The 466,321-nt window shown below is 42.4% G+C and overlaps 3 protein-coding genes and 3 pseudogenes across 36 annotated transcripts; 2 read left to right on the plus strand and 4 right to left on the minus strand.

The window, feature by feature from the left end:
* Positions 1-33,822: 33,822 nt before the first annotated feature.
* CCNY (cyclin Y) lies at positions 33,823-163,061 on the minus strand. Its single transcript, XM_060006093.2, has 10 exons — positions 162,527-163,061; positions 67,559-67,633; positions 60,677-60,711; positions 55,417-55,517; positions 49,657-49,692; positions 46,392-46,449; positions 46,180-46,299; positions 40,882-41,048; positions 37,497-37,659; positions 33,823-36,837 (listed from the first exon to the last, which is right to left on the minus strand). Exons 1-10 carry the CDS (start codon positions 162,678-162,680, stop codon positions 36,721-36,723), a joined length of 1,026 nt encoding a protein of 341 aa, XP_059862076.1. The 5' UTR covers positions 162,681-163,061; the 3' UTR covers positions 33,823-36,720.
* Positions 163,062-167,175: 4,114 nt separating this feature from the next.
* Positions 167,176-168,642, plus strand: LOC132418979 (endogenous retrovirus group V member 1 Env polyprotein-like; annotated as a pseudogene).
* Positions 168,523-296,979, minus strand: CREM (cAMP responsive element modulator). Of its 32 annotated transcripts, none has more exons than XM_060006100.1 (11): positions 270,737-271,057; positions 263,244-263,341; positions 253,183-253,303; positions 235,913-236,059; positions 233,504-233,601; positions 233,222-233,364; positions 225,172-225,360; positions 214,055-214,090; positions 209,965-210,121; positions 178,480-178,587; positions 168,523-170,984 (listed from the first exon to the last, which is right to left on the minus strand). In XM_060006100.1, the coding sequence occupies exons 2-11, from the start codon at positions 263,285-263,287 to the stop codon at positions 170,957-170,959; spliced, it is 1,071 nt and encodes a 356-aa protein (XP_059862083.1). In that variant the 5' UTR covers positions 263,288-263,341; positions 270,737-271,057; the 3' UTR covers positions 168,523-170,956. The 32 variants fall into 32 exon arrangements, with proteins under 32 accessions (XP_059862083.1, XP_059862080.1, XP_059862086.1 ...); XM_060006095.1 differs by lacking the exons at positions 168,523-170,984; positions 178,480-178,587; positions 270,737-271,057 and adding exons at positions 206,754-209,644; positions 271,994-272,080; positions 296,815-296,979; XM_060006097.1 differs by lacking the exons at positions 168,523-170,984; positions 178,480-178,587 and adding an exon at positions 204,273-206,012 and having other exon boundaries at positions 270,737-271,012.
* Positions 198,265-200,458, minus strand: LOC132419888 (heterogeneous nuclear ribonucleoprotein K pseudogene; annotated as a pseudogene).
* An 8,299-nt stretch (positions 296,980-305,278) lies between the features above and the next one.
* CUL2 (cullin 2) lies at positions 305,279-387,780 on the plus strand. Of its 3 annotated transcripts, none has more exons than XM_060006130.1 (21): positions 305,279-305,414; positions 321,018-321,158; positions 328,786-328,888; positions 336,229-336,323; positions 342,384-342,489; positions 346,934-347,016; positions 357,776-357,872; positions 357,969-358,079; positions 360,852-361,014; positions 365,708-365,832; positions 367,740-367,847; positions 368,570-368,629; positions 369,548-369,676; positions 369,778-369,864; positions 370,869-371,021; positions 371,305-371,382; positions 376,258-376,324; positions 380,147-380,349; positions 382,531-382,632; positions 384,899-385,015; positions 385,782-387,780. In XM_060006130.1, the coding sequence occupies exons 2-21, from the start codon at positions 321,040-321,042 to the stop codon at positions 385,911-385,913; spliced, it is 2,238 nt and encodes a 745-aa protein (XP_059862113.1). In that variant the 5' UTR covers positions 305,279-305,414; positions 321,018-321,039; the 3' UTR covers positions 385,914-387,780. The 3 variants fall into 3 exon arrangements, with proteins under 3 accessions (XP_059862113.1, XP_059862111.1, XP_059862112.1); XM_060006128.1 differs by lacking the exon at positions 305,279-305,414 and adding an exon at positions 305,516-305,630; XM_060006129.1 differs by lacking the exon at positions 305,279-305,414 and adding an exon at positions 305,520-305,685.
* Positions 387,781-422,967: 35,187 nt separating this feature from the next.
* Positions 422,968-423,797, minus strand: LOC138413988 (ester hydrolase C11orf54 homolog; annotated as a pseudogene).
* Positions 423,798-466,321: the final 42,524 nt, after the last annotated feature.

The raw sequence follows: 466,321 nt of genomic DNA on the forward strand, positions 1-466,321 counted from the left end.
AGAAAACAACTTGGTTTTAATTCTGGGGAAAGTTGCGCCTTCCTCTCAGCCGTCCCCTACCTGCGCCGCGGGCCCTCCTCTCTCGGGAGCGACCCCCTGGGTTGTCGCCTCGATATATCAGTGGCTAAGGGATTGGGGGCCGGATGGCGGTTCCACAAAGGCCCAAGAAGCCGATTTCTTTTGCAACGGTCTTCCGAAGTGTTGACTTCAGCCCTTTCTGAGCTTCCTCTTTCGGGCCAGTTGTGCAAGGCCCGGCTTCCCTGCCGCGCGCAGCCCGCCCGCAGCGCACGCGGGAGCCGGAGAGAAGCGGTTCCCCCCACCCCCACCCCCCGCGCCTGGCCGCAGGGGAGGCGTGGGACCGGGGTTAGGCGGTCTCCGCTGGAGCCGGGGCGGGGAAGGGCGCGCTTCGCAGCGGCGGTTTCTCAGCTCTCCGGTTGGCAACCGCCCCCCAAAGCTTAGCGGCACTCAGTTGGCCGGCGAGGCTGTGGCTTCTCCCATAACGCTGGTGGAAGTCCAAAATGGTCTGAATCCTGTAGACAGGGATTGGGCAACAGCGACTTAATCTACATCTGCAGTGACCCTTTGACCCAGCGATCCCACTTCTAAGAATGTATTACAGAGATACAGTGATGCAAATGAAATAATGCGTACGCACCAGGCCACTCTTGGCCACACAATTTGTCATCGCAAAGGACTAAGTGGAAATAACGCCGTGACTTTTGAAAGTGGCGTGTCCAGAGAGAAAGTGGGTGAGATCTGAAAACATAGCAGTTAAAGTCAGTTAGATTTGGAAATGTGGTTGAATTCACCTGTCCTTCCTCTCTACAGCTGGGTTGTCAAGGACTTATATGTGGGGAAGGGGGTGATGAAAGAGTAGGACAGTGGTAGAGGATGGGGACCAAGAGGTAGGCAGGCGCCAGACCAAGCAGGGCCTGGGGCTCAGCCTTGAGGACTTTGGGTTTTATTCTAATTGCAACGGGGAGCTATGGGAAGGCGTTTAGCAAGTGATTTGATTTCTTCTGTGTGCCATCCTACTGGCTTGTGATTGGAAAATCAGTCGGACGGGGCAAGAGGAAAAGCAGTAAGAGAGCACTCAGGAGGCTGTGGTAACAGTCCAGATGAAAGGTGATGGTAGCTTTGGTGAAGATTCTACTGCGGGGATGGTGAGAAGAGTTTGGATCCAAGACACATTATGAAACCAGAACCAACAACATTTGCTGATGGGCTGGGGTGGGAGTGGGAGAGTGGCAGAAGGGATTAGAAATCGAATGCAAACCAGTGGGACTGGTGTCCTGGGAGCTCTGGTGTGAGGCACGGCTAGATGGAGAAAGGTCAGTAGGGACAAACTGTATAGGACCACGTGGACCACGTCCAGGATTGTTTTTTCATCCTAAAAGCAATGAGATTGTGTAAAATAATATCTCAAGCCTCTATTTTCTTTGTAAAGTAAGAAAAGAAGCAGGGTCATCAGCTGGGGGTGAGATAGGAGGTTAGCGGGTCACAGATTTAGGGAGCTGGAGAAAGTTGTTTTTTTGTTAATGTTTATTTCCTTATTTGGCAGCGCTGGTTCTTAGTGGCATACAGGATCTTTAGTTGTGGCATGTGGACTCTTAGTTGCGGCATGTGAGATCTAATTCCCTGACCAGGGATGGAACCCGGGCCCCCTGCATTGGGAATGCGGAGTCTTAACCACTGGACCACCAGGGAAGTCCCAAGAAAGTTTAACGAGGTCATTGCAGAGAATCCGAGAGTGTGTTGCTCAGAAAAATATAATGGGATTTCCAGGCAACCTGAAAGCCTGAAATTGGTGATGGTGGTGGAAGCAGTCTGCTTAGTCGTGTGGCTCTCCTGCAGGGCTAGGTTACCTGGGTTTGGAGAAAGTTTAGTTGTAATGGGAGTGGCCAAAAACAAGCCAGCTGGAAGGATGGGTCATTGTGGTCAGAAGGTAAGCAGATTGAATTTTGCTCCTGGAGGCAGTGAGATTAGTTGATAATGTCCAGGGTGTGACCAAGGGCCCGGGTGTCCGAGTTGATCAAGGAAATGAGGCCAAAGGGTAGCTAACTGTTAAGTCACCCAGGATTAGGGTGGCCACATAAAATTGTTGAGGCTGGGACACTTTTGAGGGTACCAAAGTGCTAACTGGATGAGAAATCAGGAAACAGGTGTAATGCATGACTCTTCCAGGCAAACAGAATGATAAGATTTAAGCCCATCTTAAAGGAAGATTGGGAGTCAGGTGTCAGGGATTTGAAGTGAGAGAGCAGGAGTGGCTGGGATTTGGGAAGATGACAGTCTGAAGAGGTGAACAGAATAGTTTACTCAAATGGCGTGAGCCTCGAGAAAAATGTGTTTGGTCTTTGTTTTGTTTTGAAAAAAAAGCCGAGCCACTAAAATGTCTGCAGGTAGCAATGGGGAGCACAGGGAACAGCAAACCCACCTTCTGAACTTAAGGTGCACGGAGTGTGAGAGAATAAACTACTTTCCCTTAAGAAAGTTGTAGTGGAAAGTCTGCAAGGGCAAAGTTAAAGCCCCAGGTAGAGGAACGCTCCAGAAAGAGCTTCAAGACACAGGAGTGGCAGTGAACGAGTTTGGGAGATGGCTGATTGAATCACAGGCAAGGAAGAACCGAATATCCTGGAATGATGATGTGGGAGAAAATTCTCCAGGTGGCACCCTCTTTGGGTAGGGACTCTCTGGAATATCTCTGCAGAGGGTGGCTAGTGGCTAGAGAATGCAGGGGAACTCAGTTTACTTAATTGAACTGGATTTTTACTGTGTTTCTTACAGCCTCACTCTTTTGGCATGTCTACCAAGTCCAACATGTATTTTTGCCCATTTCCTCCAGGCTAAAGAGCGCTTTCACCTTTTTGCAGGGACCTGGGTTGACGTGAAGTAAGAATCCTGCTACTTTTTTTTTTGGAGTGGAGAGGGATTTTTTTTCCTTTGGTTGAGCACTTTGTAAAGTTTTGCCCATTTATTTTATTCGGCTTGCTCTTAATAGTAAGGAATGTTTGTTTCTGATATAAATATCTAACTTTTATGCTGTCTGCAGCAGACTGTATTTTCCAAAGATGGCCAGGACCATCTCTCCCTTCCCCATCAAGAGCTGGAATCTGTTCCTTTCCATCCCCCTTGAATCCAAGCAGGCTCTGTGACTGCTTTGACCAAAAGAAGGCAGCAGAAATGGTGGTGGACTTTGCACTTAACTGGCTCTTTCCGCCCTGAGGTGAGAGAGGCCACATGGGGCAACATTGAAGCATCAGATGTGAGGTGAAGGCGCCGTCTTGGGCACCCAGCCCCTGTCCGGGACTCCCGCCCCAACTCTTATCTAAATGCAGCTGCATGAGAGACCAGGGGGAAGAACCACCCAGCTGAGTCCAATCAACCCACAGATCCCTGAGAGATTATGATAAATAGCTGTGTGAACCTCTAGGTTTTGGCTTGTTCACAGCTGGAGATACTCAAGATACCATCTTCGGTACCTCTGCTTCTCATTTTTCTGTCCTGGTAAAGTTCCTGTGCTTTACTTTATAAAATATAAATTGGTAATAAAAAATAACTCTGCTCATGATTTCTATTTTAACCATAACATGCATATGTAATTAGTATATTACTAATTATATGTTTTCCATATAGTATATATTTTTCCTCTTGCCTGTTAACCAGACTCTCCCTCTGCCTGACCCACTCAGTCCTCTGGCCTTTGTTCATCTCCCTCAGCCAACCCCTTCCTGCTCCACCCCAGTGACAGTCAGTGGGAGGAGAACAGAAAGGAAAGGATGGAAGAATAGCCCCAGGAGGAGAAGGCTGGGGAAGAAGAGAGAGCCCGAGAAGGCTTGGGAGAGAATTTTTGGTGGGGAGCTGAGAGCAAAGCAAGGAGAAAGATGTTTGGGGACACTTCAGGGTATGAGAGAGGCAGAGAGTGAGAAGAAGGGGTAGAAGGGGGTTTTAAGAATGGTGGGCTTGGTTTAAAATTAAATGTGGCTGTTAGTTTTTTTGCACTGACACTGCACAGAGGCTATGCCGGTGGAAGCCCAGTGTTAGGTTACTTAATAAGCATTAACATCTGTGACATATTGAGATACATATGCATACACTGTCTCCCCAGAACTTGTGTCTCTAAAGCAGTTATCATTGCTACCTAGTATCATTGGCTGAAAGTATGAAACAGATAGGGATTGATTTATAAGGAACCAAATCCATTCAAAGTGGCTCAGGCACAAAGGAGAAGTTCTTGGAGAAAAACTCTGACAGCTCATTGAACTCAGGAAGTATATCTGGGTCTCTTGAGAGACTATGCTAAGAACCAGAGGATCACTAGGAATTCTCTCCATCTCTTGTTTTCTTTTCTTGTTTTTTTTTTTTTCAATTTAAAAAATTGTGGTAAAAATATATACGTAAAATTTATCATCTTAACCATTTTAAGTGTACAGTTCAGTGGTATTAAATACATTCATACTGTTGTGCGACCATCACCACCATCCCTCTCCATAGCTCTTTTCATCTTGCAAAACCAAAACTCTGTACTTACTGAACCCTAATTCCCCAGTCTCCCCTCCTGCAGCCCCTGGTAACCACCTTTCTGCTTTCTGTCTCTATGAGTTTGACTAAGTGTCTCATATAAATAGAATCATACAGTGTTTGTCTTTTTGAAACTAGCTTGTTTCACTTACATGTTGTCCTTAAACTTCATCCATGTTGTAGCATAAATCAGAATGTCCTTCCTTTTTAAGGCCGAATAATATTCCACTTCTTGTGTATATACATTTTGCTTATCCATTCTTTCATCCGTGGACACTTGTTTTACTTCCACGTTTTAGCTTTTGTGAATAAAGCTGCCATGAACATGGGTATGCAAATATCTCTTTGAATCCTTGCTTTTAATCATTTTGAGTATATATCCAGAAGTGGAATTGCTGGATCATATGGTAATTCTATTTTTAATTTTTGAGGAGCTGTCATGCCGTTATCCACAGTGACTGTACAATTTTATGTTCCCACCAACAGTGCACAAGTGTTCTGATTTCTCCACATCCTGTTTGTTTCTAGTAGCTATGTTAATAGGTGTGAGGTGGTATCTCATAGTAGTTTTAATTTGCATTTCTCTAATGATTAGTGACATTGAATATTATTTCATGTGCTTGTTGACCATTTGTATATCTTCTTTGAAGAAATGTCTATTCAAGTCCTTTGCCCATTTTTGAATTGGTTTGTTTTTGTTGTTGAATTTTAGGAGTTCTCTATATATTCTGGATATTAATCTCTTATTATATATGTGAATTGCAAATATTTTCTCCCATTCTATGGGTTGTCTTTTTACTCTGTGACTTGTTTTTTGATGAACAAAAGTTTTCAATTTTCATGAAGTTAAATATGTCTATTTTTCCTTTGGTTGCCTGTGCCTTTGGTGTCATAGCTAAGAAATCACTACCAAATCCAATGTCATGATTTTTGCCCTATGTTTTCTTCTAAAGTTTCATAGTTTTACATCTTATATTTAAGTCTTTGATCCATTTGGAGTTGGCTTTTGTGTATGTTGTTAGGTAAGGGTCCAGCTTCATTCTTTTGTATGTGGATATCCAGTTTTCCCAACACTATTTTTTTTAAAAGACTGTCTTTTTCCCCATTGTATGGTCTTGACACCCTTGTCCAGAATCATTTGGCCATATATGTGAGGGTTTGTTTCTGGGCTTTCTCTTCTATTCCATTTGTCTATATGTTTATCTTTATGCCAGTACCACACTGTTTTAATTACTATAGCTTTGTAGAAAGTTTTGAAACCAGGAAGTGTGGGTCCTCCAGATTTTTTCTTCTTTTTTCAAGATTGTTTTGGCTATCCAGAGCCCCTTGGGATTCCATATGGGCTTTAGGATGGGGTTTTATATTTATGGGAAAATGTCATTAGGATTTTGATAGAGTTTACATTGAATCTGTAGATTATATTGGGTAGTGTTGACATCTTAACAATACTAAGTCTTCCAATTCATGAACATGAGTTGCATTTCCCTTTATTTATTTCTTTAATTTCTTTCAACAATGTTTTCCTTGTAGTTTTCCTTGTACAAGTCTTTCACCTCCCTGGTTAAATTAATTCCTAAGTACTTTATTCTTTTTGATGTTATTGTAAATTAAATTGTTTTCATAATTTCCTTTTCAGATTGTTCATTTTTAGTGTATAGAAATGCAGCTGGTTTTTTCATGTTGACTTTGTATCCTGCTACTTTGCTGAATTCATTTATTAGTTCTAACAGTGTGAGTGTATGTGTGTGTGTGTGTGTGTAATCTTTAGGATTTTCTACATACTATTAGGAAATCTTTAGGATTTTCTACTATTAGAAAATCCAGGATTTTCTAATAGTATAATGTAGATCATGTACATCCTAAAGATCATTTAGGATTTCTACATATAAGATCATGTCATCTGCAAACAGATAATTTCACTTCTTCTTTTCCAATTTGAATGTCTTTTATTTCTTTTTCTTGCCTAATTGTTCCGGCTAGAACTTCTAGTACGATGTTGAGTAAAAGTGGTGAGAGTACACATCCTTGTCTTGTCCTTGATCTTAGAAGAAAAGCTTTGAGACTTTCACCACTGAGGATGATGTTTGCTGTGGGATTTTTGAAAGGGATTTCATTGAATCCATAGATTGTTTTGGATAGTAGGGACATTTTTACAACATTAATTCTTCCAATCCATGAGCATGGAATATCTTTCCATTTATTTGTGTCTTCTTCAACTTCTTTCCTCAACGTCTTATAGATTTTGGTGTATAGATCTTTAACTTTTTTGGTTAAAATGTTTCCTGAGTAGTTTTGATACTATTGTAAATGGGGATGTTTTCTTTATTTCTTTTTCAGGTAGTTCATTGTTAGTGTGTAGAAATGCAGCTGATTTTTGCATGTTGATTTTGTGTTCTGAAACTTTACTGAATTCTTTGTTTATATCTAACAGTTCTTAGTGGCATCGTTAGGGTTTTCTATATACATCATGTCATCAGCAAAGAGAGACAATTTTACCTGTTCCTTTCTGAGTTGGATGCCTTTTATTTCTTTGCTTGTCTAATTTTTCTAGCTAGGAATTCCAGTACTATGTTGAATAGACGTGGTGAAAGTGGGCACCTTTGTCTTGTTCTTGATATTAAAGGAGAAGCTTTCAACCTTTCACTATTGAGTATAATGTTAGTTGCAGGCTTGTTTTATACGGACTTTATTATGTTGAGGTTTGTACCTTCTTTACCCAATTTGTTGAGTTTATCATGAAAGGATGTTGAATTTTGTTAAATGCTTTTTCTGCGTCTATTGAGATGATCATATGATTTTTGTCTTCATTCTACTAGTGTGGTGTATCACACTGATTGATTTGCATATGTTAAACCATACTTGCATCCCAGGAATAAAACCCAGTTGATCATGGTGTATGATTCTTTTAATGTGCTGTTGGATTCAGTTTGCTAATATTTTGTTGAGGATTTTTACATCTATGTTCATCAGGAATATAAACCTGTAAATTTCTTTTCTTGTAGTGTCCTTATTTGGTTTTGGTATGAGGGTAATGCTGGCCTCATAAAATGAGTTTGGGAGTGTTGCCTCATTTTCAATTTTTTTGAAGAGTTTGAGTAGAATTAGCATCAATCTCTCTTTAAATGTTTGGTAGAATTCATCCATGAATCCATTTGGTCCTGGGCTTTCCTTTTTTGGGAGATTTTTGATTACTGATTGATTCACCTTATTTGTTATTGGTCTGTTCAGATTTTCTATGTCTTCATGATTTAGTCTTGATAGATTGTATATTTCCAGGAATTTACCCATTTCTTCTAAGTCGTCCGATTATTTGGCATATAATTGTTCATCGTAGTCTCTTATGATCCTGTGTATTTATGTAGTATCATTTACATGTATCCTTTTTCATTTATAATTTTAATTATTTGAGTCCTCTCTCTTTTTTTGGTAAGTCTAGCTAAAATTTGTCAATTTTGTTTATGTTTTCAAAAAAACCAACCAACTCTTTAGTTTCATTGATCTTTTTATTATTTTTCTCTTGTCTGTTTAATGTATTTCTGCTCCAATGTTTGTTATCTCCTTTCTGCTGATGCTAACTTTGGACTTAGTTTGTCTTGTTTTTCAAGTTACTAGAGGTGTAAAGTTAGGTTTTTATTTGAGGTCTTTTTTCTTAAGATAGACATTTACTGCTATAAAATTCCCTTTTAGAACTGTTTTTGCTGCATACCATAAGTTTTGGTATGTTGTGTTTCCATTTTCCTTTTCTCAGGATATACTTTGGTTTCCCTTTTGATTTCTTCTTTTACCCAATAGTTCTTCAGAAGCATGTTGTTTCATTTCCACATATTTGTGAATTTTCTAGTTTTCCTCTTGTTATTGATTTCTAGTTTCATACCATTGTGGTCAAAAAAGATACTTGGTATAATTACAATCTCTCTGGTAAGGGAAGACTTTCACCGTGGAGGTGCAGACACTGACTGGTGCATGCTGTGACCCCAGGTCTAGTGGTGCAGGTTGCCAAGTGCAGGGGCACGTGGTGGCACCCAGTCTGGGGGAACGTGATGGCTCACTGACTCGGGCTGTTGGGTTCCACAGCATCATGTGTGGTCCTTGGTGAGCACTGCATGAGGAGCAGGGAAAGGTCTGCAAAGGCTGCAAGAGCTATTGGGGTCCTCAGCAGTGTCTCCAGGTTCAGTGGATAGGGACTGGGGCAAGCAGCGGCAGGGACTGGCACTGGTGGTGTGCACATGCCTAGCTGTGGTGGCCAGCTGCAGGTGCCTGTGGAATGGAAGCCGGTGAAATCTGCGAGGGGTCTCTGGCGGCTCTGGTGGATGTTGGTTTCTTCGGTAGTGAAGGCTGCTGGGTCTGTGTCTAGAGCAGGTCCCTGAGAAACCATGATCCTTCCTGCTGTATGGCTACTCTCAGTAGCCTCTGATTTTCTTTATCATTCCTAGTCATTTGTATATATCTCAGCTTTGCTGGTCTCTGGTTGGGGTGAAACTGAAGTGGGACCTTTTTTGGGGGCCCAGAAAGACTGGGAAGCTGGTTTCTCTCCCTGCTCTTCCTCTTCCTGTGAGGGGAACTGTTTCTAACGGAGTTCTCTCTTGATGCTTAGCAATGCTGTCCTGGGGGATGGGATGGTGCAGGCAAAATGAGGCTGTCTTCCTTCCCGTTTTGTGTGGTTATTCTCAAGTTTTTTTGTTCCACTGTGTTAAATTTCGTCAGTGAACTCCAGAGCTCTCCCAGTGCTGTTTTTGTTTGTCGATAGCTGTCTAATTATTGATCTTTGTTGGGCTGTGGAGACTAGAGTCCCCATACTCTGCCATCTTGGTTACTTCATTCTCCCTGATAGACATTAAAATATATGTAACATATACACACGTATTAGATACATGAAAACAAAGCTAGCCCCCTCTTTCATACTATATACAGAAAGAGTAAAGAAATTAGTATTAGAAAATGTTAGCACAAGTTCGTGTGCCTGATGCCTAGTGAGGCCAAACAAACTGAAACGTTGGAGTTTGGAGCAGAGAAAGGTTTATTGCAGGGCTATGCAAAGAGATTGGCGGCTCATTTCTCTGAATTAGTAAGAAATAGAAAACACATAAGGAAAGAAAGGGCAAAGGTGATTCATTGAAGATAAAATTTAAATAACTAATAAATATATGAAGAGATACTCACACTGGCTAGAAGTCAGGTTGGTGAAAGTTAAACAAGGAGTTTATTTTATTTTATTTTATTTTTGCGGTACGCAGGCCTCTCACTGTTGTGGCCTGTCCCGCTGCAGAGCACAGGCTCCGGACGCGCAGGCTCAGCGGCCATGGCTCACGGGCCCAGCCGCTCCGCGGCATGATGGGATCTTCCCAGACCGAGGCGCGAACCCGTGTCCCCTGCATTGGCGGGCGGACTCTCAACCACTGCGCCACCAGGGAAGTCCGGGAGTTTATATTTTTAAATCATGTAACTGGCAGGGAAAAAAAAAGAAACAAAGGGGAGGGATCACACTGTATGCTGTCAGGGTTGCAGGAAAGCAGATATTCTCTTACTTTGCTTCTGGAAGTAGTGAATTGCTGTGCCTTTTCTGAATGTAATCTGACCACATCTACCAAAATAAAAAAACTCATTCTCTTTGGCAGAGGGATTCCAGTTTGGAAATCTGTCTTATGGAGATAGTGGTATGTAAAGCCATATGTTCCTGGATATTTGTTACAGCTTTGTTTATAGTGGCAGGAAAACTGAAAATGATTATGTTGGCAGTTACTAAATGACTAATTTAGGAGGATGTTAAAAAACCAAAGATTCATTCACGAGAAGATTCTGACATGGAGCCATGTCTTGTGACCTTGTTCCTGTAGCAAAAACTGTGCCAGGGGAGGAAGTGCCTTGACCTTGATTTCAATATTTTACAAGAATGACTTTTTATCTTGGAGGCTTCTCTACGTGAAGTTTAGGTATTTGTGTTCATCATTATCTGTTCTGCTTTGCTTAGGTGTGGAGTTTGGAAATTCTTTCCGATAGAGGGAGGATTGCCTAGATGTACAACTAAATAATTCTGGGGCCTTGTACATGCTAAACAGAGTGTGGTTTATCTCTACAACATATTTATGTGTATAGATATATAATTTTTATATCTTGGTATATCAATATATATGATATTAGATATAGATATGATATGGATGTGATATGCATTGACAGAGCTGGGGCATGTCCATGATTGTTATCAAATGAGAAAGGCAACGTGCTGAGAAATATCCATGATATGCTCTCAGTGTTGTGAGATCAGATACATTCCCTGTATATTAGCATTTATTCACATTAATTTGGGGAAATTTGTTGAGGAAATAACCTCAGCTTATTAAAATCAAGTTTTTTAGCACATAGTATGTCTTTCACTTTACAAATCTCAGATAGTTTCTTCTGTTGCAATGAGCATGTATTACTTTAATTAATTTTTGTAAAACACACAGACTTTAATCTTTGCTGAACTGCAAATGGATTAGTAAGTTTCTGGACTTTTGGGGGGGAATTCTAGCTCTAACCTTGCCTTCCTTTTACCCATCAGTATTCTTTTGGGAATTCCTCAACATCTGCCTGTGAGTTCTTAGGAAACACAAAGATATTTTAATAGTTACAAGGCAGAATGTAATTTAGAAGGTCAATTGGATGCAAAGGAATTAAACAATGCATTTAAAAGCCAAAATGACTTGTTAGGTTCATTGGATTTTCTGGATGCTTCCTTTAATTAATACAGGTAACTGACCCAGCTCAAAAAATGTTAAAGCTAGTTCTCTGATTAAGCAGAAACTCCCTCAGGGTTGATGGCAGGAATTCATTATCAGGGTTAAATTCTATTTTATTTTCTCCCTGAGGCAGAGTTCATTTCTCAGTGGTAGAAAAGAGGAATGAAAGAGTGTGGTACACAGCACCTCCCTTTGTGGGTATGAGCTCACTGGGCAGAGAGACAGGGAGCTTCTGGTTCCCCCTCTTACTTCAGAGCCTAGAGCAAGGGCTTCTGCTTTTTCATCATTCCTCCCCATCATTAGTTACTAGGAAGAAAGGAGATGATTCAGGGTGAAAAACTGCAAATGTGGAGGGAGGAGTGTATTTTGATTAGAGATGAGAAGGCTAGTAGAAGACTTGATTACTCTCTTTAAGTTTTTGAGAATTTTTAATGAGATATGTATTGGAAAAGTTGTTGATTGAAGATAAAAGCCTGAACAGGTGAGTCTAGACTGATTGATGCCTTGAGTTTCCTGTGGTACTTTTCTATTTATCAACAAGCAACCTGGGAGTTACCTGACCGTGCAAGTCCTTTTTGGAGAGGACAGCTGTTATCATTTAAGTCTGTTGCCCGATTAGGTTAGATTGTCCTTTGGGACATGTCTGCAATTTTTGGAGTCCTTCCTGAACTTGGAATTGTATTTAGTTTGAATTTAATACATTTAGGAGAGCTGATTGGAATTTACAGTATGGTTAGTTTACAAACTATTGCATTAAAAAATTGGCATTTGTGGTTCAGAAGTTTCTTGTTTTTGATTTTGCTTTTTTTTTTCTCCTCTCCTTGGGCTAGTAAATTTTTTTAGACTGGATAATAGCTTTAGAATTTTGGGTTAAAAAATAGCAACAACAACAAAAGAATGAAAAAGAGTGAAGATAGCTGAAGGGACACTGATCTCAGAAGGATGCAAGAGAAAGAGGCAGAAAGTTTTTTTGAAGAAATAATGACTAAAACCTTCCCTAACCGGGGGAAAGAAACAGATATTAGATCCAGGAAACCCAAAGAGGACCAAAGAAGATGAATCTAAAGAGACCCAGACTGAGACATATTATAATTAAGTTATCAAAAGTTAAAGACAAGAAGAGAATCTTAATAGCAGTAAGAGAAAACCACCTGTTATGTACAATATATCCCCATAAGTCTATCACCAGACTTTTCAGCAGAAACCTTGAAAGCCAGAAGGGCATGGGGAGATATATTCTAAGTACTGAAAGGATAAAACTGGCAATTAAGAATATCTGACAAAGTTGTCTTTCAGAATTGAAGGAGAGACAGTTTCCAAATAAACAAAAGATGGAGGAGTTCATCACCACTAGACCAGTCTAACAAGAAATCTTAAAGGGATTTCTTCAAGTTGAAATGAAAGGACGCTAATTAGTAACATGAAAACACATAAAAGTATAAAACTCACTGGTAAAGGTAAATATATAGTTAAATTCACAATAACCTAACATCATAATGGTAGTGGGTAAATCACTTCCAGCTCTAGTATAAAAGTTAAAAGACCACTGGAAATCTTTATCAGGGCAATTAGGCAAGAAAAAGACATAAAAGGCATCCGAATTAGAGAAGGAGTAGAGCTATCCCTATTTGCAGAAGACATGATATTATATATTTAAAACCCCCTAAAGAGGCCACCAGGAACTGTTAAAACTAGTAAATAAATTCAGTAAAGTTTTAGGATACAAAATCAATACACAAAAATCAGTTGTGTTTTTATATAGTAATAACAAGCTATCAGAAAGAGCAATTAAGAAAACCATCCCATTTACAGTTTCATCAAAAAGAATAAAATCCCTAGAAATAAATTTTAACCAAGGAGGTGAAAGACTTATACACTGCAAATGATAAGACATTAGGGACAGAAACTGACAGACACAAATAAATGGAAAGATATTTTATGCTCATGAATAGGAAGAATGAATATTATTAAAAAGATAATACTACCCAAAGTAATCTACAGATTTGCTGCAGTCCCTATCAAAATTCCAATGGCATTTTTCACAGAAATAGAATAAATAATTCAAAAATTTGTGTGGAACCACAAAAGACCCCCAATAGCCAAGCAATCTTGAAAGAAGAACAAATCTGGAGTCATCATACTTCCTGATTTAAAACTATATTACAAAGGTATAGTAATCAGAAGAGTATGATATTGGCATAAAAATAGACACTTAGATCAGTGGATCAGAATAGGGAACCTAGAAATAAACCCACAAATACACGGTCAGTTAATTTATGACAAAGAAGCTGAGAACATACAATGAGGAATGGATTGTCTTTTCAATACATGGTTTTGGGAAAACTGAACATGCAAAAGAATGAAACTGGATCCCTGTCTTACATGATACACAACTCAAAATGGATTAAAGACTTGAATGTAATACCTGAAACCATAAAACTCCTAGAAGAAAACATAGGGGCTAACCTTCTTGACATCAGTCTTACGATGACTTTTTGGATTTGACACCAAAAGCAAAGGCAACAAGAGCAAAAGTAAACAAGTGAGACTACGTCAAACTAAAAATTTCTGCACAGAAAAATAAACCATTAACAAAATTAAAAGGCCACTTACCAAATGAGAGAAAATATTTGCTAATCATATATTTGAAAAGGGGTTAATATCCAAAATATAAAGAGAACTCATATAACTCAATAGCAGAAAACCAAACAGTCTGATTTAAAAATGGGTAGAGAAACTAAATAGACATTTCCAAAGAAGACATACAGATACCCAACAGGTACATGAAAAGGTGTTCAACTTCACTAATAATCGGGGAAATACAAATCAAACCACAATGAGATATCACTTCACAGCTGTTAGAATGGCTATTATCAAAAAGGTGAGAGATAACAAGTATTGGAGAGTATGTGAGGACAACAAGTGTACCTTCGTGCACTGTTGGTGGGAATGTAAATTGATGCAGCCACTACAGAAAACAGTATGGAGGTTCCTCAAAAACTTACAAATAGAACTACTGTATGATCCAGCAATTCTACTTCTGGGTATTTTTCCAAAGAAAACAAAAACACCAACTTAAAAAGAAATATGCACCCCCATGTTCATTGCAGCATTATTTACAATAGCCTAGATATGGAAACAACCTAAGTGTCCATTGATAGATGAATGGATAAAGAAAATGTGGTGTGGAGTGGGGTGTGTGTGTGTTTGTGTGTGTGTGTGTGTGTGTGTGTGTGTGTGTGTGTGTCTAGGTTTAGATTATTTGAACAATCGATCATCGTGACTTTATTACTGATGTCTTTTGCTGTTGTTAGGGAGCATTCCTGTTGGCACCTACAGAATCTGACTTGTTTACTGTTGCATCAGTAAACAAGTCAGCAAAACTTGTTAGATCAGCAAAGTGTCTTTTCTAGCCTCTAACTCAGCTAATGAGCACAGAAAGGCAGACTTCATGTCCAGAGGATAATCAAAGGAGCTTTATATGACAGACTGAAACGTTCAGTTCCAAAGCCAAGTTAAAAATTCTTTATTGTTTCAGCCATGAATAACAAAAATCTTAAGACTATTCAGTGACCCCGGGCTGAATAACCAGGACATATAAGAGGGAACCTTGTGCTGTTGATGGGGCTGTGAAATCAAGTCTTTGAGATGGAGTTGAAGGGCTGATGAATAAAAGTCTCCAATCTATGAGGCTGTGATTCTTAAGCCTGCCACAGGTGATGCACTTGGCTCTGTGCGTGGCTTATTTTCAGACACATTAAGTGGCAGTGTGCCCGCCAGTCACATTGACATCAGCAGCAGTGTAGGAGCAGATGCAAGTCATGAATATTTTTTTAAATTATTTATTTATTTTGGCTGCACCAGGTCTCCCTTTTTTTTTTTTTCAGTTGCAGCATGCAGGCTTCTTAGTTGCAGCATGCATGCGGGATCTAGTTCCCAGACCAGGAATCAAACCCGGGCCCCCAGCACTGGGAGCGCAGAGTCTTACCCACTGGACCACCACCAAGTCCCTCAAGCCAGGAATATTAAAGTCACCAAAACTATACATTTTTTAAAATATCAAAGATAAGAACAGAGGATGTGTCTGAGGTAGTCCACCCTCAGGGAATTTTCATTCAAGAAACATGATCATTATCTTTATATAAATTTAAGTAAATCCTACATTCAAATATTTCTTAGTGCTTTGAATGCAGTGTTTCTTATTCATATATTTAATCCTGTCAAAGCTAGTTTGCTATAAAGAGATTTCTTGACTGAATGCATTTCAGTATTCCTAGGCTTTTACTGCTGGGAGGCATCTATTGGGGGTACAAACTATAATTGCTTATACAGTAAATGATTTGTTGAAACATCAGGGATGCTAAACTATGCATGTTATGCACTTAAGTGAACTCAGCTGCCATACATAAGAATTAAAGCTACTCAGGAAATAAATAATTTTTCTCTGAGGTTTACAGTTCTTTCAAGTCAGCACTTCAGTAGTTGACTGGTATCTTAGCTTGGACTGTCATAAATTATCAAAGGCTAGGTGGATCAAACAACAGAAATTTATTTTTTAACAGTTTTGGAGACTGGAAGTCCAAGATCAAGGTCTTGGCTGATTTGGTTTCTAGTGAGAACTATCTTCCTGGCTTTCTTGCTATGTTCTCAGATGTATGCACACAGGGTATGGAGTGTTGAGGGAGTGGGAAGGGGGTTGGTGGGGAAAGCGAGAGCCCTCTGGTGTCTCTACTTATAAGGACACTAATCCTATCAGATCAGGGCCCCACCCTTTTGACCTCATTTAACCTTATTACTTCCTTAAAGGCACCGCCTCACTGGAGGTTAGGGCTTCAACATATGAGTTTGGGGGGAACACAGAAGGCAAGCTACCCTTAACTTTATGGCAGCTGGATGGAACTTTCACATATAATTGGGAGAATTGACTTGATATTGTCATAATTGATATTTAAAAGATGGGAGTAGACATATCACAGATTAATGTGAGGTTGCTTTCATATACCTAATTGAGTAATATCAATAGCATTCTTTTGTGTGTGAGCTAATTAACTTTAAAAACACTACTATGTCATTTATTCCCACCACACTCCTAGTAACCATTTGTTGAACATTTAGCATACGACAGATGTTGGCTAAAATGTTTGTATTCATTAATCTGCATGATAACTGTGTTAGGTAGGTAGTATTTTACCCTCTTTATGGTGGTCTAGAGAAGTAAATGACTTGCCAAGTTCTCAGGGATTGTTATGGCAGAGGCCTTGTTTTAACTCTGTTTGGCTATCTCAGAGCTTGTGCCCTTTCCTTACATCACCTTATCTGATAAAGAGGAACTGCCCTGGGATTCCTCTACCTTGGGATTCTGGGCTGTTTCACTTTCTTCCTATTAACTGGGCATTTATAGCCATAAGACCACGCTATTCACCATATGCTTAGTACTGAAAACACTATCTACTGAAATTCAAGAGAAGTTTTGAAAAGAAATATGTTCAAGGAACCACTTTGAGAGCTGTAGCTGTGTATAACTGAAATGTTAGTATCAAAGTAACTTGGGTCAGGCTGTAGGGCAATCAAGCTGAGCCTGAATGCCCTGATAGTCACATTCAAGTAGACCTGATTGTAAAGTTTTGGTGCTTTATTTTTCACTTGTGGAGTTTGAGTTAATGCCATCTTAAAAATTTACATTAGTTCTTTCCAGTATATGGAGGTGTTTCAGGGCCATAATGCTGGGGCATGGGAATTCACATCAGAGTTTACCAACAGCTATCTGTTGAGCAGGAAGTGTCAAATGAACTTCATACAAACATGAAGTTGGCAGGTGCCAGAGCAGATGCTAGCCATGGGCATGAATATGGACTTCTACATGATTTAGGACAGGAAGTGGCAAGATAAAAATATATTAGAGGGCTTCACTGGTGGTGCAGTGGTTGAGAGTCCGCCTGCCGATGCAGGGGACATGGGTTTGTGCCCCGCTCCAGGAGGATCCCACATGCCACGGAGTGGCTGGGCCCGTGAGCCATGGCCGCTGAGCCTGCACGTCCGGAGCCTTGCTCCACAACGGGAGAGGCCACAACAGTGAGAGGCCCACATACCACAAAAAAAAAAAAAAAATTAGGCTGCTTTGTAGTCTTGTCATTTGAGTTGTTTTTTGATCAGGAGAGTTATGTTATAAAAGGCAGCTCCTAGATTTGGCAGAAGAGTGATGAAGAGGATGGCCAGAGTCTTCATTCACATAACTTGAGGCCAACACCATATCCTTCAACCAGAGCATAAGCTCCTTCAGGGCAGGACTGGGTCAAATGCTATAATGGTGGATGTAGTGAGAGACACAGGAATAATTTTCCTGAATTGAATGGTAGAGTCCAGTTAATAAATTCTTTCAGATCTTTGGAAAATCTGGCAGAAAGCCCTCTCATCAATATTTGATGAGAAAACCTTGCAGCTAGTTCTACAAAGATTACCAGAAAGGTGAAGTTCACAAAAAGAAAGGAAATCAAAAGCTTGAAACATTTTCTTTCACATCCACTGTGCTGTTGTTGGCATTTCTTTGCTTCCCTGGTTGAAGCAGAGTGGACTTATCCTGTGTTACTGGCACCACCTGGGAAGTGAAATGGTTCTGAGGACTGTTTACTTGTAGGTTGCAGATGGAAAGGGAAGGACCTGAAAGAATAACTTTACCTGTGCTATTACACCAGAAGTGAGAGGCCAGTAGATGTCAGCATAAAGACACAATCCTCCTGATTTCTGTTTCACCCAGATGAAAAGATTGGGTCCTGTTGCTCATATAAACAAGAGCAGGGGGAGCTTCCTCCCTCTCCAGATGCCTGATTCTCCCTCTAGGGATGTGCCAGCCCTTACGACTATTTGCGGAAGAATCATCTCATGCCCTTGGAAATCACCTGTCCACCCTCCCATACACATGACAAGCCCCCACTCTTAGGATTCTTATTCTGCATTTCTGGAGTAGCGTCTTGGATTTTGCATTTTAAATAATCTCTAAAGGTCATTCTGATGCACAGCCAGGGTTGAGAACTAATGTCTGAAGGAGTAGTAACAAATACATGACTTTGCTTCCAAGCATGCTTGTTGTATCTAAATGTGTCCTTGGATTTTACTCTGTCTTATGAAATCTATTTGTTGATTTATTGTCATTGTTTCATTTATTAGTTCATCTATAACTTGCAGAGTCTGCTATGCCCCAGGAATTGTGCTAAGTGCAGCTAAGGAGGCTACCCCTAAGTGTGGCAGGGGAGATAATAAGAAACAAGTAATTTCAGTATAAAGGGACAGCTCTGATAGAGATAAACTCAGCAGTGAAGAGGAGCTCTTAACCTAGGGAACACAGGCATGGCACAACTAAAATGTGGGGACGAGAGGGCAGGGAGGAAAGCCCAGGCAGGCATGGGTGCCCTTGTCCTTGGTGCTGAACCATCTCTTCCCTGGCTGAGGTAAAGAAGTTTTCCCTAATATCTGGTTTCTGATGATTTCTCTACTACCTCTGCCACTAATTCTGAACCAGATGAGGAAAGGGGTAGAAAAAATGAAGGAACCCAGATGTAAGCAGATTAAAGAGGTTATTGAAGAAGAGACAGCCACTGAGTTATTGAGTTGGTGATGTGGAGTTTGGGGGAGAAGGGAGCAGAGATTTCAAATAATTAATTCCCAAGAAGAAAGTTTCTTCTCTGGAGAGGTAAGATCTCCAGTACTTTCTACAATGCTATACTTAAGAAAGCACAGGCTTTCCGGAAGTGATCATGATCTGAAATGAGTCCTGAAATTCGCCTCTAGGTGGAGAGGACCTGAGAGGCATTCGGGGAGAGAAAGCAATAGTAACAAAAAAAGAAAAAAACTTGTTTAAGGACCCACACATAACTTAAAATAGCAAGAACATATAGTGTGATAGCACGATATAATGGTGAAGATGTAGCTAAGAGTTATGTCATGGATAGTCTTGTATGTGTATATTATTTCATTTGATAGTGTCCCAGAAGTCTCTAAATTATGGCTAATTTAGAAAATGTACAGAAGTATTAGGAAAAAAAGTCATCCATGATCTCCAATGTAAAGAGGACCAAGTTTAGCCTTTGGTATATTTTCTTCCACTCTCTCCTTCTAGTCTCTCTATTATATATATATATATATATATATATATATATATATATATATGTATATATCATATATACTATATACACTATACATTAAACTATATATGTGTGTGTGTGTAGAGAGAGACTAGAAGAAAAATATATATACTCACATATACCCACAGTATCTATATATTCCTATAATGTATATATGGAGATAAACGAATATAAAAAGTTGTGGTATTCATCTGCTGAAATAAAGACTGAGAATGAGATTTAAGAAATGTTCCTAAGACATGTGCACATTAGTTACCATTGTGAGACTTAACCGGAATTTCCACACTGCTGCTGACCAATGTTGTCCTACATGAAATGCTGTCTGTCTGTGTGGACCTGTCTTGGAGCTGGACGATTGCTTCTAATTGTTCTTCACCCCAAAGAGTCTTCATGGTTTTGAGCTGACTTGGCCATTCTGAATCTACAGGGATCTTAGGAAGTTTCAGGAGCCTTGTGAGAGTCTGTTGTGTGAAGGGCTATAAATTGGAGAGAACTGAATACAGTATAGTTATGTATATGCTGGAATACTGCCACCACTAAAAGTCATGTTTCCAAATGATATTTAATGACACGGGCATGGCTCACACTCACTTCCCCTTCCTCGGCACACAGGAAGGCCAAATTTCCTAGACTCCGCTTACATTATACTGAGATCATGTGTTTGGATTCTGATCAATATTGGTAAAAGCAGTATTGCCCTTAGATCTGAATGGGACAAGCCTCTACCTATCTCTGAGCATAGAGAGCCCTGCATATTATAAACACGTGGAAAATAAATATTAAAGGATACATACAAGGTCAGCCAGCTAGTAAATGGAAGAATTGGGATTAGAATCTAGGCAGTCTGGCTCTAGGATCTGTGCTTTGAACCATTCCTCTTTCCACCTTTGCTACATGTATAATTATGCCTTAAAAATACCCCTATTATGAATGGTTATATTTGTGGGGTGAAAGAATAGGGATTTTGTATTTTTTTCTTTATGTGTTTCTCTACGTTTTAATCCTCTACAATGAGAAAACATTTATAAGAAAAAGTAATACATGTATCACTATTTTAAAAAAGGAAGATTTCTCTCCATCCCACCCCCCCGGCATTTGAATAAGCAAATGTCAAGCACATTTTTTTCACTAAGGACTTCATTTTGGATTGATTCAGCCATCCAGCCCCTAGGTTCTTACCCCTAGGTTCTTCATGACATTTTTCTTGTAAAGTCCATATATGTGTGTTAGCATACGGTATTTGTCTTTCTCTTTCTGACTTACTTCACTCTATATGACAGACTCTAGGTCTATCCACCTCATTACAAATAGCTCAATTTCATTTCTTTTTATGGCTGAGTAATATTCCATTGTATATATGTGCCACATCTTCTTTATCCATTCATCCAATAATGGACACTTAGGTTTGTCTCCATCTCCGGGCTATTGTAAATAGAGCTGCAATGAACATTTTGGTACATGACTATTTTTGAATTATGGTTTTCTCAGGGTATATGCCCAATAGTGGGACTGCTGGGTCATATGGTAGTTCTATTTGTAGTTTTTTAAGGAACCTCCATACTGTTCTCCACAGTGGCTGTATCAATTTACACTCCCACAAACAGTGCAAGAGGGTTCCCTTTTCTTCACAGCCTCTCCAGCATTTATTGTTTGTAGATTTTTTGATGTTGGCCATTCTGACTGGTGTGAGATAATATCTCATTGTAGTTTTGATTTGCATTTCTCTAATGATTAATGAAGTTGAGCATTCTTTCATGTGTTTGTTGGCAATCTGTATATCTTCTTTGGAGAAACGTCTGTTTAGGTCTTCTGCCCATTGTTGGATTGGGTTATTTGTTTTTTTGTTATTGAGCTGCATGAGCTGCTTATAAATTTTGGAGATTAATCCTTTGTCAGTTGCTTCATTTGCAAATATTTTCTCCCATTCTGAGGGTTTTCCTTTGGTCTTGTTTATGGTTTCCTTTGCTGTGCAAAAGCTTTGAAGTTTCATTAGGTACCATTTGTTTATTTTTGGTTTTATTTCCATTTCTCTAGGAGGTGGGTCAAAAAGGATCTTGCTGTGATTTATGTCACAGAGTGTTCTGCCTATGTTTTCCTCTAAGAGTTTGATAGTTTCTGGCCTTACATTTAGGTCTTTAATCCATTTTGAGCTTATTTTTGTGTATGGTGTTAGGGAGTGATCTAATCTCATACTTTTACATGTACCTGTCCAGTTTTCCCAGCACCACTTATTGAAGAGGCTGTCCTTTTTCCTCTGTACATTCCTAGCTCCTTTATCAAAGATAAGGTGACCATATGTGTGTGGGTTTATCTCTGGGCTTTCTATCCTGTTCCTTTGATCTTTCTGTTTTTGTGCCAGTACCAGACTGTCTTCATTACTGAAGCTTTGTAGTATAGTCTGAAGTCAGGGAGCCTGATTCCTCCAGCTCCGTTTTTTGTTCTCAACATTGCTTTGGCTCTTCGGGGTCTTTTGTGTTTCCATACAAATTGTGAAATTTTTTGTTCTAGTTCTGTGAAAAATACCAGTGGTAGTTTGATAGGGATTCCATTGAATCTGTAGATTGCTTTGGGTAGTAGAGTCATTTTCACAATGTTGATTCTTCCAATCCAAGAACATGGTATATCTCTCCATCTATTTGTATCATCTTTAATTTCTTTCATCAGTGTCTTATAATTTTCTGCATACAGGTCTTTTGTCTTCTTAGGTAGGTTTATTCCTAGATATTTTTGTTGCAGTGGTAAATGGGAGTGTTTTCTTGATTTCACTTTCAGATTTTTCATCATTAGTGTATAGGAATGCCAGAGATTGCTGTGCATTAATTTTGTATCCTGCTACTTTACCAAATTCATTGATTAGCTCTAGTAGTTTTCTGGTAGCTTCTTTAGGATTCTCTATGTATAGTATCATGTCATCTGCAAACAGTGACAGCTTTACTTCTTCTTTTCCCATTTGGATTCCTTTTATTTCCTTTTCTTCTTTAATTGCTGTGGCTAAAACTTCCAAAACTATGTTGAATAAGAGTGGTGAGAGTGAGCAACCTTGTCTTGTTCCTGATCTTAGTGGAAATGCTTTCAGTTTTTCACCATTGAGGACGATGTTGGCTGTGGGTTTGTCATAAACTGCCTTTATTATGTTGAGGAAAGTTCCCTCTATGCCTACTTTCTGCAGGGTTTTTATCATAAATCGGTGTTGAATTTTGTCAAAAGCTTCCTCTGCATCTATTGAGATGATCATATGGATTTTCTCTTTCAATTTGTTAATGTGGTATATCACATTGTTTTGCGTATATTGAACAGTCCTTGCATTCCTGGAATAAACCCCACTTGATCATGGTGTATGATCCTTTTAATGTGCTGTTGGATTCTGTTTGCTAGTATTTTGTTGAGGATTTTTGCATCTGTGTTCATCAGTGATATTGGCCTGTAGTTTTCTTTCTTTGTGACATCCTTGCCTGGTTTTGGTATCAAGGTGACAGTGGCCTCGTAGAATGAGTTTGGGAGTGTTCCTCCCTCTGCTATATTTTGAAAGAGTTTGAGGATAGGTGTTAGCTCTTCTCTAAATGTTTGATAGAAGTCGCCTGTGAAGCCATCTGGTCCTGGGCTTTTGTTTGTTGGAAGATTTTAAATCACAGTTTCAATTTCAGTACTTGTGACTGGTCTGTTCATATTTTCTATTTCTTCCTGGTTCAGTCTGGGCAGGTTGTGCATTTCTAAGAATTTGTCCATTTCTTCCAGGTTGTCCATTTTATTGGCATAGAGTTGCTTGTAGTAATCTCTCATGATCTTTTGTATTTCTGCAGTGTCAGTTGTTACTTCCCCTTTTTCATTTCTAATTCTATTGATTTGAGTCTTCTCCCTTTTTTTCTTGATGAGTCTGGCTAATGGTTTATCAATTTTGTTTATCTTCTCAAAGAACCAGCTTTTAGTTTTATTGATCTTTGCTATCGTTACCTTCATTTCTTCTTCATTTATTTCTGATATTTATGATTTCTTTCCTTCTGCTAACTTTGGGTTTTTTTGTTCTTCTTTCTCTAATTGCTTTAGGTGCAAGGTTGGGTTGTTTATTCGAGATGTTTCCTGTTTCTTAAAGTAGGATTCTATTGCTATAAACTTCCCTCTTAGAACTGCTTTTGCTGCATCCCATAGATTTTGGGTTGTCGTGTCTCCATTGTCATTTGTTTCTAGGAATTTTTTGATTTCCTCTTTGATTTCTTCAGTGATCACTTCGTTATTAAGTAGTGTATTGTTTAGCCTCCATGTGTTTGTATTTTTTACAGATCTTTTCCTGTAATTGATATCTAGTCTCATAGTGCTGTGGTCAGAAAAGATACTTGAAACAATTTCAATTTTCTTAAATTTACCAAGGCTTGACTTGTGACCCAAGATATGATCTATGCTGGAGAATGTTCCATGAACACTTGAGAAAAATGTGTATTCTGTTGTTTTTGGATGGAATGTCCTATAAATATCAATTAAGTCCATCTTGTTTAATGTATCATTTAAAGCTTGTGTTTCCTTATTTATTTTCTTTTTGGATGATCTGTCCATTGGTGAAAGTGGGGTGTTAAAGTCCCCTACTATGAATGTGTTACTGTCGATTTCCCCTTTTATGGCTGTTACTATTTGCCTTATGTATTGAGGTGCTCCTGTGTTGGGTATATAAATATTTACAATTGTTATATCTTCTTCTTGGATCGATCTCTTGATCATTATGTAGTGTCCTTCTTTGTCTCTTCTAATAGTCTTTATTTTAAAGTCTATTTTGTCTGATATGAGAATTGCTACTCCAGTTTTCTTTTGGTTTCCATTGGCATGAAATATCTTTTTCCATCCCCTTACTTTCAGTCTGTATGTGTCTCTAGGTCTGAAGTGGGTCTCTTGTAGACAGCAAATATATGGGTCTTGTTTTTGTATCCATTCAGCCAATCTGTGTCTTTTGGTGGGAGCATTTAATCCATTTACATTTAAGGTAATTATCGATATGTATGTTCCTGTTCCCATTTTCTTAATTGTTTTGGGTTCGTTATTGTAGGTCTTTTCCTTCTCTTGTGTTTCTTGCCTAGAGAAGTTCCTTTAGCAGTTGTTGTAGAGCTGGTTTGGTGGTGCTGAACTCTCTCAGCTTTTGCTTGTCTGTAAAGGTTTTAATTTCTCCATCAAATCTGAATGAGATCCTTGCTGGGTAGAGTAATCTTGGTTGCAGGTTTTTCTCCTTCATCACTTTAAATATGTCCTGCCAGTCCCTTCTGCCTTGCAGAGTTTCTGCTGAACGATCAGCTGTTAATCTTATGGGGATTCCCTTGTGTGTTATTTGTTGATTTTCCCTTGCTGCTTTTAATATGTTTTCTTTGTATTTAATTTTTGACAGTTTGATTAATATGTGTCTTGGCATATTTCTCCTTGGATTTATCCTGTATGGGACTCTCTGTGCTTCCTGGACTTGATTAACTGTTTCCCATATTAGGGAAGTTTTCAACTATCATCTCTTCAAATATTTTCTCAGTCCCTTTCTTCTTCTCTTCTTCTTCTGGAACCCCTATAATTTGAATGTTGGTGCGTTTAATGTTGTCCCAGAGGTCTCTGAGACTGTCCTCAGTTCTTTTCATTCTTTTTTCTTTATTCTGCTCTGCAGTAGTTATTTCCACTATTTTATCTTCCAGGTCACTTATCCGTTCTCTGCCTCAGTTATTCTGCTATTGATCCCATCTAGAGTATTTTTCATTTCATTTATTGTGTTGTTCATCGTTGTTTGTTTCATCTTTAGTTCTTCTAGGTCCTTGTTAAATGTTTCTTGCATTTTGTCCATTCTATTTCCAAGATTTTGGATCATCTTTACTATCATTATTCTGAATTCTTTTTCAGGTAGACTGCCTATTTCCTCTTCATTTGTTCGGTCTGGTGGGTTTTTATCTTGCTCCTTCATCTGCTGTGTTTTTTTTTGTCTTCTCATTTTGCTTATATTACTGTGTTTGGGGTCTCCTTTTTGCAGGCTGCAGGTTCGTAGTTCCCGTTGTTTTTGGTGTCTGTCCTCCAGTGGCTAAGGTTGGTTCAGTGGGTTGTGTAGGCTTCTTGGTGGAGGGGACTAGTGCCTGTGTTCTGGTGGATGAGGCTGGATCTTGTCTTTCTGGTGGGCAGGTCCACGTCTGGTGGTGTGTTTTGGGGTGTCTGTGGACTTATTATGATTTTAGGCAGTCTCTCTGCTAATGGTTGGGGTTATGTTCCTGTCTTGCTAGTTGTTTGGCATAGGGTGTCCAGCACTGTAGCTTGCTGGTCGTTGAGTGAAGCTGGGTGCTGGTGTTGAGATGGAGATCTCTGGGAGATTTTCGCCGTTTGGTATTATGTGGAGCTGGGAGGTCTCTTGTGGACCAGTGTCCTGAATTTGGCTCTCCCACCTCAGAGGCACAGCACTGACTCCTGGCTGCAGCACCAAGAGCCTTTCATCCACACGGAAAAAGAGGAAAGGGGGAAAAAATCATAAATCTTGCCCTCAAAGTCCACCTCCGCAGTTTGGGATGATTCGTTGTCTATTCATGTATTCCACAGATGCAGGGTACATTCTGTTGATTGTGGAGCTTTAATCCGCTGCTCCTGAGGCTGCTGGGAGAGATTTCCCTTTCTCTTCTTTGTTCTCATATCTCTCAGGGGCTCAGTTCTGGATTTGGCCCCGCCTCTGCGTGTAGGTCGCAGGAGGGCGTCTGTTCTTTACTCAGACAGGACGGGGTTAAAGGAACCGCTGATTCGGGGGCTCTGACTCAGGCCGCAGGGAGGGAGGGGCACCCCAGTGGATGTTTTGTTTAAACAAAGAAACCCCAAATCAGAACCCCTTTGGTTTATATGAAGAGCTACCCAGGGTAGCAAACAATCACATTTACAACGAATGTGTGGATCTGGTTGACTTGCCCGTGGCAATTCCATCAGGAGGTGATTCTAATACCACAGGCAGGAAGGGCAGTCACAGCACAGAGTTGGCCTATTGCCATGGGCCTTACAGATATTTTCTCATTGAATCCTTTCAATCCCCTGCAATAAGCATCACTAACCCAATTTTACAGATGAGGAAAAGACATTCAGAATTTATCAAGAGAAGGGACAATGTATTACTGAGGAATAGGGAGTTTTGTCATTAGTCAGGAAGAATGGAAGGGGCTTGTGGCATTTTGGAATATCTGCCTCAGAGTCAGGGTGAGGATAAGACAAAAGAATTAAGCCAGGCCTGGCCCGTTCCTCCATCCCTGGATTCCCTCAGTGATCACTGCTCTAATTATCAGATTAATGGTGTCAGTGAATTGGAGACCTTCACACAGTGGATTTACTCCCAGACTGAATCATAATAAATATAATAAATTATATATATTATATTATTATATATTAATATATTATATTATTATATAATTATATACATAATAATTTATATAATAAATTATTATAGCTTATTGTGACAGGAGCAGAGAGAATCAATCAATACCAGAATTTAATTTCCCACCCATGCCTAACTAGAGATGTTCATTCTGGGTAGATATTTTACCGGAAACTCCATCCACACTTTCAAAAAAGTGAAGTGAAGGGATGTTTTGTTTCTGCAGCTTTAACAAGCACATACACAGCAAGAAGGAAACGCTTTCTTTACTTCTTGGCTGCTCTTTCCTGAACGCACACCAGCCTGAGCCCAGCCAGCTGTGGAGACACAAGCAAGGGGTGGTCTCTCCCTCTAGAATATGTCTCAACAGTATGGAGGGAACAGAGACCTTATGAAACAATGTAAATAAAAATGAACACTAAAGAAAATCCCTCTTCTTTACGCTCTTGATCTCCACTGTCCTAAAGCAGACATATAAGGAGATCAAGAGAAGGCATTAGCCTTAGCAGCAAGATTTCCTTTGAACTGACTAAAATCTGAATTGAAAGAAACTCTTGGAATCGCTCCTGTTTTTGAGTTTGTGTAATTGAGTTTGCTTGGAATTCACAAAGTTACCGCGTTTAAATAACTTAAAATTCCTCTAGAAAAAAAAAAGGTGTTTGGGACTTCCCTGGTGGTCCAGTGGTTAAGACTCCAAGCTTCCATTGCAGGAGGACCAGGTTCGATCCCTGGTTGGGGAACTAAGATCCTGCATGCTGTGCAGTGCAGCCACAAATAGAATACAAAGAAGAGATAGAATAAAATAACATAGAAAATTCCTCTTGAACATCATTTCCCTGGCAACTGTAATAAGCTTTTAATTACTTTTCCGTAGCCAGAAGCCTCAGTTCTGACACTGTAACCGAGAACACTTTTTCCAGAAGTGGGACAGGATTCCAAGTAGAGAATCCCACTCGCGAGTGTAGTTTGTGTTTTTTCTGTGCACGTGCTACAAGGCCAGGACTATTGGCAGCAGCTCCCGGGCAGAGGTGACCTTCAATGCAGATCTTTTAGTGCTTGTTTACTAGTTGCGTTTTGAGGCATGGAAACTCTTTAATGGCCTGGGGAGACCAAGTCACTCTTCCTTCTCGTGGTGTGTGGCCAAGGGTTCATTCTCCATGTATAAATGGCAGCTGGGAGGGCTTGGGGATGTGAGCATGTTAGCCATTCCAGTGAAGCCAAAGCTGATGCCCATGTCATTGGCTCTAACTCTGCTGGGTTCCTGTCTGAGGCAAGGATGCTCCCTGGGGAAACGGGTTCAAATAGCTACTGGATGATTCATCCCCACTGAGAAAACTTACTTCCTCTTGTGCTTCCTTTCTCCTCAGCTACCCTGCCCAGCCCTTCTGGGTCTCTTGACTCTGCAAAAGCGAAGGCTGAGTCTGTGGCCTAGGCTGCCTCAGTCCCCAGCCTGCGGTCCTCGGGGATGACTCAGAGAATGGCTTTCTACAGGATGCTGCTGCTGCCACATCCTCTCTGCGTTCAGAATGATCTTCTCTAGGTGAGCAAAGTAGGATGAAGGGCTTGCCTAGGAAGCCTGGTCCTTACAGGCAGCAGGCCAGAATCAAAATATATCGAACACATACTGAACATTCACTGTGTTCCAGGCACGGGTTCTCTTCTCATCTGAATCTTCATTCGTCCTAGGAGGTAAGTACTATTTTGGTCCTCGCTTTACAGATGCGAGAATGGAGGTTCAGAAAGGTTAAGTGATTTGCTTGGGGTCGCAGAGCTAACCCATAGCAGAACTCATCTGAGGCCAGGCAGTTATCTCCAGCAGCTGCCTTGTTGGAGGAATGAAAATGTGAGCACACAGATCCGATCTCTCCTGGCAGAAGCCCAGGTTTCCAGGTCCGACAAACCCAGCCCTGCTTACTCAGTATCCCTTGGATGTACTGCACATATTTTTATCCTTTCACACTGGTCCTCAGCCTCACCATGCCACACTTGTTATCTTTGCTTAGAATCCCTTTTCTCTTCCAGTTTGTATCCTACAAAGATTCCAGGGCTCCGCCACAGTCCCACATCTGCTAGGAAGCCTTTCCTGACTTCTGTAGTCCATTAGCCTATTTTCACTAAGCTATAAGTATATGATCCTTAGATCCATAGATTCTGTCTATATTCTAATTCCATTCTGTCTATATTCTAATTTCCTATTGTCCCCTCATTTATGAGAAAAAAACACTTCATCTTTGTACTTCAACTGTAAGCTCCAGAAGGGCAGGGACAGTGTCTTTCCCTTCTTTTATCAGCACAGCACTGTGTGCACATGGAGGGCTCCCTGAGTCCTTACTGACTGTAAAGAGTGGCATAAAAGGAACACCTCCAAGGACGAGGCATACATTTTAAATTATGTCCAACTGTATGCAGGATCTGTCCACATATTTTACCACTGGAGTTTGTAAATATAACATTGATCTTTTAGGTTCATTGCTGCAAATATGTAATCAGGAATGTAGATGTCAGGGAAGCTTTAGACTTATTAGCTTCATAGTCAGCAACTCAGTTCAACATGGGACCCATAACTTCCATCAGTTGTGTTCATCTTAAATGAAGGATAGATTCAAATGGAACGGAGTTATGAACATGTGACTTTTGAATATCAACACTTACATAATTATTGGTTTGCAATGAGGTTTTAATCCTCAAGGTACTCAAGGTGAAAAATCAACATGGTTCCCATCAGGACCAATTATTTGTTAGCTACCAAAGCCAAAGCCAGACTTGACCTTCATGTTCATTTCACATCCTGAACCTAATTTCCTCATCTGAAAATGAATGTGGATGATGATTCCAACACTGAGATTTTCTGATTCTAGATGAACAAGTTCTTACATCCCTTTCTGCTCCTTCCTTATTCCACAAGGAGGTAATGTAAAGAGGAATGTTTCTGTTGGGTTGATCCTCTTTCACCCAAAGGATTAACAATGTATGCAAGGCATCAGGCTCATGCCGGGGAATAAATATAAAAAAGAATTTAAATATTTCAAGACTGGGATTAAGTTCTGAAAATGGATCTACTAGAATATTTTAGCCTAAGGACATGAAATGTATCACTTTGTGCTGTGAGGCGTGGTAAGCCAGTGTGTTCCTGGGAAGAAAAATCACAAATTAGAAAAGGAATTCCAAATCCATGTGTCTGCAGGAATTTAAGGAAAAAAATCACATACTATTCGTTTTATTTGTGCAATAAATTATGCTTGCTCTTTAGCACTTATAAAATAAGGCTAATGCTTTACTCAGTGAATTAAACTCTGATTTTTGTTTTCATGGGCTATCCAAGTAAGAATACATAGGAATGGGATTATTTATTAAGGACAATCAACTCAAATTTTTCAAATAAATGCAAATCAGAGGTCAAAAGACCAATGGTAACAGCCATCATCCCAAACAGATTTCGGCATAAAGTAAGAATGAACCACCCCCCCCCCCAGTTCCTGAAGCCAGCTGGGTTGGCAGAAATCATAGCTGTCTAAATACATATGACTTTTGGTTGCTTCCAGAAAATGCTGACAAACTAAAATTAGCAGCAACATGGAACATCTACTTCACTGCATGATCACTACTTGTAAGTTAAGAAGGAAAATAAGATTCTGACTATTCTGATGAGTACATAGCATTTTAATTTTGTGTAAAAAATTTGGGGGGGGTCACATTCTTGGCTTTGCTGAATAAACAAAGTCGGGAAAAGAGGGGCTGCATGTTGAAGAATTCACTAAGGCTTAATGAACAAGAGCTCTTTGGGGATGCCTTAAGAGTTTTAGTGTACCATTTTCTCCCTTGTACCATTAACTTTTTCAATCCTTCAGAAATCAATAATCAGGGAACTCTTCCGTAATTTAAATCCACGTTTCTTCCAAAGAGGGCTCAGATTACAGCACCGTGAAATGATCTTACAAAGATGTCACAGAAATGTATTTTTCACTATGTGTTAACAAAACCTTTTTGTTTTTAAATCTTGGAAGCCTGAGAGAAATTCTGAAAAATGAAAAAGCAGAATAGCCATAAATATTTGAAGACATTAAAATCTCACCAATTAAATTCCCCATTACATTTAATAACATAAGCTTTAAAAGAGTCACTTTATCTATAGGCCAATCTACTTTACCAATGTACTTTTTTAATACTTTCTGTAAGCTTTTATTATTGTTTATTACTATATTTTATTGAGGTATAGTTGATTTATAATATTATATAAATTTCAGTGATTCACAATTTTTAAAGGTTATACTCCATTTATAGTTATTATAAAACATCGGCTCTATTCCCTGTGCTATACAATATATCCTTGTAGCTTATTCATTTTATACATAGTAGTTAGTACTTCTTACTCCCCCTACCCCTATCTTGTCTTTCCTTACCAATGTACTTTTAAATCCACTGTTGACCTTCTGAAAGGCCATCAGTCAGTATAGGACTATAAAAGCTGATAGAAGAGATGCAGATAACGATCAAATATAATAAAAATGAAAATACAAGATGATGATGAAGAAGAAAAAGAACCAGAAACACAAGAGGGTGATCAGTTACCGCCTGGGACTCTCGTCAGATGAACATCTGTATGAAGTCTCCTTGCCTCCTGCCTTGGTCGAACCCGTTTGTACGTGGTCCCGTCGCCCTGGTGGTCCCATCCCCATGGTGCCCCAGGCCTTCTGTGTCCACTTTGCCTCAGTGACAGTGGGCCACCTGCACACTCACGGTCCTGACTGGAAGCAGAAAATGCACCAACCAGATTCGTCTTTCCCTCCCCGGTGAGACCTTGGAACGCTTCACGGTAGGCTTTCCCAAATTCTGTGTTTGTTTTCTTAATATTGCAGGGGTGAGTAAATCTCTTGTGAGTCCCAACAGTGCTCCTGGAAATCTCAGAATAACTAAGTGATTCGTAGGATAACTGAGTATTAGGAGTGGAAGGATCTTAGGGTGACCCAGGGGGTGACACATTTCTTTGCTTTAAAGAAAGATGAAGCTCTGGGAATCCAGCCAAGCTCTGAGACTTGCCAGACCGTGTGCCCTGACCCTGCACAGTCACTGCTTTACCTTATGCTGCCCCCAAATGCGGCTCTTCTCTTTGGAGTGGACCCCCAACTCCTTTGATCCCCCCAAATGCAAGTCCTTTGCAGAAGATCCAGGAGCTGGTGAGCCGAGGCAGATCTGGGGAGCCTGCAAGTGGCCAAGTTCCACGGAAGTGCCACAGGGTGGGAGTGAAGGCCTCCTCCTCCAGGGTGGCCCCCAGAGCTTTGGGTCTGCAGGTCTAAGAAGGAGAAGCATCACCTGGGGGCTAACACAAAGATGTCTTCTCAAGACATTTGTCAGGGGAGGATTCCAACGCCCAACTTCACTGTTGCAAGATTTTCATTGTCCATCAACATGGACAAGAACCACAAGGTACAGTAAGACCCAACTGGACAAGCTGCAGATTGAGGTGCATTAGGGCAGACCCAGGAAGGACAGACAGCAGCTCAATTCTGGATACCACATCCTCCTCTTAAGAACAGCTGTATCTGCCGACGGCCACCCTTCTTTGGGAGGGCGCCCTGGAAGAGACAACCGATTTCCCCGGGGAAACTCACAGATAAGCTCGGACTTGTCTTTCAGTGGGTCCAGCCTTCCTACATCCATGCAGAGCAGCATCCACCAATCGTGATGCAAGAATGGCTGAGCAGAGTGTGTTTAGAAACAGTAAGACAGGTGGTGAAAATGTGAGCAAGTGTATCTCTGCCAGTCAAATTCACTGAGTGATCCAGAGAGGTGAAGTAACTTGTCCAAGGTGGCAAAGCAAGTTAACTTTGGTCTGAGACTGAAACCCAAGGTTCCATTACAATACAAATCAATACCAATGTTTGTTACTATAAATGTTATGCCTAAGTTCTAGTTACATTTAATATTTTTGTTCAAAGTGGCAGTTACTTTGGAATGCCGTACTTTTATCCTGCATTCTGTTGAAACAAAGTTCTTTAAGGAATAAAGCTCCCTACCCAGACCGAGTCCCTAAAGGACACAGGTTCCTCCAGGGTGCTTCCTACAAGACCTACGATGGACAACGTGGGTACCAGGACCTCCCGGGCATTGACCTACAGCCCACACTCACAGCGATGCAGACACACAGAGGCCTCCTGTGACCCTTTCAAGTCAGAGATGAACGCTTCTAATGGAAGTGACACTGTTGACCTTGAGCAGCTCCAGACATGCAAACTTAGTAAGAAAACCTACTAGGAAGAAGTGGAAGGAAGCCCCTGCCCCAGGCCGGTCCGAGTCCAGCAGCCCTGGCAACTGCGAGCCCCTGCACGCCTCCCTTCCCCTGATGGGGTCTGCTGGCACCTGTGGGATGATCTGTTTTCGGTGCAGAAGTGCTGGGAAGGCTCGGTGTTCGGGGGCTGCCAGTCATGACCTGCATGCACTTGTGTGCAGGGGCCTTCCTTGCAACCCACAGAGCTTAAAATACGAATCCCAAATTAGTCCTTCAGTGTCCTTTTCCCATTTCACTCGAGGGTATGTTCCCTACTTCCTTCTCTTTTTCAACAAGGTTAGGGGCTCCCTGGTTGGCCTTTCAGGAGACAATCCATGTCTCCATGATCCATCCAATGGGAGTCTTGAGACGCTGACTCCACTGAAGCCAAGGGGGCTGAAGGGATCACAGATGAAACAGGGCATTGCTACACAAGTGGAGAGCTCTGCTAGGCCTCCAGGAGGCCCCAGTCCTTCTGAGGATCACTCAGCACCTACCGAACACATAGCAACACTTCTCCACTGCTCTTGAAAAGAACTGGTTCACTCAGCATCCATAAAACCTGTTCAATTTTATCTCAGTGTCATATTCAAAAAATGCAGCAGGAAGGTAGGCACTATTTGCTCTCTGTATCCATTTATCTAACAATAAGTACCTACAATGAACTAGGAATTATATTTTATTATTTAAAAAATTCAAAGCTGTAAAATACAGCCCCAGGTGAGAGGTTACCAAAAGCAGCCTGAAAGGATCAGAGTCGCTCACTCCCAAAATTCTGCTCTGCAGCTCAGCTGAGGATCAAAACCCCCAGACCCAAGGGAAAGCCCAAGATGGAGATGGTCTTGCCAAAGGCCAAAAGGAGAGGCTCGGGAAGCCAGCCAGCCCGGGAGAGGAGCCAGACGATGGCCTCAGGCAGCGCATAAGGCACAGGGCACGTTGGGGATCTTGGTAGGACCTCCCACCTTGCCCTCCAATTTGGTTTTAAATCCCTGACTTCTTTCTCTTCTCCCAGTTTAAAAAGAAAAAAAAGCCAAAAAGGAAAAATTCATTGAGATACTTTCATTTGTTAAGTCAAATCTAAACTTAAAGTCAGTAAATTGTGTGGTTTTCTTCATCCTTCATTAATGATGAAAACTGTCCATTCAAAAACTACACTAAGACAATGTGTTCCTAAATAGCAATACAGCTTTAATTGTAGGGCATGAATCACCTTGCAAACAAATTACATCACGATGATTTATCAATAGGTACTGTACTGGTTGTTGTCGGGTGTTTTTTTGGCAAACTTAGAACAAACCAGAGAACAAAATGTAAGTCTCCATCATCATGTAGAAAAATAAAACAAACCTAAAGTATCTACCTTTGTGTCAAGTGATTCACACTGCAAAAGTAAAACTGAAATCTACACTTACAGCAGAGTTTTAAAAATCCTTAGTGTAAGAAACATAACCAATTAATACAGATCAATGCTCATTTATATGGAAAATTTTCCTATACAGAGGTAGAGTCCAGTGCACAGGGCTAAAACAATATTCATAGTCTAAACAAGACTGAGTCAGGTTTTACGGAACCCACTTTCAGTTACCAGACTGTATGTACATACATACAATAAATAGACTATACAATTTTTTTAAGTAGTTTAATAAACTCCATAAAATAATAGCAGATGCATTGAAATATTTACATAATTCAATTTTCAAATCTCTCTCATTCAAATAAAAGGGATAAAAATAAGATGTCTGCTTTAAAGGCAGCAGAACCTCTTTCCTGAAATGGATGTTGGGTAAAATACGATACTTTACATGGGAGGAACTAATTTGAGAGGTATTCGTATTCAGTTAAGAAAATATGTCCCTTTTTAAGCTATATAGATTAGGGAATATAAAATGATATTTTCTATATGTTTAGGTCTCTATTTCAAATTCTAAATCCAACTCTTACTTGACGAGAGAAGCTGATTCTGGAACCCATACAGAGTGTATCAACACAATTATAATGGAAAGATAATTAACTTTTCATATTCTGCTTGTTTGCTTTTGAAAGTTTAAGCCAGAAAGAATCTGACAGTATTTCTGGCCCAAACAGTTCCATTTACACATGATACAAATTTCACAGAACCTGACTAGTACTTGGCTTGGTGTTCTTGGGATGCTGGGTGTTTCCGAGTCCCTCCCATTAAGCAAAGCATGTCTCATCTGGAGCAGGCATGTCTGGGGAGCAGGTGGATGAGTTTAGGGCACAGACTAATAACCTAAGATTCCAAAGTCTTCCAAGCTCACACAGGAGGAAGGTGAAACACAGATTTCTGCTGCCATTTGCCTCAAAGACCTGATGAAGGAGAAACTTAGAAACCTCTGTCATTTGTGACCCAAGAAAATGTGCAAACCCCAAAGCATTGTATGCTTCACTGACCCAGATTCTTAAGACTGACGTGGTATTCTATCGTTAACCCTTTAATTTTACTTGCTGTAACAGATTTTTATCCAGCCCATAAGGAAATGAGGGATAGTCAGAAACGAAAAGAGGTGGTCATAATTAATGACGCATAAACCTTCACAGTTTAATTTTGTATAACTTCACTAAGCACCCACAATGAAAATGCAAGTTGAGTTTTTTATTCAATCATTCTGTGAAAAATACCTCAGTAAATAGGAACATTTTGCCCTTCAATGATCTTCCACGGGAATACCCACCCCCACCCCCGTTTTTTTAAATTTTAGATTTTTAAAAAATTTTATACAAATAGACTAACTTTGATTTAAAGTAAACATATAAAAATTGAGAGGAATATTGCTTGCACAATGGACGTGGAAGTAGAGGAGGGGGTGGGCAGGGGGAGGAAGGGCTCCCACGCGGGCCGCGGGGGAGCAGCCTCCACCAGGACGTCAGGGCAGAGAGAAACCACCGCAGGACCAGAAGGCACAAGCACCCATGTGATCTAGAATGTTCCCGGGGGGAGGAGTCGGGGGAAAGGGCTACGTTTGGTTCAGCACTACAGTCAAGTTGATTCTGCCACTGTGGAGAAAACCGGCTAAAATAAAGGTGCACAGAAACGTGACAAGTGCTCCCCCTGGAGAGGAAGAAAGCTCAGAAGACAGCTCGCAGGAGTTGTGCAGAGAGAAACAGCCAGTACTATTTATTTGGATGTCTGTGCCATGGTGGGTACAAACTATATTCTCTGCTCTGTGGGACCAAAACCAAAACAGAAGAAAACAAACAAAAATCCCCCCCCCCCAAACCCCCGAGAAGCAGCAAGAAGGAATGCAAGAAGTCTTACGGGACATACTGATCCAGGTGGGGCGGTGAACGCGGCGTGTGACTTGAATGCACATCCAACTTCGTCACCTACGCCGGGCTTTCCTGTCGGTTCCGGCTACTGACCGACGGTGGGGGGCTTAGGAAGTGGCCAAGCCGCTTTCCGTGCCTCTAGCCGACTTCCTTTCCCTTCCCTTCCTCCTCCAGGGTTAGAGTCTTTCCTCCACGAAGGAAGCGCTGTTCCGGGGCTGGGGAAGGCTGGACTGGATCCCACGGTACCGACTTCGCGTCCTCGGAGCCCTGCTGCGCGTGCGCGTGGCACGGAGGCGCTCATCAAGGCAGCCTGGCGGAGCTATGAATTTTAAAAAAAGGAAGAGAGAAACAAAACCAAACCACCCCAAGACTGTCTTTTCTCGAACTAAAGGAGAAACTGAGGGATGGCACGGCCTCCAGCGGGGACGCCCACGGTTAGGAGATGATGGCCGGGGACCACCTGGGCAGAGTCAGATTGTCAGCACTCGCTGACCGCTTCCTCGTGGGTCTTCGCAGGTCCTTGTACTTATCCTCGCAGAGGCGGGAGATGGCCTGGGGGCAGAGGGGAAGTAATCAGGTCAGCCGGGAGCCAGCGCCCTCGCCCTGGCCGGCCCTCGGCACTGAGGACACTCGGGATGAAGGTGCAGAGGGCCTCTGCGCCTCCTCTGAAGGAGGGCTCTAACCCATGAGCCTCCTTGTCCCCACACTTTCAGCCGTCAAAGTCGGATGGGAAGAGCTGGGTGCACGTGCAAAGCTGAGCTACACACAAGTGCAAGACACAAGAGTCACACAGCTTATCAGTGATGGCCCAGAACCCAGGCCAAGACCACAGGGGCTGGCCCTGGCTCTAACTGGGCTGTGGAGAAAATACTTTGAAAAAATGAAAAATAAAAAGGCAGAATCAAACTTTTTTGGATTCCCAATCGGTAGGGTCATCTGGTAACTTTTTCCTTATAAAAGTGCATGCTGGGAACACTCTTTTTGTGGGTACAGTTTTTAAAAAACGGGTTTTTAAAAAACTTCTTTGACTTAAAAAACAATCAGTGCACATTAAGTAAAAACCGCCATTAATAAGGTTATTAAAATATTAGGTTGTACAAATTAAATCCAGGGCACCTCGTCCTTATTTTACGACACGCAGTATCAGGAACTGCCGCGAGTACACAGCTCAGTCGGCAGCAGTGCACCCGCCGGGCACCAACACCTCTTACCTCCAGCTTATGGGCCCTCTCCCTGCTAAGGGGCTCCAAGGGGAAGCTCAGGTTGTTGGCTTCCGCCAGAGAACGAAGATCAAAATAATACTTGGCATAAACACTGGAGGGCACGTTGATGTTGAACTGGAGCAATTCGAGGAACTGTCGCTCCAGCTCGTTCCTGCAGAGAAAGCCACAAACGGACAGCTCAGCCATTGTCCCCACCTGTGGCCGCCTGGGCAGGCTGCTGGACACAGCCAAGTCCACCTGGTCCAGTGACCGGAAGGATGAGTCCTGATTAACTGGGATGATCACCAGAAAGTGCTTAAGGGCGACCCTGACACTGAGACTGAGTACATCTGTGCACGCGCGCGCGCGCACACACACGGCAGGCTCTGGCCTCACCTTTCCGCGTGAGCCATTGGCTCAAACAGGGCAGAAGATGCAGTCGAGAGCTGTCAAGTGGAGTCCAGTGAGGGCGGACAGCAGCCTGGAGGACAGGCCTCCCCAAGACCCAGAGGACTGCCCTTCCCGGGAGGAGAGGTGAGGACGCGCTGACCGGCCTTCCTCCGGACCACGGGAGGAGGAGCGGTTCCCCAGCCCCAGCGCACACCCATCACCTGCAGGGCATGTGAGGACCCCCTGCTGGGCCCACCCATCTGATCCGGCAGGTCTGGGTGGGCCCGAGAACGTGCATCTCTAACTCTCCTGCGAGCTGCCGCTGCTGGTCCTGTCCGCCCCCTCAGAACTACTCAGCGACAGCCCCTGGTCCACAAGGGAGCCAACCAGCTGTATGAAGACGAACCAGGGCGGCCAGAATGCATCTGAAAACTTCCCTGTCATCAGGCCTACTTCTCGGTAGTTACTGCCGGGGGAGAAGCGTCCTCAGCGACAGGTCTGTCTGGGAGCACTGCTCCAGGGCCACCTCTCCAGGCAGCACCTCGGGATCACTTCTGTCCTTTATCACAGTCTCCCCTCCTTGTCTCCTCGGAGCCAGAAACCGTGACAGCTGATGGTGCAGCCTGGCCCCAGCTCAGCACCTGACATGAGGTTGGTGCTCCATAATTCCTGTTACTGAAAGGAGCGCACCAAGCTCAGCCTGGGCGGAGGGATCCAGGGAAGGCTTCCGGGAAGTGAGAGCTGAACTGAGCCCAGGAAGCGACCAGCTCCGGCGGGGAGGAGCCAGGTGGGGGCGGGCAGCTCGTCTGCTCCCGGCCAGGGGCCCCATCTAGCCATCCGAGCCCGTCTAGCGCTGCTATGACAACGGGGGCGGGAGCACTGAGGCGGCAGGTTCCCCGACGGAAGCTCCCAGGCAGATCAGAAGCGAGAAACCTCAGCAAGTCGTTATCGAAGGCCTGAGCGCCTCAGAGGGGGAGGAACCAAGACGTCGCATTCAGGTCATTTAATCGGAGGGGCTGCTTCGATGCAGCTTCGAGAAAGGAGTAAAGCCCCAAATGTGTGTGTTGTGCTAAACTTTACACTTTTCATGACTTGTATTTATGGCTCCTTTCAGTGAGATTTAATAAGAAGTCATCCTGTGAAATACTGGAACCCAGGTAAAATCTTAAGTGTCAAAAATACGCTAAGGCGGAAGTGTTCTCCTGGGCAACCTGGGAGCTGCCTGTGGACAGACTGCCACCCGGTGGCTAAGAGGTGCCACTGCAGATCCCATTCTCCAATGCCAGCAAGTTTTTAGTATAAATGTTAAGAGAACTAGTCAGCTAGCTATTCCTGCCCCAAATGGTATCTAGACACCACTGCCTCTTGTTGAGGGTATAACTAGGATTAAAGTCAAGAGGAATCTTGTTTTGAACAAGGTGGCAGTTTCCCAGGGTTCCTTAGGGAAAAAACAGCCTTCCTGAATACTGAGTGTTTTCTTGAACAGAATGTTTAAGTTTGGGGGAAATAAAGATTTTAGAGCTTCTGTGTTTTCCAACTAAGGCAAGATTTAGAAAATAAAAATAATTCCCCAAATCTGAATTTCCAAACGGCAGAAGTACATCCTCCAGGGACATCTGACAGCTTGTTATGTGATAAATCATCAAAAAACTAAGTGATGCAGAGAGAACGGGCTTGATGGATTTACTGCCCCGAAGGGGATAATTATAAGGAAATAGTTCTGATGTAAAACTTTATAATAAATAAATTCAAGTCAATAAACAAAAAAATTTAAGAAATATTTGTTACGTTAGATCAACGCTGTAAAGAAACCCAACTGAACTGATGCCATTTAGCAACTTGCAAATGGGGTTCTAAAATGGAGTAAAGAGAGTTGTTTTCATCACCTAATGGCCTGTCGGCTTTTGTAGAAAACTGGGCTCACTTTAAAGACCAGCCAACAAGCAGCAATCCCATTTCTGGGCATAGATCCCAACGAACGGAGAGCAGGGCCTCTGGGAGGTATCTGCACACCCGTGTTCATATTCACGACAGTGTTATTCACAGCAGCTCAAAGGTGGAAGCAACCTACTTACGGTCTGGATGACAGTTATCTTAGTAACTGTTTTCACCTTGAAATGTAATCAGGAACTTTTTAAAACTATGCTCATTTTATTTTTCTTGCTGTCAAAAACTTCATATTTGTCTTACTTTTTATGATAAAGAATGACATGTAGGAAGGAGTCATACAGGTATGCAGCAGGAAAAGGCTCTGGCAAAAGACCGAAAACACAAACAGGAGCTCCCAGGGCAGCACAAAAATGGGGTGCCCAGCGAACCAGCAACCGGAAGAGGGGGGGTAGGGTGGGGAGGAGCCCACACTGGTCACTGGGTCCAGGGACCTGTATGTGGACCGGGACACAGTGGAACCTGCTCCAGCTCAGAGCTTCCTCAAGGAAGCCAAACAAGACGAGAAAAATATTAGCAAGAATCATGTCAGAAATGCCTGTAAACCATAAGGAACTGTAAGAAATTCATCTGATTGAGTGTTTCCAAAACAGCTCATTGCTCCTGGGAGGTTCTGACTCCACTTCTTGTACGCCCAGCCCCTGGGACCCCAGCCCCTGGGCCGCAGCTAAGTGTGAGCTCAGGATGGTGCCCTGAGAACACACAGCCCGACCAGGACAGCACAGGGGGACTTCGAGGACACAACGCTCATTTTAAGCAACTGAACTTGCAAAACGTGACAAAAGCAGTGAAAGTCTTCTCTCTGAACAGAAACAGGTAACATTTTAGCCCATCTGCTGCCAGTCATCAGTCTGCAGTAGATACAGAGCTGGGATGAGCCCCAATGCAGACAGGGAGCAGGAAGGTAAAGGAAGGTTCGCCTAGAATAAGGCTTTCAGCAACTGTGTCCTTGCTCGGCCAGCCCACAACAGACGTGCAATCACATCCACTCATAACCACACTGAGCAGGTCCACAAAGGGGAGGGTTTCCTCTGCAGACACCCCCGCCCACACTTACATGTCCTCCACCGTGATGTCCTTCAGGATCTGGCAGTAGTCCACGTTCCACACGGCCTGGTCGTCCCATACCTTGGAGGCCAGCAGGATGGCCCCCAGAACAATCCGCTTCCAGTTGGCCGGACAGATGTCAATCTCTGCATATGTTAGAAGCCTTTCGAGGTACACCTGGAAGACACGAGCACGCCGGCGCCCGGTGACCTGCCTTGTTACTGCTCCACACCCGCCAACACACGCGAACCAACTCCCAGCTGTTCACTGCACTCCCCCAGCTCAGCTTTAAACAGGAGCTGACAGCCTGATCACATGTATTTTAAAAAGTCAAAGGGCTCAACGAGTCTGAGGCAAAATGGGCTGAGAGGCACACTCCGTAACTGGATGTGTGAATGAGGCCGGCCCTTAAGACTCCGGGGCAGGAAAGTGTTCTAGGAGCTGTGGGTTAATTTCTCACTCTACCAACTATGACATCAACACACATTCAACAAACCACTGGGCTTCCCTGGTAGCGCAGTGGTTAAGAATCCGCCTGCCAATGCAGGGGACACGGGCTCAACCCCTGGTCCGGGAAGATCCCACTTGCTGCGGAGCAACTAAGCCCGTGCGCCACAACTACTGAGCCTGCGCTCTAGAACCCGCGAGCCACAACTACTGAAGCCCGTGCTCCTAGAGCCCGTGCTCCGCAACAAGAAGCCACTACAATGAGAAGCGCGCGCACCACAACAAAGCGTAGCCCCTGCTCGCCGCAACTAGAGAAAGCCTGCATGCAGCAACGAAGACCCAACACAGCCAAAAAAAAAAAAAAGTTCCGTTTAAAAAAAACAAAACAAAACCACCAATGTGCCAAGAAGGAGAACAAAGGATGTGAAAGGAAGAAACCTATTTTTTTCTATCTGTAGTTGTTTCTAAATTAAACTCTTTATTTTGAGGTAATTGTAGATTTACAGGCAGTGTTGATAAACGTATTTTTTTAATTATTATGGTAAAATACACATAAGATTTACCACTTAATCATTTCTGTGGCATTAAGAACAGTCACAGTGTTGTGAAATCGCCACCATCTGTCTCTATTTCCACAACTTTTTCATCTTCCCAAATTGAAACTCTGTACCTATTACAACTCCCCACTTCCCCTCCCCTGGCCCCTGGCACCCACCTTTGTACTTTCCGCCTACGTGACTGTGACTACTCTAGGTACCTTACATAGGTGGAATCGCAGTGTATTTCTCCTTTTGTGATTGGCTTCTTTCATTGAGCATAATGTTCCACATTGTAGCATGTGTCAACATGTCCTCCCTTTTCAAGGCTGAATAATGATCCATTTTATGTATGGACCACATTTTGTTTATCTATCATCCACTGACAGACATTTGAGTGGTTTCCTCTTTCAGCTACTGTGAATAATGTTGCTGTGAACACTGGTGTACAAGTATCTGTTCGAGTCTCTGCTTTTGATTCTTTCGGGTATACACCCAGAAGTGGAACTGCTGGATCATATCATAATCTATGTTTAATTTTTTGAAGAACCACCATACTATCTTCCACGGCAGCTGAACCATTTACATCCCCACCGGTAATGCACAAGGGTTACAGTGTTTCCACATCCTTGCCAACACTTGTTGTTTTCTGTATTTTTTTTTTAATTATTGTCATCCTAATGGGTGTGAAGTATCTTATTTTTTTTAATATTTATGTATGTATGTATGTATGTATGCATGTATTTGGCTTCGCCGGGTCTTAGTTGCAGTACATCAGAGCTTCGTTGCTGCGTGAGGGATCTTCAGTTGAGGCATGCAGGCTGAGTTGCGGCATGCGGGATCTAGTTCCCTGACCAGGGATCGAACCCAGACCCCCTGCATTGGGAGCATGGAGTCTTAACCACTGGACCACCAGGGAAGTCCCTGAAGTGATTGTTTTTAAATGAAATAATTCCAGCTGAAGTTGTAAAATGAAACCAATTGTAATATAGGATTTATAAACTGCCATAATTTAGTTTGAAGACAAACATCAGAAATATCCACAAAGCCCACTGCTTAAGCTGGATCACAAGGTACGAATGCCTTTTAAAGTCCCCCTTCATAAAAATCTGTTTATTGGTATGTTTTACATTTTTCTGAACTGTGGAATGATTACTTCCATAGTTTTTACAAAGGTTGATGACTAATTCTTCTCATTCTACCAAGGAGAGAATCAAAAAGATGTATGATAGGGAATTCCCTGGTGGTCCAGTGGTTAGGACTCCACACTTCCACTGCCGAGGGCGCGAGTTCAATCCCTGGTCGGGGAACTAAGATCCCACAAGCTATGTGGTGCGGCCAAAAAATAAATAAAATAAAATATTTCTTAAAAAAAAAAACAAGCAGAAAACTGAAGCTGGACCTAACTCCAGATTTTTTAAAGCAATTGTTATGAACAGTCTTCATCCAGATCCCTAAGACTCTATTCCTTTATACAGACGAGCTATGTAAACCTCTCCAAGCTCCCCAACGAAACAGCTCCTCATTGACTCAGTACAGAAAGAAGGCTACTCAATTTTCTTCTTACTTTACCATAGTAGATAGATATTAACAGGTACACTAGATAATATTTAAGATAACATTTAGAAAAAAATAACGGGCATCTACCATGTCTGATATTCCACTAGGGCTAACTAGAGGAATCAGACATGAAAATACAGTCCATTACTGAGGGAAGGCAGTTGTTATGTTGGGAGATAAGGCATTCATAATAAGCGCCACTTAACAGCATGTAATTTAGCAGAACTTGCCAGTAAAGCTATACTCAAGGGTCAGCTGCAATTTCTTTAGTAAATTCCCACTTGGGTGTTTTAATTCTCTGCCAAGTAAAATAACAGACAATTGATTCTTTCTCAACACCATTCCCTAGACCGTTGCTAACAGGACACTCTTGCTCAATTAAATTTGCAGATTTACTTTCATAAGAAGGACCGTCCTTGGGAGTCTCTAGAAAATACAGGCCAGTGAGCACTTACTGAGCTACAAAGAGCATTCGGTTGACTGTACAAAATAAAACTGTTAAAGGCACGGGGGAGGAAGAAAATGCAAGCTCATGGAATCCAGGATATGTGACCAAACTTCCGACGATGCTGGAACTTTTCCATGGATTTTAAAGAGCAGCACTGGGTCCATTCATCTTAAGACTCTCGTACCCAGAGCTTAGCCAACTGGGACCTCAACAGCGCTTCCTATTTGCTAGTATTTGAAGGAGCACAAGAATGAGATATTTGGATTCGTCACTGGACACCATCTGAACAACAGCTTTTGACTTCCTTAGAAACCACTAACGTGACCTAAAAAGGGAGTCTTCGGGGTCAGAATGGATAGATTCCACAGGTCGCCTCAACATCAGAGCACCAGCCTCTGCGAGGCACTTTGGGGCTGCAGTCCAGGGGCTGAATGGCAGCCCTCATGGCCATGCAGCAATGGCTGGACCTGCCAGGCCACTCGAGGGGGACCCAGCTGGGCTGGCATGACTGGTGCTCCCTGATACAGCCAGGAGCAAGTGGCTGAAGGTCCTGGAAGCTCCTTGCACAGGCAGGCTGCAGTCTGGTTCCTTGTGTGCAGCAGTGCAGAGCTAACTGTGGGCCCCCCCGCCTCCCCCCGGGCATGCCGCCAAGAGAAGGCCCAGGAGAAAGGCCGAGAGAGATGCAGTTCTGCCAGCTCTAGACCGGGCCTGTTGTGAACGGCTGCTTCTACCTCTAGAGACTGGAGAGAAGGGCAGGATCATCATACATGGGGCTCGCTCAGAGCTCGCAGCTGTCTGCCCTCTGCCCACAGGCCCCAGGCTGACTCGGCCAACCAAGCAGGCCCCAGAGAATCCGTCTGCAGAGCTGGGCCTGCTGTGCGGGCCCCAAAGCTGCTCACCTTTAGGCTGTAGCCAGCAAGACCGCCATATATGTATGCTAATCCCCTGCTAAGCCACCAGCTGATGTCACAGGACAAGAGAAGATTTCAGCAGTTCCAATGACTGACAAATACACATCACTCTCGTAGTACTCCCAAGACAAACTAGCCACCCCTCCCAGCCATCCTCGGAGACAGGGAAACACACTTTACATGTTCTCCATGTCTCTGCAGAAACTGTGTCCTCCACAGGACGCTAACCTTCTCCTTCATGCTAATAAATCCAAACTCTAAGGCACTACAGGGCACGGTCAGGTCACAGTTTTCTTAGGAATGGAAGGTAAAAAAAACCCCACCACATTCCATCTGCAGAAGCTTCAAAATGAATCTTTCATCATGGTGTGGATTTTAGTACTAATCTTATCCACAGTGTCATCTGATTTTCTCACCCTTCCCTCCCCTTTATCACAATCTCCTTTCATTAAAATATCAATCCTGCTGCCCAAGGTGTGTTTTGTTAAGGACGTGACATCCTTTGGAGGAACAAAGCTGAGCAATAAATATGCTTCCCAATCATGACCTAAGGACCTATCATCACTCCAGATCACCAGAGGAAGACTTGTTGAATGTCTGTTAACCTACCAGGCGGCAAGTTCCATGAGAGAAGAAATGAACAAACAAACAGGTTACCGTCCAATCATCCGAGAGTACAGGGCTCTTAGTGTGGCAGAGACACAAAGGGTCCTGTACACTTTCTGTCACACACCAATCTCTTCTCAGGAACTGCAGGGATGACTTTCTGGTCCCTCGGGGCAGCCCGTGCACTGGCAGAGCTTACTTCTTATCTGAGTTGCACACAATGTCAGTGACGAAAGGTCAGTGACAATGGGCTACACAGCCAAATCTATTTCCCAAATGAGATCTGACCTAAAGAGTCCGTCCCTAAGGTTTTCAGAGTCTAAGTAAGGTTACAGATTTTTATCTCAAGTCTTAAAGTGCAGATTTATGTCCATGCTGTCTCTGAGTATCTTACAGACACATATTTACATGAAAATCACAGAAGAGAAGGCAGCAACTACAGCAGTCCTTCCGATATATGAACTTATCACATCTGATCAATGGTATTAAACCTCTGCAGGGAACCAACACCACAAACCTGGACGTTAATGAGGAGGCGCTGGTCCTTCTCAGGCCCTTGGGCTCCGTGCTTCACTTACCTGCACGCAGCATTTCAGCTTTCCTGATTCTGAGTGCGATCTGACAATGGGCTTTAGGTGGGCACTGTGGAGCAGACCACACACGCACCCTCTTTTAGGAGATCCCGTCGCTACCCTCGCAGATAAAAGACAACCCTGAAGTGGTGCTGTGCTTCCCAGGTCCGTGACGGACATTCCTGCCTGCGCCCCACTCCACGACTGCATCACCCTGTGGGCACTCACCAGGGTGACAATGGCACATTCCGCAGTCAGCTGAGCAGCACTGAACAGTGTCCGAACAAACCGGTAAATCTGCTTCTGCTCTGGGTTGTGTTTGTCATAATCTGGTGGCACTTCGCATTTCTGGGAAAGGAGAGATTCTCAATGACTGGCCGCCCAACAAGAATAACAGAGACACGACTGGACAACACCCTGAGACCCCGGGGGAGGGTTACCGAAAGAGGGTGAAGGTTCTCATCGAAAATATCCAAGAGCATCCTTCCATCTGGGTCCCTGGTTGGGGGGGCGGGCCGGGGGGAGAAATAACAGAAAACGGAGTTTACCTTCTGCAAGAATGAATGCCAGTCAAAAGGAAACAAAAATGTATTTTGATTCAGCTGTTATTTCAAGAAACAGAAGCAGTGCTGTTAAGAGATGCTACTGATTATTCATGAATTATAATTTGTTTTTCTTGGGGACAACACTTAGTCATTTTTGAATAGTCCAAGAAATAAAGGTTATGAATCACATTTAGTTTAATTAAGTGAAAATCTAGATTTTCATTTCCTGAGTTTTCAAATGAACCAAATCTAAATTTCTTTAACCTCTTGTTTCTGAGCAAAGGCTGACAGATCTGTTTAAACCATCCTTAGGTTGTGGTCGACAAGAAAGAAGTCTGAGGGTAACAATGAACACTCATAGTGTGTCCTGGAGATTAGTTTGAAAGTTTCACAGCATGCAACTTAACCACTTCGCTAATGAGGAGTTTCATGATTGTATATTGAAAAACAAGAGGGAACATGTAGAAAAGTGTAACTGGTTGTTACCAAGCCGGTAACTGCACAGACCCATTTAAAGTGGCAGTGTTCACTGTGAGCTCAGCGGGGCCGCTGGGCTCTGGGGGGGTCGTCCACACTCCACTAGTGATGGGTCTACCTCCATCTGTTTTATGTCATTTGAGTTTTGTCTAAAATTATTTCTTTAAAAACCAAATTTGGAAACCACTGCTTTGGTTAACAGCACACAATTTTCCAACGTCAACTAGGCTCGCAAGTATCAGAAGGCTGCAGATCTGTCCCTAACACGCACGCCCCGTGGCAAACACTACAGTTTCTGTTCTATGAACTTACTGTCTGCATCAAAATAAAAGCGAAAGAAAGAGCTTGGCAGACCAGCTCAATTTTCATCCCTGTCTTTGCACAGTGGGAACTGTTTTTAAAGCTCTGGGCATTCATACCTGTGCTGCTTTTCACTAGCCTGCAGGACAGACAGCAAAGATTTAGATGAACCCGAATAAAAGCACGGCTCAAGCAGTCAGGACTGGAGAGTGGGGTGAAAACAAAGTGCACCTGGCGCTGAGGAATCGTGATCCCCCTCGACTGCCAACCACCTCTGCCAGGTACTCAAGGAGGAAGGTGAGGGACGCCCCCAACTCCTCAGGCTCTTCAGCCCTGTTCAGTTCTCCTGAGGAGTGAGAGCCCCTGAAACACCATTCAGCACTCTCGAGAAACTTTCACAAGTGATTTTAAAAATCAAAATGTAGGTTCAGAAATATAAATAAGGATTCAAAATTTAAGCTAAAATGACTCCTCTGAGAAGTGGATTTTGCTTTCACTTCCATTAAAAGCTATGAATCTCAGCACAGTCTCTATCAAAGCTAAGGGATCTATCACCAGCCCCTGAGGCTGGGTCAGTATGACTTATCAAAGAGGGAGTCTGCAGACACCTCTTCTCAAGACACTTTCAGGCTACAATCTGTAAATTAATCATGCTTGTTTCCACAGGCTGACTTTTCTGTTGGACTCTCTCCACTTCCTCTCGGCCCAATGTATCACCATTAACCCAGCAGAGCATATCATTTAAAGTCTCAGTGGTATATTGCTTGGGTTCAATTCCCAATTCCCCACTTTACTAGTTGTGTAATCTCAGGCAAATTATTTAAAAAAATCTCTCTATGCCTCAGTTTCTTTATCTGTAAAATGGAGATAATGTCAGAATCACCTCATGGAGCTGTTATAAAAAATTAAATGAGATAAGGCATGCAAAGAGCTGACCAGGGCGGTCAGAGTAAGCATTTAATGGAGTTGGGTCTTATTATTAATAGCTATGGCTACAGATTAGCTTTGAGGCCCATAGAGTCTAAGAACTGAGAAATCGGAGACGCTAATGCAAAACTGTTTTGAGAACACATCTGAGTTTCACCAATGGTATTACATTGCTAGTTAAGACCTAAGTGTTTAAAAAGTGTGAACTACTATCATAGAAATAAGCAGCAAGACGAATCTACACTGTCACTAAGTTATTCTGGTCAAGGTTCGAAGTTCCAGTATCCTACATTTTGTAAGTTCGTAAATCCAAACTTCTCAAGCACCATAATGAACCATGAATCACAGTTACACTACAGAGAAAGGTCATTACAGAGAATACCTTTCCAGGTATTTGCTTCCAATGGCTGTGTTTTCCCATAACCTGTCCATCACAAGCTCTGTCATCTACCCTCCACGTCACTGCTTGTCACAACTCTCCCTTGTCCCCTTCCTAAAATAGACTCCAGGGCTGTGGCCCCCGCCACGGAGACCCACGCTAGCCAAAAGGTGACCTTGCTGGTTCCCGGAACTGTTACTACACTCATATAACACATGTAAATGTCACACCCATCAGTGGAAGAGGACTGCAGTGAGAGTGGCTTTGTTCTCATGAAAACGAAGAAGGATGCTTCATAAAGACCCAATAAAAGGAAATCACTAAAAACAAGTTTGCTGTAGATCAGGTGTGGTCAAAGCCTAAAAGATTCTATAGTCATTGTTTAGCAAATGTCACAAGTTTTCTCGCTATTGATTACAAAAACAAACCAAAAAACACACACAAAACAGGTGTGGCTTATAAAAGGACAGCACTTCAGTAATCAATGCCCCACGCTCAAAGCAGAAGCCTCAGTGCTGCATAAAACTGGCAGATGAGTGTACTTTTACATGTTTTATGTTGAATTAAAATGCTTAAGGTAAATGTTTAAATGATTCTTCTGTGAGTCCCTGTTTTAACTGACTTTTAAAATTAACTGAACTATCTCCAGACATCTATCAGAGAGAGAATTTCTACTACATTAAAATAGTTTATGACTAAATTTACAACAAAACTTTTTCTACTGAATTGAAACTATAAACTAAACATTTTTTCATGTTAAAGCTGCACACAGAAAATTGTTAAAATATTTTATAACAGACAGAATGTTTAAGCAAATTATACAGAAAATAAAGTCAAGAGGAGGCTGAACATTGTCAAGAAACTTTGTTTTGCTGGCTTCGTTTCGTGTCCTCTGACTCAGAAGCAGTTCAGCATTTACCTAGGAAGTGTGGGTAAATTGTACTAACTTTAGAGATTCTATGAAAATGAAATAAGAATATAAAACTCAAAGGCTAAGGAACTAGAACGTAATAGGAAAAACATCACAGTAGATGATGTGTGATGTTTTTAGCACAAAATTAATCAAAATCCACCTACCTGTTTTTGATGTGGTAATATATTGCGAGAGCTACACTGTAAAATAAAATGCAGAAGTTCAGTGTTTCATAAGCACATTCAAGATGTCATATATTATCTGGCATCAGTCTGACCATAAATATTTAAAATTTAAGTAAAAAATGACCCATCTGAACAGCCCCACTTAATTCACAATGCTGATTAAGAAAATGCATTCTTCAAAGTAAATCAATCAGGTACTTATTTTGAGCAATTATTAAATCTTTTCCAGAAACACCAAAACTTCAAGTGATATTCAGAAACAAGTTTCTCTTTCTAGCTGAAACCTTAAGCTTTCTTCACTTTAAAATACAGGCACTATGTAAAAAATAGGTGGTGAAATTAAACACCTCTAGAAGTCTCCAACTCAGCACCTGCTGTTTTAGAAAATTAGTGGTTTCTTTATAACTACCATCAAAATGTGAATATTACCCACAGTGGTTTGCCATTTTTTCTTTTAAATCAATAACCTCTTGGAAATCTGCCTAATTTATTCATTCATTTGCTGAAATGGTAGTGTAACTCTTATTTGTAATACCTTAAAATTTTATTTTACATTTTAAAAGATCTGGATTTAATGAAGACATTCCTATCCCCTGAATTTTCTTCAAATAATGTTTTTCTGATTATAAAATGTGTTACATTCAGATTGAAGAAATTTTTGGAAAATAAAAAAAGTATACAGAAAAATAATTCCTCTGCCCAGATTATTACTATCAGCTTAAGATATAGAGGTATTTATTCGTATCTACCTAAAGCAAACAGGTTTGCATCCCACTTTTATCCTCATTAACATTTTTCTTACCATTAAAGTGTTATTCAAAAACGTGACTTTAAATGGCTGACTATATTCCATTACATTGTTGAATAATTTATTAACCATCCCCCTACTATTGAACATTTAAGTTATTTTTAATATTTTTGCAATTATGATTAACACCATAATGATAAATATTTGTGTGACCTATGACTATATTATTTCCATAAGAAAACATCCTGTACTTGGAATTACTTGCTCTAAGGTCATTAATAACTGTAAGGCTCCCCACATATACATCCCAGTATCTTTGCAGAAAAGCTGTACCAGTGTACTTCCCCACCAGTGTCTGTCTCACCTCCCCTTCACCAACACTCACCTTGAATGTTTTGAAAAAATGTTCTCCAACTGGACAGGTTAAAAGTGTAACCGTTTTCAATTTGAGTTTCTTTGATCACCTGTCAAGTTGGCAGGGTTATTCGTGTTGACTGCCCAATTTTTTTTTATTATTTCCTCTTTTGCAACCTGTCTAGATCCTTCCACAATTTTTGTTTTACTTTAAAATGTACTGAGGAGGCCAAAAATTTATTTTTTAAGCTTCTAAGAACATAGCTAACTGGCTGCATCAGATTGTGTTCTCAGAGCACAGAAACTGCCATCCAGGGCACCAACATGGAGGTAGAGGGCTGGGTCCCAAACACCTCAGCTCACTCGGCGGCGGCACTCACTCAGAGACCTGGGCATGCACGCTGGACTCTGAGTAGCTCAGATGTTCACCCACGACTCAACATGACTATAGCTCATCTCACTCTATCAAAGAAAGCATCTCCTTCTAAATCTCTCTTTCCAGATCTATTAATTCAAATGATTTCAGCTAAGTGTTAAAAGTATCCCTGAGCAAATGTAATATATTCTCTTCCTCCTAACATCTTGAAAAGCATCTAAGCTGATGAAGGAAAGTGGGGTGAAGGGACTTCAGAAGTTTAAAAAATAATGGTACAGTTTTCAAAGTGCCTTCACGTACCTTAAAAGCCCTGCAATGGGAAATAATAAATGTTACTGATTCTATTTTATAAATAAGAAAATCAGGTAGAGACACTAGACGTCGGGATTTCCGACTTGTATCATGGTTTTATGCCCTTTCATTCTATAATGCTGCCTCTAGGAAAAAGGAAGAAAGTACTGTTTTATTCATTTAACAGTCCTGCTGTGATGATTAAATTGAATGTTTCATATGATTGGGTTTGGTATAGTGATTACTTTAATTGCTTTGATTGATTGAGAAAAATATGGTCCCTGCTTCCCCTGTGAGGGAGCACATCACAGGAAAATCACCACTGCACTGAAGTCAGACCAGCTGGGTTTAAAAACTGGCTCCTTCATCAATTAGAGTTTATCCACCTCTCAGAGCCTTCAATTCCTCAACTAAAAAATTACAATTCAACCCACATCACAGAGTGGTTATTACAATCAAATGAAGTGTATAAAAGCATGATCTCAAATATAAAGTTCTAAAGCAAAGTTATTATTATTATTGTTGTTGCCCTATGAATAATTCCACCTCAAGAGGTCTTCCGGCTTCTGTAGATGGACTGAAGGTCTTCGGGGCCCCAAGGTTACTGTCTCCCAGATCTCCAGAGCTGAAAGCAAGCTTGGACGTTATCATGACTCAGGCCTCCATAAAACACAGTGCCAGTCTGTAGGCCAATGTCCACTCAAGATCATACCCCGGAAAGTGAGAAAACCAAGCTGAGGATGCACGTGTTGGGCCCAGCTCCACAGGCCAGTTCAGTCGGTCATTGTGCAAGAAGTGACTGCCGGGGGCAAAGGACAGTCAGCTGAAAACAGAATCAATTCCAGGCTTCAGGCTTTACTCCAAATGTCCAGCTTTGGAGGCCTGCTTAGTCTGCCATGTCCTCAGAAAATGGTGAGGTCACCCAGGACAGGCTGACCAGAGGGTTAGCTCAACTGCCCTTGCTGCAGAGCCAGGAGGGAAGGGGAGCTGGGAATGAAGAAATGCTATTTTCTTGATCAGGAAAACAAAACATGTTTCTGACCGCGGGCACTACCCTCGCTGTACTTCTCACCTAGAGCTAAGTCAGAGGTGCCGGGTTCTGGCGGGTGTACGAAGCTGCTCTCGACCCTTAGGCCCGGGGCCGCGGATGGTGTGGGCAGCTGCGAGCGGCCCTCACCGCCCTCCCCCTGTCCTCTGAGCACCATCCCCGTGCTCACACAGGATTCGGGGCCTGGGTCGGTTACAGGGGCACGGGGGTGGGTGGCAAACTCTAAATTCATACCACAGCTATTGACCTTCAGGAGAAAGATGTGAAAATCAAGTTCTCAGAGAAGATACTATGCCTGTGAAAAAAATGAGCACAGAATTGTGCCCAAATGTGTCACACTGCTGCTGCTTCTCTTTGACAGTTAGAGCCACTCTCAACCCTCCACCCATTCCTGAACCAGAATTCGTAAATGTTTGTTCATTTTGGCAATCCCCGATTTACAGAAGGGGATTTCTTTTCTTGTTCTTTTTTTTTAATATGAATTTTATTTCAGAGTACTTTTCAACTCCTGGATTTCCATTTGGTTCTTTTGTAACCTTTCCCCCCCACCCCCACCCCAGCCGCATCACGTGGTTTGCAGGATCTGTTCCACAACCAGGGATTGAACCTGGGCCACGGCGGTGAAAGCCTGGAATCCTAACCGCTAGGCCACCAAGGAACTCCCCAGAAGGGTTTTCTTCTAAAATTAGCTTAGAAAGCTATTGTTAGAACCCAGAGCATTTTCTCCAAGGTCCTACATGGTTTATCAGGAGGCGAGTTCAGCCCACGAACGCTTACTCTGCCCACAGGAAGCTGACTAATGAGTTTGTATCAATTTTAACATCTTGGGACAGGAGGTCACAAGGGCCTTGGCAGGTGTAGGATACGGTTAGGCAGAATTTTAGAATAGGAGGGCCTTCAGACTTCCAATCTCCCTGCCCTTCATGACATTCGTTGCCCTCGTGCTGTCAAAGGCCCTGGCTGAAGTTACCCAGGCCAGCTAACATCTCAAAATGACCAGAACCAGGTCACGTGTGACATACGGGAATTTACAGGGAACGATTCTGATGGTATTGCTACAATTAGGGCCCACCCTACCCAGCTCCCAGGTCCAAAGTGTACATTTTTGAAAACGGCACATTTTAAAACAAATAAGCAACTGACTGAAGGCATCTCAAGTCCGGGTGGTGTGGAGAAGCGTCCTCTGGACCAGGGCAGCCACAGCATCCACCCTGGATGCCTCCTCTCGGCACTCAGCCATCATCACTGGCCCAGCTGTCCAGCTGCTTTTCCTCCCGGTATTAACCACAGGTTAAGCTTTCAAGGGAACTCGAAGGCAGTTGTTCACTCACACCAGGGGTTCTTGGCCTTGGCCACCTATGAGAATCTCCCGGCGGGGTTGACATTCCAGATCCTGGATCTGCGGGGCCAGACATCACACCTCAGTGGGGCTCTAAGCCCTCGGGGGCCTTGCGGGTGTGGCGAGCTGGAACCACTGATTCACAGACCGCACTTGTGACTGCGGAGCTTCTACCTCCCAGACTCCACACTGAAATATCAAATTGTCACCCAGATCTCCTACTGGGCCCCGGAGTGTCTGCATCACAACCAGTGGCAGTGTGAAGTCATCCCCAGGTGAAGCACTGAGCGACAGAGTCCGAGCCCCTGGAAACCCACAGCTCCCGCCAGTCCTGGAGGGAGGGTCCCAGGCCCCAGGGAGGCGGGGCTCTAGGGCTCGAGCGGGTGCCAGGTGCCAGGTCTCCAGGCTCCTGCTTCCTGCCCCAGCACCTCCCAGACCCCAGCACAGAGCCCAGCCCCAGGGTAGGGCAGCTCGGCCAAGGGCAGGGCGGTGGAGCGAGGGCACATGCGGGCTCCCAGCCGTGAGCGCCCATTGTGGGGTGATGCCCGCTGGTCCCTCAACCACCAACGGAAGGAGGGAAGAAGCTACGTTCCCGTTTAGATCTTAGAAACAAGCAACCCATAGGGGAGAAGGCGGCCTCGCTCTAGGCGGGCCCACCTCCCACCTTCCGCCTGGAGGGGGCACCGTCCCCACTGCTTGGCAGGCCTGACTGCCATGTGTGGGCACACGCAGAACAGGGCTCTGAGGCCTGGATGCCTGGCCCACTGGAACACAAGAAGCCTTCTTATTTACAAACACAAACACTCACTGCACATGCTAACGTGGACTGCTGTTAAATGTGGACTCTTCTTAAATGAGTGCAGAGGCAAAATATCCCAGGTTTTTCATAGCTGAGCCATAGGCCACAGACCCCAGCACCTTTATCAAGGCTTCCTACCACAATGCTAGTGGGAACATTTCTGGAAAAACCAGCATTCCATCCCTCCCACCTCCCCCTTGAAAATAAGAGAACTGAAACCACAAAGGGAAAAGATTTTATCCGAAGACCGCCCCCCTTTCCTCCCTTAAGCCCCATTTTACAGTAAGAGACCAGAGCGAGGGGGCTCAGCCCACCCTCCCTGCTGGGGAGACAGCCAAGGTCAGAACCCCACTCTCCACGCTCCAGGCAAATACACTTCCATGGTGCCAAGCCTGCTTTCTACTGCAACCCCACGTCAAAGTGGGACCCATTACACCTTGAAGGTAAAATACTAGCAGATTTATGCCAGGATGGCTTCACTAGGAGGTGGGAAGGTAGAAAGTATGCACAAAACTCAAAAATATGCTCTAACCTACATTTAAAATCACTGAAAAATTTGGCCTTTTTATGTAAACGGTAATATAGACAAATATTTTGAACACCCCACATTTTAACTCCCAAAATCACTTTTTAAAAAGACTTCTTGAATATGGCCTCCCCCTGCCCAATCTTACCACTCCCAGACCCCACAACCAACCAGTTAGCCATCAGGTTAAGGAAAAGAAAAGACATTCAGTTAAGGAAAAGAAAAGACATTCAGTTAAGGAAAAATGTGTATACCCACCATTTAATTGTATACTTGAGGTTTGGTTGACTGACTGTGCTATCATCTAGGAAAATAGTCGAGCAGGAGCTGTATTTCCTTCCTATTTGTCCTGGAGGATGCTAAAAAACAATGGCAACAAGACAAGGACAATTAAATAGGGCTCAAAATTCTTCCAAGGAACATCATCCCCTTCACCTTGAGACCAGCCTATAGAGGAAAAGTGTCTTGGTGAGAAATGTTAACACTACCAGCAAGAACAGTACAAACCCACTTCCTTCCTACAATGAAATTCCATGTTCTTCCACAAAGAAAAGTCACCACCACCACTCCTGGCCCCCAGCCTCCATCAGAACAGTACACTCTCGCAATCGAGCATCAAAGCGTGTGCTGCAGAGTCCGTAAAATCACTGAGAAACAAGAAGTATGCGCTCATCACATCAATGAAAGCCCTTGCTGAAGGCGGCATCCTGGATTGAGGCACGAGGATCAAGACAAGAGTCCACTGCACCCATTTTTTCTATTCTTGGGATACAGTCGATTTGGGGACCATGGAAAATGCAGCCAATGTTCATTTAGAATCTCCGAATCTTGAATTTCAGGAGGTGAAGATAAAAATAAGTGAAAGTTATCTGATGCTTTTGAAAATACTACCAATGTATAAGCTTCAGGTAGGGTGCCTGTGCAGTCTCATGCCTGGTTTTTTCACAGCTACATAAATTTTGAGCTCTTTGGAAAACTTCAGAACTAAGATCTACTTCTGAAATATACTGTTAAAGAACAAAGAATTTAAAGAATTTAAATTATACTCGGATGACATCTAATTGAATAGTAAGTCGATTTTTGGCAATTATGTGGGCAATATGATTAGTAGACATCAATCTGGATAATTCTAGCTCAAAGCATGTTAGAAAAAAAATAATAAAATCATCCAAACAAGTCTCCACTTGCCTGGTGTTATGCTGACAATCTAAGTGTCATTTTCAGCAACCAAAAAAGATAATTCCTTAAGGATAACAACACTGCCTGCCTCATGTGCCCACCCCCAACGAAGCCCTCAGTATCCATGGTTTATGAACATGAAGGGAGCTTTAAAGCCCATCAGAGACCAAATGCCCTGTTCGATACTTTTAACATTTACTTCTTATTTAATAAGGTTTCCCGGGACTTCCCTGGCGGTGCAGTGGTTAAGAATCTGTCTGCCAATGCAGGCGACACGGGTTCGAGCCCTGGTCCGGAAAGATCCGACATGCCACGGAGCAACTAAGCCCATGTGCCACTACTGAGCCTGCGTGCCACAACTACTGAGCCCACGAGCCACAACTACTGAAGCCTGCATGCCTAGAGCCCGTGCTCCACAACAAGAGAAGCCAGCACAATGAGAAGCCCACGCACCACAAGGAAGAGTAGCCCCTGCTCACCACAACTAGAGAAAGCCCGTGTGCAGCAACGAAGACCCAACGCAGCCAAAAATAAATTTAAAAAAAAAAAAAAAAAGAGCAAATCTCCCAAAGAGGCAAAAGCAAGGTTTAGAGTATTTAAAATTTCAGTTCCTGGATCACACTCACTTCATTCCTTGACTTCTATGGCTTAATACTCATGAAAAAACTATATCCATACTTAAAACACTGGAAAGACTTTCATCAGTTTTGCTATTGAACTTGGAAAAGTATACAAAATTTACCTATAAATCGAATGAGCAATAACAATAATAACATCAACATAGTCAGCTGTTGCTGAAATCAGTTTGCAGATCACCTTCCCGTTCAGTCTACCACGTGAACAGGTAGACAGGAGTCATTCTACAAGATCGGAGAAGTAAGACGTCAAGGCTTTTTCAAGGCCCCCCCATTTATCAGGTGGTAGATCTAGGGCTTGAACAAAATTCTTTTGGCTCCAAGTCCAGCTAACAATGTGACTCTTGCTTAACTGATAAATAACACTCTCTAGTTACTTTATTCCTTCACAAAGTTTTTACAGCTATCACCTGTCTCAATATTAAAACAAATACTGTGATTGTTTTGCTGAGGGTAAGGGAGGCTGGCCATTCAACTCCTGATTCATTCTGTTTTAATATCTTTTTTTTTTTTCCCCTTTAACTTAGAATGATCAATTCACTTTAGGCATGCTGTCGTCGAGGGGAGGAGGATGTTACAGAAAAATTAGGCCAAAGCAAAAGCCATGAGTTTCCCCTAAGTTTCCGGGGGGTTGATTCCGGACTCCCAGCCACCTACAATGCCACCCACAATTTATAATCAGAGACTTCCACATTTTAGTTAAAAGATTCATTAATTAGCTAACCAAAACGTCAGCAAATTTTAAATAAACTACAAACTTTAAATAAAGCCCTTTACACAAGCCTTTCTAAAATACCTAAGCATCTCTATTGTAATGTATTAAATTTTCCTATAACTGTTGATCTAATTACATCTAAAACACAGGTGCTGATTAGAATATTAATCTTTATAATTTGCCCTAGCTCAGCTTACTGTTAAAAGTCCCCCAAGGGGTTTATCCTCAAATGGTTTCAAGCTTTAAAATCTATAATAATTCTTTTAGAAGCAGCCTCCTTTTACTTTTTAAGTCTCTCTCGGCAAATTCACAGCCAGGGAAAGGCCCCCTCTTTTCCAGCCAGGGGTTCCTTCTCTACTGCCCTCTCCCTGGCGACTGTTCCCAAAGTCAGCCTCTTTCACTTGCTAACACGTGCTGCTGGCTAACGTGTTTCTGGAGCCAGAAAACCCTTGTTTCTCTCCACCTGGTGGAAGTTATTTCCTTGTTATGATCATCTTCCCTCACCTCTCCTTACATGGCTTACCTATGGCCACTGCTTTTTAGCAAATAGCAGCCTCTTTGTAGATCATCTTAGCAACATGTACTAAGCAGGTTATTCAGACACTTAAAGGAGAAATTAAAGAAACAACGTCCCTCACGATAAAGCAAATAAAAACCAAGAAGGTTTTATAAATAAGGGCAAAGTATAACGGTCATTCCAGAGTTCAACAACAAATTAAATTACAAATTTTAGTTGGGCCCAAATTCAGAAAGGAGTGTTCCCTCTGACTTCAGATAAATAAGTTAAACAACTTCTGTCCAGGTGGCGCTTGGCGAGACCATCTGAGAAGCACAGAGGAGGAGAGCTGGGAGGGCAGCTCTGAAGCCAGTCCCCTGGGCCTCAGTGCTGGCTCCACCGCTCATCTGGCTGATTCTTTGTGCCTCACTTTCCTCATCTGGAAAATGGGAGTGATAAATAGTACCTCCCAGGTGTGGTTATCGAGTACACTAACCCAATTACAACAGAGCCTGGCACAAACGTGGTAAAACACTCAATAGACTGTACTGATTATTATTATTGCTACTTATCTTTTCTCTACTGCTCTAACTTATGACACCCAAGTGTCCCCAAACCTAAAAAGCACAGCTGGTTTATTAGCCTAATTGAAGCTGCAGGTAATTTCACTCAAATTCTATTTCAGTTGGTTGCAACGGCACATTCCAATGGCTCCTCCTGTCGTGGGCAGAGCTGAAATGCTACTCTGCAATGTGGTCTGCAGGGTCATGCTGCTACCCTGGTCATCTGCTACATAAGGCAGCACAGAAATTTCTTTTATAGGAATAAGCACACCTGAGCACATTCCAACAACTGTGTGCTTCCGCTTTTTGTGTCGGGAGGTGAGAGGGTTCACAGGGGAAAGAGGACACTCTGAGTCAGGATGCACAGCATGGGGCAGGTCACTGGGACTGTGCACACCGCAAAGCGTGAGGTCAGCAACAGCATGTGAGACAGATGTGCAGACTGGCACGAGGAGGGCGCAGCTCTGCCCACGAGCCACCCTCAGAACTGCCTCTCCCTCCAGCCCACTTTAAAGGGGCTGCAGTGACCAGCGGAGGCGGTCTCCGCCCCACCCTTCCTCTTGTCTGCAGGCTCCTCGGCTGACCTGCTAATGAGGGGGGGAAGTGTTCCAGCGCACCCAGCAGGCGAAGAAATGGGGGTGAGGGTTTACGGAAGGAGTTCTTCAAATCTCTCAACGCTCTATGTCCAGGTTTATACAGCTTTCAAAAAATAAAATAGGGCACGGTAATGTTCAGCGTATTTTCCTTAAGACATAGCTTGTAACTTCACATATGCTTTACACTGATTCTTCAAAACTTGAGAGGGCCAGGGAAGAGGCCACTGCTTTAAGAATCTGATAAAAACTACAGACCTTCTCTTTGACCCTTAGAACACGGTTCACGCACATATATACTGACATTGCCCAAGAAGGCATCACCAGTCTCCCACAGGCCGAGCGTGGAGGCCCTTGAGTGCAAGGGCCTGGCTATGAATTTCTTTCCAACTGCATTTTGTCCAGATTTTCAAAGGGCAGAAAAGACAATATTATGGCTTTAAGTCTGTTTAGCACAAAGCTTCAGGGCCAAGTACTTCAAGTTCTACAAATACTTAAATGCAGGCAGTCTAGAAATCCTGAGAAAACCCCCCTGAGAAGTCAAATACTTCAATCTTGTTCTCGATACGAGAATCGATAGCACGCTTATTTGGTAACACGCCTACTTCATCAAGGGGCAGAAGTTTACAGGGCAAGGAGGTTGTGGCTCTAACTCTCCTGGTGGCTGGGCGCCACAGTCCTGGGGGTGCAGGTTGGGGTCGCCATGGGGCAGGGGTGGAAGGAGGCTGGCTGCACCCGCTGCTCAAGGAAGAAAGATCAAGTATCTTTGATGCCTAGCCAGCAGGTCAGGGAGATGCTGCTCAAAATGGCCAAAAGGCTAGAGCTGGACTTTTTAAAATTAAAGTGTTGTCAAATTTATCCTTTCTTAGAGCGTCGAAAGAACGTGCAGACTCCACTGGACCTATAAACAATGAGGGAGAGGAAAGAGTGTGTGGAGGCAGACAGCCTCATGGAAAACAGCTGTACGCTTATTCAAATGGGACTGAGTTAGGAGAGCAAGCAAGTCTCCTGGGGGAGCGGGTAGGAGGGAAGGATTAGAAATGTAAAAGAAGTGCTCCCGTGGACCTGAGTGGGGTCTGCTGCTGTATCGTCCACACACATCTTCCCAGGATCGGCAGCTGTCTGGGGCTTCTGGACAAACACTGGCCCCGGGGAGAAATGCCAAGCCGTGCTCGTCCAGTCACAGACCCCACAGAGCACGAGTGCACTGCAGCGTTCTTCACATTCTTCCATGTGCGAACAAGATTCACGGACCATTTCCCCATCACAGACACAGTATGACAGCTCTCTGCGCTGGACAGTCATTATGAAGAACACAGGGAAACAGCTCCACTTACATGGTTAATGAAGAGACTCTTGCGTTTTTCTCTCACTGTGAAAACAAAAGATGCAACAGAAATGTTACTCGCCTGCGTGCCAAACCCTTGCAGGCTGTTGAGGACGGGCCTCTGTGTCAAGGTCCCATCCTTCCACCAACCAACGTGCCCAGATGCTCAACTTACTACATAAGAAATGCAACCTGCACAAATGCAGATCTGACCTCGGCTAGCTAACAGAGCAAAACCTAAACCCACTGACAACATGGCACCCAACAAAATCACTGCAGCCATAGTTAACTGAGGGGTAACAGCTTTCTAAGAACTAAATAAAGTAGCAACTAGTAAATCTCATAAAACTTGCATGCATCCACTAATTTAAGATGATCAACAGATAACAGGACTATTTATTTCTAACCCAACCAGACCCATAAACGTCCATACTATTTGGGTGAAATATGATAACAACAATACCCATAACAGCATTAAAATACAGGACAGTGTATGTCGAAAGCATTATTGGTCATGGAATCCAATTACTCTCCGTGCTGGTGCAGGGGAGGAAAACCGGCTTCTGTGGAGGCTGCCCAGAGCATCCTGCCCCCTCAGGGAGGCTGATCCAACTCACAACAAAAACACCGCCCCTTCTGAAATGCTGTTCTCACGCTCTGTGTGCGAGGTGTGGTCTGCACCCAGCCTTCCGTGCCCCAGATCCCAGTGTTTCTCAAAATGGGGGCCCCTCAGCCCCAAAGATGTAGAAGGGGGACAGGGAACCCAGAGGAGCTTTTTGACAATGTAGTAACATTGAGTTTTGCATTTTCTTTCCTGAAGACTTACTTTTGAGAATATACACTAATCAATCAACACAGGTAATGAGCAGGCCACTGGAGAGGACAGAGATATATTTAAATCAAAAGGGAAGCTAGGAACACTAGTTGCGAGTGTTCGAGGAAAAGGGCAGGTGGGACTCTTTCATTCAACCTGGATTCGATTCCCTGTCCGTGCCTGGCAAGGAGGTGAGGCTGCTCTAGAGGGCGCATGAACGCTGGTGCTTCCCCAGGCTCCCGAGCGCGTTGGGTTAGACCAGGCGCCTCCAGATGACAAGAGCAGTGGATACAAGTGACAGTCATTCACATGGCTGATAAAGCCTTTCAGGTGTACTTCCCAGAAACTCGAAAGTGCGGAGCTCCTACAACCAGGTGAGAAACTCTTTGGCAAATAAGTGGACTCCAATTCCTTACTGTCAACAAAACTGAAGACTGAACTGCAGCTATCAGGAATTATTTTGGATGATAAATCCCTTGGAGTTTTTTGACATATAAACCAAATAGAGTAGAAAGAATTTAGTGATTAACAAAACTCCTTCCATCCCCACCTATTGATGTGTATAAACAAAACTTTTCAGCACTTACACATCCATAAAAACAAGAAGATCTGATGACTAGCACCTCGTTCCAGCTACATGTAATAGTCATACACAGAAACATCTCAGTAAGAAATGTTTTTCCAAAAATTATTTCACTTTTCTGTTTAATAGCTATTCATTAACGTTTTAATGCTTGTATTGTTTTGATCAACTGGGAACTAACAATAATGATACCACAATCCAGAATTTATTTATAACACTGAGAGACTTATGAGAAATAAAAATTAAATTCAAGTGAGATCCGTATTTTCATAGAAGTATGATAGTGTGACAAGTGAGTTTTAGAAATCGAATATATTACGTTAGGATAAAATTCTATGAAGAAAATGGCACGGAAATACAAGTTCAAGATGAAAGGAATGATATGAAATTTCCAACTGTTAAAGAAGAGCATGTTCATACATTTTTAAATGACTGCTGATGGTGGATTACCAAACCACCATGGTATTAAGATATTATTTGAAACATTTTTTAAAAGAGGGACAGTTTTATTTTAAAGTACCAATGTTTACATCAGAAATTACATCCTTTGATAGCATGAAAAATTGGTATGGTCAACATAAAAATGTTTAAAGGAGTTCATAGTTTTTAAAAGTTATTTTCCATGGTTTATAGCATGAAAATCAGCAGCATAAGAGCTTTAGGCTCCTACGGATTCTTCAATATCTCACTGCAAAAGCATCCCCTGTGGAAACTGGGAAGCTGTGGGGAGACACACAGTGACTGACGGGGAACTAGAGAGACAGGCACCCTAAACAGGGCACCCAGGACCATGATAAAGAGAACTGGGACCCTCACAGGCACAGGGTTTGGCTGCCTGCAAATGTCTGACTAAAGGAGAACTAAAAGGCTGGTCCTCTCATCATGCAGGAGTTCAACACTGCCAGGAACAAAAGCAGGACCCCAAAGAGAGGAAGGCCACAAAACGTTTCTCAATGTCAGTGTTTCTGAATGACTGTGCAAAGAAAACCAGAGCTCATATTTTAATTTCTGATTTTAGTCTTTCTACTTTGGCTTCAAGTCATTCAAGGGACAAGTTGCTTTTATTCCTTTAAATATTTCAAGGAACTCCTGAAAAACACACAGATCACACATTCACATTCACACACACACACACACACACACACACACACACACACACACACACATAGGTTTTCATTTTTGTCCAACTTCTTTCTTAAAGCAAAGAACTTTTCTAAAAACCAAACTAATTAAAATTAAAAAAAATACACTTTGACTGTTTTCTCCTAATACTTAAAAGAGTAGGCTCTCATGTCTTTGAAAACAGCAAATTAAAATGGAATAGAAAAGGAAAAGACAAAATCAACTGCAATTCTCCCCCACAAGCAGAAATGAGAGCACGAAAAGGCCAGGCTGAGCAGACTAATCTCTCACAGGCACCTCCTCTCCCACTACAAGGAGCCTTTGGTCCTTTCTTTGTTGAGTGGTTCTCATACAAAGAAAGTCCACACTGACATCTCATATGTGTGAGGAAATGACCGAGAGAGCAGTCCGTTGGGCTTGGGACAGGACTTCCCTAACTTCAGCCAGCTGGGGAGGTCTGATCAGGAATGCCTTCCGTGATCACAGTCAGCCCAGCCTAAATCTCTTTGCTATTCAGAGGGAAAAGGAACTTAACAGCCAGGAAGCTCCTAATGACTTAATGCAGGCACATCTAAAGCAGAATCACGGAACAGCTGGTGGCAGGGAGCGTGGCAGGCAGAGCCTGTCTGCCAGGCCGAGTGCTGAGGAAGGAAGGAGGACGAGGGTCTTCAGAGCAGAGAGCTGTGAAGGCCGTGGTCCGGGCGGAGCTGCCCCAGCATAACTGCCATGGCCCCATCCATGGTCTCCCACCCAGAAGCCTATCCTGAACTGCAAAGGAGCACATCGACCTCAAGAAGAGATCACCAGATTCAAATGAAAATGTGTGCTTATAAGCTCACATTACAACACTTCTTCCAAGGTTGGGGTCAGGGGGGCACAACTGGAGCACGTGGAACCCACAGGTTTTAACTGCTCTAGTACTCCTGGAAGTGGAGGGAGTGCTGCAATGGCAATGGAAGTTTACCCAAGTGAAGACAGATCACAATCAAATCAAGAATGTCTCCTGGCTTTGTCTTTTCCTTTCAACCACCTAGGGTGAACACATCCTCTGTATCAGGCAGAGCAAGGCAAAGGGATACTGAGATCCAATATCACACGTTCTGTTCCCTCCAGGAGCTCGTTGGTGATACACATGAGGAAATAGTTTTAAATACCACAATATGGTTCAGATATGAAGAAATATTCACAGGGTACCCTCAGGACCACTTAATCTAGCCTGAGGGGTCAAGAACACCTTCAAGGAGGAAGTGATAGCAGAAATGAGCCTTGAAGACTGAAGAGATGAGCTGTGTGGAAGACAGAAGGGAAAACCCAGCTAAACGCAAAGGAGCAGGGGGCGAGTGGCGCCCTGGGGTGCCGCAAGCGATCCAGCATGGCGGACACAGTGCAAAAGGAAACAGACTGGAAACGACGGCGGAGGACGGACCTCCAACGGCCTGTATATCACGCTAAGCCGTTTGGAGTTTAACATCAAGGCAACTCGGGAACCACAAAAAAATTTTAACAAGGAAGTGACATAATCAGATCTGATTTACAGAAAGTCTCTTCATCTAGCAGCAGCGTAGACACAGGACTGGGAAGGGAAAAGGTCAAAGGCCAGGCCACAGGCTGCGGCAGGAATCTAAGTGAGAAATTATGGACGGAGGTGGCAGCAACAGGCATGGGAAAGAGTAGTCAGATTAAGGTGACACTGAAGAGGTAAAAACTGATACACTTTCGATTAACCTGGATGCAATGGTGGCTGATAAATGTTTAACAGATGCCTTTTAAATAAAAGAAGAAGAAGAAGAATGCCCTGACTTGTAGCATTTGCCAATTTCCATGCTGTAAACACTGCCATCATGGCTGTTTTGAACTCCTGGCCTGCTGTCACTGATCCTGGAGCTGGAAGAAACGAGCATGGTCGGCTCCAGCACCACAGCCAGCAGGCAAGCACCAGAAGAGGGAAGGGCCTTCTCTGGTCTGGGGAGAGGGAAAGGCAGGAGGCGAACCCCAGTTACTAAGTTCTGTTTAGGACACACTGAGTTAGAGGAACCAAGAGCCTTCAGTGTAAAAGATGTCCAGCAGCCAGTTGGACAGACGGAGTTTGAATACTGCAGAGCAGTATCTGGCTGGACATTCTAGTTGACACGGAAGCCGCAAGGAGCTGTGCGCAGGCCAAAAAGATAAGAGGGTAAAAGCACATAACCCTAGAAAACACTAACATCAGAGGGATAAATGGAGAAGCTGATTAAGATGTCTGAGAAGCACCTTAAAGAAACAGGGGGTTTCTCAGGACCCATTTCCAAATAGCCAATTCTCTGTGATCAACTCACCAAAGCATGAAGTCTTTAAAGTTACCAAATTTACCTATTTTAAAAAAACCCATTTCTTTTCATCATCTATAAGGCAAGTGTTCATTAGTTGGACTTGTCTTCAGCAATACGGCCTGTGTGAGCAAGTGCCACACGAGAGCAGGAGCCACCGGAGGCCGTGTCCTCAGCAGCCTCAGCGGTCACGCCACAGAATGCGGGGAGGGAGGAGGAGGCCAGTGGGAAAGCAAAGGGAAAGGGAAGGAGGAGGCAGCACCAGGGCTTTCACTCGGCAGGTGGGAGACGGTGTCAGTTATTTTTCCTTTTCTTGTTTTTAACCTGTGAGACCCAAGTAGGTTTACACTGAAAGGAAAGAGCCAGCACTTGAGAAACTGAAGCAAAAAACAGAAGGATCAGAGTCACTGATACCCTGATGATCCAGGCAGGAGAGGAAGGGAACGAGAGGTGGGGCAGAGGTGAAGGGGAAGCTACACCTGGGGACGCTGTTAGGTCAGAGAATCCTGCCATCCCTCTCCCGGTGGCAACCAAGATATGTGTCATCTACTTAGAGGCTCTAATTCCATTCCACACAAATCTAGGTAGAAAAATTTCTGACTGATGTTGGTCTGTACCCTAAATTCACAGGAAGCAAGAACCAAATATGAAAATATGCCAGTCGTGTAACTTGTTTTCACAGCACTACATTCAGCGCAAAAAATTGCTTCTGATTCCCATTTTTCATTGTCCCAAACCCTCACCCCATCGCCACTTTCCTGCCTGGCAATACCTACCCCTCCCAATGGGCTCCCACTTCACCAGGTGAAGAAAAAATGTCTTGTTTTGTTTTTACCCAATACGTTCTAAACTTATTTCACAAGTATTTGATACCTACGATGACTTATTCTCACTCTTGGAAACACTGTTTTTTTAATAAATGCACCAAATTCTCTCAAATCAAGTCAGTGGCCTGCTTAATTAAAGAGCGCCAATATTATATCAGCATTATACTACATCAAAGTTGTCACCTAACCACAACTGAGGAGTTATCAGTTCTTATAAATGAACTTACTGTCTTAAATATGTTTATTTTTTAGTCAGTTTAGGACTCTGTCAAAATTAGAGCTGAGCAATTTGCCAAAAGAGTCAGGGCTAGAATCACTAGGGCTCCAGCACTGTAATATAACATCTTCATCACTGTATCATCATTTAACAAATTCCTCCCACTACTCTTTTTTTTTCTTTTTTTAAATTTATTTATTTTTGGCTGCGTTGGGTCTTCATTGCTGTGCAAAGTCTTTCTCTAGTTGTGGTGCTCAGGTTTCTCCTTGCGGTGGCTTCTCTTGTTGCACAGCATGGGCTCTAAGCGCACGGGCTCAGCAGTTGTGGTGCACGGGCTTAGTTGCTCCATGGCATGTGGGATCTTCCCAGACCAGGGATCGAACCTGTGTCCCCTGCACTGGCAAGCGAATTCTTAACCACTGCGCCACCAGGGAAGTCCCCTTCCGCTACTCTTTTCTACAGGAATCCAACTGAGAGACTGTGTTCACCATACTGTGTGTTTTCTCTCTCCTTTACAGTGAGATTAGCCAAGGGCTGAAAAGAGTAGAAAATCCCCCAGGAGAAATTCCATGCCACAGAACAAACTGGTTAGCAGGAGTCTGACAGAAAGAAAACATCTACCCCTAGTGTACAGGCTCAATTCGGTTCTCAAATGACACAACAGAGACAATGGCGCTTTAATTTAGGGTTATATTATACCTTCTTTTACATACTAATTCTTCTGATCTTTAGAGAATTTATGCAAAGATCAATTTTTAAAGGAAAATTTCTGATTCTCGGGGTAGAAACTACTTAGAACCAATCCAGCTGATTGGCAAAATGAGGACAGTTGCTTCAAACAGTAAATTCTAAAAGCATAACTATAAAATAAAGAAACCCCAAGGAAACCACCACCAAACAATATCCTTAGGGGTCACTAAAGGGGATTCTATTTTTATCCTGGGAAATCAAGACAGGCTAGTTGCCAACGTAAGTCTTCTTTAAAAAAAAAAAGAAAGAAGCATAAATATATCAGTAACCTACCGTCCGTCTGAGATTTACTGAGGAATATTGTGCTGGCCCGAGGATGGTCTGAAGGATTGAATTCCATGTTCAAATCTTTAAAGAAAGAAAAAGAAAATATATGAATATTCATCTGATAACTAAAGGGAGTCAAGATTTTCAATCTTAAATTACTAATACATTCAAGGATTCTGGAAAAAACCAACAGTTACTGTGCTAACAGATTCTTCTAGGTTCAACTGAGAACACTGCTATTTAGAAACTTGAGAAAGTCATACAAAAAATTAGACACTTGGCTGGAGATCTATTAGCCGAAAACTCCATTTTCTTTTTAAAAGTCTGCTCTGCACCCAGGATACTACAGAATAGCAGGACAAAGTCCTAACACGTAATTAAGGAGAGTTATGTGCTACAACTGACTCATCTAAACCCCCAGTTAAGCGAGTGATATTTCCTTGTTAAAGTGACTAAAACAGAATACCTCAGCCAAATCAGCATCTACACACTCTGCTTAATCAAGACTGTCCTTTTCTGAAAACTTAATCCTTTAGAGCAAAAGCTCAAGTTGGCCGTCTGTGGGCATAACCTGGGCCACGGATGTAAGTTTTGTTTGACTCATTCATTTTCTTTCCTTTGTAAAAAATTTGAGCCAATAGATAATGATTTTTACATTTCAAACACAGACCACAAAGGAAAAAAGAAGGTCTGTGTTTCCAGCTTCTCTTGAGAAATCAGATCATTGGCAACACCAGGCCCCACCACAGCAGTCACAACTGACAGGACCTGAGACCCCAGCGCCCCCAAGCGCCCAGTCCTCACCCTCTGTCTCACTTCGTACCCCTTCTTCCCCCACTGGCAAGTGGCTCTGTAATCCTGCCTTAGAACAGTCTCCAAGGGCTACAGGCTTGTCAGTCCAGTATAAACAATTAGAATCCGATCACAGAAGAGTTCTTCCAATTAAAACAAAAACAAAAAGATTCCACAGGGAAAGAATGGCTAAGCAAAACAAAAGAATAAAGTTAGAGGAGGGAAGAGAGAAGATCAAAAATAATGGAGGGACTTCCCTGGTGGCGCAGTGGTTAAGAATCCGCCTGCCAATGCAGGGGACACAGGTTCACGCTCTGGTCTGGGAAGATCCCACATGCTGCAGAGCAACTAAGCCCCTGTGCCACAACTACTAAACCTGCGCTCTAGAGCCCACGAGCCACAACTGCTGAGCCCACGTGCCGCAACTACTGAAGCCCATGTGCCTAGAGCCCGTGCTCTGCAACAAGAGAAGCCACCGCAATGAGAAGACCGCGCACCGCAACGAAGAGTAGCCCCTGCTCACCGCAACTAGAGAAATGCCCATGCGCAGCAACAAAGACCCAACACAGCCAAAAATAAATAAATAAATGAATAAATAAATTAAAAAAACAAAAAAAAACCCGGAAAGTCAGAATGGTCTTCAAATCAGCTTCCAACATCAGAATGAAAACTATTTTGAGTTCCATTACTTCAGTAAATTTGCAAAGAAATCTAATCAACACCAATAAAACCAGATGGTATCTATCCTTAGTTTAATAGCTAATCCAGTCAAAGATAAAAGGAAAGAAAAAACAAGGATGGCCACATGTATCCAGGAGGCAACACCTGTCACAGAGACCCCTCGGCAGACCTCTGAGGTGAGGCCTCTTCCTACATCAGCCGATGGGTCGTTGCACTACAGCTGCTCACCTCCCGCTGGGGGCTTGAGGAAAGCGACATCTGAATCGCAAACACTATCTTTATTATCTGGTCCTTCTTCTGTAACAAGTATTAAAGTTATATATAGTGGTTTCACAGCTGAAGGCATTAAGGGATTCTGATGGAAGGAGAAAGACAGAGGAAACAATTTTTCAAACTTGCTTCCATTTGTACTAGATAAAGTTAGGCCAGAAATTTCTGGTAAAAATGAGTCTGTGAGGAGCCTGACCAGAATGCTCGCTTATGTCCCGGGTGGTTTCCTGAATGGGTGACAGGCCAGGTATCATTTCTACCCATTCAATGATACAGAGCAAGTCAGGAAGAGTTCAGAGGAGCCTTCAAGCTCTGGGCTTGACGTGATGTCACAGATGAGGCGAGTGAGGCCAAGAGAGCTAAGTGTTGAGCGGGGTGATAACAGAACGTGGGTTGGGAGCTGTGGTCTCCAGCGGCAAGTCCAGAGTTTCCCCACCGTCCCTGTTAGGCCAGACCTTGCTCAGATCCCCAGTGCCCCAAAAGGACTGGAGCCTGGAACAGGAGGGAGGTAGAGGCTGATGCGGAAGGAAATCCAGAAGCCCCTAAAGCTGGCTTCCAAGTTCTCCCTGGAATTTAAGTTTTAGGATCTAGATCCTAGATGAGATAACCAGGAAGTTTCCACAAAGAGAAAAATCAAGGACTTGTTTCTGGACACAGGGCAATGCAATGTTGCTGAGGGAAACAGATCATCAGTTAAATTTTATGTGAAAGCACATCCAAATGTTTACACTTGTTAGGGGGCAACATCTCATGAGCTGCCAGGACATTACTTAAAAAAGGATTTAACAGCAAGTTGGTGTGCATTTTCTCCAATCCTAAGCAGATTCATATTCCGTAACTGTGGCGTGCACAGTAAACCCTACGCCCAGGTGCAAGCCAACAGGCCAAGTTCCCAAGCTCGTGCAGGCCAGGCCTGAAGGGACAGAGTGCTCAGGGCGCCCTTGCTGTGAAGGAGGGCCAGCCACAGAGGCCGATTACCTAGCCTGACTTAAATATGCAAAATGGCACCAAACAAAGGTACAAGGAACTGCCAGGTGTTTCCTAAGACAGGGAGCAGCCCCAGACCTTGAAGAGAATACAGAAAGTTATTCACAGTGTGTGCTTTGGCAAGGGAACTCCAACTTTGGGGGGAACAAAAATGGGAAAAGGCAGCCTTCTCACAAGCCAAGCAAAATAAACCTGCTGTGTCACTCAAACTTACACTCCGAAGTCATGATAAACCGCTACTTTAGCCATGAAGAAATAAGTCCCCACGCTGCAGTCAGGGATCGGGCACAACAAACTAAACTGGAGCACATTCCGAGGAAGGCGACACTCCCCGTTGGCTCAGGGATGCTTCTGAATTGCAAGAATTAAAAAGAAGAAATTCACAGGCTATTATGCTTAAAATTAGAGATTATGGATGAAATAAAGCACTCTGCTACAGTCGGTTCTGACAGTATAGTACCTATTTTGAAGTCACCACCATGTCAAGTACTCCTCCGCCCCCCAAGTCCCTCCTGGAGACTCCCAGTGCCCCAGCTCTGCCCCAGACGGGCCTTTCCAGAGCACACACAGCTCCCACCTGCCCCCATCGAGCTCCTGAAGTACCTGAGTACTAACCCACCCAGAAGAGGAGTAACTTATAAATTTTAAATATTTACTTGCCTGGGACTTCCCTGGTGGTACAGTGGTTGGGAATCCACCTGCCAGTGCAGGGGACACGTGTTCGAGCCCTGGCCCGGGAAGACCCCACATGCCGCGGAGCAACTAAGCCCGTGCGCCACAAACTACTGAGACTGTGCTCTAGAGCCCACGAGCCACAACTACTGAAGCCCGCGCCTAGAGCCCGTGCTCTGCAACAAGAGAAGCCCCTGCTCTCCTCAACTAGAGAAAGCCTGCACGCAGCAACGAAGACCCGACGCAGTCAAAAACAAACAAACAAATAAGTAAATATTTACTTGGCTGTGTGCCATTTCAGTGTCGTATGAACAGACGTCACTGCCCTTACTGAAGAGTGAATCCCCATCCCTGAAAGACCCCGAGATGAGCTGGGTGGTGACACACATGGGGGCCAACAGCTCTGTAGGAAGGTCGGCACAGCCTACAGGATGACTTACAATTTAGTCACCACTAGTGCACAGGACCAGCTAGTGAACAATGAGGAAAGAAGATTCTGACCAAATCCTGCGAGAAAGAGAGTAGTGTGCTTAAAACAAAAGCACTCAGGGCTTCCCTGGTGGCGCAGTGGTTGAGAATCTGCCTGCTAATGCAGGGTACACGGGTTCGAGCCCTGGTCTGGGAGGATCCCACATGCCGCGGAGCAACTAGGCCCGTGAGCCACAACTACTGAGCCTACGCGTCTGGAGCCTGTGCTCCGCAACAAGAGAGGCTGCGATAGTGAGAGGCCCGCGCACCCCGATGAAGAGTGGCCCCCACCTGCCACAACTAGAGAAAGCCCTCGCACAGAAACGAAGGCCTAACACAGCAAAAATAATTAATTAATAAACTCCTACCCCCAACATCTAAAAAACAAAACAAAACAAAAAAGCTCTCAAACAAAGCAATGGACTCTAAGAGTCAAAAATTTTACACTGCTTTTTTTTTTCCCCCTGGCAAGGCTATACAGTTGAATTCGGTTAAACTGAACTCTACGCCAGGTATTGTGTTCAGTCCTGCTGATACCAAAAGACTACTTTGGCGTGGTAACCATGTCTGTGTCTTTACCTTTCCAGTTCTCCACACAAACTATCTCATGGTCATAAGAATGCATTCTTCATTTTCAAAGGGCTATAGTCAATTAATGGTGAGACAAAACATGTATTTAGATGCCTTCATAATGCATCACATGTTATTTCTGTCTCAGAGATGCCTTCATAATTAACTGTGGAGGGGTAAATGAGCATCCTATTAGATACCACGAATATCACCACTGGGGGGTGGTCAAGGCCAGTCCAACCTGCCACACTTTTCACTCATTCAACAAACCATCACTGAGCATCTTCTGGGTACCAGGTACTGCTGAGTTCCACATCCTGAAGATACAGAATTGAACAAAACAGATCAAGTCCCTGATCTAGTAGAGTATCCTTCTAAGCTGAAGGTGAGAAGTACCAGTAAAGAAAACAACAAGGATGGAAGACCATCAAGAATATAAATTCTAAAACCCACATCCGGAAAGCTGAAAGCTGAAAGCTGACAATCCTGGAGTTCTAGGAATCATTCATTCCCCAAGGAGAAGCTCAAATGGTGGAGTAAAAGTAACACGTTTTATAATGTGGAAGATCTAGATGTGATAAGATATATATATATGTGATATGTGATAAGATATGTGATAAGATATATATAAGATCTGCTAGCTCTATGGCCTCGGGCAAACTGCCATCCTATTCCAGGTTTCATTCCCTCAGCTATAAAGCAGGTGAGTAACACCTTACCCGGAGGAGTGCTGTGAGAATAGCAGTTATGCAACAAAAAGCAATAAGCAGGACTCGCGCCACAAAATAGGAGCCCCATAAACAACGCTATTAAAATTTTAGGGTACTGATAAACAGTGTGCCCCAGCATCTGGCTCAGTGCTGAAGACACACGTCAAACCTGGAGACAGTTAAATGTGTTAAACCTCCGTCATCCAATCTCTGCTCCCTAAGGGGTCCTGACGTTCACAACTTCGGCATTCCCTGCTGGTGACAGAGGTCCTCCTACCTCTTACAATGACAAGATGATCCATCATGACAAGATAAACCAGCCTCTGAGGCGGGGGTACTTCAGCGAGAAAAGGCAGTTTTAGGAAATGTGACAGAATTCCTAGGGTTGACTTCAACCTAATGCTTAGGAAGCAGTTTGGAACCACTTCTTTATGCTGATGATACTTACTAAGACACATGTCAAATTAAAATACTAACAGAACATTCTAAGACTCTATTGCCAGACTATCAGGTGATAACAGAAATACTCAGTCACACTGCTTTCAGTCCATGTTTCAGCTAAGTAAAAGGCATGATAGGATCCCTTTAGTCAAAAGTGAAAATAAATCTAACAGCTGGGAACCTAGTGTAATTAACAATGCAGTCAGCCCTCCATGTCTGCACCCATGGGTTCAACCAACCTTTGGTCAAAAATAGTTGGAAAAAAAAATTCCAGAAAGTTCCAAAAAGCAAAACTTGAATTTGCCACACATAGGCAACTTCTTGTATAACATTTATATTGCATATTTACAATTAGTTATATAAAATTTAACATAGTATTAGGTATTGTAAGTAATCTAGAGAAGACAAAGTATACAGGAGGATGTGGTAGGTTACATGCAAATACTATGCCATTTTATATAAGGGACTTGAGCGTCCATGGATTTTGGAACCGATTCCCAGTGAATACCAAGGGATGACTATATTCTCCCATGCCACATAATGTAGTTTTTTCTGTCCTTTCCACAGATGTCACACCATTGTTCATCTCAGCTTCTAAAACAGCACCAATGCTATAAAAGATCCGTGTGATAAAATAATGCCTAAGATAAGTGGGAGTCATAATCCATCACTGATGGTTTGGAAATTTAGAAAAAAGGAAAACAGAACAGTGCAGCAAGGCCTAAACTGTGCTGGGTCTAATTTGGATAGACGAGGAAACATAAAAGACAACCTTTGGGGGTTCCCTGGTGGTGCAGTGGTTGAGAGTTCGCCTGCCGATGCAGGGGACACGGGTTCGTGCCCCGGTCCGGGAGGATCCCACATGCCGCGGAGCGGCTGGGCCCGTAAGCCATGGCTGCTGAGCCTGCGCTCCACAACGGGAGAGGCCACAGCAGTGAGAGGACCGCGTACCGCAAAAGGAAAAAAAAAAAAAAAAAAAACAACCTGGGGCTTCCCTGGTGGCACAGTGGTTAAGAATCCGTCTGCCAATGCAGGGGACACGGGTTCAAGCCCTGGTCCGGGAAGATCCCACATGCCGTGGAGCAACTAAGCCCGTGCGCCACAACTACTGAGCCCGCGTGCCTAGAGCCCGTGCTCTGCAACGAGAAGCCACCGCAACGAGAAGCCTGCGCACCGCAACGAAGAGTAGCCTCTGCTTGCCTCAACTAGAGAAAGCCCACATGCAGCAACAAAGACCCAAGGCAGCCAAAAATAAAATAAATACATTTATTTAAAAAAAAAAACAACCTGCAAAATCAGAGACTTCCTACCTCCTACCTCCTTTCTCTGCATTGCCAGCCCCAGATTGATCACTGTTCCAACAAATCATCCAAAAGATGGGCTGTTCACTTCGGCCTCGACAATCAGTGAGTAGAGCCCAAAGGATTCAAGGATCCTGTGATCCCTTAATAGTTTGGGGAACTCCGTGGTAGAAAGTCAACTTAGATTCGAAGGCCAACTGTGGTCAGCTAACAATCCCAAACTTAATCTTAAGATGATTCCATCAGGTCTGTTTCCTATCTGTAGACAAATATTTGACATGGTCATAATCTCAAACTTTTAATTTCAATTTTAGGTAGTCATATTGCTAAATGTGACTAGGGTCTGCAAAGCAATGATGAAAAATCAACAAATAACGCCTGTTAATTTTAAATGAGATTGGCTTACTTTTATTTTTTAGTCACTATTGACCCACTGCCTGAAAATCAGGGATTATCTCCATTCGTTAGGGCCAATGAGACCAAAATACAGAGCTTGGCCCCCTGGTTTGCTCCATGCAGTCGCCACCAGGCAAGCCCCAAACCCAGGCGCCCACATCAGCATCCCTGTTTATAACTTCTGTAGCTGGTGCCGTGGCAGCAAACTGCTGTTACTACAATTCCAGTTAATTCCAAAGCCATCTTTTGTACCCCTGCCCCCGCCACCGACTTCACGTTTATTCTTTACGATTCTTTACGATTATTCTAACACACTCAGACTGGGTTATTTTCCATTCTCACTCTCCACGTTGATCCGTGAGTACATGTCCCGGGGTGCACCCCTTTCAGCCTGGGTCTGCGCCGGGACGTATGTGTCTCTGTGTGCACCTCTCTGTGAACACACATCTGACTCCCATTCAGGTGCTCTCTGTCTGTCTCTCCATCTCCCTCTTTCCAACCTGTCTCTCAGTCTCTCTTCTACTCACTCTTTTTCTCTCCCCATATGTTTCCTCTGTCCGTCCCTCACCCTCTCTCCAGTCTTTCCACTGTCTCTTTCAAATATTCTGTGTTAACATGAACCAAAGGAGAGAAAGATCCTAATGTTTAAGATTGTTAAACGTTAAGACAGATTGTTCCACCAATGCAGCAGACTAGATGACCTAAAAGCTCTCATACTACAAGCACTTAGAAATGTGAGATAAAACATAAGACATCCATTTAAAAGCCTAGAGTGTGTAGCTAGGGAAATGGCCGGAGGCTCTAACCAAAAAGAGAACTGGAGTCTTCCGGCAGAACAAAGGCTTCCCAGCTTTGTGAGCTGGGTCTTGGGCTTCAACCAAGGTGACCACACGTCTTGGTTCACATCTATTACCCTGGTATAATTACTAATTCTATCCTCTTTACTTACAATGTCTTGATTTGGAAGTCACCTTGTTTTAATGTCCTGCAGGATAGGATATAAGCCAGTAGAGTGGATACAAGTTAGAAAAGATGCTTTTATATATGTCTGGAACCCTCGAAGAGCTACAATTACAACAAAAACTGAATTAGAAAAAAAAAGTTATCTATGAACTTTCCAGATGAAAAAGGAGCTGGGCCTCAGTGGGAGAAATGTCTCCCAGCACCCCAGTAACTGGTAACCACAGGTCTGTCTGTATCTCTAACATGGTTCTGGAGTTCCCCTCTACTCTGCATGTGTAGTGCAGGGAACCCTGTGACAAGAAATTTACACCAAACGGGTCACATGCCAGTGAGATCCCTGGGTGCCTGGCAGAAGTAACTGCAAACCGCTCTGTAGAAGCCTGCGTCCCTGAACCCCGCCAGACGATGCCCTCTGAAGACAGGCTCACCATCCCAAACGGCAAGACACAGAGGAAACGATCCATCACAAGCAAGGGTCAAGAGACACAACAAATGGCGAGACTGGCCCTAGAGAACCTGCGGTAACAGAGCTGGCTACAGACCATAAAATAAGCGTACATTGCAGTATTTAAAGTCCAGCAGAGAACAAGATAAAAAATGTACAGTTGAAAACTAGAAGACTGAATTCTGGTGAGCAAATCATGTTACTTCTCTGAGTCTCAATAAATAAGGATGATGGTAACAGGAACGCTCTGACAGGCCACTGGGTCCTGTGATGATCAGAGACAGTACACGGTAAAGCCAGTGGGATCCGGGGGCCCCACCTAAAGGCTGAGTGGGGTCTTCATCCCCTCCAGTCAGTACCAACTGAGGACAGGAACCCTGTGTACAAAGTCCAAATGCTCAACAATAATTAACAAACAAGCTGAATAATGGAAATACATAAAAGAATGATCAAGTGAAGTAGCTCTTTTCAGCTTTTTTAAAAAGGAAAGAAAAAGGAAAAGAAAAACTGGCAAGGACCAAGCATCAACTCATATGTAGATTAATTCAAAAAGAATCTCCTAGCAACCAGCTCCTCCTGAGGCATGAATTAGCGCTATCACTGAAACAGGAAAAACATCACTTGGAACGTTGATATTTTAGTATCAGGCAAATAACTAGGTCTAGTATGGGCAACACTGATAAAATTGGCTATTGCAGACAATTAAAAAGTGTCCAAAATGACACCCTGAAAGCTAGTAGAGACATCTGAGTCCCCGTTATTACTTTATTCAACAGTTGACAAATCTTTATATTGAGAATCAACTCGACGTGTGCAAGAAATACAATGCGAAAGCCCCTGCGGCCCCCCAGTGTTTAGGTCTGGGGGTGGGGGAAGCAGACAGGCTGGGGCAGTGACAAGTGTTCTGCTAGGGGCAGTGCCATGGAGAGCCCAAGAGAGAGCTGAGGCTGCTGGGAAGCAAGTTACATTGCATGTAGAGTGAGGGGTGGGGGGAGAGGGGGGCGCTGGGGATAAAAACATACACGCACCAAGAACATTCAGCCCACAAAAAAGGTTTACTTATGCATTTTAGAAGCAGGCGGGATCGAATAACATCAGGGACAAAGTTACTAATGTTGAGATTTCCCATTAACAAATCAGACATTATTTCCTCTTTCAAACACAAAACCACTGAAAGCCCATACTTACCACAAAGAACACAGAACACAAGCAAGAGGGTGGCAAGAGATCCTCAGATCAAATTCTCACCAAGTAACACCAAGTGTTCCCCCAAAGGCAGCCACCACCAGCCATGTAAATGAGGGTTACACCCGAAGCAGATAAAGAAAGTGCTAAAAACAGAAATCACAGCTATGTAAATCAGGAATTATCTGAAAGCACTTAAAGAAACTAAATAAATAAAAAACTAAAACAAGATTATAAAAGGATATCACACCAAAGACAGGAAAATAGAAGATACAATTCAGGAGACATACAGTGGAACCTACGTGTGAGAAAACCTGTTGGGTGGGTGACACACCAGGATGTGGGCACCAGGGTGCAGCACCCCAGGACTGTCAGAGGGGAGAGGAACGACCTGGCCCCTACTTGAGTCAGACAGCACAACAGAACGGATGACAGAGGAAGAGCAACTCCACCTCTGTTACAGCCACTTCTATCCCGCAGGATCTGAAGATTGTTTTCTCCGTCCCAATGTGTCATCTAGAGCACTTCTATGATTCCTGGCGGTCAAATTCATAGTCACGTCTACAAGTGAGATCATCACCCATCGGTATTTTCCTCACTTTCAGACCTGATATATAGCTTATATTTTAGGAAGAAAAGGTTAAATCTAGAATTTACCTCCTACCTCAACCTACAACTACAACCTGCCTTTTGAACATCCCGATTCTGGGGGAAATAGAAAGAAAGGGAATACTGTGGCCTCTGAGGGTCACCTCAGACACAAGGAAATGGGATGCATAACTAACGATAAAATCTGAGATGCAACTGCCAAGGCAGAGTCGTTCTGCATTTAATCAAGTCTGTCGAGCTTCAGAGGGATGGATAACAGGCAGCCAGATGGACAAGATTTGCATTCAGAAAAGCCGCACCGGAAGAGCCAAATGAATGCGCCTCAGAATCCTGCCATCAGACCTCCTGCCTGGTTTAATAAAACTTGAATTTAAACAATCACAAAACCAAAAAGGTTTAAACAATCCATTTCGTTTCTAAAGCTGAATCAATACTAAGGCAGTGAGCCCAGCATGAGAGAAGCTCGGTGCTAACTCTCTTCTGCTCCATTTGAGTGCTCAGCCCTGCTGCACATCTGGCTCTGGTCCAGGCTGCACAGAGACACGGAGAGGACGGGAACGCACATGTCTTCCTTCCAAAACTATCTGGCGAATGGTGAATGCAACTTTACAACCCTGAGCACGTGCTGAGTGCAAGCATACACACGCCAGGGTACACGACAACCCTTACTCCTCTGCAAAACCTGAGACACCTAGCCAAGGAGGACATGCAGCCAAGGACCTACCTAGTCTGCCATTAAAACGGTCACCATGACTGCAAAAGAGAAATGAGGCAGATGTACTCAGGTTCCCTGGCTTGTTAATCTAGTAAACAGTGTTCAATAAGATGGCACAAAGCCAGGGGCTCAGTACTAATCCTGGACCCTCTCCTCTCAAGACCTGGTGAGAGACCAGAGGGAGGGAGCCAGGCACTGCCGCTGAGCTCCAGGCTCCAGGGCCTGCCCAACGTCCTCAGGCCCAAGTGGAGGAGTAGAGGAGTAGAGGCAGCGGCCCGGGTGCTGGGCCTCCTCTCTGTGCTGGCAGCTCAGCGGCGACCCCATGGGGAGCACAGTGGGAGCAGGCCCTCTGGTAGGTTCCTTGTGATGGAGAAGAGGAGGGGAGAATGCCACATATATTCCATTTTTTCCTACCACAATCTACCAGGTTTGGTGAAATTTGATTTTTTAAAAATATTTATTTGGTTCGTCGGGTCTTAGTCTTTAGTTGCGGCATGCAAACTCTTAGTTGTGGCATGTGGGATGTAGTTCCCTGACCGGGGACTGAACCCAGGCCCCCTGCGCTGGGAACGCAGAGTCTTAGCCACTGGGCCACCAAGGAAGTCCAGTGAAATTTGGTTTTTAAGCCAATACTTTTCTCAGCATTCCAAGAAATCCATGGATCAATAAATATATCCTTGCTTTCTATTTTTGAATTTCAGTCAGCCAATGTCACTATGTTGAAAATAGGAAACGTCACTTGTCTGCATGATTCAATGAACTGTCCTTTGAGAAGAGAAAAATACTACCAGGGATTAGCTTGGATTTCAGTGATGCCTTCACCTGGTGGGGGGAAGAGGTATTTTCTTCCATAATTAGAATGTCCAAGAGAGTTCACTGAAATGTCATCCTGCCATGGTTACTATATCCAATGGAAGGGGAGAGTCTGCAGCTACATCAGGCCCTTTGAAACCCTTGGGTAAAAGAGTCACCAATATCATCCTTCTGAGGAGTTAAGAGTGATGCAAGGTTGTGTGTAAGTCACTGCCAGCCTCCTCCTCACAGCGCCCAGTGGCCCGCCTCTGATCCCAGCAGGCTCGAGGTACACAGCACCCCTCCCTCCATCTGGCCAGCAAGCAAAGGGCAAGGTTGTGAGGGGTTGAGAGAGGCGGGCAGACTGGCATCTCCAGCCGACCCTCCTCCAGGCCGCTGTGCAGATGTCCTGTGCAGGCTGCTGTGCAGACGTCCTTCAGTCTTGGGATTCTACCCTAGTGAGAGGATCTCACATGCAGACAAGGCTTTAAGCCCGAAGATGTTCATTACTGCATTATGTATAATAGGAAAAAGAAAACTGTAAATAACCTAAATGTTCGGTAATAAGGGACTGAATAGCTAGGTGGCAAATTTACTATAAGGAAAAATGTGTAGCTATTAAAATAATAATAAATAAATATTTATAAAAAGCTCACACATTTGTAATTGGGGAAATACTTCTATTTATCACGCTAAGTGAAAAGGAAGATACAAAATTTTGTACACAGTGTCACCACAATTATATGCTATACAGGTTTGGGTTTTATTGTTTTGGTGGTGGTGGTTTCATTTTAAATAAATTCAGCTTTTAAAAGTACTAGAAGAAACTACACAAAAATGTTCACAGTACTTCTTTTGTATAAGGCAAGCACAGGAGCTTCTTCTCTCTCTCTCTCTCTCTTTTTTTTTTAAACTCTTCTATATGTTCCAGTTTTTCTCTGTGGGCATATTTATTTTGCACATTCAAAATGGAGAGAGTGTTAGAGCTTCCCTTTCTAAGTATACCAGTGCTACAGAGTTTTCAATCCTACCATTAAATTTCCAACCTCAAAACGTATGGACACCAAGGAGGGAAAGGGGGGAAAGGGCGGGTAGGGTGGGATGAACTGAGAAATTGGGACTGACATATATACACTAATATGTATAAAATAGATAACTAATGAGAACCTGCTGTATAGCACAGGGAACACTACTTCACTTGGCTGTACTGTAGAAACACAACTTTGTAAAACAACTATACCCCAATTAAAAAAAAAATTTCCAACCTCAAAGAACAAAGAAATTTACTCTAAAATGGTGGAAAGTTCAGCAGTCATTTAGATGGAAAAGAGAGTTGATAGAACTTCATACCATGAAATGGGAAGACAAACATTAAAAATTAAACAAGTAAAGATTATATTTATTTACTGCTGAATAGGAATATTGTTTCATTCCAGATAAGCAAGGTTATGCTTGGTTTAAGGAAGACCAATACTACTGCAGAGCTGATACAAACTATAGGGCTATTTTGGTATCTGAGAAGGAGGGGAGAAGTCTGCATGTCATTTCTCATTTCAGCAGCATTTAACCTAAAGGTATATGCAGAGACAAACAGACTGTCTCAGTCATAGAACAAATTAATAATCACACAAGTCGCTCTGATCACTCTGAGCCTCAAATGTGGACTGCAGTACAAACTGTTCTCGGAGGCCACTTTCAACATCACTGCCAACAGCTGCACCTTCAATATGCAAAATCATTATTTACCATCTTTTCTCTTGACACTCAACAAGACAAGTTCTATCCTATTCTTTCACCTGTCCCCTATATAAATTAATTCTTGTAGGAACACAGAAATTATTAAACTAATGAATAAGACAAAGTATCAGTCTACTCTTGAGATACATTACTATTCGAACTATTAAAGAATTAAAAAGGGAAGACAGTATCTTATTAAACACTGCACTGTAATACAGAGCTGAAATAAAACTATCAAAATGAGTGAAAGAGAGTGGCAGAGGGCACTGCACCCAAGTTGCCGTGGGATGGACACAGGTGTTCCAGAGGGCGATGCCTGCCTGCTGGGGGTGAGGGTGGGGAGGGGAAGGTGTGCACTGACCGCTCCCCTGCCCAGGCCATCCTCGGGTGAGTCAGTAGCGACTCAGGCCTGTGCTTGGGGAGTGCATGGCCCTGGGTAACAGGTCCAGCCCTGGGCTGACCCAAGATCTATGAGGGACAGGCCTCAGGAAGCCCCTGGGTGTGCCCGTGTCTGCTCTCAACTCACACCATAAAATGTCATTTCTAAAACCTAACCACCTCCAGACTGCCTTTCAGAAGGGACCCTACGAGGGGGCCAACAAAAGTGGAAGCCAATCAAACACAACCTGCCAGACAAGTACTCTTCCATTTGTTCAGCACAGCCTTATTACCCTGGCTGCGTTCTGATATCAAAAACATCTTAGACTAATCTGATTTTCTAGTTAGTTTAAGAAGAAATGGAGGGCTTCCCTGGTGGCGCAGTGGTTAAGAATCCACCTGCCAATTCAGGGGACACGGGTTGGAGCCCTGGTCCGGGAAGATCCCACATGCCGTGGAGCAACTAAGCCCGTGCGCCACAACTGCTGAGCCTGCGCTCTAGAGCCCGCAAGCCACAACTACTGAGCCCGCGAGCCACAACTACCGAAGCCCGCACACCTAGAGCCTGTGCTCCGCAACAAGAGAAGCCACTGCAGTGAGAAGCCCGCGCACCGCAACGAAGAGTAGCCCCCGCTCGCCACAACTAGAGAAAGCCCGCACACAGCAATGAGGACCCAACACAGCCAAAAATAAATAAAATAAAATAAAATAAATTTATCATAAAAACAACAAGAAATGGAAAATTACCAACTCATTCTGAATCTAAGGCTCTTGGTAACAGTTACAATTTCCCAAGCACACACACAAAAAGCTGAGAATACAGCCAGCTCTGAGCCTACCAAGCAAAACCACTACGCCCAGGCAGCTAAGCCACCTGTGAAGCAGCAAATCACTCTTCTTTCCTTCTCTCAAATTCATTCTTGTTTAGAGCAGGAGAAGTAGGGGAGAAGATTACTTCACAATGTATATAAACACACAAGCTAATTCTGGGTCTTCTTTGAGCCGTTATCAGTAGCACCTCCTACATATTACACTCTTTTAGAAAATACTAATTAGCAGGAAGTATAAAATGTTATTTGATATAAACGTGCAGTAAATAGGTAAATTTTTTAAAAACAAAGAATCTGCAGATCATAATTACAAGAATCATCTTAAATAAATAAATGGAATGGGGTTAATTTTAAAACCAAAGGATTTTATAGCTGAGACGCCCCACCCCTGCCACCATCTTTTTAAACAAAGGAGAAGAGGCCCGGAGGAAGTCTCTCTCCAAGGTCACAGAAAGCGAGGACTAGCGTGCAGACCCCAAGCCCGATGCTCTCTCACACTAGGCTCCCTTCAGCAGCAGAATCTGCTTTAGACAAGAAATTCGACCCCGTGCATTTAATAGTGCCATTCTCCAAAGCAAAGGACAGAGAGAAAAGGAAGAAAATTAAGGAGGATGAACTTCCACTATATTTAAAATAGACATCTCTTACTAAGAAATATCGATTTATAAAATGCAAAAAATAAACAAGAAACCTCCCAGTAATACCTCCTGACAGCTCCATCTCCAGTATGCAGGATTTAAAGAGGCAGCTCTGAAGCCCCGGACCCCTGACAAGATACCCTCCCCAAGATCCCGCAACCCCAGCGCCACCATCTTCCACAGAAAAATCCCTCCACTCCTGTTTGCTTGCCTCAGTCAACTCAGGAAGCCTGCAGCTCCCAGGCCGCCCTCACTATCCCCTCTCAGCCCCAGAAGGCCCCACACCACCGCCACTGTCTGGCAGCTCCCAACTCCCAAAACACACGTCCTTCCTCAGCAAAATGCCCTGTGTGTGCTCCCACACCTCCCCGCTCTGAGCACCACGTCCCTACACTGTCGGGGGTCTTCTCTGGAGCCTCGCTGTCCCCTTCGAAACCAATTCCTTCTCCCCTCTGGCCCTACCCAGCACCCCCAGCTGCCCTCTCTCCCTGGGTACTTCACCATAATATCTAGGGATTTCAACATCTAGCTAAGCGAACCTTCTACTCCCTTGACCTCCTGTCCTCTGTGACCTTGTCCTCACCTGACCCTGGGCTCCTGTCCCCATGGTTACCCACCCCAGACCTGTGGTCACTAGTAACAACACTCCTTGATCTCAAGGCCAAGCAGCCGACTCCACCCACTGCCTCCCACCTTCCCAGCTAACTCCCTCTGCCACACCAACCCCTTCACCTCTCAACACATCAAGACCATATGCTATCTTGAGAACGAAAAATGGAGCCGGAGGAATCAGGCTCCCTGACTTCAGACTATACTACAAAGCTACAGTAATCAAGACAGTATGGTACTGGCACAAAACAGAAAGATAGATCAATGGAACAGGATAGAAAGCCCAGAGATAAACCCACACACATATGGTCACCTTATCTTTGATAAAGGAGGCAAGACTATACAGTGGAGAAAAGACAGCCTCTTCAATAAGTGGTGCTGGGAAAACTGGACAGGTACATGTAAAAGTATGAAATTAGAACACTCCCTAACACCATACACAAAAATAAACTCAAAATGGATTAAAGACCTAAATGTAAGGCCAGACACTCTAAAACTCTTAGAGGAAAACACAGGAAGAACACTCTATGACATAAATCACAGCAAGAACCTTTATGACCCACCTCGTAGAGAAATGGAAATAAAAACAAAAATAAACAAATGGGACCTAATGAAACTTCAAAGCTTTTGCACAGCAAAGGAAACCACAAACAAGACCAAAAGACAACCCTCAGAATGGGAGAAAATATTTGCAAATGAAGCAACTGACAAAGGATTAACCTCCAAAATTTATAAGCAGCTCATGCAGCTCAATATCAAAAAAAACAAAGAACCCAATCCAAAAATGGACAGAAGACCTAAACAGACATTTCTTCAAAGAAGATATACAGATTGCCAATAAACACATGAAAGAATGCTCAACATCATTAATCATTAGAGAAATGCAAATCAAAACTACAATGAGATATCATCTCACACCAATCAGAATGGCCATCATCAAAAAATCTAGAAACAATAAATGCTGGAGAGGGTGTGGAGAAAAGGGGAACCCTCTTGCACTGTTGGTGGGAATGTAAATTGATACAGCCACTATGGAGAAGAGTATGGAGGTTCCTTAAAAAACTACAAATAGAACTACTATACGACCCAGCAATCCCACTACTGGGCATATACCCTGAGAAAACCATAATTCAAAAAGAGTCATGTACCAAAATGTTCATTGCAGCTCTATTTACAATAGCCAGGACATGGAAGCAACCTAAGTGTCCATCAACAGATGAATGGATAAAGATGTGGCACATATATACAATGGAATATTACTCAGCCATAAAAAGAAACGAAACTGAGTTATTTGTAGTGAGGTGGATGGACCTAGAGTCTGTCACACAGAGTGAAGTAAGTCAGAAAGAGAAAAACAAATACCGTATGCTAACACATATATATGGAATCTAAGAAAAAAAAAAAAAACAAGGTCATGAAGAACCGAGGGGCAAGACGGGAATCAAGACACAGACCTACTAGAGAATGGACTTGAGGATATGGGGAGGGGGAAGGATAAGCTGTAACAAAGTGAGAGAGTGGCATGGACATATATACACTACCAAACGTAAAATAAATAGCTAGTGGGAAGCAGCCGCATAGCACAGGGAGATCAGCTCGGTGCTTTGTGACCACCTAGAGGGGTGGGATGGGGGGGTGGGAGGGAGGGAGACACAAGAGGGAGGGGATATGGGAACATATGTATATGTATAACGGATTCACTTTGTTATAAAGCAGAAACTAACACACCATTGTAAAACAATTATACTCCAATAAAGATGTTAAAAAATTTTTTTTAAAAAAAGACCATATGCACTGATTCTACTCCCTTTCTGCTGTCTTCACCCCTTCCCTGTCCTCCCTTCCTTCTTTTTTTTTTTTAATAAATAAATTGATTGACTGATTGATTGCTGCATTGGGTCTTTGTTGCTGTGCGCGGGCTTTCTCTAGTTGCGGCGAGCGGGCGCTCCTCTTCGTGGCGGTGCGCAGACTTCTCACTGCAGTGGCTTCTCCTGTTGCCGAGCACGGGCTCTAGGCGCAAGGGCTTCAGTAGTTGTGACACGCAGGGTCAGCAGTTGTGGCTTGTGGGCTCTGTTGCTCTGTGGGCATGTGGGATCTTCCGAGACCAGGGATCGAACCCGCGTCCCTTGCATTGGCAGGCGGATTCTTAACCACTGCGCCACCAGGTAAGTCCCTCTTCCTTCCTTCTTTATCCAGCTCGGGGTGGACAACTCATGGTCATCACGGCTCCCTGGTATACTTCCTTGCCACTGTGCCCTTCCACCCTCTGAAGAACTCTCTGGTAAACCCCAGAGCAGGTTCAATCCAGCTCTTCGCCTCCTCCACCTCTGCCCCAGCAGCTGTTCCCAGCCCCAGGTGCAGGAAAATGCAGAGCCCAGTGGCTGGTCTCACTTTAAATTCTTGACAGCCCCTTGGGTGGGCCTGGGCACCACCCACAGCTCTTCCTCTCTCCCCTCCTCCCTCTCCTGCTCCCACTCTGGCAGCCCCCTCACTCTCCCTCACTCTTCCTTCCAGGACTCCCCAGCTTAGAGAGCTCAGCCACACACAGCTGAATGCCCTCTGGATGCAAGAGCTCCCACGCCACTGTCGGTGGCCTCTCCCCTGAACTCCCCCACTGCCCATCCTCCTACCCCTGACCATCTAACATGTAAGTCAAATCCAGGTGGGCCAACCGGCTCCTCCCCGGCTTTCTCCGCTCACCAAGCACCAAGGGGCAGCTCCAGCACACCGGCAGACCTGCCAGCTCTCCCCAGGCTCGAACCTCCACCATCACGCCCACTGCCACCAGCAGGCTGGAGCCCCATCGCCGCTCCCTGGGGCTGCGGTGCCCCAGAGGAAGTCCTCACGATGGCCACAGGTGGGCCACGCTCTGCCCCCCACGGCCTCTCCCACCTCACCTGCCAGGGTCCCCGTCGCCCCCTCTGCTCCCACTCCACTGGCCGCCCTGCTGCTCCTCAAACCCAGCAGGCACACACCCACTCCGCCTGAAAGGTTCTTCCCCAGGTATCCACACGGCCTGCTCCCTCATCCTTCAGGTCTGCTCAGATGTTACCTTACATAAAATGACTAATCAGGTCACATTATAAGCATTATCACAACACTAAGGCATAGTGGCTGTGAGTCAGGCACTGTCCTAATAACTTTATGCATATTAACTTATTTAGTACAACTTACTCAACCCTGTTATCCTCACTCTACCAACGAGGAAATAGACGTGGATAAGTCAGAGCCCAAAGGCACTCAGCCAATGAGGATGCTACATCCACACACACCCCTACACACCCTACTCGTAATTTCTTGCGTCCCCTGCTGTGTTTTTAGCGGTACTGCGTCTGCTTGCTCCCCTGTGGTCATGGGAGCTCTATAAAGGCAGGGGTCTGCCTGCTTTGCTCCCAGATACCCCTGAGCCTGAGGATGTTTAACACGGAGCAGGTACTTGGCACTGACCTGCTGAAGGAAGAAAGGAATCACAGAACCACTGAGCCACCTGCTGCCCCTCCAAAGCCTGCATCGCACCAGCTTCTGTCTCTGAGCAGCCACATGACAATGAAAATGAGGCTCACGGCTCCCCGCTGGTGCCAAGGGCCATCCTTCACTGGCTGGAGGCAAGTGGACAGAGGAGCGCAGGCTGGGACACCACCCCTGGGGAGTGGAGCAGCGCAGTGAGCTCTTCCCCAAGGAAACCCAGGGAGAAATTTACATGTTTTGGCTAAAGGCGTATCAATTGTTTCCTGCCTGTTACTTCCTTATCAAACTATCTGTGGTTCCAACCACATTTCCCAAAATTACTGACCCAGCACAAATAGCCAACCTTGGCTAAACAGACTGAGCAAACCAGTGAAAGGAAATCACATGAAGCATGCAAACTCACCAAAGTGTCAGACAGGCTAACTATTTCTGGCATTTCGTGGCAGAAAACACTACACTTGGGTTATTATTTATAAACCTTTCAAGCTACTGAAACAACACTGCTACTAAATAATCCTTAAAATCTTAGAAATTAAAATTTTACATTAATTTCCAGTCTTGTCATATTTTTCTTTTCTTTCTTTAGGATTCAGATTTTTTTCGTTTGTTTCTTTTTTTGGCTGTACTGTGGCGGCTTGTGGGATATCTCAGTTCCCCAACCAGGGACTGAACCCGGGCCACAGTAATGAAAGTGCCAGGTCCTAACCACTAGACCACCAGGGAACTCATCATATTTTCTTAAGAAATGGGAATGCGTAGTGTTAGAAATAACTGGTGATCAATCATCGTCATCACCATCTCAGGACCAGAGCGATGGCTCCTATCCTCTGCTTTTAAATGTGAATGAAAACCCCTCTAACCAGCAGAGCCAGGAACTATGAAGAGCCCTGGGGTAGTATCCAGGGGGGCCACCAGCCTCGGACCCCACAAGGGGGAGGGCAGGGGCAGAAGGACCAGCTGGCACTGTCAGTCTGTCTCTACTCGCCACCAACAAAGACCTTGGCAAGAGGGAAAGCCGCTCACTAAAGACAATTTGATACAGTTTTATAATTCCTGTTCGTGAACTTTATGTTCCAAATATACACTATACATGGCAAATATGCACCACCACGCTTTTACTAAAAGCAGGGAAAGGACAAGGGAATGACTTCTTGCACACAAATGTGCTCTGGGGGGCAGCGAATTTAGGACAATTAAGTACTATTTAAATGAACTAAAATGTTCTGTATTTAGGGGGAAAAAAACCTCACATTTTCCACTGGGCCTATTTGTTCCGTGCCTAAATAAGGACAACATTTTAGGGATTTATTTCACGTGTAAGTATTTTGAAGGGAAGACTTCTGAACCTCACTGATCTAGCTCACTTGTCAGACAATCAATAAATAACAGTGTTATACTGTGGAATCAAACATTTACTATTATTTGAAAAAGGTCTAAATAGCCATCATTTCCCTCTACTTTTTCTGTTGATCAGCTACCAATCAACACAGACCAATATCTAAAAAAATATTTTGTATTTCAGAAGTTTATAGTATAGACCAAGTCCCAAACTGTCTGTGTTTAAGCTTCTCAGTAGGCAAATAACCACAAAATATTTTAGGAGGTGGACGGGGTGTCCTGGTTATTTTTCAATAAGGCTTCTCAAAAGCCTTTTCTTATGAGAGTAAAGGGTACTAAATAGATTATATACAACATAAATACAAGTAACAGGTTCATAAAATATGAAATATTTAGAAGTAAAAGTATCTACTGTCTGCAACTTATTCTCAAATGGTTCAGGAAAAAAAATTATGTAAGAAAGAAAAAATCATAAAGCAATTGTGGCAAAATGTTAACTGCAGGTAAAGTTAGTTCTATTCCAACTTTTCTGTAAGTCTGAAATTGTTTACAAATAAAACACTAAGGAAAATGTATCAGCAGGTTTACTGCACAAAAGAAAAGTTATCTAGGTTGTGAACTCTTTCCTGCACATTCTGCCTTTCCTCGCCTCTGATTCCCATCCCACAAGCTCCTTTCCTGCTCGGACTTCTAGGAAAGCAGGCTCTCCTCCCACTCCCCGCTGCAAGCCGCCTCCAAACATGGTCTCCGTCTCCTCTCAACTGAAACCTTTCTCACCAAAGTCATCAACGACCCTCATCCCCAAATCCACCAACACACTTGCTCTAACCAGACTGCAGCTTTTCTGGTAGAGATGTGGCTCCAACTACTGCTTCTGTGCTCAGTCTCTCCATGCAGTTTTCTTCCTCTAACCCTTATACTTCCCTTGTATTTCATACACCATGGACATTTTGCCCCATCTCCTGTCAATTCCCAGTGCTGTGCCTTGCGAAGGCTCCTGAGGTTCCCCAGGCTCAGTGGGAGGCGGTGTCTGCCCTGGCTGGAGGGTGGAGAGGAGCAAAACACGCCTCCAGGAACCTGACACCCCTCTCCCTGCTCCACCGGGACTCTGACTTCCAGCTCTACAGGCTCTCTTTAGGGAAACTCACCTCCTCCTCCAATTTCAACTACGTAGTTCCAATACCTGCCAAATGTTCTCTTCAAGGCACGCTTCTCCACTGACTTCTAGACCTATGCTGCAAACCACTCAGGGGCAGTTCCACTTACTGCTCCATGGGCATGAACTCATCCACCACCAAAACACACTCTTTTCTCCATAACCCCAAACTGAGTTAAATGGCACTGCTGGCTTTGTTGTCAAAGCACAAATTCTAAAAACTTCCCTGATCCCTACTGTTCCCTTACCTCTCACACATCCAAATCTACATAGTCAATTATCCTGTCTGTCTTTAGAAGCACCTTTCTCATTTCCATCATTACGTCCACCACCCTAATTTAAGTCCTCATCATCTGTCACGTGGATACTGCAATACCCTCCCAACATATCTCTGTACCTCTAGCCTCCTCCATCACCAAGTCTCCACACTGATTTACTAGGACTATCCTTGAAAAATACAAATCTAACTTAATTTGTAAAAAAAAATTTTTTTAAACACCTTTATTGGAGTATAATTGCTTTACACTGTTGTGTTAGTTGCTGCTGTATAACAAAGTGAACCAGCTATACATATACATATAACAAAAATATATTAAATGACGGGGAAAATAACACAAGCCCAGATCATGACCCCATCCCACAGTTCTCCAGTAGTTTCTCACCGTCCATCATCACCAGGCTGGCATCGTCATTTTGGCCCCTCCCAACTTCACTGCTCATACCTTATGTTCCAAACATGACAATATCTTCTGTTCCCCTAAACATCAACTTTTTTCACACCCTTGTACTTTGAGTGGCTTTTCCTTGGCTGAAGAGTCCTTGTCCTTCAGGCAAACTCCTATTTACAGCCTTTTAAAACTATGTTCAAATGTCAAGTCCTGCAGGCAGACCTTCCTAACTCCCACCAAAGCTCCTCCTATCCAGGCAATTTCTATGTGTCTCCGGTCACATTATATTTCACCATCTTTTAATTATAAAGCCATCTCTCTCCCCACACTATGAACCTGATCATAACTGATGACTAATCAACTGTGAATTAATTTTATGTACCTTTAACAACTCACATTGCTTCTGCTTCCAAGTTCTAAGCTTAACATTTAAGGCTACCTACCATGCATTCCTTATTTATTCTACCTATGTATCTGTATCTTCCATTTCCACAAACGGATGTACTCTCCAAGAACCACCCCCAGGTGGTCAGCAAATGTTCTCCATCAAGATCTAGATATTTTAGGCTTTATGGGCCACACGATCTTCATAGCAGCTACTCACGTCGACATCACAGAGCAAAGGCAGCCAAAGACAAGATGTAAAGGGCGGGTGTGGCTTTGTTCCAGTAAGATTTTATTTATAAAACAGGCATCCAGCAGCACAGTTGGCCCTGCTCTAGACTGATTTTCGCCTCAGTTTGTCCACACTTCTCCTCTGGCCTGGAAGGCCTGCCTGAGGTCTATTCTGTGTCCACCCTCTGACCTCAGAGACCTTACACGGTGTTCCTTCCTCTACGTTTCCACAGCACTTGACGGAAACTGCTCATCTGACGTTTAGCCTCTGCCATCCCGAATTCTTAATTCTCTCTGAACACCAGAGCCACTTCACCAGCTTACCACTGTAAACCCTCACAGGGCAACAGGCTCTGCCTTCAAGTTTGCAAACGTTCAACCCCAGCACATGACGCTACACACCAGGGGTGATACCGATGCTGCTGGTCAGGTAACCTGGTCATTAGCGCTTGTCGTGGAGGCTAGCTGACCTTTCCAGCCCATGGGTTATGCCCGGGCACACTTTCATATTGCTTTATTCAGACTTTTAAACTGTTATTTTAAAACGTACTTTCTTTATAATTGTTTCACTGTTTAAAAACTTTTCTATCTAAAACTATAAATGGAAACTTTCCCTTTCATATATTCTCTTATAAGGTTGGGCATTCTCAGTATCTCAAACCCTAAAGCCAAGTTTGTTTTCCAGAGAAACACATTTTCTTTCTCTTTAATTTTACAGTGAGTCATTAACCAAAAATAACTTTATATAAAAGGCATCTACACTTTAAAATGAGATACGACAGGACTTCCCTGGTGGTGGAGTGGTTGAGAATCCGCCTACCAATGCAGGGGACACGGGTTTGAGCCCTGGTCCAGGAAGATCCCACATGCCGCGGAGCAACTCAGCCCGTGTGCCACAACTACTGAGCCCACATGCCACGACTACTGAAGCCCGTGCTCCGCAAGAAGAGAAGCCACCGCAATGAGAAGCCCACACACCGCAACAAAGAGTAGTCCCCTCTCGCCTCAACTAGAGAAAGCCCGCGCACAGCAACGAAGACCCAACGCAGCCATACATACATACGTACACACATACATAAATAAATAAATTTTAAAAAACAGAATGAGATATGACAGATAAACTCCTATCAAGTTTCTGCTAATAAGCTACTGCTTTTTCCATTTAAAAGCTTAATTTTTAAGCTAAAGTCATATTCATACAGCACTAAAATAAAGAAAACAAGAAGCATACACAAGGCAGATACACAGGAAAAGAAGCTCTGTGTAACCACCTAAGGCCACAAACACATAACATCTGGAAAAGCTCTTACTCATCCTGTCACTCTCCCTTCCAAAGTGAAAGTCATTTCAAAAAAGACTGTTTCTGCTTCTCTGCTAACAATAGTCTAAAAGCCAACTTGTTCCTGAGTCACAATGGCTCCATTCTGCAACACGGTGGAACAGGCTGTGTTCAGAAGGAAGGGGCCCGACACCTGTCGGTGCTGCAGAACCCCACACCCCACACCACGACATTCCCTGCAGGGGTGGCCAGGAGCACAAAGCCCATGTTTCAAAGCATGCGATTTTATGGAAAAGTGCTTTTTCTCAGACTATTTTATAATTGTAGCACTTGGAAATCAGAATTAACTTCCTATATTAAATTTCTACTGCTAGATTTTATGTCCCTTTAGTATAAGAACTTCTATGAAATTTTACATTTCAAGCAATTTCAGTTAGTCAAATTTTAACACAGCCCTTTCTTTAATTAAAAAAGGCGGGGTGTAAACAAGGACCACTTAATTTTAAATATTACTGTATTTTTATTCATCTAAAAAGGGGGGGATTTCCCTTCTCATTTTAAACATTTATCATCTTCCAGTTTTTACTACCGGCCTAGTCTCAAGTAAATAATCTAATGCATGTTATTCATTTCATTCTGGCTCCTTAAGAGACTCTGTATTTCCAGCAAATGGGACCTGGACAGGGAGGTGCTGCTAACAATATGGCATGAACTCTGGATTAGCAACCACAATACTCTCAGCTGAAGAAAAAGCATACCATTCTTCAATGCCTCAAGCCCACAGCTATACAACAGAAATAAGAGCACCCATCCTTAAACAACTTCACAGAAACACAAACCAAAATCATGTGTAAAAAGAGATGTCTTGACATAGCAATGCTACGTGAAAATCCAGACGTTTCAGCTGAACTAATTTATAAGTTAGATGATCTCTCCAGCAGCATGATTAAAAGTGTTATTAACTAGCAAACACCTGTTGTGTAATGTTGATCGGAAGTACAGTTGACTAGGGACTGGGCCCCGGTGTGCTCAACTATGTGTCCCTTTGACTTTGGAACTTACTTCCGGCTCCATCATTTCTGCTGCTTAGCATCTCTGTTTCCAAGAGCTGGACATCCTTTTTTTTGAGGTCTTTTTTTTTTTTTTTGAAAGTCCCAATGTAGCTAGTTACAGCAATCCTATAAAGGTGGGTCTTTTGATCCCCATTTTACCAATGGAAATGCAGAGGCCAAGAGAGACCTAAACAACTGGCCCAATATCTCAAAGCTAGAAACTGGCAGACCCAATACCCAAACCTAGCTCACCTGACCCCATAACTTATAAACCGTTTTAATCTCCTACAGATATAAATCATATGTGAACTCAGCATACCAGAGAAGCATAAAGTTACTTCCTTACAGAGCTGCCTCTAGGGTGCAGTGAATAAGGACAATTGCCCAAGATTCTTTCTCTCTGTAGCCTAAGAAAATCCCAGACCCAGGAAACACAGTCACAGTCAGGAGTGGAGCTGGCAATTCCTCGGTGCATTTGTCCAGTCCCTAAATCTACTACCTCAAAGGCCAGGCAAACGGTGCTTCATTCAAGCTCCTGGTGCCATGCTGCTCGTGGTCAATTACATTCCCCTCCAGGACAGCCATGTGTTCATTTAAACAGTTAACTTATCATTATTTTGATTGAAGAAAGGAGAGACGGTCTAGATGTGTCCCAAGCGCTCTCTTCTCCACAGTTCCCTGAAGTTCACAGAACCACCACGCAGCTGCTCAAACCAGAACACAGTTCCCTTGCCTCATGCATCCAACACGTGCTGCTAATGTTACTACCTCAATCTTACCATCATCACCTCTCACCTGCACAACTCACCTCCACATCTCCACTCTAGATTGTTCTAATCTACTCTCCAACTCTGACAAGTGTTCCTCCCGCCTTCCCTCTCTTCTTAAACACCCTCCCTGGCTTCTCACAGCTCTTAGTGTAAACACCCCGAGAGGACTGCCACATCCTATCTGCCAGGCTTCGTCTGGCCCTGCCCACCTCTCAGGGCTCACCCTCCGTCACCTTCCCTCCCTCTCTTGTTTGCGCCACATGGGCTTCCTGTAGCTCCTGGACCGCAGGCAGCAGTCCACATGCTTTCCCCTCCACTCAAAAGGCCCCGTACCACCACTGGTGCCCACCCATCCCTCAGATCTCAGCTCAGCCGTCATGTCTGCAGTAAAACACACCCCCTGGTTCTCTGTTGCAGGTTCTCCCGAACGCCCCCCGGCACTCATCACAGAGCTCTGATCTAACACCCACAACGCCTCCCGACTAAAAATAACACGGCAGCAGTAACAGCATCTGTTTTTGTTCACCATTTTAACCCAAAGCTTGGCATATAGTAAGTACATCATAAATAGCTATTAGATGAATAAAAGAATAACACATAATCAGAATGTGCTGACTCACGTACAGAAAGAGTGAGCCAATTTACGTTCCCACAGACTGTGAAAGTGACTTTCCCCACCTTCGCCACCAGGTACCAGGGAAGTTTTGATGTCCTGGTTAAGTGGCTGCTGCCAGGCTCAGGAGGGGCTGTGGTCCAGGACACAGCGTGTGATGTCGGGTTCCCTCACAGCTGGCCACCGTCAGCACTTGACTTGTTGCCTTTCCTTAAATCTCAATGAAGGATGTAATCTGAGACTTGATTTCAGCCTGTTGTACCAAGACCTCTGACAGGCTCCTGCTGACACTACAGCTTACTCCTGGCAAATCCCAGAAGCTGATCTCAACTCCCTTGTAACCTATGTTATTTACATATATGCTTCTGTGGGACACAACTGATTTCCCTTATATACATACGTGGAGAACGTGTGTACCAATAAATATTGTCATATTTACACACACACACATCATTAACATTTATGGAACACTTATTATGTGCCAGGCAAAACACCAAAGGCTTTACATGCATTATTTCAGTTACTTCTTACCAGAAGGCTTTCCAGAACATTCTATCATCGTATCCATTTTAAAATGAGGAAACTGGAGGTTAGAAGGCTGGGTAACTCGCCCAAGGCTACCACGCGCGAGTGGCAGAGCGGGCGTCTGTCTGCTGCAGACCCGCCATCTCTTCCCCCAACTTCACTGGACTTCTGCCCAACTACAGCCAACCAGCAGGAGCTCAGCAGGAGCTTGAAAAGAAACATGTTGTTTTGGCCTTTTTTTTTAAGAGAAGAAAATACCATCTTTAGCTTAATTAGTCTTTCCATGCCAGGGCAGGCCCTGGCTACACACGGAGCTAGCACAGTGGGTTTATTTGGAGACCCATCTCCACCACGGAATGAACTCTCAGGCCAGACGTAAACACACACAATCATATGCATCAAAGAAAGGGGGAAAAAAACTACCAAGAGTAATACCATTTATTTTGTGAGTTTTTTGAAACTGGCTTTTTTGATTGCACCCTTGCCGGCCTGGATGGAAAACTACAACATGCGCTTTGGAAGCAAGTACTTTAAGCACAGAGAAAACCACCACGTCCCTCCCTGGAAAAACGCCCTTGATGTACAAAGCCTGGCGCACAGCAACACCAGGGCCCTCTCTCTGCTCGCAGTTACACCTTGTCCACCTTTATCCCTGTCCACTTTAAGAAAAAGTTAGCTGTACTGAGGTAATCTGCATACAATTAAATGTATACCCATTTTGAGTGTACAATGAGTTCAATAAGTTTGGACAAATTTATACACTGTGTGACCACCAATATAATCAAGATACAGAGTATTTTCATAACCTCAAATGTGCTCATGTGCCCCCTTCCCAATCCACACACCTGCCTTCACCCCCCAACACAGGCAAGCGCTGATCTGCTTTGTCACTCACTGCAAACTGGATTCGTCTTTTCAAGACTTTCACACAAACAGATGTAGAGAGTTATTACTCTTGCCCACCCTTGACTTACACATCTTCTCCACTGTGCACTGTTTTGTGAATGCTGGTATTTGATGGATTCCAGCTGTCCTGTCTGATGCAGGAGTGCTTTGTTCCAGTGATCCACGGGGTGGTGAGTGAGGCAGGTTCAAACCACACTCACACAGGCGTGCGTGTGCGTGCAAACAGCCAAGCCCCGGCGCAGTGCCCGATACCCTGGGCCAGCTTAAGGGATCAAGCCTGGGAAGCCCTGGTTAAGTGTGAAACCCAGGAGAGTTCCCTGTGACACTGGCTGCTGCAAACTCAGACCCCAAGTCACGGCAGGTCCTCTGGTCCCTCTGGAGTTGCGTTAAGCTTCGCTTTTGTCTCATTTAACATTTCAACCCCAGTTTTCCGTTTCCCTTCCTTCCCTTTTTATGATATCTTCCCACGTGTGTAGGTGTCAAACAGAAAAGGCGTGCTGGTTTCTTGAGTGGACGTGAGGGTGGGACATGAAGACACGTGACAGCCCCCTCTTCCCTTGGAGGAGGGCTCCTCCCCACTCACTAATCCATCCGAGGCAGCCGTGCTCACGTGGCTGCGCGTAAGACTCACCTGGGAAGCTTAAAAAATACTGACGCCGGCGTCCACACCAACAGCTCCCAATTCAACGGGTGTGAGATGGGCTTGGGCCCAGCAGACCGCAGAGCTGGTCAGGGAGGCTGCGGGGTGGCCAGAGGGAGCAGCGGGGCCCTGGGTCAGCCTCCCCGGGGAAGTGCACCGCCCCTGCCCCACCATGACACACCCAACAGGGGCCCAAGTCTCTCACCCTAAGATCTGAATGCTTCGGTGCACCCAAGTACCAACTGTGTCCCCCGACAAAATTCATGGCCTGCTGTGTGCCCTCGTGCTGCAGCCTGAGCAGTGGATTTTTCCAGTGATGCTTAGTAAAGCTGTGATAGGGTCTGTCGCATTTAATCACTAACACAAAGCCCAAGGTATTGAAGGGATCTGATTTCTGCTCCGCATAAGGCACAGATATACTTTTGAAGAGTGCACCAATGTATCTTAGAAACGGCTTCTGCAACTGTGGTTCCAGCTGTCTGGGTCGAGACAGGAAGCTCCAGAGGCACAATGGATTCTCCTCAAATAAAGGAAGCACAAAGCCTATTGGTGACGCACAGACGGGTGGAAATCTGGCTTCTTCCTCAGAACAAAATTTTGAAGCCTTTTCTGTCAGAGTGCTTGTCCACGCAGAAACGGCAATTCAGAATATACCGCACCAGGGTGGAGCGTTTCCAGAAAGACTTCTGGCCTCAACTTGACATTTTATTTTTGAGACAAAGAGTTCCAGGGAGATGGATACTGGCTTTAAAGTCAGTGAAACCACTGGTTCAGCATCACAGAATTTCCAGATAACTAATGCTGTAATATAACATACTGTTAAAGAAATTTTAAGGGTGTTTTTTAAAAGGTACTACACACCATCCTGCCTTCCTAAGCTGAGTACCTGAAACAGCATTTTGCCTGTTCCCGATGCCTGTCCACAGTCATCAGGATAAACCGCCAGCGACGGAGTGTTAACACAGCGAGGCGGCTGCTGAGGCACGTTGGGCTCTTTGCACCAAGGTGAAGTGGAGTTTGACGTGTGGAGTGTTTTCAGGCCTTGGTTTATTGCTCTATAGTTTTGCCATCTCCTGCTTCACCATCAGACTTCCCTAAGACCGTGCTGCCAACTGGGAAAGCAGGCAACACAGCATGTCTGCAGAGAAGGTTTCAGAGCAAAGGCCTCGTGTGCCACTGTGTGAGTGGGGTGTGTGTGCACGGGTGTGTGATGGGGCGGGAGAGGGGGAGGAGGGGCCAGTGTTTTAACTGAGCGAAGGTCTCTGATGTGAGAAGACTGACTGGGCTTCTTGGGGCTTCTTGGCGCTGCTGGCTGACCCCAGGGCCGAGTCCTCCCAGGGGACAGCAGGACGCTACAGGCCCTCCCGGCACCTCTTGGCAGCATGAAGAAGGAAGTAACCTCCCAGAGGAGACCCAGGGTCAAGGTTGGCCATGGCACTGGCCGAGTTTGTTTTTAGTTTTTGTGCAAAAGCAACCCCTATAACTACTTAAACATTTACACAATACAGAAATGTAAAAATTTATAAAGTGGAAAGTCCTCTATTATAATGTTACACTCGCTTCGCTCCCTTCACTACTGCTCTGAACTATCAAAACAAAACTTTTCCTAATCAAATCATTCGTTTCTCCCTCTGTGGTGTCACTGCACGTTCACTCTACACAATGTTATAAACAAACCCTGGGCAATTCTTACCTTACTGTTCTTCAGTGAGCCCTTCTTACTCATTTTGGATACACTTTCGTATCAGTACTTATAAAACTCATTTTAAGCCAAATACAGTATCTCATTCTAGGAATGTACCATAACTTATTTAACCAATCTCCAATAAACAGTTGCTTTATTATAAACAATGCTATGATGAACACCCTAGACCTTTGCAAATGTATACAAGTATTTCCAGGATAAATGCCTTTGAATGGACATTCCTCAGTCATAGAGCACAAGTAAATTTAAACAGATATTGCCCAGTTGCCTTCCAATCAGGTTGTACCAATTTACAGAACAACTTTTAATCTAATATGATACCAATGAGATAATCTTTAGGCCCATCCAAGGTTCCTGGCCAAAATGGGAGAAAACAATAAAGAGTAAGTCAAATAAATGGGAACTGCAATCCCAAAGCCCATCCTATTTGGAGGGAGCCCCCTCTCACGGGGGCCTGCAATCTCCGGAGCAGAGGATCAGCGTGTGCCTCCCGGGCGCCCAGGCCACACACGTGACTGCACACGTGCGGAGTGAAAGGAGGGCACCCACACTACTCCTGGAGCACAGCACACAGCATCAGGACCCCTGCAGAACCAGAAAAAACCCCGGAGGCTGAGGTCCCGGCCAGTTTACGGGGCTGGGAAGAAATCATGGTTCTCTTTCTTTGTTTTTAGAACCAATGCTGTACCTGACATTTTTACTAACACTTTCCTAGCTCGTGTAGCTGGAGGACAAAGTGGATTAGACATTTCTCTAGAATTGTACCTAAAAGGAGATAGGTTATCAGCAAAGGAAATTTCTACAATCACACAATGCATGAGTTTCAAAGCATGAATTCTGTAACCTCTATGCATCTACTCAGGCACATTTTGGGACATACACCTTGGTTCTTAACACTCCTGAGAGTCTGCAAGACCAGGCTCTCTCTGGTCACACACCTTGAGCGCGGGGGGGCCCTGGGCCACCGCTCACTAATAGCAGACGTACCTCCTCGAGATGATGCTGTGAGCATCGGATGAGAGAGCAAGTGAGAAAATGCTCCGTAAGCCACAAAGCACTGTGGAAATGCGAGGGGCTATTGACCACAATTATAACAGAGTAACTAACATTTGAGAGCTTATGGTGGGGCTCTACATGAATTAACCTGTCCAACGCTCACAGCTGCTCTGAAGGAGGCGGTGGGGGGGGGCCGTTTACTACCCACGCTGGGAGGGTCAGGATGTGGAGGGAGCCCGGGAAGTCTGACTGCAGGGTCACGCCCACACTCTGCTCCGCCACCTTGTTCCAGGCATGTTCCCAGAACAAGGGTCACCTCCCCTGCCTCAGTTTCCTCATCTCCACGCTGAACGGGGACTCAGGGGCCATATGAAGGGCTCTTCTCTAACCATCATGTCCTACTACGTGAGTTCTATTAGGTGATCAGAAAAGCGACCTTTGGATAAGTACAGTCTTACTGAAGTTCAGAAAAAGCAAATGTGAGAATTTTCAAAACAGTACGTCTGTGAACGAGTGCTGCTGTTTTTAATCATTTGCCTGAGCTGGCCATGGCCAGTACTCCAGGAATTCAGGCAGGCCAAAGTTCTTTTGGACAAAAGGTTTCCTTGAGCGGTTCTCCAAAACGACTCGGGCGTCGAAACCACGCTGAGACCTCTGCCACCATCCAACACACTCGGGGGAATCTCCTTCATAAAACCTTGGTTTGTACCAAAATAACCCGCTGCTTAACCAGCCCCCTCAGTATACATACCCCCTCCCCCAAAAGCCTCTTTTGGTAGAAAATGATTAAGTAAATGAAAGACTATAGAAAGCCGAACTGAATGAAAGACAAACATCACGCCGCCGAAGCAGCACCAAGGAGGGCCAGACTTACTTTAGGAGACTGAGGCAGGTGGGGGGTTCAGCATACAAAGCAGGCTGGAAACAGAGGTTCACAGATCAAGCGGTTGTTCGTCCCCATTAATTAAAGCAGTAACTGCCGATGACTTAGCACCACCTAACAACATGTGAAGTCAGTTTCAAAGACTGCAATTAGATGAAAGCAGATACTACTTTATTGTGCTTTTAGAGAAAAATTTTTATAAGGGCCTTTACTCTAGCTAGACATTAAATGAGTCAGCATTTGTTACAAGATAAAGTAAATGGGAAAAAAGATATGCAAAAGATAAACCAGTATCTTCAGGCTTAACTAGATGGTAAAAGTATTCTGTTTTGAATGGAAAAATTCTCTCCGAACCCTTTAGCTCTTAAGTGGAAAAAACAAAAACAAAAAAAAAAAGCCTTGCTTCGTCCCAAACTGAATGAAAATTGAGAAGCCTCTTTTCTTGGCTCCATCCACCATAAACCCAAACTGACTAACTGCAAACATGAACGAGCATATTTCTCAAGTTAATAACAGTTCTCAACTTTTTCATAAAAAATATAATAACAGGGCTTCCCTGGTGGCGCAGTGGTTGAGAGTCCGCCTGCCGACGCAGGGGACACAGGTTCGTGCCCCGGTCCGGGAAGATCCCACATGCCGCGGAGCAGCTGGGCCTGTGAGCCATGGCCGCTGAGCCTGCGCGTCCGGAGCCTGTGCTCCGCAACGGGAGAGGCCACAACAGTGAGAGGCCCGCGTACCACAAAAAAAAAAAAGACAACCATAATAACTACCATTTTCTGAACATCTATTATGTGCCAAGCACCTTGCTACTGACTCACAGTTAATCTTCTCAAATGCCTCTGAGTTAGATGAGGAAACAGATCAGAGAGGTTACAAAGCTTGTCCGAAGTCACACAATTAGGCAAGGGTTCAAAACACCACACCTGCCTGTATTAAAGGGTGGCTGAGCACATATGAACGAGCTAACCCATCCGGGGACCACTGGGCCAGAGAGAAGAGGAACCAAGACTCAGCAAGTGGTATAAAGCAGTGGTAAGAGAACTGGTTCCAGAGCTAGGTGTCTAAGTTCAAATCCCACTGCGCAGACTTAGCCGCCCAACAATCTGGGGCAGTGACCTACCCTCTCTGTACTTCTGTTGTCCCATCTGCAAAACAGCGAAAAGCACCCAAGACTGAGACCCATGTCTGGCTATAGTGAGCACTGTACTGGTGCTGCTGTTATGAAGGGAGATATCTGAAGGAAATGCAGAGAGACTGGACTCAAACCTAACAGGCTACCACGTGGACAAGGACAGAGAGCCGAAGAGAAGAGAAAGCAGGAGGAGGAAACATCCTGCAGGACGACGAGTGACTGCACTCAAGAAAACGGGGTGGGGCTGCCCAGACCCAGAGGAAAGGGTCACTCAGACTCCAGGCTAACGGGGTCCAGCCAGGAGAGCTCGGCAGCACCTGGGTAAGACTAGCAGGGCGGTTCTGGAGGACAAAAAAAAAAGCCCAAGGGGTATGAAACTGGAGTCCCTGACAAGAACAACCTTACTCTTGTAAGTACCAAAGGGAGTCAAAAGTCCTTGGCCACAGACTGCAGACAAGACAATGAAGGCACACTCGCAAGTTCTGAGTCTTCAAAGTCAAGGGTCTAGAATAACAGGAAAGGGCACCTGGATAGGACTGGAAGGCACTGGTCCCGTAAACCTGCGTCAAGCTGAGCAATGGGAGACAAGAGTTGGGATTTACTGAGTTAAAGAGAGAGCAGCGTGAAACACCATGTTGTCTGCCCTTCAGTCTGGAGACAGTAACTTCCAGAGAAGACAAAGTAAAACAGTGTCCGTGAAACCAGGAATGCCAACCTAAAGAAGAAATCTCCTCTACTTACACTTGGCCTTAGAAAGATAACCCGAGAAAAGCACATGAGTGGGCTCCTCCGGAGGGGCCCTGTTGGACACCCATGTGACTGCATCTGTGTCCTCAGCCAGGTCCTCTGGACTCAATCCTGCACCCAAGATCCAGCGCCAGAGCTGAGCAGGCGTCAGCACAGGTGTGGGATCACGGGGCACGAACCGGGGCACGAACCCGTGTCCCCTGCATTGGCAGGCGGACTCTCAACCACTGCGCTACCAGGGAAGCCCAGTTATTATGTTTTTTATGAAAAAGTTGAGAACTGTTATTAACTTGAGAAATATGCTCGTTCATGTTTGCATTTAGTCAGTTTGGGTTTACGGTGGATGGAGCCAAGAAAAGAGACTTCTCAATTTTCATTCAGTTTCATTCAGTTTGGGACGAATACAGCCCAACTTAGACGACAGGCCTATCAACTCAGCTGGCTGTGCTATTAAGAAATAAATGGAAATATGCAATTTACATTTGACCATGACATGCTCAGATCTGGCTTAAAACGCTACAGGGTATGATTCCGAATTAGTCAACAATGACACATTTTTCACCTCACTCAGCCAAATAAGATTTTGAAATGAGAATTCAGACTCATTTTCATCTAGACTCCAAATTAATAGTTAAGAACTTATTCTCCACTCGAATTCAGCTTAGGTTTGACAAGCAAAGTTGCCAAAAGAAAGCATCTGTTTTTGCAGCTTGAGAGCTACTTTTCCTTTTTTTTAAAAAAAAGTTTACTTAGCATTCAGTTTCTATTTTTTAGGTGAGACTTTGTTTTTATTTTCAAATAAGATTTTGAGGTAAGGTAGTGATTTTCCTTATGATTCGATTATCAGGGACCAGAGAGGTGATTCTGGATCCCACACTCCACTCCCCAGAATCCCCATCACTGGTGTGGGTTTTACCTCATTCAAACTGCACTCCAGCCATTTTCATCTTTTTTTAAACCACAAATTGAAGATACGCCAGAAGAGTAGGTGTAAAGTCACCAAAAAGCTACCTGTGCCAAGTCAGAGGCATAAAAATATCATCACAACAGCTTCACACCTTCTAGAGAAACAAGACGCCACCAGTGAGAAAGACCCAGAATATCCAGGAGGACCTAGATTCTCAAGCTAGCTCCCTCCCCATTAGGAAGGACCACTGGGGCCAGATCCCACAAGCCGGCCTCCACTGCACACAAAGCAAACAATACCAGAACTTTCTTCCCACAGAGCAGGACATGAATCACTCAGGCATTGCTCTATACACTCCCACATACAAACAAAAGATAAAGCAGGATGCAGATTTCTCTAGGGAGCAAAGTGGTTCAAATGAAAACTTTTGGAATTTATATACATGACAATACTTCCACTATTTTAGCTATAAAAGACAGCACAGGAAAAATCAGGCAAGCACAGGCATAGGACCCCAGTTAAGAAAAAGAGAAAATTAAGAACAGGAGTCACCAAACATTTCCTTTAGAGAAAAATAAAACTGAATAAGAAAGAAATCATTTGCAGGACCAAATAATGACAGCCATAATTCTCTCTTCTTTTAGTTAGAAAATTTATCTAGGAATTAGTGATCAGTCAACCTACTTTCTACCTTCAGCAGAGTGAAGACAGTCACAATGATGGGAAAGAATAAAAACCTAAAACATCATATATATAATTCGTGTGTGTGTGTGTGTGTGTGTGTGTGTGTGTGTGTGTGTGTATGAATGACTAAGGATGAAGCTACTACAATGAATGGTGTGTCTATGGGGATCTAGTTTTGGACAGTCTCCAAATTAGCTATTCAATCACTCTCTCAACCTCTAATTTAACACCTAATACACACTGCAAAGAAAGGGAACGGTCCAATGAGCTCCAGCTCCTCTTTTATGTTCCCATGGCTACCGCCTGGGTGCACACCTAAGGCACACCTGCATTCATTATTTCAACAGGTTCCCAGTGAAACCTCGGGTCCATCCTGGACCACTCTGCCAGTGTTCCAACATCTCTAAAACACTTCTTCATGTCATTTCTTTGCTTAATTTTTTAAAGACTTACAGGATAAAGTGCAAATTCTTTAGCATCACATCACATTAGAGGTGCCTCACAATTAACCTCAACCTACTTTTTATTAACTTTTTTCCAAGAATTCCTGAATAATAGTAATAACACAACTGAACACTCACAGTATATCAAGACAGCATCCAAAGGACTTGACATGCGTGAACTCACAACCACTTTATGGCGTAAGCACTATCAGTACCCCCGTTCCATCCGGGAGGAATCTGAAGCATGAAAGAAACTGCCTGGGTTTGGTCTCCTGTGAGGAAGCAGTGGGCCAGGGTGACACCAGCTGGTCAGACTCCAGAGCCACACTGGACCCAACATGGTGCCCGTCTCCACCCTCCAATGTCCCACACGCCTCCGCTCTCTCCACTCTGAGTCCCAGCAGTGCGTTCTCAGTTACCACTTATCCCACTTGCCATCGTTTTTACGCAGGACCAAGACCACGCCTCAATGCAGACAAGAGCTATGTAGAGGTGACTCTACGCAGCACACGGCCCGTGGAGCTGGCTGACCCATGCCTGTGTGGGCATGTATCTTCCCTGTCTGTCCGGTTTCTCCCTCCCGGGCAGCGAGAGCATCGTGCCACAGTAGGTTTCCCTGAAAAGATGCGGTGATCAAGCCAGGAGGCTTTCCTAACCCTTCCATCCCTCTGTCCCGACTGGAGGCAGATGAGGTACATGCTGGGTGTCGTTCAACACTCCGCCCAGGCCACGGGAGGAAGTGCCCGCTTTCCCTGCTCCCAGACGTTAGTGTCTGCAAGCCAGCACTGAGCGCTCTGTTACATCAACTCGCAGCCCTTCACCAACTTTGGAGTCAAATGATTGCCTGTGGCACAAAATTCATTTTACACTTAAGAACCTCAGCCTCAAGCTTTACTGGATGATTTTTTGCAAAGGAGACACTCCAAAAGGCCACAGGTTTAGAGCTTTTTTAGACTGGCTGCAAATGGTATCAGCTGAATGTCACACATCATATTGCTGAAGGCTTTTTGGAAACAGCTGATGAGAAAAGAGAACAGACTGCCGGAGAGATGAATGAGCTCTGGTAGCTTCTTCTTCACTCTCGCAGCTCTGTCAACCCAGAGACATGCTGAGACCTTCGAAGCCTGGAGAGAGATCTCTTACCATTCCCCGGAGCACTGCGAAGTCAGCTCTGATAGCTGCCTCCTTCATTACTACTGGAGCGCTCAGGTTAAAATAAATTAACATAATTCAAAGATGCAGATCCATTCCCTCAAACGCCTGAGAGAAGGCACACACCAAAGAATTAAAACTATGACAACCAGAAGTTCTACAAAGCATCCACTGTTTACAAACGCATCTGAGGAACTGGGGTTTAACTCTCATTAAGACAAAGAAAGCACCGAGCTGATCTCCCTGTGCTATGTGGCTGCTTCCCACTAGCTATCTATTCTACATTTGGTAGTGTATATATGTCCATGCCACTCTCTCACTTTGTCACAGCTTACCCTTCCCCCTCCCCATATCCTCAAGTCCATTCTCTAGTAGGTGCTTTGTGACCACCTAGAGGGGTGGGATAGGGAGGGTGGGAGGGAGGGAGATGTAAGAGGGAAGAGATATGGGAACATATGTAGATGTATAACGGATTCACTTTGTTATAAAGCAGAAACTAACACACCATTGTAAAGCAATTATACTCCAATAAAGATGTTAAAAAAAAAAGACAAAGAAAAACATGCTAAAATATTTTAATGGAAACTGACCATAAACTTTTCTTTCCCCCACAGATAAAAGAAAACTATAAATAGACATAAGGATAATTTGTTAGTTCTTGACATACCCACACACAGAGGGCCAACAGCCTTGTGGGCACAGAAGAAAAGTGGGTCACCGTTTCAGGCTGACAATGATGACGACAATGATGAGTACTGACCAGGTAACAGGCAGTATTCTAAACTTTAGTCTTTTTTTTTAAATTGAAGTAGAGTTGATTTACAATGTTGTGTTAGTTTCTGGTGTACAGCAAAGTGATTCAGTTATATACATATATATACACATACATATGTTATATACAGTTTATGTGTGTGTGTGTGTGTATATATATATATATATATATATATATATATATACACACACACACACATCTTTCTCAGATTCTTTTCCATTATAAGTTATTACAAGATATTGAATATAGTTCCTTGTGCTATATAGTAGGACTTGTTGTTTGTCTATTTTATATATAGTATAAGCTTTAGTCATTTAATCACCATTTCATCCTTACAACTATCCTATCAGTGACCCCATTTTACTGATAAACTGAGACAGAGAAGTTAAATCATTTGCCCACAATTACAGTCAATGGTGGATCAAGAATTCAGACTCTGGTGCTGGAGCCCACACGGGCTACTACGCTCTGCTGCCTGTGGGACCAGCTCTTCCTAAAACTCCCTGGAGGACATGCAGGATGAGAACACCCTCGTCAAGATCCACAAAGGTGACGGAACCTAACGCACCTCCCTGCCAGAACAGCTACCATGAGGTCAAAGCCAGGCGGGCAGGGGAGCGGACCAGCGCTCCACGTGCTCTCTACACCACCCACTCCCCCAGCCACCCCGCCGTGCTCCGGGGCGAGCGACTGGGTCAGGCCAGTGGCCTGTAAGAAGGGACACTTCTCACTTCCAGCGTACCTCTTCCATCTCTCTCCTCCTGCTGAAGTGACCCTGGAGAGGATGAAGAAGGGTCACCTAGCCTGCATATAACCCTGTTCAAGCAAGTTGTATTAAACCCTGAGACTTGAAGGTTGATGAGTTATGAAACCTCGCATCAATGACGCTGCCTAATGTAAGAGGCACAAGGACATGTTCCTGAACTTGAACTCCCTTCCCTCTGTGCTCCGGCTGACTCTTCCTCCCCCAGGCTCCTCTAGGCTGGAGTTAGGTCCCACTGCCACCTGTGTGAACGGGTTTATTGTGTTCCCAGAAGCCACAGGGAGTGACCTCCAGAACAACCGTGCCAAGTAAGCAAGGGGTGTGGGCCTCCTTCCAACGGGGCCCCACTCCAACCCCTGTCAAACACACCTGATGTCTGGAGCAGAACAATCACAATCAAGTAAATCACTGCAGCCTAGTTTCACGTGATAAAAAAGCCCGGGAGGCCATGAGGAACCTTACTCTTGCTCTGTGGTGCCTTCGCTGCCATTTTCTCAAGTAAGTCTGGACATCACTTGGTAACGACATGGCACGGTACTTCTCCAGATCCAGACTTCTTTTATGACTCCTCCCAGATTCCATTTCTCCTCTATGGAAAGGATTCCCCATTCTTACAGACAACGAATGACTTGAAGAGATCCACGGGGCCTCCACGGTAATTCTCAACACCACTGGGAAATAAGTGTTCTGAGTCAACCCTGAAAAGGGCAAGACTAGACAGAGTGCCAGTGCTATGTACCGAGCTGACATCACATCTGCAGAAGCACACAAATGCCAGCTTCATCAAAGTAAACGGTGGGCGGCCGGGACAGAGGTAACAACCACACAGAGCCTCACACAGACACACACCCAACTACCATAAGCTTCCCAGCCACGCCACACGACGCTGGTCAGTATACAACGTTCACTAGTGTCATCAGTGACGCTGACAGTGCCGCGGATGACAGTTTCTCTTCCTTTTAAAAAGCAGGTGCTAAAATGATGTGGAAAGCGGTTCCTTAAAGAATTATGGGGGAAAAGCGACCATTTCTTCTTCACATCCAACATGACAACACTGTATCACGAAAAGATGTCTTTTTTACAAATACTGGTTTTTATTGACAGATAGAAAATAAAAACTATTCCTCATCAGCTCTTCAGAGTTGGCAGTGCCACTCGCCTGGCCCACTGAATGATTGATTCTCCACAGCTGAAGGCATGACAGGAGGGAGCTGGCCTGCACAGTCAGTTGGAAGCGGGCAGTCCTGATTCATTATCCTGGTTTAAAGCCCCCATCTGCCCACAGGACCAAGCTCCACTTCCTCTGATGGAACACAACCTGCCCCAAACTACCCTTCCAGCCACACTCTCACTCTTGACCTTCCATGTCCCTGAAGACCAGCCTCATAAACCTGCTAGCTTTCTCCTCGAAACAAACGGCGCCTGGTCAAGTTCCAGAGCCTCTCTTCTGCGGCTCTCCCTGCCCAGAGTGCCCAGCTGCACACTGTTCCTCTCCCTTGTTGGCGGGAAAGAAGCCTTTGCATCCTCCAGAGTAGTGTCAGTTAGCTCCACCTCCCAACCCCTCAAAACGCAGGTCTCGTTGCACACCTCCTGCCAATCAGACTGTCCCTTGTCCCGAAGCCCCTGGAATATGGAAGTTCTTGAGCTACCACTTCGAAGTTCAGATCACATCTCATCTTCACTGGCATCTTTTCTGGCACCCCTTTTACCACGGACCTCAAGTTGCTTGAAGGCATGTTGCCAAAGTCTCAAGACAAAGAGAAGCACCTCACAGTTCTACTGTACTGCAGGCAGCCTCTGAGATCCTCCCCTGCAATGATCCCCGCCTCTAAGAGGGCACTCACTCCCTGCATAATCCCCTTTCCTGCCTGTGGGTGGGATCTGTGATTTGCTCCTAATCCAAAGAACACAGGTAATGCCAGTTCTGTGATCAGACTGCAAAAGACGTGCCTTCTATCTTGCTACAGATTCATTCTCTCTCTCTCCCTCTCTCTCTCCCTCTCTCCCTCCCTCTCTCCCTCGCTCTCGCTCTCTCACTCTCTCGCTCTCGCGCGCTCTCTCTCACTCTCGCTAAGTTTGATGAAGTTAGGCTGTGAGTCAGCGTGGAAGCAGATCTGCCCTCACTCAAGCCTTCAGCCACGCAACTGCATCCTGCAGAGACACAGCTGAGCCACGCCCAGACTCATGACCCACAGAAAACTGCTATAATAAATATATTTATTATTACATTTATTAAAGTGTTTTAATAAACATGTTGTTTTTCACTGCTGAATTTGTGGTGATTTGTTACACAGCTATAGAAAACTAACACAGAAGGGACAGGTTTTAAAAGGATATAAATCCTTGGGCTGAAAGATCAGTATCTGCAACTTGATTCTCTAACAGAGGCTCCACGGCAGAAGGGAACTTGAGAGGTCAAGTTCAGCCTCCACTGGCTCCACATCTCCACTTAAGAAAGAAGGAGAGGGACTTCCCCAGTGGTCCAGTGGTTAAGACTCCACGCTTCCACTTCAGGGGCATGGGTTCGATCCCTGGTTGGGGAACTAAGATCCCACAAGGCATGCGGGATGGCCAAAAAAAACAAAGAGGGAGAGAGCTCTGTCCTGAACATGACAACTCCCTGTCTCTGCCCTCACTCTCCATCCGGTTCTGTCAGGCTGGTATGCAAGTAGAGCAGAGGGGAATGTCAAAGAGACCCAAGCTGCTTGTTTTATATCATCTTCCACTTGGGGAGCCTGCCTCTTCCTTGGTTGTGCTCCAAACATAAGAACCCTTTTTGACTGTTTTGTCCCCAGCGTTTGTGAAAGCCTCTGCTTATTCTGGGCTTTGACACTGTTCAGAAAAGTCAGTGCTTCTCATGCACCTATGATTTCCTCCTTCAAGGGGAATAGGGCAAGGTTGATTTTTTTTCTTCCTTTGTGTTTCTGTACCATCCAAGTCAGGTAAGAATCACAGACAACTTTATCGCATAGGGGCAGAATACCTCTTATCTATACATTTTATTATTAATTTTTATTTTACAGTGAGTTCTTCAAAGCGTTCCCTATACTGTGTCTTTCTTTCCTAGGAATCATCTGTACATCGGTTTCAATTAAGACAACTTCTCTTTTCACGTTAGAATTACAGTGCAGTTTTCTGCTCCTGGCTCTGTTCCTCTCCCTCTTGCCACTCTGGCCCAGCCTCTAGAAAGCAGGAGACCAGCTGGTTTTCTCTTCACAGCCGTTACTTTCCAGCTGCCAGCGGTTACTTCAGTGACTCAAACTTCTTGGAGCGTGTGGCCTGGCCTCCCTGTGCGCGGCTGCCCTACTTCAGACGCCCAGACAGCAGCTGTGGCCGTGGCTCCCACAGCCCGCACCCACACCTGGGTCGGCATGGCGGGCTCTCCCAGCACGGGAGCTCAAGAAAAGGCAGCGAAGGCACTGAAGCCACCACTGCAGTGACCTGGGCACCCACAGTCGAGCGGGGTCACCGTGGTAGATGCAGGATCCACCCTCATGAAGGCAGCTGGCCACACGGCATCATGGCTCCCGACCAGGACTTGGGCCAGAAGCTTGGTGATTCCTGGTCATAATATACAGCCTAGCAAGTCCTTGAGGGAGACACAGTCTTCTCAACATAGTTTGCTTCTCTGCCTAGTAATGAGCTATGACGTAGGGTCAATTTGATTTCTGCTCTCATCTCTGTGCCTGGGTCGAGGCAAAAGAGTATTTTTGTTTTTCTCCATGACCAGAAAAGAACAAGCATTAAGCAGGGCGGGGCTCGAACACAAGTTGAGCCATTAATGATGAAACAATACAGTTTGTTAGTTTGTTTTCATCAATTTCTAATGTCAGTTTCCCTAGGCCTTCCCTCAGTCCATCTTAAACATCGTGGGGCAGAGCTGGACATGTTTTTCGTTCCTTTTCTCTTCTGAAAATAAATTTCCCTCAACCTTTTTTTTTTTCCTCACTTATTTTGAGTGGAAAAAATACTTCCGAGTGAGAAAGGAAGATGCCTTTGCTTGAACACCCACTCCCTGCCTCCCACCCCCCAAAAAACTTCGGGAAATTTAGAACTGACCCTGCTCCTGGCAAAACAAATTTTTGCTATAGCTGTTCAAGGAGAAGACTGACAGGCAATCGTTTAATTCGGGAGTCACAGAGCTGGAAGGGAAGAGTGTTCTATGGTCCTCTGGGAGATCCCAGGGCTTCGTTATCACCTCTGGAGCAATGAGGCGGTCACAGGGCAACACACTGCAGCCTCCTCCTGGGAGCAAATGCTCTTCTGCAGAGGCCCGCCCGCAGCCTCCCGTTCCACTCTTCTCATCAAACCTGAGAGGGAGCGATCACAGGGCAGCTGGGGGCCAAGGATGCGAAGAAGCACATGGCACTCGTGACAGAACCCCCCTCCAGATGGGAACACACACAAACACAAGTGCCGCCCGCCCGCCAGGGGGCGTGCCAGCCGGCACCTCCCCTGCCAGCCCTGCGTACCCTTCAGAGCACAGTTCACAGCAGTCTGCGTTCCAGAAAGTACACATGCAAAAGTCTCTTTTCTTCTCCACCATCTTCTCCTTCTCTCAAAACAAAGAAAGCAAATGCTGATTAAGACAACAGATCACTACCACACAGTGCCTACTATTAAAAAGAAAAACCCAACAGTCTGGAAATTCATGCTGAGGTTGCCACAGCAACAGTTCCACAGCCCAACCTGCAACATTAACCATTCCCTGCCGAAATGCTGTAAAGATTCCCGGGGCAGGGAAGACTCCCCTGTTTTATGATTTGAATTCTCTCCATTGAAAACACTATTTAAGCACACATTGTACCATTAATATTCCTGCTCCCAGCTGTCTAACAAACAGCAGATAACTCTGGAGATACCTACGGACAGTTCCTTCGGTTGGAAGACTGGGAGAGATGTTGGTTAGGAAACACTCTTTGAGTTCTTAGAACAAAAAATACGCTTTCTCAACAAAGCATATTCTTAACCAAGCACACAAGGTTATTTCAAGTAATCCAATCAGGTCAGCAACTAGGAGGCTCCAGACTGTGACGCAGTGTCTCCTCCCTCTGTGAACTGGCAAATTCAAAGGGACCCACTGAAGTGCTCTGAACATTCATTCCCAAAGGAGGAGCGGGAGGGGTGAGAAGAAGGTAACTGTTGGGCTTCCCCTCCCAGAACAAAACCCCAGCACTGTACCAGGGAGGTTCTGAATAAAATGCCTGTTCACCGCATTACAAGGATGAGTTCTTAATGTCTCACAAAGGCCAGCAGGCCTCCTCTACAAAACTGCCCACATCAAATACATATTGCTGGAGGGAAATCCAAATAGAAAGGAAAGCTATCCACGGGGCTGGAATCAGGCAAGAGAGATGGGGGCATGTCCAAGAGGCGTTGGTGAGACTCCAGCTCCGCGTGTTTTCTGAGAGCCCCTATAAATAGGAGAACCATATGCCTGGCCTTCCATTCCAATAAAGCCCTATCTCCAAGGTTTGAGGCACGTGTCCTCAAACACCAGTGAGGCTGATCCGGTGTCCAGTCAAAATGTTCCCAATCTATAGGAGAAAGCACCCTCAGGGTTCCCAGTGTAACAGGAGAATTTTCTCCCTGTGGCATGGAAAGGAGCATATTACTGAGATCTGCTCAGGGGAGTCCAGCAACACATTCCCCTGTCGGTACATAAAAATAAAAGATCTATTACACAAGAGATACAGCCACGTTTCAGTTGAGGAAAACAAACACAACAGCCTGTTTTCCTTTGCAGAAAGATGCTCCCTGCTGAAGCTAAAAAGCACGTTTCCTGCGTTGACCCACGCCGCAGGCAGGCGGGACCTAAGGTCACGACACCATCTTCCCACCACTTCAATACTCTAGTGCCCAGATTCAGTGGTGGGGCAGGAGGCGTCCAGGGGAGGGGTGCAGAGAAGGCAGCGGCCACGGAAGGAGCCCTGTGGGTGGACAGACGAGGGACCCGGGCAGCTGAGGGTTGGCAGCCACACACGGGGTCCACGTTCTCCACAGCGTGTGAGGGAGTTAACAGTCTGACCACATTAGGGAGGGATATTCAAAATGCGACTCTTGATTTCAGGATCCCTTTAGCTGCCTTCCGATCAAACGCACACAGCAAGCCCTAAAGCAAGAGCTTGACGAAACGTGAAAAGAGAAAAAAAACAAAATATGAAAGAAACCCAGTCAGCCTGCAAGGTTCTCAAAGTCAATTTGCACAACACTGGGTTGGAACTCAAAATGCATTTCCACAGCAAGTCTGCAATCAGCCCAGGCTGTGATGGACTTAAGGACAGAGCCAAAGGACCAGGGAAGCCAAGCGCTGTGTGTGTCTGTTCCCAGGCCCTCGAGATGCCCAGGCCGCATCAGTCGTGGGCCTCAAGCCAAACATCCTCCCAGACAGCTTGAGGCTACCTCACTCCCATAAATGCCATTTGGTTAAATGAAACAGTAAAAATGAAGCACGTTTTCAGCTGTTTTAAAGGAAGAAATGCGTACTAAGGCACTTCATCTACAAATTTACTGAACTGGAAACTTTCAGATTTTTCTAGACCAAATACACTATGCATTTTGTAAAATACAGGAGAGCTCCAGTTCAAGAGCAGTTACAAAACTTACGGTCTTAGGAGTCTGAATTAAGGACTAACTTTGAGAGAACTGTGGGGCAGTTTATCTACCAGAAAGTATGATTAAGTGGGTATTTCCTACTATATTGACACATCAGGAAGCGAAAAAATAACAATAAAAAAGAGAGCCCCTGAGGACTTCCCTGGTGGCACAGTGGTTAAGAATCTGCCTGCCAATGCAGGGGACATGGGTTCGAGCCCTGGTCTGGGAAGATCCCACATGCCGTGGAGCTACTAAGCCCCTGCGCCACAACTACTGAGCCTGTGCTCTAGAGCCCGTGAGCCACAACTACTGAAGTCCGCGTGCCTAGAGCCCATGATCCGCCAACAAGAGAAGCCACCGCAGTGAGAAGCCCACCTACCGGAACGAAGAGCAGCCCCTGCTCGCCGCAACTAGAGAAAGCCCACGAGCGGCAACGAAAACCCAGCACAGCCAAAAAATAAATTAATTAAAAAAAAAAAAAAAGAGAGCCCCTGTCTTAAGAGATCTTATAGTTATTTTCTTCTAATTTTCTGCAGTAGATGTATATTACTTTTATAAATACAGAAAAAGTCATTTTGAAAACATTTTAAGGAAACATATAATGAATGGTACAGGAATTCAGAGAAGGCTGAGGTTCCTATGAACAGGCCTAGGAGGGAAAGAGGAGGGTGTGGGAGGGGAGGGGAGGGGAGGGGAATGGGAGGAAGAGGAAGGGAGAAGGAAGGGTTGGGGGGGAGGAGCAGACTGGGAAGGGACTCTCAAAAGCAACAGCTGAGGCTACCATTTATTGGGAGCTGTCAGATCCCAGGCTCCCGACAAGCATAATCTCATCTCATCCTTGCAGCCACGCAGCGGGGTAGGTCTTATAATTTCCATTTTAAAGATAACAAAACTGAAAACTAGGGTGACTTGCCCGAAGCACACATCTAGTAAGTGATGGAGTCTGTGCTCTTTCTACTCTGCTAGGAATTTTTCAAGTGGGTTCTGTGTTACCAGAGGGATCCGTGGACACATGGCCTCCGTCACCGCCCTGAGCAGGGCAGGCTCTGGGTCCCATTCAGTATCACCTGAGCAGTTCCATCTTAACCCATTTCCTGTATCTTCAGTATCTGTGTAAGACAGCATTTTTTTTAGATACAAGAGTTCCCAACACTTCAAAAAATAAACAACAGTTTGAAAACCACTGCCCTATGCCACCGCGCCAACTACAAAGGCCCTGAGGGGCTGAGATATATTTGGCAAGTATATAGATATATTTATGCTGGGCTGGGGACACAGAGGGAGGAAAAGGGCTGCGCTGGGCATGTGCTGGGAAACAGAAATGAGAAGGAAACATGAGAGCTAGGAAGTTCCAAAGGATGTGGAGTGAGGCAGAGGTGAAGGAGCCTTTCTACTGGTGACAACCATCCACCTCCTGCTCACATAAAAACCAAACGTGCAGGCCACCCTCAAAGCAACCAGCACTTAATAAAAACTTCAGAAAGCCCGCTGTTCTGTTAGGGCCAGCTTTGATTTAAAAAATTCAAATACCAAGACAAATGCAGCACATGTGCAACTCTATTTTAAAACCACCTGAACGTGTGCCAATCCTGCAAAAGAATGTGAGTTTTCTCAGCATTCCCACTCCCTATGCTGTCTCACCAGGTATGCTGGGCAAGTTTTTGGGGGTGCTTCTCCACCCTAGGTTTGCCTCCTACTAATTAAACACTGAAAGGCAGTGCAAAGGGCATTTAGACAAGGTCAAACTTAACTGACAAGAATTCATCTTCAGCCATAATATAAAGAAAGATCAAATTATGCTATTGTGCTGATTTATATGGTATATTTATACAAACATAATCTGATAGTTCTCACAGTTTTAAAGTATTATCCTTAAGAGCAAGCCAATAATGAATGTTTGGTATGAGATTTTCTATTTTCCATGATTTATTACGAAGCGATACTGTTTAGCAGAGAGCAGTTTTCAAATAGACAAGCGGTAATTCATTCTGTTCATTTGGTTTCACACTCATGACCAGTATTGGATGATGGGAATCTTCCTGAGAGATGGCTACAATAATGCATTCTACTGCACACGCAGGTTGTCTGAGCCTTGCATTCAATGGCTTTACAGAAGTCAAGAGATAAAAGGGGTTTTGAGCTCTCACTGCTTTGCTGTAAAAGTCATAACTCTCTAGCTCTTAAATTTGTTCTTAAAATCGGGGTGTTGAAACAGTTCTGTTTAGCTTGGCAAACTCTTACTGAGCACCCTATATGTGCACCAGATGCAGTGGAAATGCTGGGAATTCAAAGGTGATACAGACAATGTGGTGGCCCTGGAGGAGTCTGTGAAATCCAGAGGAGTGAAATATATGTAAACGGACAACTTCTGTATAACTTAAGTACAGATCAGGGTACTATGGAAATACAGAAAGAGCCTGTGATAGGCAGAATAATGGCCCCAGAGATGTCCACATCCTAATCCCAGGAACCTATAAATATGTTACCTGACATAGCAAATGGGAATTTAAATTGCAGATGGAATCAAGGTTGCTAATCCACTGACTTTAGAGTAGGGAAATTATCCTGGATTATCTGGGTGAGCCCAATGTAATCCACTTAGAAGTGGAAAACAGAGGCAGAGGAAATGTGATGAGAGAAGCAGAGTCAAGAGACGCTAGGCTGCTGACTTTAAAGACAGGGAAGGGGGCCATGAGCCAAGGAACGCAGCTGGAAAAGGCAGGGAAATAGGATTCTCCCCTAAAGCTGCAGGAAGTACCGCCAATCCCTCGATGTTAGCCTAGTGATATACCCATGTCACTTCTGAACTAGAGAACTACCAGATAATAAATACATTTGTATCGTTTTAAACCACTAAGAGTGTAGTGATTTGTTAAGGCAGCAACAGAAAATTAATCGACAGCCCTTCAGTGGGAAGATACAACTATTTATATGTGAAAACACGCATTCTTACTAATGCTTCATCAGCCACACTCAGCAAGGAGGGTGAGGCTGTTAAACCTTAATGCTCGATCCAGAAGCACAAATGGCCGAGCCGCACACATTCATCGTGTTACAGTAAGTCTCCAGGGCCTGTTCTCAAAAGATCCTTCACACACTCACCAGCCAAGAGAGCTGTCACTTGGGAGACAAAGTCGCCAAATACAAGGCCACAACTATTCTGCCAGCACCACCACTTTGAACGTGTAAGTGCCACGTGTACGATGCTCACGTAGGCCTTCTGAAATGTCTGCTAGCAGACTCTATTCTGCTGCAGCCTCAGACAACAGAGACTATAAATACAGCTTACTATGGAGCACAGCATTTAAATGTGATACCACAAAAAAGCTGCAGAATCACGGGCCAGAGAAAGTCAGCTCCTCTGGAACTGCTCTCCAAAGGAGTAGAAAATAGCCCCAAAGCTACCTGCCAGGCCACATTCTGAAACATTAAATGAAAATGAAGGTGGGAAAGCACAGAGGGACTGTTGCCCCGAATCCCAGCCTGGTATTTGTCTGCTCACTCAAGACGACTCCAGCGAGCACAGCCTCAGCGGGACCGAGGCCAGAGGGGAAGGGCCGCACCTAATTCGGCTATTTTCAGGAAAGCCGGGCTCCGGTATGAAATTCCACAGCTGTGTTCAGAATCCATCAACGATCTGTGGCTTAAAATATTATCTTGTGGATGCTGGCAGCAAGTTTAATTCTACGTGCTATATGTTAACTACTAAATTTATTACACTGCCCGAAATTGTCTTGTTTTTTGAACTTAGAAAACTGCCCACCGTAAGTTTTTAAATCACAAGCAAACCGTGTGCATATAATCACTTTTAAGAACATGTGTACCCTCTCCCCCTCCCATTTCTTTTTTACTTAATTTTTTTTTTTTCCTTTTTTTTTGCAGTACGTGGGCCTCTCACTGTTGTGGCCTCTCCTGTTGCAGAGCACAGGCTCTGGACGCACAGGCTCAGCAGCCATGGCTCACGGGCCCAGCCGCTCTGCGGCATGTGGGATCTTCCCGGACCGGGGCACGAACCCGTGTCCCCTGCATCGGCAGGCGGACTCTCAACCACTGCGCCACCAGGGAAGCCCTTTACTTAATTTTTATTGGAGTACAGGTGCTTTACAACGTCACGTTAATTTCTGCTATACAGCAAGATGACCCTCCTCCCTTTTCTTGAGCTCCTTCTTCTTCCTGATCTACGCACGGCTCCTCGGAGGTCTTACCCAATGTCCTATGTCTGGTCAGCAGGCTGATTAAAGCCGTTCCCCGTCCCACCACAGGTGGGACACTGAGCACACAGTCTCGTTCCAGCTGAGGCTCTCCGGTTATCGCAGCGGGTAGGGTCTCCTCTTCATCACTACCCTCCCCTGGTGCTCAGAACAGCCTTGCCAGTCATTCCAAACCCACATTTTCTCAGGGGAGTGCCTCCGACCCCTTGTACACTGAAGGGGGAGGACATACATCATCAGCACACACACAGCTCTCCCGAGAGACCTACCAGACAAGAAGACTCACTGTTCTCTACAAGGGATCCTTTTCCACCCCAGCCCTGCCTTCTCACCAACACCGAGGAGGGAAGGAGAGGGCAGCCCCACAGACTCTGACGTCATACAAAGACAAAGAAAAAAGAACTCACAGGATGTGACAAACGACTCCTCAACCAGCCAACAAACACCAAGTTAAGTGTCCCCGGGTCACCAGCTGTCTTTTTACAGGATCTCAATACAAATTTTCATCTAAATCTAATAGAATTTCGCATCCAAAGGTCCAAAAAGCACATCCAATTCCTATTCCTCTATTTCTCATTTTAATCAGATTGTTGGGAACAAATATATAAACAGACAAAGGATCAAGACACTTATGAGAAACATTAGTATAGATATGAAGTGATGTTTAAAACTCACATATTTATGTTAAATTATGCCTTCATGTTCACCTAAATGGACAGTACAGTGTTAACCTTCTTCTTTCCAGTGGCTGAGCAAAGGGCCACTGTCACTCTCAACTAAAGCACCTAACATCTCATTGTTGGATGGAGAGACCACAATTTTCTCATCTATGGAGCACACCCCAATAGCTACATTGAATGTGATGGTTCTGATGACGCGTACTGCAAAGTTTTTTTTAACTTTTATATACTATTAGGAATATCACAGTGAAACGAAATTTCACTTATTTTAAAAGAAAGATCAGGTGCTGGTGAGGATGCAGAACAACTAGAATTCTCAACCTTTGCTGCTGGTAGTATACATTCCACTCTGGAAAACTGCTGACAAAGTATTCAACCTATGAACTAAAATTTGCAGGTACCAAGCAACAGTATTACACTGCAAGTTCTTTTAAACACAAAAACTCCAGTGGCCACACAGGAAGACAATCACTGTGCTATCACTGTTTACTCAATCTCCCGTTAACACAGTAGTAGCACCAGGGGCTGGAGACGGCAAGCTCCAGAGTCAAGTCATCGTGAACTTTCCTTCACAACCAATGAGCCTGGGCAGCTTCGTCCACAGGTATGGAGCCCAGTCCAATTCGGAGCCTCCCTGTGAACTGAAAGAGAAGGCTTATCCAAGTTAAACAAAAGCCTCAATCAACAGTCTTTGCAGCAAATATATGGAAGCTAGACCACAAAAGATTTGAGGAGGAAGAGTATCTTATCACTGACATTGTTTAGAACAGCAGGCAAGAAAAAAAAAAAGCGAAGCTAACTTTTGGTCAGCTTTATCATAAGTTTTTAAATTCTCTACAATGGACCCCTTTATTGCCTGCAGACGGGGAAGAGGAAGCCAATCATTCCCATCTCCCTGTCCTTGGTTAATCACTCCTTGCCAATTAGAGTTGAAAAGGATAAGTAATAAGTGTGTTAATTTGAAGTTTACATATATTTGAAATTTCTTTATGACCCAATACTCCCACTTCTAGGTATCTATGCTGTAAAAACATGAAAACATGTGCCCAAAGAGACATGTGCAAAATGTTCATGGAGTCAATATTTGTATTAATGAGTAGTTAGAAAAAAAATAGGAGAACAGCTAAATAAAATGGGGTATATGGATATACTATTTTATAGCAATTACAAGCAATAAACTAGAGCTGTAGATTTTATCTACAATACTCCAATTTTTAATTCACATATTTGTATAATTCAGATTGAGTATTTTCAAATCACAATAATCAAAGCTATAAGTAAGCAGATTATTAGCCACCATCAGTTCTCAGCAGGCCTATAGCTATTAAACACCTGGTTCTCTACTACTATCTTCTTGCCACAATCACTGTGAAATACAGATGAGCTCAATCCCTTTGTTGGGAGCAAAGGTCCAGGGATCTGACTCTGTGCATTAATGTGAGTTCCTAGAGATGAATGCCCTTGGCTGAAATGGTGGCCCCAAAGGAACTCATGAGCCATCTAAGCACCGGCAAAACTTCCTGAGACAAGCATGGTGCGGACCTATGGGAGAAATCAGGTTACCTTCCAAGGCATCACCAGAGAACGGACCGTCATGAGCCCATGCAAGTGGATCCTAACGGAAGCTCCTCCCATAACCCCAAGCTGGGAGTGCCCCAGGCCAACCCCACGCACAGGAGTGGCCTGGAGCCATCTCAGGGGTGTGCATGCAGACCCAAAGGGACTCAATCTGCATTCAAGTTATACTCCGGTGAGTCGTGATCTGCATCAACCCCACTTCCTCCACTGCAGGGTCCCCCCAGCTGCTTATCTTCTGGGACATTACAAAACGAAGTAGCCAGCCTGCTAGAACACTAGCTGGAAGCCTCCTTTAACTAGAATTTGTGGAGCATGAGTTGATATAATTCGTTGTTTCTTAAAGTGTTGTTTGTGGAACATCACGCTGCCGTGTGCCTAATAAAAGAGGATTCTATAGTCACGTAAGTTTGGGAAATGTTGCCTAATGTATATAATCTTACTCCCACTCCCCACAATGTGTAATGCAAATTATCATATTAAAGGCTCAGCAGAGCTCTAGAGGAAAGAGGTCTGCTTTACTCTCAACCAGGGTTTCCCAAACTCACTGACAAAGAAACGCTTTTCCTACCTAAAAGGACTGTTTTTCAAACTTGCCTCATCTTAAGAATCACCTAGGACTACTGTTAACACAGAGGATTCCCACTACGCAAGCACAACCCCTCCACCCCCAACCTCTGAAAGTCTTCAAGGGAAAGATCTTATCATTAACAAGCAGCCCAGGTGGCTTATCATCAGACCAGTTTTGAAAATACTGACAAACCAGCATTGGGCCAGAAACACTATTTCCTGTTCAAATGCTTCTAAGTGATTTCCAGAGCAATTTCCTAATTTAAAGGCAGGATCCTGGGAATTCCTTGGTGGTCCAGGGGTTAGGACTCGGCGCTTTCACTGCCGTAGCCCGGGTTCAATCCCTAGTCGGTGAACTAAGATCCTGCAAGCCACACAGCATGCAAGGAAAGAAAGAAAGAAAGAGAAAGAGAGAGAGAGAGAGAGAGAGAGAGAGAGAGAGGAGGGAGGGAGGGAGGGAGGGAGGGAGGGGAGGGGGGGAGAGAGGGAGAGAGAGAGAGAGGGAGGGGAGGGGGGAGGGAGGGGGGAGGGGAAGGGCGGGGGAGGGAGGGGGAGGGGAAGGGCGGGGGGAGGGGGAGGGGGAGGGGGAGGGGGGAGGGGAGGGGAGGGGGGAGGGGGGAGGGGAGGGGGGAGGGGGAGGGGGGAGGGGGAAGGGAGGAGGGGGAAGGGAGGGGGGAGGGGAGGGGGAGGGGGGAGGGGGGAGGGGAGGGGGGAGGGGGGAGGGGAGGGGGAGGGGAGGGGGGGAGGGGGGAGGGGGAGGGGAGGGGGAGGGGAGGGGGGAGGGGGGAGGGGGAGGGGAGGGGGAGGGGAGGGGGGAGGGGGGAGGGGAGGGGGAGGGGAGGGGGAGGGGGAGGGGAGGGGGAGGGGAGGGGGAGGGGGAGGGGAGGGGGAGGGGGAGGGGGAGGGGAGGGGGGAGGGGAGGGGGGAGGGGGAGGGGGAGGGGGAGGGGGAGGGGAGGGGGAGGGGGGAGGGGAGGGGGAGGGGAGGGGGAGGGGGGAGGGGAGGGGGAGGGGGGAGGGGAGGGGGAGGGGAGGGGAGGGGAGGGGGAGGGGGGAGGGGAGGGGAGGGGAGGGGGAGGGGGGAGGGGAGGGGAGGGGAGGGGGAGGGGGGAGGGGAGGGGAGGGGAGGGGGAGGGGGAGGGGAGGGGAGGGGGAGGGGGAGGGGAGGGGGAGGGGGAGGGGGGGGAGGGGGGAGGGGAGGGGGGAGGGGGGAGGGAGGGAGGGGGGGAGGGAGGGGGGAGGGGGGGAGGGAGGGGGGAGGGGGGGAGGGAGGAGGGAGGGGGGGAGGGAGGGAGGGAGGGAGGATCCTAAGCACCATCGTCCACTTAGAGCAGCCAGGACATGGAGTGGAGTACTCTTACTGCACTTGAGTGGTCACAGCAGCAGGTTTCCATCCTATGGGTCTCTCCACCAGGTTAACCATCATTGTTACACCACCAACTGACTTCTTCAATGTATCATCTCCCATAGTTTGCCACAAAATCCCTATGAGAAAAGCACTATTATCTTCCCATTTTGAGGAAATGAGGAAACAGGCTAAGGAATTTTAAGTGATTTGCCCTAAGTCAGTTTCTCAGCACCATGGCCGTTCTGGGCTGGAGGATTTTTTGCCATGGGGGTGGAGAGGCTTCCAGTGCCCTGTAGGATGTTTAGCAGCATCCCTACCTCTACCCACTAGAGGCCAGAATCAGATCCCCTCTAGCCGTGACAACAAATGTCTCCAGTCCTTGCCAAATGTCCCCTGGGGGCAAAATCAGGTAGGGATCACTGCTCTGCATCAGGTCAGAGCAGAGGACACAGAGTCTCCACCAGCCCACCGCCCGGGAGCAGCTGCGATGCCACCCTTTGCTACTGGCAAGCTGAGAGGCCCAGCAGGCCCCAATGGAGCCCTCACTGCTCTGTCTCACAGGCTGTGGGCCCTGAAGCAAGGCCTGGGAGAAGCTCACGGAGTGACACAGTGAGATAAAGGTGCAGCCAGTGCCAGCGGTGATTCCTGGCACAGACTCATCCCTCAATAAAGTAGTGCCTAGTGTGCATCTTTCTTCCTGTCCTGCCAAAGGCTCCAGTTGCACGTATAAAAGATTCTCATTCTGTTCACTTAAAAAAGAACCATAGAAAAAGAATTCTGCCTGCAAGGGCATACCTAGTGTATTCAACACCCAGGAGGGACCATTTTTTAAAACACTCTCCTCATATGAAAAAATTATTTTCAGTAATACTTATGTAAAAATCCATTATTTTTATGATTTGTTCTTTAGTATCAGAACCATCAATTTTAAAATAATACATTTCAACTTTACTGATATTATCCAAATTTAGTAAAACAGTTCATGTATGAACTAAAATTTGCACTTACCAAAGAAAAATACTATACCTCCAGGTCTCCGCTGTTTCACCTTTTAAACAGAAACAAAAGCTCCAAATGGTCACAGAGAATGACAGAATTACAAACCTCAGTAATACTATGATTGTTCATTTCAAATCTACTGTTTAAATGTAGAAATATACAGGGGTTAAATACACGAAGAATGTCTGAAGCAAAGTGGAACAATTCCAAACTCTTAAAAATCTTCTCTCAAAATGAATTCACGTAGCTGAATCCCATGCCATGTGTTGGAGGCTACCTGTATAATTAGGAGTCTCTGATTTAACTTCCATGTAGTCTACGATGTCTATTAAAGGATAAGTAATCAGGACTTCCCTGGTGGCGCAGTGTTTAAGAATCCTCCTGCCAATGCAAGGGACACGGGTTCGAGCCCTGGTCTGGGAAGATCCCACATGCCGCGGAGCACCTAAGCCCGTGCACCACAACAACTGAGCCTGCGAGCCACAACTACTGAAGTCCGAGCGCCTAGAGCCCGTGCTCCACAGGCAAGAGAAGCCACTGCAGTGAGAAGTCCGCCCAACGCAACAAAGAGTAGCCCCCACTCGCTGCACCTACAGAAAGCACACACACAGCAATGAAGACCCAACACAGCCAAAAATAAATAAATTAATTAAAAAGAAAGGATAAGTAATCAAAAAGTACTTATTTGAGGCTTACATATATATTGTTAAAACTCAAGTTACCACAGCAATTATTCAGAACACACACCAACAAAAGATTTTTGTTGGAGGAATATGTTATCACCAACATTCAGAATTACAGGCACAATTCTAGACTTTCAGACTTTGCAGACAAACTTTTGAATGGTTTTATTTTACTATTAAATTTCCTACAGACACTGCACCCCTTTATCACCCACACCAGAGCAGACTACTCCTACCACCCAGTCCTTGGTACACCACTGTCTGCTTCACAGGGTTAAAATGGTACTCAGAAGTTCCAAGCCCATAAAGTAGTTGGGTGCCAAAGAATAATGGAAAGAGAAAAGTCACAAGAAAATCATCATAAAAGAAAATGAAGTGGAGAAATCTCCTGGTCCCACTTCTAGTCTGACTCCGGCGGACTGTGTGAGACAAGCTAAGAAGTGTTTCCAGGCAGTGCAGTGCAGTGGAGGGACTCAGCACACAGGTTTTGAAGGTTGGCTGCTGCTGTGTGACCCTGGACAAGTCACTTAATCTCTCTGGGCCTGTCAGTTTTCTCATCTTCAAGATGGAGATAAATAATATCTGCCCCATGGAGCTGTTGTAAGGCAATAAAAGGAAAGCAGAATTAAGTGCTCTGTATATAACAGTCCGCTGTACCTGGGAAATATCTTGAAATTACTGAATCTGGATGATGAATATATAGGGATTCATTATACTATTCCCTTTTGATACCCTACACATACTCGCCTCAATGACTGGATGTCAGACTGACTCCAGGCATTCATTACAAAATACAAACATGGGAGCAGTGCTTCCAGATCCAAGCCCGATGACCTGAGACTGGTGCCCTGAATCCTTCTGCTCTGCATGGATCAGAGCCCAGCAAAAGACACAACAATGATATGAGGACTGCTGCCGAAGGAGGGAAATCCCCCCGAAAGGCTGAATGAACTGAATACAATACATACCACAAACGACTCTAAGGCTGGAATTCCGGGGTCAAGCTGGGAAGAAAGCCAGGGACCCCCTTCAGCACATGCAGGACTTTCAAGCCACCCAAGCCCGGGCAGGCAGGCAGGCAAGGGAGCCCTCAACCAAGCTCATCCTCAAAACACAATGAAAGCCAAGCCAGTGTCCTTCCCCTGCTCTCCTAAGACACCTGTCGGCCTACCCGACAGCCTGCCCCACACGCTTCCCACAAAGCTTCCCATGTCTTAACAAGGCTTGCCGGATGCTCTTCGCGCGCACGTGTGTGGCCTCCTCGGCCCCTGACCTATGAACCAAGCTTGGGCGGGGCCGCCCCACCTCCGCACATCTCCTGGTGCTCCTTCCTCCGAGTCTTTTCCAAGGTCACCACTTAGCACACCAGCTCCGCCAGTGTCTCACTCACAGAGCATGGCTACAAACTAACACCGTCCATAGGAAGCAGGAGGCCTGAAGGCCGGGGCCCACTCCTGGCTAACCTAGGACTTCAGACTGGCAGGTGTGAGTCTCACTTCCCACACCTATAAAACTGGGTAGTAATCCTGCCTCCCTACCGAACTAAAAAGATCATGGTGAGGATCAGAATGGGCGGGACATGGGACAGCACTGCAGCAAGTTGTGACGCCCACACACGCTGTAGTTCCCTGAGGTGGAAGCCCCTCCCTAACACCCCGCCCTGCTCTCTGCCCTCTTTCTGGCTCCCTTCCGTCTCTGCCCTAAAGGCTTAGATCACTACAAACAAACAAACCAAAAAACCCCCCAGTTCTCCTCAGTATATGTGTACCACACCCTAGCATAAAAAGGAGTAACAGAGGACTTCTAGGGAGTCACCATATAGATAGGTTAACACCAGGCAAAATCTCTTATGCTGTGAAACACTGAATATCACACATCTTATCACAACCCCCAAGACCAACAGCTGGGGTTCCCTTTCAACTTCTGAGCCCTCTGCAAGAAGGGAGTATTTTGATCACACCACAGAGAATCTGCTTACAAAGGAAAGCGGCTTCTCCCACTGAAAACAACACTGGTAAATAAGGAAGAGCTCTAAATATCACAACAGTCACCTCCAGGTTAATTATCCAAATATCAGGGTTAGGATAAAGCGTACCAAAAAACTCTTCCAACTCCTTAAGGTAATGGCTCCAATACTCATGAACTTTTTGTCATCACATTAAAAACAAAAAACAAAACAAGTAAATACCCTGCTTAAAGTGCTGAGAAACCAGGTCTTAATGGATAAATGGATCCAGGTGGAACTCAGCCTCCTGCAGCTACTCAGCCTCCCATGTCCCAGCTGCCGCCTCCCTGCACTAGCACCTGAGTTCCCTGTGCACATCCAAATGGACATGTGGGCCAATTCCTGGAAAGAGGTGACGGTTAGAAACCACACATGCTCCGGCTGCCTGAAACGTCTTCATGAGCTCAAACGTCACCACAGAAACCCCTGAGACGTAGGTAAACAGCCAAATGTCAAATATCAAATTCTGCAGTTATCTCATGCCCTTGGGGAAAATGTCATTCACCATCAAAGTTACCAAGAAAGCACTAAAAGATGAACCACACATCCCATAAAGCAGCCTCCTTCCTTTTAGCAGCCAGCACAACAGGTAGCTATTTAACGTGACCTCCCCCAATACTAACCCACAGGAGTTCATGCATTAATCCCATATGTATCAATGTCCTTACTCTCTCTGGGACACTGTGCCCAAGGCTGAAGATGAAGAAATAAGAGCCTGGATCAAAGAAGACAGAGCTATAAATAAAGCATTGTAACACAAGACAATAATACCAGTTGATGTATGTACTTAACACCTACTATGTGCTAGTCCAGCAGGCCTCAAAATGTGGTCCCTGAAGCCCCCAAGAAGCTTTCAGGGGGTCTGAAACCATCTGTATTGTAATACAAAGAATTTTTTGCCTTTTCATTGTATTGACTTTTGCAGTAATGGTGCAAATGCAATGTTGGTTAAAACTGCTGACGCCCTGGCACAAATCAAGGTAGTGACACCAAACTGTACCAGTAATTCTTGTATTCTTCCCCTCACGCACTCACAGAAAGGAGGGAAAGAAAAAATAAAGGCCAGTTTCACTTAAGAATGCCCTTGATGAAACAGTAAAGATAATTAATTTTACTAGATCTCTACCCTTGAGTAAATATCTTTTTAATATTCTATGTGATGAAATGGCACGTATTTCAATGGTCACCTTGAGAAAAAGCTCTTAAGCATGTGGCAACTGAGTTGTAAGTTAAACTAGCCATTTTTCATAGAATATCATTTTTACCTGAAAAAAAAATGACAAACTATAGTTATTCAGACTTGCCTATCTGTTAATATTTGAAGAGAGCCTGTTAACTTCAAATCTGCATTGATAATGGTATAAAATTTGAGCTTTCACTTAGAAGTCAGAACTCTAGAAACTCATGTCTGCCACCGTAACCTTGATGATTTCTAATCGTCAAGACTTTTCTGGTGAGATCACAGGTGAGTCAAGTGTAATTTTATTTTATTTTTTTTAATTAATTAATTTATTTATTTTTGGCTGCGTTGGGTGTTCGTTGCTGCACGCAGGCTTTCTCTAATTGCGGTGAGCGGGGCCTACTCTTCATTGCGGTGCACAGGCTTCTCATTGCAGTGGCTTCTCTTGTTGCAGAGCACGGGCTCTAGGTGTGTGGGCTTCAGTAGTTGTGGCTCAGGGGCTCTAGAGCGCAGGCTCAGTAGTTGTGGCGCACAGGCTTAGCTGCTCCGTGGCATGTGGGATCTTTCCAGACCAGGGTTCAAACCCATGTCCCCTGCATTGGCAGGCAGTTTCTTAACCACTGTGCCACCAGGTAAGTCCTGAGTCAAGTGTAATTTTAGATAGACAGATTGATAGAGGTGAGTGGAAGTGTAATTTTAGGTAGACAGACAGAGAGATGGATGGATGAAATATGACAATATTTAAAAGATCTGCATAACTTGGTAAACCAATGTTTTCCAGATGATCAAAGCATGATGTTACAAAATTTTGGATGGGTAAAAGATCCATTCAAAGTACAAGCTAGATCAATACATTTTAATGTAACAGAATAAATGGTTTCAGATTCCACATTGCAACTAACCTGCAGTAAACTACCACCTGTCAAGTTTTGGTATAGTATCAAAGAATATCCATATTACATTAAAAAAATGGCTATAGGAAAAATACAGTCTCACCATTAACATCATACTCCACGGTGAAAGGTTGAAAGCTTTTCCTCTATAATCAGGAACAAGACAAGGGTGCCTACTCTCAACATTCCTATTCAACACAGTCCTGGAAGTCCTAGGCAGAGCAATCAGGCAAGAAAAAGAAAAGGCATCAAACTTGAAAAGGAAGAAGTAAAACTGGCTCTATTTGCAGATTACATGATTTTTATATATAGAAAGTCCTAAAGAGTCCACCAAAAAACCATTAGATATAATCAACAAATTCAGTAAAGTTGCAGGATACAAAGTTGACACACAAAAATCAGCAGCATTTTCTATACTAACAATGAATTATCTGAAAAAGAAATAAAGAAAACCCATTTTCAATAGCATCAAGAAGAATAAAATTCCTAGAAATAAATTTAACCAAGTAGGTGAAAATCTTCTACACTGAAAACTACAGGACATTGATGAAAGAAATCTAGAAGACACAAATAAATAAAAGGGTGTTCCATGTTCATGGACTGGAAGAATTAATATTGTTAAAATGTCCATACTACCAAAAGCCATCTATAGATTCAATTCAATCCCTATTCAAGATTCCAAAGGCATTTTTTACAGAAACAGAAAAAATGCCTAAAATGTATGTGAAACCACAAAATATCCCAAATAACCAAAGCAATCCTGAGAAAGAAGAACAAAGTGGGAGGCATCTCACTTCCTGATTTCAAGCTATATTATAAAGCTATAGTAATCAAAACAGTACATACTGACATAAAACCATGTGCATACAGTAATGGAACAGAATCAAGAGCCCAAAAATAAACCCCTGCATATACAGTCAACTAATATTTCACAAGGGATTCAAGCATAAACAATGGAGAAAGGACAGTTTCTTCAATAAATGATGCTGAAAAGCTGGATATTCATAAGTAGAAGAATGAAACGAGACCCCTATCTTACATCACTCACAAACATAAACTCTAAATGGATTAAAGACTTAATGTAAGACCTGAAACCATAAAACTCCTAGAAGAAAACATAGAAATAAAGCTCCCTGACATGGTTTTTGGCAATGATTTTTTGGATATAACACCTAAAGCACAAGCAACAAAATAAAAAATAAACAAGTGGAACTACATCAAACTAAAAGATTCTGCACAGCAAAGGAAACCATCAAACATGAAAGACAACCTACAGAATAGGAGAAGATACTTGCAAATAATACATCTGATAAGGGGTTAATATCCAAAACATATAAAAGAATTCAGTAACAACAACAAGAAAATACCCCAATTAAAAATTGGCAAAGGACCTAAATAGACATTTTTCCAATGAAGACATACAGATGGCCAATAGGTACACAAAAAGGTGTTCAACATCATTACACATCAGAGAAATGCAAACTAAAACCACAATGAGATATCACCTCTGCCTGTTAGAATGGCTATCATCAAAAAGATAAGAGATAACACATGCTGGTGAGAATGCGGAGAAAAGGGAACCCTTGTGCACTGTTGGTGGGATTGTAAATTGGTACAGCTACTATGGAAGACAGTATGGAGGTTCCTCAAAATATTAAAAATAGAACTACCATATGATCCAGAAATTCTACTTCTGGATATACATCCAGAGAAAAAGAGAACACACTGTTGAAGAGATACCTGCAACCCAATGTTCATAGCAGCACTATTTACAATAACCAAGACATGGAAACAAACCAAGTGTCCACTGACAGATGAATAGATAAAGAAGCTGTGACATATATAAAATGAAATACTACCAGAAAAAGGAAGTCCTGCCTTTTGCTACAGCATGGAAAGACCACAAGGGCAATTATGCTACTTTTACTGTACCTCTGAAACTCTAAAGGGTGACTTTTGAATCCGTCTCTCCAAGTCTGTGCTATGACAGATGCACGGAGAGGAGCTTAATAAGCACAGGAAGTGCAGCACTCTGTCTGCCTGCTGGTGCCTGTCACAGGCAGTCTTTTATGGGAAACCAAGAAGCACAGAAGAGACAACAGAAGAAAGAGAGACACTATGGATGAAAGTGAAGGAGAGATGAAAGAGTGGAAAAGTGGGCAGGAACCACAGGAAATGAAAGGAGAAGGGCCCCACACTTGGGATTGCACACAATGTCATCACTGGGGACTGGCTTCTTTCACTTAGCCCAGTACTCTGGAGATGCACCCAGGGTGTTACATGTGCAGGTAGTTCGTTCCTTTTGATTGCTGTGTAGCATTCCATGACGTACTCATTGACCTGTTTAAAGACGTCTGGGTGGTTTCCAGTTTGGGGCTCTTCCAAATAAAGCTTCTATGAACACTCGGAAGGAAGGAAGGGAGGGACGGAGGGAGGAAGGGAGGGAAGGAGGGAGGGAGGGAGGAAGGGAGGGAAGGAGGGAGGGAGGGGCACTGACCTATCCACAGTCTTTCCCTGGAGCTTTTCCACTTCCTTTCTTAAAATCTGAACCCTCATTCTTAACCCTTATTCTTTTCTGTCAAATGACAAGCATCAGAGTACCTGCTCAGCACCACTTTGTAACAAGTGCTGACAATTCGCTTTTGTCTCCTTTGCATCCTGGTTTTAACAATCCAAATCTCTTCCATGGACAATGACTTGATTTTCTCCCTTTTTTGTCAGCATTCTCTTTGGCATATTTACCTATTTTCCAGAGACACATATATGAGACCTCTAGTTAGACTTCTAGTATGCTATGAACATAAACTGTTTCAGAATGCATATCTGACAAACCAAGAAACACTTCACAAAGATCAAAGTTGCATCACCATTCAATGAGGGGCTTCCCACTGGCTCAATTATGAAACACCACCCCATCTGCACCTGCAAAACATTTCAACACAATCTCTAGGTTACAAGTGTCATTTATCACCAGGCTCTATGTCATGAGACATATTTTCAGCACTAAAACTGAATGTGCACTCATTCGTCACAAAGACGGATGAGAGCTAAAACCCAGTGTGACTGGCTATGGGGATGAACAGAATAGAATACTCTTTTAAAATATTTATATTGGTTTGTCGAGTTCTCATAGAAAAAGCTTCTTTTCCTGTTTCTCTGTTAGGAAACATCTGTATTCCTACAGAGAAAATGGAAGGATCAGCTATCCAGCAACAATGTCAAATACATTAAAAATTAACAAGAAAAAATTAACCCCACGGTAATATTCCTTCTCTGGTTTCATAAGCTATATAATATGTATACTTCACACAGCTGCCCTACTAAATGTCTAAGCCTCAGCATTTGTTCTGAAAAGGAAAGGGCCGAAAATAAATCATTTCAAGATGCCCAGGGTTCTATGGGCAAAGACAAAGCAGAGCAACTTTAATGGGGGAAACTTTAATCTTATAAGCTGCATCTCTTGCCATAAATGTGATAAATATCTAATTATGTGCTACTCCCAACTAGTTGCCAATCCAAAAAAAAAACCTGTAAAAATGATGTCAACACTATGTGTACACTACTTTGCTAGAATAAATATGTGCTTCCTTCTATGCAATCACCAGGAAAACAACGAAACCACTATTTGCATAGGGCACTTCACGAAACAAGTTAACACAGTCATAAAGAGCATCCACCACCTCTTTACTACACGACGTGCACAGCCGTGGGACTGGAAGTTCAGAGCAGAATCCCGCATCCTTGCCCGCACTGCACTGAGGAGAAGGGGGCACACTCACCCGCTCTCCTCTACCTCGTCATCCCTCCCGAGGTTCAGCCAAATGCTGTCGGGAAGCAAGGAATCTGTTACTAACAACTGTAGTGTGGACTACAGAGCACTTACTGTGTGCCAGGCCTGGGCCCCCCATCCCTAAAAGGTAGGTTTCATGATCCCCACTTTGTAGGTTAATAAGGTGACAGGATGTAACCACCCCACGCCACACCCAGGGAGACGCAGAGCCAGGATTCAAACTCAAGTCAGCCCAACTCAGGCTTATCCTCTGATATTTACATACATTTTCTTATTACATTTTATTACAGTTAAAATTATTCCTGGATTTAAAAATCCTTTCAGTTATAACCTAGCAGAGGAAATAAAAGCATGACTAAAAATAACCATAATTTTAAGAAATGTGTTTCCATTCTCTATGGGATGAGATCTACAGTTAACCAACACCTAATGAGCAGAGGAGGAAGGCGGAGCAGGAAAGGGTCATGCCGGCCAAGGCCTGAGCCAGCATGAGCAAAGGCACGTCATCGGCAAACAGCCGGGCCTGTCGAGAGAATGACACACAGGACAGGGGGTCCTCGAAGGCAGACAAGCGATGGCCTGGGCACCACGGAAGGCACCGGGCTCACGCCTGAGACAGTGAGTCACCTAAGCTTTGTGAAGAGAAGAGGATAACACAAGACAGACCTTTCCAAGACTAATCTCTGCAGAATCAGTGCAAGCTATCCCACGCACGCTGCTACCAGTGAGACTCCTCTCCTACCGACAGAACCCAGCGCTGCCGCCTGCCTCCGCCCTCTCCTCCTTCCTGACTGTCAGAGGCAACGGAGTTCCTGGGGGAACCCCATCCCTACCCTCCTCCTCCTCCTCCTCTACGATCGCTCTTTAAATTATTCTGAATCTTCTTCCCCTCTATACCAGCTCCATCCTCTGGGCCTTCAAAACACCTAAGAATCTGTCATTTGCCGGGGGTGGAGGGGGGGGGGGATAAATAAAACCTGCCTTTTCATTTTCAAATCTCACAAATAAGTGGTCTGGCCCCCCACTGCTGGGCAATTTAACTTCTGTTCCCACCGAAATCTTTACAGAACACACCAAACTGCCATCCTTCGCTCATCAAATGCAATGGAACCCACTCGCCTGAACACTCAGTATTGCTGATCATCCTCTTCGTCTTGAAGTTGTTTCTTCCTTGGACCTCTGTGGTTGCCTCTTCTGGTTCTTGTCCTAACTCTGACCACCCTTTTCCACTCGAATTCCAAACCGGGTGGGTGCTGCATCCCCACGTCCCGTCCCGGGCCCTGCAGTCTATGCCATGGGAACACTTACAACATCTCTGCCCTGTCCTTACCCTCCTCAGCTCGAGCCCCACATTTAAAACTGTGTGGAGGATGAAAAAACAGGTCCCAACTGGGACAGACTTAGTTTGAAAGGGCAAGGTGAGATGTTTAGAAAAGCAGGCAGAAGTGAAATTGTGGAAAGCCTCCCAGGTCAGGGAGGGTCAGCGAAGGTCACTGAGGAGGGAGGGACTCTTCAAACTGGCATTTGCAGGTTAGCCTGGCAGGGTGGTGAAGGATGGGTCTTGAAAGCAGAGGGGCCCAAGGAGACCACTGAGTCCAGCCTTAAGAAATGAGAGCAGGAGCAACTGTGGCAACAGTGGCAACAGAAAGGAAGAGGAGGTCCCCTCTCACCAGTCCGCCATCACTAACCAGGTACCATGTTTCCTCCTGCGTCTCCTCGGCAACGCTGGGCAGTGCTGTTACCGACATCATCCACATACAGTCCCTGCTGTGAAGGGACACACAGGCTAGGTGGGGATGACAAGAAAAGATGTCCAGCCTTTTTAAAAAAAAAAACCTCACAGAACAAAAAGTGAAATAAGCTATCTGAGAGGCAATCAACAATGAACAGAGCTTAAGAGCTTCTATCCAAAGTAGTAACACTACCTGGCCAAGTCTCCAGATAACCAACCACACAGCAATAGAAACAGAAGATCCCTGATCATTATCATGCAATGTCTATAACTAGCTAAGTTAGAACAACGTTCAACTGAGGCTTCATAACCAGCCCACTTCTAGGCACACACCAAATACACATAAATGCCCAAAGAATATGGGTAGGGTGAAAGACAGAATTCACCTCCCCTCTATGAGCATATGCCCTCAACAGTGAAATCTCGGGGTTGTAGTGAGGCTTGTAGGAGCTAAGGCTTTAGGGCAAATCATCTGAGCAATTTACTGAAAACACATATTCCACAGTTCCATCCTTGCAAATTCTGATTTAGAAATCTGTGTTTTCAAATAGCCATCTGGGGAATTCTGATCCAGAACAGTGTACCAGTCACCCTTTTAAATGCTCTCAGAAGTGGTCTGCCAAGCCTAGAGTAACACAAGTCAGAATTCAAATGCACTTTATTAAGATATTTGGTCACCTCTAATCTAGTAAAAATATTGATTTCTCTGGGGTCCAATTTGTGAAACTCACGAATGTGATAACGTGCAGAAGCAGAAAAATACTCCATCACACATTAGTAGGCTTCATCTCAGGAACACACCTCAATTGCAAATTTTTATATATGTTCAGCTCACCTAAGTCGGTTCAGAACACTAATAAAAATCCTGTGAAAATCTCAGGGAAGAAAAATTTAATAGAGGAAGGCCCAATGGAGCAGTTTTCTCAAATGGGTATATTAAGCTATAAAACAAAGAATGCTGTCCACCATCCAGTTCTACCTATAGTACACCATGAAAGGAATTCAGGGTGAAGATCAGGAATGAGGCACTCCATGTTCTGGGAAAACAGGCAGAACAGGCCCTCACACAGGTATTTTTAGGAGAAAATTTTATGAACACAGATGCTGGCATCTTCCCATACTTAGAAAAGCACCAAAATCATTAACATAGATATCTGTTGCTCGTGACTAGCAGCAACTTCTACTGAGAGGCGTGCCTGATTACACAAACCCTTCACCAAAATCACACACATGCGTGTCTCGGTGGAGCAAGCCCTCAGAGCTATCCAAGAGGCTGTCTGCCAGGCTGCAGTCCTTAATGGGACCACCCCCCCAATCAAACTGAAACTCACAGCCCTAACGCTGTGCGTTTTTCTTTTTCAAGTCAACAAAGCCAAGAATTTATTCTCTTATATTTTCATAACTCTTTCCCATAAAAAAATTGATTGGAATTTCTTCTGTGTTTTCTGAAAGCAAGAATCCAGGGCTTCCCTGGTGGCACAGTGGTTGAGAGTCCGCCTGCCAATGCAGGGGACACGGGTTCGTGCCCCGGTCTGGGAAGATCCCACATGCCGCGGAGCAGCTGGGCCTGTGAGCCATGGCCGCTTGGCCTGCGCGTCCGGAGCGTGTGCTCCGCAATGGGAGAGGCCACAGCAGTGAGAGGCCCGCGTACTGCAAAAAAAAAAAAGAAAAAAGAATCCAAGTTTTCAGGGATCACAGAAACAGTTCCGTTTAGGACTTGCCAGAGACCACAACCTCCCTGGACTCTGTTGAGCCTTTCATCCTTGGCTTTCCGAATGTGATGAATAACAAATCTACCCCTGAAACCAGACAATGTTCATGCCCTTAACAGTTTGGCTGAAGCCTCTGGCGGGATGCAATATGGTGCGAATGGGTCCAAGGTCCCAGGCGGGATCTCTGTCAAAGCTCATCTGTCCTGCTCTGTTCCTCTGTCCCACTGACACCCGCAGGGGCAAGTCAGTGCCCACACAGTCACCAGCACCTCAGACACTCTTAACTAACCCTGTCCATATCACAGTGCAAGGCAGTTTCTGCCTGATGATGAATTTAGTCCAGAACGCTTTTTGTGCATTTGGCACTGGACTACTTCCACAAAGCAAGTTGGGCGGTGTCCATGAAGTCAGACCAGCAGGAAGTTCCTCAAGATAACAGGCAGGATACTGCCACTCCTTCCTATACACCAGGAAAGTGGAAAACACTGAAGGGTTTCTCAATAGAGCGATGAGATCTCAGAATTCAGTGGTGGAAAGTACACCAGATTGGAGTCTGGAGAGCTGCTGGCCAGCCCCACTGATCAGCCTTTCAGCAGCCTTGTGACCTGGGATATAACTCGGAGCCTCAGTTAAGGAGACAGTAAGATGATCTCTGAGGCCCCTCTGAGGTTCTAAAATCTAGGATTTTATGACTCTTTCCTTCAAAATTCTGTCTTTAATTCCACTGGGAAGGGCCCTGCAGGGCAGTCAGTGCTCCAGGGCAGCCCTCCGGTCTCTGGGCGGGGATGCAGATGGCTCCACTGCAAACTGGGAATGGTTTCACCGGTACAGAGATGCCTCTGACAGCCTAGCAGAGTATACAATGACAACCACATCTGTGAAAATAACAAGTCCATGTATTATCTATGAATACTCATTTGCAGATGAAAAGAAGCAAAAAAGTTTAAGACAATTTTATATAAGAAAAACTCAGAACAAAGGAAAGCTTATCAATGCATTGTAAAAATTTTTTTTCTTTTTGCAAATTAGGAGAAGACTACGATTTTTCCATTTTTGTGGTAGCGCAGTTTCTGCAAATGAAAAATACTGGGACACAATCTGCAAATCAATCCTAAAGATGAGGATTAAAAACGTGAAGCCTCGGGGCTTCCCTGGTGGTGCAGTGGTTGAGAGTCCATCTGCCGATGCAGGGGACACGGGTTCGTGCCCCGGTCCGGGAGGATCCCACATGCCGAGGAGCAGCTGGGCCCGTGAGCCATGGCCGCTGGGCCTGCGCCTGAGAGGCCACAACAGTGACAGGTCCTCGAACCGAGTAAACATTATAGCAGGTCTCCTGATTTCTGGGTAGGTGTTTCCCACTACACAGCTGCCTTCCAAAAGGAGCAGTTCTCACCTCTGTTGTACTGCCCTCCAGGCAAGAAGACTTTGTTGCCTCACCTGTAATCAATTCCAGCTCTAACCTTTCTTATTTTCAAGAGTTTCCTTGGCATGTGCACCTAAATCGCTCTTCTGATAATTTTACCCATTTCCTCATGTTGATAAAAAATGGCCTTCCATCTAGGTAGTAACCAAGCTCTTTAAACCAGCAACTATACTCCAAAGTTTTACAGAGGGATGGAAGCGGGGAATCTGTGTGTGGCTGTTCTTTGTATCCCATTACTCAGGAGACTGGGCAAAATGAGAGGTCCTCTGAGAGGAGGTTTTGTTAAATGAAATCTTTTACTTCTGGTCATTCAGACGTGCCTTTTTCTGGTTTAGGAAAATCACTTTCAGACTGCAAACCTGTGAAGGTGTCCAGGGAAAAAACACAGGTACAGGGGTGCCCTGACAACCCTGCCCACCTCCACCAACAAACAGCGTGACTCCCACAGAATAGGCCGCCGGGGAGCCAGCCTCGTGGAGAGCTGCATTCCACAGATGCCTGACTCGCTGGTTCCAAGGTTCCATGGTCACCACTCTGGACTCTGAATCCAGAGATGCCTAAATTGTCCCAAGTTTTAAGGTGTTTGTTTTATTCAATAAGATCCATGAGATTTGAGCCCATGTCATCTCACAAGAAATGACCTTTACCTAGTAATATTATTAATAAATTAGTATTTCTTGAGTGCTTATTTTGTACCAAAGTAAGTGATCTTGATCTTTTTACCCATTTTTATCCCCCACACAAGTCTCTGAGGTAGATTTTTTTATTATCCCATTTCACAGAAGAGGAAACTGAGGCTGAGGGAAGTGATGAAACAGGCCCAGGCACTCGCAGCAGGTGCTCCACGAACATTAACACATTTGCCTCTTTCACCTTCTTATAGATCTAATAAAGCCTTCTTCTTCTGTGACTTTTCATTGTATATCTTATTTCCCACATAACTCCTCTACTGTCTGATAAGCAAGTGTTGAGTTATTCCCATCCACGTACAGCCCGACACATTTTACACGTTCAATGCCTGTTCAGAGAGAAAGCTTTTCACCATCCATTCTAAAGTTTGGGGATTTCATCTCCGTGCTAATAGTGCTGCACTGCCTCAGGGTCAATTCTAGTAGAGCTCAGTTCCCACCAGAATTTTTAAATTATCACTTTCTCTAAAATGCAGGCAAATAAGCATGTGTCATCAGGGTAATGCAAATTAAAACAAGATATTACTCCATACCTATTAGAGTGGCCCAAATCTAACACCACCACCACCAAACGCTGGTGAGACATGGAGCAACAAGGACTCTCATTCATTTCTGGTGGGAATTCAAAATGGTACAGCTACTTTGGAAGAAAGTCTGGCAACTTCTCACTGAACTAAAGGTACTCACACCATACAATCCAGTAATGACTCTCCTTGGTACTTACCCAAAGGAGGTGAAAACTTAAGCCCACACAAAAACCTGAACACAGATGTTTATAGCAGCTTTATCTAGAATTGCCCAAACTCAGAAGCAATCAAGATGTCCTTCAGTAGGTGAATGGATAAACAAACGTGGCACATTCAGACAATGGGATATTATTCAGTGCTAAAAAGAAATGAGTTATTAAGCCACGACAAGACATAGAGGAACCTTAAATGAATATTACTAAGTGACAGAAGGCAGTCTGAAAAGGTTACAGACTGTCTGATTACAACTACATGCAATTCTGGAAAAGGAGAAACTATGGAAACAATAAAAAAAAGATCAGTGGTTGCCAGGAGTTGGGAGGAAGAAGGGATGAACAGGTGGAGCACAGAGGATTTTTAGGGCAGTGAAAATACTCCATCCGACACAGTAATGGTGGATACATGTCATTATGTATTTGTCCAAACCCAAAGAATGTACAGCACCAAGAGTGAACCCTAATGTAAACACGGACTTTGGGTGATGATGACGTGTCAGTGTAGGGCCATCAACTGTAGCAAGTTCCATCCTGGTAGGCGATGTTGGTGGTGAGGAGGCTCTGCAGGTGTGGGGTCACGACACAGATGAGAAGTCTGCTTACCTCTCTATTTTGCTGTGAAAACTGCTCTTTAAAAAGTTGTCTTTAAAAATAAAAATAAATTAAGAATAAGGCAGGCTACTTTCTTTCAAGAAGCCTCTGAACTTGAGACCATTTTCAACAGATTAGATAGCATCCTAAGAAAAGTGTGAAAGAAAAAGGCCCCCTTTTGTCCCAAATGTAAAATAACACCTATTTTCAGCGCCAGACTGGCAGCACTGACCTGACCGCAGACGGCTCACTCAGTCCAGCAGGAGACACACGGGCCGTGAACATGGCACGCCTGTGCTCAGCCGGGGCCACCATCCTGGGGCAGCAGGCCTGTGGAGAGAGGGCTGAAGGCTCCAGGCTCGACGTCCAGGGACCAGCTTCTCTTACTGAGCGACCCGACAGCGCAGGACCGCATAACAAGTGGCAAGAGCTCCCCACGGACCTGCCGAACGAGCCCCAACCCTGCCCCAGGAGGTGCCGTTTAAGCATCACCCACAAGGTCAACCCAGAAAGCCAAGTGTCTAACACCACACCACGTTCAAGGTCACTGTATCTTTGCCCTGAACAGCGCAGAAAGAAAAGACAAACAGAAGATTTAGGAATGTGCAGATGCCCCCTCAAAGCTGCCTTTGTGTCAACACACAACTCCTAAAATGTGTTTCACTCTGATGAACAACCTTCCACAAATGCCAGTTTAGAGAGTAAACTGGGTGCAAACTTGTTGGGCGGGGGAGGGGGCGTTGGCGAGGAGAAGCGGCGGCATCAGGGGCACTTTGGCAGTAAATACCAAACAAAACAAAACTCTAATATACACCTACGCTTTGACTGCGAAATTCTACTCCTTGGAATTTCCTGAGGACCAAAGCAAAGATGTACCCCCACAAAAGAATGTACATTAATTAGTCTTCTAAGAATTGCATGTAACATAAAAATTGTATGCAATATTTTAAAAGGATAAATAGGAGATAAGTAAATGATGGCAGAGCCATAAAACAGAACACTACAATAGTGATTAAAAATGACGAGATAAAAGTATCCTTACTGACATAGAAAAGTTTATGTGAAAAAAATTATGTTTTAAAATGGTATCCAAGGGGAATGCCTGGCAGTTCAGTGGTTAGGACTCAGAGCTTTCACTGCCAGGCCAGGGTTCCATCCCTGATCGGGGAACTAAGATCTCGCACGCAAAAAAGGTACCCAAAAGGTGCCTCTCACTAAGGTAGCCCTAAAGCAAAAGCAGAGTCAACATGGTTTCTGTGTTGCTTTAATGGAGATTTTATATTGAACAATGGAGAACTGACTGTCTACATCCAGTCCCTTTACACTTAAATTGGCATTCAAAGTAGTATTAAGGAACGAGCAACGGCAGCTACCAGCCACAAGTGGCTATCCACAGTAAAACTCTTTACAATTAGATAAAATGTAAAACTCAGTCCCTCAGTCACACTAGCCACATTTCAGGTGCTCAGTAGCCACATGTGTCTGGTGACCACCATACTGGACAGCACAGATATGGAACCTTTCCATCACCAGAGAAAGCTTTAGATCAAAAGGAAAAGGGTAGGCAAAGAGGATAAATTGGGGCTTGAGTAATAAAGAATGAAAGCACAGCCCAAGCTTCCGGGTTAGTGTTCACACTAAGCAACAGCACGGCCCACACAGCAACTGCTGAAAAACCATTGGTCCTTTCATCTATTAATAGGGATGTCACCAACAATTTATAATGGTATATATCTAAGTGACAACCTTTGAAGCTGAAATCTACAAATTAAACTTAGTCCAAAGATAAGACCACTGCACAAAGAAACTTCACGCTGTTCCTTAGAAATCAATTCAGAACCAGTTCATTTCAAAAAGAAATCTCATTTCTTAAATTTAGATCCAAATCATTATTAAACTGCTTGATCACTCAACTTACACATGATGCCCCAAATCATATGCTGCTTTTTGCAAAAAAGCCCCATCCCACCAAGAAAACAAAGGTGTAACAAGCTAAAATGAAATTCTATAATCTTTTTGTAAAGCCAGTGTCTTCTTTAGATGCACTTACTGCATATGTGTACGCAAACTGATATCTGTGCATCTACGCATATAGATACATAACACAGAAGAGAAGAAGGAACAAGTCTGCACTCACTGAACACACGAGCACAGCATTTTCATCCTCCTGAGATAGTTCAACTCTCAATTTTTCAGGTTAATGAACATAAACAAGGAATCAACCCTCAGCAGACAAACGACTTCTATCTGGTTTTGGAATACACTAATAATTTTGCTGATAAATTAGTCATTTTTTAACATTTTATTTTGAAATTATTTTCAGATTACAGAAGAATTATAAAAATCGTTCAGAGTTCCTTATATACCCTTTGTCCAGCTTCCCCCGAAGTTACAACACCTTATACACAGTTTTAAAAACTAAGAAATTAACATTGCTACAATACTTTCAATTAAAGATTTTATTTAGATTAATAATCTTTTTTATTTTTTTACCTAGTATTATATATACTTAACTGGCCTTTTTTTTTCCATTAATTAATTAATTTATTTATTTTTGGCTGCGTTGGGTCTTCATTGCTGTGCGTGGGCTTTCTCTAGTTGCGGCAAGAAACTAGAGTAGTAGTTGGGGCTACTCCTTGTTGCGATGCGCGGGCTTCTCATTGCGGTGGCTTCTCTTGTTGTGGAGTTCTGGCTCTAGGCACGCAGGCTTCAGTAGTTGTGGCTCACAGGCTCTACAGCGCAGGCTCAGTAGTTGTGGCACATGGATTTAGTTGCTCCAAGGCATGTGGGATCTTCCTGGACCAGGGATCGAACCCGTGTCCCCTGCATTGGCAGGCGGATTCTTAACCACTGCGCCACCAGGGAAGACCCCTTAACTGGCCGTTTCTAAGCATACAAAGATTAGTAGGGGCAAAAGAGAACTGACAACCTCAAATCCAGAGAAGTTAACCAAAAAATCTTGATTTGTATTAGGGAATTAAATATCTTGACAGTAACAGCATACAAATGAGGGAGAATTCATCCGTGACTTTTTATTTTTGAAGTTCAACATTCTTCAACTGGTGGTAGGAAGCACAGAAATGTCTCCTCACTTGATAAGCATAAAAGAAATAAATCTAGGTTTTGGTTTGGTTTTAAGATATAAGGCTGCAGTAAAAATAAGGCAACCACTCTTTGCCACACAAGTCTTTTTATCACGAGGACCATTTAAACATAAGCATATGTATATATTTTTTTCTTTTCTTTTCTAGCTGAGTATCAAATTTATGCTATTCTTGCTCTCAAATGTCCTCCAGGGAAAAAGATTACCTGTCTCACTTATATTCCATAAACCTCACGAGCTCAACAAACACTACTAGGCAAGTTTGAGATAGAACTGGCTGTTAAGTATGTAACCCAGTGATAAAAATCTTTCATGTGCACTTAGAATTTTCCACCTCCCAGAGCACTAATGTTCAAAGATCAACATGTTACAAAACATTTGTTTAAATTGACTGATTGTTAAACATATGCTAACTGGCTCGTTTCAAAAGTATATACAAGGTGGTCTTGAACTTAAATGAGCACTAGGAGAGCTCAGAAAATGTCCACATTTTGACAATTAGGGCCCAATTCTAACTTAGGACCACTCCCCAAATCAGATTTATACAGCTTTTGCTTTGGTAAAGTCCTCAATGTGTAAAAGAAGATGGCTTTTAAAAGTTCAAAAGTTAAAAGAGTTAACAGGCAAATCATATAAATAACCCGAAGTTTTGAAAAAAACACAAACAGTAGCTAGAAAAAATGAAGCATAAAAACACACAATTCTCAGAGGTAAAATGTCTAGTAAGCATATTAATGTAGGTAGTGCTCCTATTAAAGCTGACTTTCACATAAGAATTCAAAACTTTAGAAATATGTCGTCTCTTGATATTCTACACTACTATGAACACACATTCAAACATGATCCTAATGTGTGGAGAAAAGGAAACCCTTGGTATACTGTTGGTGGAAATGTAAATTGTTGCAGCCACCATGAAAAACAGCATGGAGGTTCCTCAAAAAAGTAAAAATAGAACTACCACATGTCCAGCAATTCTACTTCCGGGTATATACCAGAGAAAACAAAAACACTGTGTCTGTCTGCACTCCCATATTCATAGCAGGATTATTTACAATAGCCGAGACATGGAAACAACCTATGTGTCCATCAACAGATGAATGGATAAAGAAGATGTGGTATTTTTATACAATAGAGTATTAGCCATAAAGAAGAATGAAATCTTGCCATTTGATGGATGGACCTTGAGGGGATTATGCTAAGTGAAATGATCAGACAGAGAAAGTACCGTATGATTTCACTTCTATGGGGAATCAAAAAACAAAACAAATGAACACATAAAACAAAACAGAAACAGACTCATAGATACAGAGAATAAACCGATGATTGTCAGAGGGAGGGGAGTGGGGGGATGAGTGAAATAGGTGAGGAAGATTAAGAAATACAACTTCCAGTTATAAAATAAGTCATAAGGATGTAATATACAGCATAGAGAATATACTCAATATTATTGGAATATCTCTGTATGGTAACAGATGGTAACTACACTTATTGTGGTGATTGTTTTATGATATATAGAAATATTGAATCACTATGCTGTACACCTGAAACTAATATAATATTGCAAGTCAATTATACTTTTTTTTTTGGCTGTGTTGGGTCTTCGTTGCTGCATGCGGGCTTTCTCTAGTTGCGGTGAGCGGGAGCTACTCTTCGTTGTGGTGCGCATGCTTCTCATTGCGGGGGCTTCTCTTGTTGCGGAGCACGGGCTCCAGGCGCATGGGCTTCAGTAGTTGTGGCACGTGGGCTCTAGAGTGCGGCCTCAGTAGTTGTGGCACGCGGGCTCTAGAGTGCGGGCTCAGTAGTTGTGGCTGGCGGGGTCTAGAGTGCGGGCTCAGTAGTTGTGACACACAGGCTTAGCTGCTCTGCAGCATGTGGGACCTTCCTGGACCAGGGATCGAACCCATGTCCCCTGCATCGGCAGGCTGATTCTTAACCTCTGTCCCAGCGGGAAAGTCCAGTCAATTATACTTTAATTTAAAAAATCACCCTAATGGTACATCTGACCACTCCACCACATCGTATTTTTAAATTAGTTATATTGAACCAACTTAAAAACTTATGTCTGAAAAAAAAAAAAAAACAACTTATGTCTGGTGGTCAGAAAGCAATCTTTTGGTATATCTAATTATATGTGGAACAAACAGGACGTAAAATTCAGTCAACTTTGTGTCATGCTAGCTTGAATAACTTAAAGGAATAATCAAAAGAACCTTTACTTAAATCTAAATACTTGAATTTCACCCCTACTTGCCTCCTCTGTTTTGAATTATGGGTGAAGGGCTAAAAGACCAGAAGTCATATGAGAAACGAGATCAAAGAATCCCAAATCACCAAGAGCTGCTGTAAACACACATTTTCATCAAGTAAAATGACTATAAGTCTGGATCCTTTCATCATTTCTTTGAGGATGAGAACATTCAGATCCTTTCACATTACTAGACCTAGAAAATTACATTCTTAACAGGAATATATTAAAATGAATTTTGTAAAAACTAATTATCACTTAACACTGAGGGAGACTGTGTAAAACCTGTCTATGCCCCCAAAGTTTACCCTCTCCTTCCTCAAAGCCAATTCTTCCTCCTCCTTCTCCAGTTTCCATTCACCAACACAGCATCCTGCCGTCTCCAAGGATCCTGAATTCCAAGGCTGCTCCATTCATTCTCTCCGGTGGGCGGGGTGGGTGCTCTGAGGGACTCAAAGTCTGTCTGGGGCTGGGGGGTGTGGCAGCAGGGTGCGTCCATAACTTTCTTTCCAAGACCCCCATCCCACCTCAGACTTCCCACTGGCTCCAGTCATTTCCTGTTCACATCTAGTTCCCATAGCTCCAACATATTAATCTTCCTGGGCCACTCTGACCAGCTGAGCCTACTACCCAAAACCAGATGCTCCAAAACGCGGCACTCAGGACAGCCTGACCTAGGATTCTCAAACAAATGCCATCTAGGGGTTTAGGTTGGATATAAAGAGTACACTGGACAGAAAAAAAGGTCCCAGGAACAGCCTGATGCACACAAGAGCTAATCACAGAACAGATGTGTAGCCAAGTGGATCAGGACAAGGAAGGAGTGCAACAACCAGGTCAGCGACCGTCAGAGGCCATATGACATCTCCGCGTGGAGGTGTCAACCATATTACAAGTGGAAAAGTGCAGAACGGCTCCGCCACGGTGCCCCAGCAACCTCACCCTCCCCTACACAGCCCCGGAAGCAGATGTGTCCTGGAGGAGCACCTCACGCCCCTCCCGGAGCACGAGAGGAGGGCCTGAGGAGCACCAGGAGGCTGTCTTAGTCTGTTCCGGCTGCTGTAACAGAATACCACAGCCCGGATGGCTTACAGACACCAGAAATTGATTTCTCACTTTTGGAGGCTGGAAGTCCAAGATCAGGGTGCCAGCACGGTGGGGTGAGGGCCCTCTTCCGGCGTGCAGGCTTCTGACCGTACCCTCTCCTAGTGGAAGGGGCAAGGGAGTGCTCTGAACTCTCTTTTATAAGGCTCCACCCTCACAACTCAAGCACTCCCAAAGGCCCTACTTGAACACCAACACAATGGCCATGAGGATTCCAACATGTGGATTCTGGGGAGACACAAACTCTCAGACCATGGCAGAGGCCAACTCCCATCGGCCTCCCGCCCTCTCTGATTGCCTCCCAGGTTCTGATGAAGTATGGGGCCTTCCACACACACCACCCTGCTCTGAGTAGACGTCCAGAACATAAACCCACACAGACTTGGCTTCACAGCAGCAGGGTGCCTGCAACTCACAGTCACTGGTCCCTTTTATTTCAGTGTCACCCTTTCTGGTGTGTGGTTCACAAGCATTTGGGGACGCCGGCTCCTTTGTCTGTACAGGTAATCTATCATCTAAATCTGAAAGTGATTTGTCATATCTTTATAGGTCAAACGGGTCAGGCCTTGGCCTTGCCTTGTCCTCTGTGTGTGAGCCGGTGAAGAGGACAGTTCGTTACCAAAGTTCGCCTTTCCGACCTCACTTGTTCTTATGCACAGACAGTCTCATCTTCCTCCACTAAACCCTCCACCCCAGGGAGCAGAGCGGGCGCTTGTCTTCAGTTTTTCCAGCTCCAGGTAGAAGGCTTTACACGTTGGCAGTACTCAATAAATACTGTCAACATCTCACTCAACTATCTTGTCCCTGAGCTACCGGCAGATAACCTGCCAGCTCTCTGATTTCACAGAACCAGCAAGCAAAATCATGTGAGTTTACAAAAAGAGAGACTTGCTTAAGGCCACATCTTCAGGCACCAAGATTGGCTACTGACGTTACTGTGATGTTCTGTAAAGGAAAATATTGCATCCATATTTCTTAAGGGAGAAAACGTTTTCCAAACCAAGAGAAAAATTATTTCTAACAGGCAAATATCCTGTGAGAAATTAAGGAAGTGTTCAAGGAATGAGGAGGACATATCAAAAGGACAGAGCTGATAAAGAAACCAGTTTGCAGTTTGAAGAGGCTCCCACCAAACAAATCTGGGACAATCTGAGCAACAACAAAAAATAAGAAGAACATATTGCAACTCACTGAATAAAATAAGAATCCATGACTCCAAACTGGCAAATCTATAAATGAGAAGAGCTCGCCCGCACATCAGATGCCCACCCAAAACACGGGAGGACCTAAGTCACCAATGGACACTGAAGCTCACGAGAAAAAACTGATCAGAAACAGGGCATTTACATAGTCTCAATCTCCCCACAAATTACTACTATTAATTAAAGCTACATTATGCTGAAGAAACCCAGATGGTACCACCCCTTAACCGAGTATAAAGTCAACATCAGCAGCCCTGGGATGAACAGGACACATGTGCCCCTGTCTGTGATGCACCACCTCTGCGGTACTCCCGCTGAAAATGCAGAACCTGAAGCAAATCAAGAGAAAACATCAGACAAACCCAAACTAAGGGGTAATTTTAAAATAACTGGCCTGTGCTCTTTAAAAATACCAAGGTCAAGAACCACAAAACGTTTATTAGATGTGAAATGAATGCACTATCTCTACTGTTCTAATACTTACTGAGCACCTTCTATGTGCCAAGTGCTGTTCTAGGTAATGGGGATCAAGATGGACAGAGTCCCTACCCTCCTGGAGTTTACATTCTGGCAGGCGGAGGATGGCAGGAGGGCACATAACAAATAGGCAAACAAGGTAAAGTGACAGAGAGCAATGGGCCTAGGGCTGGGGCTGGGTGGTGGCAGAAGGCTCCCCTCTCTGCGTGCACTCCTGCCCCGGAGCGAGCCTGGGAAGAGCACGCAAGGCAGGAGGAATAAAGGATGCACAGCCCTGAGACAGGGGCAGGCTTGGCAGTTTGAGAAGCACCGAGGAGTCGCTAGATGAGGAAAGAGGTCTGTGCACAGGCAGGGGCGCGGGAAGGAGATTGTGTCTGAGCGAACCCAACTAAGGCCAAGTGGGGCTGTAAGCAGAGGGACAAGATCAACTCCACGTGTGTAAAGGGGAGAGAGACTGGATTATAAGAAATAACAGATTGAAGAGAATGGATCATAAGAAGCAACTAACATGAAGAAGCTGGAGAAACTTGCTGCATCGTCCCAGAGATTCTGCAACTGCAGTCGACAGTCTTTTTCCCTACCAGATTCTAACAGGAAATAGCAGCGTCATTACCAAATCTACATCTACAATAATGGAGTACTGTGTGAGGAATGTATTAGGGTAAATAGTGGGAGCTGACTTTTCCAAAGGAGCACCAACTGGCAAACCTCGCAAAAACCAGCAGACTCTGAAACGCTCAGAACACCCTCTGGGTCTCCACACCCACCTGTGCCAACGCCACTTGCCGGCTCCCCCCACCCAGGGACCTGTAAGGGCTTAGCATTCCCAGAGACCATTCTGCCAGTTTCAATTTTTAACCAACAGAGCAACATCCTAAAATGTACAAGCTTAAGTATTCACTGCATATTAATCTGCTTTAATTGCTGCCGCTATTGGACTGTTCAAATCAAACTCCAAAACAAAACTCAAAACCAGCCAACCAACTTGTCTACAAAGCAAAACGAAAGATACCTCTGGGAAAGGCTTTCAGTTTCTATCTTTATAACACAAAATTTCTTACGGCTAAGTCAAAGTGTGCAAAAATGTCAGTAAAAACCTTCTGTGCACCTTTATAATTTATTGAAATCAATTAAAGCCAAAAACAGTGTTATGAAGACACTTAAGTGGGCAGTTTTAGAACAGAACAAAAATGCTTATTTCAATTCAAGTTACATAAACTGCTAAAAAAAAAAATCTAAGATAGGAAAGCTGACAGATGTTCACAGTGTAAGAGCATTTTTTTTAAGTGGATAAACCTGGAATTTATAAGGGGCAAGCTCAGAAAGAGCAAGAAAGAGAAATAGCAATTTTAGTAACCAATAAGTCTCCCAGCTTTCAAATTAACAGATGTCTCAAAGACTGTTTTTTAAATTTCTTAATAGAGATAACCATGCTTTTCTGCTAAGGTCCCTCTTTTCCAAACTATTTGCAAAACTTATCCCTAACTTGAGTTTTACCCAAATTCATTCATTTTAGGTCTACTAGGGAATTCCTTTTCCTACTAGGGAAAACTGAAACATGGATTTTAAAAATACATATCTGATAAAATTATTTCCAAATGCCCTTCTCTGAAATGTGCTTTCCCCAACCATCACCACCCCCTGCAACCTCACCCTTTTATCCACTTCCATAACAACAGAGGTAAAGCTTCTGTAATCACGTCCAGACCCCCACCTTGACCTTCACCCACCACAGCTGACTGGACACTTCTCACAGGGGAAGCCACCCCATTAGCTGGGTGGAGTGCATGCAATCCTTTCTCCTGGGAAACTGGAACACTGAGATTCTAGTCAGTCTTTTGTGGTCTTAGAATTGAGGGAGAGAGGGAGAGAGGGAGGCAGGGAGGGAGGAAGGAAGGAATTTTACAGAGAGAATAAAAATTGACAGAAAAATAAATTTGAGACATGGAGAAAGATAAGACCAACTAAGCCTGACAAGAGAATTTAACAGTAAACTGAAGAGACAGCTGCCTCTGTTCCTACAGGCTGTCCAACTCCCAACTCCAGTTCCCTATGAGACTCAGGTATGCTCCTGGCCCTTGCTTTCCATGAAATATCTTCACGTACTTGCAATAACTCTTCCCTCCTGCACTTCCCACCCATTTTGCTCAAGCAGTTTTAGTGGACGACCCTTACATACAAGCAAAAGAATCCTGTTCAGTGCCTGCGGTAAGCAGCCTCCAATATAGCCCCCCCAAACACCTCTAGGTTTTCACACTCTTATGTAACACTGTCCCCTTGGGTGTGGGCCAGACTTGAGCAATGACGGAATGCCATTTCTAACTCAGGTACAGAAAGGCGGCGGCTCCTACCCTAGGGGTCTCTCTTGCCCTCCCAGATCACTTGCTCTAGGGGAAGCCAGCTGCCATGGTGGGAGCTGCCCCTGGAGAGGCTGGCAAGGCAAGGAACTGATGTCTGAAGCCAGCAGCCAACGAGCACCTGAGGCCTTGGAAGGAGATTCTCTTCTCCTGGTTGAGCCCTAAGAGGACCATGGCCTCAGCTGACAGCTCGACTGCAATTCTACCAGAGACCTTGAGCTAAGGTGTGCCCGTGTCCCAACTCACAGACACTGAGAGATGATGAATACTGTTGTTCTAAGCTACTAAATTTGGGGGTAGTTTGTTACACAGCCTGATTAGCCCACGTGCCACAACGAAGAGCCAGCGCAGCCAAAAAAAAAAAAAAAAAGGTTAATCTCCTTTGGGGAATATTTAATCTTCTGGCGAAAACCAGTGTGAAAGACCCTATCTCCCATCAGGAGACTTTCCTGCCTGCACGCCACCCGGAACGAGCCGTGTGATGCTGGGGAGCAGCCCTCCCAGCAGCTTGGCTGCCTGACCTGAAGCGTGAGGATCTCGGTGGTACTTGATGGTATGAACGCTCCGTGATTCTATGAAGGCTCATGTCTCATACCCAACAAAAACAGCACATTGCTTTTACAGTTCTCAAGACATTATTCTGTCTTCCACGTTACAACTTTGAGTAATCATTTCCCAGAATCCAGAGTATATGCAAAATACTCAAGAAACTGCTCTCCAATGCACATCCATCCATTATGAAATCTTTTAGAACAAATGTCCCCCTGAGGAGCATAATTCATTAAATAAGATGTTTGGGGACTAAGCCACCGATAAGTTCAACATTACCTACTGACTTCAAAACGAAGTTATGCCCCAATGCACGCAGGATCTTTCTAAAACAGTTTCCCTGCACCCTTTCCTGCCCCTTCCCCACTCCCACTCCTCTTGCCCTCGACACCAGGCTGTCTTGGCAAAGTCTTCCCTGACCATATCCCCTCACCACCTAGGACAGAGATCATCATTTCAGCCTCCCTTCTACCTCTGTATATGGTATTGTAATCACTTATCTGCGTATCTGTCTCCCTTAAAGGATCATTAGGTCTTTAAAGGCAAAGTCCGAGCTACATTGATCTTTGCATTCCCAGCATCCAGTGGGGAGCCTAGAACTGATTAGTACTTGGATTGACCAATATCTGTTGACCGGTAGAAGAACTGGACCTTAACCTCCAACAGGGGACATCAAATTCTCGCTCGTATGCAAAATGCCAGCATAGCACTGCCCAAGATAGCCAGGGCTCTGAGCCCAGTCATCACAGGCACCATGAGTTCCCCCTTTAAGTGATGGAAAACAGACGTCTCTCGGCCAACACTTGCTGCTGAATTCCATTTTCTCTCCAACTCCTGCTTCTCCATGGCTGAAGACAACACATTCTAGAAATACTTCTCACAAGGAATTTACCACTCGCTAGACATGTTAGTTTAAAAGGAAAGGAAGCCCCCCCCCCAACTTCTCAGCTTGTCTAGTTCCTCACAGCATTAGCATTCTGCTTATGTGGCCTCTTTTACCTATAATGAGAATTCCAAACTAAACAACTGTCACCACTTCTGAACTCTGGGGAAAAAAAGAAAAAAAAAAAAAGCTTTGTGATTAGTTTTGCAGCCACAGTCATCCTACAAACTGATCCCACCCTCAGCAATAACGGGCATTTCAAATAAAAACGGTACTGGGAACGCTATATTCTAGGTAGACTTCCTGGAACAAAACAAGTGAAATGAAGGCCAAGACATCACACCCCAAGTGTCTTATAATAATACCTGAAAATCAGGGAAATTACGTACACCCTCAGGAGCAAACCAAACAACATGGCCAACGCAGGTATCAGTGATCACGCCTACCTGACCAAAGCGTATAACGAGCAATGGCCCTAAAAACTGTTGGGCTGAAGACATTCAAGAGGAGCACTGCTGTTTACTAAGAGAATAGGATTCAAATTCATATTGGATACCCCTTTATATACTGGTTACCTGTTCACCAAAAGAGGTCTCGTAAGGGCACCTAATAAGAAGCACTTCTGTTCATTGTGTCCCACGCTTTTGTTTTATATGCTTAAAATAAAAGTACTTAAAATATTCTACAATCATCATCTTCTGTCTCAAGTTACATTCCTGGTCCCCACGAACTGCTAATTACCCCTACCTTAAGTGGTACAGAAGACATTTTGCCGTATTTCTTCTTGTGCAAACAGATTCTCTAGACAGCCTGCCCACGAAAGCAGCTGAAAGAACTATGACACACTTCGCTTGGGTAAGGCCAGACCTTCCTTCCCTGAAAGACCTCTTATTTCATGCACACGGGCATATACTGGGCCTCGTAAAACTTCAGATTCACTCTAAAAACAATACTGAACGTCACTTCAGAGGGCCTCAGAATACAGAAGGAACAGAGAGAAAATGACCAAGGTCTGGCTGCCTCTGCATGGCTCATCTCCATGTCACATCCAGATGTGCTATGCGGACCAGGAGGGGCTCATCCTTGTAACTCCAAGCAGTGCTGCTACAGGGCTCTAGAGAGCACGTGGACGGGCAGCCCCAGAAGCAGTGCCAGTCCCAACCGCTCCGTTCTCCCATCTTTCTGCCGGGAGCCTTTTTAATCCTGCCGTCAAGGCCCAGGCAGCCGGCTTCCCTCTGAGCTCTGCAGCAAGGCTGCTGACCCCCTTGCTAATCCAAGGCTGCACCTTGACAACGGGGACGCTTCCTAACCAGCGATCTGTGCTACACGGGCGCCGCAGGCGCTGACTACGCACCTTCAACCCTCAGGCTCTGGAGGAACATCTTCAGCTTCAGGAGCCACTTCCGTTCTATCTTTACAGGTAACTTCACAACTAAGGGACTGACATTTGGGGTTCAAATATTCATAGAGGCAAGGTTTAACTGTCAGGAATACAGCATCACCACATTTTTTGGAGCTTTCTTCACCTAGGCAAGCTACAAATCAAGACTTGAATTTCTAAACCTCAAATCAAATCAAGTCTTGAAATCAAATGACCTGTTCATCCCCAAACTTTTTCCTCAAGAGTGTAACAGTGCAACACAGATACGACACCCAGAAGGGTTTCCCCCCAAGTTTTCTATTAAGCATGACCTTGAATACCAGACCCTGAATCAAACACCATTTCTGTTCACCCACCACCTGCCTCAGGAAGCCAGGTCACCCAGCTGCAGTGATGAGATTTGAAAAGGTCCACAAAAATACAAAACTTCACTGAGCACTCAAACCCAGCCAAAGCGACGTCAGAAAACACATCAGAGCTTTACCAACTCAAAGAGACCATCTTTATATTCCTCCTCAAAACAGACTCTCAAAGGAAAGCCCACTGTGAGTACTAAGAAAATATGAAAAACCCACACAAAAAACTAGCTGATATTAAAGTTGAAGTAAAAAATAAAACTGCTGGCTAAAAGAAGAAAAATGTACCACGCCTCTCAGTATTGCACTAAAAAGGGAAAAAAGAAAGGGGAAAAAAAAAGAGAAGGCATACGGAAGATAAACGCATGATTTTTTAATTTGAACAAAGGAATCACACACCTTCCAGGTGCACCCAGAACACCACGGCCCCATCAGCTCAGAGTCAAGGGCACATGTTTCTGTCCACAGTACCACGAGGAGCCCCACCTCAGAGCACGTGCCCGTCCTAAAGAGTCCAAATGAGCACAGAAAGCAGCCCTGTGGGGAAACAGCGGGGTTGTTCACACAGTGCCCCTGGAGCCCGGCATGCCTGCCCGTGGCCTCGGATGTGTGACAGTGACAAACGTGCAGAACCGAGACAAAGGGGAGATAGCGCTGTCCCCTCGCAGGCTGCAGCCCATGCTCACCCGGCTCCACCCACTCTTGTCTTGTCCTCACACTCCATCCTCAACTCCCTCCATCCTTCCCTCTGTTCCTGTCACAGTGCCTTTTTACCCCAGACACAAGAATAACTTCCATTTTCAAAAAACCCAACTTAGGCTTCAACAAAGGCTCCTTCCAGAACATTCTTGGTTAAATGAGAGATGACGATGAGGTCCAGTCGTCCAGTGTCTCCTGGTTCCACACCAGAAGCCCACAGGGCCTCTCCCCAACAGGCCACCCCCACTGACCCTGAAAACCACAGCCCCGCGCGCCGTCCAGCCCCAGTCATTCTCAAGGGCACGAGGCACCCAACGTGGCCCAGCAGCAAAGGCACTGACCACTCGTGGGGCCGTGCCCGCCCGGGGGTCTTGCACAGGGTCGTCCCCACCCACCCCCACCTCCTCGAGGCCGCCGCAGCCCCTCTGCACACGCTCTGTTCAAGTCCTGCACTCCCCAAACCCAGGGGCCACCGACAGCTGCAAAGCCAGCGACTAAGCAGTGTCCCTCCCGCTGCGGAGGAGACACTACATAGCGCACGGGGTCTGCACCCGGGTGCAGGGCTCAGACAGAACCACCAGCCTCCACGGAAGAGAACGGCGTGCACAGCAAGGACCCGTGCTCTCCTCCTCCAGTTCAGAGCTGTGCAGTTGATACTTCAAGTCACACTTCTGAAAGGCAGCTTTGTTATGCTTCCTCCAGACTTCCGACAAAATGCAAGACACAGAAAATTAGACATTAGATTTACCTACAGAAAAGAGTCAAATGTATGCTAACATTAACGTAAACGTCCCTCTTCATTGCCTTTAGCTCTCGAAGACAGAAGGCAATCTCCAATTCTGTAGAGACCCTGTTTACCAATGTCTTTCAAGCAAAGGAGTAACAAGAACTACACATTAAAATAACGGCCCATCACTTACACACAGCTTGAGGGGAAAAAAAAGATTATCCGCATAAACTGACAAAAATAATTGCTCACTATAAATGAAAGAACTGCTTGATGAATGTGTGAGTTCGAAATTTTTGAAGCTGAATTTAAACACAGCATCACAACTTCAACTCTCATCCTAGATTTCAGCAGGACACACAGGGAGCCCTAAAACCTGGACTCGTAAGCAACTGTACAAAATCTAGATCCACATCTAAAAACCAGAGATAGTGCAAAGGACAACTGCGATTACACTTAATTCAATAGCTGTCATCAACTAGTATCCTAAGTCAAGGTTCATTCCTGGACAGAATCCTAAATGTGGGGTGAAACCTTTTCTTGAGGTGAAGGACAGACCTCTTAACCTATCCATCCATGCACTAATTCCCCTGATTAATGCTAAATTTGCAGAGTGAGACAAGAGTTTATCAAATATAATCACAATATCTTTAATAGCTTCTCTTTCCCCACCAGGAACAGAATCATCCATCCACAAGAAAACGTGCTTACAAAATGTTTCAAACACTACACACTGTTGCAACACACAGCTATATTACATGTGAACTCCCATGCCGAGTACTTCCTATTTATCCTCCTCAGAGACACAAGGTCTATAATCGGAGGTGTCCAAAATAGAAGTGACTTGCATTTCACCATCCAACTGAGATTTCTGTAAAGCTCACGAAGCAATCTGGCAAGGATGTAATTGCAGTTGCTAACAATTATCTTTAGTGTACTCCAGCTGTACTTCTCTCAGTACCAGGAGCCAGCTGACATGTCTGCGGAGGCTGGTACATCTCTGCTGAGCATGGCACTCACATCTATCACACCCAATGAGCCCCCACTATACAGCCCAAGTAGGGGACAAAGACCACAAAAGAATGACCCAGGAATTAAAATTACATATGTTAGGTAATGTGTCTATCAAATAATGAAATCAGGTTGAATTTTTTTTAATCAAAGTAGGATAACCAGAGGAGACTAGACACTTATCCCAGAGATGTTACCATTGACCAAATATTTTAGAACTCCCTTTCAGTACAATTTTTGAGCCATATGAAAAACAAATAAAAAAACAAAGTTTCTTTACAAAGTCAAAACTGTTGTACAGAATGTCAATATTCTGACAAAGGTGAAGAATAAAGGATTTCAAGGTTTTCCACTCCAGTATTTAAGTGTAACCTCCCCAGCAAGGCAACAGAGAGGCCCAAAATGTAGCAATTTGGAACTGACCGTCCCTGAGATGATCTCTCTTCTCAGAGTCACCAAGAGACTTTCTAGGCAAACTCTTGCTGACTGAGGAGCCTGCCAATTTGTCAGCTATCAGACCAACCACACTCGATTTTAGCTTCAGCACACCCCTTTTTCCAAGCTGGCAGAGAGCAAAAGAAGCCCCAGAAGAAGTAAAGGAAGGGAGCCATACGAAACAGCTATCAGCAGCACAAGCAGCTGAGAAAGGGAACAGAGGGCGAGGTCTCCCTGACCTCTCTGCAGCTGTGGACCCAGCCAGTCAGATTCTTCCATGAAAAAGATTGGCACAAACCGCCCCAAAAAACTCGCTCAGGGCTTCCTGTGCTTATTTTTCAGCCCATCAATTCCTCTTTATTTAAAGCAGTATTTTAATATAATAAAGCACCTGTATGCATGCCTCAGAAACCTTATTCTTTGAAGAATTTTGTTTTTTAAATCCCTGGCCTTACCCTCTCTGTCAGGGCACAGGCTGACGTTCCCAGGAACCCAGTTCCACAGGCAGCCAGCCAACCGGCCGGCTGGCTGGAGGGGCCGGGTATCCCCAGGAGTTGGAGAAGCTGTCTCAAATACTCATCCCACTTTCACTGCATGGCATCATGGTATGACTTTGGAAAGATGCAACCCAGAAGGGCAATAAATGCTAGAAAGAGGATGATTTCTATTCCAAATTCTACTGCCACCAAGCTCCCACTCAAAGGTCACAGAGCTCTGCAAAACCTCATCCCACCCAGCTCTAAAATTCCACTTATCCTTCCGGTACTACCCTGAACGCTTGATATGTTGGTAGGATGAGCCCCTTGGCTTCTGCCTTCTCTGGCTATGGAAAGTTCAAACACAGGTTGCTGTAGCTCTTGCAGCACACTGCATATTTAATCCAAGAAATCAACATGAGAGCCATGTTCATAATGACATACGTGCATCTAGTACTTTCTGGTTTATTAAGCATTTTAGTCTCATTTTAGGTCCCTTGGGTCATATGTCAAGGCAGTATTTTTTTTTAATAAATTTACTTATTTATTTAGGGCTGCGTTGGGTCTTCATTGCTGCGCGCGGGCTTTCTCTAGTTGCGATGAGCAGGGGCTGCTCTTTGTTGCAGTGCGTGGGCTTCTCACTGCAGTGGCTTCTCTTGTTTCAGGGCACGGGCTCTAGGCGCAGAGGCTTCAGTAGTTGTGGCTCGCGGGCTCTAGAGCTCAGGCCCAGTAGTTGTGGCGCACGGGCCTAGTTGCTCCGCGGCATGTGGGATATTCCCAGACCAGGGCTCGAACCCATGTCCCCTGCACTGGCAGGCAGATTCTTAACCACTGCGCCACCACGGAAGCCCTCAAGGCAGTATTTTTAAGCACGCTTTTTTAAGCAGAGAGGAAAGTGGCTCACTAGGGCAGAGGCCCCACAGCAAAGGCAGAGTCATGTCCGGGGCACAGACCTCCTGATTACTGGGCTCCTGCTCCTTGCCCTCCATCAACTTCACAGACCCAGAGGCACATTCTGTAAACCCCCTGGGAAGAGCCTTCTCTCATTCTTCAGGAAAGGCAGGATAGGACAACAGTGAGTCTTGGAGCACAGAGAGGAAATGATCTCCTACCCAAGACTCCCAGCAACAAACTCAACATTTCATGATGACGCGAAAGGCTGCAGGGAGAGTGAGCTCTCTCCCTCCTTCCAGCTACCAGCTGAAAATGATACTGAAAGCACGAGAGGCTCTAACATCAAATGTTGGTGCCACAGACTTACCCTGGGTGCCTAGATGTTGAATCGTTAAAGGATCTGTATTTTGAAGTATGACAAGCATGATACTGTGAATTGCTCTCTTGTGAAAAATACCAAACACTGCTTCCTTAAAGGTTAAGTCCAACACTATATGCCTGGAGCTAAATCTCTGACCCTGCGTGATTAAAACAGGATTTCAAAGCTGCTCACGTGGCTTGCCTCTCATTATAGTTTTCCTTTTGGTTCTGCCCTTTTCTGGATAGGAATGGATTTAATCTTTTTTTAAAATTTATTTTATTTATTTATTTATTTTTGGCTGCGTTGGATCTTCATTGCTGTGTGCGGGCTTTCTCCAGTTGTGGTGAGTAGGGGCTACTCTTCGTTGCGGTGCATGGGCTTCATTGCGGTGGCTTCTCTTGCTGCAGAGCATGGGCTCTAGGCACGCGGGCTTCAGCAGCTGTGGCTCGCGGGCGCTAGAGCGCACGCTCAGTAGTTCTGGGGCACGGGTTTAGTTGCTCTAAGGCATGTGGGATCTTCCTGGATCAGGGCTTGAACCCTTGTCCCCTGCACTGGCAGGAGGATTCTTAACCACTGCGCCACCAGGGAAGCCCTGGATTTAATCTTTCTGTTGTTAGTTTCATCTAGCCAGAAATGTGAAAGCAATTCATCTCCTTAAGATGATAGAAACAATCAGCTTCGTAGAAAAGGGTGAGAAAATCTACAATTCCAAAAAATTATTTAATCTTCACTCCTCCCTAAAAGGAGCAGAAAAGTAAAAATCCTATTCGCAAAGCACTGTTAGCCAAAAGCACACAGGCAACAACTGAAACTCTGAAAACAAGACAGGCGTGGGCCAGGCACAGATCACTCCCTCCCTAAGTAGCTATCACAGGGTAGTTGAGGTGTGACGCTCTAGCAAGTAAGGATAAATTGGACCCCAACTCTGCTACTAACTAGCTGTGGAAACTTGAGCAAATTTCTTAACATTTAAGGCTCGATTACCTCTCCTGTAAAATGAGGAGAAAGATGTGAAGAGATTCACTACCCTCTTCCAGGATCTGCATGACCTGCGCAAGAGACTGCACCTTCCAAGATTCAGCTTCCTCATCCATAAAGTGAGGGGCAAATGACTCCCTGATTCTAAATTAGGAAGGAAAATAAGTGAGTGGAATGGAGGTCAGGGGGCCACAATCATTGCTCCATGGAGCCACCACTGTATGCAGTTAGCCCACACTCGGTCGGAACATCTTCACAAACCTCACAGGCAGCATTGCTAATAAATTTTAGCCTGGAAGCAAAGTCTACAGGCATGGTTTTGCCCGTCAGGCTGGAAAGGTTAAAGTGGGACCGAGACTCGAGAAAAAGAACGCAGAAGGGATCAATTTCCATAGGCTGCAGACAGCGCAGAAACCAAGGGCAGGAGTCCGAGCTCCTGCTCCAAACAGGCACTTAGGTCTGTTACCAGCTCTCTTGTCGCCCCAGCCTTACAGCAATTGGCTTCCCCAGCTACCCTGCGGTGCCTGGGGGAGCACCTCAAGCTTCCAGCTTCCCTGGCCGTGGGAGGTTCAGATACCAGTGCCATATATCCCAGAACACATTTCACGTTTAATCCAAGAAAGTCACATGAATGGCTATGTTCATAATCACATTTGTTTATCTAGTGTTTTTTGATTTATAAGCATCTTAGTCTCACTTTGATCCTTAAGGACGTGAGACCACAGCTAAAGCCATTCATCTGAAGAGACATCTGAAATAAGACTAAACATATCACGCTGTTAAACAGACTTCCACCAGCCATTGGTTTCCTTTCAGTTTGGGCGTGTTTTTTTCTTTTGTCATGCTTTGAAATCTTCCTTCAGTTTCATTTTCAGGATATCACCTTATCTGCTTACCTCTCAGGTTAAAACGCAAACCAACCAAAAAGTTTCACATCCACTCTGCTTTCATTATTACAAGTCTTATTCATTCTCTACTTCCTTCTGCTTCCTCTCACTCAATAAATACACACACTGATGCTCTGACTCTGATGTCCTTCAGTGGCTGGCTTCACTCATTCATTCAACAAATATTTAAAGCGGTTCTTCAAGGTATCAGGCACTACTGTAAGCACTAAGGTTACATCAATGAACAAAAAAGTTCTAGCAGAACTTATACGCTAGAGTAGAAATATTATTACAATACATACATATGTGTATACAATGTACTACAGGTGACATGCAGTTAAGAAATCATAGTGCACAAAATGTATATTAGGATTGCTGATGGGGTGACCAGAGGAATGTTAAAGTGGGGTGATTGGGAAGGCCTCACTGAAAAAGTGAGGCTTGAACTAAGACTGAAGGGGCTGAGGGGGGGCTGGCCAAGAGAACACATGGAGAAGAGCATTCCAGGCAGAGCGACAGAGCAGAGGTCCTGGAGTGACAGCATGTCTGGTGTGTTCGGGGAACAGCACTGAAGGAGGCCAGTGTGGCTAGAAAGAGCTAGTGATTGAGGAAGGCAGGCAGATCACAAAGGGCCTTGGAGTCCACTGGAAGGACTCCACTGTCAAGTTCACTGTAAGGCTTTTACTCCATGTGACATAAGGAGTCGCTGCAGTTTTTTGAGCAGAGGAGTGATGTGTTAAAGTTCTGAAAAGGATCTCAGCACAGCTGCAGTGTTGAGAACAGACCGTGGTGGGTAAGGGGAGAAGCAGGGAGACCAGTCAGGCTGCTTAGATTGCAACAGCAGGAGAGGTTTTAAGAAGGAGTCAGACTCTGGATATATTTTGAAGATAGAGAGTAATGCCTTCCTAGCAGACTGGATATGAGATGAGGGAGCTATTGGATTGTCAAGGATGACAGCTGATCCTTGGATCAAGTGGCTCCCAATCATTTTGAGGTTTGAGTTTGTCAACCCAAACTGACACTCTGGTACAGATGTTAACAATTATCCTGATTTATTTAGTCTCACCGAATTTTAAATTCTCTTCAGTCCATTCCTCTTCTTCTCCTCCCACAAAAATAATCTAATCTGGTAAATCCAGCATGTTACAGATGGAGGAAGTCCTTCCCAGAGAAACCATGGATACGACACAGTGACACAGAGCCTACCCCAGAAGGCAACCCCACACTAGTTAATATTTAGTTAATATTTGATGGCTAGTCAAGCAACAATGGAAAGTTTCCACTAGTCATTTACTGGCTCCATAACTTTGGGCAAGTCATTTCTCCTCTCTGCCTCATTTCTTGGTCTTAAAGTAAGGATAATATTACCCCCAGGGTTACTGCGACGACTGAATGAATGAGCTGATGTCAAGCATTAAAGCAGCATCCATCACAGAGTAAGCAATATGTAAGGGTTGTACTTATTACCATCACTGTTGCTAAGTGTTTTTGTTTTTTCTCAATCTCACAGTAATTTTACCAGGAGTAATACCTGGGTAACTGATGAGTCTAATATAAATTTCTAAAACAGGAATAACCTAACACTAAGGTACACTAAATACAAAGGCAGGCAAGTTGCCTGTGGGCATCATGGAAGCCTAACACAGTCACTGAAATTCTACAAACATTACCTGCTGTGTTTGGGCAGGGAAAACATGAACCTCATATCTTTGTGCTCTAAAGAAACTAACCTAACCCAGCTCCATGAACTTCTCTAAACCTTCCAAGACTAGCTCTCTGGAAGATCTTTCAGGGTATAAGAAATATGGTACTTAGGCACTTCAGCTTTTGTTACCTACTAAAATCAAGAACTCCTGAGATGCAGTTTTTACATGTTTACTAATCACCTAATAATCAGAAGTTAAAATACAGACATATATGTATATCTATACACTACAACTTAAGCAAACCTATTCTCTTCTCCCAGCCTCGGACAGAATGAATTTCCACGGAAAATGCCCCTGAACAACAATGACACTTCCAAGGCTCACCCAGCCAGCGATTTTCAATCCAGCTGCATCTTAGAATCACCTGGAGCGCTTTACACATACTAATGCCAAAGCCCAGTCCTAGATTTCTGCTCTAATTGAAACTGTTGAGAATGGCCAAATAGGTAAATACTACAAGTATTATTGACTGAATGTGGCAGACAGAGAGAACATTGTTTAAATAGTGAATTAGTATTTCTGGGTTTAAACTAGCCTCATACCAACTGGGTTCTGGGGTGAGAAGCCACTACAGCCCAGATTAGAAATCGTCTACAGCCCAGATTAGAAATCCTCTTAACCTGCTCTATAGTCTCTCAAACCTCCCCAAACCTCCAAAACAAGAGCTGCTGCTCTTCCAAATGTTTTCTCAAAAGCGAATGATGACCAAAACTTAGATTTCTTCCAAATGAAAGAACACAACACTACTCTATTTTTTTCTGGCAAAATCCTTCTAAGCCTTACTGCCGAATAGCTGATTACAATTACTTTTATTTTCCTGTTTCCTTACTATAGGCAATAATAACACGCAGCCTGGGTCTAAGAAATGAGAGTCTTCCTTTTGTTTGTATTATTTTAATCCATTATTTAAAACACAACGCCTCTAACTGATATTAGGGCACAACATAAGGGAGAAATTATCTTCAATGCTCCAACATTATATAGGACTAAGTGATGATTTCCTACAACAAAATCATTCATTCATTCCTGTAAAACACAATACTTAGTGTTTATTACATGCTGGCCACTTCTTTCAGGTGCTTGAGACCATAGGAATGATCATGACAGACCAAACTTAATATCCTGCTAGATGCTTTTAAACGCATAAATTTAAAAATAAAGTACGGTTATAGTTCAAAGGCAACTAAAGAGTAGGTCAACATAATGGAAGTCTAAAATAACACCACTAGAAATGTCATACTGAGCCCTAATTTACTAAGTGCCTACTATAAACCAGACATTCTTTTAGTCTCTTTTACATATGGTACTCATTTAATAAAGTTGTTGTCCTAAAAAGAAGAATTTACTATTTAGAAGAAATTAAATGAGGCCAAACAATAAGAAAATTCTTCCCTTTGGTAGAGTTTAAATTTGGCTTTGCATACTACATGGAATGTGCCATCCTAAAAGAGACAAGAATAAATTACGATAGGCTTGTGCCAATTCATTCACACAAGAAATTTTTTCAGATTAGTTCAACCACATCAACTGTGAAAAGATTCAATGGTTAAAAAAAAAGTCAAGTTGTCATAAAAATATATTTCCAATTTTTAAGGTGAAAACTTATAAACTGTATGATGCATAAACTACCCATCTGTAGATATTAAACCACGTCGCTTATTGATAAGATGGTACTAATAAAGGTACTGTAAGACCAATAAAATAAACAACCATTACTAGGCGCAGCGATCAGTCCTTTAACTTCCTTTACAAACACTAATCCAAACCAAAAGTCATTCCAATCAATCAGAAATTCACGGGACTGTAATTCAGCCCCAAGCAAAAACGAGGGGACTTATTCCAAAGCTCTCTGCAAATCACTGTGATAATACCGTAAAGAAAAAATTTTAAAGAATTCTGGTGAAGCTATCTGACTGCAGTCTCTTAAACCCCCCCCCAAAAAAAGCTTTTTGTTGGTGGTGTTTTGGGGAGGTTAGTTTTTCATGGAAATGGGCTGAAGGCCAGCAAGTGGGATCAACTGGCGAGTTTCCGGGCAGCTGACCCAGGCACCCAGTCCTCGGCCTGCCCAGGGTCCCCATACCCTTCGCCTTTCGGAGGACGGACGACCTCACCCTTCTGCGCGCAACTAGACAGGCGGCTCCGCCGGACAGACGGCCGGAGCCCGGCCTGGACCCCGCCCAGGCCCGCTCTCGGGGGCGAAGACCCTGGCCCGCTCGCGGGGAAGGACCGAGAGCAACGGCCGCCGGGCGGGATGCGGGGCGCGCGCTCAGGCGGCGCGGGGCGTCGGAGGAATCGGAGGGACCCCCGCCCGCCCGCCTCACCGTCGATGTTCTCCCGGTCGCTGATGTGCTGCAGGTTGCAGCCCGTGTCCTCGCGGCTCAAGTCGGCGTCGGGCCGGCAGGACTCCAGCCGCGAGTGGGCATTCCTGCGGAGCTTGGGGCTGGACGACACGCAGCACGAGGCGGTGTTCCCCATGGCGGGCGCCCCGGCCCCGGCGCGGCCCCGGGTCAGCAGCGGCGGCGGCGGCGCGGCCTCGCCATGGGCGGCCCGGCTCCCCTCGCCCGGCCCGGCGGCCTGTCCGCGGCGGAGGAGCGCCCGCGCCCGCGCGACTGCGGCCGCCCGGCCCGGCTCACCCCGCCGCCGCCATGGCGGGCGCCGCGCAGCCGCCTCCGCTTCCCGGTCGGCCCGGCTCCGCGCCGGCGGCCGCAAGCGGTTCCGGTTCAGGGGGCGCGGCCGCTCGGGACGCGGGGACGCGGGAACTCGGGGACGCGGGGCGAACGCGGGCGGCGGGAACGCGGACAGCCGTGGACGGCGGGAACGCTGGCAGCGAGGAGGAGCAGCGCCGGGCCTGGGCGTGGGCGGCCGCGGGGACTCTGGGCCCGGCCCTCCCGGCCCCGCCCTCCGCGCCGTTTCTCGCCCCGCCCCCCGCGCCCTCAGCGCCCCGCCCCCCGGCACCGCCCCGCCCTCTGCCCTGGAAGCGGATGCGCTACCGAGGAGGGGGCGCTACCGAGGAGGGGGCCCTCCCGCGGGCGCGGGCAGCGCGGCGGCGTCGCGAGGGACCGGTGCGGGCAAGAGAGGTTCGTGCGGCGCCTGGGCCTCGGGGTAGGGGCCGCGGGGCGGTGGGGTGGAGCGGAGTGAGGGGCTTTTTTTCTCTTTTATGCGCTGAGAGGCAGCTGGGCAGGGTGGGGGCGCTCTCCTGTCCTGAGCCGCCTGTCGTCTGCCCGGAATGCACCTTGGGCCCGGGCGGCGCCGCGCTCCCCGCAGGTTACCGTCAGATCCGTTCAGTAGTGCCTGCTCTCCTGTTCCCCCGATCTCGTGGGCCTTGCGTGTGGGGACTCTGGAGGGTGGTCCCCGCTCCTCCACCCCCAGTGCATCGCTGCACCTTCGCCTGTCGGGGGGACAAAGTAAGGCGGCAGAAACAACCCTCCCACCTTTTCCAGGTGGCCAGGGCAGGCGTGCTGAGGGGAGACGCGGGGACAGAATGCTTTGAACAGGAGAAACCTGGCGCAACCCATTTTCCATATGAGGAAACTGAGGTACAGAGACACGAAGTGTTAGTGACGGACGCAGGTTACTAACTGGGAAGCAAAGTAAGGGAACTAATACCCAGCATCAGCAATGTGTGTACATCTTGCCAAAGGCAGTGTAAGCATGATTTTGTCTAATTCTGGACGACTTTAATCTTTTTTTAACTTGTGCTCCCCCCGGTCTCTCAGTAATGTTTATTACATTTATTAGTCTGTATTTTTAAAAGTTCCATGCTCTGAACTGTATTATTGCCATTTGTTGGGTTAAGTGGTGGGTGTCCTTGTCCTGAGTTGGCCTGCTGGTCCCCTCTGCAACCATGACTGTACTGTAACGGGGATTGATGGGCGGCCAAAGGTAAGACACTTTACATCCCACCCCCTTACCTGTTAGGTCGATTCTGGTATCATCACTCTTTCCTTTTTGTATGTGCCGGAATGGCCTCCCCCTCCTCAGAAGAGATTTGCTGAATAAACTGGGAGCTAGTAGAACAGGGTGCGGTCCCAGAAGGAACAGAGATTGCATCTGTTAGTAGCCCCAGATGACCCGCCTTTTGGTCATAAAAATAGTCCCCAAGAAATTAGGCAACAGGTAGATCGTGTGGTTTGGGACGTATTGGTACCAGGAAAGGCAAAGCATGTTCCCCCAATAGAAATAGAGGAAAAGCCTGGGGGAAAATACCCTTGGCAGAGGTACTATCCTTTAAAGCCTGAGGTCTTGAGGCAGGGGAAGGGGTGGGGATGGGGGCCAACTGCTGCTCACCAAATTCCTAGAACCTGGGCTTATTTGGCCCTGCTAGTCCACTTCTCTAATTCTCCCCATCCAAAAGCCTCCCGGGGATACGGTGATACTGGTTGGTGCAAGACTTACAAGCAGTGCGTGAGGCAGTCATCCACCCCATTCACCCAATGGTGCCAAACCTGTACACCGTACTCAAATGCCAGGGGGTGCGCAATACTGCTCTGTGTTAGACCTCAAGGATGTATTTTTCTGTATCCCCCTACATCCAGACTCCCAGTACCTTTTTGCCTTTGAATGGAAGGAACTTGACACCCGGGAAGCTATTCACTACACTTGGACAGTGCTTCCACAGGGCCTTCGGGACAGCTGCTGTCTTTTTGGAAATGCGATAGGAAAAGAACTGAGGGAACTGAGCCTGAAAAATGGAACTCTGTTACAGTATGTTGATGACCTATTAATAAGGTCCTAAGGTCCTTTACCTAAAAAAGGTGAAGCAAGATTCAGATCAGAATACTGTTAAGGTTCTAAATTTCCTGGCAGAAAGGGGATATAAAGTCTCCCCAACAAAGACTCAGATTTCACAGCAAGAGGTTCAATATTTAGGGTTTGTTTTGACCCCCATCGCATGAGCCCTGGCCATAAATCAGAAAACAGCCATTAATGCATTACCATTGCCAACCACAAAGAGACAGCTCGGAGGCTTTCTCAGAATGGCTGGGTTCTGCCGTATCTGAATTCCAGATTATGGCCTTATAATCAAAGCCCTACAGGAAGCTCTAAAGGGAGAAGAAAGGGAACCCCTCTAATGGAGTAGGGACCACCAGTGGGACTTTGAGACCCTAAAGATTGAGTTGAGTAGGGCACCAGCACTAGGGCTTCCAAATTTAGACAAACCCTTCACCCTATCGATGAGAGGTCAGGGATAGCACTAGGAGTCCTGACCCAAAAGCTGGGAGCAGATCAAAGGCCAGTGGTTTACTTTTCAAAACAACTGGACTCAGCCCCGAGATGCCCCAGCTGCCTACAGGTGGTGGCAGCCACGACCCTACTGGTCAGTGAGCCTTCTGAGCTCACCGTGGGACAACACCTAGATGCATCAACTCTTCATCAGGTGCAATCTGTGTTAGAAGCCAAAGGACACCATTGGTTAACCAGGGGAAAGTTAGCAAAATATCAGGCTCTCCTGATGGATACCCCTGATATTACTTTAAAGGTGTGCCAAGCCTTAAACCCAGCAACTCCTCTCACAGCTGTCGAAAATGGAGATTTATTGCATCAGTGTACAGAGACAATAGAACAAACTTATTCCAGCAGATCCAGTCTCCTAGATGAACCCCTTGACAACCCTGAGGCTGAACGGTTCACTGATGGGAGTAGTTTTATAGAGATGGGAACCCGAATGGCAGGATGCTATAGTTAGCTTAAATGAAATCATAGAAGCCAAGGCCCCACCACCCCAGACTTCAGCCCAGAAAAATATTTTTACTGATTCTAAATATGGATTCCATGTACTACACGCTCATGCTGCCATTTGGAGAGAGAGAGAGGAATGTTAACTGCTAGAAATTCTTCCATAAAACCTAAAGATTTAATCTTGGCTCTTTCAGAAGCAGTGCAGCTCCCAACCCAGGTGGCAGTAATTCACTGTAAGGGCCATCAGAAGGACGGGTCCTTTATAAGCCAAGGAAATAACAAAGCTGATCAGGCCACAAAACAGGCAGTTCCGTTGCAAGAGCCTGACCAAATCATGGCCCTAATGATTGGCCCCCCTGAACTCCCTGGCCTGCCCCAGTATTCCCCACAGGAACAAGAGAATGCTGAAAAATGGGGCTATAAGAAAGAAAGCACAGGCTGGTATATAAAGGATGACAAGTTTCTTATCCCTGGGGCCCAAGAAAGGAGGCTCATTAAGGGTTTACATGGTGCCACGTACTGTGGGGGGAATACACTGTGGGACTTGATACAAAGGACCTTTTCAGGAAAGGGGCTCAAAGGAACAATAAAATGAGTGACCCTTGCCTGTGATTTGTGTGCCCATAATAATCCGCAGGCCCATCCAATCCCTCCTTCATTACTCAAGCCACTTCAACCCCGTGGGACATACCTGGGGGAAGACTGACAATTAAACTTCACCCAAATGCCCCCACAGTCAGGGTATAAATATATTCCTGTGCCTGTCAGTACTTTTATAGGATGGGTGGAAGCCTTCCCCACTCAATCTGAAAAGACCACTGAAGTCTGTAAGTCCCTCTTAAATAAGAAACGATTCCTCGGTTTGGGCTTCTAAAATCCCTCCAGAGCAATAATCGGCCCTCCCTCATAGCGAACATTACCCAAGGCCTATCGACCGCCTTGGAATTAGCTACAATCTGCACACCTCTTGGCACCTCCAATCTTCAGGAAAAGTAGACAAAATGAACCATACTTTAAAGAAAACCTTAACAAAACTTTGCCAAGAGATTCATGAGCCTTGGACCAACCTGCTTCTTATTGCACTCCTCAGGGTTCACATAGCCCCCAGGAGTCTCCTGAAGCTTAGACCATTTGAAGTGACGTATGAGACGCCCTTCCTTACCACTGGTATGAGGAAGTGAGCCAGAGGCTACAGTGTGTTATTAACCTGGGACAGGTGCAAAAGGCAATCTTGGACTAAGCCAAGAAGGCACTGCCAGGTCCCACTAGGGATAAAACAGAAGGGGCAGCCCCTCCACAAATTAACTTCAGGGTCCAGGTTCTTCTTAAAACTTGGAAGGAGGGATCCCCTGGAGATCAACTGTTACCAAAATGAAAGGGCCCCTGTAGAGTAATTTTAGCCACCCCCACTGCCATTAAACTACAAGGAATACCTAGTTAGGTACATTTATCTAGATTAAAACTCTTGCCTCCCAAAACCCCACAGGCCACAACAGAAGAATACACCTGTGAGCCAGTAGAAGGCCTGAGATACTTACTCAAAAACCGAGCACCACTAACAGATGAGTAAAGGGGGATGTGGTAGGCTGGACTTCTATTTGCTTACTTTGTTATAGTTTTGCTCACATCTTACCGGTTTGCTCAACCACCCCCACTGAAAAAGCAACTCTTTTGTCCCTCCTGGGTCTAGAAGACCAGAACCAATGACGGAGTGGAAAACATGGGCACTTCTCTTGGCCCTTCTCCTAAAGAGGGGCTGGGGAGAAAATAATAAGGGAAGGGGAACCTGGAGAGAAAACTCAGTCGTCAACTATTCCAGCATTTTGGCCTCAGGAAAAAATCTCTCTAATTGTTGGATCTGTCATCCTCTCACACAAGAGGGGGTTTCTCGGTTCCGGTTTGTGCCTGTAGATGAGGACATTAATCTCATCCTGACTTCTGAACCCATTAGGAGCACGCCGCTTCTAATAGTGGAACTCGAAGATCATGATGATATCGGGTGTGTAGAGCTTACAGACCCTTGGAACCAAACCGGTCTCTGGATCAAGCGGCCCCTTCTCTGCACAGGGCAAGGAAAACCCTGTTGCCCCTGCCAGACAGATACCTGCCTTACTGATACGGGACGCTCGCTATTTATCCTATGTCATTTTCCACTTCAAGCTCCTCATGCACTCCTAACCAGACTCATTGGTGTGTAGACCCATCTCTGCTCTCCCCAGGGACCCAACCCAACACCTCTTGTACGCACTGGAAGGGAACAGCAGCCCCTTCCTGGAGGCTCACCTATCAGACCCCATCTGCCTTCAGTGACGAGGAGGGAATAGAGGAAAACTCAGAACTAGATGGAGGACCACTAGATGGAGGGCCCCTGTCCCCCAGATGCAATAATGCACCTAGCTGGGGTTCCCTTTTACGTCGATAGTTTAATTCCATTTCACCCCGCCAAGCTTGCACCCCCACTGGACATCTGTTCCTCTGTGGTCCACCCCAAAATAAACTACCCTTCGAAGGGAACCCAAATTCCTCCTTCTCCTGGCCTCTCTGAGCAATGGCCTATCCATACTTAGACAATGTTCACTTCCGGGGAGAATGCACTTTGGGACGACTGGGCCCTAAAGGACAAGGTGCCACCATATGTAATAATGCCACCTCTCAAAACAGACATAGCTGGGTACTCAGACTAATCCTGGCAGGAATTGGGGTGGCCATAGGAGTGGCCGCCCCTGGGGCGTTTTTCCCTATCACAAAACAACCTTAAGAAACCCACACAGGCCATGGAGAACCTGGCCTCAAAAACTGGTGATGGGAATTCCCTAGTGGTTAGGACTCAGTGATTTCATTGCCGAGGGCACGGGTTCAATCCCTGGTCACGGAACTAAGGTCCCGAAAACCTCACTCGGCGCAGCCCAAAAAAAAAAAAAAAGGTGATGCCTTTAAGGGGCCTCCAGGAGTCCCTAGATTCCTTAGACAATGTTGTGTTTGACAGTAGGTTAACCCTGGATTATCTTCTGGCTGAACAAGAGGGTGTCTATGCAGTAATTAACAAAACTTGCAGTACATACATCAACAACTTGGGAGAAGTTGAACTAAATATTCAGGAAATTTATGAACAAGCTAAGTGGTTACTTGGGTTCAGCTACCCCACTGCCCAAACTATATGGGACTCAATTAAAGGTTACATCCCTAGCATTACTTGGTTCCTGCGTCTCCTGGGCCCTCTAGTGGCAGTAGTTCTTTTGTTATTGTTCAGACCCTGCCTGTTTAATCTTTTAGTTAGATTTGTGTCTTCCAGGCTTCAGCAGTTCCAAGTGAGGTTCATGGTGGCCCAGGGATTTCAACCCATTCCATTAGAAGGTGACCCATGTCCCTTTAGGTCCTTGGAACAGTCATCAAGGGACTTCTACACCTCTAGGGTAGGCTAGGGTCTGTGGCCCCTGTTCAGCAGGAAGTGGCTCCAGAAGAAGAGATGTTTGGCCCCTTGACCCTTAAGAATAATGGGTGTAGGGCTTCCCTGGTGGCATAGTGGTTAAGAATCCGCCTGCCAACGCAGAGGACACAGGTTTGAGCCCTGGTCTGGGAAGGTCTCACATGCCATGGAGCAACTAAGCCCATGCACCACGACTACTGAGCCTGCGCTCTAGAGCCTGCAAGCCACAACTACTGAGCCCATGTGCCACAACTACTGAAGCCTATGTGCCTAGAGCCTGTGCTCCACAACAAGACGAGCCACTGCAATGAGAAGCCCGCACACCACAACAGAGAGTAGCCCCCACTCACTGCAACTAGAGAAAGCCTGTGTGCAGCAACAAAGACCCAACGCAGCCAAAAATAAATAAATAAAATAAGTAAATTTTTTTAAAAAAAGAATAATGGGTGTAGAATCCCTCAAGAGAGAATGAGATTGGCTGGGACCTAGAGTCATCTACCAGGACACTTGCACCTGGACAGCGCCTCCTTGAACAACAGGAAGCTGGCAACCATAAACGGACCAAGGGGTAAAGCTTCCTTAAGCAAAGGGATGCTGAAGGCCGTGAATCAACCACAAGTGATTAAAAACAACCTCATGCCTGTGCAGCAGGGACAATGTTGACCGCTACACAACCTTCCTGGTGGCGGTAATGAGCAAGTCTGGCATTTTGAGGTGCCAGCACAGAAAGTGGGAAACTGCACATGATCTCTGTATATGGCACTGCCGAGAAGGATGGACAAACTGCCTAAGCCATGCCCCCTGTCTGGCCTGCAGATCCACCCCCACTGTCACCCCATCAGAGGACCCAGGGAGCTCTTTGTGAAGGAGTGGGCAAGGACACCTGGTGCTTGCTTTCACTTCCCTATGCTGTAGCACAAGCCCCCATAAAGCCATGTCTGAAATTCTCATCTGGCCCCTTGTCAAGTTCTATTGATTAAAGAGTCCACGGGTGCTGGTTGGTAACACTTGGAATATAAATGATAGCAAAATGCTGATGCTGAGGAGATGAGGAAGGAAAGTTCTAAAGAACTGCAGCCCCAAAGAGGTGGGTAGGTAGCAAGAATATGAAATGATTCTCTTTATTAAGGCAGTTCTGACCCTCTTGCTTCCCAGGAAAGCTTGTGACATAATTGTAAGTCAGTGAATATTCAGATTTTCAGGGCTACAGTGCATGGGTAAGATGGCTGAAAATTGGGAGGGGGTTACCGTATTGTCTGTTCTGATTGCTGTTTTGTGATTTGAGTGTCGTATGAAAGGAAGCATCCAGTCATTACCATACGTGTGCAGCAGCTCCATGCAGGCACATTAAATTTTTATTTAATCATAACAATTATATTAATGATACAGTTTGAAGGGCTTACAAGGATACACAGAATGGCACTTAGGAGACAGCATGACTGTCTGCAAGCTTCTCATGCTGACAGGTCATTGGCAGAACTAGATGGCAGTGTTAACCGAGAAAAGCATCTGGAGGAGGGGGCAGGGTAGCCACAGACTGTTGCCAAAGGATGGATAGCTACTGGTCTGCAGGGACTTTTGTGCACTCCCCCCACCTTTGATGTTCCCACCTTATTCCCCTTAGGAATGCACCTGTTGGGCTTATTCAGGAATATGACTTCTGGTCAGCACGCCTGGAGAAGAAAGATAAGTACGAAAGCCTTGCCAGTAATTTACCAGGGTGTCAACCCCACCCCACCCCTGCCAAAACACACACACACACACACACACACACACACACACACACACACGTCAAAATCCTCCAGGCAGAGATGCCTCCTGCTTGACACACAGTGACACTTTAGGAAAGGCTGCAGAAGCAGTGGGATGCCAAGATGGTAATGAAAGGTGTCATTTCTTGAACACCTTCCAAATACTAATTTTTTTTCACAAGCAAGCCCACCCTATTATTCCCCATTTTACAAATAAAGACACTTGAATTCTGATAATTAAACCTGTGGAAGGTCAGACTACTGAGAAATGGCCTAAGTGGGGATCTAGTCCATGAGGTCCCCTCTTAGCTGCATCCACCCCACCCCCCTGCTGCCCCCCCTCCAGGAATCACTGAACCGGAGGAGAGCAGGGAAGCAGACTGGAATAATGAGGGAAGGAATCTGCAGACGTTTTGAGTAGAAAAGACTCACTCTAGTGAGTCTAGCTTGTCTTCTTTCTTTTTGAAGGAGTTTGGGAGTGACTGCTTAGGACTAGTTCTAGACTTGAAGAGAGGGGAGCCTTGTTATTTCTGTGGGTCCAGCCCTCCCGACCAACGGCAACAAGGTTGAAGAGAAGCATTATTCAGAAAAAACTTGTGCCTTTAGCCACAGTATCTACCATGATGTATCACTTGGGATTCTGAATGCAGGGACACTTCCTCCGTATGGATCGAGCCGAGGTTTGGGGCTGGAAGGGGAGAGGGAAGGTGAGCACTGCGGCCTGAGACCCCATCCTCGAACACTCAGCCTTAGAAAACATCCAGCTGGATCGACTCAATCACACTCTGCTCTTCGAGCAGAAAGAAGCATTGGGGAATTATGTTTCTTCATCTCCTCCATAATCGCTATATAAGGTTTTGGTTGTAGAGAGGTGCATTTGGAACTCGGGTGAATAGCTAAGTCAGTGCTCTTCAAACTTTTTAGCTATGGCAGCTTTTTTTTTAAACAAGGTTTTGAAAGGAATCACAGTATTTAAAACATTAGCAATATCACTATTAGCTTAAACAATTTATAAATATCTACTTATAAAAACAAATCATTGAGAATAGCCTAGCTTGATTGAATCAGGGAGAGTGTAATTACAGTCTCTTCAGCCATACTCGTATCCTTGAAATATGAACCAATCACTTGCACAACTCCCTGAATCACCTCCTAGAAGACAGAAAACGCTGAGCCAAGTTAACTCAGGAAATGGACCTTTGGTCAAAAGAAGGAAAATGGCTAAAAGCTTGGACCAAATACCTGCTTAGACTATATCTGCTCTTTCTTTATCACCTGGTAGCCAGTTTCCTGTGTCAGTCACTCTGGCATTTGTAAGGCAGATGTGGAGTAACCAAGACCCTTTGTTGTGCCACCAGTGCTCTTCCTGTCACCTTCTTATTCTCCAATGACCCCCCCCCCCAAATAAGGCCCCCAGAATACTCAGTGGTAACCAGCTACGGGGAAGTATTGACTGATAGCAACTTGACTTTGACCAATATAAGTGATTCATTTATCAATAGAACATTTCTTGTACGTACCAAGCCAGGGACCTTGGGGATGCAAAAATGGATAAAATAGAGCTCTCACCCTAGAGAAACTCATAGTCCAGTAAGGTAAACAGTCAAAAGAACAGGTTTAGAACATGTCAAGTGATTGCAGTCACTTAGTGGTAAAGTCTGAATACTTTCATTGCGTGTGGATACACCTAAATTCCACTATGAGAGATTTATTCCTATGAAGTAAAGAATTATATCCAGAGATCCTGTCAGAGTGAAAACCCCCATAAGCAATTAAAGATGGCTAGTAGACTGAAACACTAATGCCAGGCCTTTCGGACCAGAAATACCTGCCAGATTCTGAGGTCGTGCTCCCACTCAGCAGAGAAGAATGCTGCAGTGAGGAAAGGAGAGGGAGGAGACAGCACCGTGCCACACAGTTCCTATCCATGAGCAAAACCTGTGTTTATGGGATAAATAACGAAGCAGGGACAGCCATAGTTGCTGGGTATCTGGGCGAAGGCCCACGTGGGAACTGATTCATCTATCTTCCTCACCACTGAAAATTCATCTGTCCCCAGGCTAACCAGCCTTGAGTCCAGTCTCTCTCTTGCCAAACTATCTTCTTTATCCCTCCTACTCACCAAGAATAAAAATGGTAAGTGTATGTGGATCTCTGAGAATTAGGATGTCCTCTGGACAAGGCAGATTCCAGCACCTCACAAGTCAGGCGTAGGTCAGGTTGGGAGAGGCTGCATCCCTACCCAGTGTCCATTCTCCCATCTCCCTTAGTACAGGGCCCTTCACCTTGTGAGGAACACAGTCTGCCCAACTCAGAGCCCACAGCTGGCCACGTGACCAAGTCCAGCCAAAGATGTGAGTGGAATCTTCCAGGCAAGTGCTCTGAAAAGGCTCCCTCCTTTTTTCTTTTTGGAATGGGGCTGGAATTCTAGAGCATGCACTTTTAAGTACCAGGTGACCTTAAAGAGGGAAGCCTTGACCTAAGATCATGTCCCTGTGCTCTTTTGCATGAGAGAAATAAACTGTTATATAAGCCACTGTTGGGAAGGAGCCGTGGTTCGGGAAGATCCCACATGCCGTGGAGCAACTAAGCCCATGTGCCACAACCAGTGAGCCCATGCGCCACAACCAGTGAGCCCATGCGCCACAACCAGTGAACCCATGCACCACAACTACTGAAGCCCGCATGCCTAGAGCCCGTGCTCCGCAACGAGAAGCCACTGTAATGATAAGCCCGCGCACCACAATAAAGAGTAGCCCCCACTCACCACAACTAGAGAAAGCCTGCACACAGCAACGAAGACCCAAGGGAGCCAAAAATAAATAAATAAATAAATTTATTTTTTTAAAAAAGAAAAGAGATATACTATAAGCCACTGTTATTTTGAACTCCTAAGTTATATGCAGCTAAACCTAATCCTGATATGGCCAGGATTTGATATTACTCTTTGATTGGAGTTCCATGTATTCATGTTGACAATTTTCACTGATTGGTCCCCAGATAATAAGGGACTCTGACCTAGAACTGTGGGGTAGTCTTATATGCTTGGCTCCCCATAGTAGAATCCTGGTTGGAGTGGGAAGATGCAGTAGGCAGGCTCTGGAGCCAAGGTAGGATTTTGGTGGCAAAGGGAATTTTTTTTTCAGCTGCGCCCTGCAGCTTGTGGGATCTTGGTTCCCTGACCAGGGATTGAACCCGGGCCCAGGCAGTGAAAGTGCTGAGTCCCAACCACCGGACTACCAGGGAATTCCCAGCAAAAGGAACTTATTCCTCTAAAAGGCAGATTAGTCCCCAGAGAAATTAAAAGAATTAAATAGCTGATACATTATTTTAATATAGCACTCCTTCAGCATCCGCAGAACTAGAGCCAAGGGTTCCTGTGAGTAGGAAACTCCATGAATAGACCCTGGTATATATATATGCTCAAGAGCCACCTGGTCCAGGAAATTGATTCTTTCCTGTTCAAAACCTTTTTTTTCTTCTGGACCTCCCTTCATGACTCCCCTACTAACTACTTGGGAAGGGAGTCTGAAGATCATTTCTGCCACTTTGTACTCCTCCCAGCACAGGCCAGAAGGCTCTTTAGTCCCATGTGGCTGGCGTTGGGGTGTTGGCAGGGGATTCACTGACTGTCTCCCAGTAGCTGGGTACTTCCACATACCTTTATCTTGGTTAACTGGCCTCAGTTCAGACCCTGTTCCAACACCGAAAACCCAGCAGCATTTTCTTTTAATTAATTTATTTATTTTTGGCTGCGTTGGGTCTTCATTGCTACGCGCAGGCTTTCTCCAGTTGCGGTGAGTGGGGGCTACTCTTGGTTGCGGTGCGCGGGCTTCTTATTGCGGTGGCTTCTCTTGTGGTGGAGCACGGGCTCTAGGCACGTGGGCTTCAGTAGTTGTGGCTCGCAGGCTTCAGTAGTTGTGGCACACGGGCTCTAGAGCACGGGCTCAGTAGTTGTGGTGCACGGGCTTAATTGCTTCACGGTATGTGGGATCTTCCCAGACCAGGCTGGAACCCGTGTCCCCTGCATTGGCAGGCGGATTCTTAACCACTGTGCCACCAGGGAAGCCCCCCAGCAGCATTTTTAAAATAAAACAAGGATAGTTGATGAGTTGTGTAAACTTATTGTCTCTACCTCACATTTTTAGCCTCCAAGAAACTCAAAACACCCTGCAGCTATAGTTCGACATTCAAATAGGCCTGGGGTCCCCAGGAGCAGCGAGGTGGATGCTGCTGAAGTGGGCAGTCTTGTCACCACCCTGCTTAAAATCTGTCAACAGCCTCTCACTGGTTTTAGAATAAAAACTCCACTCCCCCTGACCTTCAAGCCCACCCTCCCTCCAGTCCATCAGAACTTCTCAGAACTCACTCCTTGCCTGCCATTCCCACCTCTCACTTTACTCATGACCGCATCCCCCAAAACCCTCTTCCTCCTCCCCTGCCCCAGCTCCACATGTTTATAATTCTTCAGGCCCAGCACAAACACTGTTTTTTCTCAAGCCCTCATGATGCTGGAGATCATAAACTCACATAGATTTCATCTAAAACCACTTTTCCTACTTTTTAATGTTATTTTTTTTTTGTGCATTCATTTGCTTGATCCTGCCTACTGAACTGTAAGCTTCTAAAGGGTACCCATGCTTCCCAGACTCTTCGATGTGCTCACCAGGTGCCTGGCATCTAAGAGGCACCCCAGGACTATATGTTACCTGTAGGAGGTTAGACAAGAACCAAAACAGGCTCCTTTTTCACCCCCTCAGTCTCCTGGTACTCTTCTTTCTCTCCTTTATTCTCAGCAACAGAAGGACAGGGAATTATTTGGGGACAGGGGAGGTTACTAGCGATGACTGTAAAAAACTAGAGTTGTCATGGATAATTCCCTTTGATTATATGTTGAAATTTTTGAGAAAATATCTTTCTCATTCTCTGCATTGTGAAGCTTCTGATATTTATAGAGATCTTTTGGAAATAAATAGTGTTTTTTACCTTTAATGCTTTCTCTCGAATGTAATTAACCAGGAAAAGGGCCCTTGTGACATGGAGTTGTACTTCTCAGAGCCTAGCTCTGACTGCATTAAGAAGAAAAACATCAGAGTGAAAGTATAATTCATTAAGTTGTCTACTTCAAAGGCAGAAATCAGAATTCCACAGCTCAGGTTGCCATGCCTTATGTCTTCTTTTTTTCTTTTAAACCTGAAAGCAGCCAGATCCTCCAGAAGAAAAATGTGTATGCCGTGTGTGTGTGTGCGTGCGCCCACCTGCGTGTGTGTGTGTGTGTGTGTGTGTGCTTGCAAGTGGCACATATGTACTAATAAGCCATATTTCTTCAGTTGACCACTTTTGCCAGTTTGTCCCAAACAGTGGTTTGCCCCTGTCTAGAGATACTTTTTGGGGGGGGTGGCCACACCGCACGGCTTGTGGTATCTTAATTCTCGGACCAGGGATTGAACGTGGGCCCTCAGCAGTGAAAGTGCCGAGTCCTAACCACTGGACCCCAGGGCGTTTCCTGGAGATACTTCTTATTATTCCCACTGGGGAGGGACTGTACTGCATCTAGTGGGTAGAAGCCAGAGATGCAGCTAAACATCCTACAGTGTGCAAGACAGCCTCCACGGCAAGAACCGTACAGCCCACAATGGCAGTAGTGCCAAGGTTGAGAAGCTCTGTCTAAATCTGCCAGTTATTCACTTCAAATATTCATTCCTTCCTTGAGAACATACTTTTCATAGTCTCTGAAAGAAAATAACAGCAATTACTATCAAGAACTGATTACCTAGTTTAGCTTTCCACTGAAAACTGTGTAAGAGGAAAAGTAACATATTTTCAATAAAAAGACTGTTAATCTCAAAACACTTCTTAAGTGTGAAAAGACATTTTCTTACTATGTGAGTACCTACATAATATCCTCAATCTTGCCTCTTGGCCTACAAAGCCTAAAGATTTAATATCTGGCCCTTTACCAAAAAAAAGAAAAGCTCCTAATCTAGAAGACTGTGGATGTTCTGAAATTTGCTAGGAAACCTCCTTAAAAGTGGCGCTGAAGGACTGCTGGCTGGGGAAAGTTTGCTTACGTGTGAAGTCTGATTAGTCCGATTTAGCAAACAAAGCCCATCTACAGTTACATTATTTAATCAAAACAGAATTGGGGACTTCCCTGGCAGTCCAGTGGTGAAGACTCCGAGCTTTCACTGCAGGGGGTGCAGGTTCGATCCCTGATTGTGGAATTAATATCCCACATGTTGCTCATGGCCAAAAGTAAAAAATTTAAAAAATAGAATTGGACTTGAAGCTACATTTATCTGCTATAAACCTAACACTGTACAATTTAGTTTCAGCAAAGAACACCATCTGTCTCACATCAACATTGCCAGTTCGAATTTTTGTTAGTTTTACAGTTTTGTTTGTATCCTATTTGTACATCATGCTTTGACTTAAGACATCCATGTCATGGAAACAGTGGAGTGTCCAGAAGAGGCTGTATCAGGCAGAGCAGACCTGGACAGAAGTCTGGTCTTCCCTCTTCAAATGCAGGGCTCTTAAACTTAATATGCACTGAACCACCCAGAAGTGTTTCACATTCAGCCTCCAAAACTTTTCTCCCAAAGAGAAACATGCGTTGATGGTTCCTATAGTCACAGCTTTGTTCTGGCCTTTGCTTTAGACCCCAAGAGGATCTTTCACAAAGCTCCAAGGCAATCTTCTCTATAAGAGATCCCCACCATGAGTTAGGAAGAAAGGGAGCCCACTCTACCTTAGAATTCATTGTTACTATAAATCCTAAACTGCACTTGTTTGCAGAATATTCTAGAATACAGCAGTGCCTTGAGCTATTTCATTTGTAACCAACTAGCAGTAATTTAGGTTTAAAGATACAACTACTAAACAAGGGAACTTCCAGTTAAAAAAGAAAATATGGCCAAGATTCATTCTCTATCAATCTAGTTAATTTTTAAAAAGCTTTAAATAACATAAACAATCTCAGTAGTCTTAGATTTTAGTGATTTCTGAAATATTCACCGCAGGTTCAAACATACATGCAAAAGCCCTTGCTTCATTGCCTGCAAAACCGATAAATATTTTCATTTTAGATAAAAGTCAGTAGTCCAGCACAGGCTTCATGGTTAGTATAGACTCTGTACTACTGAAAAAAAGTCTCAGTGCCAGGTGCCAAAAACCTAGTGTCTCTAAAAAAGACTTTCAAAAACCAAGTCGCCTTAAGTTCAGGCCACTTCCTAAGCTAACATTGCTGAGGAAACCAGGGTATTAACCTGTGATTTTGACTGAATATGTTACACAAGCTACCCTCCAGACCCCACAGCCCACTGCCCATTAAGACGTAAGACATTTATTATAAACAAAAGCTTTTTCTAGGAAGGGGAAGATTTTTAGACTGGACAATGACAGGACCAAGGCTCACCTGGTAGCGAAAAGCTCCAGGGCAGGAAATTCCAGTCCCAGCTCAACTCCTGACGTGGATGTGACTGAAGGGGGCTTGGGTTCACCATCCAGTTTCCTCACCATGAACCTGGAATGACAACACACCCGACTTCACAAAGGAGCCAGGACGTGGAACGAACAAAGTGACAGCAGCATTTTCCCAATTCAAGATGGGAAAGCATAAAGTAACTATACTCCAATAAAGATTAAAAAAAAAAAAAATGGGAAAGCATAACTTCATCGTGTGTGATGTCCCCACGCACCTTTCAGTGACCCTCTGCCATTTTAACTATCAGTTACTTATTTATTCTCAGTCTCAGCACCTTCTGTTCAGATCCCTTTGGGTTCCCTAACCTCGGCTTTGGTCTCTGGTGGTGAACCCCGACCCAGCTTTCCGACAGACATTTCTCCTGCCTCCCAGCTCACCTCCATCCCCAGCGCCCTGGCGTGGCTTGCACAGACTCACCACCATGCGTCTGCAGCCCGCCTCTGGACAAGCCTGCCAGCCCGCCAGCTATCAGCGGGATGGTCCACTGGTTCTTGCCCGGGATGAAGGGCACATCTCTCCCTGACCCCCCCTTCCTCCCGTGTCCAACCCACACGCTGTAATAATGCCCCTTGTGAGTCATAACTAGGTCATGACCCTCCTCAGGCCATATGTCACCTCCTCACTTCTTTCAGATCCCTGGTGCTCTGTATGTAAGACTGTTCAATATACACCACCAAATGGTAATTATTTGTTAGACCTGTCATTTTCCAGTGGTTTGGAGAATGTTTTCCTAGCTCAGTGGATTCCCTCTTTCCTTAATCAATAAACGTTTCATGACCATACAAACACCATTAGCTGAAAGTATTATTTTGGTTTAGTATACGTCATTACATCATGATTTAAATTTGAAAAGGCCTCTGTATGATTATTATACATGGAAACAGCGACATCTCACTAATGTGGCATTATAGGAAGGGGTCAAGGCCATAAAAGTGAACTTCCTGGATAAATGAAAATGACCTCCTTAAGGACCAAGCCCTTGGAAAAATTTCACAATTTTTAATGGAACTCTTTGTTTTGGAAATCATTCTAAAATTAAACACTTCAATACTTACATAATTATCAATGGATTTTTTCTTACATAATTACCAATGGTTTAAGGATGCCTGCCTCCTTATACGATGGAAATCGAACATAATTTAACTTTTTCATTATATTCCAGATCACCATTAAGAGTATCCATTATTGAATATTGTAATAATCCAGTGCTAGTTTTGCTTCTTGTAATTCTTGTCACTCAACGTTAGATTGCCAGACGACACCTCATGCTACTGTTTTACCTGCTGGTCCCTTCTAATTCGTTGCTTCTAATCTGCTCCAGACCAGCACACCAGGAAATCAAACTTAGGAGTCAGAAACGTGTTTGGGCACTGCTGGTGGGAATGTAAAGTGGTGCAGCTGCTATAGAAACTAGTATGGTGGTTCTCCCCGAATAAAAATAGAATTATCATATGATTCAGCAATCCCACTTCTGGGTATATACCTCCCAAAAATTGAAAGCAGGGTCTCAAAGAGACTTTCGTACACCTGTTCACAGCAGCATTATTCACAATAGCCAAAAGGTGGAAGCAACCTAAGGGTTCATCAGCATATGAATGGGTAAACAAAATGTGGTGTACACCTACAATGGAATATTATTCAGCTTTAAAAAGGCTGAATTTTCCCTCAGAGTCCCTACATTGTCCTGGACAGAGTGAGTTTTCTTCCCTCTTGGTCATGACCTGTGCGTGTCATGACCTACCCCTCACCCTGGCCCCTCCCTCTCTCTGCTCCCAGGAGGGTCAGAAGAAGAGAGAAGGGTATTTAGTAGTGGGAGATGGAGTAAGAGGAAAAACCAGCTCAAGGGGACGAGCAGGGGAGGGCTAACAGCCCCCCATCCCCTCGTTTGTGCCAGGCAGGACAGCTAGGTCAGTGGTCACGTGCATGTGTATATATTATGACCCCATTTTACAGATGAGGGAAATGAGGCCCATTTCCAAATGCCAAAAATGAGTGAAGTAAGAGAAGCAAAGACACCGTTGTGAGTTCACTATTCTCAGATTATATCCTTCCTAATTTTTTTTACGGGTGGGGAGGGACAGGTGGGGGAAGGTTAAAAAAAAAGGAAGGAAATTCTGACACATGCTACACATGAATGAACCTTGAGGACATTGTACCAAGTAAAATAAGCCAGTCACAAAAAGACAAATACCGTATGATTCCACGTATATGAGGCACCTGGGAAGTCAAACTCATAGAGACGGGGCTTGGGTGGGGGTATTGGTTGCCATGGGGTGGGGAGAGGGGCAAATGGGGAGCTGGGTACAGAGTTTCAATTCTGCAAGATGAGTTCCGGAGATGATTACACAACAATGTGAAAGTAATTAACACTACTCAACTGTACACTGAAAAATGGTTAAAATGGTAAATTTTATGTTATATGTATTTTAGCACAGTTAAAAATAAACTTTAAAAAAAGAGTTAGAAACATGCATTAATTCATTCAATAAATATTTCTTTTGTGCCTACTACATATCAGGCCTGTTCTTGATGCCAGGGCTAAGGGGCCTTCCAGCGTTTCCATTCCAGTGTATAGTATATAAGAGCACATGCACCTTTGCGGTCCACCTAATAAAGTGCACAACTGTAGGACACTGGTTTTCATAAAATAAATGATTTACCCAGAATGTCTGCAACCTGACCTATTTGGATGAAGACTGTATTTGAAATTTAAATATATTAATTTGAAAAGAGCATAATGATTTTTTTTTTTTTTTTTTTTTTGGCCGCACCGCAAGGCATGCAGGATCTTAGTTCCCCAACCAGGGATCAAACCCGTGCCCCCTGCAGTGGAAGCGCGCAGTCCTAACCACTGGACCCCTAGGGAATTCCCATTATGACTAAAACTTTTAATTAATCTCTCGCCAACATCTTTTGGGTGTGTCTGCTTAGTTTTTCTTTCTGTTCTCGATTAAGGAATGGGATGGGAGACACTGAATGTACACACAGACGATGGCCAGGCCATCCATAGCAATAGAGCTCTGCCCCACAACCTGCAGCCACCTGCCCGGGACACCAACCGCTCTTCCACAGTAACCAGCCCAGGAAGCCAGCCTCCTGTAAATCAGACTTGCAGGAAGCAAGATTGCTGTCTCTAGCAGCAAACCAGGAAGCTAAATAATAACTTTTGTAACAATTGGCCCCAAACGGCCAGGGCTTGATTAACAACTGACAGACCTCCCTAAGTTTTGTTCCTGCTTCCAACTTAAAACCAACCAAAGAAAGCCAAATCTGCCCCCCTGACCAATCACTTAGGATGCCCGATTCCAGTTTATCCACCCTCAGCTGCCCCCTGCCACCAGCCAGGCACACCGGAAGCCTTCCCTTTCTGCACCTTATAAGGCATTCCCACTCCTCTGCCCACCTTTGGGTCTCCACCAAAACGCAAGTGATAGCGGCTAGCTCCCTTACTATAGCAAACCCAGAAAAATGGCTTTTGCTTTTCTCATTTCATTGGTCTTCGATTATTTCTGCAGATGTTTACTGTATAAATGCAAAACGCTATTCAACCTTTTGCAGCACTTAATAACTACCAAAACGTAACTGTTACACCCTAGGTTCCTAGCAAGATCACCAAACTCACCCATTACCTCTCACACCGGTTGCCATGGTTGCCACGACATGAACCAGCCATCCAGCATGTGCCATAATCACCACGTGCCTGCCCTCGATCAAATAGTTCTTTCATTATTACAGTGCTGAAATTGTTAACAATGGGTAATCATTTGAAAAATTCTTTTAGAACAATTCTTTGGCCATTTAGACTCTTCTACTGTACTTACTACAGTCACTGAGAAACAGAAAACATCTGTTTGTTCTAATGTTTGTGGACAGGTGGAATGGCCCCGGTAGATAACCCCTAAATAGTAGGGATGTTTATACATCCTACTTAAGAAAGTACATGTGTTCGTACTGCTTGCTGCACGACAGGCTAATACATTGAGACGAGTTGTCGGGGCAAGGAATAACTACTTTATTCAGAAAGCCAGCAGACAGGGAAGATGGTGGAGTGGTGTCCCAAAGAACAGCTTGCCTGAGTTAGAATTCAGGCTTCTTTTATACTAAAAGGGGAGGGAGTAAAGTTAGACACTTCCTGGTTTGGTAAATTCAATAAATATTTCTTTTGTGCCTACTACATATTAGGTCAGCCTCCAGAGGGGAGGTGTTACTTTTTTCCTCCCTGCAGTCATTCACAGGTGGGCCTGGCCAGCATGCTTCCTGGGAGCTAAACAAAGGTACTTGAGCTTAATGCTCATTACCTGGGAGGCAGGGTTCCCAGGGACAGGCCATTATGTATAATTTAAGCTTATAGGCAACACCCCTTCAGTGATTAACTTGTAATAGAACACAAAGTTTCTTCCCTATTACACAGGTTAGGAGCTATTTCTGTTTGCTTGGATCTAACTACTGGCTAAACATCAGGCGTTAGAAAGTACTTGATAAAGAGACTTCCCTCGTAGTCCAATGGTTAGGGTCTTTGCCTTCCAATGCAGGGGGTGCAGGTTCAATCCCCAGTCGGGGAGCTAAGATCCCATATGCCTCGTGGCCAGAAAACCAAAACATAAAACAGAAAGCAATATTGTAACAAATTCAGTAAAGACTTTAAAAATGGTCCACATCCAAAAAAACCTTAAAAAAAAAAAAGTACTTGATAAACCTGGCTTGACTGTCATGCTGAAGAATCGTAATGGGTATTATTTTTTAAATAGGTGATGTACTTTTCTCCCTGTACCTCCACGTATATGACCTCCCCCTATCCTGTTGGCGGCATCCAGTTGTCTCAGGCAGGATTATGTTTCTTATGGAAGGAAGGCAAAGAAAATACGTTATGTTTTTGCAGTCTAGTCTTTGCTTTTGAGAATTGTTAAGATCACAAACTTGCCAAACAGGCTTTCAAAGAGACAGGACTTTCTAAATCCCAAATGCTCCATCTTTGTATTTCCAGGAGCAAATAGGGCTGGCTCGTAGATTATTACAAGGGCATAAATTTTAACTCTGATGATCATTTGAAAAATGTAAAACAGAATTTTACTTTAAACCAGAGTGTAAGTGAGTCCTTGAAACAGGAAAGGAATAGAGAAAAATCCCATCTCTTCCAGGTCTGGGAAAAGGAAGCAGCAGCAAAACGAGTGAGTCCTAGTTGGTCCCCCTCTAGTCAGAGAACTACAGGAGGGTGACATCTTATGTGTGGAGAGAGATCTTGGAGATTTCCTACCCTATTTTTCTGGTATTTTCCTCAAAGACTCACTAAGTCATCTATCAAATTCGATTCTGGTTTACAGTTTTAGGTTCAATGCATTACATCATCAATCTTAGGGGCTTGTTATTTCAGTATTTCCTGTGAGTCTGCACCTACTCCCTGCTGGTCCCCATCTCCATCCATGGCAAATGGGAAAGGTTTAATGTGAATACGCTTGTTGAAAACCATATGTTGTTTGCTACCTTTTTAAGACATTGAATGTGTTAGTTATGTTATTTCAAGGATGTTTTTTAAAAAACCATCTCTTTTAGAAAAGTGATTAATTCTCACGTAGGACTCATTTTGACACTGTGCATTGACTGACTCATCAGCGCAGGAGATAGGCTGTCATTTATCAATTTGGCTCCCTCTAGTGGCCAGTTTGCAAATTTTAGTAGGTTCTCATATTCCTTAAAACCCCTTTTAAACCACAAAGCAGAGTCATTTTTCTTAGGAAGGTTTGGGGGTAAATGATTGAAATTAAGAGAATATATACCTTTTTAGCAAATATGATACTTAGTCATACTTAGTCATTTTTTTGAAGAATTACTAAGGTTTCTATATAGGGTTGACAGATTTAGCGAATAGAAATACAGGGTACTCAATAAAATTTAAATTTCAGATTTAAAAAATATTTTTTTTTAGTATAAGTATGCTCCAAATACATGAATCTGGGAATCTATAGATTTGTATTGTGTTTTACATCTCGTTTAGCAAATGAGGATTCTGAGGATCAAAACTTCCGACTTCAAAGCATTTTTCCCATTTTACTACGGCTTGTCCTTGTTTTTTCATTCGAAATTTTCCTCAAAGTTCCCAAAAGAAATCAGATCAGAGGTGTGATCAGATAACACTTGAGTTTAAGCTCCAAGGATCCTGAAATATCTTTAACTTGACCAGGTGAAATGATCTCCGTGCAAGGCCCCAGGGAACCCTCGACCTCTCCCTGACCCCTCCCCACTTGGCCCCTGGGGCTCACCTGCCGGTTCCAGTCACTTGTCGAGGACAGGGCTACTAAGTGGGGGCAGGGATTTAACTCAGAGAGGCCCCCAGTTCTCAGCTCTGCAGCGGGAATCACCCAGGTGACACCCACCCCTCACCACACCCCCCCTTTCTAATTAACTGGACGGAGGGGGAGCCCAGCCTTGGTGTTTTAAAAAGCTCTGAGGTCTGGGGACTTCCCTGGCGGTCCAGCGGTTAAGACTCGGTGCTTCCAATGCAGGGGACATGCGTTTGCTCCCTGGTCGGGGAACTAAGATCCCACATGCAGCTCTCAGGTCTGGTTTCAAAGCAGAACTTCTCAACCTTGGCTGCATCTTAGGGTCTTAGGGTCATGGGGTGGAGCGGGGTTCAGCAGGTGGCCAATTAGATCCATAACATTAAACCTTCCCACACAGTTCCAGAACTGAGAAGCACTGCTGTAGGGCAGGGAATGGCAACGTTTTCCGTAAAGAAGCAGATGGCAAATGGCTCAGGCTTTGCAGGGCATGGGTCTCTGTCAGAAGCACTCAGCAAAAGCAGCCACAGAAGACACATGGACAAGCAGGTTCTGCTGAGTTCCAGGAAACCTTGAATTCCAAATAATTTTCATTCCTTTAATTTTTCTCCATCATTTTAACATGTAAACACCATTCTTAGCTCTAGAGTAGGAATCGCCAACTAAGTCTGTAGGTCAAACCCTGCCCACCACCTGTTTTGCACCAAGTTACTCATCTTTTGTCTCCCCAGCTTCCTCTGGTAGGACTGTGATAGGGAAGAGCCTTCGTATTCTATTACAAGTTAATCACTGAGGGGATGTTGCCTATAAGCTTAAATTATACACAATGGCCCATCTCTGGGAACCCTGCCTCCCAGGTAATGAGCATTAAGCTAAAGTACCTTTGTTTAGCTCCCAGGAAGCATGCTGACCAGGCCCACCTGTGAATGACTGCAGGGAGGAAGAAATTAACACCTCCCCCCAGGAGGCTGATGGGAATCAGGAAGTGTTTGACTTTACGCCCTCCCCTTTCAGTATAAAAGCCTGAATTCTAACTCAGGCAAGCTGGTTCTTTGGGACACAAGTCCACCATCTTTTCAGTCTGCTGGCTTTCTGAATAAAGTCGCTATTTCTTGCCCTGACAAATCGTCTCTCAGTTTACTGGCCTGTTGTGCAGCAAGCAATACGAGCTTGGACTTGGTAACAGGACATTTCCTTTAATTCTTCTTGGTAGAGTAATTCATATGACAGATGCTGTGATTTATCAAGTCCAATGTTTTGTCTTTCCACGGTGCAATACAGGGCTTTTATGTAAGTAACTGGCTTATATCCTTTGGGAGTTCTTTTTAAAAACAAATTGGTATTATTACCTTGTATCTATGAATTGGCATAAAATTAGTGTACCATTTTAACAAAATTGTTCTTTTACCAGATAATCCATTAAGAGTTTTCCTCTTAACTGGGCGGTAATCTGGGCACAATAGCTATAAAGAGAAATCCACTTGCCTTTGTGACACCAGGAACTCATCCCCGAGTTCTACTTTGGAGTTACATATGTGCTCATCCCCCACGAAGGAGCAGTAACTGTGGTCGCATTTGAGTCCTGGGCACCTCACTGAGTGTTCTCCCCTGCATGGTGCCCAGAGGAAGGTGTGGCAAGGAAACATGGAGAAATCTGCCTGGGATTTGGGGGGTTTTCTTCTTCTAATACCTGTATATTGACAGGTCACATCTCCTCCTTTCAAGCAGTAATATTTTTTTCCTCTAAAAATAGATTAACTCTTCAGCCCTAAACAAAATTTATGACATTTGAGACAAAAGGTGAATTTGAAACTGCTAAAAATTTAGATTTTTAATTACTTTTACCATGCTTTCCAAGCTTTCAAAAGAAATGGATGAATCATTCTGGCTTATGGGAAATGGTTAAGGTATTAGGTATTGCAGGGTCACAGAATATGCCACCCCACAATAGGGCACTTTGGCATAAGGATTATTTTGAGCTGAAGGCGGTTGAGAAGCAGCAGCTGCTCCCCCATTTGCCTAAAATCAGGACATAAATTTACAAAGGTGTCCCTCTCCACTCTCTGCCAGGAAGGACAGACGTTAATGAGACAACTTTAGACCCTTAGTCTGGAATCAGACAGCACCAGAGGAAGCAACATGACAAGCTTTACTAATTAGCCTGGATCTACTATTGGTTCCCAGATATCTGCCTTCCCACAATTTGCCACCCCTAGAGACTCAAGGTCCTTTTCCTTTGTCTTGTCACTTCCCTAAATTTTTAGTGTTGCTTTGCCAACATGCTCTGTAAGCCCAGTTCTAAGCTCCCTTTGAGTCGTTTGTCTCTGAGTGCCCCCGTGGGTCAGATGCACAAGCTAATGAACCTCTGTGCTTTTCTGTGGTTAATCTGTATCCTGTCTGGTCGGCTCAAAGGAGCCCAGCCAGATGACCCAGGAGGTTAGTAGGAAGGAGAATTTCTACTCCCCTACAGGATCTTGAAATGCTGCTCTCTGCTTCACAAAGGGGAGATTCCTGGGTCAGCACAAGTCCATCCCCACACACGTCCCTGGGCCTGGGATGTGGGTGCTGATGCCTCCAAACAGAAAAGTCAAACCAATATCTGGACCATGTGTCTGTGCCCATTGGGATGGACCTCTGTCCCCTGCAGGATGGAAGAGGGTCCCATGTGGTCTCCTCAGGAGATAGCACCAATCAGGGGACACGGTGCCTGTCTCTACCATCAGCAGATTAGATATTTTGTTGTACAGGTTACTAGATCAGTCCTGGCCAGTGGGTGTATTAGTTATCTATTGCTGCATAACAAATAACCCCAAAACTTAGTGGCTGAAAGCAACCTTTGTTACAGTTTCTGCACATCAGGAATCTGGCCCCGGCTTACCTGGGTCCTGGAGCTCAGTCTCCCTTGGGCGGAGTCACCTGCCTGGAAAGAGCGGCTTCCAGGCTCACTTGCAGAGGCAGTGCTTTTCTGAGGACTCTACCTGCTGCCCCACCAAGGAGGAGTGTTTTCCGCTTTGGCCATTGGAGACACAACCATTCCCAACTCCACTGAGCTCCTTTCTGTGGTCCTTTCCTTGGCTGGTCTGACTTGATAGGGGGCCTCTGGGGTCTGGGCTCCTCTGCAGCTCCCTCTTCTCTGGACGCTGCTACTTGGCATTACCCAACCCTCAGCCATCTCCTCAACACAGGGAGATTGCTGGCTGGCTGTTGGATTCCCCTCCCTGCCTGGGGGCCTTGGACTCCTCCCAGACCTTGGGCTGGGGCAACCACAGGGTCACAGAGAACGTCCCTTCCCTCAGGGAGCCCGGTGCTGAGCTGCTGTGTCAGGCAGGCAGATTGATCTGGTTCCCGCTGCTCCATCCTGGTCAGAAGGCACCTCTCCTGTATCCTCTTTAACATCTGTGCTGCCGGACTTCTGAATTTACCAGTCTCCTGGTTGCAGAATGCTAGCTCCCGGTCTGCAGCTGTAGTTCCTTCATTACTGATGAGGTGAAACAGCGTTTCCTGTGTTTGCTGGCCAGACACGTTGCTCTTCTATAAGATACTCATGTCTCCTGTTCCTCTTTCTTTGCATTAACTTTTCTTTGCTAGATAGGAATTATTTCTATATGTTGGATATTGCTCATAATTACATATATTGCAAAAACGAGCACCCCTTTCATGTTTTAGATTTTTCACTTAAAAAGAGAAATTATTTAGTCAAATCCATCTTTTCTCTCATGATCAGTCCATTTGTGTGTTGAAGGCAGCGTTCCCTGCCCCTCTTCTCCCACTCCCAAGTGGGGCAGTCGTCAGCCCCTGGTCACCCAGCACCCCCAAGAAGCAAGCCCCCCGCCTCCCTGATTGGAACTCACCCTGCAGCCTGGAGTGCGGAGCCGGTTCTGCTCTCCTAGTGGCTCATCTGTTCGTGCATTGGTGACCTTTATGGATCGTGGATCCTGAGCCCTCCAGGTCTAAATTAGGGAAGCTTTCCTCAAGCTGTGCTTTCCACTGGAGCTCTACCTTACTGCCCTTTTCCACCCAGAGCCCGAGGCCAGCATCCGCCCAGCCCACCACCAGGCCAAGGGCAGGTGCCCCCAGAGCAACACCGCTGCGGCCACCCACCCCCACTCAAGGCAGCCTTACCCCTCAGCGTGCCACCTGCTCCGACCCGGCTTGTGTTGTCAGGAGGCCCTTGCAGAGGGTAGGGTAGAGAGCTCCAGTGCTTAGATGGATGGCAGTGGGGGGGGGGGGGGGGTCTCAGAGCACCTAGTGGAAGTGAAGTCCACACCATTTTTTATAAATGTATACACATAGATGCATATGGGTGTAATTTCTGTAAAACTACTAGATCATATGTTTGAATTGTGCTGTCATTTTTGTTTTCCTGCAAGCATGTCTTGGAAAGCATTCCTTGTTGGTATGTATCATGCTTATATACTTTTAATATTATAATAGTATTTAATACCCTGGGTGCACCATATGTTATTTAACCATTTGGGTACTGTTAAAAGACGTGAGGGCCTGCAGCATGAGGGCCTAGAAGCAATGGACAGGATGCCACCTTAAATACAGAAACAGAACACAGGGAACATTAGTTGGGCTAAGTTCCCAGGGTTTGGACACGTGTGTGCATGCGAATGCACACACGCACACACAGAGGCTTTTTTTTTTAGGAGGATCCTTTTCCCAAATAGGGTCAAGCAGCCTGAGATGCACACCTCCCTCTGCTCAGGGGGCCATCCTGGCACCTAGAGGGATTTCCAGATGCACGAAGACCTGGGCACCCATTCTACACCCTTTTCAGAGGACCCCAGAGGTACATAAACAGCATCCAGACAGTTAATCAGGACACCCGCAGACACGTCCTGAAGCTCGCACAGCTGCCCGTCGGTGTTGTGACCGCAGGGTGGGGATTCTTCCTGACCACTGACACCACTTGGGTGGAGAACACTCAGAGCACCTCGGCCGCTGCCCTGCCAGGTGAGTCTGAAGGCCCCTTCTCAGACTGCTACGTAGGGCATAAATAATTCATCGATCCACTCAGATCTTAAAGGCATTTGCCCTGCGTCCAGAGGGGTCCCTGCCAGCTCTCGGCGTCTCCGGTTCACATGGGATTACTGCACTGATGCACACACAATCTCTAGTGTAGAATGCAATGGACAGAATAGACGAAGAGCTTGGTGTGTACTATTAACCACCCCAGTCTTTATCACGAAACCCAGCCCGACCACATACTGCCTCAGACTCTCTCCTGCGACTCCAAATTGTCACTTAACTGGTGACGGTGGTTGCCTCCCGGGTGGCTTGGTGCCAGGGATGGGAGACAGACTTTTCACTGTACACCTCTGTATCCTCTGAATTTTGAACCTCAAGTACGTCTTACCAATATTAAAAGTATTTTTTAACATGTTAATTTTTGAAAAGTAAAAAGAGACAATTCGGATTTTTCAAAAGTTACACCTTCCGGGGAGTTGGTGAGCTGAAAGGCGAGCTTCACGTGCCTCCCCCGTGCACCCCATAACTGCAGGGCTGTGGGCAGAAGCCATGGGAGGGCAGAGAGGGAGAAGGAAGGGTTTTCAGCTCAGGATTATCAGGCTCTGACTGCTTTCTGCACAAAGACCCCAATTCCCACTGTAGATTCACAGAAGGGCTTTATCTCCACATCTGATGGATGGTCCAGGGAAAGAAAAGACCTGGATTAAAAGCAAGAACAAAGGGCAATGAAGTACGTGTAGGTGTAGCCCAACCCACACTGGCCCAGCTTCTTGGTGCTATTCTCCAAATACATGAATTAAGCAGCAGAGTTAGCAGTTACTCACATAAGGGACAAAACATCTCCATTAAAATATTCATATAATTTACACAATGAAGATTTTGCCTTAAGTCCCAATAGTTATTCCATTTCTTCTATTTTTTTTTTTAACCCAACAATGTGTTAAGGTACTTTAGAGTCCATTGTGGGGTGAGGGTTGTTGTTGGATTTTTAGTTTAATATTGATAGAAACCAAGCTTCTCAGGACCAGATCAATAGAAGGGACAAATAAGCTTTGCACTGTTTCTCCCCTGGATCCCCACCAGCTTGGAAAGGGCATCAGGCCCTTTGGTTTATTTTATTTATTTATTTTAGTTATTTTAAACTTTTATTTATTTGGTTGTGCCAGGTCTTAGTTGCGGCAGGCAGGCTTCTTAGTTGTGGCATTCGAACTCTTAGTTGTGGCATGCATGTGGGATCTAGTTTCCTGACCAGGGATCAAACCCGGAGCCCCTGGATTGGAAGCACTGATTCTTAATCGCTGTGCCACCAGGGACGTCCCCAGACTCTTTGGTTTACAAGCCTTCACGCACACGCAAATCCTTGAGTAGCAAATATGATATGAAGAGAATCATAATGCTTTTTTAAAATACCTCTTTGATCCCCAAATAGACTTAATAACAATGGGTCTTTTAATTTCTGAGTATGCTCTTCATTCCCAAGCATATGATTATGTCAAATGTACTCAACCAAAGATTCAATAGTTCTGATTTTTTTTTCAAAGCAACTGACGAAGGATTAATCTCCAAACTATACAAGCAGCTCATGCAGCTCAATATCAAAAAAACAAACAGCCCAATCCAGAAATGGGCAGAAGACCTAAATAGACATTTCTCTAAAGAAGACATACAGATGGCCAACAAACACATGAAAGGATGCTCAACATCACTAATCATTAGAGAAATGCAAATGAAAAGCACAATGAGGTACCACCTCACGCCAGTCAGAATGGCCATCATCAAAAAATCTAGAAACAATAAACGCTGGAGAGGGTGTGGAGAAAAGGGAATCCTCCTGCACTGTTGGTGGCAATGTAAATTGATACAGCCACTATGGAGAACAGTATGGAGGTTCCTTAACTAAACTAAACTAAAAATAGAACTACCATATGACCCAGCAATCCCACTACTGGGCATATACCCAGAGAAAACCATAATTCAAAAAGACACATGCACCCCAATGTTCATTGCAGCACTATTTACAATAGCCAGGTCATGGAAGCAACCTAAATGTCCATAGACAGATGAATGGATAAAGAAGATGTGGCACATATATACGATGGAATATTACTCCACCATAAAAAGGAATGAAATTGAGTTATTTGTAGTGAGGTGGATGGACCTAGAGTCTGTCATACAGAGTGAAGTAAGTCAGAAAGAGAAAAACAAATACCGTATGCTAACACACATATATGGAATCTAAAAAAGCGGTACTGATGAACCTAGTGACAGGGCAGGAATAAAGATGCAGACATAGAGAACGGACTTGAGGACGGGGGGGCGGGGGTTGGGGAAGGGGAAGCTGGGACGAAGTGAGACAGTAGCACTGACATATATACACTACCAAATGTAAAATAGATAGCTAGTGGGAAGCTGCTGCATAGCACAGGGAGATCAGCTCGGTGCTTTGTGACCACCTAGAGGGGTGGGATAGGGCGGGTGAGAGGGAGGCTCAAGGGGGAGGGGATATGGGGATATATGTATATATAGAGCTGATTCACTTTGTTGTACAGCCAACACAACATTTTAAAGCAATTGTACTGCGATAAAAATGGGGGGGAAGAAAACAGGACTTCCCTGGTGGCTTAGTGGTTAAAAATCCGCCTGCAATGCAGGGGACATGGGTTCGAGCCCTGGTCAGGGAAGATCCCACATGCCATGAAGCAACTAAGCCCATGCGCCACAGCTACTGAAGCCCACGTGTCTAGAGCCCGTGCTCCACAACAAGAGCAGCCACCGGGATGAGAAGCCCACGCACCGCAACGAAGAGCAGCCCCGCTCTCTGCAACTAGAGAAATCCCACGCGCAGCAACGAAGACCTAACACAGGTTAAAAAAAAAATAGAATTCTCTCTGGGACCTCCCTGGCCGTCCAGTGGTTAGGACTCTGCCCTGCACTTTCACTGCTGGGAGCGAGGGTTCAGTCCCTGGTTGGGGAACTAAGATATCGCAAGCTGCGCGGTGCAGCCAAAAAAAAAAAAAAAAAAAAAAGAATTCTAGTTTTTATGAAATTCTCAAATTACAAATGATACTTTACCATTCTTTATATCACAGGAAGCAAAATAAAACCAAATCAGTTAACTGTAAATGGGCATGCACCATCTTAGTGGAGTGGTGGAAGTGTTCTAAATCTAGATTGTGGTGATGATTGCACAACTAGGTAAATTTGCTAAAAATCATTGAATTGTACACTTAAGAAGAACTGTGGTATGTGAATTACATCTCAGTAAAGTTACTCACAGAGCCCAAATTAGTTGCAGTGCATCATATGACCACAGAATGTCAGCGAAGATTTTTCCATAAACCTATCTCCAAGGGGGACATCATCAACCACGGCTGTGGCTGCTGCCCTTCACCACAGAAATTCCTCTGTCCTGGGTCTCAGGGGCTTGAAGTTACCAAACACCAGAGTCAGGTATTAGGAATAAGGAAATATTTTCAAATATTGGCTTATGCAAATCTACACTGATCGGAGCTATCAAATCGTTTAATCCATGATATATACAATTAAGTAAAACTCACACCACAATAATCTTCAATAAGCAAACTAGAAATTCAGTCCTACTGGAAATATTAAAGTCCTTTAAAACTAGTTTTGGACTAATTATACGTTCTAGTAAACATTATACAAACTTTAAAAAAATCTTTTTTTCTTTTTTTCATTGTTTTGTTTTATTTATTTAAGTTGAGCCATGTATCCTTTTTTTTTTTTGCCCGTGCCGCATGGCATACAGGATCTTAGCTCCCTGACCAGGGATTGAACCTGTGCCCCCTGCAGTAGAAACCTGGAGTCTTAACCATTGGACTGCCAGGGAAGTCACTAAACTTTGATTTTTATGGCTATTATATTTTACATTAAAAATGTAAATTTAAAAAGTACAATTTAAAAAATTTCCATCGAACTCCTTTTCAGTTAAAGAAAGTAATCAATAAAACCTTTCAAATAACTAATTAACATGGAGAAATCTTCTAAAAGGAGTACAGTCTCTCTCTCTCTCATTACTAATTTATATTTTTCAAGAACGTAAAAACAGTAAATCGGATTATGGGAAGGTAAACCTCCTAAAACACTGAAAACCACAGCCACTTCTAGGCTGCCAATACTTCCTCTTAGTGCAGCTATGTTAAGATGAAGAAGGGAGGAGACTTGTGAGCTGGAAAATTTTCAGTCAGTCACATTTTGAGCATGTTTATAAATAAGTGTAAGTGAAGTAACATTCGTCTAAATAAAGTCTTAATGTGTCAAAATCTTAACCTAGGTGAACCAGATCAAAGTAGATGCCTCTGCCTTCATTACGGCCCTTTCGCTCGTGAACTCCGGTTACAGGCAATCTGAACGATGCTTTCTTGGGTTAATGACTTCAGTACCAAGAATGTAGAAACTGTGCTCACAGGGATAAGAAACTATAGGGTCTGATGAAATATTACTTGTATTTACTCTTCTCAGAAATTTGAGGGTCAGCCGTTTTCTTCACAGTATCACTAAATGCCAAGGTCAAAGCAGAGGAACAGAGGTTGGGCTGGTTAAGTGACCCAGGGAGTTAGTGGAAGAGCTGTATCAGCCATGAGTCCTCCATTACAACAGACAGCCATTATTCATTCTACACGCTGTATCATCCGTAACATTGCTTTTGGTTTTGTTGCTGTAGTTCTTTTAGTCAGGATGAATTTTTTTTTCTTTTTATTTATTTTTATTTTTGGCCGCTCCACAAGGCCTGTGGGATGTTATTTCCCCGACCAGGGGTGGAGCGCGGGCCCTCAGCAGTGACAGCATGGAGTCCTAACCACTGGGTGGCCAGGGAATTCCCCCCAGGATGAATTGTTAAAAATAACCACTGCCTGACTTGAAAGCTTTGAAATCAAAGTCATGAGACAGTGAGGTCTGGGATACTAAATGCTCTGACGGCACGGGTTCAATCCCTGGTCGGGGAACTAAGATCCTGCATGCCATGCGGACGGGGAAAAAAAAAAAAAAGATACACGGCTCAATTAAAATAAATAAATAAAACAAAACAAAAAAATGAAAAAAAGAAGAAAAAATTTTTTAAAGTTTGTATAATATTTACTAGAACGTATAATTAGTCCAAAACTAGTTTTAAAGGACTTTAATATTTCCAGTAGGACTGAATTTCTAGTTTGCTTATTGAAGATTATTGTGGTGTGAGTTTTACTTAATTGTATATATCATGGATTAAACGATTTGATAGCTCCGATCAGTGTAGATTTGCATAAGCCAATATTTGAAAATATTTCCTTATTCCTAATACCTGACTCTGGTGTTTGGTAACTTCAAGCCCCTGAGACCCAGGACAGAGGAATTTCTGTGGTGAAGGGCAGCAGCCACAGCCGTGGTTGATGATGTCCCCCTTGGAGATAGGTTTATGGAAAAATCTTCGCTGACATTCTGTGGTCATATGATGCACTGCAACTAATTTGGGCTCTGTGAGTAACTTTACTGAGATGTAATTCACATACCACAGTTCTTCTTAAGTGTACAATTCAATGATTTTTAGCAAATTTACCTAGTTGTGCAATCATCACCACAATCTAGATTTAGAACACTTCCACCACTCCACTAAGATGGTGCATGCCCATTTACAGTTAACTGATTTGGTTTTATTTTGCTTCCTGTGATATAAAGAATGGTAAAGTATCATTTGTAATTTGAGAATTTCATAAAAACTAGGAGAGAATTCTTTTTTTTTTTTGGCTGCACCGTGCGGCTTGTGGTATCCTATTTCCCCAACCAGGGATTGAACCCTCGCCCTCGGCAGTGAAAGCGCAGTGCAGAAAGTATTCGAGTGATGAGTTACAGTGAAAATGCCTTCTGTCTGGGGCTTCCCTGGTGGTGCAGTGGTTAAGAAGCCGCCTGCCAATGCAGGAGACACGGGTTCGAGCCCTGGTCCGGGAAGATCCCACATGCCGCAGAGCAACTAAGCCCGTGCACCACAACTATTGAGCCTGCGCTCTAGAGCCCGTGAGCCACAACTACTCAGCCCGCGCACCACAACTACTGAAGCCCGCATGCCTAGAGCCCGCGCACCGCAACAAGAGTAGCCCCCATTTGCCGCAACTAGAAAAAGCTGTGCACAGCAACAAAGACCCAACGCAGCCAAAAATAAAAAAATAAATATTAAAAAAAAAAGCCTTCTGTCTAAAACGCTGCACATAAGTCCTCCTGTGCTCTGGTGGCTGAGGCCTGCCCGGGTGGGTGGGAGGTGACCCGGCCGCTCTGCAGAGTCCACACTGCAGCCCAGGCTTCCTCGCCCTTCATCACCATGCTGGGTGCTCTGGGAACCCACACTGGTCTGCGGACTGCCCCCCTTGTCCCCCCACCAAACTGCTGCAATCCTATGAGTATTTCTGGAGCAAGAGCACCAGCGTTTAATGAAGTAAGCCATGTTTCTTGACTGCAAAAATGAACGAGTTAGGCAGGTTATGTACCCTTGATAAAGTAGATTTGCGTTCTGCCCTTCAAGGTCTAAACTCCAGCGAAGTCCAGCTGGGAAATACCAATTCAGGCATCTCAATAAAAGGATAAAAGAAAGCTTGTAAATAATACAGAGCTATACATGCCTGCAAAAAAATCACACTGTCTAAAAGCTGCAACCTCTGTGGAAAATCAAATGTGTTTTAACACTGGCTGGTTAAGTGACGAAAAGGATAGTAAAATGTGCATTCTTAAACAATGAAATGGATTAATGTTCTAAAATTTGTGATTTCTAACATTCTCTTATTACTCATAATTTCATATATCAGAGTCCCTGAATTGAAACCGTTCAAAGGCAGACAACTTCAATATCATTAATTCGTGTCACTAATCGAACCTCTAAGAGATCCCAAATATCATCAGTGCCTCCATCTCCAGTCACATTTTCTTCATCTTTCAAGTTAAGATAACAAGACAAATGCTGACCTCAGCATCTAACAGGATATAGTATTTGTTTGTTTGTTTGTTTTTAATTTTTATTGGAGTATAGCGATTTACAATGTTGTGTTAATTTCTGCTGTACAGCAAAGTGATTCAGTTTTATATATATACTTTTCAGATTCTCTTCTACTATAGGTTATTATAAGATATTGAATATAGTTCCCTGTGCTATACAGTAGGTCCTTGTTGATTATTTTATTTTTTTTACTTTTTATTTTTTTAAATAAATTTATTTATTATTTTTGGCTGTGTTAGGTCTTCCTTGCTGTGCGCGGGCTTTCTCTAGTTGCGGCGAGCGAGGGCTACTCTTCGTTGCAGTGCACGGGCTTCTCATTGTGGTGGCTTCTCTTGTTGCAGAGCACAGGCTCTAGGCATGTGGGCTTCAGTAGTTGTGCCATGTGGGCTCAGTAGTTGTGGCTCATGGGCTCTAGAGTGCAGGCTCAGTAGTTGTGGTGCACGAGCTTAGTTGCTCCGCAGCATGTGGGACCTTCCTGGACCAGGGCTTGAACCCATGTCCCCTGCATTGGCAGGCGGATTCTTAACCATTGTACCGCCAGGGAAGCCCTCTATTTTATATATGGTAGTGTGTATATGTCAATCCCAATCTCCCAGTTTATCCCTCCTCCCCTTTCCCCCCGGTAACCATAAGTTTGTTTTCTACATCTGTGACTCTATTTCTGTTTTGTAAATAAGTTCATTTGTACCATTTTTTTTAGATTCCACATATAAGCGATATCATATGATATTTAGTATTTTAACTACTGAAACATCACTGCTCTCCCTCAGTGAATGAAACACTTATTTTCCCAGTACTGTCAATAACTTCAGTGACGTAATCATGCTCAGCTGATCCTCACGAGGCCGACAGTCTGATAACAGGTTAAGATGAGAACTATTGATAAAATGCCATCCACCGCCAGGGCTGAGTGACACCCATAGGTAGGACGGTGAGCAGAATTCTTTGACCTTGGTCTCATTTTCCATTATATTTTAACCACCTAAAGTAACTAATTATAAGCAAAATTGGCAATTTACCGATACGTGATTGATTCATCTTAGTCATTTATTTGCTAAAAATATACGACTTAGAACTAATTTATAAGGTTCCTATACCAAATAGCTCGTTGTGTTTGCAAGTAACTGTGTACCTGTATACTCCTGGGGAAAACCTATAGTCATAGGGTTCCAAATCTTGTCAAATTATTGCCCCTCCCCCATAACAGTTTACCCAAGACCTCCCAGAGTTACTATGCACATAATTTACTAAACTAGATCAGAGAAAACTCCTTTTACCCCCCTACCTTCCTCGGGCTTTGGACTTGGAGAGTCCATGGCAGAAAATATCACCCATGAGGTTTTGTTTTTGTTTTTACGTTCACTAAATTTACTTTAAAAATCATAAAACGGGGGCTTCCCTGGTGGCGCAGTGGTTGAGAGTCCGCCTGCCGATGCAGGGGACACGGGTTCGTGCCCCGGTCCGGAAAGTTCCCACATGCCGCGGAGCAGCTGGGCCCGTGAGCCATGGCCGCTGAGCCTGCGCGTCCGGAGCCTGTGCTCCGCAACGGGAGAGGCCACAACAGTGAGAGGCCCGCGTACTGCACAGAAAAAAAAAAAAAAAAATCATAAAACGTTTCTTACAAAAGAGCATTACATTCTGCACACTGCTCTGAATAGATGCCAGGGACATACGGACTATTGTTACTTTTCCTCCCTATCCCACCCCCCCAAATGTTACAGTGTCCACAAAGCAAAGCGTTCACAATAATTACATGGGGGGATTTTTTTTTAAACCACCAACAATGAACAAAAATTAAAATTCACTCACTCCTCTGCTGTTTCAAAATTTCAATGTTTTTGCACACCCGCCCCCAACCCCCAATGCTGTTCGTAAGGAACTAAAACATTACATCTGGTGAACAGCAAAGATTTCACTACACCTCAAATGCAGAACACCTATGAAGCAGAGGAATGTTGGCTTTTTAAACAGAAGCTGATAAAAAAAAAAAATGTAGGACTCCTTCAGTTCTTCACTAGTCTTAGAAAAACTTTCCAGAATACTGCTTCACACTATAAAAAAGAAAATATATCTTGCATTAGAATGCTTCAACATCTGCATACTGTTTCACACTGTTCTGCTCAGCAAATACTGTGCATTCTGTATCTAGTCCCGTGTTCTTTCCTGTAATGGTAACAATCCGATCTTCGGACCCTTCTAAAGGCTCATCAATTTTGATCGAAGCTCCCAACTCATGACAGATCTGTTTAATCCACTGACCACCTTTGCCAATAATAGATCCAGCCAGGTCTTTGGGAATAGTTACTTGTGTAGCAATAATAGGTCCACCAAGATCACCATATGAGCCACGACCCCCTGCATAGGGATAATCATATCCAGAGCCACCCTGTGGTTTATAAGCCATCTGCCGCTCTGATGGGCTCCAGGTATCTACTTCAGAGTCGCCGGTTTCATCAGCACTGAAACCAACCATGCCATCATAACGGTCTCCACGTCTCCCTCTTCTGTCATAGGCCATTAGCTCTCCTCCTCTAGGTGGTGGTGGTGGAGGAAGAAGAAGATTCTGAGCTCTGCCACCACCCCGGCCCCCTCGTCCAGGAGGAGGTGGAGGAGGTCCTTGGCGAGGGCTCTTATCATCACAATCTCCTCTGGATGGAGGCATGGGACGCCCACCCCGACCAGGAGGCCTTCTGTCAAAACCGCCTCTACCCGGCATGGGAAATCCCACGGGACGTTCACGGCCGTCATCAAACATCATTGTAAAACCACCATAATCATAGGTTTCATCGTAAAAATTGGGATCCTAAGGCTGAGCACGTCCTTCGATGGGAGACTCGGATATAAAATCAAGGATGATCTTTATGCACTCTACAACCTTATCAGGCTTTCCTCCAATAAGAACAACTCTGTCAGTGGATTGAGGACAACGTTCCTGGAAAAGCTTGATTGTTGTCTGAGTGTTCCTCGAAGTTCTTTGATTTTAGCGCCTTAGAGCCCCATAATTCCTCCAGCCAGACTCTGATGAATCAACAGTCTCAATTCGCAGTCAAAGTCACTTCCTTTATAGTGTTGGTAATTCAAGCATTCCACAGCATCAGATTCGAGCGGGAGCTGGCTGGTTGCAGTGGGTGATGGCAACCGCAGGCCCTCTTCCAAGGTAGGGATGATTTTCTTCAGAATTTCTCCAACTGTTTCAGTATCAGAACTGATACTCAATATGCACTCGGGGCCACTGCTGTCTGGGACTGAAACACTGGCATTGTAGTCTGTATGGACAGCCTTAATATTCTTGCCTCCTTTTCCAATCACTGCCCCAGCATTCTTGCTCTGAAGCAGAATGCCTAATTCAACCATCTCATCAGTGTTCCTAGATCTTTCAAAAGTTTGTTCCTCTTCCATATCTTCAGCAGGGCACTTACCAAATTCGCCATTGATTTCGGTGTTGGGAAAGGTTTCCTCTGGCTGTTCAGTTTCCATTTTCTTACATTAAAGGGACACACCAATCAGTTATTAAATATATCTATCCTTGCAGGGCAGAACTGAAGTGTTCCGGGCGGGACCAACTGACACCCTAGTGCTGCAGTAGCGGGGCAAGGCTACCGTTCCCATGCTGCCGCGCTGCCTCGGCGGGTCACAGCTAGACAGAGAACGAGCCCACCCACGAGTTTTTGGAGTCTTCATAGACTAAAAATATTTCAAAGAAAAGGAATTACAGAAACAGCACATACACTATGTAGGGCTGTGGCATTAAACCATCTTGTGTGCTCAATAAATGCAGGCTAGGAACAGCCACTCAAGGGCAACCATGGCTTAGAGGGAGATGGGGTAAGGCCTGACCCAGACCACGTGGTCAGTGTTCTCCAAAATGAGTGTCTGCAGAAACAGGCATGGTACTGGCCAGAGATAGGAACGTCCAGAGCTGCTGAACCAAATCTCAACACAGGGAATGATAAACACAAATAGACACATGGGCACACTCATGTTGTCCTCTATCTAAAAAGCCCACTTTCAGGGAACTCCCTGGCGGTCCAGTGGTTAGGATTCCACGCTTCCACTGATGGGGTTCCATGTTCAATACCTGGTCAGGGAACTGCATGGCCCAAAAATTATAAAATAAATAAAAATCATATTTTCATTAAGAGCCTCCTTATCTGGGCTACTTACTTCCTCAAAAGTGTACCAATAGTTACTGTGTTTTGAAAGGGAAGAATTTGGGAATTCCCCAGTGGTTAGGACTCAGTGCTTTCACTGCCTTGGGCCCCAGTTTGATCCATGGTTGGGGAACTAAGATCCCACCAGCCGAGCGGCACAGCCACAAATAAATGAATGAATGAATAAATAAAAGGTAAGAATTTAAAAATTTATTCCCAAGTCAAGCCCGACACTAGTCTGCCATGTCAGTGCTTCCCAGAGCTCACCAGACAGTAAAAACAGGACCCATCACGAGCCTCATTAAGAGCCAGCTGTTCTAGAGACATTGTGCCGTGTGTCAGCAATCGATGGGTCCAGCAGGGTCCTGCATCCTCCCATTGGGTCCAGCGTCCTCCCGTTGTTTCAGGGACAACAAGAGCTAATGTTTTCTAGAAAGCTATGCTTTCACCAAAAGCTGGTCGAAAACCCAGTTTATAGAAAAAGAGAGGCATCATGGGGATATAAAGATGACTACACTAGTTAAGAGTTCTGAGTCTCTCCATTCCCAATAACTATAAACATTTAAGTAAATCAACCTAAAATCTGGTTTCCTTGCCTATAAAATTAAAGGAGTAAGTTATACCTTTATGACCTCTTTTAGCTTGAGGACTCTATTTCAATGTGTACATCTGTAGCTTTGATTGATATCCCAACAGCTAGTCCTTAAAACTGCAGGATCATTTTCTCCTGATCGGCGTCATGGATTTTAAACAGCAGAGAGAAAGGATGCCTGCTTTTGTCCGTTAGAACAGGAAACGTTCGGGTGCTCTTAAGTCCACCCGCTTGGACCACAGAACTGTCTCCACCAACCACCTACCTGGCCAGCACACACCCCCTCCGGCCACCTTCCTGCTTTGGGTCCCGGCTCCCTCGCTCCCTGCCGGCTTTGCTCTTGGCCCTGAGCCCTAACAGCTTTGTGACCTTGGGCAAGTTACTTACCTTCTCCAAGCCTGCTTCCTCATCTGCAAGATGGGGATGATGATAAAAGCACCAACACTGACGAGAATTAGGTGTGATAAGCCCCGTAGGGTGCACGGTTTGGTGCCTGGCACAGGGAAAGCATTCAGTGAACGGCAGCGATTACTTCTGATGATGACAACTGCGTGGTTAGAGCATCCACAGGACTCAGGACGTAACGGAAGAGTCTAGGAAGTGCCAGCAAAGGGCCAGTGTTGCCAGGGCCCCTGGTCCCCTCCTCCTGGACCCCTTGTCACTTGTAGACGTGAAGGAATGAACACACTGACTCCCTGTGCCTCTTCCCAGAAACTCCTCATCCCACAGCCCTGAAGATGGGACAGGAATCTAAGGAAACAGGTGAATCTCTTTCACAAAAAGGAAACTGGTGACAGTGGTTGCCTCCCGGGTGGCTTGGAGCCAGGGATGGGAGACAGACTTTTTAGTTTGAATTTTGAACCTCAAGTACATCTTACCAATATTAAAAATTAAACTATTTTTTAACATGTTGATTTTTGAAAACTAAAAAGAGACAATTTGTATTTTTATTTATTTATGGCCGCTCCCCGCAGCACGTGGGATCTTAGTTCCCTAACCAGGGAGGGAACCCATGCCCCCCGCAATGGAAGCGCAGAGCCCTAACCACTGGACCGCCAGGCAAGTCCACAATTTGTATTTTTAAAAGGTTACACCTTCCCTCCGGGGAGCTGGTGAGCTGAAAGGCGAGCTTCACGTGCCTCCCCCGTGCACCCCATAACTGCAGGGCTGTGGGCAGAAGTGGTCTAATCCCCTGACCCAGGATCAGTAATTTCTATCTCCAAAAGTCCAGATGCGGAAACTCTTAGGATTAAAAAAAAGCCACAGATGCAGTGACAGCTCTGGACTCTGCGCAACACTGTTGCACAAGATGAGCCATGTTCACACGGCTTCCAACATACGGCTCGCTCTGGCCACCAGGAGGCTGTAGGCAGCATCTGCTAAGGCTGGGTGGAGACCTAGCGAATCATGCTAATCTAGCAGCAAAAGGTCTGCTTCCAGGGACAAATCAGATGAGCCGGAATCTGGAGGAGTCCCGTGCGGCTCCGACAGCCTGGCTCCAGCCCCGAGTCACACAGCTTTTCCCAGCTCCCCACCAGCCGCGGCCTCAAACATCATCCGTATGGCAGACACCGCCAGCTGCCCACACCCTGGTCTTGCAGAACCCAGTTCTATTCTGCACCGATTGGCCATATGCTTCGCAGAAGCCTGGAACCCTCCCCACCCCAGGGGTTGAATCCTCACTAGTAATCCAGAGCTTTTAATTCCACTCTCCTTGCCAGCGAGCAGTTACAGAAGGAGTATGATGGGCGTCTACTGCTGAAGGTCTTCTGTGCAGGTTTCCCTTTGCTCTTAAGACAGGACAAACGGAAGAGGAGCTGCCAGCTGCCCCCCTGGTGCCTGCACCCGGGCAGCAATATCCGGATCGGGGAACCAGCTACACAGGGAGCCAACGGTCGTGAGGCCGGGTTGAGACACTGAATCTCCCACCTCTGCGCCTGGGGTTTTGTGAGGTGATAACATTTCCTCACTGTTTAAGCCACCGTGGAGAAGGGGGGACATCAGCTATGTAGGGCCCCAAGTAGTCAGATGCAATCTCCTTCCCCTGAGACGACAGAGTGGGGTACACATATGCACGCACGCTCTCTGTTACACCAAACCAACCCCTGGTGAGTCCTAACTTCACCTCCCCCATCTCCTTGACTCCAGCTCCTTTTGGGGCATGCCTGCTCTGTACCCCATCTGGATGCACCACTCTGCCCCCACCCCCCAGCAGTACCACTCACTTCCAAGTCTGCCTCCTGCAGGAAGAGTTCATCTGACCTTGCCTACAGCTTCCTCCAGTTCTAACACAGAGCGTCTCCTGCCTCGACATCCCTGGGTTGCCCTCTCGGTGTCCACATTCTGAGCACACGTCATTTACAGTGACTGACTGACTGATAAACTGAATGAAAGGATGAGTGAACTGTGTGAACGATGAATGTGTGAGTACAAAGCACCATTTTCCTTCACCTGAAACCTGGGGTTTTCCTTTCCTCTTTTCTTTCTTGTCTTCTTTCCTCATCTTACTTCTCTGTAGAACAAAAGACAAAAATTGAGATATAAGATATTCAGAGCTCAGACTCTGTAGGATGAATAAGTATTTCTAGAGAAAGCCCCAAACGGCATGCCCGCCCAACCTCCTGGGAGTTGCAGATAAGGGAAGGGGATGACGGTGTGGGGATAGCACTTAAACTCTGCACGACGGCCTCCTGCTCTCTACCCCGCAACACACAGCTCCACACAATGACCAGCTCCACTACTGAAACTAGGGGAGGGGCAGCCTTAACAGGTCAGGAGTCACAGCAGAAAATGCAGCAAGTCTAGCCCACAGGGGGCCTTCAACATATGTCCCACCGGAGAATGAGGTGACAGAGCATCTTGTGGTTAGGGCTTTGGGCTTATACCTTGAAGTTTTTTATTATAAAAGCAGGATGAAATGTGGATACCAGTAATCACCCCCATGTAATGAATTTCATCTGAATGTGCAGACTAAAAAATGTTTGACCTAAAAGTAGCTGTTTTGAAGTGGAAAATAAAATTTTGGGTTGTTTTAGTTTTTACTTTAAAACTCCTATGGTTGGGACTTCCCTGGTGGCGCAGTAGTTAAGAATCTGCCTGCCAATGCAGGGGACACGGGTTCGAGCCCTGGTCTGGGAAGATCCCACATGTATCAGAGCAACTAAGCCTGTGAGCCACAACTACTGAAGCCCACGTGCCTAGAGCCTGTGCTCCACAACAAGAGAAGCCACCGCAGTGAGAAGCCCGTGCACCGCAATGAAGAGTAGCCCCCGCTCGCTGCAACTAGAGAAAGCCCGCGCGCAGCAACGAAGACCAATGCAGCCAAAAATAAATAAATAAATTTATAAAACACAAAAAACAAAACTCCTATGGTTGTTAGCCAAAACTCAAAATAGAGGGCCACCAGCAGGAGATTTCCAGACCATCTGCAGAAAGGCCTATTCCATCATACCAGCTGAACCTCTCATAGCTGCTCTTCTGTGTAAAAGCCCTGGGGCCGAGCTTCTGATGAGATGGCAGAAAGAACACTGTGGAGATCACGACCCACTGTGGAAATCGGCAGTGGACCCCCTTGACGGTATGCAAATACAATTCTAACCTAAACCTTTAAATCAGGACAGATATTAAAATTTGCGTTAATGTTCATCATGTAATAGCAAACCGACACTAAAAACTTCTGCAAGATCTTTTATGTTACACAAGAGTAAAAACTGTAGTATATGTTCAGATAGTTAAATGAGCACCAAACACTACAAAGTGTAACCAACATGGTTCTATTAAAAACTCTCTTCAACTATGGCATTCAAGGACAGCAATACAATATTTTCTTTACAAAGCAACCAATATAAAAATCTGCAAATGCCATAAATTCATTTATAGGCTATTATTTTCACATAGGCATGTCATTAGATTCTTTCAATTCTTTCTTTCTTTCAGTTCTTTCCTGAGGTATTTTTTGTGGTTTACTTTTATTGTACTGCTGGATGCATTATCTTTGATCATCCTTTCCTAAAATGATTTTTAAAGACCTGCAAAAAATTTTTATTGCATAGGACACTGTTCATGACACAGAGATCGGGAACTGCAAATATGTGGCACTGGAACAAGCCTTACAAATGTTGCATTTTAAGAATTTTTTTTTTTTTACAGTTTGCCTCTTTTAAAAAATTGAAGTTACAGCTAAGAGTTAACTACGTACAGTGAAGCAGTTTGGGAATGTTAGAGATTAGAAAATACGATGAATGATAAAGGGAAAAAAAAAGCCATAATTCTTGCTGGCTTTATATTGTATTGCCTTCAAAAGCAACTGTACATATTGCAATCAGTTCATAGTTTAATATTTCTACTAATCTGTTTTAGGAGAGTAAATGTCTTTCAAGGTTTCCAGTTCCTCTATGAGCTTCTTGTTCTGAACTTCCAGCACTGCAACTCGACTCTCCAGACATTTGACATATTCTTTCTTTCGACGTCGACATTCTTTAGCAGCTTCCCTATAAGAGAGTAGAAGCAAAAGGGCAAAAACAAAACATTTTTTTTCACATGCATGCTACTGACAGGGAGGTTGAAGTAAGCTTGGTAAATGTGATCGTGGTGTTCCAAATCCTGGGACAACATTCCCAATGCGATTCCAAACCCTAAGCCAAACTGGGTTCTGAAGGGTCACAAGCATCCCTTCCACAAGTCCACATGGCAATTAGTAAGACTGCTGCATCTCCTGCCTTGATTAGAGCTCTGGGCAAACAAGGCCCAAGTCAAAGTCACTCTGCTTTACGGCAGTAAAGATCTTTGAGGGCCTTGAGTTCCTCAATGAGAGTCTTGTTCTGGTTTTCAAGCACAGCCACACGGTTTTCAAGACATTTGACATATTCTTTCTTCTTCCTGCGACACTCCCGGGCAGCTTCCCTGGAACCAACACAAGGCAAATGACAACAGGAACAACCTCTCAGCACAATCCAGAGCGGCTTGTGAGTCTCTGCCCCCCAGACTCAACTGCCGGTCAGTCCTTGGGGATGTCCGCACGGAGCCGCACAACAGTCGTAACCGAGCACATGCCTCATTGGGAGGTTAGCCTAAGACAGCAGGAACGACGGCAGAGCACAACAATTCGCCCGGCATCCGTTGTAAATGGTGTTTTCTTAGGGCACACGTCCCATGGTCACAGTGACCAGCAAGATTTTCAGTAACCGAAACGATAGGACCACATCCCCAAGTGGAATTTCTACAAAAACATTTACAGATCTTTTCAATTCTCTTAATTATTTTTGTCCACCAAAAGCCACATATTCCATCACAATGAGTTAACTTTATTTGATCAAAAATGATTAGAAAAATTAATCCTTAGAAACCAGTGTCAGCACTGGAGATTTTAATTCTTCAAGACTAAATCTCAGTAAAACAAGATCAATCATGACTGCAAGCCAACAGTTTGTCGGCTAGAAAACAACATGGATAAGAATAACAATAAACAAATCATGCACATTTTCATAAACCAAAATAGAAGGGACTCTGCTTCTGAAAACTAAGGAAGGAGAGAAGAGAGGGTACAGAATACAACCCTCAATAATTCAGATAACTTAAATCCAGAAATGTGAGAACACCACAGCTGAAGTCATGGAAAGGACGCGAGAGATGCATCTGCTAACCAGGATTTAAAGCACTGCAGACACGCCCAGAGGAAGGCCAGACCAGCAGCCAAAGCAACACACACAAACAAACAGAGGAGCTGAGTTAGTCATTTTCACACATAACCCTGCCAAAATACAATGGACATGGCCAACATTTTCTTTCTTTCTCCTTCTTTTCAGGGTGGGAGGGGGGGGCTACTACATCATTGAACTCCTCTAGAGAATATACCCTCTGATAACAGTTTTATTTTGGAGTGTTCCTTTGAGAATAACTGCCTTTGGCGTACCCATCATATCAAAAAGCCTACATTGAAACAGGTAATTCAAATATGTATAAGCAAAAGTTGTGTTGAACGTCTAATCGCCAGTTACTGTAATGCCAGTTAGCACTGCTGCAATTCTGGACTAGGAGTGACACATGCAACACATGTGGCCAATTCTGTTTTATTTTTAGGAAGTTGATGCTCACTAACAACTGGTTATCTGTGTTTTCTCTGTGGGAAGCAAGGGTCAGCAGAAGAGAGCCCTTGAAATCCCAATGAACTGCAGGAAAAGATCGAGCCCTACTCCCCAGCCAAGAACAAAGCCATCACCCTGTGAACGTGAAAGGTTCTCAGACTTCTTAACTGGTTAACAGAAAAATTAACAGTGTAAAAGTGAACACAGTCTGATAAGCACAGATGAATTTAATCTAAATCATGCACACGGCAATGCCAAGAATAAATCCAAGCACACTTATACGTTTGCCAGTTTGGGAACACAATTCAACTCTTCCACAAAGAAACTAAAACACATTTCTGAACACCAAGGTTTTTGTGATTAAATCATTATATTAAATTCTAGGTCTGGAAGGAAGATAGATGGTCATTTTACAAAACAAGTTACTACTAAATGAAATTTTAAATGTCGAATAGCTGTGTTGTGGGATGTCTAATGTTTCAAGTGTAATTTACCAAGCTGTGCTATTTCTCGTGAGTATGGATACTTTGTGTCTCATGCGCCTGCATGCATGTTACCAGAGTCAAAATATTCCAGGCACAAAGCTCTGGATGGCCACACCAGTAGGTGGTACATTCCTAAGTAGTCTCGGCTAAGGAAGACACCTGTTTCTTCTATTAATAGTTAGCTCCATTTTCAGGCCTTGCATTGGTCTGGATATACCCTTAGCATGGAGAGGAAGTACATGGCAAAGAGGAAAAGCTGACAAGGTTATTAAAGAAATAACAACTGTAGCTGGATTGGCAGAAATACAATTAAGTATCTATTATGAATGCCAGCCAAGGAATTTAGCTGAGAGAATGTGTAAGAGGTCTTTGACATTAATAAGTAAATCCTACATACTCTCCATAGAGCTAAATCTGCAGCTGACACCGGGGTCTCTTTGAGGTGACCTGGTGTTAGTGCAGGGTGGGCTCTGGGGAAAGACGGCCTGACTGCAGTTCCAGGTTCTGTCCAGTTTGGGCTGTGTGATCTTAATCAGCTTGTTACCTGACCTCTCTGAACCTCAGTTTCTCATCTGTAAAGTAAGGGAGAATAACCAGACCTACTCTCATGTGAAAGCTATGTGTGAGTTAAAAAAAAAAAATGGTAGAGGGCTTCCCTGGTGGCGCAGTGGTTGAGAGTCCGCCTGCTGATGCAGGGGACACGGGTTTGTGCCCCGGTCCGGGAAGATCCCACATGCCGCGAAGCGGCTGGGCCCGTGAGCCATGGCTACTGAGCCTGTGCGTCCGGAGCCTGTGCTCCGCAACGGGAGAGGCCACAACAGTGAGAGGCCCACGTATCGCAAAAAACCCCACAAAAAAACGGTAGAAACAAGCACTGAAAACTTGCTCAGCAGACACTGAGCAACCGAAGAGCCATTTATCATCTGCTTTTCTCTTGTCCTGCTCTGAAACTGAAATTTGGAAGCTAAAATAGACCCTTCTCAGAATCCCGTGCACCTAGGGGCTCTCTTGTTTATTTCTAGCCAATGAAATGTGCAAGAACACGTGAGAAAATGAGAGAGGGAACTGGAAGCGTATGTACGATAGGAGGCATCTCTATGCGGTGGGGCTGTGGGTAATTTTAACTCTTCCTCTTGCTTTGTACTTTTCCCCAGCTAGAATTTTTCACAATAGATTGTACTTGGGTATAATAGAGAAAAAACAAAGTTACAAAATAGATAAAAGAAAACTACATGTAAAAGACTTAGAAAATTCTGAACTCACACTCAGATTTATTTTGCTCACAAAGAAGCTAAAAATTATACGTATCACCTACTTCACAAAGTAAATACCAAGTACAAAATGAATCTTTATTTGTAATAAAGTCCTTCCATTATCAGTTAAAAAATGAATGTATCGGGCTTCCCTGGTGGCGCAGTGGTTGAGAGTCCGCCTGCCGATGCAGGGGACACGGGTTCGTGCCCCGGTCCGGGAGGATCCCGCGTGCCGTGGAGCAGCTGGGCCCGTAAGCCATGCCTGCTGAGCCTGTGCGTCTGGAGCCTGAGCGTCCGGAGCCTGTGCTCCGCAGCGGGAGACACCACAACAGTGAGGGGCCCGCGTACCGCAAAAAAAAAAAAAAAAAAAAAAAAAAGAATGTATCTTTTAGACATTACCCTAAAACACATGAGGATGTACGGCCTGCTGATGAAACAGTTTCATGCCTGGAACTCTGACTAGAAGACTTACTTAGCACATGCAGAGCACCAGCCCACATAAAATGCCACACAACATGTAACTTGGGAGAAATAGCTGAGGAAAAGTTAATTTTTTAAAAGCCCCACAGTAATAAATGATATGTCCCCTAAGTGGCTGCGGTTTCTAGTGAAACATCTTACCTATTTTTCATTAGCCTCAGCTCTCGTTTGCGTGTTGCTTCCTCTGCTAGTTGCTGGGGACTGTGCAGGCTTCCCGGCGAGGCAGCCATCACTACTCCCTGTGGCAAAGCAGTAGTTGGAGCTCGGATCTGGTAAGTCGGCATGTCACCAGTGGTGGCTGCAATGAAACAAAATATCACGTTATATAAACAACTTATGACTTGATATTTTACGTAAAATTGACCTGGAAATAACATACTTCTTTTTACATGTTTTAAGAGGTGAGCTTGCTAATGTTTAAGATGATTATTCTGAGCATTATAGAAATTTTAGGTATCAAAGATCCCTTCAGCATTTGGAACAATGATACTCAGCATGCTCTATACATTTAATTGAAAGGTTTTTATCAAAGGCTAAAGTAGACAGGCTTTTCAACTGATAGTTCATTTAGCCTAAAATCAGTGGTGTGCTGATAAATATTTAACCACCAGCTCTCTAAGGGGGAAAAAAAAAGCCCTGGTCCGTAGTGTTTATCATTCCCATGATGTAAATGCTTTCACCATGGCCAATTTCAAGCTACCGATATGACTTCACTAAATGTAGAGTTGGAAAGACATACAACAATAAGTAGCACACCATACAGACAAAATAGATGTAAATAACCTCAAGAGCATAGATACAATTATTAGAAATGATGAGTTTTAAGTATTTATTAATGTTGTTTTTAATGTAATTTGTTAAATATATATGTATTTATATCTTTAGTTTTTAATAATGTCTGTTTTTGCAACCAGTTCATAAAAATCCTGAAAACTTAATAATTGGCCCCAGCAAATGAGTGGGAGCTGGCCCTAGCACACCACTGCAAACATTTTAATTAAGAAGAACATCTCCATCCTCTGAATACCCCAGCTAAGAGATTTTCCTAAACCCTGCAGCATGCCTGAAACAGTTCCTGAATGTCTTTAAGTGCAAGTCTTATTAACAGGTGATGACTGGTACTGGTACTGGTACTGGAAGGAAAATACTAGCTTACTGTATTTTCAGCTTAAAAACAAGGACAAAATAAGAAACAGGAAAGCTCTACTTAAAACTGGTTTCTCTAGGGAAGGATAATTTTTGTCTTTCTTAGATTTCTTGGGATAATAATACATTTCTAAGTATTCATTTTTTAAAACACATTTTCTAATTATAGTATAATCACAGTTAAATGACAGATTTAAATATTTATTTAGTATTCAGAGCGAATACTAAAAGTCCCAAAGTGTAATAATTTAATTTCAAAATTTGTCTATCTACTGCAATAAACACAGGTTCCTAGGAAGGACAGATGGATTTAAGTGATTAAACATGTTTCTACCACCAATGTGTCAACTTTGAGAACGTATGGTCCAGAATTAATTTGACGTTTTGATGAGATATTACAAAATACATGCTCTCTCAAAGCTAAATGCAAGAAAAAGGTTAAAAAATCCTATAAAATCCTATAAAAATTGGTCTGATCTAAATCCCAATCAAAATATGAAATGCATCACTGCTGTATGTCATTAAAATGTATTATACCTATTGAGTAAGAAACAAAATTTTACCCAAAGGGAGACACAGACTTTTTTCACTTAAGTAGAATATTATCACTGAAAATAGCCAAGCAGTTTAAAATGTTAATTGAAAACTGATCTATGTGCTTCTTTTGGGTAAATGCCAGGTGTCTTCCCTCTAGGGCTCAAGAGTTAGGTGAAAGAATAAAAATATGGCTTTGGGGGCTTCCCTGGTGGCTCAGTGGTTGAGAATCCGCCTGCTGATGCAGGGGACACAGGTTCGTGCCCCGGTCCGGGAAGATCCCACATGCCGCGGAGCAGCTGGGCCCGTGAGCCATGGCCGCTGAGCCTGTGCTCCGCAACGGGAGAGGCCACAACAGTGAGCGGCCCGCGTAACGCAAAAAAAAAAAAAAAAAAAAAAAGGGCTTTGGGTGAAGATCACTCAATTCTTCATAAGGTTTACAAAAATATCATTTATAAGGTTCTTCTTTCTATATATAATTTAATAAACAATGGTGAATAAACAGTAACTGTGATAGATATAATGATCACCAGCAGAATCTCTATTAATAAACTTGGGAAAAATCCTAAATTTGTTTTCATGACTAATTAAAATATTGTACATACATATGTCTCATTAGGTGTCATAGAAATTTTTGAAATATTGAAGAAGATAACTTTAAAAATCAGTTGTAAACTTACTAAAGATTTTTTTAAAAATATTTTAATCATATTGCCAGAGGAGCTAGAACGGTGCACAGAACAACATGGTTCTCTCCTTTTCTCTTTATCCACATCAAGGGAAGGTGGCTATGGGATAATAAAGGTTAAACAATGGAACCCGCTGGAGGCAACAGAGGCTTTCTAAAATTGGAACAATGGCCAGCAACGAAGAAGAAGTCCATGTGTCATTATGCTGACATTTGCAGGCAGCAGGGATGCAGACCTCGGTCTAGGGTTGCTCTTGCCAAACACTGCTGACAAAGAGTGCAATACAATGAATAGAAAGGTACAGAGGGGTTTGCTGTGCTTGTTCGAGTTTTGTGTGTACTTTTTGTACTGTAAGTTAAAGCAGAATGCTTGAGTAACCATTTTTTCAAAAAAGGAAAAAGTCGGGGTGGGCAGGAATAATTTGCAGGTGAAAAGTAAAGTTCATTCACTGGTCTTAAAACCAGAAATGGTTCTAAACTTGTGCCTATTTCCAAAAGCTGAAACTACCCTCCAAGGACCAAACTTGGCACCAGGAAGAACAATGGCACTTTCAAAAGAAGTATTCTTAAAACACTTTGAGCAACAGCTCAGGAAAACATACCGCTTTAAAATGATAACTTGGAAGGGAATGATATATTTGGATGTATTAGTTCTGGATGTTAGCTAACAAACTGGGTTTTATTACAATTTTTCAGACATAGTGTATATTCATTTTATCTCCTTCAACAAAAATCAGTTTGCAGCTCATTAGTTCAAGCCAGAAACAGGAATTAGTATAAATTAGTAGGAATTTGTATAAATTTCTGTAATATCCCAACGAATCTATATGACAGTACTATTCTAATGGTCACTGAATAAGTATCAGTGGATGAATTCCATATATTCAAATATGAGCACATTAGCAAGCATGTTAATAAGATATGGGCAAAGAGAATCTCTTGTTTTGAGGAAATCCAAATGTCAAAAAGTTTTGTTTTTGAAACAAGTTATCCAAAAGTTTTTATCTTAGCTTTAGTTTCTAGTGTTATGGATGCAGTGGTGATTTAAAGCAGGTTAGCTATTGAGGATCACAGTTCAGAGAACCATACTACATTCTTCGATGACACATTCTGATCCCTGTACTCTTAAGAAGGCCAATTCCTGTTCCATCTTAACTACTGAAAGTGTCCAAATTATTTTTTATGCTAGAATTTCACTGTATAAATTATTTCTGAAAATAAATGGGCCATCAGTGGGGGCTTCAAGCTCATGACTGAAGAAGAATAAGAAAAAGATATTTATACATTAATTTTACTCTAAGGCAGCAAACTTTAAAGGCAAGTCAGGGATATCTTTTTTACCCTAGACTCTAGCACAGTCCTCGGCATACAATGGGTGCTTTGTGAGTTTACATGTGCACCACAAAGTAAATTTTGAACTTCTCAAGGTTTTGCAAAAGCCCACTGCCATTCAGAATGTTTAAAATAAGCAATCTTATTATTATAAGACTATAATTAGCTATTGTTATTATAGCTAAGTCTTTAACACTAAGCCATGGAAAGCCCGATAAGATGCCATATATTTATTCAAACTGACCTTTCTTGATAAAAGGCATTATTTCTTAAGTCTTCCCTTAAATATTACTTATCTACCCTGGCATTTTAGAAACGGAGGAGTTGTAATTACAGTGTGATTCCAACCATCTAACTCCTGACATGAAAAAAAAGTTTAGGTTTAGTGTCAATATTTCATGGGAAAGAAAATTCCTAGGACTCTCAACTCTGGTCAGTAACTTCATACCTCTCTTTGCAAGCTTTAAACACGGTACAGCAGAAAAAGCATGGGATTTGGAGTCTGGGTTCTAGTCCAGCTGTGCCACTTACCAGATATGTGACTTGGGGCAAGTTCAGTTTCCTCATCTGTAAAATGGGGATACATGATCTCATTTAATACTCACAATAAACCCTATAATGTATGTCAAAGTGTCTAGCACAGTGCCTGGCACATGGTAGGCTTTCATCAAATGTTAGTTCCCTTCCTCTTCCCTTCCTTAAGTTCTGAAAGACAATGTTCCAAATTATGCTTATACTGTATAATTAAAAGACATATAACAACCATATTTTCCCCTGGAGTTTCCCTTCTAACAAACCTAGGTAATAGAATGACTGAAACGTATGGCTCTTATTCCTTATTTTGTTTAAAAAATATGCCCCTTAAAAAGCTTTTAAAATTTCTACTATATTTTATTATATCCCTTTAGAGAATAAATCATTAAAAGATAATATAAAATGTCCTTTTTAATGTGCATAATCATTTAAAAGAGAACCTCGAAGATGGAGGATCACAAAGAAACACGATACAATCTCATCAGACTGGTAATAAGAAAACTGAAAACCTCACAAGTAAAAGGTGTTTGTTTCTTTCTAACCAAGAAAGAAACAAGAAACTCAGCCAAATGCCTATCTTGATAGCTTCCAAAGTGAAACAGTTTATCAACACCCCAAATGATGGTGATATTACTTGCTTATTGGTTTATTGAGATCTCTGAGCACATCAGCTGAATAGAAACATTTTTCTATGTGCAGCTCCTCCCTTCATATGTCATTTTGCTCTGCGTCACTAATCCCAAACACACTGAAGTAACACGCAATGGAGGTGACTTAGGAGCCGTACTTGTTAGCAGGGGCTTCTTTCCCTGGCTCCAGCGAACCAAGGACATCTTCACTTTTCCTTTTGATCCTCTCCTCCCCACCACCACACCAGTACTCAAAATGCCCAAATCAGGCTTGTCCTCGCCTGGTATCTCACACTGTCAAAAACTTTCCCTCCTCCATTGCTCCACTTTTTCCAGGAAAATGAAATCCTATATAAGTGTAACTAAGTACTGATCATTTTCAAATTTGCTACAATTACTATAACAGACAGACCATGTGGAATTAACCCAGTACTATTTTTTATTTTAAGTTACACATATAAGGGACCTTCCTGAGTTGTTTATTAAGTGAAACTCTTAAAGTGACAAAAAAAAGTCTATGTAAAAAGATGAAATTATGAATATTGAAATTTAAGGTTCTCTATAATAGCAAATATATGCTCTATTGTCCTATGAGAGTAATAATAAATATTCTAGAAAAATCCATTTTGACTACTTAACATGATGCTAACTTCATTTTGCATGTTTTATAAGCAGTGTGTAGTATGCTATTATAACTCATCTAACCGTAGCATTAATTTACCAATGTCAGGTGGATTTTGAGCAGCAATGTAATATGGTGTGAACAGAACCAGACAAGGAGTCTGAAAACCCAAACGGGTTCACCACTTGCTAGCTTTGTGAGCTAGGAGAGCCTTTACCCACTCCGATCCGATCCCTGTTCAGTTACATGCAAATGAGTGTAACAATATCTGCGCTAAGTGCCTCAGTGAGAATGCATGGAAAGTGCTTCTCCTCTCCGGTATTTAAACATGGTTTCTTCATTGAGGCTTGCCCTGATCCTTTAACCCATATTACTGCTTCCTGTGGGTCTCTCGTGATCTGACAGCTTCTTTGATAGCACTCACCCCATAAGCGATTTTTTTAATTTTAAAGTTTATGTAAATGCAAAGCATCATCATAATTATTTTATTAGGCAACGTATTCATATAGGCATATAAAACTGGACAAAGTGAAACAATTATCCTAAACTATATTTCATTAAAAATTTTTCAGAAACAGTGAGGAGGCAATTTCAGTATACCTTCCACACAGGTTTGGAGTTTTATGGAAACTTAAGGTAGATGAGTGACTTCTTGTTTTCATTTCCAACATGATTATAACTTGCTTCGCTACCAACTTCAAGAAGCTGTTATAACTTGATCCAAAACATTCCTTTACGTGAGAATTTCCAAATAAAAACCTTTTCCAGCAGCCTCTTTTCACAAAGGTAAAATGCATCCTTATTCACTAAGATACTGTTTTCCAAATTTGAATTAAGTTGTAATATTTGTTTTTTAACAATTCAGAAATCCAGGCTGAATACAATTCATCAGAGTTTTTTCGACTTGGAGACTAAAGGGTATGGAATTAGGCTCCTAAACATAATCAGCTTATGAACAAAGCCAAGAACTATTTCTAATAAAACTTTAAACTATACCCAACAGAATCAATAATATAATTCTATAAACCAAAGATATTCACTTTCACATTCGATTCTATGATCCTGTAAGCAAATGCTCCTAAAACCTTTACCAGGCCAGTCATTATTTTGGAGCCTGAGTTTGGTCCAGATCAGCTTTTCAAACTATAAGTTGTAGACCATGAGTAATTCAGTAATTAATTTCATGGGTCAAGAATAGCATTAAAAAAAGAATGGAATAGACAAGTATGAGTACATCACATAGAGTAAGGATAAGCACTATTTTTGAAACTTGTTTTATATAAATGTACTTGTTTTCTATAAATACACACACACACACACACACACACACACACACACACACACACAAGGTCTATGGCATCATGCTGTAAAATGTGGGTCATAGTCAAAAGTTTGCAAGTCAAATATCTAGCTCGGTCCACTTGGTTGCAATCCACACGGGGAGGGGGCGGAACTGGGACTCCAAAGGTGGGCCCCAAAGCTGCTCTACTACACCTTGAAAAGGCCCCTTAAATCCTGTGCTCTTTGGGCTCCTCGAAAAAGCAAATAAAATATGCTTTTCATTTTCAAATAGCATTTTCAATAGAATTGATTCTGTGAGAACTGACCAGATTTCCAAAAATAATGATTTCCAAAGGCACAAAGAGGTCTTGCGAAAAAAGTGACATTTAAAAAATTTCAGCATTCTGAAAAATTTAAACTAGAATGGGTAAATCATGTATAAGCATTATGGGTAAAACTGTGAAAAAAAATATTTTCAAGGATAGTGGTATGTTCACTCTGTAAACATAAACGCATAAAAATGTTCATTTATTTTCAAGCAATGGTTAAACATTTATGTAAATTTTTACTTTAAAATTTAATATTTAAATATATTCTGGGTATTCTCAAATCATTTATTTTTTGTTATAATTCTCTCTCATGTTTGGACATGAAAATTGGAATTAAAGGCTTAGTAAAGAAAGATATAAGGGTGGAAGGGAGGGAGACACAAGAGGGAAGAGATATGGGGACATATATATATGTATAACTGATTCACTTTGCTATAAAGCAGAAACTAACACACCATTGTACAGCAATTATACTCCAATAAAGATGTTTAAAAAAAATAAAAAAGATATAAACCAACTAATAATTTTTAGAAAATACATGTATGCATAAAAATGCCTTTTGGTTCTAAGAATCATATGACATGCAGTATCTGAGATTATTTTAAGTCCATCTATATCTTACAATAAATCTGTTATGTGAGGGCTTCTGCATTCTATAGCCCCTCTAAAACCTCACGAAAACTTCTTTGAGAAAAACAATTTAACACAGGCTTTACTTGCTCAAGACAATGGAATGTTCCCATCCGGAAGAGAGCCGAGACCCACTAAGTGAAGAGATAAGGTGTGGTGAAGCTGTTTACAGTCACCCACTCTTCAGGAATTCAACTGCGAGCTTAGCACCAGGCTGGCACTCAACTGCCGGTAACTAAGTCACCAGCATTACCTGTAACTGAGGGCACCACCCCCGGGAAGAACTGCAGGTGGGGCGGGTGGGTGCGGGTCGGCACTGAAAGATGCGCACTCCCCGGACCCGGCGCTAGCGGGCACTCCGGCCCCGCCAGGCGCCTGCGCAGGCCGCTCGGCCCCGCCAGGCACACACTTACCTCGAGCGGAACGTTAAGGCGAGGCTCACGGGACCTGCTAGGGGTCTACGGGCGCCGGCGGAGAGGGTGGCAGCCCCCACCTGCGTGCGGCCGGGCGGAAAGAACTGAGTCAATCACAGCGTGACTCGGGCTGACGTCAGCGTGCTGCCTGCCTGCAGTTTAACTTTCCACTGCCCGCCGCACCGATTCCAGGAAATGTAATGACGTCGGCCCTTTGAACCCGGTTAGCTGAGAAGCAGACCATTTTAAACAGGACGGAAGGAACGGCAGGCTCACAAACACCCCTGACGCGCTGTGTTTCCTATTCTGTCTTGCAGCTACATTTGAACACAGCAAGAAAATCGGAAGCTTACTTTTTTTTTTTTTTTTACAACTTGAACAAAATGTGTTTGACTTGCAGCTGCACTGGATCTGCAACAGGTTGCAGATGAATCAACAGCTTATTTTAGTAGAGCAAATGGAGACGGGGGGGGGGAGGGAGAGAGAGAGAGAGGGGGGAGGGAGGGAGGGAGGGAGAGAGAGAGAGAGAGAGAGAGAAAGGGGAGGCAGCACAGTACTGAGCAAAGAAGCGGTTACACTCAGATGCCTTCACAGAGTGCCGAGTATATTCGGTTACAGATTAGAAGAAACGTCTTACTCCTCAGCTACTAGAAAGTTAATACTTTTTGAAACACTCAGAGGTTCCTAAATAATTTTTCTAAACTTCAAAAACAATCTTGCGGAATTTCAATCCCTCTTTAAAATTCTTACCTGTTTCGTCTCCAGTTACAGCCATGATGGGCTTCTGCATACAGAACTGTCTTGCTTCCCCTATCACAGGACCACATAAAGTGTTCCAAACCAGCAAGCATGTGCAGGGTAAGTAGGAGTACTGACATCACAGTGACCTCACTAGCTATCACTGCCATCAATTTGCTTTGTCACAGACGAGCTCACTGAAACCAAACCCTATAAAAACCCTTCCTGTAATAAATCATCTCAATGTTCTTGTTTCTTATTTTTACATAAAAATCGAGTTGGGCTCTGGCAAAAAATACATCTCATTAGCATTAAAAGTTACATGGCTATTTCTTATGGGGCTACTTTTAAATTATTGTTCTGTCCAAGGTTTCTAAGTAACCAAAGTAGGCATATAGCTTATATATTTTTCGTAACTCATAGGAGAAAAAACACAGATTTAAAAACAACAACTGACAATCAACCCAGAAAAACGCTGTGAAACACACAGAAGTGTATTTCAGACACTTCTAAATTCACCAAGAAATACCCAGCCACCTTAGTTTACTTGACACATTTTTATTTGCTACAATGACATAAAATCCAGCTGTTTATAAGATGACATAGAATTTGCTAATTTCACTTGAAGGGCATACATACTGAAATTTTTAAAATTCACTGTGCCAAAAGCAGTAAGTATTATATAGCATTCCTCCATAAACATTATGGAACCACATGAATTTGCTGATATTTAACATTTGGGGGCCACAAAAACAGTAATTTCATGTGGCTCAATCTAATGCACTATTTTGCTCAATTAAAATCCTTTGAAAGAATTTTGTGATTTAAAAAAATTCATAAATAAATCACAGTTACTATTCATAAAATTTAAAAAATATATCCAGTTTCATTTGGATCACTTAATGAAGGTTCAGCACATGAAGAGCTGGATCACTATTGGAAATTTAACAATTACAAAGTTAGGCCAAAGAGTGGCACATGTTCAACAGTAAAACAGACCACAGCCCAGGGGAAAAAATGATCTGCATCTCTACTGCACAAAAAGAAGTGACATGTCACTGATCTTGTATCTTGATCAATGGGTTTACAAAGGCCATTCCCTGTATGATTAGGATCCAAACCATTCTTATGTCAGTGAAAGGGCATTCCACCACATTCTTGCCTTATTCAATGAAGTACCTCTAGTAAGGCAGGGACTTCACATTCAGAGGCTTAGGAGGCGAAACATGAGGGAGGATCCATGTTTACAGTAATTCTCCAGGGCACATAAACTGAAGACATCCTGGGTAAGTAAAAAAGTCTGGGGACCAATGGAGAGTCCATGAAGGATTCTTTTCCATCCCAGCCACACCTAAGGGCTTGGTTCCAAGACTACTAGTCAACTTTATTTCAAATTTGAGAAAGTTCAAATTGATTTTAATCTCAACATTTCTTTACGGACTTCCCTGGTGGCACAGTGGTTAAGAATCCACCTGCCAATGCAGGGGACACGGGTTCAAGCCCTTGTCCAGGAAGATCCCACATGCCGCGGAGCAGCTAAGCCCGTGCACCACAACTACTGAACCTGCGCTCTAGAGCCCACGGGCCACAACTACTGAAGCCCGCATGCTCTAGGGCCTGCATACCACAACTGCTGAGCCCGCATGCTGCAACTACTGAAGCTCGTGCGCCTAGAGCCCATGCTCCACAACAAGAGAAGCCACCGCAATGAGAAGCCCACGCACTGCAACAAAGAGTAGCCCCCGCTCACCGCAACTAAAGAAAGCCTGCGCACAGCAACGAAGACCCAATGCAGCAAAAAACAAACAAATAAAAAAACCACATTTCTTTAAATTGGCTCTTAAGTGCTCAATAACTAATAGTGGTAAAAAAGGGTAAAGGAAGGAAAGGAAGAAGGGGGGTTGGTTGCTTGGCTGACTACTGCTATTGGTACGGTTTTAATAAATCCCCTGGACCAGATAAACTTGGTTAATCAACACACAGGAATAGTAACATTTTCACAGAGGGAGTGTATTTCACTGTCATTCACTAAATGGTTATTGAACATTTATCATACGCCAGGGACTGTGCTAGGGACTAAAGATACCTGTCCAAACAGAAGTCACCATGTGGGCAGGACACAGAGAGTCACAATATGGTGGGATACATGCCCTAAGAAGGTGCAGGGGTCACACCAGACAGATTTGGAAGGTAGAGGAAGGTTTCCTAAAGAAGTGCTATCCCACATGAAACCTGGATAATGTACATGATTGTGGAGGTGTTCCTGTCAGGGTACAAGGCTCTGCATGAGGCCCCTAGAGCGGAGAGGGGCCATGGCATGTCACAGGAAATGAAAGAAATTCTGCACAAAAGAGGGAGAAGTTGAGGGAGAAGCCTAGTAACCTAGTAACGGATTAAACAGAGGTATGGTCTTTGTTAGGGATTCTGACTTTGTCTAACAAGTAATAGGCATTCACTGAAGGATTTTGAGCAGGAAGCTGACGCAATTACATGCATATGAATTTTAGAAGCCCCACCCCTAAGTGTAGAAGTGAGCACACAGTGGGGAAAGGGAAATGCTGGAGGCAGAGACTTTGTTTTTAAGAAATACTAGTAGCTCCCAGAATCATTGGGAGGCATCAACAAAGGGAGCCTAGCTAAACTTTCAGAAGCAACTCCCAAAAAACCAGGCCAAAAAGGGAGCTGCTGTCTCTGGCATGATTAGGAAAATCAGGATGCTGTTCTACAGCTACCAGCTTCCAGGCAGCCACCTGGCAGGGACTAGGGATCATGGTAACACAGGTCAGAGGGCATGGCAGCCGGAACGAGGACTATGACGGTAGGGGTGGAGAGGACTGAAGAGACGTGTGCTACAGGAAGAAGAATGGATGGAGAAGGGGTGGGAGAGTGATGGGTGACACCCAGGTTTCTGCATGAAGCAACAGCATGGAGAGTTACTGAAATAGGGTAACAAAAGGAGAACTGGGGTGGGAAAAATGGATGTGGGGTTTTGGACTTCAGGCGTCGGAGATGTGTGCCATGGGCAGGGATGAGGTCATCCAGGGAGGGCAATCAAGTCAGGTGGAAGAGGGCGCGGGATGCAGCCCGAGTACCACCACCAGCACCTACAAGCTGGGCAGAGGCGACTGGAAGAAGGGGTACAAGCATCCAGGAAGTGAAGGAAGCAGAGGTCGGTAGTGCTAAATGCTGTGGAGGGATCAATCAAGATGAGGGCAGAGACTCACAGAAAAACTGCTGTGACCTTTCAAGGAGATGACAGGGTGGAAGGTGGACAGAGTAAGACAAGAACACTCATGGACCCCGCTATGTTTAACAAAAAACTAGAACCCCTGGCCACCATTATTTTTAAGATGGAGAAGGTGAAGAGAAAAGAAAAGGAAAAGAAAAGGCAAGGAGAAAGAACAAGAGGAATAAAGATTGGAAAGGAAAAAAGAAACATCTTACTTGTATTTGATACAAACATTCATGTAGTATCACAGGGAGATTCACCAAGATTCAGCATATTATTAGAAGTAATCAGAGTTCAGAAAGGTTCATAGATAAAAGGTAAACTTAAAGAGATCAATATTTCTCTATACCAGGAACAACCAGAAAATGTAACAGAAAGCTACCACTCATAATAGCAAAACAAACAAACAAACAAAAAACCCAAAAAAGCAAAACCCTAATGGGTTAAACATTTAAAAACTAACTGAACAAAAAGTATGGAGAAAATTTCAAACTGTTAAAAGAAGTTAAGATCTGGATAAGTGAAGACATTCTGTGCTCTGTTGGTGGGAATGTAAATTGGTGCAGCCACTATGGAAAACACTATGGAGGGTCCTCAAAATTAAAAATAGAACTACCATATGATCCGGCAATCCCACTTCCGGGTATTTATCTGAAGAAAATAAAAACACCAATTCAAAAAGATATCTACACCTCCACGTTCACTGCAGCAATATTTACAATAGCCAAAACGTGGAAACAATGTAAGTGTGTCTATCGACAGATGAATGGATAAAGATGTGGTGTATATATTATACAATGCAATTTTAATTGGCTATAAAAAAGAAGGAAATTCTGCCGTATGTGACAACATAGATGGACCCTGAGAGCAGCATTATGTTAAATGAAATCTGTCAGAGAAAGACAAATACTGTATGATATCACTTATATGTGGAATATAAACAAACAAACAAACAAAAAAATCCCAAACTCATAGACACAGAGAACAGATTGGTGGTTGCCAAAGGTTGGGAATGAGGGGTGAGCAAAAAGGGTGAAAGGGGTGTCAAAAGGTACAAACTGCCAGATATAAAATAAGTAAGTCCCAGGGATGTAATAATGTATAGCATGGCGACCACAGTAAACAATACCGTGTTGCATATTTGAAAGGTGCTAAGAGTAAATCTTTTTTTTTTTTTTTTTTTTTTTTTGCGGTACGCGGGCCTCTCACTGTTGTGGCCTCTCCTGTTGCGGAGCACAGGCTCCGGACACACAGGCTCAGCGGCCATGGCTCACGGGCCCAGCCGCTCCGCAGCATGTGGGATCTTCCCAGACCCGGGCGCGAACCCGCGTCCCCTGCATTGGCAGGCGAACTCCCAACCACTGCGCCACCAGGGAAGCCCCAAGAGTAAATCTTAAAAGTCCTCATCATAAGAAAAAAAAAATTTGTAACTATATATGGTTAAGAATGTTAACTAGACTTATTGTGGTGATCACTTATTGTGACTATACAAATGTCAAGTCATTATGTTGTACACCTGAAACTAATAAAACGTTATGTGTCAATTACACCACAATGAAAAAAGACTTCAGTTCTCCCTAAGTTAATGTATAAATTCAATGTAATTTCATCATTGGTTTTATTATTATATTACGTTATTATTATTTGGGAACTCAAACTTGTTCCAAATGCATATGAGAGAACAATAGATCACAAAAGCTAAAACAGCGCTAAAAAAAAGTTAAAAAGACAAAAAAGGGGCACTTGTTCTGTGACAACAAAACTAGAGTGGTGCTGGCACGCAGAACAGAGAATGCTGAGACAGATCGGGGCTGCACAAGGCCTACTTACTGCACAGTTAATAATGCCCATAAGTCAGCGGGGAAAGGACAAACCGTTAGCAGGGAAAACTGGCGCCATACGCGGGGAAACAATAAAAATGGGTTCCCACTCGACACTATACACAGAGGTGGACCGCAGGTAGATTAAGGACATAATGTGAGAGGTAACACTGTAAAGCTAACAGAATCAATGCAGAAAAAAATCTTTGTTACTTAGGGAAGAAAAAGAGTTCTTAAAACCCCCAAAGTATAAAACTTATGTATGTATTAACGATGCAAAACACAAAACATTTTAAAAAACTCTCCTTCTTAAAGTATCAGTAGTTTTTAGTAGATTTTCCATATAAAAAAAAAATAAAATTGGAAGAAATGAGCATTCTTTATGATTTTTCACAAAAGATGTATTTCATATTTAGACATATAGGGTTCATGAGTACTGGGGAAAAAGAATGGGTACTTTAAATTTATATTTAAAAGAAAACATTAAAGCACTGGGTAAGTACTATGGATTTTTTTTTTTTACTCCATAAATGTCACCACTTTGGCTCTTCATACACTTTTATTATAGTCCATATAATACCTAAGAGTAAAGCTCCCCAAATACCTAAGAGTAAAGCTAATTATCAAGAGATTCATCAATTATAATCTGCTTTTTTCTATACTTGCAAGACTTTCAAACTAAAAGAACTGATATTACTTCCTTTGAAATTAGTGCAAATAGACCAAGGGGAATAGAATTAAACTAAAACACAGGATTTTTGAAAGTTGTATTGAACACATTATAGTTATTTGAGCACAACTGAATGAAATTAAAATAATGTATAATTCAATTTTAACTGAAATCTTAGGTTACCCTAAAAACTTAGGGCTACATCCCAACTGCTTTATTTCACTACTCAGCTTTCATTAAGAGGTAGAACAGGTACCTCAGAATTCAAATATACTAAGAATGGTCTAAAGAAAGAACAAAGTCAGCATTTGTTTTGAAATGAGATGTCTAGAAAGCAGACTTGAGTATAACAACTGGGGAAAAACCCAAATTCAGTGCCTCAAGGACTGGATACTTAAATCTTCCTACACTAGGTACTAAAAACATACTCAGTACATTTCTAACCCCCAAATGAAGAATATTTACTTAATTAAAAACTTCATTCATGTTTTCAACTCCTTTTTTCCATTATGCTACTCTGAATTTAACTTTTCTTTAGAGCCAATAAAATCTGCTAAAAATTGAAAACTGTATAATTTATTTAACTTATTGTTTAATATACTAAAATATTTCTTCTCCAAGCCTTTTTAAGTCCTCCCTCCCTCCCCCGAAAATCTACCTCCTGTATATTTCAGAAAACTATGAAATCACCACTAAATGGAGTGCTATAGTAACCCATGGGTATTCTAAATGTATTAGATGAATGACATATACCTTGAACCACCACCTGGCTGCCTGGGACAAAGAACTGCTGTGTGCCATCTGCTGACTGTGTTGCGTACTGTACAATTGTAGCACCTGGCGGAGGAGCTCCTGAATTTGTCATTGTTAATGCCTGCAGTCCCTGAACACCATCAGATCCTGGGTTAGAAATCTGGATTGCTTCACCTTGGGCTATAGCAACTTAACAGAAAAAGAAAAGAAAAATTAGAGAATTTCAAGATTCATTTTTAATAATCCCATATAGGAAGAATATACTCTGGATCTATTTATTACCAAAGCTTCTCATTCTCAAGTTATCCTTAATTCTCTATGCTGAATTGGTAAGGGGCTCCTCCTTCATGGGGCAACACTCTGAAAAAGCTCAAAACACTTGAAAATATCTTATATTCAGAACTGTTTGAAATACACAGAACTCATGGAGTTGTCCTCCTCTCTGGCATCCATCCAACTAAATTATTTAAGAGGAAGAGTGGAGATCAGACAGGGAGAAAGTCCAGGTTTTGATTTTCTCCAGTCTTTCATATATTTTCAGTTATAGATAAACAACATTCTTCTAACATTTAAGAAATGGTCAGTTAAATTCCATTGAGCATTATGAGTACAATGAATTTATAATTTGTTCAGGTAACTACTTGTCTAATTTATCATCAAAAGAAAGTAGCTTTTAATGAAATATATATATATACAGTATATAGCTTTAAAACATATATTTATTAAAATATACATTTCTATATATTTCTATACTTATTAAAACCTATATATATTTTTAGACTTGAGGTTTTAAAGCTCAAGTCTACAAACTGTAACCTTTGCCATTTTGACTATGTCAGGAGAATCCTGAAATATAAAATGTTAAGTTGGAAAGAACCTTAAAAGGTAACTGTATTGAAAGACTTCGTGCTACATTTACCTCTACCAAGTGTCTTGAACTGTAGCTAATGGCAACAGATATGAGGTAGACTTCCTTTAAATACTGAGACTTGCCAGCCATGTTTAAAAATTAACTTATTAACAGAAAGTTTCAAAAGAATAATTGATCAAATGTTATGTTTTTAAATTTCACTCTAATGGACAAATAAGTACTATTTAAAATATCTGAGAGTCCTATATATTTTAACATAAAGATGACAACTCCATGATTTAATTTAAACACTAGAGGTTAAGTGGAACAAGGGCTATTCTTTAAAAAAAAATCACATATAAACCAGCTAGTTAGACTTTACAATGAAGATAAAAATGACACATAATCAGAATAACGCAACACCTATAATTCAATGTAAATGTCTTACAGGAATGCTGTAGTAGTGTCTAAAATATAGTCTGAATATTTCTGAGTCATTCCCTAACTTTGTAACGGCATCTAAGCAAAGGTGACAATCTGATCGAATAAAACTATCAGAACTGTTGGTAAAATTAACAACCACCACCACAACAAATCTTCAGTTCTAGGGCCAACACAGAAAGATGGGTTAACATTTTAAAAAGATTTCAACACAGAGGCGCTGTCTGGTTTTAGTTTGTTGGCAGGCTGCTATACGATTGACAGAAACTAAAGAATCAGTTACCAAAATGTCAACAGCGCTGTGGTTGAGAAACTCTGAAGTAACCTCACTTTATTTGTCTGGCTCATCTAGAGCATTATATTCCGTACACATTTTAAAAACAAGATTTCACCATGACTCTCCAAAGATTTCAAGCTCTCAGGACTCACCCCTTAATAATAAAAGGGTTTGAAAGAAGTCTGAAAAAGAAGAGATATTGCTTCCTTGGATCTTCATGGCTGGACATGAATGAATTTCATATGTTATCATATATTTGAATGAATATTTTCAGTTGATAGTTTGTTGCCAAAGAAACAGTGCTTTAGAAAGAACAGGCATAGGCAGTGTAACCACAATGCTAAGAAGCACAAAGCCTAGCACACAGCAGGCAGTCAATAAATATGATGAATGAATGGCTATCATTTCAAGACAGAATATATAAAAATGACTTAAGCCATGTGTGAATCCATAAGAGTTAAATGAAGTATTGTTTCAAATTATAATGATAGAACTTAATTTTCCAATATTGACAATACAATTACCGAGTTTTTGAACTAGTAAAAAATCTGAGTAATTGCTTCAAAGGATAAGAACCATGAAGTAGGTAGATAAAAATCCTTACTTTCTTCTTTTCATACTTCATTCTTTTCATTTTTTTTCATTGTTTCCCCATAGTTCCACCCAAACTTCTTTGCTTTCATACTGTGCAAAGCTGATATACCAAGAATCTGCTCCTCTTATCATTTTATTTTCTGGTCATCATATAATTAGGTGTGGAAAACAAAAGGCAAACACACACACACAGAAGCTGGCTCTAGGGGGAAAATGTTTCTACTGATGAGTCTTGTCGTTTAGCCTAACTTTTTTTATACCAAAGGCACTCTTGATTTTGGCACTATCAAATGACAGTGGACCCTCCCATGTAAAAATGTAGCCTCTCAATTGACAATATTCCCAACACGTGAAGATTTCCCAATGCTTCAGGATACGAGAAATAGGCTGTGTGTGTGTGTGTGTGTGTGTGTGTGTGTGTGTGTGTGTGTGTGTGTGTGTGTGTGTGTATTCAAAAGATTTGAGGAGGAAACTTTTTAGGTTACGAAATATTCAAGGATAGCATAATTTTTTAAATAAATACACATCAATATAAATTAACTAGTAGGAAAAACTAAACTGAAATTAACTGAATGAGTTTAGTCATGTCTTGTTTTAGCTAATTATTATTTTTTTTAACTTATGGAACTTTTCTAGCAAACATAAAAGGTGAAAGAATTTTGTGTCATTAATTTTCCCTACCCACTCATTCCAAACCTTTTTCTGTGTCTGGAGTATTTTAAAACAAATCTCAGACATCATATCTGGCAAATCATTTTAAAGTAAAATCACTGGCCCATATCAAGGCCATTAGCAACCACTGAAAATAAAACACCTCTGTATTTCCTACTAATTTTACCTTGGGAACCTAGGTTTTATTAATGCTTTCTTGGACTGATGCATGCAACTAAGGCATAAAAGCTCACACATATGGCCACTTTGTTGTTTGTAATGAAGAGTCCACACAAGTCTATGAATACTGATTAGGATTCAAGCAGAAGTAAAAGTGGTTTATTATTTTAGAGTATATGCACATTTATTTTCCTCTTTTAAATAATCCTAATAACATTACAGTTTGATGAAATAATCTAAATTGAATTAAAACTGAACAAATAGATTATATAGTCAATTAAATTCTACTTCAATGTCCATTATTAACTGATTCAAGCCTGACAGTATGTTATCTGCTCATAGTAGTGATGGGTAGAAGTTGAGCTCTGTTGTCCTAGTTGCTCTGGGACGTACCTAACTTTTTGTCCCGTAATGTCTCAGGTGAGCTGTACTCCATAATTAAGTAGGTCGCTCTATATGCACAGATTGAATGTTGAACACACTGACCTTACGTTAAAAAAGAGTTTGTCTAGAGAGAGTATAATTCATTAATTAACTAAGTATTTTTCTACTAAGTTAGTTTTAGTGGTTACACAAATGTCTTCATACACATTCTTATATAGTTATGATATTTAGCCTCAAATCAGAATTAACCCAAGTATGGTCTCCCCATGCCCAACTTACCACATACAACGGTAACCAGGATGCTATCATATCAACTAGTCTAGGCAATAAATTCTTCAAAAATTCCTGGTATAAAAAATTGTGTTTAAAATAATCTGCTACTTCTACTACTCATTGCCACTGAGCACTTCTCTCCTAGAGCGATTAATATCACTGAAGCAAGGAAAATACTACGTATAGGATGAAAATTCAAGAGTTTTGATTTAAAAATTTTTTTAATTAAAAAATATTTTAAAGTCTTGTATAATCAATAAAGAAGGAAGAAGAGAAAAGTAAGGGTGGAAAACTGAAAGAAAAAAAAAAGTTCATGACCAAATGAGGAAGGAGCAGAATTTATTTAAATTAAGATTTTATCTGACCTCTTTTCATGTGATGCTAACATCTTTTTAACCCTAAACCTGTATATATGAGCTAATCCAAACACATAAACATGTAAATGTTTAATTACTTACGATTTAAAACCATCTTTATTCCACATTGCAATAAAAGGATTCATAAATAAAACTTCATCGAATGAACTTTAAAAAGGAACAGGAGACCTTATTCCAGTGAATTCTTAGATTGAAATTCAAAAAGTGAGCACAAAACAAGCTGTGAGTACCTGTGCCTTAAAGCCAAGAGGTGCCTTCCTCTTGAATAAAGACTAAGGAATAAATGCTAAAGAAGCATAAAGACTAAAACAGCCGCCTGCTGTAACAAGAACAGCAACACCAAGGTTAAAGAGCCAGATTTACACCAAGTAGATACCGTCCTAAGTTTGCTTTGAAAGGTACCTTGGGAGCATGTAAGAAAAGTCACTCCTAAGAGCAGTAAATGCAACTGCATTTACTTTAGAATGTGCAAGCCTATCGCGCAAATTCCTCTTACAAAGAAATGGAATCGGTGCTTATTCATTTGAGTCTCCTGAGAATTCTGAATTCTTCAAGCAATCCACAAAGTTCACAGATACCTTTCTTCATATGGTGGATTTAGGACTGACCCACTTACCTATAGTGTATAAGATGCCAGTAAAGATGAATTAATAGAGACTCACTCTAGCAAGATTCCTAGTAAAATAAAGTAGGAGCAAGCAAAGAGACAGGGATATTTAGGAAAAAATAATTTGAAGTCTTAGGTGATAGTCCTTAATTGGTAAGGGAAGAAGTAGGGTAAAGTAGACGGGGGATTAAAAAAAAAACCCAAAAAGCCGTCATTAGAGAAAATTTAATGAATTAAGAAACTTCAAACATTTAAATTTCTTTACCTGCAACAGCACACATAGAAGAACCACAACTTCTACTGTTTGTGAATTCACTCCCGTTTAATGCATGTCTTGAATGTCATGCAGCAAGTAACATTCTTTGCTAATTCTAAGACTATCTGAACCACTATCATTCAGAAATATTCTCTTGAGACAAAACAGGTTTTCTTTGACCAGAACGACTTAATTGGCATACAGCAAACCTATCACTAAGATCTGTACTTCCAGCAAAGTTTCTCAAGCCAAGGTCACTTTCTTGGTGTTACAATAATGAATTCCTGCCTATTTTAAGTTATTTTCCCTACTCCGGGAAATAGCCTGTTCTAACTTTCACTCCTTATCTTTGTGATTAAAAAAAATAAGTTGAAATAATAAGGCCAACTTCCATCAAATATCTCACTTTCAACTACTAAAAATGTGACTACCTGTATATGAGAAAACCTGAATTTTTATTTTACTTCAACTTTGACTCACAAAGTTGAACACTCCTTTTACAGTTCTTTTGTTTTTAACTCCAACCAACTCATTATAGCAAATTAAAAATAAAAGATCTAGAACAATAATTTTTGAAAAAAAGAAACAAAGTAAAGTTTGGGAGAAAGTCATCCATGGATAAAAGTTGAAGAAAATTTTAAATTTTTTTACAATAAAAGGCTATAAAAGGGTCTCAAAAATAGGTACATGCAAATACACAGAAAAATCTCCAGAAATTCTAGTAAAATAAACTCTATTCTAAAAATCAAAGGACACCAGTAATTGTTTCTATTTCTAGATATTTAAGAATATTAATTTCTGTTAAGTTATTGCTAGTAAGAAATGGTTGATGAAAATGGATCTTGTATGTATAAATATACATTTAAAGCAAATGTCTTCTAAAGAAAAGTTTAAATGTTAGTATGCACTTTTCAAATGAAAGAATTATCAACATAAACAAGTGTCACTAATTATCATTTTTAACATAGGCAATATCCCTTCTTTTGAACCAATAAAATGGCAATTTTTAACCTGCGGACAGCACAGGTAGGACAACCACAACTTTTTATTAAAATACCTGCCAGGATCATACTGTATGGGTCCAAATTAAGAAAGCAAAGTAAGAAACTGTCCATGACTTCTGATGTGGCAAATAGAGAAATGTCTAACTTCTAAACATTCGATTTTCTAGTTCTCAACCAGAACTCCTGACTCCACTCCTGCACACCCACGTACCCCACACCCAAGGTAGTGACACTTACATCGAGCCCCCAGCTGCAAGCACGTGCTAAGAGCACAAGAAATAAAGGCTTTGATGCTGGCCGGGGGGAATAGTTTAACGACTGGGAGTGAGACACTGCCACAGCTGGCTTACATTTCTCTGTTTCATGTCAAAAGTAGCATGCCTCTCTTCCCCAACAGGTAAAATCTGTTATCTTCTTTTGTCCTCATATTAACCTCCGAGTTTGGCAATCTAGTATCATTCACACTTCAAAGACTAAAAACCTGAGATTCGAAACTATCTCACTGTGATCCAGGTAGTAAGTGGCAGGACCAGGTGCCACCTTCCCCACGTCATCTCCAGCTTCAACATCCTCTCCAAATTCTCAGCTAATAATGTAGGCAAATTCACCACAGCATCCTTGCCCATGTCACTTATAAAGAGATCAATTCCTAAGCAGCATCAGGATATGCCAGAGAAATGTTTCAGACGACAGACAGCATCTTAGGTCACCCTCCAAACTTTAAGATGTCTTAGCATTATTTCAGCAGTAATTTCTAACCTTTTCATGACACAAAACAGAAAATGATAATAGGTGTACAGCCCACTGCTCAAGGCCAGAGCTGACCAGCCAGGAGGTTCCAGCAGCTCCAAGCCCTGCCCAGCCATACCAGTTCTAAAACTCCCACCATCTACTCCCAGTGGGTCAGACAAAAAAGGCACAGAAATCAGTGCAGTAATAAAAGAGAAATGAAGATGAAAACCTCAAGGTCTAGCTTTGACAGACTATGGAGAGTTTTCTTTTCCTAATGTCAACTTTGGACATATTCATTCAGCGCCCTGTACAGGGTGTGGACAAATTATACGCCAGTTCTGTCAGGTATCAGCATAGGAGTTACCCAAAGAACAGAAATCACCATAGCAGAATTCGTTTAATACTGCAAATCTACCACCATTAAAAGAAAAACTCTAAAAAACTAATGACTAAGGCTTCCCCATATATTATAGCTTGCTTTAGCATCCAGGTCATAAGTTAAGACTTGAGATCTTTTGTAGGTATTGTTACTTTTTAAAGGGAAAACAGAAAATACACCTAAAATCTTAACACTGTACTTGGATCAACACAGTAATTAACGTCACACATATTCCTGTACCTAACTAGCTTGTTTAAAAAAAAAACTTTGTTTCTGTCCTTTTTCTCTCTTTTCCTCCCAACTTTTCTTTCTAGCTCTCATTTTAAACTAAAGTATTTTTATATATAAAACATTCTTGATTTGGGAAAAGACTAGTGCTTTAACTGAAGCAAAAAGCACAGAATTAACAGCCCATTAAAATGCACAAGACTAAATGTGAATGTATCTGTTTATTTACAGCTTTCGGTACTTAAAATTTCAAATAAAGTGATCTGTCCAATTGCTTTAGTTTAAAAAAATAAATCATTTTTCCATTCTCTTCTAGAAAAAGCTGCAGCACAAATTAACACAGTAGAGAGTAGTGAAAACAGAATTACATTTAAAACATAGTTTAGAAAACATATGCACCTCTTTTAGATTAGTAAGTATAAAATGTAATTGTTGGTGACAAAAACCAACAAGAATGAAATACAGACATTTATATCTTATTATGTTCACATGTATCATAGAGACAAAAACAGTAAGTTTTAAACTTTTACTAGATATGAATATACACACATAAATAAGAAAAACCCTCTCTTTATTTTTACCCCAAAGTTTTCTTCTATTTTCAGTAAAAAATTTTTTTACTTTTCAAAAGTATATGACAACTGTCAGTACAAATCTCTCACTTCTTTAACATGTACTTTTCACACTATGATACACAGTTTAGGTATCATGACGCATTTTAAAATGGGTCAGTTTAGTGTCAAAACCCGAGACGCTTCAAGGAAACTAGAGAGACTTAAAGTTAGCAGTACGTCATATGGAATTGCAGCATACATACTGTATTGCCCCGTGCTAGTCTGATATATGCTAGTCGGCACTGCCATTGCAGCGATATTAGGTGACGTCCCTTCTTCCTCGGATTTTTCTTCTTCAATCTTGGGAACACCAGGCACATCAGAGGAAAGTTCATTCAGTATTTTTCTAAAATATAATTTAACAATATAAATAATTAAGATACATGAATGAGATTTAAAACAGAACAGCTATAATGGGAGAATCTGATGTATAATTATTCTCTTTTTTTGGAAGAAGTATCATTACAGTAGGAAACTTAACTTACCTGTAAGAGGGTCTTCGTGAAAGGATTTCTCTGCGTTTATGAAAATCAATTACACTTTCTGATTCTGCAGACTCATCTGTCTCTGCAATTGTTGCTACCTATAACACAAGAGTTCCTGAAATGCATCATAAAATCCATGGTATCTCCTTCATTCACAACACGGTGCTTAAGGGTCTCTCTGTGTGCAGCACTAAGCCGGGAGCTGGGGACAGAACACACTGAGACGCACTAACCACGCTCACAACCTGGCGCGGAGGAAGAGGAAGCGCAGACAACAACACTTAGCTGTAGAACCAGCCTGTGTGCAAAGGATGGCACAGATAACATATACTGCAGAAATGCAAATGAGTGTCAGGCAGCCTTCAGGAAAGCACTCAGTGTAAGATACACAAGACCTAAGATCCAACCCTGAAAATATCTCATAAATCCAGCAGGGGGTGAGCCAGCGAGTGACAGAGGCAGAAAACAATACCACTGCTGACTTATGCTGCTGGGTCTTCAAATTAGACATTAGATAGGTCCAAAGAAGAAAGAATATTTAAGCAGGTAAACACATGGGTAACAAGCCTGGTTAAAGTTACAAGAAGTAGGTGGGGTGGGCTTGATGGCAGTAGGTCTTGAAGGTCAAAATAAGGAATTTCTCCTTAAAAGAAAGATCAGATTTTTAAATACAATTTCATTTTTTCAAGTAATGGTATAATAACAAATAGTAAAGAAAGTCAGGAAACTAAAATAATGAATCTCTCTACAACATGACTGCTCTCAATATATTCAGCCGTCTATCATAGGGGCTAGGATAGTTCTGAGTTTGCAAAACTCACTTTACTTAATATTACAATTATATGGGAATTTGATTTGGGCACAATCAAAAAGGCTTATTAAAATACCAACAACGCAGGCAGGAATATATACTTCCCAAGGCACATGGATGTACATATTTGTTCACCTACACGTATGATCTTGCATCTCTGGTGATGAACACCCTACACATAAGCACACTCATCCATGAGGAGAACTTATTAGAGAAACTGCCGCTGCAAATCAGACAACCATATATCATCACCAAATATTTATCACGGTAAAGTGGGCTTCCACACATCTCTCGTACAATCATAACAACTCCCTTATGCAAGGTAAGCTATTATTTTAGAAAGTGAAAACTGAAGTTCATCATTCGACAGGTAGGAATTCTAACACAAGATCCACAGACACCTATCTCTACAAAGATAATCACATCATCCATTTAACAAAATCCAAAAGAGCCTACTGAATATGAGACATTTTCTTCCAGTACCAGCAAGGTTAAAGCTAAGTAGAAATATTGATATCTGCACCCCAATAAAAGTCATAATACAATAAGGAGAGTGGAAAAACTTTCTTGCTTTATAATTAGGGTCAGAAAGAGTCAGAAAGTCCTGGAATCAAAGTTCATTGCAGGAAATAAATAAAAAAAAAAAGACAATACTGAGAATCACTCTTACATTTTTGAAAGACAGGAGAGACACCTGTGCTGAAAAGATAACCAAGCTTTTAACGCATGTGGATTTATTATTACTTCAAGTGTCATGTTGCAACTCTCATCCTTATTCTGCAACAAACTGGATTCAAATATGCAGAAAAAGGTAAGACTGATTAAGTATAAGAAACTACATTTTCCTCAGAGATCTTTTTGTCATCAATTAGGTTCAAGTAATTTCAACATTTAAAGGACAAAAACAAACTGACCTTTAAAAGGAACAAACATAAATTCAGTAGAAGAGAAAAGTATGCTTTTAAAAATGCATACTTAATAATTTACATCTGTTGATGCAAAGAAATGTTTTAGCTTTGAGAAATGTTAAGAATTTATGACCAACTTTGATGACAATAAATAACAAAACACATCTCTGGATCGCAACCACAACACTAACCACGTCTAAAAAAAAACAAAGTTTAATCTGATGTATAAATGTAACACCAAGTAAAAATAATATCATGTCACACATATTGAATTAACAATAAACCTAAATTTCTACACTCTAATGTGAGTACTGGTGAAAACAGCATCAGTAGTACAATATTTACATTACCATGTTTATCAGACATCTCCAAAGAATCCTCAAAATACTTTTAAGCATCTTTGGAGAGCATTGCTAAACAAATCTAAGTGTGAGCAGAGAGCAACAACTTAAAGGAGAATGACTCAATCTGTAAATTAAGAGCTGACAATAAAACAACTAGAGTCAAATCTATGTATCTAGCAGGGCACAATGCACTTCACACATAAAAAGGAAATTCGTCTAAATGTTAAATAACAAGATCTGAGCATCAAAGCTACACAAAGAAAATGAGGATAAATGAATTAGTAAAAGAAAAGAAAAAAAAAAGCTCAAGAAAGTCCAAGACAAATCATCTGGGAAGGAAGCTAACCTGAACAGTCTGTAATTGTGGTGACTGAATAACCGATGGCTGTGGTGTCTGAAATACTCCCTGGACATGTACAGTTTGGCCTGAAGGTAACTGTACTAGAGTTACAGCTGGGGAGCCTCTTCCGGTGCCTGACCCAGCTACAGAAACCTGCAAAAATGATCATCATTGAGGATTAAGGCTGGACCTTTTCTTGGTTCTTTACGTTTTTCTTAAAGAAATACCATTCACTATTATGACTGGCCTATTTTTCCTGCTTCTAAGAAATGACAAGCAAGCTGGGGTACGTACCATTAGGAGATGGTTACTGTCCTGGAACAGTCATTCTCTGATGTGACAGATATTAAAGAACCCATGCTCCTCACTGTCGGTTCCCATGCTTTGGTGGCTAAGAATGTTCCAAGCACAAAGTTCTAAAGCAGTTAAACTACCTCACTGCGACCTCACAACTGCTAACAGTGAAGCCTTCTTTAGGCCAGAGTATAAACCACCCTCCTTAACTTCTTAAGAGAAATCGGAGACAGAACTTAAAGATGGTAAATTATTTTTTAGTAAATGAAACTTCTGACATATGATATTATAGTATTACTCCAGACACAAGCTAATGCCTTGTCTCTATACTGATGAAAATTGCGGTTACTTTTATGCCCCAACAGTCACAAAAAGGGCACAGGCCAAAGAAATTCCAGGACCTCTCATGCCCCTCGCACCTCCGAACCAGAGAAAGCTCATGACTTGGAGCCTATGTGGCCCTGGCACACTTCTTTCCCCCCAACTCAAGCATCCAGAGGGGCCAGAACCATCACTTGGCTTGCAAAGACAGGAGAGAACAGCCGTTTACCAGCTACCTTGGGTGCTTTGGACAAAGATCCCTACCAGTAAAACACAATAAAACCTTCACTTCTCTGGACTCAAAACCTGCCAAGTTTCTAATTAGTACACAACTGTCCTAGAGGCCAGTGTAATCTTACAAACTTTGCCTCATTTTACTAAGTTTCACTATTCATTATGACTTAACTCAACACCGAAGACTTTGGACATGAAAGAAGCTACTAGTTTCTATCATAAGTGGTGGCAGACCACAGAATCTAAAACAAATTTTGAAGAAAGCTTCCGTTGGACCTCGCTTTAAGGAAAACCAATCATTTCCAATCTACTTACTCTAATACTTTAAAAAGAATTATTAAAAACTGGGTTTATAACAAATAATTAGATTTATTTAAAACATCATTCTCTTGGAAGTTAAATTTCTTCGGCAATCCAAAAGTAAAAACTTTTCTATCCATGCAAGAGAACCTATGCGGAGAGCATTGAACTAGGTGCCCTAGGGTGGAAAGCAGAATTGCTAAAACCAACACCTAAGAAACAACAGCACACAAACAGTACAGAACTAATTGCTCCATTGTCCAGGTCATGAAAACCACAGGAGCACAGAACCGAAAGACCAGTATGGGGCTGAACAACAAGTGGAGGCCTTGTGTAGAAGCTGCCGACTGAGCTGGGCCTTGCTGTGGCCTGGGTAATAGCTGGACAGAAAAGCGAGAAACCGGGCCGGAGACACCCAACATGTAGCCCACGGGGCAAATTCAGCCCACCTGCTCCTGGAGTTTTATTGCCTACTTTAGATTTCAGGGGAAAGAAAAAGGGCATTCCACAATGGAGCCAGCAGATTTAACAACCAGAAGTTTAAAAACCACTAGATTTACTCTACAAATGTTCCCTGCATGAATTATAAAAAAGGATCCATCTCTTTGTGAACCAACTGCCAAAGGGTACTCCTTTGCCAAATGACCAATTCTCAAACTTTTTAGTCTCAGGACACCTTTCCACTCTTAAAAATTACTGATGACCTCAAATAACTTTTGTTTATGTGATTTATATCCAGCAGGATGCTGTAAACGCACAAGCAGCTCCTGGGAAGGGAGAATGCTATGGGTAACTTTTGCAGATTTCTGTAATTTCAATACTCCTACTATGGCAGATTTCAAGCTACCAATGGGTGACACTGAACACAAAGCTGGAAAAAGATGTACACAATCGGCTCTCACAAGCCAGCTCAGCCCACTGTTGGTTATATGTACTGATATTTACCACGTTAGAAATTAAAACTGAGAAATGTTTAAAATACTTAGTAACTCACTTAAAAATAACAATAATGCCATTACATGCTAACATAAATAACATTTTATGAAGACTACTTTCCAAGACAAAATAATTAATGACAAGAGTGTCAATGTTTTACATTTTTACAAATTCTTTTAATGTCTGGTTTAACTTAAAACAGCTGGATTTTCATACCTATTTCTGCACTGAATCTGTTGCAATATGTTATTTTAATTGGTATGTGAATAAAATATGCCTCTTACACATGTATAAATAGAAAAGGAGGAGTATTTCAATGGCTTTTTCAGAGAAATGTGGGTATTCTTCTTTGATACTACACCAAAATTCAGCAAGTGGTTGTTTCTTAAAGGTTAGTGGCCATGTGGAATCTGAAAACTTAGTTACGTTAAAATCCATTCATCTACCTTATACTTATACATTGATCTATCTTATACTCTTTAGCCAGGCATGATTTTGTAACGTTATGTGGTAGTTATTCGGAAAATACTGGCTCACTGAGTTAAGTATATCTCCCAAATGCTGACACATTTCATGAGACACTATCAGAAAATCACATTCATTAAAATCAACATCAACTTCTTCAGAAAACTATAAATACTGGGAAGCTATCAAGCTCAAAATGGCAGATGGAGATTTTCCAAAATTCAAAACTGCTGCTTAAAAGCCTGAATTGCATCATTGGCAATAAATACTGTTAATTGTTTTCCTTGACGTGACAAGCTTACTTCATTTTTTTTTTGAATTTTTGAATTTCATTTTATTTATTTCTTTATACAGCAGGTTCTTATTAGTTATCCATTCTATACACATCAGTGTATACATGTCATTCCCAATCGCCCAATTCATCACACCACCCCCCTCCCGCCTCACCCCTGCCACTTTCCCCCCTCGGTGTCCATACGTTTGTTTTCTACACCTGTGTCTCTGTTTCTGCCCTGCAAACCGGTTCATCTGTACCATTTTTCTAGGTTTCACATACATGCGTTAATATACGATATTTGTTTTTCTCTTTCTGACTTACTTCACTCTGTATGACAGTCTCTAGATTCATCCACTCATTTTCTTTTGAGAAAATGTTTTTCAAATACTCAAGTCTGAACAGTCATAGTTTGGCTATTTGCCATTATTGCAAGAAAAACGATGTTCTGTTTGGGGGGGTGGGGGAATGCAGCTAGTTCTTCTTGCCTCTCATTCAATAACTCAAGTGTTTTTTCTCAAGATCACCATTGGTCTTCAGTACGCAGCAGAAATGCTTTCAGTGAATGTCCCACTTCCACAGCACAGAATATTAAAACAACATGTACTCGAGGGTCAAGATTTAATACAATTGGTAATGTCTGCTGATTCATCAGGGACAGTCTTAAGTGAAACTGACATTTTTTTTAAAAACTGCAAGTTAATGTAGTGAAGACCACAATCACAGTTCGGCACCACTGCCACTGACTTGGTCATGCTAAGGTGCCAACAGTTTTACCCCCCAACTGTTTTTGCACCATCAGGGCAAATGCCAATACAGAGAAAAAAAGGAAATAAATCTTAGTATTACCGTGAAAATAGGTTTGTCATCCCAAACCTCCAGGCATGATTGTGTAACACCATGTGGGAGTTATTTGGAAAATACTGGGTCCTTGGAGTCTCCTCCAGGCCTCCCTGTACCACATTTTGAAAACTACTGCTCTATCCTCACGCAGCCCCTAGGTAAGCCCTGCTCACAGCTCAGAGCGCAGAGTGCTGAAGCAGGCGGCAATTTCAGCTCCACCACAGCAGCACAGCCAAAACCACCGTATATAGTAACGCTGATAGAGCATTCGTATCGCAGAGATTGAGCGAAACAGAATATACATTATACCCAAGAGTATTACTAGTATTCCTGCAGACTGGACCTGTGGCTTGAGATGGCAGACAGTGCCACATTCACTTTCATGGGGAAATGACCAGCTTCAAAGAAATTAGATATTTTGAAGAATTGAAGAACAACTCAAGAAAGATTTATGGGGTTTTGATAAGTATAAATCATGCTTTAAGTTGCTCTAATTGTCTTTCGGGTGTAATTTTCAGGACTTCAAATTATTAAACAACGCTCTATCAAAAAGGCTTAGTGAGAAGAAAACCTGCTGTAGAAAGGGAGCTGTACCCACTAGTACAAAACTGTATTCCTAGAATTCTGGAGATGAGTTATACAAATCTGTAACTACAGTGAAAACTCTTACGTCTGAACTCTGGGTAGTACAAAAAGCTCATGAGACAACTCTTTAGTTAAACTGTTGAAATAGAGGCTGAGAAGCAGCACAAGTGATACACCCTAGAGTCACAATTCCAATGTATCCTTAAAAAACAACAACACTCTTAGATCTAGAGAACCTGTCAGGCATTCTACATTCTTACTGGTTTTGCCAAAACTGACCTGTGACTAGCATTAAGCTTGTAACTAACTGTACTGGTAGAGTTAACAGGATAAACAGCATTATTCATAGGAAAAAAATTCATGTGGCTCCCTACCTTTAACATCTTATCATTATTATTATTCTATTCATCACATGAGCCACAAGTAAATACAGGGTGCCCTTGAAGTAGGATGTGGTCCACAGATGGCACAGAAGGAACTCAGGCAATGATTCAAGAACATGCATGGTGGCCCCAAAGCCAAAAATGGGTAAATAAAGAAGCATCTTTTTGTTTTTGTGCAAGGTGGCAGATTCAGTTTTAGGCAGGCTAGGGTGAAAGCAATGGGAGGAAACCAGTTGCAAATGTTTAGTGGGCAAGGAGAATCATGGGACTGATGCTTGGGTTAGAGCTCAGGAAATAAAGATGTGAGATACACTGACAAAAAGCAACCTATAAAGACTACCATACTTTATTCACAATGTGCAAATAGAATTCTAAAGAAGCTCTGGAAAGAGAAGGGAATTAAGTCTCTCCTAAAGGACACTACTGATAGAGACACAAATTTTAGTTCACTTGAACTAAAATATGCATACTTCACGTAGAAACAGATCTTTCTTATAAACATCATATACTCATTCCAAAACTTTTTAAGAAGTAAATCTCACAGAAACAAGCCATACTTATGAATTAACTCATTCTTTTGTTCACTTAACAAATGTTTATTGGAAGCCTGCCTTGTGGACCAGTCTACACAGCAGGGATATAGCAGTGAACACGAAAAGTCTGCTCTCCTCAATCAGGAGACAGAAAACAGATGAAGAGACAAAAACATAATTTGGGGTGGTGCTAAATTCTCAAAAGAAAAACAAAGAAGGGTAACTGATGAGGTGGCGGGAGGGTGGAAGGAAGCTACTTAAGGTATACCTACTGTATAAAGAAAAGTGGGAAAGGAAGCCATGGGAAGATCTATATTCATCACATTCCAACAACCAAGCAGGCAACTGCTCAAAAAACAAGCACATAAAATGGATGTATTTTATATTTCATAATTTTTATACCTCTTTTTATGAGGCTCTAAAAGTGAGTATAATGAACTCATAGTAGACATAGTTTACCTTTTCTTCCTGATCCCCTGAAGAATAATCCTCTTCTATAGGATGCCTGAAACATAGATTGTGCTGATGCCACCACATCTACAGAAAACCCCACTATAGACAATAGTTAATCTGAAGAAATAAATTAAGATGATGCAATTGACAGCCTTACTTGGCTTTGCAATTTAAAAAACTCTAATAATGACACATAACTGGGAAAACCTCACAATGTTGTAACAGCATTTGATTAGCACCTAGTGGACTTGCTCCAATCTGTAGCTAGGTTCCCTTATGATGGGGTTTATGATGTCACAGAGCCACTGAGCCTGCATTTAAGACAGTTAATAAAGGCTGAAAAAATGTGAATTCATGGTATAGCAGACTTCGCTATCAACTCTGCTGCCTGAAAAGCCAGATCTATATATTACCTATTTTAATTCCAAGGACTACAATGAAAACCCAACTAACACTCTATGTGAGAAGCTGGAAAACTATACTGATTTCTGTGTATTAAGACAGGATTCTCAACAGTCTGTTTCTTCTATGGAAAAAAGAAGTATTTAAAGAACATTTCAAATATTTTAAGGCTGAAAACAGGAAAATAATATTTTAAATGTGAACACTTTAATGAAGACGCAAAACACTTCATTTTAAAAAAAAAGTTGTATTTACTTGTGCTAAGTGAAGACAAACACAAAAAGAAAAATGTAGAATTGGTATCATTTTAGTGTCTTTAGTGTTTTTCTTTCCCATATTGAGGTTCTTCTTTTTTTTTTTTTAAACAGTGTAGCTAACAAATTGCCAAAATCAATGGAGTTAAATTTTACCTTGTGAATATCAACTGAAAACACTGATAACAGAGTTGGCCACGTAAGACGGATATTTTTATATTTACTATGTTAAAATTGTTAGAACTATAATATGATCCTTGAATCCTTTGTGTGTAAGGCATGAAGAAATACTATCTGAAATCTATAACCTGAATTTAAAAAGGGAGAAGTGGATTCTGTTTCTGGTACTGTAATTATAAATGGCCAAATATTATGTCTCTTTAAAAACATTCCCCTCTTGAAAGCAAAGCAAATGTCGGAATCAACTCATTCTTAATTATATAGTCTGATAATACTTCCAATAAGCAGTGGTGATCACTGTGATGATCAGTGATGACAAAATTAGGGGTTCTTATGCTTTGAAAAACAATGTCCTAGTGAAATTTTTCCCTAGCTAATCCTTATAATTTCCTATTTATAGTACTTGGAGCGTCATTTTATATTCTAACCAATACTAGATGTTTTACTTGTATTTATAAAGACTATGAACATGTACATGACCTTTATAGAAGTCAAAAATCCTTTTGCTCTAGTTGTTTAAAAATCAATCTTATATCTTGGTTTCAGTAAGACTGAAACTAAAACTGATCATAATTTTCTAGCCAATTGCATTACAAAGTAGTAAATGTACATAGTGAAGTAAGTTGCAGTGAGATCCTGAGCCAAAAATGGCATTTACCCAGCAGATGTCTTACAAGGGCAAACACTGGACTCTTAACAATGATACACATCATTTCTAGTAATGAATAGGAAATGAACATGCCAAAAGCCAGCAGCTACAGAATGAATGCCTAAAACCACTTATTCTCCAAACTACATATTAATCTATTTCTGACCAAAATCAACTCAGGAATGTCTATGCAGAAAACTGCAATTCACTTGAATTATTCTACCTTAATTCTTCTACCAATCACTTGGTATAAGTCCTAAAGAGTACTGACTAAGCAAAACCAACCTTAAAAAATAGTAACAATAAACAAAATGTGGTATATACACGCAAAGGACGAAGGAATTCCTATCACATACTGTATAGCTGAACCTTCAGGACATTATGCTAAGTGAAATAAGCCAGTCACAAAAAGACAAATATTGATGATTCCACTTATCTGAGGGATCTAAAAGTAGTCAAATCATAGAAACAGAAAGTAGAATCACGGTTACCAGGGGCTGAGGGGAGGAGTAAAAAGGGAGTTGCTATTTAATGGGTATAGGGTTTTAGATTTGCAAGATGAAGAAGTTCTAGCGATCTGTTTCACAACAATGTGAATATGCCTAACACTACTGAACTGTACACCTGAACTTAAGACTGCAGATTTTATGTATTTTTTTTCCACACATAAAAAATAGCAATAACTATTGCCCCACATTTGGTGGATATGATAATTAACTGACTTATTGCCAGGAAGATACTCAATAAATTGATTTTACCAAAGGCAATGAGACTGACTTCCCCATCAGTTTATAAGACATAATTCTAAAGCTCTGGGTGTTCCCGTACTCTTGGCCCCAGAATTACTGCTCAAGACATAGACTAGCTATTGGTGCCAGGATTTATATGGACCAGTTACTAATACATCAAAATGGATAAAATTTAACTTTTCTATGCTCTTCATATATCCAAGGTCAGAAGCTGAGTTGGGATCTAAATATGATACTATCTTATCTACTAAATAATGAAGGAGTAACAGTATACAGTATATATGTATATATACAATAGTTACTGCCTAGTACTGTGCATATATATATAGTATTATATATACAGTAGCTAGAGGTAGCATATATTTATGATTACTCTTTGCTAACTATGCATTTTCCCAGGTAATGCTATCTGAAATGGTCTGGTTCAACACTGAGTACCTACGTATTACAAGTAATAGAAATGCTTAATGAAATCTAAAGCCAGGTGCCTGGGTTCTGCCTTTTATTAACTGTGTGACCTATGACAAGTTATTCACCCTCTCTGTACCTTAGTTTCCTCAAGTGCAAAAGAGAATGAAAAAAAACAGTACCTTTCTACAGAGCTGTTGTGAGAGCTGAGCTATACGTGTAAAGCATGGAACAGCGTCTGGCACATATTGAATATTCAATAAACGCTCACTCTTGTTATTTTTATTATTGTTACATTTCATTTAAATAATTTGGTCAAGAATGTAGAGCTTAATTTACATGTATTGATATTAATCCTTTGATATGGAAAGATTAAAATATTTTTAAAAATATTCCTCAAAATTAAGGTGGAGAAAGAAGAATCAAGGATTTGCATGAAAGTAGAAGTCAAAATCTGAATCAGTGACAAAACATGGCCAGACCAAATTGCATCCTTAAGTTTTTTCAGTTTTAGTCCAAAGATCAGAGTTTATAAATAGAAAAGTCTAAGAATTTAGCTCCTAAAAAAACAGTATAATGAAACTTGGTCTCACCATGAAATCAAAAATCTAGTAATAAATTTTAGTTTAGATTTTCAGAGCCAAAATGTTGCGAAGGAATCCTTGCAACGTTTTAAAATTTCTAAAATAAATCCAAAGTACAAAAATTTAGTATAAATAAAATTTGGTAGAAATAAAATATACCAATTTAAATACATTCATGACATTATATCAGAACTTTGCTTACAAAACAACTACATATCAGCTTTTCTTCTCTATACCCACTGGAGGTCTATTTAAGCATAAATAGATTTATATTACTTTAGAATGAATTTTTGATACAATATATTCTTATAAATTTATTTATTTTTGGCTGTGTTGGGTCTTCGTTGCTGCACGTGGGCTTTCTCTAGTTGTGGTGAGCGGGGGCTACTCTTTGTTGCGGTGTGCGGGTGACTCATCGTGGTGGCTTTTCTTATTGTGGGGCACGGGCTCTAGGCGCGAGGCCTTCAGTAGTTGTGGCACACGGGCTCAGTAGTTGTGGCTTGCGGGCTCTAGAGCACAGGCTCCGTAGCTGTGGCGCACGGGCTTAGTTGCTCCACGGCATGTGGGATCTTCCCGGACCAGGACTCGAACCCATGTCCCCTGCACTGGCAGGCGAATTCTTAACCACTGTGCCACCAGGGAAGTCCTGATACGATATTTTTTTTTCTTTTGCGGTACGCGGGCCTCTCACTGTTGTGGCCTCTCCCGTTGCAGAGCACAGGCTCCGGACGCGCAGGCTTAACGGCCATAGCTCATGGGCCCAGCCGCTCCACGGCATGTGGGATCTTCCCAGACCGGGGCACGAACCCGCGTCCCCTGCATCGGCAGGCGGACTCTCAACCAATGCGCCACCAGGGAAGCCCTTGATACGATATATTTTTAAACTAGCATAAGCCACTTTATCTCAAAGCCTGGCCACTACTATTCTAACCATATGAGGTTACTATAATGAATAAAGCAAACGTTTATTGCACGTGGACTTTGTGTCAAGCATGGTGTTTGGACTTCACATAAGTCATCTCATTTAATGGTCAACCAATGAAATTAGTATTTCAACTATTTTAGGTAAAGAATCAAAGAATTCAGTCTAATAAGTATTTACTTAAAACTATGTATAAAAATTAAGAAAATAATTTTGTGCGTGCCTAGCCGCTCCACGAAATGTGGGATCTTCCCGGACCGGGGCACAAACCCGTGTCCCCTGCATCAGCAGGCGGACTCTCAACCACTGCGCCACCAGGGAAGGCGCCCATTATTTTTTAAAAGGTATTTAAAAAGAGGTCTATTGCTGTATAAACATACCTACTGAAAGGCAAATGTCTTTCCTGAACTATTTCTGCTTGCACCATTGTCATCTAATATTGTCTCTACTTAGTATTTTCAACTCCATAACCAGGCTTTTCTCTTCTATGCCTTTTTGGAGAATGACATGTTATATCTCTGATAGGGCTCAGAAAACTCACATTTCTGAAGATCACTATTAAGATGTTGTCCTCACTATCAATGAAGTGAAAATTTCCCAAAGCCTCTGTGTTTTCCAAATGTAATTCCTTTAATGGTTTGGGGTTTACAAAGGTTGCAGTAGCAAAAAATTGAAATAAGGCAAAGTAAATAATCTCTGGATCTTATTCAAAGAAGGAATTATAAAAATTAATGCTCCATTTTTAAAATTTCAATGTCTAGTCTATTATTTATTTATTTATTTATTTTGAGGTATGCGGGCCTCTCACTGCTGTGGCCTCTCCCGTTGCGGAGCACAGGCTCCGGACGCGCAGGCCCAGCGGCCATGGCTCACGGGCCCAGCCGCTCCGCGGCATGTGGGATCCTCCCAGACCGGGGCACGAACCCGCGTCCCCTGCATCGGCAGGTGGACTCCCAACCACTGCGCCACCAGGGGAGCCCTTGTTGTTTTTATTGTGGTAAAAAATACATAATATAAAATTTACCATCTTAACCATTTTTAAGTGTACCGTTCAGTAGTAAGTATATTCACACTGTTGTGAAACAGATCTCCAGAACATTTTCATCCTGCAAATCTGAAACTATACCCCTTAAACAACAGCTCCCTTGTATCTCCTCCCCCCAACCTACTCTTTAACTAGAAAAAAGTCAGAGAAAAGGATAAAGAGAATAACTGTTTATTCTCAGTTATTTTGCCATTACCATTAGCGACAAACTACCTGTTACTAAAACTAAGAAGGAAGACTTGAACATCAAACAAAAAGTACCCAAATCTCATAGAAAATCATTACAAATGACAGAAAATCTCTAACAGTCTCTCAAACACCAAAACAGATTTGTATGCATTTTTTTTTCTGATTATAAGGTGTATAAAAACAAAACCTTTTTCTGAAATTTGACTTTGACTGCTTTATACCTACTGAAATTACCTTTGAAACACCGATTTTCATTCAAAGAAAAGTATCATTTAACACACTGGGATGAAAACACAGAGTATATTCTAAAGCCAAAAGCCAACCTTTAAAGAAATCTGTTAGCTATTATACACAAAGTTATCAAAATATGAGTACAGATTATATAACAAATTCTTATTCAAATTGAATAAAATGGTGACTAATATTAACAGTTCACAAATTATTTTTACTTATATCCCTTTAACCTTGAATTACCTTCAAGAATGAGTTACATTTCAAAGCAGTATATTTTCTTGAATTAGTTGACTAAGCAACAACAAAGATTTAGCATTTACTGAAAAAAATTCACTGTTCTATTTTTTTCCTCCTAACTTTTGTTAATTTTTAGAACTAATTCTAAGTGAATACAAATGTTATGTTCAAAAAATTTTAATTAGGGCAATTAAAAATAACCAGGGGAAGGAATACATAAAATTAAGAAGCAATAGAAAGTCAACAATAAAATGAAAATTTTTATTTCAAAATCTTAAGAGGAACTTCTTCTCTTTCAGTAAGAGCCCCTCAAGTCAGGGAATCAGCATATTGAGGTTTAAAAAACAAGATTCAATTAAACACTGAGCTTGGACTTCCCTGGTGGCGTAGTGGTTAAGAATCTGCCTGCCAATGCGGGGGACACGGGTTCAATCCCTTGTCCGGGGAGATCCCACATGCCGTGGAGCAACTAAGCCTGTGTGCCACAACTGCTAGGCCTGTGCTCCAGAGCCCACGAGCCGCAGCTACTGAGGCTGCGTGCCGCAACTACTGAAGCCCATGCGCCTAGAGCCCGCGCTCCACAACAGAAGCCACCACAGTGAGAAGCCCGAGCACCGCAACGAAGAGTAGCCCCCACACACCACAACTAGAGAAAGCCCACGCGCAGCAATGAAGGTCCAATGCAGTCAATAAAGAACCAAGACAAAACACTGAGCTTGAACTAGATGTACTCAGCCGACAGTAAGTATACCAAATCAACCTAACATGATACAGACCAACTTTAATATACAAATACGATGTTGCTGACCAATTATCAATAGCAAATGTTGCTTGTATGTTGCTTGTTTTTTTTTCTGATAGCCATCCATATTCTTTCTGGTCCTACTTAGGACCAAGAACATGGATTTTTGGCACAGCTGGCCAAAACAATGAGAAACGCCATTCCAATCTTCCACCAGTTTGAAACAGAAAACACACAAGTCATACACTGAAACCTATCCCTTGTTAAATCATTCCTACTCCAATCCCTCACTGCACGCCAGGCCTGCTTTTTTCTAAGATGCTTCTTTACGTACTGTTTGCATTTACAGCAAAGAGGATAAGAAAGGAGGTTAGGGCTTCCCTGGTGGCGCAGTGGTTGAGAGTCCACCTGCCGATGCAGGGGACGCGGGTTCGTGCCGCGGTTTGGGAAGATCCCACGTGCCGCGGAGCTTTTGGGCCCGTGAGCCATGGCCGCTGAGCCTGCGCATCCGGAGCCTGTGCTCCGCAACGGGAGAGGCCACAACAGTGAGAGGCCCGCGTACCGCAGGAAAAAAAAAAAAAAAGAAAGTAGGTTAGCAGAGTATAATCTCTGAACAACATTCCCTAGTGGCTTCCTCTGCTCCACAGAGTCTCCTTGTTTCCAAAAATACAGAGGTTCTCGGAAAGGTTAAATTTTATATTAGAACTAACTCTCTCGAAGCACTATGCTGACCCTGATATCTCGAGTTTCCTTCCAGCTCTATGACCCCTGTGATTCTGCTCCTTTCACCTTTCCTTTCCTATCTGTGCTGAAACTTTGAGAATTGGCCATTTACAAAATAGGGTTATTTATCTTTCCAACTTGAGGTGTCATACTCAGGCCACAGGCTGCATCAGCAGCTATAAGGCATGAAGCTCCAGATAGCACATCCTCTCCTGAGGCTCCATCTGGATTACCGCGCTCACCCTGAGTTTCATGGCAGCATTATCAATTCCCAAGAGACGTGGAACAAGAAAAGTTCAAGGTGCTACCACTGTTGCCTTCAGAGTAGATTACACATTTGTGAGATGAATGGGGAAATGCGAGCATGGACTGCACATTATACCAAGGAACTATGCTCGATTTTGTTAGGTATGATCATGACATTTGGTTATATAGGAAAATGTCCATAACCTCTTAAGAGCTGCATACCCAGAAGAAAGTAGGAATGACATGACATGATGTCTGAGATCTGCAGAGCTGCTTAAAATTCTTCGACAAAAAGAAAAAAAAGAAGATAAATGAAGCAAGTGCTACCAAATCTTAATAATTTTTAAGTTTCTACATATATATGCGGGAGAATTATTCTACTCTTGTATATGTTTGAAATCTTTCATCACAAAAGAAATGATAACTTCCCATCACCCATTTAAGGATTATATTATTTCCAAAGACTGTAAGTATTATTTTAAAAACTACCTGTATATACAGTAATTTTGCTTTTCACCGTTTTAGCTTTAGGAAAGGGTTTCCTCCTGGCTTGGTTATATAAAATAGACTCTTCCATTTACCACCAAGAGTTTTTCCAGGGGGGAAGGGTGGGGATGGGGGTAGAATCTAGTCTTATATATGTATCAACACATACACTTACCAGACAAGATTCCAGCTTCAATTAAACAAACAAAAAAATCTACTTTAAAAACTAACTCAGGCAAGAAGAAATCCAAGTCACAGTACTCAACCTCGATGATCTGCCACTCCAGCCTCTAGCCCTTTGACACTGTCACCACGTGACTTCTATTCACTATTGGATACAGTTAGAAGCGAAAGGCTCCACTGATATCTGGGAAGTTATAAAACAGAAAAACTGAAAACTGAGAACTCCAGCCTCCCTCAATCAGTCAGCAGAGCAGAGGTGTGAGGGCCAAGAGCAAGCTCAAGTTTTCAGATCTTCGTAACTGGGACAATTTTCAGTGTTAACTTGATTAACAGAAGCTCTGGAAAGGCCAGGATACTCAAAACTACCACTATCAAATGACCAGAGGCAAAGGATCAAACCCGCTGAACCTTCTGGTTACACCCTGAACCTTCTGGTTACACCCTTCGTTCCGACACTACTTAATGATAATTAGACCATGTAAAAAGGAAAGTAACTGTTATAAATTCCTCTCTATACAAACCTGAACTTAAGTCTAAAACATCTGAGAATTCACAATCCTCTAGTTTAAATGAAGTAAGTGGCAAGTACATACAATGACACTGCGAATTATTCAGAAGAGTCAGTCACTTTTAGCATACATTATAGGCTTAATAAAATTTCAGTTTGATTTCCTAATCCTTCTATTATATAATACTGCATAATAATAATGAATACTCATAAATAAACAGCTTCAGGCATCACAAGAATCTAAATTAATAATTACGTTTAGAAAATTCTGACTGCTAAGAACTGTGTCCTAATTCTGCAAAACATCATGATCCATAGAGGATTTATGGCCTCATATCCATGGAGGATAACTCTTAGTTAACCAAAAGAATCAATGACTCAGCATACAGATTTCTTCTTAATCTCTTAACATTCCTAGTATGTGAAAGACAAAAACCATAATTTATTTTTTGATCAACTATTTTAAATATAGAGAAAACAGATAACATAGCAGGTCAATGAACTCGCTATCCAGATTTAATGACTATCCACATTTGATATATTTGAGATTTTTAAGGAAGTAATAAACATTGTAAATGTAAACCACAGCCTTTTTCTAGTTCTGTGATTCAGCCTTCTCACAAGCTTCTATTCCCCCCTTCTATTTTATTTAACAATCCCAGCTTTCTCACACCCCAGTTCTCACTCCTTTGTTTCACAGACCCATCTTTATCTATTATTTCACAGAAAAACTTCTTGAAGAATCTATACTTCCAATTTCCTCTCCCTCTTATTTATTCTCTAACCTACTAAAGCTAGGTTTCTGTTCACTGGACCTATTCAATTCCAAAACCTCATAAATCCAAGGTTATTTTTTGGACTTCATATTACTTGACCTCTTTAGCAACTTCTGACTGAGGCTCACAGGGCTGGGTGTCACCCAGGCTGAAGGTCCTCAGAACTGCCAACTATCACTGTTAGACAATGGAGATCTGTTGTTTTGACTGTGCAGGCCCAGAAGGCCGGAGGAAACTGCATGTGTGGAGGACAGGAAACCAGTACCTGAAGGGAGAGAAGTGGCGGCAGAAGGAAGATTTGCTTTCAACTACCACTTCAGCAAAAGGGCAGAATTATAGACCAAGAATCATAGTTATAAAAACTCTAGAACACCCCCAATTCACCAAAAGATATATGTGCATTCTCTTCTATTTTCACAGACAAAAAGACTAAAGGATAAACACCAAAATGCTAACAACAATTAAATTTCTGGATGTTAAGACTATAGTTAGCTTTAATTTTCTTCTAATAATACACATTTTATCAATTCTGTACAATGAACATGCATTTTTTTAATAAGAAAAAGGCTGCTTTCTTAAAAAATAGCAAAGGTCTGAATGCCTGTTTTCCGGGGTAACAAAGAAGGGTGTTGCCATGGAGATGTAGCTCCACAAAGCACTTGTGAGGAGAAAACCCCAGGGAGCAAGTGGGTGTCGGGAACTTGAAAGAGGAAAGAAAAGCAGGCTGGGTGCGTGGGTGTCTTGGGAAAATAGAGGCCTCACAGGAGCCAGTCTGGCCGGAGACAACCCAGGAGGTGCCTGGCGCTCCCGAGGGCTCTCCAGGCAGCCATCCGGTCGTTTCTATTCTCCCTTAAAGATACTGCAGGAGTCTCTCCACTGCTCGCATCCCACATCACCATGATGCCACTCAAATGATGTCCACCCCCCAACTCCCCGACCCGCTCCCAGCTCGCTGAGGTCCCCATCCAACCCGCACACAGTCGCTGGTGTCTTAAACACAGTGAACACTGGAAAATGTCTCAGGAACATTTAGAACACAGGATGGTCCACGCTCCCAAATGTTTACCACCCTCTGCTTACCCTGACCAGCTCAACTTCCCAGGCCAGACACGCGGCTCCACTTGGCCTCAACGCTGCAGCTCCCACCCCCATCCTCTGCCTTTGTACATTCTTCCCTGGCCTAGAATACGCTTCCCTCTCCTCCACCCGTCAACCTCTACTCACGCTTTGTGTCCAGCTCAAAAGTAAAATCCTCTACAAAGCACTCCTGGTCAACCGGCTGCTCCCCCGCTGCACGCCTCAATCATTCCTATGTAACATCTCACAGTACTTCTTCTTTTTTTTTTTTTTTTAACATCTTTATTGGAGTATAATTGCTTTACAATGTTGTGTAAGTTTCTGCTGTATAACAAAGTGAATCAGCTCTATGAATACATATATCCCCATATCTCTTCCCTCTTGCATCTTCCTCCCTCCCCACAATACTTCTTACACAGCGAGAATTACCCCTCAAACACCTCTACCCCACTAAACCGTGAGATGTCAAGGCCAGGAAATACATACCCCACACATCTAGAATAGTGCCTAGATACAGGAAGGATTCAGTAAGTATTTGATGAACTAAATAAATGTGATTGTTTTTACTACATACTTTTATAGATATCCAAAAATAAGAGCTGAAAAACAAACACTAGCTCATATCAGTGGTCTCTAAATGAAACTAATTCAAAGTTTAAGACCTAACTAAAAAGAAAGTAAAGATTAAACCAAATATACACTGGACAAATGGCAAGATTTCTGCCATCTTTATAGCTAAGAATATAAAACTACTGAATTGAATTCAATGTGGAATTACTGAACTTCTCGAATAATAAATTGAGGATTACATACTATGGATACTAGGATTACATACATACTATGGAGGGGATTTTGTTTTTCCTTTACATAGTGTCTGTTACAATGCAAAAGTAATTCAAACACATATCTTCTCTTCCAAGTCAAATCAGTAAGAATGGCTGATAACCGGGGAATAGGGGAAACTTAAGACCAACTGCAAGAAAACAGAATCTGCACACATTTCTCATTCCCATACAGGCTAATTTTCGTTGGTGCCTGCCTGTTGCCTACATTAAGTTTACCTGAGCTAAAGTGGGGATTGAATTTTGAGCAGTCTGCATCTGCATGTGAGCAGATTCGCTCTCTGCCACAGAATCTGGTATACTTCCATCCTGCTGAGAGTCAATTTCCATGGTCATTTGTCTGGAAAGACAATAAAAAGGAAGAAGTATTAAGGCCCTATCTGAATATCTGAAATATCTGTTTTCACTTGGCTTTCTGATTGATATTCATTTCTATCATCCAATCGTACTACTTTATATTTTCAAGAAATAGACTCAGTGGCAGAGTCCTAACTCTCCAAACTTAAAGGCACCTTCTCTGCTCACTGGGTATGAACATTACCAAGGGAGCACTACAAAATGTTCCATGGAATTAGTTTATTTAAAAAAAAATTTAATCTTATAATAAAGCCTCCTTGATAGTTATTTTAAGCCCTCTTGCATAAATTAGTGATAAAGTTAGGTTTTATATTTTACATGAAGTTTAAATATTCTATGACTCTCATGGCCTAATAAACCTGCTTTACATTATGATGTAATATGAAAGAACTTCCACATTGTCTAAATTAAATGTGTTACAATATAAAGATGTATCTGCTTTGTTAGCACTAAGTAGTTTCTGATAAAAAAGCCTGTCAAATTGAATCACTCAGAGTTGACCATTTGTCCTGCAGCTCTCCCTTTACTTAAAGAGGAGAATCTAATTTTTCCAGGAAAAACTTATGCAATAATCTTTTTGCCTATAATTTCAATTTAATTATTTCTATATAGACTCTTTCTAGATAGATGGTAAACCATATTATAATGTTACCCTACTACTAGAAAATATAAAATGCAAACAAAAAATAAGCAAAATCAAATTCCAAAAACTTATAGGAACTACTCCCTGCTATTGTATATCTTTTCAGTTGTCAATAATATAGTGTGTTTTTTTCACCTTAGTAGACTAAACATATATGCAGAAAGTATGCAGGTAAATCAGAACTTTGAATTGACATGTCCAGATCTTTTTTCCCAGATTTGATTAGTAACCAGACCCTACAGATCCTTCATCTACTTAATACCTTCTTTTGCATTTCAACAAACATTACCTGAATTCAAGTCTTCTGTTCTCAAAGCTGTCTGCTGTAGTCTATACTACACCTAGAATTACTTCTCCCTGTTCAGACATTTTAATACTTACAACTGAACATGACAATTTAGAGCAATTATAAAAATAAAAATCTAGAGTCTACTATGAAAAAATGTCTTTCCCTCAACATTCCCCAATTCCTTTATCTCTTTTCTTATTATTTCCCAACATGGACTGCCCAATTCTAGGTAAGTAGAGGCCATACCCCTGCAAAAACTGCCAATTCCTGCGGTTCTACTTTTGCTGTGAGCAGTTCCCAAAGAGAATACCTAGAACACTTAATTCTGCAAGATATGAAAAGGTATTATCTGAGAAAAGAGGGTAAGGGGCAAACGCTTAGTTAGAGGTCGAAATATCCGGGATTAAAAGGGTTTCTTTGCTGCAGAATTTTCTCAGAAGCTTGAATATTTCAGTATGACTTGAGAAGGGTGGAGGGTGCAGATCCAATAGGCAGCATTTTCCAGAAGTATCTGACTCCCCTAGATCCTCTTCCCACAAAGCAAGTCCTAGCAGAAGTGTTTTGGGAAGAACTTGAGAAATGTTGTCTTATGCTATTTCTTACACCATTATTAAAAGCTCTCTTTAGGGGCTTCCCTGGTGGCGTAGTGGTTGAGTCCGCCTGCCGATGCAGGGGACACAGGTTTGCGAGCCGGTCCGGGAAGATCCCACATGCCGCGGAAGAGGCCCGCGTACCGCCAAAAAAAAAAAAAAAAGCTCTCTTTAGGCTCTGCCAAGAACTTGAGTCTCCACTCAAACATTACACGCTGAAAGGCCTTCCCCACTTCAGGAACATTCCTTTAGCACCATCTACAATACATGACAGGCCCTGAGAATACAAAAGTTAAGTCACAGTCCTTGCCCTGAAGGAAATCATTCACCACTTGGGCCCTGGTTTCTCAAAGTATAGTCCTCGCACAACCTGTATCAGAATTAACAAATACACTTGTAAAGACAAAAAAAGGCAGATTCCCAGACTCAACCCCAAATCTACTGATTCAAACTTTCTGAGGGGTCTAATTTTTTACATCCAAGAGATTCTGATATATATTAAAATTTGAGAAAAACTTAGCTTATTGGTAAATTCTATCAGTTAGACCAGTAATGAACACTTCTTAAACTGTGTGAAGGATGTTATGTACGAAATGCTTTGGAAAACATAGGAAGGAATGTTGAAGTGGGCCTGAGGATGGGGCCATGTGAGTTGTATACTGAAGGATGAGAAGAATTTCACCAGGTAGAAAAGGACAGGAGGACCATGAGAGGAAGGAAAATACGGAGAATGTCTGGAAAATAGAGTAGCCGACTGTAGTAGGGAATGTGGTGAGGCGTGAGGGAGCACTCGGGGGAGCCTATCTACATCTAGCGGGGAAGAGGCAGAGCAGACAGGTGAAAGTATGGCCAGAAAGGCAGGGGGGATCCAGATTAAGAACTGCTTTTAATACTCTGGAGAGAAGAAATGTCCACATCACTCAAACGCTCCTTTACTCTAGGTCCTTCAGCGTCTACACTGTACAACGTTTCAACTGTTTGATATCTTAGAATTCAGTCAAGAACGAGACAATAACCAAGAGTTACCTGTTAACAGGCAAAACAAATGGCCCAAAGTTCGTAAACTGAAACTTCTAAAATGAGGAGTACCTAGTTGGTACTCTAAGCCCATTCAATTTAATTTTAAATACAATTCTCATTTATCTGGTTTCTAAACATACTGGATATAAGAAGTGACAGCTGGAGATAGGGTAAGGGGAGGAGAAAATATACAGAATATAATAAACAGGTCAAGAATTCCAAGTGTGGCTGTGGGTAGGAATGTAAGTTGGTGCAGCCATCGTGAAAACAGTGTGGAGGGTCCTCAGAACACTCAAAAGAGAGCTGCCACACGACCCAGCAATCCCTCTACTGGGTGTATATCCAACCCCCTGCACTAATTCGAAAAGACACATGCACCCCCAATGTTCACAGCAGCACTGTTTACAACTGCGAAGATATGGAAGCAATCTAAGTGTCCATCAACAGATGACTGGATAAACAAGATGTGGTCTGTATACACAGGGGAATGCTACTCAGCTATAAAAAATGGAATTTTGCCATTTGCAATAACGTGGATGGACTTGGAGGGTATTATGTTAAGTGAAATCAGTCAGACAGAGAAGGACAAATACTCCATGATATCACTTATATGTGGAATCTAAAAAATACAACAAACTACTGAATATAACAAAAAAGAAACAGACTCACAGATATATTAAACAAACTAGTGGTTACCAGTGGGAAGAGGGAAGCCGGAGGGACAGAATAGGTGTAGGGGATTAAGAGGTACAAACTATTAGGTTTAAAATAAGCTACAATGATATACTGTACAACACAAGAAATATAGCCAATATTTTATAATAAGTAAAAATGGAGTAGAACCTTTAAAGATTGTGAATCACTGTATTAGTACACCTGTAACTTATATAATATTGTACATCAACTATACTTTAATAAAATTTTTTTAAATTATTTTTTAAAAAAGGAATTCCAAGTGTGTAGCAATTTGGGCCCATACAGGGTAAAGTCTCCTAGTTCTTTATATTCAGGAAATTGAAGAATTTATGAGTTAAAATTCAATAACTGATATTTACAATAACTATCCTGAGTCATTAAGAAAGAAAATAATTATACTTTGTATAATTTAAGGAAAGAGGAGTATACATAATAGAATCTAGGAAGACTCCCACCAAAAAAAGCACTAATGCTTAAAAAGGTAAACCTAAGCTATTCAGGAGTTGTTTTTTGAGATATAATGAAAGACTTCATAAGTTATTAAACATTTCAAACTCTTTTACACGTGAAAGTGTTTTATACACACTATTTCATGCACTCACGTTCACTGTTACCTTTTTTTCCTGGGTATTCCCCAGAGTTCAATCCTTTGCCCTTTTACTTTTTTCAGTCTACATACTATGGCTTCCTCAATCCTAGATGCATTTGACTCCCGAATCTGTATTTGTGCTTCCCCCCCCAGTGAGCAGCTTAACCTGGAGTTTTCACAGACACCTATCCCTTCTCTTATATTCCTTCTTTCAGTCAAGAGCATCACTATCCATTCAAGCTCCAAAGTTAGAATCATGTGTCTGTATGTGAGTCAGTACCACACCAACTACCAAAAAATCCATATAGCTAAATACCAGCCAGATCAGGATGCCATGAGGCCCTGAGCCTCCTAGTGAGGAAAGGCAGTAATGGAAGGTTAGCAGCACCACCCTCCCCGCCACCTCCATTCATCCTCCCTGCCACACTTGGCATCATCCACTAACCTCCTATCCCAGCGCTGGACCAAGCAGCTGCACTGCTGCTCCTCACAACTGCTACCGTCCACTCACACATCACAGTAAGGTCCCCTGTAAGCCATGACTAAACTGCAATGCCCCTTCACCTATGCCAGAATCGTATCCATTAACATCTCACATTCTGGTTTCCCCAGCCACTGTCAAAGATACAAGCTCCTCCCACATTTCATTTTCACTCTCATAACCAGTGCTTCCTTTCCCCCCATAATACAGCTGCTCGCTCCTGTTCTCCTCCGAAGCCTTTGCGATGTGCTGTCTGGAACTCCCAAAACCCCACACACCCCGCCTCAAGAGGGAGCTGTTTGTCTTCCCACACTGAATCAAGATCCCAATGTTGACTTGGCATCCTCACTGATCCCCACTATTTCCCAGCTGTGCTTCCTCTGCTCCTTCATAAAAACTCTTGTTCACGGAGCCTCAAGGTAATTGGGTGTACCATCCGATACGACTCATCCATATGATAATCATCAGCTTCTACTTTCAAGGATTGACACTGAAGACTTTGGCACCTGACTTAAAAAAGCTTTCCTCTCCACCATTCTGTGTTATGTTCCACCCTCAAAACAAAGGACCCATCCCTCGCCCTGATGCCTCGGTTTAATGACTTTCTTCCCTCCCCTACAGCCTTCTACCTGAGGGGCTGGCCGTACACTGGACCTTGTCAGTGTCCAAAACTGCTCCACTTCTGAAATAATTAATTCTGACATGCCACTCTACCAATATTCTATCCTCCCAGCTCACAACCACCCTCAATTACTCCCATCACGCCTGTATTTCCACCACACTGATCTCTAGACCACTACTTTCTCCCTTTCAATCAGCCTCCTCCTTTCTTCACATCCCGTCCTACTCAGCTTAGAATCCATAGTTTCTCATTTTAACTGCTGTTTCCTAATACCCTAAATTCCCTTGTCCCTTTTCCTTCTGTTTTATCTGCTTAGTAAATACCAATCTCAGATAAAACCTGTTCTGTCTCCTCTATGCATGCACCAATGAACAATACTGAACAAAATTTTAAAAGAGAATATTATTAAGGCTACTGAATCCAGTTTTCAACCTCAAATAAGCAGCAATCTTACTGCTTCCTTGGAAGCTTACTCTCCCATTCTCTGCTACTGTTTCAAGTCTCCCTCTTCTCAAATCCCTGAGCTCACCTACTATCACATTCCACATGAGACCTTGCCTCCTGTTTCAGATGAGAACCCCCTCAACTTCCTGCCACCAAATCAACAAATCCACTTACATCTACACCTGCATTTTCCCTTGCTTCCAACTCCCCAGACTTAAATTCCTGTCTGTCCTTGGGATCCCTCTTCATTAGGCTATGGGGGCATTACACTAACAATTACCTTCTGCCCTCCCCAATGGCTTCCTCCTGCCAAGATTTAAGCTTGTTCAAGTCTCCCCAACCACACACACACACACACACACACACACACACACACACACACACACACACACAACCACTGAACCAGAAGTCATTCTCTAGCTGCTCTCTCAAACCTCTCTTCTTCCTCTCACTGCTAAGCTACTTTAAAGAACTGCCAACACTATCTCCATTTCTTCACCTCCCACCTACTCCCAGACAACCCCTAACTGGCTTCTGCCCCACGAAGACTTCTCTAGTAGGGGTAATCTATCTCAGTCACTGAATCCAATGTTCATTTTAAGTCCTATCTTGTTTGATCCCTCAGCAGCACTCAAAACCTCTGACATCTCCCTTCTTGGGTATCTTGAGGTCACGATACTGATTTTCTGCTCTCATCTGATTCTCTGACAATTTCTCCACAAGCTCCTTTGCCAATTCCTTCTCCTACTCGGTGTTAACCTTCAACACTGCATTCTTTAGGACTCTGGTTAGCCTTCTGGCCTCACTCTCAAATCTCTCCCTGTGTAATATCATCCATTTCTCGAGATTCAAGCACCAGCTTTAAGCTTATGACTCTCAAATCTAGATCTCTGGCCCAGAGGTCTCTCTTGAATTCCAGAATCATATCCAAGTGCCTACTTAACATCTCCAAATAGATGTCCTGCAGGTACCTCAAACTCAATGGGTCCAAAACTAACTCCTTTTCTTCCTCCACAAATATGTTCCTTCTCTGAGTTTCGCACCTCAGGAAATGGGGCCCCACTTCAATCCATCTGCTCCAGTGGAAACCTGAGTGTCATCCTGAAACCCTCTCCCTTTCATTCCCTACAGTGCCATCAGCAGGTGGGATGATTCTACCTTCCAAAGAACAATTCAGTCCTCTTCTCTGCCACCACTGTCCTGCCGACAGTTATCTTTCTGAAACATATTTCTGCTTAATACTCTTCAGGAGCTTCCTATTGACTACAGGATAAAACCCAAACTTCTCACAGTAATCCTAACTACAACTACCGTTTGTCAAGTGCTTACCATGTGGTAAATGCCTACTAGTTTTCATTCTTAACAACTTTATAAGGGCAATATAGCTAGTTCTTCTTTTAGAGGTGAGGAAAAGGAGACATAAAGAGGTTAAGAATCTGATTTTACCACAAAGGTATTGAGTGGCAAAGCCAGGTTTCGAACTAAGGCCTTTTTCCAAAGTTCATATTCTCAATTACCAAACCAAACTGCCATTCAATTTCTTTCACAATGTGACCTCATTTTATCTTTACAGCCTCATCTCCAGTCACCCCATTCCTTCCCACACTCTGCATTCCAGCCTCCTTATGAGCCATTTTTTGGTCAAATACACATCTTATTCCCCCAATTCTAATCTTTTATATCTGCTCTTCCCTGTTCCTGGGATGCCCTTCACTCCTTCTCCGTCCAACAGGCGCATTTCTACTTGTTCTTCAAAGCCTGGCTCAAGGACACCATCTTTCAAAGCCTATTCTAATAGCCTTGGGCACAATTACGCTGTTCTGAGTTCCCAAAGCATCTTGTGCAATCCCCTCCATTTCAGCACTTGTCTAGCATATATCACATCTGTCCACAAAGTACTAGCACAGTGTGTGCAACAGAGACCACATCTTAGATTTCAATGTATTCCCAGTGCCTAGTACAGAATCTACCATAATCATTAAATAAGCCAATTAATCAACTATTCTGGAAGACTATGCAACTGTTAGGTGTTACTAAAATGATAAAAATAAGGTTCAGAGAGATTAAGTGACTTTCTACAGAGGACACAACAGACTGCATGATAGAGGGTGAACAAGAGGTCTTGTGACTGTGACCTCAGGGGTCCTTCCACAGCCAGTGCCCTGAGCAGTAGTCCCGTTTAGATACATCTTAACCAATGCTGTGCTTTTGAGTATGCTGCAACTGTTGTCACAATCTTCATTTAGATATGCTGTGTCTTTCCCACTAGGATGTAGAGACTCTAATCTTATCCCATTTTATTCTCCTGGAGTGCCTCGTACAGTGCCCAGTACATGTCATTCAGTAAAAGTTTGATACTAAATCAATTTATTTGAAGGTAAAAATCATCTACAGAAGAGTAAGGTCAGCACTACCAATTTACACACTCTGTCATTTTCAACTAAGTTCATTCTGCTGATCTATATCCAACTGTTCTCCAGTACCACCGCCTAAACCCACTAAAAACCAACCTAGGCCAGGACTCAGGGCTGAAGATTCAACTAACATTTAAGTGCTCAACATGGGTCAGGCACTGTACTGGGTATTTTCAAACACTAACTCAGCAGGAAATACAGGACCCAGACCTCAGCTGGAAATGATGTACATCAACACTAACATCTGTAAGTCAGCCTCAGTAGTCCTGATGGAATTTATTTAAAAAGTGTAAGAGAAAGATCCATCTTAATCTTTCATACTTTAAAGTATGAAAGATTCATACTTTAAGTATGAGTGAAGATTTGAGTATGAAAGATTTGAAAGATTTCATACTTTAAAGTATATTCACTTACATACTTCATAGTGAAAATTAAAGATGTGTACATACAATATTTTCCCCCAAATCTCACTTTTTGTAACAAATTTTAATCATAGTTATACTAGTATTAATAGAGTAATCTATAAATTAATTAATTATGTAATATTTTAATCTTAAACAAATCCAAATTAGACAGAAAAAGACCAATTAGGAAATATAAATTACAAAATATTTAAAAATAAAAACATATGAGATAAAACAATAAGAACACTAAAACAAATTAAAAAGTCCATTAAGCACCATAAGCTAACAGTAAGCAAAATACTGGCAAACATTCAGTTCCACAATTCTAAAGAACAGATAAGGATTTGCTAAAATGGGCATATTTAAATTTATAAATGATTAATGGAAGTAGTAACATTCTTTTCTTATGAAAGCTAAATATTTCTTCTGAAATCTTTTTTATATTATTGGCAAACCGTTTTCTTCTTCAACAGAAAAGTAAATGTTATCCCAATATCTTCTTAATATATTGGGATTCAGTTCAGTAAGTGTTAATATAACTAATGTTTTAAAAGAATAGGATCCATCCAGTAGCACAATTTTCAAAGACTTCCAGGGTGAACTACTTTTAGGGGTTGGGGGTAGAATTGTATGTTTGCTTACTGTTATTTTCTAGGCCTTTAGTAGAACATCTATGTCATACTGCAAAAACTCCCGAAAATACTGAACTACAACAAACAGTACAGTACTGTCTGTATATGATTTGTATAATATACATTCAAGAAATGAATACAAAGGAATATATCTGTAAAAATGATATTTACAATTATAGAAATATTGAGGTAATTAATGACCAAAGTTATTTCAGCATACCTATGTTTCAAGAACACACAAGATATTTAAATGGAAGGAAAAACCAGAAGAAAAAGGAAAAACATTTTAAAGAAATGCTATCATAAGTACCCAGGAAAGTGTTCGTAAAAGATAGGAACAAAGAAGAGAAAAGGAATACAGACCAAAAATATCTAAATGAAAAATAAGACAAAGGCAGTTTCCTAATTATAATTAAAGTGTATAGTGAACTAATAACTTCTAAAATCTTACTTAGTTGTATCCAATTTGCAAAGACAAATTACACTGCAGAGCAACTATATTTACCCTTGTAAAAATTTTCATCTCTTTTAAAAATAAGATCCAGCAGCAAAAGGAAAAATTATTAAAGTTGTTTCTATTATCTATTTTTAAATAGTTTTACCAAAACTGTCAAAGAAAATTCATTTTCTTTTTGATGCTAGACCCAATGGATGAACCAGAATGTCTCTGAAAGTAACTAAAAGAAAACCTGAAAAGTAATATTTGGATTTCTGTAAAACGCTTGGTAGAGACTTCCCTCTGTTTTACAACTTCAGGTCCAAGTGTAAGCAGAAAAACGAAAACTCTGTCCACATCCTTAAGTGCAATCTCCTTTCTGACTGGAAAGGCCAGCGTTTAGAATGAGCTGCCCGTGAATATCCACCTATCCTCTGCATTGCCTCACACAGCACATGGTGGAAGAGAAACTCCCTAATTGAGTAGCTGAGCAATTTGGGTACATATTACTATATTTTTTATTATAATGTGTATATATATGTACACACATACACATATATATGTATGGTACATAGATATACACCATTAATTTATCCATCATTTTAACTTTAAGCTCTCTAAGTAGAACTTTCAAAAGAATAGAAAAATAATATATCCACCTACCTTAGATTTGTTTTAATATATTTTTTCCTGCCACACTTGCTCATTATTAAGACATTTGTAGTCAATGCTTTGCTCCTTCGTTTTCTTCTTTATTTATCCTGCAGTAAAATTATAATGTCGAGTTGGCAGATCATAAGATTTTATTTAAAAAAAATTAAAATCTCTCAAAACTACACCAGAATACCCTAATTTCCATAAAACAAAAAAACAGCATAGAGAGGTGAAAACAACTCCGTATTTTTTTCAAACTTACTACTATTCAATTGCCTTATTTTCTTAGGAAAAAATTCCAAAAAATTAAATCATGTGCTACTTATCATTTTCCACTGAAGAGAGTGCAGTGCTGCCTAAATCATTTCACACACACTACAAATCGCTCATAAGTATCAGCTCTATTTTAAAATAATAATCACTTAATAAACTGAATGAATCTATCATTTTCTCAAATTTCATTCCACTGAAACAAATTTGTCAACTATTTTTCATTTACCTTAACTTCAAAACTGGGTTTTGTCAAAGAATTTTAACTGCAAACAAAATAGTAACCGTTCCTTTAAAATCTCCTCTGATAGCCTTTAATCCATTAAAAAAGCTGTTTTAGACACTCTAGCAATTAAACCCCCCCTTTTTTTTTTTTACTAATATCTCTTTAAAATACACATTTGACATGCTGAATGAAGTAAAGTTGGCAAAGAAAAAGACAAAAGGAGAGCAGTGAGCCCTCAATTTGTTTTAGATTTGAAAGGACCAACACCCGCATCCCTAAGTTCCTTCCAGGCGTCTATGCCAGCAACAGAGATGCTTGGCAACAAACATGCTATTTCCGGGGTTCCCTCCTAAGTGGTCTCTCTAAAATGATGTCACACCATCCCACCCAATTTGGAAACTGAGTCAGCAGGCAAGTGTGCTGCAACTTACTACGGGCACCAGGACAATGGTTACTGTTACCACCTGCCCCCACACAACCATAGCGACAATGTGGAAAGGTAAGGCACTTGAACCAGGCAACCTACAACATGAACAAGAAACAAGGATGGTGACATTCATTCAGATTAAACCTTATTCTGTGTTATATTACACTGGCATTTTATGTGGGGACATCTTATCTTCCATAACAACTGTGTAACCATGAGGGCAGGGGCTACTGATTTATTAAACAGTGATTGGCACCCAAGATACCCCAGCCCTTGTGCTTGGCACCAAGACACAGGTAACAAGATGTCCCTGATCTCCAGCAGCTTCGGTTCTAATGAGGGAGACAGATGTTTAAACAAGGAATAATGATAATATTATCTGAATAATAATGATGAGTATGGCACCATATAAGAAGAGAGAAGTAACTCCCAATTTCTCCTGGAAATACCATATTCTTTGGTTTAATTTCTAAGTAAGTAATACATTATGATTCAGAACTCAAAAAGTAGAAAAAGGTATTTGGTGAAGTCTGGGAACAGCCACCCATTTCCTCTTCCCAGAGGCTGCCAGCATTGAAGACAGTCTCAGCTTCCTGCCACCCCATCACAAGACATCAAGAGAGCAAATGACTAGCCTCACAACAGAATAATGACCATCAGATAAACCTGATCCTGACTCAGGCTCATCAGAGAATTATTTCATTCCAACTACTCTCTAAGAAGTCATCACTGATTGATCACCTGCTTGCCAAATCTTCAAGAATGATCTTTAGTCCCTATCCTCAACATGCCTACAGCATTTCCTACTCCCCAAATTTCGCCCTCCTTGAACTCTTCAGGACACCACGTTCATGTTTCCCTTCCAAGTTATCCAGTCCTTCGCCTTAGTCTCCTTTGGCCCACTCTTTAAGTACTGGTATTCCCAGGCTTTCAGTCACAAACACCTCCACACTCTCCCCCTAGGCTGCCTCATCTCCTCTTGATGTGTCTCAAATCTCACCTCCAGCCTGGACCTCTCCCTCCTGAGCTCTAGCCTGTATGTATCTGCCTATTCGACATCTCTTAACGGTTTCTTCAGAGATCCTCAAGTCTAATATGTTTAAAACTAACCTCAACTCCCTTGCTCTGCATCTCACCTCTTGCTGTACTTTTATCTCGATTGGGGAGTGACATCACCATCGGCACAGCCACCCTATCCAGGAGTCCTCTCTCTTCATTCCCCACTTCCCTTGTCCCCAATTCCTGAGGTGGCAACACGGTCTAGTGGTCGTAGCATAGCAGTGTGCAATATAAAGTGTGGCACTGGCGGTTGATCTGGGTGTTAACTTGAGTTCTACCCCTTATTAGCTATGGTTTTTGCAAGAAAGGCAAAATAAAGATCCCACTGCAATTAGCACGGTCAAAACAAAAAGAAAAGAACGTGGAATAAAGGGAAGTACACCTCTAACGGAAGCAGGAAGAGAAAGAACACAGAAAAGTATGATCTGTTTCTTGAGTTCTGGATGAAGAAAGGTTTTAGCCTTTTGGGAAAGTAGAAGATCCTCAGCGGTTAACTATGATTTAAGTAGCAAAGCAAGTAAGGTTTGAAAGAAAGTAGGAGAAGAATATGAAGCTTACATTGTAAAGCTGGTCCTCCTCAACCAAGTCAATTAAGAAACTGGGAAAAGGGAGGCTAGCTAGGAGAGAGAAGTACCGTTGACCCTTGAACAACACAGGTTTGAAACAGTATGGGTCCACTTATATGCAAATTCTTTTCAATAAATATATTGGAGGGACTTCCCTGGTAGTCCAGTGGTAAAGCATCCGCCTTCCAATGCAGGGGACACGAGTTCGATCCCTGGTCAGGGAACTAAGATACCACATGTCATTGGGGGCAACTAAGCCCACACACCACAACTAGAGAGAGAAAACCCACGTGCCGCAACTAGAGAGAAGCCCACGCGCCACAACGATAGATCCAGCACAGCTCAACAAATGTCCTGCGTGTCGCAACTAAGACCCGACGCAGCAAAAATAAATAAAAACAAATAAATAAATTAATTAAAATATATCGGAAAAATTTTTGGAGATTTGCAATAAGTTGAAAAACTCACAGATGAAACTCATAGCCTATAATTATTGAAACAAGAAAAAGGTATGTCATGAAAGTGTAAAATATATGTAGATACTAGTCTATCCTTACACAGGCATAAGGTGATATTTAATAAAAATAATGTGTTAGTTTTCTTACTGTTTTATAACTTTGCTTTCAAAGAACTACATTACTGTACAGTATTCCTCTCTCTCATAGTTGGAGGAACTGCAAATCAGCTATCGTCATAGGTAAGTGGTTTTTTTAAAAAAAGTAACAATGTTTCCAATACTGTAATATGAATATGACTGTAATACTGTATGCCATAAATTTCTACAATGATTCATTCATTAGTGTTTGGGCTAGGCTACCGTGAAGCAATCGTATCAATTACACTAGGCAATCATATTGCTGCTTCTGCGCTATTAATGTATGAATCGTTACCTATAAATAAATACAGATTTCTTTTTCACATTATCTTTTCATTTTTGATGTCAAGTGTCAGTAATACATATTACATCTGCAGTGTTTTGTATCATATGACAATACTGATGTAGGTACAGACAAATGATTCATCTCATAAACTTATGGTATTGATAAATACAGTACAGTACTGTAAATGTATTTCTCTTCCTTATGATTTTCTTAACATTTTCTTTTCTCTCGCTTACTTTAGTGTGAGAATACAGTATATAATACATACAACATAGAAAACATGTTTTAACTGTTTACATTATTGGTAAGGTTTTCTGGTCAACAGCAGGCTATATTAGTAGTTAAGTTTTGGGGGAGTCAAAAGTTATACAGGGATATTCAACTGAGCAGCAGTCGGCGCCCCTAACTCCCACGCTGCTCAAGAGTCAACTGTAATTACAAAACGCCACGTATGTGAAGTTGACAGGGACGCGCCTATGGTTATTATGCATTTTAGGGGAAGGAGATTAGTACAGGAAAAACAAAGCAATACAGTAGTATAAGGAAATTATGCCACTTTCAAAGTTTTGTAATCTTTGTGAAGTAGTTAGAATAACTTTCAAATAACAAGTTTTACACTTTTGTGTAAAAACAGAAGTGGCCAGGAACAGTTCTTCTAAATAATTATTTGAAACACTTGTAAATATTGTCTTTACTATTTTGAATATGAATCATACAGAAAATCAGGCAGCATTCTAATACAGATTCAAGGTCACTCCAGTTTAATTGCTTCAGATACCCATTATTATTTAAGAAATCTAAACTCTTTACTAAAATCACCAAAGGATTAACTATTCAAGCATCCCTTTTTCAGTTCATTCCCCACCTGGTGCCTGCTTTCGTCTATTTCAGTCAATGAAGAGCAGAATCCACTGCTAAGGAGGAAATGAAAAATGAAATTCAAATAGTCATGGCCTATCTCCACTTTTCCAAGCACACCCCGCCAGGCCGAGCCCCGGCCCCATTTCATGAAGGGAAACATAACTTTCAATCTATTGGGGAAGTTATTTGCTTGGCTAATCATTGTAGGGCTTTTCTTTCAACAGAACACTTCATTACCACACTTTAAGTACATTTCAAAACATTTATTTACACATAAAGTACAACTGCATCGACTACTAACTAGAAAATCTGGGAAAGAGTATATAAGACACTGGAATTAGCTAAGGTTCACAGAAACGAATTTCAACATTATTATACTTACCTAGGTTGGTCCTATCTTGTGTATATGAACAAAACTAGTACCTAAGTGTAGACACATGCCTAAATAAGTTCAATTTAACTCCTCCATCAATTTTAAGAGGTGCAAAAGCATCCCAAGTGTCTTTATGCGTGATATATAGTTGCCCCAATTCCAGAGCTGGAAGCTTTCATCATAATCAATGCTAGGATATAAATTCCTAAGCATTTCTAGGCAAAAAAATAATTTTTGTGCTACCAATGAAAAAAAAGAGGCTGTTTGAGAATATGAACACAACTCTATGACATTTGACATTCTGAGTTAGGATGGTCTAATTTTAAATCTGCTGAGTTAAAAAAACAAAAACAAAAACTTCACTAAGATAACCTTGAAGAAACTGAGTTTGTTTTCTGGAATTCTCAAAAGTAAACAATGTCAGAATCACATGAACCCCACTGTTAAAATTTCACAGGGTTTCATTTTGACATTTGATTGGTCTGGTTGTACTTTTCTGTTCAGAAAGTATGCATGAAGATGCTTCCCATTTGGGGAGAACTGAGAGACTTCAAAAGAGCCTCACAAAAAGTTGCTAGTAAGGTTTTCTTGGAGGCAAGCGTCCTTCTTCACCAGTGAGATAGTTATTTAAACAGTGCTAAATAACCTACTAGCTCATGCCTTCACTCAAAATTGTTTCACATATACCTTGCCAGTAATTTCCCATAACACTCCTGGGAAGGTCAGTCAAGATTTGCAAACTAGATATTTTAAAAAATTGCTATAACTGTTATTATACCAATAAGACTTGGCTTGTCTTCATGAGTAATATTAAGATAAATCCCAGCTAATGTCATCCTTAGGTTTTCCTCTTCATTCTCCCTTATTGGCTACTGGATATCCTACAGCATCATTAAAAGAAAACCCATGAATGAGAGATTTACTTTTAAGAACAGGGCACTCTTTATTGTGTGATTCCCATGGTAAAAAGTATTTTAAACACCCTGTGCTCTTTAAAATGAAATTAACAAAATGATTTTAAATGTTTACTTCTACATATGTATAATGAATGAGAAACACTTTCCTTGAAATCTATACTTTTACAATATATATATACTTGTACTGATAATATTGAAATTGTATTCAATGCACACACTGCTATTATCAAAGTTGACTTTTATATATGTCGACATCAGTTCAATAAAGTAGAAATACTTAACAGAATTCAAAGACATTTCAGGTTTATTTCCTTAATGACCAATACTGATTGCATGTCAAAACATCAATGGTTCAACTGTTAAGTGTTTGCATTGTTCAGTTTTATGTTTAAAAGTCTACCTAAATGGGACAAGACATTTAAGCACTTTCCAATAGACTACCCACTTCAACAATAAACCTGACTTACTTTTCTGGCCGAATATTAACCCGTAGAGAATACCAGGTTGGGGAAAACAGGATCAGGAATATACGTCTATACTGGTAAAGATTCAGTCAGTGTTCCTTACGTATGTTAACAACCTGAAACTCTTCCTTACTTTTCATGAAATGTGCGTAATTTTAAACATGATTTCATATTTTAATCATGTAGTGATTTGCCCCAATAGGAAACTAGAGTAGTCTATGGAGTCTGGAGTTTGTTAAACTCACCCAATTTCAGTAAACTGCTGGAACAATGTGAAAACAAAAAGACTAAAGAGCTCCTTTGTGTTTACACATTCAATAAAAATTTATTCATACACTCATAAAATGTGTACACAAAACATCCGTGTAATTACAACTTCACACTCACCAAAGCGACTCCAGGTTGAACAGTCACTGGGCAAGCATTTGCTTACACTGAACTATTTACAGATGCACCAAAAATGTTTGTGTCATTACCAACACTTAACATGACAATGCTTTCAGTGTTTACTCATCCAGGATCAAATCCATTGAAAAGCTGCGTTTGGATCAATAAGCAGCTTTTTAAACATCAGTATCTTAATACTTAGCATAAGTTGGCCAAAACACATTGTTTGCAATTTGCCTTTCTTTGGGGGAAAAAAGTTCCTTTAAGTTCAAAGTTTCAAAGACTACGACTTTGAAGGGAAAGCAGCTTGTTATCCAAAAGCAGGATCAAGACTAGGAGAAAAATATGGAACCCACGGGGAAAAAACTAGAGAACACGAATTATTCATGTAATCTAATCTTCACACTGGACCTCTAGCCCTGCGCATCTCGGTTTGTGTTTGTTTCCAGGGAGGGTGGCTGCACTCCCAGCAGCCCGGCGAATTAGGCAGGAAAGGAAAAGTTGTTCGGAAGCCGCTCCGGTGAGCCGCCCGGTTACAAGGCCTCCAGTGCGGACCGACGCTGGTCCCGCGGGTCAGCATCGCTCTGACCCCGGCCGGCCGGCCGCCCCTTCCCGAGCCGCGCAGGGAGCGTGAGAGGCTCACACTCGGGACCGGGTGCGGGCCCCGGCGGGGACCGCGGGGAAGACGTCCGAGGACGCGCGTCCCTCTCAGTTCGCGCTCCGGCTCCGGGGGCCTTGCCGGGCTGGCTGGTCCCGGCGCAAAGGGGACGCGGGGAACACGGGCGGCGCGCCTTCCAGCAGCGCCGTGGCAGCGCCCCGCTCGCTCGGTCTCAGGCCGCGAGGACCGGGAGGCGGCGGCTCTGGCGAGTGACGGGAGAGGACGGAGCCACGTCGCCCGCCTGTCCGGCGGCCTCCGCTCCCTCGGAGCCGGAGAGGTGGCCCCTCGGAAAGCGCCCGCCGGGTGCGCGGGGCAAACAGCGGGGGCGGCCGGGGCTAACCGCTCCGCCCTGCCCCCGCTCCGGCGCCCCCGCCTTAGGCTCCGCCGGCCCCGCCGGCCGGCGCGCCACTTACCCGCCGCGAAGCGATTTACGTAGCGGGCCTCGTCACTGCTTACGGACGCGAGGAGGTGGGACGACAAGCCCCACCGGGACCGGCGCCGGCCCACGTCGCCCCACGTCAGCACTGATGCGGCCACCGCGGCCTACCCGCCGAGCGCGACCCAACGCGGCGTCGCAGCCGCCCGCCCGCGGCCTCGAGTCCGCCCACTCGCCGGCCCAGCTCCGCGCCGCACCTGCCCCTACCCGGGGGACGCCGCGTGAATCCACGCTCGAACCCCGCCCCCTACCGGCCGCCGGAGGGAGTGCGGCGCCGACAATCCAACAATTGAATGGAACGGGGCGGGAGAGGGGGGTTGAGGGGCGGAGCTGAGGGTGGGCTGGGGGCGGGGTCTGAGGTGGGGGAGGAGGAGGTCGGGGCCCGAGGATGAAGAGGAGCGTGGCTGGAGGCGGGGCCTGAGGGTGGGGGACTAGAAGGAGTTGGGTCTGAGAACGGGGGAGGAGGGGCCAGGGGCGAGGCCGGGAGGAGGAAGTAGGCTGGTTGGGGAGGAAGACCGCCTCGGGGGCGGGGCCTAAGGGGCGGGCGGAGAAACCGGAAGCTGTCCTGCGGCCTCCACTCCCGGAAGCCAATCGATTGGGAAAAGAGCCGAGGTTGCGGCGGTGTCCTGCGTGGAAGTCGGTTCACCTAGGGGAGTCGCCAGCTGCCAGCCGAGGCCCGCGAGCGCATCCTGCGGACCCCACCTCAACGCCGCCGGCCGCAAGGGCCGGAGGCCGCGCCCGCTGCCAACTTCCGACGACCCTGTCTGTGCGTCAGTGTCACGGAGATACAGCGGGGTCCCCACTTGGTGATGTGACAGAGGACAGAAAGGCTTTTTGGTAACAAGCAAAAGCCCCCGCCTGGAAGAGGGAAGAGTTTCGTTTTCGTCCAGCTGGAAACCCGGGGCTTTCCAGTAAGAGGAGCGGCCCCGGCCGGTAGAACGGTCACCTGTTTTACACCAGGAAGCCGGTTATAACGGTGACCCAACGCCCGACCTTCGGTTCTCAGGAGTGGGTCACGCCGAGAACCGCCGTCAAGGACACTACTTGAAAAGTTGCTGAGTAAAGAAAATAAAAGCATAATCCACGTAGTGCAGGTGAAGAAGGGCAGCTTTGTGAAATACTAGAGTCCCAGTGGAGTTGAGGGGAAAATCCTGAACTCTTCAGTGCTAGATTACGGCCAGTCCGAACTACTGGCAGCTGTAATGCGTACTAGCGGAGATAAGAGGATAAACACCTGGTAAATTCACGTCCTCCTTTCCACATTGGCAGAGTTTTGAAATTCTTCCTTCCGGGGCGATAGATGATGCCTGTCTCCACCTCCCTGTAAGAATGAATTTCTTAATGAGGAACACTAAGACACTAATGAAAAACTTAAATTTAAAAATTAACCAAGTCCTTTTGTGTGTGTGCTGAGGTAGGGCTGTCACAGAACATTTATTCGTAAGTAATCAATACAGCTCATGTTAGCTCAGAAAAAAAAAAAAAAAAAAGGAGTCATTAGAAGGAAAGAGAAGAAAAAAAGACCAGATTGCTAAACCTGAAAAATCATAACATTCGTTTTAGTCAAGGGTGACCATTGCTGGATGAATAGATTTTTAGCTTCGAGTGATTTAGGGGAAATTGTGATCACTCTCCTTCCCAAAACATTGTTCTCCACCTACTTGTTTATTCCTAAATTTCTTTAACAACGTATACATTCTTACAGATAGAATCCATTAGATAAAGGTCTCAAAATGCAAGTATGAGTGCTAAGTCAATGTATACTAACATGTAAATGTCATACACAATCCTTGAGAGCAGGGGGAGAGTACCTGCTCTTCTTGAGGATAGGAGAGAGTACCTGGGGTCTGAAGAGAGAGGGCAGGAGATAGCAGGAAAGGTACACGTAGTCACCTATTGCTGGTATGACAAATTCACACAAACTTAGTGGCTTAAAACACAAATTTATTATCTAGAAGTTCTATGGGCTAAAATCAAGGGGTTGACTCCAGGGAAGAGTCCATTTCCTTGCCTTTTCCAGCTTCTAGAGGCCACCCACATTCCTTGGCTCGCGGCCCTTTTCCTCCCTCTTCAAAGCCAGCAACAGCTGGTTGAGTCCTTCTTATGCTGCCATCTCTCTGATTCTTTCTCATACCTCTCTCTTCCACTTATATGAACCCTTGTGATTACAGTGGGTCCACCTTGAGAATCCAGGATAATCTCCCCATCTCAAAATCAGGTGATTAGCAACCTTATTTCCCCCTTTACCACATAACCTAACATATTCGACAGGTTATAGGGGTTAGGATGTGGACATCTTTGGAGGGGCCATTATTCTGCCAGCACACAGTGAAGGATTCCAAAAGAAGCTTGAGCTCCTGAGACAAATCACCTGCTTCTCAGGGTCATCCCTTGTAAAGAATTCAAGCATTTGATTGGAAATGCCAGTAACTGATTTTTCAGTTTCTCATATTTATACTTCAAGATTATAGTAAAATCTAAAATGGTTACCAGGGATAGAGAAGAGGAGCACGGTTATATTCTCATTTTGTGTGATCAGCCACTGTAGTGTAAACAAGTGTCTTCATAATTTGCACTGAGTAGGACCTAGTCTAAATGCCAGCTTTGTTCAAATCTAATTTTCATAGATCATTTAAAGGGGAATTGTATCCACAACAATTATCCCTGTCACAGAATAGGAATTCATATCAGGCCACAAGAATCAAAGCCATGCAATTTCTTGTTTTCAAAGTATTTTTTACTATTTTCCCTATACTACCAATATTTCACTCCTAATGTGTTTGTTTTACTAATTTACTGCAGAATAGAATTAGAAAACAGATTTACTTTAAAATAATTTACACAATCCCTTTCTATTCAAGCTTTAGGCTTTAAGACTGACACATACAGTGTGCCAATTTAAATATTTGAGAATGGTAAAACAAGTCCATGTAATAGGTACTTGACTTTTTTTTTTTTTTGCGGTACGCGGGCCTCTCACTGCTGTGGCCTCTCCCGTTGCGGAGCGCAGGCTCAGCGGCCATGGCTCACGTGCTCAGCTGCTCCGCAGCATGTGGGATCTTCCCGGACCGGGGCACGAACCTGCGTCCCCTGCATCGGCAAGCAGACTCTCAAGCACTGCGCCACCAGGGAAGCCCAGGTACTTGACTTTTGATTCTCTAATTTGCTGTTTGGCAAGAAATGTTTCACTCTACTAGAAAGTTAACAGTTCTAGGGTCCAACAGAGAAAATATCCTTTTATGTGTGGGTGTGTGTACTTTGTTTTTTGAGTTTGGTAAACTTAAACTTCCAAAGCTAATGTGCTCTGAACTCAGCAGAATATTTAGAACGACTGTTAAAGGATGAATATTATAATACAAACTCAGGCCACAGAATTCTTTAAAACTATGAGATTATTTATAGCCATTAGACTATCCTGTCTCATTTTAAAAATAATAAATATATAATGAAAATCTACTTTCAAATATTTTTGATACTTTGTTCATCTTGGATTTTTGCATTAAATTTTATTTTTTAAATATTATATTCAAATGTTATTTATTTTGATTACTGAGTTTTTTGTGCCATCATAAATTCTGTGCCCAAGATGGGTGGCTCGCTCCTATCACAGTATCCCAGTCTTGATCTACAGCTCATATTCAAATCTTATCAATTTTCCCAACATTAGTCTCAATAGCGGTCTTCTCCCATCCATGATCCCATATGGATTCATGCATTGCACTTCTCTGTTTATGTCTCCTTATTCTGGAGCTGTTCCTCAACCTTTTCTTTCTTTCTTTTTTTTAAAATTAATTTTATTTATTTATTTTTGGCTGTGTTGGGTCTTCATTGCTGCGTGAGGGCTTTCTCTAGTTGTGGCTAGTGGGGGCTACTCTTCGTCGCGGTGCGCGGGCTTCTCACTGCGGTGGCTTCTCACTGTGGTGGCTTCTCGTTGGGGAGCACAGGCTCTAGAAGTGTGGGCTCAGTATTGTGGCTTACTTGCTCTAGAGCGCAGGCTCAGTAGTTGCGGCCCATGGGCTTAGTTGCTCCACAGCATGTGGGATCTTCCCGGACCAGGGCTCAAACCCATGTCCCCTGCATTGGCAGGCGGATTCTTAACCACTGCACCACCAGGGAAGTCCCCAACCTTTTCTTTCTTAACCTTGATATTTTGAAGGGAATAGGCTAGTTATTTTGTAAAAGGTCAATTAAAAAAAAAACTATGGAGACAGACTTCATTCAAGGAGAACAGTCAACAGTGATTACATTATGGCTTAAATAGGCTTCATGGTACTATTATTTCTACTATTTTTATCATGGAAAAATATTTTTCCTTCTAAACAGTTAATTTTTCATCAAACTTTTAGAATGTAGTCCATCTATAAATTCGATATAATGTTCAAATTCAGAGATTAATGAATTGGTAATAAAATGTCCTGAACTAACTCTTGATGCGTGAAAATCAAGATAGGATGGATTTTTCATGCTCTCAGTTCCTGGACGAGCCACTGCAGGCCCTTTGCACATGCCTGTGCCGTTCCTCTGACTGTAATGCTTTTCCCTTTCTTTTGCCTAGTTAATTTCTATTCATCCTTCAGGGGTTAGATCATTATATCTTCTTCAGTGAAGCTTCCCTTTACTTGGCACACTGGATTCAGCCCCTTTAACCATTTATATGCTTTCATTTTACTTAGACTTCTCTTTGGTAGCACTTATAATTTTAATTAAGTAATTATGTCAGCGTGTACTTAAAGCCTATCTCCCCTGCCAGAATATAAACTCCATGATGACATCTGTCTTATTCAACACTGTTTCCCTAATAACTTCTGAATTATTCCTCAGACTCAAAAACAGGAAGAAATGATATTATGGGTGATGCATTAAGTAACTCCCAACACAGTTGCATATTAGCCTCTTAAATACCTGTTTGTTTGCTTTTCTTCTACTTATTCAGTTGAGGGCCATGTGCTAGCGATGGTTAATAACTGTTTTCTAAAAAGATGAGGACTAAGATCCTTTTATCCAATGAACAGGAAAAAATGTTAAAAAAGCACTTGAAGTGAGAGATTAGCCAGTGTGTCTCTGTAAAACACAAGGGAAATGATATCCATATTATTTTGTATTTAAAATGCCTTATTTTTATGCATGCTCCATCAATAATAAGTACTTTAACTAGAATTTACCAAGTTCTTGCTCTTCATAAATTGACAGCCTCTTATTTTGTAGGTTATAGTGCCATCATGTGGATACTTCATTTTCCTAAAATAAAATGTAACATTTTTGTAACAGAGACTAGAAAACTATGATTGGGAAACACAGCCATTCCCACACCCAGGCAAAACAACTTATAATTCAGTACTGGTTCCTAAGACCAGCTGTGTATAGGTTCACTTGGGGACTTCTGAATCTGAGTTGTAAGCGTACAGAATTTGGAAGCATTCATTTAAATGGTAAAAGAAGCCTTACAAGATGTGGCACAATAAAAAGAAACGAAATTGAGCTATTTGTAATGAGGTGGATAGACCTAGAGTCTCTCATACAGAGTGAAGTAAGTCAGAAAGAAAAAGACAAATACCGTATGCTAACACATATATATGGAATTTAAGAAAAAAAATGTTATGAAGAACCTAGGGGTAAGACAGGAATAGACACAGACCTACTGGAGAACGGACTTGAGGATATGGGGAGGGGGAAGGGTGAGCTGTGACAGGGCGAGAGAGAGGCATGGACATATATACACTAACAAACGTAAGGTAGATAGCTAGTGGGAAGCAGCCGCATGGCACAGGGATATGGGCTGGGTGCTTTGTGACCGCCTGGAGGGGTGGGATAGGGAGGGTGGGAGGGAGGGAGATGCAAGAGGGAAGAGATATGGGAACATATGTATATGTATAACTGATTCACTTTGTTATAAAGCAGAAACTAACACACCATTGTAAAGCAATTATACCCCAATAAAGATGTTAAAAAAAAAAAGATGTGGCACATATATACGATGGAATATTAGCCATAAAAAGAAACGAAATTGAGTTATTTGTAGTGAGGTGGATGGACCTAGAGTCTTTCATACAGAGTGAAGTAAGTTAGAGAAAAACAAATACCGTATGCTAACACATATATATAGAATCTAAAAAAAAAAAAATGGTTCTGATGAACCTAGGGGCAGTACAGGGATAAAGATGGAGACGTAGAGAATGGACTTGAGGACATGGGGAGGGGGAAGGGTAAGCTGGGACAAAGTGAGGGAGTAACACTGACATATACACACTAGCAAATGTAAAATAGATAGCTAGTGGGAAGCAGCTGCATAGCACAGGGAGATCAGCTCGGTGCTTTGTGACCACCTAGAGGGGTGGGATAGGAAGGGTGGGAGGGAGACGCAAGAGGGAGGGGATATTGGGATATACGTATGCATATAGCTGATTCACTTTGTTATACAGCAGAAACTAACACAACGTTGTAAAGCAATTATACTCCAATAAAGATGTTTAAAAAAAAAAAGAAAGAAAGAAAAAAGAAACCTTACAAATACAATAGCTGAAGATTCATGCAGTTCCTATGGATGGTCAGGTTTTTTTTTTCTTAACTTACGTTTATTGGTTTATTGTAAAGGATACAGGTGAATAGCTAGACAAAGCTAGATGAAGAGGTACATAGGTCTGGAAGTGTCCCAAGTGCAAGAGCTTCTGTCCCTTGGAGTTGGGGTGTGCCATGCCCCCAGCACGTGGATGTGTTCACCAACCTGGAAGCTCTCAGAATCCCGTAGTTTAGAGATTTTAAGGAGGCTGCATCATGCAGGTAAACACCAGCTCCCTTTCCTCCCTGGAAGCTGAAAGTTCCAAGCTTCAAATCATGGCTTGGTCTTTTGGGTGACCAGACCCCAGACCAGAAGCTATCCAGGAGGCCACCAACAGTTACTTCATTAGAACAAAAGATGCTTCTACTTTTTATGGCTGAGTAATATTCCATTGTATTGGGTTGGTCAAAAAGTTCGTTCATGTTTTTCTGTACCACCTTACTGAAAAACCCGAATGAACTTTTGGCCAGCCTAGTATATATGTACCACATCTTCTTTATCCATTCCTCTGTTGATGGACATTTAGGTTGCTTCCATGTCCTAGCTATTGACATATATACACTATTGATACTATGTATAAAATAGATAACTAATGAGAACCTACTCTATAGCACAGGGAACTACTCAGTGCTCTGTGGTGACCTAAATGGGAAGGAAATCCAAAAAAGAGGGGATATATGTATATGTACAGCTGACTCACTTTGCTGTACAGCAGAAACTAACACAACATTGTAAAGCAACTATACTCTGATGAAAATTAATTTTAAAAAAAAGATGCTTCTATCACTCAGGAAATTCCAAGGGACTTAGGAGCTCTGTGTCAGGAACCAGGGGCAGTGACCATATACATATTTCTTATTACGTTACAATTAGCCATTCTATAGGTGCACTGAGGTATCTCACTGTCATTTTTTTTTGCATTTCCCCAGTGACTAAGGATGTTAAGTTGAGTAATGTTTCATGTGTTCATTTTCCCTCTCTATATCTTTGGTGAAGTGTCTTTGCTCATTTTTTAACTGGTTTTTAAATTTTCTTACTACTGACCTTTGAGAATTATTTACACATTCTGGATGAAAGTCCTTATTATATGTGTGTTTTGTAAGTACTTCCTCCCTGTCTCAGCTTGTATCTTTATTATCCTAATAATGGATTTTGAAGAGAAGTTTTTAACTTTGATGAAATCCAGTCTATTAATTTGTTATTTTATGGATCAAGCCTTCAGTGTCATACCTAAGAAATCTTTGCCTAAAGAACAAAGATTTTTCTTGTATGTTTTCTTCTGGAAGAATAATAATTTCAGGTTTTACTGACCAGGTTTTTAAAATTTCCTTTATTTATGGTTAGGAGGCTGTGAAAAAGAAATCATGGGCCAAAGTCTTTTTGCCATGTTCTGAAAAGGCAATATCCAAAGGTAATACTCTTTACATTAATACCCATTTTAATATAAAGAGTAAACAATCATCTCAAACTTGCCCAGGAGAGCAATAAAGTCTAAGGAAAAGCCTTCTTTATCTCAGCACATGGCAAACTCATTGCTTAGGCCAAAAATCTGATTATAATCCCTGAGGTTTTTCTTTCTCTCACTTAGAAGTGGCAAACCCATTCATGCTACCTCTAAAATAATTCCCTAATCCATCCACTTCTCACTATCTTCTATGCTAAAAACCCTAACCCAAGACACTAGCATCTCTTGCTGTGACATTGCGATAATATCCTAACTGGTGTCTCTGTTTCCATTCTTGCCCCCTGTTACGGACTGAATTGTGTCTCCCTACTCAAATTCATATGTCGATGTCCCAACCCCCATTACCTCTGAATGTAATCATGTTTGCAGATAAGGTCTTTAAAGAGGTGATTAAATTAAAATGAGGCCCTTAGCATGGGGACCTAATCCTATATGACTGGTATTCTCATAAGAAGAGGGAGAGATCCCAGGAGTGTGTGCACAGAGGGGTGAACGTGTGAAGAGACAGGAAGCCATCTGCAAGCCAAGGAGAGGGGCCTGGAACAGATGCTCCCTTTATGGCCCTCAGAGGAAACCAACCCACCGGCTCCTTGATCTTGGATTTCCGGCCTCCAAAACTGAGAAAACCAATTTCTGTTGTTTAAGGCAACCCAGTTCATTGTATTTTTGTTGAGGCAGCCCTAGAAATCCAATATACCCTTCTACAGCCTAGTGAATTTTCAAAATATGGTAAACCAAATCATATTGTTACCCATGCTTAAAAGCCTCCAAAGATTTCCCAATGTGGTTAAAATGAAATCTAAACTTCTTACCGTAGCGTACAAGGTCCTACAAGATCTGGTCTTTGTCTTCCTTTTCAATTTCATGCTGTAATACTCTCCTCTTTGCTTGCTATGCTCTGATCATACTGGCTGTCTTTCTAGTCCACAAACACACCAAACTCATCTCTTCTTCAGGCTTTTTTCATGTGCTGTTTCCTCTGCCTGGAAATCTTGTTCTGTAGATCATTGTGTGACTGGCACCTTCTCTGTTCAGAGAGGCCTTTGCTAATTGTCTTAGCTAACACATTACTCCCATCACTTTATTCCATTACTGTGTTTAATTTTCTTTATTAACTGCTAGATTTCAATGATCTGTTTCATTTGTTCATCTGGTTATTATCTGCCTCTCCTCACTAGAATGTAAGTTCACTGAGGCCAGGACCATACGAATGCTGTGCCTGGCACCTAGGACATTACATGACACATAGTAGGTATGCAATAACAACACAGTGAATCAGTGAATGAAAGAAGGATGTGTAAATACGTGTATAATTCAGCCTGGTTGAAGTGTTTAGGTTTTTTTTAAAAAAAATAATTCAATAAATATTGACCACCTTTGTGACAACTGACAAGTTCTAAGGAGACTCAGGCAGTCCTATGGAGAGGACACACGGACCACATGGAAACAAGGCCTCCTCCCAGCAGTCATGGAGGGACTGAGGCCTTCTGCCAACAGCAACACGGGTGAGCCCAGAAGCAGATCTTCCAGCCAGTCAGCCCTTCAGTGATTGGAGCCCAGGCCAGTATCTTGACTGAAATCTCGTGAGAAACCCCAAGCAAGAACCATTCGGCCAAACCCCTCTGAAATGCCTGACCCACAGAACCTGGGAGAAAATAAATATTTATTCTTTTAAGCCAGTGAGTTTGGGGATAATTTGTTGCACAGCAACAGATAACTGATAAATTCACAAACCTGGAATCCAGGATTCGTCCTTGATAACTTTCTCCTCCTTCAATTCCAATGTCAAAGCCATCTACCCATCTCCCAAATCTTCCATTTCTCCCTGTCTTCCCCTCCACTATCCTAGTCAGTTCTCTCTTAGGCAAGTGCAATAATTTTTAAACTGTTTAGACTGCATCCATTTTGGCCTCCCTTTAGTTCTCCATACGGAGGCTAAAGTGTTCTCTTCCAAACACACAAATCTCATGAACTCCTCATTTCCCTCTAAATACTTACAATGACCTATGATAAGTGCTAAATTCAAGGTAATCTCAGAGATTACAGTACACAGAAAGGAGCAACAGGGCTTCCCTGGTGGCGCGGTGGTTGAGAGTCCGCCTGCCGATGCAGGGGACACGGGTTTGTGCCCCGGTCCGGGAGGATCCCACATGCCGCGGAGCGGCTGGGCCCGTGAGCCATGGCCGCTGAGCCTGCGCGTCCGGAGCCTGTGCTCCGCAACGGGAGGGGCCACAACGGTGAGAGGCCCGCGTACCGCAAAAAAAAAAAAAAAAAAAAAAAAAAAAAAGAGCAACAAACTTATTGCGAGTAGGAATCAGGTCTCCTACTTTTTTATTAATAATTTTTCAATAGATAATATATGAACATGGTACATAATTTTGATGACACCAGAGGGCATACCATGAAAGGTACAACTCTCTCCTGTCTCTATGCCCCCAGTTCTCTCCAGAGGCTACACTTATGTAGTTTTTGAATATATCTTTCTAGATGTACTTTATAAATATCTATTGACAATTATGGGAAGTGCTTGAAGTAACCTACCCTTGTCTCTAAAATCTTGACCTTCAGCCTGCTTTCAAACCCATTTCTTATAAATTCCTTTTCAGGTCATAACCACTCTGCTTTCAAAACCATGTAAAGGCAATGCAGATATATTTTATCCTTTTTCTTTATTGCCAGAAGGAGTTATAATGATAAGAGCAAACCCACACATTTTGATTTAGCCTCCAGCCCTCTAACCCTTTAATTCTTTGTTTCAATAATTGTTGAGGATATATTTTTTTCTCATCTTTCATAACTCTCTACATATAAAATACATTGTCTCATGCCAACATCTCATTTTGCATGTGAAATTTTTTTCTTACACTGTTTGTTGTTGTTTTTAATTTAAGGAGGCTGCTTCTTTCAGGATCCAGGTTCATGGCTTTTCATAAAGCTTGTGACTAACATTAGTTGTACTCCCTTTATTGGATATAATTACTTAATTTTTTTGTAACCTAAATCCAGGCCATCACATTTAACCCTTGTTAAACGTCATGCTGTTTGTTTCATTTCTGGAACCTGAATATATCTTTAAGAATCTTGATTCTGCAATGACCTACAAATTGAATTAATTTGACATTGATTTATTGAGTGCCTAGTATTTGCACATTACTATGCTTTCTTAAAATTTCACCTATCTTTAGCACAACTAAGAATTAGAAAAGAAGGCCAGCGATCCCTTCTTCCCCACCACACCAAGGTTCTAGGCAACCGAGAAAAATGAGGAGTCAAAAAGACTGAGAAAGCAAAAAGGTCAGGAAAGAAAAGAGAAGGAGGCCAGAAAGTCAAGAGGCTAAGCTCAATGGGAAAAGTAGAGAAATGTCTTGCACCACCTTCTGGGCTGTGTGTGTTTCATAAATGTGTATGTATGTTTGTGTCATAGTAACATTGTTTTTGTACAGCTAATAGACTGTATTTAAGCTCTTCCAGATGTCAGAGACAGAAATGATTTACCATAACGTTAATGAATCTTGAACTTCCTTTCCAAGGCCCTCTGTGGGGCTCTAACGTGTTTTTAATTTGTAATTTTATATTCTTTTTCTTAAAGATGACCCTTCCAATCCCAGATCTGGTGAGGTTACATTTTACCGTGAAGTTTTAGAATAAATAGAGGGGGAAGGATGAATGGGGGACAGAATATGAGGTCAATGTTAGTTCAGACAGGCTGAATGAAAATGTTTTGAGTCAAGTAGATTTTTTGTGGGACTACCCGGAAGTCTCATTGGTTTCTGGCTTTGATCATTTGCAAAAATCCAACAGATTAGACACTGAATGAAAAAATATCAAGAGAGCTTTGCATACTGATTAGAGAGCTTTTCATACTGATTTTACAACTAGTTCTTTCCCTTAATAGCATTATTCACTTTAGGTTTTATGGAATTTCAACAATTTGGACTGGAAATAATGTTGAATGTCACCTAGTTCAAGTTTCTTATTTTATTACTGAGGCACAGACATTTAAATGACTTGTGTGATGTTACAGCTACAAAACAGATCTCCTGTTTCTTGTGTCTGTTATGTCTACTCCCTCTAATTAGAAACTATTCCCTTTGGTGTGCTAAAATGAGAGCAATAAGCTGAACACTAGCTGTGCTACTACCGATGTCAAAAGCAGCTGCTCTATTCAACATCCATTTACGATAAAAACTCTCCAGAAATTGGGCATAGAAGGAACTTACCTCATCATAATAAAGGCCATATATGACAAACCCACAGCTAACATCATACTCAACTGTGAAAAGCTGAAAGCATTTCCTCTAAGATCAGGAACAAGACGAGGATGTCCACTCTCACCACTTCTATTCAACATAGTTTTGGAAGTCCCAGCCACGGCAATCAGAGAAGAAAAAGAAATAAAAGGAGTCCAAATTGGAAAAGAAGAAGAAAAACTGTGACTGTTTGCAGATGACATGACACTATACATAGAAAATGCTAAAGACACTACCAATTGTCAATTGGGGGAGACAGACATTAAATAAACAATCATGCAAATAATTACTTGATTATACTTGTGATAAGGGTTATAAAGAAAAGTACAAAAATTATAAGGACGTGAAACAGGAACCCGATCATGTCTAAGGAGCAGGTTGGCTCTTCTGAACAAGAAACTTTTAAGCTAAATCTTGAAGGATGGTTGAAGTTATCTTAGAGAAGAGTCAGTACAGAATTGTTCTGGGCAAGGGATGATTGTGGAAAGGCTCTACATTATGAAGGAGTTTGGCATCTGAGGAAGTACAAGAGCACCAATGTGGCTGGAGCATGGTACACACAGAGAGAGCAGCCAAGGCTAGAAAATGAGGCAGGCGCCAGAGCACAAAGTCTCTCTCTTCTTTTTTTTTTTTTTTTTGCGGTACGCGGGCCTCTCACCGTTGTGGTCTCTCCCGTTGCGGAGCACAGGATCCGGATGCGCAGGCTCAGCGGCCATGGCTCACGGGCCTAGCCGCTCCGCAGCATGTGGGATCTTCCCGGACCGGGGCACGAACCCGTGTCCCCTGCATTGGCAGGCGGACTCTCAACCACTGCGCCACCAGGGAAGCTCACAAAGTCTCTTTTTAACTACTGTCTAGGAATTATAAGTTCCTCAGGTTAACTGGCTCATGCTAACCAGAGTCACATGAGGCCCATTTCCAATCAGAAAATTAATTTAACAATTGATTCCAAAGCTTACTTCCGAAATCAAGAACATTAGATTGCTAAATAAGAATACAGAATTAGACAAACGTCTGCTGTGGAAATACGTAGACCCATATGGCCCAGTAATTTCCCATTTATTCAAATCATTCATTCATGCAATTAACATTTACTGAGTGTCCCATTAGACATGTTTCTGCCTTCTTATATATTCTCTAGTGTTTTGCATAGAGTAGTTGTTCAATAGCTTTTCAATCTAGTGTTGGCAGATTTTCCCCATGGGTCTCTCACATTTCTGCTCATCTTGCAGACAGAGGCACTGACTGCTTTTGCTGCAGACGATGTTATCAAGGATGTTGTATAGCAAACAGTCCATTATAAAGCCGCTGCTTATTGAAGATTTGAGATTCCTAATCTCAGGGTTCCTGAGATACAACACAAACCCACTATGCGCTCAATGATCACCTGGGCTGCTTCATGTCATCCCTGTGGCACTTGTTGGGAGGGACATGGGAAACTAGTGTGAGCATGAAGCTCATGCTTCCTGCTGTGATGATGGACATAACAAAGTCCTTTGTCTCTGACCCAGGAGTTTTTGTGTCTTCTGACAGCATCCATGAAACTGTGGCAACTTATCTGCTTCCTAGTATAAATTCTCAGATCCTTCACAGTGCCTGACATATAGTAAGGATGACCTACATGTGAATGGGTATGTTACAGTATGAAAGGGAAGGTGTTCATATAGAAGTATGAATAGCAATACTAGTTCAGCTTGATGGTAGTGGTAGGAGGTTGGGAGAATACAGTCTTGTAGGATGAATAAAACTTTCACTCCTAGAAAAGAGTAAAGATATTCCTGAGAGAGGGAATATCTTTATTCCCAAATGCAAAGAGTCATTAAAGGGCCTGATGTGTCTAGAAATAGTTAAAAGCTTAGTAACAGGATAAATTGGGTCGGTAGCAGGAGATAATATTGGAAAGTATTAGCCCATTAAAAGCAGGTATTCCAAAACTATCAAATATGTTGTAATTGCACTGTTTTCTGACCTTATTTTCAAAATCAGATTTGCACTCAGGGAGGTAAACTTGCATCTCTGAGCAAACTTTGACTGTTCTGTACTAGTTTCAAATTCAGGTAGTGTTAATCTTTTCTAATAAACGAGACTGTTTAAATGTATAAATATGCTTGCTTTTTAGAAACCTTGTAAAACACATTAAATAAATAAATATTGGATTTTTTGACTTCTGTTTATGTCTCTTCTTGCATAAAGTTTATTTTTCATAATGTATATATATACTTCTAACACATTTCAAAATGTTTGAAAAATGTCTATCCTAAGATTAAGTGCTATAGCTTAAGTTGTTTTTCTTTTCAAATATCAATCGTCACCTTTATAATTTATATATTCTTTCCTAGCACAGATAGGTAAAGCTTACACATAGAATTGTGAAATGTGGAATCTGAAAGTAAACTTAGGACTCTTCCAGTCTAGTACTCTCTGTATGCTGGATTTAATTATTCTACCACTAAAAGTGAAAAATAATTTTCCTAATTATTAAAAAGCATTACACTAGGAGACATAATATTTCAATTTTCTGTTTTTCTTCCCACAAATTTTTACACAATTTGTGCTTTCTGTTTTTAAAAATGGAATTGAGGAGGCAGTTCAACACGACGGCGTAGGAAGATCCTGAACTCACCTCCTCCCACAGACACACCAAATCCCCAGCTACATATGGAACCCCTCTGAAAAAGACCTGAAAACTAGCTGAATAGCTCCTGCACAACAAAGGACAAAAGGACCACATTGAGATGGGCAGGAGAGGCACATACTCCACCCACAGTGTGGTGAACCACAATCGGGAAGGATCTCACAAGGATGGAGCTTCTCCCTAAGGAGCAAGGGGTTCACACCCCACATCAGGCACCACAGCCCTTGGGACCAGTATCAGAGAGATGAGCCACCAGAACATCTGGCTTTGAAAACCAATGGGGCTTACCTCCAGGAGGCCCAAAATGCTGTAGGGAGTTGAGACTCTGCTCCTAAAGGGTTCAAGTGCAAACTCACTCACCTTGGGACCCAGTGCAAAAGCAGTGATTTGAAAAGCACCTGGACCATATGTGAAGGAGACTCATTTGCTTATCATAAATTGTCTGTCACTGGGGAAAGGGCCTGTTGGGACTCTCTCTGGGGACAGAGGCACTGGTGAGTGCCATTTTTGCACTCTTGCTCTACCTTGCTAGTGCCAGTAATGTGCCCTACCCTGGTGCTCTACCACGACACCTCTAAAGCTGGTGTGGTGCACGGAGTCCACCCAGGGGATGCCCCTTGAGTGACTGGCTCTGGTGGTGGTGGGAGGGGCTTGCGTTTATGGACCCCATGGGACTAAAACAATCAGAGAGACAATTCTTGGCATGCTACCACCCCCAGGGCATGGTACAGATAGCAGATAGCAGACTGAAACACACCCTCAGTCTTCCTGTGAAAAAGGCCTATTTACTTGTCCTGGAGCCTCAGCCTGATGAGCAGGTTTACCACACATCTAGAGGCTACAGAGGTGCTGTCAAAGAACAGAGGCCATCTTTGTGCTCTCCCCTGGCCTTGCTACAGCTCACCAGTACCTCCCAGAAAGAAGCTTATACATTCGTCTGGAGTCCCAGATTTGGCAACTTTGCCAAGATGACACCTCAATATCACCTTGTCTGGAGGCCAGCTGGGTTTACAGTTGCAGTCCCACAGGGCTGTATATATTTTCATACTTTAAAAGATGCTGCCAGAGGGTGACTTTCAATCAGCCTAAGGTGCAAAATAAGATTCAATCTATGCTCATGGATTGGAAGAATTAATATTGTTAAAATGTTCATACTACCCAAAGCAATCCATAGATTTAATGCAATCCCTGTCAAAATTCCAATGGCATTTTTCACAGGAACAGCACAAATAATCCTAAAATTTCTATGGAACTGACAAGGATCCCAAATAGCCAAAGCAATCTTGAGAAAGAAGAACAAAGCTGGAGGCAGCACGTGATGTGATTTCAAACTATGTTGCAAAGCTACAGGAATCAAAATGGTATGGTATTGACATAAAAACAGACACATAGATCAATGGAACAGCATAGAGAGGCCAGAAATAAACAACAAAGAAACAAGAATATACAATGGGGAAAGGACAGCCTTTCTATAAATGGTGTTGGGGATAAACAACAAGGTCATACTGTATAGCACAGGGAACTATATTCAATATTCTGTGACAAACCATAATGGAAAAGAATATATATATACACACACACACACACATATATAAAACGGAGTCACTTTGCTGTACAGAAGAAATTAACACAACATTGTAAATCAACTATTCTTCAATAAAGTTTAAAAAAATGGGGTTGGGAAAACTGGAAGGCTACATGCAAAAGGATGAAATTAGACTACTATCTTATAGCACACACAAAAATTAACTCAAAATGGATTAAAGACTTGAATGTAAGACCTGAAACCATAGAACTCCTAGAAGAAAGCATAAGCCAGGGACTTTCCTGGTAGTCTAGTGGTTAAGACTCTGCCCTTCCAATACAGGGTGCACGGGTTCGATCCCTGGTCGGGGAACTAGGATCGCACATGCTGCAGTGCAGCCAAAAATAAAGAAAGAAAGAAGAAAGTATAAGCTGTAAGCTCCTTGACATCCATCTTGGCAATGTTTTTTTTGAATCCGACTTCAACAGCAAGGGCAACAAAAGCAAAAATAAACAAGTGGGACTTCATCAAACAAAAAAGCTCCTGCACAGCAAAGGAAAAGGCAACCTACTGAATGGAAAAAGATATTCGCAAATCACATATCTGGTAAGGGGTTAATATCCAAAAAATATAAACAATTCATACAACTCAATAAGAAAAAAAAAATCCAATTTAAAATGGGCAGAGAATCTGAATAGACATTTTTCCAAAGAAGAGATACAGATACAGCACATAAAAGAGATACAGATACAGCACATAAAAGGATGCTCAACATCACTACTCATCAGAGAAATAAAAGACCAAACCACAAAGAGATATCACCTCACACCTGCTGTCACGGCTAGTATCAAAAAAACAAGAAATAACAAGTGTTGGTAAAGATGTGAAGAAAAGGGAATGCTCGTGCACTGTCGGTGGGAATGTGAAATGGTACAGCCACTGTAGAAAACAGTATGGAGTTTCCTAAAAAAATTAAAAATAAAACCAGCATATGATCCAGTAATTCCACTTCTGGGTATGAATCTGAAGAAAATGAAAGCTCTAATTCAAAAAGATGTATGCACACCTATGCTCATTGCAGCATTATTTACAATAGCCAAGGTACGGTAACAACCTAAGTGTCCATCAATGGATGAATGGATAAAGAAGATGTGGATATATACACAATGGGATCTAATTCAGCAATAAAAAAGAATGAAATTTTGCCATTTGTGACAACAGTGATGGACCTTGAGGGTAATATGCTAGGTGAAATAAATCAAATGGAGAATGACAAAAACTGAATGACTTCACTTACATGTGGAATCTAAAAACAAAACAAATGAACAAACAAAACAAAACTCATAGATACAGGGAAGAGATTGGTGGTTGCCATAGAGGAGGGTGGTGAGTGTGGGCAAAAAGAAGGAGGTCAAGAGGTACAAACTTCCAGTTATAAAATAAATAAGTCATGGGGATATAATATACAGCATGGTGGCTATAGTCAATAATATTGTATTGCATATTTGAATGTTGCCAAGAGAAAAAAATTTGTAACTTTGTGTGGTGACAGATGGTAACTACACTTATTGTGGTGATCATTTCACAGTGTATACAAATATCAAATCATTATGTTGTACACCTGAGACTAATATAATGTTATATGTCAATTACAACTCAATACAAAAATAAACATATTAGCACTAAATTAGGACTTTCCCATGACTTAATTAGAAGATAGTAAGATAATTGAATAGAGAATAACATTTCCATTATATGATTCAATATCACTTAATGTCTTGTCCATGTGCTTTTAAACTTACTTAGCATACAACTCATGGTATATATTCTACACGTTTCTGAAAAAACTGGGACCCACCGATGACCAATGATGAAGAGGTTCAGTGGGAGAGATGAGGGTAGATAGATACTCACAATACACTTGCACACTTGGGACACTTGTTTCTATACTTTTTGCCATCTGGGCCATGGAACGTGTGAGTATCCTACTCCTCACTTGGTTCTGAAATTCACTGTACAGTTTATGGAAATTGAAGAAAATATTTTTAGAGTGGGTTTCTACCCTTCCTGCACCTTTGCTTATGATGAAGAACAAGTGAGGAATAAATAATGCAGAGTAAGAAGAAAAAAGTGATTACATGTAGCAGTAAATCAATAAGTATTTATAAATTTCCATAATGGACTCAGAATTGTCCTGGCACTATGGTGGGTCTGTAAATATCCATCATCATTCTCCTGAGGGTGCTTGTAATCTAGTTGCAGAAGAAAGCTGACAAAATTGGTAGAGACCAATAGAAATGTTTGTGTTGCATTGCACATCACAATCTATAAAAGCTATGAAAGATCAAAGGTGAGGAGATTCAATAGATCTAGAAGGGGAGGCTTCTGGAGGAACTGAGAATGTTGCCGAGTCTTCGTGGGAAAGAAGGAAATCCTGCCATTTGTGATGACTTGGATGAAACTTGAGGGCATTATGCTAAGTGAAATAAGTGAGACAGAGAAAGAAATACTGTGTGATCTCCACTTGTATGTGGAATCTAAAATGTCTGAACTCATAGAAACAGAGAGTAGAATGGTGGTTACCAGCGGCTGGGGGAAGGGGAAATGGGGAAATGTTGGTCAAAGGGTACAAACTTCCAGTTATAAGATGAATATGTTCTGGGGGTTTAATGTACAGCGTGGTGATTATAGTTAACAATACTGCCTATATACTTGAAAGCTGCTAAGACAGTAGATCTTAAATATTCCCACTACAAAAAGGAAATGTTAATTATGAGGTGATGGACATGTTAGCTAAGCTATGGTGATAATCATTTCACAATATGTAAGTGTATCAAATTAACACATTGTACACCTTAAACTCTTACAAGGTTATGTGTCAGTTATATCTCAATAAAGCTGAAAAATGTAATATAAGAAAAATATGCCAAATTTTTAAAAAAAATAGAATCTACATAAGATAGCATCTGAATTAGGATAAAACTACATATCAACTGTTAAAATTGTAAAAAATAATCATTTTATGATATTCCTGTAGGAATATCTTGACTTCCAGGTACTGTATCTCTTACACAAGTTTAACTTCTCCAACTCCTGACTTTCATGGATGAGGAACACGAGACTTCCTTGAAGGTTATGAGAGCTGCTCAGATGGAAGACTGAAAACTGTGTTCTGAATACATTCCCTGCTTCCCACTACCCAGAAGTCCTCTTCTCCCATTTCCTCTTTCTCCTTCTTCTCACTACCAGGTACCCATCCACAGATAGGCATTGTCCTTCTCTCCTGTTCTTTTCTGGGGTAGATTGGTCAGAAATGACTGGGTAAACTGGAGGAAAACTTAAATGAGAAAGAACTTGGACAAGAGCCCATGGTGACGTGGAAAGAAGCAGAGTGATATAAAGGAGTAATATGAGAGAGCTTGTCGGGGTGATGGAGCTCTTCTGAATCCTAATGGTGGGGCTGGCTACACTGTTCTGAAAGTTGTTAAAACTGATAGAAATGTACATCTCTCCCCCAATCAATTTTACTGCATGATAACTTAAAATAAAAATAAATAAAAAAGTGTGAAACAGTGCAAGGAGGTCAGACTTCTCATCTTTCCTATCTTCTTCAACAGTCATAAGGGAAATGTGATGAGGATCTAGTCTACAAAGTGGCTACCTGTTAGAAATATTCAATAGTATAGGTAAAAAGACCCACCACACTTACACATGGGCTGATTTCTAAGACTACATACATATTGTATGAATATGTGAATGTTTCACTTTTTCTCTTTTTTTTTTTACCAGCAAAATACATCTTTTTGGAAGCAAGAGGTTGCTAACTTTTTTTTTAGGTACGTGTGATATGTGAATATTTTTATTAAATGATAAACCATTGTGCAATTTTCAGTATATTATTAGTCTTATTGGCTGACCTGTAGGGATCTAGATAAGCAAACCATAAGGTTAAAAGGGTCAATGTGTTTTTTTTCTTACTGGACTCATATTCTATTTACTGGCTCTTAACCTTGCCATACCTAAATATGCTATCTTAGAAATCCCGTTGCATAATCTTGCATTGTTCCTGTCTCCAACATGGGTGCTCAGCAGACTAAGCACTTAGGACCCATTGGGCACAAGTTAACTCTATTGATTGACCTCCTTCCTTTGCCCAGAGATTGTGACTTTACCAGTTACCCTTTCACTAAATTAGCTTCCTTCTAGACTTGCCACATTTGAATTGCTCTGCGCTCTTTACCCGTTTCTCCTAGAATGAGATGGTCCACATTTCTTATTTTTATTAAGTTACAAGTTTTCCCATCTTCTCTGTTATCACACCTATTTGGGTGGATCATGACTCATGTTCTACTCTAGTGACACATTTTTTTTGTATTTAATTAAAATTTTATTAATTAGATTTTTTAACATCTTTATTGGAGTATAATTGCTTTACAATTGTGTGATAGTTTCTGCTTTATAACTAAGTGAATCAGCTATACATATACATATATCCCCATATCTCTTCCCTCTTGCGTCTCCCTCCCACCCTCCCTATCCCACCCCTCTAGGTGGTCACAGCACCGAGCTGATCTCCCTGTGCTATGCAGCAGCTTCCCACTAGCTATCTATTTTACATTTGGTAGTATATGTAAGTTCATGCCACTCTCTTACTTTGTCCCAGCTTACCCTTCCCCCTCCCCGTGTCTTCAAGTCCATTCTCTACGTCTGTATCTTTATTCCTGTCCTGCCCCTAGGTTTTTCAGAACCTTTTTTTTTTTTTTTTTTAGATTCCATATATATGTGTTAGCATATGGTATTTGTTTTCCTCTTTCTGACTTACTTCACTCTGTATGACAGACTCTAGGTCCATCCACCTCACTACAAATAACTCAATTTTGTTTCTTTTTATGATGGAGTAATATTCCATTGTATATATGTGCCACATCTTCTTTATCCATTCAGATAGTGAACTTTATGGGTATTTTTTTTTAAATTTTATTGAAGTATAGTTGATTTACAATGTTATGGGGTGTTTCTTTGAAATGAGCTCTCTTTCGACACAGCTTTGATCTTCTTAACTTTCCTGTCTGAATGTGACTGCAAAGAAATATAAAGGATTCATAGGTAATTTTTTTTTTTAATTTAAAAGAGGAGGACTTCCCTGAGGGCGCAGTAGTTCAGAATCCGCCTGCCAAAGAAGGGGACATGGGTTCGAGCCCTAGTCCGGGGAGATCCCACAGGCCACGAAGCAGCTAAGCCTGTGCGCCACAACTACTGAGCCTGAGTGCCCTAGAGCCCGTGCTCCCCAACAAGAGAAGCCACCGCAATGCGACGCCCGCGCACCGCAAGGAAGAGTAGCCCCAGCTCACTGCAACTAGAGAAAGCCCGTGCACAGCAACGAAGACCCAATGCAGTGAAAAATAAATAAATAAATAAATAAATAAATTTATATAAAATAAATAAATAAAAGAGGATACTTTTCCTTTTCTTTTTAAATAGCTTTCAACCAGAATTGTCTAGGAGAGGCATAGATGTAAACTTTGCATCTGGTTCCACCTTCCCACATGGAAAACTCTCATGGGTTCTCAGCTTTTCTGATTAGAGACCCTGGACTTTTTCTTTTTTTAAGTGTACAGTTAAATGACGTTTTTTAAAATTAACAGACTTTATTTTTTAGAATAGTTTTAGATTTACACAGAAATTGAGCAGGTAATAGAGTTCCCACATCCCCTCTCCCTTCACCCCCAGTTTTCCCTATTAACATCTTACATTGAGAGGGCACATTTGTCACAATTAATGAATGTATTTTGATACATTATTATATATCCATATAATCCATATGTTTCAAATTTCCTTAGTTTTTACCTGATGTCCTTTTTCTTCTTCTTTTTTTTTTTTTTTTGGCTGCACCGCGTGGCATGTTGGATCCTAGTTCCCAGACCAGGGATCGAACCCACGTCCTCTGCACTGAAAGTGCAGAGTCTTAACCACTGGACTGACAGGGAAGTCCCCCTAATGTCCTTTTTCTGTTCCAGGATCCTCTGCAGAAACCCCATATTACATTCAGCAGTCATGTTTCCTCTTGGCTGTGACAGTTTCTCAGACTTATCTTGTTTTTGCTTGTTTGTTTTTCTGTTGGTCTTTTTCTTTCAGATTTATTGAGATAGGACTTATCTTGTTTTTGATGACCTTGACAGTTTTGAGGTGTGCTGGTCAGGTATTTTGCAGAATGCCCCTCTATTGGAATTCTTCTCATGATTAGACTGGAATTTTAAGTTTGGGGGAGGAAGATCACAGTGTAAAGTGCCAGTCTCCTCACGTCACATCAAGGGGACATACTATCAGCAGTGAGTTATCATTTTTAATGTTGACCTTGATCATCTGGCTGATGTGACGTTTGTCAGGTTTCTCCACTGTGAAGTTACTCTTTTAAATTCTCTTTTTGTACTGTGTTCTTCGGAAGGAAGTCACTTTTCCTGGTCTATACTTAAGCAGTGGGGACTTATGCTCCCCTTCCTTTAGATGATATACCTACATAATTTATTTGGAATTCTCCTGCACGAGATTGTTTCTTCCCTCTCACGAAATACTTTATTCAGTCGTTCATTACATTAGTATGGACCCATGGATATTTGCTGTATTCTGTGGGTTATAATCTTTGACTCCTTTATTTTCTTGCTCACATAGTTCTAGCTTTGGCTGATGGGAGCTCTTTCGGTCGGCTCCTGGGCCCTTTCACATACTCTTATCAGTGTGGATGTTTTTATCCTGGAGCACTTCCCTACTTTCTTACACTACACTACAAGACGTTCAGGCTCATCTTGTACATTTCCTGCCCTAGGCCTAAGTCAGATGTTTCTCCAGAGATGAACCTTGCACTTTTATAAGCACAAAACAGCTCCTTCATTAGCTATTCCAAACATAAAAACTGTTCTTCAATCTCTTTTTCTTTGTTAGTTTACTAGAAACAAAAGATGGAAAAATGTTTTAATAAATGATGTAGCCATGAAATGCAAATTTCCAGTAAAGGTTTAAGAAAAGATGATTCAGATTTGGTATGTAGATTATAAAAATGAGACAAGGGGCTTCCCTGGTGGCACAGTGGTTGAGAGTCCACCTGCCGATGCAGGGGACATGGATTCGTGCCCCGGTCCGCGAAGATCCCACATGCCGCGGAGCGGCTGGGCCCGTGAGCCATGGCCGCTGGGCCTGCGCGTCCGGAGCCTGTGCTCCACAGCGGGAGAGGCCACAGCAGTGAGAGGCCCGCGTACCACCAAAAAAAAAAAAAAAAAAAAAAAAGAGACAAATTATTTGAAATCATAAGTCCTAGAGAAACCAGGGGTCTTTGGGTTTCACGCCTATAAAGGAAGCTTAGAAGGACAGAAAATGATTCTGGTTGGGCTCCTCAAATAGTAGGTACTATTTGCAGATTATGAAATGAACTTGGAAAATTTTGAAAGAGGAAACTATGTCCACTCACATGTGGAAACTGATTAGAAATAGACATACTTTGTTTACTGAGTTATGTAATGACAGTTTAAGGTATTCTACTTAAAATGTTTTTCATTAATTTACCTCTTTAAATATTAATTTATAAGTTACTTTGCCTGTCTAAGGATTATTTAGGTGTTCTCATAAGGACCAACATCAGAAAGATTTTGAACCGAAGAGAGCTGGCTACAAAGTAGCATATCTATTGTCATATGAGCTGATTTGTGTAAACATATTTAATCATATTCATAAAAAAATCTTGAGGAATATTTATCAACCTAAACATGGTTATCTATTTCTGTAATATTGGTAGGTTTTTTTTTTTTTTTTTTTTTACAAAAAGGCATTTATTACTTTTGAAATTGGAAAAAAATAAAGGAATTCAATAAACATTACAGAAAGCCAAAATACATTTTTAAAGTAATATATGTAGCTTTTGCTAAAAAATAAAAGAAGGAGAGGACTCAGAGATGAACTAGGGTTTGAGGTTTGGTTTGGAGGTAAAGGCCAAGTATTGCTTGAAGCAGTGTCTTGAAGGATTGGCTAGAAAGGAGACTTTTTTTTTTTTTTTCTGGAATGACGAAGTAATCTCAATTTAATATTAGGGCTTTATATGCTATAACGTTTTTAGAAATGTAATTTCCCTATTACCCAGGTTGGGTAAGATATAAATTCTAGAAAGGTCTCTAGCATTTAGAATGGAGGAGTGTTACAGTGATTCATATTTGGCACTCTCTGTATTAATCCACATCTCCAGCTAGAGTTTGCAAGGAAAATGGTGAGAGCAGAGGTGCTTCATGAGTTCAGGGCAACTGTTCTCAAAATTCTGGTCCCTGGACCACTTTACACTCTTAAATATTATTGAGGAACTCAAAGAGCTATGTTTATGTGGGAGATATCTAGCACTAGTTCCCATATTAGAATTCAAAACAGAAATTAAAAACACTTAATTATTAATTTAAAAAAAAAACACATTTTAACATAAACTGCATGTCTTTATGAAAAATAATCACATTTTCCAAAATAAAAGAAATTCTTTGAGTTTTCATTCTTTTAGTGAGAAGAATGGCACTGCTTTCTGTTTTTGTGTTTCTCTTTAATATCTGGCTAAATAAAAGAGAGCTAGATTCCCTACGATTGAGGTATATGAAGAAAATAGGAGGTCTTAGGAGAAGAATTTAATAGTCTTCTTGGGTAATTGTGGATATTCTTCTCTGATACTACAGAAAATTTGACAAGTGGACATTTCTTAAAGGTTAGTTGCAATGAAAATCTGAAACGGTATCAGGTATTGTTTTGTACTCTGTTTTTTATATATGTGTAAACACAGACACACACACCCCTATCTATCCATTGGTCTGTCTTTCACTTTGAATCAATCTTTTAACCATGCATGATTTTGAAATGTCCTGCATTGGTCATTTGGAAAATATTGGTTCACTGTATCATGTACATCTTCCATATGTTGAGATATCTTATCATACAGTATCAAAAAATTATGACCATTAATAATGCTACAGTCTCATCAGAAAAGTCTTTAAGATGTCAAGCTCATGGCAGTGATAGAAGACATTTTCATGTATTGAGGTATGGTGAAAATATTCTGGCTTATAAATGATTTGGCTTGAACTTTAGACTAACTAGAACAGGCTGTCTTGGAGATTGGTTCAAGATGGCGGAGTAGAAGGACGTGCTCTCACTCCCTCTTGCGAGAACACTGGGAATCACAACTAACTGCTGAACAATCATCGACAAGAAGACACAGGAACTCACCAAAAAAGATACCCCACATCCAAAGACAAAGGAGAAGCCACAGTGAAAGGGTGGGAGGGGTGCAACCACAATAAAATCAAATCCCATAACTGCTGGGTGGGTGACTCACAAACTGGAGAACACTTATACCACAGAAGTCCACCCACTGGAGTGAAGGTTCTGAGCCCCATGTCAGACTTCCCAACCTGGGGGTTCGGCCACGGGAAGAGGAATTCCTAGAGAATCAGACATTGAAGGCTAGCGGAATTTGATTGCAGGACTTCGACAGGACTGGGGGAAACAGAGACTCCACATTTGGAGGGCACACACAAGGTAGTGTGCACATCAGGACCCAGGGGGAAGGAGCAGTGACCCCATAGGAGACTGAACCAGACCTACCTGCTAGTGTTGGAGGGTCTCCTGTGGAGGCGGGGATGGCTGTGTCTCACCGTGGGGACAAGGACACTGGCAGCAGAAGTTCTGGGAAGTACTCCTTGGTGTGAGCCCTCCCAGAGTCTGCCATTAGCCCCATGAAAGAGCTGGATAGGCCCCAGTGTTGGGTCGCCTCAGGCTAAACAACCAACAGGGAGGGAACCCAGCCCCACCCATCAGCAGTCATGCGGATTAAAGTTTTACTGAGCTCTGCCCACCAGAGCAACGGCCAGCTCTACCCACCACCAGTCCCTCCCATCCGGAAACTTGCACAAGCCTCTTAGATAGCCTCATCCACCAGAGGGCAGACAGGAGAAGCAAGAAGAACAACAATCCTGCAGCCTGTGGAACAAAAACCGCATTCACAGAAAGATAGACAAGATGAAAAGGCAGAGGGCTATGTACCAGATGAAGGAACAAGATAAACCCCAGAAAAACAACTAAATGAAGTGGAGATAGTCAACCTTCCAGAAAAAGAATTCGGAATAATGATAGTGAAGATGATCCAGGACCTCAGAAAAAGAATGGATGCAAAGATCAAGAAGATGCAAGAAATGTTTAACAAAGACCTAGAAAAATTAAAGAACAAACAAACAGAGATGAACAACACAATAACTGAAATGAAAAATACACTAGAAGGAATCAATAACAGAATAACTGAGGCAGAAGAACGGATAAGTGACCTGGAAGACAGAATGGTGGAATTCACTGCCGTGGAACAGAATAAAGAAAAAAGAATGAAAGAAATGAAGACAACCTAAGAGACCTCTGGGACAACATTAAATGCAAACAACATTTGCATTATAGGAGTCCCAGAAGGAGAAGAGGGAGAGAAAGGACCCAAGAAAATATTTGAAGAGATTATAGTCGAAAACTTCCCTAACATGGGAAAGGAAATAGCCACCCAAGTCCGGGAAGCACAGAGAGTCCCATACAGGATAAACCCAAGGAGAAACATGCTGAGACACATAGTAATCAAATTGGCAAAAATTAAAGACAAAGTAAAACTATTGAAAGCAGCAAGGAAAAATTGACAAATAACATACAAGGGAACTCCCATAAGGTTAACAGCTGATTTCTTGGCAGAAACTCTACAAGCCAGAAGGGAGTGGCATGATACACTTAAAGTGATGAAAGGGAAGAACCTACAAACAGGATTACTCTACCCAGCAAGGATCTCATTCAGATTTGATGGAGAAATCAAAAGCTTTACAGACAAGCAAAAGCTAAGAGAATTCAGCACCACTAAACCAGCTCTACAACAAATGCTAAAGGAACTTCTCTAAGTGGGAAAAACAAGAGAAGAAAATGACCTACAAAAACAAATCCAAAACAATTAAGAAAAAGGTAATAGGAACATACATATCGATAATTACCTTAAACATGAATGGATTATATGCTCCAGCCAAAAGACACAGGCTGGCTAAATGGTTACAAAAACAAGACCCGTATATATGCTGTCTACAAGAGACCCACTTCAGACCTAGGGACACATACAGACTGAAAGTGAGGGGATGGAAAAAGATATTCCATGCAAATGGAAATCAAAAGAAAACTGGAGTAGCAATACTCATATCAGATAAAATAGACTTTATTTTATTTTATATTTTAAATTATTTATTTATTTATTTTTGGCTGTGTTTGGCCTTTGTTGCTGCGCGTGGGCTTTCTCTAGCTGCGGCGAGTGGGGGCTACTCTTCATTGCAGTGTGTGGGCTTCTCATTGCAGTGGATTCTCTGGTTGCAGAGCACGGGCTCTGGGTGTGTGGGCTTCAGTAGTTGTGGCACGTGGGCTCAGTAGTTGTGGCTCACAGGCTCTAGAGTGCAGGTTCAGTAGTTGTGGTGCATGGGCTTAGTTGCTCCGTGGCATGTGGGATCTTCCCACACCAGGGCTCGAACCCATGTCCCCTGCATTGGCAGGCGTATTCTTTACCACTGCACAATCAGGGAAGCCCCTAAAATAGATTTTAAAATAAAGAATGTTACAAGAGACAAGGAAGAACACTACATAATGATCAAGGAATCAATCCAAGAAGAATATATAACAATTATAAATATATATGCACCAAACATAGGAGCACCTCAATACATAAGGCAACTGCTAACAGCTCTAAAAGAGGAAATCAACAGTAACACAATAATAATGGGGGGCTTTAACACCTCACTTACACCAATGGGCAGATCATCCAAACAGAAAATTACTAAGGAAACACAAGCTTTAAATGACACAATAGACCACATAGATTTAATTGATATTTATAGGACATTCCATTCAAAAATAGAAGATTACACTTTCTTCTCAAGTGCGCATGGAACATTCTCCAGGATAGTTCACATCTTGGGTCATAAATCAAGCCTCAGGATATTTAAGAAAATTGAAATCATATTAAGCATCTTTTCTGACCACAACGCTATGAGATTAGAAATCAATCACAGGGAAAAAAAAGGTAAGAAACACAAACACATGGAGGCTAAACAATACGTTACTAAATAACCAAGAGATCACTGAAGAAATCAAAGAGGAAATCAAAAAATACCTAGAGACAAATGACAATGAAAACATGACGATCCAAAACTTATGGGATGCAGCAAAAGCAGTTCTAAGAGGGAAGTTTATATCAATACAAGTCTACATCAAGAAACAGCAAATATCTGAAATAAACAATCTAACCATACACCTAAAGGAATTAGAGAAAGAAGAACAAACAAAACCCAGTTAGCAGAAGGAAAGAAATCATAAAGATCAGAGCAGAAATAAATGAAATAGAAACAAAGAAAACAATAGCAAAGATCAATAAAACTAAAAGCTTGTTCTTTGAGAAGAGAAACAAAATTGATAAACCATTAGCCAGACTCATCAAGAAGAAGAGGGAGAGGACTCAAATCAATAAGATTAGAAATGAAAAAGGAGAAGTTACAACAGACACTGCAGAAATACAAAGCATTCTAAAAGACTACTACAAGCAACTCTATGCCAATAAAATAGACTGTCTGGAAGAAATCGACAAATTCTTAGAAAGGTGTAAACTTCCAAGACTGAACCAGGAAGAAATAGAAAATATGAACAGACCAATCACAAGTAATGAAATTGAAACTGTGATAAAAATCTTCCAACAAAAGTCCAGGACCAGATGGCTTCACAGGTGAATTCTATCAAACATTTAGAGAAGAGCTAACACCCATCCTTCTCAAACTCTTCCAAAAGATTTCAGAGGAAGGAACACTCCCAAACTCATTCTATGAGGCCACCATTACCCTGATACCAAAACCAGACAAAGATACGACAAAAAAACAAAATTACAGACCAATATCATTGATGAATATAGATGCAAAAATCCTCAACAAAATACTAGGAAACAGACTCCAACAACACATTAAAAGGTTCATACACCATGATCAAGCGGAATTTATCCCAGGGATGCAAGGATTCTTCAATATACGCAAATCAATCAATGTGATACACCATATTAACAAATTGGAGAATAAAAACCATATGATCATCTCAATATATGCCGAAAAAGCTTTTGACAAAATTTAACACCCGTTTATGATAAAAACTCTCCAGAAAGTGGGCATAGAGGGAACCTACTTTAACATAATAAAGGCCATATATGACAAACCCACAGCGAACATCATTCTCAATGGTGAAAAACTGAAAGCATTTCCTCTAAGATCAGGAAAAGGACAAGAATGTCCACTCTCACCATTATTATTCAACATAGTTTTGGAAGTCATAGCCACAGCAGTCAGAGAAGAAAAAGAAGTAAAAGGAATCCAAATCAGAAAAGAAGAAGTAAAATTGTCACTGTTTGCAGATGACATGATACTATACATAGAGAATCCTAAAGATGCCACCAGAAAACTACTGGAGCTAAACATTGAATTTGGTAAAGTTGCAGGATACAAAATTAATGCACAGAAATCTCTTGCATTCCTATACACTAACAATGAAAGATCAGAAACAGAAATTAAGGAAACAATCCCATTTACCATTGCAAGAAAAAGAATAAAATACTTAGGAATAAACCTACCTAGGGAGACAAAAGACCTGTATGCAGAAAACTATAAGACACTGATGAAAGAAATTCAAGATGATACAAACACATGGAAAGATATACCATGTTCTTGGATTGGAAGAATCAATATTGTGAAAATGACTATACTGCCCAAAGCAATCTACAGATTCAATGCAATCGCTATCAATTTACCAATGGCAATTTTTTTTTTTTTTTTTTTTGTGGTACGTGGGCCTCTCACTGTTGTGGCCTCTCCCGTTGTGGAGCACAGGCTCCGGACGCGCAGGCTCAGCGGCCATGGCTCACGGGCCTAGCTGCTCCGCGGCATGTGGGATCTTCCTGGACCGGGGCACGAACCCGCGTCCCCTGCATCGGCAGGCGGACTCTCAACCACTGTGCCACCAGGGAAGCCCACGGATGGCAATTTTTACGGAACTAGAACAAAAAAAACTTAAAATTTGTATGGAGACACAAAGCACCCCAAATAGCCAAAGCTCTCTTGAGGGAAAAAAAATGGAGCTGGAGGAATCAGACTCCCTGACTTCAGACTATATTGCAAAGCTACAGTAATCAAGACGATATGGTACTGGCACAAAAACAGAAATATAGATCAGTGGAACAGGATAGAAAGCTCAGAGATAAACCATGCACCTATGGTCAACTAATCTATGACAAAGGAGGTAAGGATATACAATGGAGAAAAGACCCTGTCTTCAATAAGTGGCGCTGGGAAAACTGGACAGCTACATGTAAAAGAATGAAATTAGAATACTCCCTAACACCATACACAAAAATAAACTCAAAATGGATTAGAGACCTAAATGCAAGACTGGACACTATAAAACTTTTAGAGGAAAACACAGGAAGAACACTCTTTGACATAAATCACAGCAAGATCTTTTTTGACCCACCTCCTAGAGTAATGGAAATAAAAACAAAAATAAACAAATGGGACCTAATGAAACTTAAAAACTTTTACACAGCAAAGGAAACCATAAATAAGACGAAAAGACAACCCGCAGAATGGGAGAAAATATTTGCAAAGGAGTCAACAGACAAAGGATTAATCTCCAAAATATATAAACAGCTCAATATTAAAAAAACAAACAACCCAATCCAAAAATGGGCAGAAGACCTAAATAGACATTTATCCAAAGAAGTCATACAGATGGCCAAGAAGCACATGAAAAGTTGCTCAACATCACTAATTATTAGAGAAATGCAAATCAAAACTACAATGAGGTATCACCTCACACCAGTTAGAATGGGCATCATCAGAAAATCTACAAACAACAAATGCTGGAGAGGGTGTGGAGGAAAGGGAGCCCTCTTGTCCTGTTGGTGGGCATGTGAATTGATACAGCCACTATGGAGAACAGGATGGAGGTTCCTTAAAAAACTAAAAATAGAATTACCATATGACCCAGCAATCCCACTACTGGGCATATACCCAGAGAAAACCATAATTCAAAAAGACACATGCACCCCAACGTTCATTGCAGCACTATTTACAACAGCCAGGTCATGGAAGCAACCTAAATGCCCATCAACAGACAAATGGACAGAGAAGATGTGGTACATATATACAATGGAATATTACTCAGCCATAAAAAGGAACGAAATTGGGTCATTTGTAGATACGTGGATGGATCTAGAGACTGTCATACAGAGTGAAGTAAGTCAGAAAGAAAAACAAATATCGTATATTAACGCATATATGTGGAACCTAGAAAAATGGTACAGATGAACTGGTTTGCAGGGCAGAAATAGAGACACAGATGTAGAGAACAAACATATGGACACCAAGGGGGGAAAGGGGTGGGGTGGTGGTGGGATGATTTGGGAGACTGGGATTGATATGTATAGACTAATATGTATAAAACGGATAACTAATAAGAACCTGCTGTATAAAAAAATAAATAAAATTCAAAAGAAAAAAGAAATGTATATGTACAATTTGTCATTTCTACTTGTATGGTATTTTTGCCACGCATATTTAGAAAAAATAAACTCAGATTTCAATCTTAAAAAAAAAAAAAAGAACAGCCTGTCTTATGACCAGTCAGACATACATTGTATATCTGCTTTAACCATTAAAGAAAAGAATGCATTAAAAATATCAAAATGGAGTAACTGTGGTTCAGGCATTCAAAATGGAGCCAGGTTGCCATTGTGGGTATGGTTTCAGACATATTATTGCAGCACTGAGAACTTAAATTTTCTGAATCAAGGACACCACCAGCAGTTCTCAAAACAATATCTTCCAGCAGCTGACAGCTGTAATCTTATGGTCTCAAGGTCTCCCCTTTGAACTCTGCAACCGTTTTGGACCCCAACCAATTCTTACCTAACAAGCATCCTTACTTTTTGCTAGTTCCAATCCTAAGTCTTCACAAACAACTTAGGTAACTTTGTGGGTTTTGCCCATATCACCTTCCTCCATTTTTGAGCCTGGAGGAACACAATTCAGGTGCTTCTGGAAGCTGTTTCTCCTGGACTATAGTTCTCAGTTTGGCTGGAAGAAAACTCTTTTCTATTCCGATTATAGATTGTTTATGTCCATTGACAGTGTTGACATAAATTTTCCAAATTTCACTGGGAAGCTACATTTTATTATTGGCAACAAATACTGTCAGTTGTTTTGCTTGAAGTGTTAGGCTCACTTTATTCATTTTGGAGAAATGTGTCAATACCCAAGTCAGAGTAACATTAGTTTTTTCTGTCAACTGTTCTTTCAAGGAAAAATGGCGCTCCATGAGAAACAGCTAGTTCAGCTCCCAAGTCAGCCGCTCAACTGTTTTTCTTCAGGACGACCATTGCTACTTTGGTATACAGCAAGAGTGCGTGTGTGCTTCATGTTTTTTCCCTCACAATGTTAGAAAGACATGTACTCAGGATTGAACTTTAAAAAACTCATATTTTTTACTACTTCATCCAGGATATTCCTAAATTAAAAAAACAAAAACAAACTGGGAGAGTATGGGAACAATGCAACGACCAGCGGGATAGTTGTGTACTACCCTCTTTTTTTTTTCTCGTCCCGCCGGGCTTGGGGGGAATCTTGGTTCCTCCACCGGGAATCCAATGCAGGCCCACGGTAGTGAAAGCGCCGAGTCCTAACCATGGGACCGCCAGGGAATTCCCTGTGCCACCCTCTTGACTCCTGCTGATGCGATGTCAGCTGTGTTATGTGAACCCAGAAAAAAAGACAAAGAACATGTCATTTACAACGCATTTTTTGGGCCTCTCACTGTTGTGGCCTCTCCCGTTGCGGAGCACAGGCTCGGGACACACAGGCTCCGGACGCACAGGCTCAGCCGCTCAGCGGCCATGGCTCACCGGCCTAGCCGCTCCGCGACATGTGGGATCCTGCCGGACAGGGACACGAAGCCGTGTCCCCCATCAGCAGGCGGACTCTCAACCACTGTGCCACCAGGGAAGCCCCGAAGATTGTTTCTACCATTGGGACCCCTAAAAAGCTCTTGGAGATTTCCAGAGGTCTGGGGATCACACTTAGAATTGCTGAATTAGAAGGAGAACATGTGAGAAAACAGGTCATAGAATGGAATTGAATTTAGCATATAATAATAACTTTCTTAAAAGAAGGGCTGCGGACTTCAAGTGCAGCGAGAGGCAGATTAGAAGACGAGAAAGACTGGTGGGATTTATCAGGTCGGGAGACAGGATTTTAAGTGGGCCTTAAAGGACTGGTCCAAATAGTTTGAAGAAAATCTTGTGTTGGAAGGGAAAGGCTTGCTCAGAACGCACAAAGAAGACTAGACTCTGACTTCTGAGATCTTGTAGCTACGAAAGGCTGATAAGGAATAAAGCCAGGCTTTTGTTCCCTGCGGTGTTGTGTGTACTAGGAGGTGATGGGTGCGTCTGCACTTTTGTCAACATCACCCTTAGAAATTGTATGCGAGGAAACCCTTGGACTGACAGGTGCGGAGAGGCGGGGAGTTGGGGTCACGGCTGTGAAGAGACGGGCCTCTACTGAAAATACACATTAATGTCTCAGAATGGCTACAGATAAAAACCTACTACAAAAGGAATATGTCCGAGGAAACTAATTTTGCTAATACATATTGATCTTTTGAAAAGCCCATAGAAGTAGGTGGCAAGGAGATGGTGGTGTATCAGAATGTTCACATAGCTCTGATAGAACTCAAGGGATAAATCCTTGTGTTGAGACCACTTTTCTGACACACTGTTATCAGCAGTCCCTAACTTGGGGGTCCCCGGTCCCCCGCTCGGCGAACAGCGAGGGCTCGAGGGCACTGGGAGCCGCTCGCAGCCGCTCGGAGCACGGGTCCCGTGGCCTTCCGCGATCGCACAAGAGCGGCCCTCGGCACTCGCCGTACGCGGACTCTACCATCGCCGGCGCAGGGGGGGGTTGGAGGCCGCGGAAGAGGACCCCAGAGGGCGGTTCGGGAAAGCCGGGCATTGGAGGACAGTTGTTTCACAGCTCGCATAGCCCGCCCGCCCTTCTCCCCTTTCCACTTCCCACAGCGCCGTCCCATCCTGGAGCTCTGCCGTGTTCCCGCGGCGGCAGGTGAGTGCCCGGCCGCGGCCCCGGCCCGGGCCCCCCCCCCTTCTCGGCGGTGGCGGCGGCCGGCGGGGAGGCGCCTGCGCGCAGTAATGGCAGCGCGGTGAGCAGGGACGGAGCTGACAGCCGCCGCCGCCCACCCTCCTCGCCGGGCTTCGTCCTGCGCGCCCTCGGGCTGTCTCCCACCCCTGGCCCCTGCCCCGCGTCCCGCCTCTGCAGCAGGTAACCCGCTGAAGGCCCGGATCCGGTTGCGGGCACCGGGAAACTTCCCTTCCCGGTTAGTGGGTGGCGGGGCTGGGGCGGGGAGAGGAGTTGGGGGCACGGAGGGGGAGGGGAGGGATGGAGGGGCGGCTGGGGACCGGGTGTCCTGTGGGTGACCCCGGCTCCAGGAGCGCCAGCCCCGGAGCCCGGCCGCCCCCGGACTGCATCCCGGGCCTCCCAAGCCGGTCTTGGCCGCCCCTCCCTCGGCCTCATTTTCCTCCTAGGGAGGGAAGGTGCGAGTGCGTGTTCTCTGCTTATTTACGTCCTCACGCGGGCACAGAGCTCTGTGTGTCTGCTGGGGGCGGGGGGGGGGGCGGCATCAGTCTCTTATATCCTTACTACGAGTGTTTTCACTTTTGTTTCCGCAGACAGCGAAGATTGATAGCTCTGGGGAGTAGTGTCCTATGTGCATGCTAGACCTGTCTCACCACTTAGGGTTTGGTGAAATTAGATCCTTAGATTCTCTTAAGAGCACTTAGTTACACACCAGGGAGTCTGCACCATTCCCCATCACCCCGCAAATACGTGCATGTACATAAAACATTTGCGAGTTGCAGGCTGTTGTTATCGTTAAATCCTCTCCTTTCCCCAGGGATTACTATTACCAGTTGAAGGACAGTACCTTGGAAGTGAAAATTTTGATAAGATAAAAACTATTAACATTTGCTACAGACTGTTTGACTTTACAGTGTAAGCATCTTTGAACTAGACCTGTCCCAAATCTACACTCATAGTAAGGTATGGGAAATAATCACTTAGTTCTCATTTACTACCGACTACGTAATAGGCATTTAAACACACTCAAAAGACTGCTCCTTCCTTTTTACAATCTCACAGTTCTTTCCAAGACAGACAGTTGAACAAATTGTTTATATTTTGCCTCTTTTGCCCAAATATAGTGTTTGGAAGACCCTTCCAAAAGAGTCAGAGATGAAATAGCAGATGTACACAGTGTTTTGAGTTAATCTTCTTCCCCCCACCCCCCGCCGCGAGATGCTGTTTATAAGTTGGGGGAACATCTCTGTAGTGTGCATGCACAAAGTATGTGAAAAATACCTTTTCTATGTCTTTGAATGTTCACTTGCATCTGAAATACTGTTACTTCACTCTCCACCCTTTGGTGATTTTTTCAGTGTTTTATATGGAAAGGTAGTTTATTCATGTTTTTTATCTTCACCAGTTTGTCACTAAATTAAATGCTGTGGACCTTCTTTAAAGTCAGTTTTGCCTTGTCTAACAGTTCAATATTTATTAAGCACCTGATTCGTATGCCAAGCATTACTGGAAGCATTAGGGATACAACCATAAACAAGACACATGAAATTTCTGCTTTCCTGGAGCTTCAATTCTGGGAGGTAAGGGAAAGTCAGAAAGTAATTAAGAAATAAAAGCAATTTCAGAGAATCATAAGTGCTATAAAGGAAGTAAAATAGGGAGTTGTGGTAGTGACTGGGACAGACTGTTTCAGATGCTGTGGTCAGGAAAGACCTGACTGAGGTGACTTTTGACCTGATACCTGAAAAGTGGGAAGGATTTAGCCTTTGGAAGTCTGAGGGAAGAGTGTTCCTGTCTGAGGGAACAGTAAATGGAAATCCCTAGAGGTGGTTTCAAGCTTGGGTTCGGCAAATTGAAAGAAACTCAGTGAAGGTGAGCTGGGACCCTCGCGAGAGAGAAGAGGTTAGGTGGTAGCCAGGGGTCAGGTCATGTGAGGTCTGTTATCCAAAGGAGCTTGCTTGGCTTTTATTCTTAAAGTACATTGAAAAGCTATTTCCTTTTTGTGAAGCTGGGAGTGATATGGTCTGGTTTACAATCTGACTGTGAAGGAGATTGGATAAGAGGAGAATAGCAGGGATACCAGTGAGAAGGCTGTGGCAGATTTGAGTAGTGACTGGAGTCCAGTAAAAAAGATTTTGAGATATATTTTATAGTTAAAAGTAGTGATTTGGCATGGTTGGATGGGAATGCAGTTGGTTGGGACAGGGGTGACTCCTGGGTTTGGGGCTTCACCTGGGGCTTGGTGATGCCACGTGTTGGGATGGGGAAGAAGTGAGGGAAGCAGGTTGTTGTATGGGGATAGGGTTGGAGGGGACGTGTTACATAGGACCTGTTAGATGTTCACGTGGAGTTGAGAAGCAGGCAGTTGGATATACACGTCTGGACTTCAGTGGAGAGGTTAGGGAGTCCTTCGTCCATTCAGCAAATAGTTTTCAAGTACTAGCTGTGGACTAGGCGGTGGGGGTGTGTAGTAGTGAAAAAATAGACAAAAATCTCTGCCTTCGTCAGATTTAAATTCTAGTAAGAGAAAGAGATGGGGAGTCATCCGCCTTTATCTGTTGGTTTATTATAATTATGTTTGGATAAAAACTACATTCACCTGATTCAGAATTTGAAATGTTTGATGGGATATAGAATGAAAATCTCCTCTATTTCTTGTCCCTGCAGTTTTTGTCAAGGCCAAATATGTTAGTGGTTTCTTACTCATCTTTCCAAAGATATATTTTGTGCACATGTAGGCAAATGTGTGTAGATTCTTCTCCCCATTTGGCTAAAGTGGAAGCATACTTTCCTTGCTTTGACACCTTGTATTTTTAAGAGTATTAAATAGTATTTAAAAGTTATGAAGCAGTATGAGACCACCTAAAGAAAGAATGTAGAAAGAAGAGGAGACAGTCCTGGGGCACTGCAACATTTTCTGATTTGGTCCCTGCCCTCTTTGAGTTTGGGAACTGCACATGTGGAGTTGTTTAAAGAGCTTTTATTTTTGTGAGGCTTTTTACAGAAGTTTGCACTGTTTGTGTGTGTGTGGGTGTGTGGGTGTGTTTCACCTTATCTGCCTATTTTCTTTACATGATAAAATAATGTTTGATTATGATTGAAAGCAGCGTTTTCATGTATGTACTGTCAGTTAAATTCAGATAAATTAATGACAAGATCAAGCCCTTGAATGTTAATATTTTGAAGAAGTTTGGCTGATGTTAAATCTTAGAAAAACAAGCAGAAATTTGGAATGTTATCATGAGACATAACAAGTTATTGATACTTGAGATGTATGACTGAATTCTCTCTCAGTAACCAGTTAATAATCAAACTATTTGTTCAGAGTGATCTGGCTCTTTGCCTGGGTTTGAATCTTAACAGTGATGTTTCTATTGCATTGCAGATGTTAGCATAATCTTTGTGTTATTATCTTAAAGAATACAGACCTTCCCCGATTTACGATGGTTTGACTTACAATTTTTCGACTTTATGATGGTACAAAAGTGATATGCCTTCAGTAGAAACCATACTTTGAATTTTGATCTTTTCTTGGGCTAGCAATATGGAGTATGATAATCTCGTGATGCTGGGCAGTGAGCCTCAGATCCCAGTCAGCCTAGCAATTACGAGGGTGAACAACCAATATACTTAGAATCATTCTGTGCCCATAAAACCATTCTGTTTTTCACTTTCAGTACAGTAGTCAAAAAATTACATGAGATATTCAATACTTTATTATAAAGTAGGCTTTGTGTTAGATGATTTTGCCCAACCGTGGACTCATGTAAGTGTCCTGAGCACGTGTAAGGTAGGCTAGGCTAAGCTATGATGTTCGTAGGTTAGGTATATTAAATGCATTTCAACCTAACGATATTTTTAACTTCTGATGGGTTTAGTGGGATGTAACCTGATCTTAAGTTGAAGAAGATCTGTATATAGATTCAAACTATGTTACTACTGTGTATTTGGAAAGGCCTGTTGGAGATACTAGAACAGTGAAGTTCCTTTGATTGTTAAAAATTTTGAGGCAGTGAGTAGTGTTAAGATCATGATATTAGCATCTGCAACAACTTTTGGGTGCGGTTAAACCCTGTTGTTTGACCTGGAGGAGGGGAGATGGAATATTCTGTAAGTTGCTTTAAGCTTTGTTATTTTGAAGAATTAAAAAATCCAGACTTACTGTGTTCTCTACTGAATTTATAATACTTTTTATATTGGTTGGCATTTTGATTTTCAGTTAGCTGTCTTTAGCCAGATAACTTCCTATGTAAATTGATCTACCTCTTTTTTTTCTGAGATTGTTCTTGATTTATGAACTGTTTTGTTTATGAACTGTTTTGTTCAGTTTGATTCTTGTGGTTATTTTTGTTATTGTTACCTCCTTTGTTTTCTTTTTTGTCTGAGATAAGTAAGCAGCTAGTTTCTAGGTTGGAGAAATATAATCTTTGGTAGAAAATATTTAATATTTCTTTTTGAAGCATTAGACACTAATTACTATGAAACGTGTGGTGAATGTGTTAAGCCTACTTGAACTCTGGAAATGTATAGATGTTAATGTCCTATTTGAAGATTTTAGTTATCCAAGGGATTTTCATTTATATTCTTTAACATTGTAAATGATGTTACTGTTGTTATTTAATCATTGGATTATAGCCTGATTGTGTGTCGGAATTTTTCATCAATCAGGCTAATAGTTTATCATTTTTGTTTCTCTTATCATCTGTATGCTTCTTGAAGGCAGCATCTCTAGTACTTGGTAGAGAGAGGTCTGAATATTGTAAATACTTAATAAATATCTATTAACTCAGTGACTTAAGTCCTGTTCCAATGTAGGTTGCTTTTCAAATAGCGAAATGTTGGATTTACCCTGTATAGATATTCCTTGAATTTTTCAACTTTGTTTTACTTCAGTTGAAAAAAAGTACAAGATACTTAAAATTTTATTTATTTATTTATTTAGTTTTGGCTGCACTGTGCAGCATATGGAATTTTCCAATCTGTGCCCCCTGCAGTGAAAGTGTGGAGTCTTAACCCCTGGACCACCAGGGAAGTCCCCCCAAGTTTTTTAAATGTTGGAGTAATTTTAGACTTACAGAGAAGTTGCACAAATAGTACAGAGAGCCCAAGTATACTTTTCCCCCAGCCTTTTGTAATGTTAACAGCTTACATAACCAGAGCACAATGATAAAAATGAGGATAACTAACATTGTTACAATACTGTTAAACTACAGACCTTATTTGAATCTCACCAGTTTTTCCTGTAATGTCCTTTACCTCTTTCAAGATTCAATCCAGGATCAGACGCAGCATTTAGCATGTGTCTCCCTAGTCTCTTCTGATCTGTGATAGTCTTTTCTCATCTTCCATCACCTTCATGCTTGTGATGAGTGTGGTCAGTTATTTTGTAGAATGTCTCTCAACTTTGGTTTGTCTGATGTTTTCTCATAGTTAGATTGAGGTTGTACATTTTTGTCAGGAATACTAGAGAAGTGATGCTGAGTCCTACTCAATGCGTCACATCACAGGATACAGGGTGTCAGTATATCCTATTAGAGGTGATGTTGACTCTCATTAAGGTCATGTCTGTTAAATTTCTCTGCTTGTAAAGTTACTGTTTTTCTCTTTGTAATTACTGGATATCTTGGGGGAGATTGAAACTGTGCAGAAATCCTGTTCTCAAATTTTTGCCCATTCGTTGCAGCATCCTTTGGTAGTTCTTGCTTGTAATAATTATTATAGTAGTGTTCACCTGATGGCAATTTTATATATTTCTCATTTCCTTCTACACTTATTAATTGGAATTCTTCTATAAGAGAGAACTGTCCCTTCTCCATATTTGTTTATTCCGTAATTTGTTTGTATCAGTGTTGGGTCATAGATATTTGTTTTACTCTATGGTTTATAATCTAATTCTATCATTATTTATTTTATCGCTCAAATTGTTCCACTGTGGCTTTCAGGTTAGCTCTTTGTCTTTTGGACATCCCCCATCCTCTTTAGGAAAGCACTTCTATTTTCTGGCATCATAAGATGTCCAGGCTCATATTTTCCCTGCTGCAGCCCTGGAACCAATCACTTCTCCAAACGCTGGTTCCTTCTGTTGGAGAATGGTATCTAGAAACCAAGATCTGGATGCTGTGTGTGTTCATTGCCGCTGGGGTGTCATTGCTCCTAGGCCCGCTCAGTGAGCAGAGCGAGAACTATATATGTATACTAATCCATGCATACACAAACGTCTATGTTTATTTCTATATCTTTTTATCTTTGTGTGTGTGTTAAAAACCATGAGTTCACACTGATAACTCTGATTCCAATCAAGCACTATAGCATTTACACTAGCTATCCCCTTTTATTTATGACTACTATTTTCTGACAGAAATAGAGCATACTTTTCTAATAGTCATAATAATGTATGTAGTATAAAGTTACCAAAATAATGAATCCAAGGTTTTTAGATATATGTGACTTAATTTAGCTCTCAGAATAGGATAACAAATATTGCAAGTCATTGGGTTGTGCAAAGAGAGGATAATTAGAGTAACCATTTTTAATATTTGGATAGAAAGTCAGGCCTAGAAAAAAAATGCACTCTTAATTGGATTATATGTGAAAAGGCTTATTGGTCATAGCCTTGTCTAGCCTGCATGCCAAACTGGGCTTGCCTACCCATGAGAGACTCAGACAAATTCAGGTTCTCTAACTCATCCCTGATACGTATATAAGAATTTTTTTTTTTGGCCTCCCTGGTGGCACAGTGGTTGAGAGTCCGCCTGCTGATGCAGGGGACACGGGTTCGTGCCCCATTCTGGGAAGATCCCACATGCCACGGAGCGGCTAGGCCCGTGAGCCATGGCCGCTGAGCCTGCGCATCCGGATCCTGTGTTCCGGAACGGGAGAGGCCACAACAGTGAGAGGCCCGGGTACCGCAAAAAAAAAGAATTTTTTTTTTTTAAGGCTGGTTGGTATCTTAGATTCCTTGCTTAGATTGTTAAAAATGGAAAAAAGTGAGAAAGCAAGTGAAGAAGACATTAAACTTCATGCTGATAGGAGCAATGTGAAAACTTGGAAAGAAATACTGTCTGTGTAGATGTGTGGGAGAGTCTCAAGTTCATTGAGGAGAGAAGGGTCTTTAATTCTGGTTAAATTAGCTTTATTTTGGAAGCAAATGTCTTCTGTAACTTTTTTGTTGTATTATAAGTACATTCCCTACTTACCACTGTCCCCCTTCCCTTTTTTTGAGACTGAGGTTTTCATCTTGCACTATACATTTTGCCAACTGGGATGACAGACTGCTGTATTTCTCTTTACTGTTTTCTACACCAGTTTCCTCCTTTTTTTTTTTTAAGCATACTACTAGAAATTCTTAGGTAGGAAAGTCATGTGATGGAGATGACGTTTGTGGTGTGGATCTTGTGTGTCAAACCTCATTGCAACAGTAAGCTTTGTACCCTGAGCCTCCAACTAACAAAGGTACCTCTTAGCTATAGCTAATGGATCACACATTCAGTACATAAGATGGAAGTATTTAGATGCATTCTTGGAGCTTATTTTCATATGAAATCATGGTAGCATTTTTGGTCAGTGTACACTAGAGACAGCCCTTGAAATGGAAAATATTGCAAAGTTAATAATGCTCTTTGATTGGGTCTTAAGTATTTTCCTTATTTTGTGTATTTAGAATATAACCTGCTCAATAAGCCCCCTGAATGTCATTTTGAAAACTAACTATGGTATGTTGACTTACCTGAAATTTTTTTAGTCCCCAGTATTATATCTTTTTGGTGATTTTTGGAATGCCAAATTTTTGTTGCTGGTACTGATCAATACTGAAATAAAAAATTATCATTTGCTAGTTTTTTGGTTTTGTTTTGTTTTTTTAACTAAAAAGAGACTCACAACTTTAAGCATTTAGCCATTTACATTATTGATAATTATACTTTTGGAAGGCAACTGAAATGTTTATCAGTAGTTAAGCTGTAGTCATACTGATCAGTATGTTAAACATGTTATACATTTTACTAAAATAGTTTATACTTCAAATAAAATATCTAATTATGCACCAATATCAGTTCTAGGCTTAAAATGGAATGTTTTGAGATTCTGTTACTGCTTTACCTGCTGAAATGTAATTATCCAAGTCACTTCTTTGTATGAAAAATGTCTAAGTGAAGAACTACACAGTATCACTCCAAATTAAAATCCATCTGATCTTTGCAAAGTTATATCTTTTGTATTTCTGCTATTACTAGTAACTTTGTTTTTAAAACATTTTTGGAGTGGGAATTTTGTTAGGCTGTGTTAACACATCATACTTTGGGGCAGTACCATGTTATTTTGGAGCTCTTTCAGCCTCAGTACCTAAAACTCACTGGAAAGTTAAGATTTTCAGGAGAAAGGAAAGGTTAGTGACAGGTCACCTTTCAGTGTTCTGAGGAGTGAGGTATGTGTATGAGGAGAAAAACTTTAAAAGCAAAAGAGATTTTAGAACATTGCTATCAGAAATCTGGATAGCTTATTAATTTGATTTTCCTGATTGCTTCTTTATTTTCATCTTTACTTTGGATTACCTAGCTATTCTCTTAGAACTGGTAACCGATTTAAAAGTCTTTGTTGTCAGAATATTAGTAAAGTATTTATTGACTTTCATGGGAAGTCAGTGATAAATTAAGAAAGCACAGAGAAGTTTTATTTTTTCTTAAATGATAATTGATAGATAATAAGGATTGTAAGTTAAAAGTCTTTGAAGAATTGTAAGCAGAGGGTATGATATTATCAGACTTGCATTTTTGGAAAGCTTACATTGGCCACAGTATTTGGAATGTAACAAGGGGGCAAAAGAGGATACAGGTGGCTCATTTAGGAGGCAGTAGTTGGGTGAGAGGTGGTGGTTTGGATTAGGGTGATGTCAGTGGGAATGGGAAGTAGTGGTTGGATTCAAGAAATGGTTAGAAGATAGGGTTGACAGGACTTATTCATTGATTTGAAGAAGAGAGTAAGAGAAATCAAGAATGATTAATAAAATTTCTACCTTGAGGAGCTAGATGTATGAAAATATTTATTAAGATGTGAAATACTGGAAATGGATGGACATGTTGAGTTTGAGGGGTCAGGTTTATTGAGGTATAACTTACACATAGTAAAATTCACCCTAAAAAGATACACAGTTATTTGAATTTTGACAAATTTATATGGTCACATAACCACCACCACAATCAAGATATAGAATATCTTACCACCCCAGAAGTTTCCTATTTGCTCCTTTGTAGTCCATCCTGAGTCTCTGACAACCAGTAATCTGATGTATGTCCTTATATTTTTGCCTTTTTCAGCAGCCATACAATACGTAGCCTAATGAGTCTGTCTACTTTCACTTGGCATAATGCTTTTGAGAATCACCCATTGTTGTCCACATATCAGTGATTTGGTCCATTTTAATGTTGAATAGTACACCATTGTGTGAAAGCACCACATTTTGTTTTCCATTCACTAGTTGATGGCACATTTGGGTTTCTGGGTTTTGGTAGTCATGAATAAAGGTGCTCTAAAATTTTGTGTTTAGGTTTTTCTGTAAATGTATGTCTTCATTTCTTATCTATAAATAGCCAGGAATGGGATTGCTGGGTCACATGGGAAGTGTTTGCTTAATTTTAATAGAAACTGCCTAAGTGGTTATTTCATTTTAAATTCCCACCTGCAGCAAATGAGAGTTTCAGTTGCTCCATGTCCTCATCTGCATTTGATACTGTCAGAATTTTTGAGCCATTCTAATAAGTGTATAGTGGTATCTTGTTGAAGTTGTTTTTGTTTGTTTGTTTGTTTGTTTTTTGCGTTACGCGGGCCTCTCACTGTTGTGGCCTCTCCCGTTGCGGAGCACAGGCTCCGGACGTGCAGGCTCAGCGGCCATGGCTCACGGGCCCAGCCGCTCCGCGGCATGTGGGATCCTCCCGGACCGGGGCACGAACCCGCGTCCCCTGCATTGGCAGGAGGACTCTCAACCACTGCGCCACCAGGGAAGCCCTGATACCACTCTTGATAGAGAATTCTAGGTGGTTAGTCATTTTCCCTGAGAATTTTGAAGGCATTGCTTTATATTACCTTCCAGCTTCCAGTGTTGCTCTTGTAAATCTAAAGACTTTAATTTATGTAGTCGTTTTTTCCTTTCTGAAAACTTACGGAATCTTTTCTTTACCCCCAGTGTTTTAATGTGTCAAAAAGAGGTGCCTTGTTATTTATTTTTAAAATCAAATATTCTGGGTATTCAGTATGCCCTTTTAAGTTGGAAAACTAATGTTCATTAGTTCTGGGATATTTTTTCTTTGATAATTACCTCTCATTCTAATTTTCCAGAATGCATATTAATTGAATGTTAGACCTTTTGGATTAATACTACTTTTTTTTTAAGCTTTCTGATTTCTTTTATGTGCTTCCCCCCATATTTATGGAACTGTTAATGATGATGATGGTGAAGATTTTTTTTTTTACCCTTTTACTTTGGAAAATCGCAAACATACACAGAAAATGCATATTATAATAATCCCTCATGTACTTATCACTCATTCTCAACAATTATCAATTCATAAACAAGCTGTTTAATTTTGAAGCAGATCTCAGACAGCATTTATTACATCCATAAATATTTTGGCATGTGTCTCTGACAGATAAGGACTCTCAGTTTTAAAGCTCTCATAATTATTGTTATAAACATTATTTTTTAAAGTCATCAAATATCCCATCAGTTTATAAATTTCCAGGGTTATCATAAATATAATTTTTAAAAGGAGCTTAAATCTAGATCCAAATAAGATCAGTCACACTGTGGTAGATGAATGTGCCTTTTTAGTCTATTTTAGTTCAGTTTCCATTCCACATATATCTCTCTCCCACTCTCATTTTCTTTTCTCTCTTTTCCTCTTATGTGTGTGCATAGTTTATTGAAGAAATCTGATTATCCAGTAGTTTCCTGCAGTCTGGATTTTGCTGACTTGCAGGTTGATGGTTAGTAATGCTTATATGTATAATATGTATAGCATAGGAGGAATTCAGAAGGTATTTAGTAAATGGTAGTTAATGGTAATAGTGTAATTTTCTTCTCTTATCAACTAGTATAGCAGTTGTAACTTAAATTGTGTTATTAGTATCTTTAGAAGAAAACCTTGTTGATGTCAACATAAAAAGAGCTTACTGGGCTTCCCTGGTGGTGCAGTGGTTGAGAGTCCGCCTGCCGATGCAGGGGACGCGGGTTCGTGCCCCGGTCCGGGAAGATCCCACATGCCACGGAGCGGCTGGGCCCGTGAGCCATGGCCGCTGGGCCTGCGCGTCTGGAGCCTGTGCTCCGCAACGGGAGAGGCCACAACAGTGAGAGGCCCACATACTGCAAAAAGAAAAAAAAGAGCTTACTAATTCATTAAAAAAAACTATTTAACTTAAAATTACTGATATTAAACTAGGCACTTCAATTTTGGAGGACTCATCACATATCATATCAAACTTAGTAGAGTGAATCCAGATACAGCCAAACAGTGAAATGCTATTAAGATTAAAGAAACCCTTGTGTATTAAAATGGAACACTTTCCCAAATATACTGTTAAGTGAATATATTGTTAAGTAAGCAGTGTAATACCATTTATGTAAAACAAGTAGAAAAAGACCCTCTCTATATTCATTTATGTAAAAAGGGGGAATAACAATATATATGTATAAAATACCCTCAGACACATATAATATATGCCTCTGGTGATGGGAGCTGGTGACTAGAGCATGGGAGTGAGAGGGAGACTGAGATTTCAGAATTTACAACCATGTAAATATACCTTTTCTCCCCTCCCCTCCACGTTAAATTGCTCCAAAGTTTTTTGTTTGTTTGTTTTTTTGTGGTACTCGGGCCTTTCCGGTTGCGGAGCACAGGCTCCGGACGTGCAGGCTCAGCGGCCATCATGGCTCACGGGCCCAGCCGCTCTGCAGCATGTGGGATCTTCCCGGACCGGGGCACGAACCCGTGGCGGACTCTCAACCACTGCGCCACCGGGGAAGCCCGCTCCAAAGTTTTTGATATGATTATTTCACCTTAAGTGTCTGACAGCTTTATTGAGTTATGCTTCACATACCATTTCAGTGTACTCTTGAACGGTACAATTCAGTGGTTTTTAGCGCATTCACAGGGTTGTACAAACATGATGACAATCAATACTAGAACATTTTCATCACCTAATTAGCAATCACTTCCCATTTTTCTCCAAGTCCTCTAGCCCTGTGCAACCACTGAAATACTTCCTGTGTCTGTGGATTTGCCTATTCTGGATATTTCATGTACGTAAGTGGAATCCTAAAACATGTGGTCTTTTGTGACCAACTTTATTCACATAGTGTGTTTTCAAGGTTCATCTGTATTGTAGCATCTATTAGTACTCCATTCTCTTGTATTACAGAATAATAATCTGTTGTATGGATGTACTGCATTTTATTTATCCATTTATTGCTCGATAGACATTTGAGTTATTTCCACTTTTTTGGCCTTTATGAATAATGCTGCTCTGAACATTTGCGTCCAGGTTTTTGTGTGGACATGTTTTCTCTTGCATAGGAGTGGAATTGCTGGGTCATATGGTAACTATGTTTATATAAATCACTTTTGTGATTATTTAACTTACTATTATTGACAGCCATACATACTTAGAAATGGTGCTCTAAGTGAGAAAATCTAATCTAGGAATCATTTTCAAATGTAATGAAAATTTTGTAAATGTTATTGTCATAAAATATTGTCATAATGTTATCTGGAAACATAAGTAAACATGAATTTTTATTTTTCAATTTTTTTTTAAATTTGGAGACTATGATTTATTTTTAGGGGCCATAGGCACAGTACCTGTGTGCCAAAGTGTTAAAAACCCTAACATTGCATGAATGGACCCAGAAGAAAGCTAGAGGAAACTTTAGTAATGTGAGATTTGAACTTTGCAGGTGCTCAGTAGGACATAGTCTCACTGACTGGGGATGGAAGTGGTCCTGACAGGACACCAGGTGAAAGACATGATGTGGCACAGGAATGAAAACAAGACTCATATGTATTCTTGTGAGTTGTCTGACAGTTTGGGAAGTGGAGAAGAACAGTGTGGTGGTCGTGGTCTTGTTTCTTTCTTTGCCCTCTCTCTTTCACATCCTTACATAAACGCTCCATGAGTAAATGATCATTTAAACAATTGAAATAAAATGAAGACTTCTCTCACCTTGGTGTCCACATTTTCCACCCATCTAAGAATGGATTATCACTGCACATAAACCCATTCTATCAGGAACCTGTTGGTCTCAGCAGAGAAGTCAATGCCAGTCTGATTCTGCTAAAACTTCAATAAAGCTAAAAGGTAATCTGTGCAACCATTAAAATAATTTATAAGCAGGGTGTGTAGTATGATTCTATTTTTATAAGGGGAGGAAAGGAATGTGAAGCAGACAGTGACAGCTTTTTGATAGACAGTTACAGAATAGTCCCTACCTTGAAGAAACACTCATAATCACAGTTGAGCATGGTTTAATCCTCTAATAGAGTTCTGAAGTAATGCATAAGAGGGCACCTTACCTAGCTTAAGTGGGCCCAGAAAATTTCTTGAAAGCAGATATTCTGGGCCAAGGCTGAACTATCAGTAGGAGTTAGGGGAATGGGTGGAAAGGGGGAGGCAAGGAGAAGAGAAGAATTTTAGGTACAGAAAACAATGAGGATAAACGGCAGGGTGTGTGAATCAGCCTGTTGTGTTCAGTGACCTCTAAGCAGAGAAGTTACCAGATTATGATGTCAAGGAAGGGAGTCCCATGAGAAGAGCAAGGTGGAGAGGTGCTTTAGTCCAAGGTCAAACCATGGAAGCTTGGTGGGCCATGTTGCCAATGAGCTTAAACCGGATGCTATCTATAGTGGACAATCACAAACAGCTTTCAGTACCAGAGTGACATGGTCAGCTCTGTGGTTTACGTAGGTTATTTTTGTTTCTGAGTGCCAGATCCAAGAGTCTAACTTTCTTGAAGGTCAAGAACTTTGTTTATTGACCACTGTATCCTCAGCCTAGTACAACGCCTGGCATGTATCTAAGTATTCACTAAGGATGTTAGTAAGGCAGTATAGTTGTATATTGCAGTTGAGGGCAGGGGTTACAGCACGGGTCTGAATAGCTCCATGACCTTAAAGCAAGTTTCTTAATCACTCTGTGATCAGTTTTCTTATCTAGAAAATGGGGAGAACATTGGACCCTACCTAATCAGTTTGTTGGGAGGATTAAGTGAACTTACATAAAGCACTTAGATTTGTGTTTGGCTTATAGTAAGTACTGTGTAAATATTAACAGTTGTTAGTATTTCTTTGATAAAGATTAATACAAACTGGAACTGCTGAGGGCCTGATCTCAGAGCATTCATAGGGTTGCACAGGAATGGATGGATTTAAGAAGTATTGAGTAACACAGTTAGATAGGATGTGTGAATAAGGGTGAGACGGAGTTAAGGTTAATTTTCTGATTTAGAGCTAGAGCTTTAGGTTTCCCCCTTCCCCCAGTACACACACACACACACACACACACACACACAGGAACTACTGCTAATCCATTCTTGGTAGTTAGAGGAAGTTTAAGGCTTGTAGGTGGAGTCCCTGGTATGTTGAAGAAAGAGGGTTGATTTAGTGTGGCACACCCTCTTTTGGGTTTTTGTTTGGCTTCTCTGATTCTTTTTCTTCCCTTCCTTGGACTCCTCTTGAGTTCTTTTCTTCACAGGACAGAAACGTAAGAAGGGCCCAGGGCCACCTCCGGTTTGTGGGCTGGGACGGTGCAGCTGGTCTCCTCCCCTTGTCTCTTTTTTCCTTTCTCTCTATGCATTCCCCCCTTCTCCCCACTGTTTCCCTACCTCCTTTTTTACCACAGCGGGACACAGGAGGAAGAATGTTTCCTCCTTGTTTGGCCCTGGCTACAGACTAGCTTGGTGCTTCACAGTCCTAGTAACGAGGGAAAACTTTGGGGAAGATGTGAAGGCATGTGCCGGAAAAGTGCTCCCTTGTGCAATTAAATTTAACTTTAGAGGTTTCTCTTTTTAATTCTGTTCTTGTGGTGTGATATTGAAAAGGATTTGGAATCTAGTTAAACTGATGCTTCAGGAAAATAAACCCTTTAATTGTCTTGTGTTTTCTCATATATGGCCTCAGTCTCCAGTTTAAGGAGTGCAAACCACAAGGATTTGGGGCCAAAACGTTTTTATTGAGTATCTCTTGTGCATTTCTCATGATGGAAGTTAACTTTTTGGCTCATTAGGTCCCAGCTTCTTTCTCTCAGCAAATTAAATGAGGCTTCTCAATCTTTGGACCACCCTGGGTTATAAATAATTTGTGCTAAAAGCTTTTTATTTCCTAGAGTTTGCAGTGAATGCACATATGCTGTGGAGTTCCTTGTCTGGACAGTCATGAAAAGATGGCAGCCAGTGTTTATTGTTCTCACCACGTGCCAGGTTCTGGTCTCACCCCTTCCGTGCAGCATGCTGTCTAGTTGTGTGGTGCTTTAGAAACAAGTAACTGACCTTGTAGAATTCATGCTAACGTTACCATTGTTTTTAATTAACAGATTTCAACACTAAACTTGCACAATGTCTTTGAAACCAAGAGTAGTGGATTTTGATGAAACCTGGAACAAACTCCTCACGACAATCAAAGCTGTGGTCATGTTGGAGTACGTGGAGAGAGCAACATGGAACGACCGCTTCTCGTATCCTTCCAGTGGCACGGATGCCTGCACTGATCAACATGCTAGGTTCATAAGCTTGTTGAAAAGTGACAACAGGTTTAAGTTTTCCTAAGTGGAAGAACATGCCAGTGTGACTATTTTCATATATATTATTGTTCACATTTCCAAGTTCATTGCCTGTATGTGGCAGTCAACAATCTTTGATAACCTTTTGCTCAACAAATACTTTACTGAGCACTTAGTATATGTCAGGCACTACTTTAGGCTTTGGGAGTACATTTGTGAATGAAGCAAACTACTTTCCCTTCATTCTACTAAAGGAAATAGATATTAAATGGATGTAAAACACAAAACCTGATGCCAGTGCTTCTAACAACAGGTTACATCCCGTGGGGGGACGTAAAGCAAAGCGAGGGCATGAGCGTGGTTGGAGTGCGTGTGCGCGCCTCTCTAGATGGTGGTCAAGGAAGGTCTCCTTGAGGATGTTGATGATGTCGAGGATGGCGATACTTGAGCAGAGGCAGGAACCGAGGGAGGGAGCAGGTCACACAGAAACCTGGGGGGGAGTGTTCCAAGCAGAGAGCAAACAGCAAATTCAGTGGCTCTGAGATGGAAACGTTTCTTATTTGGGTTTTCTACATTTGTGATTTAGGGGTTTTATATGAAAATATAAATTTGTGGTTTCCCTAGGACAGTCTGAAACCTGCTGTCCTGCATTCCTACATGACAGCAATCTTTTTTTAAAAAATACATATACATACACACACACACACACACACACACACACTGTACATGATATGTATAATGTATGTATATTATTATAACGTTATTAATAATATTATTTTATATATACATTATATATGTAAAAAACACAGTGCAACCTCCAGCACCCAGGCTATATACTCTGGCACCAAAGGAAAAAACCACAGTATTACAATACTGTAGTTTCTTAGTACTGGGGAGGTTAAAGGGGTCTCTAGGAACCCTCAGCCACAGGTAGCTGGAGCAGAGTGGTGGGTGGCAGCCTCATCAACTCTGCCCAGTGTTTGCCAGGGGCCACGGCTGGGAGGGCCTGGGAACGGCCTGTGCCCTGGCAGACTCCTGACCCGCCTCCGTCTTCCACCACAGGGACCACCACACACACCACATTCCAGGGCAAAGAAGGGGCATAGGGTCGAGGCCTGGTCTCTGGGTCTGAGTGCCATGGCAGTGCCCCAGGGCCCTGAAGGAGGCCTTGTGGACTGGGTGGACACTGTAGGGACCAGAGATTCTTTCCCCCAAAAGGGAAGGTGAGATGTGAAGGTATTATTACCAGAGTGAGCTTGGAGATTCCGAGTCCTCTCACGCGCTGTGCCGCCCTCTCCAGCAGTGTCCTGGGGCTGAAGGATGGCTGCCCTCACTGTGCGAGGTGTGTGTTCTCTAGAAAAGCTTGGATTTCATAAGACAGTGATTCAGCTTGTTCTCAATGCCTAACCTAATTGTCAATATTAAACTGAATGTTGATGCAAGAACAGTGAAGTTCTTTGAATTCATTACAATTGCAGTTGTCAGTAAGAAACATTTGTTAGGGTACCTATGTTCTAGGCACTACAGATACAGAAAATGATGGTAACATTTCTAGAAGGCTTCAGAGTTTGCAAAGATCTTTTATATTTTTAATATAGAAACAAGCCTATAAGATCAGTGGGGCAGATATAATAGATGAGGAAACTGATACTCAGAGGTGAAGGGACTTGCCCCGGGTTATGCAGGTAGTCATTCATGGAGCATACAGACTTGCATACAAGATGTCTAACATCTAATTTCCTGTACTTTCCATTGTATCTAGATGATAATTGTTATGGAGTCTGTCTTTGAAGAGCTTATTTTTGAATTAGTCTCTTAAATTTTTTTTGTGGAACATCATGAATTGTTTTTGGTGGGAATCAGTAAAAACTGAGAAAGGGTTAAAGGTTACTTGTGTGTTAATGAGGTTGGGCTAAGCACATACTCAGGTACTTTTAATGCTGTTTTAACTAAAATAATGAGCAGAGAGAGGAGAGAAAGAGTTGGTCATAGAAGATTACAAGAAAAGAGAAAATGAGCATAAGGTAAAGAAAATAGAGTCATTAAATGTGTTCTTATTCTTCTACAGAATATACAGTTAATTGCTGGTTTATAAATGGTTTTGAGATAGCTGACTTCCTTTGAAAGTGCCCCTTCAGTTACTGATATTTCTAAGATGTTTATTGTTTGATCCATCTGAGATGGTTCAGTTACTCTTGACCTGGTCACGAGTTTTCTCCTCCTCCCCTGAAGTAAAAAGTATCTACAGAAACAGTAAACTGAGGAGTGGAATATCATTTTAAATTTTATTATGAAAAATAAAGGAATGGAATATCATTTTAAATTTTATGGTGAAAAAATTAGCATTTTATTATGATTTTATTTATTATGTAAAATTATGTTCCTAATTGTTCTAAAGCCAGATTCCCTCCTTTTCCCTGTTATTTTGCCCTAGAATATAAGGTTGACATCTGATACTCAGATATTTTATGTAGAAATTTTAGAGGCTATAAATCTTTAATATTTTGAAACTGGAAGAGAGCCCTCTCTACAAATTGTTCACCACCATATATTAATACTTGATCTTTTACAAAGCATTTTTTGAGGTGTATGAAATATAATGCATACATAAGTAAGATATACATGTAGAGTTGAGCAAATAATTATAAGACAGACACCTGCATTATCACCACACAGGTTAAGAAGCAGAACACTGCTGGCATCCACCAACCTTCCCCCACCAGCTGCCCCTCTCAGTTCACAAGCCTTCTCCTTTCCCTTGGAGGTAACTACTATCATATTATTCTCTTGTTTTTTAAAGAACAGCATGATTGCTTATATATACAGCCTTAAACAATATTGGTTAATTGTGTTTTGAACTTTGTATAAATGGAATCATACTGTGTACATTCTTTTGTGTCATAATTTTGTCTTTCAACATATAATGCATGTGATTAATTTGTTACAGATGATCTTGTAAAATATATATTATTAGCCCATTTTACAGTTGAGAATATAGTGGCCCAAGAGGGTTAAGATTGACTTCCTGATATTGTAGGCTAGATGCTGGGATAAAAATGCTCAAGTCTCCTTACACCCTTGAAGTGGGTATCAAAGAAACCTGGTCTGCCAGCTGAAGTGTTTAACCTGTGTAAGTATGGAACTTAGTGAACCCCTGTCTACAACATTTTTACTAAATATAACCTCTGTAAGGGCACAGATACCCGTCTGTTTTGTTCACTGCTGTATTCCCAGTATCTGGTACATATAGACACCTAGCAAATATTTGGTGAGTGAGTAGCTACTGTCAGCTGAATGCCATGAAGCATACTGTACGGATGAAAGAAGTAGCATTAATATTTAGCTAGTTCTCTTATTGTGTTGATAAGAGGGCTCTTAACCCTCATCCTTCATAAATGTACTGGGTCCAGTTATGTATGCAAGGCATTCTGGTTGATAGGTAATGTAAATAGAAGACATCATTGTTTTCTTTTGATGCATAACAAATTACTACAGATGCAGTGGCTTAAATTTAGTGTTTCACTCTTTTATTATCTCCCAGTTCTGTAGGTCAGAGTCCATCGTGTGACTAGGTTCCCTGCTCAGGATCTCACAAGGCTGAAATCGGGGTTGGCTGGCTGTCTTCTCATCTAGAGCTCAGGGTCCACTTTTAAGCTCATTCCTGTTGTTTGGCAGAATTCAATTCCTTACAGCTATAGGACTGAGGTCCCGGTTTCCTACTTGACTTTTGGCCGTGAGCTGCTCTCATTGACTTACGGTCACTCTCCAGTTGTTGCTTGTGACCCCCTTCCATCTTCACAGCCAGCAGTGGTGAGTCAAGCCTTTCCCCTTCTGCAGCTGGCGCAGGGGGGCAGGGGCTGGTAGGGATCTGCCTTTGAAGGGCTCATGCGATTAGATTAGGCCCATCAGGGAAGTCCAGGATCATCTTCCTATTTTAGAGCCAACTGATTAGTAATCATAACTGCAGCTGCCAAGTCCCCTTGCCATGTAAAGTAACTGGGCGTGCTCTCTTATATTCACAGTCCCAGGGGTTAGGGAAGGAAGTCTTGAGAGGCCATTTTTAGAATTCTGCCTAACACAAGTAATAATGATGCTCTATAACAGAAGCTCTGTGACAGCTTAGGTGCAGTCTAGGGTCGTTTGGGACTTACTCCTTAAGAGGTATATCAAATGCTTATGATATGATAGAGGCTAGGTGTAGATGTACATTTACTATTTGCTTCCCTGGGTTGGAGTTCTTTGGTTCTTTTGGTTTACGGTCGACCCTTGAACAACACAGGTTTGAACTGCACAGGTCTGCCCATACTCAGATTTTTTTCAATAAGTATACTGTCGGTCCTGTAACCACGGGTATGGAGGGCGGACTGTAAGGGGCTTGAGCATCCTCGGATTTTGGTATCCACAGTGGGTACTGGAACCAATCCTCTGTGGATACTGAGGGACAAGTGTACTTGTATTCATGATTTTCTGCCTTTTGGTAGCTGTTAGGACAATTTCCAAACCCCAGCAGTGTAACATAGATGGTCTCCTACTTAAGGACAAGATAGATTCTAGTGAATAAATGGTTTTATGTTTAAGTCCATAGTGACTCAGTGAGGGGTTATTTAAGATTGCTTCCCTGAATGTAATTCTCCCAGATACGAAAACCTGGCTCTAAAACTATTGTCCTTATTTCAAATACATATTCTATGAGGAGTCTTTTTCAAACATAGAACAATTTTGACTGCATTGAAAAATGTTGAGGTGGGAAATCTCCATCCTTGATGATCTTCACAAGTGTTAGAAGGAGGACCTCATAGCAACCTTGGCATCTACACTTAGCAGCCCATCAGTCTTTCTTAGATTGTGTGGATTGGAAAAGGTGGTATCTGTAGTCATCCCTGGTTGGTGCATCAGTAACAGTTTCACTCCCTTCTTCTAAATTATGTCAGAGTTCTTTTATTTAATGAGTCATTTTTTTATCCTTGCTTGCTAATTGATGATTTTATAGATACTGCATTTTTTACATGTCACATTTTTATTTTTTCGCTTACGAAATGTCAATAAAATTTTTCATTTTTTATAGTTTTGTATTGTCAGTTCTTTTTTGACCATTATTTTACCATTTTCAATTTTAAGGTAATCTTTACTTTTATTCCCATTGCAAAACATTGTTTTTGACCCACTATGCAGTAGAGTTAATAGTGTTAAAACTAAAAATTAAGCCCAAGCATAGGAAGCATCTTTTAATAGAGAAAATGAACTAAAATAAGTAATTTGCTGCTTACCAGCACTGCCTTTTGGTTGTAACAGAGTTCAGAGCTCTTGCTCTTGAACACATTTTGTTTCTGACTTTGAGAATTTGTAAGTGGAAAGTTTGTACATACAGGTATCTTTCTATTCCGGCTCCCAGAAAAGATGACTTGGAGAAGACAGTGTTTACATCTAAATCTGACCACCTACGTTATTTGCCATTTCTGGTTTTTTAAAGTATCTTGTCTATAACCAAATCATAATTGAATGCTAGAGGGTTGAAGAGTGCTCCTCTTGGGTGCTCTTCCCAAGGCCTAACCATTTCCAGAGTGGTTGGGTATTTGAACAGGTTAAAGAAAAAGAACATATTTAGGTATATCTTTTAGGCAGTTGAGTGAAATTATGCAGTGAGACTCCAAACTATGCTGAGTTAAAATATTCATTTAAAAAATTTATTAAGGTGGACTCCATTAAAAGCAATACATGAGTACATTCTCACTGAGGAAGAGTCAAACAATATATAAGTCCTGTATGTGGAGTGAAATGGGAAAGTCTCCCTGGATTCCTACCTTGCACAGATCCCTTTCCCTCAGCAGAGAGAAGGGAAGCCCTATTAGGTGAATTTTGCTGGTCATTTCTGTTTACATATACATGCAGTGGCTATATTGAGACGTTAACTTTGTTGATGTAAAACATTTGAGCACATAATTAGCATATCATGTTGAAATTATGGTACTGAATTGCTGATTTTTCAGTATCAAGTAAGTTGTGTATTCTAGAAATGTGTATATATGGCTTAAGGGAAGATTAGAGGAGCAAATATCATCATCATGTTGGATGGAAGTTCTGGAAGTAGGTATTCAGAACTTAAAGATAATAAATGTGTCACTTCTGATTGTTGATCTAGAGCCTGGCCAAATTTAGTCATTTAAAAAAATTTTGTTTTTTCTTTTTTTTTTTTGGCAGTGCTGTGTGGCTTGTGGGATCTTAGTTCCCTGAGGGATTGAACCCAGGCCCACGGCAGTGAAAACTCCGAGTCTTAACCACTGGACTGCCAGGGAATTAAAAAAAATTTAATTTAAATTTAAGTATGATATACGTGCTGACTGGTGAATGTAAAGGTGAATTCTCACAAAGTGAGCGCACCTGTGTACCCAGTAAACAGAGTGCTCCTACCAACCAGGAACCTCTGTTCCGCAGTCGCTGAAGTTAACTGCTGTCCCGGCTTCTACAACACCTAATTCTGACAGCCCTTTTACATCTAGTTTTACTAGGATAGGCTTGTGATCAGTTAAGATTTAAATTATGTCATGAACTAGGACTATTTTTTCTAAAGGCATTTTTAGCTGAAACCTGGAGGGACCCCAGGCTGATCCGGGAGCTCATGTAGTACCTTACTTTGAAGCTCCTTCTCCATTGATGACTTGTTCCCTCTCCCCTCCACCAAACCATGTCAATTCTCTATAGAATTTGTGTCCAGATAAATTAAAAAATTTTTCTTTCTTGGATAGTGTATATTCAAGTCTCTACTTTCTTTGTAATACAGGTGAATATTTTTTATGTTATTGCTGAAAAATAGCTCTTATATCTGTACTATTTTATTTAATCTTCCAGTCTATAAAGGTTCATTATGATATCTAAGTTGACTTAAAATAACTTAATAGTTTCTTTTTTTTTTTAACATCTTTTTTGGAGTATAATTGCTTTACAATGGTGTGTTAGTTTCTGCTTTATAACAAAGTGAATCAGCTATACATATACATATATCCCCATATCTCCTCCCTTTTGTGTTTCCCACCCACCCTCCCGATCCCTAAAATAACTTAATAGTTTCTTATTGTAACTTTTTTTGCTATAAAGAAACCTGGCACAGTGATATTACACTATTTGGGTGATATTTTTGCTTCACCATGTTTGTTTTTTAAGTATGTAAATAAAATTTTAAATATTTAATATAATAGTAATCGAACAAATATATATACATGGATACATGGAGATATTTTATTGGTTACTAATTACAATTAAAAATAAACAATGAAAGAATCTGGAGGGAACATAGGAAAGTCTGACTGAGGCCTCCCAGACAATGACATCACGTGGAGAGGGCTGCTTGCTCTTTTTGGGGTGAGGATACAAGGTAAAGAGTCAGAGCATGTGAGGTTGATTTCCCACCTCCCTTCTATCACCATTGTGTCGGGTAAGTGTCTTTCATTCTGTGTATGTATCTATATAATCCTAAACTGCAAAAATGAAATAAGGATTTTTCATTTTTTAATGCCAGACTTGAGTTAAATCTTTTGTTTTAAAGTAGTATCTTCAATGAATATGAAAACCTTAACAATTTAACTAGAGATATCTATGCTTTATGTGTGGCCTATCCTGAACCCCTTGGAGAAAGACTTTATACAGAAACTAAGATTTTTTTGGAAAATCACGTACGGCATTTGCACAAGGTAAGGATTGATATATACATGATGTAAATGTGTTTATGGCTACATAGTTATTTGACTAGTTCACTGTTTTCCAGTGCAGAACTTGTATCAGGTTAAGGTTATTTGTTTTGTTTCCTAATTAGCATTTTTCTAATATGTGTATAAGAGCTTTGGGTCAAGCTCTGTGTTAGGTTCTCCAAGGGAAGTCAGTTTAGTTGCTCCAGATCATACAACTAGTAAGTTAAAGAGTAGGGTTTCAAATCAAGATGTGTTCAATTTGAAATCAAGTGCTTACATATATCCTCTGGATGGTGTTTATAGAACCAAGTTTTCTTTACTGTTGCTTCCCACCTCTTGGTGAATCTCTGTCTTTATATTCAACATTTTAGCTGCCTCTTCATATCCTATATAAGGTCTTTAAAAACCTAGAATTAAAAAGGAGAATGGTAAATTAAAAAGTATGATAGAAAGCCTCTGTGACCAGTTATTTTGGTCAGTGTGCCATGTGCATGAGGGCGACATCACCGACTTGATCTCTGTATAAGCAGTGAATGAATTTTGTAGTATTTGGCTACACGCAGCATTTCTGACTTCTTTTGGATTACTGATCTTATCAGGAACTGGATGAGATCATTTATTCTTTGAACTAGAAACTTGACTACCTTCTTTCCCCCCCAGTATTTTATTTTATTTATTTTTAAAAATTTTTTATTTTATATTGGAGTATAGCCAATTAACAATGTTGTGATAGTTTCAGGTGCACAGAAAAGCGACTCAGCCATACATATACGTGTATCCATTCTCCCCGAAACTCCCTTCCCATCCAGGCTGCCATATAACATTGAGTAGAGTTCCGTGCACTATACAGTAGGTCCCTGTTGGTTATCCATTTATTTTATTTATTTTATACATCTTTATTGGAGTATAATTGCTTCACAATGCTGTGTTAGTTACAGTTGTACAACAAAGTGAATCAGCCATATGTATACGTATATCGCCGTATCCCCTCCCTCTTGTGTCTGCCTCCCACTCTCCCTATCCCACCCCTCTAGGTCATCACAAAGCGCCGAGCTGATCTCCCTGTGCTATGCTGCTGCTTCCCACTAGCTATCTGTTTTACATTTGGTAGTATATATATATATGTCGATGCTACTCTTGCTTCACCCCAGCTTCCCCCTCCCCCAATGGTGTGTCCTCAAGTCCATTCTCTATGTCTGCATCTTTATTCCTGCCCTGCCACTAGGTTCATCAGTACCATTTTTTAAAAAAATTCCACATATATGCGTTAACATATGGTATTTGTTTTTCTCTTCCTGACTGACTTCACTCTGTATGACAGGCTCTAGGTCCATCCACCTCACTACAGATTACTCAATTTCATTTCTTTTTATGGTTGAGTAGTATTCCATTGTATATATGTGCCACATCTTCTTTATCCATTCATCTGTCGATGGACACTTAGGTTGTTGCTTCCATGTCCTGGCTGTTGTAAATAGTGCTGCGGTGAACATTGGAGTACATGTCTCTTTTTGAATTATGGTTTTCTCAGGGTATATGCCCAGTAGTGGGATTGCTGGGTCATATGGTAGTTCTATTTTTAGTTTTTTAAGGAATGTCCATACTGTTCTCCATAGTGGCTCTATCAATTTACATTCCCACCAACAGTGCAGGAGGGTTCCCTTTTCTCCACACCCTCTCCAGCATTTATTGTTTCTAGATTTTTTGATAAGGGCCATTCTGACCAGTGTGAGGTGATACCTCATTGTAGTTTTGATTTGCATTTCTCTAATAGTGATGTTGGGCATCTTTTCATGTGCCTTTTGGCTATGTGTATGTCTTCTTTGGTGAAATGTCTATATAGGTCTTATGCCCATTTCTTAATTGGGTTGCTTGCTCTTTTGATATTGAGCTCCATGAGCTGTTTGTATAGTTTGGAGACTAATCCTTTGTCTGTTGCTTCATTTACAAATATTTTCTCCCATTCTGAGGGTTGTCTTTTCGTCCAGTTTATGGTTTACTTTGCTGTGCAAAAGCTTTTAATTAGGTTCCATTTGTTTATTTTTGTTTTTTCATTACTCTAGGAGGTGGGTCAAAAAAAGATCTTGCTGTGGTTTATGTCAAAGAGTGTTTTTCCTGTATTTTCCTCTAAGAGTTTTATAGTATCCGGTCTTACATTTAGGTCTTTAACCCATTTGGAGTTTATTTTTGTGTATGGTGTTAGGTAGTATTCTAATTTCATTCTTTTACATGTAGCTGTCCACTTTTCCCACCACCACTTATTGAAGAGGCTGTCTTTTCTCCATTGTATGGTCTTGCCTCCTTTGTCGTAAATTAGGTGACCGTATGTGCATGTGTTCATCTCTGGGCTTTCTATCCTGTTCCATTGATTATATTTCTGTTTTTGTGCCAGTGCCATACTGTCTTGATTACTGTAGCTTTGTAGTATAGTTTGAAGTTGGGGAGCCTGATTCCTCCAGCTCCGTTTTTCTTTCTCAAGATTGCTTTGGCTATACGAAGCCACCATCACCCTGATACCAAAACCAGAAAAAGATATCACAAAAAAGAAAATTGTAGACCAATATCACTGATGAACATAGATGCAAAAATTCTGAACAAAATACTAGCAAACAGAATCCAACAACATATTAAAAGGATCATACACCATGATCAAGTGGAATTTATCCCAGGAGTGCAAGGATTCTTTAATATACACAAATCAATCAATGTGATACACCAAATTAACAAATTAAGGAATAAAAACCATACGATCATCTCAGTAGATGCAGGAAAAGCTTTTGACAAAATTCAACACTTATTTATGATAAAAACTCTCCAGAAAATGGGCATAGAGGGAACCTACCTCAGCATAATAAAGGCCATATATGGCAAACCCACAGTAAACATCATGCTCAATGGTGAAAAACTGAAAGCGTTTCCACTAAGATCAGCAACAAGACAAGGATGTCCACTCTTGCCACTCTTATTCAACATAGTTTTGGAAGTCCTAGCCACGGCAATCAGAGAAGAAAAAGAAATAAAAGGAATACAAATTGGAAAAGAAGAAGTAAAACTGTCACTGTTCACAGATGACATGATACTATACATAAAAAATCCTAAAGATGCCACCAGAAAACTACTAGAACTAATCAATGAATTTGGTAAGGTTGCAGGATACAAAATGAATGCACAGAAATCTCTGGCATTCCTATGTACTAACAATGAAAAATCAGAAAGAGAAATTAAGGAAACACTCCCATTTACCATTGCAACAAAAAGAATAAGATACCTAGGAATAAACCTACTTAAGGAGGTGAAAGACTTATACTCAGAAAACTATAAAACACTGATGAAAGCAATCAAAGATGACATAAACAGATGGAAAAATATACCATGTTCTTGGATTGGAAGAATCAGTATTGTGAAAATGACCCAAAGCAATCTACAGATTCAGTGCAATCCCTATCAAACTATCAATGGCATTCTTCGCAGAATTAGAACAAAGAATTTTACAAATTGTATGGAAACACAAAAGAACCCGAATAGCGAAAGGTTATCCATTTTAATTATATCAGTGTGTACATGTCTATCCCATACTCCCTAACTATCCCTTTCCCCCATCCTTCCCCCCTGGTAACCATAAGTTCCTTCTCTAAGTCTGTGGAAGCTTGACTACCTTTTGTTAGCCCTGTGACCCTGGACAGCTCACCTAACCTACCTTGTAGATTGAACTTCATGTTCCTTTATCTGTAAAATGGAGATAAAGTAACACAGTCTGTGTAATAATATGTCTAACCCTGTACATGACTAGGAGTAGATCTTTTTCAAATGGTAATAACCCATAAGTAGAGCACAATTGATCCTGTGATATTTCCCTTATAACATTTGAAGAAAAGCTCAGTTTTTCAAAGCCTATTTTATCTATCTGTTTATTTTCTTTTATTTTGTTTTCATTGAAATGTAGTTGACATACAATATTTTGTAAGCTCAGATTTTCAGAGCCGATTTTATCTATTTTCTTTTCATTGGAATATAGTTGACATACAATATTTTGTTAGTCTCAGGTGAACTACATAGTGATTCAACATTTACATACATTATGAAATGATCACCAAATTAAGCCTAGTTACCATCTGTCCTTATACAAAGTTATTACAATATTATTGACCATATTCCTTGCACTCTATGTTACATCCCCATGACTTATTTATTTTCTAACTGGAAGTTTGTACCTCTTAATCCCTTTCACCTTTTTGGCCCCCTACTCCAGCCTTCTCCCCTCTGGCAACCACCTGTTTGTTCTCTGTATCTCTGAGTCTGTGTCTATTTTGTTTTGCTAGTTTGTTTGTTTTTCAGATTACACATATGAGTGAGACGATGCGGTATTTGTCTTTCTCTGTGTGACTTATTTCACTTAGCATGATACCCTCTGGGTTCATGCACGTTGTTTTAAATGGCAAGATTTCATTCTTTATATGGCTGAGTAATATCCCATTGTATATATATATACCACATCTTCTTTATCCATTTGTCTATTGTTGGACACTTAGGTTGCTTATGTGTCTTGGCTATTTGTAAGTAATGCTGCTATAACTGCTATGAACATTGCGGTGCATGTATCTTTTTGAATTAGTGTTTTCTTTTTCTTCAGGTAAATACCCAGGAGTGGAATTGCTGGCTCACATGGTAGTTCTGTTTTTAATTTTTTGAGGAACACCCTGTTTTCCATACTGGCTGCACCAGTTTACAGTCCCATCAGTAGTGCATGAGGGTTCCCTTTTCTATAGATCCTTGCCAGCACTTGCTATTTCTTGACTTTATTTATTTATTTATTTTTGGCTACGTTGGGTCTTCGTTGCTGCACATGGGCTTTCTCTAGTTGCGGCAAGCGGGAGCTACTCTTCATTGTGGTACGTGGGCTTCTCATTGTGGTGGCTTCTCGTTGTGGAGCACGGGCTCTAGGCGCGTGGGCTTCAGTATTTGTGGCACGTGGGCTCAGTAGTTGTGGCTCGCAGGCTCAGTAGTTGTGGCACACGGGTTTAGTTGCTCCACGGCAAGTGGGATCTTCCCGGACCAGGACTCGAACCCGTGTCCCCTGCATTGTCAGGCAGATTCTTAACCACTGCGCCACCAGGGAAGTCCTATTTCTTGACTTTTGATGATAACCATTCTGACAGGTGTGAGGTTATAGCTCATTCTGTTTTTGATTTGCAGGAAATGCTCTACTTTTCATTTTATATGGCAGATACATTTTAGTGTTCTAGTATGTGCATTTATCAGTTTATGAAAGTGGTTTTAATGACAAGTAATTTAACTTAGTCTTAACATTTTTCATATGTTAGTTTTGAAGTTGAAGTTCTGCTGTTGTGAGCTGGTTAGCTTTGGTTATAATATACTAGATAACTGTGTGAGTCATTTATAAATTTTGCAATTTTATGTTTTAACGTAGGTTGTAAATGTGATTTTTAAAAACTTTTTATTTTGAAATAATTTTAAGCTTATAGAAAAGTTGCAAAAATAATACAAAGACTTCTCAAATACTTTTTACCCAGCTTCATAATATTAACATCTTGTGTAACAGTGGTACAATTATTAAAACCAAGAAATTAACATTGGTATAATTGTGTGATTGAAAAATTACAATTGTGAAGTATTTTATGGAAGTTTAGAATATTTATATAATTGTATACCATATTTTCTCTCAAGTCCAGTGACAAAAAAAGAAGTTGGCTATTATGTAGATGACAAAGTAAATTGTTAATATAGCCAACAGAACTGAAAAGTTTCACCTGTGAGAACTTTTTAAATTACTAAAGTATTGCATTATGTTGTAGATCATTTAGAACATACTGATAAGGAAAAAGAAAATAAACATCACCCATAACATACCTCCGGAATTAACCACTGTTAATACTTTTGATATATCTATTTTTAAATATATCTTTTTTTGATACATATTAACAAAAATATAATTTGATATATGTCTTTTGCATATTTTTGTTTTGTGTAGACTTCCATTTTTTATTAGAAAATGAAGTCATGTTGTATACTTTATAATGTGCTTTTTGCTTTTAATAATATTGTAGGTCTCTTTCTTTGTCATTAAATAGACTTTTGTAATTCTGGCAGTGATTGTAAAATTTTTCATTTTGTGGAGATACTGTGATTTGTTTAAATATTCCTATATTGCTGGGCATATAGATTATTTCCAGTTCATAAAGTTGTGATTATAAACAATACTTCCATGAACACCCTTGTAGCTAAGTTATTCTTGTGTTACTAAGTTTTTTTACAGGGTAAGTCCCTAGACGTGGCATTACTGGGTCATAAGTCATGAACATTTCCCTCCATATCTCTGTGTTCCGAATTGGTGGATATGGAGGCCCGGCTGTAGGGACTTGAGCACCTGCGGATTTTGGTATCCATGGTGGGGTCCTGGAAACAATTCCCCACTGATGTTGAGGAACAACTGTAGTAAGAAATTGTTCTTAGATTTATATTCTATCCAACCAGCAGCAGTAGTTCCTAAGTGGGCCCTATTCCCCAGCATTATTAATAGTGGTTGCGATTTTTAATTTATTTACCATATGATAGGCAAAAAAGTACTATTTATAGGCTATTCCTATCATCCTGAGACTTAATTGGTAAAACTCCAAGTTTAAAAGCATAGCTTTCATCAAGAGTTAATTGGATGAGTGTTGAGGTCATGTCTTGCCTAAGGTCACGCGGACGGTTGATGGAAGAACCGAAGTAAGAGCAGCGGTGGCCTCGGGAATGTCTGTCCTGTCCAGTGGATTTTTATTGTTAGACTGGATTTCCATTAAAATTAACTTTTTAAACATCAGCCCTCAGATTTCAGTTTGATTTTCATTTTTCAAAAAATAGTAGGTTTTTATTAAATAAATATAAAATAACTTATTTGGGGAATATGGAAAATGTGTCAATTTTCATAAGTAGTCTTATTCACAATAGTGAATAATATGAGGTGATGACATAACTGCAGGCTGATCAAAAGTGATGGACGTGAGGAAACACAATAGAATTACATTCTGTTTTCATCTGATCTAATATTCTAGCCCAAAGAACAGCATCAAACCATTATATTTTGTTTTTTTATCTTAGAGAATGAAACAGTTACTCTCTAGTATGGACGCTTCACTTTCATATCTAAGATTCACATTTTTTTCTATCTCTTTAATTGTTACTAAAGATAGTTAAAAATAAGAATGTAATTTGTAAATGTAATATATAGTGCTTGAATTATGTCACTTATTTAAGAACATTAGTTTTTGATAAATTTCATAGCTTACAAATGAAAATGATTAGTGCTTTCTGAGTAAAAAATATTTTTCTTCTTTTTTTAGAGAGTTCTGGAGTCTGAAGAGCAAGTACTTGTTATGTATCATAGGTACTGGGAGGAATACAGCAAGGGTGCAGACTATATGGACTGCTTGTATAGGTAAGTACACTTTTAGATTCTCGACAGTCTAAACAGTATTGCCTGCATTTGGTAATTGCAGGAGTTTTTTGTTTTTACTACCTACTGCCCATGAAAATGAGCAGAACTAAAGCATTACCTGATGTATGGACTTTTCTCTGCTATGGGGAAAGGTCTGTAGTGTGGGTCATGTGGGTATTTGGGAGCCAGGCAGTGTATGGAAACTTATTCTGTGAAAACTAAAACTGTATTTGATGGCATAGCTCTGTTTCTTCAGTTGTCTGGGACTGTGTAACACACATTAAATCTTGACAGATCCGAAGTGAAACTTCAGCTTGGATGAAACTTTTAGTGAATCTAAGCTCGTGCCCCCCTCTAGCATGCTCTTGTTTGACTCTAGGGTTCAGCATTTTATGTTTCATGGAAGTACCTGGCAGTTTTCTCTTGACGTTCTCCCGCCCTTTCCTCTAGACGTACTGAATTACTGGCAGTGTTGTGATGCCTTGTGGTCTCATATCATCCCGCCTTTCCTTGTGCTATTCTGTCTGTCTGGATTGCTTTTCTTCCTTTCCCTGAATGACTAGTTCCCATTCCCCGCTCTGAACTCCCCTCTCCTTGCCTCAGTCTCCTGCTTAGATCTTTGGTGTTAACTGCCACTCATGTAGGTTCCTGTGGCACCCTGGGCTGGTCCTCTCTAACTCATTCACGTAGACGGTGGAAATAAGTACAGTACCTAGGTACACAGGCAGAGACCCATTTGTTGAAGGACAGTGGATAAATAGGGAATAGTGCTGTTAAGCACCTGGGCCTTGCGGCCTGTGATGGTTGCAGTGATAATTTTGCCCTGTGCATTGTGGCTTGGGCCACAGATGAACCCCTGCCTCAGTTTCTTGCTGGAGAAGAGGAGTAGAGCTAGGTCTCAAAGCGTTTCCTGCACAGGTGCATGGGGCCAAGGCATGGTCTCCTTGGTGTGTCTGTCCTTTGCTTTACTGGTTCGTATTCCCTTTGGTTTTTATAACAACACTGGACTTTACTAGATGTAAGCTGCCTATGTTGGAAACTGGAACTCACTTCTAAATGGCCAGTAGCTCTATTTCCTCTTAGAAGAGCAAAATATAATAAAACCAGAAACCAGCAATTGCTGACATGGGCAAGGTTCGCTGGGGCTTTGGCTTTTACAGAACATGTCTGCCATCCATTAAACATCCTGACATTTGATTTCCCCCCTCCATCCACCAAAGTGGCCTAGTCATAAATAAAACTTTAAGAATTCCTTAGCTAAACCGTGGGGGAGAGTGGGGGGAGTTTTAAGGATCAGAGTGAGAGCATACGCGTGTTTTTGTCACTGCTGAGAAGCTGGGGCCACTGGTATATGGATGACAAAACAGTGCTTCGACTGTGTGCCGTGCAGTGGATCCCTCGTTAGCTGAGATACTTCAGTAAAGATTCAAGTTGTTTTTCTGTTCTTTCTTAGTTTTCTGGGGCACCGTTCTCTTGGTTCTCCTGCACCTCTCTTTACCAAAATCAAATTGGTATTATTGAAAGTAGTACTATTAAATTGGTACTGTTGATGAGCTTTTATTAAATTTTGCAATATATATGATATATACACATATGTATGTGTATATATAAAGCCATATGAGATAGTTGGTTTTTTACAATGGAGGAAAACTAAGAGTCAGAGAGGTCAAGGTCCCTGAGCTGGAAAAATTACAAGGGCAGAATTTAAACCCAGATCAGTCTGAATAAATCCATTTAACTTCTTCATTCTACCTAGCCTCATTCTAGAGAGTCATTGCAGTCACTTACATAGGTTCTATTCTCATCCTTTAGCTACACTCTGCATTCTTTCTAGGATGATCTCTATTACTCCTGGTTTTAGCTACAACCTATATATTGATAACCACCAAAATAAATGTTTATTGAAGGTGGTCTAAGTTTCAGAGGAATATTCTTACCTAGCTGCCTGTACCTCCAGGATGTTCCGTGGGTACATCATACTACTGCAGGTGTTCACAACTGAGCTTGTTATCTTTTACACACACGCTGCCCCAGAAATACTCATTTTGGTTAATGGTAGTCCTGGACATCCAGATGTATAGGCCGGAAGTCTCAGTTATCCTTCACCTAGGGTTATCCTCTCTACCTGACCCCTCTTGGTCAGATCCTCCAAATGTCTCTTAAATTTATTATTTCCTTTGCAGTGCTATTATAGTATTGTAGTTCAAGCTTTTTATTGTTTCGGACCTGGTTCCCTGTAACCAGTCTCCCAGCCTTTGATTTCTAATTTATTCTATTTAGTAAACTTCTCAAGTGCAAATTTGATCACCGTCCAAAATCACTTAGTAACTTTCCACTGTCTGTAGTAAAGACTTAGAACCAATGGCTCATGGGATTCACTTATAGAGTGTTTTGTTTGACCTCTGTGGGGTTGGCTTCATGTGACTGATTTATTTAATTATATTGGTAGACTGGGTGGTGAGATCCTTCTCATAGAGGGTACATTTGATTAGATAATTAGATAAAAACTGCTTGATAGTCTTTGCTTGTTGGGTAGTAGGTTATCCAGGCTATCTCTTGTTATTAATCTTAGTCTATAAGGAAATCTGTGTGAAGAAATGTAAAGGAAAAAATCAGTTTTATTTCAAAGCATTTTTCGGTATTATTGTTTTGAGGTAATTTCTAGCCTTTTCTTTACTCTGATTGATTTATAAGATGGATATGCATTAGCATAGGTGACTTAAGGATTCCAATTTTAAAGAAAAATAATGATGCTCCTACGCCACCTTTCCTGCTGCTACATATCTGTTTAGGCCCTGCGGGCCCTTGAAGTGGGATACTTAAAGTATTACCTTGAGAACTAACGACTCTTGAAATCCAGTAGGTATTAGTATGGGAACAGTTCTTATAATAGAGTTTTTTAAAGATAGATTGAAATGCCTGATTTCTTAGAGGCTTCACAGTTACCTTAGGCTATTAGGTCTTGTTAGTTAATACTGTTGTGTTACTGCTGATACTCCAGAAAAGCAAAGGATACTTATCAATCACTTTGTTGCCAGAATAAATTATAAAAACATGTACTACTGCATGAGTTAGACCTGAGCAGAACAGTCAGGTATTGACTGTGTGGTAGAGTATTGACTATTTAAAGAAATTATTGAAAGTTATTTTACTTTACGATTTCCTAGAATATATATCTTTATTTAAAAACAAATGTGTGGTTAATAAATCTCATTGTAAAATACTACAGTGACTTAGAAATTAAGAATGGCGTCTGAATCAAAGTGAAAAATTATGCTACTTACATTTTAAATCATATCTATAAATTATTTTAAAAGCTTCTCTATCAAGCTTAAACTGTCAAGAGTAGAAATCTAATGAGAAGAATATAGATGATGAAAGTTAGTGTAAAATTTATTCCATGCGGGAAAGAGAATAGTGACTTGTCCTATCAGATATAAAACGTATAAAGCTCCACTAAAACAGTGTATTGGCTGTGGAATATACACACAGATCTCTAGTGAATCCAGACTTCTGCAGATCTAGCAGCTACGCTTCAGAGTCAGCAAACTCCTACGCTGAGAAGTTTACACTTACTGTATAGGAATAAGGGGGCTGCTGTAGGCTTCTGAATAGGGAGTTGATATCCTGAAAGCAGAATTTTTAGGTAAATTGGATATGCCAGAAATGGGAAATAGAGATCAGTCATGAGAATGTTGCACATGATCCAAGCAGAGAGTCAACGAATGGCATTGACAGTGAAAAGGAAAATAATGGGAGGAGGTGAGGAATAGTGTGAGAGAACAGGAGGACCAGCTGAGTAAAGGAGGTAAACGGAAGGATGAGATAAGTGATGCTAATGTTTTAGGTAGGATTACTGGGATGGCCATGGTACAGTGACCAGAAAAGGAATGGTTTGGAGCAAAGGGTCTTATAGAAAGGCACATGTAATGGTGAAGATATGACTAAGTTCCCCCTACTCGGCACTTTTCACTGTTGATATGTTACATTTGTTTATGTTTTTATGTCCTACCAGATGGGTAAGCTCTCTGGGCAGAGACTACATTTTTGTTTTTCGTTTTTCTATCCTCAGTGCCTTGTCGTACCTGGCATGCAGTACGCACTTGGTCAGTACTTGCTGAATGAGAGTGGGAGACCTCGTGAGTTTTCTGGCCCAGCTCTGCCACTTAGTAGCTGATGGACCTTTGCCGAGTTCTTTAAGCTGTCTAAGCTGCAATTTTCTTACACGTAAAATGAGGATCCTAATAGTACCCCATATATCTACCTCCTAGTATTCAGCCAGCTGCAATGCTTACGCCTGTCTCTGACACACGATAGGCGCTCCATAAGTGTCAGTGATTACTTTTATTTCCTGACATTCATGCTTTTATGATCTGTCTCCAGGCTGCTTTTCCAAGTTTGTGTTCTAATGTTAGCTTTTGCCATCCGTGCTGCTGGAACGTTACCCGTTTATTCATTTCGTAATTCGGAGAAGTATTTTTCGAGGACTGCCTGTCTGCCTGCCACTGTTCTGGACACTGTCTGCCAGACCTCACATTCTAGAGAGGAGGTGGATGTACAAAACCAGTAGACAAAGAAAAGAACAGGATTATTTCTCATAGTAGCAAGTGCTGTGAAGAAAACAGTTATGTATTAGATAGTTACTTCATTGGGGGTGGGAAGTGAAGGCTAGTTTGGTTTGGGGTCAGGTCAGGCCTGAGAGAGGTGTGTTTGAGCCGAGACCAGAGTGACAGAGGCCAGAGGTGAAATGCCCTACCCCAGGGAATCTGTTTCAGGTGAAGCAGCCGTTTCTCTCCAGCTCTTGCTTCCGTCTCAGTCCTGTTCCCCTTTTCTCAGCTGGAAGGCGTGGTGGAAGCACATCAGGAAATTATTAGGGTTACAGTGAGAATGGAAGGGAAAGCTAAATGATATTTTGAAGGAAATGGCTTTGTAACCAGTGGACAGAAGAGACTAAAATGTCACATGGAGCACCAAGGTTGTAAGCCCTGGAGTCCAGAGCTGGAAGTGAGTGAATGTGGGAGGGAACTTGTGTAAGTGGTGGTGGCCGTAGCGCTTTATTATTTTTCATCATCTGCTAGGATTGTCAGTGGAGTTATGCAGTTGAAATTTTTGTTTTCTTTGCTTGCAGTTTCAGTTGTCTGAACATTCAGCAGACCTTTCATTTTGATTCAGTGAACGTGGGAAAGTGTGTGTTTTAATACAGAGATTTTGTGGTTGTTGCCTAAATACTTGTATTGTCAATAGCTATTTTCACCTTGGCAGAAGCTGTCAAACGAATAGTTTTAGGTGTTGAGCATTAAAGGCCTTGTGGTGAAATCTGGGATGGTGAAAAGTGATGCTTGAATATTACATGCCTTTGTACACATTTTATTTAATCTTAGAACTCTTTATTCATCTTAGTAGTTCTCAGAGTTCATCATAGTTATTAGTCTTTCTTTATAAAGCTGTTTACCCCTGGTAGACAAAGTGATCTTGAATCTGTCAGTTTTGCCCATACTTCTTACTGTCTGTAACAATCTATTGCATTTTCTCACCTACTGATTGTGATTTTTTTGTTTGTTTAAAAATGAAAAGTTATGTATTTAATGGTGATAAAATATAGAGAACTTTCTTGACTTTGATCTTTTAACCATTTTCTGTTTAATTCTTTGCAAAGTGAACTTGGCTTATTTAACAAGAAGAATCCAGGAATGAGCAAATTAGACTGTAGAGGGTTGACCCTTGGATAGGAGCTGTTGGGCTATAAGAGTATTGGAAAGTTTTAGAACAAAACCCCTGAGTTTTTTTAAGTGAGACTGTGGTAATAGGGTTTTTTTCTTTTTTGCTACTCTAGAGGTCTTACTCTTTGTCTCTTAGGGCCTAGCAAAGGGAGTTGGGCTGGTAATTTTTATCTTTTTTAAAAATTATATTTCTAATTTATATATAATTAGTTTCTTTTGGATGTATTACTGAACTACTCTACAGTTGATTATAACCCTAAAATTATTGCTCTAAAGTTGCACGTTACTTGTTTTCCTACTGATTTTGACAGTGTCTATTGATACTATGTTTGTTTTTCAGGTATCTCAACACCCAGTTTATTAAAAAGAATAAATTGACAGAAGCTGACCTTCAGTATGGTTATGGTGGTGTAGATATGAATGAACCACTTATGGAGATAGGAGAGGTAGGACATTCTTTAAATGACTGGCAAACATAAGAGTGTTTTTATATACTGAGGAAATTTGATTCACTGTCCTTTTCTTAAGGACACTGAGTGGACTATCTTAAAATTGTCAAGATTTAAAACATCCTAGGGAATAATTCCCTGGCGGTCCAGTGATTAAGACTCTGTGCTTCCAATGCAGGGGGACGCGGGTTCGATCCCTTGTTGGGGAACTAAGTTCCTGAAAGCTGCATGGCCAAAGGGAAAAAAAAAATATCCTGAATGTTAAGTAAATGAAATACTGTTATGATTTCCTAAGAATCTTCGGATAGATGAGACGAACAGAAAAGATGTGATGAGTATTATTTTAATAGTTAAATTAATGATGGATGAATGACAGAAGGTTAATAGTTCTGCTGTATGAAAAATCTCATAAAAAATATTTAGAAAATGTTGAGACTCTTACGGTTGAAAAGTGTGAAGGACATGGACTTAAAAGAGAACCTACAAGAGAGGAAACACAAATTTGTGGATGCAACAAATTTATTTTAACTTTAAAAAGTAATTAAAGAGGGCTTCCCTGGTGGCGCAGTGTTTGAGAGTCCGCCTGCCGATGCTGGGGACGTGGGTTCGTGCCCCGGGCCGGGAAGATCCCACATGCCGCGGAGCGGCTGGGCCCGTGAGCCATGGCCGCTGAGCCTGCACGTCCGGAGCCTGTGCTCTGCAATGGGAGAGGCTACAACAGTGAGAGGCTCGCGTACTGCAAAAAAAAAAAAAAAAAATTTAAGAAATTCAGAGTAAAACAATAAAGTGTGCAGTTCAACCAATTCACTCAAATTTTTGAGGTACAGTTCAGATTTAAATGTGGAAAATTATAATATATAAAACATATACTGACTATGCAAGAAATACTCTGGTGCGGTGTTTTTTAAAAAATTATTTATTTATTTTTGGCTGTGTTGGGTCTTCGTTTCTGTGCGAGAGCTTTCTCTAGTTGTGGCAAGCGGGGGCCACTCTTCATCACGGTGCGCGGGCCTCTCACTGTCGTGGCCTCTCGTTGCGGAGCACAGGCTCCAGACGCACAGGCTCAGTAGTTGTGGCTCACGGGCCTAGTTGCTCCGTGGCATGTGGGATCTTACCAGACCAGGGATCGAACCTGTGTCCCCTGCATTAGCAGGCAGATTCTCAAGCACTGCGCCACCAGGGAAGCCCTAGTGCAGTGTTTTTTTATTCATGTCGTACATATTTATCGAGTCGCCAGACATTGGGGATACAATGGTGAACAGACAGAAGGTCCGCTCTCCTCATGGGGAAGCAGATGCCAACAAAGTAGAGAAATTAATGTTAAATTTTGTTGGGTGTCAGTGAAGGAAATAAACAACTAAGATGCAGCATTAGTAGAAATTTAAATTAGAATAACCCTTTTAGAAAGAAATTTATCAGTGTCTTTCAGTAGACTTTAAAATGTTCAATACCTGTTGACCAGGTAATCCCACGTCTGGTAATTTGTACTGCAAAACTAATACGGAAAAAACGGTTTAAATGTTTAAAAGTATTCCTTGCAGTCATTAATAAGGGTGACTAATGGGCTAACAGTCTAAATTTCCAATACCCAATAAAAATCACACATAGAAGACTATATACAATATGATTTTGTTATGAAAGTAGGCAAAGGGATAAATTAGTAGAAAACAGTTCATAGAAACATTAACAAAGGGGAAAATGGTTTTTGAAAATATTTGGACACAACATTATATGTTTAATAGGAATAAAGCTGTGGAGGGGAAAGGATGTAGAGAAACAGATCAGTGGGAAATACCAGAATCTTAATAGCAGTTGCTTTAGTTTGTAGGATTATAAGTGAATGTTTTATTTTATAATCGTTCCTTATCACTAATGCCGTCATGCCCACTCCTCTTCCCAGAGGAAATCACTATAAACAATTAGATTTATATCTTTTCTGAATTTTACCTGCACATTTACATATAAATATATATATACACACATAATAGTTTTGACATCAGAGCATACATAAAATTCTGCAACTTGTATTTCTTGCCTTTTGTTTAACAAGTAGGGGTATCAAATAATTATTAATTATTTATTAAACTATTCCCCTTAGTTTTCATTTTTTTGTTGTCACAAACAATACTGTGTGAACATCATTGTTCATTTGTTCACTTATTAAATATATTTTGAATCCCTCTGTGTGCTAGACACTGTACTATATGCTGGGAATATGGTAATGAGTAAAGTAAACAGAAATCTTACAATCATGGAGTTACATTTGTGTATATATCTGCTGGTACATGAGCAGAAATTTTCATGGAGTGAGTACCGGGAAGTGGATTTTCTGGGTCAAAGCACAGCCTGAACTTTGATAGCCCTGCCACCTTGCCTTTCAAAGGCTTTACCAGTTTGCCCTCCTACTACAGCTATAAAATCCCATTTTCTTATGTATTATCTTCTTTGTGCTAATGAAAAAGAAAAAGAAGGCAAAACCTGAAGATTGTTCCTTGTGGGAAAACAGATGCTTTTACTTATTTTTATAAAATTACCAGTGATCAGAAAAAAGTTATCCCAGGGAAACAGTAGAGAGACTAAAAACAGAATCATACCTGTGTGGATGCAGCTACGTTGGAAACAGGAGAAATCATTTTTTTTTTTAGGAGCAATCAGTTTTTGATACTGGAATAATTTGTACTCTGTATGAGAAAAATTTATTGGAGTTTAAAGGCTTTCATGTGAAGGCAAAACTTGAAAACTTTGGAAGGCAGCATAGGAGCACACATATCTCCTCAAGGTTGACCTTAGGGAGCAAAAGAGTTCTTAAAAGACACAAGAATGCAGACAATAACGGAAAAGATTGATAAATTTGAGCACATTAAAATATAATATATTTTTACTTAAAAAATGCTGTAAAGAAATTCAAAAGTCAAGTCACAAACTATGACAAAGTGTGATATGTAAAACTGTCAAGGGATTAATTTCCACGATATATAAACTGTCAAGGGATTAATTTCCACGATATATAAAGAGATCGCATTGAGAGCAAGACAAACATTAATGGAATAATGGGCAAAAGAGATGAATGGACAGTTTACAGAGAAAAAAGAAAACTGAAATGCACAAAAATCATAAAAAGATGTCCAGCCTTATTCAGGAAATTGCCAGTTAAAACGTGAAGGAGGTCCATTTTATGTCCATCACATTGGCAAAGTCTGACCGGAGCCTGGCAGTAGCAGTTGTTGTCAGGATGTTGGCTTCAAGTGTAACGTGGAAAACCACTTGGCTTTGTCTAGTAAAGCTGCACGGCTCCTGTCGGCCAGCATCTCCACTCGTCGGTGTGTATCAGGGAACCGCTTGCTTATGACCACCAGAAGGTGAATACAGGAACAGCCGCAGTGTTCTCAGTGGCAAAAGCTGGGATCACAAACAGTGTCATCAGCAGTAGAAAGTAAAAGCTGATCATAGTGTCTTCATACAAGAGGATACTATATAGCAATGCCAATGATTGAACTATAAACGCTATCAATTTGGTTGGATTTCAATAAGTTACAGTTAAAAAATTATACATAAGAAATAAGATTAAAAAATAACAAAAAATAAATTTAAAAATAACAACAAACAAAACAAACCAAAACAAAAATCATACATGGAAGAGCATACAATGTGATTTTGTTATCAAGGTCAGAAACAGTCAACTTCAGGACTTCCCTGGTGGTCCAGTGGTTAGGACTCCGTGCTTCCATTGCAGGGGGCACGGGTTTGATACTTGGTCGGGGAACTAAGATCCCACATGCCACGTGGTGCGGCCAAAAAAAAAAAGAAATAGTCAACTTCAAAAATATCATATGGGGATAGTTACACACTTGGTAGAGCTGTAAGGAAGGGAATGATTTAACACAAAACGCAGGATAGTGATAATCTCTGAGGGGAAAGAAAGGAGGAGGACATTTGGGGCAACAGTAATGGTGAAGTCGTATTTCTTAAATTGGGTGTTGAATACAGGTATGTTTATTTTATTATTCTTTAAATTGACTTATTCTTTTATGTTTGTATGAGAGGTGTTATAATTTCAAAAACCAGCCAACAGCCAAATCACATTATTTTATTTAACATAACTCCTTTGTTTCCATTATAGTTTTGGTGTCTATAGCCCTTCCCTAATATTGGGCATTTAACAATCAATAAATTAAGGTTTTATAAAAATCAGTTATTTCTGTAAGATTTTCAATTAATGATAAAAGCTTAATTCCGTTGTTTGTACAAGTCTGATATGATAGTCATTGTCATTTTAAATTAGAAATTTATTTTCCTTATATTCAATTTTTATTTGAATTTTGAAGTAGAGTTATAAATACTTCATTTGATGGGTGTTTTTACTTTTAAAAGAAGTCTTGAACAAATGTTTAAATCAAATACTGAGTAATTCAGCCTTGATGATTTTCCTTTTTCCTGGCAGCTAGCATTGGATATGTGGAGGAAATTGATGGTTGAACCACTTCAGACCATCCTCATCCGAATGCTGCTCCGAGAAATCAAAAAGTGAGTACTGACATTGATCTTCCTGAGTCAGTTCTAATTTGCTGTTTGAAATGGTCTAAAATAGTGAACGGTTGCATGGCTGTCAACTGCACATAGGCCTCGTTTTACTGTAACAAGCCTCATTTTCCATTCTAATGCCAATATTTTAAAATCGTTTTATAATCTTTTGGTTTTGGGGGGCACATTTCACTATGACCTAATATGCTTAGTAAATAAATAAGTCCCTGAAGGAAGTGACTTGTTTTGTAATCCTGAAACATCTTGGATCTTGTAGGCAGTGCTGAGTTGTTTGAACATATTCTCAGCTGAAACCCTGATGACAATAACCTACTCAGGAAAACAGATTCTTCCAGTTGTTGGTCACCTTAATAATCAGTTAACTTGTGAGGTAAATTTATGAGAAAAGGGCTTCCCACTGTCCTCATGGCCCAGAGTGGTTGACTCTTTACCTAACTGCTGTGTGAATAACGTTTGGCACCAAGTAAGTTATCCTGTGGAGTCCAGAGTAGAACATTCTTGGTCAGCTCTGGCCTAGAAGATTCTTACTAGACCTCAGCTCTGGGGAATCCGAAACTGAAATCGCTCACACAGATAAATTTTAGGTGACTGGAACTACTGTGAAAGGAATGCTGTAGACCAGTGAATTGCTGTGTGATAATGGCCAAGTCCCTCTGAAACTGCTTTCATTAAGAAGACCCAAATACGGAGTTTTTTATGTGAGGAAAAAAGCAGAGCGTTGTTCTTACTATGGGGCTCCTAATAAGAAATAAGAGGTTAAGAAAAAAAGCCACAAAAGGAGAGACTATTTTAATAATTAATGTTAACACCAAATAGAAAATATGTGGTAGGAGTTAGTAACTTGGTTTTTAAAAATGGTCACTCACACTTTTCATGATTCTACTGTTTCCAAAGGTGATGAGAGAGAGGAAAGGCAGTAGTGAAGCAGTAGGGTGGAACAGTTTTCTTCCTTCCTCTTTCTCCACTGAACTATGACTGACTAAAAGAACACGTCCAACGAGAGTTACAGGCTCTAGTATAATTTCCTTTGCTAAGAAATATTAGCTTTCTTCTTGACTTAGAATTCAGCTATTTTACGTTAAAAGTATAATGAAAATATTGTTACAATTTTCTAAATGCGCTTTTAATGAAATGTCTTTTTTTTTTTTTAAAGAATTTTATTTATTTATGGCTGCGTTGGGTCTTCGTTTCTGTGCGAGGGCTTTCTCTAGTTGTGGCAAGCGGGGGCCACTCTTCATCGCGGTGCGTGGGCCTCTCACTACCGCGGCCTCTCTTGTTGTGGAGCACAGGCTCCAGATGTGCAGGCTCAGTAGTTGTGGCTCACAGGCCCAGTCACTCTGTGGCATGTGGGGTCTTCCCAGACCAGGGCGCGAACCTGTGTCCCTTGCATTGGCAGGCAGACTCCCAACCACTGCGCCACCAGGGAAGCCCCGAAATGTCTCTTTTAATATAATTTTGATCCAACCTAGTAAATTTTCCTTAAGTGTGATTGTTAACTTGTTAAAAATGAATTTTATGAAAAATTAAAGAAAATATAACTGAGAAAAATAATACAACAGTAGGATACTAATTCTGGAAAAGACATAGGGACTATATGTTTAGAGACATTAGGGCAACTTGTTTTGGTTTTGTTGTTAAAATCAGTTTCCATTAAAGTATTATTCAACATGCTTTACTAATATCTCATTTATTTTTTATGTCTACTCTATTAGGTAGGTATTATCTTACATTTTACAGCTAAAGGTACTAAGGCTTAATAATAATAATAAAATATGGAAACTGTATACCAAGCAGTGATCTAAAAACTTTACGTGTGAATCCCATTTAATCTTCACCCTAGGTGATTGGTACAGTTTACCATTTTACAGTTGTGTTGCTCTATTCAGCTCCCATCTTCTTAATTCCAGAGATTCAAATCTGGAATTTTTAACTCTAAATCCATGATGCCTGTCATTTCAATCCGCAGAATGTTTCTTCCACTCCTAGCTCCAGTACTTGAGCTTAATGATGAATATATTTTGGTTTTATAATGCTTTGAGTATTCTAGTGTTTTCACACGTATTTTCTTTATTTGATCTCAAGGAGGCCAGGCAGGTTTTATTTATAAGTAAGCAAATTGAACTTCAATAAGGAAAAATGACTTACTGAACTTGATGTAGGTAGGAAAGAGACTCCATGTCTTTAAGCTTCCAATTTGGGTCTTTCTGCTACATTGCTTTAACATCTATTTACCCTTTGTCATGTGAGATATCATGGACAGATAGGGTGACAGTAAAGCATGATGAGAGAGTGGTAAATTGCCCAGAGCACTGGGAAAAGTAGATTGAAAAAGGTGAGATGAAGTGGAGAGGATTATACAGTGAAAAGATTTCAGAGCAAGGACAAATGACATGCCGGCAATCCCTAACAGATAGACGTGGTTTTATTCCTGCCTAGATAGGTCTCCCTTAGTGCTAACATTATTTAATGTAGTCTGAGAGGTTATTTTTTATCATAATAGCCAAGAGTTACTAAAAGAAAAGACGTGTCTTTCCTAGTTCTTAAATATATTTAGTACTTGGTACACTGTTTACCCTTGGACGTCAACATTTTTTAGATACTGCTGCTTTAAAACTGTTCCCAGGGTTTTACGTTTGTTTAGCCCTGTGATTCTTAAGCACTTGTCCTTTAGCTAAAATGCTTGCTTCCACCGCTCAGGTGCTTATCTGATACTAATGATACAGCTCTTTTCCTACAACTTGGGTTAGATAATCCCTACCTCAGTTAATTGTTCTTTATTTTACCCAAGTAATATACTTTCTCCATCTTTTCACTGTGTGCTCTTAGCTTCATCAGTAGATGAATTAATTTGGTTAGCACCTTTAGGAAAAGAGTAGTTCCTAATGTAACTTTGGTTGTGCAGAGGTATATTTTATGCTGCACCATCACCTGCATCTCTAGGAGTTTTTGTATAGAATCACACATAGAACTGTCCTTCATTTTCTTATTGTAAGAGAAATATACAGATCATAAAAATTCCCCAACTCACAGGTAGTGTGTTGATCTTCTTGGAAGATTTCACAAAGTTGAGGGCCATCTCAGCCTTGAAAGAGGTAAAGTTATCTGTCAAGCTAATAGAGGACTTTTTCTTGTGAAATCAAAATGTTCTGCTAAGTGAAAATTCTTACTAGGCATGAATGCTGAAATGCTCAGTAAACTGTAATACAATTTCATGACTTTTGAAAAAAGTTGTATTGGGTGGAGTAGGGTTTCTGTAGATCAGAAAAGATGGTCTAAAAAGGTCACAGGCAGGAAAACAAGACAGCAACATAAAGTGACGTAAAAGGCTAAACGACCATGTATCCTCTGCTTTTAAGGTACAGACTAGATCCAGGCTCTTTTTTTGATTAATTGTATTCTATAAAGGTGGCTTCTTTTGAGGTATATAAGCGCTACAGGAATAATCCCAGCTTCATGCATTTTAGAGAAACTGTTTCAGTGAAGTACTAGATTTAAAAGTGGAATGTAGGTTGCAGAATTTTTTTGTTTGCTTAAGAGAGTCAATGAAACAATTGTTTAATTTTCTTCATGGTATCATGAAATCTGTACACATAAAATTTAATTGATAATCCAAAAGTAAAAGTGCTCCTTCTATATAAGGAAGAAAGATACAAGTGATGTAGTCATAGGTTGTGTATCTGCATGTTTTTCACAGTGTCTGCTTCACTAAGGAAAGATAAAAGTAATTCTATTCATATAATAACTTGTTTTTTATAATAAAATAGTAGAATTGCCAATTGGGGCTTTCAGCGTAGTAACAACCTAACATTGTTTTTAATTTTAATAAATAAAATGCTGTAACTTTGTGGATCTAAATGTTACAGTGTAAGAATATGAAATTAGAGAGAAGAAAGTAGATACATTTTTAAATGCAGGTAAAAGGATTTGCTTAGATGCTTAAAGATACTGTTGAAAACACAGACTTTTTAATGCTAAATGGATTCAGAATTGCTTTCCTTTTTTCCAGTAGCTCCACAGTTAACTTTCTAGTGTCAAGTAGTCTTTGAACAAAAGTAGAAACTTTAAGTTTTAATATTTTTTAAAAAATATTTTATTTATTTATTTTTGGCTGCATTGGGTCTTAGTTGCTGTGCGTGGGCTTTCTCTCTAGTTGCGGCGAATAGGGTCTACTCTTCGTTGCGGTGGGCGGGCTTCTCATTGCAGTGGCTTCTCTTATTGTGGAGCACAGGCTCTAGGCGTGCGGGCTTCAGTAGTTGTGGTGCCTGGGCTCAGTAGTTGTGGCACACAGGCTTAGTTGCTCTGTGGCCTGTGGGATTTTCCTGGACCAGGGCTCGAACCCATGTCCCTTGTATTGGCAGGTGGATTCTTAACCACTGTGCCACCAGAGAAACCCCAAAATAAAAACTATAAATAAAATTCTTTCTTTCCCTTTGAATTAGGAACAATCTATAACATAGGCTGCTATGGCTGATTTGTGTTTTCTCTGGCATGTTCTTATGTTTGTTATTCTATTTCTTAACTGTTAAGAAATTATAGATTTCATTGAGGAAAAATATCTTGGATAAAAATAAAATTTAGGGCTTCCCTGGTGGCGCAGTGGTTGAGAGTCCGCCTGCCGATGCGGGGGACATGAGTTCGTGCCCTGGTCCGGGAAGATCCCACATGCCACAGAGCGGCTGGGCCCGTGAGCTATGGCCGCTGAGCCTGCACTTCCAGAGCCTGTGCTCCGCAACGGGAGAGGCCACAACAGTGAGAAGCCCGCGTACAGCAAAAACAAACAAACAAACAAAATAAATAAATAAAATTTAATGTAGTAGTTTTTATTCTTTTGTATCTCAGTTTCTGAGAGATGTTTTAAATTTCCCAGCTCATTTTAGATTTATGGATTTTCATCGGTGCAGTTGTTAGTTTTTGTTTTATGAATTTTGAGGCTCTGTTGTTAGTTGAATAAATATCAGGGTTATTCTGTTCATGGTTAATTGTTTTTATTGTTATGTAGTAACTTTATTTATCTTGTGCTCTTTTTCTGTATTGTCACATATTAATATTGTTATAACAGTTTTCTTTTGGACTTTTGGGGATTTTGCTGTGTGTGTGTATCATTTTAGTGTAAAATTAAATATAGATACAGGAGGCCATACAACACAAACGTACAGCTTAATGAATTATTATAAAGTGAATGTGCTTGTTACTGCCACCCAGGTTAAGGACTAGAACCATGCCAGCCTCCCCTGAGACCCTTGTGTGTGTCCTATCCCCTCCCTTTCTCCCATAGTAACCACTACCCAACTTTTGAGGCAATCACTTTCTTCTATTTCCTTATGGTTTTTTCACCCATGTGTGCATTCCTAGACTCTGTAGTTTAGTCTTGTCTATCCTAAAAAAACCTGCTCTAGACTGTGCCCAGACTGAGCTAGACTGAGCTAGACTGCGCCCAGACTGCACCCTGACTGCTCCCAGACTGCACCCAGACTGCCCCCCCAAGACTGCTCCAGACTGCACCCAGACTGCAGCAGACTGCGCCAAACTGCCCCCAGACTGCGCCAGACTGCTCCAGACTGCTCCAGACTACACCTGACTGCTCCCAGACTGCACCCAGACTGCCCCCAAACTGCGCCAAACTGCCCTCAGACTGCTCCAGACCACACCCAGGCTGTGCCAGACTGGGCCCAGACTGCTCCAGACTGCACCAGACTGTGCCCAGACTTCTAATCTAACACATCTTTTAATCAATAGGTTTCTCCTCCATCCCTTTTTTTTTTAACTTGTAACTTATTTGTTCATGAATCCTGGCCATTTGATCTTTAGACTTTACCACTGTCTGGATTTTGCTGATTGCATGCATGAGGCCCATTTATACGTGTTTCTTTGTCCTCTGTTTCCTGTAAATTGGCAGTTCAGTGTTTTACTCAGACTCAGGTTGGTTCTTGCCGGCAAAACCAAAGATATTTTGTTCTTTGGTAATGTCTGATTTTTCACTCTTTTTTTGATGTAAGCAGCCACTGATGCTAAATGCTGACATCTTTTACTGTATTGGGGTTTGTAAAAAGTTGCCACCTTAATTCTGTCATTCGGTTTTCATTTTTTAACTTGAAAAATTTTATAAAAATATTCTTACCCTTATCTACTATTTGGTTATCATATAGAAAGGGCGAAATAACTGCTTGTTTCTTTTCTTTTCTTTACCCAGTTGTCAGGATAATGAGTTGGTTTGCTGTCATGTTCAAAAAGTGGCCAATTAGCTTTTTTTTTCCAACATACTGTGATGAAACTTATAGACTTTATATTTGACCTGTTCCTATTCATTGTCTAACTTTATTAAAGTTTAAATAGCCTCTCTTTGGTTAGTTGGTGCCAGAGCCTTTTTGAAGTGACCCTAGTCATCATTGATAACTTTCTTGCTATCTAGTATGTCAGTGTATTCCAGGCTTATCTTGTACATTTTCTTCCCCAGACCTGGTACCAGCTACTCAGTGAAAAACTTAGTTCCAAATACACAAATGACATGTACATGCATTCTTGAAAACCTTTGAGTGTTCCAGATCCTTTCCTCAATCTTCCTCTCCACAGAGGTAATCCCTGTTATCATTTGGTTAACTGTCTTTTCAAACCTTTTCCTATGAATTTTTATATCTATGTAGAGAAATAAATATGATACAGGATACAATACAGAATATTGTTCTGTTTTCTTTTTTTAAGTATAGAATTTTTTCTTTTTTTCTAACTTCTGAAAATCATTTATGACGTACTTCTTTTAAAATTCAGTTTTATATCTTGATAATTTTTCTATGTTTGTACATAGAGATCTTCCTCATTCTTCCTAAACTCTATATAATATTTGGTATGGCTCTACCTCAGTTTTTAAACTCTTCTCCTAGTAATGTCTGTTAGGTTGTTTCCAGCTTTTCCATTACTACAACTCTTGGTTCTGTCATGCGCAGGTGCAGATGTTTGGAGCCATAGAGTATGTGCATTTAGAATTAATGTTGCCCTCTGTAAAGTACCTGTTCTTCCAAAGGCAGAGTATGGGAACCCGTTTCTCTACTACTCATCAAGTCTTGCCAGTCTGAAGGTGAACTGTTTCCTTGATTTTCCAGTGCCTCCTGAGGTGCTCTGGGGTTGGGGCCAAGCAGTCTGGGCACAGTCTGGCGCAGTCTAGGTGCAGTCTGGAGCAGTCTGGCGCAGTCTGGAGCAGTCTGGCACAGTCTGGCGCAGTCTGGGGGCAGTCTGGGGCAGTCTGGAGCAGTCTGGGGGCAGTCTGGGGGCAGTCTGGCGCAGTCTGACGCAGTCTGGTGCAGTCTGGAGCAGTCTGGCGCAGTCTGGAGCAGTCTGGAGCAGTCTGGCACAGTCTGGAGCAGTCTGGAGCAGTCTGGCGCAGTCTGGGAGCAGTCTGGGGCAGTCTGGAGCAGTCTGGTGCAGTCTGGGGGCAGTCTGGGGGCAGTCTGGCGCAGTCTGGGAGCAGCCTGGGGGCAGTCTGGGCACAGTCTGGGGGCAGTCTGGGGGCAGTCTGGCGCAGTCTGGCGCAGTCTGGAGTAGTCTGGGCGCAGTCTGGGGGCAGTCTGGGGGCAGTCTGACGCAGTCTGGCGCAGTCTGGGAACAGTCTGGGGGCAGTCTGGGCACAGTCTGGGGACAGTCTGGGGGCAGTCTGGGGACAGTCTGGGGGCAGTCTGGGGGCAGTCTGGGGGCAGTCTGGCGCAGTCTGGGAGCAGTCTGGCGCAGTCTGGCGCAGTCTGGTGCAGTCTGGGGGCAGTCTGGGGGCAGTCTGGCTCAGTCTGGGGGCAGTCTGACGCAGTCTGGGGGCAGTCTGGGCGTAGTCTGGGGGCAGTCTGGGGGCAGTCTGGGGCAGTCTGGGGGCAGTCTGGGGCAGTCTGGGAGCAGTCTGGGGGCAGTCTGGGCGCAGGCGCTTCCCTTCCTCGTGGCACCACACTCACTGCTCCTGCAGGGACACACAGAGCAGCTAGTCTGCTGATGACCTTGCTGGTTTTGTGCCAGCCCGCTTTCAGTAACACCACTTCTTGCCTGTCCTCCTTCACTATCTTCCACCCCCTCCCTTTAGCAGTTCTTTCTCTTGTGCATTTTGGTCCGTAATTTTGTTTTTCTGTGCTGTCTAGTCTTCATTCTCTTTTTTTCAATTTCTACAGGTCCAAGGGCTACAGCCAACAATGGAGTGTTAAAAAGTATCCTTCCTGTCACTTCTCAGATTTGGAGTGAGAGCAGGAGGCTGCATTTAATTTGTTGGAACCATATTCTCATTTTAATCATAGGGGGTGAATGGGAGTTTCACCAAGAGATTAATTTACCCATTGTCACATATCAGAATCAGGACTTTTGAGAGTTCCAGCCTAACTTTTAATGACCATCACAAACCTGGTCTGCTCTCTAAAATGCCTTGGTTTTAAAATCACAGTTAGTGCTTTTTTTGGTCTCTTAGCTTTCTTCTCCTCTCTAATTTATTGAAAATGCTTCCCTTTTGCGCCTATCTGTACTTAAAATACTAGCTTATTGATGGTTTACTCATGTACCAGGCACTGTGCTACGTACTTTCTTGGATTATGCATAATCTTTACCATATCCTCGTGAGAGTACATACATTTCTTACCCCCACTTTACAGAAGGGGACATCTCTGAGTACTAAAGGTTAATAAGCACCGGCACAAGGTGACATATTAATGCAACCAGAACTTGAACCTAGGTAGTCTGACTCCAAAACCCTGGTCTTAGGGGCTACAATAAACTATTCCTATTAGTTCCCATCCTCCCAGCTGAGTGATTTCATTATGATTGTTGTAGGCATTTTCCACTTAGCTCTGCCAAGATCAAATAATGAGCCATATTTTAAAAATTCTTCATATTCTTTTCTCAAGTCTCGTCTCTTGGGATCACTGTTCTTAGATGAGACCAGAGCTTATTCAGATAACCAGCTTAGTCATTGCTTTTATATAGTACTAACTTAGCATCATTTCAGTTTATTTTCATTATCTGTCAGCCTAATAGAAATAAATTACAATGATTTTCTATTGTACCTTTTGTGCAGTTATCAAAGTGTATGGTGAATTGAATAATTATGCCTAAGAGTTTCTGAGTTCAGATGTTCTTCTTACAGGAGAGGACAATTTAGTTATTAAGCAGTAGGAATGTCGATGTTCTTTCTAGGCACTACCTTACCTGATTCCCGCTTCTCTGGGCCTTTTGGGGTCAGAAACAAATGGCAGGAGTGCTGAGAATAGCAGCAGTGGACGTTTTCCTGGTGCTGAGCAGGGACAGTAGGATTTGGTCATGAAAATAATTTTAGGTAACCTGATTTTCCAAATATTTAGATGTTTCTCACTTTTGACTGATTTTCATTTGGTCCCAGACAAAGTTAAAAGGCAAAAAGTGATGCGCTCCAAATCAATGGAATAGGTTATATCATTATTTCAGCAGATTTAATTTGGGCTTAAGAGGGAAGGTCAGCAGAGGAAAGGAGCTCACCATGTGTCACCTTGTATGAACTCATCGTTCTTATTAGTTCTTATATCAAAATGTAGACTTTGTAACTACATTTCTGTGACTGTCAGAGGACTGTAGCCATATTAATTCAAGCACAACAAACTTTTCCCAGAATATCCAGATAATTAATGGGAGACAGAATGAGGATTAGAGGGAGGCAGAGGCAGGGAGGGACACTGATATATAAAGGTAATTGCCACAATACTTTTCTTAAATGTTAGAAAATCTTTATATCCCAGTACGAAAACCAGAAGATTTTACTAGGAAATGATGATAATATATTTTTCTGTTGCTTTCTTTGTAAAATAATTATTAATTCAAAGAAAAAAAATATTTTACAGTGAGGTGGAAGATTACCATGGAAAGGTAAACCTTTGACTGTATAATGGTTTGAGTTGAGCATTATTACTGGAGTCAGAAACTTCCAACACAGAGCCAGACCGTTTTACTGTGGCCTTAGGTCCACTCTTATTTTTTTCCTATTTCATTTTCCTATTTATGTAATTATAAAAGCCAAACTTCACCTTCATTTCTTATTGTGATTAAGACTTGCATCACAGTAGTACCCTTGACTAGGTAGGAACTTACCAAAATGTCACATGAATAACTGAGTTGATTTTAGATCCCTTTGTAACTGTAACAGAATATAGAAATATTAAAACATATCTCACTAAATTTCTAAGTAGAGAAATAACTTTGTGCTTAAATGAAAGCAACTCAGTGGCTCTGGCAGACCTCTTAGAGAGAGAACAACAGTTATTAGTCATTTTAATGAGCGATATATTGTATTAGAGTGTACCTTTGAGGAATGAGTCTCATCAGGTTACTGTAGGCATACTTGTGATGGTTCAAAGACTGCATTCTCAGACCACATCCTCTAGTAATAGAGTTTGTGGTGAGTGAAATTCAAATATTCTTAACCACGGGTATTTAAAGTCTTGAATTGATAGGCTCATAGCTACTTTATTAAAATTGAAGAAGTATCATCTTAGTGTCAACATAGTATCTTTAATTTTACAGTTAAGCTTTTCTGTTGTTTATTGAAATCTAATATGTACATAAACTATCATAAATACTAATTCAGCTGCAATATGAAAAATCGTTTTTAAGCATCGTGTGCATTGACCTTTAAAATGCTTTATACATAATGTGATTAGACCAATAGAATAAGCAGCCATATTGTGGCATACTTTGGTATATTCCCATAGATATTTGTATTCTCAAGAATGTTTTGTGTTATACCTTGTTTTAGTGATCGTGGTGGAGAAGACCCAAACCAGAAAGTAATCCATGGGGTTATTAACTCCTTTGTTCATGTTGAACAGTATAAGAAAAAATTCCCCTTAAAGGTAAAAAGCCTCCTTTAAAAACATAAATAATTAGACCTTTAATTTCTTAAGTTGCCTGTTCTAATTTTTTAAATATGATTTAATTGATTTATTTAGTTTTATCAGGAAATCTTTGAGTCTCCCTTCCTGACTGAAACAGGAGAGTATTACAAACAAGAAGCTTCAAATTTATTACAAGAATCAAATTGCTCACAGTATATGGAAAAGGTAAGAAAACATTATGTTACCTACATCATCTATTATATATCAGGCATGGTTTTATTTAATATTAGTTATCTTAGTTAATATATTTTTTTGGTGGAAGAAGTTCTTTTTTTTTGATCATTACACTGAGTTATAGTTAATGTACAACACCTATTGATAAATCATTGTTCCTGCTATGGCATTTTCCATAGAAAAGGTGCTATTCCAGTTTTCATTGTGGTTGATGCTTTCTGATAAAATCCTGATTGCTAGATTTGCTTGTCTTTAAAATTAATATATATTCATATTCTTGGCAAAATAAACTATATTTTGTGCTTAGTAGTAGATAAGGGAATAGGGTAAGTACAAAAGCTAAGGGTTGGGGTTTTATCTTCCTCTAAAATGGAAGGAAAAAAATAGTAAAAATATAATAATTCTAGATACTTGGTCTTTTTGGTCTGTTAAGTTTGTGGAAGGCTGAGAAAAACCTCCACGAGAAATTTTAATCATTAAACCAACACATTGATAACCATATTTATAATTCCATGTATATTTTCTCAGTAAAAGAATAGTGAGATTATAAATTCAGTCATCAGATAAGATATGTTAGAAATTTTAACTAGATTGTTTCATCAGCAGTGTTGGATTTCAAGCATTTTATTATCAGATGATTTTTGTTAGTTTGTTTACCTTTAAGAAAGGTAAAATGGGGACTTCCCTGGTGGCGCAGTGGTTAAGACTCCACACTCCCAATGTAGGGGGCCTGGGCTCGATCCCTGGGTGGGGAACTAGATCCCACATGCATGCCACAACTAAGAGTTCACATGCTGCAACTAAGGAGCCCGCCTGCCGCGACTACGACCCCGTGCAACCAAATAAATATGTAAATAAATATATATTTTTTTAAGAAAAGGTAAAATGTTTCAAGTGGAATAGCTGTAGTGAGGCTTCCATAGGCCATAGGTCAGGAAATATCAGTACTTACTGATATGATACAATGGTGAATATTCCACAAAGCCCAGGTCCAGAAGTCTGAGTTGTTTAATTCTTTTCATGCTTTGTCACTCTTTAGCTCTGGGACCTTGAGGAAGTTATCTAGGACATTTTCCTCCGTTAAGTGCAGGCTACACTAAGTCAGTGGGTCTTAGCACTTAGCCCTTTTTACATCTTAGATTCTTGTTAAAGGTTCTAGATCCAATCCTGAGAAGTACACACAGAATATCAGGGATACATACTCTCCTCGTTATATCTGGTTCTCAAAAACAGGCTGTTGGCAAACAATGGAAATAACCCAAATGCCTTTCAGGAGTTGAAAAGACAGGCAAAATGTGTATACATACAATGGAATATCATTCAGCCTTAAAAAGGAATAAAGTTCTGACACATGCTACAACGTGGATTAACTTTGAGAATATTATGTTGAGTGAAATAAGCCAGACACAAGAGGACAAACATCGTATGGTTCCACTTATATAAAATATCCAGAATAGACAAAATAATACAGAAAGTATTATAGATTAGAAGTTATTGGGAGGGGAGGATAGGGAGTTATAGCTTAGTGGTTACACAGTTTCTGTTTGGTGTAATGAAAAAGTTTTAGAAATAGACAGTTGCACAACATTGTGAATATAATTAATGCTACTGAATTGTACACTTAAAAATGGTTAAAATGACAAATTTTATGTTACATATATTTTACCACAATTTAAAAAAACTAATAATGTAATATACCAAAAACCACTGAATTGTATACTTTAAATGGGTGAATCATATTATATGTAAACTAGATCTCAAACTATTAAAAGGAAGGCCATTGGAGATTATATTTGGGAAATAACATTTATAAGAATAGGTCATTTAATTAACAGACAATTCATATGGCCTTCCTACTTCCCTTTCTGTATCTTTCCTCTAGTTTTGGCTTTTTCTGCCAGCTACAGGTGGTTTATTTGAAGCCCTGCATTGAGGCACTCCAAACTTAATCTACTTTTTATTGATATGCACACTGCCCCCCGTTTTCATTATTTTATTTTTTTCCTTTTCTCATCCTCCCTTGCCTCCCTCAGACCCACATTCTAATTCCTTTTTTACTTAGTTAATCCATAAGCAGGTTAAAGTCATGTTTGTATACTAAACATGGCTAGGTCTGTTTTTCTTTTGAGGTAGAAATTAGCCAGATTCTCTGGCTATTATCTTTATTATCTGGTTCTTGTTGATGTTAACCAGTGTATTGTTTGTACCTCAGTGGTTTTTTAATAGGATAAGCTTTAATAAAGATCTTGATTGAAATATTTGACTATGACTAAATTTTTTTTACTTTAAAAAAATTTAGTGGAATATTTAATGCGATAGTTTACTATCATGTACATACTGTTTGTTTTGTAAGATGAATCAACATAAAGTAATTAGCTTAATCTACATGATCCAGTTGATGTAAATTACTTTCTAGTTTGATAGTTAAATATTCATAAAGTGACCACCTATTCTGGTTTTTAATGATCTTTACCCATGTTTCCTATTGCATATAGGTTGTCTATATGTAGGGTGATTGGGGTCAATAAATGAGGGCAAAATGCAGACCATTTAACTTTTCATAAGACCGTGCTGTTCATAAGACAGTGCTGAAATGTAGGTGACATCTAGCAGCTTAATAAAATTTTGAAATGACTTATGGAATGTGAGTTTAAATTAGTTATATAATTCTTATTTGTAAGTTACTTTGCCATGTCAGTTACTTATTGATATTACAGGTGTTTTCTCATAGTAGTTTCTGACTGTAAGAATATATTTCTAAAGGTTCTAGGTAGATTAAAAGATGAAGAAATTCGATGTCGAAAATACTTACATCCAAGTTCATATACTAAAGTAATTCATGAATGTCAGCAACGAATGGTAGCAGACCACTTACAGTTCTTACATGCAGAATGTCATAATATCATCCGACAAGAGAAAAAAAATGGTAAGTGATACCAAACATCAATGTGAATAGAAATTAAATTATAAACCCACTTTTTACATCATCTTCCAGCTACCTTAGACTTCCAGCATATTTAAGTAATAGTCTCTAAAATATTCGATATGCCTTTTTACATAATCTATTTTAAAAGATTGTTTTGGAAAAGTATATTTTCAAACTGTATTCTAAAGTCAAAAGAAAAACTGGGAAAATATGTTTGCACATTTTTAAAAATCACAGGGGCTAATTTCCTGAATACATTAAGAGTTTCTAGTAAATAAGAGGAGAAAAGACAAAGAACATGAAAATGAAATATAAATAGATTTTAAATATATGAAGATGTTCAGTCTCACTCAAAATAGGGGAAATACAAAATGAAAATACAATGAAATGTTAGCAATAAGCAGTGAATAAAATGGAATTTTTAAGAAAAAAGCAATAAGGATTTTTAAATAGCAGGGAATAAATGTAACAAGATATGTGTCAGACCTACACAGAAAACTAAACATTCATGAAAGCAACATTGATTTATAGATCCAGGGCAATCTTCTCAAAACCCAAGATTCTTTTTTTAAACTCTGAAACTCTGAAAGTTATACTTACTCTTCAAGACAATTTTGAAGAGTATGATGCGAAAACTGCGGGATAGCATGACTTGTAAAAACCACAGTAATTAGGAATATGAGGCGTTGGTGCAAGGATAGGCAAAGAGACCAATGGAATAAAATAAAAAGCCAAGAAATAACCCATACATATGTAGATACTTCATTTAAGACTAAGGCAGCCCTGCAGAGCAGTGGGTGAAGGATAGTGTTTTGAACGCACAGCGCCAGGTCTGTTGGATATCCATGTGGGAAAAAAGCAAAATTTGATCTCTACCTCAAACACCATATACAAAATCGATCAATTCATTTTGGGCTTTTGATCTCAATGTAAAGCAGTAACACGTCCAGAAGATAATATAGGAGAATAACTTCATGACCTTGGAGGTAGAGAAAAATATTTTAAATAAGACACAGAAAGCACTAACCACAAGGAAAGATTGATCAAGTTGACTACTTTATCATTAAAAACTTTGGATCATTAAAAAACCATTAAGACCATTGGATCATCAAAATAGCATCACAATGACAGTCATAGGACAAAGGAGCCAAGAATACACAATGGGAAAAGGACAATCCCTTTAATAAATGTTTTTGAAAAAACTGGACAGCCACATGCAAACGAATGAAACTGAACCACTGTCTTATATCCTACATAAAAATTAACTCAAAATGAATTAAACACTTGAACCTAAGACCTGAAGCCATAAAACTCCTAGAAAAAAACAAAGGCGATAAGCTCCTTGACATCCGTCTTGGTGATGATTTTTTGAATCTGACACCAAAAGCAAAGGCAACAAAAGCAAAAATAAACAAGTGGGACTCCATCAAACTAAAAAGCTTCTGCACAGCAAAGGAAACCATCAGCAAAATGAAAAGGTGACCTACTGAATGGGAGAAAATATTTGCAAATCACTTATCTGATAAGGGGTTAATATCCAAAATATATAAAAGACTCATGCAACTCAATAGCAAAAAGACTGATTGAAAAATGAGAAGATCAGGGCTTTCCTGGTGGCGCAGTGGTTGAGAGTCCTCCTGCCGATGCAGGGGACACGGGTTCGTGCCCCGGTCTGGGAAGATCCCACATGCCGCAGAGCGGTTAGGCCTGTGAGCCATGGCTGCTGAGCCGGCGCGTCCGGAGCCTGTGCTCCGCAACGGGAGAGGCCACAACAGTGAGAGGCCCGCGTACCACAAAAAAGAAAAGAAAAGAAAAGATCTGAACAGACATTTTTCTAAAGAAGACTTACAGATGGCCAGCAGGTACATGAAAAGGTGCTCAACATTATTAATCATCAGGGAAATGCAACTCCAAACCCCAGTAAGATATCACCTCACACCTGTTAGCATGACTGTTATCAAAAAGGCTAGAAATAACAAATGTTGGCGAGGATGTGAAGAAAAGGGAACCATCGTGTACAGTTGTGGGATAAAAATTAAAAATAAAACTATGATGTGATCTAGCAATTCTACTCCTGGGCATTTATCCAAAGAAAACAAAAACACCCCAAAAAATATATGAACCCTGTTCATATATGTTCATTGCAGCATTATTTACAATAACCAAAATAAGGAAACAACCTAAGTGTCCATTGATAGGTGAATGGCTGAAAATAAACACACACACACACACACACACACACACACACACAGAAATATCAGTCAGCCATTAAAAAAAAAAAATGAAATCTACTATTTTGCAACAACATGAATCGACCTCGAGGGCATTGTGCTAAGTGAAATAAGTCAGACAGAGAAAGACAAATATCGTGTGATCTCACTTATACATGGAATCTAAAAAATAAAACACGTGAACTCATGGATACGGAGAAGAGCTTGGTGGTTGCCAGAGTCAGTGGGGATGGCTGAAGGGAGTCAAAAGGTTTAATAACTTCCAGTTATTAAAAAAATAAGTCATGGGGATGTAATAATGCATAGCATGATGACTATAGGTAATAATACCATGTTGCGTATTTGAAAGTTGCTAAGAGAGTAGATTTTAAAAGTTCTCGCAGATATCGTATAATGACGCTTATGTGTGTAATCTAGAAAAATGGTATAGATGATTTTATTTACAAAGCAGAAATAGAGACACAGAGGTATGGATACCAAGGGAGAAAGGGGTGTGGTGGGAGGAATTGGGAGACTGGGATTGACACATATACATTATTGATACTATGTATAAAATAGACAACTAATGAGAACCTACTGCATAGCACAGGGAACTCTACCTAATGCACTGTGGTAACCTAAATGGGAGGGAAGTCCCAAAGGGGGGAGATATCTGTATGTGTATGGCTGATTCATTTCTTGTGCAGTGGAGGCTAACACAACATTGTAAAGCAACCATACTCCAATAAAAATTAATGAAAAAAATAAAATAAAAAAGTTCTCATCACAAGAAAAAAGTTGTAAATATGTACGGTGACAGATGTTAACTCGACAGATTGTGGTGATCAGTCTGCAGTGTATACCAATATCATTATGTTATAAACCTGAAACTAACGTATGTCAATTATAACTCAAAAAGAAAAAAAAAAAGGCTGTCATACGGTTATATATTTGCAATCCCCGAAAAAGGTTTATGTCCAAAATATAAAATAGTCAAGAAGTTTGAACAGGCACTGCAGAATAGAGGTTATCCAAATGGCCAATAAACATATAAAAAGGCTCTCAATCTCACTAAAACAGAGGAATGCAAATTAAAACCAAACTAAGGTATCAGTACTTAGTCACATTTTGATATAAAATGAAAAAGACTGAAAATAATAAGTGTGTGGAAGTGTATAGAGTAACAGGAACTTGTTATATGTTGGACCTAGAGTATAAATCAATGCAACCACCTTGAAACACTGCCAGCGAGCGACTGCTAATGCTGAGCAAACACTTCTCTTGCGGCCCAGCTGTTGCTCTCATAGGTGTTCAACCCCCCGCCCAAAATGCGTGCACACATGCACAAAAAGACATGCACAAGCATGCTCACAGCAACATTGTAATAGCTCCAAACTGGAAACAGCTCAAATGTCCAGTAACAGCAGAATGAATTAAAGTACTGCATATTCACACAATAAAATATTATAGGAGAGTGAAAAGGAACACATTATAGCTTCATACAACACAGGTGAACCTTATGAACATGTTGAACCAAAGAAACCAAGCATGAAAGAATTGTATGATTTCATTTGTATAAGTGGTTCAAAACAGGCAAACTGAACCTGCGGTTTGGTTTAGTTTAGTAAGTAACTAATCTGTCACGACAGTGATTACCGTTGCAGAAGAACAGGAGGGGTAGTGATTGGGAAGAGGTATGAAGGGGACTTCTGAGTGGAGGTCATGTCTCTTTCTTACTGTGGGTGGTGATAACTTTGGGAGGGGGGTTCACTCGTGATAATTCATTGAGATACACACTTATGGTTTGTACATTTTTCTGTGTGTGTGTTATACTTCAGTAAAAAGTTTAAAATAAAACCCACTACACTGAGATATCATTTTCCACCTCTCAGTGCAAAGATCACATTTGTTGGCAAGGGAGCTCCTGGCCACTGGGAGCTCTGTCTAGAAGGTCCTTCTGCAAGACTAAGCTTTGCATGGCAGTCCCACTTCCAGGGATTTATACTGCAGATATTCTTGCCCATATGCAGAATTATTAATTGTAACATTGCAATATCAAGAGATTGGAAACAACCAAATTCCCATCAATTGTTAAGGAATTGTTGTAATGTAGCCATAAAGTGGAGTGCTAAGCAGTTGTAAAATATGAGGAAATGCTTTGTGTACTGATGTAAAAAGATCTCTAAGTTAAAGTGTTGTTTATAGTACGTGAAATACACTACCCACCCTATTTGTATAAAAAGGGGCAGAGGGAAGAATAGCGTATTTGCTTGAATGGGTAGGAAACAGCTTTGAGAAGATACTAAACAACCACAACGTTGCTTTCCCAGGGGAGGAGGATGGGGTGATTGGGAGAAAGGTGTGGGGATCTGGCTCTGCATACTCTTCTGTAATTCTGCATTTGGAACCATATATTACCTATTATATTAAAAACATTTTTAAACTATTTGGAAATTTAATAATAAATTTCTTTTTCCCCTCAGACATGGCAAATATGTATGTCTTACTCCGTGCTGTGTCCACTGGTTTACCTCATATGATTCAGGAGCTGCAAAATCATATCCATGATGAGGGCCTTAGAGCAACCAGTAATCTTACTCAGGAAAATGTGAGTTACATAAGGAACTGGAAAATTTTTCTCTTAATCAGATTATCATGGAGTTTTTCTTTTGACTTTACTGTTTAAAAGCATGAAAGAAAAGTCCTACCATGCCAATAAATGAAACGTCTTTATTAAAATGTTCAAACCTAGAAGTTGTTGGACACATTTTGGAATTATCTATTAGAAAATCAGTGAATAAGATAAACTTCTTCCTACACACTGTCGTGTTCATTTAGCAATTGTTAATTTCTCACAGAAAAGTATGTTTGCTCTTTCTTTTTTTTTTAATTAATAATTAATTTTTGGCTGTGTTGGGTCTTCGTTGCTGCGCGCTGGCTTTCTCTAGTTGCGGTGAGCGGGGGCTACTCTTCGTTGCGGTGCGCGAGCTTCTCATTGCGGTGGCTTCTCTTGTTGCAGACCACGGACTCTAGGCATGCGGGCTTCAGTAGTTGCAGCGCATGGGCTCAGTAGTGTGGCTCGCGGGCTCTAGAGCGCAGGCTCAGTAGTTGTGGCTCACGGGCTTAGTTGCTCCACAGCATGTGGGATCTTCCTGGACCAGGGCTCGAACCCATGTCCCCTGCATTAGCAGGCAGATTCTTAACCACTGCGCCGCCATGGAAGTCCCTGTTTGCTGTTTCTAAACAGTCTTGTTTCTGTGTAACTGGCATTAATGTTTAGTTAGTTGTAGTGGTAATGGTATTAATCAGTGATAATATAGACAACTTACAATTTGATTTCCTTTTACATGCCCTGGATTTGATAGCCCGGGAAGCAAATTTGGATTAAAACTATCTTCCCTAAATATATGCTTACTACCCAAAATACCCAGCAGTGACCTTCATATCCTTAATCCCCATCTTAAAGAGTTCCCTGCCATTTAAATTACTGTTTACAATAAGGTGTCTCCTATCAAAGTGTGTTCCTATTGTCAAATTTTGTTGGACCACCTTCTTTGTTTTTACTAGTGATGGTTGACAAATAAGATAGACATGACATCACATGTCACTTCTCTTTCCTATGTAGAGCTGTTTGCTCCTCCTGTGATGCAGTGATCTGTGTATAGACCTCATTGTTCAGGAGCATTTATTAAACGCTGATCTCCTTAGTTGTAGGTTTATTTGTCTTTGGCAGATAATTCTTAGATGTTATGTCCTGCCACAGCAATGCATAAGCTTTCCCATTTTTTGTAAAACTATTAATTTATATTGCTTACATCTAATAGCCTGTATTATTTATTAGGTTTCTTAGTTTATATTAGTTTTACAGATTCAGGGTGTGGAATGACATTGGGCACAGAGGCATAGAGTTTGGTGTCAAGGCCTGGGAGATGCAAATACAAGAGAATGCGTTTGTAGGAGACTCAGATAATTTTAGCTGACTTAGAAGTCTTAGGTCTAACTTCATAGTTATCTCCATTAAGAATGAAAACTCACTTTTGCACTACTAGGTATTTCTTCTCTCTGAGATGTGGGGAACTGTACTGCTCAACTCTAGGGGTCTCAATTTTCGCAGATAATGGCTTTTTAACTTCTCCTCTCTCTCTCAGCCTTCAGTGCCTTTGAAGGCCGTTTTTATTTACATAATCCTCTATGAAAGTGATAGGCCTGGTAGTTCTGAGATTGTATCTTGTTACACTTAAGATACAGAATTCCAGCACCAGAAAGAAGTGTTTTTTCCATGGGTTCTTCTAGCAGAGGAACTACAGTCCTGCATTTCCAGTGTTGAATGACAGCTAACTTCAACATCAAAGTTTTAGATTTTAAAGACCGTCTTAGCTAAAAACATTTTTTGAGGGTGTGTGTCGTGTGTAACATTATTTGCTTAGGGAAAACTTTACTCTTAAACAACTCTTCACTAAGCCAAATTATACCCTTGAACTTCTTAAAATGTGGTTTTGTATTTCATATTTTTAGATGCCAACACTATTTGTGGAGTCAGTTCTGGAAGTACATGGTAAATTTGTTCAGCTTATCAACACTGTTTTGAATGGTGATCAGCACTTTATGAGTGCGTTGGATAAGGTAATTTTTTAATACATATATTCTTATCTATATATGATTTTCTTCATTTAATCATTATTCTTTAAGGTAGTTTCAGAATTAGGGCTTCTAATTGTGAGATTTCTAATCTGGAGATGGAGATTCACCTTAACCAACCAATTTCATAGTGAAAGTCAAAATAGAAGTGTGTAACTTAACTTTTAAGTGAGTAATTGAATGACTGAATGCTTGAATTATATGGGAATTGAACTTCCCGTGATTATGCTATAAAAGGAGACTTGTTAATACACTAGTATGTTCTGAAAAATACATGTATAATTTCAATATTCTTTAGTGCTCATTTTTCCTTTGAATATAATACTTAGGCTATAATGAATAATATTTGAAAGAAAAGTAAATTATATTTTACAAATTTTTAAATTTAAATTTGCCTACATGGTTGTTGTAAGATTTTTGAAAATATAGTCTTATTTTATGTGTATTCAAATATCAGTAATGAGTTATGAAGAGTATCTTTCAGTAGGAACAGGATTATATGTAATCATTATATAATTACCATGAGGGACACTGTGAGAGGAGTTTACCCTGTGTTAGATATGACAACAGTATTAACAAACTACCCCCAAAATGCCATGTTTTATGTGGGGTAGTAATTTTTGGACGTACAGATTATAGCATATATAGAGCCAGCTGTGTTTTTACCCTATTAATGGTGGCTAATTCCTGGTCTGTCTTCTATATAGGCCCTTACATCAGTTGTAAATTACAGAGAACCCAAGTCTGTTTGCAAAGCACCTGAATTGGTAAGTTTGATGGTTGCATAAATGTAAACATATGAAAAGTCAGCATTAGAAAATGAAAACTGAGGTGAATGTCAAATTAATTTGTTTTTGTAGCATTTTTTTAAAATGTAGTTGAAATTAATTATTAAAAATAAAAACATATCAACACTGTATATCATTTGGCTTTTATTTAAGGAATGCAGTAGGTCACGTCTGTAGCCTTTTCTTAAGAAATAATTGAAGGAGAAAATATTCCATTTTACAATGTTTGGGTTGGAAAGTATGACTGCTTTAAAATAATTTGCATTACTTTACATGGAGATTTTATTTTATCTGAGATCTAAAGGGAATTTGATGAAAAATGATAACCTTTAAAGGAAACTTGCTTACAAGGTTGTTGTGAGATTTTTAAAAAGTACTTATGTAATGTCAGAAATGACAGAACTGCTCAAAACTCACCTAGGTGTTCCATCAAAACTTAATTACTGGGCTTCCCTGGTGGCGCAGTGGTTGAGAGTCCGCCTGCCGATGCAGGGGACACGGGTCCGTGCCCTGGTCCGGGAAGATCCCACATGCCGCGGAGTGGCTGGGCCTGTGAGCCATGGCCGCTGAGCCTGCGCGTCCGGAGCCTGTCCTCCGCAACAGGAGAGGCCACAACAGTGAGAGGTCCACGTACCGCAAAAAAAAAAAAAAAAAAAAAAACTTAATTACTTATATCATTGCTGTATTGATCATTCAGGGTTGATTAGATTTTTTACTGTTTATAGTTTTTTAAAAATTTCCCTGATGACATATATTTCAAGTTCTTTAGTGCATGTCCATGATTATTAAAACATAAGCTTGAGGATGGCAAAGACCGTGATCTTATTTTGTGTTGTTGCCACTGTGCCTCCTTTGAGAAGGGCCCTCTGAAAGCGTTACTGTCAATTTCTATTTGAGCTCGCTAAGTACTGTGACAACTTGCTGAAGAAATCAGCCAAGGGGATGACAGAGAATGAAGTAGAGGACAAGCTCACGAGCTTTATTACTGTCTTTAAATATATCGACGATAAGGATGTTTTTCAAAAGGTAAGTTGTGAATCGAGAGGTTTTATGTGTCAGCTTTGATTTATTTTTGAACTTTAAATCATCAGAAAGGAAGTAATCTTTTAAAATATTTTTTAATGTAGTTCTACGCAAGAATGCTGGCGAAACGTTTAATTCATGGGTTATCCATGTCTATGGATTCTGAAGAAGCCATGATCAATAAATTAAAGGTACTGTAGGCCTTTGATATGATAGTGTCCTAGAAATTATTCCACTAGCACACAAAGATGTTCACTGTAGCAATATGAGTAATAACAGGAAATAATTCATCAACAGTTGACTGGTTAAATGTAAAGTGGTGTAGTCTCATGGTGGGATATGCAAATGCTGTATTAAAGGACAAAGTCTCTCTATATGTTGATATAGAATCATCCACAAGATAACGTGTTAACTTTACAAAAACCTTGTATTACGTATAAATGAACACACCTAAAATATTCCTTTAAGTACAAGTTTTGTGGAGTGCATTTGAATTTCAGTTCACTTTTATGTCATTTTAGCTTACACACTGATAAGATAAGCAGTTGCTAATTTTATTTATCCTGAGTTTTTCAATAGTTGATAATTTTCCTGTATGGTATACATTGAATATGTGGTCCTTTTTAAATATACCAAAAATAATTTACCCTTTAATTTTTAGAGGTAATGTTAACAAAGCTTTTTATATCCCAAGATTAGAGATCCAGATTTTCTGACCTGGTGATGGCAGAGTTTTGAATAACTTCAAAGAAATAGATTTCTTCATTACTCAGTTAATGGTGTTAAAAATCTGCCTCAGTACCCCTCCTTTTTAACAAATATTCCCAGTTATCTTTCATGTGTATTTGATACTATCTGTAAACATTATAAGGTATCATCTTACATTCAGTAATGGAGCATTTTGTACTGTTGAAATGATATACAGATTTATAGAAAAGTTCTTGTTTTAAAGGGAAATTTGTTGTTTCATGAATATATGTTTTCATTCACTTATTTAATCTGCATTAAAAAAAAAAGGAACTTTTGAAAGGTTTTGAATAGCTGCTTTGGGTCATGAATAATACAGGCCTTTGGTGTAAGTGTACAAGCAGGACCTTTGACCATAGACCTAGCAGTAGCAAAGCATTCTTAATAATCAGTATGGTTTATTGTTTTTGTTTTTAAGTCATATGTTTTTTAAAACTTTCTTTTGCAGCAAGCCTGTGGTTATGAATTTACCAGCAAGCTACATCGGATGTACACAGATATGAGTGTCAGTGCGGATCTGAACAATAAGTTCAACAATTTTATCAAAAATCAAGACACAGTAATAGATTTGGGAATTAGTTTTCAAATATATGTTCTACAGGTATGAATATGTGTTTCATTGTGAGCATTTACTAACCATTTCAAATACTCTGATACAAATGATTAATAGATTGATGCCTGATTACCTTTCTTTCAACCAGAATATTATAGCTTCTAAAGTTATATGTTATATTGATCTGGAATGAACCGTGCCTTGATAGTAATGCTGGTGGGTTTTATCAACATTTTGAGGAAGGAGAAAAAGGTGCTTCAGTTGCTTAAATTATTTTATAAACATTTACTTTCAAGTGAGATGTTTAACTATTTGACTTTTCTCCTTCTAGGCTGGTGCATGGCCTCTTACTCAGGCTCCTTCATCTACATTTGCGATTCCCCAGGAATTGGAAAAAAGTGTACAGATGGCAAGTTGGCAGAAAATATATTGGAAGACCTAAGGAATTTTAATAATTATCTTCACGTTATATCACTTTAAATATTTCTCCGAAGTCTTGAGGGCTCACGTGATATAAAAATATATTCACAAATTATTGTTATTCTGCCTTGTTATTGTTATTCTTCCTCAGTACCCTCCCTAAAAAGGAGGGTACTGAGGAAGACTGTAAATTATTGTAGTTTCTAATATTAAAACTAAAATGCTAAGGGTGTCAGTTCTTTGTCAAAGCATGTCTCTTATTCTTAGTAAACCTGTTATCTGTCTTAAGTAGTTCTAAATTACAAGGATTTTGATATTATAAGAAAGTTTAGAATCCAGTACTTACAACAATCATTTTCTAATTTTTCATTTGAATATTGAGCCATCTTTATAATTCATTTATCCCTTATAATAGTTATTTTTATTCTGGGCTGTAATTTAGGTAAATATATGTAGAATGTGAAATATTCTAGAAAAAATAGATTGAAGCTGGAAAATTCAAGTAAAAATGGCTTTAAAATGTGACTGAATAGAAACCATAGACTTCTTACCCAAAGCTTTTAAAGAGACTGTGGAGACTACATCTTTAACAGCTGTTGAGATGTAACTTGTACCATACGGCTTAGTCATGTAGTCTTGTAGTCATTGTATCAGGCTGCCGTAACAAAATACCACAGCCTGGGCGGCTTGTGAATGACAGAGATTGATTTCTTATGGTTCTGGAGGCTGGAAGTCTGAGGCCAGGGTGCCAGCACGGTGGGATGAGGGCCTAAGGTGACAGACTTCCTGCTGTGTCCTCACATGGTGGAAGGGGCTAGGAATCTCTGTGGGGTCTCTTTCATAAGAGCACTAATGCCATAGATGAGGGCTCCATCCTCATGATCTAAGCACCTCCCAAAGGCCCCACCTTCTAAAACCATCACATTGGGCGTCAGGATTTCAATATGAATTTGGGGAGACACAACATTCAGGCCACAGCACTATACAGTTCACTCAAAGTGTACACTTTCATTGGTTTTCAGTATATTCACAGAGCTTTGCAACCACCAGCACCATTTTAGAACATTTTAATTACCCTAAAAGAAACCCCCTACGTATCACTAGTCACTCCTCGCCTTCCCCAACTCCCTCCCCTCTCCCTAGCCCTAGGCAATCTGCTTTCTTTCTCTGTAGATTTGCCTGTTCTGGACATCTCATATAGAGCTATGTCACGCGTGCTTTTGTGACTGCCTTCATTCACTTTGCAGAAGAATGTCAAGGTCCATCCATGTTTGAGTCTGTGCCAGTAGTTCACCCCTTTTTATTGCCAAATAATATTCCATTGTATGGAGACACCACACTTTATTTATCCATTCATCAGCTGTTGGACGTTTGGGCTGTTTTGACTTTGGGGTGTGTTAGTAATGCTGCTATGGACATTCACGTACAAGTTTTTGAGTGGATGAACATGTTTTCGTTTCTTTTGAAACTGACCCTTTTTGATTCTCTAACTCACCAAAGGAGGCTTATCTTTTAATAGTCTTTTACTTGGGCAGTAACTTGAGGTTGTGAACCAGTGAGTTATGCATATGTTTATGAAGTTTAAAATGAAAATGGTATTTCATTACACTATTTACTAGAGATGTTCACAGTGTGTAGTTTGAATCATTACATTATGTATGTATGTTATTTTTGCTTCTTTCAAAATAAGGATTATAAATCAAGTAACACAGTGTAAGCTCCGGAATCATAACTCCTGATTTTAAATGTCTGCTCTTCCGTTTACTGTGCTCTGTGACTTTGTTCAAATAACTTCCGAATTTTTTGTTAACTGATAATACTACTACTCAGAGTGTTAATATGAAGATGAAATATGTAAAGCGCTTAGTCTGGTATATAAGAAGTACTCAATAAATGCTGAAAGTAGAAGTAATAGTTAATAGTGATAGTAGTGGTAATAGCAGAGTAGCCAGGTAGATTTCAAGATACCATGCATAAGGTGGACTTTCCGAATAGGAGTCTAATTTAGGATTTTCTGCGCCTTTGAAAAGGCATGATAGTGCAAACCATCTTAGAAACTTCATGAAGAAGAGCATTTGTTTGGATGGGCAGAATATGATCCCAGGGCAGGGGATGGGGTAACCAGGTGTAAAGCACTTTGATGTATTTGTGACCAGGCAAGAGAAAGAAAACTGACCCCTCACCTTTGACAGTCTTAAACCTTATTTCTTCTTAAGAGCCTGCTTTCCCAATCGAAATTAAGGGACAGGGTGGGGGCTGGCAGAACTAAAATCTCGTTTAAGTTTGTTATTCTTCTCTTTCTCCTTGAAATAATTATTTGCCAGTAATTATTGGAGTACTGGAATCAACCCCTTAAACTTTATTTATTAACATATGACCTTCCCCAGGTTCCAGTGTCCTCATTTACAAACAGGAAGTGGGTTTCTTTCTGACTATAAATTATGATTCCAAGCATATCATTCTCTCAGTTTGGACTTTCTCTAATTACCAGTAGAGGGAGTTTGTCCTTACATTTCTCCTAGTAAATCCAAGTTTTCAGCCACATAAGAATGAAAATCCATCTGTGTATTTATTATTTTATTTTTCACATGTAAATTAATTCCCTTTGCTTTAATGGTCGTCTAGATATTTCCCATCTTTCCCTTAAATATAGCTGTTTATCAGAAATCACATCCATTTTACACGTATCTTAAAACTATGGAAATTAAGCTTTAATTGAAAGCAATTTATTTTGGGGACTTCCCTGGCGGTCCAGTGGTTGAGACTTTGCCTTCCAGTCGGGGCAGGTGGGGACGCAGGTCGATCCCTGGGTGGGGAGCTAGGATCCCACGTGCCTCGGGGCAAAAAAACCAGAACATAAAACAGAAGCAATAGTGTAACAAATTCAATAAAGACTTTAAAAATGGTCCACATCAGAAAATCTTAAAAAAAAAAAAGTACTTTATTTTGCATATTAGACCAGTATATCTTAAATCTACTTTTGTACCTGGTCCACAAACCTGAATAATAACTAAAGAAATATAAGGTAGTGTATATTAGTGCAGCTCTCTGTTTGAAGTGAATACGCTCATCAAATATGAAACATTCATTTTTAAGGCCCCTTGAGTTTCAATTAATGCCCTCAAATGGTATTTGAAAGATGCTCTCTGTTAGCCTGATTATTATAACTATTAAGCCTGACTTTAACATGAGAAGTTTAGTCAAGGTATATTTATTACTAATAAACTTTGATAACACAGTTATTTAATGATATCGTTAAGCAAGATGTTGCAACTTTTGTCTTTTAATACCAGATGAATTGATACTACTCTCTTTTGGAACTGAATCTTTTTGTTCTTGACTAGCTGTGGATATGAGAATCTTTATAATCAGATTTTAAATTTAAGGATAAAGGAATGCTTTCTTTGGCATATTGATATCATCAGTAAAACTTTAATGATGGTACTAGTTGCTAGGGCTATAAAGAGGTAAAGCATGTGCTTTCAGAGCTTGGAATATACATTCTAAAGCTAGTTTTGCACTTACATAATTTGTAAAGAGCATTTTAAACTTTGGTTTTCTCAGTTTCAAAAATGTTTTATTTTGCTTTTGTCCATAAATTCCTTATAAATGTTTCATAATTACAAATTGTATAGTAGTAATTGAATTTTATTGACACCCAGGGAGATTATTAGTCAGAGCATACCTCTGGGATCCTTTCATGACATACTTTGATTTTTTTCTTTGTCTAGATTAGGACCAGGCAGAAAATCATAAGTATTCCTGGTGCCAGTCATTTCCTATTTATCATGCCAAAGGGCTGGTGAATTTGCTCATAGAGGAGAATGCTGCACCATTGGAGGGAAAAAATGCTCAAGTTTCAGCTTCCCAGGACTATCTTGGAATAAATTGCTAAAAGAATTTACCAGTTCTCCTGGCTGGTAGCTGTGAACTTTTGTTGTAAGGAGTGGGCATAGTGCAGCTTACAGGTCAAATGTTGCTGATTACTTTATTTAAACTTCATTTTGAAAGTACAGAAAGCAAAGTTTGAAGTACAGATAAAAGCTTTAGGTATATTACATATGGCTCGTCATGCTAAAAGTATGCCCACAATTCTGAATTGTGATGTGATGAATATATTTATTTTTCAGTTTTATATGGAAGTTGAGTTTTTACCTTTTTTACATTTCAGTATCATTTTCTCGCTGTAGATTATGTACTAGCTCTTTAGAAGATATGAACTCTCTATTTTTTGGACTGATGTCCTACATTCAATCTGAGGGAGGAATTTTTAAAATTTTAAAGCTATGTTAATAGAATGTTAAATTTAATTTTTCACAATAATGTCAACAAAAGATACAAAGACAGGCCTCTGAAGCTTTGCTTGTATTAGTGTTTGACTGTATGTGGAAGTTAAATCGTGGATGTCACTTTTGGAGTGATCACTGATATTATTCAACCCGTCCATTCAGCAAGGGTATATGTTGGCAAATAGGAGACTAGAAATGAAGGTTTGATTTATATTTTCATGTTGAAATGCGTATGGTAGTGGTTTTGGTCAGGGATTTTATTTATAAAGTCCAAATTGATATCATTCAAAATGATAATTTCTGAATTTATACAAAAAGTTAAATTTGCAGGGCTGTGGTTTGGTAGAAAGAACCCCAGACAGGGTTTTAAGTGAAAAGAGCTGGCCTGATATTTATATGATCTTTGTCAGGAACTTGCATAGATGTGTTTTCTCATCTGTAAAATGAGTAAATATACCAGATGGGCTCTAATGTCTTCTCTAACATGAATTTTTTTACTTTTTAGTGTAGTGATAGCCAAGTAAGTTAGGTTGTAGAAGCTGAAAATAATTTGATTCCTTTTTTCTTTTTTACAGTTTGAATTATTTTATAGCCAGCATTTCAGTGGAAGGAAACTTACATGGTTACATTATCTTTGTACAGGTAAAATGCATTTAATTATATCTAGTTTAATGAAATTTACCTGATATGATTATGTTAAAAATTTGGAAATCGATTTCATAGGTCCTAATTATAGTTGTTGTTTTTTTCCTGATTTTAGTTTTTAACGTTTTCTTCTTCATCTTCCTTTCTGGTTACCATTAAAGCAACTAATAATGAAGTTCAAGTGAAGCACTTTTTTTCTTTTAATTTGCATTCCTTTTATTATGAGTAAAGTTGAGCACGTTTTTATATGGTTAAAGCAAGTGCAGCATTTTTAATAGTGTTTTATAATTATGCTACTTATAAGGAGTTTCTGAATTTTATAATGGTTTCCTATATTTCTGTAACAAATCACTTTTTATAGATACTAGGAATTTTATTTAGAAACCCAGGCTTGATGAAACATATCTTAAAAACCTCTTCTCTCTAGATATGGCAGATATCCTCAAAAATTTCATTAACTATTATAGCATCACAAGGAGACCTAACCATTTGATTTTTATTTGTGGTACTGTAGTGAACGGCAGTAGTAAACGCTTTTTCCAGAATGTCCCAATTAACTTCCAGTACTTTCCAGTTTTAGAAAAGTTTAATCAAAATCTAATCATTTCCTTAGCTTCTTCCTGGAACAGTGGGGTCTACTAATTGGAAAGTAGGATTAATACTTTGAGTGATTGGAGCCTCTATTCAGTTTCTCTAAGCTGCCTGAAGATGTTAGCCAAAGCAAACACTCAGAATTTCTCTACTTTTGCTAAAGCTATGCTTTGAAAAGTACATTGAATCAACTTTCTCTTTGTATAAGAGGGAAAGGATGGCCATGTATGTTAATGTCTCTTAGAAATGGTACAAGAAAATCTGATTAGTTGCCGTACCTTTATTTAGGAAATTCACTCACCTAAGAGAAATTTCATCTAAGTAGTTTCTTGTAAGTACCATTTATTTGACTACTTTATATTTGGAATATGATGTCTCATTTTGTTAGTAATACATATTAGTACATAATAATTAGTACATAGTAATACATATCTTTACAAGTTTATGTTTATTGAACAAATTGGGCATTTTAATTTTTTCAGTAGTTTGTGAAATAAAGAGATGTTCATTGATATTCTTAGTAAGTGGTCGCTTAGTAGTTGGCCTTTAATTTTACATCTATTGTGAATTTTTTATATTCTTATTTAGTAAATATAATTGATTTTAAGGAAAAAAACATTGCTGGACCAGTGTTTTAATGTATTTGGATTAAGTTTACTTTTACTTCCCCTAAATATCTATCTTGGGGAGTTTAAACTCCTTTGCATTACCTCAGCAATAATCATTCTGTCTCCTAAAGTAGTTTTAATGAGGGATTTACTATTTTGCTGTTTGGCAACTAGTTATATATTCAGATTAAGATATTATTGGTGAGAATACTTCTTTGGTGGTCCTGTGTACTTGTGTTGCATTACATCAGAAGGCACGTGGTGTCAGACTGTCCCACTGTGAGAGGCAGTAAAGTGGTCACTTGGTTGATTGAGGTGATGTTTCCATTGTGAGGAGACCTTTTCAATTAGCAGGTGATCTGAGGGGTGACACTTAGGTCCCAAATGAATACCATCTTCCAGGAACAACTGTATCTGATGGTTGTAGCATCCACTGGTGATCATTGCTTGAATCAGTTATCTTCTTCCTGGTTGCAGATCAGTGATACTCTGTCATGCACTCAGCATTTAGTAGCTGACATTCTTCTGTAAAAAAAACTTTCCCTTAGAGACTAGGTTGCTGATAGGTAGTAGAGGAGTAACTTGGATTAAAGTATTGTGAGAGTTCTGCCTACTCTTTATTTCTGGTAATTGTTAATTACCAATTCAATTATGGTTGTCTGATTTTTCAAGTATGTATGTATTGGAATGTTTTATTCTAGCTTGGAGGTTCTTAAAGTTTGTCAACCTATTCTGAAGGTTAAATGACCTCTTTGTCATTTTCCTTTTCTATTTACACAGCAGTAATTAAGTGAATCATCCAGATTTGGGATTTCCTTTCCTTCCTCCACCCCTTCCCCAGTCTTTCCAGCCATGAGCTGAGTAATAAGAGAGTGGTGCTGAAAAAAAGTGGAAAGAGGTCCATGTACCCCGACACCGATAATTTATTGAAAAATAGCAAGAAAAAGTCATAAAACACAACTAACAAGTTTTCCTGTTTTTAAGGGATGCAGAGTGGATTTGATATCAGTAAATGATACTTAGACCCCTTACTTGCATTGTCTCCTAATGCTCTTTGGGTTCTTGTGGCAGAAGCCTCATTCTGTTTCCAAACCCATGGTAGTACATTGCAACATCTGTGACAGCTAGGTGATGGTCCTAGCTTAATCATATAGGTGCTTGAGGCATTATTTTATACTTGTTTCTGGGATATGATTAAGCAGTCATTGCACAAATGGTGTAATGCAGTTTACATGATTTTTTTTTTTTTGCCTCTCACCGCGTTTTCTAAGCTTTAATGTTGAGATGAGGCTCTTAAAGTGCTCTTTATGCTAATTGTTAGCAGGACAGTCCTAATGACTGTAGTCTACTTAAACTCTACATGAATTGGATATTCCAATTAATTAAACTTCCTTTCATGAAAATTCAGAGATTAGGAATTTTTTTCTCTAGGTGTTCCTATCCAAATAATTTTGAAAAATATTTCTGAATATCAGTTTTTAAAAAAATAAGTTAGCATAGGCATCTGTGTGGTCATAGTAAGCTGGAGAATTGACTTATATCCTTTAAAGTCTTTAATTACATAATGAATTAATATATATTATTAAATAATAAAGGAAGCACACAATCTTGATCAGAGTTACTAATTACCACTACTAACAGGGAGAATGCAGCCTCTGGGGTAAGTTCATGTAACATACAGCTTCCTTGAGTTAAAATATAGAGCCCTAAAACCAAATCTCATGCTGATATAGTTTATAATTCATTAACAGTCAAATAATGCAGGATGTGTGTGTGTGTGCTTGTGTAAGAGAGAGAAAGAGAAATACAATCACTAAACCATAACTTTATTCTTTAGGAAGCAGTTCTTTGACTTGCATTAACTGTTTTTACATGTTGCAAGTGCATAACTGTTTTACACACTGTTTGTTAACAAACTCTTCAGTGTGCTGCCCCCTGGGATGGGTAGAACTGTAGTTGGCCTAAGCCTGATGTACCTTTCTAGCTCTCAGGGTAGTGTAGGGTCCAGAACATTGTTATTCCATCAACTATTTCAACAAAATAATGCATCTGCCTGTTTGTCTCTCTTCCCATTTGTGTTTGTTCCTAGAAGATTACTGGGGAGAAAAACATTATTTATGAAACAAAATAGCATTGTTATATTTTGGCAGAAATTATGGTTTAGACACTTTAGTACAGGTGTCCTCCTGTATGCTTGAACCTTCCCTGGGGTAGATGAGATACACACATAGGAGGCAGTTGCTGGTAGCAGGCTATCATGCTCTCCCTTTGTCTGTCTGTTTCTCCTCCTACCTCCACCTCCTCTTACTTTTTTTCTGCCCGAGTCTTAGCCTTCCTATTACTATTTAAAGACATTGTTTGAGCTTACTGGTAATGTTATGATAGCTTAACCATGATTTATACTACATACTCAAAACTAAGAGCCATCCCCTCCATCCCCCCCACCCCCGCAAACAGATGATTACATTGCTGGCAGGAATAGCTTTGCAACAATTTAACCAAGAGTTCTTGGTTCACTCTTCCAGGAGAAAATATCTGAAATAAACAATTATTACTGAGGTAATTTTGGAATGCTTCTTTGAATGATGAGTTTATTGTCACAATTTTGTTTTAATTGTAGGTGAAGTTAAAATGAACTATTTGGGCAAACCATACGTAGCTATGGTCACAACCTACCAAATGGCGGTTCTTCTTGCCTTTAACAACAGTGAAACCGTCAGCTATAAAGAACTTCAAGACAGCACTCAGATGAACGAGAAGGAACTGACAAAAACAATCAAATCATTACTCGATGTGAAAATGATTAACCATGATTCAGAAAAGGTATGGGGTAATAGTTCAAGGAATTTAAGCATTATAAGTATTAAAGCTTTTTCATGGGATGTTTGCAGTTTTAAAAGTAAGGTTATAATTGTTAATGCCCTTTGTTCTTTGAGAAGCACTCGAATCAGCTACATTACTTCAGGCTCCTTATGGCCAAGAACTTGAGGCGTCACAGAGAAGGCTGTCTAAGTTGGTACTCGTGTGCCCTTTATAGGTTGATTTTATTTGTCCTATACTGTGACAGTTTACTGAAAAATTATTAAAGAGTTGACAGCAGAAGGATTCTGGTTAATTGAGGTTTTAAAACTGTAGTCTGTCCTAAATCTTGCTGGTTTTTTTCCCCCATATGTTTAGTTAATATTTAATTACATGGTTCTGTGATAGGAAATGACAGCCTGTTGATGTCTATTTATACACATATTTAATATGTGTAACTCCATCTCAGGTGCTGTCACTCTCATGTCCCTGAATTTCAAGACTCAACTAACCCCCATATATATATATATTTTTTTTTAATTAATTTGTCTATTTTTGGCTGCATTGGGTCTTCATTGCTGCATGTGGGCTTTCTCTAGTTGTGGTGAGCAGGGGCTACTCTTCATTGAGGTGCGGGGGCTTCTCATTGCGGTGGCTTCTCTTGTTGCGGAGCACGGGCTCCAGGTGCGTGGGCTTCAATAGTTGTGGCACACGGGCTCAGTAGTTGTGGCTCACGGGCTCTAGGGCACAGGCTCAGTAGTTGTGGTGCATGGGCTTAGTTGCTCCGCGGCATGTGGGATCTTCCCGGACCAGGGCTCGAACCCGTGTCTCCTGCATTGGCAGGTGGATTCTTAACCACTGTGCCACCAGGGAAGTCCAACCCCCATATGTTTTTAATATCTGTCCTGAGAATTAGCAAGCTGATAGTATATTCCTTTTTTTCTTTATAACTTTTTTTTTCTAGTAACATGTTTTTGTTTTTAAAGTATGTCTTGGATATTTAAATGGTTAAAAAAGCAACAGATATGGGTTAAATTTCCTGCTTCAGATTATTGTGCCCATAAGAAAAAAGTCTTGTAAATGATGCTTCATTTTAATTTTGGTTCATGGCCTACGACTTATTTCTCTCATGAGTTCATTTTGCTAATGATGACTTTTGTAGCCTATAATTGAATAGCTCTAAATGGCATATATGCTGAAATTCAAATCAAGCTTTTCTTAATTTTGAGAAACGATTAATTTTTCTGACTTCAGAAACTTAACAAAACATTAAGTTCTTAATATTAAGGTTTTAGTTAAGTCAGTGAATTATAAGTAAAAGTTTTTAAGTTTAAAATTTTAAGTTTAAATTTTTAAGCTTAAGTGCCTAAAAAGTTAAGTATTTTTCTAAAGCATGTTATTTTTACTGCCCAAAAATGTACAAAATAAATATTGATAGGTTGTTTGCACATTAAATTTTAATTATGAATCTGGCATTCTTTAATAGAGTTTCTTTGGTTATTATTGAGAAAGTGCCATCTGCCAAGTGCTTCGTGGTCCTGCTGGTTGACAGATTCCACTGTATGACATGCGTGGCTTTCTTAAGCCCAATAGAGCTTAAGAGCTAAAAATTGGCTTAACAACTTCCACTTGAGAAAAGTCCACTCGCTTTTGGCAGAGTGAATAAAATGGGCGTTGAGGGCTGATGTCAGAATCACACCGGGGTGGTGAGGAAGTGATGCTTGTGTGCCATTGGAACCAGTTGGCTTCTCTAGTCAGGTTATTTTAATTGGTATTTTGTTACTGCAGCATTCCAAAAAAAAAAAATTTGGTTGTTTGGTTTTTCAAAATGTGATGGAAAACTTATGAGCCTCGCTATTTCATAAAAATGTAAATGTTAAAATTCTGTTTAAGCCAATGAGCTTGACTCCCGTCACATTTATCTGGTGGTCATGTATTAAACAATTGGGCCAGAAAATAGCTTTATTCTAAATCTAAGCTGATTAAAATTCTATCAAGCATAAAATTAGGAAAGAATTGTTTTTTCCTTCATTGCTTGACAGACGACAATTATTTTTCTCTTAAATAATATTTATAATGTAAAAGATTATGAGAGTTGAGTCTTTTTTCCTTGGTCATTATTTAATTTCATGGCATATTATTTGCAACAATTGTTATTTAGTGATTTTATTTTTATAAATGTAAATGAATTATTTTTAATTGTAGGAAGACATTGATGCAGAATCTTCATTTTCATTAAATATGAACTTTAGCAGTAAAAGAACAAAATTTAAAATTACTACATCAATGCAGAAAGACACACCACAGGTAAATGCTTTCTAATGTCGTTTCTTTTGGAAATATTTAAGCATTGGACTTCACAAGTGGTAATATTGAGACCAATGCAAAACTTTTCATATCAAAATTATGATACATCTTCTCTGGTTTATTTTTTGCATTGACTAACTTTATAAACAGTATTTTAGATTTTAAAAACAGTAGTATAATGAGTATCTTAGGGAAAAGCTATCGTAGTTTAGTCATATTTGCTCTTTTGTTTTTGTTTTTTTCTCCCAGTTTTAATAATTGTCACATAGCACAGTATAAGTTTAAGCAGTACAGCATAATGATTTGACTTACCTACATCATGAAATGATTATCACAGTAAGTTTAGTGAACATCCATCATCTCATATAGATACAAAATTAAATAAATAGGAAAAAAACTTTTCATTGTGATGAGAACTTGTAGGATTTCCTCTCAACAGCTTTCGTAGATAACACAGAGCAGTGTTAATTGTATTTATCATGTTTACATTCCATCTCTAATCATCATTTATCTTATAATTGGGAGTTTGTACCTTCTGACCTCCTTCATCCAATTTCCTCTCTCCCCACCCCCACCCCCTGCCTCTGGTAACCACAAATCTGATCTCTTTTTCTGTGAGTTTGTTTGTTTTTGAAGTATAATTGACACTGTGTTAGTTCCTGTTACACAACATAGTGATTCAGTATTTCTGTATATTTCAAAATGATCCCCATGACCGGTCTAGTTACAATGTGTCACCATACAAAGATATTACATAAATTACTCCACACTGTACATTCCATACCCATGACTCATTTATTTTGCCACTGGAAGTTTATAACTCTTAATCTCCCTCACCTATTTTTCTCTTCCCCTCATCTCCCTTCCTTCTGGCAACCACCTGTTTATTCTCTGTATCTGTAATTCTGTTTGTGTTTTGCTGTGTCGTTCATTTGTTTTGTTTTTTAGATTTCACGTATATGTGAAATCATACAGCATATGTCTTTGTGTGACTTATTTCACTTAGCATAATACCCTCTAGGCCCATCTATGTTGTCGCAAATGGCAAGATTTCATTCTTTTTTTATGGCTGAGTAATATACCATTGTGTATATATATCGTGTCTTCTTTATCCATTCATCTATTGATGGGCCTTAGGTTGCTTCCATATCTTTGCTATTGTAAATAATGCCACAATGAACATAGTCATATTTGCTCTTAAACTATATTAACATATATGGATTTGCTTTGTATTCTTCCCAAAAATTTCTACCTTGAATAGTAATATAATCTCATATTTTTCATTTGTAAAATATCAGAAGGCTTTACAACACATTTTTCAAAGAAAAGTTGTAGAAAATGCTTCTCAAACTTTCCTGTGCAAATGAACCACGGGGGATGGTGTTAAAATTCAAATTGTGAGCTTGTTGGTCTGGAGTGGGGTCCGACCCCGGGTGAGCCGTTTGCACGGTGAACATCTGCTGTTGCTTGTTTCACCTCAGCAGCAGTTGTTCTGGGGCAGCCTATTCATATCACTGAAGTTTCCTGATTGCCTCCTATGTGCCACCCTGACCTTGGGCTCGGGGCAGGATGTGAAGGTATCAGAGATGCCAGGCTGCTCCAGGGACTTACTCCCCCATGGGAGACAAATGTTAATTGCTGTTAAATTTGAACCCTAAAATGTTCAAGATCTCATTTTCCTGTAGGCTAACGATACTAATTTGTAATATGGATTGTATTTTCTCTTTTAAAAGCTGTTATGAGATCCCTACTGATGTGGCATTGCCTGCTTGTGCCTCTCCTCCACTGTCTTTCCTTGAGCTCCATGCAGAGAGGCCCTTCTGGCCCATCCTTGCTGGCTTCTCTGCTGGAGTCAAATGGAGCCCTTCACAGCTCTTGCCCTTGAAGCCTGCTCCAGTGTGCACTTGGAGCCAGTTACTAAAGTCTACAAGCTTTGTGGTATAAGTTTTTACTCATTGATAGGACAGCAGTCTTGAAAACTATTACTCTGTGTCACTTAAGTTCTCCTTTATTGACTACTTACACTGAGTACAATTTACAGTAGTGTTCATTTTTTAAAAAATAACCTTCCAACTTTAAGTTAAGAAATTATACATAACTCACTGTAAATATTCTTTTGGTAATGGTTATGTTATATTGGGCACATAATTGTATAATTTGATTCTCAGTATTGATTGGAGATTTATTTAAACTCACAAATAAAATGAGTTAAAAACAAGTGCAGTGAATTAATGTCTCATTGGCTTTTTTTGTCCTTGTAAAACAGGAAATGGAGCAGACGAGAAGTGCTGTAGATGAAGATCGGAAAATGTACCTCCAAGCTGCTATAGTTCGTATCATGAAAGCACGAAAAGTACTTCGGCATAATGCCCTTATTCAGGAGGTAAAAGGGGGAAAAGTCCTCAAGACCTCTTGGGGCAGAGGGTGTTAGGATTAGGAATGTTTCTTTATGAAGATGTTACAGAAATAATACGACTCCCAAATAACATAAAGAAATGCTTCATTACTTAATGAGAACAGTACTCACTTAAAATTTCAGTATTAAACTCATGTTTGAATTTAGAGGTCTAAGCCTTACCGATTCAGTCTTGTGTCCAGTTATTGAAGGACGTGGACCACATCACACACTCACTCGTTCCATGAATACACGAGCATCTACCATGTGTGGAGCACCGTGCTGGTCACCATGGGGTGCAGAGCAGCTCAGGACGTGGCTCCTGCTGTTTTGGAGTTCAGTCTAGTAGGGAAGAAACGCGTTATTGAAATAATATGGGAGTAAATATAAAATTACACTCACATGCAACAAAGAAAAGGTATACAGTAGCATGAGAATGTGTATAAAGGTCTTGACTTGGGGGTGTGGCGGAAAGCTTTCCTGAGCAGGTGTTACATCAGCTAAGAGCTGAAAGTTGAGTAGGGGTTGAGTGGAAGCTTGAGGGGTGTATATGAGTAGTTAGATAGATGAATTAGTTTATGGTTTAATTTAGTTATATATGACTATTATTAGATTTTGCTGTATCCATGTTCTTCACAGTTTTTATCCCTTCACAACATAAAGGTCGGGCTTTTTCCTTAGTTTGCATAAAAAGTTATTTGCTCCAGTGCCCCCCTGGTGAGAAGAGCACTTAAACATCCTGTCTCTCCCACAGGTGATTAGCCAGTCAAGAGCTCGGTTTAACCCTAGTATCAGCATGATTAAGAAGTGCATTGAAGTTCTCATAGACAAACAGTACATCGAACGCAGCCAGGCGTCAGCAGATGAGTACAGCTACGTAGCGTGACGTGCGCTCCCCCGGTGTGGATGTGAGAAGGTCATTGCCATCGCCATCTGGTGTGTCCTGTGGGAGAAAGCAGGCCTGTGCCTCCATAATTTGGCCATTTGGCAGCCCCTGTTTCTCTGCTGTTTACAACATCACCAGTGCCACGTCATGAGCGTCAGAGAAAATGCCTAGAGATATTTCAAGCTCATGTCATTATGACATTTCTTAAAACTTTATTAAAAAAGAATGAGTGAAGTATTGCTGAAATGTGGAAATTTGGCTGGGTACCATGCTTTTTCTCCCCTTCACGTTTGCAGTTGATGTTTTTTTTTTTTTTTTAATGTATCTTAAAGGACATAAGATAAAAAACTTAAATATTGTAATATGACAGATAACCTAATAATTGTATCTACATTAAAATGACAAACATGATATTGCTGCTTGTCAAATAAAAAAATAAAGAAATAGAATGCCTTTTTTATGTGGATGGAATATCACAAAATAATACATATAAATGTCCGTGAGTTTTCAAAGCAGCTCATGCAACTTTAGTTGCATTTGTATCTGAACAGTGTAATTCACTTATACTCCTATTTAAATCCTACATGAAAAACGTCTAGATTTTTGTTTTTGAATGCATAAAGATGCATTCATCATAAAGAATGTTTTATTTTTATGGATTAGAACTACATTGGATTTGAGCATTTTGAATAGTGAGGATTTAATTCCATCAAGAGTTTCTGGTGGTGTCCTGCTGCAGCTCAGAACCAAAAGTGAGGGGAATGTGTGTGACCTCACATGTGGCTCAGAAAGAGCTGTCATTCAAAGGTTGTCTTACTTTTGTTTCCACAGTGTGTCAGTTCTAATGTAGACTAATGCCCCGCCTCTGCTGCTTTCCCTTCTCCCTTCCTCTGGGTTGTAGGTGGTCTTGTGTTCCCGGTGTATTCCTCCCATACTCCTGCCTGCCTGTTACCCTTCCACCCCCTACCACGTTCACACTAGAGTCACTCTCCGACGTCACAGGTGTTCTTAGCAGTGCATAACCTAAACACCTTTCTTTTTTTTGGTTTTTTAATCTGTGTGATGCGTTACACCAGCTGCCACTTGCATAGACATGAAAGTCCATTATTTTGTTTATTATATATATCAACAGCACCATTAGAATGCTCTGGTCTGTTTTCATATTTATTATCTATCTACCCTTCCCCCACCACAACACACACATACAATTTCTTTTAAGCTGAGATATTTTAAAGCATATCCTACATGTATCATTTCACTTACAATACTTCAGTTTATATCTCTAACAGAAAAGGCCTTTAAAAAAAAAACCACAACCACAGTTACTTTACTACACTTAACAAATAAACAGTAACTTCATATCACTTAATATAGGGTCCATATTCAAACTTCTCTTATTGTTGCAAAAATGGCTTTTCAGTTGGTTCGTTTGATGGCACTTCTAACTCATGTCTCTTAAGTGTTTAAAAAATCTACTGAGCTTTTAATGACTTCTATACTGTATTTCTCATTTTCCCTTTTTTCCCCCAGAGAGAAAATAACGGCAAACCATGTAATACTGTACGTCCACTGTCAAAAAAACAAACCTTTGTTTTTATAACTTGATAAAGTTTTCCAAATTGATTCCTTTTTTTCTTAAATATTTATAAATGTTAAATTAAGTCTTATCCTGATGCCTAATTGTCAAGAAAATATATTGAAAAATGGACAAAATACTTGTGCTGAGGTCGACGGAAGTGACTGACAGGAGTTGTTGTCCCACCCTTTTCCCCATTGCACCTGAAAGGAGACATATTGGAGACACGCTTGTCATGCCCTTCACCGAGCCCGCTCCCGAGAGGGCGGTGAGTAGGATGGGTTTAGCGCACTTTCTGCGGGGGAGCAGGAGCTTGGGAAGAGCTGAGGCTGTCGGGTGGGGTCAGGCAGTGGATGTCACGGTGCCAAACCTTGGCACACAGCTCTGTGCGTGGTGCCCAGTGCTGTGGGCAGGAGGGGTCGGAGCGACAGAAGGGCAAGGCGAGGGAGGAGAGGAACGGCTCTCAACGCTATAGCTTAGAAAACGAAAAGAACGTGACCAAAACTTTCAGAAGCTAAAAAAGAAATCCTGAAGACTGAGGTGGTTAACATGTGAGCCAGGGATGTATTTTACAACCAAACAATGTGCAGCTCTTGTCAACACTTTGCTCTTTCCCTTTGAAACCAGATATTTGCATTGCTGCTGGAGGTGCAGGTTTATCCTAGGGTTTGCTCCAATACTTTACGAGAATTGCTTTAATATAAACAAAAGGATAGACACTCTGGGGTTTGTGTTTTACTTTATAACTTACGATCTTGATAGGATTTTATAACTTGTGTATGCCGTAATGCTATAACTTTCCTGTTAATTGTCTTTAAACCCTTATTGAAGGCAGACTGTGGCTGGTGCTTCCACATCTTATTTGTTTGATCTTCAGACAATCCTGTTAAATAGGCAGCGTTCCTCTCTTTTCACAGGTGAGGAAACTAAATGTAGAGTGTTTTCCAGGAGTCATTGCCAGAAACCGCAGAACCTGAATTTAAAACCCAGGTAGGGGCTTCCCTGGTGGCGCAGTGGTTGAGAGTCCGCCTGCCGATGCAGGGGACACAGGTTTGTGCCCCGGTCCGGAAAGATCCCACATGCCATGGAGAGGCTAGGCCCGTGAGCCATGGCCGCTGAGCCTGTGCATCCAGAGCCTGTGCTCCGCAACAGGAGAGGCCACAGCAGTGAGAGGCCTGCGTACGGCAAAACAAACAAACAAACAAAAAACCCAGGCAGGACTGTGGACCTAATAAATACAGTCTATTTATATAGAGTAGCCTGTGCATTAGATAGAAATAACTTCATGTTGTACATGAAGAATAGTTTTTCCTGACTTTTCAGAATAAAAGTTTGTGTCTAGTTAATCTGTGATATAATAAACATTTTCTATTTTAGTTTCTTAAGGTACTTATTTAAGCTGTAAATATACATGGTTAAGTGACTTGGCTCAAAACTGATTCATGGCAGAGAGTACTTGTGAATTTAATATTTTACATTCACATGCACAAGTATAGAACATTTATTTCAAGTGCATATATTAAATGCAAGCCTGTTTTCAATTAGAAGTTTTTGAGCTCTATGGTAGCAATGGGTAATTTATTGAGCTCTTAATTTTTGGTCCCTAGGACAGATTCTTGGTTGAGCGAGGTCAGAGTAAAGATGTGAGCTTTCAAAATACTACTCCTAAGGGCAGTTGTAAATGCGCCGTAGCTAAATGAGTGGAAATTAATACAGAAAAGCTCACTGGTTGAAGATTGGTATGTTCATGGAGCATACCTTAGGCTGAAGCAATTAAATCAGGCAATCCTAGGTGAGACGTAAGCCCCATTGGTTGGAGTTCGTTAAAGGTGGGGCTTCACTGATGGGCAGGAATGATTTTGACCTGCTGTGACTGTGCCCCCTGGGAAATAAAAGGTTTTCCTCCCCAGCCTTCATCCAGTGTTCAGGCAGTCACCCTTCCTTTGTCACCTAACAGCCATGCCCTGGGGCCAGCTCTTGTGTGGGTCCCATTGCTGCAACCAGCAGCAGCCAAGATACGGTCTGTGCCCACGTGGAGCGTTTAGACTTGTGACAGTCGGAAGTGAACATGCCATTCCAAGTGTAGGTGCTCGCGAAGGGAACTCCTGGCTCTCGGAGGAGGTCTTGTAAGAGAAGTTGAAAGGCAGAAAAAGGCAGGAGAGTGCAGGGGCAACAGCATGGATCCCGAGCGGATCCAGAATACCTGTGTGCCTGAGCGGCTGGTGTTTACGTGGGTGAACTCCATTTGCGTGAAAAGAAAAAAGATGATGGTCATGTTTTCTTAGGTGGTGGGTGCATGAATATTCCTTTAATTATGGTGTGTAGTGTATATATTTCTATTTTTGGTGTTCGTGAACTGTTTCAGAGTATTTGCAAAGTTCAGTGGGAAATGGCTACGCTGCTTTCGTGTGCAGAATGGACTCTGGAGGGAGGGCGGAAGTCAGTCGTGTGAACGCAGGAGGCCTGGGCAGAAGCGGCCGTTAGGAGAGGAGCAGTGGCGCCCTCTAGAGGGGGCAGTGGATAGAGCTGACACCACTTCCCAGTGAGTTGGGTGAGCGAGGAGAGGGGTGAGTGAGATGACCCCAGACTCTTTCTTGGCTGTCACAGTGATGCCATCCAGTGAGATGGGGGACCTGGACGAGGCCAGGGTGGAGAAGGAGCGGATGAGCTCTGTTCCAGGCACCTCGCACACGACGTGCCTGTCGTGCCTGTGAGATAACCCAGTGGAGGTGGCGGTTGTTCGTACCGGCCTGGTGCTCCGCCTTGTAGATGCTCTGAACCCTGAACCTCAGAATCCAATCCTGGAGGCTGCTTAATCCATTCTCACTCCCCTGACTCTTTAGCCCTTGAATTAATTTCCAGGCCAAATGCAACTAGAGAGTAACAGACATTTACTACCACACGAATACAGTACATACGTCTTAAATCATGAAAACAAGAATGAACAGGGATGAGAATATCTAGTTGTTTATACACGTTCTAGGGTTTGTCTTCCTAGAACTTCAGACGGTGGTCTTTGTCACCCTACTTGGAGGCGAGGACCCGTTTGTAGAAGCAGCAACATTGAGCCATAAGTCAAAGTGCCATATGATCATTTCTTATGTTCACAATCTTTGTTAGTGTTACGCAGTTACCTAGAGGGAGGAATATACCTGTGTTTTGCGTTCTCCCGGCAACTTTAACGGTACTGTTTTTCAGCAAAAGGAAGAAACCTTTGAGAACCAACTTGTGGAAAAGAACTTAAATAAGAAAGGCAGGGTTTTTTCAGTTTTCGTTTATTGTTTTCTTTTTCTCCATTGTTTACTATTTATAGTTACAATAATTGAAGAATTGCAGCCTGTGTTGAGGTTTACAGCCATGGGGAGAGGGGTGAAGTGAGTGGGTTGCTAATTTTATCCTCTGTGGCCAGATCAGTATTTTCCTTGGAAGAACTTTGGTGTTGCAGGAAAACGATGGAAATGTTCTGTGACTTTTATAACCGCCCTGTTTAGGTATCATTACAGGGTGGTACTGTCCCAGCACAGCACTTGATCCTGTGCTGAGAGCCTGACCTTCTCAGAGTGGGTGGGTTTCATTAGTTTGTCTTCTGGGGAAGAAAGGATAGACACAGAGAAGCAAAGATCTACTTTTAGCAGAAATAAGCTGGTTTAACATAAACTGTACCTAACATGTGGCTCAAGGAGGTCACTGATGCAACGGAAGTCCTCTGACAAAGGAAAAGCTGAATAGAAAAAAAAAAAAAAGCTGTTTTAGCATTTTAGTCATATACTGCTGAGGTGACTAAATTCAAATCAATGCCGTGCATGGAGGAAATTTCTGAGACGCCGTGTTTAGGCAGTACGTTTAAAAATAACCATCTCTCGATGGTGGCAGCCAAGGAAGATGTGGTTCTCCAGCCACCTGGAGAAACGGTAAACTGGAAATGCGTGGTGTAGGAAGGGATGGGGAAGGGGGGCGGGAAAGGAGGGGGGATGCCGTCGCTGCTTGTACACCACCTGCTCTACCTGGGTTGGGCCACCCCGGGCACTGCTCCACGAAGCAGGGCCAGAGGCACTCAGGCTGAAGAAGAGGTGTCCACAGCCTGACCCCGCCGCCTCTGCCCTTTTCCACGCTGGCATCGGCCCGTGTCCAAACAGAGAGAGCCGGTTTGCATTCCTTCACGAGGCCAGCCTTGATCTGGAAAAGTCAATCAGGCTCACTGCTGACCCAGTCATTTATTTTTATTTATTTATTTATATTTATTTTAAACATTGAAGGTTTTGTTTTTGTTTCTGTTTTAATTTTGGCTGTGTTGGGTCTTCGTTTCTGTGCGAGGGCTTTCTCCAGTTGCGGTGAGCGGGGGCCACTCTTCATCGTGGTGCGCGGGCCTCTCATTGTCGCGGCCTCTCTTGTTGCGGAGCACAGGCGCCAGACGTGCAGGCCCAGTAGTTGTGGCTCAACGGGCCTAGTTGCTCCGTGGCATGTGGAATCTTCCCAGACCAGGGCTCGAACCCATGTCCCCTGCATTGGCAGGCAGATTCTCAACCACTGCGCCACCAGGGAAGCCCCTGACCCAGTCATTTAAATCCCAGCTGACTCGATCCAAAAGCTCTGGCACCAGTGGGAGTTCCCCAAAGTGACCAATCTGGGATTCTCCGGGAAGCAGAGCTAAAGGACCAGGCAGCTAGCTAATGCATCTTTGCCCCTGCCAGACCATCAATCCCCCCAGGGGTGACTCATAAAGGGGCAAGGATGGGGCCAACTCAGGGAGCTCAGGGGACTCAGTGGAGCACTGTGCTGTGGTTTCTGAAAAAACACTTGAGAGATGCGAGGTGTGATGTGAACTCAGGATTAGGGTCAGTCCGCTTCTGCCTGAAGGGCTTACTTCGTTAACTGTTTTGCAGTGGGTGTGTACGTTCATTTTAATGAGACTCGTCTAATACCCTGTATTTAGTTACACGTTGATTGTCGTTTGCTCCCAATTACTGCCCCAGGTTGGTTAGTGTTCCCCCGAAACTGCATGTCCACCCAGAACCTGTGAATGTGACCTTATTTGGAAATAGGGTCTTTGCAGTTGTAATCAAGTTAAGGTGAGGTCACACTGGGTTAGTGTGGGCCCTGATACAATGATGGGGTCCTTATAAGAAAAGGGAGATTTGGACACAGACATACAGGAGAGACAGCCACGTGAAGATAGAGGCAGAGATTGGAGTGATGTAGCCACAAGCATCAGAAATAACCAGTAGAGACCAGGAAGAGGCAAGAAAGGGTCCTCTGGAGCCTTCAGAGAGAGGCCAACTCTGCCGACACCTTGGTTTTGGGCTATTAGCCCCCAGAACTGTGAGAGAATAAATTTTGCTATTTTAAGCCACCAGGTTTATGGTACTTTGTTATGGCAGTCCTAGAAAACGTATACAGTTCCCTTTATACATTTTTAAAATGGGTGTGCTTAAATTTTTGTGGGTTTTTATATTTTAAGTATTTTATACTTTAATTTGGAGATTACACTTTGGTATAAAAATCAACTAAATACAAATTTTTCTGATTTTTCCTTAAAAAGACATTGAGGAATAGCTCCCAAAGAATCACCGTTTACCAGATGAAGAATATATACACGAACAAAAAAATCAAATGCCCACTTTGCATGTATGATTGGTTAGCGTATTTGGAGAGAGAAGATTGTCCTTAAATCTTATTCAGTCCACCAGAAACTGCTCTGCTCCCTGGACAGAGCTTTTGCTTCTGTTTCTGCTGTATCTTCCTGCAAGTGCTCACCACCAATCCCACACGTACCAGGAGAACATGGGGAAGGATTGGAGCAACCCAAGTCTGCGGCCAGAACTATTCAAGAAGACCTGTGCTCATGGTGAGTATGTAGCATCTTGTCTGCACGTAAAGTACGAAACGCATGATAAGGAAACTCACAAAGAAGAAAAGCTCTGGTCAGATCCCAGCATCTGGATCAGCAGATTACTAGTTATCTGCTGAAAAAAGCAAGCAGTTTTCCAGTAAGCAGTCTTCTTGCTGGTTCTTCCTCTTCTCCCCAATCTCTTCATGTACAGGCGTCTCAGACTTTCTTTTCTCTATCAACTCTGGTGATCTCACCCAGTGCAATGGCTTAAATGCCAACGGCGTCCAAAATCATAACATTGAGTCCAGGCCTCTCTCCCACACTCCAATGGCCAACTCAGTCTCCATACCTGGATGGCCAGTGGGCGTCTCTGACTGAGCATATCCACAGCTGAATTCCCAGGCCTCCTCCAGCTGCCCCGCACGTGTGCCACTTACAACCTTGCCTGGCTTAGTTGATGGCCACTCCTTCCTTCCAGTTTCTCAGGCCAAAACCTTGGAGGTTTCTTTCCTCACCTCTTCTTTCACAGCCCACATGTTGGCTCTGCTTTTAGAACCTATTCAGAGGCTGGCAGGCGGGTTGCCTGAGACAAGGACGGGATGCAGCAGAGAGGCAGCAGGCAGTAGCTGCAGTCGGCACCCCAAGATGGCTGCAGGCTGAGGAAGAGCGAATGCTGCCATCAGGAAAGGAGTCGGCGGACATCAGGGCCCGGCCACCGAGCCTGGACCGTGCAAGCCGAGGACAGGGTTTCCATAACAGGGATCTGAGCACGGGGCAGGCGGAGAACCCATGTCACCCCCTGCCGAGAGGTAATTCTTTACAACTTCCTTCCTTAACCCAAGAGGAGCCTGAGAGTCTCAGACACAGGAGGACGTTCACGCAGCAGACGTGGACACCAGACAGGCCCGAGCCAGCAGTGTGGACCAGATCCCTCTTCTACTACCGCAGGGGCTGCTCTGGAGGCTGGAACGAGGCTGCGCCTGCAGAGGAAGTCAAGAGGCCCCCGTTTGGAGAGACTTTGAGAGAGAGGGTGGAGGAAGAGGTTGCCATGGGGGACCGTTTCTGAAACATTCGATTCCAGCAAGGAGGCCAGTGTGCATGCTGAGGGCCAGGGACAGCAGCTTCCAGGCCTTGTGTCTCAGGGGCCTCAGTAGGAACCATGGTTGGAGCTGGATTAGGCCCTAAGAGTCAAGTGGGTAAACTCCTCACCCTGTAAGCGTGAAGGGCATCACCATGTCCTCAGGTGGCCCCTGCTTTCCTGTCTCCCCGGCTTCCCAAGTCTCCCCAACTGCACACACTGCACTCCATCCCCAGGCCACATGTGCTCTGCTAGACCCTCCCAGGGCCAGCTGGCCATGGGCCCCGCGAAGCAGCCTCAGACCGCGGCTCCTTTTGCTTCTCCTTTCTACCCTCGCGTCTCATTCCACTGGCCAAGGCCTTCGGGCTGGGCTTTAACCAAGGGTGGGTCTGCTCCCCTCCCCCGAGCTGCTCCTAAGACTGGGCCTTGGCCAGAACCCGGGTGCTGATGCGGCCCTGCTGCCCCCCACTCCCACCCCAAGAGCTGTTACGGTCCTTGGAGGAAGGACCTTCCAGATGCTGTCTCACACCCCCGGCTGTGGGGCCTCTCCCGCCCAGGAACGCCTGGTCCTGGGACTGCCCGGAAGATGCTGAGTCCCCTGCGTTCTCTCACCCTGGGCTTGGGGTGCCTGGAAGCCTTGCCGTGTCGGTTTTCCGTTCCCTGGTGCACCACTGTCCACAGGCTTCTCCCCTATCGAGCTTGCTTCTTTATGCCTCATTCCCAGGCTCCCCTCTTGGTTCCAGCTTGGTTCTCTGGAGCAGCAGAGGACACAAGTAATCCCCTGCTACGAGGGAACTCTTCACAACTTCTCTGCTGCAAGCTAAGCACCCTCACTTATGCTGGTCTCCATACCGAGCTCCATGATGGTGTGCACTTTGCTGGGAGGCACCACCCATGGGGACCAGACTAAGTGTTCAAGTGCTCAGAGCTGAGGAGGCTCACGACCTGCCTCTGAGCATTTGGGGTGAAGGAGGAGTCTACGTAAGACAAAGGTTTGCTTTTGAGTCCAGTCCCTGGTTACGTTTTTGGTGTAAATGCAATTCTTTCACGCTCAGCAGCAACACCCAGGGAGGCCCCTCGATTCTCAGCTCAAGTCCATGTTCTCGGTGCTCCCATGGACCAAGTGAGGGGATCCTCCAGGCTCTCTGGAGGCACGAGAAAGGCCACCTGCTCTTTTTCTGGAAGGAAGAGTACTGAGGGCATCTTCCCTGACCCTAGGCTGCAATTGCTGGGGCAACAAGAATGTGCTCTGTGGAGGCAAGCTGCCTACAGGCCGCTGTGCTGCTGTGCGCTGAGGGGTCTGCGAACATCTCAGGCCAAACCTCCTTCCAAACATGACCCTGACCTCAGTGGCTAAAATTCCTCTATTTGGGGCTCCTTTGGGTTTGGTTGTGCAAACTGGTGTTCTGGGTGGGCTCACAGGTTTCGAACGCCTCTGCTTTTCCACCAGACAAACCAGCAAGAGGCCTTTCTCTCTGTGCAAAGGGGTTGGGTCACAGGTCTCGAGCTCTGGTTGGAAGGAGACAGTCGGAAGGGCCCTGGAAGTGGGAGGATCAGCCCAGGAGACTGGGAAAGGCAGGGCCACGGGGAGGAAGCGGGATTTGGAAAACAAATGTTTCCCACTGTGCCCTCCTGGAGACCTCTCTCCCCCTCTGGTGGTGTGAGTTCTGGCAGACAGAGGGTTTCCTAGGGAGTAACATGGATGGCAGCACTTTGTCGTGTTGTGACAACTGGTGTGTGTGTGCGTGCATGTGCACACGTGTGTGCATGTGTATGTGTATGTATGTGTGTATGAGTGCATACACGCATATAGACGTGTGCATGTCTGCACGTGTACACGCATGTGTTCCTGCACACGTAGACGTGTGTACATGTGTGTATGTGTATTGTGCGTGGGTGTTGTGCATGTGTATGTGTGTGCATGTGTGTGTGTGTGCATGCCTGCACGTGCACCGCAGGCTGCAGGAGCTAAAGCTCTGGGCCCTCACTTGTCAGGAGGCCTCTCTATCTCCAGCCCAAGCTGAACTGCAGACATCTTAAACAAAAATAATTTTGCTAGCTGCCTGAAATGACCCCGACCAGGTTACATAGTATCTCTTGCTGAAAAATAACTGGGGCATTGTTGTGAGGATGAAATGAGACAGCTTCTCTGAGTGCCATTCACTGGGCCTGACATATTAATTTAAGTGTTTGATAAATACTATGTGCCTGCCACCAGCACCAATAAGAACCAGTACTCTAAATGTTTCTCTCTTCTCTCTGCAGCCGAAGAATAAGTCCTTTCATGGGCATCGTCATGGCTGCTTGCCCCTGGATGACAACAGCAAGCTCATGGCAGGCTTTCTTTCCTAACCCCTTTCAGCCACCAGCTTCCTTTCAGATGCAACAGAAGCTGAGGCCAGCAGGCGGGTGAAGCTGGCAGGCCTCCTGCTTTGCCCCCAGCTTCCTTTCCTGGGCAGAAGGGGAGTGGGACCAGCAGGAGGGAGCCCTTGGCCATGACCAGAGCTCCGCATCTGGAGAGAGAGAGGATCTGGGGAAGACCCGTGCGCTTAACCCGTCTCCCAGGCAGTGGTCCCCCAGCCCTGAGTCTGCAGAGGGTTCATTCTGCAGCGGGGGAGCCCAGACAGCAGAGCTGCCCTGTTCCCTGTCAGCCTGCAGCTGCCGTAGCACCTGACACAGGGCAGCCAATGGTGGACCTTTCACTACTCTTGGGATTGCAAAAGTGTCCCCTGAGTGGGTCTGGACCCCAAGAATATATAGAGCCATGAGTGAGCAAAGGAAAGGAACAGCCCGCCAGAAGGGATCTGACCTGTGGAAAAACAAGAATCCACAGAGACATTCAACCACTTGAACCAAAAGTAATAAAAAGTAAAATCGAAGAGAATTATGGCATAAAAATACTTTGTGGAAACAAGAAACATGACTCTTGCATTTAAAATTTCAATTGATGAATTAAAGTAGAGGATGGTTGAGATCTGAATTAGTGGCCCAGAAGATTCAGTGAAAAGAAAAGTCTCAAAATGTAGAACAGGGCTTCTTCCCTGGTGGCGCAGTGGTTAAGAATCTACCTGCCAATGAAGGGGACACGGGTTTCGAGCCCTTGTCCGGGAAGATCCTACATGCCTCGGAGCAACGAAGCTTGTGCGCCACAAATACTGAGCCTGCGCTGTAGAGCCCGTGAGCCAAAAGTACTGAAGCCCGCGCACCTAGAGCCCGTGCTCCGCAACAAGAGAAACCACCACAACGAGAAGCCCGCGCACCGCAACTAAGTAGCCCCCACTCGCCACAACTAGGGAAAGCCCACGCGCAGCAATGAAGACCCAACGCAGCCAAAAAAATGTAGAACAAAATTACAAACAGATGGAAATATTAAAGGAACAGATAACATACTTGAAAGTTAGATCCAGAAGACCTTACATGTGGATAGTAAAATTCCCAGAAAGGTAAAAGAACCAGGTAGAGGAGAAGCAATAATTTAAAAAATAATAATAATAAATTCCTGTGTGCTAAAAAAAAAAGACTTGAGCGCTCAAAGTGAATAAATTTACCAGATCCCAGTCTGGATTAATAAAACAGCCACTTAAGGAATATCCTAGTAAAATTTCTGAATTCCAAGAGAAAAGAGAAAAATCTTTCATACTCTGGACTAAAAGGAAAAGAATCAGCAAGGCACTGGATTTGTCTTCTAGAGCACTGAAAGCTAGAAATGGTGGAATAACATTTAAAACTACTGAGAGAAAAGCAGCCAAGATTACAACTATTAGGGTAAAAGACAAATATTCAACATTGTGCAAAGATTCAGAGAATAAATCATAATCTACTTCCATTTGATGAACATATTATACTTGAGGACTCTAATCAAACTACAAATAAAGCAGAAAAAAAGACCTCAAGATTGGAGTGATGGGCAATGAGCTTTGCAGTGTGTGTGTTGTGATATATGTAAAATGATAGCGTGGTCAGGAATGTGTAACGTAAGTGCTAGATAAGGATCTTGGAATAGAAACGATGCTACAAGCAAAACTGTAATAATAACCGGGAACTAAAAGCACTAAACTACCTGATCGTGCAGTGGCCTGTGTGATCCATCTGGGTCCAGGAACCTGCAGGGTAGTTGTAACGTTCTCAAGCTTCCTTCTTCATGAGGTAATGGAGTGCCATGGTGGAGAGACATCGTTTGCTCTGTGTTTTGTTTTTACGTACAGTGGTAGAGAAATATTTGTCCCTGTGTACCAGGTGTAGGATGGTATCCACTAGGAAAATGGAAAATTATGGTAGAACTTTTCTCAAGTCAGCTAAGGACTAACAAAAATCCACACCTGCCCCTTGCCTCATCCCCACTCCCCAGCCCCACATCCTGGAAGGTCTCCATTTCCTTGGCTAAGGATACAGAAACTTGAAGAGACCACACAGAACTAGAAAAGTTGTGTGTTTTGGTGTAGCTGGAATCCTGGATCTGAGAGGCTTAATTCTGTTATGCTTCACAGTCGTATATTTTTAGGACTTGCAATTCTGTTCAGGGAGAATTTATACAAACAACTCTAATACTTCCATTTCAGGAGTGAACACAGACATGCAGACATGCAGCCCAATTCAGAGCCATCAAGGCCTCGTCTCTGGAGCTGGAGTGGGAGTCGGAGGCAGTATCCAGGCACCCTGAGTGGCCCCTCGGCATCCATCTTTCCGGTAGGAAAGCAGCTTGCCTGTAAATCTCCTAACTAACAAGAAGGAAAAGGGAGATGGGAAGGAGAATGTGATCACATCAGCAAACTCAAGGAAAAGAGAAGAAACAACAGTATAAAATAAATAGTAAACAAAGTAGTACGTAAGGTTTAAAACCTATAATCTTTGTTACACTAAGTGTGCATAGGCTGAGTTCCCTATTATATTAAAATACAGAAATCGTAACCTGTATGTTGTTTATAAGAAGCACACTTAAACCAATCAAGATAGGATGAAAATGAAGGAATAGGCAAAGTGATGCAGGCAAATACAGGGAGGAAAACACCCAGAAGTGGCAATATTAACCTTAGACAAAGTAGTGTTTAAGATTACTAATACAAAACAAAATAGAAAGAGGCCTTATAATAAAGGCAGACTTTATGAAAAAAATATAATCAGTATAAATCTGTATTCACCAAACAACATAGCAGCTAAACGTATAAAGCAAAAATGATTAGGAATGCAAAGAGAATGTTGTAAAAGTGTGACTGTAGTTGAAGGTTTAAGAAATAAACTTCTTTTTAAGGAAATTTCCAAACATACATAGAAGAGGAGAGAATTACACTATGTTATAAAAGTGTTACGACTCCTGTGTTTTCATCACCCAGCTTCAAAAATTATCAACATGGTGCCAATTATGGTAGGAGATTTTAATGATTCAATCTCAGAATTGCCAACCTATTAGATAAAAAGGCATGTAAAAACAGAAATTGAACAAGATAATCAACAAATACAGTTTAATAGATATGCAGTTTTATATACAGAGAACTTTGCATTCCAGAAATACACTAGTCCCCCTTTATCTGTGAGGGATACATTCCAAGACCCCCAGTGGATGGCTGAAACCGTGGACGGTGCCAAACCCTATATATGCTATGTTTTCTCCTATACATACCTATGATAAAATTTAATTTATAAATTAGGCACAGTAAGAGATTAATAACAATAACCAGTAGTAAAATAGAAAAATTATAACAATATACTATAATAAAAGTTATGTAAATGTGGTCCCTCATTCTCAAAATGCCTTACTGTACACATTTAATGTCTTTTCCATCTTAACTAAGCACTTATCACACACTGTGGCTGTAACTTTTGCAGTTTGAGTTTCAGCAGCAAAACTAGCATGAATTTGTTTTTTCTTCTTCACAATTTCATCGATAGAAGATTCATTATCTTAGCAACCTCAGCATATGATTTTATTTCCTTATTAAGTCAAGAACTTTTGCCTTTTCACTTACTGAGGCATTTGCAGCTTCTCTTCGGCATATTCGCATTGCCAGCATCACTCCTCTTGCGTTTTGGGGTCAATATTAAGTAGAATAAGGGTTATTAGAATACAAACTTTTTGATACCGTGGCAGTCAGTCTGATAATTGAGTCAGCTAATGACCAAGAAACAGACATTTCTTCAAAGAAGAAATACAAATGGTCAATAAGTGCATGAAAAACATGCCCAGTATCATTAGTCACTAGGGAAATGCAAATCAACCAACAAAAAGCTACCACTTCATACCCACTAGGATGGCTGTAAGAACTAGTGTGAGCAAAGATGTGGAGAAATGAGAATCTTTTGCTGGTGGGAAGATAATAAAACGGTGCAGCTGCCCTGGAAAATGTGTCAGTTCCTCCAAAATGTAAACATAGAATGCGATCCAGCAGTTCCCTCTTGGGTATATACTCAGCAGAGTTGAAAACTTATATTCATACAAAAAGTTGGATACAAGTATTTATAGTCACATTGTTCATAATACCAAAAAATGGAGCAACAACCCAAATATCCATCATCTGAAGAATGGAAAAGTAAAATGTACTGTATCCATACAATGGAATGTTATTCAACCACAAAAAGGGATGGAATTCCGATACGTGCCACCTACAACATGGATGAACCTTGAATACATGATGCTAAGTGAAAGAAGCCAGTCCTGTAAGACCACATAGTGTATGATTCCATTTATGTGAAATGTCCAGAATACACAAATCCATAGAGACAGAAAGTAGATAAATTGTTGCTGTGGGCTGGGAAGAGGGGGATGTGGAGTGAATGCTACTGGCTATGGAGTTTCTTTTTGAAATGATAAAAATCTTCCATTCATAGGGGTGATATTTGCATAACATTGTGAATATATTATCAACCACTTAATTATATACTTTACATGGTGAATTTTACGGTATGTGAGCTATATATATCTCAATAAAAGTTAAATATATGTATATTTATGGAAAAGATCAATGACAGAGAAAACCTTAATTTTAAAAAGCAGAAAGTTTACTGGCTACGTTATCTACGTGATCATAGCAATTCAATTAGATAGGTAAGAGATAATAAAAGTACACATTACAAAGATGGCCAAAATGATATTTAAAACTTGAAAGTTAAGAAACACTCTCCACCATTATGATCCAATAATATGAAGTGCTGGTGAGGATGTGGAGCTACTGGAAAGCTCATACATTGCTGGTGGGAATGCAAAATAGTACAGACACTAGGGAAAACTGTTTGACCGTTTGTATAAAGTTAAACACAAACCTGCCATGTGACCCAGCAATCCCGCTTCTGGATACTCACCTAAGTAAAACAAAAACCTATGTTCACACAAAAACCTCTGTGGGGATATTTTTAGCAGTTTATTGATAATTGCTGAGACCTGAAAACAACCCAAATGTCCGTCAGCTGCTGCCTAGATAAACTGGTACATGCATACAATGGGAAACTGCTTGGCAATTAAAAGAAATGTACTATTGACACATGCAGCAGTGTACATGAATCTCAAATGTATCATGTTAAGTGAGAGAAGCCAGACTCAAAAGGTTCAAATTCTAGGATTCCATTTATATGATGTTCTAGAAAAGGAAAAACTACAGGGACGGAGAACAGATCAGTGATGGCCAGGGTCTAAGACTTGGTGGAAAGTTTGACTGCAAAGTGGTAACAGAGAGGAATAACGTGGCGGGCAGGGGAAGTGTAATGGACCTGTTAGTATCTCCATTGTTGTGGTTGTGAGATGGCATTTGTCAGAATGTATAGAACTGTAATTAAAAAGAGTCAATTTTACTGAATGTAAATTTGAAAAGAAAGAAAGAAAAATATCCTTCAAAATAACCCTTGGAACCAAAAAACAAAACAAAACCCACCAAAAATCAAAATTAAAGTTTCTTTAACACTCTATGCCAAAATATACAGGGTGTAGTTAAAGCTATATTCCAAAGAAAAGTTATAGCCTTAAATCCCTTCATAATTAAAGAATAAAAACAAAAATATAAAATAACTTAGCAGTCATTTTTAAAAATTAAAAAAGAAAAATAAGATTAACAGAAAGTACAAGAAAAAGAATTAAAAACATTAATGCTGAAATCAGTGAAATAAAAAACCAAAGTATTTTTACAAGAATAAATCCTAGAGTTATTTGAATAACTCAATATGTAAAAAGCCCTCTGAGCCTGATTACAAGTTGAAAAAGGAAAAAGGAGATAGAGCCACAGCTACATAGATATTAAAATAATTTTAAGAGACTATCACTTGCAATTCTTTGACAAAACTTGAAAACTTAGAGGTAATGGATGATTTCTTAGAAAAAGTACAATTGTCAAAATTGATGAAAGAATAATAGAACAATTACTGTAGAAAAAAGTGAAATGTTGTTTGAGAATCTGCCATTAACACAATGTCACAGTTGAGTTCTATCTAATCTTTAAAGAACAGTTCATTCCAAGGTTATTTAAACTATTCCAGGCCATAAAAACAGTTCATTCACTCATTTATGAGTCCTGCATCATTTACATCAAAACTTGAAAGACAAATCAAATAATGAAGTTATAAATCAATCTCCCTTATAAATAGAGATGCAAAAAATTTTAAGTAAAATATTAGCAAACTGACTCAAGCAACATATCAAAAATTGATAAATTCTGATTAGGAATGCAAGGAAATATCAGGAAATCTATTGATATAATTCAATCACAAATTCAGAATATCAATAAAATCCTTATCTATAATCATACCAACAGATGCAGAAGAGTCATTTGATAATAATCAGCATTTATTTTTTTAAAAAAACTAAAATAGGCATAGAATGAAAGAAAATGACTTGTGCGTAATTATACCAGATTCACTGGAGTGAAGAACAAAACTCAAAACAAAAACTAAGAAAAAAGCTGTGTCTATTACTGATAATATCTTACACTTTCATGGCTCTTCATTCTTGTCAAAACACTTTCAGAAACATCGTCCCACTGTTCTCACAACTCTGTGAAGCCCGAGTTTGAGAACAAACTTTAATGGTGCTGTGCTTCATTTTTCATGTTTGGAAAAGAAGACTTGATCTAAGTGATGCCTGAGACCCACGCGGTGATGGACCCACTTCTGGCTGAAGTCGCCAAGTCAGAGCAGCAGAGGACACAGAGACCCGCGGTTTCCAGCCCCACTTCCTTCCCTGTGCCTCGTGGAGAAACCAGGGCCTGAGTCCTCCTCATTCCAGGCAAGTACAGGCTCTGGAGCCCCAGCTGTGGGGCTATGTTTTTGTTGCCATTTTGGAAGAAGAAAATTAAGAAAAACCATCCTGTTTAGGGTTTGCCCTTTTGGGGTGGGGGAGGATGAATTTTCATTTTCTTGTAATTTCAAACATGCAAAAATGTTGGAAGCATAGCACAAAGAACCCTGTTATGCCCCTTCTCAGATGCACCAATTATTTACATTTTGCTCAATTTGGTTTATTTGAGCAATAAATCACTCTATTACTATGTTTATGTAAACATTCTTCTTCCTGAACTGATTGAGAATAAATTGCTGATCCTGTACACCTTTTGCCCCTAAATATTTGAGTGTGTTCTCTTGCATAACCACAGGGCAATCAGAAGCAGGAGACATTTATAAACCACCACTAGCTAATAACAATCCCGATTTACATTTCATATTTTTCTCACCTGGAATCGAAGCCCAGATCATGCAGTATCATTTCTCTTCAGTCTATTTCAATGTGGAAACATTTCTCAATATTTCATTGTCCTTTGTGAGCTTATGGAAGAGCAGGAGGCAGTTCTATAGAATTTCTCCGAAAAGGAGAGAAGCATCCCCGAGACCCAGGCACTGGCAGATCCCGCCAGTTGGGCCGTGGTGCTGCTCTGAGCAGCCGGCATCCACAGGAAGGGGTCAGTGTTCTGCTGAAGCCCAGCGATATCACAGAACCCCAGGGCCACCCTGTGACCATGCTGGTCATGACAAAAACAAAACCACCTTCTGATCATGTCTCAACACAGAGAAAACACGACCATTGCCAAAGCTGCAAAGTACCAGACACCCGCTCTGGCTAATAAGTGACAGCTGCTCTAGCCTGCCCTCCCCATAGACAGGGTTAAGACGTCTGGGCATAACTTACCCCTGTGTCTCAACAGTAACCAACCCAGAGCAAAGCCCATGCCCTTAAACCCTCCTCCATACCATCTGTCCCAAATCCCATAGGTCCTCCTAACACGCTTTGATAGGATGAAGAATAAGTCCGGCTTGTCCAAACGCAGGGATGCTGCTGTTGTCCAAACACAGGGATGCTACTGGCCATCTTTGATTGATCCTCCCAACTGGGGCTGGTTTGGGGTTTCCTTGTGATTAGACAAAGAAGCTGACACATCTAGGATGGACACTGAATTTTAGAAAATAACTTGGCCTGGGTGGCTTTTCAACAACCAGTTGAATACATTTTCCTTAAACGTGATCTGAGAGATCACGGGGTCCCCGTGGTGGGCCAGAGGGGCCCTGCAGTCACTTTGGCCATCCTCAGACAATTCTCCAAATTATTGTGGAGTATCTTGTTGTCCCAGAAAGTAAGGATGCTTTCCCGGACGGGTAGTAGAAATGGCAGTTCCTCAGTCGGAACTGGCTCCTTTTCTCTGAAATGCTTGTTCATATCCTTTGCCTATTTTCTACTGGGTTGTGCTTTCTTACTGATTTCTAGGAGGTCTTTATGTATATTTGGTAGTAATCTTTCATCAATGATATTTATGGCAATACCTTCTTCCAGTTTGTAATTTGTCTTTTCACTTTCTTTAGGGTGTCTTCTGTTTGTTTGTTTGTTAAATTGTGTGTTTTTTTATTTTTTACTTTTTATCGTGGAAAATTTCAAACACATAAGAGTCGAAAGTATAATATAATGAATCCCCAGATACCTGGGTTTTAACAATACAGCAGTTTTTAACAATTATCAATGAGTGACTGAAGGTATTTTTGTTTGTTTGTTTTGGGTTCTTTTGGGTTTTTTTGCGGTACGCGGGCCTCTCACTGTTGTGGCCTCTCCCGTTGCGGAGCACAGGCTCCGGACGCGCAGGCTCAGCGGCCATGGCTCACGGGCCTAGCCGCTCCACGGCATATGGGATCTTCCCGGACCGGGGCACGAACCCGTGTCCCTTGCATCGGCAGGCGGACTCTCAACCACTGCACCACCAGGGAAGCCCTGAAGGTATTTTTGATGAAAAAAAGTTATTAATTTTAGGTAGTCAAGTTTATTGGTATTTTATCATTAGAGATTCTTTGGTCTTATTTATTTTTAAAATAAATAAGTATCTTTTGGGATAATTTTAGATCTATGGAAGAGTTGCAAGGCTGGTAAGTTCAGAGTTCCCGTCTCCCCTGACCAGTTTCCATTTTCCCTAACGTTATCCTACATTACCATGGGACATTGTTAAAATTAAGACACCAACACTGGTGCATTACTATTAACTAAACACCAGACTCTGTTTGGATTTTGCTGATTTTTCCATTCACAGCCTTTTCTGTTCCAGGACCTCACGCAGGAAACCACAGTGCATCTGTTTGTCACATCTCTTAATCTGCTCCAGGACCGTTTCTCCGGCTTTCTTTACTTTTCATGCCCTGACACTTTTGAGGAGTAGTGGTCAAGTATTTTGTAGATAAGGCCTTATTTAAAAATTAGTCCTTACTTGCAGGCTAGAAGAAGTCACCTATGTTTTCTTCTAAAAGTTAAAATTTTTTCTCTTGACATTCAAGTTCTTAATCTATTCAGGATTTGCTTGTATAGTGAGGATCCATGTTCATTTCTTTTTCCATAGAGATAACGTGTTTTTGTCATTGAGCAGTTTCTCTTTTCCCCAAAGATGTGCCATGACCCCTAGGTCATATTTTAATGTTCCTCTTTTGCATGGTTCTGTTTCAGACTATTTCATTCCATTGGTCACTTTGCCTGTCTGCCAATAACACAGTTGCCTTAATTACTCTAGCTTTATCCTGAGTCTTTGTGTTTGGCAGAGGTAGTCTTTTCTCTTTCATCTTCTTCTTCAGAAGTGTCTTGGATAGTCTTTGCTCTTCCTCGTACATTTGTCATGTTTCATAAAAATGAACACATAAATTCTGTTGTGAACTTTGATGGGAGTTGCATTAATGCTATAGATCATTATGTGAATTATGACACTTTTAGGTTAAACTTCCCTGCCCATCAACATAAAATATCATTCCCTTTATTTGGGTCTTCTTTAATGTTTTTCAATAAAGGTATACAACTTACTGTGTATAGGGCTTGCATATCATTTATTAGATTTATTTCTAGGTTCATTAGGGTTTTTGTTACTATTAAATGGTGTCTTCTTAAAATGAAATTTTCATTTATATGTTTATATATATCATCTTGCCAAACTCTCTTTCCTTTTTATATCTAGTAATTCATTTGTTAATTCCCTTTAGTTTCCTATGAAGACAATCATATCATCATAAAATATTATGATGATATTTCAGTCCTTATGACTTGAATTTCTTTTTCTTGTCTTGTGCTGGCTGGGACATGTTGAATGGACATGGTAATAGTGGACATTGTTGCCTTCTTTCTGACTTTATAGGACACTATTCCTACTGTTTTTTTAAATTCAAAGCTATACTTGCCTCATGAAATGAATTGAGGAGTAAACTTTTTTCTTTATTATAGATATGTCTGTATAAAATTAGAATAATCTATTCCTCAAATAGGTTGACTTGCCTGTAAGACAAACTGGGCTTGGTGTTTTCTTTAATGAGAAAGAGCCCATTTCTGACATACATCATGTTTAGAAAGTCACTAATTTTTCAAATGAAAACCTACTTATGACATTTATTTTTCCAGTAAAAAAGACTCTCCTTATCTATCTATCTATCTATCTGCCTATCTATCTATCTATCATGAAACCTTTGTAGTAGCTGACTCTGCTGTGTGGCTTTTGGGTTAAATATTAGCTGAACACTTTTGAAGGGCAAGTTTCTGATTAAAGAAACTGATTTCTTAAGTGCATTTTAAATAAACACACACACGCATTTACATCATACCAAAATACTTTTGAGAAAATGACAGTGTTTTAAAATAAATTAATTCTCTGTGTGTGGATTGTTAAAAATCTCTTTTGTGATTCAGGCTGACTTCTTTTTGACACTACATTCACGTCTCATCATGTCCCTCCTGACTTGCTGAAACATGATTACCTGGAAAGGAAGTTCTCCTAGGAAGAGAGATGAGTTCTGTGAGAAAGAGGAAGACAGACAGGCGTCCATAGCAAGGCTGGGCGTGTTTCTTAGGTCTCCTTTAAGATTCAGTCCTTGAAGAACAGGTTGAACTCTTGCTCCCAAAGATAAGATCAACTTTTCAGAGGAAATGTCAAAAATTTAAGAAATAAGAGCAAAGCTGTTATTAATCATACCTTCACTCACATAGCTGTTTTGAATGCCTCCAATGTGCAAGGTACCATAGTTGACACTAAGGATACGAGGAATAAATATGAAGCAGTTCTTGCCCTCAAGCAACTCAAGGTCTAACAGTATTAAGTTGATAATTAAATATGCACAGGGTATTGTGGAAGGTGAAAGTGTGTGTTCAAAGACAGCTTCCGGGGGGAAATGGTGCTCCAGAGTAGGAACTAAGCCTACAGGTGGTCCACAGTACAGAATCAACACTTTGTTTTCAGTAAACAATGAATGATGACTCTCTTCTACTACTAGGTCTGAGTTGAACTACCTAACACCCCAATTGCCTTACTGAAGCCAGCAAAAAAGCCAGACAATATGTTTAAAAAACATAGTCTTCCTAAAAGCATCAAAGAACTAAACAGATAGTGAAGAGTTACAAGGACAGGATGTGGGATGAGATAGGAATCCAGAGAACGAAGTCCAGTATTGGCACTGCTTTTGCCTAGAGGACACTTGTTGACCCAGAAGAGGTGGGTGAGTGGCTGGCAGCACAGGGATAGCCTTCCAGGGCTAGGAGGACAAGCAATGGACTCGGGGAGGTGCGAGGGTGTGGGCAGTCTTCAAGGGCTGTACCATAGGAATAAAGGAAAACCTGAAGTAACCATGATATTAACTGCAGCCTACTTTCAAGTCCTTTGGATTGTCTAGAAAAATCTCAACTGTTACAATATTGAGGTAATAATGATGGTTGGTGTGCCTAAGACCTTGGCAGAAGCTTAAGAAAAGCATCTCTGGAAGAAAATAACACCTATGCTTGGTCACAGCTTATTTCTATAAACAATTGTAAAACTGCAATGATCGGGCTTCCCTGGTGGCGCAGTGGTTGAGAATCCGCCTGCCAATGCAGGGGACACGGGTTCGAGCCCTGGTCTGGGAAGATCCCACATGCCGCGGAGCAACTGGGCCCGTGAGCCATGGCCGCTGAGCCTGCGCGTCTGGAGCCTGTGCTCCGCAACAAGAGAGGCCGCAACAGTGAGAGGCCCGCGCACCGCGATGAAGAGTGGCCCCCACTTGCCACAACTAGAGAAAACCCTCGCACAGAAACGAAGACCCAACACAGCCATAAATAAATAAATAAATAAATTAAAAAAAAAAAACTGCAATGATCCATGCAAGATCAAATATAACCCACTACATGAGGCGCTGAGGCAAATAAAAGAATCAGCACAACCAACAGGCACTAGGAATAGACTCAGAGATACTCTTAAGGTGCAGTTAACTAGACAGAAACTGTAAAATCACAATACCTGTCATGTTCATGGAGGTAAGCCAAACTTTAAAATTTTAGCAAAATATTATTTTAAAAAAATGACATTGCATACGTGAAAAAGAACTGCATCTGTCCGGATCCAGACAGAAAGTCAATCCCAGATAGGCTGTGCACTAAATGTGAAAGGTAAAACAATGAAACTTTTACAAGATAAATAACATAGAAGAATATTTTCCTGACCTTGCATTAACACTATTTTTGTTTTTAAACAAGATCAATACATTTGCCTACATTAAAATTAGGAACTTCTGTTCATGAAAAGACACTAGGGGGAGAATAGAAAGGCCAGCACAGACTGGGAAAAAATGCTTGCAGCCTGTCTAGCTGACAAAGCAGCTTCTATCTAGAATATTTAAAGATGTGCTGCCAATCCATAAGAAAAGGACAGATAACCCAGCAGAAAAATTGGCAAGAGAATGAACTTTACAAAAATAGAAATCCAGAGGGTTAATAAACATATGAGAGGACGCTCAATTGCTTTACTAATCAAGGAAATTAAAATTAAAATCACAATAATATACCACTACCCACCTACAGAATGTCTAAAATTTTAGAAACTGACTTCCAGGATGTGAGGCTACTGAAAAATTCATGCATTACTGGTGGCAGTAAATTAGAGCAATCACTTTAGGAAACTGATGGCTGTCTCCTAAAATTGAAAATACATATACATACCCTGTGACCCAGCAATTCTACTCCTACCTTTATACCCCCCACATATGCTCCTAGGAATTAACAGAGATGTGTCCGAATGTGCACAGTGGCATTGTTTCAAATAGCCCAAGATTGGAAAGAACCCAAGTGTCCATCGACAGCAGAATGGGTAGGTGGTGGTGTATTCGCGTACGAAATGCAAAGAGAGTTGTTTTCGCTGGAAGCCATGTTGACAATGTGGATGGAGGGGCTCAGGTAACCGCGAAGTGATGCGGAGGAGCAGACCCCGAGCTACAGAAGAGTGAATGTGCCCCCGGAGACGCCCTCAGACCTGCAGTCCTGTCTGCTTCCACCTCCCCCACCCCTTCTCCTTCTTGCAGTAAACGGGGCATTTCTTTCCCCATCTGCCCCATGCTCTGGATCCCTCTCACTTTTTTAAAATATTTATTTATTTTTGGCTATGTTGGGTCTTTGTTGCTGCGCACGGGATTCCTCTAGTTGGGGCAAGCAGGGGCTACTCTTCCTGCGGTGCGTGGGCTTCTCATTGCGGTGGCTTCTCTTGTTGTGGAGCACGGGCTCTAGGCGCACGGGCTTCAGTAGTTGTGGCAAGTGGGCTCAGTAGTCGTGGCTCGTGGGCTTCAGTAGTCGTGGCTCCTGTGCTCTAGAGCGCAGGCTCAGTAGTTGTGGCACACGGGCTTAGTTGCTCCACGGCATGTGGGATCTTCCTGGACCAGGGCACGAACCCATGTCCCGTGCATTGGCAGGCGGATTCTTAACCACTGTGCCGCTAGGGAAGAACCACACCACACACACTTCTGAATCTTTAACTCTTCCTCCTGATGGAGCCCCCTCCTCTCCCAGTCTCCTTACCTTGGCAGCCCTGTGTCACTGTTGCCTCCCTGCTGAAGTGTATGCTCCCTGTGGGCAAGGCACCCATCTGCCTGGACCACCCCATGCGTCGGGGGTTCGGAGGGCCTGGCCACACCGAGGAGGCTCGGTGACCTGTATCTGAGGGCTGCACTGTCCCACCGCTGCCTCGACTGACAACGTGATGCTTTGCAGGGCCCTTCCTCTTTTCTGGGTTCCCCTCTCTTTGCCTGTGAATGAGCTCTCCTCCAGAGCTCCATGGCCCTCTGATCTTGGCACTGGGCCCTAGGACCTGTGACCTGGAGTGCTGTGAAGTGGATGGAGAGGGGAATAGTCTCCCCCACCTTGTTCCTCCACCTAGTTCTCAGAGGAGGTGCTGGGATGCGAAGCAGCAGGCAGGGGGGAGCCAGCTCAGTTAAACTGTGTGCCAGGGTCTGGGATAGGCTTCCCATATTTCCCCCTGTATTTTATTTATCTGTTTATTTATTTATCTATTTATTTATGCAGGTCAGGAAGTATATTAGTTTGCTGGGGCTGCCTTAACCAAATACAGAGACTGGGCAGCTTAAACAATAGAAATGTACTGTCTTTCTGTTCTGGAGGTGGGACGTCTGAGATCAAGGTGCCAGTAGGGTTGGTTCCTCCTGAGGCTGTGAGGGAGAATCTGCTCCAGACCTCATTCCCTGGCTTGTGGACAGTCATCTTCATTCACTGTCCTCCCATCATCTTCCCTTTGTGTGTGTCTGTCTATGTGTCCAAATTTCCCTTTTTTATAAGAACACACTCATATGGGATTGGGACCCACCTAATGGTCTCATTTAAACTGGATTGCTTCTTTTTTTAAATTAATTTTTATTGGAGTATAGTTGCTTTACAGTGTTGTCTTAGCTTCTACTGCAAAATGAATCAGCCATATATATACATAAATCCCCTCTGTTTTGGATTGCCTTCCCATTTAGGTCACCACAGTGCATTAGGTAGAGTTCCCTGTACTATACAGTAGGTTCTCATTAGTTGTCTATTTTATACGTAGTATCAATAGTGTATATATGTCAATCCCAATCTCCCAATTCCTCCCACCGCCCACTGTATTTTTTAAATATTTATTTATTTATGGCCGTGCCATGCAGGCATGCGGGATCTCAGTGCCCCGACCAGGGATCCAACCCGTGTCCGCTGCAGTGGAAGCACGGAATCTTAACCACTGGACTGCCAGGGAAGTCCCCCATCCTCTATTTTAAAAATCATTTAATTCTCAAATCAACCCCCTAAAGTGTTTTTTTACAGGAGAGGGAGCTGAGGTTTAGAAAAGGTGAGTCAGGTCCCCGCCTTCCCCTCGCCCGGCTGCCTCCGCGGGACACGTGCTGGGACCAGCATCAGGCTCTATCCCTAGTCTGGCTTCTACTTCTGAGGCTCTGAGGCCTTGAGCAGGTGGCTGAGCCTCTCTGAGCCTCAGTGTAAGTTAGGGAACTGGGTAGGACCCCCTCCCCGCTGGCTGGCGTCAACAGGCCTGGGGAAGCTGAGGGGCAGGGTTGGGGGCTGGGAGTTGGGGTGCATGGCAGTCGCTGCCATGTCCCGTGGCCAAGTTCGAGGGGAGCTGGAACAGGGAGGGCCTCCGGGGCAGGCGGGCTGGAGGGAGGGTCCCTCACCTGTGCTGGACCTCGGGGAAGATGGGAGTCCGGGGGTCTGCAGTACCTTTCCTAACCCCTGAGTGGCCACCACAGGACATATAATGTAGGACATTCCTACAGGGCACTGGACACTCCAGAATCCCCCTCCTCTGACCCTCAGGCCCATTTCTATCACCTTTTCTAGTTCCACCTCAGGCCACACCTGTCTCTTGAGTTCAGAAGAGGCTGGAATCTTCCCAAGGTCTCTGTCACCTGTCTCTCCTCTCATGGCCTCTCAGCTGTCATCTCTTTACCGACTGTTGCTGTCACCTCCTTACCGTCTCCTTCCTTCTTATCTCCTCACACTGTCCTCTCAGCCGCTACAGATCAAAATCCTGCTCAGTCTTCAGAGCCATCTCTGCTGATCTCTTCAATCCGAGCTGAAAGCTGAGAGCGAAAGCTCTTTGTTGGAAATCCTCCGATGCCCCTTTTCGTGGTGCGGGAGCCATCTGTGTTCTGTCATTCTGTGGGCTTCTCTGTTTGCACACAGTTGACGGGGAACTCCTTGAGGGCTCTGTCCGTGTCGCCCCTCAGCCTGGCCTCCGACCTGCCTGAGGGAGCAGCACATGAGCGACCGCAGAGCTGGTCCTTCTTTCCATGTCTGGATGCCCCTCCACTGCCGAGCAGCCTTCAACTGCATTGAAGCATCCCGTCCTGCCCTTTGCTGCTTCCTCGCAATGTTTCTACTAATCACTCCCCTCTTTTCTTCTCACGGCCCAGTGCCCCTCACACAGAGCCGGGGCTCCGGCCAGGAGGCTGCGGAGGTGGCAAAGTGCCATCCTGGCAGCTTCCAAGCTTCTCCCACTGCCCTGCAGTTCCCCGGGCCTGCAGGTGGGCACCTGGAGCCTGTTCAGACTTCTCATCTGGAAGGTGTTCACTCTTACCAGTGGGGCGCCCCAAGCTGCTTTCTCTCCTGTGCTTTAGAGAAGACCTTGCTGACCTTCTCTCTTCTCCTGTTTGGTCCTTCATTTCTCCAGGCAGAAGGTACCATCTGGAGGGGACAAGGACACATCTTGGTCTCTGGGAACCTGCACAGGAGGCGGAGCCCAGAACGCTGACCTCTCTGCTCAGGCTGCGGATATCAGCAGCTCGCTTCCTCACTACCTCCAACCCGATGTTGAAAGCGAAATGCTCCACTAGAAAGAGTTGCCTTGAGGCTGAGTTATGGGAGCTTTCTGGCAGTGCCAGGCTGGCCTGTGGTCACTGCAGGCTCCTACAAGTAGTAAAAGTTGACGGTGAGGAGAGTAAGACAAGGAAGCATGTTTCTTATTCCAGGAGGGGATGGGAGGGTATCTAATGGCTGCAGGGCATTCGTGAAAATGTCTGGGTTCTCATCGCGGTTCATGGGGTTGGGGTCTGACTCCAAACATCTCCCAAGGCCTCGTCCCTGGTCCTGCTCTATTCAGGGTCTACCAGCATCTGTGAATCTTTGCTCCTTGACAGAAGGAGGAAGCCTAAACTCAGGGCATCAGCCTCTGTCCCAGGCCAGAGGTCACGACTTTAACAGTAACTATGGTTTTGCCGATCCTTCCTCAGGGTCTTCTCACAGGTTTGACCCTATTTACCCCACTGAACCCCAGGCCTGCCCGATTCTCCTTTATTTCACAAACCTTCTTGGCTCTGAACTTGGTTTCCCCAGTGAATGCTCATTTCAACTCAACAAACATTCCTTGAGCTTCCAAGAGAGCTGCAGTCTCTGCCTTCAAGGAACCTTTAACTTTGTAGTGAAAATAAGACACTTCCACAAAAATCAAAATGTAGGTTGTGGTGTTTCAGCAGATGGAGAAGCAAAGTACTACTGGAGCTGAGAGCAGGTTAGTTCCAAATGAGTACAGGGAAAAAGAGGAAGGCAGGTCTGGGAAGGCTTCTTGGAAGAGGTGGCATTGAGCTGGGCTTGAAGACTTCAGGAAGTCCAGATGGGTGGAGGAGGACATTGGGCAAAGGGAGGGTGTGCTTGGGGAATCACCAGCATTCCCCTATGGCTCAAGTACAAGTTGAGAGAGAAAGAGAGACACAGAGACACAGAGACAGAGAGAGATTATCAAAGGAAGGTTGAAATGATGTCATTGACGGTCTTCAGGTCAAGCTTAGAAGCTTAAACTTTTGTAGAAGAGGGGAAAACAGAGAAATTTTGAATCGAGAAATGGCCAAGACTCATTCTGGAAGCCATTCTTTTCCCCAATCAGTCAGCATATCTACATCCATAACCTCTTTAAGAATTCATCCTTCTCTCTCCGTCCGTAGGGTCACCACAGCCTCTGTTCACGCCACCATCTTCTCTCACCTGGATTGATGCAGCACTGCCCTAACTAGTTTTCCAGTCTCCAGACTCCCCTCCTCTGTGTCCACTCCTAATGTATTCCTCCCCCAGCAGCCAACTTGGTCATTGTCAAAGTGCAAATCCCACTGTGCCCATTTCCTGCTTTGTGACTTGCGAGAGCTTCACGTTATCCTTGGGATAAAGCCAACATTCCTTTCATAGGACCCACCTGTCCCTTCCTGCCTCTTGCCATTCCTGCTGCCTTACTAACTGATCTCTAATTCTGCAGTCCCTTTCTCCATGGGAATGCCCCCTCCACTCATCACCTGGCTTGCCCCCATGGGTCTCTGGGTCAAGGTTCAGCTCCGGTGCCCCTCTCCTGTGGACCCGGCTCTGTCTCCCACCTCCTCTGGCTTCAGCTCCCCAGCTTCCTGTCGTTTTAACACTTATCGCGCAGCGTTGAAATGGCCTGTTGATCTATTATTTTCCCCTGGTCTCTGATTTTTGATCGGATCTGTGTTCCCACAGAGCAGGTGCTTGGGGCTCAAAAAAAAAAAAAAAAAAAAAGTGTTCTCAGAAGGATGAGTAAGTGTTCACTTCCTCCCTAGACTGGCCTTTCCTGCCCACAAGTCCCACGCCCTCTGGACAAATTATTTGCTCTTGTTTCTTCTTCTCTTCTTCTTTTCCTTGTCTTTCTGTCCAAAGAGGTAACTATAGTGCAGTAGGAAGAGGACACATAAAGTTGTTTACAAAAACACCTCTGTGAAAATTCTGGAGTGAAAGGCCCAACGGTTAGCAGTGGTGGCCTCTGAGGAGTAGGGCAGGAGATGATAGTGTATTCTTTCCATTTTCTCTAATTTCTTAAATTGACCGTATTTTGTAATGGGGAAATACTCTTTTTTTCCTTTTTTTTTTTTTTTTTTTAGTTAGAAAGAGCTTGGTTTCAGGCAACTGTCTAAAACAAGAAAAGCAGAAAAAAACATATATTTATAAAATCTCTCTCGAAGGACATATAATAAATGGACAATGTCAATCACCTTCTTGGAGGGGAGCTAGGAGGCCAGGGCCTGGGGAGACAAACTTTTCACCGTATCCCTAAGTAACTTTTGGATGTTGAACCACGTGCAAAAAATAGTGTGATTACAAAGAACTGAGTTTGACTTTTAACCCTCAGGTAACCGAGGGAACCTCACTTTCCCCATCTGTGAAATGGAGAAAACAGATGCGACTTCACAGGGTGGCTGCAGGGAGTGGGTTGCACGGGCCGGGCTCTGGGGCGCCACCCAGAGGCGGGCTTGGGCCTCTGCCCTCCGATCCCCTAGTGCTACCTCCCTCTCACCCCTGCTTGTCCTCCAGATGAAGCTGTCAGGGCCGAACTGTGTCCGCCAACATGTCTCCCCGGGAGTTGCCTGCCTTGGCTCCCTGCCTGTTGGAAAACAGCTAATAGCATGGAGCAAAAGCCACCCTTGGAGGCTCTGGGCATCTCAAACAGCCAGACAGCTCTTTGTGTTTTCTCAGGTTCTCAGCCTGCCAGCTAGTTCCACACATCAGAAATATTTTGGGTCAGCACTGCAGTTTCAACCACACAGATGCATTTTGTTTCATGACTACTTCCTTATAATAGCTCTGGGAAAAACTGCGCTGGGCCCTGTCCCAAACCACGTTCCTGGCATGGCCAGCTACATTCAAGATGGTGTCTTTGGGTAGACTCATAAAAGAAATCGAGATCTCCTGCAACTCACTAGGATTTGGTCTGGAAAAAAGGACTGTTTGGGTTGAGTTTCTAAAGGGCTGTCATCACCATGACCTTCAAGCTGTTTGAGGCAGGAAGAGGAGCTTAATGTGCTATGTTTCTGCCTGTTCAGATATCCCTGCTTTTCTCTGCAGCCCAGTGGATGTTTTCCTCCTGTATGTGGGTATTTATTGAGTGTTGATGAGAAATGTGATGCTGAAGGAGGTGCTGTCTTTGTTGCCTGGGATAGGGCTGCCAGATTTGGCAAATAAAAATACAGGGCGTGGGTTAAATCAAAATTCCAGATAAACAATGAATCTTTTTTTAGTATGTCCTGTGCAATATTGGGGACACGCTTACATAAAGATTTTTCATTGTTGTAGTCTAAGGATGTCCCATGTAATATTTGCATACTTATACTAAAAATTACTCATTGTTGATCTGAAATTCAGATTTAACTGGGTGTCCTGTATTCTATCTGACAAGCTTGCCTGTGAAGGACACAGACGAATCCTCCTTAGCTCCACAGGGGAAACAAGAGGCCTCTTGTTCACAGGCTGGTCCTATTCTTAAAAGCAGCCCTCCAGGTGGGAGGGAGGCTCAAGAGGGAGGGGATATGGGGATGGATATATGTGTACGTATAGCTGATTCACTTTGTTGTACAGCAGAAACTAACACACCATCGTAAAGCAATTATACTCCAATAAAGATGTGAAAATAAATAAATAAATAAAGCAGCCCTCCACCCTAGGCCACAGGCTCAGAACCCAAATGGGCCGGGCCCAGCGTGCTTGCTTGGTCCCCATGCCCTCCTGAGCACTTCTCCCCCTGCCTGGGATCCACGTCCAGGATGGGATCTGCTCTCCTGGTTGCCATGACTCAGGCTCTCCCCAGATTTGTTCTGTCCTCTTTAGACAGATCCACCCATTGCCTTGGTGTGAGGATCCAGCTCGGGAGAGGAATCTAGTAGAAATGCTGTCAGTCCAGAGGCCCGAGTTCCACTGAGACCCTGTATCTGAAGATGTGATTGGATTCCAGAGGCGGGTGTAGACGTGTATCCGTGCTGAATTCCACCCAACACCATCTGCTGTGGGGCAGTGGGTGACTGGGGTGCCTTTCCTGCTGTTTCATTCTGGTCCAGTAGGTGAATCGCCAGTAGAGTCTGGGCTGGAGTCCTCAGAGGGAGCTGTGTCACCTGAGAAAATAGGATTCAAACTCACTTCTGAGTCACTTCATGATGCCAGATGCCCTGCTAGCTCCCAGAGACCTATACCCAGTTGTGACTTTCTGCACAATTGTGACTTGGACTGCTTTCTGGCACGGCCCTGACCTTCCTTCCAATGAGAGGCCGTGTGAAAGGGGCCATCAAGCCCTGCTGGTCAGCACATGGCGTGCAAGATGCTGCTTGTGGGTGAGTGAGGCCTAACAGGACACTCCACATCGTGTTAGCCAGAGGCCATGAAATACCACATCTGTGCTGGCTGCTGGGGCTGCGGAATGAGGTACCACGCCGTGTATTGTCTCTCGGTTCTGGAGGCTGGAAGTCCAACTCCGGGTGCCAGAAGGGCCGGGCTTCCTCTGACACCAGCTGGGAGGCCTTCCCGGATTCTGGTGGTTGCTGGCCATCCTCGGTGTTCCTTGGCCCACAGACCCATCACTCCAACCCTCCCCCTTCACTTGGTCCTCTCCCTGTGTCCTGTCACCAGATGCTGCCCATGACGTGTATTTTAACACAAACTGCTAGTTGCTAATGGAAAAGTTGACACCAAAAATCTGGATTTGGGTAGGTAACAGTGACCAGTGTGCCAGCCTTGCTAAGTGCAGGTGACTGTCTTGTCACACACACGAGTGTAAATGAATTTGTTGTACCCTTTTCTGAGAGTAAACACAGAGAAAGGTGGGGGACACGGGATGGGGCACTCGAGGTCGCAGGTGAGAGAGGACACCTCTATCTGGGGCGGGATGAGGGGAACCGAGCCCCTCAGCACCTGGGGGTGCTCCACGGGCAGAGTGGACCTTGGACCCTGCGGGCGCAGCCCCGACAGTGACGCCGATGCTCAGAGCAGTGCCCTCACTCCTCGGCCTCTGCACCACCCTCAGTCCAGCCTCTCAAGGTCCCCTTCTTCTCTGGCACTTTCCTCGGGCAACAGAAAGGTTTTTCATGGGATATTTTGGAGTTTTTTTTAATCATCTGTACACGTTTTGGCTAAGGAGGTGTTTTCTGTGACTCCCAGCCATGCCTACTTCCATCTGGTTTCTCGTGGTTTCCGGGACAGTCTTCGCCCCTGACCCCGAGGCAATCAGAGCTCTGATTTTCAGGAATATTTTTCACCTGCACGATTCTGCACCCCTTAGAGCCTCTGCTGAGGGGAGTTCTACAAATGCGGTCCTCATTCATTTTTGTTTATACAGCACAGCAGGAGGCATCTGTCCACATCCTTGTTCCAAGGCAACACCGTAGCTAAAATTTCACTCCTTAGTTTACCCCCAATTTTGAATTTCTTGGTTGAGGACCATCACTTTCTTAATTTAAAAAAAATCTTCCACCACTGACACATAGCATTTGGCTTTTTTAAGGGCTATTTTCGACAAAGCTACTAATCGATTTAAGTTTACTTAAAAACGAGAAAAACGATTTAAGTACTATATATACACAAGCTAAAGGTTCTATCCCTGATGAGTTGGAACAATAAGAATGTGCTGAGTTTCAGCTGCTGGGAGGTCAGCAAGGTGGGGTCCCTGGGAGTCCCAAGGTTCTGGGTCCACACTGGGTGAGATGCACCCACACGAGCCTATGAGGCACACATTGCTGTCTGTGTGCTGGAGAGGGGTGGCCAGAGCTCAGAGCCCAAGGAGCTTGTCCAAGGCCATTCAGCTACTATAGGGCAGAGAAAAACTCTGCACTTGGGTTCCCTCACAGCAGAGCTGATTATTCACAGCCTCTGGCCGGGTGACCACCTGCCTCACGCCTCCCACTCAGGGGAGTCTGGAAGGGAACACCCTCCTATAGAGGGTGGGGAGCAGGGTGGGGAGGGAGTTAAGAAGACACACCTTTAACTCTATTTGTTTGTGGATTATTCAACTTTGATCCAGGGCCAATTTATTACCTTGGTAATTCTTAAAAAGCAAGAAAATTTTAAAATCGATTGATCCATCCATACAAATAAATATTTGAAGCCTAAGAGAAAATGAAAGAAATGGAGGCTTAGCAAAACTGCATTATTCCACGTCATTGACTTTTATAATCTTTTTTTTTTCTTTTTGGCTGCATTGGGTCTTCGTTGCTGCGCGCGGGCTTTCTCTGGTTGCGGCGAGCTGGGGTTACTCTTCGTTGCGGTGTGCGGGCTTCTCATTGCAGTGGCTTCTCTTGTTGCGGAGCACGGGCTCTAGGCACGCGGGCTTCAGTAGCTGCGGCACGTGGGCCCAGTAGTTGTGGCTCCCAGGCTCTAGAGCGCAGGCTCAATAGTTGTGGCTCATGGGCTTAGTTGCTCTGTGACATGTGGGATCTTCCTGTATCCGGGCTCAAACCCGTGTTCCCTGCATTGGCAGGCGGATTCTTAACCACTGCGCCACCCGGGAAGTCCTATAACCTTTTGAGAATAGTTGTAAATCAATGGATGTTGAGAGTCTGTGGTGTTGGCTTGGCTGCCATCATCTTGTTGGAACAGAATTCAGTTCTGGATTTTGTCTCCTGTGTATCACTGCTGACCTTACGAATTTTTGGGGGTGTATTTTGTAAATTTGCATACCCGAAGGATGGCAAGCCCCTTCAGAACACAAACTACGTTCACATTGCACCCTTATCATCTGTTCTCTGGGGCATCTTGGGCAAAGTGCGTAAACATTCTCATCCTGGGTCTGAGAACAATAGATCTTTTTTTTGCTCAGAAAACTAAACAACTGGAAAACAGTTAAGACATAAAAGTCACATGAGAAGTACATGGCTTAACTCAACAGTCAGTATTTACATAGTTAATATAAAGTGGACCATTAACATATAAATATATTTGGAGAATGAAAGAGGAAAAAATAGAAGTAGGTAGTTGCGTTAAGTTCAGAAAAATCCTGTGAAAACACTGGCTCTAAAGTTAATATGTACCAGAATCATCGACTAAAATGGTTCCAGCGTTGCCACTGGGAGTGGGGCTTAGGGTAGGGCTGCTGTTTTTCATTAGGAACCTATAATCCTTTATTGTCAGAGTTCTTAGTTGAGACGACAGAATCCACTCTAGCTTTTTTCTTAAGAAGACAGGAGTTTAAGGACTAGCTGGAGCTCCAGGAATCATGGGGAGATGTGAAGAGGCTGGGTTTCTACCATGGTTCCACACTGGGCTGCAGAAACGTCCACTGCCTGGACGCCCACTGCCCTGCTGAGAGCAGCAGCCTCCTCGCCACGAGGAGGCGAGGCTCCAGGTCAAAGGTGTGGGAGGTCAGCCGATGGGCAGAACCTACCTCCCACGGTCCAGAGTGGTGCTGAGAACCAGCAAGGCTAAAATACTGCTGGGAAGCCGGGTTTTTATGACATGGAACTGTTCAAACAAATTTTATTTTTTGAAGCCAAGCATACATATTACTTTGATGAAAATAAAAAAAACTAAGAAAGAGAAGGGCTTTGTGAGCTGGAAGTAGAGCCAGCTTCTAGGCTTGTCAAGTACTTTTAATAGGATGAGTTGGCATTTTCACATGGTAGGTGGAAAGTTATTTGAAGGTTGGATTTGAGCTCACTTCATCTTAAGGGATGCCGTGTGGCCCTCTTGCTGGCTGTAGTCAAGTACAGGGGAGGCCATGAGCCTGGTCCTTACCCAGGAAAGAAAGACATTTGCAAAGCCAGTGCCTCTCCCCCGGTTTTGTTCTGAGCTCCTGACCTCCCCCCTTCCCCAGGCCCCTTAAGATCGACATGTGAAACTTGATTATCCTAAAGCAGTCATCGAAAATCGCCTTGTGTCAGGTCAGACGGCTGACTGAGCCTGGCCAGGGACAGGTGTCCATGGAGGAGGGAGGAAGTGGACACTCCAAGGGGCATATTTATAGCAGTTGAAGTTAAAAATACAACCAGCCTGGTCCCAAAGCCTGGGCTGGATGCGACAGGGTGGACCTCTGTGATGAGTGAGCCTCACAGTGCCGAGGAGCAGAGTGGGGTGGGGAGGAAGGCCCCTCGCCACAGAAAGCCCCAAGAGACGGCTCGCCCAGAGGTCTGTGATGCCATGAGGTGAGGTGACTCGTCACCGGCAACCCGACGTCTCTTCCCACGTCTGGCTTCCTCGCCAGCTGGAGCTTAGATCGTGGAACACAGAGGGGAGCTGCAGGAACGCATTGATGAAATCTGCAGGGCAGGGGAGGACTTTCCAAAGAGATTCACATTTAATCACGGTGTTTCCCCCCCAAGTTTTACTGAGATATAGTTGGCATATAACATTGTCTTAGTTTGAGGTGTACAGCATAATGATTTGCTATATGTATATATATGTATTGAGGAATGATCATGGTGGTAAGTTTTGGTAACAGCCATCACCTCACACAGTTACTCTTTATTCACAAGTTGACTGACTGGCAAGTTTGTCACTGATGTACATTGTGTTGTATCTATTGAAATGTGCTTCTGGAAAGAGATGGAACATTGGAGAAAACTGCCTTTGTGGTGAAAACATTGTTGCAAATTACAAAAACCACTTTTTTTTAATGAATGTAAAATTTTTATTCATTTCTTTTGGTACAAACTAGTGTTTATTTTAAAATACTGTTTAGGAATTTATACTCACAGGATATGTTATAGTTAACATCCAAAGACAAAAAATATTTCGTGACAATTTATTATATACTTAGTACTAAAAAGCTCCTAAATCTGAACAGTGTTGGCATTACAAGCCTAGAGAGTTGTTTTGGGCTAATGATTATTATAGAAAAACACTGAAGAAAATTTCAACCATTACAATCGGTAAAGGTATAATTTTATATTTCATGAAGGACAGTAGTCGTATTTAGCAATAGCCTCATTTATAGAGTATACTAACCTCGAGGTTGTATTTTGATGCTGTTTCTTTTCAATTCTCTTCTTGCAAATAACCAACAAGGCAGAAACTGCTTCCAACTGACAGTCCAAACAAAGGAGGAATCATGGCTAACCGTCTGGTTGCTAATATTTGTTAAAGGCAAATTGCAGACTTCTGAGTATGGTTCAACATCACCAAAAGGAGTAAAGTTGCTCCCTCTGACCACCTTATTCCATGAAAAAAGTGTACTTTGACTTCTAAAATGGATTTCAAAAATTCAGTAGAAAGATTTAACAACTATCAACATTTCCAACACTGATTTTTCTAATACCCAGAAACATCCACTTAGCAGTTGTAAGACTAATTTGAAAAACTGAATACTATTATACAAATGTAAATTATTACTATTAGCTAGTAGGAATAATCACTTGATTCTTAATCCTGTTTATATTTAATTATAAACATAAGACTGATTTTTAGAATAAAAAGAATGAAGAACATCTCCATCATGTGTCTTTGTTCCCAGCAATCCCTTTCAGATAGATCTGTGAAGTAATACAGAGCACAGTGTCGACATACCTTTCATTTCAAAGGCCAAAAAAAATGGGCCTTAAGTAGTGAGATCACTTCTATTAGGCTTTATATTAGTATCAATTAACGAGTCAATCAGTCAAACGAGTATCAGTTGATTTAATCTCGCCCAAATGAATGGGTCTCTGTTGGTTGATCAATGCAATAGAGAAACTCTGCAGGTAAGAAGTATCCAAGATATTCCACTGTGTCTGGGGTGGTGTCATAACGGTAGTGCCCACCTTCTTCATGATGACTGAAACAATGAGTGTGCTCCAACCACAAATCAAACCCTGGGTCTCTGGAGATAAAAACTGGCAAACCAAAGGAGGCTTCATCTCAGAAACGTAACCATTTATTCAAGTCTTCATCAGAGTTCAACGGGCAGGAGGAAAATTCTGCTGGCATAATGTGAATCTTCACTTTTCTCTTCTGAATCACGAAAGTACCTCCCATTCCTACAGGCTTATCTCAATAATGTTTTTCAAGAGTCTGTTTTGGGCTTCCCTGGTGGCGCAGTGGTTGAGAATCCGCCTGCCGATGCAGGGGACACGGGTTTGTGCCCCGGTCCGGGAAGATCCCATATGCCGTGGAGCGGCTAGGCCCGTGAGCCATGGCCGCTGGGCCTGCGCGTCCGGAGCCTGATGCTCCACAACGGGAGAGGCCACAACAGGGAGAGGCCCACGTACCGAAAAAAAAAAAAAAAAAAAAGTCTGTCTCATACAAGTCACAAACTTAAGTTTTCCAGTTCTTCTTTTGGCTTTCACCTCAATGACCTTTCCAGGTTGGCCTTCACTGGCAAAAAGATTAGCCAGTAATGCACACCCCAAATCATGATATTTCTCACTGTATTTCTCTAGTAGGCACCCTCCCTCTGCCGAGTTAACAGGAGCAAGGTAACTTCCATTCACAGGAGGTTTGTGTTCACTTTCTGTTTGAACAACGGGCATAAACTCAGAATTGAATCCAAGAGTCTGAAATGGGCCTGCTCCTGCTCCAAAAAGAAAAGCTCCAGGAAGCTGGATTTCTTTTAAGATTTTATTTAGATCATAAACTTTTTTTTATTTATAAGAGGCAATAAGTAAGGCACACCTCCTACTTATGCAATTCTAGTTTTCCCACAGATACCTTTTACGGGAAAGGTAAGTGGCTCCTTAGTCAAATTAGGGCAATCAACTACAGACACCTGGACATCAGCAAAGTTATCCGTTAGCACCTTCTGCTGAACTCCAAACTCCGGAACTCCATGGTGCAGCAGCCCTCCTTTCCACGTGCTGCCTCTCCCCTTCTGCGCAGGTCCTAAGCAGAGGCCCCGCCCCACGCTTGGACGTCGCCCCGCCTAGGCCCCGCCCCACGCCCCAACGTCCCAGAAACGAAAGAAGGCTGCTGGGAGAGGCGGGGAGCGGGCCTCTTCCCGCTTGCGGGGACCCAGTGCAGAGCGGGTCTCGCGTGAGGCCAGGGACGCGGACGCAGACCTCTGGGGCCTGTCGCAGGCCTGGATTAACTGACACACATGGCAGAGAGACGCCAGCTCCCAGGTACTGCCCGCCACCGTGCACCATCTAGGGAATGCGGCCGGGGACCCCCTCACGCACTACCCTGGGAGCGGGACGGGGCTGAGAAGAGGAGAAACACGCAGGGATGAGGCCTGACCAGGGAACGCCTGGGGGACCCACATGTGAAATCTAAAAAAAGATGGGTTTTTTTTTTTTTTTTCAAGAGAGAAAGAGCTGGGAAGAAGCACACTAACAGGAGACCCGAGTGTGAGCGCACTTGTGCCTCCTTCCCTGCCTCCTGCACACGCTGCTGGGTTGATTACTCACCGTGGCTGGGCCGTGGGGTGGGGGGGTGGGTCAGGCTTTGCCCTGGGGAGTTGGGCAATTACAGTTCTGAGTGTTGAAAAAAATAGTCCCATTGCGCCCATGGGCACCTCTGGACGCTCAGAGGGAAAGGTGTCAGCAGGGTCCTCCTCGTCAAGCTGCCCAGAGACCCTGACTAAAGGGGAGAATTATGTGTATTGAACTCCCTGCGTTCTCTCCCCTTTACTCCTACCCACCTCTACTTCCCAGACCCCAAAGCAAAAAACAACACAAGAGTGACAACGGTGGCCAGCTTACAGATAGAGAGCTGTGAAAAAAATCCAAAGTAGATTTTCAAGTCCACCCTGTTTATGCGACTTTCCAAGTGGTTAAGTCAATGATTCCCAGCCCCGGTTTTAGGACACCCCCAAGTGTCTTTATTCCAAGGGCGATCGTGAAATTCCAAAAATAAAATGATTTTAAGTCCCTGCACTTTAAGCTCACACCTTGTACTCGTTACAAGCACACACTTTCAGAGGGAAAGAGATTGAGAAATCCAACAACAGTCTGATTCCAACAGACCGGCCACAGCAATCAAAATACCACTTTGTATTTGGGTAACGCTTTGCGGCTTTGAGAGCACTTTCTGATTCCTGGGTTAGTGACTAAACGTGTGAATTAATACAAAAGATGACTGTTCTAGCCTCCACATTGCACTAGAGGACGGAGACAGGCCCTTCCTCTGGCGCGAAGCTATCGCTATGTAGCTCATCTGTGAAGTTTCAGTCTGTCAGCGGCTGGTGGAGGTGCTGTTTGGAAAAAGCTGGTGGCCCAGGCCTGGGCGGCAGTGGCATTGCTTGGGCCAGGCAAACAGGGCTCTGCGGGGCCCGGGGTCATGGTCAAAGAGAAGGAAGGGCAGGCAGCTTCAGGCTGGCTTTCCCACTGGGCCGAGCAAAGCTGGAAGTTATGGGGCAGCGGCGTGAGCAGCTGGCCAGGTTAGCAATGAGCTCATGAGCAGCAAAGCCCAGGCTGAAATCTGGGTCCATTTCTTCCAGAGCTCACTCCCCTGCTAGCCTGCGGAGCTGCCTCTCGGTCGAATTCCTAGAACTGGGTTGTGTTCAGAGAAACTAGGGTCTGCTTATGTGGGGCTGCCTGCATCCTAACAGGTTGATGTTTATTTTAAAGCAACACCATGGAAAGTGAAGAACAGAGAGCAAACTTGGTTTTAAAGAAAATAAATATGAGGCAAAAACTGAGAGAAACATTATGTGTCACGGAAACACAATTCGAAGAGGTTCAGAAGGGCTTCTGCTGAAGCAAGCAGAGCTTCCTCCTCCACTCCTACCTCTGGCCTCACCCTGTTTAGCGCCGGCCCACCTGTTCACTCCCCCCTGAGGGGCTGACGTGCTATCTGCTTGTGGTTTTGATGCCTCCTGGGCAGGATGGCTCAGGGCCCCTCTCTGGAGAGGGACAACTCATTGAGAAAATGGCCAAGGGCAGAGAAACAGCTCCAAAGGCTGATAAGACCAGCCAGAAAGAGTTAGGCTGTAATTAGTGGGGTTTGGGTATCTGTCTCCAGAAATCTAGCCCAGCAGGTACACTGAGTGTTTAAATAATGAACTAAAGTTAAAAACATAAAAATGCACATTATATGTGTGTTGTGAATGACATTCACATGCACTGTGTACAACTGTACTGAATACAGTTTTCCAGTCCATACGTGAAACAATGCGGCAGATTAATAATTTTGGCAATCATATTAGCTGTAGATGACCAACACATAAACCCACACGCTACTGTAATTTCGCAGTTTATTTGTATTTTAGGGAGTCACAACTAACGCTGCATAAGTACATCAAGGTTCACTTTATCAATTCAGGGACTGACTGTTGTATTATTTTATATTTCACTCTGAAAGATAGAATTAAAACATCTTTAGTGTAGAAAAACATATTTCAGAAAAAACTTTATTTCCTCTTTAAATTGACCATACCTGGCTATATACTTTTTTTTTTTTTTTTGGTACACGGGCCTCTCACTGTTGTGGCCTCTCCCGTTGCGGAGCACAGGCTCCGGACGCGCAGGCTCAGCGGCCATGGCTCATGGGCCTAGCCACTCCGCGGCATGTGGGATCCTCCCAGACTGGGGCACGAACCCGTGTCCCCTGCATCGGCAGGCGGACTCTCAACCACTGCGCCACCAGGGAAGCCCCTGGCTGTATACTTTTTAACTTATTTCAGTATTTTTACCATGGGTAGTTAGGTCTAAGCAACAAAAAGGAATTGTCATTCCCCAGGATATAATATACATGATAGAAAATGACTGTCCTTCTGTATTCACACTGACACAGACAATTACAAAAGGGGCAGTCTGGGATCTACTTTATTTTCTGCAGTTGTCATAAAAAGCAAATGTCTATTTTCACTTGGGAAATGGGATACATTATAAAAATCAGGTCAAAAGATGCAGATAGTTGTCACTGTTTATATGTAGCTTTAAAGCCTGGAGAATGTTCTTAATGTTTTATTTCCCGTTCATTTAGTAGCTTCCATGACTAGGTTTGGGTGCAAGGAAATTTACTTCATAAAAAGTCAGGCACCACATATTCTTAGTATACACTTTCAATCGTCAGGCATCGTCTCCAGATTTCGATTTCTCTAAAGTCCTGGCAGTTTGCTACACGTCAGTGATATTTGTTCATACTTTATATACTGTTTTATGATGATTCAGGCAGATTCGGGTTATAAGTATCTTTAGGAGAACTGCATCCTTTGTTTATTACAGAATATAGACAATGCTGCATGAATAATTTCTAGCCTAAATGGATGGCAACCGCATACTTCTACTTGCTGAGGCCAAACTTTCAGAATCATTTTTGATTCCTCTCACATTCCACATCCAAATCCACCAGACAGTGCTTTTGACTCAACCTGTGGAATATATCCAGAATCTTCCCAGGGCTCCAGCTTCCCTTGCCATCCTGGAGTGAGGCCCCATATTTGGGCACCGTCCTCCTGTCTGGTCCTCCTGCCCCGGCCCTGGTCCTCTTTCAGTCTGTTTTCTGCCCAGCAGGCAGAGTGTCCCTTTTAGAGCATGAGTCAGATCTTGTCACTGTCCTGTCCCAGCCCTGCCATGGCCCACCTCACTCAGAGGGAGAGTCAAAGTCCCCAGGCCCACACTCCTTGCCCCCAGCTCCACACTCTGCACCAGCCACGCTGCCCTCTCCACCCTGCCTCCAGGCCTTTGCTCTCCCTTTCCGGATAGTCACTTGGCTGGTTCCTTCACCTCCTTCCAAGTATGGATCTAAATCTCGCCTTCTTACTGAAGCCTGGTGTGAATACTCCCATTTAGGATGGGAAACCGTCCTGTCACAAACCCGTTCCCCCAAACAGTGCTGATCTCCCCATGCCACTCTCCTCCTCCTCTTTCCGTAGCCCTTATCTATCACCCTTAGCAAACCGTAGAACTTGCCTATTTATTATGGTTATTGTCTGTTTTCTCCCTAAACTGGAATGTATATTCTGGAAGGCAGGGATCTTTCTTTGTTCTGTTCACTGATGCATCCCCAACTTGATAAATACCTGTTTATTTCAAGCGTACAGAGGCACTTGATAAACACCTGTTGGAGGCATCAGTGTGATGCCTCAATCTACCTAACGGAGCAGTATCACATGGTCGCTCTGGTGAAGGCCTGTGGGGCTGCAGCCCATCCTCCCTGCACTGGGCTATGGCTCAGTCACGTCTTACCTGGAGAAGGACCAGAGCCCAGCCTCCTTTGAGCTGAGTCTGCTGTCTTATAGATGGATTCATGGGTGCCTGTTTTTCTTTTCCTTTTTAGCACCTTTAATTATCCTGAAAAACAATTTGAGTGTGATGGTAAATTAAAACATGTTTCTAGCATGAGTAATTTATTCTTATGTATGTGCTTTTCCAGGTTTGCGGGCAGGGCTGACCTTGTGAGTAGACCACTCATGTAGTCTTGTGCAGTTGGAAGGGTCTGAGGAAGGCCAGCTCGCCCCCAAATATCTTCCTTCTGGTGGCATGGTCCACCAGGAGGTTAATGGGCTGGAGGGACAGTTATTGAAGTTTGTGATGACTCCCACCTGGGGGAGGCAAGTCTTGATTTTTCACTTGGTTAGTGAAATCCTAAATGGTGAGAAATAGTATGGAAATGCATTAGCGAATGAGTTAGAGCTGGAAGCATGAGAATGCATATTAGAGCAGTGGCTTGTTGATGGCATGCCTGACGTTCACAGTGCAGTTTTCCTTTAATGCCCTTCAGAATGGAACTTCAGCATCTGCACAGGAGGCTGCGTGGTGGTCCCTGGGCCAACCTGCCTGTGTTCCCTGAGGAGAGCTGACTGGCTGTCAGCTGAGGCTCAGTTCAGAGAAGGAACGTCTTAGAACGGCAGTCACCTGCCAGACAAATAGCAAAAGCTCTGGGCACCTGGTGACAAAGATGAGCACAGCAGTTTTTGTTTGAAGGATTTTCCCGGATCTTTCTGATCTATCCACCTGGAAGTTAATGCGAATGAAAGCCGACCATTAGTCTGGACCAGCGGGTCTTCAGCCTTCCCCGGGAGCATTCGGGGCTGGCAGCTTTCCAACCAGACACATGAACCACTCCCACACAAATGAGGAAGGGAACAGCCTTGGGCCTTGAAGCCTACGGCTACTCAGACACGAGGCCTCGGAGACCATGGGTGAGGAAAACAGGTCCCGCAGAATCTGTGACTGTAGTGCACAGACCGTCACCTTCTTTTCTCCCCACTGCAGTCAGGAAAGTGCAGGGTCTGGAAATGCACACAGTGAAAGAGGGGACACCCTGTTTGTACTGTGCACATCTGCGGTTTCCGAAGTGTAGGCTTGTCCACAAGTGTAACTTCTGCTACAACGCAACGTCTTTCTGCTGCTTCTCCCTGCTTGCAGCTGGGAGGCCTGGCAGGGACCGCCACTGGGCCTTTATTAGGTGGGTCTCACCAGGGTGCACGGGCACGGCCTCTGTTCTGAAGTCGCTAAAGCATTAGTGCAGGCCGTGGGTCCAGCCCTCGGCCCATCGCAGGCCTGCCCGGCTCTCTTTCCAGAGGGCGGAAGTCCCTGTCCTGCTTCCCAGTGCCCACCAGGCCACAGGTTGTCTGATCCAGGAGCTTACATCTCCAGACAGGCCTGGACCTGGGGGGCGGGGCCGCGGCAGGATAAGGAGGAGCCTGGAAGGCGCAGGGCCTGGGGAGAGGTGGAGCCTGGGCTGGAAAGGGTGTGTCCTGGGTAGGGCCTGAACTTGGAGGGGCGTGGTCTCAACTTGGGCGGAGCCCGAGGTGGGGCAGGGTAGGTGGGACCTGAAGTCCCCACCCGGGTTGGGTGGGGCCTAGGAAGGGGTGGGGCCCTAGGTGGAGCCTGTATTGGGAGGGGCGGGGCCTTGGTGGGCAGGGTCACCCTCCCTCTGTAGGCTCAGGTCCCTCTAGGCAAAGCTGCGAGTCTGATCTGGAGGGGTTTCCTTGTGGAGCGATTGCAGGAATGGTGATGTGCTTTAGCCTTCTTGTGTTTGTCCTGTTCCTACCCTACACCCAGGGATAAGCTAACTGGTTCAAACAACGGAGAAATGTGCCGCATCAGGGGCTCCAAGCGTTTTTCCCGGACCAGGCTCCTGGCCATTAGAGTAGATGAGACAGACACAGGCCCCTTAGGAATGAACTGCCCTACAGGTGAGATGAACTGTGACCTTCCACGAATCAAAATGCTTTTCAATGGTTTTATGGTTTAAAATCACAAAAGAAATACAAGATTATTGCTTAAAAAAATCAAAATAATGCTTTGTATATGGAGTAAAAAGTGAAATCCTTCTTTATATTTCTTGCCCTCCACTCCCACTGTCCACATGGGACACTGTTGTAAGCACTGTTGAAAGGTTTGGTGCACCTTTCTGGAGGTTTTCCTGTCCATTAAGTGTGAGTGCACACACAATCCACATTAAACATACACATGGTATTTTTTTTTCTTTTTCTTATGTACATAGGGCTGTAGCTTACATACTCAAAACAAAAACACTGCCTCAGGAGGGTGTTCCTAGCAGTATATTTGATCCATCTCATTCTTTTCAACCAGGGCATACCATTCCACAGTATGGGTGCAATCATGAAAACTTTTGGCGGCTGTATTAGTTTCCTGGGGCTGCCATTAAAAAAAATTACCACAGTCTTGGTGGCTTAAAACCGCAGAAATTTGTTCTCTCACAATTCTGCAGTCTAGAAGTCCAAAATCAAGGTGTCAGCAAGACCATGCTCCCGCAGGGCTCTGGGGGAGGATCCTTTCTTGCCTCTTCCAGTACTGGGGGCTCTAGGAAATCCTTGGTGTTCTTTGGCCTGCAGCTGCATCACTCCAGTCTCTGCCTCCATCTTCATATGGCCTTCTCTGTGCATCTTCTCTTTTTATAAGGGCATTGAATTTGGGGCCCATCTTAACTAATTGCATCTGCAAAGACTCTGTTTCCAAATAAGGTCACATTCTGAGGCTCTGGGTGGACACGAATTTTGGGGGACCACTATTCAACTCACTATGGTAACCATAGGTCTTGATGGCTTCATTTTACTGCCCATTGTCTGTGTCCCAGTCCAAACCCAGATGGAAGAGTCATAAGGGCCCATTCCTGAAGAACTTTCCGTTCATTCCATGAACAGCAATGGACTGAGCACCTGCTGTGGGCTAGGCACCTAGATTAGAATAAGCTGTGGGCAAGACCGAGGCTCCGGCCTCACACAGTGCACTTGCTCTGTGACAAGGGCTATGTCTGTCGTCAGAGAATTCCCATGCCTAACACAGTGCCTGGAGCTTAATAACTAAGTGTTCAATTAATGAATGAGTGAATGGATAAAAGAGATACTGACAAACAAGCAGATAATAATAATACGTAGTGGTATGATACTGCGATAGGGGCAAAGTACAGGGCAGCCAGAAGAGCAGCTGTAATCTAGACTTTGGGCGTTAGGGATGCTTTGCTGGATGAAATAACTCCTAAGTTGGGACCTTACTGGAGTTAGTTAGGCAAAGAGTGTGGGGTCGGAGTGGGTGGAATGTTCTAGGCAGAGGAAAGGGTGGCTTGGCAGCTGGAGGTGAAACAGGTGTAGAGAATCGGAAGCCATTAGCTGCTCAGGATGGGTCCTGAGCCGTCTCCGCGGGGGACAGTGGTAAAGGAAAAGCTGCAGGGCCCTCTAGAACAGTCTGTCTAATAGAACCTTCTGCAGTGAGGGAAGTGCTCTAGATCTGGTCCATCCAAGGTGGCGGCCATAGCCACATGTGCCTAGTGAGCGCCTGAAATGAGGCTAATGTAACCGAGGAACCGAACGCTTAATTTTATTAAATTTTTAAGAATTTAAATATAAGTAGCCACGTGTGCCAGGAGTTCTTGTATGAACAAAGCAGCTCTAGATCCTAATATCCTAACTTAATCCAAAATCACAGTTTTGTCCATGAATTCACTTCTTCCTGTACTACTAAGTCCTTTGCTAGATTTATCTACCATCGGGGAGCCAAACGGATCTGAGCTCTGCCTGCTGTCCAGGTTAACAGAGGCCACGTCAGGAGCTGGGTGGCAGAAGCAGAGCCAGGGCTTAGATCTGAAATGCAGTTAACATTTCTTAAATGTCTACGGTAATCTAGACACACATGACCATTCTTTGAAACACACACTGTTACTCTTAATTTAAAGAACTACGTGTAAATATGTACCAACAGTGGGAAAGACCCATTGCCTCTGGGTAGAGTCAACTGAGGATCAGAGGTCAGGAGGTCAGGAGGCAGGAGAGTTTCTTTTCACAAAATGCCCTTTTATACTGTTAGATTTAATATGAGCACATGCTATCATTAAAAGTCAACCAAGAAAGCAAAACCAATGGTTTTTAGTGGTAAACAGTGGCTACTACAAGACGAAGGGAATTAGAATTCCCCTTGGCTCTGGGAAGCCAGCCGAGCAAGGTCTAAAGTCAGTGAGATTTACCTGATGCACTTACTGTAGATGAGATTTTAAAAGCTCACCATTTCCCAGAGACAGTGCTTCCTAGCTGTTGTCTGGAGAGGGGCAAGGAGGCTCCCCAGATTCCATAAGAAGCAGGCAACCTAAAATGTACCCCATGCCAAACAAGCCATGAGTTGTGCCATGTTTAAACTGTAACTGGGTGAGGGAGAGTGAATCACAACTGAGAAAATATGGTCACAAGGAGAAGTCAGGATACGGGTTTGCTGGGCAACTCCAGAGATATGTCAGAAGCGGCTGCACCAGCAGGCTGACTCGGTCCTCCGGCTGCAGCCAGACAGCCACGGCCATAAGGACCTGAAAAGGGGATACTTTAAGGATATCGGGTCTTCTTTGTTCTGTCTTTATATCCAGTAAGTAGCGTTCTTACCTTCCTTTGCATTTTGTAGTGCGTTTTCCCACTGGGGAGAAACAGTGCTGACTGGGTGAAACAAGTATGCTCATGTTACACAGGAGTGAATGCGTTAATGCTCTGCAGTGCCACAGCCAGTCCTCTGTGAATTTGGATTTCGGGGGCCAGCGTCACATATGGAAGCAACACAGGCTTGGAATGAGAGGAACCCAGCTCCCATTCTCAGCTTCTCCCCTCATTAATGTGTGATCTTGACCTTATTACTTAACCTCTGAGCTTCAGCTTCTCTTGTGCAAGATGGAAATGAGCTTGGGTAAAAATCAAGAAAATACGGGCAAAGCACTTGAGATAATGTCATGTGATAGACATTTGATAGATGGTTCTCTCTCGCTCTCCCATGTATAAATGAACATATCAAACCATACATATATGACACAGAGTCCCCCTCAGTGAGCTGGACGGGACTCCAGCTACACGCACAGCCTCTAAGCTCCCCCAGAGTCCGTCGGCCAGCTCCATCGAGTTTATTTGGGTTTGGGACATCAGATCAAGCTCTGAAGACAGGAGCTTGGATCTAGGCAAAGTCTGCCACCGGCTGGATCTGTGACTGAGCAAGTGACAGAGCCTGCCTGGGCCTCAGAGTCCTCATCTGTCAAATCATGGGGACACCTGAGCAAGAAAGAGCAACATTGCAAACCACAAAGAATAAAAGGTGGAAGTAATGGCAGAGGAAAAGGACTCAAGTCAAAGACAGTGACACTTGCAGCGTCATCTCCTGAATCCTTCTTTCCTATATGCTGACTGATGATGCTGCGCCCGAGCCCTAGCCTTTGGTGGCCACTTCCAAGCAAGTGCACTTGGTGGGAAGGAAAGGGCCCCTGGAGGCTGTGCAGTCAGGTGGGGTCGGGGCAGGGTTTGTGCCTGGCGGGGAAGCTCCATTCAAGTTGCCTCTGTCGTGTTTGACAATGATTTTCCCTGAATGAAAGACCCTTAAAACATTTTCTGGCATGTAGTGAAATTTTAATAACTCTATATTTTGTATCAGAAGCAAGATGTAAGTGTTACTGGATCACAAGGGAAAACTCAGTTCTGTTTTACTCATTCACACAACCCAGTGAAGAGTGTACAATGGAAAGGACTTGGATGGGTGTGATTCACACTTCTTTCCCAAAGTAGGATAAGCAACAAGGCCATGGCCGAATGGACGGTGGTCATGGAGGCACATAACACTCATGTCCAGATACTGTTGGGAGGCAGTAAGATGCTCTGATATGGGTTCAGCAGGGGCTGGAAGCCAATAGTATTTGGAGAGAGGAGGGTCTGAACAATAAGGCTGTTTCTTCTCCCTGAGTCAGTAAAGACTAAAACCATTAGCTTCAGAAATTGCCTTCTTGGGCTGAGTCCCCACTCCTCCTTCCAGAACTTAGACAAAGACCTCAACTCTGTTCTCAGCTTCCCCACCTGTAGCTTAAGGGCATCCTTCATCATTCTCACAGGGTTGTTCTGAGGATTAACTCAGCGAGTATCTGTAGAGTCTGGCCCTTAGCGCTTGTGAAGGTCAGCATCGTGCAGAAGAAGCGGAGGAACGGGGTGGCGGGATGCGGTGAGCCAGATGGAGCCTAAGTGGCAAAGTTTGGTTTTGAGCAAAAGCCCAGTCATGGGAGGGGAGGCTGACACAGCTTCTGGTGTTCAATCAGGAAGAGAAGGTTTAATCAGTAATCACCTAGTGAGAGAGGAAAAACTGTAGGTTATTGTCATCCTTCCTCCCTCTCCTCAACATACAAATGCCATATTAATGACGTCCCCCAGAAAAGAATCCCTCTTTGACCCACACGCCCCTTCAGTTACTGAACCCTCTGTCCTCCATCCACTCCTGACTCCAGGGAAGGTCCCGCCATCTCTCCTCCGTCCACAGCAGGACTCCAGGCTGCCTCTTACACCATCCTCCTGTGCTTTCTCTTGTTCTGTCTTGCACTTGCTCCATCAGGCTTCACTCCACGAAGGCTACCAATATCAGGGTCCCTAGTGACCTTCGTGGGGCTACATCAACCCGCAATTCTTAGTCTTCCTCTTTCTTGACCAATTTGCGGCTCTTGTCACATTTGACCACTTCCTCCTCATTACACGATTGCTTTCAGTTGGCTTGGGGAACACCACACTCCCTTGGTTTTCTCCTCTGTCCCTGACTGCTGCTTTGGAGTCTCCTGTGCCATTCTTCCTCACCCCCAAACTCTGCCCATTGCGGTGCTTGGGGTATCATGGGTCCTCTTCACTTCTGGTGATCTCATTAGTCTCCTGGCCACTGGTAGGGTGAGGTCTCCCATATTCAGATCTCCGGCCCAGACCAGCTCCCTTAACTCCAAGTTTATGTCCAACACCCCAGGGGAACAGGCATCTCAAGCCTCCAACTCTTGCTCTTTCCCCCAAAACTTGCTGCTCGTATGGCTTCTTATTTCAGTAAATGACAACTTCATGCTTTTGGTTGCTGCTTGGGACTGAATTGTGTCCCCCAGATTCATATGTTGAAGCCCCAAGCCCCCATGTGACTGTATTAGAGAGAGGGCCCTACGGCGAATTAAGGTTAAATGAGGTTGTAAAGGTGGAGCCCTGATCCCATAGAACTGGTGTCCTTATAAGAAGAGGAAGAGACGCAGAGATCTGTCAGCAAATTGTCTTCAAAATACATCCAGACTTTATCTGCCACCCATCACCAACAGGGTTCAGGCTGTCGGATTATTGCAGCAACCTCTTAGCTCATCTTCCTGTGCTAGTAGGAAGGAAGGTGCCATCCACCTGGTACCTGAAAAGCTTTCCTTGGGAATGTGGGGAGTTTTCATTCTTCTGAGGTTGGAATAATCCTCGGAGAAACAATACGTGGGGTTCAAACAGTCCCAGTGGTCTCCTTGGGACTTACCGTTCGGAAAAAAGGAAAGTTACCCAGAAAAGCAGTGGTTCCAGTGTCCGGCCAGGGTCGGCGTGGGCCCGCTGAGAGCACTTGCCCGCGATGCGGGTCACAGCCAGCCTGGCCTTGGGCCCTACATCCTCCGCCAAGCCTGCTCTAACCCCAGGAGGGAGTCCGACACTTACAGTGCAGCCAAGAACTGTTACTGGAACTCCATGTTCTGATGGCTCCTGCAGAGACCGCTGACAATTTTTGCTTCAGAGTACGCTCTTCCAGGAAAAACCTTCTACAGAACAGATTTAAAATCACATCAAGTCACAAAAAGATATTCCTTCCGACAAAGAGGCAGGAGGAGCCAGGGGCTGCCTGACCTTTGGCGAGGGGTCAGCCTGGGCCTGCCTGCACCTACTTGCTTCGGTGCAGGAATTAACCCTGGCGGCTTCTTCCTCGAAGGCCAGAAAGCCCAGAGCGCTGAGTGTGCTAAGCCTACTGCCTCCCAGTTCCTGGTGGGCGCTGGTTACAGGAAAGCAAGGGGTCTTTGTGTTTGGCTCCTGCCAGCTGGGACTATGAGAGCTGATTGCCTTCAGAGCGCTTCTCGTTGAATGTTTGTGCTCATTCCTTAAAACTTTCTGAAACAGGCGGTTAAGAACCAGTGACTTCAAAGTGAAATGGAAGGCGTAAGAGAAAGCATCATGGGTGTTGTATAGCAACCATCTTCAAGAAACACGAAGCACTTCACATCAGGGGATGTCTTGACATGCGGTCCCCAGACTCCGGAGGCCCAGGTTGTCTTCAGTCCCTTGCCATGGGATGCTGGGTGGATATAAATGATTTGTTTCTCGTCTTTAATAAAGTACTTAAAATGGCCACAGTGGTACATGCATCTGGTTAAAAAGTTCCAGCAGCATAAAGGCTTCGTGAAGGACGACAGGCTTTTCTCCAGCTGTCTCTCCCCCCTCCCACCACCCCTCCTCCTCTCTTGGTTTTTATCAGGGGACTTTTAGTTTTACACCGTCATGGTTCATATCCACGTTTGCCTCTAGAAACACAGTGAAATGTGGTGCTCTGTCTGTAGATTTATTCCAAATGTTTCAAACATGTAAACAGTGTTTGATATGCAAATGTAAAGGTCTTTTAAGATCTTTAGGCTCTAACTCTCTGAGGCCTGGGTCCCTGTGTGATTACCGAAGAAAACCCTGGCTTGGCCCATTCAGTTGTCTTCCAATCGTCCCCTTTGGGGTGGCAGGAACCATGCAGGCAGCAGCAGGTTCCATCATGTAAAGACTTCATTCTGCACGTATCTGCATGGCTCCAGACCAGGTTTGCAAGGCACACGCAGATGTTATGCAAGTACCTGAGGTACTTACTGACTAGTCTTGCTGGCTGCCTTGCAATAAAATCAGGGAGAAGGGCTCCACAGCTCAACCCCATTAGGTCACCAGAAGGCCCAGTATCTTCTTCTGAGCGTGAGTTTAGCGCAGGAGAGCTGGCAAAGATAGAAATGTAGGCTTCTGGGTAGCTGTCAGGACCTGTTGACATCACCCCGCAGAAACTGCAAAAATAAAATAAAATAAAAGTGAAAAGATTTCCCAAAGCCTTTGACAGAAAAAGTACTTTTTAATCAGATGCAGAAATCCTTCTCAGCAAACAGCGGTGCTGAAGCAGCCACACTCAGGCCACAGCACGGTGAGGGCCAACGAAGCAGGACCTGCTTTCGGTGTCAGACTGTGGACCCAGGTTTGGTTCTTGGCTTTGTTCCTTATGAGCTGTTGGGTCCTGTTAACTTACTTCCTCTCTGTAAGCCTGTTTCCTAAAGTGTAGGGGTACCTGCCTTACCCTTCTTGTGGGATGGTGAACCTCCACGCCCAGCAGGCTGTGCAAGCTGGTCACCCTGGTCACCACCACCCACCTCCTGTTCCTAGGAGATGTTCATGTCTTCGCTCTGGTCCATCCTGTTTCAGGCAGGGTTGAGCCAACACCTGCAGACAGACCTTGTCTTCAAATGCATATTTTTTTTATCATCTTTATTGGACTATAATTGCTTTACATTGTTGTGTTAGTTGCTGCCCTATAACAAAGTGAATCAGCTATACGTATACATATATCCCCATAACCCCTCCTTCTTGCATCTCCCGGCCACCCTCCCTATCCCACCCCTCTAGGTGGTCACAAGGCACCAAGCTGATCTCCCTGTGCTATGCGGCTGCTTCTCACTTGCTATCTGTTTTACATTTGGTAGTGTATATATGTCCATGCCACTCTCTCACTTCGTCCCATCTTACCCTTCCCCCTCTCCGTGTCCTAAAGTCCGTTCTCTACGTCTGCATCTTTATTCCTGTCCTGCCCTTAGGTTCGTCAGAACCATTTTCTTTTTTTTAGATTCCATATATATGTGTTAGCATATGGTATTTGTTTTTCTCTTTCTGACTTCACTCTGTATGACAGACTCTAGGTCCATCCACCTCACTACAAATAACTCATTTTCATTTCTTCTTATGGCTGAGTAATATTCTATTGTATATATGTGCCTCATCTTCTTTATCCATTCATCTGTTGATGGACACATAGGTTGCTTCCATGTCCTGGCTATTGTAAATAGTGCTGCAGTGAACATTGTGGTACATGACTCTTTTTTTTTTAAAATAAATTTATTTATTTTTATTTTTGGTTGCATTGGGTCTTCGTTGCTGCATGGGGGCTTTCTCTAGTTGTGGCGAGCGGGGGCTACTCTTCGTTGTGGTGCGTGGGCTTCTCATTGTGGGGGCTTCTCGTTGTGAAGCACGGGCTCTAGGCACACAGGCTTCAGTAGTTGTGGCACGTGGGCTCAGTAGTTGTGGCTTGCGGGCTCTAGAGCGCAGTCTCAGTAGCTGTGACGCATGGGCTTAGTTGCTCCACGGCATGTGGGATCTTCCCGAACCAGGGCTTGAACTCGTGTCTCCTGCATTGGCAGGCAGATTCTTAACCACTGTGCCACCAGGGAAGCCCACATTACTGTATTTGAATTATGGTTTTCTCAGGGTGTATGCCCAGTAGTGGGATTGCTGGGTTGTATGGTAGTTTTATTTTTAGTTTTTTAAGGAACCTCCATACTGTTCTCCATAGTGGCTGGATCAGTTTACATTCCCACCAGCAGTGCAAGAGGGTTCCCTTTTCTCCACACCCTCTCCAGCATTTATTGTTTGTAGATTTTTTGATGATGGCCATTCTGACTGGAGTGAGATGATACCTCATTGTAGTTTTGATTTGCATTTCTCTAATGATTAGTGATGTTGAGCATCCTTTCATTTGTTTGTTGGCAATCTGTATCTCTTCTTTGGAGAAATGTCTATTTAGGCCTTCTGCCCATTTGTGGATTTGGTTGTTTGTTTTTTTGATATTGAGCTGCATGTGCTGTTTGTATATTTTGGAGATTAATCCTTTGTCAGTTGCTTTGTTTGTGAATATTTTCACCCATTCTGAGGGTTGTCTTTTTTGTCTTGTTAAAGTTTTCCTTTGCTGTGCAAAAGCTTTTAAGTTTCATTAGGTCCCATTTGTTTATTTTTGTCTTTATTTCCATGTCTCTAAGAGGTGGGTCAAAAAGGATCTTGCTGTGATTTATGTTATAGAGTGTTCTGCCTATGTTTTCCTCTAAGAGTTTTTTTTTCTTTTTTTTTTTTTTTGCGGTACGCGGGCCTCTCATTGCTGTGGCCTCTCCCTTGCAGAGCACAGTCTCCGGACGCGCAGGCTCAGCAGCCACAGCTCACGGGCCCAGCCACTCCGTGGAATGTGGGATCCCCCCAGACCGGGGCACGAGCCCGTGTCCCCTGCATCGGCAGGCAGACTCTCAACCACTGCGCCACCAGGGAAGCCCTCCTATAAGAGTTTTAGGGTGTCTGGCCTTAAATTTAGGTCTTTAATCCATTTTGAGTTTATTTCTGTATACGGTGTTAGGGAGTGTTCTAATTTCATTCTTTTACATGTAGCTGTCCAGTTTTCCCAGCACCACTTATTAAAGAGGCTGTCTTTTCTCCCCTGTATATTCTTGCCTCCTTTATCAAAGGTAAGGTGCCCATATGTGTGTGGATTTATCTCTGGACTTTCTAATCTGTTCCATTGATCTATATTTCTGTTTTTGTGCCAGTACCATACTGTCTTGATTACTGTAGCTTTGTAGTATAGCCTGAGGTCAAGGAGCCTGATTCCTCCAGCTCCGTTTTTCTTTCTCAAGATTGCTTTGGCTATTCGGGGTCTTTTGTGTTTCCATACAAATTGTGAAATGTTTTGTTCTAGTTCTGTGAAAAATGCTATTGGTAGTTTGATAGGGATTGCGTTGAATCTGTAGATTGCTTTGGGTAGTGTAGTCATTTTCATAATGTAGATTCTTCCAGTCCAAGAACATGGTATATCTCTCCATCTGTTTGTATCATCTTTAATTTCTTTCACAGTGTCTTATAGTTTTCTGCATGCAGGTCTTTTGTCTCCTTAGGTAGGTTTATTCCTAGGTATTTTGTTCGTTTTGTTGCAGTGGTAAATGGGAGTGTTTCCTTAATTTCTGTTTCAAATTTTTCATCATTAGTGTATAGGAGTGCAAGAGATTTCTGTGCATTAATTTTGCATCCTGCTACTTTACCAGATTCATTGATTAGCTCAAGTAGTTTTCTGGTAGCATCTTTAGGATTCTCTATGTATAGCATCATGTCATCTGCAAACAGTGACAGTTTTACTTCTTTTCTGATTTGGATGCTTTTTATTTCTTTTTCATCTCTGATTGCTGTGGCTAAAGCTTTCAGAACTATATTGAATAATAGTGGTGAGACTGGGCAACCTTGTCTTGTTCCTGGTCTTAGTGGAAATGGTATCAGTTTTTCACCATTGAGAACAATGTTGGCTGTGAGTTTGTCATATATGGCCCTTATTATGTTGAGGTGAGTTCCCTCTATGACTACTTTCTGGAGAGTCTTTATCATAAATGGTGTTGAATTTTGTTGAAAGATTTTTTTGCATCTATTGAGATGATCATATGGTTTTTATCCTTCAATTTGTTAATATGGTATACCACATTGATTGATTTGCGTATATTGAAGAATCCTTGCATTCCTTGGATAAACCCCACTTGATCATGGTGTATGTTCCTTTTATTGTGCTGCTGGATTCTGTTTGCTAGTATTTTGTTGAGGACTTTTGCATCTATGTTCATCAGTGATATTGGCCTGTAGTTTTCTTTTTTTGTAACGTCTTTGTCTGGTTTTGGTATCAGGGTGATGGTGGCCTCATAGAATGAGTTTGGGAGTGTTCCTCCCTCTGCAATGTTTTGGAAGAGTTTGAGAGGGATAGGTGTTAGAACTTCTCTAAATGTTTGCTAGAATTCGCCTGTGAATCCATCAGGTCCTGGGCTTTTGTTTGTTGGAAGTTTTTTTTTTTTTAATTTATTTTTTAGTTTTTGGCTGTGTTGGGTCTTCGTTGCTGCAAGTGGGCTTTCTCTACTTGCGGCGAGCGGGGGCTACTCTTCATTGCGGTGTGCGGGCTTCTCATTGCGGGGGCTTCTGTTATGAAGCACGGACTCTAGGCGCGTGGGCTTCAGTAGTTGTGGCACGCGGGCTCAGTAATTGTGGCTCGCAGGCTCTAGAGCGCTGGCTCAGTAGTCATGGTACACGGCCTTAGTTGCTCCACGGCATGTGGGATCTTCCCGGACCATGGCTTGAACCCATGTCCCCTGCATTGGCAGGCGGATTCTTAGCCACTGTACCACCAGGGAAGCCCCTGTTGGAAGATTTTTAATCACAGTTTCAATTTCAGTGCTTGTGATTGGTCTGTTTATATTTTCTATTTTTTCCTGTTTCAGTCTCAGAAGGTTGTGCTTTTCTTAGAATTTGTCTTTTTCTTCCCGGTTGTCCATTTTATTGGCATATAGTTGCTTGTAGTAATCTCTCATGATCATTTGTATTTCTGCAGTGTCAGTTGTTACTTCTCCATTTTCATTTCTGATTCTGTTGATTTGAGTCTTCTCCCTTTTTTTCTTGATGAGTCTGGCTAATGGTTTATCCATTTTGTTTATCTTCTCAAAGAACCAGCTTTTAGTTTTATTGATCTTTGCTATTGTTTTCTTTGTTTCTATTTCATTTATTTCTGCTCTGATCTTTATGATTTCTTTCCTTCTGCTAACTTTGGTGTCACTTTTGTTCTTCTTTCTCTAATTGTTTTAGGTCTAAGGTTAGGTTGTTTATTTGAGATGTTTCTTGTTTCTTGTGGTAGAACTGTATTGCTATAAACTTCCCTCTTAGAACTGCTTTTGCTGCATCCCATAGCCTTTGGGCCATCATATTTTCATTGTCATTTGTTTCTAGGTATTTTTTTATTTCCTCTTTGATTTTTTCAGTGATCTCTTTGTTATTTAGTAGTGTATTGTTTAGCCTCCATGTGTTTGTAATTTTTACAGTTTTTTTCCTCTAATTGATATGTAGTCTCATAATGTTGTGGTCGGAAAAGATACTTGATACGATTTCAGTTTTCTTAAATTTACCAAGGCTTGATTTGTGACCCAAGATATGATCTATCCTGGAGAATGTTCCATGAGCACTTGAGAAGAAAGTGTATTCTGTTGTTTTTGGATGGAATGTCCTATAAATATCAGTTAAGTCCATCTTGTTTAATGTATCATTTAAAGCTTGTGTTTCCTTATTTATTTCCATTTTGGTTGGTCTGTCCATTGGTGAAAGTGGGGTGTTAAAGTCCTCCACTATTATGGTGTTACTGTCGATTTCCTCTTTTATAGCTGTTAGCAGTTGCCTTATGTATTGAGGTGCTCCTATGTTGGGTGCATATATATTTATAATTGTTTTATCTTCTTCTTGGATTGATCCCTTGATCATTATGTAGTATCCTTGTCTCTTGTAATAGTCTTTATTTTAAAGTGTATTTTGTCTGATATGAGAATTGCTACTCCAGCTTTCTTTTGATTTCCATTTTCATGGAATATCTTTTTCCACCCCATCACTTTCAGTGTGTATGTGTCCCTAGGTCTGAAGAGTGTCTCTTGTAGACAGCATATATACAGGTCTTGTTTTTATATCCGTTCAGCCAGTCTATGTCTTTGGTTGGAGCATTTAATCCATTTACATTTAAGGTAATTATCGATATGAAATATGAATATTCCTAGTACCATTTTCTTCATTGTTTTGGGTTTGTTATTGTAGGTCTTTTCCTTCTCTTGTGTTTCCTGCCTAGGGAAGTTCCTTTAGCGTTTGTTGTAAAGCTGGTTTGGTGGTGCTGAATTCTCTTAGCTTTTGCTTGCCTGTAAAGGTTTTAATTTCTCCATCAAACCTGAATGAGATCCTGCTGGGTAGAGTAATCTTGGTTGTAGGTTTTTCCCTTTCATCACTTTAAATATGTCCTGCCAGTCCCTTCTGGCTTGCAGAGTTTCTGCTGAAAGATCAGCTGTTAACCTTGTGGGGATTCCCGTGTATGTTATTTGTTGCTTTTCTCTTGCTGCTTTCAATATTTTTCTTTGTATTTAATTTTTGATATTTTGATTAATATGTGTCTTGACGTGTTTCTCCTTGGATTTATCCTGTACGGGACTCTCAGCGCTTCCTGGACTTGATTGACTATTTCCTTTCCTATATTGGTGACGTTTTCAACTATAATCTCTTCAAATATTTTCTCAGTCCCTTTCTTTTTCTACTCTTCTTCTGGGACCCCTATAATTTGAATGTTGGTGTGTTTAATGCTGTCCCAGAGGTCTCTGAGACTGTCCCCAGTTCTTTTCGTTCTTTTTTCTTTATTCTGCTCTGTGGTAGTTACCTCCACTATTTTATCTTCCAGGTTACTTACCTGTTCTTCTGCCTCAGTTATTCTGCTACTGATTTCTTCTAGAGAATTTTTAATTTCATTTATTGTGTTGTTCATCATTGTTTGTTTGCTCTTTAGTTCTTCTAGGTCCTTATTAAACATTTCTTGTATTTTCTCCAATCTATTTCCCAGATTTTGGATCATCTTTACTATCATTACTCTGGATTGTTTTTCATGTAGTATTCCTATTTCCTCTTCATTTGTTTGGTCCGGTGGGTTTTTACCTTGCTCCTTCATCTGCTGTGTAATTTCTCTGTCTTCTCATTTTGCTTAATTTACTGTCTTTGGGGTCTCCTTTTCACAGGCTGCAGGTTCATAGATCCCGTTGTTTTTGGTGTCTGCCCCCAGTGGGTAAGGTTGGTTAAGTGGGTTGTGTAGACTTCCTGGTGGATGGGACTGGTCCCTGTGTTCTGGTGGTTAAGACTGGATCTTGTCTTTCTGGCGGGCAGGACCGCGTCCAGTGGGGTGTTTTGGGATGTCTGTGAACTTAGTATGATTTTAGGCAGCCTCTTTGCTAATGGGTGGGGTTGTGTTCCTGTCTTGCTAGTTGTTTGGCATGGGGTGTGCAGCACTGGAGCTTGCTGGTCGTTGAGTGGAGCTGGGTCTTATCATTGAGACAGAGCTCTCTGGGAGAGCTCTTGCCAATTGATATTATGTGGGGCCAGGAGGTCTCTGGTGGTCCAATGTCCTGAACTTGGCTTTCCCACCTCAGAGGCTCAGGCCTGATACCAGGCTGAAGCACCAAGACCCTGTCAGCCACACGGCTCAAGTCACCTTTGCCAGCAGAAGCCTTCTTTCCGCTGTCCTATCAAGGAAGCCAGTCAGGGGGCTTCCCTGGTGGTGCAGTGGTTGAGAGTCCGCCTGCCGATGCAGGGGACACAGGTTCGTGCCCCGGTCTGGGAAGATCCCACATGCCGCAGAGCGGCTGGGCCCGTGAGCCTTGGCCGCTGGGCCTGCACGTCCAGAGCCTGTGCTCCGCAACAGGAGAGGCCACAACAGTGAGAGGCCCGCGTACAGCAAAAAAAAAAATAAATAAAAAATAAAGAAGCCAGCCATTCCCAGATTAGGAAAAAAATCTTTACGCCCGTGGCCCAAATGAATATTTTTTTTTAAACTACAGTCATTCTTTTAAAATATATATATAATTTATATTTTTGGCCACACAGCACAGCTTGCAGGATCTTAGTTCCCAGCCAGGGATTGAACCCATGACCCCTGCAGTGAAAGTGCAGAGTCCTAACCACTGGACTGCCAGGTAATTTCCCCCAATGCATATTTAAAACTAGAGTTCTGCAAAGAATTCCTGCTGTCTCTCCATTCTATTTTTGCTGACTGGGATTTTTAAGTTTCAAGATATTTTACCTTTCCCAGGTGGGCTACAAATAATATCATACTTTAACATCTTGATGGGCAATACCATAAGCATTTAAATATATGTGTCTTAATCTCAGCCAATGTGAGCCTAAGTGAGTCGGAGGGAGATGGAATTGATAAAAATTCTGGTATTTTATGATTATCTAATAAGATGGAGATCCCAGAATGTGTGTGTGGGTTCCAAATGAGGCAGCATAATACCTGCATGGACCTCATTTTAGTGCTGGCATTAATATCTTGGCCAGGTTTTTAAAAGGTGTCCATAAATAAGAAAACCTTTATAAGATCCTTCCAGTTTCTATTGAGTGTGTATAAGTACATAGAAGTGATACTAGAGAAAATACAGCTATCTCAGCCACTAAAATTTGTGTGTGTACATACATATTTCCATTTAAAACCCGATGAAAATAATTGAAATAAAGGAGCATTCTGGATAGGTATCAACGTAGACAAAACGTACACTGAATTGCACCATCATTGCTAAGTAAATAGTGCAGTTCAGAATTAATAAGTGATAAAAGTACTCTGTTGCTTTTTAACTCACTTGATGTTTTAAAGTTCCGTTTCTATTACAAACTCACTGAAATACTCAGAGAAAACTCTCAAGGCATCTTCAAGCTGACTTTTTTATAGCGACTAAATGAAAACTAACAGCCAGGTGCTCGGAGTTCGGAAATCCAGGCACTGGGTTGTTCTGGCCTTTTTGGTGGTCCTTTTTGGTGGTCCCCTGGTCCTTTTATGACAATAGCTGCAAATCTCTTTTTTTCCTTAATAAACTCTTTATCTAGACATTTTAATTTATTTATTTACTTTTTGTTGTTGTTGTTTTTGTTTTGCGGTACGCGGGCCTCTCACTGTTGTGGCCTCTCCCGTTGCGGAGCACAGGCTCCGGACACGCAGGCTCAGCGGCCATGGCTCACGGGCCCAGCCGCTCTGTGGTATGTGGGATCTTCCCGGACCGGGGCACAAACCCGCGTCCCCTGCATCGGCAGGTGGACTCTCAACCACTGCGCCACCAGGGAAGCCCTATTTGTTTACTTTTGGCTGCACCACGTGGCTTGTGGGATCTTAGTTCCCCAACCAGGGATTGAACCAGGGCCCAGGCAGTGAAAACACTGAGTCCTAACGACCACCATGAAATTCCCTAGTAATTTTTAGATTTGCAGAATTATTACAAGGATAGCACATAGAGTTCCACACACCCTTTGCTTAGTTTCCTCTATTATGACCATCTTATATTAGTGTGATATATTTGTAACAAATGGCGAACCCATATTGATATATTATCATTTGAGTCCACACTTCAGATTCCCTTATTTTTAAACTAATGTCTTTTTTCTGTTCCAGTGTCCCATCAGATACCATATTATATTACTTGTCATGTCTCCTCAGGCTCCTCTTGGCTGTTACCTTTTTCAGACTTTCCTTGTTTTTCTTGACCTTGACAGTTTTGAGGAGTATGGGTATGGTGTTTTGTGGAATAGCCCTCTATTAGGATTTGCCTGATATTTTTCTCACAATTAGACGGGAGTCCTGGGTCCTGGAGTGGAAGGTAAAGTGCAGTCCTCGTCACATCGTATAAAGGTATGTGCTCCCGACATGAATTATCACCAGTGATGTTACCCTTGGTCATCTGGCATGAGGTAGTGTGTATCAGGCTTTTCCACTGTAAATTTACTTTTTCCCCTTCCCTTTGTATCCTTTTTTTATTTTTATCAAAGGAAAAACATCTCTCTCCTCACTAAACTCATCCATAGCATTAACTTTGTACCCATGGAGATTTAGGATGCTAAAGTTTCCTTAAGGATTGAAGTCTCTGGAAATCCCTGAGAGCGATCTTTTAAAGATACTGATAGTGAGTCTGTTCACACCTTCTGTCTAAGATGTGATGGGTAGTAGTGGTCATACTCTGGTAGGAGCACAGTGGAAAAAGATTTCTCAACATAAGCACCCAGCAGGTGTGGAAGATATGCATTCTTGTGGCTCCTTAAGGTTACAGTTAGCATTGTTACTTTCTCCCTGTGCTGCATGTAAGTTCTCCCACTTTAAAAAGAAACAATTCGTTCTCTGCAGTAATCAAAACACGTTATTTAAATAGTCTTCTGTGTTCTCCTATATTCAACATATCTTCTGGCTAACGGCTGTCGAAAACTTAGCATATTTCCTCTCTTATCTATGGTAACTAGATTATCTGGTGCAGCCCAGCATTTGCACTCTTTGCAGCCCAGCAGTTTCTGAGAGTGGAGCCAGGTCAGATGAAAGAAGCAACAGGAAGATGTTTGGGAAGTATCCTATGGCTGCATCCCATGTCCATCCTGTCCAGTTGTGGTTAAAGCAGAAAGGGATTTAGTATAGGGTATTGGCTGGCTGAAAGGAGCACTGGGACGACAGAAGAAGCAGACTCTGGGCTGAGCTGCCAGCTCCCACATTCCAGCAGTGGGTGCGAGGGAGTCATCGGTCCAACCACATCAGAAAGCTGCCTGCAGAACTGGGAGGCCTCCCCTGGAGCGGTTGGCACCAGATCCACCCAGTTCGGCTGCAGTGCACACCGGCAGGCTGGAGGCCCAGTGCCCTGTCGCTACCCCACCTAATTCCATTCTAAATTCAAGTCTTGCATGAGTGCACCCAATTATCAGCACCCGAATCTCACGTAGAACCCTAGCTGCTCAGGAGCTCATGAAGTGACCTTTCCTGTCCTGGCTCCCAAGACAGGAAGTACGTTAGAGTGAGGCTGGAACACAAACACAGGGAGTAAATCCCCAGTCACACCCCATAGCCCTACTGGCATTGCTCCTCTGACGGGTAGGGTAGCATCACTCCCAGGGCCAGTGAGGGGAGGTGCTGGTACGTTCCATCAAGCCCAGAAGACTCCGCTTGAGAAATGGAAGGTGGGAGCTGACAAGTGGAGTGAGTTACCCTGCCGAGACCTTAGGTGCAGTCCCAAAGGGTGAAGTGCGGAGTGGAGGGCTGAGTGTCGGGGTCCCCACGCAGTGGGAATGTAAATCAAGAGAAGGGGCAGACTGTACGTTTTCATTTCCACATTGCCTGTGATTAATTGTTAATGGCTTCTTGGAGCACCAAATTAAGCATTTCTAAGTTCAATGGAGAAGAAAGTTGTGATGTATTAGGAATATCTGCTGTAGGCACAGGTAGGGGTGACTTGAGTGTAAAGTGTTGACCATCTTTTTCATGACGGTCTCAGAACATCAGCAACAAGAAGTGAGTGTAGGAAACTCAAGCTCTTGCTTCTTGTGTCCAAGAAGAAAGAGGGTGGGGTGGTCGGAGGACCTGAGAGCTGGAGATGGTTAGAGGTCCCTCGCTGAGAGAGAGAGAGAGAGAGAGAGAGAGAGAGAGAGAGAACAAGATGGCAGCACAAGGTCCTTCGTGGCCTGGAGGACGGCTGTACATTTAACTTTACAGGGAACACCATGAATGCAATACAAAATAATACGCAACTATTCATCTTGAAGTTAGCAGTGAAAGCCTTTTTTTCTTTTTTTTTGGCAAAGGGATAACCAAACTATGTTTAAGTGCACACGAAAAGGAGTGCTGGTAATTGACTTAAATAATGGAAATATCCGTCCTGAGTTGCCTCCTAGTCTCAAATGACGTCAGCAGATGATGCAGCCACGTCCTCTCCAGCCTCAGACCCTGACAGCAGCAGGGGGCTCCGCAGGGCTTGCCCCACACCCTCCTGAACAGCTTTAGATGTGGTTCCATGAGGCCGGAATTCCACATACTCCCATTATATTTTCCAGCTCCATTAAGGAAAAGAACAATATGAATTACAGATTTTTTAGACACCTGCACAAAACGACTGAAATGAAAGTAGGCCAGAAGTGGCTCCACAGAAATTAACTCTCAATAATTGCTGAGAACAATTAGTGGCTGAATATTTCCAAATTGTTTTAGGATGCTTGAAAGGTTGTTCTCTAAAGTTGCTCAGACAACCCACTATCAACCTTATTTCTCCTTTATATTTTTTTCTCTCACTTTTCTCCACTTTTTCTGTCTTCACTCCTATATTATATGACCACGATTGACGGGGCTGGCACCAGATCCACCCGGTTTGGGGTGAAAATACAATACAAAATACCATTTTCATTTCAAAATACACAATGCCATTTTCATATGGCATACTTGGGACCTGCTTGGGGCAAAAAAGGTCAAACTGTGTAAGTATATAAAAAAGCATGTAAGGAAAATTATGCAACTTCCTCCCCATACTCATCCCCAGAAGCAACTACTGTGAATAGAGGCATACTTGCAAAACATCTTTTCTACAATGAATAAAGCTTTTGGTTCTTTCCTGTGGCTATAGAATTTACCTTGTCCTCTCAAAGAAAAATTTCCTCAATCTGTTTGTTATATTAACCAACAACCCAGTAAGTGAGAGAATGCTTTTTAAAAAATCAGATTCACTTTTGTCTACCTATTATCTATCTATCTATCTATCATCTGCGTACAATACACATACACACAGACATACAGATATGTATAATACAAACTTTAAAATGATCTAACTTAAAGATTTTCTATGAGGATAGAAGCAATTATTAAAATCATAGCATATTATTACAACTACTGTTACCAGTTATGCTCAGGGTTCCTTGTGCCTGGGTCTCCATTGCTTACAGGATTCCCATCACTCATGGCCCTAAGGAAGCACCCATCATCTCAGGCTCCCTAGGAAGTCTTTCCATGTTTCTTGATGACATTGTTATTGCTACCTGCTCCAATACCTACCTCTTCATAAAGTGTTTATTACTTAAACAAATAATGATTTAAATTTGATGAAAAATTGCTCTTGAACTACATTTTAACGATGGCTCCAGGGTGTGAGTGATGGGCAGTAAGTCAGGCTTAGTGCGTTGTCCAGGACAACCCCCCAAGCCCAAGTGAGGCCATTAGGCGTGAGCTCCCTGTGCAGTCTCTCTTGTAACCTTGTGTCTTGTCTGTTTGCTATAAAATTCAGAGTGCATTTCCAAAGCCCTGAAAATGAAGAACAGCACACAGCGAAATCTCTGAAAGTGCCTCTGTGGATCACAAATCTAATTAGAGTCCAGTCAGCCCTGCCTGTCCCGAGACGCCCCACATGTCCAGTGTTTCTCTCCCCACTGACTGGGGGCGCCCACGCGGCAGCCCACCCGGTGCCCTGACCTCCTGCATCTGCTCATGTCCTTCCCCAGCGTCATGGTCATGCCTGCCTCTGGGTCAGAGGAAGAGCATCTCGAAAGCTGGAGGGCCTGTTTCTTAGAAATGGAAATTGGTCTTCTTGGCCTAATATTTTATTAAAACGTTTGTTCTTATATATTTTGTTAAGAGAAGGCTCCTTTATTCATCAAAACGTTTACTTTGTGGCCAGTGCAGACAGTTGTCAACTGTCAGCTTTGGCCTTGGTAGCTGCTCTGCTCTCCGCATACCCTGGAAGCTGGGAGCAGTTCTGGCTCCTTCCTTGACATCCGTGCACTCAGGGGGTCAGTTCTAACCCAGAGCAAATGGCCATGGAGCCTCATCATGGAATCGCCTCTGCTTGCTCTGGGTCCACTATTAATACTGGTGTTAAAGAAAAGGCAGAATAAGAAACAAACTTACGGTGCAAGGGGAAACATCTAGTTGTTTTGCTTAAAGAAAAAGAAGTTGGTGAGATGGAACTAAATCCAGATTTTCTTCTTCAGTGTTCAAGAATAGACTTTAGAATCTCTGTCTCTTTCTTTTTCTTAGAACAGGTATCCCAACAGTTTCTTGTAAGATCCCATTTTCCACGTGATCACCTGACATCCTGTAACAGATCAGGGTTCTTGTAGGATAGACTTTTCCTAATAAGCTAAGTTGGTTTTTTTAAAAACAAAATAGAGGGTTACCAGCTTCCTCCTTTGTCCGTAGCAGATAATTCCATGTATTTTAGTTGAAAATCTGTGAGTCTCTAGGACTCAAATTTCTGTGGAAGTATCTTTCTACCTGTGTACATTGAGACATTCAGCCAAACGTGGATGGCCCGGGGATGGGAGAGGCCTGGTGGCCCATCCTGGGCTCATGTCAGCCAACACAGATGAAGACGGGGCTGGGGAAAGGGAAGCATGTCTGAGAGACACGTTGAAGATGGAGCTGACACAGTTGGCAGCTGACAGGGCAGTGGGTGAAGGCGGCCTGGGCCTGGGTGACCAGCATGTCTGTCACAGCACTGACCCAGCACCAGGGCGCCTTCATCAGATTCCATCCCACTCACCAGGATGTCATACATCACGAAATGACAGGGCTGGGATGAGACCAGGCTTTCTCAGATGAGCCCAGCCCTCCTCTCAGGCTGCCACGCACCCTAGAGAAGGCCCTCAACACTGCAGTCGCCCCCCACTTCTGCCTCCCCTCCCTGCTTACTATTGATATTTCCCCTGCTGTTTGGGCTCCCCGCACCCATCATGCTGCAGACTCTGCCCCAGTGAGGTGGCCGGGGACCTCCACGTGGCTAAATGGGGCAGATGCTTTTGTGGTGTCCTCTTGAATGACTTTGGCGTCACTGGTGGAGGTGCCCCTCCTTGCAAACCTCTCCCCTCGACTCAGTTCCCCAGGCCAAGTCTGCCTCTGTGCCCACTCCTTCCTGCCTGTCTGTTGGCAGCTTCTTCTCCAAGCTCAGCGCCAGGCTATCTTCTCTCCTCTCAGCACCCTCATCCCCCAGTGAATTTTATCTGCTTCCTCAGCTTCGGATGCTGTCAGCACACTGCCAAGGCCCCAGTGTGTGTCCCCAGCCTCTTCCAGCCAGCTGCCCCCTCCACCTCTCTGTGTGGCTGTCTCGTGGACACTTCAGACGTAATGCGCCACACATCTGGCTCCCTGCCTCTCCCCCTCACCCTGAGATCTGCCCCCTTGGGTGTCTTCATTTCTCATAATGTCAGTGAAGGAATTGTTTGGTTTTTTAAAAAACTTTTTATTTTATATTGGAGTATAGTTGATTAACAATGCTGTGTTAGTTTTAGGTGTATGACAAAGTGATTCAGTTATACATACACATGTATCTATTCTTTTTCAAATTCTTTTCCAAGCTAGCTTGTTAAATAATATTGAGGAGAGTTCCCTGTGCTATACAGTGGGTCCTTGTTGGTTATCCATCTTAAATATAGCAGTGTGTACATGTCAATCCCAAACTCCCTAACTATCCCTCCCCCCACTTCCCCACAGTAACCATAAGTTCGTTCTCTAAGTCTGTGAGACTGTTTCTGTTTTGTAAATAAGTTCATTTGTATCATTTTCTTCTTAGATTCCTCATATAAGCGATATCATATGACATTCGTCTTTCTCTGTCTGACTTCCTTCACTCAGTATGATAATCTCTGAGCTGTTCAATTAAGTTGATAATTAAGAGTTGTTCTTAATATGTTCCTCTCCTCTTATCCAGTCTGTTAACATGTCCACTGAGTCCACTTCCAAAATCCACCTTGTCCTGGTCTGCCCTGTCTACTCCCACCACTACCCTCGCAGCCCAAGAAACCATTTCTCGCTGGGAGGGTTGCGTGAGCATCCTGACTGGGCTCCATCTGGTCTCCCTACCGCGCCCCAAGCTGGTCTTTACAGAGCAACCAGAGCCACCACTCGGGGCCAATCTAAGCACGCGCCAGTGTTTCAAGGACCCGTTGTGTGCCCCTCCTGCGTGAGCAGCCTCCTTGGAGCCACTGTCCCTGGGCTCACCATGCTCATGCCCCCTTCTAGTTCCTCACTCTCCACGTCCTCCCTGCCTCAGAGTCTTTGCACGGGCTGTTCCCTATGCCCACGACTCTCTTCCCCACACTCTCTGCCTGGCCAGCCATTCTTCATCCTTCGAATCTCAGTTTAACATGAGAGAGCTGTCCCTAACTCTCTGCCACCCCCCACCTGATCCCCATGTCGTCTCTCAGCACACCTTTTACTTTTTCTTGGTAGCTCTCATCACATTTAGCAATTATATATTTACTTACGTGATTTTTGGGTTTGATGTCTGTTTCCCTCATTACTTCTTATGCTTTGTTCATGTTCTTGTGTGCTATATCCTGGCACATAACAGGGACTCAAAATTTTGCTACATGCATGTGTGAATAAATGATTACTAATGGTTTAGAATAAATGATTTCACTCCAAGTCTCTAGGAATAATATCATTTGTGTGAATAGGTGACATGGCTGTTCATGTCAGAGTCAGTTTTGTTAGAATAGCTATACCCATGTGTGATGGTTATCTGCTATTTCAGAGATACATTCTTCCAAAATTACTGATTCATACTTACCTCCAAATGGTTAGTCTCTTGTTCTAATAGCCACCAACCCCACTTTTTCTTTTTTTTTAATTTTTGGCTGTGCTGCGCAGCTTGAGGGGTTTTAGTTCCTCAACCAGGGATTGAACCCGTGCCCTTGGTAGTGAAAGCACGGAGTCCTAACCACTGGACCACCATGGAATTCCCCCAATTGCCCTTTAAAATCCAGAAAGCCGTGGAATGGCAAGTAGACTCCTGGGCTTATTGTCAACCACATGTTTAAACCACGGTTACCTACCTATTACCTTGTCATCTTTAGTTTTCCTTTTCTAATGAAACTATTTCTTACAGTTTTCAGTAAGAAACAAACAGAAAGTCCCATAAGAAGCAGTAAAAAGACAAAACCCAAAAAAACGAGAAACACCTACCCACGACAATAAAAGCCTTTTTACTTGGATCATTATAACCGATTTGTGTGCTTCCTGACAACACACATTTTAGGGACATCCTGGCCTCCAACTCCCTGTGGTGGTTCCGAGCACGTCTGTGATAGGAGTGTCAGCATCAAGCAGATTGAGGTACAGCCTGAATTTACAGAGCCTCACGTCACTTATTTAAGCCAACACCCTTGATTACACCTGGACGGAACCTAGAGGGAAGAGCTGGCCCTGGCTAAGTGGGGATTCAGGGCTGGCCGGGAGGCCACCATCACCAACGGGGAGGACGCCACAGTCACATAAGCAGAGGTCCTATTTCAGGGACGGTTATGCTTCTCTGCAGAGGCCAGCTCGCCGAGAGGTTTTCCCCTCCGTGTGAAGGTGGTTGAAGAGAGTCAGGGTTTCAGGACCACAAATCAGGAAACCCATCATTTTATTTATCTTCAACCAGGGTTATTTTCTCCCAGCAAGTGGTCAGGGTCCTGGGCTCCGGCCTGAGCTGGGTTGCAGTAGCTGGTCCCTGAAGCTTCAGGGCAGGAACTGAAGAACAAATGACACTGTCCAGGGACAGGAAGAATGAGACACCCGGTACATCCTCCAAGATGGGTAACATAAATAAGGGTTGTGTGTTCAGGAGGGTGGCCAGGTGCAGAGGCTGGAGAAGCCCCTGGGGTATTGGGGCAGAAGTGGAGCCTGCTTGCCCAGGATGCTGGCTGGCACTCACCTCTCTCTGGGAGCCTTCAGGCAGTTTCAGTGTTGGTTGTCACCACCATCACCGTCTTGTTCTGTCTGCCTGGCACAGTGTCCTCCACTTGGGAAGGAGGATAGTAGATCACGTCACTCTTCAGGGGGCTATTCCTATGATGGGCTGGTCACTGTGCTGTTGTCGCACCTGTTGGAATGTGTGTGAAAGTTCTGTGTCCCTGGTACTAGAACCACAGCAGGAACCGAAGGAAGGACTAGTCGAGGGATGGAGTTGGCTGTGCACGTCACCGTACAGCACACTTCACCTTGCTGCCGCAGGCTGCTCAGAACTTAGACGACCACCGCGTGAGCAGCGTCTGGGCCAAGGTGGGAACGTGGCCGGATCTGCTTTCGCTGCCTGATCTGTTCGCTCCTGAAAAAAGGCTGCTGTTGGTCAAGGCTGAATCAGCTTCCTGCCATGCACATGCCAACAATCCACGTCTTAGAAACCACAGGCCGGCAGGACTGATCCATTGTTCAGCCTGTTGATCAGGAATTCTGAAGAGCAGGCGACCACGACTTTGCCTACAATGTGTGCATTTAAAAGGGGGAGGCTGCAAATCTATGGACCCTGGAAACTGCTCAGAGAGTGTGTTCGGGTGAAATGAGAGTCCTCCCAGCCCCGGCCGTCTGGCTGTCTACTGCCCACGCGGTAACAGCTGATCGAGTATTTATCAGGGCAGTTTCATCTCCGTCTGGTGTGCTCCGAGGAGCTACTGGAATAGCAAATGCCTTTTTGGCTGGTTAGACTCTTCCAAATGAATCCCAGCAGAAAACTGGAAAGAAGTGCAGTTTCTCCTTCCTCCTAGCCTTTGTCAGAACACAGCTGCCTTTGCTGAGGACTTGGGTTTCAATCTCTGGTCGAAGAACTAAGATGCCGCAACGCGTGGCCATAAAAAAAAAAAAAAGATACAGCTGCCCTGCTATTCAACACTGCCCCACTGTCCAAGCCAGAGTCCACCTGCCCCCAACCCCTGCCCCACAGCCCCACCAAATGTGGGGATTCCACCATTAAAGATCTTTCTCTGGGGTTGCTTAGTGACTTTGGGGCAGGTGCCTTAAAAACACCAGTGTGTGGCCCAAGGAGGGTAATAGTAAACCCAATTTTTGTTAGTCCAAATTGTGGAGACGCAGGGCCTTGAGGGAGCAGGAATGGGGAATGGGGAAAGCTTAGGCATGTATGTTCCCATGTGAAGAGCGGCAACAGGAGACAAAATGTTGGTGAGAAGACAGTGAGAAAGACCTCGGGGTGGTGGTGGGTCTCCCCAGAGATAAAGCTCTGGCTTAAAGTTGCCTAAGTCCTCTAAACCCCACACCAGAGGACTGGCAGACTCCTAGAAAGGCCATTGTTCCTGTGATGTAATTCACTGTTTAAAAGACTCTGTTGGGTCTATTTCAGTTGAATCCAGCCGCACATCTGTTTGCTGTTAAGTGTCATCTCCATCCTAATGTTCTTCAGCTTGAAGGAAATAAATTCTGGGTACTGAAGGCAGATAAACTGGGATGGCTCATGTACAATTGCCTTGGCTCAAGTTCAAGGGCATTATGACTCTTGGCCTAATAAAACCCATGGGTTGTTTTCAGCTACTATAATAAGATGCCGGTTTTCCATTTAGTCTCCTATAAAGAAATTAGAAATTGAACATCTTTATTTCCTTCAGAATTTTTATATAAGGTTTAATTATATGGTGCCTACCATATTTTCAAAAATGGGTCACCATTCTGTCTAGCTGTTGGATTCCTCCAAGTGTAGAAACCAATAGGGTCAATGTTGCTTGCCATTTGTACACCAGCAGGGTGTATGCTCAGTGGGGTCAACAGCAACGGAAAAGACATGATTGCTCTTTTGGCCAGTTTGACAATATTGACCTTGATCTGCTGATCTGAAACCACACATGGGAAAACAAATAGGGAAGAGTCTTGGCTTTGATACTTGGTGCCCAAAGACAGTGACTGATAGGAAAAATTCCGGTACCCTTTCTTCAAAAATACTTTTTTTTTTTTTAACATCTTTATTGGAGTATAATTGCTTTACAATGGTGTGTTAGTTTCTGCTTTACAACAAAATGAATCAGTTAATAGGACTTCCCTGGTGGTGCAGTGGTTGAGAGTCCGCCTGCCGATGCAGGGGACACGGGTTCGTGCCCCGGTCTGGGAAGATCCCACATGCCGCAGAGCGGCTGGGCCCGTGAGCCATGGCCGCTGAGCCATGACCGCTGAGCCTGCGCGTCCGGAGCCTGTGCTCCGCAATGGTCGAGGCCACAACAGTGAGAGGCCTGCATACCGAAAACAAAATAATAATAATAAAAAAATGAATCAGTTATATATATACATATGTTCCCATATCTCTTCCCTCTTGCGTCTCCCTCTCTCCCACCCTCCCTATCCCACCCCTCCAGGCGATCATAAAGCACCGAGCTGATCTCCCTGTGCTATGCGGCTGCTTCCCACTAGCTATCTACCTTACGTTTGGTAGTGTATATATGTCCATGCCTCTCTCTCGCTTTGTCACAGCTTACCCTTCCCCCTCCCCATTTCCTCAAGTCCATTCTCTAGTAGGTCTGTGTCTTTATTCCTGTCTTACCCCTAGGTTCTTCATGACTTTTTTTTTCTTAAATTCCATATATATGTGTTAGCATACGGTATTTGTCTCTTTCTTTCTGACTTACTTCACTCTGTATGACAGACTCTAGGTCTATCCATCTCATTACAAATAGCTCAATTTCGTTTCTTTTTATGACTGAGTAATATTCCATTGTATATATGTGCCACATCTTCTTTATCCATTCATCCGATGATGGACACTTAGGTTGTTTCCATCTCCGGGCTATTGTAAATAGAGCTGCAATGAACATTTTGGTACATGACTCTTTTTGAATTATGGTTTTCTCAGGGTATATGCCCAGTAGTGGGATTGCTGGGTCATATGTTAGTTCTATTTGTAGTTTTTTAAGGAACCTCCATACTGTTCTCCACAGTGGCTATATCAATTTACATTCCCACCAACAGTGCAAGAGGGTTCCCGTTTCTCCACACCCTCTCCAGCATTTATTGTTTCTAGATTTTTTGATGATGGCCATTCTGACTGGTGTGAGATGATATCTCATTGTAGTTTTGATTTGCATTTCTCTAATGATTAGTGATGTTGAGCATTCTTTCATGTGTTTGTTGGCAGTCTGTATATCTTCTTTGGAGAAATGTCTATTTAGGTCTTCTGCCCATTTTCGGATTGGGTTGTTTGTTTTTTTGTTATTAAGCTGCATGAGCTGCTTATAAATTTTGGAGATTAATTCTTTGTCAGTTGCTTCATTTGCAAATATTTTCTCCCATTCTGAGTGTTGTCTTTTGGTCTTGTTTATGGTTTCCTATGCTGTGCAAAAGGTTTTAAGTTTCATTAGGTCCCATTTGTTTATTTTTGTTTTTATTTCCATTTCTCTAGGAGGTGGGTCAAAAAGGATCTTGCTGTGATTTATGTCATAGAGTGTCCTGCCTATGTTTTCCTCTAAGAGTTTGATAGTTTCTGGCCTTACATTTAGGTCTTTAATCCATTTTGAGCTTATTTTTGTGTATGGTGTTAGGGAGTGATCTAATCTCATACTTTTACATGTACCTGTCCAGTTTTCCCAGCACCACTTATTGAAGAGGCTGTCCTTTCTCCACTGTACATTCCTGCCTCCTTTATCAAAGATAAGGTGACCATATGTGCGTGGGTTTCTCTCTGGGCTTTCTATCCTGTTCCATTGATCTATCGTTCTGTTTTCGTGCCAGTACCATACTGTCTTGATTACTGTAGCTTTGTAGTATAGTCTGAAGTCAGGGAGCCTGATTCCTCCAGCTCCGTTTTTCATTCTCAGGATTGCTTTGGCTATTCGGGGTCTTTTGTGTTTCCATACAAATTGTGAAATTTTTTGTTCTAGTTCTGTGAAAAATGCCAGTGGTAGTTTGATAGGGATTGCATTGAATCTGTAGATTGCTTTGGGTAGTAGAGTCATTTTCACAGTGTTGATTCTTCCAATCCAAGAACATGGTATATCTCTCCATCTATTTGTATCATCTTTAATTTCTTTCATCAGCGGCTTATAATTTTCTGCATACAGGTCTTTTGTCTCCTTAGGTGGGTTTATTCCTAGATATTTTATTCTTTTTGTTGCAATGGTAAATGGGAGTGTTTTCTTGATTTCACTTTCAGATTTTTCATCATTAGTGTATAGGAATGCCAGAGATTTCTGTGCATTAATTTTGTATCCTGCTACTTTACCAGATTCATTGATAAGCTCTAGTAGTTTTCTGGTAGCATCTTTAGGATTCTCTATGTATAGTATCATGTCATCTGCAAACAGTGACAGCTTTACTTCTTCTTTTCCGATTTGGATTCCTTTTATTTCCTTTTCTTCTCTGATTGCTGTGGCTAAAACTTCCAAAGCTATGTTGAGTAAGAGTGGTGAGAGTGGGCAACCTTGTCTTGTTCCTGATCTTAGTGGAAATGCTTTCAGTTTTTCACCACTGAGGACGATGTTGGCTGTGGGTTTGTCATATATGGCCTTTATTATGTTGAGGAAAGTTCCCTCTATGCCTACAAAAATACTTTTAAAAGGAGTTTTGCAATGCAACTGCCCATCTTCCCATGGAAGGTGATGCCCTGGGGCCCGCCCAGCTCTGTGCTGTCTCTAGCAGTCCCCACCTGGGCTTGTGAGGGCTGGACAGGCCCCCCATGGGTATCTCCTAGCAGCTGGTCCTCTCTCATCAGCATGTATGGACATGGGCCTTGAACACCAGCAGTGTGTGGTCATGGGGAGGAGGCACTGGAGTTCCTGAGCTCGAAGTTTCACTCTATTGTCCAGTGCCTGGTGACAGTCATTAAGTGCTGAGCACTTTCTAGGCATCATGGACATGACTGTGAACAAGGGAGAGATGTTCCTGCCTCGTGGAGCTTACATTTCAGTGAGAAGACAAACAATAAACAAGTAAAGTAAGCAGAAAGGTGTGAGTACTGTGGAGGGAACAAAGGTTTCGTGAAGGGACGGAGAGTGTGGACAGCGTCTAGCACAGCAGCCAGTGGGGTTGTTTGCGTGGGTGTAACCATTTGTCCAGCCTGGCTTTTGACGAGCAGGGCTCCCCACACTGCTCTTCCCTGCCTCTGGCCATCACAGGAGCCTGGGGGATGCTAAGAGCTTGAAGGAGATCAGTTTCTTTTGGACTGGAGGGATACTGACTTGAAGGGTGTAGGGAAGGTACAGGGCAGAGTGGCGTAGGACATGGTACCTGGGACGTCCTATGTCTTGTAACATCAGAAAACGCAGTGACGTTGGTGGCCATAATTATGCATATTTTCCATAAGATAATAGTCTCCATGAATCTCAGAGAGAGAGAGACCCCATGGAAAAGCAGAATGGGTCCATCTTAAACCTAATCCCATTCCCACACCACAGCACAGGTGTGATTATTGTGCTAGTAAATGCTTAACAGCAAGCTCTCTAAAAAAAAAAGTTTGGGGCTTCCCTGGTGGCGCAGTGGTTGAGAGTCCGCCTGCCAGTGCAGGGGACGCGGGTTCGTGTCCCGGTCCAGGAAGATCCCACATGCCGCGGAGCGGCTGGGCCCGTGAGCCATGGCCGCTGAGCCTGTGCGTCCAGAGCCTATGCTCTGCAACGGGAGAGGCCACAACAGTGAGAGGCCCGCGTACAGGGGAAAAAAAAAAGAAAAAAATTTTATATGTAAAGATTTTATTATAAACTTTACCAACATAAAGAATGTATAGCACACAATTTACAGATAATAATGAAATGTTCAATTTTTCTTTTTCTTTTTCTTTTTTTTTTGGCCACACCGTGCAGCTTATGGGATTTTAGTTTCCTGACCAGGGATTGAACCCCAGCCCTTGGCCATGAGAGTGCAGAGTCCTAACCACTGGACAGCCAGGGAATTCCCATGAAATGTACAGTTTTAACAATACAGTTGACCCTTGAACAACAGAGAGGTTAAGGGCGCCAACCCCTGCACAGTGGCAAGTCCAAGTGTAACTTTACAGTTGGCCCTCTGTTTCTGCGGTCCTGCATCAACTAACCGTGGATACAACTAACTGAGTAGTACTGTAGCACATAATTTAGTGAAAAAAAGCTGTGTCTAAGTGAACCAGTGCAGTTTAAACCCTTACCGTTCAAGAGTCAACGGTATTTACAATTTTTATTGTAAATTCCATATAGCCAATTAATTCTCACAGAATGGCTTCATTGATTTTTTTAAAAATTTCATTTCTTTTTTTAAAAAATGTATTTATTTTTGGCTGTGTTGGGTCTTCGTTGCTGTGCACAGGCTGGGGTTTCTCTAGTTGCGGCGAGCGGGGGCTACTCTTCGATGCGGTGCGCGGGCTTCTCATTGCGGTGACTTCTCTTGTTGTGGAGCACGGGTTCTGGGCATGCAGGCTTCAGTAGTTGTGGCTCGTGGGCTCTAGAGCGCAGGCTCAGTAGTTGTGGCGCATAGGCTTAGTTGCTCCGCGGCATGTGGGATCTTCCTGGAACAGGGATGGAACCCGTGTCCCCTGCATTGGCAGGTGGATTCTTAACCACTGCGCTACCAGGGAAGTTGGCTTCATTGATTTTTGTCAAACTCTGTGTCCACAGGCAACCTAAGGTTACAACTAGAGAACAAGTGTGGTTCCATCATGCATGTTGGTTGATATTTTCCTTTAAGTGAACAAGTTAAGATGAAAGTGAAACAAGCAAGATGTGTGTCATAACTTCACTCACTGGTTCACCAACAACACGAGTGACTGATTTGCTGAACTGGATAATGGTTTTTGAAAACTGAAAAGTATTTCCTGAATTTTCTGTGCATTTGGCAATGTAGCAGTTTTTCCTATTACTTCCTTAAGTCTAGACAATCAACAAAACAAAACAATAAATCAAATCAAGCCCTGATTTGTAGTATCTGCCAATTTCCGAGGTGTAAATACTCCCACAGTGGCTGATTTCAAGCTGCCCAGTGACCTCATTGAACTTGAAGTTGAGATGGGACATGTATTCCACTGTATACGATTTCCACCATGTGGATATAAGAAATATAAATAGCTTCAAGAGCACAGACAATAATAAAATGTAGTAAAATAATTAGGAAGTGATGAATTTTGAGTATTTATTGCCATCATGATGCTCATGAAAACTGGTACAAACATGATTCTATCTAATCCAACTTTCAGGAAAAGAGCCCAAATCTAGCTTCTTCTCACCATATCCACTAGTATGACCGTGGTTCAAGCATGGTCATCTTTTGTTGGTATTATTTCACTCACATACTGCTATGGACTAAATTGCTTTTTTTTTTTTTGGCTGCACCACACAGCTTGTGGCATCTAAGTTCCCCAAGCAGGGATTGAACCCAAGCACCTGGCAGTGAAAGCATGGAGTCTTTCCACTGGACTGCCAGGGAATTCCCATGGACTAAATTGTACCCTTCCAAAATATATACATAAGTTAAATCACTAGCCCCCAGTGTGACTGTATTTGGAGGCAGGGCTTTTAAAAAGAAGGTTAACTTAAGGTTAAATGGAGGGGACCCTAATCCAATATGACTGGCGTCCTTATAAGAAGAGGAACAGACACCAGGCATGTGAGGACACAGAAGAAAAGCCCTGGGAGACACAGAGAAGGCAGCTTTCTGCATGCCAATGAGAGAGACCTCAGGAGAAACCAAGCTTGCCAACTGGATCTTGGACTTCCAGCCTCTGGAACTGTGAGAAGATACATTTCTGTTGTTTAAGCCACCCAGTCTAAGGCAGCCCTAGCAAATGAATGCAACTCCTGACGGGTCTCTCTGCCTCCGTCCACGCCCCCAAAAGTCTGCTTGTAATACGGCAGCAGCCTGAGCCTGTTGAAACGTGATCATGGCATGCCTCGCCTCTGCTGAAATCCCATCGGTTTCTCATGCAGCTCAAGCCACAGCCCATGTCCTCGCACTGGCCACAGTCTGGTATTATTTGGCCCCTGCTCTCTCCTTGACCTCATCTCCTAAGTCTTCCCTTTTCTTGCATGACTCCGACCGCCATGGCCTCTTTGCTCTTTCCCAAACATGCCAGGCACGTTCCTGTCTTAGGCCCTTCGTGATGGTCCTTTTGCCCTGAACAGATATGAGCGCGACTCACCCACGTGTCTCCCTCTCCTCCAGGGCACTCCATCCTCTGGGTCAGGCCTTCTGACCAAATAACGTAAAACAGCAAACTCTACCCTCAGTCCAACAGTCTCTATCCCCTTATCCAACTTGTCTTCATAATTCTTACTACCTTCTGACATTCGACACATTTGCTTCTTGTTTATTGTCCGAATTTGTTTATTGCATGAACAAACGAATGAAATTTCTTGATGTTCTTTCTCCTTGTACGTACCCTGCTGTGATCTGATTTTATTCCAAAGGACTGCAGCTGGGAGTCTTAGGAGCCTGTTTAAGAAAAGAAATGAAGTCAGAAGATCAGGCTCTGTGAGTTTCAGTGGGTTTGATGAGACTGTGAGGCTGTTAGGACCAGGGAAGTAGCAAAAGATAACAGATCATGAAAACAGGGACCTCATCACTGCCTTCCTTATTAAGTCAGAAGGGCGCACACCACTTGACGCAGCGCTCCCAACTTTGAGTAGGAATCGATGTATGCGAGTTGCATATCATTAACATGAACTGGGGTGCCAGCTGCCACTGGCCATAATTAAAGTGGAGCATTATGGCATTATAATTCTGTTAATGCAAAACCATCTTGCAGTGGGAACCAGTGAAGGAAGAATCTCATTAAATGCAAGTACTCAATTCCTTAAAACTCCCTCAAACGCCGCATACTGTGTGCCCAGGAGATGAGGGTGGAAATGCGCCTCCTTTGATGTATGGTACAGAGAAGCAGCTGCGCAGAGCGAAACAAAGCTTCCAGACGTCCATCAGATGTCCAGCGCCGGCAGAAAATGCGGGGGGTGGGGGATGCACAGGAGACACAGCTGTACTACTGAGCGGTGGGCATTTAGCGACATCTAAGGGGGCTTCTTTGCCTCTTAAATTCATTAGTCTCTTGATAAGACTGTGCAGTGATTAGCGGGCAGATCTGACTTCTCAGGAAAATGGAATGAGAACAAAGTGCTTGGGGGAAGGGGCTCTTTCCTGGGGCAGCTGTGAAGTCCTATCAGGAGGCAAACAACTGATTACACAAAAGGAGAGCAGCTGCAGGGGAGCCTCTAGGGGGTGGGGGTCACTGTCCCAGACAGCCACCAACCTGGCAGGCCGGAAAGGCAGGGCTCCAGGGTCGAGCTGCCAGGTGACAGCTGTGGCTGCAGCCCCAGCAGACCCCACAGGGCCATCTTCCAGGCCGGAAGCTGGAGAAATGTGGATGGCGGCCCTGATTCAGCTGTTTTGGGTAATTCCAAGCATTTGGCATCACATCTGGTGTCAGTGATTTGGTTACTGTTTTACACATTTCATTTCACATTGGGTATTAAGGGATGAAGCCAGTCATCCACCAAGGCAGGGAGTGTGGAAAAAGAGCCCACTTCTGAGCAAGTCCTCAGGTCACAAGGTTAATCCACTCCTGTGGCTCCTGTAAAAACGGCTAATTGAAGCGTGGCTCAAGTCTGGGAACGCAGGCAGCATCCTTGCCTTGGTTATTACCGCATCCTCGCGGACATTCATTCAGCTCCTGGCCCAACTGCCTTTCTGTGAATGCTACCTTGTACTGGGACAGCTTTTTTTTTTTTCAGAAATGACTGTCAGAACATTAAGTTTTTAGTGTCACTCGCCCACGATTGAGTATTGGCTCTGTGAAAAGAGGAAATCTCTAATGCGTAAATCGGGTGTAAGAGTGAACAGCTGGGTAAAGAGCCATGTGAGGTGCTGTGGTTATTACTAGACCACAAGTGGGAACGGCTTGGGCAGGAGAGACCTTTAGCCCTATAAGCAGTAGGCCTCAGTATAAAGAACACACAGCATTTGGGCTTGAACCTGGGTCGTGTCCAGGCTCTGCCTCTTGCAAACTGTGTGGCGGGCTCCGGGTCGCCACCAGCAAACGGGGACAGCACGCACCTCAGATGGTTATTTGAGGTCGAGTGTGGGGGGGAGTATGTGAACGAGATGGAGATCTGTCCACTTAGTGCCAACCGTGGGCATCCCTGGTGCTAGGGACCTGGGGCTCCCAGGGAATCCCTGTTGCTGCCCAAGCTCCACCCACATCCCGGCCCCCTACGCATCCCTGCTCTCCCCACTCATCTTCCTGCCACCTCCACGCCTTGTCGTGATCTCCCATATCCTTTGTCTTCTTTTTTTTTTGGCCATGCATGGCAGCTTGTGGGATCTTAATTCCCGACCAGGGATCGAACCCCGGGCCCTCAGCTTTGGCGGTGAAAGCACGGAATCTTAACCACTGGACCACCAGGGAGTTCCCTTGGTTTCCCATCTTGTGGCCACCTTCCAGATCCGACTGTCACTGAGTTTTAGCTGCAGCTGTCCCCCGGGTAGAGGTGTCACTGATTTCCTCTGAATTTCACACTCAGGAGGGACAGCGTGCCCATCCCTAACTGCCCTGTGCATCAGTTGGTCTCCCTGAGTGGATTTTTAACCCCAAGGGCGGAAACTGCTCCAACTGTTTGTCTGGTCCAAGTAGCCAGGGGGGAGGCTCAGGGAACACCTGAGTACCTGCTTTTTCTGGTCACAGGACAGAAAAGGGGGTGTTGACATTATATCATAGTTTTGCAGGGTTTCCTGTTAGTCTTACCCAACTTGGAATTAAGGTGACTGCCTTTGATAAGGTGGTAGGACCATCACCCCCTGGACAGCAGTGGAGGAGAACCCCAGGCTGGCAGATGCAGGGACCGGGGACCCAGGGGAGGTGGGTCCTTCCCAAGCTCAGCAAGCCCAGCACGCTGTCCTCCGCATCTGAGCATCTGCAGGGCCCCCTCAGGACTGGGGAGTGGGCCAGGAGAAACCAGAGAGTGCTTGTGTTTCCATCAACAAGGGACTTATTATGGCCTTTCTTCTAATTCTAAAATATCTATTAAGCTTCTACAGTGAGCCAAATACTATTTGCAGGGTATCTAATAAGATGGTTCTTGCTCTCAGAGACAGTTTTGAAAGCACGGTAATCACAGTTTTTTAGATAGTAAAGCAAAATTTTTTCCTGGCTTCTGAACGGCTGGCCCCGCCCATGCTGCCGTTTCCAGCTTGGTGGACCCATAGGGGCTGCTCTTGGTGAAGTGGGCAAGTGGACAGTGCCGGTCTTTCCCACCCAGGTCCAGCTCTCAGGCTCCTCCCCCCGGGAGTGAGTGCCCCGCTGCTCGCGGGAACCTCCACTGCTGTCCAGAACAAGCCCTTTCTTCCCCCAGGGAGCTCGGCACAGCCATCTCTCTCCAGACCCCCTCTCAGGTGATGTTCTAAATGAAGTATCTTTTTCACTACTAGGATGATCCATATAAAATTTAGGGCAACAATGGTCCAATATCAGCAATCTCATAGAGTTCACCTAATAGGTGTCAGATTGAAAGAAGCAGATAAATTTAGTTAATAGCTTAAGGGAGCATAGAAGTGACTAGGAACCCAGACTCAGGAGTCAGATCGGCCTGAGTTCAAACCCTGGTGCTGCCCCCCTGGCTGTCCAACATGGCTCACTGTTTCCCTCTGTTATCAAATGAAGGTAACAGTACCGACCTCAAATGTTTGGTGTGATGGTTAAAATTCACAACCCAGAAGAATGCTCTTACTAACTGATGGGCATTTACAGGTGAGCCTTGATGGTACGTTGGTAACAGAGCAGATCTTAGGTGGCGTGTCCTTTGTCTGTT

Source organism: Delphinus delphis, chromosome 2 (assembly GCF_949987515.2).
Source record: "Delphinus delphis chromosome 2, mDelDel1.2, whole genome shotgun sequence".
Taxonomy (NCBI): domain Eukaryota; kingdom Metazoa; phylum Chordata; class Mammalia; order Artiodactyla; family Delphinidae; genus Delphinus; species Delphinus delphis.

Bases quoted from the DNA above. Each gene is read 5' to 3' on its own strand.
- CCNY (XM_060006093.2), bottom strand. From the start codon at position 162,680: ATGGGGAACACCGCCTCGTGCTGCGTGTCGTCCAGCCCCAAGCTCCGC. The intron at 49,693-55,416 runs GTGGGTATACAC...TTTATTTTACAG, and splicing joins CTCAAGTATACAATTAAATG to TGTAGCTCTCGCAATATATT. The intron at 37,660-40,881 runs GTAAGTGTGGGC...CTTTCTCTGCAG, and splicing joins GACATCACGGTGGAGGACAT to GAACGAGCTGGAGCGACAGT.
- CREM (XM_060006095.1), bottom strand. From the start codon at position 263,287: ATGAGCAAGTGTGGCAGGAAAAAATATATTAAAACAAATCTAAG. The intron at 214,091-225,171 runs GTATATGTCATT...CCCATTTTACAG, and splicing joins CAGCCAGGTGGTGGTTCAAG to ATGAGGAAACTGAACTTGCC. The intron at 209,645-209,964 runs GTAAGATGTTTC...TGCGGAGCACAG, and splicing joins CTGAGGCTAATGAAAAATAG to GCTCCGGACGCTCAGGCTCC.
- CUL2 (XM_060006130.1), top strand. From the start codon at position 321,040: ATGTCTTTGAAACCAAGAGTAGTGGATTTTGATGAAACCTGGAACAAA. The intron at 371,383-376,257 runs GCAAGTTGGCAG...TCTTTTTTACAG, and splicing joins TGGAAAAAAGTGTACAGATG to TTTGAATTATTTTATAGCCA. The intron at 382,633-384,898 runs GTAAATGCTTTC...CTTGTAAAACAG, and splicing joins TGCAGAAAGACACACCACAG to GAAATGGAGCAGACGAGAAG.